Source organism: Mesoplodon densirostris, chromosome 11, assembly GCF_025265405.1.
Source record: "Mesoplodon densirostris isolate mMesDen1 chromosome 11, mMesDen1 primary haplotype, whole genome shotgun sequence".
In the NCBI taxonomy this organism is placed as follows: Eukaryota; Metazoa; Chordata; class Mammalia; order Artiodactyla; family Ziphiidae; genus Mesoplodon; species Mesoplodon densirostris.
In genome coordinates this window covers 53,895,002-54,382,588 of record NC_082671.1, presented here as the reverse complement: position 1 = coordinate 54,382,588, position 487,587 = coordinate 53,895,002, and the positions used below count along the sequence as shown (strand labels likewise).

The following is a 487,587-nucleotide window of genomic DNA, read 5'->3' as shown; positions in this document are numbered from 1 at the left end:
GTGTGATGTATATCCCACTACTGGTGTGCAAGACTCCCTGCTGTTCCACATCTTCACCAACAATTGGTGTTATCCTACTTTTTAATTTTTTTGATTTTTAAAAATATTTTTTCATTATGGTTTTAATATAAACTTACCCGATGACTAGGGAGCCCAACCAAATGTTCATGTTTATTCGCCATTTTGGGATTTCCTTTCTTGTGAAACAGCTATGTATGTCTTCTGACCATTTTTCTATTGGGTATTTTGTATTTTTTTCCTTTTTAGGAGTTTTAAATACATATATTCTGGTTACCAATCCTTTGTGAATATATATACTCCAATATCTTTTCCAGTCCATGGCCTGTCTTTTCATCTATTCCATATAGTAGAATTTAACTATGATTTTATGATATATGCCTTTTGTGTCTATTTTAAACTATCCCCAGGTCAGAAAGCATTCTCCTAAAATGTCTTCATAAATTTATTTTGCTTTTTATATTTAGGTCCTTTATCTATGTGGAATTGATTTGTGTGAAATAAGGACATAATTTTATATCTTTGCTTTTCCATAAGCAATTTCCACATGCCCAATTCTTCAGTATAACCTCTGTCACACATCAAGTATCCATTTGTGCATGGGATGCTTTCTGAGGTCTTGATGCTATTGTAGATTGATCTGTCATCTATTTTATTTATTCCCATAACAAAGACTCTTAATTCCGATAGCTTTATACCCTCTTGATATATGATAGAATAAGTCTCTCCTGCCCCCAGATATAACCCTTCAAAATATTCTTGGCCATTTGCTCTTCTATAATAGTTCAGGATTTTTTCCTTATTAGCAATAGTGGGGAGATGTGACACTTTTATGACATTTAGTCTTCCTACCCATTTTTTCACGTAAGCAGGCCTTTTTTTTTTTTTTCGGTACGCAGGTCTCTCACTGTTGTGGCCTCTCCCGCTGTGGAGCACAGGCTCCGGACGCACAGGCTCAGCGGCCATGGCTCATGGGCCCAGCCGCTCCTCGGCATGTGGGATCTTCCCGGACCGGGGCACGAACCCGTGTCCCCTTCATCGGCAGGTGGACTCTCAACCACTGCACCACCAGGGAAGCCCCAGCGGATCTTCTTTAATGTTAAATGGTCCTCATTTCTCACCCTCAATGTTGCCATCCTAGTCCAAATTCATTATCATCTTGTTGGAAATTCTGTGGTATAAATGTACCTCCTGTACCCAAGCTCAGCACACACCCCACCTGGCCCCAATCCCGGGTCTATACTCCATAAAGGGCATAGAGGGATCCTTTAATTGTCATCAGACTATGTCAGAGCTATGCTCAAATCTCTCTTAACAACTTCCAAATCACTAAGAATAAAAATGCTAATCTTTAATGATGGCCTAGGAAAACCTATGTGATTTGGTCACCAGCCGCTCCTGTGACCACATCCTCTGTAAGGCTCAGTTTGCTCAGTCCACTCAGGCCACATCTCAGACCTATTCATGCACAGTTCTCTCTGCTTGTTATTCTCTCACCAGGTGTGTGGATGCCTCACTCTCTCACTTCATTAAATATCTGCTCCAATGTCACTTTACCTTAGAAAGGACTTCACCCCCGCCCTATCTAAACTAGCACCCTGGTCCATATCACTACTTCACTCAGCTTAATTTTTCTTCATAACACCTGGCATAGCATTTATTTATTTGTTAATTTCCTTTTCCCTGCATTAGGATGTGAGCTCCATGAGGAAGCAATGTGTGGGTGCTTCCCCTCTGTACACACTTTATTCACTGCAGTATCTGGACTGTTGCAGTGAAATTGGCTCATTGTATAAACTCTTCACACAGTGCCTAGGTATATTCTAGGACTTCAAAAAAAAATTTGTTCAAGGTGGTTTTATATTTTCTCCATAAGACCATGCATCTCTTTTGATAAACTTATTCCTGGATCCCTTATATATATTCCTGGATATATATATATATATATACATATTCCTGGATCCGGAAATATTCAATCTGAACACATTCATTGGTTCAAAGGTCCTTGGAAGAACATAATCTTATTTTTTCCCTCTTTTTCTTCTCACTGTTAGTTTTCTTTCTTTCAGAAGTCTATGGAAACCAGACTCTGAAAACCACCAGTATGCTCAGAGCCTTACAAAGACAACAGATTGGGAGTATGCAATTACAGCCTTGCTTCTTCTTCCAGAAGGCATAAAATATCTAAATGATGAATATATACAAATATATGGATGTAGATTGTGAGTATGTGTGTGTATACACACACACACACAGGCAATACTATTTCTCACTCTCCTCATAAAAGCAAATAAAATATATTTTAGGGAGATTTAATATGAAATCCCTAATCTATATATGGGAGAAATATGTAGAAAAAACTTCAAATTAATACCCTCTTGGAGACTAAATTGCTAGTTACCATAGTAAATAATGCCCAATAAAAATAAACTTAGGACTTTCCTGGTGGCACAGTGGTTAAGAATCTGCCTGCCAATACAGGTGACACAGGTTCGATCCCTGGTATGGGTAGATCCCACATGCCACTGAGCAACTAAGCCCATGTGCCACAACTACGCAGCCTGTGTTCTAGAGCCTGCAAACCACAAATACTGAGTCTGTGAGCCACAACTACTGAAGCCCATGCACCTAGAGCCCATGCTCTGCAACAAGAAAGGCCACTGCAATGAGAAGCCTGCACACCACAACAAAGAGTAGCCCCTGCTCGCAGCAACTAGAGAAAGCCCACAAGCAGCAATGAAGACCCAACGCAGCCAAAAAAAAAATATTTTTTAAGTAAAATAAACTTTATGCTCTGCTGAAATTTTAAATTAAATATAAAAAGGCTGCAGAAAAAATCGTTTATGATAAAACCAGGGAATATTGAGAGATACTTGAATTCACACATTCAATAAATATTACACATGCCAAAGTATTAAGACATTTATAAATTATCCTTTAGCTCAGATCCTGTTAGGTTGTTCCCATAATAATGGGGAAGGGGTAGTTAAAATGCCACTTCACCATTTCTGTAGCTTGTGGGAGTCTTATTCTGTTCACTTTCTTTTTTTTTTCTTTAAAGAAGTCTCTAAACTAAAAGTGAATTTAATAATATCTTTATTTCCTTTTTCACCCTAGCACAAAACATATGACTAGGGCAATATTGGATTAACTCCTCTATTGGGCATCAGTAAGTTAATTTTTTCCTCCTGAGATTCTAGTGCATCAAAAATTTTAACATGTAATACCATAATGCCTCCTAAGACTGGGATTCTTTAAATTTTTATATCAAATTGTGAAGAACCAATTGCTGAAGATATTCCCAACCCTCACATACTCCCCTCCTTATGTATATCAGTCAAAGTCCTGGCAGGAAACAGATGGCACACTCGAGCTGGCTAATTAAAGACTGTTTAACAAAGGGATGATTTATAAAGATGCAACAGGAAATAGGGAAAACAACAAGAAATTGATCAGGTACCTGAAAGGACAAAGCAGCCAGAGTTGTTATTATCTCTAAGCCAAAAGAAGCAAATAGAAGTTAGTTATCAAAAAATGGAGGGGGTAGCTGAACAGAGAGGGTCACCTGTCAGGAGGTGTCACCTTCAGTAAGTGACACAGCTAATCATGGTAGTAACCTGGCAGGAAAGGAGTCAGCAGAATAAATATCCAAACGTCCTCTTTCTGATATCCTGCCGGGGGTCGCCACCGGTCAAACCGAATCAGAATCCAGAGGACAAGAGAACCTATTAATACAACGTATATAGGTCAGCCCCCAGGATATAAGGCAGGGTAAAAGGTGACTGAGAGGATACAGAGAGGCAGAACAAAGGTACCCATCACCCACCTCCCAGCCACTTCGGCATGTAATGTAGTGAAAATCACCTTTCAGTTTGGGAATAGCATGGTGGGAGTTTCTCATCAGCGGAACTAGAAAGCAGTTTGTATACTGAGGCATGACAGACACTCGGAGATGTTATAAGGTAAGAGAAATATTTATTTAATTTTACACAAGAACGAGCTTATACTGAACAAATTCAACCAAATAATATTAAGTGCAGTAAAACAAGGGAATAAGGATGACATTTCTTGTTAGAAAATATTAAGTAACCATGCCTGTGCATTATTTTTATCATGACAATAACTCGTTGCAGATTTCTTCTCAGAGTGTATACTGTACATATAACATGTTATAGCTTCTTTGCTTTGCTTCAGAAAACAGAATTTGTTCACTGCCTTACATTTTATTTTTTGCAGTGAAGAACTGAACTGATTTGTGAAGATTCTGACCTAGAGGAAAATTTTCTGCACCAGTGAAGCTAGAGGCTTCCAAAGCTCCCGTAAGCTCAGGCTTTACATCCAGAGGTCGTGATGTCATGGTGTGTTTTTCACACCCATTCTTCTACATGCCGACGTCAGATGCAGTTGAGGTGGAATTCTGGTCTAGTGTTGCCCCAAGAAGTTTCCTTTTGTGATTTTCTCAAGCTCCACAGATTTCATAATTGAAAGTTTACTCAGCTATTAACAATGCTGCCCACAAATCATCCACTTCAACTTTTTTTTTTTTTGGTCTTTTTAATGAAAGAACATTCTTTAAACAGAAATTTCTAGTGAGACAGTTAACTTCACAGTTCCTGAAGGCACTGTGGATCCACTGAGCAACAGATGTGGCCATTCTAGAGAAAAGAGAGGGGAAAAAAAGCATGGTATTACTTTTTAAGCCATTAGTCAATACTCATCGATTGGTACACATAACATAACTGAATGGTTTGTTATTTATGTGCCCCTGAAAGTTCAATGGCTCAATCACTTTTCATGTCTCTACTGTTGCACAACAAACTATGGCCAGTTATTTGTGGCAAATCATAAGCTAGCTTTATTTACCCCATGGCACTCTCTTAGCTCACATTTGTTGTTTTATTTACTCATTCACAAAATAAGCATTGAGTAAATTGAGCCTGAGATATGCTGATGAATGAATAAAGCAGATATGGTCACTATCCTCATAGGACAGTGCTTATAGTTTTGGGGGGGAAAGTTAATAAGCAAATGTACAATCAAAAATTGTGAAAAGTGCTAGAAAAGAAACAAACTAGGTGATGCCATGAGATGAGTAAATGTCTGGCTACTTAGATTGGGTGGCCAGAGTAGACTTCTCTGTAGAAGTGATGTTTAAACCAAGACCTCAAGACAGATTTGTGAAAAGGTAGGCCAAGAGCACAGGGAACAGAATGAGTAGAAGGCTTTAAAGTGGAAAGGGTTTTGCGTAGGTAAGAAACCTAGAAAGGTTTGGTCTGGGTGAGAATTTTAAGTTGGTGAAGAAAACAGTGTAGAGATGAGGCAGGAAAAAGTCAAGGAAGAGCCAGATATGCATAATTAGTTTTTATAACAAAGTACCAAAAGAGTATGGTGTATTACAGAGAGGAAAAGAATTTGTATCTTGTTCTTTTGAATCCTTGCACTCTTACTTTCTTCCACTGGCTAGCTAATAATAATGAAAATGTTAGTATTGTTACCACAATCATAAGATGATAATACCCTTCTACTTTTTGAGTGCGTACTCTGTGTCAGATACTTTGTCAGGCACTTTAAATACGTTATCTAATTTCAACCTCAGAGCATTCCCAGTAGGATCACTATTAATAGTCATGTTTTTTTAGGTTCAGAAACTGAAGATCAGAAAGCTTAAATATCATGGCCCAAATCACAAAGCTAATATAATGGTACAGCTGGGATTAAAATTCAGGTTAGTCTGACTCTAAAACTCATCTTCTATTTGATATATTCTCTCAGATAATTGACTTTAGATGATTGAAAATGTATCAGACCTTAATATGATAAAACCAAAAGGGTCTGTTCATGTAAGATAAAACTTAAGAAAGGACTTTGGTACTTTAGCCTTTGTTGAAGCTTACCAAATGAGGGAAAAGCCGGTCTATATCCAAGAAGAGTATTATCAATTTAACTTAATCTTCTTTCTTTTTAAATTGTTATTAAGCAGAGTTCTTATTCTGACAGCAAAAGAGGGTGACATCCATCTCTTAGATCTCTAGCTGCATTTTAAAGTTTTGTCATTATGCTCAGAGGCAGAGGTTTTCTGGCTATAACCTGGTCACATGATCTTTCCCAATCCATTGACCCAATGAAGGGAGGGGTGTACCAGTTCCTGAGAATATCAGTTTCTCAAATTGTATGGATTTTGAGCAGAAAGAGAGTTAGGGAATGCTTGGAGCATGAGTATGTTTTAGGAAAAGAAGGTATATTTTCCAAGTCTTCCAGTAGTGTTTTTCATATTCCATATCAATTCTGCTATAGCAACATAAATGCTCTACAGACCATGTCATTGGAAGCTCCCCAATTAGGGAAACATAGCTCATACAAGAAAGATTGATAAAATATTCCACTGGGGTTCCTGTTTCAGTAATGGCAGAGTTACTTATTTAAGGCTATCTAGTATCCCTCCTATGGATAACTATAAAGTTTGGACAAAATATAAAAACTATTTAAAGCAATGGAGAGTTACTAAAAGCAGGAAGACAATGGAGGAGTTTCAATCTTTAAAAGAAGGAAGATGTACTGTTTGAGATTCATTTTTTTACTTGTCATTTTCCCTTAGGGCACTCCCTAGTCTGTGATGCTTAGGATAACTATAACTCAAGCAGAAAGCCACAACCTGCTAGGGCCCACATGTCAGAGGACAATATTTAGGGCTCTGTTGGGCTGCCAGAGTGGCTGGAAATTCAGGAGGAAACGTCTAGAAAGGAGGGAGTGAATCAACATGTCAACTCCCCTCAAATCTGTGGCGGGTCTTTGAATTGCAGAGGAGACTCTAAAGAGACAATCAGAGAGTCACAGCTTGAAGTTTGAAAGATTTGAGCAGATATTTCAGATGCTGCTCACTGTGGGTTTAAAATCTATGTCCTGCCAAGTTAGAAGGGACTGATAAAAAATTCAGGCTTTCCACTGAAAGCCCAAAAGTGCCATGATTAGGAAGAAAATGATGTCTCAAGATTAAGAGATTCACCCTAAAACTAAGGGTACACCTGGAATAGACCCACCTAACCAATGTAAAGCCCAGTCTTTCCAACTGCAAGATGACTGGCCAGTAATTTGCAATCTGCTAGTACAAAAATAGTCTTCAGAAGAAGCTAATAGAATGTAGGGTCTATACTATGTATTATCCACAATATCCAGTAAACCATAAACATTACTAGACATGTGAAGAAAAACAGAAAAAAGTGACTCCTCACCAAGAGAAAAACTAGTGAATAGAAATGACTCAAGGTTAATCCAGATGGTAAAAACTAGAAAGTAGCTATTACTAATACGTACAAAGATAAAAGATGGTCATAATGAATGATAAACATGGTAAGTTACAGCAGAGAAATGAAACTATAAATAGAATTAAATAAAAATTCTGGAACTGAAAAGTGCAATATTCAAAATGAAAAATTCGTTGGATGGGTTTAACAGCAGATTAGAGATGGCAGAAGAAATAGTCAATAAATTAAAAAAAATAGAAATTATCCAATCTTTAAAAAAAAAGAGAAAAAGATTGAAATAAAAATAGAAACTTAGTGACCTTCAGGATAATATTAAACCATATAACACATGTGTAATTGGAGTCCCAGAAGAATAGGAGGGAAATAATGTGGCAGACCAAATATCCGAAGAAACAATGGCCAAATTTTTCTCAAATTTGGTGAAAAAAATCTACTTAGATACTCAAAAAAGCCCAGCAAATACCAAAGAGAACAGAAAAAAAAAAATCATACTTAAGTGCATAAGAGTCAAAATTCTAAAAACCAAAGATAAAGAAAGAATCATAAAAGGAGACAGAGGAGAAAAAAAAGACATTACATATAAGGGAACAAAAGTACAAATGATAGCTGAATCCTCATAAGAAATAATAGAAACTAGAAAACAGTAGAGTACCACCTTTAAAGTGCTGAGACAAATCTGTCAATCCTGAATTCTATATTTAGTTAAATATCCTTCAAAAATAAAGACATTTTCAAATAAATGTAAGTTGAGAGAATTTGTGGCCAGTATACCTGCAATCTGGAAAATGCTAAAGGAGGTTATTCAAGATAAAGGGAAATAACACTAGATGGAGATTAAAATGTGTGAGAAGAACTGAAGAGCACAAGAAATAGTAAATATGTGGATAAATATAAATATAAAATAAATATAAAATTAAAATATAGCATTTTTTCTTCTATTAATTTGCTTCAAAGATATTTGACTTATTAAAGCAAAAATATTGATAGTAATACAGATTTTTAGAGTTTATAGTATATATAGTTATAAATATGATTATTATAGTGCAAAGGTTAGGGGAATGGGATTATATTATTCCAAAGTTCTTACATTTTATATGAATTAGTATAATATTAAATCTTATTATACTGTAATAAATGAAAGATACATGTTACAACTACTATACCAACAACTAAAACAATCATAAAAAGAGTTATAGTTAAGAATTCAAAAGAACAAGTAAAATTGAATAATATAGAAAATATTAACAAACAAAAAGAAGGAAGGAATAGATGATTAAGAATACAAAAAATAGATGGAACAAGTAGAAAACAAATGGCAAAATGGTGGCCCAAAATCCACCAACGTCAAAAACAATATTAAATGTAAATAGACTAACACTTCAATTAAAAGACAGAGATTGTCACACTGGATAAAAAAGAAAGAACTATTTATACATTATCTATAAAAAATGCACTTTAAGTATAAAACCATAGATAGGTTGAAAGTGGATGAATCAAAACAATATACTGTGTGGCTACAAAAGTACCAGACAATGGACTTCCCTGGTGGTGCAGTGGATAAGGCTCCATGATCCCAATGCAGGGGACCTGGGTTTGATCCCTGGTGAAGGAACTAGATCTCACATGCATGCTGCAACTAAGAGTTTGCATGCCACAACTAAGGGGCCCACCTGCCACAACTAAGGAGCCCACGTGTTGCAATTAAGGAGCTGGCAAGCCACAATTAAGGAGCCCACCAGCTGCAACTAAGACCCAGTGCAACTAAATAAATGAATGAATATTAAAAAAAAAAAAGTACCAGTCAAAATTGACTTCAAGTCTAGAAGCCTTGCTGGAGATAAGGAGGGACATTACATAATGATAAACTGGTCAATTCACCATTAGATATAAAAGAATACATACTGTGTGATCCATTTATAGGAAATTTTTAAATAGAAAAATAAATTTACTATAATGAAATAAGGTTTCCTATGAGAAGTAGGTATTGTCTGGGAGGGGACAACAAGGTACTTGCTAGATTGTTGGAAATATTCTATATTTTGATTCATCAAGCTTATAAAACTATATACAAAATAACTATGCATTTCACCTTAACAAACATTACCTTGATAAAAACTAGAATAAAAGGTGACCCACTGAAACTTAGGTTGCTAGGAATAGTAACCACCTACTGTCATAACTAATTATAAAATCTATTTTTATGTAGTAACACAGTAAGTTTCCTTAACACCTTGTTATTTCTGGCTATATTTATTGGTAAAGAAGTCATCATCACTCTTTGCATGGTAAACTCTATAACGTTAAGATTAGAAGACAGCTGACTTTCAGCTTTCAGAGAAATGTTTATATATGTTATATATATAATGTATAATATATTTTACTCTTATTTATATTTAATATATTTATTATTTACTTATCAATCACTATATGGTATTAATATATTAATTAATGTTTATAAATTATACATACTACAGATATAATAAATATATGTAATTCTATATTCATATATATGTGGCTATAAATAATCTACATAAAAATTAATAATTTAAAATCCAACTATTATCAATATTTTAGTATGTCTTAATAGAATTCACTTCATATTCCTTTATTTTCAACCTTCTTGTAATCAAAGTGCAGATGTAATCACAAATAGTATTTTTATCTTAATTTTTATTATAAGCATTGTTAGTACATGAATAATTGAATAATGCAATCATATAATTACATATTATATAATTATGATATAATGTTATATGTTACAGAGTTACCATAATTTATTTAACCCATTTTTCCTTTGTTGGATATTTTGATTTCTTCCTTGATTCTGTGTGCCAATTAATGTTGAGGTTAAAATTACGATGCATATACTTTGCTCCATATTTTAGATTATTTCTTTAGGTTGGATTCTCAGACTCAGGATTAGTAGGATCTTCTGGATATTTCTGTGGGGATGGGGAGTGGGCAAGGAGATGCATGTGTGGTTCTTGACATGTATTTTTCAATGTCACTAACATTGCATAAGAATTACAATTCCAGTACACCTCTGTCAGCATTGGAAATTATGGTGAAATATTTTTTTACTATAGTATGTGAAAATAATAATTCATTATGTTAGTTTATATTTAAGTGTCAATTATTTAAAACACTGATTTCCTTTTTCTTCAGTATTACATGACACATAGTCTATGTTTATTATTTTTATTTTAATTTTTTTAACATCTTTATTGGAGTACAACTGCTTTACAATGGTGTGCTAGTTTCTGCTTTATAACAAAGTGAATCAGTTATACATATACATATGTTCCCATATCTCTACCCTCTTGCATCTCCCTCCATCCCAACCCTCTAGTTGATAACAAACCACCTAGCTAATCTCCCTGTGCTATGCGGCTACTTCCCACTAGCTATTTATTTTACATTTGTTAGTGTATATATGTCCATGCCACTCTCTCACAGCTTACCCTTCCCCCTCCCCATATCCTCACGTCCATGCTCTAGTAGGACTGTGTCTTTATTCCCGTCTTACCCTTAGGTTCTTCATGACCTTTTTTTGTTTGTTAGATTCCATATATACGTGGTAGCATATGGTATTTGTTTTTCCCTTTCTGACTTCACTCTATATGACAGACTCTAGGTCCATCCACCTCACTACAAATAACTCAATTTCCTTTCTTTTTATGGCTGAGTAATATTCCATTGTATATATGTGCCACATCTTCTTTAACCATTCATCTGTTGATGGACACTTAGGTTGCTTCCATGTCCTGGCTATTATAAATAGAGCTGCAATGAACATTTTGGTACATGACTCTTTTTGAATTATGGTTTTCTCAGGGTATATGCCCAGTAGTTGGATTGCTGGGTCATATGGTAGTTCTATTTGTAGTTTTTTAAGGAACCTCCATACTGTTCTCCATAGTGGCTGTATGAATTTACATTCTGGCCAATAGTGCAAGACTGTTCCTTTTCCTCCAAACCCTCTCCAACATTTATTGTTTCTAGATTTTTTGATGATGGCAATTCTGACTGGTGTGAGACGATATCTCATTGTAGTTTTGATTTACATTTCTCTAATGATTAATGATGTTGAGCATACTTTCATGTGTTTGTTTGCAATCTGTATATCTTCTTTGGAGAAATGTCTATTTAGGTCTTCTGCCCATTTTTGCTTGGGTTCTTTGTTTTTTTGTTATTGAGCTGCATGAGCTGCTTATAAATTATGGAGATTAATCCTTTGTCAGTTGCTTCACTTGCAAATATTTTCTCCCATTCTGAGGGTGGCCTTTTGGTCTTGTTTATGGTTTCCTTTGCTGTGCAAAAGCTTTGAAGTTTCATTAGGTCCCATTCGTTTATTTTTGGTTTTATTTCCATTTCTCTAGGAGGTGGGTCCAAAAGGATCTTGCTGTGATTTATGTTAGAGTGTTCTGCCTATGTTTTCCTCTAAGAGTTTGACAGTGTCTGGCCTTACATTTAGGTCTTTAATCCATTTTGAGTTTATTTTTGTGTATGGTGTTAGAGAGTGTTCTAATCTCATACTTTTACATGTACCTGTCCAGTTTTCCCAGCACCACTCATTGAAGAGGCTGTCTTTTCTCCACTGTATATTCTTGACTCCTTTATAAAAGATAAGGTGACCATATGTGCGTGGGTTTACCTCTGGGCTTTCTATCCTGTTCCATTGATTTATATTTCTGTTTTTGTGCCAGTACCATATTGTCTTGATTACTGTAGCTTTGTAGTATAGCCTGAAGTCAGGGAGCCTGAATGCTCCAGGTCCATTTTTTGTTCTCAAGATTGCTTTGGCTATACAGGGTCTTTTTTGTTTCCATACAAATTGTGAAATATTTTGTTCTAGTTCTGTGAAAAATGCCCGTGGTAGTTTGATAGGGATTGTATTGAATCTGTAGATTGCTTTGGGTAGTAGAGTCATTTTCACAATGTTGAGTCTTCCAATTCAAGAACATGGTATATCTCTCCATCTGTTGGTATCATCTTTAATTTCTTTTATCAGTGTCATAGTTTTCTGCATACAGGTCTTTTTTCTCCCTAGGTAGGTTTATTCCTAGGTATTTTATTCTTTTTGTTGCAATGGTCAATGGGAGTGTTTCCTTAATTTCTCTTTCAGATTTTTCATCATTAGTTTATAAGAATGCCAGAGATTCCTGTGCATTAATTCTGTATCCTGCTACTTTACCAGATTTATTGATTAGCTCTAGTAGTTTTCTGGTAGCATCTTTAGGATTCTCTATGCATAGTATCATGTCATCTGCAAACAGTGACAGTTTTACTTCTTCTTTTCCAATTTGCATTCCTTTTATTTCTTTTTCTTCTCTGATTGCTGTGGCTAAAACTTCCAAAAATATGTTGAATAAGAGTGGTGAGAGTGGGCAACCTTGTCTTGTTCCTGATATTAGTGGAAAGGGTTTCAGTTTTTCATCATTGAGGACAATGTTGGCCGTGGGTTTGTCATATATGGCCTTTATTATGTTGAGGAAAGTTCCTTCTATGCCGACTCTCTGCAGGGTTTTTATCATTAATGGGTGTTGAATTTTGTCGAAAGCTTTCTCTGCATCTATTGAGATGATCATATGGTTTTCTCCTTCAATTTGTTAATATGGTGTATCACATTGATTGATTTGTGTATATTGAAGAATCCTTGCATTCCTGGGATAAACCCCACGTGATCATGGTGTATGATCCTTTTAATGTGCTGTTGGATTCTGTTTGCTAGTATTTTTTGAGGATTTTTGCATCTATGTTCATCAGTGATATTGGCCTATAGTTTTCTTTCTTTGTGACATCCTTGTCTGGTTTTGGTATTAGGGTGATGGTGGCCTCGTAGAATGAGTTTGGGAGTCTTCCTCCCTCTGCTATATTTTGGAAGAGTTTGAGAAGGATAGGTGTTAGCTCTTCTCTAAATGCTTGATAGAATTTGCCTGTAAAGCCATCTGGTCCTGGGCTTTTGTTTGTTGGAAGATTTTTAATGACAGTTTCAATTTCAGTGCTTGTGATTGGTCTGTTCATATTTTCTATTTCTTCCTGGTTAAGTCTCGGCATGTGGTGCATTTCTAAGAATTTGTCCATTTCTTCCAGGTTGTCCATTTTATTGGCATAGAGTTGCTTGTAGTAATCTCTCATGCTCCTTATATTTCTGCAGTGTCAGTTGTTACTTCTCCTTTTTCATTTCTAATTCTATTGATTTGAGTCTTCTCCCTTTTTTTCTTGATGAGTCTGGCTAATGGTTTATCAATTTTGTTTATCTTCTCAAAGAACCAGCTTTTAGTTTTATTGATCTTTGCTATCGTTTCCTTTATTTCATTTTCATTTATTCCTGATCTGAGCTTTATGATTTCTTTCCTTCTGCTAACTTTGGGTTTTTTTTGTTCTTCTTTCTCTAATTGCTTTAGGTGCAAGGTTAGGTTGTTTATTTGAGATGTTCCCTGTTTCTCAATGTAGGATTGTGTTGCTATAAACTTCCCTCCTAGAACTGCTTTTGCTGCATCCCATAGGTTCTGGATTGTCGTGTCTCCATTGTTATTTGTTTCTAGCTATTTTTTGATTTCCTCTTTGATTTCTTCAGTGATCACTTCGTTATTAAGTAGTGTATTGTTTAGCCTCCATGTGATTGTATTTTTTTACAGATCTTTGCCTGTAATTGATTTCTAGTCTCAGAGCATTGTGGTCAGAAAAGATACTTGATACGATTTCAATTTTCTTAACAAGGCTAGATTTGTGACCCAAGATATGATCTATCCTGGAGAATGTTCCATGAGTACTTGAGAAAATTGTGTATTCTGTTGTTTTGGGATGGAATGTCCTCTAAATATCAATTAAGTACATCTTGTTTTATGTATCATTTAAAGCTTGTGTTTCCTTATTTATTTTCATTTTGGATTATCTGTCCATTGGTGAAAGTGGGGTGTTAAAGTCCCCTACTATGATTGTGTTACTGTCGATTTCCCCTTTCATGGCTCTTAGTATTTGCCTTATGTATTAAGGTGCTCCTATATTGGGTGCATAAATATTTACAATTGTTATATCTTCTTCTTGGATCGATCCTTTGATCATTATATAGTGTCCTTCTTTGTCTCTTGTAATAGTCTTTATTTTAAAGTCTATTTTGTCTGATATGAGAATTGCTACTCCAGCTTTCTTGTGATTTCCATTTGCATGGAATATCTTTTTCCATCCCCTCACCTTGTCTGTATGTGTCCCTAGGTCTCAAGTGGGTCTCTTGTAGACAGCGTATATATGGTTCTTTTTTTTTCATCCATTCATCCAGTCTATGTCTTTTGTTTGGAGCATTTAATCCATTTACATTTAAGGTAATTATCAATATATATATTCCTATTCCCATTTTCTTAACTGTTTTGGGTTATTGTAGGTCTTTTCCTTCTCTTGTGTTTCTTGCTTAGAGAAGTTCCTTTAGCATTTTTCATAAAGCTGGTTTGGTGGTGCTGAACTCTCTCAGCTTTTGCTTGTCTGTAAAGGTTTTAATTTCTCCATCAAATCTGAATGAGATCCTTGCTGTGTAGAGTAATCTTGGTTGTAGGCTTTTCTCCTTCATCACTTTAAATAGGTCCTGCCACTCTCTTCTGGCTTGCAGAGCTTCTGCTGAAAGATCAGCTGTCAACTTTATGGGGATTCCCTTGTGTGTTATTTTTCCCTTGTTGCTTTTAATGTTTTCTTTGTATTTAATTTTTGATAGTTTAATTAATATGTGTCTTGGCATGTTTCTCCTTGGATTTATCCTGTATGGGACTCTCTGTGCTTTCTGGACTTGATTAACTATTTTCTTTCCCATATTAGGGAAGTTTTCAACTATAATCTCTTCAAATATTTTCTCAGTCCCTTTCTTTTTCTCTTCTTCTTCTGGGACTCCTATAATTCGAATGTTGGTGCATTTAATGTTTTCCCAGAGGTCTCTGAGACTGTCCTTAGTTCTTTTCATTGTTTTTTGTTTATTCTGCTCTGCAGTAGTTATTTCCACTATTTTATTTTCCAGATCACTTATCTGTTCTTCTGCCTCAGTTATTCTGAGGCATTTTTAATGAGTATTTTTAATTTCATCTATTGTGTTGTTCATCATTGCTTGTTTCCACTTTAGTTCTTCTAGGTCCTTGTTAAATGTTTCTTGCATTTTCTCTATTCTATTTCCCAGATTTTGGATCATCTTTACTACCATTATTCTGAATTCTTTTTCAGGTAGACTGCCTATTTCCTCTTCATTTGTTAGGTCTGGTGGGTTTTTACCTTTCTCCTTCATCTGCTGTGTGTTTTTCTGTCTTTTCATTTTGCTTATCTTACTGTTTTTGGGCTCTCGTTTTCACAGGCTGCAGGTTCATAGTTCCCATTGTTTTTGGTGTCTGTCCCCGGTGGCTAAGGTTGGTTCAGTGGGTTATGTAGGTTTCCTGGTGGAGGGGACTAGTACCTGTGTTCTGGTGGATGAAGCTGGATCTTGTCTTTCTGGTGGGCAGGTCCACGTCTGTTGGTGTGTTTTGGGGTGTCTGTCACCTTATTATGATTTTAGGCAGTCTCTCTGCTAATGGATGGTGCTGTGTTCCTGTCTTGCTATTTCTTTGGCATAGGGTGTCCAGCACTGTAGCTTGCTGGTCGTTGAGTGGAGCTGGGTCTTGGCATTAAGGTGGAGATCTCTGGGAGATTTTTGCCATCTGATATTACATGGAGCTGGGAGGTCTCTTGTGGACCAGTGTCCTGAAGTTGGCTCTCCCACCTCAGTGGCACTGATGCCTGGCTGGAGCACCAAGAGGCTGTCCTCCACATAGCTCAGAATAAAAGGGAGAAAAAAATAGAAAGAAAGGGTAAAAAATAAAATAAAGTAAGATAAAATAAAGTTATTAAAATAAAAATTAAGAAAAAAAATTTAAAAAGAAAAAAAACAGACGGACAGAACCCTAGGACAAATGGTGAAAGCAAAGCTATACAGAGAAAATCTCACACAGAAGCATACATATACACACTCACAAAAAGAGGAAAAGGGGAAAAAATAATCTATCTTGCTCCCAAAGTCCACCTCCTCAATTTGGGATGATTTGTTATCTATTCTGGTATTCCACAGATGCAGGGTACATCAAGTTGATTGTGGAGATTTAATCCGCTGCTCCTGAGGCTGCTGGGAGAGATTTCCCTTTCTCTCCTCTGTTTGCTCAGCTCCCAGGGTTCAGCTTTGGATTTGGCCCCGTCTCTGCATGTAGGTCCCCTGAGGGCGTCTGCTCTTTGCTCAAACAGGACGGGGCTAAAGGAGCAGCTGATTCGGGGGCTCTGGCTCACTCAGGCTGGTCTGGAGGGAGGGGCATGGAGTGCGGGGCGAGCCTGCAGTGGCAGAAGCCAGCATGATGTTGCACCAGCCTGCACGCCGTGCGTTCTCCCGGGGAAGTTATCCCTGGATCACGGACCTTGGCAGTGGCGGGCTGCACAGGCCCCCGGGAGGGGAGGTGTGGATAGTGACCTGTGCTCGCACACAGGCTTCTTGGTGGCGGCAGCAGCAGCCTTTGTGTCTCATGCTCGTCTCTGGGGTCCGCGCTGATAGCCGCGGCTCGCGCCCGTCTCTGGAGCTCCTTTAAGCAGCGCTCTTAATTCCTCTTCTCGCGCACCAGGAAACAAAGAGGCAAGAAAAAGTCTCTTGTCTCTTCGGCACCTCCAGACTTTTTCCTGGACTCCCTCCCAGCTAGCCGTGGTGCACTAACCCCTTCAGGCTGTGTTCACGCCGCCAACCCCAGTCCTCTCCCTGCACTCAGACCGAAGCCCGAGCCTCAGCTCCCAGCCCCGCCCACCCCGGCGTGTGAGCAGACGAGCCTCTCGGGCTGGTGAGTGCTGGTCGACACCGATCTTCTGTGCGGGAATCTCTCCGCTTTGCCCTCCGCACCCCTGTGACTGCGCTCTCCTTTGCGGCTCCGAAGCTTCCCCCCTCCACCACCCACAGTGTCCACCCGCGAAGGGGCTTCCTAGTGTGTGGAAACCTTTCCTCCTTCATAGCTCCCTCCCAGTGGTGCAGGTCCCGTCCCTATCCTTTTGTCTCTGTTTTTTCTTTTTTCTTTTGCCCTAACCAGGTACGTGGGGGGTTTCTTGCCTTTTGGGAGGTCTGAGGTCTCCTGTCAGTGTTCAGTAGGTGTTCTGTAGGGGTTGTTCCACATGCAGATGTATTTCTGGTGTATCTGTGGGGAGGAAGGTGATCTCTGCGCCTTACTCTTCTGCTATCTTCTCAAATCCTATTGAGTTCCTCTTTTCTGATAGCTGTATTCTTTAGTGAATTGTTTATTTATCCTTTGTTGATTTATTTATGGGGAAATAAGTATTTTAAAATTAATTTTCATATATATTTAATCTAATAAAGAAGTCATATCTGTTGAAAATTTTTTCTAGTTTCTAGTTGTGATCTTATATTTTGCTAATTTTATCTATAGAAGCTCTAAATTTTCTTTGAGGTAGATTTTATCACTTTTAAATTACAAAAGGCATCTTCCTTCAAGAATTTTGATAAATATTTGATTACTTATCTTTGCTTTGATTTATTTTTTAATATCTAGCACTTTTTCCACGTGGAATTTGTTTTGATACATAATATACTAGTATATACAACTTACATCCTTCAAACTGCTGTCCAGTCATTCCAGTATTTATAGAATAATCCTTTCTTCCTCTTTTGATTTGCAAAGCTCTCCTGATCATATATTAAAGTATTCATTATAATAATGTTCATTTATGGGGTATATCTTTCCATAGATAGACTTAGTTATCTATTCTAATTTTAGCACAGATGTCCACTTTCCAAACTTGAAGTTTATGGTTTCTAATAGATGAAGGCAACATTTAGAAAGTTAGGAGCTTCATCCTCTTAAAACTATTTTTTTCATACCTCAATTATCTCAGTATTATATCTAGAGTCTCCCCAGGAGTTAAAAGTGGCCCTCTGGTTTCCAATTTCCCAAGTGTCCCACTCAGTGATAATTTATTAAAGGGAATGACCCTCTAATACCTCCTCCCTCTTTATTTCTCAGCTGGGTACATCCCTCTTTATTGTCTGGAGCTCAAAACATAATTGCCTGAAAGCTCTCTGACTCATCATAAGGGTGTGTAGTCTCTATTAGATTTAGGAAAGGCAAAATTAGTAATTCTTTTTTGATGCAATAATTCAACTTCTGAGTGGAGGAAACATTTTTTTTTAACCTAAGCAAATTACATTTGAAGACATCTTTAAAAAGGGAAGGGAAACTCTTAACTCTATTTCTCCCAGCTAACTCTTAATTCCTCAGGAAGTAAAACTGGTTCATGCATTGTACAGCCTCTTAGCACAGTGCAACTTTCCTTTAGAGCATCCATCAGAGTTTGTAATGTTGTCTTCATCTGTTTCATGACTTAATTAATGTTTCTATACTCCACTACCTACAATAATAATAGTCAATATTTATTGAGCGCTTACTCTGAATGCATGTGAAATGTGTAGGAAACTTTGTATGGATCTTCTCACTTAATTCTTATAGCAACTTTCTCAAGTAGGTTCTATAATTATTCCTAGGTAAGTATTATTATTATTCCCATTTTTAGATGAGAAAAATGGAGCCACAGGGAGGTTAATAAATATTCCTTGAGGTGACATTGCTAGTGACGTTGACCAGGCTTTCAATCCAGGTAGCCTGATTCCAGATGCCACATTCTTCACCTCTAGGCCAGTGCTTTCCAATACAATATTCTGCAATGATAGAAAGGTTCTCTATATGTGCTATCTAATATGATAGCCACTAGCACGTGTGAGCATTTGAAATGTAGCTTGTGTGACTGAGGATTGGATTTTTAACTTAATTTCAATGAATTTAAATAGCCATGTGTGGTTACTGGCTACTGTATTGGACAGCAGAGCTCTAGAAGCTGCTGGGCAAAAATTTCCAGGAACGATTATACCCATTTTTGCTTATCATTCTACCCTGGTTCTGGCACAATACCCCACATAATTTGTATTTATTGACTAAAACAAATAACTCAGAAGCGGTAGGATGGGGAGATGATAAACGAAAACGGTGCTCTGAAAGCACCAAATTGTAAAGGATGCTCACCTCTAATGAAATCTCTCAAGCCTGTTTGGTGTAAGTTTCATTTTTAAAATAGCACAAAATAAACATAATAAGATGAGTATTAGGGATTCATTTGGTAACACTGAAGATATTCTTATAACTCATACTTAATAAGAAGGGAAGAGGGAAACAGCATCAAATAGTAACCTCTGAGAATCAGCACTTATCTGACAAGAAATGAATTCAATGTCAAAATACACTTTCTGGACTATATTTCTACCATGAGCCAAAAAACCTAGTAGTTGTTTGTAAGGTGGTGAATGACAAGCTCATTCACATTCTTTTCCCCAGAAAACACTCTGTTTTTCTGCCTATTACTGAATGCATCTTTCTTGTTGGAAGTATCTGTCTGAGCTATATCTGGTGTTTTACATTCTATCACCCGGTATATGTATTTGTTGTCATTGCTCAGAACAATCATCTAACAGTTAGATTATGAGTGTAAAGAGACTCAACTCTATTTGGTAATTAAATGTCAGAAAGTATTTCCCTATTGGTCATGAATGCTGAAGTTTCTAGAAAATGCACCATTAAATGTACTCAAATGTACTCATATCAAATGTATATAGGGAGGATGGGAGGGAGGCTCAAGAGGGAGGGGATATGGGGACATATGTATGCATGTGGCTGATTCACTTTGGTGTACAACAGAAACTAACACAGTATTGTGAAGCAATTATACTCCAATAAAGATCTATTTTAAAAAATGTAAATTAAAGCAGCACTGCATATACATTATTAGTAACTTTTAGTAGTAAAAGCAACTTCCAAATGTGCTAATGCACTTTTAGAAAACCACATTAAATGTTCCCCCAAAAAGCTATGCTTGATTGACAAATTGCATTAATTGAAAGAGCTAGAAATTTTGGCTTGAAATAGATAATAATAGCATCTCAAAACTTAAAGCATTTCACATATCTTTGTCCTGTTACATCAAGCCACTCTAGTAAGAAATTTGTACTACATGAATCTGAATGAAATTGCTCTATTGAAAAAAAATTTTTTTAATGGAAATGCTCACTTAAAGAACCAGAGCAGTTATAGATATTTGGCTGTGCTATGGTGGGAAAAATCTGACATCTTTGCTTTCTTGCTGTTGTTAAGCTTTCCAGATTATTTACTTAGTTCTAGTGTTGATTCTAAAATTTTGACTATGAAGTACAATGACATCAAATGTTTGTAGGAACAATAATCATAGTAGAATGCTTTCAACTTTGTCACCATCTGTGAATTCTATATACTCTGTCTACATTACCAGTATTTCTATTCTCAGTGAAGTAAAAGGCACAATGCTCTATTTTCCTATGAGAATAAAAAGAAAAATCTTTATAATGATTTTTCTCCAGCCGTAGGAATAAAATATGGTAAACAACAGATCTTAAATTTTTCAACTCAATGTAACTCACCACCACAAACCAAGAAATATGCCCATTTTTGCCATATTGATTTTCACTTTGGAAAACATAATATGTTCACTTTGTTGATATATCTTATCTCATAAAAGGACTAGATAAAAATCAATAAAATAATATTGTCTTCTATCATGAAAGAAACATGAAGTTTGGTGGTGTACTATTTTTTTTTAAGATGTGTACAGTTAGATGCTTTAGGGCAATTTACACAGGTTCTTTCTGTTCTGGTGATATTAGTAACCCATCATTCTGGTTTCTGACCAAGCACCTCCTTCTCCCTGAATATGCATTACAGGATGCACAGAACAGTCAGCCTTGGCACTAATAAAGCTAAGTGGCCCTCCTCCCATCTCTGTTTGAACAGTAAATAGGAAAGAAGATGCTTCCCATTGGCCAGGTTAAGCACATTAGTATCTGTGAATCCTGGGTGCAGCTGGCCAAGTGCTCCCTACTTGAATATAATGAATGGGCTTTACCTTGCACTGGCAGAGAGTACACTCAGTGCCATGTTTGATCCAAGAGGACCCAGTGAAACGAACCACATTCATCTCGTCCAGGCAAGTTTTGGTGATGTCATTACGGATGGTGTCGGCCTGGCAAGGGTCGGTGACACAGCGCGGACAGCACTCATTCTCTGGGAGGACACTGAATTCACACTCCACCTCTGGGCAAGGCAGGGGCCAACAGTCAACTTCCCCTTGCTATAAGGAAAGCAAATGAACAAGGGCAAAGGGAGGGGGAGGGAGGGCGTGGAGGGAGGTGAGGAGGGAGGGAGCACAGTGTTTACCGAATACTCAATTTATTTGATGGACATTTACACTCAGACCTTCACAGCTATGAATCTTGTAGGGAATCCACAAAAGCCCTATCAGAGAGATGAGAGCTATACTGCAGATGGATTATAAAACAGTCTTCAGGGGTTAAACAAGAACAACAATAAAGGAAAGCAAAAACTCTTTCTCTTAAAACAAACAAATTTGCATGCCCTTCTCTTTCCCATGACAAAGGAGAATTGTTTACTACAGAAGAGGTTTTTACTTAGTTTCTGCCTATGAGATGCTTTTTTCGTTTTTACGATCTTTTTCCCCTACCTTCTCATTTATTCCCTTCTGCAAAAACAAAGTTTTGTCCACTGACAAGAAAGTAGACTGAAATATGAAGGAAATTTGACAGTTATTCTTTGTTCATTTATACGTTTCTCAGTGTAGGGACTTTGGAAAAAACAAAACAAAACTAGGAGCTGATTTCAGTCTTTTTTATTCCACATGAGAAAATTGCGTGAATTGGATCTTTTTAAAATTTAGTTCCCACCTGTTTCCTATTTTCTTCATAATTCTGAGTCTCGGGATCTTGGAGATGAAAGCGGCCTTCAGGCACAGAAACTGACCTTGCTCTTTCAACTGATTTTTGGGTTGAAAGTATAAAAAGGAAGCAACAAAAAAGCATTGCCTTAAAAATATCTTCACACAAATAGAAAGGAAACTAGTCCTAACTAAAGTAGCATCTGTGAAACTTTCTTCTATAAAGACATATAGATGAATTTTCCTTTTTATTTATACCACTAGAAAGAAACAAGAAATTTGGTTAAATGAAAAAATGATTGGTATTTTCCTTATCAAGTCTTCATTTTCTTTATCAAGTCTTCATTTTCTTTTTAACCTATTGTTTCCAGTAGAAGTTTCATAAATATATACATTCCATTCTAAGATTCTAGTAGGTATTTATTGCATATCCATATTATGTGTAAAACAGGGTGCCCACCAGAACAGCACTGACAGTAATAATCTTTAGAAAGAAAAAAAAGTGTGTTTTTTTTTGTTTTTGTTTGCTTACATCTAAGCATAATTGATAGAAATGGATTAACAAAAGGTCTATTGGAAAAAGTAATTTTTTTTAATGCCATTATTCTGTTCATAACTGTCTCTAAGTAAACTTAAGCTGAGTGGGATTGGGGAAGCCAGGAGAGCCTTTTCTTCTTTTGAGCTCTGGAGATAGTCCTGAAAGACTGACATGACATGGTGGACCACATCTACCCCCAGATATTCCTTCTCAGACCCTGAATGCATAACTATCACCTTATCATCCTAACCAGGTTAACTTTTTATAACTCCCGACACTATGGCCAGGTACTGAATATAGGTGCAGGGGGCAGGGCAAGGTTGTTTTACAATTTCAATTCTGGGTTTAAACGTTTCCCTGAACTTCACGTAGCTGAACTTACCAAGCAGCGGCACTGTTGGCAGTTCTGGACCCAGGTGTCACCACTGTTGTACAAGGTTTCCCCATTTTGATGGAGGCACTGACTGCTCAGCCTTGGGTCACATTCGGGGCAGCAGAAAAGATCAACCGTGGGATTCTCACAGTCACAGACCATCCGTCGACACATTACAAATCCATTCTGTATGACAAGGGAAAAAAAGCAGTTACCAAAAACCTCCATTTCTCAATATACTAACATCATATGTATGTGTGTATCTGTGTGTGTGTACATGTGTATATACACACACATATATACATTTTATATATATTATATACTATATCTATAATCTCAGATGTTGATTTGGAAGTTGAGTTAACTCACACTGTTTACCCAATATAACTGATTTTCTTTAAAATTCCATTTTGTAGCTAATACCCAGAAATTACTTAAGCTGGAGAACTTCCAATTTTCTTTCCACACATTACTCTTTAAATGACTTGACTGGAAAGAAAATTTTCAGAAATAACCAGTTAAAATGATAACCACTGCATGGCTCTTATGTGTAAACAAATTGTGTATGTATATATAAATATACTTTTTTTGTGTGAGGGCTTGTATGTTTATATTTGGTAGCTAGTCAACAAGTTTTACATATTATTAAGTTTCTAGAATATTTCAACCTTATGATTTGTACAAGCTGTTATCAATTTCTTTAACAATAGTTGAGTCCTTGGTAGTATTCATTTAACTATAATTTAAATGTCTATTATCAACTGGGTACACATAATAGAACACCTCTCTAAAACTGAAATATAACCCAAATAGATATTTTTCATTTACAGGCCATAGCATATTCATTATGGTTTCATTTATGCATTCATTCAAATATGATATTGTGACTATAGAAACATTAGCATAGTTAGAAACAAAATTTTACTATATGAATAAATAAACACATTGTGGTATTTCCATACAATGGAATACTATTCAGTAATAAAAAGGAATGGGTTACTCATATGTGTAATGAATATAAATGAATATCAAAACATAATGCTGAGAGAAAGAAGTCAGACACAAAAGAGTATGGACAGTCTTCCCTTGGTATCATGGATACCAAAATCCGTGGATGCTCAAGTCCCTTATATTAAATGGCATAGTATTTGCACATAACCTATGCACACTCTCCCGTTTACTTTAAATTATCTCTAGATCACTTATAACACCTAATACAATGTAAATATTATGTAAACAGTTGCCGGTGTGCAGGAAATGAAAGTTTTGCTTTTTGGAACTTTCTGGAATTTTTTTTCCCCAAATATTTTTAATCCACAGTTGGTTGAATCCATGGATGGGGACCCTGCAGATACAGAAGGCCAACTGTGTTATATGATTCCATTTATATGAGGCTCTAGAAAATACAAATCTAATCTATAGAAACTGGAAGCAGTGTTTGCTTGAGGCTAGGGCTATGGGACTAAGAAAGGACAGAGGCAACATTTTGGGTAGGTAAAAATGATCTGTTATATTAATTGAGTGATGGTTAAATGGACGTATGCATTTGTCTAAGTTCATCAAGCTGTACACTTGAAATATATGCAAATTACACCTTGATAAAAATGTTTACAATGTTTTGTTTATACTAACCTGACAGGAGCACACAGAGCACCGGTCATTTTCCAACACCCAAATCTGACCATTGTGCTTAACTTTTCCATCATGGATGCAGTCCCCTGTGCAATTCTTTCCATGAGGACATCGGCAATCATATCCACCATCCAAGTTAAAGCAAATGGTATCATTGGCACAGCTGTGCCTCCCGGTCCCACACTCGTCAATATCTACAGCCAAGAAAAGGCAGCAGGCAATGTGCTTAGAATATGCTCCGTTTCAAACAACTGCAATCAGGCAAGTTGTCTCCTGACCAAAAGCATTCAACTGGAAATTAATTTTCATCTTACTGGCATGCATTTCCTATTAATGCTGACTAAAGCAATGTTAATGATCTAGGGATTTCACACAAAAATACTATCATGCTTGGTTTCAAACACCAAATAACCTTGGCTAGATTTTTAAATTTTATATCTCTGTAAATACCATTAGGCTTTATGAAACATTTATATTTTTTGAAAGTTAAGAATAGGACTCAATGTTTCAAACAGAAACAGTTTGGCAGCGGAAATTCTAAAAGTACCTATTTTTTTTTTTAATTGGGGAAATCATCCTCAGTGTTAAAATGGTGCTTACAAAAAATCCTTTCTTAGTGGGAAATGAAATGTCATGGAAGACCTGAGGCATTTTTATTCAGTTTCAAGCCCTGTTCTCACAGCTATGTCACCCATATATAAGCTCTTTCCAGTGTACTGCCCAGGTGTTCTTCCCTTAACAGTCCAGGCATTTTCACACTGTCCTTACACCCTGCCTCTCACCCATGGAAGGGCAAGTGACCATAAGCAATTATCATCTCTCGCACAAAGAATCCCCTAATTCTTAACTTTTCCATTTCAGATCGTTTCATCTCCTGCCTCACTTGGCAGCTTCCCATTCTTCAACTGACCTCACCTATTCCATGGCAATCACAACCAAAGCATTTTCATACAGATGAAAAGCAAACATATGTTGACCCACAGATCAGGTCCATATGAAGATATGAGATTCATTTTACTTATCCACATCATTTAAAGGTCACAAGCCAAAATACATTTAGGGATATTGTATGAGTGGCAGTAAGGAGTTATTTCCTTTTTCATCTGAGTAAAGGTCAAGGAAGAAAGAATTAAATCACAGCAGGAAAAGTGGGTTAGAAAGAAGATGGAATATATAGCTTTTAACTAGGGGAACTGTACACTGATTTCCTTTCAAAATTATAGAGTTTAGTAACTATCTTCCTTAAATGGTGTGATTTCAACATTGTTGGGGACATGCACTGGCCAAGATTATACTTTAGCCACATTTAAATTCTTAAATACTTAAATTCTGTCATATATGTTTTCCTGAAAATAAGTTACAAGATTACTTCTCTCTACGTACTTTGATTTTTATTAGTTCCCATTATCAATAAAACCAATGAACTGAGTTGACAGCTGAAAAGGTTTCTATTATAACTACAGTAAACTTTATTATAGCTTGATTTGTCAAGGATAATACTGCTTATAATGAAAAACTATGATCAAAAAAAATAACTCTTAGCCAGCATGAGGATATAATAAAATTTTAAAAAATACATTGATATATATATGTATACATACATACATGTATATCAGATCAGAAAAAAAATTTCTCTTGGTAATAGAAATGAATTTTGTAAAACACGTCTATATTTGCTCTAATCTAAATAATAAGGTATCTTTGATGAGTTGATATTTGTCTCCCATTAAGTATTTTTGTAATTAGCAATTATGGTAAGCAAGAAAAACATTAACCATAGTTGTTTGGTCTCTTTGACCACAATCTTTACAAATCCCTCTTACTACCCTTTTAATATCCACTATATATATATATATATATATATATATATATTTTATATATTTAACCCTTTAAATATCCACTAATATAAGGAAACTATTCTGTTAATGGCAATGGCTGGATTTTTACAATCATTTCATATTGCCTTACATTTAAAATAAAAGCTCTGCTAACAGGTTTGTTTGTTTGCTAGGTTAAAGTCAGAGAGTGTCCTTGGATTGGATGCAGAAGACAAAGAAAAGAAGATACAGAGGTACAAAGAAAATATGTACCCTTAAATAAAGTACATTAACAATGAAGAAATAGAATAAAAAGTTGCATATGACAATGGTTGGCATGTACTTGTCATGCCTGGAGAAATATAAAGGCAAAAATATCAAAATGGACTATTACCTTTTGCTATCCTATGAGAGTTGAATTAATTTGAACTTAATTTTCCTGCTTGTTATCTATACTGGGTTTCCCAGTGCAGAAACTATTCTCAATTGAATGATAGTATACAATTTTGGAATTCATTTTTACATATAGTTTTATCATAATATAAGATTCCTATATTATATACATAATATATACATAAACAGTATATATTCTGCTTTGAAAAACCTACTATAGTATACAGAAATTCCAACTTTAAAAATACTGAGACAGCAGAAGCAAGAAGAACTAAAATCCTGCAGCCTGTGGAACAAAAACCACATTCACAGAAAGATAGACAAGCTGAAAAGGCAGAAGGATATGTACCAGATGAAGGAACAAGATAAAAACCAAGAAAAACAACTAAATGAAGTGGAGATAGGCAACCTTCCAGAAAAAGAATTCAGAATAATGATACTGAAGATGATCCAGGACCTCGGAAAAAGAAAGGACGCAAATATAGAGAAGATGCAAGAAATGTCTAACAAACACCTACAAGAATTAAAGAACGAACAAACAGAGATAAACAATACAATAACTGAAAAGAAAAATACACTAGAAGGAATCAATAGCAGAATAACTGAGTCAAAAGAACGGATAAGTGACCTGGAAGACAGAATGGTGGAATTCATTGCTGTGGAACAGAATAAAGAAAAAAGAATGAAAAAAAAAAATGGAGACAGCTTAAGAGACCTCTGGGACAACATTAAACACAAAAACATTCACATTATAGGGGTCCCAGAAGAAGAAGACAGAGAGAAAGGACCAGAGAAAATATTTGAAGAGATTATACTCAAAAACTTCCCTAACATGGGAAAGGAAACAGCCACCCAAGTCCAGGAAGCGTGGAGAGTCCCATACAGGATAAACCCAAGGAGAAACATGCTGAGACACATAGTAATCAAATCGGCAAAAATTAAAGACAAAAGAAAATTATTGAAAGCAGCAAGGGAAAAACGACAAATAACATACAAGGGAACTCCCATAAGGTTAACAGCTGATTTCTCAGCAGAAACTCTACAAGCCAGAAGGGAGTGGCATGACATATTTAAAGTGATAAAAGGGAAAAACCTACAACCAAGATTACTCTACCCAGCAAGGATCTCATTCAGATTCGATGGAGAAATCAAAAGCTTTACAGACAAGCAAAAATGAAGAGAATTCAGCACCACCAAACCAGCTCTACAACAAATGCTAAAGGAACTTCTCTAAGTGGGAAACACAAGAGAAGAAAAGGACCTACAAAAACAAACCCAAAACAATTAAGAAAATGGTAATAGGAACATACATATCGATAATTACCTTAAACGTAGACCAGATAGATTTAGTTGATATTTATAGGACATTCCATCCAAAAACAGCAGATTACACTTTCTTCTCAAATGCGCACGGAACATTTTCCAGGATAGATCACATCATGGTTACAAATCAAGCCTCAGTAAATTTAAGAAAATTGAAATCATATCAAGCATCGTTTCTGACCACAACGCTATGAGATTAGAAATCAGTTACAGGGTAAAAAATGTAAAAAACACAAACACATGGAGGCTAAACAATACATTACCACATAACCAAGAGATCACTGAAGAAATCAAAGAGGAAATCAAAAAATACCTAGAGACAAATGACAATGAAAACATGACAATCCAAAACCTACGGGAAGCAGCCAAAGCAGTTCTAAGAGGGAAGTTTAGAGCAATACAATCCTACCTCAAGAAACAACAAACAGCTCAAATAAACTATTTAACCTTACACCTAAAGGAACTAGAGAAAGAAGAACAAACAAAACATTTTTCCAAAACAGACACACACATGGCCAAGAAGCACATGAAAAGCTGCTCAACATCAATAATTATTAGAGAAATGCAAATCAAAACTACAATAAGGTATCACCTCACACCAGTTAGAATGGGCATCATCAGAAAATCTACAAACAACAAATGCTGGAGAGGGTGCGGAGAAAAGGGAACCCTCTTGCACTGTTGGTGGGAATGTAAATTGATATACCACTATGCAGAACAGTATGGAGATTCCTTAAAAAATTAAAAATAGAATTACCATATGACTCAGCAATCCCACTACTGGGTATATACCGAGAGAAAACCATAATTCAAAAAGACACATGCACCCCAATGCTCACTGCAGCACTATTTACAATAGCTAGGTCATGGAAGCAACCTAAATGTCCATTGACAGAAGAATGAATAAAGAAGCTGTGTTACATATATACAATGGAATATTACTCAGCCAGAAAGAGGAACGAAGGTAAGAAAATGGCAGCCTCCAGGAGGGCTCACATTGGTGAGTACTCTCCAGAACTGCTGCCTGCCGTGTCTTTGTCCCTGCAGTGAGCCACAGCTGCCCCCAGCCCTGCAGGAGACCCTCCAATACTAGCAGTAGAAGAGAGGGAGAATGAATAGAAGAATACAACAAGTTGGCAAATTATGGAATGCCGTGTGGATGACAGGCTCTTGGTGCTCCAGCAAGGTATCAGGGCTGCGCTTCTGAGGTGGGAGAGACAAGTTCAGGACACTGGTCCACAAGAGACCACCCAGCTACATGTAATATCAAATGGCGAAAATCTCCCAGAGATCTCCATCTCAACGCCAAGACCCAGCTCCACTCAGCAACCAGCAAGCTACTGTGCTGGACAACCTATGCCAAACAACTAGCAAGACAGGAACGCAACCCCATCCATTAGGAGAGAGGCTGCCTAAAATCATAAGTCCCCAAAACACACCACCAGACGTGGACCTGCCCACCAGAAAGATAAGAGCCAGCCTCATCCACCAGAACACAGGCATGAGTCCCCTCCACCAGGAAGACAACACAACCCACTGAATCAACCTTAGCCACTGGGGACAGACACAAAAAACAACAGGAACTACGAACATGCAGCATGTGAAAGGAGACCCCAAACACAGTAACTTAAGCAAAATGAGAAGACAGAGAAACACACAGCAGATGAAGGAGCAAGGCAAAAACCCACCAGACCTAAAAAATGAAGAGGAAGTAGGCAGTCTACCTGGAAAAGAATTAAGAATAATGATAGTAAAGATAATCCAAAATCTTGGAAATGGAATGGAGAAATTACAAGAAACATTTAACAACGACCTAGAAGAACTAAAAAGCAAACAAACACTGATGAACAACACAATAAATAAAATTAAAAACTCTCCAGAAGGGATTAACAGCAGAATAATTGAGGCAGAGGAACGGATAAGTGACCAGGAAGATAAAAGAGTAGAAATAACTACTGCAGAGGACAAAAAAGAAAAAAGAATAAAAAGAATTGAAGACAGTTTCAGAGAGCTCTCAGACAACATTAAACACACCAACATTCAAACTATAGGGGTCCCAGGAGAAGAAGAGAAAAACAAAGGGTCTGAGAAAATATTTGAAGAGATTATAGTTGAAAATTCCCTAATATGGGAAAGGAAATAGTTAATCAAGTCCAGGAAGCACAGAGAGCCCCATAAAGGATAAATCCAAGGAGAAACACGCCAAGACACATATAAATCAAACTATCAAAAATTAAATACAAAGAAAACATATTAAAAGCAGCAAGGGAAAAACAACAAATAACACACAAGGGAATCACCATAAGGTTCACAGCTGATCTGTCAGCAGAAACTCTGCAAGCCAGAAGGGAATGGCATGACATATTTAAAGTGATGAAAGAAAAAAACCTACAACCAAGATTACTCTACCCAACAAGGATCTCATTCAGATTTCATGGAGGAATTAAAACCTTTACAGACAAGCAAAAGTTAAGAGAATTCAGCACCACCTCACCAGCTTGACAACAAATGCTAAAGGAATTTTTCTAGGCAGAAAACATAACAGAAGGAAAAGACCTACAATAACAAACTGAAAACAATTAAGAAAATAGTAATAGGAACATACATATCAATAATTACCTTAAATGTGAAAGGATTAAATGCTCCAACCAAACGACATAGACGGGCTGAATGTATACAAAAATAAGACCTGTACATATGCTGTCTACAAGAGACCCACTTCACACCTAGGGACACATACAGACTGAAAGTGAGGGGATAGAAAAAGATATTCCATGCAAATGGAAATCAAAACAAAGCTGGAGTTGCAATTCTCATATCAGACAAAATAGACTTTAAAACAAAGACTATTACAACAGACAAAGAAGGACACTACATAATGATCAAGGGATAGATCCAAGAAGCAGATATCAAAATTGCAAATATTTTTGCACCCAACATAGGAGCACCTCAATACATAAGGCAAATACTAACAGCCATAAAAGGGAAAATTGACAGTAACACAATCATAGCAGGGGACTTTAACACACCAGTTTCACCAATGGACAGATCATCCATAATGCAAATAAATAAGGAAACACAAGCTTTAAATGATACAATAAACAAGATGTACTTAATTGATATTTAGAGGACATTCCATCCAAAAACAACAGAATACACATTCTTCTCAAGTGCTCATGGAACATTCCCCAGGATAGATCATATCTGGGGTCACAAATCAAGCCTTGGTAAATTTAAGAAATTTGAAATTGTATCAAGTATCTTTTCTGACCACAACGCCATGCGACTAGATAGCACTCACAAGAAAAAAATCTGTAAAAAATACAAACACATGGAGGCTAAACAATACACTACTTAATAACCAAGATATAACTGAAGAAATCAAAGAGGAAATAAAAAATACCTAGAAACAAATGACAATGAAATCACGACGACCCGAAACCTATGGGATGCAGCCAAAGCAGTTCAAAGGGGGAAGTTTATAGCAATACAATCCTACCTGAAGAAACAGGAAACATCTCAAATAAACAACCTAACCTTACACCTAAAGCAATTAAAGAAAGAAGAACAAAAAAACCCAAAGTTACCAGAGAAATAAATCATAAAGATCAGATCAGAAATAAATGAAAAAGACATGAAAGAAACAATAGCAAAGATCAATAAAACTAAAAGCTGGTTCCTTGAGAAGAGAAACAACATTGATAAACCATTAGCCAGACTCATCAAGAAAAAAAGGGAGAAGACTCAAATCAATAAAATTAGAAATGAAAAAGGAGAAGTAACAACTGACACTGCAGAAATACAAATGATCATGAGAGATTACTACAAGCAACTCTATGCCAATAAAATGGACAACCTGGAAGAAATGGACAAATTCTTAGAAATGCAGCACATGCCGAGACTTAACCAGGAAGAAATAGAAAATATGAACAGACCAATCACAAGCACTGAAATTGAAACTGTGATTAAAAATCTTCCAACAAACAAAAGCCCAGGATCAGACGGCTTCAGAGGCGAATTGTATCAAACATTTAGAAAAGAGCTCACACCTATCCTTCTCAAATTCTTCCAAAATATAGCAGAGGGAGGAACACTCCCGAATGCATTCTACGAGGCCACCATCACCCTGATACCAAAACCAGACAAAGATGTCACAAAGAAAGAAAACTATAGGCCAATATCACTGATGAACATAGATGCAAAAATCCTCAACAAACTATTAGCAAACAGAATGCATCAGCACATTAAAAGGATCATACACCATGGTCATGTGGGGTTTATCCCAGTAATGCAAGGATTCTTCACTATATGCAAATCAACCAATATGATACACCATATTAACAAATTGAAGGAGAAAAACCATATGATCATCTCAATAGATGCAGAGAAAGCTTTCAACAAAATTAAACATCCATTTATGATAAAAACCCTCCAGAAAGTAGGCATAGAGGGAACTTTCCCCAACATAATAAAGGCCATATATGACAAACCCACAGCCAAGATCATTGTCAATGGTGAAAAACAAACCATATCCACTAAGATCAAGAACAAGACAAGGTTGCTCACTATCACCACTATTATTCAACAGAGTTTTGGAAGTTTTTACCACGGCAATCAGAGAAGAAAAAGAAATAAAAGGAATCCAAATCAGAAAAGAAGAAGTAAAGCTGTCACTGTTTGCAGATGAAATGATACTATACATAGAGAATCCTAAAGATGCTACCAGAAAACTACTAGAGCTAAACAATGAATTGGGTAAAGTTGCAGGATACAAAATTAATGCACAGAAATCTCTAGCATTCCTATACACTAATGATGAAAAATCTGAAAGTGAAATTAAGAAAACACTCCCATCTACCACTGCAACAAAAAGAATAAAATATCTAGGAATAAACCTACCTAAGGAGACAAAAGACCTGTATGCAGAAAATTATAAGACACTGATGAAAGAAATTAAAGATGATACAAATAGATGGAGAGATATACCGTGTTCTTGGACTGGATGAATCAACATTGTGAAAATGACTCTACTACCCAAAGCAATCTACAGATTCAATGCAATCCCTATCAAACTACCACTGGCATTTTTCACAAAACTAGAACAAAAAATTTCACAATGTGTATGGAAACGCAAAAAGACCCCAAATAGCCAAAGCAATCTTGAGAAAGAAAAACGGAGCTGGAGGAATTAGGCTCCCTGAATTCAGACTACACTACAAAGCTACAGTAATCAAGACAGTATGGTACTAGCACAAGCCAGAACAGGATAGAATGCCCAGAGATAAACCCAAGCACATATGGTCACCTTATCTTTGATAAAGGAGGCAAGAATATACAGTGGAGAAAAGACAGCCTCTTCAATAAGTGGTGCTGGGAGAACTGGACAGCTACATGTAAAAGAATGAAAGTATAACACTCCCTAACACCATACACAAAAATAAACTCAAAATGGATTAGAGACCTAAAGTAAGGCCAGACACTATCAAATTCTTAGAGGAAAACATAGGCAGAACACTCTATGACATAAATCACAGCAAGATCCTTTTTGACCCACCTGCTAGAGAAATGGAAATAAAAACAAAAATAAATGAATGGGACCTAATGAAACTTAAAAGCTTTTGCATAGCAAAGGAAACCATAAAGAAGACCAAAATACAACCCTCAGAAGGGGAGAAAATATTTGCAAATGAAGCAACTGACAAAGCATTAATCTCAAAAATTTACAAGCAGCTTATGCAGCTCAATATCAAAAGGACAAACAACCCAATCCAAAAAATGGGCAGAAGACCTAAATAGATATTTCTCCAAAGAAGATATATAGATTACCAAAAAACAAATGAAAGAATGCTCAACATCTTTAATGATTAGAGTAATGCAAATGAAAACTACAATGAGATATCATCTCACACTGGTCAGAATGGCCATCATCAAAAAATCTACAAACAATAAATGCTGGAGAGGGTGTGGAGAAAAGGGAACCCCCTTCCACTGTTGGCAGAATGTAAATTGATACAGCCACTGTGGAAAAAAGTATGGAGGTTCCTTAAAAAAATAAAAATAGAAGTACCATACCACCCAGCAATCTCACTACTGGGCATATACCCTGAGAAAACCATAATTCAAAAAGAGTAATATACCAAAATGTTCATTGAAGCTCTATTTACAATAGCCAGGACATGGAAGCAAACTAAGTTTCCACTGACAGATGAATGGATAAAGAAGATGTGGCACATATATACAATAGAATATTACTCAGCCATAAAAAGAAACGAAATTGAGTTATTTGTAGTGAGGTGGATGGACCTAGAGTCTGTCATACAGAGTGAAGTAAGTCAGAAAGAGAAAAACAAATAGCGTATGCTAACACATATATATTGAGTCTTAAAAAAAAAAGTCATGAAGAACCTAGGGGTAAGACGGGAATAAAGACACAGACTTACTCGCGCTTGGATGTGAGGATATGGGGAGGGGGAAGGGTAAGTTGTGACAAAGTGAGAGAGTGGCATGGACATATATACACTACCAAACGTAAAATAGATAGCTAGTGGGAAGCAACCGCATAACACAGGGAGATCAGCTTGGTGCTTTGCGACCACCTAGAGGGGTCGGATAGGGAGAGTGGGAGGGAGAGAGGAGAAGAGGGAAGAGATATGGGGACATATGTATATGTATAACTGATTAACCCTTTTATAAAGCAGAAACTGACATACCATTGTAAAGCAATTATATTCCAATAAAGCTGTTAAAAAGGAAAAAAAAGGAACAAAATTGGGTCATTTGTAGAGACGTGGATGCATGTAGAGACTGTCATACAGAGTTAAGTATGTCAGAAAGAGAAAAACAGATATCGCATAGTAACACATATGTTTGGAGCCTAGAAAATTGTACAGATGAACCTGTTTGCAGGGTGTAAATTGAGACACAGAAGTAGAGAAAAAACGTATAGACACCAAGGTGGGAAAGCAGAGGTGGGTGGTGGTGGTGGTGTGATGAATTGGGAGATTGTGATTGACATGTATACACTGATGGGTATAAAATGGATGGCTAATAAGAAACTGCTGTATGAAAAAATAAATTAAAAGAAAGAAAAAAACAGGAAAGTGAAAGTACCGAGAGACAAATGACAATGAGAACACGATGATCCAAAACCTATGGTATGCCGCATAAGCAGTTCTAATAGGGAAGTTTATAGCAATACAATCCTACCTGAAGAAATAAAAAACATCTCAAATAAACAATCTATACTTACATGTAAAGGACCTAGAGAAAGAAGAACAAACAAAACACAAACTTAGTAGAAGGAAAGAAATCATGAAGATCAGACAAGAAATAAATGAAATAGAAAGAAACAATAGCAAAGATCAATAAAACTAAAAGTTGGTTCTTTGAGAAGATAAACAAAATTGATAAACCATTAGCCAGACTCATCAAGAAAAAGAGGGAGAGGACTCAAATAAGTAAAATTAGAAATGAAAAAGGAGAAGTTACAACAGATACCGCAGAAATACAAAGCATCCTAAGAGGCTACTACAAGAAACTCTATGCCAATAAAATGGAAAACCCGGAAGAAATGGACAAATTCTTAGAAAGGTATAACCTTCCAAGACTTAACCAGGAAGAAATAGAAAATATGAATGGACCAATCACAATAATGAAATTAAAACTGTGATTAAAAATCTTCCAACCAACAAAAGCCCAGTACCAGATGGCTTCACAGGTGAATTCGATCAAACATTTAGAGAAGAGCTAACACCTATCCTTCTCAAACTCTTCCAAAATATAGCAGAGGGAGGAACACTCCCAAACTCATTCTACCAGGCCACCATCACCCTGATACCAAAACCAAACAAGGATGTCACAAAGAAAGAAAACTACAGGCCAATATCACTGATGAACATAGATGCAAAAATCTTCAACAAAAAACCAGCAAATAGAATCCAACAACACATTAAAAGCATCATACACCATGATCAAGTGGGATTTATCCCAGGGATGCAAGGATCCTCAAAATACACAAATCAACCAATGTGATATACCATATTAACAAACTGAAGAATAAAAACCATATGATCATTTCAATACATGCAGGAAAAGCTTTTGACAAAATTCAACACCCATTTATGATAAAAACTCTCCAGAAAGTGGGCATAGAGGGAACCTACCTCGACCTAATAAAGGCCATATACTACACACCCACAGCAAACATTTTTCTCAATGGTGAAAAACTGAAAGCATTTCCTCTAAGATGAGGAACAAGACAAGGATATCCACTCACACCACTATTATTCAACATAGTTTTGGAAATCCTAGCCATGGCAATCAGGGAGGAAAAAGAAATAAAAGGAATACAAATTGGAAAAGAAGAAGTAAAAGTGTCACTGTTTGCAGATGACATGATACTATACATAGAGAATCCTAAAGATCCCACCAGAAAACTACTAGAGCTAATCAATGAATTGGGTAAAGTTGCAGGATACAAAATCAATGCACAGAAATCTCTTGCATTCCTATACACTAATGATGAAAAATCTGAAAGAGAAATTAAGGAAACACTCCCATTAACCACTGGGACAAAAATAATAAAATACCTAGGAATAAACCTACCTAGGGAGACAAAAGGCCTGTATGCATAAAATTATAAGAAACTGATGAAAGAAATTAAAGATGATATAAACAGATGGAGAGATATACCATGTTCTTGGATTGGAGGAATCAGTATTGTGAAAATGACCATACTACTGAAAGCAATCTACAGATTCAATGCAATCCCTATCAAATTACCAATGGCATTTTTTACACAACTAGAACAAAAAAACTTAAAATTTGTATGGAGACACAAAAGACCCTGAATAGCCAAAGCAATCTTGAGGGAAAAAAATGGAGCTGGAGTAATCAGACTCCCTGACTTCAGACTACACTACAAAGCTACAGTAATCAAGACCATATGGTACTGGCACAAAAACAGAAATATAGATCAATGGAACAGGATAGAAAGCCCAGAGATAAACCCATGCACCTATGGTCAACTAATCTATGACAAAGAGGCAAGGATATACAATGGAGAAAAGACAGTGTCTTCAATAAGTGGTGCTGGGATAACTGGACAGCTACATGTAAAAGAATGAAATTAGAACACTCCCTAACACCATATGCAAAAGTAAACTCAAAATGGATTAGAGGACTAAATGTGAGACCAGACACTATAAAACTCTTAGAGGATAACATAGGAAGAACACTCTTCAACATAAATCACAGCAGGATCTTTTTTGATCCACCTCCTAGAGTAATGGAAATAAAAACAAAAATGGACAAATGGGACCTGATGAAACTTAAAATCTTTTGCAAAGCAAAGGAAACTACAAACAAGACGAAAAGACAACCCTCAGAATGGGAGAAAATATTTGCAAATGAATCAATGAACAAAGGATTAATCTCCAAAATATATAAACAGCTCATGCAGCTAAATGTTAAAAAAAACAAACAACCCAATCTGAGAATGGGCAGAAGACCTAAATAGACATTTCTCCAGGAAGACGTACAGATGGCCAAGAAGCACATGAAAAGCTGCTCAACATCACTAATTATTAGAGAAATGCAAATCAAAACTACAATGAGGTATCACCTCACACCAGTTAGAATGGGCATCATCAGAAAATCTACAAACAACAAATGCTGGAGAGGGTGTGGAGAAAAGGGAACCCTCTTGCACTGTTGGTGGGAATGTAAATTGATACAGCCACTATGGAGAACAGTATGGAGGTTCCTTAAAAAACTAAAAATAGAATTACCATATGACCCAGCATCCCACTATTGGGCATATACCGAGAGAAAACCATAATTCAAAAAGACACATGCACCTCCCCAGTGTTCATTGCAGCTCTATTTACAATAGCCAGGACATGGAAGCAACCTAAATGCCCATCTACAGACAAATGGACAAAGAAGTTGTGGTACATATATACCATGGAATATTACTTAGCCATAAAAAGGAACAAAATTGGGTCATTTGTAGAGATGTGGATGGATCTAGAGACTGTCATACAGAGTGAAGTAAGTCAGAAAGAGAAAAACAAATATCATATATTAACGCATATATGTGGAAGCTAGAAAAATGGTACAGATGAACCAGTGTGCAGGGTAGACACAGATATAGCGAAGAAACGTATGGATACCATGGGGCAAAGTGGCGGGTGGGGGGTGAGGGGATGAATTGGGAGACTGGGATTGATATATATACACTAATATGTATAAAATGGATAACTAATAACCTTCTGTATAAAAAAATAAGTAAAATGAAATTCAAAAAAAATATTGGTAAGTGCTTTAGTGAGTGATTGGAAAAATAATGTTGCTGAAGCTAGTGGTCAAGTCTCAGTTCCCATTGAACTTGAGCTAGCAGCAGCTTTCGACACAGGTCCTTCCCTCTCTGTGATAAATTTCCCTTACTTGCTTCCTATCACACTGGTAGCTCTTTTTGGATCTTTCTTCTGCCCGCATACACATTCTCCAGGTGTGGCAGTTACATTATGAATAAGATTTAGCCAAGCAAAGAGGAGGTAAAGACTGGTCTAGTCAGAGGTAAAGGTGTGTTTGAGTCCCAATGTTCAGAGCCATCAAGATGTGTTAGAGGATCAGAAGTATCCGTATGACTTGAATGTCTAGGGAGAGCAGAGTGGGTAGACAGGCAGCTGAAGAGGTTCTCAGGGATCAGTTAAAAGTCATGTTGTAAGAAATTTGAACCCATCTTAAAGACAATAAAATGTCATTTTAGGGAATTGCAAAAAAAAATCAAAATCAGATATCCATTTTTGAAAGGGTCCTTTGGCTTCACTGTGGAAAAGGGATTTAAATGGATTAGAAATTGAAGCTAGGAGACTGATTAATAGACTGTTCAGTATTCCAGGAAAGAGATGGTCATATAATAAAAGGAAACACTTATATAGTGGTTGGTATGTATCAAATTCTAAGTACTTTCATATAATGACTCATTTCATATAATGACTCACAACAACCATGAAAGGTACCATCATTATCTCTATTGTATAGCTCAGGAAATTGAGGCCTAGACAGGTTGAATAACTTTCTCAGGGTCACACAGCTGGTAAGGTATACAGCCCAGATGGGAACTCAAGCTATCAGGCTCCAAGTCTGTGCTCTTAGGCATAATGCTGTACTGAATAGTAGCCGTGGGGATGCATAGAAAGAAACAACAAAGCTAAAATCTTCCAACATAGAAACAACAAAGATAAAGCAACTTCTTAGTGATTTGTTGGCTTCAAAGACTAGGGAGAAAGAAGGGTCATGAATGATTAGATTTCCCACTTGGAAAATTTGGTTGATGCTATTTATACAAAGAAGAGCAAGATTTTGCTGGGGAGTGGAAATAGGTGGCAGGGATGAGCAAAGACATGAGTTAGTTTGACATGTTGAAATACACTTTCCTCTGGGCTTCCGGGTAGAGCTGTCCAGCTGGATATGTGGGTCTGGAATTCAGAAAATAGGACGGGGCCAAAATATAGATTTGGTGGAGATACACTTTCATCATTCTCTTTCTCAAAAATAGACTTTCAGACTCAAGTTCAAACTTATTAGAAAGGCATTTAAAGCTACTTCCTTTGCTGGAACTCTCTTTCCCTATCTCAATGAGCCAATAATCACATCATATTTAAGTCCTGAAACAATGCTAGATATTCAATCCTTTCTTGATCCCAACAGGAAATAATTTCTCTCTTTGTTTCATTATGGCTCTGAATTCATACTTTTCTTATGTATTCATCATTTTCAACTTTGCAGCTTTCTCCTCTATTGAAAAACTTACTACATTCTATCTTGTATGACAGTTGTTACTGTACATATTTTATCTCGACTACAAGCTGAGAGCAGTGATCATACCTCCTTTATATTTTTTCACAGCAGGTACCTGGTAAAGTACCTCAAGGTACCTGTGCATAGATTCAGTAACCACTTCTTGAGTTGAAATAGATTCATTTCATTTTCATACTTTTCCTTGATTTAAGTTTAGAATTTATAGTATTTGGCTTGGACATAATACTCAAAAGATGTTACCCTATAAACATTTTTTTTAGGTCATACAAGTTCAAAAATTCCTCACCAAGCATAAAGATAATCCAGAAATAAAAGCTTTAAATGAGGGGAAATGTGGGCATGAAAATACAATATTCTTACCTGGAAAAAAAATACTGGGCTTTATTCTCAGAGAAAGACAAATTTTCAGGCACATTAGGAATGATGATATGGACAAGGAAAGTGGTACCCTTGTACATTATCTGGCGATTAAATGTCTACACCTCTGAGGTAAATGGATGAGCAAAACAGTTTACGCTTTGTATGAATGCAGTTTATAAGCATGTATTTGTAGATTACACAGCCTAAAAAGTAGTGAAACAGTGAAAAGTTATTTATTCATATTTTCAAATATGAATATTATACTTCAGCATAATTGTAAACCCACTGCTGTGGCTTTGTCCACGTTGAAATGCTTCTTTTCTTTTCCCCCAGCACAGAAAAATGGAACCTGCTCAGATATAATCACACTCTTAAAATTGCATCCTTCTAAATACTAATATTACAATTCTACAAATCACTGAATTTTCAGTAAATAGATAGTTGTTAAAAAGAAGCACTTTAGTTTTCTCTTGTTTTATACAGCATAGGTGGGTTCTTTTAAAAGTATTCTTCAGAGCACACTGTCTTCTGAAAGAGTAGTGGATTTTTATGATAATCATTATAAATTATACTGGAAGATAATAATAGAATCATCTTTCTAGAACTGTGGTTCTTTTTTAAAAAAATCAGATTTCCCCATTCCTTCTGTATTTATGGAATTTCCTCAAAAAGCCTTTTCTGTGTAGGCATTTCATAGAATCCTTTACTTCCCTATATTCATCTTTATCACGTGTTATTTTAATGGCTAGTTTCATTTTCCTTGTTACTTTTGGACACTAATGAATGCACTAATTATGTTTTGTCATTTTTTCCTGACCGCTACATCTTTACTGTATATCATACCATATGTCTGGTGGAAAAGTGAAGTACTTCTTTTTTCTCAGTTAAATAAGAAGAGTTATAGACAGAGAAAGAAGAGAAAGAAAGTGGTATCTAAGATTTGAGGAGACGGAAGAAGGTATGCAGGGGAAAGTAACTAAGGAAATAAAGTAGGAATACTGGGTGATGTCGATGGTCCTCAGAGAAGGTAGCTTACAAGATGGCCCCCAACGATCCTCACCACTTAATATTCACACGCTTGTGTAATCCTTTCCCCTTGGACTTACTGACTGGCTTCTAACAAATAGACTATGGGAGAAGTGATGAAATGTCACATCTGAGATTCAGTTATGGAAAGACTGTGGCTGCCATCTTGGGCACCTGCTTATTCTAGGGGAAGCCAGCCCCCAGCCCTGTGGAGTAGCTTATGTGTTAAGGAAACAAGGCCTGCCAATAGCCACATGAGTGACCTTCATTCTCTCCACTCCCATCCCAGACAAGTCTTCAAGATGAGACCACATCCCTGGGCAACAACTTGATTGGTAGTAACCTCTTTAGAAACCTTGAACCAGAGGCATTCAGTTAAGCTGTGCATAGATTCCTTACCCACAGAAGTTGTGAGATAACTTTTGTTGTTTTCAGTTTCTAAGTTTTGGGGGTAACTTTTAACACATCAATAGATAACTAATACAGCCCTCTTGAGACATGTGGTTATAAATTTAAAAGATAGTGAAAGCAGTTGCAAATATAAAGTAAGATAGTCAGCAGAGGTATGTATTTTTTCTAGTTATATTCTGATGCACAGAAAAGGATACCAAGCAGAATTAAACACAGGTTACCCCTAGAGCAGAAGAGGAAGGGATGGGGAAAAGGGGGAGATGAAATAAAGATGCATTTTCAGCTTTGCTCTATATATTTCTGTATGATTTGAATTATTTATAATCAGCTTGTATCCATTCTTTATGTATGTAACTTAAAAGAAAAGACAATCTTAAAAAGGTAGCACTGAAGACTTCTTCCTCATTATATACTATAGAAAACAGGCAAAATATTTTATCAGGGAAGGGCAAAATCACACGATTTGATAGGCTTCTTGAATGGCATTCTCTACAGGGCTGGAGGTACACATTCTGGAACATTCACAAGTGCCAGGTAGAGTCTTCAGACCACAGCTAAGTGGTTATCTGCAAATGCCAGGTTTTAGCCCCTGGTAAGGCAGTAGCGTTCCCATTCCGCATAAAAATCCAGATGAACGCTCTGCTCAAGGTCCAGAGCTCTGCAGCTGCTGGCAAAGCACGCTGGGAGCCTTGGCATCTATCACCCAAGTCTGTTTCACTTTTCTCTGTGTGAAAACCTCTTGAGGCCCAAGGATAAAAGACATCTCATCATTTAAGGGTCAAGCACTGCTAAGTTAGATTCTCCAAGACTTTCATTGACTGTGTCATTTTAGCTGCATCATTCTCTTAGGCTGTTACTCTATGAAGGTGTAAACACCAATGGAGAAAATAATGACTTCTTGAGGTTTGTTTCGTTTTCCAATCCTATGCCAAATCCTTTTAGTGTGGGTGGTTTCCCTGACCATTATTCACTGTGCTTTGCTTACTCTGCCTGCCTCCTAAATATTGTGCCCCTTAATAGAGGATATAAGGGAACAGAGTTGTCAATTCACTGAAAATAAGTCAAAATTAATGGTAAATAATTGAATATAATCTTTTCAAATTTCCACTCTTATTAGATTGACATCTTCTGTGAAGCCGGGACCATATCTTCTGTATCCAACATTCACTAAATATCTCTGACTTTGCCAGGTAAGTGATACATTAGGAACAGCCCAGAGTAGCATGCATTATGTTTCCCTTGGCCATATCATCATTGTATTTACTCTACCCTCATTTTCCCTCTATCCTGCTTTCCTCATCTATTTTTTTTTTCTAGCTCTTTTTTGAGTCAGATTTTTACATGCTGCCATTTAAAAAATTTACCTGACACTATGGGTTTATTCATTCTAAAACACCCTTCAACAGTTAAAAGTGTCCACAGAAAATTGGTTTACTATTGTAAGTTTTTTTCTTTTTTTTTTGCGGTACGCGGGCCTCTTACTGCTGTGGCCTCTCCCACTGTGGAGCACAGGCTCCGGATGCACAGGCTCAGCGGCCATGGCTCACAGGCCCTGCCGCTCCGCGGCACGTGGGATCTTCCGGACCGGGGCACGAACCCGTGTCCCCTGCATCAGCAGGCGGACTCCCAACCCCTGCGCCACCAGGGAAGCCCTGAAAGTTTTAATTATCTAAAAATCAGTTATCATAATTAGCAAGCAAAAGTTAGATTTTAATATGTTTCTAATCACTGTTGTATAAACACACAGCAAAAATCACCAATACCTTAAATATTAGATCAATGTCTACTATTTACATCTCACTGCATTTTCCTCCATTTTAAGACTTTAAACTCTAGGTCTTCTCCTTGTACTGACCTTCACACGATTCTCCACTTGGTGAAAACATCCCATTGTCATGGTAGCCATCTCTGCACTCACAGTGGTACCATCCAGGCAGGTTGATGCAGTTAGCACGGCTGTCACACTGAACAAAGCCATCAGAGCACTCATCAATGTCTATTTGGGAAAGAAAACGGGATGTTATACAATTGCTGCTTTTCTCTCAAAGAAACTAAAATATTCTGTTAGATGGCTACTAAAATATTTAGTGTCAGCAAATCCTTAAAACTGAGAAAACATAACATCAAGAAAGTCTACTTGGTTGCTGAAAGCTATACAGAAAGAATGTAGTGGTATTAGCAATAGGAGAAACATCTAGACAGCTTCTCTGTTGCAAAAGTTATCCAAGTGTAGAAACTGGAAAGAAACCATCTTTGATAGTCATTAGTGCTGCTCACCAAATATTTCCAGCTCTTCTTCTGGACACAGCTAGGATTGCCGTGTGACTTCCTTAAGTCAATTAGGGAATGACATGTGTCACTTCCAGAGAGAGCCTTAAAGATGCGGCGTGTGATTCACACATACCCTTCCCCCATCACAATGACCAGTGATTTCCAGAAGCTCTGAAGATCAGCCTGAGTCCTGAGTGAAGACGATATGGGGCACGTTCCTCCTCTAGTTGGGGTGGACATAGAGTATGAGCAAGAAACCAACCTTTTTGCTTTAAGCCACTGAAATTTTAGGGTCTCTTATTACTATCAACATAATCTCCAGTACATGGCAATAGCATTCATGCATCAACATGCTTCAGATTTTTGAGAATATATCCCATCTATGTCACCTTTTAATGTATTTCACATATATCATTACTTCATTCAACCCTCAAAAAAAACTTGCAATTTAGACAGCATATTGAACATATGAAAAAAAATGAGGCAAAAGGAAATTATGGGATTTAACCAAGGTCACCTAAGAGTTCATATATGCCTAACTTTCTGGTGTGTGCTCCTTCATACAAGTAGGCTGAAATTGGCAAAATTGTCTAAACAAACAGAGCATGTATCTTGAGTTTCATATATTTCCTCCAGTGGCTTATTACTATTCCCAAATCTTGTGAGCCTTTTATTCTTCTTATTCAGTCTGTTGATTAATGGGAACATCTGATGTCCATCCAAGGCTCTTTAATCAGTCATAGAGGAAAAAGTAATTCCTAGAGTTGCTTTACAGAGTGTCCCCTTCTTCTTAATACCTTCTGGGTTTCTGGGTGCTTTGGGGTTGCCTCAGACCTTGCTAAGTGATCTGCTGGCACCATACCATCACAGCTGCCAAAAATATCCATCTTGACAATCCTTTGCCATGACTGCAGATTCCACTCGCCAAGGTAGAATAGCCTTTTCTTATATGTTTTCCACACCTGCATCATATTCCCTGCTGCAGTGACCAGCATGACAAGTCCCTCCTATTGAAGGGAAGACCAGATACTTTTTAGAGTCCTTTCCTCCCAGACAATCCACTCCAGCTCAGCAGTATCTACTGCCTTCTTAGTCTCATCTAACTTCAAATTCTTGGAAGTATATATTTCTTTCGTTTTCTTTTAAAATTTCCTCTTTTACTATGTTCAATTTTTAAAGAGACAAATTTTTGAATAAGTAAGATTTTTAAAAGAAAAAAAAGTCATCACTCATATACTTCTTGATAAGCCCAGAGTTCCTTCAGTAAAACAAGGCACAAACCATTCTCTTAGATTAGGTAGTAAGCCAAAATAAATATTTTATATGATTGCAAAATTTTAACATTATTTCTGAACTATGAGTGATTTGCCTCTGTGGTTTCTCTTCTGAAGAGTCAGTGTCTTACCGTTAGTAATTCCTATTGTCAAAATAATTGTTAGTGGCCAAATCAGCTAACCATTGACTTCCTGACACACAGCTGATGTGGATTGCTTCCATTTACTAAGGCCTCATACGTTTTATGAAACAGCCTATCTGTACTTCAGGGGCCTCCCTAACTGATGATTTACAAATGGGACTAAAATGCTATGCTCATTTCAGCTTTATATGGTCTTTTCTTCTAACCCAAAAGATGCAGGAAGTTGGTTATGTCATTTCTTAAGTGCATGGACAAAAGAAAATAGGTTGGAATTTAAGCATTAGAAATGAGTTTATTGGAAGAAGGTCAGGAGAGGGATGTTTAGAGTACCTAATTTTAGAATAATTTGGTCATTAGCGCTGGTGATTTGGAAGTAAATATTAATAGAACAGAGCCTTATCCACTGAAGCAACTTTCACATCTCTTATTTACCCTTTAATTTAGTTATTTTTTCTTGCTGCAACACAAGGGCTACCTCAGGTCACATGACACAGATGTATCTTTCAATATTTACTCCTCACTCATTTTCTCTTGTCACTCTTTCTAATCACCAGGCCCACTCCTATACTGCTTCATCTCCACTTCTCTTTGTTTATATTATAGCAACCTTCCTTGATCTATATCCATTAAAGTTTAATAGAAATGTTACACAGTATATTAGTGCATATTCCCTGAAGACTGGGGATTGAAAATGTGCTGGCCATAATGTATTTTCCTATACAATCTGAGTATCATTATTTGACTATTAATACTAAGTAGCATATTAGAGGATAGATATGCAAATATATATGTCACTCATTAACTTATCATTCAATACTTATTGAATACCTGTTATATGCCAAGTATTAAGTGCTGGGGAAACAAGGATACATAAAGCAGAAGTAATTTCTGCCCTTGCTGGGTTTACTATCTATCTAAAGTGTGTTTTGTTTTAAGAAAATTAAATTTATGAAAATCTGAATTTACAATCATGCAGGACAGTGTTTCCCAGCATGTTATATATCTGCCACCACTGGTATGGTATTTAGGTGATAACAGGCAAATACTTTATTTTAATAGCTACATTTGTATATTTCTGAATTATTTCTATTTATAGCAAGTGATACTAATAGTACAGTAGTGAAATTGTATTTAAATTTAAAAAGTGAGAGGGATTACAGAAACAACAGTAAGTAGATATTGGTATAAACAGCATATGAATATGACAAAACCTATTAAGGTGGCATATGAATGACTGGAGTTTTGAAAACACTAAGATACAGTATGGAGCAATAATTCATATCTCAGAAGGATTTACTGAGTAGTTCATTAGGTAGTGAAATGTCTTAATTCATTTAAAATATGACTCAACTTATAAAATATAGTATAAGTATACATATGTCATGGCTCAAATTATATACTTGCTACCATTTAGGATAGCAAAGTAAAACTACCCAGATAATATACATTGCTTTATTTTACACTTTCATGTTCCTGCTAATTTTGATTTGTTTATGAAAACTTTTCTACTTTGGTGAAAGTCGGTAGAAAATGAGAGTGTGCTTGAATTGCCAAAGTATGCATTTTCCACCAGAAGGTATGTTTGTTTGGCTCATGGTTCTAATTAAAGTGAAAGGTGAGGGGCTTCCCTGGTGGCGCAGTGGTTGAGAGTCCCCCTGCCGATGCAGGGGACACGGGTTTGTGCCCCAGTCTGGGAAGATCCCACATGCCGCGGAGCGGCTGGGCCCGTGAGCCATGGCCGCTGAGCCTGCGCGTCCGGAGCCTGTGCTCCGCAGTGGGAGAGGCCACAACAGTGAGAGGCCCGCGTAACGCAAAAAAAAAAAAAAAAAAAGTTAAAGATGAAACAAGCAGCCTTATCTGTAAGCTATCTGATGGTATCTTTAGTTACTCAGTAATCATTAATAAGAATTGAAATCTGATCCACAATTTAAGAATTAAGTATATTTTATCTATACACAAATGTAGATATTACTATGAGTTAGAACATATAAATGCACACATTTTGTGTGCAATTTCAGATATGCACATATTGTGCTTTACATATCATATAATAACAGAAAGTAGTAAAAAAAAATCAAATGACTTATTTCTTTGGTACTTTCTTTAGGTCAGTTAAAACCAAACTTTATATTATCTAATTGAGTTAGAAACACAGAGAACAGTAGACCTAGGAGGGGGAAATGTTATTATTTTATTCCATATAAGAACTACCAAGTTTGAACAAATTACTTTCCAAACGGAATTACAGTATTCTAAAAGGTTAGTACAGGATGTATCAGCTCATATGATTTAGTCTTAATTATAAGGACCTTAATTTTATACTCTGTAGGTACATTATATAAAAAACTAAAAATAAATTTTATGAAAAACTGTGATTTCATTATATATTCTGTCTTAGAAAGGAACTAGTTCCTTAGGGACAATTAGAACTTTTTCACTAGCTACATTTAGAACAGTCAGCTAGTGATGATATTGAGATGCTGTCCCAGAGCACAGAGAATCTAAAATCCAAAAGATATTTAGCCATCCAACAGCAGTCACGAATAGCAGTCATACTCTAGAGATCAAAATCAACTTAGAAAATGGAAGTGGAAGGCACTGTGGCGATAGATTTTCTAGAAAGTACATATGTTTTGAGGTAATCATTAAAAACAAACCAACAAGCAGAAAACAAGAAAGGAAAATGTATGAATAAAAAAAAGCTCACATATGTCAGTATCTTGTTTACTTTGCCTCCCTCAAGTGTGGTGACACAAGACTGCATACCTCCTACAATGTCACAGACCACTGGCTTCAGAGGAGGCCAAACAAAAATGGCTTTTGACATCAGCATTTAATGGATCACTTTGGAAAATGACAAATTATTTCTTTGTAAAATTAAGTGTAGTTATAAAATGAGACACTTGAATGATAAACCCTTTCTCATGCATAGTAACAGTTATTTCTATCATAACAACATAACTAAGAATAATAAAAAGTGTGTAAATATCTAGAACCATCCATACCTAAAACAGACCCTAATCATTAGTTTAACCTGCTACCCTATTCAAAAGAAAAGAAAATACAATTTTTTTAAAATGAGCATGGTACTTTTAATGGCAAAGTCAAATCATGAGAGTACTGTGTTTCAAAGTGTTTATTATTAATAAAAACCTGACAATTTCTCATAAAAAAATAGTACTTGGACTATTTATATCACTATCCTAGGCACTGGTAGTTAAATTATATTGATAAACAGTAGGAAATTAAACATCCTCAAAACAATTAATCAACTCTTGATTACCCACATGTGGATTATTTGCTTTCTAGATTATCCACAGCATTTTTTTTTTAAATCACAAGGTCATTTCCCTCTGTCTTTTGTTGAGCTTCTGGGGAGTCTGCTTTCAACATTTAGATGTGAGTGCTCAATGAAAGCAAACTCTTTTGAGCATTATATTGTTTTTTACAACTATTCCAGACTTGGGTATAAAATATCCAAAATTTCATAAAAAGACTGATTTTCTCATGTGAACTTTTTGAAAGTAAAATGACAATATATGTAAATAAAATTTGAAAATCCTAAAATCCTCTTCACAAGTTGGATAATAACATTGGAGATTTAGTGAAAATTATTTTCACTACTTTATAGTTCATAATTAGGAAGTTAATGACAACTCTTTAAAAAAGCATAATATAATTTCTTCAGCATGTCATTTAGTCCTCACAGCAGCTATGTGAGTTATTCTTATCCCTATGTCACAGACAAAGAAGCGGTGAGAGCAAAGGCATTGCTCAAGGTCACACCATGGACCAGAACTCTTCCAACTCCAAGTCCAGTGCTCTTTCTCTCACCACAGGCTGCCTCTGAAGACCAACACTTGGCCAACCAGAAACAGCCTATACTTTGAAATGTCTCAGTATATATCTTTTTTTTTAAACATCTTTATTGGAGTATAATTACTTTACAATGGTGTGTTAGTTTCTGCTTTATAACTAATCAGTATATATCTTAATGTGAGTGAATTCCAGCTCTGTCGCTTGTCAGCTGTGTAACTTTGAGTTATTTTACTAAACTTCTCTGGGTTTTCTGTTTTTGAAATAGAAGTAATACTCTCTATTTCTTAATAGTTCGCTCTTAACTACTGCCATTAACTATACGTGGCATCACAGGAGAAGCAGTGCCTGGCTCAGAATAGCTACTCCTCATCTTTTTGCCCACCTTTCAAAAGTATCTTGATTCTTTGGGTTTTCTATCAGTTTGAAATTTCTCACAAAAACCCCCAAACAAAACCAAAAACGGGGGGAGGGGAAGTCTGAATTGATTCTATAGATTGATTTGGGAAGAAGTGACATCTTTACATTATTGAATCTTTTCATCCACACACATGATGTATTTCCTCTTTCTCTAATAATTTTTATAGCTTTTATGGTCTTTATAGATTTCTGAAAGGACACCTTCTATATAGTTTGCCTGGGCTTATTCCTATTTGTCTTCCTTTTTATTGAAACCAACATTATTTTTCTCCAGCTTTATTAAGGTATAATTGACAAATAAAATTGTAAGATATTTAAAGACTACAATATGATGATTTGATATATGTATAAATTGTGAAAGGATTCCCCCATTGTCCCATTGAGTTAATTAACACATCCATCACCTCACAGATTTACCTTTTTTTTTTCTTTTGGTGAGAACATTGAAGTTCTACTCTTTTAATAAATTTCTATTATACAATACAGTATAATCAACTACAGTCATCATGTTATACATATTATCTCCTCAGACCTGAAACCAACTGTACTGAGGTAAAATTTATATGCAAAAAAATCACCAACAATTTCATGAATTTTGACACATAAACACTACCACAATCAAGCTATAAAATATTGCTTTCACCCCCAATTTTCCTTAATATCAAAACAGTTTACAAATAATTTGTATAAATATGGGCAGTGACTATGCCTGTATGTTTTTCTTTTTTTCTCTAACATCTAGCAAAGAACCAGACACATGGTTAGAGACATTTACTGAGTGAATGAATGATCTGTTTGTAATATCAGGTAACTAAGTGGCAACCTCAGCATGCCACCTTTTGAGTCCTGCTAGGTCAGGGGGAATTAAGGCAGTGGTGGCAGCTTGAAAGCATTCACTAAGATGCAATAACAAGATGATAAGGTGACCCTTTCTTATCCTACTTCAAATATTTATGTCAAAAACTTGACTATAATATTAAATGGAGTAGAATTGGTACAGAAAATGTGTACATTATATATATATATATACATGAAATACAATGTAAATGTAATTATATATTTAATATATATAACATATATTATTAATTTTTTAACAAAAAGATTACATCCAAACTTCTGATTAAAGATGAAAGATTAAAAACTTTGTTAAATCTCTTCTTCCTCCCATCTTATAAGCATTACATTAAAGGGACAAAGAAAAGTGTAAACAAAGATAAAAGGTAAAACACCACCAGTGGAGAAGAAAATTCAATGAATTTCTGGGTTAGTTAAAGGTCTACTGATGAACAATCAACACAACCACCTCCTCCCATCTTGAGCAGACAGCTGAAAGAAAGCAATTACCCCCAAAGCTAGAATGGATGGTTCTTCTGTAAAGAAAATAAATAAATAAAATATCTGAAGGAAACTAAGTAGCTAATGTAGGAGTTATCCTTTGTAACAAAGTCCCCTGCATTTCAGTGTTTAGAGTTCAAAGTGTAAAAAGTGGCACCTTTTTAGCTCACCCAATGTAAGTCTGCCAGTCAACAAACCTTACCTTCATATCAAAGGTCAATGTTTAATTCACTCTTAAACATTAATGTGAGATCAAGGAGAAACAAATACTTGACAAAAGACTATAACATTTAACAGAATAACCAAGATATACCATCATAAAAACTAACCCTGAAGGAAATAGAGATAATGCACAGGCTTAAAATATTTCTAATTAATACCTTCTAATAGATTTGAAAGAATATTTCATTCATAAGAAAAGCACACAGTGCTATAAAAAGGAATATTCAGAGAATAAGGAGCTCTTAGAAATTAAAAATATGATAGCTGAAATTTTTCAAAAATGCAATATAATACTTGGAAGATCAAGTCGAAGTAGTCTTTCTAAAAGAGTAAAATATAGAAAATAGAAGAAAAATATGATAGGAAAAAAATCAAACAGCTTTTGTACCAACCAACAATCAAAATGTACCAACTCAAATGGTACATACAGCTTATGATTAAAGACAAATTTCATACCAAGAAAAGAGAAAAATCAAAGTGAAGAAACTATCTTAAATAATAACAATAATAATTGAAGAACTTTTCACAGGACTTTAGTCTTCAGATTAAAAGGCCCCATCAAGTTCTCCAAATAATGAATAATGAAATGATAGCCAATACTTACTGATGACTGACTATATGGCAGCCACTGTTCTTTGCAATTTACCTGTATTTACTCATATAGTGCAGACAGCAGTCCCATGAGGTAGGAAATTTTAGCACTCTCTCAATTTATTTTTTTTAATTTTTTTATATTTTTTTGCGGTATGCGGGCCTCTCACTGTTGTGGCCTCTCCTGTTGCGGAGCACAGGCTCCGGACGCGCAGGCTCAGTGGCCATGGTTCACGGGCCTAGCCACTCCGCGGCATGTGGGATCTTCCTGGACTGGGGCACGAACCCGTGTCCCCTGCATCAGCAGGCGGACTCTCAACCACTGTGCCACCAGGGAAGCCCCACTCTCTCAATTTTAAAGAGAAAGAAACTTAGATACTGGGAGTTAAAGTAATTTTCTCAAGATTATTGCAGGGCAAAACTAGGATTTGAATCCAGATACTCTAGCTATAGAGGTCAAACCCTTACCCCATATACAACAGTACCTCAGATGAATGAAACAGATTCACATCTAAATGCACATTGTGAAATTTCACAGGAAGTGCAACATACAAATCTTCCAGAGGGAAATAACCCTTATGTGCAACCTAAAGGTTACACATAAAGGGATAAGAATCTGTCTAGCATCACATTTCTCACTGTTTGTTGTAAGACAGCAAAGCAATGATTTTGACCCTAGATTTCTATACTTGACAAAACTTTCAAATACCTGAAGAAGCTGGATAAAGATATTTTAAGATATATAATTTCTTAGAAAGTTTTTGTGCCATTTACTATTTTTAAAAGATTTTACTGATGATGTAGTGCAATAAAATAAAGGACTAAATCCATGTAACAAAACACCTACCAGTAGTTCACCACTCTCTCCTAAAACTCTCCATGTTGCAGGGATATACCACTGTCTTAGTTCTTTCACCTCATTGCCCCTATATCTTGGTCTTCTTCTCAGGTCTTATCTTCTCAATCTCCAAAAGTTTGAGTTCCCTAGGGATCTATATTCAGATATTTTCTTTTCCATCTACTAACTTCTTAATGATTTCATCTAATACTAGGGCTTTAAATACTCAAACTCCATCAATACACTGAAAACTACCTGTAGTGGGTCGAATACTGTTCCCCAAAACTTCATGTCCACTAAGAACTCAGAACATAACTCTATTTGGAAATAGGGAAGCAAGGAAAACTATGTATAGTAGATAAAACAAGAAATGAAGGTGAACACATATACTGGTGAAGGCTAAAAAGGTAACTTACATTAGAAAAGGGAATATGGAAGGGTGGTGGTATAAGGAAGGTAAATCATCATCTATCATAGAAAAAGTCTACTGGTAACGTCTAAAACTGACCAGTTAAAGAAAGCATGGTATAAAATATTAGAATGGGAAAGTGGTCCCCCCGGAAAGTGGTCCCCTCTAGTACCTTGTCTCAACTGGACTTTCACAAGAGAAATAAGTTCTAATGCCCTAAGGCATCCTGAGTATATCATGAATGAACTTCTCTCCTGTGTATCTGGTATGGTACTAGTCATGTACCATCCTTGGGAGATCTGAAAAATAAGTTGCTCGGGTCATTTTCTGGTTTGTAGTTCAGGTGAGGAACTCCTTTTAGAAAAGCTGATAGTAGGTAAGCAGGAAGTGAGTCAGGGGACTATTGCTTTTCATTCCAAGTTCTTCTGTTTTTGATTTTTTAAATGTGTCTAATTTCTTTCATATACATAAAAATATTTTTAGAAAACATTCAGAAGCCTCATTTTTAAAGTGTTGAGTATAATATGATAGCAACTGGCTAGTAGTGATATCTAGATGAAAAGAAAGATGAGCCAGAAGCTCTGGAAAAAGATATCAGAACCAGAAACATGCGGATAATATAATCAGAACTGATATTACAAGATGCTTCTGAAATTGGAACAGGGGGATGAAACTACTAAAGTTGAGATAACAAAGAGACAGGAAAGAGCCAAGGACAGTCCTTGGGGGAAAATGGAGGGAAAGAAAAGGCAGAGGAACTGTAGGAGGAATTGTTAGCATCAAGGTGGGAAGATCACAAGTGCAACCACAGGAACCAAGGGAGAAGAGAACCTCGCGGGAGAAGAAAGGACTGTCAAAAATGCCAAGGACTTTTTCCAATGGCCTCTTGTTGTAAATTTAAGAATAAATACTTCTGGTTTAACAGAGAATTGAAACTCCCTCTGATGTATGAGCAACAAGTTGAACAAAGCGTTTAATAAAATGGAATTCTGGAAACTCCTTAAAAACTAAAAATCTTTGCCATTACAATATCCCTTTTACAAGGTAGACTAGCTTAATGTGTAGGATATGAGACTTAGAATACTTTTACTCATTCATTCAAGTACATATCAAATGTCTCACATGGAAAACACACTAGTCATTACAGTGGTGTATTCAAGAGTGCACAGTCTAATAAAAAATGTAGCATCAGCACAAGTACCTCAGATGCAAGGTAGATATGAGGCCTGTAGGAATAGTACAGGTGAAGAAATATGTGAATTCAGGAAAGAGACATGACCTCACTCTGAAACTCTGATCACTGAAAACTAGGCCACTGGAGTAAAACATGGCTGAACAAAAATTTCCAAATTTATTCCTGCAAATACTAGAAAATTACTTAAAACAATTATTCATTTATTACATTGTAATCAATTACCTACTTTTAAAATTGGCATGCTTTTTTTGTACATTAGATGGTATTATGGTTAGGCTCCCAAGATAATATGATGTGAAGCACCTGCTGGCTCTGTAATAATAAGTAGACTGGTTTTAATAAGGGTAAAACCAGGAAACTCTTAATTCCTATGCTTCCCTGAGCCACTTTCTAATAGCAAGGATTAGATCGCCTACTTGATATTGAGATTATTTCAGTAAGGAGAAAAAAGAAGCTGATTTCCTCAAACTATCCAGCAAGAATAAGATGGCTAAAGTGCCTGTGTGTAATAATTTAATGCAAGCTTTCTAGATTAATATAGCACTATAAAAGGCTTTTTGCATTTTGATGAGCTCACTTACTGGTTATTCAGGAAAACAAGCTTTGAATGGCAGGTCAGGAATGGTAAGATGACAGTCAAAATAGCTACTCCGTATTTATTTGTGAGCTAACTCACAAACTTATATCAGGAGAAATACTGCTTTGAGCAAAATGAGCTCACTGATGACAATAAAAAAAGAAATGGAATACTACAGTTTCCATACATATCTGAATGAGAAGTCATCAGATAGAGCTTTCAGTGGGTGCCAAGCAAGAAATGTACCAATGAATGGCCTCTGTCGGCTTTGAGTAAGTGTCAGATCTCTGACAGACTATCTACTTTCAGACCATTTTATTATAACCACTGCTTCCATCTCTGCTAAAACACCCATTAGCTGATACAGGCTTCTCAGCCAGTAATGAAACAACACAGCTCTCCCACTTAGTTAATTGAAGGGGAAAAATACCAAAAAGAAAGCGATTGAGCAAACCAATAACTCCTTCCAATTACAATTAAGCGAAACAGACTATGGGTTTCTTAAAGACAGGTTTGCTCTTTTATGGTGCTCCCAAACCTCTTAACCACACAGGCTGATGGTCACTGCTTGGTCCTGTCAATATGAGGTCACTTAATCAAACTTCTTCCAGAATGATCATATTTTTTGCTTTAACAACCTATTTCTTCCTGATCAATCAGATCTGCTGTGCAATTAGACTTGATCACTAAGGCAACACCAAATCATACCTCAAAGGGTTTCCAATCTTGAGTGCTTGAGCTAACAGATTCGGCCTAATTCTGTACTTGAGTAATGTATTGTAAAAAGGAAAAAAACCCTTTAGACAACATTTTTCTGATTATCTGATATAAAGAAGGGACTAGGAGAGGGAAGATAACCGACAGTTGCCCGGCTACTAAGTGTCAGCTATTTTATCTGGAAATAAAATACCATTACACTACTGTTTACATACACACACCCAAACTTTAAAAAAATATTCAAATAGTGACTGGAGAAATGATATGAAGGGACCCAAAGGAAAAACAATCCCTATATGAGCAAAGCTGTCACAACTACTTGTAGTTTTCTATGGAAGCACATGTGTGTTTCCCAGGAGTTCACCCTGCTGCTCAGAGGCAAGATCCATCCAAAGTGGTCTGGCAAGGTTTGCCCTTCTAGTGGTTTCAGTGCATCAGTCAACAACAGAAGCAACGGGAAGTCTAGTTTTATCTACACTATCTCAGCATTAAGCTGCTAGAGCAAAGATAAGGATCTAAATGTACAGTGATGAGGGAGTGATTAAATAAATTATGGCACATTCATAAAATGGAATGCCATACAGTTTACTAAAATGATGTTTCTTTTTTTTTTTTGTTAGTGGGGTATAGTTGCTTTACAATGTTGTGTTAAGTTTCTGCTGTACAGCAAAGTGAATCAACTATATGTATACATATATCCCCTCTTTTTTAGATTTCCTTCCCATTTAGGTCACCACAGGGCACTGAGTAGAGTTCCCTGTGCTATACAGTGGGTTCTCATTAGTTATCTATTTTATACATAGTAGTGTATATTCTTCTGAAAATTATTAATGACATGTAAAAGCACTTATGATAAATGTCATGTAAAAAAGCAGGATTAAAATTATGAAGAAAGTATTACTCCAGTATGTAAACATGTATTTCATTTTGAAGAAGCAGTCATCTTCAGCTGGTGATATTACAGATTATTTTTATTTTGTGTATTTGTTCATTTTATAAATCTTGTCAGATTAATATACATTGCTTTTATAATTTAAAAAGATTGTTATCTTATATAATATTGTATCTTATATAATTTTATACAGCAACTATATTTCAATACAAATTTAAGAAATTAAATATACATTGCTTTTAGAATTTAAAAAGATTTACAGAGAGGATATGGAGTTTATAAATAAAACTAGGATGGATTAGAAGAGTAGCTCCTATGCACCGTTGTAAATTAATGTCTCAAGAAGATGGTCAAGGCCATCTATTCTCATCTCCCATGTTACCCTTCCACAGATCCCGTGGTCCAAGACTCATACTGGCCCTCCCCTTCCTTGCACATGAACTGGACTCTTCCATCTCCATGCGTTTGCCTGCAAGGTTCCTTTTTCCTAGAATACACATTCTCTTCCTTGGACTCATCAAAATCATATTTGCAAGGCTCTTCTCAGGTCTTATGTATACAGGACACCACTGTAAAGTCTCTGGGTTCGAGTTCTCCTGCTGCACTTGTTGTTGAGTTTACCACAGTTGGCTTAGAGCCATTAGACTTTTTTCCCTCCAGGTTTATAGAAATATAATTTGCATATAATACTGTGTAAGTTTAATAACTTACAAGTGTACCATGTAGATTTGGTACACTTATATGCCGCAAAATGATTACCACCATTGCTCAGCTAACATCTCCATCATGTCACATAATTACCATTTCTTTTTTTGTGGTGAGAACATGTGAGATTTACTCTCTTAGCAACTGTCAAGTATATAACACAGTACTGTTAACTATAATCAAAACTCTGTGCATTAGATCCCCAGAACTTATTCATCTTCTAGCTGGAAGTTTGTACTCTTTGACCAACATGTCCCCATTTCTCCCAACCCTCAGGCCCGCTTGGGTAACCACCATTCTACTCTCTGCCTCTGTGAGTTTGGCTTTTTTAGATTCTACATGTAAGTGACATCATACAGTACTGTCCTTTTCTGTCTGACTTATTTCACTTAGCATAATGCTCTCAAGGTCCATCCATTGTCACCAACGGCAGGATTTCCTTCTTTCTTATGACTGAATAATATTCCACTGTATATATACCACATCTTCTTTATTGATTCATCCATTGATGGACACAGGTTGTTTCTAAATGAGAGCTCTCGGAGGGTCTGAATTTTACATTATTCATCTTTGAGTCTTCTGTTTCTAAGGTACGTCTGGTGTACCTTGGGTCTCAGTAAATATCTGTTGAATTCTGATGAATTCATCCTTAACAAACAGGACTGAGTCCTGAGTAGGAGGCACCTGGATTGACATATGAGTGTTTGAAAGCATTTGAAAGACAATTAATGAAATGAACTTATTTAAGCCATTATATTTCTTCAAAGGAAATAATTCTGTAGTGAATTTAAGAGCACAGCTTAAGTGCTGCTCTTTTAAACTTTGGCTCACAGTGAGTAAACCAAAAACAAGAAGGATTTGGGACTTTAAAATCAAAGAAAAGGGCTTCCCTGGTGGCGCAGTGGTTGAGAGTCCGCCTGCGATGCAGGGGACACGGGTTCGTGACCCGGTCTGGGAAGATCCCACATGCTGCTGAGTGGCTGGGCCTGTGAGCCATGGCCACTGAGCCTGCGTGTCCGGAGCCTGTGCTCCGCAACGGGAGAGGCCACAACAGTGAGAGGCCCGCGTGCCGCAAACAAACAAACAAACAAACAAAAAACAAAAAAAAAATCAAGGAAAAAAATATCAGTGAGGCTGACTTAAAAGAGTAAGCTGCCCAAGTTTTTTAAACATGGTTTAAAGAAGTTCATATATACTGAGGACTGTCATTTTATTTTCAATTAACCAACACTTTATTTAAGAACTACACTAACAATAACCGCTCTGAAATTTAAATTTGGGACTGTAAAGCCAAATAATAAATAGTAAATTTGTTTACATTTTAACTGGAACTATTTCAAATATGACGAATAAAAAATAGCTGTAATTGCAAACTATAAAACTCAGCAGTCTATGCTTCTAATTTCCTAGGGCAGATCATTAAAAAAACAGGAAAACCCTCTGCTAATTCACCTTCATTAATGCTCTGGTGGCATGTTCACCCTGAACTATGAAGATAGCCTCTGGAATTCTTTCCACTCTAATATCTCTTGTGCCTAGAGAACAAAAGAAATTCACTTAACTAAAAAAGTGAAATTTATTACACAGGCAGGGAAAATAAATTGATGAATTCTACCTCATAGGCTGTAAATTTTTCTACCCACATATTTAATCTCTTGTTATCTTGAAGAACATAGAGTCATAGTACCTACTAATAAGAGAAATTCCTGGCAAGAAGTAGTTATAGTATGCTTACTGTGGCAGATTGCTAGCAGATCTCAGAAATCTGTTTCTTCTTCTTCCTTGGCACACAGCTGGACTACCTGAGTTTCAGCCAATGGAAGAGGAGTAGCCAAGGCTTTTAGGAAACAAATGTGCCGCCCTCTATCCTCTTTCTTTCCCTTCTGCTGGCTGGATACAGTTAACGAGGTCCCCAGAAACAGGAAAGGAGGGGTAGGAGAGGAAGCAAAAGAGAGAAGGAGTCTTGTTCCCTAAACTTCCTACCAATAAGAAACACTTACTTTGGACAGTTACTTGAGAAATAAACTTCTATTATGATTAAGTCATAATGTATTTGGACTCTTATTTGTTATTGCTAATAGCACTCTAATTCAATACTATACTCTATATAAACTATCTGAAATCTATCTTTCTAGCTCACATGCATAGGAAATCTGAGTAATGTTTGTCATGTGCCCTGCTTTATGATTTATTTTCCCTTGAATATAGATATTATTTTTTCTAGAAGCATATGTAATATACATAAGACTTGTATGTCCACATTTATATTAATTTTATTCATTCATGTAACAGATTTGCCTGAGAACCTACTATTTAGCAGACCTTGAGGATACAGGAGTAAAAAGAGTATGGGACTTGACTTTGAGAAGCTCCTAAGGTAGTAAGAAAGACAGATCTGTGCAGCAGGAGTATCACCTGATGTACTAATAGGTGTGCTTCCTGTTTACTCAGCTTTCCCTCTGTGCTATGAATGGCCTTCTCTCCTAAGGGTCCTTCCTCCCTCCTCCAGGACCCATCCCCAGTTCATACAGAGGACACTGAGCTATCTACTTTGTAAACAGCAGCAAAGGCTGGAAAATTCAAAGATTCAAAGATTGGTTAAGGGTGTTTGGAAAAATAGGAAAGAATTTAATGAGGAGATGATGCTAGGTCTGGGGAAGGATCCAGAAGACCATCTGAGGGTAGCATAGATAGGACCTGGTGCCCAACTTGGAGTGGAGAACCTCACAGTGACTGTGAGGTAAGTTTTGATTATTCATAAGACAAAGCACCCCTCTGTAACACTGTCTACAGGAATTCCTTCAAAATCAGTGAAATTACCCTGGACACACAAACTGGAGGTGCCCAGGGAAACACGGGTCATACATGTAAGCACCTCCAGGTATACTCTGAAGAGAATGATCCCAGAAAATGACTGGTCTGATTGCCAATAATAGGGATTCACAGTGCACAGCCTCGGGATATTACTGCTAATACAGTATCGGCGGTGACATCTGGAATGCAGTTATGCAATTTAAAAAAAATTACCTTGAGATCACTTAGTTAGATTATCTAGGTGCTTTTCTTACTGCATGTAATTTTGACAGCATTTTTAGATACAGTAAACACAAAATTTTCCAAAAGATTAATGTTAACAAAGGATTAATTGGTAACTTTGACTTGCTTTCCATGTCTCTTACTGATTCAATATTATGAAGTAGATGAATTATACCCCTTACAGCTTGTCCTCTTTAAAGATGATCCAGAAATTAAAGTCCTATAATTATATCCTAGAGGGGTTTCTAAAAAGTCTCTACATATTTTCTTCAAAATAGTAACTTTTTTTTCTGACTGATTGAACCAAACTCTCTCTCTACTCAGCTTGACTGTGTTTTTGGCATTTCAAAGAAAACTTCGATTATAGGGTCTCTTACAGTGAAGCTAATTATTCTAAAATTTTACATGTGATTATTGCCTTTTCCTAGTTAAAAAAAAAAAGACTTCTACCAATAGTTATTATTATTACTACAACTAGCTCTCTTCAGATTATACAGAATTCTCCACAAGGAAGACATTTACAAATTGATTTTTGGCATATGATGTTAAGACTATATGAAAACATGAAAAAAGAACAAAAATGAGCCATCTACATTGTACTTACATTGTGAAGAAACCATCCTAAATCCTTGAATTAGTAATACTGCTCTTATCTCAGTGTCTTAAAGTTATTGCTGTGACTTTCAAATTTTGTCATAGGCCAAGGATCCCAAATGTGCCATACGATATGACATAATTTGAGATTCTCATTGTTGAGCCTTCATTTGGTCAGCTTCTATTATCTACTCTATTTATCTCCCTATTTCAATTGGGCCATGGAGGGATAGTTAAAGGTGAACATTTCCTATAAATGAGTCTCTTCACCTCTATCTATTTCCCAGGTTGATTCAAGACCTAACATATCCTTTGACCCTAAGAAGGCAGATTTCTAAGAGAATAACTGCTAGTTTTAGACTGTTGTTTGGCTTCATATCCACAGCCAGGGAACCCTATTAAATACACTTGAGAATTGCTCCCTCAGCAAATATATAAAATGTTCTTCCTTCTTCTCAAAAAAAAAATCTTTAAAAAATGAAGCAACAATTCAACTAAGTGTAAAGGATAAAAAATCCAAATATATAGTGATTTACATACACATTGGGAATACTTAAAATAAGTAGCTTGTTTTAGTCGGTAAATCATAAAGTGCAGGACAATGAATTGAACACTGTGAAAAAAAAAGTGGTTAAGTGTTCCAAACTAATGAGAAGGCTGATTTCTATACACATACTAATGTACACACTCGCACATTATTACACACACACACACCCCAGAGCTGTTTTCTTCTGGAACCTAATGCCTATCTTAGCTAATTTACATATACTACCTCCACCCAAATATGATTTGGCCATGTGCAAAATATTTTATGGCTTAATTAGACTCTAATATGGTAGAGGTACTAATGTAACAGGACAGACTTCAGATTACAGATATCATGTACTACATGTAGGAAATTACCTTATGTGGTAGTTGCTAAAGGCATGTTACTATATTATCATAGATAATTTTCAGGAAGGACGCCACACTTAAGCTATAAAATAATGTAACATTCTGATGATAGAAATTTTAGAAGAACTGCACATTTGAAAATTCTGAATTGAGCGACAGTATGTTAAAGTATCACTCTTCATATGCCTCTCTCACCAGCCTGGATGCCCTGTCAACTAATAATAAAGATGAATAAATCAAATATAGAATAAAGAAATGGTATAGCACACACTGTAGAATTCCATTTCCATAAAATTCTAGGAAATGTAAAGTAACATACAGTGATAGAAAGAAAATCAGTAGCTCCCTGGGGAAGGGGGAGGCGTTACAAAGGGGCACATTTTTTGCAAAGGAAAATCTGGGGGGTGATGGATATGTTGACAATTCTGATTGGGGTGATGGTTTCACAGGTGTATGCTATATATCAAAACATCACCTTTCTATATGTGTAGTTTATCGTCTGTTGATTTTAACTCAATAAAACTATTAAAATATGTAATAAAAAGGAATATGTGTTCTCAGCTTGATGCACATATATGATAACAATAATCAGAAATTGGTTTTTAATTTTTTACTGGTGCCTAACTGTTGATGACTGAACAACTTCCAAGTACTCAAGTGAACAAACTGTCCTTAGAAAAGGAGCCAAAATTAGCAATAAAAATAAGAAAATCAATTACAGAAACTGGGGGAGATAGAGAGGGGGAGTTGGTGTAAAGGGACACTGTGTGAGTTTGGGAACTCAAGTGTAGCAGTAATTAACAGGAACGCAGTATTTTAGCCTCACATTAAGAAACAGAAATTTTGCAAAGGCACACGGGAACACAGGCTGGGAAGCTTCCTTTGCAGAATGGGGAAACCAGGTGACAGAGGTAGGAGCACTACAACCCTGAATACTCACTGAACTCAGCAGGTCTGTCTGCCTGGAAGTTCTTCCCAGATGGTGCTGAAAGCAATGATAACTGCATTGGGTAGACTAGGGCAGCCCAATCAGCACTGGTTGGGGTTCCCGGGAAGGGTTGGTGGGCAGCAGGCTGCTCACCCTGTTTGGATATCAAAGAATCTCGTTGTGGGAAATAGAATCTTGAAAGGGTTAGAAGGGCAGGCCCAGTCTGAGATGGAATCTGTTTTCCCCCTGAGTACTTACAGCACTTGCTGGTTCATCATATGTCTCCTAACATAACTGACTTGCTTTATAGCTATTTTGATGTGTGTCTTACCACCAACAACCCTCTATTTGAGTTTATATTCCTACGGTGGAAAGGACTGTTTATGAATCTTTGATCCCTTACATTACTAACAATAAAATTGATTGAAGCAATAAAATTAATGTTAGTAGGCTTTCCTAAGGCTCATTAGCACTGTTTCTCAGCCGACACCATCAGCGGCTTCAAAGACACTGTGTTACAAATAGAATCAGCTGCCTAGTTCACCTAAGTAAAGGATGGACATCAGAATCCCAGAATTAACGAATGATAAATCTCGGACTTGGTTTATTAATGGTTGCAGAGGCTGCTGTGACAGGAGGCCAAGAAATATGAACTCAATTCCCCAATTCAGAGAGTTCCTTGGGCTTGCCTGCTGTGTGATTCAACTTGATTGGGGTTCTGAGCAGTCTATCTAAGCAGGAGACAAGTTCAACAGCAAATCTGCCTGGGGGTGGATAACATACTATTTATCCGTCATTGCCACTTCCTTTACTTTATCAGTGGGGGACTGATTGAGGAGAGGATGGCTAGGTGCCAGACACTGGGAATCTGGGGAGGTTAAGCCATCAAGGCACACACACTTGAGACGCACACGTCCAAATGTGCATGCTGCCTTCAAGTCCACTCTGTCGAGGACAGCAGTCAGAAAACACTGGTCTGCATTATTGAGAACTTACCAAAATAAGCTCTTGAGCTGCTTTGGTCTACCTGATACATGGAGGGGGAAGGGCAGAGTCTCTAATTTGATGATGCTAATCCAGTGTAGCTGGCATGATACAAGGGGGAATACGGTTTCTGTAGTTTCCTTTAGGGCTTTTATATCCAATTCAATCAGACAGATATTATGAGTCTAAGTTCCAAACACCATGTTGGGCACTGTGGATGCAGCAACAAAGAAGCTAGTCATCCCCATTCCAGGCAAGTAAGTGCCTTCCCAGAGGGGCTGGTCTGAAAGCCTAACCAGGACAGAAGGATGGGCAGAGCTTGCCCTTGGAGGTGGTGGGAGTGTGTGAGACCAAAAATTATGAGAAACAGGTAGCAATGAAACAAACACTAAACTTGGCAGACGGTATTACCAGTCATCAGCCCAAAAGGGTTAGGAGTAGGGGGTGAAGCCAGATGCCAGATCATTGAAACAGAGGAAGCAGAGGAAGTGGGAATCAACCTGGAGGAATTCTTCTACCTAAAGAAACAGATATTGGCTCTTTTATAGAAAGCTGGGGCCTCCTTCAGGATATGAGGAGATTTGTTAAGAGCCCTAACCCAGGCCAGATCCAGTTCTGCAGAAGCTAGATTATGGGTACAAATATGTTAAGAAATCACTAGATATGAATTTGCAAAGGCTATACTAGAGGTATGTGCTCCACCAGAAAGGCTAGGCAAAGCAAGTGACTTTCAAACTAACTAGAAAGACAAGGTGATGAATGAATTCCAAACAGAGAGATCAGCCTACTTATAGACATAGGAGGATGAAAGAGTTCAGAGAAGAGAGAGTGGCTCAGTGTGGCAGGGGCATATTCATGTGAGGGGAAGTGGCAAGTGACAAGGTAGAAGATACAGGTTGGGGTCAGATGGTGAAGGGACTTGTTTGTTGGAGCTGCAATTTTAGATACTATCCTGAAAGCAACGTGGAGACAAAGGAGCTTTTGAGTAGAGGGTGTTCACTCCTGATTTGTCTCTTGAAGCTTTCTCAGTAGGCTTATGGTGACAAAAAGCAGATAATGAGCTCCCAAAAACCCTCACCCATTATCCTAGGCAATGTCTTGGTTACAGCTTTGAACCTGAGTACCTACTCACTCTCTGCTTTGGGGAGCTTATCCCTTGACTATCCTCTCTGCCTTGCCCCTTTTGGATTACAGATTATTTACCAAACAATAATCTGATTTTCACCCCAAGGGGCCACTGCTCCCACTAACTATTAAAACAGTATGGCAAAAAGGAAACAAAAAGTACCAATATTCTTTGCCTGGTCCTAGCCTCTGGAATGCTATTAATCAAGGGTAGAGACAGGGCAGTCACATGGCCAGATCTGTTTGGAGGTAGATTAGAAGGGGAATATGGTAGGAAGAAAGCTAAATTAGAGGAAGGAAGACCAGTAGGGACAACAAATAGAGATAATGACAGTAGCAGCAGAGAGGATCAATGCAGAGATACTGAAGAGGTGTAATCTACAAGACCAGGTGTCTCATTGCCTGTTGAGGGAAAGAGGGAGAGAATAACAGAAGATCACTTCGCTGTTGGCCTTTAGGTGCTTATGAGACATCTAGGGAAAGATGTCTAGCTGACCACTGAAAACACATATCTAGAGTATAAGAGAGGTTAGAAACAAAGCACAGATTTGGTATTGTTTGTTACATACTGTTGTAAATGAAGCCATAAAAGTGAATGAGAAAAAGGGGTTGCTAAAGGAGAGTATTTAAGATCGGAAATAAGACTGAGGAAGAGGAATCAAAGGCAGAAAAACAGCCTCAAGCAGTAAGAGGTAGAAAGGATTTCAAGAAAGAGAGAATTTTCAACAGTGTCAAATTGGTTAAATAGAATGAAAATGGAAGAGAGGTCTCTGGGTACAGCAATTCATAAGGGAGCAAGGGGGATACAAATAGAAATCAGTTGAAAAGTAAATGGAAGATCAGTAAAATAAAGAGTGTGTATACACATTTCATTTTAAAACAGTTTGACTGTGAAAGAAAGGAAAAGGATATGTTGGCATTTTGAAAGGAAAGGAAAAGCAAGAATTCAAGGAAAATTTTAAGATAATGAAACGAGTATATTTATAGGCTGAGGATATGAGACCAGCAAAAAAGGAAAGACTGACCAGAGAGCAGAGAGTAGAAGCAAGAAGAACTACAATCCTGTAGCCTGTGGAACAAAAACCACATTCACAGAAAGATAGACAAGATAAAAAGGCAGAGGGCTATGTACCAGATGAAGGAACAAGATAAAACCCCAGAAAAGCAACTAAATGAAGTGGAGATAGGCAAACTTCTAGAAAAATAATTCAGAATAATGATACTGAAGATGATCCAGGACCTCGGAAAAAAAATGGAGGCAAAGATTGAGAAGATGCAAGAAATGTTTAAAAAAGACCTAGAAGAATTAAAGAACAAACAAACAGAGATGAACAATACAATAATTGAAATGAAAACGACACTAGAAGGAATCAATAGCAAAATAACTGAGGCAGAAGAATGGATAAGTGACCTGGAAGACAGAACAGTGGAATTCACTGCTGCGGAAGAGAATAACGAAAAAAGAATGAAAAGAAATGAAGACAGCCTAAGAAACCTCTGGGACAACATTAAGCACAACATCATTCACATTATAGGGGTCCCAGAAGGAGAAGAGAGAGAGAAAGGACCAGAGAAAATATCTGAAGAGATTATAGTCAAAAACTTCCCTAACATGGGAAAGGAAATAGCCACCCAAGTCCAGGAAGCGCAGAGTTCCATACAGGATAAACCGAAGGAGAAACATGCGGAGACAAATAGTAAATAAATTGGCAAAAATTAAAGACAAAGAGAAATTATTGAAAGCAGCAAGGGAAAAATGATAAGTAACATACAAGGGAACTCCCAAAGGTTAACAGCTGATTTCTCAGCAGAAACACTACAAGCCAGAAGGGAGTGGCATGATATACCTAACGTGATGAAAGGGAGAAACCTACAACCAAGATTACCCAGCAAGGATCTCATTCAGATTCGATGGAGAAATCAAAAGCTTTACAGACAAGCAAAAGTGAAGAGAATTCAGCACCACCAAACCAGCTCTACAACAAATGCTAAAGGAACTTCTCTAAGTGGGAAACACAAGAGAAGAAAAGGATCTACAAAAACAAATGCAAAACAATTAAGAAAATGGTCATAGGAACATACACATATCGATAATTACCTTAAATGTGAATGGATTAAATGCTCCAAACAAAAGACACAGGCTTGCTGAATGGATACAAAAACCAGACCCACATATGCTGTCTACAAGAGACGCACTTCAGACCTAGGGACACATACAGACTGAAAGTGAGGGGAAGGAAAAAGATATTCCATTCAAATGGAAATTAAAAGAAGGCTGGAGTAGCAATACTCATATCAGATAAAATAGACTTTAAAATAAAGAATGTTATAAGAGACAAGGAAGGACACTACATAATGATCAAGGGATCAATCAAAGAATATATAACAATTATAAATATATATATACCCAATGTAGGAGCACCTCAATACATAAGGCAACTGCTAACAGCTATCAAAGAGGAAATAGACAGTAACACAATAACAGTGGGGCAATTTAACACCTCACTTACAACAATGAACAGAAAATCCAAAATGAGAATATACAAGGAACAGAAGCTTTAAATAACACAAGAGACCAGATAGATTTAATTGATATTTATAGGACATTCCATCCAAAAACAGCAGATTACACTTTATTCTCAAGTGCACATAGAACATTCTCCAGGATAGATCACATCCTGGGTCACAAATCAAGCCTCAGTAAATTTAAGAAAATTGAATCATATCAAGCATATTTTCTGACCACAACGCTATGAGATTAGAAATGAATTACAGGGAAAAAATGTAAAAAACAAAAACACATGGAGGCTAAACAATATGTTATTAAATAACCAAGAGATCACTGGAGAAATCAAAGAGAAAACCAAAAAATACCTAGAGACAAATGACAATGAAAACACGATGATCCAAAACCTATGGGATGCAGCAAAAGCATTTCTAAGAGGGAAGTTTACACCTATACAAGCTTACCTCAAGAAACAAGAAAAATCTCAGATAAACAATCTAACCTGCCACCTAAAGGAACTAGAGAAAGAAGAACACCAAAACCCAAAGTTAGCAGAAGGAAAGAAATCATAAAGATCAGAGCAGAAATAAATGAAACAGAAACAAAGAAAACAATAGCAAAGATCATTAAAACTAACAGCTCGTTCTTTGAAAAGATAAACAAAATCAATAAACCATTAGCCAGACTCATCCAGAAAAAGAGGGAGAGGACTCAAATCAATAAAATTAGAAATGAAAAAGAAGAAGTTACAACAGACACTGCAGAAATACTAAGAGACTACTACATCCTAAGAGACTACTACAAGCAACTCTATGCCAATAAAATGGAAAATCTGGAAGCAATGGACAAATTCTTAGAAAGGTATAATCTTCCAAGACTGAACCAGGAAGAAATAGAAAATATGAACAGACCAATCACAACTAATGAAATTGAAACTGTGATTAAAAATCTTCCAAAAAACAATAGTTCTTCACAGGTGAATTCTATCAAACATTTAGAGAAGAGCTAAGACCCATCATTCTCACACTCTTCCAAAAAACTGCAGAGGAAGGAACACTCCCAAACTCATTCTATGAGGCCACCATCACCCTGATACCAACACCCAACAAAGATACTACAAAAAAAGAAAATTACAGAGCAATATCACTCATGAATATAGATGCAAAAATCCTCAACAAAATATTAGCAAACAGAATCCAACAACACAGTAAAAGGATCATACACCATAATCAAGTGGGATTTATCCCAGGGATGCAAGCATTCTTCAATATACCCAAATCAATCAATGTGATACACCATATTAACAAATTGAAGAATAAAAACCATATGATCATCTCAATAGATGCAGAAAAACTTCTGACAAAATTCAACACTAATTTATGATAAAAACTCTCCAGAAAGTGGTAATAGAGGGAACTACCTCAACATAATAAAGGCCATATATGACAAACCGACAGCAAACATCATTCTCAATGCTGAAAAACTGAAAGCATTTCCTCTAAGATCAGGAACAAGACAAGGATGTCCACTCTCACCACTATTACTCAACATAGTTTTGGAAGTCCGCGCCATGGCAATCAGAGAAGAAAAAGAATTAAAAGGAATACATATTGGAAACGAAGGAGTAAAAGTGTCACTGTTGGCAGATGACATGATACTATACATAGAGAGTCCTAAATATGCGGCCAGAAAACTACTAGAGCTAATCAATGAATTTGGTAAAGTTGCAGGATACAAAATTAATGCACAGAAATCTCTTGCATTCCTATACACTAATGATGAAAAATCAGAAAGAGAAATTAAGGAAACACTCCCATTTACCATTGCAACAAAAAGAATAAAATACCTAGGAATAAACCTACCTAGGGAGAAAAAAGACCTGTATGCAGAAAACTATAAGACACTGATGAAAGAAATTAAAGATGATACCAACAGATGGAGAGATATACCATGTTCTTGGATTGGAAGAATCAGTATTGTGAAAATGACTCTACTACCCAAAGCAATCTATAGATTCAATGCAATCTCTATCAAATTACCAATGGCATTTTTTAGAGAACTAGAACAAAAAATCTTAAAATTTGTATGGAGACACAAAAGATCACACATAGCCAAAGCAGTCTTGAGGGAAAAAAACAGAGCTGGAGAAATCAGACTCCCTGACTTCAGACTATACTGCAAAGCTACAGTAATCAAGACAATATGGTACTAGCACAAAAACAGAAACATAGATCAGTGGAACAAGATAGAAAGCCCAGAAATAAACCCATGCACCTATGGTCAACTAATCTATGACAAAAGAGGCCAGGATATACAATGGAGATAAGACAGTCTCTTCAATAAGTGGTGCTGGGAAAACTGGACAGCTACATGTAAGAGCATGAAATTAGAACACTCTCTAATACCATACACAAAAATAAACTCAAAATGGATTAGAGAGCTAAATGTGAGACCAGACACTATAAAACTCTTAGAGGAAAACATAGGAAGAACACTCTTCGACATAAATCACAGCAAGATCTTTTTTGATCCACCTCCTAGAGTAATGGAAATAAAAACAAAAATAAACGAATGGGACCTAATGAAACTTAAAAGCTTTTGCAGAGCAAAGGAAACCATAAACAAGACGAAAAGACAACCGTCAGAATGGGAGAAAATATCTGCAAACGAATCAATGGACAAAGGATTAATCTCCAAAATATATAAACAGCTCATGCAGCTCAATATTAAAAAAACAAACAACCTAATTCAAAAATGGGCAGAAGACCTAAATAGACATTTCTTCAAAGAAGACATACAGATGGCCAAGAAGCACATGAAAAGCTGCTCAACATCAATAATTATTAGAGAAATGCAAATCAAATCTACAATGAGGTATCACCTCACACCAGTTAGAATGGGCATCATCGGAAAATCTACAAACAACAAATGCTGGAGAGGGTGTGGAGAAAGTGGAACCCTCTTTCACTGTTGGTGGGAATGTAAATTGATATAGCCACTATGGGGAACAGTATGGATGTTCCTTAAAAAACTAAAAATAGAATTACCTTATGATCCAGCAATCCCACTCCTGGGCATATACCCAGAGAAAACCATAATTCAAAAAGACACATGCACCCTAATATTCATTGCAGCACTATTTACAATAGCCAGGTCATGGAAGCAACCTAAATGCCCATAGACAGACGAATGGATAAAGAAGATGTGGTACATATATAAAATGGAATATTACTCAGCCATAAAAATGAACGAAATTGGGTCTTTTGTTGAGACATGGATGGATGTAGAGACTGTCATACAGAGTTAAGTAAGTCAGAAAGAGAACAAATATCGTATATCAATGCATGTATGTGGAACCTAGAAAAATGGTACCGATGAACTGGTTTGCAGGGCAGAAGTTGAGACACAGATGTAGAGAACAAACAGACAAACAAATGGACACCAAGGGGAGATAGCTGCGGCGGGGTGGGGATGGTGGTATGATGAATTGGGCAATTGGGATTGACAAGTATACACTGATGTGTATAAAATTGATGACTAATAAAAACCTGTTGTATAAAAAAATAAGTAAAATAAAATTTTTTTAAAAAAGGGAAGACTGATGATACAGAACACAGAACGGATAACTGAGCTTTAATCCCATTTCACTACTTCTGCATGCATGAAAAATAGTTCATAAAACAAATTATTTTATTCTTCTCTGATGTTCAAGATAGAAGGTAAGAAATGGATCTTTAGGAGACGGAAGTTATAGGTGGAATTTTTTTCTTTCTGCTTCTGCTACCAGTAAAATTCTGAGTACTGAATTTGAAGCAGAGAACATCGTTTTAAAGATGTTTTATTATTTAAATATGCATAAATATACTAATACTAATCCTAGTAAGTCATCATTCATCTTCAATTTTGGGAAAGGGTGACCCTGCTTAACTTGAAGGGTGAGTCTAATTAAGTAGTCTAATCATATATAGCGTTCAAGGATATATTTCCAAATCATTACAAGATAAGAAAACCCATTAGCTATTAAAAGTATGCTGACATAACTCAATCTTTCTTACTGGTTTAGAAGGAACTTACAGTGCCCCAGGGCCATCATTATAAATATTAATTATCATTGAATATATAGAACTGTCAGTTCTACTGATACTTTCTAGTAGAAATGGCCTTTTCTATTTTCAGACTTCCTAAATACATTGATAGATAGGTTGGAAGAAATAAAAGGTTTATGTCACAGATATTACAAATGTAGAAAACTGCCAGTTTGCTTCTCGTCCCTAAGATGCTATAATTATTTCCTGCTGAAAACTTCCTACCATGGTTATCAGTAATCCAATTTTAATAAATTTACTATAGGTCAAGAATAGAGCACATATTGCTGTATATTCCTAGGACAACTGTTTTGGGAAAAGTACATAAATGAGATGATAACACATTTCTGTGGTTTAATGAACTACTCTGTGATATCACATGATGGAACATTTCTGTTTTCATATTCATCCAGCTGGATCATTTCAGTAATAAAAAGATATGATACTTGACTTACTAATTCCAACTAAAAATCATCCCTAAAGTTGTTAGTATGTTAAGAAATACTCAAGTCAGAAGGCAAATGTTATTAATATATAGGAGTGAGGTGCACCTGCAGAAGAAGTATTAGAAAGCAAAAATATATGTTTGTGGCAAAAGGGCAGCAAAACAAGCTACATTCAGGAATTTCTTTATTGATGAAAAAGAACAGAGATATAATTTCCATTACCAAAGGAAAAGCTGAATGATCTAAATATTTGAACAGTTTTCGGGGCTGTTTCAGCTCCCAGTATTTATATAATGTTCTCAAGGAGTTGCAGCATTTTATTATGAAATCATGTGTGTGGCAGCACTTTGTTGGGTTGGGTCTCCACGTATGCCAGGCACTGAGCTAGGCCTTGAGGGCATAAATACAGCCTGTGCCCTATTAGACTCACAGTCTAATAAACACACGTATATGTATATGAGTACATATAAACATACATATGAAATGCATATATGCATATGTATATAAATTATCTGTGAGGACTGTCAGAAGAACACACAACTTGTTAGTAATCTATGCATTATTTTAGATACAAGTGGAACATTTAAGCTGTATTATTTTGGTTTTCCCCAAAAGTACACTGAGATATCTTTTCAGAGTATGCTCTCACTTTTTCTTTCATCAGATGCCACAGTCTGCAAATAATACTCCTGGGCATTGTCCAGTGGATTTCAACAAAGGGACTATGGGGCATTATCAGTATTATCATCTATCTCAATCCATACTCATTCTGAAGTTCCACTCGAGAATGAAATACTAAAAACCGCTTTGCATCCCTTAAAGCAGTGGTTCTCAAAGTGTGGACCACTTGAGTCAGAATCCTCTAAGGATACCAGAAAAAATGCAAGATTTCTGATCTCTTCCCTAGACCTATGAAGTCAGAATCCCAGGTAATGGAGTCTGGTGATCCAAATTTTCCATTCAGTGCCCAGGTAATCTACGTATGCCTCAAAGTTAGAAATCCACCCACCCATGGAGCCAGGAATGTTCTCCCCTCCAGCATTCAGATCTGTGAAAGTACTCACTTCCATTTGTTTTAGCCTTCAAGAGACTTAGTATCAAAATTGATCTTGAACTCTAAAAATAACCAGATTTTTTATCAACTCCAGTTAATTCATTAATCAAAAGTTGCACATTATCTTATGTATCACTCAGAGAAAAATGCTGCCAATTAAACAATGATATACCATCAGTTATAAGATGCCTCCTGATTTTGTATATGTTAAAATAGGAAATATGTGTAACTAAGAATTGATGAAAGACTGTTATCCCTAAATAACAGTGAGAGGGCTGTCAAAATTTGAAGTTTTGAGGGATGAGCGTAAGTTTGCTAGGAAGCTCTGTGTTGGAGAAGTGTACTTTCAGACAACAGGAAGAGCAGGTGCACAGATACAGGGACATGACATTCACAAACCTGGTGTAGAGAGGGTTCTCAAATCAGTCTGCTTAAGTTCTAATATCTGCCTTGATATTTAGCCGTTGAGTGATACTGGAGCAACCTAATTTTGAATGTTTCATACTTCTGTTTTCTTATTTGTAAAAAAGAATTTTAATCTGCTTCATAGGGGTGTAAGGCTTAATTATAGAATACAAATGGAGTGTTGAACAATAGAACACATTCTCAATTACAGTGTATTATTATTATTATTATTATTATTATTATTATTGCTATAGGGAATGGTCTAGTGGGGTAGGAATGGGAAGTGGGAAAAGCTGAAGCCAATGTGGTAAGTGGGGATAGTATTTTGATGACTGCACATTCCTAGGGAGTTTAGAATCCTGGAGTCACTGGAAGCAGGAGAGTGGCTGGTCTGATATGCATTTCAGAACAATCACTCTGTCAGTTTGGATAATGCATTTCAACAGAAGAACCACAGAAACAGGGGGAGCACTTAGGAGGCCCTGGCCATAGCTCAGGCAAGAGCTGATTAGAGTGATGGCAATGGGGATGGAGGTTGGGAAAGACTTCCTAGACAGACTCAGAAGCTATTTAAAAGGTAAAATTACATGACTTCTTGACTAATTTGATGTAGTGAGTGAGTGATTAGTGAGGCTATTTCCCAGGTTTTTTTAGTTTACGGAATCATTTATTTATAGACAATAGATTCATATTTTAGAGATTTACAACAGCCTTTGTCCTTATGAAAATTAAAAATGCAAATGGAAAACCTTAGATGTCAACATATAATTAGTATTCACAGATACAACTAAATAAAGAGAAGATAATGTCAGGGAAAAGAAATGGCATGGATGGTAGGTTAATATTATCAGGAATGGATGAAGTTGATTAGGAAAAGAAAACAACACATCAATCACAGAGTTCATATGCCCTTTTTGGCATGTAGCTTAGTAGAGACTTCATGTACACACACAAAAATCTCATGAATAACAATAAGGACTATAATAACGTGACATCTATCCACAGCTGGGGTGGGGGCTGGCCTGTACCTGGAATCAGAAAATCTGAGTTCAAATCTTAGCATTGATCATTTAATATCTTGTGCTCTAAGGCAAATTAGATAATTTTGCTGATCCAGCTTCATAATCTGCTAAAACAGGGACAATTACACCTATTTTGTAGAATTTTTATAAAAGCTTTTTGAAAATTGTGAAGTGCTGTATTTACTATACTATATACATTTTGTCTGATAGGGAGTTTTACACTTTCAATGAGACATACAACTCTCTGTTTTAATGAGTTAGGTTAAAAAGTACTTCAATTATTTTTAGTTTTAAAAAAATTAACTCAATCTTCATTTCCCAATGCCATTTACTCTTTAGGGACTGTAATATCTTTCTACTCAGTTTTCAGATACATCAGCCAATGAGATGTAATGCTAATGGAATTCTTTTGTGAAAAAAATATGAGCTAATAGAAAGGGAATGCAAATACTTAACCTATTTTAGGGCAGATTCTGATTTTCAGTTGTCAGGATATAAAAAAATTTGTTCTTGAAATAAGAATCAGAGTTGAATGACCTCTGCACATATAGTTGATTCAGAATTTTTCTAAATAACCCTGGGGTAATGAGAAAGTGAAGAAGAGAGGAAACAGTATTAGAAGAAAGACCAAAATAAGGGAGCAAGGAAATGATGACCTTGGCTAGTACCTGAACATAGACTAGAAATATAAAAAGAAAAAACAGGCATTTTTTAAAAAATTAAAAGGCATTTTAATTTACTTAAAGGCATTAAATGCAGGCATTTTAATTATGTGACATTATTCATATTGCATTTATCCTTAGGTTTTCTTTTTCTTGATTTCCACATCATTACCTTAGGTACAGGAATATCTTTCCTGGGTCTAAATGGGCCTATCTAAGCTACACAGAGTGGCCCATTTGCTCTGATCTAGGCCCATCTTGATAGTGTACGAAATGTCTAGTGCCTGTTCCAGCCCTTTTTTAAAACAGGTAGAAATGTGTTTTTTAAGAGAGAAAAAAAAGTTATTTGGTGCCTGTTCTGTGCTCAGCCTTATACTGAGTATTGGAAATACAACTGTGAATTATGTAGACATGGTCCTCATGAAGTTTATCAGTTTAACAGAGTGAAGGATGATCAAATAGGTACTTACAATGCTGGGTATTATGTGCTATGGTGTAAGAATCTTAGGATATGTGGAGACACTTAAAAATAGTTCCCAGTTTGAACACTGGGGCCCCAGAAGGCTTCCCAGAGGAAGACATATCTAAGTTGAAGTAAAAAATACAAAGGAGTTAGACAGGAGAAGACAGATGGCAAAAGACAGAAACATATTAAGGCCAAGAAGCTAGAGAAAAACCTGGCTTCCGTGAGGACCACTTGGCTGGTGTGTGTGTTTGTGCTCATGAGCACATGTATGTGTCTTGGGGGTAGAATGAGGGAAACAGCAAGACACAAGGCTGAAGAAGCAAGCGAAGGTCAGAGCGTGAAGGTGCTAAAAGGCCACATCAAACAGCTTGATCTTTATTGTAACATTATTCAGAAACCATTGAAAAGTTTTAGGCCAGGATCCAACATCATCAATAATACTTTAGAAAGAGCATTCTGACAGCACTGTGGAAAAGAGATTGGAGGGGCAGCAGGGGGCAGACAGGCACACATGTGAATCAGGCACAGACACCAATTAGCCAATGTCTCAATATTCCAGGAGAGAGTCTGACTCAATGAAGTAGTCACAGGAATGGGGGGGGGGAGGGGAAGAGAGTCAAGCAATACATCATCCTGAAGTGAAATCATATCAAGGCCCTTCAGGTGGCTAAAAGTGGACTATAGGATGAATTAGAACACGGAGCAAGAAAGAAAAGGACAAAGGCCATAGAAATGAGAAGGATGCCTAAATATGCCTACTATGTGCTCAGCACTATGCTCTGTGTATAATATCAGTTATCTAATTTAATTTTCACAATTATCTTGTAAGGTACCTGTCACTTTCCTTCACAGTTGAGGATTTTCCCACAATTTTACAGCCATTTAACAAGGAAAGTTGGCCAAGCTAGCAAAATGTATTTGAGAATTTTTAAATTTTAAAGGGACATCCAAGTACACACATAATGCACATAAATAAACCTATAAAATCACACTAAACAAAAAATAAAGATTTGAATACTAAATACTTACAGAAGTAAACAGGAAAAATATTTATATCGGGCATAGTTGGCCCGAATGGCAAGACGGGAGTCATTAAAAGCTTTATGGATGAAAGGAAGGTTGAAAAGGAAAGGGATTTGATTTGATGTATGATTGTAAACTAAGTGATTTGGTGGCAGGAAATGTAGCTCAGTATGTGTACTGAGCTACATTTGCTTTGATAAATGCTTGGTAAAAGTGAAAGGCTCATACCTATTACAATTTCATGAAAGACTACATAATCATATAATTAGGAACCAATCTTAAATAATTTGATTCTACATTGTGGATTACTTTATAACAAAAACTACGTCTTAGTTTTCATGTAATTGTGTTATTCCCATATTTTCAATGCTTTAGTTCTATTCAGACTGAATTTTGATTTGAGATTTGATATCATGGAAATGAAACACAATAGTGAGAGCATGGAAGCATAAAAGCCTTTGGTGCCAATTCATCTAGAATAAGGTATTATATTCTATACTTCCACAATTCATCATATCATTGCTGTAATACTTAAAAGAGAATCACCTAGAAAGGAAATATAAACTGATTCTTAAAAGCTAGAACTTGAGGGATGCGTACATAGTAATAGCAACATTACTAGAAATTAAGGTAATTGTTTTTGACACATAAACCCGGATAGAATTCGCTTTTACAAGGTTAGACTGCCACAAGGTCATTTGTGATTCTGAACTATAGTGCGTGCACGTGCATGGTTGTGTGTATGTGTGTAGGTACGGAAAGCACACTGTAATACAGCTAGCCTATTAATTAGAAAGCAGTATCTACAAAATGCCTACCATGATGAACTCCTTTCTTTAGCTAAACTAATCACTGCCACATACACTGAAAATAATCTTAATTTGAATTTATAAATGGCTCTGTTTTAGACCTGGCTAAAGATTTTTAACATTATGTTTAGATTTCAGTTTGATATAATTTGAACATTATGTCCAAAGGCTTTTATGACTTGGGATCCAGAAATAATATGAAGCTACTGATATACTTATTAAGATATTAAAATTTTGATTTATGAAAATTTTTATGAGAAGACATTCATTGTATTCAGAGAAGGCTTTGATTATCACTTTACTAGGTAGCACTATATAACTCAGAAACATTTTTCTCCTTAAAAAGAACAAGGACTAAGAAATGAGTCACAGTTTCCAGCCAGGGATTTAAAGACGAATTTCAAGGCACTACAACAGGTTGAGTCAACACAGCAGATAAGTTCTTCCCTATAGATTTCCTACTGATAAGTTTCATGATAGAACAAGCCTCATCCGCAAAGCAGGTGGCATTTTTTTATCTGAGCAAAAGCATGATTGCATTTTTTAAAAGTACCCTGTCTATGGAAAACCAATTTAGTTCTATTAATGAAAAGGAAGCACGATGTGATTGAGAACGTAATATGGAATTAATAGTTCATTAATTCTTCGAGTATGTAATTTTCCAGGCTCCTGATCCCCCAATGATTTCTGCACACCCCCATAGGTCCCACTAAATGTGAGCAAAAGGAAATTTAACTGTGTTGCTATATCATGCGTGGCAATGGTGACGCTCACAATTAAGTAGAAACATTGTGAAAGGGATTTTTCCAGTGACTGCTTCACCATATAGCCCTTGTTACACTTCTGTGTTGTCAAAAATTGATCAATCACAGGCCCATAGACAACTGGGATGGTAACAGTCTCCTATTAGGCGGCCAATACTACCAAAGGAGATGACACTTGTGACAATCGAAGCTGATAATTCAGAACACTTAATTAGGCATGAGAATTAGTTGTATGTTTCAATCTTTTTTTTTTAAAACTTGTATGCAATGTATTTTCCTATTGGTATCATTGCCATGAAGTATGTCAATGCCCATTAAAATTTAAACTAAAAAAATATGTATAGTGAATGATAGAACACAATTGTAATTTTGAGGGCTGGCCCCAAAAGTTACATCCTGATTCTCTATCTTTTATAAGGACTGTCTCTTTAAAATGGTAATGCTCTATTTATCTCCCGGCCAAATTGTCCTTGGAACTTCAATTGCTTCATTCTCCCACATCTCAGACATTTCAAAATTGTTACCTGTAGCCCGTGAATATGGTGTCAATTAGTGAATGTCACTATATGCCATCTGAAGAACTGGATAGAAATATATTTTGTCCAAACCAAATGTAGCAAAATGTGTAGTACTGCCTTCTTGCCTTGTAAGGACAGCTAACATTTCAAGCTAGCTGTGGAAGCTGCACTGAAAATCCCACTGGGGTTCTTCACCCCTAAGGAATCAAGGTCACAACAACCCTATTGTGCTTTATTAATAGGCTCGAAGCACAGCATATACTTTATATATTAAGAGAAAAAAGCCAGGTGGAATCTTACAAAGAGTATTCTGAAAACAGCTGTGTGAACAAAGGCAATTTTAGCAGCAAGAGGAAAATCCACCATCATGGAGGTCAGCCTTTAAATAGTCCTTACAATCATTTCCCCTTTTTAGATAGTAGAGTAGTAAATGGGGCAATCTTTAAAGAGTTTCAGCTATTCATTCTCCCCTCTTTATATATTTTTATGCATAGTGGTGCCTTTTTGGCTTAGCCCAGGTTATATAGGTCTGTCACTCAGAATACACAATTCAGGCACAAGCAAACAATTAGCCTGCACTGATATATTGATATACTGTCTCTGATCTCAGATCAGCAATGGCTGAGTTTGAAGGGCAAATGGTTAAATTTGAGAATGCTTATTAAGAACACAATCAGGTAATTATTTATTTTTTCACAGATGGTCTATTTCCTTCATTCTGAAGTAAAGCTATATAAGGGGAGGGATTTTATCTTGTTCATCAGAGGATCTCCAGTCTTCAGAAGAGTTCCTGCCACATGGTAAGCATTCAATAAATATTTAACAGGTAAATGAATAAGTTAATTTTCCATATTTGATAAATATCTTTATTAAGATACCAAAATGAGTTTTGAAGCATTTCAGCACAATACATGGAATAGGAGTTCTTACCCTCAGATTTACAAATATTTTGGGGGGCCGCATGACTATAAGACAAATAAACTGCACAAAAAGTTGATTACTCAATGTCTTTTCTCTTGACTCAGGTCTAAAACAGCTTCCAAGTTTTCAACTGTATTTTAGTAGGAACTTATGGCTCAGTATCAACCAAAATAATTTCATAGTCGGAGTATGTAGATTACAGACACCCACATGAACAATAAACATAATAAGAAAAAGAGAAAGATGGGACTTCCCTGGTTGGCGCAGTGGTTAAGTATTCGCCTGCCAATGCAGGGGACACAGGTTCGAGCTCCGGTCTGGGAAAATCCCACAAGCCATGGGGCCCATGCTCCACAACTACTGAGCCTGCACTCTAGAGCGCACAAGCTACAACTTCTGAGCCCTCATGCCACAACTACTGAAGCCCACATGCCTAGAGCCCGTGCTCCGCAACAAGAGAAGCCACTGCAATGAGAAGCCTGCGCGCTGCAACAAAGAGTAGTCCCTGCTCACCGCAACTAGGGAAAGCCCGCATGCAGCAATGAAGACCCAACACAGCCAAAAATAAATAAATAGCTTTATTTTTAAAAAAGGGAGAGAAAGAAAGGGAGACCATAACAAAAGTGTTATGGACTTTTTAATATTACTAGTAAAACAGCACACAGCTCAAAACAGAAATAACTCTGGATGGGTCATGATTGCCATTTCGTATTTTCTTCCTCTCTTTAAAGAAATTTTATTATTCCAAGCCCATCATTACATGTTTTATTTATATCTAATACTTTTAAGATCAAATGACTCAAATGTTTGCTATTTTTGATAATAATAATTTGATTTTCTTAAGAAATATAACAAACACAAAGCTCAGCTAATTAGAAAACACTAGGAATTTTTTTTAGCAAATATAGAAAGCTTTAATATTCATCTGTTTTAATATATCTTTTGGACAACTATGTTTCAGTGTTGTTTTGTTTTGAGTCTGTTTATATACAGGTAAATGAAAGAGCTAGAGTAATATAAGGGTGATGGGAGATTTACTGTTTAGATGGTAGAATGGACAACAGCACAGATTTTAGCAACAACCACAACAAAAATCACCACAAATAACTAACCAAGCAAAAGGGCACAGTGCAATGGCTTACCTAAAGAAACATAAGTTTCTGCAGCCGACTGCAGCCATTGTGACATGACCAAATTCCTTTTCCCATCCCACTTCCAAGAAGCCATGTGGGAGAATAGACCAGATTCTGAGATTCTCAATAATACTCTCAGATCTGGCAAGAGGAAAACTAAGTGGCTTCTCTCTTCTGTTTAGGGAGTGGGAGAAACAGCAGCAGGGGAAAACCAGGTTGAAACAGATGTGCAGGACAAGCCTGATTCTCGAAGAGGAAAGTACCAAAGTGATGCATAGAATCAGGGGCTGACCTGAAGCCTGAGGGTGAATCTCTATAGAAATGGGACAGTTCTCTGACTTCATGGATTGAACTCTGACACCAAACATTTTATGAAATCCTAGAAGTGAAGGTGAAGCTCAGATATCACTCCCTGGGCCGAGTTCTCCCCTCAGCCTAACAGGCCCTCAAAGCCAGAGAAAATTATGGATAGAACTCAAAATACTGAGTCCTTAAACCACAACTGAGGAAGGCACAGCAAACAGTTCTCAGATGGTGTGGAAAGAAGTCAAATAGAAAATCTGGACCAAACTGTCCAAGTGTGAGTAAAATATGAGGAAAGGGAATTGAATCCAATGCACAAAAACTATGGAAAACATTCAAAACCATATAGCACAGAAAGACAGAAAATATTCAGCCTAGGAAAAAGCATAACCCTAAAAGAGAAGGAAATTTTCCACAACACTTAATAGGAATATACTGATTTTAAAAAAGCTTTATAAAATGAGACAGTAGAAAAACAAAATAGAAAATTGCAAGCCTAAAGGAAATAAAATTGAAGACCAAAACAACATCTCTACTGAAGTAATGCATATTAGAAACAGAAAGAATGAAACACACATGGCTTAAAATAAAGTTTCCAACTTAAAAGAAAGCTTGTCACAATCAGAGAAATATAGTTGGAAGGAAAAAGAAGATTTAAGTCATTAGGATGAAGCTAATAGATATGGAAGACTGGCAAACATAATTCAGCTAAGGGTAACTGGGGTCTCTGAAATAGAGACCCTAATACATGCAAGAGGAAACCTGTTTAAAAATATTTAATATAGTTCTGCGCAATGAAGAAAGATTTTAATTATACACAGGAAGACCACACCATTTTCTAGGAAATGTGATACAGAATGTTCACACAGACACACTCTCCACTCAGATCTTTGCTTGGCCGCCATCTTGGGAGCCTTCCAGTCTTGGTGCAAGCACTACCCACCAAGAGAGTTCTCCCCTAAACATGCAGTCCCTAGTACTTTACTTTTATGTAACCAGAGTTTTGTTTATTTGTTTCCTCATACTTTCACCATCTGAAAAATCTGTGCAAGTTATGGTTACAAAAAAACTTAAATTTCACAAACTTTGAAAATGTATAGGAGGACCTTCAAGATGACGGAGGAGTAAGACGTGGAGATTACCTTCCTCCCCACAAATACATCAAAAATACATCTACATGTAGAACAACTGCTACAGAACACCTACTGAACACTGGCAGAAGACCTCAGGTTTCCCAAAAGGCAAGAAACTCCCCACGTACCTGGGTAAGGCAAAAGAAAAAACAGACACAAAAGAGCAGGGATGGGATGTGCACCTCTGGGAGGGAGCTGTGAAGGAGGAAAAGTTTCCACACACAAGGAAGCCCCTTCACTGGTGGAGACGGGGTGGGGGTGGGGAAGCTTAAGAGCCACGGAGGAGAGCGCAGCAACAGGGGTGCGGAGGGCAAAGCGGAGAGATTCCCGCACAGAGGATCGGTGTGGACCGGCACTCACCAGCCCGAGAGGCTTGTCTGCTCATCCGCCGGGGTGGGTTGGGGCTGGGAGCTGAGGCTCGGGCTTCGGAGGTCAGACCCCAGGGAGAGGACTGGGGGTGGCTGCATGTGAACACAGCCTGAAGGGGGCTAATGGGCCACAGCTAGCTGGGAGGGAGTCCGGGAAAAAGTCTGGACCTGCCTAAGAGGCAAGAGACCATTGTTTCGGGGTGCGTGAGGAGAGGGGATGCAGAGCACCGCCAAAACGAGCTCCAGAGATGGCCGCGAGCTGTGGCTATCAGCACAGACATTAGAGAACGGCATGAGATGCTAAGGTTGCTGCTGTAGCCATCAAGAAGCCTGTGTGCAAGCACAGGTCACTATCCACGCCTCCCCTCCTGGGAACCTGTGCAGTCTGCCACTACCAGGGTCCCATGATCCAGGGACAACTTCCCCGGGAGAACACACAGCTGTTGCAATGTCACGCCAGCCTCTGCCACCACAGGCTCGCCCTGCATCCATACCCCTCCCTCCCCCTGGCCTGAGTGAGCCAGAGCTCCCTAATCAGCTGCTACTTTAACCCTGTCCTGTCTAAGTGGGGAACAGACACCCTCAGGCAACCTACATGCAGAGGCGGGCCAAATCCAAAGCTGAACCCCAGGAGCTGTGCAAACAAAGAAGAGAAAGGGAAATCTCTTCCAGCAGCCTCAGGAGCAGCGGATTAAATCTCCACAATCAACTTGATCTACCCTGCATCTGTAAAATACCTAAATAGCCAACGAATCATCCCCAAATTGAGGCGTTGGACTTTGGGAGCAACTGTAGACTTGGGGCTTCCCTTCTGCATCTCATTTATTTCTGGTTTTATGTTTATCTTAGTTTAGTATTTAGAGTTTATTATCATTGATACATTTGTTTATTGATTTGGTGGCTCTCTTCCTTTTTAAAAAATATATATATAGTTTTTCCTTTTTCTCTTTTTGTGACTGTGTATGTGTATGCTTCTTTGTGTGATTTTATCTGTAAGCTTTGCTTTTCCATTTGTCCTAAGGTTCTGTCAGTTGTTTGTTTTCTTTTTTTTTAGTATACTTTATAGTGCTTGTTTATTGGTTTGGTTGCTCTCTTCTTTCTTTCTTTCTTTTTATTTTATTACTTATTTATTTTTTAATAATATGTATTTTTATTTTAATTATTTTATTTTATTTTTTCATTCTTTTTTTTTAAATCTCCCTTTTCTTCTGAGCCCTGTGGCTGACAGGGTCTTGGTGCTCCAGCTGGGTGTCAGGCCTGTGCCTCTGAAGTGGGAAAGCCAACTTCAGGACATTGGTCCACCGGAGCCCTCCTGGCCCTACATAATATCAAATAGCTAACGCTCTCCCAGAGATCTCCATATCAATGCTAAGACCCAGCTCCACTCAACGACCAGCAAGCTAGAGTGCTGGAAACCGTATGCCAAACAACTAGCAAGACAGGAACACACCCCCACTCATTAGCAGAGAGGTTGCCTAAAATCATAATAAGTTCACAGACACCCCAAAACACACCACCGGACACAGTACTGCCCACCGGAAAGATAAGATCCAGCCTCATCCACCAGAACAAAGACACTAGTGCCTTTAACAGGAAGCCTACACAACCCTTGAACCAACCTTACCCACTGGGGGCAGACACGAAAAACAATGGGAACTACGAATCTGCAGCCTGCAGAAAGGAGACCCCAAACACAGTAAGTTAAGCAAAATAAGAAGACAGAGAAATACACAGCAGATGAAGAAGCAAAGTAAAAACCCACAAGACCAAACAAATGAAGAGGAAATAGGCAGTCTACCTGAATAAGAATTCAGAGTAATGATAGCAAAGATGATACAAAATCTTGGAAGCAGAATGGAGAAAATGACAGAAACGTTTAACAAGGACCTAGAAGAACTAACGAGCAAACAAACAGTGCTAAAGAACACAATAAATGAAATTAAAAATTCTATAGAAGGAATGAATAGCAGAATACTGAGGCAAACAAATGGATAAGTGACCAGGAAGATAAAATAGTGGAAATAACTACCACAGAGCAGAGTAAAGAAAAGAGAATGAAAAGAATTGAGGACAGACTCAGAGACCTCTGGGAAAACATTAAACACACCAACATTCGAATTATAGGGGTCCCAGAAAAAGAAAAGAAAAAGAAAGGGACTGAGAAAATATTTGAAGAGAATATAGTTGAAAATTTCCCTAATATAGGAAAGGAAATAGTCAATCAGGTCCAGGAAGTGCAGAGGGTCCCATACAGAATAAATCCAAGGAGAAACACTCCAAGACACATAATGATCAAACTATCAAAAATTAAACACAAAGAAAAAATATTAAAAGCTGCAAGGGAAAAGCAACAAATAACATACATGGGAATACCCATAAGGTTAACAGCTGATTTCTCAGCAGAAACCCTGCAAGCCAGAAGGGTGTGGTAGGGTATTTAAAGTGATGAAAGGGAAAAACCTACAGCCAAGATTACTCTACCAAGCAAGGATCTCGTTCAGACTCGAAGGAGAAAAACCTTTACAGAAAAGCAAAAGCTAAGAGAATTCAGCACCACCAAACCAGCTCTACAGCAAATGCTAAAGGATGTTCTCTAGGCAGGAAACACAAGAGAAGGAAAAGACCTACAATAACAAACCCAAAACAATTAAGAAAATGGCAATAGGAACATACATATCGATAACTACCTTAAATGTAAATGGATTAAATGCACCAAACAAAAGACATAGACTGGCTGAATGGATACAAAAACAAGACCCATATGTATGCTGTCTACTAGAGAACCACTTCAGACCTAGGGACACATATAGACTGAAAGTGAGGGCATGGAAAAAGATATTCCATGCAAATGGAAATCAAAGGAAGCTGGAGTCGCAATTCTCGTATCAGATAAAATAGACTTTAAAATAAAGAATGTTACAAGAGACAAAGAAGGACACTACATAATGATTACGGGGTATCATCCAAGAAGAAGATATAACAATTGTAAATATTTATGCACCCAACACAGGAGTACCTCAAAACATAAGGCAAATTTTAACAGACATAAAAGGGGAAATCGACAGTAACACAATAATAATAGGAGACTTTAACATCCCGTTTTCACCAATGGACAGATCATCCGAAATGAATATAAATAAGGAAATACAAGCTTTAAATGATACGTTAAACAAGATGGACTTAATTGATATACATAGGACTTTACATCCAAGAAAAACAGAATACACTTTCTTCTCAAGTGCTCACAGAACACTCTCCAGAAAGACCATATATTGGGTCACAAATCAAGCCTTGGTAAATTTAAGAAAATTGAAATTGTATCAATTATTTTTTCCGACCCAATGCTATGAGAGTATATATCAATTACAGGAAAAAAATCTGTAAAACCTACAAACACATGGAGGCTAAACAATACACTAATAAATAACCAACAGATCACGGAAGAAATCAAACAGGAAATAAAAAATACCTAGAAACAAATGACAATGAAAACACGATGACCCAAAAACTATGGGATGCAGCAAAAACAGTCGTAAGAGGGGAGTTTATAAAGATACCATCCTACATCAAGAAACAAGAAACATCTAAAATAAACAACCTAACCTTACACCTAAAGCAATTCGAGAAAGAACAAAAAACTCCCAAAGTTAGCAGAAGGAAAGAAATCATAAAAATCAGATAAGAAATAAATGGAAAAGAAATGAAGGAAACGATAGCAAAGATGAAAAAAAACTAAAAGTTGGTTTTTTGAGAAGATAAACAAAATTGAAAAACCATTAGCCAGACTCATCAAAAAAAAAAGGGAGAAGACTCAAATCAATAGACTTAGAAATGAAAAAGAAGTAACAACTGACACTGCAGAAATACAAAGCATCCTAAGAGACTACTACAAACAACTATATGCCAATAAAATGGACAACCTGGAATAAATGGACAAATCGTTAGAAAGGCACAACCTTCCGAGACTGAACCAGCAAGAACAGAAAATATAAACAGACCAATCACAAGCACTGAAAATGAAACTGTGATTAAAAATCTTCCAGCGAACAAAAGCCCGGGACCAGATGGCTTCAAAGACATATTCTATCAAACATTCAGAGAAGAGCTAACACCTATCTGTCTCAAATTCTTCCAAAATAAAGGAGGAACACTCCCAAACTCATTCTACGAGGCCACCATCACCCTGATACCAAAACCAGACAAAGATGTCACACAAAAAAGAAAACTACATGCCAATATCACTGATGAATACAGATGAAAAAATCCTCAATAAAATACTAGAAAACAGAACCCAACAGTGCATTAAAAGGATCATACACCATGATCAAGTGGTATTATCCCAGGAATGCAAGGATTCTTCAATATGTGCAAATCAATCAATGTGATAAACCATATTAACAAGTTGAAGGAGAAAAACCATATGATCATCTCAATAGATGCAGAGAAAGCTTCTGACAGAATTCAAGATTTATTTATGATAAAAATCCTCCAGAAAGTAGGCATGGAGGGAACTTACCTCAACTTAATAAAGACTGTATGTGACAAACCCACAGGCAACATCGTTCTCAACAGTGAAAAACTGAAACCATTTCCACTAAGATCAGGAACAAGACAAGGTTGCCCACTCTCACTGCTATTATTCAACATAGTTTTGGAAGTTTTAGCCATGGCAACAGGGAAGAAAAAGAAGTAAAAGGAATCCAAATCGGAAAAGAAGAAGTAAAACTGTCACTGTCTGCAGATAACATGATACTACACATACAGAATCCTAAAGATGCCACCAGAAAACTACTACATCTAATCAATAAATTTGGTAAAGTAGCAGGATACAAAATTAATGCACAGAAATCTGTTGTGTTCCTATACACTAATGATGAAAAATCTGAAAGAGAAATTAAGGAAACACTCCCATTTACCATTGCAACAAAAAGAATAAAATACCTAGGAATAAATCTACCTAAGGAGATAAAAGACCTGTATGCAAAATTATAAGTCACTGGTGAAAGAAATTAAAGACGATACAAACAGATAGAGAGACATACCATGCTCTTGGATTGGAAGACTCAACATTGTGAAAATGACTCTACTACCAAAAGCAATCTACAGATTCAATGCAATCCCTATAAAACTACCAAAGGCATTTTTCATAGAACTAGAACAAGAAATTTCACTATTTGTATGGAAACACAAAAGATCCTGAATAGCCAAAGCAATCCTGAGAAAGAAAAACAGAGCTGGAGGAACCAGGCTCTTGGACTTCAGACTATACTACAAAGCTACAGTAATCAAGACAGTAAGGTACTGGCACAAAATCAGAACTATAGATCAATGGAACAGGATAGAAAGCCCAGAGATAAAACCATGCACATATGGTCAACTTATCTTTGATAAAGGAGGCAAGAATATACAATGGAGAAAAGACAGTCTCTTCCATAAGTGGTGCTGGGAAAACTGGACAGCTACATGTAAAAGAATGAAATTAGAACACTCCATAACACCATGCACAAAAGTAAAATCAAAATGGATTAAAGACCTAAACGTAAGGCCAGACACTATCAAAGTCTTAGAAGAAAACATAGGCAGAACACTCGATGACATAAATCACAGCAAGATCCTTTTTGACCCACCTCCTAGAGAAATGGAAATAAAATCAAAAATAACAAATGGGACCTAATGAAACTTGAAAGCTTTTGCACAGCAAAGGAAACCATAATCAAGATGAAAAGACAACCCTCAGAATGGGAGAAAATATTTGCAAATGAAGAAGCTGACAAAGGATTAATCTCCAAAATATACAAGCAACTCATGCAACTCAATATCAAAAAAACCACCTAATCCAAAAATAGGCAGAAGACATTTAGTAGACATTTCTCCAGAGAAGATATACAGATTGCCAACAAATACATTAAAGGATGCTCAATATCACTAATCATTAGAGAAATGAAGATCAAAACCTCAATGAGGTATCACCTCATACCGGTCAGAATGGCCATCATCAAAAAATCTACTAACAATAAATGCTGGGGAAGGTGTAGAGAAAGGGGAACCCTCCTGCACTGTTGGTGGGAATGGAAATTGATACAGCCACTATGGAAAACAGTATGGAGGTTCTTTAAGAACTGAAAATAAAACTACCGTATGACCCAGCAATCCCACTACTGGGCATATTTCCTGAGAAAACCATAATTCAAAAACAGTCATGTACGACAATGTTCATTGCAGCTCTATTTACAATAGCCAGGACATGGAAGCAACCTCAGCATCCATCGACAGATGAATGGAAAAAAGAAGATGTGGCACATATATACAATGGAATATTACTCCACCATAAACAGACAGGAAACTGAGTTATTTGTAGTGAGGTGGATGGACCTAGAGACTGTCATACAGAGTGAAGTAAGTCAGAAAGAGAAAAACAAATACCATCTGTTAACACATAGATATGGAATCTAAAAAGGAAAAAAAATGGTTCTGAAGAACCTAGGGGCAGGACAGGAATAAAGACGCAGACGTAGAGAATGGACTTGAGGGCACGGGGAGGGGGAAGGGTAAGCTGGGACGCAGTGAGAGAGTGGGATGGACATATATACACTACCAAATGTAAAACAGATAGCTAGTGGGAAGCAGCCGCATAGCACAGGGAGATCAGCTGTGTTCTTTGTGTGCAAATAGAGGGGTGGGATAGGGAGGGTGGGAGGGAGAGGTAAGAGGGAGGAGATATGGGGATATGTGTATACGCATGGCTAATTCACTTTGTTATACAGCAGAAACTAACACAACATTGTAAAGCAATTATACTCCAATAAAGATGTTAAAAATAAATAAATATATAAATATTCAAAGCTGCCTCTGAGATCACTTAGTATATCTCCAAACTATGGAATTATGCTAGTGAATTAAGTGGGCCCTTCATAACTGAGGCAAAAGTGAAGCCTGTTAATTGGTTTGAAGGAAAAAAATTTGAAATCTTCACCAACTCCTCAAAACCTCAGAAAATGTGATTGTTTTATTCCACCCAGGAACCCACACTTAGTCGAGTGTAGGGCTAGTTCTGCTCCCTTGGGATTATCATTTTAAAATTCTTCAGATGAACAGGTGCAAAGTCATTCATCCACCTTGGCTCACTTCCAAATGGCAAAAGCCTCATCTAGACTTTGAATATCTTCAGTGGCCATTTGCTGACCTTTCTGCTCATTTCCACACGAGCAAGGGTGGAATACCAAGCCCACATCCCAAGTTCGCTCCTCACGTCGGTCACATGACTGATTGCCACTACACTGGAAAGTCATCAACTTGTCATGTCTTGAGTGGCTCACAGAAGCTCCTGACACCCCAGATGTCACCCTCCAATACTCCCAAGACAATCGCTAGACTAGCAGAGTAATAGGGTATCAGGTAAATGCTTTCTTTCCTGTTGCAGGGAAGTTTGCTGAGGCCCAGAGAAGGGGGAAAAGACATCATCCCATCCAGCAGTGGGAGCCAGCCACCTCCCCATAGGGTTGATGGAGAAGCACCAATTCAAGAACCAGCATCTCTGCCCCCCAAACCACCCATGGAAGAGCCACATGAGAAATGGTTTTTGAAAGTGTTCTTTGGAAATCTCTATCATGTTATGGTCTAGTCAGCTTTTTAAATGGAATCATAAATCCCTAGCCACCTCCACGTCACCTGTGCCCTGAGAGTGACTCTGCAGAGGCCGGAAAAGGGACAGCTGAGTGTGCGGTGAGGTTAGCAGCTATGTGTGGAGTGAGGGCTAGAGGGCTTGGTCACGCTGAACTGGAGCTGGGCGGTACAGACGCCAGCAGGCCAGGCTGGCAGCAGAAGGAGGACTGACTTGAACTCAGTTACTTTAGCATTTCTACCCCTTAGTGAGAAGCACATGGCTCCTTGTAAGACAAATATATCTCCAGCAAAACAATTTTGGCAAAAGGAAGGTATTTATTCATTTAAAAAGTACACCCAGCTGTGTGATTACATATGTAGAAGAAGCTGTGCAAATATATCTTGTCATACTTTTTTAAAATTTGTAAAGATTTTTGTTGAAATACAGTTGATTTACAATGTTTCAGGTGTACAGCAAGGTGATTCAGTTATACATGTATATATCTATTCTTTTTCAGATTCTTTTCCATTGCTGGTTGTTATAAGATATTGAATACAGTTCCTCTTGTCATAACTTTGTATGGTGACAGAGGGTAACGAGACTCAAAGTGGTGATCATATGTAAAAATATTGAGTCACTATACTGTACACCTGAAACGAATATAATACTGTAAGTCTACAATACTTCAATTTAAAAAAGATTTTAATAAAGGAATGAAAATTAATACAAGTAAAGAAAAAAAGAAAGTGTATAAAATAAAAATAAACAAAAATCTGGAGGCGGGGTAATAAGTTTATCTTTAACATCAAGGACTTTATCAATATTGTTTTACATTGAAAAATACAGTTTAAATATCTACAACAAACACTTATTTTTACAATCTTCCTCTTTTTTAACCTTAGAGGAAACTTTTAAAACATAACATATCTTGTAAAAAAAAACAGTAAATATCTTGTATGCCACATTAAATGGAATTTGAAAAGATAAAGCAAAAAAGCCACTTAATCTTATTCAGTGACAATATAACTTTTATGAAATATTACAAATTTGATTGTCAGCATTTGTAAATGGGTGGGAAAATACCATTTGAATCAAGAGATGCTAATACTTCAGAGATTTTGCACTGATGTTCCTTCTGCCAAGAATATTCTTGCCCCATATACTTGCATGGCTGGCTCCCTCATCTCCTTTAGGTATTTATGATGATGCCACCGACTCAGTGAAGCCTTCCTCAGACATCTAAAATCGCAACCTCCAAATGGACCTATACTTGACACTCCTGCCAATCTGCTTTATTTTCTCACTACGAAATATATATTATAGGATTCAAACTATACCATAGTCTAAATACAGGATAAGTTATAAGGCATATCTTGTTTGCTATGTAGTCTCATCTAACATACTACATGCATTATTTACATATCTTGTTCATGGTTTGTGTTCCCTCCCTACAACGTAAGCTCCACACAGGCAGGAATTGTCACCTATTTTTTTCGCTATTGTATCCTCAGTGTTGATACAGTGCCTTGTACATAGTAGTCGCTAAAGCAAATATTTAATAAACAAATAACTCAAGAAAATAAATAGAAATTAATGAGCACAACTGAGTATCATCTTATTAGCTAACATTCTAAATAACTTTTTACCTTACTTAAAACTTACGAGTTTTAAGTAAATAGGGATAGCTGAATAATTGAAGTTCTTCCTTTTTTAAAAAATAAATTTTGTGTATTTGTGTATTTTTGGCTACGTTGGGTCTTTGTTGCTGCGCACGGGCTTTCTCTAGTTGTGGCGAGCAGGGGCTACTCTTCATTGCGGTGCACGGGCTTCTCATTGCGGTGGCTTCTCTTGCTGCGGAGCACGGGCTCTAATTGCATGGGCTTCAGTAGTTGTGGCTCTCGGGCTCTAGAGCGCAGGCTCAGTAGTTGTGGCGCACAGGCTTAGTGACTCTGTGGCATGTGGGATCTTCCCAGACCAGGGCTCGAACCCATGTCCCCTGCATTGGCAGGTGGACTCTTAACCACTGCGCCACCAGGGAAACCTGAGGATTCACTTTCAGTCATGTATTTACAGGCTGATAATTCTACAAACTCCTAGCAGCTTTGGTTCTTAGAGCCTTGGAAGCATCTGGACTTCCTGATTAGCTGTATCTTTGCTACAAAGCACTGACATCTGCCTACACATGGCATCAGAGAGATAGGAAGTACAAGAGTAATTTATAAGGAAATGTCATGAGATAAAGTCTCGGTCTCTGGGCCTGCCTTTTGGTCATCCCTTTGGTTCCAGTATCTTGGCTAACATCTTAGTAGAACTGCATTGTGCTTGCTTAATGTGCTGGGACTGAAGAGGATATGGAAACATGAACTTACTTTGACAGAGCACCACAATTATCCAGGCAAGTTCTCGATAATGCACATAAGGCACTCAGCATAGTGTCTGCTACACAGTTAGAGCCCAATACATTTTCATTTTCTCCATTATTATCACATCTCTCTTGAGTAGCTGCCTAACTCTTCTTTGCACTCTTCCTTCCTTCCAGTTTCTTTTCTGAGTAATTAAAACTCTGACCTCACTTAAAACATTGAATAGTTTTTCTTTGGTTGGAGGATAAAGACCAAAATATTAAGGACCCACAGCCCTCATACTTTGGCCTCTTCCTTCCTCAAAAGCCTCACCTCACAGCAGGCTCTCCCCGGCCTCTGTGTTCCAGGCACGTTGATCTCCTTTCCAGTCTTCAAATACGCCTCATTGCCCCCATCACAGGCTTTCTGTACATGCTGTTTCCTCTGCATGGAACACTCTTCTCCCCACTTCACTTACTGAACTTTTACCCTTTCTTCAGAGCTCAGTTCAGCCCACTCGCCTCAGTGAAGCATTTCTGGTATCCCTGAGTAAGTCATATCCTCCCGCCTCCCCCAGACACGATGTGGAAGCGGTCTGTGCAGCTGCGCAGTGCGGCAGCCTACACCCTCTGTAGGACTAAGTAGAGTTAGACCTCTGAATTATCAGAGGGTTGTTTGGTTAGACCTCTGTGCTCCTTAAACCAAGCACTCCTTGAGGGCAGGCAGTGAGTCTTTTCCATCATTACATCACAGTGCCTATCCTAATAGCAAGTGTGGGTTGAATGACTACATCCTCACTGTCTCTCTCCTCATCATTATCACCATCATTTCTGGTAGATGCTTTTCTTCTGGTTACCCTGAGAGCCTGCCTTCTCTGAAAACCAGCTCCAGCTGAACAGGTGCACCTTTGATCATGGCATTTATATGAGTTACCCTATTTCCCTTGACCCTTAACATAGAAACTGACCTAATCTAACATGCATTTTTGAATTTGGCCCAGATCTCACCAACTGGAGGAAATTACTATTTTTTGAATCTTTTGATTTCTCCATGTGCTATAGCAATTTGTGTATTTTCAATTCCCTCTACTGAATTTCAAACTCCTTAGAGACAAGAGCTGGGCTGCACTTATTTTGAATACCCTGCAGTACCAAATATTTTCCCTTAGGTATAGATGTGTGAATTAAAGTATTATTTTAAGCCATAATTCTCTTTGATTCTACTACTTTATACTGTTCTTATTCCCTCTTCTCTAAACCTCTACTTTACCAGTATTTTTTTCTTTACTAACTTCATTCAAGGAGCCACACCTTTCCTTTTATAAACATTGTAATCATAACATAGCAATCTAATTTTAAATATATAAAAAAAATATATATATTTAAATATATAAAAACAGCAACAACAACAAAAAACCCATCTTGTCATACAGTATTTCAGGTATAGGTAAAAGAAAACAATATAAAGTTTCAATTTTGAAAATAAATTTAAAGTAAAAAAATTGATCAAGATAGAAAAAGGCCTAAGGATATGAAAAGACCCATTAAGAGAAATAAGAAAATTCCTTAAAAGCAATGAGAGTACTGCATAAGAAGGCTATTCTACTTTCTTCTAGATCTTGGTTTGATTCTATTCAAAATTTAGATACATGTGTCTATTTAATTAATATCTTGCTTACTTCCCAAAGGGTATATAACTAATTTAAAATGAAGGCAGCAAAAAACTCCCAAGAGAGAGTAAGAGGCACCACGGGTCGGCAAGTGAGCTTCCTGGCAACAAAGTCGCAACTGGAAAGATGGAGAGTTTTTAACATCCAGCAAAATGGTACATACAAGTTTTCCTAAAGAAACAAACTTTTCCCCTGGTTTGAATTCTAAGAGTAATTTATAAGCGAAATGTCTTAAGGTGATGGTCAATGTTTTATTATTGATTTGCAAAAAAACAGAAAAAGTTTTCAAGTGCCTACTTTCTCTCTTTCCTAAGTTCAACTGTAACTTAGTAAAGACCTTTCTCAGGGGCGTTGCTTTGTTTGTTTGTACAGAGATGGGGCTCAGAAAACCCAGAGGAATAGATTTTGAGATTTCATTGTGATTATCATGCTCTAAAGATATCAGAGGTTTTAAACCAGCTTTTGTCAAGTGTTAGATCAAAATCGCTCCCAATTTTAATTTTCTGATTAGTCCCTGAAATGCTATTATTTTGTTTAGTGATTAAAGAGAGAATACATTGCTTTAGATGCAAGTAAATGGATGACCAACTTGACAAGTTTTAGTAATAAATCAGAAGTTTGAATTAGCTCACAGAGTTCACTTACTCTTGCAGGTGTACAATGGGGCTACTCACAGCTAAGACTTTTTTTGTTTTCAAAAATTAATTTTGAATCTGCTAAAGTGCACGGGAAAGCACTCACCAGAGACCCTCAGTTACTGTGCCAAAAGGCATAAAAGTAACCATTTTATTCTGAAACAAGTGTAATACTTAGCACCCTGGCCTCATACCTGTTCATCAAGCACTTTTGAACAGCTGAAGTAAACTGATTTTGAGTGGAACCATATTCTGTTAGGTCCTGTAAGATGTTAACTTGAAAATTTATATCCCCAGCAATTTAGATGCCTTACTACATAATATGGAATTCTTTAGTACTGCCCCCTTTAAATATGAGTTTAGTTTTAACACTGTCTAGTTTAACACAGTTAAATTGTTCTTTCTCACAGTATTAAATAAACAGAGTAAGTTGTTTTTTAAGGCACATTTAGACTCAGAGGACAATACTTTAATTTCTGGTCCTGCCAAGTTCTGGTTGTGGAAGACCAGAAAAAAAAGATCCATTAACTCTTTAAGCCTAAATTACTTCACCTCTAGAATGGGGAATCTCTGTCATAAAGATAGGGCTTTCTGAGAGAGTTAAAAGACATAATATATTCCTTAGCTCTATGAAACTGTTAAGCCATATTCAAATATTTATAACAACTTCAATTTTATGGAATAATTTTATAGGATTATTTAAGCTATCTGGAAGGCTTTTTGGAACCAAGAAATGAGTTCTTGGGATGGTTCTTGGAATGGTAACGATTGGTTTTAAAATGTGCTACAATGGTATGTGTTTAGAGAGGGAACCTGTCTAAAAGTCATTTTGAATGAATTTTGTACCCACTTCAAATTAAGGTTAAATTTGAATTAGACATAACCTTCTGACATAACCTTCTTAACTGCATAATGTCATTCTTCTGTTATGGGTTCATCAGAATAGAGGATAGTTTTGTGAAGATCCACATTGATTTCAGGGAAAAACAGAGGACGTATCTGTTGAGACTGAGTTGGGAGTAAGGGGCAGCCAACTCCCCTCACAGTCTTGCTTCACAGATGGGCAGCTCGGACAGAAATGCACCACAGAGATGGCACAAAGTCCTCTAACGGGGCAGAGGTAGGACAGATGCCATTCCATGGACCTCAGATGCTCTCCTCCACATCTTCCTCTCCTCACATAACATGCACCTACCCTTCAAAGTAAAGTGACCTCTGGTGTATCTTCTGAAGTTTCACAGAAACTGGTTCATCTTGAGAATGCAAAGTAGAGTCAACCTCATGGATTGTCTGCCAATACTCACAAACCATTCCAGGCTCAACTTTTAATATCTACAGTAATGAGATATGGATACTATGTATAATTAAACCTATAAATGTTTTAAAAATCTACTGTCCAACTACTGATACCATAGTGATCTGATTGCATGAATTTATTATTATTCTCCAGAAATCACAAGAAAAACTAATTCACTCTTGAGCCAAAAGCATATTTACTTCTCTAGACCATTTTAGACCATCTCCCATTTTTAAGATATAAATTCTTATCTAGACATATCCATACACTAATATTGGAAACAAAAATTAGAAGGCCTAGATTGGCTGAATTTCTGGGAAGTTGCTTTAAATTCCAAAAATCATTATAGGGAAACCTCAGGATGTTTTACTGTTTGTGACCTATATGTTTCATCTCATCTCATCTAACAAATACCCTATAAGTAAAAAGAGTTTGAGTTTGAATTTTAAATTACTGCAATGTTTCTTAAGTCAGTATAGAAAACAGTATTATTGCAAAAATGGTCAATATGGTAAAACATTTATAGATAAACCTCATTTTGAGACAAATTTTTTAAAAGATTTAAACATTTGCATAGGACAATTTATATTTCAACCTCTAAGGGCTTTAGTCAATTATGTAAGTAATTCCATTTCTATTTTAGGTGATTTCCATATGCATATAATTTCAGGTTTCTCAGTGAATAAATAAAAATTTCTAGTAGTTCTAGACTAAAACCTATACTTAAAGCCACCAGTCTCTACTCGCCAATGTATCACTAATGGACAGCTACTCTTGTGTTCGTAGGTTTTAATTAGAAGGAAAGTAGTTAGAACTCTTCATCTTATGCCAATTTAATTTAAAAGCAAAAAGGCATTTCCACTTTACAATCTACATTGCCCACTTGATATACTGAAGGCAGAATAAACTAATGAAGGGTTTTAACTTGAGTCATAACTGAGAAGTCATCTGTTCATTAAAGATATTATTGTAAGACACTCTTCTAAATATCTGGAACAATGTCTTTATAGTTGTTTAAACACTGACAATCAACCCACAGATTGAGGGAGATAATACCATGGAATGAGTCTTAGCAAGTTACAAAGTAAGTTTTAATACTTAAAAAAAAGTATGTGTAAAACCTTTAATTGGTTCATTTTAACTACTTTTTTTTTGTTTGTTTTTTTTGCGGTACGCGGGCCTCTCACTGTTGTGGCCTCTCCCATTGCGGAGCACAGGCTCCGCGACCATGGCTCACGGGCCCAGCCGCTCTGCGGCATGTGAGATCTTCCCAGACCGGGGCACGAACTCGTGTCCCCTGCATTGGCAGGCGGACTCCCAACCACTGCGCCACCAGGGAAGCCCTAAGTACATGTTTTTTTATAGACTGGTTAAAAGAATAAAATACACATTTTTTAAAAAAAATTCAGAGTTCTTTTTGAAGTGAAAGTTAGGATTCCTAAATGCCTTGGAGCCATTTTCCCTGTGAGATTGTAACAAGGTAATAAAAGTCAATTGAAAAATATGATTGCAAATATGATTTAACTTGAACATAGAGGTCTTAGAAATATGTTGGAAGTTTTGAATTTGGGTGAAAGAAGAAGCAAGGTCAAATGAGGGCCTAAACATGTAAGTATTGAAAAGAAAAGTATCCAATTATGGCTGGAACTTTAAAAATTCAATTCAACAAAAAATTTTAAGCTCGTGCTACATAAACACAATGCTAAAGCAGCCACTTTTGAGAAAGGGTGTGAAGAAAGACTTACAAAACAATTGTATGCTACCATTTTTTCCAAATCTTTTCAAGGCTAATTCCTCCTTTTCATTTTGGTATCAAGGAAGTTAAAGGTAAGGTCATCACTAGTAGGGGATAGGTGAAGGTTGATGAGACAGAAATGGGCATGAAGCAGTTATTCTGGAGGGTGGAAAAGGAACATTCTAGGGAATGGTAGCACTGCATTCCCTTTGGTCATTTGTGCTCATGAACGTAGAGTGGCCGGTCTGAACAGCTGTGTTTTTCTCCAGTACACCTGTGCTTTTCTGAAGCAGAGTGGAGCAAGCCAGGGGTTGTATGTGACAAGGGCTGGGGTTTTGCTGGATAATACAATGCAGAGAGAAAGACTAAGAAAGTTAATGAGTATTCATAAAGGAGTGTTTAGACTGATGAACCACAGAATCAAGCTGAGTAGTAATAGAAAAGTATTCAGATAAAAGGATTAATGCATATACATTAATGTTCTCAATAAAGTTAAACAATTAAAGGAGTAAAGGTATTAGAGTATGTGAGATGGAAGGATAGGGGGTAGTGGCCTAAGAGAAAGATGCTTGAAAGTGAGATTTTGGGGATGATGTAGTTATAAGTGAGGATAAGTTCAGGTTAGGGCCATGGGAGTGGGTGGCTGAGGAGATGAGACGATCAAAGAACTGAAAAGCCAGGGTTTTGGTTGGGTCATCCACATGCATACTGAGAGCCAAGGAAGGCATGGGGGAAGAATATAATCATCCAGATGTAGGAGTCTGCAATGAATGAGAGGAGGTGAACAATCGGGAAGCCTGGGGTAAGGGGAGGGGCTGTACAGTTTGATGGCATAAATTCAAAACTTAAATCCCCTTTCTTTAAAAAAGATTTTTCTAACCACTAATATTCAAATTCTACCACCTTAGTCTATTTATTTTCTTTACAGTATATCACATCACATATCATTTATTTATACGTATGTTTGTCTGGATCCCCACCAAAATGGAAACCTTGGGAGAGCATGACCTTGTCACCCTGGTCACTACTATCTCCTGGGGGCCTAGGATAGTAACGAGACCATCTTAGGCATTGCTCGCTGAGTAAAACAAATGAATAAACAAATGAAACTACTGATTAGGCTTTTTCAGTGTGTCGTGAACAATGCTAGCTAATTGTTAATGAAAAGACAAAGATTTACAATATTATTAGTTTTCTTTAGGAAGTTCATTCTATAGGAGGGTTTAGTTCTTGAAATGGATGAAAACACTAGGAAATATATGACATGTACCCTAAGTGAGATACAAACTGTTATAAGTGTTCAAAGTACAAGTAGGGTGGTTTCTCTGTTTTGGCTCAGATGCCACTTGAAGGATGCCTTCCGCACTCACCCCCTAGACTAGGTCAGGTGCCCTGTTATATCTTTTCATAGCACCTTCAACTCTTATTACAAAGATACTTAAATAACTATATAATTGACTTTTAAATGTGTGTTTCCCCTCTGAAAATGTAAGCTCCATGAGGAGAGCAAGTCTCTACTTCTTCTAACACTGTCACCTCAGAGCCTATTCCCAGATGACCAGTCAGAGTGGCTGTCTTACAGGACAAATAGCCTAATGACAGAGCAACATGCGACAAATGTCATACAAATGACAGAGATTTCATTAAGATTTGCTGATAAAGCAGGCACGCAATTCCAGATCCCGTGTTACACAATACTCTTTCAGCCAACAAATCTATCATGCTCTATAACCAACTCTTTCAGTTGCATATGAAAAGTAGTGGCTTGAGGGTTTCCCTGGTGGCACAGTGGTTGAGAGTCTGCCTGCCGATACCAGGGACACGGGTTCGTGCCCCGGTCCGGGAAGATCCCACATGCCGCGGAGTGGCTGCACCCGTGAGCCATGGTCGCTGAGCCTGCGCGTCCGGAGCCTGTGCTCCGCAATGGGAGAGGCCACAACAGTGAGAGGCCTGCGTACCGCAAAAAAAAAAAAAAAAAAAAAAAAAAAAAGTAGTGGCTTGAGTATTATTCCTATATTATATATCCGGGCCTTATTTATGCAGTTGTTTTGTTTGGGAAAGGTTAGGGGAAGAGATTATTTAATTCAGGTTTTACCTCTTCTATTTTTAGCCAACATCTCGTTCTCAGAATTCATTTATTCATGGTTCCTTTTCTAATGATCTCAGTGGATGACATCTTTTCTGGTTTATTTTTCCTCTGCCTTACTGAAAAGCTAAGTAGCTATAAATCCTGTGGACAATTGCTGTTCCTCCCGCTACCAGGCAGTTAGTTAGGTGAAGGCAGATGACACAGTGGATCATGTTAACAAGGCAGCCAGAATCCATTAGCTCTTTGGTAAGTTTTCCAGCACAATGTGGACAGTGGATACACCTGCTATGGCCTTAGTCCTATCACTGTTATTGCTTGTGTAACAGTGATTTCTGTGATCATCACAGTCTACCTTCTAGTGACCATTATTATGTCTTTGATACAGCTTATTGGGCTTTTGTGGCTTCATCTGTCCACACATTCTTGAAATCAAGCACAATTTTGTTTGCTTATGTTATATTCCTTTTTAGTAAACACGGTCGCCAAGTTGAAAATATTCCTGTCATTCTCATAGAAAATCGGTGGGAATATAACTTGGGCACATCCTTTCTGGAGGGGTTGGTGATACCTACCAAATTTTTCAATGTTCATACAATTTGACTTTGCAATCTTACTTCGAGGAAATAGTCCTAGAAAAATGCTGTCATGTTTGTACAAAAATGTGCATATGAGGATGTTCACTGCAACCATTTGAAATAGCAAAAAAGAAAGAAAGAAAACAACCTAAATGTCTATTCATATGAGAAGAGTTAATTAAGTTATGATACATTTACACGTACATAGTAAATGCTATGCAGTCTTCCGGAATGAGACAGAACTAAGTGTACTAACTGAAAGACCTCCAACTTGTAGTAAGTAGAAATAACAAATCACGGGATAATAAGTACAATATTATCCCATTTGCACACCATGAGAGTGTGTATGTTCAGGTGTGTATAAACACACCAAACAGCTAATAGTTGTTACCTCTAATGTAGGGTTTTTAACCTTAAGTCCAGTGCCGCTTTGCTATGGGGCTCTGTCCTGTGCAGTGTAGCATGGTAGCAACATCCTTGGCCTTTACTCACACGATACCAGTAGCATCCCCACCTCCCCAGTTATGACTATGAAAAACGTCTTCAGACATTGCCATACATTCTGTAGGGGACAAAATCACCTCTGATTGAAACCACTGCTGTAGTGAGTGGGGTAGAAGCAATGGACTTTGAAGAGAGACTAGATAGATAGATATACAGACATATTTATGTGTCATATACGTAAACTTTCTTAAAATGAGGATTTATTTTATTGCTGTTAATTTTTATAATGAATTATCATTCTCATAGGCTCTGCTAAGGCTAGGATTACCTATGTACCCATCTAATTCTAAAATTTCTCCCCCATTTTGCAAAGATATTTAAAGTAATTATATAGAATTTACCAAATAGCCTGATAAGAAATGCCACAGTTTAACTTGTCTTGCAAGTGTCTTAAGGCAATTTCTTCTCTTCTAAAATAGGGATAATGAAAATTATTTCACAGGGTTTCTATATCATGTACAATACCAGACACATTGAAGTAGCTAAATTTCCCCCATTTTGTTCTATAGCATATTAGCAACTAAATTATTTAGATATAAGGGTTATGTTTTGAAGAGGTTGAAACAGGCTTTATGAGAGCAAGGATGTTGCCCAGTTTCTTTCCCCACCATATTCCCAGTACGTAGACCAGTGCCCTGCACAAAGCAGGAGCTCAGTACATATATGTTAAGGGAATAAAAGTGTATCCACCTCACATGCAATACAAATAACAACTATCTCTAATCAGTACATACATGTTAAGGGACTAAAAGTGTATCCACCTCACATGCAATACAAATAACAACTATCTCTAATCTAAAACACTAGCTGTTGAGTGATGTATGAACATTTTAAAATTACATACACAGTTACCTCTAATCAGAATGAAATGAAACTAAAATAATTACCATAATTACTGACAAACAATAGCAGCTTAAAAATAACAAGTTTAATAATCATTTAAACTCAGTAAGTGCATGTTACATTACAAAATTATCACATGTATTATTTCACATACATTTGCATAGCTTGGTAAAGGAAACGATTTGAAATAGCACTTTTCTTTTCATGCTAGTTATGCTGGGTGGGTACGAGTCATAAAATCAGAGTCAAAAAGAACTTCTGACGTCATGTAATCTAACCCCATGTGTCAAGTAAGTATCAGATTTTATTTTTAAGTAATTTCAATGTAGCAAAAGAGATGTGTTTATGTAATAACACTAGATTCTCTAAAATCCATCAATTAGTTGGAAGAAATCTCAAGGAAAAATGTCTTGTCTGGGTCTAGTGTTTCTTGATTTTTATGGACCCTATAATAAGCCCCCTTGGTGGTCACCAGTCTACTGCTAAATTAGTAAAACCTTCTGTTTCTAAAATGACGAAAAATGTTTATGATTCTGTAAGAGTTGGTTTAAATTTGGAATCCATGTATTTGATTGCTTGACCTAGATGAAGTGGAAAGGAAAATAGCTGGCCCAACTGGTGGTGACTGGTAAGCACCATAACCGAGTTAGTCTCTTTAGGCCTTGTCACTCCTCGTGAGGCATCAGGAAAAAGCTCCCAAACCATGCTCCACTGCTGAAGCTATGGGGATCTGTTAGTGCAAGTGTTTCTCTCCTGACCCTGTGCCCTAGGGGCCCCAAGACTGCTGAGATGAGCTCCTAGCCCCCTTAGGGGACCTCTCGGAAGGCAAACTACCTTGGGGATCTTCCCTTTTAGATCACAGAACACCAGAGGTGGCAATGAAAGAGTCAGTATGTTAGACCTGAAATTATATAAAATGTGTTTCCTGGAATTAGTCAGAACCAGAAGAAAAGAATCTGAGCCTAAGTGACAGTCATCATTCATAAGCTTTCTTTTTTGTTTGTTTTATTGTGTAGATGTTATATGATACAAAATTTTCAATTTTAACCATTTTTAAGTCTACATCTCAGTGGCATGAATTAAGTCCAAAATGTTGTGCCATTATCACCACTATCTATTTCCAGAATGATTCATCACCCCAAACACAAACTCTGTACCCCTTAGGCAATAACTCCCTATTTCCCCCTCCCCTCACTCCCTGATAGCATCAAATCAAGCTTCTGTCTCTATGCTTTCATTCAGTTAATTTCAATAGAATTAACTCACTTAATACTCATAACCACCATAAGGGTATGTGGTTAACTCTTTCTTACAAAGGAGGAAGCTGAGATTAAGAAGGATGCAGTCACTCACTCAACTAGCACACAGCCTTAAGTGGTGGACCTGGGAGAGTGAACTCCAGCATCCTGACTCCAAAGCTTACACTTTTGAGCGTGATGTTAGGCTGCCTACATTTTGGAATCTCTGAGTTTGTGCTCATTCCTCTCAGTCAGTTCAGTGAAAAACGAACCACTGGACACCAAAATACTCCTTTTATGACATTTAAATTCAAAGAGGAAGATGAACAAGTTTGCTCCAGGCAGTCTTTCCAAGTCCAAACAAGCTCTACTTTTAAGCAATACTTGCTAAAAAGGTACTTCCATTAAGGTTCCTCTTAAGTACTATTCTTGATTTTGTTTGTAACAACAAAAGCAAACCCAAATTTCTTCAGAATGCCTGCTGATGTCCTCCTCCCAGAAACTTTGCACAGACCCGTTCTTTTTCTGGAAATTGCCAACTGGCTCCAACCCACTACATACATACCTTACCTGTTGCTCAAATGATTGGTGTCCACTTTCAGTCTCACCTTCTTATACCCATTCCATCTGAGAAAATATCCCTGCCTCCCTCTCTTCCTACTCCCCTCGTTGAGTCACATTAATGCCCACTCAACTCATAACTCATAGTTTAAAATATACTTGCCCCAATCCAATCTGTAAGTACTGATTTATCCTTTTTGTGCATATGTCAGTAGCCAAGTTCATCAGAATCAGGTGACAGCTATTATTAGTAAGTCATTGATTAGGCTTGTAGTTGTTTCCCCTATCAACTAAGAACAACTACTTTCTTTTTTTTTTTTTTTTTTCCTCCGGTACGCGGGCCTCTCACTGTTGTGGCCTCTCCAGTTGCGGAGCACAGGCTCCGGACGTGCAGGCTAAGTGGCCATGGCTCACGGGCCCAGCTGCTCCGCGGCATGTGGGACCTTCCCAGACCAGGACACGAACCTGTGTCCCCTGCCATCAGCAGGCAGACTCTCAACCACTGCGCCACCAGGGAAGCCCCAACTGCTTTCTTTTAACAGACACCCCCAACTCCTTGTTACAGCCAACATCACCCGTTAGGAAAGATGACACACTGCATTTTCAAGTCCCTGAATGACACAAGTATACATTTTCTATAATGCAGCCCAGGTTCATCACTTAAGGGACGTAAGCCATATAAGTAATATTCTGCTTAAGGTACTAAATGATTTCCCTTTTCAATAGAATTTTTTAAACTAGCATACTTATGAATTCCAAAATAGTCATCTCCTTTGTCTAGATAAAACAGAAATGTTTTTTAGTCATAAAAGCCAATCCATAAATTACTGGGTTGATTTCCATGAATCACTGAAACTCCCTAAAAGTTTAAGATATTGTTCTTGTGCTTTAAGACTAATAACAGTACAAGGTAATTTGAGGGAAGTAAAATTAAATTGGCACAAACATGGTTGTTGAAAGGAGGGCAAGAATTCTTCTGGTTGGACAAATCAAGGAGAGTTTCACAAAACAGTGATACTTGGATGGTACAATGAAGAAGAGGTGATGAGTGCATGTCTGGGGCCAGGTGTAACTAATTAGATCGAGAGCATACCATATGCCTGCTATGGTGACCTTGGAAGCATTATTTAACCTCATTAAGCATTGGTTTTTAAAATGATCATGGAAATAATTACATATACCTCAGAGTATTGTTTTTATGATTAAATAGAGTTAATAAATGTAAAGCAATTAGCACAATGTTTGACATATGGTAAGTTTTCAATAATGACTAGCTGATGTGTCAGGAAATTTTAAAAGGCAGTTCAAAATAATAATTGAAATAGTTTTTACACCATAGGACAGTGGCACATGTCATAACAGAGGAAAAACTCTTGCTTTAGGAAAATATGCTGATGACCCCTTTGGGTATGAAAGGTGCTGCTCCCTTCTCCCAGAGCATGGGGAGATGAAAGGGCGTGGGGGGGAGAGAGGGAGAGAGAGAGAGAGAGGGATTTAAAGGTTTAAATTGAGAGCTACAAAGAGAGGATAAGGGTCTCAGGAAAAAGAAGGATCTAGAGAGAATAGAAGTATGATGCCAGGGCTTTAGAGTAGGAGATATCCTGCCTGGGAAGAATTACTCTGTAGGAATGAATCTGGGGACCAGAAGCCTTTATAATTCTGAGGGTCCCTTCAGAAAAAAGAGATTACCAAGATAACTATTGCTAATTTTACAAAACTATATGACCAGGTGAGCACTTTGCTAGGGCTCTTCCTAAGACCTTGAAAGAAGGAAGCACGGTCAGATAAGTCGAGCTTAAGCTTTATTGGCTTAACAGAAATCTGCCTCTGACTCAGGCAAGAAACAATCAAAGCATTTTCAGAAAAATGGGATCTCTATTTGATTTTGGTTTCTGACCTTTGCTTTGTTCCTATTTAGACCTCAGCCTTTATGCTCAAAACTTTGGTTAAAATTCTACTACAGGGCTTCCCTGGTGGCGCAGTGGTTGAGAGTCCACCTGCCGATGCAGGGGACGCGTGTTCATGCCCCGGTCCGGGAGGATCCCACATGCCACGGAGCGGCTGGGCCCGTAAGCCATGGCCACTGAGCCTGTGCTCCACAACAGGAGAGGCCACAACAGTGAGAGGCCCGCGTACCACAATAAATAAATAAATTAAATAAATAAATAAATAAATAAATAAATAAAATTCTACTACAGGTTATTGGTGTTGCTTGGTGTTGCTTTAGGGGAATGAAGGAAATGAAAGGAGATGGATGGTTTTTCAGGCCAAGGTGATTCCAATACAGAGGAAGGAAAGCATTCAGGATCCAGGTAACACAAGGGAAGTGAGCTGCTGTGTAGTGCAAAATGTCCAAGTAGAAAGAGATAGCAGCCCCTTGAGGTATGGGAGTTAAGCTGTGGAGGTGTCTGGACAGGATGATTCCTTTTGAAGACATGAGGGTAGACGAGCTCCACAAAGGAGACAGTGTTAAGAAGGAGATCAAGTGTGTAATTTAATCTCCACATTCAGGAGATGAGAAGAAGAAGGAAAAAAAACTGCAAACAAAGGCAGTCAGGCAGGAAAGGAAGAGCAGTGAGAGCTCACGTGTGTGAGGGCTGTCAAGTGGCGGTGCAGTGCGGCATTTGCTGATGGGCTTTAGATTTAGGTCATCCTGTGTTTAACTCCAAGCTCTTCAATTGAATAGCTATGTCACCTTGGGCAATTCACTTACTTCTCTATCTTTTCCCCCAAAATGTGAGTCAGAATACCTACAACATAAGGTTGTAGGTGTTACAACAGTCTGGAGGTGTACAGCAGGTGTACGACAGTCTGGAGAATATGTCATGTCAAGGAAACCAATAAAAGGGGTTGCCTGAAAGAATTTGGTGCAGGAAGGTAAAGAAAGTTGAACACTTTAGAGATAGTGATTAAGAAGTTATATTCGATTTCCAAAAGAGTCATTCCAGTAGTGGGGCAAAGTCTAAGGTAAATGAGCACAGCAAGTGTACAACAAACATCTCCCTTCTATTTGCCTTTAGGAATGTAAACTTGAAGGTAAAGATTTGATCTTAGATAATATGGTCTTAATATTTATTAATAATTTCAACAAATTCTGATAATTCTCCTCATTCTGCTCCTACATAAGCTAAAATTAGTTGATTGACTCTAATCTAATTGATTTTAGACACTTACTAAATATTACCTCTCATTCAGTGTGGGGTGCAAAATTATCTGTGTAACAGAGATTGAGCACCCTTTGGTTTGTAATTAAGTTTTGTAACTTATGGAAAGAGTCCCCTTCCCAACATTCACTGAGTAAAGGTTTTGACATCCTGTAATATGAAACTTTTTTTTTCAACATCTTTATTGGAGCATAATTGCTTTACAATTGTGTGTTAGTTTCTGCTTTATAAAAAAGTGAATCAGCTATACATATACATTTATCTCCGTATCTCCTCCCTCTTGCATCTCCCTCCCACCCTCCCTATCCCACCCCTCTAGGAGGTCACAAAGCACCGAGTTGATCTCCCTGTGCTATGTGGCTGCTTCCCACTAGCTATCTATTTTACATTTGGCAGTATATATATGTCCATGCCACTCTCTCACTTCGTCCCAGCTTACCCTTCCCCCTCCCCGTGCCCTCAAGTCCATTCTCTACATCTGCATCTTTATTCCTATCCTGCCCCTAGGTTCTTCACAACCATTTTTTTTCTTTTTTAGATTCCATATCTATGTGTTAGCATATGGTATTTGTATTTCTCTTTCTGACTTACTTCACTCTGTATGACAGTCTCTAGGTCCATCCACCTCACTACAAATAACTCTGTTTCGTTTCTTTTTATGGCTGTGTAATATTTCATTGTATATATGTGCCACATCTTCTTTATCCATTCATCTGTCGATGGACACTGAGGTTGCTTCCATGTCCTGGCTATTGTAAATAGAGCTGCAATGAACATTGTGGTACATGACTCTTTTTGAATTATGGTTTTCTCAGGGTACATGCCCACTAGTGGGATTGCTGGGTCGTATGGTAAACTGATACAGCCACTGTGGAGAACAGTATGGAGTTTCCTTAAAAAACTAAAAATAGAACTACCATATGAAACTTACTTTTGATTCTTGGCTATTCAGGACTGTTTATAGGTCTCTGTGTTTTAATTAATTTCTTTTTGTTATAAATGGTCAAAACCAGGAAGATAGTAATGAATAAGTTGTCATGTTTACAGAATCCATTGGGCTGACTGACTTTCAAGCAAAAAGAAATACAGTTGCAATTAACTGATTTTATTTTCCTTGAATTAAACGTTTTTAACAAGAATAATAAGTAGTAAAAATATTCTTGGCTCTATATAAAAAAGGAAAAAAGTAAGGTTCATTTTAAGACTGGGGTTGGGCCTTTTAAAATCTGAAGAGAAAAAAACATACTTGAGTGAGTGATTTATATTTTGAAGGTTTCTCAAGGCAAATGGAAACACCTCGTCTAAGAAGGAGTGGAAAGAGTTCCACATCTTAAAAGACTATCAGAGAATTCCTTTAACTTGTTTTGTTAAGGCTTTTGATTAAACAAGGGGTGGAAGTTCACTCTTTTTCAGCCTTATAATTACCTTCAGACTGAATATTGAGAAAATTGGCAATAAAAAGCCTGTCTAACAGTTTAGATTGCACTTTTCACACATTTAATCAGCTGTTTGCTTGCCTTCCAGGCCCCACCAGTAGGTGTTTATCATGAAGCTTTCCCCTGTAAATTACAACTGCCAGGTTACAGCTCCAGAATTCACTCTTCTTGAGAGCAATTTCTTCTGGGGTTACCATATCAGACAAGATTAGTAGTTAGCAATCACGTAAAAGGTATACTTTTATTGTTGTTTCCACCTGTTCTTTCCCTGTCTTTTAGGTAAAATGCTCCCCTGTGCATTAGACAGAGATATAAACTCCAAGAGCAAAAAAAAAACCCTGACTTTAACTTTCTGTATCTTCATATGTGTGCCCAGGAACTTAATAAATGTTTAATTTAGATAATTTGGCACCTGTATTCCACAAAGTTGGTTGCCATTTTCAAAGGCATTTAATCATCTTTAAGGTGCAGTAGAGGTCAAATATCAGAGCAGAAAGATCACAGATTATTTTAATTTGATCAGCCCTGGGCATGATTCCTTATTTCCCCACTTTACTGGCTATATAGCCCAGAAAAAAATTACTTAATCTTTCTGAATCTTACTTTCCTCATCTGGTAATATTAACTTCTCTAGAGGGTTACTGTAGGGATTAGGTGTAAGGTCATAATAATAACTAACATGTACCGAGTCAATGCTGTAACTGTTTGTATGTATTCACTACTGTAGCCTTCTCAACAATACAATAAAATAAGGATTATTATTATCATTCAATTTTAAAACAAGGAAACAGAAACATATAAAAATTCAGTAACTTGTCCCAGTCCACACAGTTAGTTAGTGGCAGAGCCTGGATCTGTACCCAGAGAGCTATCTTCCAAACCCACTCTTAACTCTTAATCATCAGGCTACATTGCCTTTTTGTTATTTCAGGAAGTACCCTGAGACACGCAGTTTGAAGTAACTACTGTTATGAAAAATTGTAACAAGAAGAGTCCTAGATCATTCCAATAAACCAAGGGCAACTAGACCCATGTGAAGATCCTCTAGGCCTTAAGTGCTTCTAACATTTGGTCATCTAGACTCTACCGGAACATGGAGGCTGGGCCATCCCACTTTCATATGATTCTTTAGATCAGTCTATTTCTTATTTGGAGTTCAAACTTGTCTTCTGGTAAATTTACTAGTTTTTTACATTACAGCTACACATAAAATCCTAAATTCACATACTAGTTTAGCTCTCCATGTATTTAAGGATAGTTTGTATGCTATCTTTCAAGTTCCTTATTTTTTTTCATCTCTTGGTTAAACACCTAGGGTTTATTCAACAATCCTCTTATATCTGCCAAGGCTTTCACCTCTCAGGTAACTTTTCCCTAATCACACTCCCATTTGCCAATAACCTCTTAAAATCTGTTGGTCAAAGTGAATATAATATTCCACCATGGAATAAGTAATACTGAATTCAGGGAGACTATTATTTATATTATTTTGTGTACTCTGTTTCTCTTAACGCAGACTAAGTATATATTTTCTTTCAGAGCTAGAGCATTATACTTTTGCTCATACTTAACTTGGATCAGCAGTCAAGTAAACCATGAAACTGTTAAAGTCGGTTTCCTCTATCCTGTGCAACTGTTTTTTCTAACCCAAATTCAAGAGTGTATTTATATTTTATTAACATTCATTGAATGCCTACTATATGCAAAACATGATGTTGAGCCCTATGAGAAACACAAAATTGTAGGTTTCCTTTCTATTCTCAAGGAACCCATATACCAGTAGGAGGGAATAGGGAAAAGGGGGAGGAGAGAAAGGACAACTAAAGAAAAGAAGACAGTCAAAGGGTAGGGCAAAGGGTACAATGAATGTGGGCCCAAGATGTAAGAGCTCAGAATTAAGAATCTAAAAATGAAACTCTGGTAGAAGCAGTGTGTCCTATTTGAAAGCTGAAAGTAGGACAACTACAGGAAGTGTTTTTAAATGTTTGTTAAGTATCATAGGGTTATTTCGATCCTCTTGTTCCTACAATCTGAATAAATTTGAATCTTGGTCCTGTTTTTTGCCATATTAGCTACCTTCCCCAATCTGTGTCATTTGCAAATTGGATTCATCTTCTTTAACTTGAGTGTATACCCATATATTTGATATTAAACTGTCCCTGTGTACCACATTTTAGTTTAAATCTAAAAATAAATTACCTAGAATATATTTTGTTCTCTCAAAAACCAGGAGAGTTCTTAAGGAAGAGTCACTTATCAGCTGGATAAAGCTGACTGTTGTGGGTTTGTTGTACCTAAGTGCCAGCGGCTTCTTCCAGAAAGCTTACATGAAGAAAGAAACAGAAACTAGCCATGGATATGAACCCTCCAAAAAGAAGTACAGACTCTCTTTGGGAGCATGAGGAATTGAGGGAAAAGAAAGAAGTAGTTGCATCCACAGCTCTGTTCCTAGTATATTCTATTAAGCTGTTCATATTACAGTTGTTTCTTCCTGTGTTCCACCCCATTTTCATTCTGCCACCATGAGTGTCACCTCACGGTCTGCAGATTTATTAGCAACCAGAGTTCAGAACTCGCAGGAGTCACTAAGCATCAATAAAATCACACTTATGTTTAAAATGAGTGATTTTTTTTTCCAATTTCAGTCATACTGAAAACTGCATCACTTAAAACCTTCTTTCCACTTGGCAAAGAAATTAACTCAAATATTGATTGCAATACTCCTGGTATACCTGCAGAAGCAAATGCAAAATTCCTCTGGAGAGAAAAGACCTCAGGTTTCACAGGTAAATCTTCAATGAAGATAAGATGAGACATTAAAAAGAAAACAAACAAACAAACAAACACATAAGGCAACACTGTATCATGGGCAAGAGTCAGCAAACACAACAAAAGGCAGATTTAGATCCCCTTAACTTCAGATGATTTAGACACCCCTGAACTTCAGACAATACAGCAACGTGATAAAGATTATAATGTAATATAAGTGCTTTAAAGACATAAAAGAAGGAATCAAAACCACAAGAAATGAATAAGAACTAAGGGGAAAAAGACAAAAGAACTAAATGATTTGAAAAAAATAACTCCTAGGAATAAAAAAGATTGTTATTTAAAAAAAATTCAGCAGATAAGCTAACACAGGATTAGACAAAGCTGAGGAGAGGAGATAACTGATAGACTGGGCGACAGATATGAAGAAATCACAAAGGTCACAGCATGAGAGATAAAGAGATGGAAAATACTAAAGAAAGTTGAAAAAACACAGAAAGATAATGGCCAACATACATCCAATAGGAAGTCCAAAAGGAAAGAATAGAGAATGAGAGAGAAGCAATATTCAAGGACATAAAGATGGAGTGTTTTCCAAAACAGGTGAAGGAGATGACTCCTCAGATTCAATCATCTAAATGAGCCCCAAACAAGATAAATAAAAATACAGATATAATGCACTGAAACCACAAACCCCAAGGAAAGGAGGATCTTCAAAGAAAAGATGTATTTTCAAATGAATTATTGATACAATTGGACTGACAGCAGACTTCTAAACACAAATCTCAGAGGCCGGGAAGGCAGTGTAATACTTCCCTCACAGTGCTTCGAGAAAACACCTGGAATTCTAAACCTAGCGCACCTAAGACTGAAAATGGCATAAAGCCCATATTAGAGAAAGAGAGTTTGCCATTAATAGACTCACTCTAAGAGAGTACTAAGATAGGTCCTTCAGGAAGAAAGAAATGGAATGCAAGAAGCAAAGATAATTTGACTATAAATAAAATGTGTCCTAGATATATTTTGAATTAGAGAAGACTAAGTCCCAGATAGCTATTTGTATCTTTACCACTTTCTAAAGTCTCTCCAAGATATTAAGTTTGTACCTCCCCCATCATATTTCTAATGAATAGAAATTCATCAGCTTATGTCTGGAAAAAAAATTTAGACTATATGAAGGAGAAAGTGGTAGAACATTCCCAACCAAAGTATGGGGGTGCCCAAAGGAAAAGAAAGATCTTGTACCCAAGATGTGCATTCTTATTAGCAACCCCAGAGTTACAAATTAAAAGTCTATTATTTGAGTGGTAGCATGCTCCTATAACACTGACTTTCCTATTTGAATCATTCTGTCTAATGAGAATATATCAATAGTATGATTTCCAAGGCATACTCTTAAGGGGAAAAAACAAATGTTTAGGAAAGAGATAAAAAGGAAATTTACTTTTCCTTATATGTTCTTTGTCCTTTTAAATTTTATACCATGTACATAAATTGCTTTTTCAAATATTAAGTATTCAGTTAATTAACTTTAGAATAATATCAAAGAAAAATCTAAAAAGTGACTTTATTTGGTTTGCTTTGAATAAAAAAAAGAAGAGGGGATATGAATACTAGGAACTCAAGGGTATAATACGATATAAGTTATATTCAAGGGTGATCCCTTGAAAAGATTAGCAATACTTTTAAAGCAAAAGTGAAGATCTTTTCCAAATTCCCAAATAATCCATTTGGCTTTTTTTTTTTTCTTTTTTGGAGACCTGCCTTCTAACAGTTTGAAACCTACATTTTTTTTCCTTTACATTAACTCCATGACATGTCATCATTTCCAGTGCTAATTAGGTAGGCCTTAAAATAAAAGAGCCTGAAAAATTTCCCCATCAGAGTTGTTATCTATTATACATGACTGATACATGGAAAGAGTAAGATCTTTTTCCAATTAACCTGAAGGACTTGGAAGAATGACTTTGAGATATAACACTGAGAACTTTTAACTACTTTTCGAATAGTACAAAGACAAATTTCCATAAAACATAAATTTTTAAAGATTTGCATTAGGACTAAAATAAAGCAATTATAAGTAAATGTAAAGAATGCAAATTCCTAAATTAAACATTTTAAACCATTACAGTGTAGTAAAGTTATACTTAAAGCAGGTTTATAAATAACTCAAGAAAACTAGAATTAATTCTAATTCCTAACCCTTATTTTATAACATTTCAGGGTACATACCGCTAATTTAAGGACATCTAAAAGCTTCAAACAGCTCTGTATGAACATGTTACTTAAAATGTATAATATAATCACATCAAATATCATTTATTGAGTGCTTACCACATCAAAGACATGATGCTGTGCACCTTGCTTACATTACTTCTTTTAATCTCCAGGACACCCCATAAGATATTAAGGCATAAAAAAATGAAGTAACATAGAAAAGATCACACAGCTGGTCAACAGTAGAGCTAGGACTCATGCTGATGTCGCTCTGACTTCCATTTTTGTGTTCTCGACCACTCTGTTAAATGCTTCAAGGAGAACCAAGGTTTGGCATAACATTAAGCAATTAAAGGGTTATTTAAAAGAGGTCAAGGATCACCAACATAAAGAGAAGACATGTCTTAAGTACCTAAGTTAACTCATATGCAGGTATGGTCAAAAAGCTTTTGGTGAGAGTTTTGGGTTCTTTTTTTTTGCGGTACGCGGGCCTCTCACTGTTGTGGCCTCTCCCGTTGTGGAGCACAGGCTCTGGACGCGCAGGCTCAGCGGCCATGGCTCACGGGCCCAGCCGCTCCGCAGCATGTGGGATCTTCCCGGACCAGGGCATGAACCCGCGTCCCCTGCATCGGCAGGCGGACTCTCAACCACTGCGCCACCAGGGAAGCCCAGAGTTTTTGTTTTTAATTTGGTAACAGGAAAAAGTAACACTGGGATCTAAACACCTAATTCTTCCAAAGTTCATTATTATGCATTCATTCATCAAATGTAATTTATTCACTTTTATAACTAGAGACCAAGTCTGAAGATCAGCAAGTATGACTGGAGTCTCCATCTTAGGTAGAAAATGGCTTTTGTATGTGAAGTTTGTATTTGTTTAGCTAGAGCAAAATGAATTCAAAGTACTATTTTAAAAAGATCACCGCTGTTGGTAAAGCGAAGGAATTTAAAGATTTTCTTTCTGTTTAAACTATGTTAGCTCAACATTTTGACTCAAATTCTCCTCTTCTCCCACAAAAAGATATACATTTTGGTAATGGAATTTCACTGTGAGTCATTTTGGTTAAAAAAAAGGTATGTATGCTATGGAAGAAATGTTTTGAAATTTTTCTTTTGTTTCTGAATTTTTTCAGTCTATGTAAAATGATATAAAATGATGTAAGCGTCAAAAAAATATGCCTTTTAGAAAAAGTTACATGATCATGAAATTAAATCAATATGTTCCTTTAATGATGAAAAATGCTAGTTAAACAATATCAGGAAATGTAATACAGTTCGACATTAATAATATATACTAACTATGCATACTACTAGCAAAATAACTTTGTTACTATTAACTAATTGAAGGATTTTTACTACCTATACTGTAACAGTAATAATTCAAATTTTAAAACATCAGTCAACCTCAACCAATTTGAAGTTATCTTGGACGTAAAGCAACATTCACATATGCCTCATGCTTCATTTTATCATCTTGAAACTACAGATATTAAAAAGCTACAAAAACACTTGGGAATGCAACTTAAATTTATATTCATTTAATTACTCACTGTAAATAATTAAAATCTCATCTCATGTTTTGATCTGTGGTCAAGAAAACCATTATTTTACACACACACATACACATACACACAAAGCCATTTATCACTAACATGTTTGATTTCCTTTTCTTTGATATTGCAGCATATTTTTTTAGCTTTGCCATTTGATATCAACTTTTTCCCAGTTATAAGCATCTTAATTTGATTTAAGTCAGCAGTTACTTATAGGGGACTGTCAAATCTTTTAGAGTTATGCTGTAAATCATGACTGAAAGATTTACTTTCAGTATAATAAGACAGCTTTTCATATTAATTAGATCAGCAGACACATGTTTGCGGAGGTTTAGCAATTGTGCAATAAATACAGCATGGCAGTGACAGAGCTGTTAAACCTCAGCACATAGATTTCTAATACATTTTATTGAGTTTATCCAAGAAATAATCACCCTGCTAAACCCAAGTTAACCACATGATGGAATATTAGGATGTTTAATTAAAAATGAATTTATGCTGTACAAGTGGGTAAACTTACACAGCAGCTAAAAAAGAAAAGGCCATGAAAAATTAATTTTACCCAATAAAGACATACACATAGCCCTTTTGTGACGTTGGTAAATGGATTCAACCATTTCACTAAGATACACATGATGCAGAAATAGACTAAATAAATTTGGGGGAGGGGGTTCAGAGGAGACTTTTTCAACTAAAGTAACAAGGGTTGGTAAATGTCATGCACATTAGGATTGTCTTTCAAAAAATCAGTAAATCCTTTTACGTCATCCTCAGAGATCCATTGTGAAGGCTCAACAGATGACCACTGGGGCCAGGAATTAATCTCCTCTGTAAGCTATCAGGCAGTATCCAACTCCAGCAGGCCACATTTATGCCATTCCTATACATGTGCAATCTAGGCAATCATGATGTTTTCCCTACCTTGGGAGAGAAAAACTGCCACAGAAGTCATTGTTAAAGACAACAGGATTATCTGGTAGCTGAAGGGGTGGGCATAACAAAAACACAGACTTCATGAGTGATGACAGTAGGATGAATTCCTCTGAGCATATACCATAGCATAGGCAGAAAGGAAAGAAGGAAGGAAGGAAGGGAGAGAGGGAGGGAGGGAGGAAGGGAGGGAAGGAGGAGGGAAAAAGGAAACACTGGAATAAGAATCAGAAGATGAGTTCTAAATTGCAGATCTGTATCTATAATTAAACACCATATATAAGTAACTTCACCTCTCTGTGCCATAATTACCTCATCTGCCACGTGAAAGTCTAAGACCAGATGACCCTGAAGCCCTCTTTAAACTAATATTTTAAAAGATCCAGCAAATATGGAAGCAACCACATCATCTCTTTCTTCCTCATTTACACCTGTGTTTATTTATTCAACAAATATTTGTGGAGCACCTAATAAAGTATAGGCCTTATACTATGTCTCAAAGATTCAAAAGTGAACAAGTTATACCCTTCACCCCCATAAAACTCCATGCCTGGTGTGGAAGTGAAGAGAGGAGACAGATGGACAAGAAAGCGAAAGCTGGATAGATTAGCAGGGGTCAGATCTTGAAGGTCATGGTAAGACATGTGACCTTTATCCTGAGGGCAATGGGAGGCACTGACTTTTTTTCTGTCTGGGGTGATATGATCAGATTTGGGCTTCTATAGTCTGTGGAGATTACACTGGAGAGAGATGCCTGAGAGGCCTGAAGTACTCTAGTTGCAGCCAGACTTGAAAGAAAGGGACCCTAGTACCGAGAACAAAAAGGACTTGACTGGATGTGGAAGGGGTGTGAGGGGGATGATTCCTTGAGTACTGGTGGGAGGGAGGGAGAGGGGGAGGAAGGGAGGTGGGGGAGGGCAGGAAGAAGGGATAAAACTTGGTGGATACGGCTGCCGCTCACTGAAACAGGAAATAGAAGTGAAGAACCGGGTTTTGGAAACAGAAGAGGAAGAGGACATGGGGCAAGAGTCATGGAGGCGATGAGGAGCTCAGTTTGGGGTCTCTGGATTTAAGGTTCCCAAAGAAAGACTGGATAATTTGGGTTTGGATCATGTGCCACAGAATGAAATACCAGTTAGTTCTCTTTATGAATCATTGAAGATTCTCTCTCTAGAGGTTCTTAACTATTTGGAAATCATATAACACATATAAAATCTTTAAGAGCCCGGGTTCTCCCTGCAGAAAAATGTACATGTGCACAGATACTCAGGGAATTCATGGACCCCAAAGCCCATCCATAGACCTACAGGGGTCCAGGAATTCCAAGGTGAGAATCCCTACCAGGGGGATGAGGATAAATATGGCAGTGATCAAAAAAGGAAGTAACTCAGAGTTCCTTGTCCTGACGATATCAGAGAAATGCAGAAAATGTTTTGATTGCTTTGAGTAAATTGCACTAGCAACGACAGACAGCAAATATGGCAAAAGACTGGCCTGATGCTCACCGAACCAGTTTCATCTTCCTGGACACTCAGCTCAGCTACATTTTCTTAACCCCTTGAAGCCATGTGGTTAGATCTTACCAATGGTATGTGAGGGGAAGGGACACTTCTGACCTGAGGCAGTAACACTGGGTGTGTATTTTCCGTGCTTTCTCTGTGGTCCTCTTCTCTAGCAGTTTTAGAGGTCATGTACTGGGCATGGCTTCTTCACTAAATGGCAATAGCCAGGGTCCCTAGTTGGAGGAATCCCAATCCCAATCCCCTTCAACTTTCCCCTCAATACCGCATTCAACATATCAAACTGAGATTTGAATGAGCAATACACCTTTTGTACTAACCACTGAAATTTTGGGACTTGATACAGAAGCTGAGGGTAGTTACCTTTATTAATAAAGTAAATATCAATAATAATAATAATACTCATCATATGTAAGGTCCAGAGGTTAATAATATAATTTTATACTATCTTCTCTAGTTATCTTTACAGTACCTATTGTTGGGGGTTTTTTTGTTTTTTTTTTGAGGTATGCGGGCCTCTCACTGTTGTGGCCTCTCCCGTTGCGGAGCACAGGCTCCAGACGCGCAGGCTCAGCGGCCATGGCTCACGGGCCCAGCCGCTCCACGGCGTGTGGGATCTTCCCGGACTGGGGCACGAACTCGTGTCCCCTGCATCGGCAGGTGGACTCTCAACCACTGTGCCACCAGGGAAGCCCTACAGTACCTATTGTTACCTGACGTTTATTTTCCTGTTTATAGTCCCTCTATTCCACTACACCATAATTTCCATGCAGACAGGGCCTCAGTTTTGTTCACTGCTATATCCTGTCTCTAGATCAGTGCTCAGCATATAACAGATCCTAATTAAACATCTGTTGAATAAATGGGTGAATAAATTATTTCAAATGGGTCTCTTCTCATCTGAAGGTATTTTTTTAAAGGGCACACCTTCTATTTATAACTACGTCAACAAAAATGGTGGTGTTGGGAGGTGAGGAATTGGGAACTAACCTGGAGAAATAATTGGGACAGATGCCTTAAGGCAAGCATCGGTATTACATTTTCCCAGATAGGAGACATTCTCCCTCCTCTGTCATTAGAGTGACTTCAGAAGAAACTTTGAAAAGCAATTATATAGATAAAAACCTGGATTTGGGAGTAGAAAAACCTTAGTATTCAGCTGCTAGCTCTCTGATGTTAGAAAAATTAAATCGGGATGAACCCAAAATTTTTGTTTGTAAATGGATAATACCTTCAAGATAATACCTATCTTCGAGGAGAGCTGTGAAGAGTAAGGTGACGTACAGAGTGTAAAAGACACAGAAGTTATGCACCTTGCCCAAGGCCACATAACAAGGAAAGAGTAAAACTAGAGTTTAAACGTACATCTTTCTCAAAGCCCTTGGCTTTTTGTGTTTGTCCTCTTAGAGACTGAAAGATCAAGGGTAACTACACAGAGAAAGCTAAATATTCTGTTGGGTTACTATTAACACCAGTTTTAAATTTTACATTGCTCAGATTAATCTTATGCCATTCCACACTTTCACAATCTCTCCATATAATTTTTTTTTAGTGGGGAAATGATACGCAGGATTGAGCATGACCATTATTCATCCCAGATTTTCTGGGACAGCCTCTATTTCAAACTTGCACACCACTGAAATTCCCTGAAAAAGCCACTATTTCAGTATCCAGACTTTGTACCAGAAACAGCATAAAATACTGTATTCAGGAAACATAGTTACCATAGGTCTGAATGTGCACCTTGTTAGTGTACCTTGATGCATGTGTGGATACTACTGGAGATCATGGGATAGAAACACTGTAGAACCACTGCACTGGAAGTACCTGATTTTGATCTACTAAATCCTATGATAGTTAATTATCAAATATCTGTATTTTTTTAGCAAGTTAACAAGCTCTATGGGTGATTCACATGCACTATGAGTTTTGGAACTCTTGATTTTGGAAATGATCTCCTTAAGAAAGAGGCCCACATATCAAAGATAACCACTAGGCATTTTCTGTTAGAGACCTTTGTAACCAGTTAGTCACCGAAGTTTGAAAAGCACCACTTAGAGGTACTTGCAGAAAGAAAGGATGTAGTGATCCTTTTGTGAGCATCCTTCTGTGCTCGGTGGCAGTACTTATTCAGTAAACTTTTCACTTCTCAAATGGACCAGAGCATTTTCTGTCTCACATTCTGATCAGTGTATTTATTAAACCCAATGACTGCAGGTGGGATGGAGATAGGACATTCACTGCATCTACTGCACTGAGGTTTATGGAAAGCAAAAGGAGGTGGTAACCACTAATCACTGGTGGCAGCAGCTTTCTCTTAGGGAGAATAATCAGACTTTGTGAGGTCATCTGCTGTTAGAACCCACTTAACCGTTAACAAAGAAACCAAAACTACTACTGATATGATTTTAAATAGGGGTTAATACTCAAGGCACTTTTTAAATTCTCAAGGTGTGTTTTCAATGGACAAAACATCTTACTTTGAGACATAAGCTATATACAGACTACACATAGATATATTTTTAATATTTTTAAAAGTTTCTAGTATTAGTATCTATCAGAAAGAGTAAGTTCGGAACAGACTTGGATGAGGAATAATTAAGGGGTAGAAAACTTTAAACACTTTGTAAACAGACAACAATGAAAAAATATTAAATAGACCAGGTAAAAATTTATTAAAAATTCTCAAATGTGTATGCAGGGAGTAGTGTGTCCCAGGAAGTGAGTTGGCCATAAGCTTGAACTCTATGTTTTAATGTGGGCATATAGATTCCAGGAAAACTGGGCTCCAAATGAGTAAAGTGAATTATGAAGTCATAAAATCCTGGGTAATCCAACATATTTTTCTGAAAAAGTTCAATATACTTCTAGTTATAATAGCTGCAAAACCTCCTTAGAGTGACTTTGGGCAAATGCCCAGTGACTACACCTCACTGAAACTTCCCACCTCCTGCCTCCTAAGCTTCTGTGTTAATAGCAAGTGCCATGTTTTGAGAGCCCACTTGAAACATTACTTTCCTCATGGGTTACTTTATACATGGGCGTAAAAATTCATCTTCTAGAAGATGGTATGATATTCTTACCCGTTTCACAGCTGGGCCCGGTGAAGCCTTGTGGGCAGGCACACACATTGGCGGCAATACAAGCTCCTCCGTTCCTACAGCCATCTTTGCAAAATGCTAAAATAATTCAGATAAATAATTTTAGCACTTTAGAAGGAAGTAGTTCAAGATACTCCAAACTAGCTTTTCTTTATTGCCTTTGATATAAATGTTATTATAATTTCATATTCAAATAATACTTTCCATTTAGGTAAGAAACTTCAACACAATTTGTAGAATAGTACTCTTTCCAATGTTAAGTATTTCACCTGTAAAAGAAAATACTGAGCTTTCTTTTAACAAAAAACAGTAGCCTTACAAAACAGGAATTAGAAGTAGTATTGCACCTCATTGTAGCAATCCAGTTTGAAATTAAATCTAAAAAAAATGGCAGCTATCCTAGGCATCTTCTTAAGGAAGAAACCACCACCTAAAGAATAAGATACAGAAATAAGAAATAATTGAATCCTATACAGCTCTGATCATTCTACACACCGTCCAAACTGTCAAAATACTAGAGAAGTGCCCCATCCTTCAAAAAGTTCTAAATCATTCCTGGTGATGAATTAGCCAATAATGAGAATTTGATAAAGGAGTCTTCAAGAAGGGTCTTGAACCCCTCTGCCAAGGATAGGTCAGGATCCAGGATCAAGGGCAAAGGCACTGCATAGCCTGTTGCGTTAGAGTGGGTGTGTGAGTGAAGGGGGTTCTTCTGTGAGTAGAAAAAGAAGCCAAACTCTGAGCCACTGCAAGCGTGATCTTTTGAGATGTGCTGCCCTCAGAAAAGGTGAGAAAAACAAGATGGGCAGGATGGAGTACACTTAGAAACTTCTGTTTCCACTTCAGCTTATTCTTTGACTCTGTAAGGCAAAGGCTGTTCCCTCAGCCTGGCAAGGCCTGTTGTGGATGAACTCGATCAACCTGTTCCATGCCTGAGGCAAAAGCTTTTGCTCTAGTTTTCTGGCATGTGCTTCCTCTAATTAGTTAGGATGTACTTTCTCAGAGTGGGAAACTGTAGAAATCTGAGATTCTGCTACTGAGTTAAAGGAAGGGGCACAAAGAGGCCATTTGGCTTCTTTGGTTCTAGGTCTTAATCTCTCTTCATCCTAGGCAAAAACAATACCTAGTCACCAAGAACTTGCAAAGAGATTAGGAATTGAAGCCTCATGAAAAGAAAAGCTACACCCACCAGACCATGTGTATATCCTCCCTGGAGTAATTTGCAAGGTTGCAGCCTGTTGATAGAGAATAGAACTCAATGATTCAGATCCTACAGCTAAGCTACTTCTCTCTCAGCTTTTGACGTTCCCAGCAGAGACACACACAGGAACGGAGAGTCTTTACTCAGGCAACCTATACTCCTAATTCCCAGAAGAAATTTATAGACGCTGGAAAGTTCTCCTTCCTTCAAAGATAAGAATTATCTGTCTGCATCTTCTCATGGCTTCAAGAATTCTTTACGCTATAAACTTTATTTTTCACATTAATAAGGAGTGAGGGTCAAATGCAAATAAGAGTGAGAAGCGGTTGGGCTCCCAGATGAAATCTTAACTCTCTGAACATCCAGATGCTTTGGGGAAGTCCTAAGGGTGCATTTATACCATGTTATGGACTTGAAAGTCTAGCTTTCCTCAGGATCCGTCCAGTTTCTGAGGAAATCTTTGTGGGATTTAGACTCCCAAATGCGTAGGCCTTTACAATGCTCTGAACTACAGATTTCCATAGACTTTGACAGAGTAATCCTCTGGCCCATCCCTATCTGCATCCACTGTAGACCAGGTCTGAAAGTCATGACCAAAGGACACAGCATTAGTAACAATTCCTTGTTATCTCCTGTCTCCCATATACATGTAACAAAGAAAATTAATTTTGGTAAACTCCAGGATAATGAACACAGTACATTTGAAGAATGGACCAGTTCTGAAGCTTAAAATGCCTGAATTAGACAAATGATAAATAAATCTATATGACGTAATAAGGAATATGGGCTTTATCCTATGGAAGTTGGCGGAGTTTCCAGAATAGAACCTCCGTTTTCCTTGTGAAGTGGGAGGTAAGCTCATCTGACGAAGGAAAATGAGGGCATGGATAAAAGAGTGAATTAATGGATGGTGGCGGACTACAGCTGGAATATCCGCTGATGGAAATGAAAACCTGAGAGTTATTGATGGGTAATGACAAACCAGGTAAAATGGGAAATGATAACACATAGAAACCTAAAATTCCCAGTTAATTAGTACTTAGCTCAAGAGAGAGAGAGAAGAAAAGCTCTCAGACTGACCCCAAATAGATATTTCACAGTGGATCATGGTAGTAAAACAAATGGGTTGATAGGGCTGCCGAGAAAAATATAGCTGTAATGTTTGGACTCAAAAAGAAATATCGGAACCTAGGAGGAGACTGGTAATCTGGATGAAAAGGACAGGTCAGAGAGATTAAAGATGAAAAACTGTGGGAAGAACAGAGTGGGCAAACTGCAAGCAGAAGGACGTGGGGTTAGATAATAGAAAGCTAAAGTTTAGATTTCTAGAGTGGAGTAGTTCTGTACAAAAATGCCCAGGATGTGATTATGGCTATGATTCCACTAGAGGGGAATAGAGGTGGAAACCACTGGGGTTGAGGTCATGGAGCATTAAATCAGAGTTGTTGAACAGTTTGGCCATTTAAACACTGACGTAATCCAAGAGGAAGCCCATGAGCTACACTTCAAAGTTCTCAATGGCTGTGGCAAGTACCCAGAAGGCAGGTAACAGTGATGAGAAAGGGTGGAGGGAGGGAGAGATGGATTGCATTATCCCTAATGGAAGAGGTGCCAGCACTTAAATCTTTTACCTTTGCACGTAGTTCCATTCCCGGTATAGCCTGGCTTGCAAACGCAGTTGTGTCCTCCGACAGTATTGAAGCATAAAGCATTTTCATCACAGTTGTGCTGATTTGTGACACACTCATCATGTTCTGAAATGAGGATACGTTTTTGTTACTCAAAGACAGATTTTCAAAACCACTGTGCTTTAAATTGCACCTTCATCTTTGTTATTGTATGCTATTTCTTTCCAACACAGACATACACAAATTACCTATTAAACAAGAGCTTGTATTTTGAAGTACTGTATACTCCTTTTGAAGTACATACATAGTGTACACATCCACAAACCTTAAACACAAAAGGATTTGGATACAAGGCCCACCAATAGTAGCAAGGAATAGAAGGAGAGGAGAGGGAAGGATGGGGATTAATTCTCAGAAGTAGATCCCAGAGCCAGCTGTTTACAGTCTCAGTGGTTAATATTTGGGGAATTATCTCATGATGTAAGTCTGCTACCTAACTTTTTCCTGTAGCATGGAAAGGGTGATAGGAAAGGATGTGTAACTGTATTGCTCCATGAATCCTGAACTGCAGGATAATGGACTTGAAGCCCTGTGGAATTAGATGCAGTTAACATCTACATCCACACTTGGCAGGCATAAAGATACACGTTCAAACTGCTGGGGGAATATCTGAGTTTCTTCGTAAGTTCCCTCTTTCTGCAAAGAAAGTATCACACTTTTATTAAATAAGACTAAAACTTGCCTTTATAATATGTGCCAAGGCAAACTCTGAGATATACAATCAATATGATACCTCCTTTAACTGTGTGTAACTTGACACTTTCAAAAGCACTGAAACATTTGATTCTCACAGCCCCGCTGTGAGAGAGGCAGAACCAATGTCATTATCACCATTTTAAAGATGAGTCAGTGGTGGCTCAGAGTGCTTCAGTAGCCTGCCCAAGTTCACGGAAATATTAGGCAACTTCAGAATGCTAGCTCAGTGTTCAGCAAAAATGTAAGTATGAGGAATAAATACAGTAAATATGAGAAAGAAAACAGATCTAACATCAAAATCAAGATGAGTAGGAAATGAAATACAAGTGAGGAAATGCATACAAGTTAGTTCAGCCATCTGAAATCCCTACAGCCTCACTACTTATTACCCAGTCTCTTACGTAAATAATATTTAGGTCTAAAATTAAATATATATTTTAATACACTTACACTGATCAAGCCACTCATTCACTATGATATAAATAATCAAAGCAAAAAGAAATATTGTTTTTTCACTTTAGAACTTTTTGCATTCCAAACAATATGTATCTATATATATATTATTCTAGACAACATAATAGTACTGTATCTGTAATTTTGAAAAAAAATTGCCTTTGACATGTAGTTGAGATTAGACTAAAATCATTTATTTTAACTATAATACTAAAATAGAATGCTCTTTATTTTATTTTTAAAAAATAAAGATTAACCTTTCATGATTCTATGTCCTGTGTTATGCAAGCACAAAGTTATGATAGTTTTAGCTATAGGCCTATAATAAAATCTATAAAGATTATTCCCAATAACCTTTCAGACAGATTTCAATCACTAAGGTTTTAGAATTACACAAATAGATATTCTCCAAATTCCTGGATGAATTTCCCTAAATTATATAAAATTCCACCTTTATTATCTAGAATCAGAATATTTCAGAGTTTTTAATAAATTCATGCATATTGATGATAGCTTAGAAAATGGCTGGATTACACATGGGTGTCCTAATTGGGGATACCCTTGGACACTATTAAATATCGGAGGGACCAGAATGGGCAGCCCACCTACTTCTGGGTTCAGCTGCCTGAAGCAGAATAAAACCACACTGTGAAGTTTGCAGCTGCTGCCAATTTTCTTCCCACTGCAATTCAAAGTGCTGCAGTTAATCTATAAATCTCTATACAGACAGCCATGGGGCCCTTTAAAGACTGCTGCTGATTGATCTGATGTTGTTTTCCTCCCTGCCTTGGCTGTCCTCTTAATTAGACGGTACTCACTGGGTAGAGGAAGGGCCTAACAAGATTCAGTTTAGCAACCAGTACGATAATGTTCAACAAATGTTAACTAATTACACAACCTGGAATCTGGTTTGTCCTTTACTCTCGGCGGCCACTGAAACGAATAAGTGGCTTCTAAGCAACTCAAGGGTGAAGACAATTTTCAGGGTTTTAAATGCACTGGCGTGCACCTGTACATATATTGTTCCCTCTGCCTGCAGTGCCTGCCCCATGGATTCTCCTGGAAAACTCTTACTACTTTTAAAGATTACACTAAAATGGTATGTCTTCTGTGAAAATACCTTTCTCTCCCCCTCCCACAGAGCTGGGGCTTCTGTCTGTTTTCCCTAGCACCAGATACAAGGCTGTTTTACTATATTTTATCATAAGTGTCTACTTCTCCCTGGTTCTCTATTTTCATGCCCCACCTGGGAGTGTGAATTTTTGGAGAAGAATTTTATATTTTTCTTCGTATTTCATTTCAACATTCAAAGAAAGTGTCTTGAATAAATGATTGAAAGAATGAGTGACCAGGGACTTCCCTGGTGGTGCAGTGGTTAAGAATCTGCCTGCCAATGCAGGGGACACGGGTTCGAGCCCCAGTCCGGGAAGATTCCATATGCCGCGGAGCAACTAAGCCCGTGCGCCACAACTACTGAGCCTGCACTCTAGAGCCTGCAAGCCACAACTACTCAGGCCTGTGTGCCACAACTACTGAGCCTGCACTCTAGAGCCTCTGAGCCACAACTACTGAGGCCCATGTGCCTAGAGCCCGTGCTCCACAACAAGAGAAGCCGCCGCAATGAGAAGCCCACGCACTGCAACGAAGAGTGGCCCCTGCTTGCCGCAACTAGAGAAAGCCCGAGCGCAGCAAAGAAGACCCAACGCAGCCAAAGGACATACTTCCTATACCATTATCATTCAAGTCAATCCCAATTTGTTCAGTTGGAGACTAGACAACAAATGGAAAGCTACCAAAACCTAAGCTGTTTTTTACTGATTTTACTATGGTGGTGTTTTATTTGGTTTGGGATATTTCAAATATTAATTAAGATAGCAGGACATATTTTGAAAACAGAAAGTATTAATTCTTTTATATTGTCACTTTAATTTTTTTCCAACTACTTAAAATAAAGTTGGTTATACTCACAATTATCAACTAAACTGTGATCTTAAGAAACGCCTTTTAAAATGCCTGTATTGTAATCTCACAGAAGAATTAACTTTAATTTGACAGCCCTTTAAAAAAGAGAATGTGAATGAAGCAAGGAGCAAATATTCTATAAGGTCATCTCAATAAATAGTTAATTATTGCTGCTCCATATCGACTTTTGGTCAAATGTCAACTTCTTACTGTTTCCCTGACTGACATACCCCTAAGGACTCCACCACCAACCCACCAGTCAGCCTATCCATTTTTAATACTTCCTTCAACATTTTTAACATACAATACATAAAATTAAATAAAATAAGGAGGAAAATATTAAGACAGAATTTAAATCCATATTACATTCCAGTGTTTGAGAAGAGCATGTCAGGATATAATTGTGAATGACTTCTAAGTTTTATTTCACATATATTGAAAAGCAGACACATCAGATCTGATGTTCAGAATATCCAATCCATAAGATCCAATGCTATCTTCATATCCTCAGATAAAATGTCACTGTTCATGTGACATGACAGTCCAAACAATAGCTGGGATTGAAACTGAATGCACCCCTTTCTTTTTCTTTTCTTTAAAAATATTAGCACATAATAATTTTAATCAAAATTTAATCACTTTTGTACCTATGAATTTTAAATTTAAATAAAATGGAAAAAAAGGAAAAAAAATTATAGAAAGAAAACATCACCCCTCAACAGTTCTAAACAAAAGTAGTATGGGTGTCAATTATTACAGTACCTTATATACAGAATAGATGATGTTGCAGTGGTAGGTAGCAAAGATTTGTCCTGAGTGCCATATTTTGTATGCTCTGCATCTTTACATACTATGTAAAACTGATTTCATACCAGTGACAAGGGTCAGTATAGTAAAATTCCTCTATGAAAATAAAGTAATAATATACACATTTGAATTTATCTAAATGCAGATGTTACATATAACAATAATACTTGTTTCACTGATTAACTCCTAACCTGTTTAAGTTAATGTATCTAAAATCATTTTAAGACTCAACACCCAACAGATCATCAGTCAGAATGACATAGAGTTGGATTCAAATTGGATTTTAAAATTGCTATTCATATTGAGCTGTTTCCAGAATGAATGTACTATCTAGAGACAAGACAGCCATTCTAAAATTCATATAGCTTTTCTCACTATGATTTCAGCACAGACATGCAATACACAGAGCACATGTTCTATTCAAGAATTTCACTATGATACAAAAAGCAAATACTACAGAAAATAGGAGTGAAAAGTAATTTAAATATATCTACATTTCAATTCAATTAAATACAATTTAATTGTATTTAAATACAATTTTCTTCAATGTCTTTTGTGTTTTAGGATCTTTTCGGGATTAAAAGTATGATTATAAATAGAAGCTATCCTCACAAAGCTTATAGTTTAGTTGGGGAGATACAAGAACACAAGTGCCTTTAGTGCATGGCTTCATTATGAGAAATGCTGAAGCAAGGAAGTAATCTCTGTTTTAAAAGGTCATAGAGATCAAGGGAGGAAGTCATTTCTAGTTGGGTCAGGTGGGAATGCAAGAATGACTTCATGGAGAGCAGAGCATTTGGCATGGATGATTTTTATGCATGTGTGGGGAAGAGGCAGGCTCCAAGCTGAAACAGCATTTACATACTTTGCTTCTTTTGTTTTTGGAATCTTGAGTCTCTTACAAATTTGACTGAACCTGAATGACTTGTAATAATCCTAGTTCTATTTCAGTGCTTGCATATCACATACTTTGTAATATACACTATCTCATTTAATCCTCATATTAATTAGGAAACCTTATTATTTTTCAGAAAATTAAACTTGGCTTATAGAAGCTAAGTATCTCGCCTGAGATCACACAGCTGGTAGGTGGTAGAGCTGTGAATCACGACATCTGACTCCAAAAGCTAGCTTATTGATTGCTATGCAATAGGGCCTCCTGACACTTCATGCGTAGGTTTTCCCTGATCTATTTTTTTATCCTAGTGTTCTTTTTTGTAATTATCCAGAGGTTTTGAATGTTTACACATTACAAGTCTTCTAATGTTTCACAATTAGGAAGTTATCATCTCTTTATTGTATTTTCTAGTATTTTTTAACCCTATAGGAGCCTTATTAAAAATTATAGAACTCCTAGGGCAAAGCACTAAGGTAATTTCTGTTCATACTAAAATCCACATTTTCACACAGTTGAGAGACGTTTTCAAAAGAAAAGGAAGGTATCAATATGGTCAAGTACAAACACCTGAAAAACAAAGTAACCAGCTCACAGAACTTGGACTCCAGCACTATTCCTCCAGCTTAAAAATCTCTGGAAACTCAACCATAATGTAGTTTGGCAACCAGATAATTCCAATGTCCAAGAGTCCTCTCCTCTGACACCAGTGGTCAGGCCCTAGTAACACTGTCCACTGCTTCTCGAGAATTCTGTTTTATATCCCCCAGCAATATACTAGATCCTTGGGTTGACACTTTTACACAGCAAATTCCACTCTTCTGGTAACAGAATGTAATATAGCTTCATAGCTGGCCCAATACCCTCAGAGAATCTTTCTTTTCCTCTGATAGATTTCTCCAGTCACAAGAATTATATTGTCTATGTTGCATCTTCTACTTTCCTTTCCAAATCTAGAAATGTTGGGAAAACAGCAGCTACCACAACGTACAAGGGTAAGTCCCACAAAGAAAACTGTTTCACTTTCCCTGACCCAAGTGTTTCCTGGAATATAAATTTACAGTGAGCAAATTCTCTCTTAGAATATAGCAGGATATGGCTCTAAACCTAGTGACAACCTACCTCAGGTCTTAACCTGGGAACAAGCTCCCTCAGGCTTAAGACTGAATAAGTCTTGGAGCAAGGAAGCCAATGGAAGTGCAATAATCCTAGTTTATTGATAACACCATCAAACTGGATGCTTAGATGAGTGGTTTAACTCCAAATGAAGAGGTGCTTGGTTATTTTCCTCTTATATTTCCAGAGACCAGATTGCTTGCCTTAAGATATCAATGAGGTTTGCAGCAGTTCATCCATGAGTTTCACTCATATGTGTCCCCACCAAAGTCAGTGTGTAGTTATGTGTACTGGCCTGTGAAGAGCTTCAGAACAAGATAGCCCATGGGTCTGCAAATGAGACCTCTTAATTTACTCTGAAAAGAATGATGACAATGGTGAGTCCCCAGATAATATATGCCATCTCTATTTCTCAAATGAAACAACCCTTTGGACTTAACCACAGTTCCTTAGTACATTCACAAGATAATTATTCTATGGCAGGTCTTTTCAAAGTGAGTACAAACTGAAAATAAAGACTGTTCTCTATTACAACTCAACAATTACTAGACAGTTTGGGGGTTTATTGGAAAGAACTGGAATTCCTTCCTTCCTTCTTATCCCTCCTTCCTTCCCCTCCACAGATACTTAGTGTTCTGGTATGTGAAGACCAATATTGTGCTCACTGCCACCAGCAAGACACATCCCTGAAATCAAAACATTTGTCCTAATGATTACTGCTTCATAAGGATGATTGTTACAATTCATTAGATTAAAATATCCTCCATCAACTGTTCTGTACTAGGACCCTAAGTAAATATGAAGACAAAGTAGAAATATGAGAAAATTATGTACTATTTTAATAAGCAATAGCAGGGAGGCAGTGTGATACATATGCTTTCCAGACAGGCTTGGTTTGAGATGCTATTTTATACTAAGTTTTCAGTGGCCGTGTGAAAGTTAGCTAATCTTTCTAAGTTTAAAATGAAAAAATTAAGACCTATGTTAGAGAACTGTTACAAAGAATAAACTTCAATGATGAATGTAAGCACCCTGGCAAATCATAGACACTCAACAACTATTAGTTACCTTCTCATCTTATTATCTACTTCAGTGGGAAAATTCATTTTGTCATTATTAGCTAGATGATGTCCTCTATTTCAGTTTGCAAAACCTAAATGTCTCACAGAATTTGCTCTCTTCATAATCTTCTCTGAAATCAAATACATTTTGGACATTTTTCTGGTTTCCAAAATTCCACTGAAATAACTTTCAATTGTTATATTAAGGAGAAAGAAACCTCTATCATGCTCACTCAAAGCTATTCATTTTGTTTCTTATGGTTACCTTATTTACTCACTTTATATTACAGAGAAAAATCTATTTAGTACAACGTCATTTTAACAGACATCTACTTTTACTTTTAACACTATTCAAGTAACTATAAGAAATTATACTTTAAACTTGCTCAATGCCTACAACAGCAGCAAACCCACTAAAACTCATTTTTAACACCCAAGCATTTCTTGTTCACTACTCAAGTTTCCTGTTCATTGACCACACCAATTCAATACTGACTTCTTGTTATTCTTGTTTGTTCAGCAACTCGGAATTTGTTCAGATTTCCTCCTCCGACATGCTTGGTTTATTTTCTTCTAGCCTTTTCACTGTATGTTCAGCCTCCTTGCCTAATCCCTATTTGATCAAGAATCTTAACAACCAAAGCACACTCAAATTTCCTCTCTACCCTTACAGTAATTTCACAAAGTAATTCAAATTCTATTTTTATGGCAAAATCTTGTTTTGTCCTATATGGTGTTTCAGGAAATAAGCTTTGTCTGAACACATTGTAGGGCAACAAAATACTTTTAACCATCAGTCAGATAGTTTTCATTTGTTCTTTCAACACACGTTTATGAAACTTCTGCTGTGTGATTCTAGGGCTCCGGAAGAGGCAAAGATGCATCAAAATGGGATTTGTGACCTCAAGAAACTTTTGAACTATTACAGGATGGGTGATGTGAATAGATAATAACTGTGATATACTGCAGCCATTGTTTAGTGCTGTAAGAGAGAAAATAATAGTAATAATGACAATAGCTAATTTTTAAGTGCTTACTAAATGCTATAAAGAACTGCACTAAGTGTTTTATATGCATTATCCCCTTCAGCCTTCACAAAAAACTTTTTCAGGTCAGTACTATTATTACTCTTATTTTACAAATAGGAATAGAGAGCCTTCCCAGAGCAAGGATGCATCTTGCCCAACATCACGCAGCTAGGAAGTGACAAGGCCAAGAGCCTTCAATGTTTGAAAAAACTATAACCTATAAACAAAGGTTTCAAAAGGCTTAAAGAGGAAGAGAGGCAGATCGACTGAGTGGTATTCCCATAATTCTGGGAAAGTGTCATATAACAAATAGGCCAAAAAAGTGAGTCTTAAAAGATAGGAAGGGTTTTAACAGGAAAAGGGTAAAGATGGGAACGAGTATTCCATATGGAGAGAGCATGGGTGCAAAAGACAAAAGCATGGGGTATGGTAGTCTGTTCAGCGGTCGAGCTGGCATAGGTGATGACTGACAGGGAACAGTAACGAACAGTGTGAAACAGGTCAGGAATATAGCGTGATTTTATCTGCTGGGCAATAAATAGCCACTTCCCCCTGTACAATAAAAGGTGGAATGATAAAATTAAAGTTGATTTTTAGGGAAATTAACTGTAATATGCAGATGAGGGGAGGCTAACTTTCCTTGACAAAGTAGGAGTCCCGTGTTAGCAAGCCAGCCTCCCTCTCTCCTTAATCCTTCGTTCTTCCTTTTATTCTTCTCCTTTTGAATCAGAGTTAGATTATTACTGAGAGTTGAGAAAAGAGTCTGTGCAAAACTGAGAGGCGAAACAAAGGGATAAGGAAGAGGAAGGGGAGGAGGAGGGGAAGTGGAAATGGAAGAAAGCAAAGAGACAGAAACTGCGTGCTTATTACGTGCCCAGCACTGTGTTGGGTAATGTACCTGTACAGCATAAGGAAGTACTACAAGGACATAGGAAGAAGAGCTGAGAAGCTATCCTCCCAAATCATAAGATTCAAATCCCGGGCTTCCCTGGTGGCGCAGTGGTTGAGAGTCCGCCTGCCGATGCAGGGGACACGGGTTCGTGCCCCGATCCCGGAAGATCCCACGTGCCGCGGAGCGGCTGGGCCCGCGAGCCATGGCCGCGGAGCCTGTGTGTCCGGAGCCTGTGCTCCGCAATGGGAGAGGCCACAGCAGTGAGAGGCCCGCGTAAAAAAGATTCAAATCCCTTTAAGGCAGCACTCACATCTTGCTCATTTTATACAGCCCAGTTCCTATGTTTTGTGGAATGAAACTGTGTTAAAAAGACAGCCTGCAGTAGAATGGACCACAGTGATGGAGAAAGACGAACAGATTTAAACACAGAACTAATGCACCCCACAGTGAATCTATTTTTGAGTCAAAAGAAAGAAAGGTATTAAAAATAGCTCAGGTTTCAAATCGGGGTGACTGGGAAGATGGTGGTGAGATGAATAGAAATAAGAGGGCTTCTTTAGGGATTCTGTTGTTCTTGTTTTAGTTTGGTTTGATTTGGTTTTTATGGAAAAGAAGAAAATAGAATTAAGAAGTTAAAATATAAAAGCAAAGATCATATTAGGAAATTGAATTTACTCTACTGATGGTGACAAGAAACCAAGCAAAAATTCCCCACCAAAATCTGTCAGATAACCACCTAGATGCTAAAGCCTTGGGTCTAATTCATCAATCGCCCCCAACATCCAACAAAATGACTGGCACAAAATTGATCTCCAGTGACTATTTGTTAATGAGTGAATCAATCACCATAAAGTATGTCTCTAACATGTAAAACATTCAGAGATCTGCTAATGCAAACTATTCAAGGTATGTATCCTGTAGTGACAATTCTGTACATCCCCTGCTTTCTCTTCCATTCCCCTCAGCAGCTTTGCTGCTTTCTCTTAAAATGCCTGCCCCATCCTCATTCCCTCACTCTTGGCACATAACCTCCCAACCACTTCACAGAAAACCACCAGGTCATCAGGAAAGAACATCCTCAGGTTTCCCACCCACAGATGAATCTGTAGCTACATGTACCAATAAGCCTTTCTTCCTCCCCAACCAGGAAGCTGGGAGTCACCACAGACCTCTCTGCACGTTCTCCCACTCACTGCATCCAGGGACCAATTCATCTGGATTCTACTTTCTTGGCAATTCTCATCCCCATCCCCCATCTCCATACCCACTGCTCTGCAGTTGCCCATAATTGGGCACGAGATATCTCCTTTGGATTACTGCACTAGTCTCATTATGACAACGCTGCCACCAGTTTTGTACGTTTCCAAAGCATTACCAGAATGACTTTTCAAATAAAAACTGATATTGTCTATCTCTCCCCCATTCTCTTCTTCTCAATTTTTCTAATGACATCCCATTGTTTTAACTAGCCATCAAGGCACCACCTACTCATTAAGACTTTCATTATGACATTTTGCTCTCACCATACTGCATCATTTATAACTCCCCCATGGCATCTATTTATTAATGATGACATTGAGATTCTACTAAAGGCCAAGGATCATAACAGCCAATCCCTCTATATTTCACACATGCATCCTTGCTTATTGCCCCAAAGGCCCTTCCCCACTTTCTTTGTCTACCTCTCCCACTCACCTCCCACTCAGATCAAACAATGATTCCTTCTTCAGCAAACCTTCCTTAAAACTCCATCAGTCTAATTTAGTTGAGCCCCTTAGGACCCATGGAGTCTTGTGCTTAACTCCATCACAGCATTTAAAAGCCACAATAGTGGTATTAAGAGAAAGGACTTTGGAGTCAGCGGACCTCAGTTCAGATCCCAGCTCTGCCTTTTGCTAGCTGTCAAATCTTACAGTAATTACTATTTTTTTAACATCTTTATTGGAGTGTAATTGCTTTACAATGGTGTGTTAGTTTCTGCTTTATAACAAAGTGAATCAGTAATACATATACATATGTCCCCATATCTCTTCCCTCTTGCATCTCCTTCCCTCCCACCCTCCCTATCCCACCCCTCTAGGTGGTCACAAAGCACCGAGCTGATCTCCCTGTGCCATGCGGCTGCTTCCCACTAGCTATCTATTTTACGTTTGGTAGTGTATATATGTCCATGCTACTCTCTCACTTTGTCCCAGCTTACTATTCCCCCTCCCCATGTCCTCCAGTCCATTCTCTACGTGTGCATCTTTATTCCTGTCCTGTCTCTAGGTTCTTCACAAGCTTTTTTTTTTTTTAGATTCCATATATATGTGTTAGCATATGGTATTTGTATTTCTCTTTCTGACTTACTTCACTCTGTATGACAGACTCTAGGTCCATCTACCTCACTATAAATAACTCAATTTCATTTCTTTTTATGGCTGAGTAATATTCCATTGTATATATGTGCCACATCTTCTTTATCCATTCATCTGTCGATGGACACTTAGGTTGCTTCCATGTACTGACTATTGTAAATAGAGCTGCAGTGAACATTGTGGTACAAGACTCTTCCTGAATTGTGGTTTTCTCAGGGTATATGCTCAGTAGTGGGGTTGCTGGGTCATATGTTAGTTCTATTTGTAGTTTTCTAAGGAATCTCCATACTGTTCTCCATAGTGGCTGTATCAATTACATTCCCACCAACAGTGCAAGAGGATTCCCTTTTCTCCACACCCTCTCCAGCATTTATTGTTTGTAGATTTTTTGATGATGGCCATTCTGACTGGTGTGAGGTGATACCTCATTGTAGTTTTGATTTGCATTTCTCTAATGATTAGTGATGCTGACTATCTTTTCATGTGTTTGTTGGTAATCTGTATATCTTCTTTGGAGAAATGTATATTTAGGTCTTCTGCCTATTATTGGATTGCGTTTCTTGTTTTTTTGATATTGAGCTCCATGAGTTGCTTGCAATTTTGGAGATTAATCCTTTGTCAGCTGCTTCATTTGCAAATATTTTCTCCCATTCTGAGAGTTGTATTTTCGTCTTGTTTATGGTTTCCTTTGCTGTGCAAAAGCTTTTAAGTTTCATTAGGTCCCATTCGTTTATTTTTATTTCCATTTCTCTAGGAGGTGGGTCAAAAAGGATCTTGCTGTGATTTATTTCGTAGAGTGTTCTGCCTATGTTTTCCTCTAAGAGTTTGATAGTGTCTGGCCTTACATTTAGGTCTTTAATCCATTTTGAGTTTATTTTTGTGTATGGTGTTAGGGAGTGTTCTAATTTCATTCTTTTACATGTAGCTGTCCAGTTCTCCCAGCACCACTTATTGAAGAGGCTGTGTTTTCTCCATTGTATATTCTTCCCTCCTTTATCGAAAATAAAGTAACCATGTGTGCGTGGGTTTATCTCTGGGCTTTCTATCCTGTTCCATTGATCTATATTTCTGTTTTTGTGCCGGTACCAATACGGAAGCCTGATTCCTCCAGCTCTGTTTTTCTTTCTCAAGATTCCTTTGGCTATTCAGGATCTTTTGTGTTTCCATACAAATTGTGAAATTTTTTTGTTCTAGTTCTGTGAAAAATGCCAGTGGTAGTTTGATAGGGATTGCATTGAATCTGTAGCTTGCTTTGGGTAGTAGAGTCATTTTCACAATGTTGATTCTTCCAATCCAAGAACATGGCATATCTCTCTGTTTGTAACATCTTTAATTTCTTTCATGAGTGTCTTATAGTTTTGGGCATACAGGTCTTTTGACTCTTTAGGTAGGTTTATTCCTAGGTATTTTATTCTTTTTGTTGCAGTGGTAACTGGCAGTGTTTCCTTAATTTCTCTTTCATATTTTTCAACATTAGTGTATAGGAATGCAGAAGATTTCTGTGCATTAATTTTGTATCCTGCTACTTTACCAAATTCCTTGATTAGCTCTAGTAGTTTTCTGGAAGCATCTTTAGGATTCTCTATGTATAGTATCATGTCATCTGCAAACAGTGACATCTGTACTTCTTCTTTTCTGATTCGGATTTGTTTTATTTCTAATTCTGCTCTGATTTCTGTGGCTAAACCTTCCAAAACGATGTTGAATAATTCTGGTGAGAGCTTCCCTTGTGGCGCAGTGGTTGAGAGTCTGCCTGCCGATGCAGGGGACACAGGTTCGTGCCCTGGTCTGGGAGGATCCCACATGCCATGGAGCGGCTGGGCCCGTGAGCCATGGCCAATGAGCCTGCGTATCCGGAGCCTGTGCTCTGCAACGGGAGAGGCCACAACAGTGAGAGGCCCGCATACTGCTAAAAAATAAATAAATAAATAATAATAATAATAATAATACTGGTGAGAGTGGATAACCATGTCTTGTTTCTGATCTTAGAGAAATCGTTTCAGTTTTTCACCATTGAGAATGATGTTGGCTGCGGGTTTGTCAAATATGGCCTTTATTATATTAAGGTAAGTTCCCTCTATGCCTACTTTCTGGATGGTTTTTATCATAAATGGGTGTTGAATTTTGCCAAAATCTTTTTCTGCATCTACTGAGATGACCATATGGTTTTTCTCCTTCAATTTGTTAATATGGTGTATCACATTGATTGATTTGCTTATATTGAAGAATCCTTGCATTCCTGGGATAAACCACACTTGATCATGGTGTATGATCCTTTTAATGTGTTGTTGGGTTCTGTTCTCTAGTATTTTGTTGAGGGTTTTTGCATCTATGTTCATCAGTGATATTGGCCTGTAGTTTTCTTTCTTTGTGACACCTTTGTCTGGTTTTCGTATCAGGGTGATGGTGGCCTCATGAATGAGTTCAGGAGTGTTCCTCCCTCTGCTGTATTTTGGAAGACTTTGAGAAGGATAGGTGTTACCTCTTCTCTAAATGTTTGATAGAATTAGCCTGTGAAGCCATCTTGTTTTGGACATTGGTTGTTGTAAGATTTTAAATCACAGTCTCAATTTCAGTGCTTGTGATTGGTCTTTTTATATTTTCTATTTCTTCCTGGTTCAGTCTCGGAAGTTTGTACTTTTTTAAGAATTTGTCCATTTCTTCCGGGTTGTCCATTTTATTGGCATAGAGTTGCTTGTAGTAATCTCTCATGATCCTTTGTATTTCTGCAGTGTCAGTTGTTACTTCTCCTTTTTCATTTCTAATTCTATTGATTTGAGTCTTCTCCCTTTTCTTGATAAGTCTGGCTAATGGTTTATCAATTTTGTTTATCTTCTCAAAGATCCAGCTTTTAGTTTTTTTGATCTTTGCTATGGTTTTCTACATTTATTTTGGATCTGATATTTATGATCTTTCCTTCTGCTAACTTTGGGATTTTTTTGTTCTGTTTTTTCGAATTGCTTTACGTGTAAGATTAGGTTGTTTATTTGAGATGTTTCTTGTTTCTTGAGGTAGGATTGTATTGCTTTAAGCTTCCCTCTTAGAACTGCTTTTGCTGCATCCTGTAGGTTTTGGGTTGTCGTGTTTTCACTGTCATTTGTTTCTAAGTATTTTTTGATTTCCTGTTTGATTTCTTCAGTGATCTGTTGGTTATTTACTAGTGTATTGTTTATCCTCCATGTGTTTGTATTTTTAACAGATTTTTTTCCTATAATTGATATGTAGTCTCATAGCCCTGTGGTCTGAAAAGATACTTGATACAATTTAAATTTTCTTGCATTTACCAAGGCTTGACTTGTGACCCAATATACAATCCATCCTGTAGAATGTTCCTTGAGCTCCTGAGAAGAAAGTTTATTCAGTTGTTTTTGGATGGAATGTCTTATAAATATCAATTAAGTCCATCTTGTTTAATGTGTCATTTAAAGCTTGTGTTTCCTTATTTATTTTCATTTTGGATTATCTGTCCATTGGTGAAAGTGGGGTGTTAAAGTCCCCTACTATGATTGTGTTACTGTTGATTTCCCCTTATATGGATGTTAGCATTTTCCTTACGTATTGAGGTGCTCCTATGCTGGGTGCATAAATATCTACAATTGTAATATCTTCTTCTTGGATTGATCCCTTGATCACTATAGTCTCCTTCTTTGTCTCTTGTAACATTCTTTATTTTAAAGTCTATTTAGTCTGCTATGAGAATTGCTACTCCAGCTTTCTTTTGATTTCCATTTGCATGGAATATCTTTTTCCATCCCCTCACTTTCAGTCTGTATGTGTCACTACGTCTGAAGTGGGTATCTTGTAGACAGCATATATATGGCTCCTGTTTTTGTATCCATTCAGCCAGTCTATGTCTTTTGGTTGGAGCTTTTAATCCATTTACGTTTAAGGTAGTTATCGATATGTATGTTCCTATAATGATTTTCTTAATTGTTTTGCATTTGTTATTGTAGGTCTTTTCTTTCTCTTGTGTTTCCTGTCTCGAGAAGTTCCTTTAGCATTTGTTGTAAAGCTGGTTTGGTGGTGCTGAATTCTTCTAGCTTTTTTTTGTCTGTAAAGGTTTTAATTTCTCCGTCGAATCTGAATGAGATCCTTGCTGGGTAGAGTAATCTTGGTTGTAGATTTTTCCCTTTCATCACTTTAAATATGTCCTGCCTCTCCCTTCTGGTTTGCAAGGTTTCTGCTGAAAGATCAGCTGCTAACCTTATGGGGGTTCCCTTGTATGTTATTTGTTGTTTTACCCTTGCTGCTTTTAATACTTTTTCTCTGTATTTAATTTTTGATAGTTTGATTAGTTTGTGTCTTGGCATGTTTCTCCTTGGATTTATCCTGTATGGGACTCTCTCTGCCTCCTGGACTTGACTATTTCATTTCCCATATTAGGGAAGTTTTCAAGTATAATCTCTTCAAATATTTTCTCAGTCCCTTTCTTTTTCTCTTCTTCTTCTGGGACCCCTATAATTCAAATGTTGGAGCATTTAATGTTTTCCCAGAGGTCTCTAAGACTGTCCTCTATTGTTTTCATTCTTTTTTCTTTATTCTGCTCTGCAGTAGTTATTTACACTATTTTATCTTCCAGGTCACTTATCCGTTCTTTTGCCTCAGTCATTCTGCTATTGATTACTTGTAGAGAATTCTTAATTTCATTAATTGTGTTGTTCATCATTGTTTGTTTGCTCTTTAATTCTTCTAGGGCCTTGTTAATTGTTTCTTTTATTTTCTCCATTCTATTTCCAAGATTTTGAATCATCTCTACTATCATTGCTCTGAATTATTTTTCAGGTAGACTGCCTATTTCCTCTTCATTTGTTTATTCTGGTGGGTGTTTACCTTGCTCCTTCATATGCTGTGTGTTTCTCTGTCTTCTCATTTAGCTTCACTTACTGCATTTGTGGTCTCCTTTTCACAGGCTGCAAGCTCGTAGTTCCCTTTGTTTTTGGTGTCTGCCCCCCATGTCTGGTACAGTGGGTTGTGTAGGCTTCCTGGTGGAGGGGACTGGTGCCTGTGTTCTGGTGGATGAGGCTGGATCTTGTCTTTCTGGTGGGCAGGACCGCATCTGGTGGTGTGTTTTGGGGTGTCTGTGACCTTATTATTATTTTAGGAAGCCCCTCTCCTAATGGGTGGGGTTGTGTTCCTGTCTTGCTAGTTGTTTGACATAGGGTGTCCAGCACGGTCACTTGTTGGTCACTGAGTGGAACTGGGTCTTAGCATTGAGATGGAAATCTCTGGGAGAGATTTCGCTGTTTGATATTACATGGAGCCAGGAGGTCTCTGGTGGACCAATATCCTGAACTCGGCTCTCCCACCTCAGAGGCACAGGACTGACACCTGGCCGGAGCACCAAGACCCTGTCAGGCACACAGCTCAGAAGGAGGAAAAAAGGAAGAAAAGGGAGGAAAAATGAAAGAAAGAAGAAAATAAATAAAATGAAATAACTTATTAAATAAAAATTTAAAATAGAAAAAAATTTAAATAATAAAAAAGGAAAGAAAGAAAAGAGCAACCAACCCAAAAAACAAATCCACCAAGGATACTAAGCATTAAAAACTATACTAGAAAAAAAAAAAGGATAGACAAAACCCAAGGACAAATAGTGAAAGCAAAGCTATACAGACAAAATCACACAAAGAAGCATACACATACATACTCACAAAAAGAGAAAAAGGAAAAAATATATATATATATTTTTTTTTTCTAAAAAAAGGAAGAGAGATTTTTTTTAAAAGTGCCCAGGGGACTTCCGGGTAAGATGGCGGAAGAGTAAGACGTGGAGATCAACTTCCTCCCCACGGATACACCAGAAATACAGCTACACGTGGAACAACTCCTACAGAACATCTACTGAACGCTGGCAGAAGACCCCAGACCTCCCAAAAGGCAAGAAACTCCCCACATACCTGGGTAGGGCAAAGCGGAGAGATCCCCACACAGAGGATCGGTGCCGAGCGGCACTCACCAGCCCGAGAGGCTTGTCTGCTCGCCCGCTGGGGCGCGCAGCGCTGGAAGCTGAGGCTCGGGCTTCGGTCAGAGCGCAGGGAGAGGACTGGGGCTGGCAGTGAGAACTCAGCCTGAAGGGGGCTAATGTGCCCCAGCTAGCCGGGAGGGAGTCCGGGAAAACTCTGGAGCTGCCGAAGAGGCAAGAGACTTTTTCTTCCCTCTTGGTTTCCTGGTGCGCAAGGAGAGGGGATTAAGAGCGCTGCTTAAAGGGGCTCCACAGACGGGCGCGAGTCGCGACTGAAAGCACGGAGCCCAGTGACGGGCGTGGGACGCTGGGGCTGCTGCTGCCGCCGCCAAGAAGCCTGTGTGCGAGCGCAGGTCACTGCCCACACCGCCCTTCCGGGAGCATGTGCAGCCCGCCACTGCCGGGGTCCCGGGATCCAGGGGCGGCTTCTCTGGGAGAACGCACGGTGCGCCTCGGGCTGGTGCAACTTCACGCCGACCTCTGCCGCTGCAGGCTCGCCCCGCACTCCGTGCCCCTCCCTCCCGCCCGGCCTGAGTGAGCCAGAGTCCCCGAAGAGGCTGCTCCTTTAACCCTGTCCTGTCTGAGCGAAGAACAGATGCCCTCCGGCGACCTACATGCAGAGGCGGGGCCAAATCCAAAGCTGAGACCCAGGAGCTGTGAGAACAAAGAAGAGAAAGGGAAATCTCTCCCAGCAGCCTCAGAAGCAGTGGATTAAAGCTCCACAATCAACTTGATGTACCCTGCATCTGTGGAATACAGGAATAGACAACACATCATCCCAAATTGAGGATCCCGGAGTCAGTGCTGTGCCTCTGAGGTGGGAGAGCCAACTTCAGGACACTGGTCCACAAGAGACCTCCCAGCTCCACATAATATCAAACGGCGAAAATCTTCCAGAGATCTCCATCTCAACAGCAGCACCCAGCTTCACTCAACGACCAGCAAGCTACAGTGCTGGACACCCTATGCCAAACAACTAACAAGACAGGAACACAACGCCACCCATTAGCAGAGAGGTGCCCTAAAATCATAAAAAGTCCACAGACACCCCAAAACACACCACCAGACGTGGACCTGCCCACCAGAAAGACAAGATCCAGCCTCATCCACCAGAACACAGGCACTAGTCCCCTCCACCAGGAAGCCTACACAACCCACTAAACCAACCTTAGCCACTGGGGACAGACACCAAAAACAACGGGAACTACGAACCTGCAGCCTGCAAAAAGGAGACCCCAAACACAGTAACATAAGCACAATGAGAAGACAGAAAAACACACAGCAGGAGAAGGAGCAAGATAAAAACCCACCAGACCTAACAAATGAAGAGGTAATAGGCAGTATACCTGAAAAAGAATTCAGAATAATGATGGTAAAGATAATCCAAGATTCTATTTCCCAGATCCAAAATCTTGGAAATAGAATAGACAAAATGCAAGAAACAGTTAACAAGGACCTAGAAGAACTAAAGATGAATCAAGCATCGATTAAAAACACAATAAATGAAATAAAAAATACTCTAGATGAGATCAATAGCAGAATAACTGAGGCAGAAGAACGGATAAGTGAGGTGGAAGATAAAATAGTGGAAATAACTGCTGCAGAGCAAAATAAAGAAAAAAGAATGAAAAGAACAGAAGACAGTCTCAGAGACCTCTGGGACAACATTAAACGCACCAACATTCGAATTATAGGGGTTCCAGAAGAAGAAGAGAAAAAGAAAGGGACTGAGAAAATATTTGAAGAGATTATAGTTGAAAACTTCCCTAATATGGGAAAGGAAATAGTTAATCAAGTCCAGAAGGCACAGAGAGTCCCATACAGAATAAATCCAAGGAGAAATACGCCAAGACACATATTAATCAAACTGTCAAAAATTAAACACAAAGAAATCATATTAAAAGCAGCAAGGCAAAAACAACAAATCACACACAAGGGAATCCCCATCAGGATAACAGCTGATCTCTCAGCAGAAACTCTACAAGCCAGAAGGGAGTGGCAGGACATAATTAAAGTGATGAAGGAGAAAAACCTGCAACCAAGATTACTCTACCCAGCAAGGATCTCATTCAGATTTGATGGAGAAATTAAAACCTTTACAGACAAGCAAAAGCTGAGAGAGTTCAGCACCACCAAACCAGCTTTACAACAAATGCTAAAGGAACTTCTCTAGGCAAGAAACACAACAGAAGTAGAATACCTACAATAACGAACCCAAAACAATTAAGAAAATGGGAACAGGAACATACATATCGATAATTACCTTAAATGTAAATGGACTAAATGCTCCCACCAAAAGATACAGATTGGCTGAATGGATACAAAAAGAAGACCCATATATATGCTGTCTACAAGAGACCCACTTCAGACCTAGAGACACATACAGACTGAAAGTAAGGGGATGGAAAAAGATATTCCATGCAAATGGAAACCAAAAGAAAGCTGGAGTAGCAATTCTCATATCAGACAAAATAGACTTTAAAATAAAGACTACTAGAAGAGACAAAGAAGGACACTACATAATGATCAAGGGATCGATCCAAGAAGAAGATATAACAATCGTAAATATTTATGCACCAAACATAGGAGCACCTCAATACATAAGGCAAATACTAACAGCCATAAAAGGAGAAATCGACAGTAACACACTCATAGTAGGGGACTTTAACACCCCACTTTCACCAATGGACAGATCATCCAAAATGAAAATAAATAAGGAAACACAAGCTTTAAATGATATATTAAACAAGATGGACTTAATTGATATTTATAGGACATTCCATCCAAAAACAACAAAATACACATTTTTCTCAAGTGCTCATGGAACTTTCTCCAGGATAGATCATATCTTGGGTCACAAATCAAGCCTTGGTAAATTTAAGAAAATTGAAATTGTATCAAGTATCTTTTCCGACCACAATGCTATGAGACTAGATATCAATTACAGGAAAAGATCTGTAAAAAATACAAACACATGGAGGCTAAACAATACACTACTTAATAACGAAGTGATCACTGAAGAAATCAAAGAGGAAATTAAAAAATACCTAGAAACAAATGACAATGGAGACACGACGACCCAAAACCTATGGGATGCAGCAAAAGCAGTTCTAAGAGGGAAGTTTATAGCAATACAATCCCACCTTAAGAAACAGGAAACATCTCGAATAAACAACCTAACCTTGCACCTAAAGCTATTAGAGAAAGAAGAACAAAAACATCCCAAAGTTGGCAGAAGGAAAGAAATCATAAAGATCAGATCAGAAATAAATGAAAAAGAAATGAAGGAAACGATAGCAAAGATCAATAAAACTAAAAGCTGGTTCTTTGAGAAGATAAACAAAATTGATAAACCATTAGCCAGACTCATCAAGAAAAAAAGGGAGAAGACTCAAATTAATAGAATTAGAAATGAAAAAGGAGAAGTAACAACTGACACTGCAGAAATACAAAAGATCATGAGAGGTTACTATAAGCAACTCTATGCCAATAAAATGGACAACCTGGAAGAAATGGACAAATTCTTAGAAATGCACAACCTACCAAGACTGAACCAGGAAGAAATAGAAAATATGAACAGACCAATCACAAGCACTGAAATTGAAACTGTGATAAAAAATCTTCCAACAAACAAAAGCCCAGGACCAGATGGCATCACAGGTGAATTCTATGAAGCATTTAGAGAAGAGTTAACACCTATCCTTCTGAAACTCTTCCAAAATATAACAGAGGGAGGAACACTCCCAAACTCATTCTACGAGGCCACCATAACCTTGATACCAAAACCAGACAAGGATGTCACAAAGAAAGAAAACTACAGGCCAATATCACTGATGAACATAGATGCAAAAATCCTCAACAAAATACTAGCAAACAGAATCCAACAACACATTAAAAGGATCATACACCATGATCAGGTGGGGTTTATTCCAGGAATGCAAGGATTCTTCAATATACGCAAATCAATCAACGTGATACACCATGTTAACAAATTGAAGGAGAAAAACCATATGATCATCTCAATAGATGCAGAGAAAGCTTTCGACAAAATTCAACACCCATTTATGATAAAAACCCTGCAGAAAGTAGGCATAGAGGGAACTTTCCTCAACATAATAAAGGCCATATATGACAAACCCACAGCCAGCATCGTCCTCAATGGTGAAAAACTGAAACCATTTCCACTAAGATCAGGAACAAGACAAGGTTGCCCACTCTCACCACTCTTATTCAACATAGTTTTGGAAGTTTTAGCCACAGCAATCAGAGAAGAAAAGGAAATAAAAGGAATCCAAATGGGAAAAGAAGAAGTAAAGCTGTCACTGTTTGCAGATGACATGATACTATACATAGAGAATCCTAAAGATGCTACCAGAAAACTACTAGAGTTAATCAATGAATTTGGTAAAGTTGCAGGATACAAAATTAATGCACAGAAATCTCTGGCATTCCTATATACTAATGATGAAAAATCTGAAAGTGAAATCAAGGAAACACTCCCATTTACCATTGCAACAAAAAGAATAAAATATCTAGGAATAAACCTACCTAAGGAGACAAAAGACCTGTATGCAGAAAATTATAAGACACTGATGAAAGAAATTAAAGATGATACAAATAGATGGAGAGATATACCATGCTCCTGGATTGGAAGAATCAATATTGTGAAAATGACTCTACTACCCAAAGCAATCTACAGATTCAATGCAATCCCTATCAAACTACCACTGGCATTTTTCACCGAACTAGAACAAAAAAGTTCACAATTTGTATGGAAACACAAAAGACCCCGAATAGCCAAGGCAATCTTGAGAACGAAAAATGGAGCTGGAGCATTCAGGCTCCCTGATTTCAGACTATACTACAAAGCTACAGTAATCAAGACAGTATGGTACTGGCACAAAAACAGAAAGATAGATCAATGGAACAGGATAGAAAGCCCAGAGTTAAACCCACGGACATCTGGTCACCTTATCTTTGATTAAGGAGGCAGGAATATACAGTGGAGAAAGGACAGTCTCTTCAATAAGTGGTGCTGGGAAAACTGGATAGGGACATGTAAAAGTATGAGATTAGATCACTCCCTAACACCATACACAAAAATAAGCTCAAAATGGATTAAAGACCTAAATGTAAGGCCATACACTATCAAACTCTTAGAGGAAAACATAGGCAGAACACTCTATGACATAAATCACAGCAAGATCCTTTTTGACCCACCTCCTAGAGAAATGGAAATAAAGACAAAAATAAACACATGGGACCTAATGAAAGTTCAAAGCTTTTGCACAGCAAAGGAAACCATAAACAAGACCAAAAGACAACCCTCAGAATGGGAGAAAATATTTGCAAATGAAGCAACTGACAAAGATTAATCTCCAAAATTTATAAGCAGCTCATGCAGCTCAATAACAAAAAAACAAACAACCCAATCCAAAAATGGGCAGAAGAGCTAAATAGACATTTCTCCACAGAAGATATACAGACTGCCAACAAACACATGAAAGGATGCTCAACATCTTTACTCATTAGAGAAATGCAAATCAAAACTACAATGAGGGGCCTCCCTGGTGGCGCAGTGGTTGAGAGTCCGCCTGCCGATGCAGGGGACACGGGTTCGTGCCCCGATCCCGGAGGATCCCACATGCCGCGGAGCGGCTGGGCCCGCGAGCCATGGCCGCGGGGCCTGTGTGTCCGGAGCCTGTGCTCCGCAACGGGAGAGGCCACAGCAGTGAGAGGCCCGCGTACAGCAAAAAAAAAAAAAAAACTACAATGAGATATCATCTCACACCAGTCAGAATGGCCATCATCAAAAAATCTAGAAACAATAAATGCTGGAGAGGGTGCGGAAAAAAGAGAACACTCTTGCACTGCTGGTGGGAATGTGAATTGGTACAGCCGCTATGGAGAACGGTATGGAGGTACCTTAAAAAACTACAAATAGAACTACCATATGACCCAGCAATCCCACTACTGGGCATATACCCTGAGAAAACCATAATTCAAAAAGAGACATGTACCAAAATGTTCATAGCAGCCCTATTTACAATAGCCCGGAGATGGAAACAACCTAAGTGTCCATCATCGGATGAATGGATAAAGAATATGTGGCACATATATACAATGGAATATTACTCAGCCATAAAAAGAAATGAAATTGAGCTATTTGTAATGAGGTGGATAGACCTAGAGTCTGTCATACAGAGTGAAGTAAGTCAGAAAGAGAAAGACAAATACTGTATGCTAACACATATATATGGAATTTAAGAAAAAAAAATGTCATGAAGAACATAGGGGTAAGACAGGAATAAAGACACAGACCTACTAGAGAATGGACTTGAGGATATGGGGAGGGGGAAGGGTAAGCTGTGACAAAGTGAAAGAGCGGCATGGACATATATACACTACCAAACGTAAGGTAGATAGCTAGTGGGAAGCAGCCGCATAGCACAGGGAGACCAGCTCGGTGCTTTGTGACCGCCTGGAGGGGTGGGATAGGGAGGGTGGGAGGGAGACGCAAAAGGGAGGGGATATGGGAACATATGTATATGTATAACTGATTAAATTTGTTATAAAGCAAGAAAAAAAAAAAAAGGAAGAGAGCAACCAAATCAATAAACAAATCTACCAGTGATAATAAACTGTAAATACTAAGATAAACATAAACCCAGAAACAGATTAGATGCAGAAAGCAAACCCCAAGTCTACAGTTGCTCCCAAAGTCCACCGCCTTAATTTTTGGATGTATCATTATCTATTCAGGTATTCCACAGATGCAGGGTAGATCAAGTTGATTGTGGAGATTTAATCCTCTGCTCTTGAGGCTGCTGGGAGAGATTTCCCTTTCTCTTCTTTGTTCTCACAACTCCTGGGGTTCAGCTTTGGATGTGGCCCTGCCTCTGTGGGTAGGTTGCCTGAGGGCACCTGTTCCTGCCCAGACAGGACGGGGTTAAAGGAGCAGCTGATTAGGGGGCTCTAGCTGTCTCAGCCCGGTGGGAGGGAGGGGTGCGGAATGCAGGGCGAGCCTGCAGTGGCAGAGGCTGGCATGTCGTTGCCACAGCCTGAGTCTCCCGGGGAACTTGTCCCTGGATCATGGACCCTGGTAGTGGTGTCTGCACAGGCTCCCAGGAGGGGAGGTGTGGCTAGTGACCTGTGCTTGCACAGAGGCTTCTTGGTGGTTGCAGCAGCAGCTTTAGCGTCTCATGCCCGTCTCTGGTGTTAGTGCTGATAGCCGTGGCCCACACCCATCTCTTGAGCTCGTTTAAGTGGTGCTCTGAATCCCCTCTCGTTGCGCACCCCAAAACAATGGTCTCTTGCCTCTTAGGCAGCTCCAGACATTCTCCCGGACTCCCTTCTAGATAGCTGTGGCACACTAGCCCCCTTCAGGCTGTGTTCACACAGCCAACCCCAGTCCTCTCTTTGGGATCTGACCTCCGAAGCCTGAGCCTCAGCTCCCAGCCCCCACCAGTCCCGGCAGGTGAGCAGACAAGCCTCTTGGGCTGGTGAGTGCTGGTCGGCACTGATCCTCTATGCGGGAATCTCTCTGTTTTGCCCTCTGCACCCCCGTTGCTGCGCTCTCCTCCGTGGCTCTGAAGCTTCCCCACACCGCCCATCCCCGTCTCTGCCAGTGAAGGGGCTTCCTAGTGTGTGGAAACCTTTCCTCCTTCACAGCTCCCTCCCAGAGGTGCAGGTCCTGTCCCTATTCTTTTGTCTCTGTTTTTTCTAGTTTCTTTTGCCCTTCTCAGGTACGTGGGGAGTTTCTTTCCTTTTGGGAAGTCTGAGGTCTTCTGCTAGCGTTCAGTAGGTGTTCTGTAGGAGTTGTTCCACATGTAGATGTATTTCTGATGTATTTGTGAGGAGGAAGGTGATCTCCATGTCTTACTCCTCCACCACCTTGAAGGTCTCTCCTTACATAAATTATTTAATCTCTTTACATCAGTTTTCTCCTCTGTTAAATGAACCTAATAATAGTATAGGAGTAAAATCTCCAGGAGGATCTGGGGCAGTACTTGGTAATCAAACAAATATTTCTGTGGTGAAAGTGTGACTATTCATACCAAACTGGATAAATAAAGATGAGAAATAACATGGCATCAGATCAAATTTTGCTGCTAAATGAATTAAAAAAATAAAAACATCCACTGTCCAGAGCTGTCTGGGACTTTTTGGAGTTCAGAACTTTAGAGAAGGGATTGTGCATCTGTATTTTCTTCACAAAGTTGCAAGAATTAACTGAGGTAATGTATAAAAGGCACTTAGAACAATCCAGTGCAGGTAAATGTTTCCTAAGTTAGCATCACACTGTCAGGGATTGTTAATTCTTTTACCCATCCCCCATTAATCAGTATACATCCTGAGACAGCAAATTTTTATTATAGATCTTTGAATCCTCAGTTCTTGCCAAAACACCTGACATGTTTTAAGCGCTTGGTAAATGTGGATGAATAAATATTCGGCTTCAATCTATACAAAATCAGTGTTTCCAATTTCTCAGAGTATTTCACATCTGATACTTTACATTTTACATTGTACTCATTCAAAATCCATGTAACATGCTTGGGATTTATCATTTAGCGCAGTACCTATACATTGCTTAAGAGATCATGGGATGCTTAACTTCACCAAGGCAAAGGTTCAAGCTTGATATTCCTATGTTTTCATGTCGGTGCTGCGTCTAAATGCGGATGGAGGCATGTTTTTTTCCATTTATTAAGATTTATTTGAAAGAAAGGAAAGGTGTTCACTAAGCTAGTGAAAACTTCTACTGCAGGAAAAAATCATCCCCAACTAACACCATGTGATCTATTCTTTCATTTAAAGCTCTCAGCCCTGCTCTGCTTTAATGCCTACAAAAAATAATAAGAATAGAGAGTGTATTCAACAGACTGCATCAGAAAATGTATCTCAAAAAATGCAACATAAAAGGGAATTTTTGAAATACAAAATTATCTAAGAAAAGCAACCACAGTATTCCAACCTAGACAAGTCTTTTCAATGCATTTTAAGATGATCTTAGATTTCCATACTTAGATCAGACATCATATTCTGACCCTTTATCTTCCAACTTATAGAAAATAAAATGATTCCTCAAATATTAAAGGGTTGGGACTATGGGGCAAAGGAGAATCATTGACCTTTTCACTCGGAAACTTAAGTTTTAAAATGAGCTTCATTACAAAATTCATCTCTCTTAGAGAAAGTTATTTGAGTCGTTACCACAGCAAAATACAAGATATAAGACTCTTTTCGATTCCAAAGGATTCTATATATATATATATATATATTTCTTTAGTATCCTTAATAAAACGTAAGATATATGTGAAAGTATTTTTGATACACTTTTATTTCATGCTTCTCTGTGTACTCTGTGCTTCACAGCATTTAACTATCTCTGATATGTTAGAGCTGGTATCTTTTGATATCCTTTAGTATTTCTAATTTCAATAATGTTTATTGATATTACAAATATGTAAGTTCTTCTATGCTTAAGAGTCGTAATTGTTATAAGACGAATAAGGCAGAATACCTGTCCTCAAAATATTTATAGTTGCTGTTTTCCCATAAAATAATACACACAAATGTATCTCTTTGTGTGCAGTATGTGTGTGAATATATTTTGTATGAGTGTGTGTGTACATATATGTATATGCATGAATGCATATAATTTTTATGCACTAGACATAGAGAGAAGATAGATAGCAAGTTGACGACTAAGTTAAACCTGTGTTTTTTTAGTTCTTAGAGGCAGGAATCAACAGTAGTATAGTAAAATCTTTTTTTCTGTCATTTAGAATCGATTTCTTAAAATCCAAAAATAATTTTCTCTCCTGATAATATGGTTAGTGTCTCTTCTTTTTATTTTATATTCTTTTCAAAAATTTGAAATGGCTTTTACTCTAAACCTCATTCTGAATCACTCACTTTTACTTGATGAGTTTCCTTCAAATGCAGTAATTCTTTTCTCATTCTTTCTCACAGAGGGGAGCTCTTGCCCTCAGGAATCTCTGAAGTTGTTCAGAGGAGTTGAAGAAAGACTTTAACCTGTCATCCCATCATTCACGTTCCCTGAATAGCATACACCCCACCTTAACAAGCTGACAATTCTTCCCTTCTCCTTATGTCCTTCATGGGTCCTCACACCTTTTGGCCTCTGGGATCCCAATCAGATTTCTGTGTGAATGTGAATAGAAACCTGACCTCAAAACCAGAAGATGTGTAGCATAGGAACAGCTGAATAGCAAGTGGGGCTCTATCTGATCCTAACTTTCTTTTCTTGCCTTCTTACCTCTTGGTTTCTTGCCCTTGTTTCCCAGTGCAAGCTTTATTTACATTCCTCCCCAATTTACTCATCCCGCTTTCTTTTATTCTTCCACAGTATCAGTTAAAAAAATTTTTTTAACTGTAACTTGTAATCTTCTCCCTGACTGCAAGTATGTTTTAATTACAATCAGCAATGTCCTGCTCTGGGGAAAACACGTGCTCTTTGTATTCTCAGATCTTACTCTCCCTTCCTCTAATTATACCCAGCACCCCCCTCATCACTACTTGTTTTCCTCCCCTCCTTTCTCTGGGGGCCCAGATCTAGTACAACCAGCAAGTAAGTGTATTTAAAGGCTCCTTCTTTTAGTTCCACATATCTTGACTCGAATGATAAAATCCATTCGTTCACTCAGAATGTCCCTTTAAGATAAAGTAGGACAAAAGGAAAAAGGCGAGAAGGCAAAAATGGGAAATATTTGCGAGTTACCAAAGAATAGCTGGCTCAAGTAGCCTCCTGGGCCTCTATGACAGACTGACCAAGTAGACTGTGACTTACTTCTCTCTTGGCCAGTTCTGCTTCTGTCTTCTAATCTGGCTTCTGAATTATCCATTCTCCATCCTCAACCCATTGTACCCCAAGACGAAATGATAAACTAAGCATTATGGACTGGATATTTATGTCTCCCCGAAACTCTTTTGTTGAAGCCTGATCCCCAATGTGATGGCATTTGGAGGTGGGGCCTTAGGGAGGTGATTAGATCATGAGAATGGAGCCCTCATGAATAGGATTAGTGCTTTTACAAAAGAGACCTCAGAAATCTCTCATGCCCCTTCTGGCATCTGAGGACACAAGGAGAAGACTTTCATCTATAAACCAGGAAGCATGCTGACACCAAACAATCAACCTTCCAGCACCCTGATCTTGATCTTCCCAGCCTCCAGAACTGTAATAAATAAATGTTTGTTGTTTAAGCCACCCAGTGTGTTATAGAAGCCTGAACGGACCAAGACATTAAATCAAAATGATTATTTTGAAAGTGGGATATGGCCATTCTTAAAAGTCCCAGAGCTAGGAAAAATAAAACGATGGGATCATGGTTGGAAACCTTTGAGAAATAGAATTCTCTAGAAGAGAAGATAGAAATCATTCAGCTATACATATTTCTGAAAAACTGAATGTTGGGAAAAGTACAACATGATGTTAATTATAGATTTATTTCGGGAACAGGAAGGTAGAAGTGCAGAGGTTTATTTGTCTTCTTTCTTTAAATTGCCATTTCCTTTGTCACTACCTCATCACTTTCATGGCTCAGCATCTTTGCTTAACCTGTTTCCTTAGCTTGCTGTGCTTCCTTCTATTATAGGACTGAAATGCAGTTGTCTATGTACTTATCAATTTTCACTTCTAGGTTATGCTCTCCTAATGACAAGGAAGATGTGTTTTGTTTTTATACCCAACTGACATTAAAAAGATCGATTGGAAGGGACGTTAGTCCTGCCATAATGGGCAGCAACCAACTTCTAGCCATCGTTGGACATCTAAGTAAAGATAGAATGTAAGTTTGAAGTGTAAACACAGCTTTAAGAGATTCCTAGCTCCCTAGTCAAACATATTTCACCAGCAAACTTTCTGTAGGTACCCTGCTAAATCTCAAGTGTTTGGCAGTGTTTGACTAGAACTTAATGTTCCACCTACGTTTGTTGATTAAATGTTTTTATGCATTAAAAAAAATCAGTTTTTCATGATACACCAACAGAAGGAAAAAACCCATCAAGAATGTTATAAGAAACTACTGGACTGTATACTGAATATGTGCAGGCTTTTCTTCATGTCTAATTGGATCGCTCTGTCCCAATTCAACTATTCTAGAGAAAGATACCTAGAAAAGTGTTCATTATTCTGTGTTTAATCACATCTACTAATACACTATCATATCCCCAAATATTTCCTGAATTAGGTTGAAAACTAAATATGCCAGCACAAATGAAGTTATTATTTTTCTTCCTTTATGATTATTCCTACCAAGTCTACATTATCTAAGGTAAAATGAAACTCAAAGGTAATTTCAAAAAAATCAAAAGATATCAGAAGAACCTCAACTGTAATCATTAGTCTTCTCTGACATCTCTACAAAAATTTTTCCCTACAAATTTGAAATCACGTGATTTTTTTAAAGTGGCCATTTATATACCAATATGTTTGAGTATATTCTGTTAAAATGCAAATATTCCCACTGGTAGCCTTATTTCATAAGGCAGGCAGAAAGATTCTTTCAAAATGTAAGATGTCCACAACATCCTTCTGCTCTTAACCCTTCCCTGGATTCTCTTCACTCACATTTCGAATAAAATCCAAAGTCCTTGCCATGGCCACAGTGTGCCCCAGTGAAGTCATCTTCTACCTCTCTCCTCCTCCCAGCCACACTGGCCTCTCTGTGTTCCTTAAACAGACAAAACATCTTGCAGTTTCTTCCTCTTGAGATGCTTTTAACCCACACGGTTTCATGGCTCAGTCACTCACTTATTTCAGGCCTCTGCTTAGAGGGCACCTCCTCAGAGTCTCTGTCTCACACCTCTGCTTACCTGGATTCCTTCTTCGCAACACCTGCTTTTATCTGATGTTAAACTATATAAAAGTGTTTGCTTATGTGTTTATGGTCTGCCTTCCTCATTCCTCATTAGAATAAAAGTTTCATAAGGGCAGCAACCCTAATTTGTTCACTGGTATATCTACAACACCTAAAAGAGGATTTATTCCCAGTAGAAACACAGAGAATTTTAAAAGGGAAATTGGACCTTAGCGGGTGTATCCTTCACCAAATTTTTTATCGACCACATGAAGAAACTGAGGCTCTAGAGGATTAAATCACTTATCCAAGGTTAATGGTTAATAAGCAGCAGAATTGGGTCTGAGTTATATTTATTTCCAGCACAACAGCCTTTGACTATATGAAACAAAAATGAAGAAGAGGAATACCTAGGTCGACTATCAACTTTAGAGAAATTTACACTTTTTGTTTGCTAGAAATTCTCTCTATAAAAGCTGCAGTAGTTTTTAATCTCACTTTATTTTTGTTTCCCTTTCATTCACCAAGAGTGAGTCCTAGTGTGACTTTGCAAATCCCAGAACATGAAAGCTAGCAGGGTGTGACAGCTGGTATGTCCCATGCTCGTCACATTCAGTGGTCTGTAACAGGGTAAATGACACAATTACCTGCTGTAATTACTGCTGCTGACAATACAGTCTCCCTGGTGAATGCTTTATGAAATTCAGAACTGCTTTCCTCGTCAATACAATAAAAATCTTTGCCTACAGATTTCAGGCAGTATTTTGCTAAATAAACATTTAAAAATTAAAACCCAAATCTAAATGGACATTTATTACTTAGCATAATTCAAATATTGTGTATTCATTCTGCTTTAATCTAATTTTTGCATTGGAATGCCAATTTTGTAACAAAGTTTTGCTTTAAATCAAGAATGTGTTCTCAATGGTTATAAAGATGCACGGAATACTTCACAGAAAAGCAGATGCACCAAAAAAGTCAGGAGAACTGAATAAATTAAGCTTCCGCCAAAATATTTGTCTAGAGTGGTCTAATGTACACCAAACATGTTACTTATTTCATTTCAACTATAAAGACACTTGAGAATACATACAGAAACAAATAATTGTAATAGTTGACTGCTCTGAGTTTGGCTGCCAGCCAAAATCCTTCACAAATTACAGCTAGGCTGTCAGAATAAAAAATAAAAATGCACAGGTACATACTTGTTTCCCTTTTCTTTAAAAAAAAAAGGTACTATTACTAAATTCCCATTCTAAGACTGGGATTAGCAGATTGAATAGCTTATACATAGTATTAAAAACCAGCACACTTAGGAGAAAGTTGTACAAACTCTTTTTGCAAATACGTTCAACGAACTTACTTTTTTCTCCCTGTGGATAACACCCAATATGTTAACACAAGTATAGGAGTAACCAGATGATTTTGATTTTGCCAATAAGTGGTTCCTGCTTTAATCATGCAATATAGTCCTGGAAACCATACCAGAAGACCAATTATCATTAAGTGGAACTAACTGTGTCCTTATTGGGTTCACATGTTCTAACATAGTTTGGCATCATCAGCAGAAACCAATGCATAAATGGGGGAGGAGGTCAAGAGTAAAGGACTTGTACTTGATAATCAGTGTTGAATGTACCCAGCAGTGAAACACAAAGATGAGAAGAGAGGGCTGATATGGAATTCAAGTACACAGTGACCTGAAACAAATAGAGATCCTCATTCCATAGTGACACAAAAGAATTGGACCCATCTTAACTTTTAAATTTAATATTCTTTGTCTTCTGTAACAAAATGAGGGTTAATAAGTGCTATCCAAATTTCAAGATGGAAATGCTATATGAATATCAAGAAGGAAGAATTAAGATAAGGATACAAATCTCCACATATACCTTATATCTTAATGCACTAAGAGCAGAAAAATTGTACATTTTACGACATAACAACATGCAATGCTAGCTAATAGTACAATGGGTATTATAGTGTCACTTTTGAAAGTGGAAGCAATGGTAATTCAGTAAATCCTCTCAACTTTTCAGACTTTGCAGTTTTCCAGTGATTGCTGAAGAATTGCAGCACACTCACCCACTTATATGGTAGAAAGTGGTAAACCACTTAGCTACTTGCAGTATGGCACAATCCAAGTCAAAATGTGGTCTCATGCAGCTGAGACTAAAGGTGAGTAAATCTGTTATTCCAATGTCCAAGTCCACTGGGTTCTGTATAACTCTCCCCACTTGAGACCTACCTTCTGTTATTGGTCAGCATTTTGTTTAACGGTATTTGGACTTGCTGATTTCTCCACCTGTAATATTCTTCCCCAGGCTCTTCCTCTCTCATGAGCCCAGTGAGGCTTTGTCTGCTCATATAATCTAAGTAGGTACTCAATGCTGGTCTCTATAGCATTTCTTCATAGCAAATATTTGATAATATTCATCCATTTGCTTGTTTACTAGTCTTCTACCTACTCCTACCAACCCCCCAGATGATGATGAAGGCAACCAGAGCAGGAATCGTGTGATAAGCATTGCACCCAGCCCAGAGCAGACTCTCAAAAATTATGAATTGGATCCATGTATCCTTCAGATTAAAGGGCTTCTTTCCCTCTGTATGCCTTTTATTACACTTCAGAACTCTAAATTTGAAGACTAGTAAAATATGCATTGAGGGATAAGACTAACAGCTTCTCTATTCAATGTAGAATAATTGTATACTATCAGGCTTTTATTTGGATGCAGTTACCTTTCAAGACATATGGTATTATATAAAGTGTATCTAAATTTGGGTAAAAAGGAGTCCAACAATATAATTTTATTCTACTGTACTAATTTTACTTATGAATGAGAACTATTACTATACAAATGGCCTAAATAGTGACTTTCAAATTGAAGCATGAAAGGGTATAGCTTCAGTTCCAGCATATTAACAGAGTCCACTACAAAAGCAAAATATTGGGTTAGTAGAGTTTAATGTATCTGCAAAAACAACAAACGAAAACAAACAAAAAAACAAACCCACTTGGAAATCACCTAAGGAGAATTTTTTTTTAAGTGTACTGAAAATATTTTTTCCTATTTATAAGATTATCTAGTCGATAGAAGTATCTAAAACCAGGTTTTAGATATTTTTTAGTTTTTAGAGGATTTAGTTACTTTTTGGTTTTTAGAGGATTAAACCATGAAGACCCCGCTAAAGAAATACTGTGTTTAGCAATAGAATACAGGGTTGTGTTGCCCCTAAGCATCACAAAGATATTAGAGGCAAGTTGGTTTGGAAACGTCCAGGATGTCACCTTCATACTCACATATTAATACAAGAAGGCCCTCATTGATGGACTCCACATTTCAGAGGTAAATTGGGCAAATGCAATGAAATAATATTATACATTGGCAACTCTCTCTGGCACTTCTGGGTTAAAATGTTATTTTCCTCATTCATTTTTTTGAATATCATGGTAATTGAATCAAAATGCAGAAAATATTTATTAGCAAATCGCTTTCCCCAGACTCCACCGTCAACCACCAAAGCTGGCTTACATTGTTATTTTTGCTGACTCTGTCATAAATTTTCAACTACACTGCAATTGTTATTTCCTAGCCTAGATAAGTACATGGAGGGTTTTAGAATATAAGTTTACCCTAGAAATGTCTTTTCTAATCTGCCTTTGTCCTCTGAAAAGATTCCCGTAAATAGTAGTGTCTTGACTAAAAACAGCATCATTTAAAGCATAACCTTTTGGCTACATGTTATAATAAATAGTGAAGCACTCACTATTACTTGTTCCTATGTACTAATAGCCCCATTAATTATTGTTCATTATCCATACAGAAGCAAGACCTATATGCATATTTTGCATATTTGACACTCTACCACTTTGGGGATATAAAATTTATACTGGTAAAATTGAGTAGAGTTGATGTGAACAGGAAAATGCCTCATTATTTGGCTGAAATTAATACCCAGGCTTATATTTAGCTACTACTTGTTGAACATTTACAATGTGCCAAGTACTACACCATGTGATTTACTTTGTTCTTTGATTTAATTTTCATACCAACCCTATGAAATAGGTATTGTTATTCTCATTTTATAGCTGAGGAAAATGAGGCGTAAAGAGGTCAAATAAATTCATCCAAGGTCATAGAATTTTAAGTGGAGCAGCTAGAATTCGAAGTCAGATCTGTTGAATTCCAAGTCTGAACTCTTAAACTTTACAATAAGTTAAGAAGACCTAATCAATCTAACTGATCTTCTTCATTTAGAGTCTTACATCTTATGAAAAGTAAATGAGTTACTCCTTAACTGTCCCAGTCACATGGCCACACTGTGGATTTGACTACTACAAGGCATTATTCCATATTCAAGATTTCACAGTTGGTGTTTTCTTGTGGGTTTCATCCGGGGAACTACCCTTTAAGAAGTCATGGATCATGTCCTGTTATAAGGGTCCCATTTAAGAAGGATTAAGTTTATCTAACATATCAATAAGCAGTCAAAATGAAGAGACTCATTAGGAATAATAACTGAGGGAAGAGTTAGTTAATTCAGAAAGGGTACTCACAGGGCTCCCCTGGTGGCGCAGTGGTTGAGAATCTGCCTGCCAATGCAGGGGACACGGGTTCAAGCCCTGGTCTGGGAAGATCCCACATGCCGCGGAGCAACTAGGCCCGTGTGCCACAACTATTGAACCTGCGCGTATGGAGCCTGTGCTCCGCAACAGGAGAGGCCGCGATAGTGAGAGGCCCGCGCACCGCGATGAAGAGTGGCCCCCGCTTGCCACAACTAGAGAAAGCCCTCGCACAGAAACGAAGACCCAACACAGCCAAAAATAAATAAATAAAATACTGAATACATAACTACTTTAAAAAAAAAAGGATACTTGCAGAGACTTAGTAGTTTTATGAACGTTATTTTGAGTGCTGTTATATGCAACCAAGATTAGACTTATTTCCTGTGCTCCAAGGGGCAAAATATGGATGGCCTAGTCATTGACCAAAGAACACAGTATTTTTTCCATGATAACTTCATTTGTGTTGGCCTCCTTACTTGAAATCCCCTTCCTTTACACAAGTCACCCAAATTCTATCCTCCCCATAAGACCTAATGCACATTCCACCATTTTCATGAAAATGTTTCTGATTGAGACAAAACCCATCGAATTTCTCATCCTTAGAGCTCCTAGACATTGTTATAATGTTTTCTTTTGATCTTATTTGTTATAAGTTTCTAACCGACTAAACTCTTTGAGAATAGGATCCATATCTTTTATTTATAGCATATGAAAAAGATGTACAGAAACAATGCTGTGCTACCCTTCTCATTTTCTTAAGAATTACAGCAATAAAATTCAAAACATAATGAATAAAAGTAGATGCTTATACTACAAAGCTACAGTAATCAAGACACTGTGGTACTGGCACAAAAACAGAAAGATAGATCAATGGAACAGGATAGAAAGCCCAGAGATAAACCCACGCACATATGGTCACCTTATCTTTGATAAAGGAGGCAGGAATGTACAGTGGAGAAAGGACAGTCTCTTCAATAAGTGGTGCTGGGAAAACTGGACAGCTACATGTAAAAGTATGAGATTAGATCACTCTCTAACACCATACACAAAAATAAGCTCAAAATGGATTAAAGACCTAAATGTAAGGCCAGACACTATCAAACTCCTAGAGGAAAACATAGGCAGAACACTCTATGACATAAATCACAGCAAGATCCTTTTGGACCCACCTCCTAGAGAAATGGAAATAAAAACAAAAATAAACAAATGGGACCTAATGAAACTTCAAAGCTTTTGCACAGCAAAGGAAACCATAAAGACCAAAAGACAACCCTCAGAATGGGAGCAAATATTTGCAAATGAAGCAACTGACAAAGGATTAATCTCCAAAATTTAGAAGCAGCTCATGCAGCTCAATAGCAAAAACCCAAACAATCCAATCCAAAAACGGGCAGAAGACCTAAACAGACATTTCTCCAAAGAAGATATACAGACTGCCAACAAACACATGAAAGAATGCTCAACATCATTAATCATTAGAGAAATGCAAATCAAAACTACAATGAGATATCATCTCACACCGGTCAGAACGGCCATCATCAAAAAATTTAGAAACTATAAATGCTGGAGAGGGTGTGGAGAAAAGGGAACAAACACTCTTGCACTGCTGGTGGGAATGTGAATTGGTACAGCCTCTATGGAGAACAGTATGGAGGTTCCTTAAAAAACTACAAATAGAACTACCATATGACCCAGCAATCCCACTACTAGGCATATACCCTGAGAAAACCATAATTCAAAAAGAGACATGTACCAAAATGTTCATTGCAGTTCTATGCACAATAGCCAGGAGATGGAAACAACCTAAGTGTCCATCATCGGATGAATGGATAAAGAAGATGTGGCACATATATACAATGGAATATTACTCAGCCATAAAAAGAAATGAAATTGAGCTATTTGTAATGAGGTGGATAGACCTAGAGTCTGTCATACAGAGTGAAGTAAGTCAGAAAGAGAAAGACAAATACCATATGCTAACACATATATATGGAATTTAAGGGAAAAAAAATGTCACGAAGAACCTAGGGGTAAAACAGGAATAAAGACACAGATCTGCTTGAGAATGGACTTGAGGATATGGGGAGGGGGAAGGGTAAGCTGTGACAAAGCGAGAGAGAGGCATGGACATATATACACTACCAAACGTAAGGTAGATAGATAGTGGGAAGCAGCCGCATAGTACAGGGAGATCAGTTTGGTGCTTTGTGACCGCCTGGAGGGGTGGGATAGGGAGGGTGGGAGGGAGGGAGACGCAAGAGGGAAGGGATATGGGAACAGATGTATATGTATGACTGATTCACTTTGTTATAAAGCAGAAACTAAAAAAAAAAAAAAAAAACCTAGATGCTTATACCTATGCACCCCAACATTCATAGCAACACTACTTACAATAGCCAAGATATGGAAGCAGCCTAAGTGTCCATCAACAGATGAATGGATAAAGAAGGTGTGTGATCTATATACACAATGGAATATTAGGCAGCCATAAAAATAAGGAAATCTTATGTGCAACAACATGGATGGACCTGGAGGGTATCATGCTTAGTGAAGTAAGTCAGATAGAGAAAGACAAATATGATGTTTTCAATTATATGTGGAATCTAAAAAATAAAACAAATGAATAGATATAACAAAACAGAAACAGATTCACAGATACAGAGAATAAACTAGTGGTTACCAGTGAAGAGAGGGGTAGGGATAGGGGCAAGATAGGGGAAGGGGATTAAGAGGTATGAACTACTAGGCATAAAATAAATATCATACAAGGATATAATGTGCAGCACAGGGAATATAGCCAATATTTTATATTAAATAGAGTATAATCTATAAAAATATCGAATCACTATGTTATACACCTGAAATGAATATGACATTGTAAATAAACTATATTTTAACTAAAAATAGATATCTATAAAAGTTACTTTGGGTAAGTAATTTAATAAAGTAGTAAGCAAAGGTTCCATATGTTGTAGGAAAAACACATCTAAATATTCCAAGTGTTAAAGAGGAATCACAATGGAAATTATGAAATATTTAGATCTAAATGATACAGAGAATACTGCATATTAAAATCTGTGGGATGTAGCTTAAGTAAAGATTAGATAGGAATGTATAGAGTTAAATGTATTCATTGAAAAACATGGCTTTCAAAACGAGTAGACCTGGGCACCAGTATTTATTAGTAGTGTGATTTTAGGCAAGTTATTGAAAATTCCAATGCCTCATACTCCTCACTTATGCAAAGGGGCTAATAATACCAAATGCATGGTATTGTTTTGAAAGTTAAAGCATCTAGAACTATGCCTGACACATTGGAAGAAATCTTTTCTTAATATTATCTTCATATCCACTTAAAAAGCTGAAAGAACAAAGTGAAAAAGAGATGTTGACCAACATGTAATCAATGGCATTAACATATTTAAAAGAAGAAGAAAAAGACTGTCTACATAAAGCCTGGAAGTGGGAAACTGAAGGAGGTAGAATTTGATATATTCTTTCTTCATTATCTGGGGAAGGGGTACACTGACAAAATACACCAATATCCCAATTTTCTTAGAAGCATCTCATTAATTCCTTTTGCTCTAATCATGATTCAATTATCCCTATGGTTTTTATACCACAGGAGAGTGCTGTAACTAGCCCACAGAGAGCAACAATCTTCTTGACAACTATGCTCCAATATACAATAAATTTTTTTTTAAATGAAGAAAAAATAGTGAATGGGACTATCAGTGAAAATAGTATGAAGAAAAAAATCAAAAGTTTAAGAAAAGGAAACAGGGTAAGAAAAAAGGAAGAAGAAATATAAGCCCATAAAGGAGTAGGAGGAAAAATAAGCATGAAGATAGGAAAAAGAAAAGTCCGAATAGTCTGGTTAATATAAGCCAAGAGGAAGACAGGTTTAAGAGGCAAAGGCAACAGTATAAAAGGCTAGAGAGACATAGCAAAGGTGTTTACGAGGTCACTGGTCACTGGTCCATGTAAGCCAATTCAGAGGAGGAGAAAAAGAAGCCAGTGTATAAGATGTGAACAAGTGGTAAAGAGCTGGTGAATCAGAGTATTAAACCATACTCTTCACATATGTTGTGGTAAATGGTAGCTAGATTGAGGTCCTCTCCATGCTATAAAATGTCAAATCCATAGGAAATCTTTTGCCCAGTGTGATTAGAAGTCAGGTGATAGAGGAAGACACAAATCACAAAAGGTAATGCATACATATTTTAAAAACTTTACTTAAAATATACAAATGAGGGGCTTCCCTGGTGGCACAGTGGTGGAGAGTCTGCCTGCCGATGCAGGGGACATGGGTTCGTGTCCCGGTCCGGGAGGATCCCACATGCCATGGAGCGGCTGGGCCCGTGAGCCATGGCCGCTGAGTCTGCACATCTGGAGGCTGTGCTCCGCAATGGGAGAGGCCACAACAGTGAGAGGCCCACGTACCACACACACACAAAAAAATTATTTGTCAGTCTCTAATGGAGGCCAAGTCTTTTACCTTGAGTTCCTCAAAGTCTTTCTTTCATAAATCATACTGATTATGCATTCTGTGGGAGTTCCAACTTCAATTTATTTAAAGTGGAGTGAGAAATTAAAGACACTTGCAGAGCAATTTGAATGAAGAATAATAGATTTCTCCAATTTTTCCAAATATTTTACAATTTTCTTACCCATACCTAATTTGATAACACATTTTTAAGTGACTTGACCTGAATCAAGTTTTTCATACATATTCAACTTATTTTTTTTGTGTGTGAAACAACACTATTTTTGGAAAATATCAATATATCTGGTGGGTAGGTTAAGTTGTGGTTGGTTAAAAGAGCTTCTACTATGTAGGAAAAAATGCTACCTTTCTTCCTGCACTTATACCATCCCTGTAAAATTCTTTACCCTAAGGGAAAATATATTCAGACATAAAAAAAGGTTGCCAGGTGAAAAGCTCAGCCTTAAATTAAACCTTTATAATTGACCACATATCCTAAATATAACTAACACTGATCCATTTCCATCCAATAATAAACAAGCCTCACAAGTTCAGAAAGAAGTGGGTATAAAACTGAAATACATCTTCATGAGAAAAAAAGAATTATGTATATAAAAGTGCTCAATATATTTGCATTTTCTATGATGGTTAACCTCAGGAAACCACCTGGTCAATGGCAATGAAGTGCACAACATGTAATTCTGAGTGGGAAGAATTGATTAGAGAAAATTCACAGGAAAAGTCTATCAAACAAATCTTGAGGAGAAAGAGCTAAATCTCCTATGGAGGGCAACAAACTATGAGAAGAGAAATCAGCAGAGCTCTGGAATGTTTTGCAGATATCCTGTATTGTGAGTTGTAGAGGGTTAACACTCTGCTGCAAGTAAAGCTGATCTGTAGCTTCACCCAAGGACCCTGGTTAAGTGTTTATTGATAATACATCTTGGAATGACTCATTCACACTATCTCACTTGCTCTACACATCAGGATCACCGCTTTCAAGAAACTATAGACTGGCAATACAGAAACTCACTCTTCAGGTGGCCCACGTAGGTTGGCATGAGTTAGAACCACTCTAGATCAGCATGGTCCAACAGAAACGTAATGTGACGTGCATGCATAATTTTTCTAATAGAAAAATTTTAAATTTTAATGAAAATTTTAATAATATATTTTATTCAACCCAATCATTTCAAAATATTATTTCAACATATCAATAAAAAAATTGTGGGGCCTCCCTGGTGGCGCAGTGGTTGGGAGTCCGCCTGCCGATGCAGGGGATGCGGGTTCGTGCCCCGGTCTGGGAGGATCCCGTGTGCCGCGGAGCGGCTGGGCCCGTGGGCCATGGCCGCTGGGCCTGCGCATCCGGAGCCTGTGCTCCGCAACGGGAGAGGCCACAGCAGTGAGAGGCCCGCATACCGCAAAAAGAAAAAAAAATAAAAAATAAAAAATAAAAAATAAAAATAAAAAAATAAAAAAATTGTGAGATATTTAAAATCCTTTCTCTTCATATTAAGTCTTCAAAATCTAGTGTATATTTTACACTTGATCACGTTAATTCAGTCAAGCCACATTTCCAGGGCTGAACAGCCACATGTGGCCAGCGGTTACCCTAGTGCACAGCCAGCTGTTCTTTGTGTTTTTCTCCCTGTCCTCATCACCCTCCATGAGGATCAGGCCTGCCCATAGGGGAAAGCAGAAAAGAAAGTCTACAGAGAGTAGGCCTGATTGTAAATAAAGACACAAATGGATCAATGACACACATCCACATATATTTGCTTGACATCTGTGAACCTGTGCCAGCTAACCCCTTTCCAACTTTATCTTGTTCACCCCACCCCATCCCATGGGTGAAAAATGTGAAACATTTTTCACTGAATCTTCACAACAACCCCACAGGGTACATGTTATTGTCACTACTGTAAATAATGACGATAAAACTGAAGCTGAAGGGGTAGATATTTTGCCCACTGTTTCCGGGATTATTTAAATATTAGAGCTGGGATTTGAATCCTGATCTGTCTGTCTCTACAAACAATCTGCCTCCTTGAATTTCCAAAAGCTTTAAATTGAGCACTTAATTTTTCTCTAGCTTTGATTAAAAACCATATTAACAAACTCAAAATTTGTAAAAATCAGTACATGTGTGATCAGTTTCTATGTTCTACATTGTTCAGATAGCTTAGCTGACATTGCACTGCTTCAGCTGCTATTTTGGGAACATGGTTGCCTAGCAACGAGCATTATTAGACTGAATGAACTTCCATATTATGTTTGTTATAATATAGTTAACATGCGATTCATATAGAAATATCTGAGAAACAAGGTGGGCAAATTGAGTGCAGCATATTATAAAGCAGAAACTCTGCAATAAAGCATAACCAGTAAGGTGGATGATTTTCTGTTTGGGATGCTTTAGTTTCCAAATACTTCTCTCAGTCATCATATGTATTCAGAATTCAAAAGAGTTTGGGGTGATAACATGGAACTGAGGATGTTAAAACTTTAGAATTAAACCAGTTAAGAGGAGTACTGTTGGAGAGAATTATGTTTACTTTATAATGAGGGAAAAAATGTTCCACAAATATCAGATCCTATCCAGAATTCTCACAGCTACTTTCTTTTGGAACCAGACGTAACTAAGGACCATATGGCTAGCTCCATACAAAGCCATCACCACTAACAAAAACAAAACAAAACAAAGCACGTATCAGAAAAATGGTGACTAATACTATCATCTTATATGAAAGATAAATTAGTGGGGAAAATAAGTAAGCACAAAATACATAGCCAAATCATGAAGCAGAAACAATGCAAAGAGGGTCTTAATTCTTTGTCAGCTAAATCATATCTCTTTTCCTTCAGCCTATTTATTAAAATATTTTCTTTCCAGAAATAAGTAATAAAATTAACTGCAAAATTCAATCAAATTTAGTTCATGATAAAAAGAGATTTGGACAAGATGAACGATAACGAAATGATTCATGTTTTGCAAGGCATCTAGGAATGCCAGTGTGTGACATAAAACCAGTCTCCCCTGAGGACTTGAGAGGCAACCTAAAACCACATTGAGGAAAATTATTTGCCCCTTTTAGTGCTGATGTGTTGTTAAAAAAAATAGTGAGGAAAAATAAATTATAATAAAGAGGAAAGGAAAAAGAGGATATCATAAGCACAAGAAAGGTGATGTAGCAGATTTGGCACCTAAAATCCTAGTCAGGACCCTGGTATTTAAAAATTGTGATGCCTTGTATCAATTTCTCAGTTTTCAGAAGTACAATTTTCTCCTCTGTGAAATGGGGGTGATATTTCCTTCCTTGCGATATTCACAGGATTTTTTTGAAGCTAGAAAATATTGATCAACGAGGTCACTATTGCACTTTCCTGCTACTCAGTTTTTGAGTCTCGTGGGATGGGTATGGGCTGGTAGAAGAAGCTGGTAACTAGATTATCTTCTAGGCAAGAATTTCTAAATGATTCTTAACCAGATAATTGTGCTATCCAACCTGAAGAAGATTTTGAAAACCCATATAATTTTTATAAATCAATAAGAAAAACATCAACAACCAAAATAGATAAAAGGGTCAAAGGATAGGAACACACAACTCACAAAAGGAAAAAAAAAATACACACATGATAAAACAATGTTCATATTCATTGGTAATAAAAAACATCAAAAACGCCAAGATATATATATATATATTTAAATCTTAAAATTGATAGATAAAAGGGATAAAGTACCAGTGCAAAAGAGAGTTCAGGGAACCTTCTTGTATACTGCTGAGTGGGAATACAATTGGTGCAGACTTTCGAAGGACAATTTGATAATATACATCTGAAGTATTAAAATGCACAAAACTTAGGCCTAATGATTCCTTTTATAGAAATGTATCCTAAAGAAATTATTAAAGAGGCTTTCAAAAATTCCCACACCACATATTATCGGTAACAATGAAACTTTGGTAAGCACTTAAAATTTCAAACATATATGATTGACTAAATAAATTAGAGTTTATCTATTTTGTAGAATGTTAAACAACCATTATAAATAATGCTGTGAAATATTATTGATATGAGAAAATATTCATACCAAATTGATCATTTTAAAAGATTAAAAAATAATATTATAGTATGATTCCAATCTAATTTTAAAAGGTATACTTGCATTGCATGCATAGCTAAAGGACTATTTCTAAAATATTAACAGCAGTCTCCCTAGGAGATGGGATAGTGGAGGATTTTTATTTCCTTCCTCCTTTTGGGGGCTTTTCTGTATTTATTTTACTGGGCACATCTAATACTTCTTTATCAGAAAGAAAATAAAACATATATAAAAGAAAACATGTAGCAATATGAAAGCAGCAAAATTTAGGGTTTCATGTAAATGTGGTATATTTAAATTCACCAATGTTGAGCTTTTAAAAACATGTGTGTTTGTTTTCTCTTGAATTTCAATAGGGTTTCTATTGATAGATATTATCCTAATTCATTTTGGTGGACTGGTTCTGTTATGTGCATACGAGATTTTACAAAATTAAAAAGAAAATACCATACTTTAACAAATACAAGACTTTATAAAAAGACTAGAAACATGGCTAAGAGTTTCTACTTGGAACAATATCAATGTAAAAAAAGACTAGAAACATGGGTAAGATTTTCTACTTGGAACAATATCAATGAAATCACCAGGGAAAATCTAATCTAATCTAATCAGGGAAATGTTTGATAGGATAAGACAAACTAGAAAGGAATAATAATAGAAGAACATTTGGGTTGAAAGTGCCTCAAATTTACATTTACTACTGTTAACAAAAAGATTCAGCTATTGATAGACTGTGAACACAGAAACCAGTGCAAGGAGACTAACAATGTCATTCTATTCCTCTGCTGGGATAATCTTGGGATAACATATTCAGGTCATTATGTTGCAGTAAAAGAAAAAACACAGACAAAATAGGCTTGGCTTAGCAATAAACATGAGGGGCTAGTAGGACTGAGAGAGATGAGCTCATTGTGTGGCATGTAACTCAGTTTAATTTTGTATAATAATCTGAGATAAATTCTATGCAATGTAACTTAGAAATGAAAAAGTCATGGCAACCACCTACTAGTACTTTAGAAGGTATACCCCAAACTTTTCCTCAGATAGAATCAGACAAGTATGGCAACTGGATATGACAAAGGAGAAAAGTATTAATTTAATTCAGTCTCAGCTTCCTGGTGACGTATTTGTCAATCTTTCAAAGGCACTAATAAACTCTGCAGATACGCTATACCAGACAAAGTATATACATATACAACATTTCACATTCCCTAATATATTAATTTTTTATTCTGTAAAGCTCTGACGTGATGTGCTTTGATGCTCATGGTAGCTAGTCAACAAATATGTGTTGAATCAATTAATGGACCCAAATGTCTACTAATAGTCATTCATCAAGTACCTCCCAGGAACCATTCTGGGTATCCAGTGATGAACAAAGCAGAAGTAGTAGACATTTTCCCTGCCTTTGTGGAGCTTACAGGAGCTGGAGAACAATAGGCAATAAGTAAGAAATGCACATGGGAGGGTTTGTGTGTATTAAATTTTGAAGGAAACATAGGTGACATGATTGAGAACAACAGGGGACGGGGAAGAGGCTAATTAGATAAAGTGGACAAGGAAGGTAATATTTAAGTTAAAACCTAAAGGACAGGGAAAGCAACTCTGCAAAAGGAAAAGGAGGAAGAGTGTTCCAAATAAAAGGGACAGAATATAGGAAATCTTTGAAGAAGAGATAGGTTTGGGATTTCTTCCAGGAAATAAGAAGAGGCCAATGAGACCAAACATGAGAAGCAAGGCAGAGTGGAATAAGACAAGGGAGGAGAGGTCAGGAGAAGCTGTATCATAGGTTTGTAAAGGGAGCCACTGAATGGCAATAAGCAATGGCATAACATAGTTCAATTTTTGCTTTTAAATTATTGCTCTGACTGCTGTATGCAAAACAGATTGGAGATAGTAAGAGCAAACATGAAAAGCCAATATGGTGGTGACAATAGGGTGACTTAGACTTGTATAATGGGAGGGAGATGGACACAAGGGTGTGGATTTGAGCTCTTATTTTGAAAACTAAAACAAAGAACATGTAAATGAACTGGATGTGGAGAGTGGGTGAGGAATCAGGGCAGCTTAGTTGCCCACGGCTTTAGCAAATGGGTGTTGGCGGAAGCAAAAATGGGTTAGATTGGGAAAGAAATGTTTTCTTATTCTGAATTCCAAATTTCTCCTTGAGTACAATAGTCTCTCTTATAGTTAAATAATAGAATAAAATTTCATATTGTCTGGTTAACCATTATGTTATTTTACAGTCATCCCTTTTTAAAAATTTTTTATTGGAGTATAGTTGCTTTACAATATATTATGTTAGTTTATACTGTACAGCAAAGTGAATCAGCTATACGTATACATATACCCTCTCTTTTTTGGATTTCCTCCCCATTTAGGTCACCACAGAGGACTGAGTAGAGTTCCCTGTGCTATACAGTAGGTTCTCATTAGTTATCTATTTTATACATAGTATCAATAGTGTATATATGTCAATCCCAATCTCCCAATTCATCTCCCCCACCCTTTGGTATCCATATGTTTGTTCTCTACTTCTGTGTCTCTATTTCTGCTTTGTAAGTAAGATCGTCTATACCAATTTTTGAGATTCTACATATATGTGTTAATATATGGCATTACAGTCATCCTTATAAAATGCTTATAAGGTGGGTATAATTTCTCTATTTTACCAAGAGAGAAAGAGTCTCAAGGAGGTATAGTAACTGTTGAGTTTTCCAGCTAATAAGTGATAAGTCCTTTCATACACCCCTCATTTCCTAATTTCTAGCCAATGTTTTTCCCCTCATTTCTTTTTCCCTCATTTTGCATCCATTCTTATAATTTTGTACAAGCAAATGGCCACAGTACATTGTCTGTAACTGTTCAGCAATTAATTTGTCTTTTATTAATTTTAGTTAACTGGCTAAATGAATATATTTCTATCTTATCTCATAGACTATAAAGTCCCCAAGGGATAGGTATAGGTATTATTTATATTTTTATCATCCAAAGCAACAAGCACATGTCTTCCAAATCGCAGTTAATGCATATTAAAAAAAAACTTATGCCAAGCACTGCAGTATATATATATATATATATATATATATAGTCTCTAATCCTCACATCAAGTGTGTAAGGTAAGTATTATTCTTTTCATTCCCATTTTATAGAAGAGGAAACAGAGGCACTGAGAGTTAAGTACTTGCTAAAGGTCATACAGATAAGCTGCATAGAGAGAACTCAAACCCAGGTGATCTGGCTCCAGAGTGATGCTTGTGTATAGTACTATACTGTCTGCTGAATATGAAGTGAAGAATTCAATTAAAAAAAGAAGTCAGAGAAAAACTTGAATGAATGGAACTTAAAATCACTCTTGATCCACGCAGCCATTTTGATTGCTAAATCAAAATACTACTGGGGCACATTTTTTGCCCCGCCGAGTGGCCCTATCACTTAAAAGCTTACAAGTTTGGGATGGTACATAAACTTCTTTGGCTTCAGTTCCTTCATATGTAAAATGGGGCTGACAACAGTGCTGATCTAAAAGATGGTTAATAAGATTAAATGAAAAAATGCATATAAAGGGTTTAGCACTGTATCCAGCATATAGTAAGCACAAATAAATGTTAGGGCTTGTTATTATTAGCACAATGTCTTATGTCTAAGTGCTCAATAATTAGTTGTCTAATGAATGCCTGGCTTTATGAGTTCTGCTGGAGAGGACGTAATGAATTGTGACAGTGCACATCCATTCTAATCCTCTAGAAGGAATCTGAGCCTACTAGAAACCAAAGGCATTGAGGAAGATGCCAAGGAGTGGGTAGTAGGTACCCTATACAATGCTACCTGGGACTAGCTCTGATACAAAACCTAATGGCCATGAACTTGAGAATGGTGAGACTCAGAGACAAAAGTCACAAATGCATGTTTGGCTCACATAGTTATACTCTGGGGACAGTTTTGCTTTCCTTAAAATGAAAGAAGAGACTAGCCAAATGTGCTTTCCTCTCCTTATTTGAATAGGATTCCTCCACTTAGAATAAATGAGAACTTGAGCAAGTTACTCAACTTCTCTTCTCATCTATGAACAGGGATATCTCCTGCATGAGATTAAGTTAATTAAAATGTGGAAAGCGTTCACAAGATGATAGCTATACATTCCATAGAAATGCTATCTAGCTCTAAGACCTATTCTTGAATTCTGTTGATAAAACTACTTCTGAAAACACCAAAATGCACTGATTGTGTGAATGCTTTAGCCAATCACTTGCTTGCTCTCGTTCTAATGGAGATAGGATACCAACTTTAATTAATTGATTCAAGAAGTATTTATTAAATTCACCAAATTTTACTCTGTGGGTGTGGAGATGAAAAAGACATAAAAGCCTGTTTTCAAATAGCATGTATAGTTTAATGGGGGAAGACAGATGTGTAAACAACTAATTACAGAAGTAAACAGATATAATTAAGAGCTATAGAAATGCAGATGAAGAAATCTATTAAAATATCATACTGTGACTAAGAAGGCGAATACTAAATCCACTTGAACTTCATGCCATTAGCTGCTAAATTAACTCACACTTTCTAATGAAGACTCAAAGAAACTTCATTCAGGTGAGACCATGTTCACTGACCCACAGAAGGTTAGTAGCATTTCAGTAAGAAAAAGGGAAAGAAAGCTATTTTGGCCAGTAAAAACTACATCAGCAAAGACATTCTTTGAGAATGGTACAATAAAATCTGCCACAATGGGATAAGTGGGGTCTAAAAATCTAATCGAGTAGGACAAAGGTAGCAATGAGGTTGATGGAAATACTACTTTTATTTGGTTGCCCAATTACTGTGTGATACACTGCGTGGCTGGAAGGGGAGCAGACAGGTGCTGCTGCTCTTGGTTCTCGGCAATTTAGCGGGTCAGTTTTCTTGGCTGAGACTAGAAGGGAGCAGGAGAGTCTGCTGTGCAGGTCACCATGTTTGGGTGCAACCCTATTGTGCGGGAGAGGTGTGCAGAAGCAGACAGGGATGGTTATAGGGCTAGACTCTGAGATTGACACATGTTGGGAGCACTGAAGCCTTCTCCTGCTGGAAGGCTCTGGAGCACGCTCTCTGCCGAATCCTTACAAAGTTAAATATGCTTTGAATTGAACTGCTGAAGTCTCAGATGATCATAAATCAGTAACTTCCTCCTTCCTTTCTTCCTCCCAGTACCCTAAAAAGCTAAGACCTTTGGTTCATCCAGGTGGAGAACGGGACTGGAGCCAATTACACCACAATTTGTATTATAGTGTAGTACCTTATCAAGTTTTGCATTACAGTGTGGTACCTTATCAAGTTCTATAGTCGTTTTGCAAAGCCTTAGAAGCCTGTGGCTTGTAGAAGGATATAGTTGGACATGAAGCTGGGAAGACAGACTGCTTTGCTAAGCTGTGTCAGTGTTACTCTCTGAACAATGAGAAGTCACTGAAGTTTCTAGAGAAGGAAATGACTGCACAGGATAGGAAGACAAAGCTGGTGACAAAGTTGAGGTAATAGTGGAGAGGCAAAATATTACAGACAGTGAGATAGCCAGTAGTACATCTAAAACGTCCAGGTGAAAAGCAATGAGGGTTTGAACTGAGATAGTGACAGTGGGAATAATAACAATAACCATACCATGTTATGTTTTTATCATGCTTTGAAAGGTTTTCAGCCTTCTTTTACTTATAGTCTTATCAGAGAACCCACATCAGCTGAGAAGTAAGGACGATATAGACTTCTCTCTCTGTCTCTCTGTCTCTCCTGTCCTCTCCACCCCTGCCCCACTCTTTGCCCTTCCAGCACCTCAACTGCTTGCCTGTTTTGAAAACATCTTCCTCTGTGTGAGTCTAGGTAGGAGGCAGAACACCTCTCCCACCATGGAAGCCAAAAGAAGGCAAGACATTTATCCCAGCCAACCTCCTGTCACTTGGCAAATACACGGCCATGTGACATAAACTAAAACAACTACATGCTTCTGCCCAGGAAGTCTGAATGTAGAGTGGGTGGCTGGAAAGCAATGGGAGAGTTAGCTTTCACGTTCAGTGCTGTGTGTCCCCAGCAGCAGGGGTGACAACATCTTATAACTGCCCCTTCCTGAGAAAACTGTTAGAGCTTCAAAGCCTCCAGAGGTACCCTGGTCTCTGAACATTTTCCAGACTGCTTCTCAAGCTTTATATGTTTTCTCTGAGCCACTTACACTTTTCCAGGAAATCCCTTTAAGCTTAAGATAGCCAGAGTTTTTCCTATGACTTGCGCCTAAGAGCGCTGACTACATACAAACAAATCCTATTTTCCCTGTTTGTTGACAGGAAACTGAGATGCAGAAGGGCTGAGAGCTGCCTGTGGTCACAAGGACAGTTGGTAGGTAGCCACACAGGGCTCTCGGCCCCTCTGCTCTCTTAGCTATTTATCACGGGACTCGTCAGATTCTACATAGAAATGTGGAGAGCTTTACTGTTAAAGGAGGGATAATATCACCAATTGTTATGTGTGTAAAGAGAAGCCAAACAAAATCAAAAGTATAATTAATATCAACCAAGCTAAAGCCAACAGCCCCTGGCCCAGCTCTTCCAGTACAGGACTTGCAAATGGTAACAGCCTCTTTCACTGATGAACTCACAGTGAAATCCTGCAAACTGAATCTAGGTGTTATACTCCCTAGGTGTTATATCTCCTTACAAGCCATTGACTGCTACCCCCTTTTGTAAAATATTACCTCTATCAAAGAATAGACTGGCCATTAGAAAACAAAACAACAGTTATTATTCAGAACAGTTTCACTTCCATGGACCTTTTCTAGCTTATCAATAAATTTTTTGTGTTTTTTAGTTCTAAACAATTTGATCTGTGTAAACTTTGCAATGAACTCAATTTTTAGGAGTTTTAAAAGTTGGCCAGCACTACACTAGAATGGCATATATATTCTGCTTGTGATATTACTATTTAAGGTTATTTAATTTCACAAGGAAAACCAATACAGATGAGTTCAAAATTTACTGAAGTGTCTGATGGATCTCCTGAGGTTTATTTCAATGTGACTTATGGATTTGGTAGGAACATGACTTATAAAAAAGCCAAACCTTTGACATTATTTCTGTATTGAAATCTCCATGGCTTAAGATGACCATATTTATTATCACTTTAATACTATAAATCATAGGTTGCAAACTGAAAATACTCCTAATTCATGAGTCAGAGAGAGAAGGTAAATGGACGAGGCAGACTGGCTAAAGGAATTCTGAAAGCCAAACATCAGTTTTCTTACTGGAACGGCTGAGTCTCAGGGGCTGGGAGATGAGGACTTGTGATGAACTGGGCAGACCCTCTTCCCCTAAGAGGGTTGCTACTGTTCAGCTGCATTTGATAGCTGAGGTGCAGTGATGCAGCCCGAGAATTAATGGGGAACAATCTGGAAATCTGGCTGGAATTCCAGATTTTCATAATGAATCTTTGACTGTTTAAATGTTCAATCATTAAGATGTCCCCAAAGCCAAATATATTGCCTCTGAGAGCCAATTTTGGTCCCTCTCAAATATAGTCTTGCTGGCAAGGAGCCTTCCTGAATGAAAGGTCATTCTCGACATCCCTGCATTCCATCCCGAAGACCTATGGTAGCAGCATTCCCCCAACAACTAAGTCTACACATGCATTTTTAAAAGAGTGTTTTCAAAGTTACTGTCTGCCGACTTTCTTCATATTATGAAGTTCAGAACCTTTTTAAAAGTAGGCAGATGGGAAATGTATTATGTCATCATTGGATTTACTGTGTTTGGGTAAATGTATAGTCTATTTCTGCGTAATTGTGTGTGTTTGTATCGATACATGTGTTTGTGTTCATTAGAAGCAGACTAGGAAAATGTTTTTAAAATAACGAGCACCCTAAACTTTTACATCAAAAACCAAATATGAAAAAAGCAACTCAATTATTAAAGTGAGGAATTTGGACATAAATATGAACTGGATCCCCTCTCTACTTAATAGACTATCTTTCTAACTCTCCCCACAAACATGAGACTTGCTCCAGTATTACTGGAACTGAATTGTTGCTTCTCAACAATTAGAAAAGAGATGGGAACTGAGAATCACTTTTTAAATATAGTTTTGGACAATTCAACAGCATTAGCTAATAATAATAGTATCTTAGCTTTCTATTATCACCATAACAAATTACTCTCAACTCAATGGCCTGAAATGACATAAATTCATTATCTTATAGTTCTATAGGTCAGAAGTCCAACCAAGCTAAAATCAAGATGTCCAGAGGGCTGCATTTTTTTCTGGAGGGTCTGTTTGTTGATTTTGCCAGCTTCTTCAGGTTGTTCCTCTAGAGGCTATTCCAGTCCAGGGCCCCCCCTTCATGTTCAAAGCCAATAATGTTGCAACTCTCTGACCATTCTTCCATAGTCACACTTCCCTCTGACAACAGCCAGGAAAAGTTCTTCTCTTTAATGAACTCATGTGATTAGACTGAGCCCACCCAGATGATCCAGGATAATCTCCTCATTTCAAGGTCTTTAACCTTAATCAGATATGCAAAGTCCCTCTTGCCATGTAAGGAAACATATTTAAAGGTTCTGGGGATGAGGATGCGGACATCTTTGGAGGAACATTATGCTGTTTACCACAACCGGTAACGATAATAACTATCACTTCTAAATGCTTACTATGTCTCAGCTGTCATGCTGATGACTTTGCATGCTTCGTCTCACAAGATGGAGGAGATATGGGGACATATGTATACATATAGCTGATTCACTTTGTTATACAGCAGCAACTAACACAACATTGTAAAGCAATTATACTCCAATAAAGATGTTAAAAATAAATAAATAAAAATAAAAACAATGTATAAAGTATGTAATATTATTGCATTTTAAAGAAACTGAGGCTAAGAGGTTAGATAAATTGCTCAAGATCACAGCTAGTAGACAGCAGAACAAACATTCAAATCCAGGAAGTCTGAATGAGCTAGTATCTGTACACTAAAATGCCACAAAATATTCATGGAGAAGAGGGTCCCAGAGAGGAGATTAAGATTTGATTTGGACCAACTAAAGAGAGAAGCTCTATGGAACTCTTAGCCATTTCCTGTCTTTTTTGTTGTTGTTTGCTGTTGTTGCATTTCCTAACATTTAACGGATATGTATGTGCAAATCTATTGTATAAAAATGCCTCAGGTAGTGACTTAATGGTTATGATTTTGTTCTAGAAAAATTCTAAATTCGGTTCTCATTAGGACACACTGAAATTATTCTTTCATAGGGTTCCAAGAACACCGACAAAGCATTCTGTCTTCTTTGAAATGAAATATCCTATCACCTTGATTCTAGCTCTGCATTGATTGTTAGAAGTATCATCAGTCTAATAATCAACTTTTCAGCAAAAAAGAAAAGTAACATAAAACAAAAACAAAGCAAAACATGGACACTTCAACATGCACATCTCAGTTAGAAGGTGCACAGACTGAGTGAAATGTTTTAGAAACCATAAAATGTATCTTAGAATTTCCACAGGGTTTTCTGGCTTTTTCTCTAACAATTCCATTCACACTAAACTTGCTATTATACAACAACCCATACTTTGCTACCTACTCTTCCTTCTTCCTGAAATGCCTTCTCTCACTTCTTCCTCTCCTGAAATGTCTGTTCATCCTTAAAAACCTCAATTTAAATGTCACTTAGTGATGCCTGCCCAAAATTGGGCTTAAACCAGATTACTCACTGCCTCTTCTGGGGTGGCCACAGCTCTCTGCACATTCTTTTGTTACAGAATGTACCACAATGTACAGTAATGATTTATTATACCATCTCCATGAATTAAATTGGACAATAACCCTACTATGCACCCAGATCAAAGCTCTGGTGTCAAGAAAAGTGAAGGAAATGTGTGACATATCATGAATTTTTCACAATCACTCACACACAGTTCTTACACAATGAATTTTTACTACTCTTTCATTACTCTTTTTTTTTTTTTTTTTTTGCGGTACGCGGGCCTCTCACTGTTGTGGCCTCTCCCGTTGCGGAGCACAGGCTCTGGACGCGCAGGCTCAGTGGCCATGGCTCACGGGCCCAGCCGCTCCACGGCATGTGGGATCCTCCCGGACCGGGGCACGAACCCGCATCCCCTGCATTGGCAGGCATACTCTCAACCACTACGCCACCAGGGAAGCCATCTTTCATTACTCTTAACCTGGTGCTCTTTATCAGTACTTAGCTGAAGCAGGTTAGTTAACTATTGATAATATTTAATGTCTGTAGTAGGCAGCCTTTAAGATGGTTCCCAGTGATCTCCACCTCATGATAGACATGCCTGTGTGTAATCCCCCTCTTTAGTATGGGCTGGACCTAAGTGATTTTCTTCTAACCAATATACTACAGCAAAGGCAATAGGATGTCATTTCTGTGGTTAGGTTACAAAAGATGTTGGTTCCGTCCTGCCATCAGGCTCTCTCTCTGACTGGCTTTGATGAAGCGAGCTGCCATGTTGGAAAGGCCCACATGGCAAGGAGCTGAGGGCAATCAACAGTCAACAGCCAGTAAGGAACTGAATCCCCCAACAACTACAAAGGTAAGATTAAAGAAAAACCCTTCCCCAGCCCTGGTGGACACATTGATTGTAGCCTTCTGAGAGACACTGAAGGAGAGGACCCAGCTATTCTATGCCCAGACACCTGACCCACAGGCTGTGAGACAATAAATGCATGTTGTTTTAAGCTGTTAAATTTGGGGGCTATTTGTTATGCAGTAGTAGATAACTAATACAATGTTATTCCCTCAGATAAAAGGACTTAGTTTAAGCAACCTCTTATGTGGTATCAGAAGTTATCTGAAGAAAGTACCAGTCACTGAAATATGTGGCAACAGATAGACTAGTGAAAACACTATCCAAACAACGAGTAAGGCTCTGCCATTCCCCAGCAGAGGCACACAGGAGAGAGGAGGCTCCGGATTTGAGAGAAGAAACTCACCCTCTGAGCCCAAACCCATGACCTGAATGTGACACTGCAAAGGCACCTTGGGCTGGGGAGAAAAGGGGAACACCAAGACAGGGCGATGTCACCAGGTAGATACACATCCACTGCAAGATTAGATCAGCAGTAGAGCCAGATGATGAACTCTGTTTCATGGAGCACACAGTGAAGAGGCACAAGGAAAGCCAAACTTCCATTCCGGCTAACATGTCAAAGCCAACAATAAAGGAAGAACGTGAAAGGCATCTATTAAACCTCAACTTCAATAATCCTGTCCTCCACAGGTGTCTGTTGCTAAGACACCACTATTATTACACTCCTGGCATGTATAATCTTTTTATTCCCCTATGTGAGTTTTCAGCTCTGTGCTCTTCACATAAAAATCTCATAATAAAACTCAAACAATAATCCATTTGGGACAAAGGTGAATTAGAGTTTACCAACCAAGTCAAAGCAAGTGAGGCTGCCTAATGAGGCGGCTCCCATCATCTCAGTGCTCAGATGAGCTTGCACGGAGGCAAGCTTGTGTGGACACACACCACCGGGTGCTTGGATCAAACCACGGCCGGGCTGGAGGTCAGACATGGATATGAGGGCTGCACTGAGATGCTGAATAAAGGCTTTGACAAGCCTGGAAACTGCTATGTGGGTGTTGGTGTGTGACCCCCACTCACTGACAGATTCAGATAGTACAGGCTCTTTTCCAAGCTTTTCATCTTGAAAAAGGCAATTCAGCTCCCTGAGCCTTTGAGCCTCTTCCATTTTGAGCTGACTGCTAATTGTATGCGCGCATATATGTGTTTCAGAAAAGAGATAAGCACATTGCCTTGGCCTCCACACTCTGTTCAGACGATTCTCATTTCTGTTCTCTGCAAGTTTTCCAAACATGGTCTGAAGTTTTCTAAACATTAACCCTTCCTGGTAACCACAGTACACATTCTTCTAGAGAGGTTTTCTTGTTTATGTTTGTTTAAAAACTGCTTTTCATTATTAATTCTTTGAGTCCTAAGGCTTGGTATTTTAATTTGCTTTTGTGATCATGTTTAGATGTTCAAGTTACTCAATAATAACTACACAGCAGAATAACATATAGCAAACTACAGGAGATGAATGATGCAGCTTTTAGCATTAGAGGCTGTATTTAAAACCCCAAATCTGACTTTTCATATTTTGTGAAATATGCCACAATTGTATCATATTTTGTAATGCTGATTCCAGAAAAAGAAAATTTGGAGTGATTGCTCATAAAAATGCAAAAGTCTTTCCCAACTGTCATGGCAACTAGTGGCCAGATGGTAGGATTGTCTGATTGCTGATTGTGATTCTTTAGAAAAGAAATCCACATAGAAGCAGCCAGGCTCATAAAATCTGCCCTGCTTGAGAACTGACCAGACTCACTAATTCTTTAGAGGCCATAGACTCTACTCTGGGTAGATCAGTGTCCACAGTAGGGCCTGGATGCAGATATCTAGCTCCAAGCCTCCCCATCTAACACTCATTCTCAAGAACAGGAGGAACCTCCCTGATCCCAGGAAGTACAACAAATCCTCCTATGGAAGGATTTTTTTTCTAACTTCCAGAGAGAGTGCTATTCAGTTACACCGAGGTTTCTCTTTCTTTTTTAAGCCCCTATTCACAGGTACATAATAACTCTTTTGACTAAATAAAAACACATTGAATCCACTGCTCCAGCAAGGCTATCTATTTATAATAATAATAAAAATAACTCCATTGAAAAGTAACCAGAGAGAAGTGCCCAGTTGAAAAAATCCTAGGGAAAGAAGACATTTCCTCAAGAGGATCACTTCTCTAATCACAATAGAAACAACAACAATAATTGTAGCTAATGTTTATTAAAGATTTCTTCTGTGCTAGGCATTTTACTAAAGATAGAGCCAAGGCTTTTTATAACTAAAATGACGTTTATTTAGGAGTTCTGTGAGTGCTGATATGCATATTTTCACTTTCTCTTCTTTACCATTGTTCTCTCTGATCTGTGCCTCTCCTGGCCCCCTATCCTCTCTGCCATTGTCCACAATATTCTTACTTCCTTCACTATTTATATATCAGTAATTATCATGGTACACACACAATGAATTATCTACCTTCTTCCATACTTGTGACTTTGATAAACCCACCGAGAGCTATTTTTAAAGTTGATAATAAAGTTATTATACATCCATACAATAAATTATCAGCTTCAATTTCAATTCTTTTTGGAAGACTGCAGGATGAAAAAGAATAATGTCACGCTGCCTTTCCAAATTAAGCACTTTAAGCAAATTACCTTTTCTAGCATTAATTAATAGGGAACTTCAAAGAAACACACAAAAAGGAGACAGCTATTTGAGAAAAGGCCACGCATGGGTTACAACGGACTTAAAATCTTTGCTCTGGTTGCCCAGTAGTAAATCCTCTGCAACCTTCTGTGCATGTCAATAGCATCTAAAACTCTTGAAAATGCTAGAAAACCAACAGTAATAAAGCCCAATAAATAGGATGGTAATGATGACTTTTTTTTAAAAAAGTCAGTATTGACCTTGTTAGAGAAAAAGAAGTAACTACAACGAGATCATAAAATGTAAGTGCTAGGAGTATTCGATGCTGTAAAAAGTTAAGTACTTTAAGAAGTAAAACACCTTGGGGAACACCAGAGGAGGCTCTTTGTTTAACAACAAAAATCAAGTATCCAGAAGAATTTCTTGTGCTCAGATACTTTATGGACCTTCTGTGATATGTGACATGGACCAAAGCCTGCATTAGAAGCTCTGGAAAAACGGAAGCAGTCAGGGTCAGTGGAAAGCATACTGGGGAGGCATCAGGATAGCGTAATTTGAGAGGCCCTAAGAAATCCCCTCTGCCACCTCTGTGAGGTCTGTGATTTTTCCACCTGTTAAGCTAAGAACAGGTTTTTGGGTTTTTTTAAATTTATTTTATTGAAGTATAGTTGACTTACAATGTTGTGTTAATTTCTGCTGTACAGCAAAGTTATTCAGTTATCTATCTACCTATGTATCCATTCTTTTTCATATTCTTTTCCATCCTGGTTTATTGCAGGATATTGAATATAGTTCCCTGTGCTATACAGTAGGACCATGTTGTTTATCCGTTCTCTATATAATAGTTCACATCTGCTAACCCCAAACTCCCAATCCATCCCTCCCCCACCTCCCTTTCCCGTTGGCAACCACAAGTCTGTTCTCTATGTCTGTGAGTCTTAAGAACAGGTTTTTGATAAGAGAAAGGCGAGGAAAGAACTTGGGGGAGAGTGGGCCTTACTGAGAAGGGGTCCCTTTTGTGGCCAAAGGCCAATAGAAGGACACTGGGTACCTCAAGAACTGAGAAGACATCACTATACAAGGCCTAAAAGAAACCTGGAGAGGAAAAGGAAATTAAAAAGAAAGTGTACATCCTACAGTTTCGAGTGGGTGACCCTAACTTCTCAACCTTGGCACCACTGACATTTTGGGTCATATAATTCTTTATTATGGGGGGCTGTCTTATACTGGATGTCCTGTGCAGGATAAAGATTAATGACTCAGTTGGAAAGTAACCAGAGAAAAGCTCCCAGTTGAAAGGGTTCCAGAAAAATAAGACATTTCCTCAAGAGGATAGCTAGCCTAACAATATTATAGGATGTTTAGCATGTCTCTGGCTTCTACCTATCAAATGCCAGTAGCAACCCCCTTTCCCCACAGTGGTGATAACCAACAGTGTGTCCAGACATTGTCAAATAACCTCTGGCAGGTAGGAAGACAAAATCGCCCCTGTTGGACAACCACTGCCCTAAAGGAATTTTCTCCCTAAGTTGGACAAGAACTTTTCCATTCCTTGGTGGTAGACTGGTCCACCCTTCCCATTCTCCTGTTCCCACTCTAAAAAACTACACAAGAGTGGGAAGATTACAAGCTCATCAACACAAAACAAGAATGAGAACTCTGTTTTTTAGTTGTAATACTCAAAGCAGAGAGAATATCGGGAAGATCTGAAATGAATGCCTTTTCCTTCAGAATATTTTTATCCTTTGATAATTCCAAAATTCTTGATCCCATCTTTATTTCCAGAGCTATCTTACTCTTTGTTCATTACACAAGACTAGTTTCAAGATGAGCTATCTAGTAAGACTCAGAAAGATTTGTCCAATTTAATCAGTGCTTATGTGAGTAAACCAAGAAAGGCATTAGTCTAGATAAATAATAAAGACACTTTGTTATTCATGAAAATTAAGTTATTTTTGTAATCAGAGATGGAAGAATGGGCTTCTAACATCTTGGCTCATATAAACCCAACCCTTTTCCTTCCTTTCCCTCTGCCTTTTCTATCCTTTCTTTCCTCCCTTCCTTCCTCCTTCCCTCCCTCTCTGCCTCCCTCCCTTCCTTCCTTTCTCTTTTCTTGTAGGTATAACCATGCTTTCCTCTAGAATAGGACAGCATATGAGAAGGACAGAGATTATGAAGTATTAACTAGAAAAAAAAAACCATCACTGGGAGGAAAATTATATTAATGAGTTCAGAAGAATATAAAGTGCTGCATCAACACTTTATCAGGAGTATAAACTATGCAAATGGTGCAACTGAGTCATCAGTGAAACTGCATAATAGAGTCAGAGGCCCAGAAAATGGCAATTTCTATTTTTTCTACTGACTTCTGATTCAGGATTATTACCATATGATCTGTAGGGGAAAAATTCCTCTTGGAGTTGAAGCTAATGAAGTGAAACTATAGAAATGCAGTTTAACTACTGAATATTATAAATTGAATAATGCAGTTCTAGATAAAGTATGAATCCCCTTACTTATTTTTGTGTGGCTGCAAATTAAACCAATGGTGACTAATGTAAGAGCTAAGAATAAAAAGTCTTATCCTCTGGCCCCCTTTTGCTTCTCACTAACTGTATGACCATAGGTAAGGCAATTAATCTCTCTGAGCCTCAATTTCCTCATTTGGAGAAATTAGGAAATTGGATTAGATTATCTGTAAGAATTCTTCCATCTCCAAAATTTTCTCATCATGGGAAAAATATAACTCAAATTATCTGAAAGTGAAAGAAAAAAAAAAAACTGCAATTCTACCAGCTGTGGAAGGTGATTACTCTATAGCATACATAATTTCTATGCCAGACTACAGGGTTATAAAAGCAAAAAAAGGCTTCTTTTATTGACCAAAGATCTTGACTATAAAGTAACATGTATTGCCTTGGATTCTTCCTTAAATTAGAATGTCCATGATTAATTTTCAGATGGGGTAAGCATATTTGAGAGTCTGCTGGGTACAGTGTTGACAATGTCACTTGTTACGCTATAGCAGGATGTTCTTCAATAGCAAAGAGGGGCAGGGATACAGAAGCAAAACAAATTCAGAACTTCAAGAGCTCAGTCACAAACATCAGAGAATGGCTCTGCAGTGGAGGTTTTGTTTGTTTGTTTGTTTGTTTGTTTTGTTTTGTTTTGTTGGCGGTACGCGGGCCTCTCACCGCTGTGGCCTCTCCCGCTGCGGAGCACAGGTTCCGGACGCGCAGGCTCAGCGGCCATGGCTCACAGGCCCAGCTGCTCCGCGGCATGTGGGATCTTCCTGGACCGGGGCATGAACCCGTGTCCCCTGCATCGGCAGGTGGACTCTCAACCACTGTGGCACCAGGGAAGCCCTGCAGTGGTGTTTTGACATTTATTCTGGAAAGCCTACTCCTGCAAGTATGTGAATGTCTGTTTCTAAACTTCAGAGAAAATAAATCCCAATCTTTATCAGAGATATAAAGTCCTACTCTGGTCTTATGAAAGCTCTTGAAAAGGTACTGCCTAGATGCCTTCAGCCATAAGGCAAACCCACATCATAGAGGAGTCAAGCCTTCTTCAAGCTTTCTGTTCAGATGCTAATGCTAAAGGGTAGAGGAAAAGATTCAAAGAGGAAAAATTTAAACATTCATTGCCTTTACAGGAACCCTAAATATGTGCTGGCCCTGCATGGTTTAGCATAAAATGTTGTGTCAAAGATCACCTGACTCTGGAGGACAAAGTAAAATCCACTCATATTCCCAAGAAAATCCAACTTTTATGTATGGATGGAAATTCTCAAATTTGCAGACCTACTCATAGTAGGTAGAAAATTTCAGGGCAAGAAAGTCTCTCTTCTTTAAATGGAAGCATAGAAATAGTGGTGTTAGTTGAATACGCTGGTGCATCATTAAGGAAACACATTCCATCATCTGCCAGATCATGAAATTCCTGGCTATGGCTCCTTAGGCAAAAAATCATGGCCTGAACAGCTTTTCCTAAGATGATTTTGGCCTTCCTTGGTATTCCTACAAAGGGACACTTCATTTTTATCATTAGATACTTTGAAATCTTAAGGGGAAATTCTCCGTAAGTAGTCCAAAAAAAAAAAAAAAAAAAAAAACACCCCAGCAATTTGTGGGATTTTATTTGGAAAGAAAATACACTGGGAGAGGTAAAGCCAAAGCAGAAGACGCTCTGTAAGGGATGACAGCTGAACTAGTCCTGTATTTACAGCCAACAGACAGGCTCAGGATGGAAATGGACCTCTTGAAAATACCCTCCCCCAAGAAACACTCCTCATTCAACACTAGGTCAAATCTTGTGTTGTGTACTCTTCCTTACTTGTCTCTAACACTTTTTAAGATTGTTAAGAAAAACAAAAAGAATCCCTAGGAAGTACAAAAATATACAAAGCTTTTTTAAGTCTCTAATGCCGAAGAATTAGCAGACTCCTTGAAAATTGCTAGCACTCTTTTATTTTTAATGAGTACATCTCGAAATATCACTCAAGTAGTTTTATCTTAGTTATTTTGTTTTGTTCTGTTAACCATTACATTGGAATGCAGATTATTGATATTACCAATATTACAGCAAACTGTTTATTTTATTCTTCATGTATTCATTAAGACTTGTTCTTTTATATTCCTTTTTTATGTTGAAAAATATGTCCATAGTGCTCCGTCAGGATACTTTGCCACTCAGTGTGATTATATTTTTTCTAAAGAAAAAGTGCAGAATTGTTCCCATAATGTGGAAATGTTTAGGATGAACTGACAAAAAAAAAAAAAAAAAAAAAAAAAGCAAGAATCTGTAAATCCACTGGCAACTCTATGTTAAATATATTTTCTACCTTCAGAATATCTTTGGTTATTCTCCATAGACTGAGAAGGCAATTCTCATTACATTTTATTTTCATCATTCTGTTTTTATATAAATGCTACACTTGAATTTAGAGGAAGGACGGTCCCTTTGCTCTAACTAATAAACAGGATATCACGTACAGACAGTCCCCACTTAGAATGGTTCGAAATGACTTTTCAGCTTCATGATGGTACGAAAGTGATAAACATTCTGTAGTAAATGTACTTCGAATTCTGAATTTTGCTCTTTTTCCAGGCTAGTGATATGCTGTATGATACCTTCTTGCGATGCTGGGCAGCGGCAGCGAACCAAGTGTAAACAACTGATACACTTAGAACCATTCTGGTTTTCAGTTTCGCTACAGTATTCAATAAATTACATGAGGTATTCAACACATTATTATAAAATAGGCTTTGTGTTAGTTGATTTTTTCCAACTGTAGGCTAATGTGAGTGTCCTGATCATGTTTAAGGTAGGCTAGGCTAAGCTATGATGTTTGGTAGGCTAGGTGCATTAAATGCATTTCCAACTTATGATATTTTCAACTTATGATGGGAACATAAGAGTAAAAATGACAAGATAACACTTTAAGTGCTCTCCAGTTTTATGATTTTACATGTTTTTCTAAAATATGCTATGTATATGTTTCTTCTATTTAAAAGAAAAGCCAAAAGAATGTTGTATTTCACACCCACATTTCTTCAATCCCCATAGGCTGCAAGCTACTCTGTTAGCACCACTTTCTTTCATATTCTATAGAATATGAAGTGAATAGGTTGTCTTATCCTAGGACCAACTTCAGACATTACTAACACTCGAGATATCCCTGAGGAGGACTCTGGATGTTACTGATGGGAGTGATATTTCATAGCACAACATAGGCAAAACTTCTTTGATGTATATACTCCACTGTACTCCCCAGAGGCATGAAGAAGCTTTTCCCATTTCCTAGCACTCCACGGATCTATTTCTGAAAACATTACACTATCTATGTCATTATTACTCTATTCAAAAGTCAACTGTCATGTAAAGAAAATATTGTTTAAGGGTGTTTCTCAGATTTGCCATAGAATTCACACAAGTTTTGAGTATAAATACTATTAAAGTATAAAATTAGTAAAATATTGATTGTGTTCCTCAGTTTATCTGTACATTTCTAATAGGAATTTCTTATCCAGAGCAAGGAGCTAGCCCTTTCCTTAGAACAGATTCAGAATTAACTACCAAATCCAGAAGATATGCTTTTACTTATAACTTGTTTTGTTGTAAGGGGGTATTTATGGCACACTTCTCCAAACACTTAGAGTTAAAAGGAACTTCTAAAAGTAAATTTAAGGCATAGAAAGATTTTATTTCACAAATAGTCACTGTTTACCTGTGCATGAATAGTCATCAATTCTGATGTATCCAGTTTTGCAGATGCACATGAAGGAACCTGGGGTGTTGACACACATCGTGTTCTCACGGCAGTAATGGCGCCCTTCAGCACACTCATCAACGTCTGTGAAGAAAAAGTAGGGCAAAGAGGTCAACAGTGGCCAGTATTCTAGAGTTTCTCTATAATTTTCTTTGGTGGGGAGAGGGCAAAAGTTACTAATTGAAAAGCACTTTTTAAATGTATTCAAAGTATCTCCTTTAGTAGAAACCTTTGATGTTCAAATGACAAAAATTACAACATTTTTTCCTAAAAGCTCTTGCTGGAGTTTCAAAGATGTCTTTATATTTCAACTTGCATCATTCTAAAATACATCTGAAAATATTCAGTCCATTCATCTATCTTAGATAGAATGTTTGATAAAATGAGTCAGAAAGTAGAGACTAGGCTGCCTTAGAGTCTTGGACGTTTCAATCACTGAGCCAACCACATATTATTTTTTGATTCACTGGCTATTCTGTACACTTGGGGAGACCCTGCAAGAGGTAAATAGAATATTCAATATACACCAGAACTTGAAAAACTTCACTTAAAGATATGAAACCAATAACATGTAGTTTATTAGAGATACGAGTAGAGATACAGCTATACCGGTAAGTGTTGAACAGAGATGAAATTACAATCTAGAGCTTGATAGAAATGAGAAGCTGTAAAATAGCAAAACAAGATATATTGAAGAGCTTCCACAGTAATTCACCCACCAAGTTTTGAGTGTAGAGCATTCTACACTCAAAATGCTAAGCCATAATAAGCACTAGTACTAATTGGGAAGAATGTGATTTTTAACAATAAAACTGTCCCCATTTTATAGCCCCTCTCTGCCTGAAACATAAAGTATTTTACAGGTATTTTATCATGATGTTATACTCTTTATTAAGGGCCTTAATGCATTGACCAGGCAAGGTGCTTCTCCTCCAGAAGTCTGCTTTCTCAAATCCTTGTGGTAAATCCACAAAGTAGCATTGACCTCATTTGTACTATTAAAATAAAGAGATCAATTACAGGAGATAGCCAGGTGACCCAATACTACAAAAGTCATGCCATTCATATAAACTCAACTATGTTCTCAGTCCTGAGAGTGTCAAAAGAAATAGCTGACACAGTCTCTCGGGAGGCTATACTTTAGAGCTAGAGGGCTCTTGGCAATTATGCGGTTAACTACTTATTTTACGGATGAAAATACTGAGATTTAGAGAGACTCAATTTTCCATTCAACTTCTAAATGAAAGTGAACACAGTAAATTACAAACATCTTAGCATACAAAGCCACTCCCAGTTTGACCATTACTCTCTGGCTTTATATTCTATGATCTCACTCCCTCTTCCCTCTCAGTGTTCTGGCCACTGAGCTTCTGGTCATTTCTTGAATGGGCCACACTCTTTCTTACTTATGTGCTTTTGCATATGCTGTTCTCTCTTCCCCTTCTCTCCCTATCACCACCCCGCAGTGGATCTTGTCTACCAGTAGATTCACCCTTCAAGAATCTGTTTAAATGTCTCTCTGAGAAAACTTCCCTAATGAAGTAAAATGCTCCCTATGCTGTGCTCCCTTGGAACTTTGTAAATGTTTCCATTATATATATATTCATTGTACCTTTATTAATTTTTGTAAGTTTCTTTTTCCAGTAAGTTAAATATACCCTTGAAGGGTAGGGATCATCTATTTGTGTTTTTTAATTCTGGCTACACATTATATTCATGTGAGATGTTTTTAAAAAACATTAGTTTTTGCGCCAACTCCCCAAATCCCACTCCAAATTCTTATTTAATTATCTGTGGTGCAACCCAGACATAATATTATTTTTAATCTTCTCTGTGAAGAGTCTAATGCAGGAGTCAGCAAAAATTTTCAATAAAGAGCCAGATAGTAAATATTTTAGGCTTTGGGGGCCATAAGTTCTCCATTGCAACTACTTAACTCTTGTTGTAGCATGAAGGCAACCATAGACAATATGTAAATGAATGAGCCTGACGATATTCCAATAAAGCTTTATTTACAAAATAAGAAGATGAATCAGATTTAGCCTACAGGCCATAGTTTGATGACCCCTTGTCTAATGCATAATCAGAGTTAAGAATCACTCAGAAGGACAGAAATCGAGGAGTAGGAGGACGTGAGGCTCACCTTCCCCCAACATCAAAAATACATCTACATGTGAGACAATTCTCATAGAAAATCAACTGGAAGCTGTAGAAGATCTCTTATACAACCAAAGCTGCAAGAAAGATCTCCACATAAGCAGGTTGGAAATTTAAACAAAAAAAAGAAAGAGAGAAAAAGGCATCAGGATGGAACCAGCACCGCTGAGAAGGATCTGTAAACGAGAGAAAGTCCACACATAGACCCTTGTCCTGGGGAACCTCTTTTCCCGCTAAGAGGTCAACTGGGATGGGTGGGGCTTGGACTTTGCTCAAGAGGAGTGTGTGCATGCTGGCTTGCTAGTAATCATGGAGGAGAGAGAGGGGAGCTGACGGCTGCTACCTCACCACACTCCCCAAAGTCTGAAATACGTGCTGGGCAGGGCCGCTAGTGCTCCGTGGCTAGGCGCTAAGTCTCGGGCAGAAGGGCCCTTGGAGGGGACTCGTTCTAGCTGTGTGGAGACAGTCCAGAAGTCCTGGGGAGTGGTCCATGCCAAATCTCAAAGCCCACTGTCAGCACAGCACACACATGGCAGCCGTGGGTCTGGCATTGGAGCCATGATCAGTGCTCGCACAGGCGGAGGTGGGTCCAGACGTGGCAGACATTGTGGGCTCACACATGAAGGCAGCGGGTCTGGCCTCGAAGCCCATTTTCAGAGCTCACACGGTAGGGGCAGTCTTTGTCAAGTGGCACCACAGAAATGCACGTCTTGGGCAGACAGTCCCTGGGGAGGAGTATACAGCAGTTCATTTCCAGAGGGAGCCCTCTGGTTCCACCCACCCCACACCACAGCTTGGAGCCAGATCTGGGGCACACAGGTCCTGGGAGAGGCCTGCCACAGAGGCAGCCCGGGCCCCAGGAAGCAGCATAACTATTGAGATTCCTGCAGCCACAGCACTTCAGCCCCCAGCACCAGCCCACTCCACACTGCAGCCTAGCACTAGGTCTGGGACAAACACAGTGGAGAAGGGGACACACACAACCTTAGGCTGCTTCTGGGCAAAACCACAGATGCCTGCATGGACAGCACATAGGTTCCCTGGGCCTCACTTGCTTCACTGGTCACATCCTTTGGGACAGAGCAGGCATTCAAGGGCAACAGAGCCTTATAGAACCTGGATCTCAGGGCTTCTAGTCCAAGAACTGGGGAGCAGACCCCGCCCCTGACAGGGCTGTGACAGCCACAGAGTAAAGAGGAGGCCCTGTCCAACACTGCTGTGCAGTCTCTGGACACCACAGTGCCAGTCACACTCTCTATCAAGGGGCTAAGAGCCAGCATTCTCTGAGAAAAGACGTGGCTGGCATCCAGATCAAAAACAGCCCTTGCAACAAAAATATTGGACTCATACAGTCTACACAGGGATGCTCCCACATGAAAACAGCCCTTTTAGATCACAGTAGATAACGTTTTCTCCTCAATTCATAGAGACAGAGAAAGTTAAGTAAAATGAAACAGCAAAGAAACTACTGCCAGTTGAAAGAAGAGAAATCCTCTGAAAGAACAAATAATGAAGTAGACCTCACCAGTCTACTAGACCCTGAGTTCAAAAAGGAGGTAATAAAAATGCTAAAGGAATTTAAAAAGATTATCAATAGAAATACAGATCACTGTAACAAGGAACTAGAAACTATAAAGAGGAACCAATAAAAATTAGACAATTACTGAGCTAAAGACCAATCTAGAAGCAATGAATAGCTGACTAAATAACACAGAAGAATGAATAAGTGATCTGGAAGATAGAATAATGGAAATCACTGAATCAGAACAGCAGACAGAAAGAAAAATGAAAAAAAATAAAAGCAACATACGAGATCTATGGGACAATAAAAACTGTGGCAACGTACGCATAACAGGGGTTCCAGAAAGAGGAGAGAAAAGGAGATTGAAAATTTGAAGAAATTATGGCTGAATACTTCCCAAATCTAAGAAGAAGACAGATTTCAAGGAATAGGAAGCACAGAGGGTCCCAAGCAAGATGAACTCAAACAGACCCACACTAAGACATATCTTAATTAAAATGGAAAGAGCTAAAGATAAAGAGAGGATTCTAAAGGCGGCAAGAGAAAAACAAAGAGTCAGTTACAAAGGTACCCCTATAAGGCTTTCAGCTGATTTCTCTGCAGAAACTTTGCAGGCCAGAAGGGAGTGGCATGATACATTCAAAGTCCTGAAAGGAAAAAAACCTGCAACCTAGTATACTCTACCCAACAAGATTATCATCTCAAATAAAAGGAGAGATAAAGAATTTCTCAGACATGCAAAAACTAAAAGAATACAGCGATACCATAACCTACCCTAAATAAATATTGAAAGGTCTTCTCTAAATAGAAAAGGAGCAAGAATCTACAGGAAAGGAAAAATCACAATAGGAATGACAAATATATAAAAGGATTGGAGGTCACTTAAATAAGCCGTTATATAAAGAAAAAAAATTTTTGTAAAAGCAATTATAACTACAATTAACTGCAAAAGGATAAACATGAAGATGTAAAATAGGACATCAAAATTACAAAACACTGGGGCAGGGAGTAAAAAATGTAGATCTTTTAGAATGTGTTTGAACTTATATGACTATCAGTCTAAAGCAAGTAGATATAGTTATGGATCAACATACTTGAAAACCAGGGTAACCACAAATCAAAAACATACAATAGATTGACAAAAATCAAACAGAAAAGAACTCAAGCATAATACAAAAGAAAACCATCAAACCACAAGAGCAAAAACAAAAACAAGAAGAACTACAAAATCAACTGGAAAACCAGGTTTAAAATGGAAGTAAGTACATTACTTTAAATGTCAATGGACTAAATTCTCTAATCAAAAGACACAGAGTGGCAGATTGAATAAAAAGCAAGAACCTACAACATGCTGCCTACAAGAGACTCACTTCAGGGCAAAAGATACACACGGATTGAAAGTGAGGGGATGGAAAAAGATATTTCATGCAAATGGAAATGACAACAAAGCAGGGATAGCAATACTCATACCAGACAAAATAGACTTTATAACAAATTCCATAAAGAAAGGTAAAGAAGGACATTATACAATGATAAGAGGATCAATACAAGAAGAAGATATTATACTCATTAACACATATGCACCCAATATAGGAGCACCTAAATACATAAAACAAATACCAACAGACATAAAGGGAGAAACAGAGGAATACAATAATAGTAGGAGACTTTATTTAACATATCACTTATATCAATGGACAGATCTTCCAGACAGAAAATTAATAAGGCAAGAGAGGTCCTAAATGACACAATAGACCAGTTGGACTTAATTCATATTTACAGGACACTACATCCAAAAAAACCCAGAATATACATTCTTCTCAAGCACGCATGGAGCATTATCTACTCCTGCTACTTCTGTATGTTTGCACTGGTCTGTAAGGAAAGTATCACAATCAATTACAGCCTAAAAAAAATCAAACTACAAGCACCCTGGTGGAATATGATGAAAACTCATTTGCTTCCAGAGTCTTAAGATCATAATAAGAATCATATGGGATTATTAAGGTGTTCAGCTGGATCAAAGGACTTTAACTCTGCCCTTCTGAGAGGGTAATGAGGAGAAGTCAATGTTACTGAAAACCACTGTAGAAGCCACCTGGGCTTAAGCTGTGAGCTGGAGGGATGGCCACAAAGAAGTCCATGTGCACAAAAGCATGAAGAATTTATCTTTGGAGATGAAAGAGCCAAGAACAATGAACATAACCCAGAGACAGCATCTTGGTTATCAAAAGGAAAAACCACTGAGTACACTGTGACATCACCTCAAAACAAGAGTAGTTCCTAGTGAGAGAACACAGTTCCTGGTAGAGTCAAGGAAGTAGCTTCAGTGCCTGGAGCAGGACTGAGTCCAGGTGAAACAAGCATTAAGTACAGAAGACACTGTGCCTCTCTCCAAACACTATCCTAGAGAAGAAAGCCTACCACAGCAGGAGTAGCTACCAAACCTGGCAAATCAAACTCATAAGTACGTATGAAGCAACCCAGATCACTCCTAAGAACACTTAAGGAATGGGAACTTTGAGAATACTAAAGTCCTATGGGCTGGGATGGAGAAAAGAGACAGTAAATTGGGGTAATTTCTGTTAATGTGGCTCTATTTACAGCTACAAGCTATGGAATATTTTGAGTTGTAAGATGAATAAAGGATAGTTTGTGAAAGGGTAAGTTGACCTTCTAAATGCTGTCTCTAACAATTGCTCATTGTTAGGTCTACATCCCAGACTGTTGGGGGACATCAGCCTGTCCAATTTTCTTTTGCAGATGTTTCCTTTTTAAGCTGTCATATAGTCAGAGAAAATATATTCCGTAACATCTTACGGAAAAACCCAAGGGAACTTTTTGGCCAACCCAGTTCAACGTCGGGTTGTAAAGCAAAAGTGAGGAACCCATTTAATATGAAGGCTTTTAGGAATTTGAGTGATTTGGATCACATAGGAATACAGGATTCACAACAAAGAGATATGAAGTGTCAGACCTATTTCCTGGAGCAGTGTTGTGAGGGGAAAAGAAGTAGAATGCCAAAAAAATCATCGCAATACTGTATACCTAATTGCCAATTGCCTCTTTAAATTTCTCATGCCCCATCTTCAGGAAAGGAACTCTCCAAAGAGTCACATTTACATACTAGAACTACAAAGTTATATAAACATCATTTCCATTTACATGTGCAGATACAGGCACAAAAATGGCATAAGTAAAAAGTAATCTGGTGAAAAAACATATTCAATCTTAATCCAAGGTATGTTTTAGTTCCAAATCCCAATTCAAAAACTCAGTGAGTCAAATTCTTACAATTCAGTTCAATTCTCTATATACTTATTGAATGTTTTCTATGTCCAAGTCACTTTACTGGAGTTTCAGTCATACTGATGACCCTAAGGGGTAAAACAACAACCATAGGTGGATAGTACCACGGACAGATCATGCTTCAATAGAATTCTCTATTAAGTGGGGAGAACAGCACAATATTGGAAAGGGCTACTAGAAGGTAGTTTCTTGCCAGGTGGAAGAATTCAAACATGGCTGGACACACTGTAGAGATTCAAGCAAAGGGGTACATTGCTGAACCATGGGGCTTTTAACATCCCTTCCAAAATTCAGTACAAAGGGAGTTAAAGCATAAACCCTGCCTTAAAAGGACTTACAATCCAGGAAATAGTAATATCATCATCATTATCCATTTAGGTGCCTTCTATGTTTTAAGCCTACATTTTAGAGAGTACTATCTCTAAGAGATTCATGGTTGCTTGAAAAGACAGTATTGCATGGTCAAATAATTTCAGAACCATTATATTACTATCCTGTCCCCATTCCCCTCCTTAAAAGTCACAATGTACATGATCAAAGTACAGACTTTGAAATATCTAGTTGTTTTTAAAAAATCTTCATTCATTTATTCAACAAGTATATAATGAACAGGAAACATGTCGATTTACTGCATGAGGCAAAAAAGACAAACTCTAGCTGAAGAAATAATACTTAAAAGATAATGTTATGAAGTGACACATACTGTCTATCCAAAACATACACCATGTGCATTAAATAGGGAGCAACCAACTTTTTTTTCTTAACCCAGTGCTTATTTCTTCTGAGCACCATTTAATTCAGAACACATTAGGGAATTTATATTTGGTGATTAAAATGATTTTATAACTCTTCCCTCCCCCAACTTGAGGAGCCAATAATGAAATTAAGAAGCCAGGACATACTTACATGAATAACAACATGAGGTCTTATATGTTAAGTGCCAAAAGAAAAAAGAAAGAGGAAGGTTGATGACTAAGGACAGAGGCAACCAAGGAATATGTGATGCTGTGGCAGGACTGGAAGTGGCTTTTGAAGAAGTAGGCTTAAAGTGACTGACTTGCACAAAGTTGGAAGGGGCTGCCAGAGAGTTTCCTGTCAAACAGAGGTGTTCAAAAAACAGTACTGTAAACATTCAAGTCTGGTGTAGGCAGCAGAGATGGCAAAAATATGAAATATTGAGGAATGATGAACACTCCATTTGAATGAAATTTGTGCAGGAAAAAAACAGAAACACTGTTATGGGATAGAAGACACATGCAAATGCACTTAAATGTCCAACAAATATAAGAAAGGTATCTTCTTTGTTGTGATATGAAGACATTAAAGCATTTGGAAGGAAGAGGTTGGGGAAGCAGCATAGAAAAATACATCTCACAAGAGTTGGTAAGGTGCAATTGTGGAATTAATTTTAAAAGGTACAATCAAGGTTAGGGGAATGTTCATGAATTAATAAAAGTTGGACTCTTAGGTAGTTACTAAATCTAAAGTAACCTTCCCAGCCCCAGTTGCTCCATGTTACTTATCAGTGTCTGAAAGCATCTTATTAAGTTATTTGTTAGTATGTCTGTTGTCTACTTCTATTGGAATATAAGATTCTGGAGGGTAGAGACCTTGTTCTAGAATAATGGCTGGCCCTCACTAAATATCTGCTGAAGGAATCAATGGACCCTTTCATGGCTTTTCATCTGGAAGGAGAAAAGATAAGTATCCTCATTCACACTGGCCTGACCTGGAGCTCAACTTGGCAGAGTGAATCCTTTGTCTTCCCAGGATACTGCCCAGGCATTCACTTAGACGTGGGCTTTTTTTGTATGAACAGTGAACATAAGCCATGGTGGTTAAATTGTCTTGTGTCACGGAAAAACACTGCGGTGGGAATAAAGAAGGCTGGAGTCTAGTCTTTGGCTCTATTATAAACCTGACAGGCTTTTCATCTCTCTGGACCTTAATTTAATCATCTGTAAAGACAAAGGCTAGAGGTTTCCAAATCGTTACCAGCCCTCATAATTTACAGTTCTAACAAAGAGAACATGATCTATATGATTGCACTGAAGAATCTGATTCTCTAGGATTTTGTAGGACACACAATCCTACTCTACCAAACTTAAAAAGCAGAAGTAAACTGTGTTTCTTATACTTGAACAACTTCTCTTGCCCCAGGATAATTCAAGCTGATCTATTTTAGAAACAGGAATTTATAAATTCCCTTTTACCCTATCTGAAAGCTGAGGCCAACTTTGTAACTATTCAGAATCATAGATTTTTAGACCTGAAAGGAACTTTAGAAATCATCTAAACTAATCCCAGTAATTTACTATCGAAGAAATGGAGGCACAGGGATGCCAGAGACAACTTAAAAAGGTGGCAGGGATCAGTCAGATCATGAAACTTTTGTGAGCCACATTAAAAAATTTGGACTTCAGGGCTTCCCTGGTGGCGCAGTGGTTGAGAGTCCGCCTGCCGATGCAGGGGACACGGGTTCGTGCCCCGGTCCGGGAAGATCCCACATGCCACGGAGCGGCTGCGCCCGTGAGCCATGGCCGCTGAGCCTGCGCATCCGGAGCCTGTGCTGCGCAATGGGAGAGGCCACAACAGTGAGAGGCCCGCGTACCGCACTAAAAAAAAAAAAAAAAAAAAAATTTGGACTTCATCCTATACAAAATGGGAAAGGTTTTAGGAGAGGGTTAATTGAATCCGATCTGTGTTTTTGGAAGATCCCTCTAATACAAGTTTACACGGTTAATGAGTGACAATCAAAATGAGAACACTGTTTCCAAACCCCAGGTCCCAAGTTAATGTTCCTTTTGGCCATAGACTGGTCTCCACACCGACCTTGGAGGCAGTGGGCCCCCAGGCATGCTGCCCCCTCACCTATGTGCTTCTGCCACGCAACCCAACTACCCCCATCTTATGCCTTGCATGTCACTGGTGCCATTTTTTTTTAAGTATGGTGTATTTCTATGGTGACAGCATTTTCAATACTGTCCTGTAAAAAGATTATATTAGCACGGTAATGAACACTAATGCCTTCTTGCTCAGCCAATAAGATCTTAAGTCATACAGCTCAACAGCAAGGACTCCTCATATGGAAGAATGATACAGATCAGTAGGGTTATTACTAAATCTTGGCTCACCAGCTGTGAAAAACTGGCTTGGGAAAGTTGGCAAAGAGATCAAAAACTTAATTCATAAATCAAGAAAAAGACGAAGTTCTGAGAAATGTAATTCTGGAAAGAGATTTGAGAGTAACATTTGGGAAGATACGAGTATTTTTAAGAATAAAAAATTTGCAAGTAAAAGTAGGCTGCTCAGTGAAAAATCAGTAAAAAATAAATTAAAATGTCATTTACAAATAAGCTAGCATTTAAGGAATTGCCAGCAATCATGCTTTAAAGTCAGTGGCATTAATGAGTTTACCAAATATTAATTTTTATGTAGTAAAAACTATATCATATGCTACTTAAACATATGATTTTGTTGACATCTCAAAACAGTAGCCACATATTTCCTTCATTTATTTTTTAAAATTCATTCATTGTAAATTGTATGGTACATTCTTCAAGAAGAGCGAAACCACTAGCATTATATCAGTTTCTTGCTACTCTTAACAGACTATATTACTCCTAGCTTTAGGATTCCTGACTTAAATATATATATATATATATATATATATATATATATAGAGAGAGAGAGAGAGAGAGAGAGAGAGAGAGACAGAGACAGAGACAGAGAGAGAGAGAGAGAGAGAGGGAGAGAAAGAGAGAGAGAGCAAGACAGGGACAGAGAGACAGAGACAGAAAGAGAGACAGAGAGAGAGAGAGATAGAGAAAGACATTCAGTAGGGAAATTTGAGACAGGGTTGAGAGTGGATCATCAACTAATACCTATGGGGCAAAGTGAGATAATTTGTAATATTGAGGGGCAGAGGAAACAAACGCATGAGTAGTTTATCCATATGTAAGTAAAATTTATTGAATTCTTACTATGTCCAAAGTGTTAACATGGAAACCAATGGCATAGCCTTGAATAAGCCAGATGTATCTGTCCTTGCAGAGCTTGTGGTCTTTCTGACAAGAGACACAATTAATAATAATGATAATAATAATAATAATAATGATGATGATGATGATGTTATAAGAGTTTGATAAGGATAGTACTACCTAGGAAAAAAAGTGTGGGCTCAAAATCTAGTCAAACAGGCTTCCCAGAAGCTGTGACATCTGAGCAGAGGACTAAAGGAGATGGGAAAGAAGAGAGCATTTCAAACAAGGGAACTATGTGCAAATGCTGGAAAGTGAGAGAATTTTACATATTCAAAGAATAGCAAGACATTCAATGTGGCTCACGAAGCAAGCAGGAGTGGTTTTGTGTTGAGGTCTTGCAAACCACATGAAACAGTTTGATGTTATCTTGCGGTCAATGGGAATCTACTGGTTTTTTCAGTCAATTTTCGAATACATCATATGTGCACATGGTATAAATATTTTAAAGATACAATAGAGTGCACAGTAAAAGTAAGTCTGACCTTCAGCCACTCAGTTCTCCCATCCACATCCCCAAGACAGCCACGGTTACTAATTTCTGGTGCAACCTTCCAGAGATACCCTAGGTCCACATAATCACATGCATGGGGTGGGGGAGGGGTGGGGGGGAGGTGTGTGCTTCTCAGAAGGGCATTAAGCAGGAGAATGAGATGACATGAGTTGCTCAGCAAGATCTTTTTAACTGCAAGGTAGAGGATGGATTAGAGAAGAGCAAAACTGGAAGCTAGGAGGAAGCTCTCCTAGTACTTTGGGTTCCTGTGACTGTGACAGTCTATTCCATTTAAATATGGAGAGAGTGTGGCAGATTCAAAACAATATATATGGGATCTAAAAGTGACTGCACTCTGGGACTGACTGGATACCTGCAGATGAGAGAGGGAAGCTCTCAAGGATAACATCTTCCTTCTCAACAACTAGATGGACCTGTACTGTGGGGAACTGCAGGAAGGCATTTGGGTTACAGAGGAGTATGGCTTTAGACATGTTGACTTTGAGGTGCTTAAGACATATCCAAGTAGAAATGTCCAAAAGGCAATCAGATATGTGGCCCTAGAGCTCAAAACTGGAGGTCAAGATTTGGGGGTCCTAAGCACAGAGAAAGTAATTAAAGCCACGCTGTTAGACATCACCACCCAGGGAGAGGGTTCAGAATGAAGAAAGAAAAATTAAAATGGAGCCCTGGGGAACTTCAACATTCCAGGGGCAAGTAAAGAAAGGGGACTGAGAAAGACTGCTCAGGGATGTAGCAGAGAAATTAGAAGCACATTGGAGGTAGACGAATGTTGAAATAGTGGTAGCTACCACCTCTTCAATGCACCTTCTCTATTTGGGGAATCTCCATCTCCCCAAGAGAGAAGTCACAACTCTAGTTTTCAGTGTACTTGGCAGCTAGAATATAGACCTATGGCCTAGGATGGCCAACCAGGGGCACTCATGCCAAACTTCAATTCAGAAGAGAACTCCTGACTAAGCAGGTTGGGAGATCTTCTAGCAAGCATGGTGGAGAAGGCAGTGGTACAACTTCCGGAGTCCAGTCCTGGCTGTCAGCAGTGAAAAGTGTGCAGTATTTGTGTGAGTTGCAGTGCTGACACCAAGAGGCGAAGAGAGTGGGATCTGTACCCAGATGTGATAGATGTTGTCGTGGCTTAACATCATCTAAAGCTGTCCTCCCACATCTATTGTGAGCCACCTAACATCCTTCACTATATTCCTCTTCTGTTTAAACTGCCAGAGTGGATTCTGTCGTTTGCAACTCTGACACCCGATCAATACAATGTGCTTTCATGAAGACAAGGTAAATAAGTGTTTGAAGGCGGGAGTGATCAATAGAATTAATTGCTGCCTAGAGGTCAAGCAAGGGACGGACTGAAAGATGTCTGATTTAACAACATAGAAGTCATCAGTGACCTGGTGAGAGCAGTTTGGAGGGAATCTGGGATGAAAAATCTCGACTGAAGTGGTTTAAGGAGAGCACCTGACATGAAGAAATGAAGACAGTGAAATCAGATCACGTCTTTAAGAAATGTGCCTCTAAAGAAGAAGGGGGGCAATAATACAAAAGCTAGAAGGGGAGGTGGGGTTAATGGAGACATTGAAGGATATTTAAATGCTGATGGGAAGGAGCAACTAGAAAGAAGTTGAAAACTGCGTTGGAGAGCACTGGATGGAGCAAGTTTCCTCTGAAGACAGGAAGAGATGAGACAGACTCCACACTGAGATGAACCCATGACTCCTGGGAGGAAGGGTGTCTACTCCACTGAGACTAAGGAAAGGCAGAAAGGGTGGGTGTGAAGGATGTGGGTTTATGTAATGAGAGCAGGAGGATGAGGAATTACGTTTCCATTTTCTGTTTTGTTGGTAAAGAAGTTATCTGCTGAGAATAAGAGAATGGGTCGAGTCAAAGGTTTGTAGGGAATGGTGAAGGTCTGAAATAATCATTATAAGAAATGAGAGGAAACTGAGCTGGGGTGCAGAGTAAAATCACCAAGCAGAGCACAGCACACAGCTAGGGCTGGTAACCTCACACACACAGCTGTAAAGATCGACCGCCTGACATTTTTGTAACACCTTGATTCTTACACTTCACGTTCGTAGGCATTATATGTTCATTCTCACAATAACCCTGTGACCTAGGGAGAGCAAATAGAGGTACCCACTTTTCACAGCCAAGGAACATGTTTGAAGTTGAGAAGTTCCTCAGATGTTTGCTCTAAGTCAGTGGTTGGCAAATCTAGAGCAGAATCACTCCATGTAACCCACTGCTCCTCCACAATCTGGTCTCTATCTTTACAGTGTAACCTGCTAACACGCCTGGACATAAGCCTCCTGTTGCAAAAAATTCTGAGACATGTCTTGCTCTTTCTCTTTACTTACTCCTCTCTACCAAACTAGACTGCATTCACCCTTCAGGGCCCAGATGAAGCACCAATTCCTCCACAGTGTCTCCCAAACCTCTTTGGCCACAGGGAGTCCATCTGTTTCTACTTCTGCACTTTTTATCTGTGCGTATGCATGGCTAGTTAGTAGCTGTTTTGGCTGAATCCAATTTGCTTGAAAGTAAGGAACAGGCAGGCTCATTTGAAAGATTGCCTTGCCATGTTGGATGTGAAAATTCATCAAGTTGAACCGCATTAATTCCAAGAAGGCAGATTAGTATTTTTAATATTAAAAATTAACTTCACACATATATATTTATTTTACCCAAAACAAGTCATTACAATATCCAAATTGCTGCCCATTCAGAGTTTTTAGATTAATCTAAACATTACCACAGTGCTTTCATGAAAGATATGAAGCCACTCCAATTTCCAACTGTTTGTTTACACATAAATCACTGACTAAATTGCATTGCTAAATTTGACAGTTTTAATCAATGTTTAATGCTGATTAGGAAGCATGACCTCACAACAACTCAGTATAAACAAATGTATATGTTCTACAATTTCAGTCCCATTTCTTTACCATCACTTTCTTATTTAAGGATATGAACAATTTGTAAAAATCTGTTTAAAAGCACATTCTTCATATTAAAGTAAAATTACTTGGAGGAAATTTAAAATGAAAGTAAAAGTGAAAATATTTTTATGTATTATCAAAATCCTAGGAATCTATTTTTATACCACACCAATGAATATGAGATCCAAATTAGAACCATAATGTCTTTGCCTTTTTACCAATATTTCACCTTCATTAAGAGTAACACCAATTTCCTAACTATCCCTTCTGTCCAAACACATACAGCTATTTTAGCTCTGGAATTGTCATTTGCCCAAATAAGCCAAGTCCTTCTCCACATAATTCAAATTTCTCACTCTTCTCTGACATTTAATTTGTGCTTCTCACAATCTACAGATTAAAACTTATTCCTATTTCTATTCATAATATTAATAATGAGACTAATATTTATTCCAATGTCTGTTGCTTTGACCATGCCATTTCATTTTTCTTCACAGCATCACATGTTGTCACTACTGATCCCAAACATAATTTTACATCATTGAATCAAAGTTAGATTTATTCCATTTGTGCAATCCTTAGGTATTTGTAGCTATACTGTTTTGCTGCCATTAACCATGCTCAAACTTCCATCTCCTATCTCCAAGCCTTTTTTTCCCCAATGTCCTTTCTGCTCATGATGATCTTATTTTATATTGGAGTTGTTCTTCTTTTTGAAGCTAATGAATATATAATGTGAGGAAGAGAATTGTAAGAGGAATGCTAATAGTTGTGTTTCACTTCAAGCAAGCATTTGCTAACTGCCTTCGACACTTTTAACAAATATAACTAGAACATATGACTTGGATTTCTTGAAAGGCAAGAGAGAGCTGGTATTTGTAATTTAATCTCTGAGCTATATCTGACCTTAAACTTAATGAAGTTGCAAAAAAGACTTTTTCCATCAGTTTAAATTTTAACCCTCCTACACTGTTGATGGGAATGTAAATTGGTACAGGCACTAGGCAGAACAGTATGGAGGTTCCTTAAAAAGCTGAAAATAGCGATACTATATGATCCAGCAATCCCACTCCTGGGCGTATATCTGGAGAAAACCGTAATTCAAAACGATACATGCACCCCAATGTTCATTGTGACACTATTTACAATAGCCAAGACATGGAAGCAACCTAAATGTCCATCAACAGAGGAATGGATAAATAAGATATGGTACACATATGCAATGGAATATTACTCAGCCATAAAAAAAGAATGAAATAATTGCATCTGCAGCCACATGGATGGACCTAGAGATTGTCATACTGAGTGAAGTAAGTCAGACAGAGAAAGACAAATATCATATGATATTGCTTATATGTGAAATCTAAAAAAAGGGTACAAATGAACTTATCTACAAAATAGAAATAGAGTTACAGATGTAGAAAAAAAACTTATGGTTACCAGGGGATAAGGGGGTGGGGAGGGATAAAATGGGAGAATGGGATTGACATACACACACTACTATATATAAAATAGATAAAACTGATAACACCTATTGTATAGCACAGGGAACTCTATTCAATACTCTGTAATGGCCTATATGGGAAAAGAATCTAAAAGAAAGTGGATATATGTATATGTATGGCTGATTCAATTTGCTGTACACATGAAACTGACACAACATTGTAAAGCGACAATACTCCAATAAAAATTATAAAAAAATAAATTAGAGGCCTGAATCAAGACTGCAGAGTAGAAGGACATGCTCTCACTCCCTCTTGTAAGAACACCAGAATCACAACTAGCTGCTAAACAATCATTGACAGGAAGACACTGGAACTCACCAAAAAAGATACCCCACATCCAAAGACAAAGGAGAAGCCACAATGACACGGTAGTCGGGGTGCAATCACAGTAAATCAAATCCCACCAAAGAAAACAATACCAAAGATCAATAAAACTAAAAGCTGGTTCTTTGAGAAGATAAATAAAATTGATAAACCACTAGCCAGACTCATCAAGAAAAAGAGGGAGAGGACTCAAATCAATAAAATTAGAAATGAAAAAGGAGAAGTTACAACAGACACCGCAGAAATACAAAGCATCCTAAGAGACTACAAAAACCAACTCTATGCCAATAAAATGGACAACTTGGAAGAAATGGACAAATTCATAGAAAGGTATAACCTTCCAAGACTGAATCAGGAAGAAACAGAAAATATGAACAGACCAATCACAACTAAAGAAATTGAAACTGTGATTAAAAATCTTCCAACAAACAAAATTCCAGGACCAGATGGCTTCACAGGTGAATTCTATCAAATATTTAGAGAAGAGCTAACACCCATCCTTCTCAAACTCTTCCAAAAAATTGCAGAGGAAGGAACACTCCCAAACTCATTCTATGAGGCCACCATCACCCTGATACCAAAACCAGACAAAGATACTACAAAAAAAGAAAATTACAGACCAATAACACTGATGATTATAGTTGTAAAAATCCTCAGCAAACAGAATCCAACAACACATTAAAAGGATCATACACCATGATCAAGTGGGATTTATCCCAGGGATGCAAGGATTCTTCAATATATGCAAATCAATCAATGTAATACACCATATTAACAAATTGAAGAAGAAAAACCATATGATCATTTCAATAGATGCAGAAAAAGCTCTTGACAAAATTCAACACCGATTTATGATAAAAACTCTCCAGGAAGTGGGCATAGAGGGAACCTACCTCAACATATTAAAGGCCATATATGACAAACCCACAGCAAACATCATTCTCATTGGTGAAAAACTGAAAACATTTCCTCTAAGATCAGGCACAAAACAAGGATGTCCACTCTTGCCACTATTATTCAACATAGTTTTGGAAGCCCTAGCCACAGCAATCAGAGAAGAAAAAGAAATAAAAGGAATACAAATTGGAAAAGAAGAAGTAAAAGTGTCACTGTTTGCAGATGACATGATACTATACATAGAGAATCCTAAAGATGCCACCAGAAAACTACTAGAGCTAATCAATGAATTTGGTAAAGTTGCAGGATACAAAATTAATGCACAGAAATCTCTTGCATTACTGTACACTAACAATGAAAAAGCTGAAAGAGAAATTAATTAATTTACCATTGCAACAAAAAGTTTAAATACTTAGGGAGACAAAAGACCTGTATGCAGAAAACTATAAGACACTGATGAAAGAAATTAACGATGATACCAACAGATGGAGAGATATACCATGCTCTTGGATCGGAAGAATCAATATTGTGAAAATGACTCTGCTACCCAAAGCAATCTACAGATTCAATGGAATCCCTATCAAATTACCAATGGCATTTTTTACACAATTAGAAAAAAAATCTTAAAATTTTATGGAGATACAAAAGACCCCAAATAGCCAAAGCAGTCTTGAGGGAAAAAAACAGAGCTGGAGGAATCAGACTCCCTGACTTCAGACTATACTACAAATTACAGTAATCAATACAATATGGTACTGGCACAAGAACAGAAACACAGATCAATGGAACAAGATAGAAAGCCCAGAGATAAACCCATGCACCTATGGTCAACTAAGCTATGACAAAGGAGGCAAGGATAAACAATGGAGAAAAGACAGTCTCTTCAATAAGTGGTGCTGGGAAAACTGGACAGCTACATGTAAAAGATTGAAATTAGAACACTCCCTAACACCATAAACAAAAATAAACTAAAAATGGATTAGAGACCTCAATGTAAGACCGGACACTATAAAACTCTTAGAGGAAAACATAGGAAGAACACTCTTTGACATAGATCACAGCAAGATCTTTTTTGATCCACCTCCCACAGTAATGGAAATAAAAACAAAAATAAACAAATGGGACCTAATGAAACTTCAAAGCTTTTGCACAGCAAAGGAAACCGTAAACAAGATGAAAAGGCAACCCTCAGAATGGGAGAAAATATTTGCAAATGAATTAATGGACAAAGGATTAATTTCCAAAATATATAAACAGCTCATGCAGCTCAATATTTAAAAAAGAAACAACCAAATCCAAGAATGGGCAGAAGATCTAAATAGACATTTCTTCAAAGAAGACATACAGATGGCCAAGAAGCACATGAAAAGCTGCTCAACATCACTAATTATTAGAGAAATGCAAATTAAATCTACAATGAGGTATCACCTCACACCAGTTAGAATGGGCATCATCGGAAAATTTACAAACAACAAATGCTGGAGAGGCTGTGGAGAAAAGGGAACCCTCTTGCACTGTTGATGGTAATGTAAATTGATACAGCCACTATGGAGAACAGTATGGAGGTTCCTTAAAAAACTAAAGCTGGAATTACCATATGACCCAGCAATCTCACTACTGAGCATATACCCAGAGAAAACCATAATTCAAAAAGACACATGCACCCCAATATTCACTGCAGCCCTATTTACAATAGCCAGGTCATGGACACAATCTAAATGCCCATTGACAGACAAATGGATAAAGAAGATGTGGTACTTGTATACAATGGGATATTACTCAGCCATAAAAAGGAACAAAATTGGGTCATTTATTGAGATGTGGATGGATCTAGTGACTGTCATACAGAGTAAAGTAAGTCAGAAAGGGAAAAACAAATATCGTATATTAACGCATATATGTGGAACCTAGAAAAATGGTACCGATGAACCAGTTTGCAGAGCAGAAATTGAGACACAGATGTAGAGAACAAACGTATGGACACCAAGAGGTGAAAGCGGTGTGTGTGTGGGGGGTGATGAATTGGGCGATTGGGATTGACATGTATACATTGATGTGGATAAAACTGATGACTAATAAGAACCTGCTGTATAAAAGAATAAATAAAATAAAATTTAAAATTTTTTAATTAATTAATTAAAAAATTATTAATCATGTGATGCTTCACATATCACTTCAAATGGATACTTTTCAGGGTGGTGGCTTTTTTAAAAAATGAATTTTTTTATCTAATAAAAAACTGATAGAGATCCAATGCTTCACATAAGACACCTGCAGCTGATTTTGCTTAATTCAATGCAGACGTTTTCTCCCTAACATTAATAAACAAGTACACATACATGTAATTATCAAGTACTTTATCCTGCTACTCATTTATAGAAAAAGAACACGAATTCCCATAGTTACATTTAAAGTTTTATCATATAATTTACAAAATGAAGACAAACTGTACATACTCTATATCCAAGAACTGGTTAGAATATTGTTCATGTGGCATAAAGTGGTTTGGTTCTAGAAATAATGCATGATAAGTTAGTTACTGAAGTAGCTAAAGATCTCATTATAAGTGGCTTAAAATATGACATTATCATATTGACTCTGAGTATTGCTTCCTCAAGTTTCCAATAAACTAATAGTATCTTAGTTCCCAAAATAAATTCATGTTGCATGAATTGACTGACATACTGGTGGTAATAAATATATGTGTAAAACACAAGTTCAATGGCACACTCTTACCAAAGACTTATTTTTCTGGGAGACATTTTCACCTACTTAATCTTGTTTAACCTCCCCTCCCACAGCCACCTCATGAAACAATTTCTCCCTGTTTAATAGGTGAGGAGAATGAGGCTCAGATATATTAAGTGATTTGTACAAGTTCCCACAGTTAGTAAATGGAAAGAGTTTGATTTGATCATATAAACATTTTACATTCATTTGTCTATTAAATCCCCAAATTTCTTCTGACATATATTTAAAAAAAATAATTACAGGTAGATGTACATCTAAATCTGCAACATATCCATCTGGGTACCAGAATACCTCCTTATGCACAAGGAGTTGTACAAAATAAGTATTTGTTCTAATTGACTTTTCAGCATCAACTAGTAAAAGGGTAATGGTTATAAATGCTTGTTTAACACTGGCAGGTAGTAAATGTCTCCATCATATTATAAAGAAATGCAAAGGTAAGCATTCTGTTGAGAATAGTAGGTCAAACAAAACCCAAAACCATACCTACCAGAAGGTCAATAATGTTATAGGCTATGGATACAAACTTTCTTGGTTGCTGATGAATCTGAGTCCTCCCTTGAAAGTCTCTCCAGTTATCCTGAGTGTTTCTATGGACTCTAGAATAAATCAGCGCATACCATCACTGCCCAATACCCTGCCCCTGGGCATCCTCTAGGCCCTTCCCTGTCCTCTGAGTCTCTGCCAAAGCTAGTACATATCCCTGTGTCCCTAATTTTGTCCCTTTAAAAAAAGCTCCCATCCCCAAACTACAAAACTCTTGAGATACCACATACCGTCTTTTTCAGTCTTCACAGCATGAAAAAAAAAAGAAGGTTCTTTTACCTAACTTTGCTTTGTTCTTTGGAACCTAGGCCCTACAGTAGCCTTGTTTATGTCCTACATATGAGAGTTTATCCCCTTTCCCATCATCACATTATGTCTCTCCCACCATTCAGTGTTAAACCAGCCCAAAGGTCCAGGCAGCCCGCACAAGCTTGTACATAAACCCCTCTTCACCTTTGGCATAAATCCAAAAGCCCTCAAGAAAATCCAATACTATAAACAGACACTGGGGGTAGGCATCATGCTCACATATAGCCATGTTCCTATTCTTTACTTAATTCAAACCAATGGTTCTCAACTGGGAACAATTTTGCCCTCCCAGGGGAATTTTGCAATGTCTGGAGAAATTTTTGGTTATCACAGCTGGAAGTGGGGAGATGGACATAGGTGTGCTACTGGCATCTAATGGGTAGAGGCCAGGGATGCTGCTAAACATCCTACAATGCACAGGACAGCACCCACAACAAAGAATTATCCAGTCCAAAATGTCAATAGTACCAACGCTGAGAAATACTGGTTTAAACTAACACCACTGTGATACACAGGGATATATGACCACACAGGCTCAACAATTCATCTTTCTAGAGAGGAATAGATTAATTAAAGGCTCAAAAGTAATCACAATTTTGAATCCATCCTGAGAAGGACGTCAATATAGAACTAGTTTAGAATAATCCTTTTCAAACTTGAACGTGCATGAGAATCACCCGTGAAGCTTGTAAAAATGCAGATTTTTGAGACCCAACCCAGGATAAAGGCTGCATCCAGGAACGTGTATTTTTAACAAGCTCTTTGGATGAATTTGATGCAGCTTGAACCTCTACACTCTGAGCACTCTAAGAAACTAAGCTGAGGAAGTGAAACTGTATACTGATGAAAATAAACTGAGTTTGTGAACACTAAACTTTTCCTCCAGTTGAACATATGGCTAAAAAACACTGGATAGCTGCCAAATCATTGAGATGATAATAATAACTAATAATTAATAGTAAACTCTATGCCTTAAACCAGTGCTCTTCAAATTTTCATATGCATAGGAATCACCTGGAGATCTTGTTAACATGCTGATCTGATTCAGTAGGTCTTAGATACAGTATGAGATTCTGCATTTTTAACCAGCTCCCAAGTAATGGCCTATATTTTTAGTCCTTGGACTAGCATGTTGAATAGTAAGGTCTTAAAAAACAACTGCCAAAAGAATACAAAGACAGGACTTATTTCAGAAGCGCAAAACCATCAATCACAATTCTCATCTCCATCTGCATCTGGAAAATGGACATAGACTTCAGATGTTACCTCCACTACAAAGTCAGCTCCACGAGAGCAGAAGTGTAATTGGTTTTACCCATGACTTTATGGCCAGCACCCATTCAAGACCGGCACATAGTTTGTACTCAACAAATACTGCGAATAAATGAGTGCTAACAGAGAGTCTCTATATGAAGTCTAGTGATAAAAGCCAATCGTAAATCAAAATGCCAAAAAAGCCTAGAGATCCACCTCAGAAAGAAGAAAATACTTGTTCTTAATCCTATTTAATACACAGATATATCATTAATTGATAACTGATTTATGATTTCTCCTCTATATAGTATCCAAAGTGATCATGAACTCAGACTTAACTGTGAGTGTTTTCTAGAGATGTGCATTCTTTGGGGGAAAAAATCAGCTGACCATAAAAATCACATAAGTATGGTATTTTGTTTGAAAAGAATAGTATATAGGTAGCATTGACAGCTTGTTCAACTTCCTTTGCATGAGAAACTATGCCTAAGAAGAAATTCAGAGAGGTTTTATCTTTATTAGGTTTGATTTAAAAAATTTAAAGTCCTCCCTTCGTATCAGAGGAGGCGCTGGTTTCAAAGAAAAAATGCCCTTTTCCTCTGATTTGAGTATCTTAATGTAAACTTAATCAAGTTTACAAGTGAACAGAAATTGAGTTAGAGAAAGCTGAAGTTAAGTATCACAGAGAGTAAATGATGAATGAGGCCAGAAAAACCACTAATGCAAGTTCAAATTTTGTTATGTCACTTGACAGGGATTTTCAAAAGTTTTGCACCAAAACTCCTTAATTGGAGAAGGGATGATTTTCATGAAAACACAAAACAAAACAATACAAAACAGTATTTCCTCAGCATTGTAAACATGTTAAATAGATATTCCTCAATGCCTAAAAACACTTTAATACTTCCATATATCATATTAACTCTAAAGTCTCTTTTATGTGGCAACTTTTTCACTTGATTAGATGGATAGATGATGCTATTAAAAGGTTAATTCATATTTGGAAACATCAGAAATACTTTTTCTCATCTCCGTTTTTTGTTGTTGTTAATTTGTAACTGTGTTGGTTAAGTTTATTCGTCAACATGACTAGGCCATGGGGTGACCAGGCATTTGATCAAACATTATTCTGGGTGTATACATCTGTGATGGTGCTTCTGGATGAGATTTACATATGACTTGGAATAAAGCAGATTTCCCTCCCTAACGTGGGTGGGCCTCATCCAATCAATTGAAGACTTGAATAGAACAAAAAGGCTGAGTAGGAGGGAAACTTTGCCTGCCTGACTGATGAGCTAGGACTCTGGTCTTCTCCCGCCCTTGGAATTGAACTTACACCATTGGCTCTCCTGGTTTTCAGGTCTTTAGACTTGGACTAAAACTACACTATCAACTCTGCTAGGTATCCAGCTTGCTGACTGTAGATCTTGAGACTCTTCAGCCTCCATAATCACATGAGTCAATTCCTTATACTTTCTCTCCTTCTCTCTCTCTCTCTCTCCTCTCTTATCTATTGACATATATGTCCTATGGGTTCTGTTTTTCTGAAGAATGCTGACTAACACAGTAACCTTGGACATTTTTATTTAAGAAACTCTACTGTAATACTCAATAGGACATGCATCATTAACCATAGTTTTGAAAGCTAAAATCTGCTAGAATTTCCTAATTAATCCCATAGGGCTTGGTCCTCTGGTTATTTATCCCTACTCTGTTAGCCGGCCTCCCATTAGCTCCAGTGGAGAGTTGTGTGCTAGTTTACAGTCGGATAATTGAGCTCATTCTGTATCTTTTCCTTCATACCTCTTGGAGCAACTCTGTGAGGCTATCACTCATCTTACTGTTAAAGAAATCGTCTCAGATTGGCTCTATATTCCATAATTAATGAAATGCAGATACTGACTGTGTCAGGAATTCATTACTAAATGAACTAGATGTGAAGCTGAGAAAGAAAAAAAGGAAGGAAGGAAAGGAGGGAAGGAGGGAGGGAGGAAGAAAGGAGGGACAGAGTAAGGGGAGGGAGGGAAGGAAAGGGCAAGATAGAATGAGAGAGAGTTTGTTTGCCCATTGTCTTCCAGTGTGGATTATTCACCATGGTCCCATCTCATTACAGTTTCTCTAATGCCAAGAAGCTGCTTTTCAGATGGATTACAGTTTTTTTATTCCTTTTCAGAAACATTCAATTGTTAAAGCCAGTTAACTGCTTTTAAAAGAAAGTCTTTCTGAAGAAAAATCTATATGGTACTCTTACCCATAAAAATAAGAAATAGATTAGGTATCTAATAAGTAAATTAAAAGTAGTAAAAGTTTAAAAACACCAAATTTGAAGATAGGTGACATGAATTTGAACCCTCGGTTTACTGTTTGCTATCTAAATAAGTGATTTGGGGGAAAATCATTTTATTTCCAAGCTCTTCAGTTTCCTCAACTATGAAACAGGAGATTATAATAATGCCTGCATCATAGGACTGCTGGATGAAATAAACTGTTGTATGTGGAAAGCTTTCTAAATGTCTCTAAAGAGCAATATGGTTATTATGTTGGTTTTGTTTTTTAATATTAGCCTTAGTGGCAAACAGTATAATAAGAAAAAAGAATACAACATATGAAAAAACTGAGAAATTACTTGTTTTCATTAAAATTTATGCTTACATTACTTTGTACATGGGCCAGAATTTACTGAAATGCATAACAAAAAAGAAAGTAGAAAAGGTATAATTAGCCAAAGGAATGAATTAAAAAGACAGGAATGGGGTGAGAGGAGACAGTGTTTCTTTTGGTGTGACTGGTGAAAAAAACAAACAGGTATTTGAACTGGATATCTATATATAGTGGTTTATAGTTTATGTTTGAAGGTGTGCCATGCCTGGCGCATAGCAAGTGCTAACGAAATGTTTATTAAGATTCCAATCTTCACGTTCAACTAGCATTTAGTTAAGCAACTTCTACATACCAAACATTTGATGTTCAAGTCAGTTGGTTTGCAAATTGTAGCTAGAATTCAAATCTTAGGTGAAAACTTAAGAGTGTTCAATAAAAGCAACGGTGGATATGGGAAAATTTCTGGGATTTGTAGTCCTTTAAGTATACATGCCATTTTTCAGTACAATGAGTGAGATAAACGAATAAATTCCTTTCCTTGCACTACTCAAAATATTTTTCAAAGGAAAATGCATATCAATCTAAAACAACTGAATCCATTTTTAGCTATAAAACTCTATATGACAATTAGACTTTCTTATACAATATAAGCACAATTTAATAAGTTCAATACTTATCCTGAATAATTCTTTAGTGATGAGGTAGCCTAAAGGTGACCATCTGTTCAGCATATCTAAGCATTTCAAACAATCAATAAACAAATATTTCTTAAACTCTAAATTGTCTATCTCTATTTTAGAAGTTTTGGAAAATTCAAGGAAAGTAAATAGCCTGTGACCACGAAACACTTATATTATAGGTGGTAGAAATATACACAAATGCACATGTATGAATTCCTTAATAAATAATATAATAGCTAATAAAGTATATTACAACTGGACAATTGGATATAAATTAGTACAGAACAAGGTATTAATTCTTCAGTCAGATAAAATAAAAAATAGATTTGAGAAATTAAATTTATGTGCACTTAATTCATCAAGAAAATCTTTTTAAAAAATTAAGCAAGCTAGAACAATAATTAAATCATAGGTAGTTATAGCAAAAAGCAGAAGGTATACCTGTCAGACTGTATTAGTTTTCTAGGGCTACTATGATAAAGCATCACAAACTGGTGGCTTAAGCAACAGAGATTTATTGTCTTACGGTTTTATAGCCTAACAGTCCAAAATCAAGGTATCAGCCTTTCTAAGGGCTGAGAAGGACAATTTGCTCCATGCTCCTCACCTTGCTTCTGGTACTTTGCTGGAAATCTTTGGTGTTCCTTGGCTTGTAGGTGCATCACCCCAATCTCTGCCTGCATGTTCACATCACATTCTTCCCGTGTGTCCGTGTCAAAATTTCTCCACTTCATAAGGACAACAGTCATACTGGAGTAGGGTCCCAGCATTTTCCAGTATGACTTCATCTAAACTAACTACACTTGCAACAGCCCTATTTCCAAATAAGTTCTCATTCTGAGGTAACAGGTTAGGACTTTAACATATGACTTCTTGAGAGGCACAACTCAACCCATAACACAGACGAACCATCATGAGCAAAGAAAACAATGAAAATACTGGAAGAGACTTGCTATGGATTAATGGATAAATAGCTATGTAGGGCCAGGCAACAGAAAGGCTTGGAACCTTGACAAAGGAGTTTGAGCTTGATGTGTTGAGCAACAAAGAGGCACCATGGGCTCTCAAGCAGAAGAAATGGGTTTTGTAAACAATAATCCAGAGAATGGGTCCTGGTTGGGTAGGAGAGAGTGAGACACTAGAGACAGAATGACTAAACAGAAGGTGACATGAAGTAAAAAAAATGATATCTGGCCGCAGCAGTCAGAATGAAAGAGATAAGATGAATCCAGGAAAAACTGGTCCATCAGCAAGGGGTTATTCTTTTAGGGGGTTCAGATTTTCTATATTCTCATTAATTTGACGAAATGCCTCACAAACTTCCTTTCATTAATAAGGCATCCATTACCAATTTTGGTAAACAAATGTTATATGCAACTATATAAATGACTCACCTATGCAGAATTATTTTCCAGTTCTTAGTGTACTGCCAAAAGCTTGGATAGCAACAATGCCAGCAATTTTAAGATGTTTGGGAAACAGGAACAAGCTTCTTCATCATAATGCACTATTGGGCTGACACAGCTGTAATCCCTGGCACCTATTATTATGCATTGAAGAGAGAAACTTACCAAATAAATGACTTCTGAAGACACTATCTAAAATGGAATGCCAAGATGGTCCTAAAATAGTACTCAATAGTGTAAGGAAGTGTCAAGAGGAAGTATAGTCAAAACATCAAAAGCTCCTACCATTTTCAGTTTAAAGTCAAGACATGTAGCATTGTGATTCTGAAAAACACAATGTCCAACGTAATTTTTGACAATCTTTATAGACTGTTATGTATTGCAAGAGACCAAATGAAGGGGAAAGTACTAAAAAATTTGGTAACACTCTGTAGGGAATGAGGAACATTGAATGGATGGAGATGGACAAATGATTTTTAAAAGAGAAATATGATAAACATATAGTTCATAAGAAACATAAAGTAGGGCAATATACTCTCAGATATTTTAGAACTTTAATATCTAAAAGCTGGACAAGTCATCTAGTTATAAAATTCTAATTTAAGTCATGTTTATAAATATCTAAGGAGTCACAAAACTCTTTCAAAAACAAGAAGCTGTCATCTGCATGGCTGAGTCACTGGGGGTGAGGCCAGACAGAACCGAAAAGTAAAAAACAGGTGGGAAAGAAACACCCTTCCTTAGCCCCACTGCCCCTTAACCTACTGCTTTCTCTTTCTCCTTCCCTTCATAAGCAAACATCTGGAAGGAGTTCTCTTCCTTCATCAGAACCATTTTTCCCATTATGCAATACTGAATGTACTCCAAACTGGCTTTTGTCATCACCTTTGCACCAAAATCGCCATGGCTGGCCCTCAGTGTCATCCATAACGTTCAACACAAAGGATGTTTTTCAGTCTTTATCATTCTCGATCTCTCAGAAGCACTGTACTTTTTTTGAAATCCTCTCTTTTCCTTGGTTTCTGTGACACCACCTCCTCTTCTCTTCCTAATTGTCAGCCACGACTTTCCTCTCTCCATCACCAAATCATCTTCTTTATAAAACACTCAAACACCAGAGTTTTTCAAAACTCTCTGGGTAATTTCTTCCATTTTCTCAACTACCATTGATATGCCAAAGAATCCCAAATGTTATGTACAACTTAAACTTCTCTGAACCCCATACTGAAGTATATTCAACTGGCTACTCAACTGGCTACTCACCTGTCCCTCAAGCATTACAACCCACCAGGATGATTTTCCCAACAAATCTGTTTCCTAAGTGAGCAGCACTAACACCTGCCTGTTTCTCAGGACAGAAACCTGAGTATCACCCTTGAAACCTCTCTACTCATCATCTACTAGCACCAATTAATCCTCAGGATTCGTTTTACCTCACTAATGCTCTCAAATACACCCACACCTCCATCCCCCTTTCTTCTGCAGGCCACTGCTGTCTCCCATCCACTGGTTTCCCACATCCAGTCTTCCCTTCATTCAGCCTGAAGCAGAAGTGATTATTTAAAACACCAATGTGATCAGGGCATTCCTCTGCAAAACTTTTCATCAGCTCTCCCTTGTTCTTACCACAAAACCCTTAGTCTTTACTGCGCCCTTCAAGGCCCTGTTTCCCATCATTAATCTCATTGGGCACCTCTCCCCTGTTCTCTGCCTTCCTTCAGTTATTACAAAGTGCTTCTTTTCACCTTAAGGCCTTTAGACATGGTGATTCCTCCAAAGGAAATTCCCTTCTTTCCCACACTTATTTCTATGCATAGCTGATTTTTACTTAATCTTCAGATTACAGAGAAAAACTCTTTTATTCAAGCACTACCACCCACACAGATCAGAACCCCTGTTAACCTATTTCTCTTTTAGCCACTTGCCACATGTGCAATTAAATGCTCTTTGGTGCAATGATCTTCCTTGCCTGAGAGAACATCAGTCATGTACACCTTATTTACTGCTTCACCTCTAGCCTAGCCTGGAACAAAACAAGCATTCAATAAATATTTGTCAAATGAATAAATAAACTCCAAATTTTACCAGTGTTATTTTAACTCTGATCAAGAAAGTTATAGTAAAAATAAATAATCTCAATTATAGTTATATCATTAAAACAACCCCACAGATTTAGCAAATAAAATTTATTTTATATCACTTGCTTACTTTTGTATATAATGACAAGTCTAATTTCTTAGAGGACCAGAACTCTATAAGACCAGCTGATAGACAACATGTACAACTGCATAAAAAATTTTAAATGCTGCTTCTAGTGAGTCAAACTATCCTTAATGGGATAGCCCTGGCCCCAGAGGCAGCTACAATGGGAGTCGGCCCACACAGCATCAGGCTGGAACCAGCCCCAAGATATCCCAGCTCCTGTAGCCAGCCATGCCAGGACTCAGCCTCACCCACCAGTGGGAAGCAGCCATGGCACAGGCAGGAACTGACTGGGCAAGGGGCCAGGCTTGCCCAACAGTGTGCCAACAGTTGTTGCATTGTTACAACAGAATGGCCAATACAATCCACATAGGGGACACACCTAGAACAGATAGCTCTGGAGACCAGAGGGTAGTGTGCTGCTGGGACCCATAGGATGTATCCTACATAAGGCCACTTCTACTAGATCAGGAAGCATAACTGACCTAGCTAATACTTAGAAATAAACAAAGGGAATTTGGCAGAATGAGGAGACAAATGAATATATTCCAAAGGAACAAGACAAAACCCCAGAAGAACTAAATGAAGTGGAGATAAGTCATCTGCCCAAAATAGAGTTCAAGGTAATGATTATAAAGATGATCAGTGAACTGAGGTGAAGAATGGATGAACACAGTGAAAAGGTTAACAAAGAGTTAGAAAATATGAAGAAGAACCAAACAGAACTGAAGAATACAATAGCTGAAATAAAAAATACACTAGAAGGAATCTAGGAATACACAGTATATTATATGATACAGGAATAGATCAGTGAACTGGAAGACAGAGCAGAGGAAATTACACAAACTGAAGAGAAAAAAAGAAAGAAGAATTTTTTTTTTTTTTAAATGAGGATAGTTGAAGAGACTTCTAGGACAACATCCAGTGTACTAACATTTGCATTACAGGGGTTGTAGAAGGTGAAGAGAGAAAGAAAGGGACAGAGAATTTTTTGAGGAAATAACAGTTGAAAACTTCCCTAACCTTAAAAAGGATACAGATATCCAGGTCCAAGGAGCAAAGAGAGTCCCAAATAAGATGAACCCAAAGAGGTCCACACAAATATACATTATAATTAAAATGCCAAAAATTAAAGATAAAGAGAGAATCTTGATAGCAGTAAAGGAAAAACTACTAGTTAGCTTTTCCTAACTAGTAGCTTTCCATACCATAAGAGTATGTGCTGACTTTCCAGCAGAAATTTTGCAGGCCACAAGGTGAGTGGCACAATATATTCAAAGTGATAAAAAGAAGAAATCTACAACCAAGAACACTCTACCCAGCAAGGCTACCAAGCAAAAGCAAAAATAGTTCAACACCACTAAACTGGCTTTACAAGAAATGTTAAAGGGACTACCCTAAACAGAAAAGAAGATTATACTACTAGAAATATGTAAATTATTTTTAAAATAGTCTCATTAGTAAAGGCAAATGTACAATAAAGGTAGTGCATCATCCAATTATAAAGCTAATGTAAAGGTTAAAAGACAAAAGTAGTAAAACCATCTGTAGCCCGCAAAGTAGTTAAGGGATACACATAACAAAAAAATGGGAAATATAATGTCAAAAACATTAAACAGAAAAAAAAAAAAACATTAAACAGGGTGCGAAGAGTAAAAATGCAGGGTTGTTAGAATGTGTTCATACTTAAGAGATCAACTTAAAACAATCAATATATATACATACATGTTATATATGAACCTCATGATAACCACAAATTAAAAATCTATACTAGATACACACATTCAAAAAAGAAAGAATCCAAACATAACTAAAGACAGTCATCAAATCACAAGGGAAGAGAGCAAAAGTAGAAGAAAGAACAAAAAAGAACTACAATAACAGCAAGAAAACAATTAACAATGTCAGTAAGTACATACCTATTAATAATTACATCGAATGTAAATGGACTAAGTGCTCCAATCAAAAGTCATAAAGTGACCGAATGCATAAAACAGCAAGACTCATATATATACTACCTATTTCAGATCTAAAGTCACACACAGACTGAAAATGAAGGGATAGAAAAAGGTATTCCATGCAAATGGAAACAAAAAGAAAGGGGGGTAGTAGTACTTATATAAGGCAAACAGACTTTAAAACAAAGTCTGTAACAAGAGACAAAGAAGGACATTACTTAATGATAATGGGATTGATTCAACAAGAAGATATAACATGTATAGCTGATTCACTTTGTTGTAGAGCAGAAACTAACACACCATTGTGGAGCAATTATACTCTAATAAAAATTTTTTTTAAAAAAAGAAGATATAACAATTATAAATATTTATAGACCCAACACAGGAACATCTAGATAAAGCAAATGTTAACGAACATAAAAGGAGAAATTAACAGTAACACAATAACTGTAGCAGAATTTCACACTGCAATTAAATCAATGGACACATCATCTAGACAGAAAATCAATAAGGAAACACTGGCCTTCAAGGACACATTATACCAGATGAACTTAATAGATATATATATATATATAGAGAGAGAGAGAGAGAGAGAGAGAGAGAGAGAACATTCCATCCAAAGCAGCAGAATACACATTCTTTTCAAGTGCACATGGAACATTTTCCTGGAGAGAGCACATACTAGGCCACTAAACAATTCTCAAATAAATTTAAGAAGACTAAAATCACATCAAGCAACTTTTCCGACCGAAGGGTCTGAGACTAGAAATCGACAAGAAAAAAACTGCAAAACACAAGCACATGAATGCTAAAAGATATGTTACCAAAAAAATCAATGGGTCACACACACACACAAAACAATCAACAAGGAAATCAAAAAAAATACCTGGAGACAAATGAAAGTGCAAACACAACAATCCGAAATCTATGGAACCCAGCAAAACCAGTTCTAAGAGGGAAGTTTATGACAATACAAGCTTATCTCAGAAAACAAGAAAAATCTCAAATAAACAACCTAACAATATACCTAAAGGAACTAGAGAAACAAGAACAAACAAAACCCCAGATTAGTAGGAGAGAAATCATAAAGATCAGAGCAGAAATAAATGAAATAGAAACTAAAATAAAATAATAGAAAAGATCAATGAAACTAGAGATGGTTCTTTGAAAAGATAAACAAAATCAATAAAAAAAATCAAGAGAGAGGGCCCAAATCGATAAAAGGAGAAATGTAACAGAAGTTACAACTAACACCACAGAAGAATAGGATCACAAGTGATAACTACAACAACTATATGCCAACAAAATGGACAACACAGAAGAAATGAAAATATTCCTAGAAACTTACAATATTCCAAGACTGAATTAGGAAGAAATAGAAAATATGAACAGACCAATTACCAGTAATGAAATTGAATCAGTAGTAAAAATAACTCCCAGAAAACAAAAGTCCAAGACCAGATAGCTTCACAGGTGAATTCTACCAACCACTTAAAGAAGAGTTAATGCCTAGACTCCTCAAACCATTCCAAAAAACTGAAGAGAAAGGAACACTTCCACACTTGTTCTATGAAGCCAGCATCATCCTCATACCAAAATAAGACAAAGACACCACAAAAAGAAAATTACAGGCCAATATCACTGATGAACATAGATGCAAAAATCCTCAGCAAAATACTAGCAAACCAAATTCAACAATACATTAAAAGGATCATATGTTATGATCAAATGGGATTTATCATCAGGATGAAAGGATGGCTCCATATCAACAGACCAATCAATGTGATAAATCATATTAACAAATTGAAGAAAAAAAATTATATGATCATCTCAATAGATTCAGAAAAATCTTATGACAAAATTCAACATGCATTTATGATAAAAACTCTCAAAAAAGTCAGTATAGAGGGAATATACGTCAACATAATGGAGGCCGTATATGACAACACACAGCAAATATAACACTCAATGGCGAAAAGCTGAAAGCTTTTCCTCTAAGATCAAGAATAAGACAAGGGAGCTCACTATTGTCACTTTTATTCAACATAGTATTGAATGTCCTAGCCCTAGCAAGCAGGTAAGATAAAGAGATAAAAGACATCCAAATTGGAAAGGAAAAAATAAAACTTTTAATATTTTCAGATGACATGATACTATATATAGAAAATACTAAAGATTCAACAAAAAAAATCAAAACTAATAAATGAATTCCATAAAGTTGCAGGTTACAAACTTAATATACAGAAATTTGGTGTGTTTCTATACACTAGAAATTATAAGAAAGAGAAATCAATAAAAAATCCCATTTAATGTTGCATCAGAAAGAACAAACTACCTAGGAATAAATCTAGCCAAGGAAGTAAAAGACCTGTACTCAGAAAACTATACAACATGATGAAAAATTGAAGATGACACAAACAAATGGAAAAATGTGCTCTGCTGATGGATTGGAAGAATTAATGTTGTTAAAATGACCATACTCCCCAAGGCAGTATACAAATTCAATGCAATCCCTACCAAAACAACAATGATATTTTTCACAGACCTAGAACAAATAATTCTAAAATTTGTATGGAAACAAAGAAGTCCCCAAATCTCCAACGGAATCTTGAAAAAGCTGGAGGTATCATGCTCCCTGATTTCAAACAATACTACAAGCTACAGTCATCAAAACAATATGATACTGGCACAAAAACAGACACACAGATCAATGGAACAAAAGAGAAAACACAGGAGGAGTTTCAAGATGGCAGAAGAGTAAGACGTGGAGATCACTTTGCTACCCACAAATACATCAGAAATACATCTACATGTGGAACAGCTCTTACAGAACACCTACTGAACACTGGCAGAAGACCTCAGACCTCCCAAAACACAAGAAACTCCCCACGTACCTGGGTAGGGCAAAAGAAAAAACAGAGACAAAAGAATAGGGACCGGACCTGCACCAGTGGGAGGGAGCTGTGAAGGAGGAAAGGTTTCCACACACGAGGAAGCCACTTCGCAGGCGGAGACAGCAGGTAGCAGAGGGAGAAACTTTGGAGCCACGGAGGACAGCACAGCCACAGGGGTACAGAGGGCAAAGCGGAGAGATTCCCGCCCAGAGTATCGGTGCCGACCAGCACTCACCAGCCCGAGAGGCTTGTCTGCTCACCCACTGGGATGGGCAGGGGCTGGGAGCTGAGGCTCTGGCTTTGGTGGGATCCCAGGGAGAGGACTGCATGAACACAGCCTGAAGGGGGCTAGAGCGCCACAGCTAGGCGGGAGGGAGTCTGGGAAAAAGCCTGGAGGTGCCAAAGAGACAAGAGACTTTTTCTTGCCTCTTTGTTTCCTGGTGCGCGAGGAAAGGGGAATAAGAGCACTGCTTAAAGGAGCTCCAGAGATGGGTGCGAGCTGTGGCTATCAGAGCAGACCCCAGAGATGGGCATGGGATGCTAAGGCTGCTGCTGCAGTCACCAGGAAGCCTGTGTGCAAGCACAGGTCACTACACACACCTTCCCTCCCGGGAGCCTGTGCAGCCCGCCACTGCCAGGGTCCCATGATCCAGAGACAACTTCCCTGGGAAAACACATGGTGCGCGTCAGGCTGTTGGCAACATCACACCAGCCTGTGCCGCCACAGGCTGGACCCGCATTCGTACCCCTCCATCCGCCTGGCCTGAGCAAGCCAGAGCCCCCAAATCAGCTGCTTCTTTAACCCTGTCCTGTCTGAGTGAAGAACAGATACCCTCAGGCAACTTACACGCAGAGGCTGGGCCAAATCCAAAGCTGAACCCCAGGAGCTGTGCGATCAAAGAAGACAAAGGGAAATTTCCTGCAGCAGCCTTAGGAGCAGGGGATTAAAATTTCACAATCAACTTGATGTACCCTGCATCTGTGGAATATCTGAATAGACAACGAATCATCCCAAATTGAGAAGGTGGACTTTGGGAGCAATGAAATATATATATTTTTTTCACTTCTTCTCTTTTTGTGACTGTGTATACCATTTGTCCTAGGGTCTGTCTGTTCATTTTTTTGTTGTTTATTTTGTTTTTGTATAGTTTTTAGAAATAGTTATCATTGGTGGATTTGTTTTTCGGTTTGGTTGCTCTCTTATTTCTTTTTTCTTTTTTTTTTTTGTTTTTTAATTAGTTAAAAAAAGTTTTTTAATACTTATTTTTATTTTTTATTTTAATAAATTTATTTTATTTTATTTTATCTTCTTCTTTCTTTCTTTCCTTTCTCCCATTAATTCTCAGCAGTGTGGATGACAGGCTCTTGCTGCTTCAGCCAGGCATCAGGGCTGTGCTTCTCAGGTGGTAGAGCAAAGTTCAGGACACTGGTCGACAGGAGACCTCCCAGCTCCACGTAGTATCAAACAGCAAAAATCTCCCAGAGATGTCCATCTCAACGCCAAGACCCTGCTCTACTCAACGAGAAGCAAGCTACAGTGCTGGACACCCTATGCCAGACAACTAGCAGGACAGGAACACAGCCCCATCCATTAGCAGAGAGGCTGCCTAAAATCTTAATAAGGCCAGAGACACCCCAAAACACACCACCAGATGTGGACCTGCCCACCAGAAAGACAAGATCCAGCCTCATCCACCAAAACATAGGCACCAGTCCCCTCCACCAGGAAGCCTACACAACCCACTGAACCAACCTTAGCCACTGGGGGCAGACAACAAAAACAACAGGAACTAGGAACCTGCAGCCTGAGAAAAGGAGACCACAAACACAGTAACTTAAGCAAACTGAGAACATAGAGAAACACACAGCAGATGAAGAAGCAAGACAAAAACCCACCAGACCTAACAAATGAAGAGGAAATAGGCAGTCTACCTGAAAAAGAATTCAGAATAATGATAGTAAAGATGATCCAAAATCTTGGAAATAGAATGGAGAAAACACAAGAAACGTTTAACAAGGACCTAGAAGAACTAAAGAGCAAACAAACAGTGATGAACAACACAATAAATGAAATTAAAAATTCTCTAGAAGGGATCAATAGCAGAATAACTGAGGCAGAAGAACGGATAAGTGACCTGGAAGATAAAATAGTGGAAATAACTACTGCAGAGCAGAATAAAGAAAAAAGAATGAAAGGAACTGAAGACAGTCTCAGAGACCACTGGGACAACATTAAACGCACCAACATTCGAATTATAGGGGTCCCAGAAGAAGAAGAGAAAAGGAAAGGGACTGAGAAAATATTTGAGGAGATTATAGTTGAAAACTTCCCTAATATGGGAAAGGAAATAGTTAATCAAGTCCAGGAAGCACAGACAGGCCCATACAGGATACATTCAAGGAGAAACACACCAAGACACATATTAATCGAACTATCAAAAATTAAATACCAAGAAAAAATATTAAAAGCAGCAAGGGAAAAGAAAACACATAACACACATGGGAATCCCCATAAGGTTAACAGCTGATCTTTCAGCAGAAACTCTGCAAGTCAGAAGGGAGTGGTAGGACCGGGTAGGACCTATTTAAGTGATGAAGGAGAAAAACCTACAACCAAGATTACTCTACCGAGCAAGGATCTCATTCAGATTTGATGGAGAAATTAAAATCTTTACAGACAAGCAAAAGCTAAGACAATTCAGCACCACCAAACCAGCTCTACAACAAATGCTAAAGGAACTTCTCGAGGCAGGAAACACAAGAGAAGGAAAAGACCTACAATAACAAACCCAATAAAATTAAGAAAATGATAATAGGAACATACATATCTATAATTACCTTAAATATAAATGGATTAAATGCTCAAACCAAAAGACACAGACTGGCTGAATGACTACAAAAACAAGACCCGTGTATATGCTGTCTACAAGAGACCCACTTCAGACCTAGGGACATATACAGACTAAAAGTGAGGGGATAGAAAAAGATATTCCATGCAAATGGAAATCAAAAGAAAGCTGGAGTCGCAATTCTCATATCAGACAAAATAAACTTTAAAATAAAGAATGTTACAAGAGACAAAGAAGGACACTACATAATGATTATGGGGTATCAATCCAAGAAGAAGATATAAGAATTGTAAATATTTATGCAACCAACACAGGAGTACCTCAAAAAATAAGGCAAATTTTAACAGCCATAAAAGGGTAAATCAACAGTAACATAATAATAATAGGGGACGTTAACACTGCACTTTCATCGATGGACAGATCATACAAAATGAAAATAAATAAGGAAACACAAGCTTTAAATGATACATTAAACAAGATGGACTTAACTGATATACATAGGACATTCCATCCAAAAGCAACAGAATACACATTCTTCTCAAGTGCTCATGGAACATTCTGCAGGATAGGTCATATCTTGGGTCACAAATCAAGCCTCAGTAAATTTAGGAAAATTGAAATCGTATCAAGTATCTTTACAGACCACAACGCTATGAGACCAGATATCAATTACAGGAATATATGTGTAAAAAAATACAAACACATGGAGGCTAAACAGTACACTACTTAATAACCAAGAGATCACTGAAGAAATCAAAGAGGAAATCAAAAAATACCTAGAAACAAATCACAATGAAAACACGATGACCCAACACATATGGGATGCAGCAAAAACAGTTCTAAGAGGGAAGTTTACAGCAATACAATCCTATGTTAAGAAACAAGAAACATCTCAAATAAACCACCTAACCTTACACCTAAAGCAATTAGAGAAATAAGAACAAAAAACTCCAAAGTTAACAGAAGGAAAGAAATCATAAAGATCTGAGCAGAAATAAATGAAAAAGAAATGAAGGAAATGAGAGCAAAGATAAATAAAACTAAAAGCTGGTTCTTTAAGAAGATAAACAAAATCGATAAACCATTAGCCAGACTCATCAAGAAAAAAAGGGAGAAGACTCATATCAATAGAATTAGAAATGGAAAAAGAGAAGTAACAACTGACACTGCAGAAATTAAAGGAGCATGAGAGATTACTACATGCCAATAAAATGGAAAATATGGAAGAAATGGACAAATTCTTAGTAATGCACAAGCTTCCAAGACTGAAACAGGAAGAAAGAGAAAATATGAACAGAACAATCACAAGCACTGAAATTGAAACTATGATTTCAAATCTTCCAACAAACAAAAGCCCAGGACCAGATGGCTTCACAGGTGAATTCCATCAAACATTTAGAGAAGAGCTAACACCTATCCTTCTCAAACTCTTCCAAAATATAGCAGAGGGAGGGACACTCCCAAACTCATTCTACGAGGCCACCATCATCCTGATACCAAAACCAGACAAAGATTTCACAAAGAAAGAAAACTACAGGCCAATATCACTGATGAACATAGATGCAAAACTCCTCAACAAAATACTAGCAAACAGAATCCAAAGGCACATTAAAAGGATCATACACCATGATCAAGTAGGTTTTGTCTCAGGAATGCAAGGATTCTTCAGTATACACAAATCAACCAACGTGATACACCATATTAACAATCTGAAGGAGAAAAACCATATGATCATCTCAAGTGATGCAGAGAAAGCTCTCAAGAAAATTCAACACCCATTTATGATAAAAACCCTCCAGAAAGTAGGCATAGAAGGAACTTTCCTCAACATAATAAAGGCCATATATGAGAAACCCACAGCCAACATCGTCCACAATGGTGAAAAACTGAAACCATTTCCACTAACACCAGAAACAAGACAAGGTTGCCCACTCCCACCACTATTATTCAACATAGTTTTGGAAGTTTTAGCCACAGCAATCAGAGAAGACAAAGAAATAAAAGGAATCCAAATCAGAAAAGAAGAAGTAAAGATGTCACTGTTTGAAGATGACATGATACTATACATAGAGAATCCTAAAGATGCTACCAAAAAATGACTAGAGCTAATCAATGAATTGGGTAAAGTAGCAGGATACAAAATTAATGAACAGAAATCTCTTGCATTCCTATACACTAATGATGAAAAATCTGAAAGAGAAATTAAGAAAACACTCCCATTTACCATTGCAACAAAAAGAATAAAATATCTAGGAATAAACCTACCTAAGGACACAGAAGACGTGTGTGCAGAAAATTATAAGACACTGATGAAAGAAATTAAAGATGATACAAATAGATGGAGAGGTATACCATGTTCTTGGATTGGAAGAATCAACATTGTGAAAATGACTCTACTACCCAAAGCAATCTACAGATTCAATGCAATCCCTATCAAACTACCACTGGCATTTTTCACAGAACTAGAACAAAAATTTCACTATTTGTATGGAAACATAAAAGACCATGAATAGCCAAAGCAATTTTGAGAAAGAAAAATGGAGCTGGAGGAATCAGGCTCCCTGACTTCAGACTATACTACAAAGTGACAGTAATCAAGATAGTATGGTAGTGGCACAAAAATAGAAATATAGATCAGTGGAACAGGATAGAAAGCCCAGAAATGAACCCAAGCACATATGGTCACATTATCTTTGATAAAGGAGGCAAGAATATACAGTAGAGAAAAGACAACCTCTTCAGTAAGTGGTGCTGGGAAAACTGGACAGCTACATGGAAAAGAATGAAATTAGAACACTCCCTAACACCATACACAATAATGACCTCAAAATGGATTAAAGACCTAAATGTAAGGCCAGACACTATCAAACTCTTAGAGGAAAACATAGGCAGAACACTCTATGACATAAATCACAGCAAGATCCTTTTGGACCCACCTCCTAGAGAAATGGAAATAAAAACAAAAATAAACAAATGGGATCTAACGAAACTTCAAAGCTTTTACACAGTAAAGGAAACCATAAACAAGACAAAAAGACAACCCTCAGAATGGGAGCAAATATTTGCAAATGAAGCAACTGACAAAGGATTAATCTCCAAAATTTACAGCAGCTCATGCAGCTCAATACCAAAAAAACAAACAACCCAATCCAAAAATGGGCAGAACACCTAAATAGATATTTCTCCAAAGAAGATATACAGATTGCCAACAAACACAGGGAAGAATGCTCAACATCATTAATCATTAGAGAAATGCAAATCAAAACTACAATGAGATATCATCTCACAGCAGTCAGAATGGCTATTATCAAAAAATCCACAAATAATAAATGCTGGAGAGGGTGTGGAGAAAAAGGAACCCTCTTGCACTGTTGGAGGGAATGTAAATTGATACAGCCAGTATGAAGAACAATATGGAGGTTCCATAAAAAACTAAAAATAGAACTACCATACGACTGAGCAATCCCACTCCTGGGCATATACCCTGAGAAAACCATAATTCAAAAACAGTCATGTACGACAATGTTCATTGCAGCTCTATTTACAATAGCCAGGACATGGAAGCAACCTAAGTGTCCATCAACAGATAAATGGGTAAAGATGTGACACATATATACAATGGAATATTACTCAGCCATAAAAAGAAACAAAATTGAGTTATTTGTAGTGATGTGGATGGACTCAGAGTGTGTCATACAGAGTGAAGTAAGTCAGAAAGAGAAAAACAAATACCGCATGCTTACACATATATATGGAATGTAAAAAAAAAAAAAAAGGTCATGAAGAACCTAGGGGCGAGACAGGTATAAAGACACAGACCTACTAGAGAATGGACTTGAGGATATGGGGAGGGGGAAGGGTAAGGGACAAAGTGAGAGAGTGGCATGGACATATATACACACCAAACGTAAAATAAATAGCTAGTGCGAAGCAGCGGCATAGCACAGGGAGATCAGTTAGGTGCTTTGTGACCACCTAGAGGGGTGGGATAGGGAGGGTGGGAGGGAGAGAAATGCAAGAGGGAAGAGATATGGGGACATATGTATATGTATAACTGATTCACTTTGTTATAAAGCAGAAACTAACACACCATTGTAAAGCAATTATACTCCAATAAAGATGTTAAAAAAAAAAAAGAGAAAGCCCAGAATTAAAACCAAACTTATGTGGTCAATTAATCTATGAAAAGGGAGGCAAGAATATACAAAGGGGAAGGATAGCCTCTTCAATATGTGGTGTTGGGAAAACTGGACAGCTACATGCAAAAGAATCAAACTGACTACTTTCTCACATCATATAAAAATAAACTCAAAATGGATTAAAGATTTAAATGTAATACGTGAAATCATAAAACTCCTAGAAGAAAACATAGGCTGTACACTCTTTGACATCAGTGTTTGAAATAATTTTTTGGATCTGTCTTCTTAGGCAAGAGAAAGAAAAGCAAAAACATACAAATGGGACTGCATCAAACTAAAAAGCTTTTGCAGAGCAAAGGAAACTATCAACAAAACAAAAGGCAGCCTACTTATGGGAGAAGATATTTTCAAATGATATATCTAATGAGATGAGAGGTTCATATCCAAAATATACAAAGAACTTATAACAACATCAAGAAAACTAACAACCTGATTAAAAAATGGGCAAAGGGTCTGAATAGACATTTTTCTAAAGAAGACATACATATGACCAAGACGCACAAGAAAAGATGCTCAACATCATGAGTCATCAGGGAAATGCAAATCAAAACTAAAATGAAATATCACCTCACACCTGTTAGAATGGCTATCATCAAAAAGACAACATATAACAAGTGTTGGCAAGGGTGTGGATAAAAGGGAATTCTTGTGCACTGTTGGTGGGAATCTAAATTGATATAGTCACTATGGATGACAGTATGGAGGCTCCTCAAAAAATTAAAAATAGAGCTACCATAAGATCCATCAATTCCACTTCTGGGTATTTTTCTAAAGAAAACAAAAACACTAATTCAAAAAGATATATGCACCCCTATGTTCATTGCAGCATTATTCAAAATAGCTGAGATATGAAAGCACCCTAAGGGCCCATCGATAGATGAAAGGATATATAAGATGTGGTATATATATACAATGGAATATTACTCTGACATAAAAAGAATGAAATCTGGCATTTGTGAGAACATGGATGGACCAAGAGGGTATTATGCTAATTGAAATAAGTCAGACAAAGAAAGAGAAATGCTATATAATTTCACTTATATGTCAAATCTAAAAAACAAAGCAAATGAACAAATATAATGAAAGAGAAACAGACTCATATAAACAGAGAACAAACTGGTGGGTGCCATAGGGGAAGGGGGTTGGTGGATTAGTGAAATAGGTGAGGGATATTTAGAGGTACAAACCTCAAGTTATAAAATAAATAAGTCTTGGGATGTAACATAAAGCATAGGTAATACAGTCAATAATATCGTAATAACTTTATATTGTGACAGATGGTAACTAGACTTATCATGCTGATCATTTTGTAATGCATCCAAATATCAAATTACTATGTTGTACATCTGAAACTAATATAGTATGTAAGTCAATTACATTTCAATAAAAAATTCTTAGCAACAATAAAACAAAATGGAAAAGAAAATCAAATTTGATCAGAATACTGCAGAATCTGTTAACATGAATAACAAAAGATACACTAGAAGTACTCATGTATAAAAAATTCAAGATCCCTATAATAAACCAACAAGTTTTTCCATTATTTTAACTTTTGAAGATTACTTCCTTAAATGAAAAATAAATAACATGAGGAAATTTACAAACCATTTTCCAGTATGATCCATTCAGAATAGAAAACAGCTGCCAATTTGCACTACAGATAAATGTGTAGATAAAAACACAGATCTAGTCTTTACAATTAAATCAATTTTCAACAGGTTATATTGATAAATAATCTAAATTTCTGGCCTCTTGCCTTGAACTCTTTCCTGTCTCAATAAATGGCAACATCATCCATGTGCTGCTCAAAATCAAAACCCTGACTCCCATTTATCACTCTTTAATTCTCCTCTACAGTAAATTATCTGCAAGCATTGTGGGCTCTACTTCCAAAACATACGTAAATATGCTCCTTCTCTTTCTCTCTCTTACCACTCTCTTAATTCAGGCCATCAACAGCTTTGCTTAGGCTTCTGCAATAGCCTTCCAACTGGTCTTCCTGTTTGCACTTCTGTTCTTCTGACCACATCCAACCCCAGAGTTCATCTAACACCTTGCAGCCAGAGCTACCTTTTTTGATACAAGTCTGTACATATCACTCCCCTACTAGATGAATCTAAAATACTTACAGTCTCCCTACATTACCTGGCCCCTACCTAATTCTCCAATTGCATCTTAACTGACTCATCTGCTCCATCACATTATCCTTCTTTCTGTTTCTAGAACATCCAAGCTAGTTACCACTAAGGGTCTATCTACTTGTTATTCCTTCTAGTTGGAATGCTCTGTTGCAGATCTTTCCATGTTACTTCCTTATCATCAAGTCTCAATTCAACTGTCAATCCCCTTCCAACCCCAAGCCCAGAGGCTTTCCTTGACCGTCTCATTTAAATTAATCCCCAATCAATTTCTATCACATCATCCTGCTTAACTTTCTTCCTCCTATTTATTACTACCTTAAATTGCCTTCTCTACTCTAAGTTACCCACTTATTCTCTGTCTTCTCCCTTGAATATTAGCTCCTGAGCACTGGAACCTTATCAGTCTTATTCACCATTTACTACCCAGTGCCTAGAAAAGTGCTTGGTACACAGTAGGTGCTCACTAAATATTTATTACAAGAGTGAATATACTTAACAACAACAAAAAGCAGCTCAAAATATGAATAATTATCATAAGATTAAGATTCAAAAAGAGGTATTGTATGAATTTATATCATGTGATTTCATGTTACACACATTAACAGTATCAGTGGAACTTATTACATATTAGAGATCCCAAATATTAATGAAAAATACATTATTTTACTAAGTTACTTTAAATTCATTTCTAATATAAAACCTTTCAAAATGAGGAATTTTAAATCTACTTATGAATGGGGAAGGGAAGCTATATGTCTTTCTTTTGGCAAAAATAGAATGGTCTCTTTAGGACTGCATCAGAAGCATTTAAAGGAATATGCTGAGGGAAAAAAAGGTCAATTTAAAAAGTGAATACCAATTTTTAAGGCAGAGAAAATCTATTGAAACCCGAGGGAAACAAAAGAAATTGGTTTCCCAAGGGCCAGTAAATCATTATGTAGCTAAACACAATCTCTAAGGACTGATGGTACATTCTTGACATCTGGAAAGGGTAAGTCCAAAACTGTCCAAGTGCCCAAATACCACCATATTAGTGTTCTTACTTGAAAGACCCACTAGCTAGTCACACAATTAATGAGAATGATTCAAATGTGTGCCTTGGGGAAATTATAAATTACTACATCTCATGGACTTCTAGGGTCTTCCCGAACAGTCAGAGCCACAGAATTTGTGAATGCCAGGGGCCTCATCACTGTATTTGGACTGTTTCAATGAGACAATAAACTACCTGGGATATTAGTTAAGATTTTTAAAATAATTAGGAAATTATTTTCTCCACTGGAGCTATTTACTAAATACCACAGAGCATGAATAAAACCACTGAGATTACAGACAGTAGCAAACAAAAATGGTGCTGGGCACTTTATGTTCCTGTTAATTGACTGTCTTTGTTATACAACACTGTCGGAAAAAATTTGACTACAATTATAACTGCAAGCCACAGTAATCATGTCAATGTATGAACTACCTGAATATCTAATTATGAAAAAAAGAAGGCAATTTCACAGTGGAAGCATTGTCCTAATTCAAGAAACCCAGCCATATTAACTGGTTAGTCTGACATGTAGCAGATAGCTGAAAAACTTTAATTTGAAAGATAATTATTTTTAGCTGATTAATATGCTTCAGATTAACTTCACTGCTTTTAATGGGCCCATCAACTTGACGACCTGGGAAATTAATAAATTTTGCATGCAGTAATCCTAGGAAATTTATACAGCCAAGCTACACATCATTACAAGGATTACCTTCACAGTAGGCATTGTCCTCTCGAAGAGCCCTAAAACCATCTCGACAGCTACAAACGGCCCTGTCATTCAGATTTCTGCAGACAGAATTCTCCATGCAGTTATGCCTTTCAGAACAAAAGTCATAACCTACAAGAAAAAAGAAACTTATTAGGGTAAATAAAAGCGTAACAAAGCAAATAAACTTTGTCTCCTTAAATTCTTTCTTTGATTTAGAAGCTATATTTCTCTAAACGATTAAGTTGATATCTTCATCCAATGTTTATAGGACCATATGCTATGTATACTAAAAAGTTTTTGAGTGTGTTTAACTCAATTAATTCCTTCTTGAAGTCTCCTCTATTTCTGAATTTATAAATGCTATCTCTCGTCCCTAATATTCCAATTACAGTCCTCCAAATATTGGAAACAAAGAAAGATTCTTGGAGTACAAAATGAAGATTTACAATATAGAAGACAACACAGTGAGGAAGGAAAGTGATCTGAGAATTAGTGATTGAACACTGTCAATAACTATGAGTAATACAGACCAAGCCAGATGAGATGTGCACATTATGTATTTAAGAAATGAAACAGACAACTTGGCATCCTTAAAAAACCCCACAAAACTCTAAACGTGTAAAAAAAATCACATCACTTTAACCTAATTTTCTCAGGAAATCTTCAAGACAAAGTATGTCCACTCAAAAGAAAAATAAAGTTTTTATGAATTATAAAGATTTCACAGATTCCAGAGTCTTTATGTAGAGGAAAGAAAAATGGAACATTTCATAAACAGTGACACCAATCATGTGTAATTTCTCAAATCTCTTTTTCCTGTGTGAATCCCTGTTCAAAGATCATCTAAGATGCTGAAATAAAAAGCTGGAACACTGGAATCCACATTTAATGGAAATTATATGATTATACATCATTCAAACAATTTTCAAATTGCTTGATGCATAAATTTTCTGTCTAGTTTTACATTATCTAATGAATTACTTTTTCACCATGTATAAAAGAAAAGAGGTCCAGAAGAATACATTTCATGTAGCTCAGAATAAACTCATCTGCTTACATGCAAGAAAAGATTTTTACTTGAGCAAGTCATGAAGATGTAAGTTCTACACTCATCTTATTTGTTATCAAATTACCATACAGTGCTGTGATTCAGTGAAAGGGTGAACTAAGCTATACCACAGCCAAAAGGTATACTCTGGTTCAGCACAATGGTTGATGTCCATTCCAATTGGTTTGTGCCCATAATGACTATGTTGAATATTGACCCAGAGTTAAAACAAATCTCCCATGAAATGCAACTACAATGTATAGTAAAATAGTGATGGTACAATTTAATAAGCCTTAGGAAGGGTAAGGCTCTCAAAATACAGTGATGCATTTAAAAAGGATAGGAAAAATCAAAAGAATTAGTGATTTCTACAGAAATAAAATAAAATAGAACAGAGTGTATGAAGATTGGAAAAATATATAGTCAATAACAGCACTGAAATCACTTGACAACTTTTCTTGACAAGATTCTTCACAATCTAAATTCTCATGATTAAGGCTGAAAATTTAGAAGTAAAAGGTTCACTCTTAAGGAAAGGAAAAGTTAAAAATGTTTTCTCCTTGGGTCTTTTTATTTCTTTCTTTAAGTAGCTAAATTGAGACCATATTTCTTAAAATGTATTCCAGTGTCTTTTTACAATGCCTGACGAGGCATAATTTCAGCTAAAAAGTCATCCTCATTCTCTATACCAATAGCTCAGCACATCATCAACCTAAAATGAAAATGTTCAAAAAAATCACTTTATATTTATTCTAAATTAAAACAATGTTACTAAAAAAAACCTGGCCCACTCCTTAAGATACACAGAGAATTAAGAGACCATGTTTTAACACAGCGCTAAATCTGCAGAAGTTTACCTGTAATGCTTCAAACAACTTTTAGAGAGCAGTGACTAAGAACAGGAACTGTTCCTGACGCAATTTTACTTTTCTTTCGTAAGTTTATATTTTTCAAAACTATCTTTCAACACTTCATTTTGATGCCATAAGCATCATTATGTCTATGCCATAAGCCTCCTCTATTACAATCCATTTCCCGTCTGTATAAATAATGGTAAGACCCCCTCATCTCAGCATCAAATATCATGCACATGCTCACCATGCAGTGTTTAATTGCTGCAATAATTTTCTAACTATAAGATAACAGTATGATTCTACTTTTCATTGTTTTAGGTTCAGTTAGGGAGTACTTCACTTTTCATCAGATGAGATTTTTAAGTTAACCTGGAGACTTGAAAACTGAAAATTTTGTCAAATACTAATTTACTCTAAACAATGTCAGATAGCTATTTTGACTTAGTCTCTCAACAAATAAGTTGATTGAATCTATTGGTTGTTTTACTGCTTAGATTCAAAAATGCCAAGGTTAAAATGTTAACTACTGATGGTTAGAAAATTCAGACTCAGTTAAAGGGGCTTGTTTCCAATCTATAGGGAAGAACTTCAAAAAAAGTCAGAGTATGGGTTGGCAATAAACCATAGTCCTACCACCATTATAGCCACATTCCTACTCATCTGTGCTTGGTTTCTGGAGTTGAAAGACCTGGATTTACATCTGATCTCTACCACTTACTGGCTGTGTAAATTACTAGTTGTGTAAGTTAATTAACCTTTCTAAACCTTCAGCTTTTCTCACCTGTAAAATTAGGATAATATCTACCTTGCAAAAGGTTCAAATGAGATCATCTATGTAAAAGTGCAACAGTATAGCATTTTTTTAATAATTAAAGCAGTTAGAGTATTACTAACAAGCCATAAACCAAATGTGTTGAGATACCTATCATAGGAGAAAATTCAAATATTTGCTATAAATGGATAGATTAATGACCTAATACAATCAGGTCTTTCTTTTATTTCCTCCTTTGGGTTTTAACCTCAAGGATACCAAGTTTTCTATTCCTTTTAAGCTTTCCAAATTTACATGAGATTCTTTCATTAAGTGTACTAGATCTTTCTATAATATTAAGCATTTCTCTATGACTGAGGATACAAAAGGGTAAGGAAGGGTCGGATACAAAAGATTATGCATAAGAACAATATAAATAAATGTTATTCATAATAACCAGGAGAAAGAGAATGCAATAGTTTTGAGGTGAATATTTGTTGGTTTTGCCTTACAGGTGTCTATTCCTCCTTTTTGTGGAAAAAAAACATTACAAAACAAAAACCTAGTCATACCTGGGATGAACTCTTCACCTCTACTGTTAGCCTAGGTGCTTACAGGAAAATGGACTACACTGACCACTGGTTAAGGCCACACCAATCAATGCATCCCACTGGCTTGGACATAGTAATTTCTTCAGGTCTGAGCAAATGATGCAGTTCAGGTTAATGCAGATAATTGAAACTCAATTCTGGGACCTTTGTTCAACTCTTCCACCTACTTGAGTATCATAATAACATGAGCATAAGAATGTCAGGGAACACACAGAGTCTGAAAATAAAGCCACCTCAGAGGAGACAAACAGAAAGATGCATCTAAGCAAAGGGGCGAGATTTGAGAACTGAGTCAAGCCACTCACTGGGGCCATGTATTCCACTGTTTGCTTAAGTCAGTTGGATTGGATGTTCTATCACTTGTACCTGAAATAATACTAACTGATATCAGTATCGTCTGCAAGATGATGGATAATTCTGATTTTTCCCAAAAGGTAGTTCACGTGCATGGATGAACATTTAAAAAAACAGTACTGATAGCAATGGAATTATTTAAATGTGATAAAAAAAATACATGAATCTAACAAATAATCCCATTATTTCATGGATACTACTGCTTAGGAATAAAACTAAATTTTCACAAAATGAGTTGACTAACAGTAGACATTAAAACATTAACTAAATAATGTTATTTGTGGTACACAGATAACAAGAATCATGAAGATGTAATTGAATGATGTGGGAAACTATGAATTGTCCAGAAGTTGGGTGCAAACAAACCCACTCAGCCATATGCACACGGTGCCTCTATCACTTCTAATTGTAAGGCACGACAAAGTCAATGCTAAATTAAAGTTGGGCATCCAGTGAATAGGACTTGTGGTCTGTAAGCAGAGAAAGGGGTGGCCAAGGGAGGAGAAGAAGAATGGGAAGGGCTGAGATACAAAAACATATAGTTTCACGTTATTTCTGCACCTTTCTAAGTCAAAGTCCTCACTGTATCATGAAGTCTCTGTCGTATTGTAATTTGTCATAATCTTCCTTGAAAGAGCTCTCAAATATGAGAAAAGTGAAAAGAACATTCCTGCTACACTGTTCCTGAGCTGCTACAACGGAAGACAGCAGGGTACCTAGAAAACAGCCCTGGCGGATTTGACTTGGTGCCTAGAAATTTGGAGCCTTATTTCGGTGCACAGCTTGGTTTCCAACCACTGGCCAAGCCTCCAGTGGAAAGGTCAACAATTTAATCTCATGCTCTGCCCTCAGGGAATATTTACTAACTGTTGTTGAACAACTTAGTTTTTCAGATGTGAACATGGCATCTTTAGTACTAGGCAGACAGGCCTGGAAACTGGAGCCAACCTTACTACAAATGAATTTGTCACAATATGTGTGTAGGAGTTGACTCAAAATTTAATCCTTCAAAACTTGACTTTTTTAGTTTAAAAGTCAGAGAATACCAGGAGGACTCATTTGTTTATTCTATTTATTTGAAGTGAGAAATGGAAGTAACCTTTATTTTAAATGGTGCTAAATGTTTCAAGAAAGGCCAACTTGTCCAATTTCAGTTCCAGTTCTAAGCCAGAGGTTCTCAATCCAGGCTGAGTAAAATAATTTACTGTAGAGTGTTTTTTTAAGGTGATACCAAGGCTCCATCCCATATATCTGAAATCTGCCTCTGAAACACTTATTCAGGAATTAGGAAAGGGGATTTGAGCTTCTGCCTTAGCGAAGGCAACTCCATATTGGGAGCCCCAGTTCCATTTTGAGAAAAACCTATGACCTAGGCCTGAATAAGCTATAATATGATTAAATGCTTAAAGAATCACCTTCTGCATGCTTGAGAAATTCCAGGAACTACAGGACATTTCAAGCCTGCAGCTACAGATGAACTGCTCTCCCTACACAATCAAGGTGACTCGGACCAGACCACTGCACCATCAATTTCAAGGTAATTATTGAAGCAGACTGTGCTGCTCCATACATAGCCCCCTACTGCACACCTCTGAACTTTTCCTTTACAAATTCTTGTCTCCTAACTGGCAACTCGGAGATGGTTTTGGGGACACTAGTCCATCTTCCCAGGTTGCTGGCTTCCTGAATAATACATCTTTCTTTTTCCACCAATCCTTGTCTCTAGAACATTGACTTTTGAGCAATAAGAAGCCAAACCTGAGTTTGGTTCTGGCTCTGACCAGTCACATATCAATGATATCAGGATCTCAGGTGGAGGGGTGTAGGTCACAGTATATTTTGTCATTGTATTGATATTTTGAGTGGGCTGTGTAAACATATTAATTTTTAAAACTATAGACAATTTAAATGTAACCAGTTTTGTAGCTAGCTTTTCCATTCTTAACTTGCTTTTGGTAATGTATTAAGGCTCTTTAAAAAGAAATGGATGCAATCAGGCCATCTTAATTGAATGGATGGAAGAAGTAGCTAAAAAGAAAATGAAAAAACTGTACCACCCTCCTAAAAATGGGAGAGAGGGATCTTATGTTTCCTTTTTAATAGATGAGATTAAAAGGAAACAAAATAGTATATGTTTTATAAAGTTTATTTTTCTTACCTTTTTCCATTTAAGTTTTATTTTGCACCAATAAAGGCTATTATTAAAACAAGTGCTAGTAGCTCATTTAAGGCACTGTTATACAGTACCAACTACATGAGTTATGAGTCTCAACTACAGCCCAGGTGTCATACTAGGTATTAAGAATATAGAGATGGGGCTTCCCTGGTGGCGCAGTGGTTGCGAGTCCGCCTGCCAATGCGGGGGACACGGGTTTGTGCCCCGGTCCGGGAGGATCCCACATGCCGCAGAGCGGCTGGGCCCGTGAGCCAGCGTGTCCGGAGCCCGTGCTCCGCAACAGGAGAGGCCACAACAGTGAGAGGCCCGCGTAATGCAAAAAAAAAAAAAAAAAAAGAATATAGAGATGAATATAAAGACCCAGCCCTGCCCTTAAGGTGCAAAATCCAATGAAGGAGACAGATTCACAAACACATGATTTCAGGATAACACAAGAAGGCACATATAATTTCATGATTGGTAGGGAACATAAAAATTCCATATAATTAATCCTTTAGTTTAATACTTAAATCTATAACAAAATACCAAGTTTAAGAATCTCTAGTGATGGGCAACTCACTGCCTCCTGGGCAGCCCACTGTATTTCTGAATACCTCAAGTTTTACTGTTTTCTTATACTGAACTAAAAATCTAAGTTCCTTCTACTTATTGGTCATAGGCTCATCATCACAGAGGCAACACAGAACAAGCAATGCATGTCTGATGGCCTCTCTCTTCTTGGTAGTGTAGAGCCTATCAGTGAAGGAGAGTGGAATTGTGAAGAGACGGATTTGAACAACATGGGAATTATGCTCAGACAATTATAAAAACAGACTGAAGAGAAAAGAAAGGAAATCCCCCCCACCCCCGGCAACAAAAAGAAACAATAAAATAACTCAGCACTGTTGTGTAAATGTTTTCAACAATGCCATGCTGACTCAGAACAGGTACACAGAGAGAAGTATAGAAACCCAGAGCTTGAGACAGGTACAATACACCCTGCAGAAATGCATGGGAGCATCTCGACTTTAATTCGATAGTCTTTGGAAATAACTTGATTATAAAAAGTTCTATTTCCTGTCAGTTGAAGTAGCCTCTTAGAATGACTCATGCACATAAATTTTATTTTACAGAAAAGCCTTACCTTTACAAACTTTGCAACAGCTATGAGACAAGGTAATCTGATGAGACTCTGGACAATCCAGAGCTGGACAGCCTGAACTCTCAACCAGCTTCATGGTCTGGTCCTGTCAGACAACAGAAAATACAAGCTTCAAACCTCTTAATTAGGAATAACTCAGAAGTTTCCAGATCCGGCATCCAAGAGATTTCTTCAAACATGAAAGTAAAATTTTCACCCTGAGAACCTCTGCACAGGTCACACACTCACTTGCAAAATGACATTAAATGACAACTGGAAAGCCTTTCAAATGGACAAGTAGCTCTGGGAATGGAAGCATGCCACACTGCAGCCATGCCTTCAATTTCCAAACATCAGGGTAATCCTGAAAGATTCTGTTAGTTTACAACATATTTGCACATCCAGATGACAACTGTGTCAAAGACACAGCTTGAATTCTATTAATAGCTCACTTTGGAAAAAACAATAAATAAAACCCAGGCTTTTTAAACATTCTCATGTCAAAGTTTCCTAAACTGTTATAGATTATCCCAAGTGAGTGTGATGAGGCACATTGGCGATCTCTCACAAAACTATAAGGAAAATGAGGACAGGATTTATGTCTCTTGAGCATGAATGTCTTGCATTTTTTCTGGCATATAATAAGCAATCGAAAAATTTTCCTGAATGAATGAATAAATCAATGTAAAACGATTATAGTTCTAGCCACCAAAGTAGATAAAACCCTTCTCAAAGAGAAACCTAAATACAGAACAGAATACTTTTCTGATAAATGTAACAGCACTGCCCTTGAAGCAAACATTTTGCTTCTATACTGTCAACCTCCAGTCTCTTTAAGAGCGAGGGTCATTAACTGTTATACTATGCTTACCAATATATAAGTAATAAAATAACCATTGGAACTTGAAGGCTTCCATCTTAATACTGCTCAATAGCTTAGCTTTTTAGATATCATTTCTATAAGTACTGCTTTTATTGAAGAAATCGTAATTTCAATATCTCCCTCTTCCTGGCTTATCAATGGAAAGGACCTTCTCCAAGTCACCATAATGGCAGGAAAAAAAAGAAAGTGTCAGAAGACATGTATACAGTGGAGTCAAACGCTATTCTTCCTTTGGTTTGACGGTAATATCCATTCTGATAATCTTATTTTCAGGACCACAGTGTTTTTCTGTGTTACTATGAAACTCACAGACCCCCCCCAGGACACATTTTCAAGGCCACAAAACTGACAATAAAGGAACAAAGAAGGACTAGAATTGACAGCCCAGAAAATGGAAGCCTGAGAGAGATGACAATTATGTAAAATAGCTCAGGGGCCTGAAGGGAGAAAAAACAATGGGAGTCCTTAATGTCAAGAATTTAGTGAAGAATACAAAAGCTTATGAAATTCTGGTAGAGCTGTGCTGTAGAATCCATAGCCACTAGCTACAAGATTCTGATGACTTCATATGATAAAATAATGTAAAATATTTCATTAAGAATTTTATATTGATTACATTAGAAATGATAATATTTTGGATATATGGGGTTGAATACATAAAATTAGCACAAATAAAAATCACATGTGTGGCTTGCATCATATTTCTACTGGACAGCACAGCATTAGAGGGTAGGAAGTGATTTCTTTTGTTTGAGCAAATAAATAGTAACATTTATTCATTCACCCAATATTTATTAAGCACCTGCAGAGTTGCCTATACACAGACTTCTCACAAACTGAATTTAAAATAAAATCACTTTATAGGTATTTTAAAATCAAATAGGAAACTATCTCAGTAAATTTTAGATCTTAATTATCAATATTATGGAATACACTTATCAAATGAAAAGAACACACACACACACAAAGTGGAGAATCTTCAAATGCCCTCACAACTTTCAGATTTAGGGCTGATATTTCAAGTTAAAGTTTACTTAGAAACCAGCTGATAAAAGTTTTCCACCTTCCTTGAAGTAAAATTTCTCTGATTTCCTTGGTGTTGCTAGATCTCACTCCAAGTCTTCCAATCCTTATATCTACAGTGGGACCTGCTCCACTCAAAACAGCATTGGTGAAGGGAGGCTGACAGAGAAAAATCCATCTTGAAATATAGCTTCAGCAATTGTGTTAGTGTTCCTATGCCCCAGCTCCCTTAACTTTAAGACGGTAACCTCCATCATGGGAGAGCTTATTTAAAGCCAAAAGAAGCAGCTAGAATACCTTATAACGGACATGAACAAATCAGAGCTTTCACGTTCTAGAAACCAAATCTGTCACAGTTTTGCATCTTTATGTCTCTGCCTTGCTTATCCCAAATGTCTTCCAACTTAAGATGCATGACGTATATGGCTGGATTTTTCAGATTCAACTTATCTTGGCAAAATTCTGAGGATTTTCCTTTCCCCAACACTTAATCATATGAATGCTCACAGTTTATTGCCAGCAGAGTAAATCACTTATCTTAATTTTCTAAATAATCTATACATACTAAATCATCCCCACAAACCATGTACAAGAGGCATTTGAAGAAGAAAATTAAGGATCAAATGTAAAGCAGAAACTTTATATGTAGACAGTTTCCTTTAGATAGAATATGGCTTGAAATATAACATTATGGTCAAGGAATATAAAATCATAGTTTATAAAAGGTAAATGTGAAAAGTGTTATGAAACATATTTAGTTTTTCAATTAGTAGGTCAAGAAGCAGACTTAAAATGAATCACATTTGCTTCAGAAGCATACATCAAGAGCACATTTATAAAACATTCCCCTTAAAATTATTTAAAAGATTCCTCCCAAAGGAATTAAGATCAATATCAGCCTCATCTCCATCCAACACCTTATTTTTTATTAGGTGAATTTTGTTCTGATTTTAATTGGACTGAGTGATATTTATCACAAGTCAAAAGCAAGAGTGAGAACAGGCTGAGTCTAATTTTATCTAATACATTTTCTTCAAAACAGCAAACAAGGAGTTGATTTGTATTTGGAAAATATAAGACAACTTCATAAAACTTTAATTTGACAAAAGGGTATTTTTATTTATTGGGAAAATTATTTTACAACCACTAATTTACATGACTGCAAAAACAATGAGAATTTCTATATATTTGAGCTATAATTATCATCTTAAATTTCTTAAATTTTCTCTTTGCCTCAGAAGTTTTAAAGGTATTACAAGGGTGAGATTTTTAAAGGAACATTTACTGTGTTCATGTAACTGAAAGAAATTTGAAACACACATGAAGAGCTTCCTTACCTTGCACTCATAGAGAACACATACTCCAGAAGAGGAGTAGGCTGTATTTCTTTCTCCTTCAAAGTAGGTTCGTCCATGAAATTGGCATATAGCTTTGGAGTAAAAAAAACATATATATTTTTTAAATGTTTCATTAAGAAAAATAGCTTACTGGTGTTCAGATCATTTTGCCACAATATTTCACATGTCCTTATGACTTTTCAAGGTGTCTGAGTAACTGTAAACCTAAATTCAACCCAATATAAGGCACATGTAGGCTCAAGTTATTTTCATGCCCATTAAGTTCAGAGAGTAAAATAAGGTAAAAAAGGATAAGGGGCAATGGCAAGTCAGAATTAAACTCTGAAAAAGGAGTGCTGATAAGCAGACTCAAAGCCAATTACTTGTCTGTTAGATTATGTCCCACTTCAGGGCACATTAAGCAGGTGCTCAAAGCAGCTACAAATCAGGGGCAATACAAGTATGAGAAAAGTTCATTTTTATATACCATTACAAAATTTTAAAACAGAAAATTAGAAAGAAACTATTTTAATTCCAGTACATACATGTAAATGTTATGTTCTATGGGTTAGTATCATTTTATTTGTAAGTACATGTGGGTTAAGGCACCCTATTTAAGATGTTGAAAGGTCTTAATCTGGGCCTGCCTTGCTTCCATCACAATTAAATAAAATTTTAAGATAGAAGTTCAGACTCAGTGGTGAAAACATTTTTAATGAGTGAAAATGCATACAAAGTATCAAAGAATTTTTTTGAGACTTTCAAAATATTTACAATTCACAGCAAACATTTAGCCAATGGAAACTGCTTGCTTGTTTTGAAATGAATGTTTCACACTACCCATGTTGACTCATCACCTAAACAGAGACAGATTTACCCTGAAGCTAATTAAGCTTAACTTTCAGTATCCTACTGGGGCTTAGCCCTCTATTCTAAGACTCTGAACCAACTTTTGTTTTCACAGATTTGCACTGTTTTCCTTTCAAAGGACACTCAATATTGTAGATGCTTTGGAGCTCCATAACATCTAGATCAACCCAAGCTAATCACTTCAAAAGACCAGAGGAAGCAGTCATCTGATAGGAAAAAAACTCAAGCAGTTTGTTAGCCCTATTTACTAAATCCAACTTTTAATTTTAACTACATGGATTTTACAAAAGGGGTGTGTATATTTCCTTTTAATTCCATTGTGTGAGTTAGAATAAAGTCCCTCTTCAGAATTTATATATCCCATTATCTTTAAAAGTATCACATTGCCTAAAAACATTTATAACAAAGAAATTAGACATACTTCTATTAAATAATGAATATATATATGGTTGTACAAACATTAATATTTAAGCCAACTTTCATCTTTGCGCAAAAGTTAACTGATTATTTAAAAGGTGAACATTTAAATAATGGAAAGCATGCACATTTAAAAAATGCCATCCTTCAACTGATCTCCTTACTCAGCTTTTATTAACAAATTTCACTACATAATATATATTACTGGCAAATTGATTTTAAAGTTTTGGAGGTTGTTGGAAGGGAATACAACTTACTTGCATAAATTATATGACTTAAAAGCTGGCTGAAGCTTGCTCACTCATGAATATTCAAAATGAAACTAGGGAGTTGTCAGTTACATACTATCTATCATATATGAATTACAATAGCATGTGCATTTACTTAATGACCCTGATTGATTGTAAAATGTCTATCTCCAACATGTAATTTGTAAGATTGTGCTTTGTTTTTTCTTATGAGATTCAATAACCTCAAAGTACCAAGATCTGGCTTATGGCATGTTCAATTATACTTAAGTACCACATTTTATAAGATAAGGAGAATAAATAAAACCTTCTTCTATTCAGCACCTGCCAGTCAAAGGTTCCTAAGCCTATTATATTATACAACTCGATAACTGCAGTCTATTCAAGTCCAAGGATATGTTGAAGAAAAAAACCTGATGTTCCAAGTCTTTCTTAGAGCAGAGGGAAAAGGAAACACTGTACAAACACAAGGGTAAATTCTCCTTATACAAAGTCTTATGATAATTTAATATTCATGCAGAGCAGATGGACCTTCTGCTCTAAACTCTTAATTCAAAAGACTCAAATAGGCAACTTGTGAGACAATAGGGCACCAAATGGAGCTTGGCAGAGCGAGAAGCACAAAACGAATGAGATCACAATTGCTTCATTTCCTTTCAAGCTATCAGCACAAACAGGGTGAATCTGGCTTAGAGAGAACCTAAAGTGAGTAATTTTTGTCTCGTTTCTTTTTTGATCACTTGCTGTGATTCTCCATAATTCTGAGGTTTACTCTAAATACCTAGTGATGCCATCAGGGTATGCCTTCCCTAGGTTCTTTAGGGGAAAAATGTTAAGAAACTCAGAAATATATACATATATACATACATATATACATATAAATGTATATATTCCTAATCATTCCTAACAAACACTACAAGGAATCTTGAAAATCCATAAGGATGGCTCTGGGACGTAGGAGTAGACTGCAGGAGTAAAAGTCGTATTAATTTGTTGATACATATAACAAATATGTACTGAGCTTCTGCTAACATGCCAGGTAGTCTGCTAGGTACTAGGATTCAAGATGAAAGAGACATGTTTTGACCCCTCACTACTGAGTTGAGAAGACAGACTCATACACAACTAACTATAATAAAAGCCAAGCTCAAGTGCTATAACTGAGAAATTCATAAGTGACATGTAAACACAGGAGACCAAGTGGTAAACTGGGGCGGGGGGGGCCGCACTGGATCAAAGGTGAGGAAATAAGGGCTGCAGAAGGACCCAGACTCTGGCAATAGCGACAAGTCATCATCACCCTAGGGTTAAGGAACAGGGAGAGGAAATGGTTTTATTGGAGCCCACAGTGAGCCAGAGTTATGAAGGAGAGGCAGCCCAGTGGGAGCCGAAATCATGAGAGACACAGGTACCACCAGAAACCCAGCCTGGTGCAGGGAAGGAGCAGGGAAGAAACATGGCCAACTCTCTCCCCTCTGGCCTTCCTGTTTCCTGCCAGTGCATCTCATTGGCAAACCCTACCCAAAGCCAGCTGGCAAGGAGACCAGGGTGAAACAGTCTGCAGAAGTCCAGCTCCTGGGGTACAGAATGGGGCAGAGAAGGACAGGTGGGGTGCGTGGGGTGCCCAGGAGAAAGAATAACCAACCCCCAGCACTGGTGGCTATCACAGTAATTCAATTTAGACCATGAAGAGAAACAGTTTACAAGGATAGGCTGCTTACAAGAGCATGAGAGAGTGGAACACAGTACAAATAAATTTTCAAGAGGGAAAACTGAGACATTTAAGAAAGACAGCTCTATTTTAAAGAAAAACCCAGATAGCTTATCAAAATGAGATCCATAAGCAAGGAGAAGGAAAAATGAAAGAACTGGGCAGATCAAGTGTTAAAACAGAGGAGAGGAAGCAGATTAGGTGTTGCCTTGATTTTAACCAAGGCTAACCCTGCAGGTATCAGGGATGAAGAAGCCTCAGGGATAATAATGATCACTGTGGCTACCACACTGACTGCAAGAAAGTCTCTAGAATTCCCTAATTGAATGGCACCTCCCTGCTTACCCTTCCCCAGCACAGTATAAGAAATCACATCCTCAACAAAACAACAAAGGAATAATCATTTTGCTGTATTGATTTCTTCTTCTATTCAATTGCATTCACATGTTCATAGACAGAGGCTTCATTTCTTTCCTAGTTTTCGGGTGTGTGTGTGTGTTTGCTGCTGTGTGTGTACATATAGCAATAAATTTCTTGTGACATAACTCTGGATTCCTATGTCCAAATCATTTACCAGCTTAAAGCAGAATTATGCCAACTAGGCTACATTTTCAAAGATCTACGCTAAGTGATTTATTGAGTATATTATATGTACATATTCGAAGGTAATGAAGCCTCTAGGGCGAAGGGTATTAATTCATTGATACAGTCTTATCCCCTTGCAGACTAAGAAGCTAAGCCCCCATGCAGTCAGACTAACACACAGCACTACCGCTACTCTTAAGTTATTAATATTAACCAATATCAAATGCATATTCACTGTGACTCTCATACATACATACACACACACACACACACACACACACACACACTCCCATACACACACACCAGGGGGTACCGTTCACATCGTGTGAATTATGTCACTCAGAGCTGTCCAATGAACAGACTATTAAGCCATAGGGAGAGAAATTAACTAGAACTTGGAGAAATTCAATAGGATGCTATAACAATTGGTATACATGTTTTACCAAGGCAATATTAAATATCACTAATTATAGTTAATAGCACCATAATTATGAGAAAATCCACAAAAACAATTAATGTGAATCATTTTCACTTAATCTCTCCTCTATTTTAACAATTAACAAGAAATAAGAAGACAGGAAATGCTACAGATGTAAATTTGAGAGTCTTCAGTCATAAAAAAGTGAAAAGGAATTTATAGAACAGACTGAGAAATGGATAAGTGAAAGAAGCCAGTAAAACTCTAAAAGCTGTAAGTTACACATTAAAATCATGATTTATTGATCATTAATGCAAAGCTAGAAACCGCAGATCACTCTAATGAGATCTAAATCAATTTCTGCAAACCTTTGTAGAAAGAATTATCCAAATCTATCTAACAATATTTTAGAATATAAAAGCAAAAAGACATATATTTCACTTCTAAACATTTCCTCAGTTACTACATATTTAGATTCTTTTTATTACAGGATTGAAAAAACATGAGTCTACACTAAATTTCCCTATTGGTATCATCACTTTTAAAAATGATACAACACAGAGGGCAGACAGCAGAGCAAGAAGAACTACAATCCTGCAGCCTGTGGAACAAAAACCACATTCACAGAAAGATAGAAAAGACGAAAAGGCAGACAGCTATGTACCAGATGAAGGAGTAAGATAAAACCTCACAAAAACAACTAAATAAAGTGGAGATAGGCAACCTTCCAGAAAAATAATTCAGAATAATGATAGTGAAGATAATCCAGGACCTCAGAAAAAGAATGGAGGCAAAAATGGAAAAGATGCAAGAAATGTTTAACAAAAACCTAGAAGAATTAAAGAACAAACAAACAGAGATGAACAATACAATAACTGAATTGAAACATACACTAGAAGGAATCAATAGCAGAATAACTGAGGCAGAAGAACGGATAAGTGACCTGGGAGACAGAATGGTGGAATTCACTGCTGTGGAACAGAATAAAAAAGAAAAAGAATGAAAAGAAAAGAACACAGCCTAAGAGACCTCTGGGACAACATTAAATGCAACAACATTCACATTATAGGGGTCCCAGAAGGAGAAGAGAGAGAGAAAGAACCAGAGAAAATATTTGAAGAGATTATGCTCAAAAATTTCCCTAACATGGGAAAAGAAATAGCCACCCAAGTCCAGAAAGTGCAGAGAGCCCCATGCAGAATAAACCGAAGGAGAAACATGCCGAGACACATAGTAATCAAATTTGGAAAAAAATTAAAGACAAAGAAAAATTATTAAAAGCAGCAAGGGAAAAATGACAAATAACATACAAGGGAACACCCATAAGGTTAACAGCTGATTTCTCAGCAGAAATTCTACAAGCCAAAAGGGAGTGCCATGATATATTTAAAGTGATGAAAGGGAAGAACCTACAACCAAGATTATTCTACCTGGCAAGGATCTAATTCAGATTTAACAGAGAAATCAAAAGCTCCACAGATAAGCAAAAACTAAGAAAATTCCGCACCACCAAACCAGCTCTACAACAAATGCTAAAGGAACTTCTCTAACTGGGAAACACAAGAGAAGAAAAGGACCTAGAAAAACAAATCCAAAACAATTAAGAAAATGGTAATAGGAACATACATATCAATAATTACCCGAAATGTGAATGGGTTAAATGCTCCAACTAAAAGACACAGACTTGCTAAATGGATACAAAAACAAGACACATATATATGCTGTCTACAAGAGACCCACCTCCGACCTAGGGACACATTCAGACTGAAAGTGGGGGATGGAAAAAGATATTCTATGCAAATGGAAATCAAAAGAAAGCTGGAGTAGCAAATCTCATATCAGAAAAAATAGACTTTAAAATAAAGAATGTTACAAGAGACAAAAAGGACACTGCATAATGATCAAGGGATCAAACCAAGAGGAAGATATAACAATTATAAATATAGATGCACCCAACATAGGAGCACCTCAATACATAAGGCAACTGCTAACAGCTGTAAAAGAGGAAATCGACAATAACACAATAATAGTGGGGGACTTTAATACCTCACGTAAACCAATGGACAGATCATCCAAAATGAAAATAAATAAGGAAACAGAAGCTTTAAATGACACAATAGACCAGGTAGATTTAATTGATATTTATAGGACATTCCATCCAAAAACAGCAGATTATACATTCTTCTCAAGTGTGCATGGAACATTCTCCAGGATAGATCACATCTTGGGTCACAAATCAAGCCTCAGTAAATTTAAGAAAACTGAAATCATATCAACCATCTTTGCTGATCACAGCGCTATGAGATTAGAAATGAATTACAGGCAAATAAATGTACAAAAAACAAATACATGGAGGCTAAACACTACATTACTAAATAACCAAGAGATCACTGAAGAAATCAAAGAGGAAAACAAAAAATACCTAGAGACAAACGACAATAAAAACACAATGATCCAAAACCTCTAGGATGCAGCAAAAGCACTTCTAAGAGGGAAGTTTAGAGCTATACAAACCTACCTCAAGAAAGAAGAAAAATCTCAAATAAACTGTCTAACTATACAACTAAAGGAACTAGTGAAAGAAGAACAAACAAAACTCAAAGTTAGCAGAAGGAAAGAAATCATAAAGATCAGAGCAGAAATAAATGAAATAGAAACAAAGAAAACAATACCAAAGATCAATAAAACTAAAAGTTGGTTCATTGAGAAGATAAACAAAATTGATAAACCATTAGCCAGACTCATCAAGAAAAAGAGGGAGAGGACTCAAGTCAATAAAATTAGAGATGAAAAAGCAGAAGTTACAACAGACATCACAGAAATACAAAGCAACCTAAGAGAGTACTACAAACAACTCTATGCCAATAAAATGGACAACCCAGAAGAAATGGACAAATTCTTAGAAAGGTATAACCTTCCAAGACTGAACCAGGAAGAAATAGAAAATATGGACAGACCAATCACAACTAATGAAATTGAAACTGTGATTAAAAATCTTCCAACAAACAAAAGTCCAGGACCAGATGGCTTCACAGGTGAATTCTATCAAACATTTAGAGAAGAGCTAACACCCATCCTTCTCAAACTCTTCCAAAAAACTGCAGAGGAAGGAACACTCCCAAACTCATTCTATGAGGCCACCATCACCATGATACCAAAACCAGACAAACATACTACAAAAAAGGAAAATTACAGACCAATATCACTGATGATTACAGATGCAAAAATCCTCAACAAAATACTAGCAATCAGAATCCAACAACACAGTAAAAGGATCATACACCACGATCAAGTGGGATTTATCCCAGGGATGCAAGGATTCTTAAATATATTCAAATCAATCACTGTGATATACCATATTAACAAATTGAAGAAGAAAAACCATATGATCATCTCAATAGATGCAGAAAAAGCTTTTGACAAAATTCAACACCAATTTATGATAAAAAACTCTCCAGAAACTGGGCATAGAGGGAACCTACCTCAACATGATAAAGGCCATATACGACAAACCCACAGGAAACATCATTCTCAATAGTGAAAAACTGAAAACATTTTCTCTAAGATCAGGCACAAGACAAGGATGTCCACTCTCGCCACTATTATTCAACATAGTTTTGGAAGTCTGTGCCACGGCAATCAGAGAAGAAAAAGAAATAAAAGGAAAACATATTGGAAAAGAAGAGGTAAAACTGTCACTGTTTGCAGATGACATGATACTATACATAGAGAATCCTAAAGATGCCACCAGAAAACTACTAGAGCTAATCAATGAATTGGGTAAAGTTGCAGGATACAAAATTAATGCACAGAAATCTCTTGCATTCCTATACACTAATGATGAAAAATCTGAAAAAGAGATTAAGGAAACACTCCCATTTACCATTGCAACAAAAAGAATAAAATACCTCAGAATAAACCTACCGAGACAGGCAAAAAACCTTTATGCAGAAAACTATAACACACTGATGAAAGAAATTAAAGATGATACAAACAGATGGAGAGATATACCATGTTCTTGGATTAGAAGAATCAATATTGTGAAAATGACTCTACTACCCAAAGCAATCTACAAATTCAGTGCAATCCCTATCAAATTACCAATGGCATTTTTTACAGAACTAGAACAAAAAATCTTAAAATCTGTATGGAGACACAAAAGACCCCGAATAGTCAAAGCAGTCTTGAGCGAAAAAAAACGGACCTGGAGGAAGCTGACTCCCTGACTTCAGACTATACACTATAAAGCTACAGTAATCAAGACAATATGGTACTGGCACAAAAACAGAAACACAGATCAATGGAAGAAGACAGAAAGCCCAGAGATAAACCCACACACCTATGGTCAACTAATCTATGACAAAGGAGGGAAGGATATACAATGGAGAAAAGACAATCTCTTCAATACATGGTGCTGGGAAAACTGGACAGCTACATGTAAAAGAATGAAATTAGAACATTCCCTAACACCATACACAAAAATAAACTCAAAATGGATTAGAGACCTAAATGTAAGACCAGACACTATAAAACTCTTAGAGGAAAACACAGGAAGAACACTCTTCAACATAAATCACAGCAAGATCTTTTTTGATCCACCTCCTAGAGTAATGGAATTAAAAAGAAAAATAAACAAATGGGACCTAATGAAACTTCAAAGCTTTTGCACAGCAAAGGAAACCGTAAACAAGATGAAAAGACAACCCTCAGAATGGGAGAAAATATTTGCAAACGAATCAATGGACAAAGGATTAATTTCCAAAATATATAAACAGCTCATGCAGCTCAATATTAAAAAAACAAACAACCCAATCAGAAAATGGGCAGAAGACCTAAATAGACATTTCTCCAAGAAGACATACAGATGGCCAAGAAGCACATGAAAAGCTACTCAACATCACTAATAATTAGAGAAATGCAAATCAAAACTACAATGAGGTATCACCTCACACCACTTAGAATGGGCATCATCGGAAAATCTGCAAACAACAATTGCTGGAGAGGGTGTGGAGAAAAGGGAAACCTCTTGCACTGTTGGTGGGAATGCGAACTGATACAGCCACTATGGAGCACAGTATGGAGGTTCCCTAAAAAACTAAAAATAGAATTACCATATGATCTGGCAATCCCACTCCTGGGCATATATACAAACCATAATTAAAACAGACACATGCACCCCAATGTTCATTGCAGCACTATTTACAATAGCCAGGTCATGGAAGCAACCTAAATCCTCATTGACATACGAATGGATAAAGAAGATATGATATGTATATACAATGGAATATTACTCAGCCATAAAAAGGATCGAAATTGGGTCATTTGTTGAGACGTGGATCAATCTAGAGACTGTCATACAGAGTGAAATAAGTCAGAAAAAGAAAAACAAATATTGTATATTAACACATATATGTGGAACCTAGAAAAATGGTACAGATGAACTGGTTTGCAGGGCAGAAATAGAGACACAGATATAGAGAACAAACGTATGGACACCAAGGGGGGAAAGCTGCAGGGGTGGGGATGGTGGTGTGGTGAATTTGGCGATTGGGATTGACATGTATACACTGATGTGGATAAAATTGATGAGTAATAAGAACCTGCTGTGTAAAAAAATAAATAAAATAAAATTTAAAAATTAAAAAAAAATTTTTATTGAAATAAATTCATTTTAAAATAATAATAATGCATTTTGGAAAAAAAAGAAAAAATAATAAATTTAAATGATACAACACAAACTTAAAGGTTATAGATACCAAGAAGAAAATTAGTATAATTCACTTAGTGAGAAATGGGATTTATAATTTCTTTAAAATTCTCTTTGAAAACACCATGTATCAGTGATCTTTAAATTGTTTACACTGTCTGTTAGGGCAGAGTTGTATAAAGTAGTGGCTTTTACATAGCGTTCTTTCTAATATTGATTTCCACTGGAAGGGCTCTTAAAAACCCCATGTACAATGGCAATTATTTCATTTTGAGTCAACATGATACTTATTTGTTAGTGATATACAAATCAAAACTGTTGGATGAGAAAATATCTCATTAAATGTAATTATGTATAAGTATATTTTTATTATAGCTTTTAAAAAGGAATACGCAATAAATGTATTCATGAAACAGGCTAAGATTCTGTGGAGTCAAACAAAAAAATCTGAAAGTGTTTCAATATTCTTAGAAGACTCCAATCAGCCATGCTGCATTTATCCAGCCCACAATCTTTTTTAAAATCTGGACTCACATGGAGTCAATTCTCTTTTTTTTTTTTTTTTTTTTTTTGCGGTATGTGGGCCTCTCACTGTTGTGGCCTCTACCATTGCAGAGCACAGGGTCCGGACGCACAGGCCCAGCAGCCATGGCTCACAGGCCCAGCCACTCCGCGGCATGTGGGATCTTCCCAGACCGGGGCATGAACCCGTTTCCCCTGCATCGGCAGGGCTCTCAACCACTGCACCACCAGGGAAGCCCCTAATTCTTAACAATATGGTTGTAATAAAAGTTTTGAGCACTAAGTGCTATAAATTAATTTTCCCTCTTTCTACAATGCTTAAATTTCTATTAGAGCACTGAGCCCATTTTTCCTTTCCTCTAGTTAGCTGTACACTTTTTTTATCTTTCCTACATGAGATGGGGGCAGTGTCTTAATTTGTCTTTGGATCTTGTACTCAGCACCTAGCACTGGCCATAAATAATAAATTTTAAAGGTTTGTTGAATTTTTTTTGTAAGTTCTCTTCCAGTTTCCTATTTGATGAAAAGCCTGAAAACAAGAAAATTGGCCTCTCTGATCTTCATGTGTCCCTTTATATTTGGCCCTATCCTTTGATATTGCCTCTTATAATAAAGGTCCTATAAATTGGGTCTCACAGAAATATTTTGCCTTTTCTGTTAAATGGCAGCTTATTCTCCACTGAAGTAGGGCTGGAGCACTTGAAATGGGAGCAGATCTATCAGTTACTGAAAAAGTAGCTGGCTACTGTCAGAGCAGTATGAATAATACAAGACAACACATACAACGGAAGTCTGCTTGGACAATGTGATGACAAAACTTTCTCCTTTCTCTACATAAAACCAATTTTTATGAGTCAATGCTGTTTAAATAATCAAAATTTCAGAGTGTTTAAATAATTCACAAATTAATTAATTATACATGATTGCTTCCTTTAACTAAATCTCATTAATTATTTGGGAATTTAGTTGTTTGCAAAACTAATATCAGAGTTTAGGAAATGAGAGCATGAGAGTAGATGCACAAACCTCCTTTCTCTTCCTATATATATCATGTCCTTGCACTTCTAAAAGACCAAAGAGTGCTTCTCCTAGGGGGCCTTAATTTAGGTCAGTAGCCTATTCTTCCAAAACAAGAACAGGCCCTGAAACACCATAAATCTAGCAGTAGTGAGGGGCTAGGAGGCAAAGGAGGATAAAAATAACTTCCAGAATACAACAAAAGCATAAATTCTAACACCCTATCCAGATCAGCCTTTGGTTAGAAGGGTAGATACTGGGAAAGCAAGAATTGGATATTTAGAAGATCACAGCAAGAAGGCCAAGTCTATAGCTGGAAGGAGGAATTCAGTAGTTTTGCCCCTAATTTGATTCTACCCATTTAAATTGTAACTAAGATAGATCCTGAAATTCTTTTCATTTAGCTACCTTTCTACCACCGGCCCTATTCTTGATCCTACCTCATATACCATAGGATGGATTCTTTAAAAAAAGACAATGTAAACAATTCATTTAGTCTTCTGGGGATAAGAAAAATAAATATAATGAGTGAAGGTAAAGATTTGGAGAAAAACATAATATTCATGTCAATACATGAACACGTTTAAAGTGACAACATGAACATACATGAGGTGACAGCTTTTACAAAGAAAACATAACATATAATATGGAAACTGCCACACACTGCTAATTTCAAAGCCAGAACTAGAACTCCTCTGAAAAAAACTTCTGCGTACATTTTCTTACCACTAAGAATCCAGTGACCTCAGTCAAAATTTAAACGCCTAATCTTTAGTTTAACTTTGAGGAACATATTTCCAAAATGACTGGCACCTTTTAGACATATGCTGTTTCATTATTATATTGACAAAGATATTGAATGTTTTGTGAATTGTAAAGCATGATCCCTTTCATTATAAACCACACACTAGTGCTCAACTAAGAGATTACAAGTAAAGCCTCTGAAAGAGTGATTGTGCAATTTTAAAATAGCATCTGTGTACAGGCAAAACAAAGAAGAAAGTATGGTAGGGGGTGGGGTCTGGGGAAGGTAGCTGTCTTAGGAGGACATATTTTAAATGTAGTTGTCTGAGTGGTATATTAATAACGCCTTCTATTATGCAAAGCGTATGAACCAAGGGAAGAGAAGAAGCCAAAGGTTAAGGGGAGCCAGCTCCGTGTAGAATAAGACATGCAGACGGACAGCACACTGAGGAGGGAGGAGAGAGCAGAGGAAGCAACGGAGGACAAAAAAATTATAAAGCATAAATTGAGATGGAGCAGGAGAAAGGAAAGCAGAAAGCAACGGAAGTTTAAACAAAAGGAGCAAAATAATCTCAGAGAAATTTGCAGCAAGAGTGGCAACACCTGGTGGAAATAAGAAGCATTTCTGATAACCTCCTGTCCTCCAGGCACTGTCCTAGGAGGGTGCCTTCCTGCCTTCAAGGAGCATTCAGTCTAGTGTAGGAAACAGAGGAGCACACGTACGAGGAACTCCACACAACTCAGAGGAAGGAAAACGTCTTACGAGAGTGAACTGGAAATGCTTTCCAGAGGAGGGACATTTGAGAATGACCACTGAAGGAGAATCGCTTTAATGTGATTTAAATCAGAGACACTTTGATAACTGATTCACTTTGTTATAAAGCAGAAACTAACATACCATCGTAAAGCAATTATACTCCAGTAAAGATTAAAAAAAAAAACAACAGAGACAGAGTACTCACAATACAGTCAGAGACCAGAATAGAATAATAATCATAATAATAGACTTCAGACCCAGATCCTAAAGAACATCTCATCAGGATACCTTTATGATCAGTTGATTTTATAACCAATTTATATACTCCCAATCTACTGGGCCAACAGTTCTCAACTGTGGATGCATATTAAAATCACTTGAAGAACATTTAAAACTCTATGCCCAGCTGCATAATAATGAGAATCTCAGAGGGTAGGACTTGGGCTTCTTTATTTTGTAAAGCTGCCCACGTATACAGCTAAGCTTGAAAACTATATTACTATGCAGAGGAAAAAGAACTAGGAAAAGAGAACATTAGAATTAACATTTAAATAAGGGCAGTCACATAGATATTCAGTAGAAGACTCTTTATTCCATGTTATCTGGATAGGTATTTGGTCCATTGTTTGAAAAAAATCAGTTAAAGTGAGAAATCATAGACAACAATAAATATGTACCCTAAACATTTTAATTAAAAACACATCCTCACACATTCAACGTTTTGAAGTAGAACACTTTTCTTCAGTATGGATTCTTTGTGCTTCATTGTAATCTTGATTATATAAATAAAATTTATAATGTGTTGCTCATAATTTCTAACTTTTTGTTTGTTTGTTTTAAGGGAAACAAGATAGATACTCATGAAGCAATCTGAAGAGATATCATTCTTATGTTTTCTTTCATGTTTTACAACTGTCTTACTGACACCTAGTTCAAGAGGATATTTTTTAGCCCTATGAGTTTATCATCTTTTTTCCAAAGCACTCAACTTTAATTAAAAGAAAATTTATTTCTTTTCACATTCATATTTCATTGGCTTGCATATTATGTTATGAATATGTATTTATAGCATTTCAATAGTATTAGAATTACAATACAAATACAGTTGCCATAAACAGGTTTGGGAACAAACATCTACCTCTTGGTTAGCATGCAAATCTAACTTATGCTGTCATGGCAGCGTAAGTGTACAGGTATAGCCTCAAGTTCAGGTGATACTTTTTTAACAGCACCAATGGAATCACAGAGGAGTGTTTCTCAGATCATCTGGAGATCTTATTTAAATGAAGATCCTCGTTAGGTAGATCTGGAATGGGGCCTGAGATTCTGCATGTCTCACCAGCCCCCCAGTGATACTGATGCTACCGGTCCAGTGATCACATTTTGGGTAGCAAAGTTGTAGACCATTGATTATTAACCCAGCTTGCACATAAGAAATCACCCAGGGAGTTTGTTGAAACTACCAATTTGTGGCACCCAGACCAATTAAATCAGAATCTCCGGGGGAGGGGCCTGGGCATCAGTATTTTGTAAGAGCATTCAGGTGATTCCAGTGTATGGCCCGTGTTGAGAATCACCTGTGTAGATTAATCCATCTAGTCAATTCAGTGATCTTTTAATATACATCTCCATCCTGGATAATATCAGAGAGTAACTGATAGGATGTTACTAAAAGAATTTGGCCAAAATTATTTTAGTGTTATGCTATAGTTAAGGATAACATCATAAACCTAAAGTTCTATTTCCAGTGGCATCTTAACTTCTAAATCATTTTCTTATGTTTATAACTACAAAAAAGTAATAGGAGTAATGGAAGTGGAAGACAAGGGAGAGGGTGAAGGAGAGGGAGGGGATGCCAGGGAGAGACAGAGAGAGAATTCATACACCCTGTAAGACTAAAGATTAAGCCTTGTTAAATACAGCTGTACTTGTATTTTGGGACAAAATATTTGGTAAAATACATCACTTTTTTCCTATTTTCAGGCAATTTTCTCCCTCAGGGGGCCAATTAAGCAAAATTTTCTACAGCTGTGCTAAATGAAACATTGGGGTTAAAATGTTAAACACATTAAGTCTGGAAATTAAGAATTAAATTACCCCCAAATTTAACACTTCTCATAATAATACGTCAAAATGTGATTACATTCCCCCAAAGCCTCTGGAATTAAGAAGTGAAAGGGCTTCCCACAAGTTTTTATGCCTTTGAAGATACTATCACATGTATTGCTGCATTTCTCCTCACCTCCATTTATTAAGAAAATTATGGAAACGTTCGTTCTCATCCTCTCGATAAATACTTCTTGAATGGCCACTATACACCACACACTGTGCTCAGCACTGGGGACACAGATGTGAACAGAAAGAATGAACTTTGCCCTCATAGAATCTGCAACATAGAGGAGGATTCAAAGACAACTAACCAGGCAGAAGATCTGCAATAACTGAAGGTTAACACTAAGTAAAGAAAACAAACAAGAATCAGGCACTGAATAACTAGGAGGGTATTTTAGATTTGATCAGGGAATACTACTTTGGGTTGATCAGGGAATAACTCTCTGAGGAGATGAAATTTTAGCTGAGACTGAAGGCTGAGAGGACCTAATGTGGGGAAAATGACAGGAAAAATATTCCAGGCAGAGGGGGAAATTAGCTTGGCTTATTTGAGAAACAATGAGTTCCAGCACAGAATTTTTTATTTACCTATTGTTACTGATTTCTAGCTTATTTGCATGTGGTCAGATAGTATACCCTATATAATTTAATTCTTTGAAATTTGTTGAGATGAGCTTCATCATCCGGTACACAATCAAATTTGTGAATGTTCCATGGGTGCTTAAAGGAGCACATAAAGTGCACTTTGGGAGCATAATGGACTATATAGGTTCTTTAGGTGTGGATTGTTAATCACATTCAAGTGCTCTATATTCTTAATGATTTTTTTTTGTGCTCTTGTATTCTGTCAATTTCTGCAACTTCATTCTGACTGTGAATTCATCTATAGCTCCATGTAGTTCTGTCAATTTTGTTTCATATACATTGAGGCTATATTATTAGGTGTATACAAATTTAAATTGCTATGTCTTATGTATGGAATCTAAAAAAAATGGTTATGTAGAACCTAGGGGCAGGACAGGAATAAAGACACAGACATAGAGAATGGGCTTGAGGATATGGGGAGGGGGAAGGGTAAGCTGGGACGAAGTGAGGGAGTAGCACGGACTTATATATACTACTATATGTAAAATAGATAGCTAGTGGGAAGCAGCCGCATAGCACAGGGAGATCAGCTCGGTGCTTTGTGACCACCTAGAGGAGTGGGATAGGGAGGGTGGGAGGGAGACACAAGAGGGAGGAGATACAGGGATATATGCATATGTATAGATTATTCACTCTTTTATAAAGCAGAAACTAACACACCATTGTAAAGCAATTATACTCCAATAAAGATGTTCAAAAAAATTTTTTAATTAAAAAAATTGTTATGTCTTCCCTGTGATTTGAAATGTTATCATTATGAAGTAACTGGTAATACTTTTTGCCTTAATGTCTACATTGTCTGATATTAATTGGGAGAAACTAGCTTTCTTTTCCATGGGCTTTTACTATTCTTTCACTTTTAAATTTTCTGTATCCTTATGTTTTAGATGTGTATATTTTAAACAGTAGAGTTGGATTTCATTAATTCAGTTTCAAAATATTTATTTTTTAAATGGGATCATTTAGCCCATTTACATTTAATGTAATTAATTTTTAAATCTACTATCTTGTGTTTTTTCCCTCTGCCTATGCTGTTTCTTTTTCTCCCTGTTTTATAACTTATTTTCTATTGTTTTTTTTTTTCATTCTATTTTCCCTTACACTCAATAACACATTTTAACACATTTTACTCCCTGCTATACTATAATGTTATTGTATTTTAAAATTAATTCTATATATTCTTAAATAAGATCTTATGAGAATGATGATAATTGTCTTATTCTATCAATATTCATTTAGGTTTACTCACATGAACTTCATTTTTTCAGCTTTTTATATTTCTGAAACATTTTTACTTCATCTATGAAATTATTCTTATTAAAAACAGAATTCCAGTCAGGAATTCTTTTCCTTCTGTATACTGAAGATACCATTTCACTCCCTTTTGGCTTCAACTGTTGTTATTGAGAAGTCAGTGGACACAATTTGGAAGCAGAATAAAGTTAGAGGACTGATTCTACCTAACTTCAAGACTTACTATTAAGCTACAGTAATCAAGAGAATGTGATACCGGCAGAAAGAATAGACAAATAGATCAGTGGAACAGAATAGAGAGCCCAGAAATAGACTCGCCATAAATCTAGTCACCTGATCTTTGAAAAAGGAGCAAAGGAAATACAATGAATCAAAGACAGTCTCTTCAACAAATTCTGCTGGAACAACTGGATGTGCAAAAAAATAAATCTCGATCCATCACAAAAATTAGTTCAAAATGGATCATAGAACTAAACGTAGAACACAAAACTATAAAACTCCTAGAAAATAACAGAGAAGAAAACCTAGATGACCTTGGGGATGGTGATGCCTTTTTAGATACAACACCAAAGGCAAGATTCATGAAAGAAATAATTGATAGCTAGACTTCATTAAAATTTAAAACTTCTGCTCTGCAAAAGACAATGTCAAGAGAATTAGAAGATAAGCCACGGATTGGGAGAAAATATTTGCAAAAGATACATCTTTCGGTACACGGGCTTCTCACTGTTGTGGCCTCTCCCGTTGCGGAGCACAGGCTCCGGACATGCAGGTTCAGCGGCCATGGCTCATGGGCCTAGCCGCTCCGCGGCATGTGGGATCCTCCCGGACCGGGGCATGAACCCGTGTCCCCTGCATCGGCAGGCAGACTCTCCACCACTGCGCCACCAGGGAAGCCCAAAAGATACATCTTGATAAAGGACTGTTATCCAAAATATACAAATAACTATTAAAACTCAACAACAAGAAAACAATCCGATTTAAAAATGGACCAAAGACCCTAACATACACTTTGCTGAAGAAGATTCTCAGGTGTCAAATAAACATCTGAAAAGATGCTCCACATCATATGTCATGAGGGAAATTCAAATTAAAACAATGAGATACCACTACACACCTATTAGAATGGCCAAGATCCAGAGCACTGATAATACCAAATGCTGGAGAGGATGTAGAACAATAGGAACTCTCATATATTGCTGATGGGAATGAAAAATGCTAGAGTCACTTTGGAAGACAGTGCAGCAGTTTCTTATAAAACTAAACAAACACTTACTATGGGATCCAGCAACTGCTCTCCTTGATATTTATCCAAAGTAGTTGAAAACTAATATCCACACAAAAACCTGCACACAGATGAATGTTACAGCTTTATTCAAAACGTCCAAAACTTGGAAGCAACCAAGATGTCCTTCCATAAGTGAATGGATAAATAAACTGTGGTACAGCCAGACAATGAAATATTATTCAGTGCTAAATTGAAATGAGCTATAAAACTATGAAAAGACATAGAAGAACCTTAAATGCCTATTACTAAGTGAAAGGAGCCATCTGAAAGGCTACATACTGTATGATTCCAAATATATGACATTCTGGAAAAAACAAAACTAAAGAGACAATAAAAAGATCAGTGGTTGCCATCAGCTTGGGGAAAAGGGATGAATAGGCAGAGCACAGAAGATTTTTAGGGCAGTGAAAATACTCTGTACGATATCATAATAACAGATATATGTCATTACACATTTATCCAAACCCATAGAATGTATAAGCCAAGGGTAAACACTAAGATAAATTATGGACTTTGGGTGATTATGATGTTCAGTTGGTTCATCCTTGGTAACAAATGTACCATTCTGGTGAGAGATGTTGATAATGGGGGAAGCTATACATATGTGGGGTGACAGAGTATATGAGAAATCTCTGCATCTTCCTCTCAATTTGGTTGTGAACATAAAATTCCTCTAAAAATTGTCTCTAAAAAAGTCAGTGTGATCAGTCTATTCATTACTGCTTTGAAAGTAATATTGTTATTGACTCCTTTTTAGAATTTTTCTTTGTCTTCAATTTTCTGAAGTTTCACCATATTGTGTCTAGATGAGGATTTACGTTTATTTATCTTTTATGGGATTCACTGGGGTATTTGAATCTGTAGATTGGTGTCTTTTATCAATTCCAGAAAATCCTCAGCCATTTCCCCTCCCTTCTCCTTTTGGGACTCAGAGGAAACGTATATTAAACATTCTCCTGCATCTTCCCTTTCTTCCTTCTCTTTAGTATATTCCATCTTTTAAAAAAATCTTTGTTCTGACCTCTGGATAATTTCTTATGACCTATTTTTTAGTTCTTTAATTCTCTATGTATCTCTGTCTACTCTGCTATTAAGTCCATCTGTTGAGGTTGTACTTTTTCCCAGTTATTGCATTTTTCATTTCTAGAGTTTGTTTCTTTTTTTCAAATTAGTTGTTTTCCTGTTCCCCGAAAATAAATCCAGACTTACCTTGTTATTTCTTTAAACATATGAGCATGCTTGTATTACATTAAATGTTGGTTAATTCTAATCTGACCTCTCTGAAGTCTGTTTCTGTTGTCTGTTGTTTCTGCCAGTTCTCATTCTCAGTGTTTTGTTTCCTTAGGTGTCTAGTAGTACTTGAAAAAAATATTTCTAAGAATCACTTGAAGTCTAAGATGAAGGCAGATTGCTCCAGAAAGGAGGTTCATTTTCTTTCACCAAGTGCATTATAAACGACTTTAAACTAAATCCAAGGCCTGAGGCACCCTGAACAACCAAGATGACTGCAACTCGGGCTTCATGTCCTGAAGGTGCCGTCTTTAGGATGCCAGCTTATTGTGATGAGGGTATCCTGTGTACTCCCACCTTATACATCTATTGGGTTTTTATTTCTGTCCCCTTTGTCTCATAAGGCTATAGGAAGGAAAGCTCAAAATAAATAAATATCAAGATTAGAATTTCTTTGGTCAAAATAGCTTGTAGTGGTCCTGAGGGTTGACTCAGTGTTGACAAAGTATGGCCCACAGCTCAAATACATCTGCCATTCATTTTTTTTTCCAGTATCGTCATTTTTCATTATTTTTTAAGTTGAATATTGTTGATATACAATATTACATAAATTATAGGTGTACAATATTGTACAGCCTGGGAGCTAATACTAGTTTTCACATCTTTAACTGGCTGGGGGAAAAAAAGAAGAATATTTTATGACGTGAAAATTATATGAAATTCAAGTTTCAATGTCAATAAGCATGGTTGTACTGGAATATAGCCATGCTGGTTCATTTACATGTTGTTTATATGTAGAGAGAGAGTTTAGTAGCTGCAAAAGAGAACATGTGACCTGCAAAACAGAAATACTTACTGTCTGGTCCTTTACAGAAAACAATTTTCTATCCTCTATTCCACCCAAATTGTTATTCTAGGCCAAACATGGTAATCCAATTGCCTTTGCTAATGATAAGTTGAATTATGAGATGTGACACAATTCTGGCCAATGAGAAATGGGGAAACCTGTGAGGAGACTTCTGGGAAAGATTTTCTTGCTCTTAAGAATGCTATACAGATACAGAACAGCTGATGTTTCCTTTATTTCTCTGGATGCACTTTGTCTGGATATAATGCCTGGAATTGTTATAATCATCTTGCTATGATCTTGAAGATCAAGCCAATACACAAAGGAGGGCAGAAAAAAGAGATGAGAAACAGAGAGAAACAGAGATGAGACTGTGGCATACCTTTCCCTAAGTTGCCCTGTCTGTGAAGTGCTTTTTGCATGATACGATAAATTTTCTCTTTTATTTTCAGTCCACTTGCATCAGAGTTTTCTGTAACTTGCATTCAAAGACATACAAAGCTAAACCCCAAAGTGTATGGCATGGTATTGGACTGTGAACAAGTGAAAAAAAGAAAACTTGCTACAGCATTTAGTATAGGAAAGGACATCTATACAGTTTAAAATGAAAGATAAAAAGCTAAGAAATAGAGCCTAGAATGGGGGATGGTGTGAGGTTTAACAAAGGGGCAAAATGAGGAAAAAATAGTGTGTGTATATAGATAGATAGATAGATAGAATATATAAATTCTAATGAATGGGAACTAAATATTCTTTAGTTTTGGACTTGGTTTCTTCTGTACCAGTTACCAGTTGACATGCAGGTAACCTCTGTGCTGTACCAAGGAAAGGTCTAAAATTCACATATGCCCATTTTTCGGCATGTGGTCTTTGAATTTCAGATAGAGGTAAGATACAGTACAACACAGCATACTAGGAGGGCAGCAAGTGTCACGGCAATAGCATATGGACAAGAGATAAAAACTCTGACCCAGGACCTATATGGACAATCAATGTGGTCACACAGTAATAAAAATGATAGTAGCAATAATAGCTAACACTTTTTGGAGCATGTTATATACCAGGTAATGTTTCAAAGTTCTCTCTCTCTCACTGTATACATATATGTATGTGTGTGTGTGTATATATGTATCTCAACTCTAACTCTACCAGTAAATCCACTTGACTAACCAAAGTCACTCACATGGTAATTAGCAATGTCAGCATTTGAAACCAGGTGGTCTTGCTCCAAAGTCCAGGCTTTTAATCACTATGTTACACCGTCCTTTGTCTGACTCTTAATTTTCTCATCTATAAAATGAGGATTCTTCATCAGAGCAGCAATATACTCTATAAAATGTGGGCAGGGCAAATTAACCAGCACTTAGTGACAGCAGAAGATTAGAAGTCACAAAAGCGTTTTTCAGAAATTTCAAACTGATGGACACATTTGTCAATATTGTCATCTTAGAATACAAATAACATTAACATTCATACAGGCTAACAGATAATATGTAAATAAAAGTGTCCCTTTATACTTCTTTGTGTCTTAAATGTAGTCAACAACAACAAAAAAAACCCAGCTGTTTCACAGTACATACGCTTTCATAAATGATTGGTAAGAGTATTATTTGCTCTATCCCTTAATCTCTATAGACAAAGAATCACTCCTTATTTTGCATTTCCTCATCATCCTATGTTTTATAGAAATAATTAAATATTACCAACTGTATACAACAGACTTTTTCTCTTCTTTAATACTTAAAATACTAAATATTACTCATGCCAAGGAACCAAACGTAAATACATCAGTATTGTTATTTTTATCCTCACTATACCTATACTGTGGCTTGAAAGGGATCATATAATAGACTGAACATTGACAAATACTTAGTTTCCATGGCATTGTAATTAAATAGAGCATACTTCGTTTACTGAATAGGACTGGAAACCCAGCAGCTTTGGCTTACACAAACCAAATTCTTCAAATTTGGACCATGTGAAAGCAATGAAAAGGTCTATCCATTTAGCAAATTAAAATGGTCAGAATTTAAGTTCAGCTTTCCAAATTAAGTATTCAAGCAATAAAATCAAATGCCAAAGAGGGAATATTAAAGACTACCAAAGAGAGAGGAAGAGACCAAAAAAAAAAAAAAAAAAAACCAAAACCAAAAAACAATTAAAGTTAATATTACTCCACTTTATAGGATTTTTATTATGGTAAATTTGCACACACATAAATAATTTAGAGATTGTGAGAGGCAAAATGGTTCTGACAGAAGCAGAGATCTCAGCATTAACTTAATATCACTCATGCCACATCAACCTTGCACGACGAAATCAGTCCTCTAAACAAAAAGACGACTCCAAAAGGACTGACATATTTTGCTAGCATTGACAAGGGTTTAAATCAAAGATTAACAGGTAATGAACCTCCTGAAGCTCCCTGTTACTTTAGTTCAGTTTCTCCCAACAGGTTTAGCTAAAGGCAAACTGCAAAAGAAATTTCCCTGGAGGATTCAGGATAGCAGGAGCTACTATAAAGGTGAGAAGATGAGTAATGCATTATAAGCTCTTTTAAAAAATTATTTATTACACATATTTAATGTTTTTCAATGCTATCTCAATTTCCCTCTATATCTCCTTGCTCTTTTTCTCAAGTATACTGACATATGGGGAAAAAAGAATATAAATTTTTGTCATCGTCCTACTGTATTTCCTGATTCTATTTTAATATACTTTCGGCCACTTTTCTTTCCTTCTGGCTTTCCTCAGCTAGGACATATGTAGCCCACATCAAAAATTACTGAAGTGCTGAACATTTCCATCCCTTAGAGAAGAAACTATTTAGTCACCTCTTTAGAAAACAGAGTAAGAAGAATTTATGGCATCTGAGGATTATTGCATGTATTTCCAAGATGCCATTATGCTTAGCTAACGAGGGAGGTGATGGATGCCTCATAGGAGTAGAAAAGGAGAGGGGAAAATGAGGACATTCTTAGAACAGCTGCAGATTGTGGTTGGAGAAGAGGAGAGGTGATGCCATCATTCAGAATGTAGTTATGCAGAAAGGCAAACTGATGCCAGAGCCAAGAAACGGCCATAGTATAAGAAGCACTATCTTGCACATTCTATCACTTGGGGAGTATACATGGCACTGAAATGGCGGGACAGATTCTCAAGCAACAACATTATCACCACAAAAGGGGCACAGAAAGTATGTGAACCATGAAAACCAGCCTAGGAAACTAGAGAAAATTAGAAATTACAGAGGGGATTCCAAGTACATATATCCGCCTCTATGTAATGTGCATTGCAAGAAAAGACCTCTCCTCCACAGGGGGTTGGAACTAGAAAGGTGTCCTTTTTCAAAGGGAAAGAAAGTCACTCAAAGGAGATTATTTTTTTCCTTTTTTACATTTTTTCAAAAACAAAATAGAGTTAACAAGTGCATATTGCTAAACATCAATTGAAAAGGGGAGGTATGTTTCTTTACAGCCTGCAGAGCAGATGGTGTTCAGAGAAGCCCATAATTGCCTAGCAGAGCTAAATGGATAAGAAGGGAAATTTTATTAAAATTTTACGTTAGGACAAATTATTTTGAGGCTTTTGTGAGAAGGTAGATATTTCCTAATATATTTATGCTAGAGGGTTCACTGACAGGAAACAAGAAGTTTTAGGGGGGTTATAAGCTTGCATTCTTTTATGTGACTATATTGTACAATGCAAGCAAAATCAAGCAACTCGAAAAATCCATTTATTCTATTAACAGTTCTGGATTACCAAGGCTAAACATCACTAATAGAAAATAGAGTAATCAGGGCCTCCCTGGTGGCGCAAGTGGTTGAGAGTCCGCCTGCCGATGCAGGGGATGCGGGTTCGTGCCCCGGTCTGGGAGGATCCCATATGCCGCGGAGCGGCTGGGCCCGTGAGCCATGGCCGCTGAGCCTGCGCGTCCGGAGCCTGTGCTCCGCAACGGGGGAGGCCACAACAGTGAGAGGCCCGCATACCGCAAAAAAAAAAAAAAAAAAAAAAAAAGAAAATAGAGTAATCAGAAACTTGCATTACTAGAAAATTCACTGCATTCAGGTGAATATTACCCATGGAAAAGCCTCCTTCTCATTCTCTTCTCAGATGCCCCTCTCCCAGGCGCCATGATAACAGCCAAAGCAACAAGGCTAACTAAAGCTTTCAGGCCAGCCTACTTCTTTCTATTATGTTTCTAAACATCCAGGCTTGGATAAATCACACACATCCAGAGAGATAAGGCTAGATAACAAGCACTAAAATATTTTAAATGGAAAAATGAAGATTAACAGGTTATGAATGCAGTTAATCAGATGATTTAATTGGAATTCTGCGTTTCTAAAAGTGATCCAATATCAAAAGAAAGTTATAATAAGAGTAATTATAAAAGCAGAGTGGACAATATTTGAGTTATCTTTAAAATACTACTAACAGGAGGAAAAATAAAAATCATGACTTGGCAACAGCCTTTCACTCCTAAAGGTAGAGAACAGAAACAAAGCTCCCAAAAGGGCCTTACAGAGCAGATTAAATGACCACAGAATTTCATAAAGAACTCAATGAATGCTTAAGCAGGCTTCTGTGTAGGTCAAAGAGGACCAGTCAGAAAATTGAGGTCATTAAGGCATGAGAGACAGGGAAATAGAAAATAAAATACAATTACAAAGTAAGTGAAAAGGGAAAGGAAGGAATAGCAAAGGTATTATTACTGTTTTGCTTTCAGATGAATCATTTTTTCTTGAATACATTCAAAGACAAATTTAGATTTTTTTTCCATTCAAGTATATTTTATTCTTTATATTCTATTTTGGATAGAGATCCTAATGGTCTCAAGGGGGTGGCTCAGGTGCTGGGAACAGCTGAGCCTCTGAGATAACTATATTTCACATATATCTCATTGCAAATGTGAAGCACATTTTACCTTCCTTTTAAAAATAATCATTAAAATTAACTATTAGCTACACATATTTAATTTTAATTTTGTTTTCAAGAAACAAATCTGTGAAGGATAAAACCAGAAACTATTGGTAAGATTCAATACCTACTTCTATGGCCAAGACTTCATTTCATATTTTACCTACATTTACTTTTGACTCCCTGATTCCAAAGCTACATACATTATAAAAACATTATTAGTTCAACTTTTAAGCAAGTCTTCCTTAATTTGCTGAAATTTATGGGCAAAATAATGAGGTCATCAAAATTTTCAATATGTGAACTTGTAATTTTACTATAAAACTACAAAATTACATTATTCTGAGCTTCAATTAACTATCTAAGCCTGCAATTTGAACATTTTTGCAAAAAGGTAATACCACCATTTTGCTTTACATACATTTCTATAAAACACTGACTACTCTACGATCGTCTAAGGTTATAAAATTAGTACAGGAGTTACTACAGTTAGAAAGCAGTACGGAAAAGACCAAGAACTTAGTTTTATCGACATCATTAATACCTCATACCTAGTTTCTTTCATCTCATAAAGTTACTTCATATACATTATGTAAAAAATCACCCAGTATTGATTAGTTATCATAACAGCACCATTTAATAAGGGTTTATTTTGTTCCAGCAGTATAGCTGACATAGTGTCTCATTTACGCTCACAACAAACATAGAATAAATAAACAAACAAATTAAACTAAAATGACTTAACCAGGTTCTCAATGTTTATACATGACAGACTGGACTCTAATCCAGATCTGACTTCAGCTGCAGTTAATGACAACCACACCACAGCTTTTGTTTCCCAGCAAAGGTAGTGGGTTATTAGAAGACCACTAAATCTCCATTCAGAAAGTCCTGGAAACTGCCCTGTGACTCAGCCCAGGGGACTCAGCTCTACCTCAGTTTCCTTCTTATGTCTCTAATCCTTCCTGGCCCACTTGCCATTCCCTAAATGTATACGTTCCCAACTTCCTACCTTCAGACTGTTAGCCTCTTCTCCTGAAAATCATCTTTTCCTCTCTACACAGCACCATCATTCTCAGTCACTTCAACTGTGCCTCATCAGGCCTCAAAATGTTGGTGTCATTGACCCCTCTGCCAACCACATTCAGTCAACTGCCGAGTCATGCGCTGCCACAGGGGCGCCCCACTCACTGCCACCACCCAGGCTTCAGTCCTCATTACTAGCCCCCAAATCACTGGGCAGGCTGAGAATAACATCCCAGGTCCTTACCACAGTTTGCAAGGTCCAGTGGGATCTTGTAAGCCAGGCCTCCTTTCCCACCATGCCTCTCAGGCTTCCCCACACCAGCTCTGGGCTTTTCACAGTTCACTGAACACATGGGGCTGAGCACACGCCTGGCCTAGAGCCTCTGAACATCCTGCGTCCCAAATAACCACATGGCTGGCTCCTTCGCTTATGTCAGGTCTGCCCGCTCCAATGCCACGTCCTCGACAGGCCACAGCACCCTGCCCCATACGCTTATCCTGACTGTTCTTTCATGGTACCCTGAGTCTCACATCACTATTTATTTTGTGTTTATTGCCTCTCTCTCCCCCTCCACAAACAGTAAGTTCTACTCATGCCAGAGAGAGATTTGTCTCTATAATTCCTTCTTCGAAGGTCCCCTGCCCTTCGACCTCTGCCTGAAAGATGAAAACACTGAGTTATTCAATCAGTTGAAGGAATGACTGGATGAATTTCTACTCTTTTCCCTCTTTGACTTTACCATTAACAGTGCAGTCAACGTGCCTCAAATCACATCAAAATAAAACACGGAGTTGTAGAATATATGGTATTTTTAGGGAAGAGTGAGTAGGTTGGTAGAACGTAGCCTAGGACTTGGCTGTGTGACCTGTATACATTACTTAACCTTTTAACAATCTGTTTCCTCAGGAAATAATAATAATGCTTACCACATAGGACCATTGTAGGGATTTAATGAGGTAATGTATATAATAAGCGTATATAAAATGGTAGATGCAACAAGGGCTGGTACACAATAAGCATTCAGTAAATATTAGCTAGTATTATAATGGCTTGCTTGCTGCCAGTTTTCCACTGCTGGTTTAAGGCTTTAAACACCATGTGGAGGAGTTTGCACCTAACGTATTACTAATTAATATTTTTTGTTAAATTTATTCCTAATAAATTAATTTTTCTAATAAATAAGTTTTGGTTTAATGCTATTCCCTTCATATGGAGTTCCCAGGCCACATTTCCCTCTTTCAAAATGCTATCCATCTGGAGTTATGAAAACTAGGTCACTCTTTGGAGGAAAAGAATCATATCTGTACCTCACAACACGTACAAAGATAAACCCCAAATGTATTTAAATACTAAAATCATACCAGTAGGGCTTCCCTGGTGGTGCAGTGGTTGAGAATCTGCCTGCTAATGCAGGGGACACGGGTTCGAGCCCTGGTCTCGGAAGATCCCACATGCCGCAGAGCAACTAGGCCCGTGAGCCACAACTACTGAGCCTGCGCGTCTGGAGCCTGTGCTCCACAACAAGAGAGGCTGCTATAGTGAGAGGCCCGCGCACAGTGATGAAGAGTGGCCCCCGCTTGCCACAACTGGAGAAAGCCCTCGCACAGAAACAAAGACCCAACACAGCCAAAAATAAATTAATTAATTTTTTTTTTTTTTTTTTTTTTTGGTGGTACTTGGGCCTCTCACTGTTGTGGCCTCTCCCGTTGCGGAGCACAGGCTCCAGACGCGCAGGCTCAGTGGCCATGGCTCACGGGCCCAGCCGCTCCACGGCATGTGGGATCTTCCCGGACCGGGGCATGAACCCGTGTCCCCTGCATTGGCAGGCAGGCTCTCAACCACTGCGCCACCAGGGAATCCCTAAATTAATTAATTAAAAAAAAATCATACCAGTAGAAAAACTAACAATATTTGTCAGACCCCAAATTAAGGAAGGCCATTTTAAGAATTCATAAAGGAACAATGAGATACCACATTCCTCCTTTGGATCTAACAACAAAATTCTAAATGATGACAATGGTATTGGTGAAGGAGTATGTTAACATAGCTGGTATCCAGTCTGGTAGTTTGTGGCTAAAAGTATTAAAATGATAAATAGTCTTTAGCCCAGTTATTACCCTTCCAAACACTTACCATAAGGAAATAATCCTATACTTAATAGTGAAACACAAGAGGCATCCTCCTTGTGTTTCTCTGTTATCTAAGTGGAACTGTTGAAATCATCTTTACCTCTCTTCTTCCAGACTCTATATTCAGTCAAAAGCTAAGTATCGTATTATGAAAACTATTCCTTTTCCTTCAAGTTCATTGCCACCCACTCTGGCTTAAATTCCACTAACTTGTAACTAGACTATTGCATACATTTTCTACAAATAAAATCCAGTCCTTACCATAGGCCAATATCTGATAAGGATTTCCAGAGCCACCACTACTATCAGAATTAATGTGATTAGAAGTATATTGGAAAAGGGACAAAATGATCCCTATTTATGAAAGATATGAATGATTACCTAGAAAAAAAAGAGAATCCCTGAGAAACTATTTGAAACAATAACTGAGTTATAAAATAAGTAGGCCAAAATCAATAGCTTTCCTTTATAGAAATAATAAAGTATAAAATTAAAAAAAAGAAAATCTATTCACTTAGCAGCAGAAAATAATGTAAAATACTGCGAAAAGCACTGCAAACCCACTATTTTTCCAACAGGATATAATATTGACAACACTATGAGACAACTAATTCAACAAAAAGTCAAATGTCTCCTTTTTTTTCCCCCTTTGTGAACCAACCAGGTGAACTCTATTCATTCACTCTTCCTGAATACCAATCTTTATACTGCATATGATTCTTCTTTTATACCCAAAAAATCTCACTGCCAAACTCACCTAGCCCTCTGGAATTCTAATACTATCCCTTTTGTAGCTTCATCCCCTTGGCTCTTCACCTTAACTGAATTCTGGTTTCCCCACAAGATTACCACTTGCCTAATGGACCTCTCAAGGGATAACTGTATGCTCTTTTACCACCACAGATACTTCATTGTTATGAGCTGATCTGAGTCCCCCTAAAATTCAGATGTTGAAATTCTAACCTCCAGTACCTCACAATGTATCCATGGATGGAGGTAAGGCCTTTGAAGAGGTGATAAAGTTAAAATGAGGTCATCAGCATGGGCCCTAATCCAACTTGGCTAGCATCCTTATAAAAAGAGGAAGTTTGGACACAACAGGAATGTTCAAGCACAGAGGAGAGGCCGTGTGAGAACACAGTGAGAAGGCAGTCGTCTGGAAGCAAAGGAGAAGGGCTCAAGAGAAATCAAACGTTCCAACACCTTGATCTTGGACTTCTAGCCTCCAGAACTCTGAGAAAATAAATTTCTGTTGCTTAAGCCACCTAGTCTGTGGTATTTTGTTATGGAGCCCCAGTAAAATAATACATTCAGGTAAACTGTGAAGTTCACATTCCATACCTCAGAGGAAGAAGATATAGTTGGTGTCACTTCTCTACCCTCACAAAAAAAATCTGCTCTTTGAGGCTCACGTCACCAACTTGCCTACCATTTTATACACGTGCACACACACACACACACACACAATATTGGACACTCCCCATCTCTCACTACTGACTTTGAAACCTGGGTCTCCATCCAATCTTTCTCCATCCAAATGTCTGCAACATTCTGGAAGAGTTTGGCATCCATGTGATTGACCCATCCAGCACCCCACGTCGCGGCTCCTTTGACACCACCCTCACCTCTACCTCGCCTGCACGTTCGTATTCTGCCCTTGTCTCCTCAAAATGGCTCTGCCTCCAAAATCTCTAAACCGGACATTCTACTTACTCTCCAACTCAAACGCTTCACGCTTCCAAGTTGCTTCCTCAACTGCTCTCACTGCATTTACTCTTCAACTGTATGAGTTCTTCCTGTTCAATATGAACCCACTTTCTCCCTATTGACTAGCCCTCAATTGTCCTTACCTTCTTTTCTATCTATCTTAAATCTTGTGAGTCTCTAGTTCTGATCCATTTTTGGCCAACATCATAACCTTCTTTATGGGATTTTTGTCCAGAAAGCAAAATCCCAACCGTGGATAAATCAATCTACTTTGCTCATGCCTACGTCTGGGTTGTCAAACGGTTAAGGGAAGATCTTATCAACTGATGTGGAGGAATAGCAGCCTCTAGTTAGCAACTCTAACATTTCTTAGCCAAATATCTTTCAACCCTTCTCTACTCAACCTGTGACTCTGCTTCTTCTCCCCAATAATTCACCTTGGGTCTCACTTCATGGAGAAAATAAAAGCTGTCAGATGCCATTCCTTCAACTTCCTTTCCACCAAATCAATACATTTAGCTGTATCTGTATCTACCCACTCCCCTTCACCTCTTGCTCTACATACTGAGTATCTCTCCACCCAGCAAAGGCAAAACCCTCTAATTATGCTCTGAACCCTATCCTTTCTGCTCAGTTTATACCATCATTTAATTCCTCCCTTCTATTTTCAATCCTTCTCTCTCTCTCTCATGCCACCAATATTTAAATGTTATCTATTCCTATTCCCTGCCATCTTAAAAAGAAATCCCTGGGCCCTACCATGTGCTCCCAGTAAATTCTCCAAATCTCTTCCCATCCACACACAAATTTATTATTACAAAAAGCATCACCACTTTTCCTCCTATCCATTCCCCACAGCCCACTGTAATCTGGCTTCCTTTCTGGCACGCCAAAATGCTCTCACAATGTCAGTCACCTCCAGATTTTGAATCTGATGAATCTGATGTCCTCTCAGCATATTCTGCTGTTGTATACCACTCCCTCCTTCCAGAAACATTCTTCCCTTAGCTTCCCTGGTACAAAAGTGCTTCTGATCTTCCATGTAAATCTCTGGCAACAATTTCTCAGACTATTTTACAGGCTCATCCACCTCTTATAAATTTTAAATGTTAGAATACCTGAAGGATTGGTCCCTGTCCTCATCTTCTCTCACTATAGTCTCTTCCTGAGTAACTCTAACCATTCCCATGGCTTCAATTATCATCTATGTATAGATGACTTCCATATTTGTGTCTCCTGTTCAGGCTTTTCTTCTAAGTTAAAAATTTATACATCAAACTTTAATATTTTCTCTTAAATATCCATGGGCATCTCAAACTCAATATGATCAAACTAAACTCATAATCTCCCCAAACCTGCTTCTACTCCAGTGCTCTCTACTTCAGTAAGTAGCATAATCATACACCTACTTGCATCAATCTGAAATATAAAATTTATTTGTAATACATCTCTCCCCTTCATTCTCTGAAATCCAATCAGTGTAAACAATCTATCTACTTCCTACATATTCAAATCCATTCACTTCTTTCCAATTCCACAGCCATTATCCTACCCCAGACTGCAACGTCTCTCAGTTGGACTAGTGTTTATATTTACTAATGTCTCACATCCCCTCCTGCTCCTCTAAATCCAGTTTTCATACTGCTGCAGGGCAATCTATCTAAAATGTAATACTTTATCACACTTTACTATTTTAAACCCTTCAAATGCTTCCTAGTGCTTTAGAGTTAAATATCAAGATCTTTCAAAGGACTAGAATGAATAAATCTGTGCCTACAAATTTGATGACTTAGATGAAATGAATCATATATGGATAGTAGCAGATTTAAATGGATGTATAAATTTGTCAAAACTCATTAAAATTTATACTTAAAATGTGTACATTTCATTGCATGTAAATTGTACCTAAAGTAGATTTTTTTAGAAGACTAAATAAATATCAAGATCTTTCACATCACCTGAAAGACCCTGTATCATCTGCCATTGCATCTTTCTCCACCTTCATCGCAAAATACTCAACTTACACTGTCACACCATTCACTATACTCGAGTCACACTGGATGAAATGCCATATACTATACATCAAATTAGAAAATATTTTCTTTCTAATATAATGATGACAATATCTTGTGCTGGAGTGGCATATAGAAACAGGCAGTCATATATTACTGAAGTGTGAATTAATAAAACCTTTGAGAACAGTTCAACAACCTGTGTCAAAATTCTACAAATTTTGTACAATGTTTGACCTATAAATTCCTGTTCTTTTAGATTCAACCTGATATAATAATCATGGCAATATTTTTACAATAGTGAAACCTGGAAACAAAATGAACATCAAGCTTTGTTTATCTGGTATAACGTATTTTCTTTTATGTATGGGAAAGGTCTCTTTTGATACAGGAGATATGTTGACCCAACATTAATACTGCATATATGCAAACCTCTCACTGTTTTTAGCATAATCTAAAGAGACTATTCCAGATAAATGTTTTTAGTTTTCTGATATGTTACCTGTGATCACTGAATTATTGGGGAATTTTTTCTTATCCTCAAAGCATTCAAAATCAGGAAATGGTTTTAACTTGCCCTGAGTGAACGTCTGCAACATTCATTCATGACGAAGTAAAGAATTTAGAAAAGACAATTCCTTCTATTCTTTTCTTTAAATATTTATTTATTTGGCTGCACCGGGTCTTAGTTGCAGCACACGGGATCTTAGTTGAGGCACACGGGATCTTCACTGCGGCACGCGGGCTCTTATTTGTGGCACGTGGGATCTAGTTCCTTGACCAGGGATCAAACCTGGACCCCCCGCATTGGGAGTGTGGAGTCTTAACAACTGGACAGCCAGGGAAGTCCCATCCTTCTATTCTTTTCAGGATGAATGTTTTTCTAAATGCTATTAGCTTTGTCAATTGCTGCCACACATAACCCCTGGTTACTCTGCTTTATTAAAGCCCCACTTCAAAATATAGAAAGAATAAAACTTGACTCAGTGAAGAAAAGTACAATCAATTATTCTTTTTGCAGAAGATGCACAAATATAATCATCTAAACCTACTGTTAATATGTATAGAAGAGCTAGAGTACAATAAAAAAGTCTCAGAAAAGGGGCCAAAATATGGAATACCTTATTCAATAAATGATGCAAAAACATTTATTGAGCATCTACTGTGCATTAGATACTGTGTCAAGTGATGGAGATAGAGAGATAAATGACAAATAAACCCTGCCTTGTGTGAAACAGAATAACAATTCATTCTATATAAACTTGTGTTAGAATTTCTTCAGAAGCCTCACTCCTTATTTGCCTCACCCACTGTTATTTCTACCTTGAAACTGAACTCCTGGGAGTTACCTACTTCTGATCCTTGCCTTTCTGGGACAGTATTCTTTAAAAGCACCATACTACATTTCTCTTCTCTTCTATTTGAATCACTACCCAAAAAGTAAAACGTCATGCCTCTAACATACCATCTGTTACTTCAATCAGGAATGTCCTCAGCCATGGTGGTTGACAACTAGATTCACCAAGTTCCTGTTACCACTGAGAATTCAGGCTGCACCAGTGTTGAAAGTTAGCCCCAGGGTAAGAATCGAGTTTTTGAGGTCAGTGAAGCCCACCATACTTCATATCCCGTCATTCTTGACCACAACTCCACAGTCTGAAAGCAACAACCAGATACATCTCTCCTGCTTTCATCCTCATATCTCTCTGGATTTCCTTCCCCCTGAATCATCCTCCCAAGGTACTGAAGATTGTGGAAATGGCTACTGCTTTCTACTCCCTGTTTCTATGCCCCCTTCAAAGTGACTTTACAGGTCCTCCATCATCGCACTGGCCTTGTGACTTGACTTGGACAAAAGAACATGGTGGAAGTAACAATGTTTGACTGAGTTCCTAGCCTAGGTCTCAAGAAACTTTGCAAGCTTGGACTTTCTTAGAAATCTGTAGCTGTCAGATAAACAAGCCTGGACTAACCTGCTAGTTTGAAAGAAGACATGGAAAGAGACTCCCATTATCCCAGCCACAAAATGTGAGGCTGTCCTAAAACAACCGAGTTAACCCACCAGCTAACTACAGATGCATGCACAAGTCCTGCCAAGACTAGACCAACCAAATCAAGAATGAAAAAAAAATTCCCAGGTGCTCAATCCAAATTTCCAACCTGCCAAACTACTGTTTTAGGCTACTGAGTTTTGGGATGTTTTGCTACAAAGCAAAAGTCAACTGATCCACAGGGCTTCCAACCCTCCATCACAGCCATTGTCCATATATATCCTCCACAATCTAACACCTTACAGAGTGCTCCCTTCACTTCCCTCCTTTGATTGAAACTTAGATTTTCAGTGAGGATAATGTTTCTTTCTCTGAAACCATGCCGTTTAGATTTTTCATTTTCCCATACCACATTTATGTCTGCGATAGGAGGGAAGTGTCACTTCCAAAACACCACTCTTTCATCCTTATGGAAGAATCCATCCTCCTTTGATTTCCACCCCTTCCGCACTACTACCTCTCCTTATTAATATCATCTATCTATGACCGAGTCACTGGAACCTAAAAAACAATCTTCCTTTCCACTTTGTCTTGGGAAACTTCGAAAGGTCTTTGGAAATTTTGTTCAACACCTAGAATCTAAGTTTCCTTGCCTCCTGGTATACAGCGAATTTCATTCCTTCACCACTTAAGCATCCTATTTCCATAGCCATACCCTTGACCTTGTCAGCACCCAGAATTACTCCACCCTGAAATACTGCAAATCTTAAACCATGAAGCTGCTTTCAGTAATACATACAAAATAACAAATAAAAATAACCACAAAAACATTTTCTGTGTTATCCATCAAAGAATTATCACAAAAAAAGGTACCTGAATCAGACACACATATGACTGAGCTTTGAAAACCATTTAGGAACAGATAATTCTCATGATATGTAAAAGTCATTTGGAAGCATAAATGAGAGAAAATAACCCAAGGAAGTTTTTAGAAAGAAAAATGATGGTTTTTCCAGATAATAACTCATACTAAAAAGCTAAAATAATTCAAATATTGTAGACTCAGTACCATAAGAGACAAATAGATTAATAGAAAATCAGAGAAATCTGGGACTTCCTGGTGGTGCAGTGGTAAAGAATCCAGCTTCCAATGCAGGGGACACGGGTCCGATCCCTTATCGGGGAACTAAGATCTCACATGCTGGGGCAACTAAACCCACATGTTGCAATTTCTGAGCCCGTGTGCCTCTACTAGAGAGCCCACGTGCCGCAAACTACAGAGCCCGTGCGCTCTGGAGCCCATGTGCCACAACTAGAGAGAGAAAACCCACACGCCACAACTAGAGAGAAGTCCATGTGCCACAATGAAGAGCCCATGCACTGCAATGAAGATAACACGTGCCCCACCTAAGACCAAAGCAGCCAAAAATATATATTTAAAAAAGAAGTCTTGTGGTTGAACTGTGTTTCCTAAACACTATCTTACAGACTGAGCAAATAGAATAAAATAAAAATATTACAGTAAAATCTTTAAAAAAAAGAAAAAAGAAGAGAAATCCTAGAAATAAACCTAAATACATGTAAATATGTAAGTATTTAATATAAGATAAAGTGGCATGTTAATCAGTGAAGAAAAGAGTTAGTCAACAAATGATACTGGAATTATTGGTAACTTGTTTGGCAAAAAAAAACCAGTTAGCTAGAATTATTATCTCAAGTATGCAAAATAAATCCCAGATTGTTTAAACTTAAAATGAAGAGGGGCCATTCAGAAATTAGAAGGTAATATTTTTATGAATAAAAAGAGGAAAAGGTCTTTTTTAGCATGACTCAAAGACTCCATTACATAAAATTTTGAATCTTCTTTATGTTGGAAAATACTAAATAGAAGGAGTAACATTATGAAAATATATTTGCAACATACATAACAGATGAGTTTTAGTATAAAAAGAGCTCTTATGAATCAAAAAGCAAAAATACAAAGAATTAAATTTTAAAGTGGACAATGTAGATGAAAAATTAAATCAAAAAATAAATACAAACTTCCAAGAAACACAGGAAAAAATTCCACAATTCAGACCCTTAGCTCTACTTTTGACCTCTGTCCCAGACTCCAGACTCAAATATATAACTACTTGTCTACATTTCCATTTAAGTGGCTAATACACCTGTCAAACAGAACATATCTAAACTTAACTCTTGATCTTAGCCACCCTCCCAAATCCGGCTCAGTTATCCGTTTTCTCATCTTAGTAGCAACTCCATCCTTCTACTTCTTCAATCCAAACACTTTGGAGTCATCCTGACTCTTCTCTTTTAACTCATACCCATATCAAGCCATCAGAAAATCCTGTTGGCTCTACCTTAAATATATATCACTCCTACTTAATGAAGCTACCATCATCTTTTCTCTGGATAACTGCAAAAAAAAAGACCTGCCTTGCTTAAAATGTGCAACTTGCATCCCATTGAACTTAGGATGAAAATAAAACTCCTTAATCTGACCCCTTCTTATCTCTCCAGCTGCATCTTACATTGTGCCCTTGACTCTCTGCACATCAACCACGTCAGCTTCCTTTCACAACATCCTATCTCCCTACACAAAACCTTTGTATATTAAATTCTCTCAGCCTGAACATTTCTTCCTTCTTCTTTTTACTAGTGTAATGCTATTTATCAGATCTCAACTCAACATCATTTTCTAAAGGATGCCTTCTCTGATCTCCACGCTAGATGAATTTCACTTACTACAGGTGCTTTATCAACATCTTACTGCTGCAACATTCCACTGCATACTTGATTATAATATGATCAATGTCTGTCTCCCTGACTTGATTATTAGGGGTTCATGAGGGCAGAGAAAAATCTTATTTTGTTCACCACTGTATCCCCAGTGTGTAGCAGAGAATAATTCACAGGAGGTGCTTAATAACCATTTTTCAAATTAATGAAAATTATAGGAAAGAGACACAGTGGCAAGATACATGATTTCACCTTTATTTCCCTCAATTTCCATATGCGTAGGACAATCATCCCCCTACTACTATTTCCAGTATTATTCCAAGCTCTCCAGCTCCTAAGCTCATTCCTAGGCCTATGGCAAACTCAGCCAGGAGAGTTCATCTGACTCCATTTCACATTCAGCTGATTGTCTCCCCCAGCTCCAAGTCCTACAGCATTTAGAAATCCTGGTCTGAAGGGACATTAATAGATGAAATAAACCAGTGAACAAGTACAATGTTCATCTTGTTCTATACAAGCCCACCCCCTCCCTCCTTCCCGACTAACAAAAGTGACCTTTCTGAGATTCAGGGCCTGAGAAATGCTGGGGGTAAACCATAGGCATAAACACAAATGAGAAATTCTTAACACTGCTTGCTGTGAGATAAACTCATTTGTGCTCAGAAAAGCGCAAATTTTTGTTGGTTTAAGGACATGATACTTACCCACAAAATAGTGTGAGAAGAATGTGTTACCCACTGCTCTTTTATTCTCTTCCTCCAAACGTAATAAAGAATTAGCTTCCCAAATCTAACAATAACAACTCAGGGGAAAAAAAAGTTCCTCTTTCATGTCTTCTTATAAATGATACCACAATAAACTATGAGGAATAGGTTGAATAAAAACTTGAATAGGGGGCCTCCCTGGTGGCGCAGTGGTTAAGAGTCCGCCTGCCGATGCAGGGGATACGGGTTCGTGCCCCGGTCCGGGAGGATCCCATATGCCGCGGAGCGGCTGGGCCCGTGAGCCATGGCCGCTGGGCCTGCGCATCCAGAGCCTGTGCTCCGCAACGGGAGAGGCCACAACAGTGAGAGGCCCACATACCGCAAAAAGAAAAAAAAAAAAAAAAAAAAAAACTTGAATAGGGGGCTTCCCTGGTGGCGCAGAGGTTGAGAGTCCGCCTGCCAAGGCAGGGGATACGGGTTCGTGTCCCGGTCCGCGAGGATCCCACATGCCGCGGAGCGGCTGGGCCCGTGAGCCATGGCCGCTGAGCCTGCGCGTCCGGAGCCTGCGCTCCGCAACGGGAGAGGCCACAACAGTGAGAGGCCCGCGTACCGCGAACAAAAAAAAAAACTTGAATAGGTTGAATAGCTAACTCTTTTCTAATCAAAGTGTGTTCAGTGTGTTCCACAAAACAGCACCACCCAGGAGCTGGTTAGAAATGCAAACTCTCAGGCCCCACCCCAGAACCACGGAATCATAATTTTCATTTTAACAAGATCCCCAGGTGATTCATATTCCCATTAAAATTTGCGAAGCATTGAGCTAAGTGCTGTGCTCCTGAGTACAGGCCTCACAGCTTGTTGAATGAAAATTCAGGTCTCAGGAAACTTACGAATATATGTATCATGGATCATTGGGGTCACTTGCCAATGGTTAAAATCATAAATATTATATCTGTATATGATCTATTATGCTCTGGAGACTTAAAATTCTCTCCTAAGTTTCTGAGTTTGTTGCACAAGTGTTTGTGAGACATGCCTTTACAATCTGAATTAATATTTATAAGTGAGGGCCACTCTGAAGTCAGCCAGCTCAGAAATGTTTTTATACCAACAATATAATTAAAGTATAAAACAAACAATAAGACCAAGATCTGAACATCAAATCCTAAAAACCCGGTCCAGAGATCATATAGCCAGTTCCCCAATAGAGGCAACGTTCCAGCAACTGGGGTGAAGAGTGTGTAAATAGCAGCTGTTGTGATTTAGAAGCAAAATCTAGGCAAAGGTTCTAGTATGTAATGTGGATAGAATATTCTAGTAGTAGGACATGGGATTATAGCAGCCATTCCAAAGAAGAGATATTTTACAAGTTTAACATTCCTGAGTTGGATGCAGCTCCATTCTTACCACCACCAACTCCAGTAATGACTTTCAAAGCAATTTCATGTGATTTCATATGTGTTTTTTTTATAGTTAAATCGTTCTGAATTGGAGGCCAGCTTTTGTATAAAAAGAAATGTGCCTGAATTGTACTCTATCACAAGCATCTCTAAACTGAAAAAGAGAATTCTTTTCTGACCCTTCCTCACACTGAACTCCTATATCATTATGTTTTCTTCATCTAATTTTTAATCTATACTAATTTTACACAATCTGCAAATAGGTACCAGAGAGCACAGGCCACACACAGGCATCCAGAGGGGAGGCTGGTGATGCTGAGTTGCTATTTCATCCTTCCTGTTGGGGATGGTGGGAGCCATGGCTTTATTCTCCAATGGGCACTATGACATCCATTTACCTTTACTATGCAGTTGGTCTTCCTGACTTACCACTTTCCACAAAATTGCCAAAATCAACTTGTAAGATGATTTAAATTGCATATGTCTATTTTTCCCTATTCCCAATTTCAAAATGCCATTTTGTCTGATCTCTATTGAGAAGAAAATAAGCTCATTTTTAAAACAATTACCTAACAACATGGCAAATAAGAAGCTGCATTTTCTGTCTAAGATAAGTGTTTCTTCTTCTCTCAAATTGTGTCTCCCATGAATTATCACTCTTTTGCTTTGGTATAAATCTCAAATCCTCTCACTCGTTTCAAAGCCTTATACTACTAAGAAGGACTAGCCTTCTGATCACCTAAAGAGTCCCATTTTTAATCTCCTAGAACTGTGCTAGACAGTTTGATTTAATTATTATTAAAGCCAAATTTGCATAAAGCTTTCTTCTGAAGAGTTTGAGGCCATGTGAGCAATGTCATTAGATGGGCAGAGACAGTCTTTTGAGAAAATGTAATGGGGCATGAAAAATAATAAAATCCACAAAATACATTTATTCAAGGATCTTAATAATGAAGAGAAATTACAATTCAGGGTAAAGAACTAGAGGCTGAGGACTCTCTACTATTTTAAAATAAAACATGATTAAATAGGCACAGCAGAATGTATCAAAATCAGAGGGCAGTACCCGTCTTATGTTTTCTGGAAAACCACTTTCATTTCAGAAAAAAATAAATTCAATATACTCTCATGCCATCAATGGAATTTACCAAAGATGCAGAACAGCAATTAATTTTAATAATTATTTCCTATGAGCTCACCAGACAATACTGTTTGAGGTAAAACAAGAAAGTTCAGGCTTCCATATACTTATCTTTCATGGAGGGATCTCCCATGAATTGATATTACCTTGTCAAAGTTGCTTGGGAAAAAGAAAAATGCCCCTGGTGCTCTTTTTAAAGACCTCGTGAAACTGAGAGAAAAGTGGTGTTTCAGTTTTCCCTCAGCGCTGCCACCAAGTGCTCCTCACTAGAAGGGGAAAACACCCAGCTTTTTGTAGTTTAGAGCAAGAAAATAATTGTAGAGCAAAAGCTGACAATATTTAAGTGTCATAGTCTCTGACCCAGCAATTCCACCCTCAGCAATTTACTGTATAAAACCATATAAAAGTGCACCAGGATTATGCAGGAATGACATCCCACAATATTGATTTTCATAAGAAAACCCACCACAACAAATTAGAAACAACAAAAATATCCTTTGAGGGGGAAGAAATAACATTATGATAAATTATACAGTGGAGTGCTATGCAGCCGTTTTTAAAAGTTTGTTGATATGGAAACATCTCCAAGGTAAAAGTATAGGAAGATGTATGACATTATTTACTGTACATGAAAAGCCTACACACGCATATGTGAGTGGACGCATTGAAAATCACCTGGAAGGATACACAAGAACTAGAAGTTCAGGGGATTCCATGGTAGAAAAAAAAAAAAAAAAGAAGTTCAGGAGAGGGAGGAGAAGGGAGATTTTTTACTTTTTATTTTAAATCTTTTTGGATGGATGAATGTTTAATGTATGCAGGCATTATTTTTAGTTAAAACATTAAAAATGCTAGTTGCCAAGGGTGGATGGGAGGGGTGGATTGGGAGTTTGGGATTAGCAGATGCAAACTATTATATATAAGATGGGTAAACAACAAGGTCCTACTGTATAGCACAGGGAACTATATTCAATATCCTGTGATAAACCATAATGGAAAAGAATGTGAAAAAGAATGTTTTATATATATATATATATATATATATATATATATATATATATATATATATAACTGAATTACTTTGCTGTACAGTAGAAATTAACACATTGTAAATCTACTATACTTGAGTAAAATAAATTTTTTTAAATGCTGTAGTAGGATTAGGAAGAAAGAATGATAGAGTCAAACATCTCAGAACTGTGGAGTACAGGACACAGCAGCAAATCATTGTGACATTGGAATCATCGGGTAATTCTGCCCTGCCTTTTCCTGGTACCTCAGCTCTGCTACAAGCTGACAAATTAACAATAGATTTTTTATTTTGCTAAAAGATCATTAAAATGTATCATGCAGTGTCTCATACAGTCATTAATCTGAAGGCTATATTGTTAATTATTCTTGCTTATTAATATATTGCCAGTTCAGTGTTTTTTCCTCTGATTTGACATTTATCAGTTTTTATAATGCTTAAAAGATAGCAGTATGCCAAATGCCTGTTGGAAGAGTTTATGAAAAAAATCAGCACAAAATTAATGATAGTGTTCAGGAAGCCTACAGGATTATCTTGATGAAACCTCTCTTTAATAAAATTTAGCTATTTGTCTTTAGTGAAAATACTCCCTATCATAAGTTCAATGACCTTAACTAATACACACGTGAACTATTTTCTTGCCCATTTCTTCATACTTATCTATAGAATTAGAAAAGTGTCATAATTCTATGATTTATCCAGTATTATTTTAAATACTAAATTAAGGTAATTTTGGTGAGAAAAGACAATCCAAGCCAAGGCCATGCACTTGATTTACACCAACACCATGAGCACTCAGCTCATTCAATTGTTTGCTGACATTGTTTCCTTAATAACCACAGACATTCAGGAAACTTCCCAAAAATATTGTGTTTGATATGTAACACAACGCACATTCCTTTTGATTGCTATTTCTACCTTTTTCATTATTGCGTAGATCCCTGAGTCAGCATTAGCATTCTAGTCATGTAGCCCCTCATGTCTCTATAAAGCCCAATAATTTATAACCGTGTTCATTCATGAGAACCTCCAATGCATACTGCATATTTCCCATGCTTCCAGAATTACTGTAGAGACAGCTAAGTTTATTGGTTATGTTGCTCCGAAATTATTTTCTTTTTTAACGTAGCCTATATAAATTATGTGTTTCTTTTTTTTAAGAACAAAGAGATTCTTGGTGAACTATATCCCATTGCTTTTTCTTCCTCCTCCCTATATTCACATGTTTAAAAGTCTCTGAGTCAGTTTCATTACTGCCATTCCTTTCTTTAAAAAAAATCCCCAAATTACTTGAGTGACTGTCATTTAATCTCTGTCCCTACTTTGCTATGCATTTTAAGTGACAGGGCTAGATCATCCATATTTGCATGCTAACATGAAAATAAAAGAATCAAACCTCCAAAACTACCATCTTCTACCCCAAAAAAAAAAAACAAGAAAAATGCTCTTTGGGGAAATGTTTGTATTTAAAAATCTACTCTTATCTTCTATTATTTAAAATTAGGGAAATGGGTCCATAAAAGTTTGAAAAAGTGCTCATCCTCATTAGTCATCAGGGGAATGCAAATTTGAACTACAGTACAATATGATGTACCAGTATAATTTATCATAATGCCTAAAATTAAAAAGACCAAAAATGCCAAGTGTGGGTGAGATTGTGGAGCAACTGGAATGTTCATACACCGTTGGTGGGAGGCCAAACTGGAATAAGCACTTTGGAAAACTGCTTTGCTGTAGAATAAAACAGTTTTTACCCCGTGGCCAAACAATTCTAAGGTATATACCCATCAGGCATGCGTAACACCAAAAAAGATGTAAAGAACGTTTATAGAAGGACTATTTATAGAGTCAAAAACTGGAAACCACTTAACTCACTCTTCAATAATAGATTGGATTGTGATACATTAGCACAAATGGAACATATACAGCAATAAGCATGAATAAATGACATCTACATGCAAAAATATGGATGAATGTCACAAACATGATTTTGAATGAAAGAAGCCAGACTCAAAAGAATATATAAAGCATGATAAATTGGTTCCACGTGTAAACCTTGGTCAAGACCTATCCAAAATATTGAGGTCAGAATGGCCTTAAAAAAGAGTAGTACTGTGTATCAGAACAGAATTTGAAAAAAAAATTACCTTGTATTACAAACTAACTGTTTGATCTTAGAAAAGCAATTTAACCTCCCTGGCTTCATTATTCCTATGTAAAATAGGGATACTGAAGCTTTACCTCCTCAAAAGCAAATTGCTATTCTGAAGATCTCTAGGTCCTATGTAGCTTTAAGATCTATGACCAAATGAGTTTCACTAGTTTGTATTTTCATCAACAAAAACATAAATGATTCTTTTTTTTTTTACATCTTTATTGCAGTATAATTGCTTTACAATGGTGTGCTAGTCTCTGCTTTACAACAAAGTGAATCAGTTATACATACAGATATGTTCCCATATCTCCTCCCTCTTGCGTCTCCCTCCCTCCCACCCTCCCTATCCCACCCCTCTAGGTGGCCACAAAACACCGAGACGATCCCCCTGTGCTATGTGGCTGCTTCCCACTAGCTATCTATTTTATGTTTGGTAGTGTATATATGTCCATGCCTCTCTCTCGCTTTGTCACAGCTTACCCTTCCCCCTTCCCATATCCTCATAAAAACAGTAATAATAGGTAACTTTGTTCTAAGCACTTTACATGCATTACTCATTCAGTCCTCACACCAGCCCTTACATATAATATCACGGATGAGGAAACTGAGACTATGCGAGGTTAAGTAACTTGACCCAAGTTCCACAGCTAATAAGCTAATAAGCAGTAGAACCAGAATTCAAACCCAGAAAATCTAACTCTATAACCCACATGCTTAACCACTCAATATGCAAAGATATCAAAAGTCCATTTTATCTAAGCTAAGAGGGTTTTTAAATTAAGTTTAAAACAATATGATGTCTAATCAGCACAAAAGATATTAAAATGTGATCTATATTACATATTGAAACCCTGATTTTGTTCAGCCAAAATAATGATTTTAATTTATTCATATAAATCTGGCCTCTTTGAGAAAACACCAATTAAAATAACTATGGCTACTAGGCAAGCACCAACCAATTCTGATGGTCACATTTACATTTCCTGTATTTGATGCCTTTCTAGAAATAGATAGGAAATCTGCCTTCCTTGTTGCTGCTTATTAAAACATAGCCTTTTCTGCAAAAGTCATTACAGCATTAGTTCAGATTTGCTTCAGATTCCCTATTTTCATGAATCACTTTTTCTGTGAAGCAGAGGTCTGTGTTCAAACTTGAATCTACAGTCCACTGAAAGAAAATAAATGAATTCACTAAATACTTTAAAAATGTTTTCTAAGTTCAGTGATTTTAGTAACTTTCTATTTCCTAGAACTTTAGTTGATTATTTTATGACAATTTTTTCAACTGGGTTGAGATTTTATGTACTTTAATTAGTTTGACTTCATCCTACTTCAGATTTAATTTCACCCAAAATATTTATACTTTACATTTTCTAGAGCTGCCTTGAATTTGAGTCAGTCAATCTTGCTGTTGGCTAGCTGAGAGCCTGTGACTGGAATAAAGGGTATGGCAGTGGTGGCTGAAAAGTAAGCAGAGTGGTACTCTGCTTACTTTGTAATTTCACCTAGACTTAGCCAGAACCCCAAATGGCTTTGTATAGTAAGCTTAGTTACCAGTCGATGAAAGTAGATCACTGAGATTAATTATAACAGGTGGTTTTGAAGAGGGATGTAGGCTGGCAAAGCACAGCACTTTCAGACAGAATTCCTCTGGCACATCTAACTAAATGTGTGTTCTTGGGCAAGTCACATAATCCCTCTAATGAGGAAGATGGAGACAATGCCTACCTTATACAGTTACTGTGAAGTTCACCTGAGGAGCCAAGTATGTGCCTTCTAATCTGAGGAAGGGATACGACTTCATTAGCGTTGTGACTATTATTACCTTAGTGATTTGGCACTGGTGCATTCCTGCCTTTGGATTTCATCCTCTGTTTAACTCCACCACAGTGGCTCAATGGTAGAGGCATAAAAGGTTTAGCCCCTCCTCCCAACACTTTGCTTATGTCGAGTCAAATAAAGAAAAGTGACAGGCTTGTTTCTCTCTGACTTCTTTCCCAGAACAACAACCTTCTTACTATTCAACAGTATTTATGTTTGGATAAAGGGCTAGAGCTGAAGTTACAGAGGGAAAATATAAAGCAGGCTGCAAAATAGGGCTGCTCAGAGTTGCACAAACAGCTCTGACGCAGTAAGGCTGAAAGCAGTAAATAAAGAACACCAGAAAGGACTGCCCACGAGCACGTGCTTCGTTCCTTTCAGCCTTGGCAGAGTAACAGTTCAGCAGTTAGGTTACATGTTTTCCCTTCCGAGGGCTTTAGAAACAATAAATGATTAATCTCTTTAAATAGTTCTCACTAAAGAATATACTTTGTTAATTTTATGCCATTAAAAAGGCTATTGAGCCAAAGAGTTTCAAAGATCAAATGAGTGCAGTGTGTAAGAGGAAGGCTGTGATGAAATGTCTATTTAGGTCTTCTGCCCATTTTTTATGCTGGAGAGGGTGTGGAGAAATGGGAACCCTCCTGCACTGTTGGTGGGAATGTAAATTGATACAGCCACTATGGAGAACAGTATGAAGGGTCCTTAAAAAACTAAAAATAGAGCTACCGTATGACCTAGCAACCCCACTACTGGGCATATACCCTGAGAAAATCATAATTCAAAAAGAGTCATGTACCACAGTGGTCATTGCAGCACTATGTACAATAGCCAGGACATGGGAGCAACCTAAATGTCCAACGATAGATGAATGGATAAAGAAGATGTGGTACATATATACAATGGAATATTACTCAGCCATAAAAAGGAACAAAACTGGGTCACTTGTAGAGATGTGGATGGACCTAGAGTATGTCATACAGAGTGAAGCAAGCCAGAAAGAGAAAAACAAATATCATATTAACGTATATATGTGGAATCTAGAAAAATGGTACAAATGAACCTACTTATAGGGCAGGAATAGAGACGCAGATGTAGAGAACAGACATGTGGACACAGAGGGGGAAGGGGAGGGTGGGATGAATTGGGAGATTAGGTTTGACATAAATACACCACCATGTGTAAAACAGATAGCTAGTGGAAACCTGCTGTATAGCACAGGGAGCTCCGTTCCGTGCTCTGTGACGACCTAGATGGGTGGGATGGGGGGTGGGAGGGAGGTCCAAGAGAGGGGATATAGGTATACATACAGCTGATTCACTTCATTGTATAGCAGAAACTAACACAACATTGTAAAGCAATTTTACTCCAATAAAAATAATAATAATAATAAAGAGGAAGGCTTATGTTTGTGTTTTAAGAAGTAAAACACATAGAAATTATATTCCACTGAAATTAAGTTCTTGTAAATTATAACACTGATGCTACTGGGGAAATTTACATAGGAAAATGATACTGTTTCCTTCCCTTCATATGTAACAGTGAAACACACACACACACATACACACACACACAGAACATCATGCATGGATCTGTATAACTATTAGCTTCTCACACTTTCAGCACATACGAAAATCTGAACTATCTAAACAAGTCAGCTAATGATTATTAAATTTATTGTAAATATTATTTATCCTTTATAAAATATTTTTTGCAAAACTTTTCAGAAGCACATTTCCTGAAATATTTCTCGTGACTGTTTTTAAATTTATGCATGTGGATATTGTATATTGCATTTATATGAAATGCCCAGAATAAGCAAATACATAGGAACAGATGGTAGATTAGCGGTTGATGGGTTGGCAGGAGACGGGGGGGCAGAATGATTCTTAACGGTTATGGGGTATCTTTCTGGAATAATGAAAATGTCCTGGAATTAGGTAGTGATGATGGTTGAACAACCTTACAAATATACTAAAATATACTGAATTGTACACTTTTTTAATGGGTAAATTACATAGTATATATATGTATATACTATATACATATATATAGTATATAGTATATAAATTACACTCAATAAAAAGTTATATCATTTCTTTTCTGCATAAAAAAATTTGTGCGTGAGACACATTCCCAAATAATCTCTAATAATATTTACCATATGAACTAAATACTTATTTCTCGCAGGAAAAAAAAAATCTATGGGTGTTTACTGAAAATATCATGCTAGCCCTCGTAAAATGTTGAATTCATCAGAACCAGAGGTTCAAATACTCGAAATACAACCAACTATAGGACACAAATCCTTTATATTCCATGACACCCATATCACTGAATATGACCAGAAAGACAAAGTCACTTAATCCTTATTATTTTTTAACCATATGAAATGAAAGACTCAAATGAATTATTTTGACACTTCTCCAGTGATGCTATGGTCCCCGCATTGATCATTTATTTGCAGCTTTCACTATTTTATGTATGAGATACAGTTGATTTCCAATCATTAACACCAAAGTCTGCCAGAAGCACTTTGTATTAATGAATTTCAAAATATTTTACCATTTCATTAAGTCTAACTACATGCTTTCTGGGAAGATTTCAAGCACAGTCTGATTGAATAGGCAGCTTACTGTTGGTAACAGAGACAAATGGTAAAAGCAGAACTGAAATTCACAACTTCTGACTAATCCATCTATCATGATGGTCCATTATTCCAATCAGCCCATCTCTAATAAAATCAACATCACTTAATGTAAATGTGAATGTAAATATTCACAGGTAACCATGTAGAAGTATCAGTGGGAAGGATGAAAGAAATAAAAGCCAAAAGTATGATTCCTGCTACTGTTGTGTTATGAATATAAAGTCCTAGAGAGGGCCCTTCTTCCTCCTACCTCCAAGCATCCACAAAGAAAACTACAGAATATCGTCACAAGCTTTTCATTATTAATACAAGTTCAAGGAAGAACTCAGATTACCCCTCACCAAGGAAATTAGCTGGTGACATGCGTGAGAACGACTGCGTTCAACCTTTCCTGGTTCAGCCAAATCTACTTGACTAGGCGAATACACTCTCATGAAATGGATTGGCCTCAAGGTAAAGTCTAACAAAATTAAATATACATGAGCTCCTGAGGGAAGTAAATCAATGGACTACAAAGCAACTTCCTGATTTTTCTCTGATAACTTGTCACTCTCGCCAGGAGCACCCTGCACACTGAGTAGGCGAGAGTAAGGTATGGCAGTGGTAACAGAGACCAGTGAGCATAAAAACCCTAGAAAAAGCAGCTGTTACTTTTGTTTCCCTCTCCTTCCCTCTCCCTTGCCCTCTCCCCTGTCTGTGTGCATGCGCGTGCATGTGTGTGTATGCTTATACTGCACTTACACAGCCCTATATAGTCTGCAAACTTTATAACAACCCAGTTTTCATCTATGTTACTATTGCATGGTAAAAAATAATAATAATAGCTAAATTTTAAATGCTACTTTTAACATGGACTTAAGGCAATCTTTTAAAGTGTAAGCAATAGAGATGCGATGATTTATGTCATTAAATAAATGATTTAGAACCCATTTGAGGATAGCTATCGATTCAAAGAGCATTTGCAGACATCAGAAGTGAACTGCATACAACAGTTGCTAAAAGGCAGATGGCTTCCTCATTCAGTGGCATGAGCCTCTTTTATGAATTAAGATCATGGCCCTGCCCTGTCCACACTGGACAATCCTATAACAATGTGCACTTCTGTGGTTTGGACTAATAGAGTTTTGTACCTTCTGCTGTTGAAGGTCACTTGTATCTTGGATTTTCTTGTTTATCTTGACAGAGTGTGGACTATTCTCAACCTAGTTGAGAGGTATTTGTATAAAGCAGTGTTAATGAGAGAAATGCCTTCCACTAAGTTTCTTACATATCTTTGCTACTACTGTCACTATACAGAATAGATTCCTCCAAGAAAAACGTTCTTGCTAAAATACAAGTATAGCACTTTTAAGTGGAAAAGAACTGCTCAACCAAAATAGAGAAGGTATTTCCATCATTTCTAAAAGCTATTTAGCTTACCCAGATTAAACCAATGATGGGTGAATATTTATTAATACAAAGCTTTATTTTTGCCAAAAAAGTATTCATAAAAGTTATGCTCACATTTGCATTCCTTACAGCACTTGCCATCCACGTATGCAAGAGCCGACTTGAGGGGGCAGTCAGGATTTGGGCAAATCAGAGTTTCACACTGGATGGTTCCATTCTGAGAAGAAAACAGTATTTTAAAGAATTTCCAAGTTGCAGCTTGGTAGCTTTCAAGTATTGTTTAATATATTTCTTAAATTTCAAACTCTTCATGTAAAATGTCATAAATACCACTATTCTCTTTGGTTATTATACAGCAAAACCCATAATACAGTAAAACCCACAGTAATACAATTTGGGTGATAACACAGATGGTGATTGGCTCCATCTTCTGTCCAGCAACTGAGCTAGAGTTCTTACCTCCTGTTGTGAAGTGGATGAGAACAGGTGTGGAGGGAAGGGCACCTGCTGACAGGGAAAGAGCAGGCTGAGGGTCAGCCTGGGGCACTCGTGTCTCCCCAGATGACTCACAAAATGAGCATCAACACATGAGGAGATTTTTGGAATAGCTGCTGCCGTGCTGGAGACCCAGTCTCAGGATGCAGAAATCTTCCCAAGGATATTTAAGCTTGGACAGGCCACCACCATGAATTGATGCTGAGAAGCATCACAAGAGGTGCCAAACTGCAAAAGGGACCTCAAGGAATTTGATTCCCCAAGGTCACCCAGAGCTCCCAGGTAGGTTAGCTGCTTTTCTAGTTGTTTTATTTACTTCACATACCACATCTTGTATTTTACTCAATTTGATTTTTGTCACCCATTTAACAAGTTGGGAAGGTTTTACTGTATTTGTAAAATGCTATGACTTTAATAGGAATATATGTTCCTGAATAGAAACCATACAAATCAGGCACACACATACACACATGTACGGTTATTTCACAGCTAACTTTGACCTTCTTACATCATGATGTTCCACTTTTGAATAAACTGGATGAACTTGGGAAAAAAATTTTTTAGACCTCTGACTTCTTTCCAGTCAACCAGTTTTAACAGATAATTCATGTGGAATTTAAAAGTTCAAAACTAAACTCATTTTGAACTTTTCTTTGAAAATGAACTTACATGTTTGAAATAATAATGCACTAAATATTCTACTTAATTAGTGAGCAATTAGAGAACTCAAACTTATTTATACTCTATAATTTGTATTCCACTGTATGAGTAAACCTTTAAAGATTATTTAAGCTCCATTATTTGTTTGTACAGCCCGAACTGGACACAGTATTTCCTGTTGCACTTAATTTAGTTTTATCAAAATGCATTAATAAAACATGAGGGAAAAATCCCTGGAAAAGTTAAGGACAACAGGATAGAATCCTTTGGGAATCCCTTTACTGACTCAAGTTAAATTGTTAACTTCATGTGTGGACCAGTAAACTTAAAACTTTATAGCATTCTTAAACCGTAATCATCTTTATAGGCTAGAAAATGTCTTTAATGCAACACACAGTCCTTTAGATTTGACCGGGTTTGCCGGCACTTTAGTGCTGTGTCTTGAGGAAACGGGTCTTGAAATTTTCATGATGACATTGTTTTAATAACTTTTTAAAGCGTGGGGACATCTGAGTTCCCTTAGTCTGAACTCCAGCAAAAGCCATACCAGGCATGTGCAGTTCTTACAGCCATCTGTCCACGACTCGAGTTCTCTGTAGGTGGTTCCCTTCATGGTGCAAGTCCTTTCACAATAGCACTGGTCCAATCTATTCATTCGCTGTTCGGCTCGAGACAGCTGTGGCACAAAGGAAGGGGTTCCTATTGTTCACCATTCCAGCCATGCAGAAAGGCAAGACACTCCAACAGGCATCTGACTGTTTTTCAGGTGAATAGCTGTAATGATGGCTGTGCCCATCAACTATTTATTATAAATATACATAAGCCTTTATTTTTTTCATTTTATTCTTTTCCATTGTGATTTATCACAGGATATTGAATATAGTTCCCTGTGCTATACCGTAGGCCCTTATTGTTTATCCATTCTATATATAATGGTTTGCATCTGCTAATCCCGAACTCTCAATCCATCCCTCCCTCACCCCCCTCCCCCTTGGCAACCACAAGTCTGTTTTCTATGTCTGTGAGTCTTTTTCTGTTTCATAGGTAAGTTCATTTGTGTCATATTTTAGATTCTACATATAAGTGATATTGTATGGTAATTGTCTTTCTCTTTCTGACTTACTTAATTAGTATGATAATCTCTAGGCCCGCCCATGTTGCTGCAAATGACTTAAGCCTTTCATTTAAAAGAAAGGATTTTTTCCCCTCTTCTTTTTGTAGTAAACTTGCCCCCTGCCTTTGGGGGAAAAAAGCAGGATTTATATGATGGAAAAGAAGGCTAAGTCAAAATAGGATCATCCACAATGCAGAGAAGCATTTTCCATTTTTAAAAATGTTTAATTTCATGACTATGTTTGCTCGAGTGCAAACATAAATTTTAGAATATATATTGGGTCAGAAACAAATCATTGATATACAACACAACTTCCAGGTCATAAGTAACTGCTATGCAACACGACAACAGCCTGGTGAAACTATAGGTAAACTTGATACAGGCTTAAGACAGCCAATATTCCTACAACTGTAACATAGTGGTAGAAAGATTTTGTGGGACCATTTCCTTGACATAATTCAAGTGCTCATATTCTTTACAATGTCCTCTTGCCTCCCTCCTTGCAAAGAAAAACTAAATAACAATAAAAACTAAATTAAACAATAAATCCTATTGTCGTAATAAGCAGTGTAGTAATCTTCCTCATTCCTGATTTACTGAATCATTTGTTATACAGATGGCTAGGGCTTGAATATTTATAAGCCCCTTTCTTGAGCAGGGATTTTGGTTCAGTCCTGGTACACAGTAGGGTATAAGAAAAGTCTCAAAGGTGAACAACTGTGGTTACAAAAGGAATTGTAAGGAACCTCAAGGATTTTTGAGCTCCCCCAGCCTCTATTTCTAAGGAGCTTTTACCTTGGCTGATGTTTTGGCTAAAATGTCCTGCAGCTCCATGATTTTCTGCACGAGTCCATGAAAGTCATTGCAAGTTGGACAGGCTAGAATTATAAACACCACATTGGTCAAGTTATATTTATAAGGAGTTCAATCTGGTTAAGTCTATGCTGACAACTAATATATGAGAACTCCAATTTCAAACTGACATTTTGGACAAAACTAAGCAAGAAGCATACTTTTCATTACACGGTGCGAGAACTAATGGACTTACTGCGATTAAGATCTGGGCACTGAGCAATAAATCCTTGGGGCATGACAAGTAATTGCACGTCTTGCATTATACCCTGTGTGAGAAAAATTTTGAAAGAGACGTATTACTTTCATCTACCCAAATTATGTTCAACAGTCAAGTTCATGAAGGGAAACATTACAGGATAGACTCACCAACATGCCTGAATAAAATCTTTTTGAATACATTGCTTTGACTTCAAACCAAAGGGAAAGAAAAACATCAGGCAGGCAAAATAGATGATTACCCACATACTTTCTTATTGATAATATTTTTAAAGCCTTAAGATTAAATGTCAAGATATAATTAAGAGGCAATAGTATGTGTTTGGGGAAGTTATTTTTAGTTAGCCACTGAAGAAAGGCTTGAAAATGACCTTTAAAAATCAACCTGAAAATCACTTTGGGTTTCAACAACAGTGAAACTGATACCCGTTTTAAGTTAACTGCAATCATCAAAAAGAAAACAAGAGAAAAGCTAAGTCATAAGAGCAATGCTTATTTGAGCATTTCTTGTTTCTCAGTTGGATATTTTAAAGTGAATTTCTCAATTTAAAAAGGACAAGAGATTTATTAAACAGCTACAGCAAGACTCAGTGATGAGTCCTTAGGAGTACAGAAACTGTAGCCTAAAATTTTTTAAAATGCCAACTGGAAATGACCCATTTTACACCAAAGGTCACATCACATGTTTACATGTGAAATTTACATGCATACTTTGTCATTAAGATATAATTAGCTTCCAGCTTACAAGGCTCTTAAAGCAATGGCCAAACAGTAGCTCAGAAACGACATCAGGCACACTCCAGCTGTCCCTTTCATTCACCACCCCTCTCTCTTCCTTTAACATCTTTATATATTTTCTTTAAGTAATATTTCACTTTATCCCTTTTGAAAAATGGAAATAGAACGTTTAATGACAGAGGTGACATACCAACATATCATTAAGACAATTTTGAATGTACCTACAAAGATTTACCAGTCAAGTCCTGGCCTATATATCTTCTACATATTTAATCTGATTAATAGCATGGTACAAAAACAGTGTCAGTGTGAATGATAAATATTTAAGTATACTATGTGGCAATTGCTGGATCTGCTGTTTGCTTGGGGTTTGGATCAGGGAAGCAACTTGTATACAACAAAATCCTATCACTTGGTAGCAGCAACATGAAAGCAAAGACACCAGGTAGAGTCCTATAGTTTGTACACTACCCAAATCTAGAGAGCACCATTTACAGTTTACAGTAAAAATTATGGCCCCTAGAGTAGTACACATAACTGACGTGTGAGAAGGTTTCTGATGCCACATCTGGGCTCCATGGGGAAGAGTGCCATGATTAAATAGAGGAGAGACTCGGCACCTATAGTAAAAACTTGCTATCCCTTATGTGGGGAAAGAGCACTGATTTTTCAGGACTCCCAAGCATGGGATCAATTCCCCATGACTGGCTTTGGATAAGTTGTTTAACCTCTCTGAACAAGCTTATGCATATGTAAAAGAGATTTTAAAAAATTTTAAAGGCCCTGCACCAAGGCTAGCAAGACTAGGATTCGATGAAATAACATATTCAAAGCACCTGGTTTCCAGGTAGCAGTTTAAGTAAGTTTTAAAAATACCTTTCTGGGAATACAAACCTATCTTAGAACACAATTTTAAAGTTACTGGTACCTACTCTAGCTAGAAATCCGTGAGTTAGACACATCACCTATCATTCTTTCATTTAACAACCATTTGCCTATCCTCTTCTGTATGACAGGCAGTGTCAGAGTCACTGGAGGGGAAATGATTACACTATGGGCTTGTAATCGAGCAATTTTCTGAACTTTATTTCCTCAACCTTAAAATACTGAAAGTTAAATGGTATGTCTTTTAGATCCTGTGAGGCAATTTCATGGAGTGTGTCTCTAAATAGACAATAAGAAAAAGATATAAATTATAACTGCTTTCTAGCTTTGATAGATTTGTGTATATATATATGTACTCCTTTCTCACTTTCAGAAGTATGAAGAGACCATGAATATTGAAAAGTTTTAAACCTCTATTATTAACACCCCAATAAAACTATCATCAAAGGTTATTTTTCAAAGGTAGAGAGTTTATTTGTATATTAACATTTTAGATTTTTATTACTTTGAATGCCTGATTTCAAGAAGATGTTAACTGCCCTGATTGAGCCTTGTGATCATCTCTGTTATGTTTAAAGTTCAAACTCATTCAGGAAAAAAAGAGAAAATAGTGCTAACCAGCTAAATTAAACACCAGTGTAAAAATAAAAACTAAAACAGAAATAGACACAAATAGAAAAAAACTATACCCATCTAATTATTTTGCTTTACACCATAAAAAGCAAAACGTACTTTTCCAAATTCATTAAAAAGCATTTATATTTACACTTTATGCTCAGACCTTAGTCAGAAGATACCTTAAAATATCCGTGTGCATTATTTCTCTGTCCCAGCCAAAATGATGTGCCCAGAGGCAAGTCTGTGGAAGGCTTTTCCACAACTCTTTCATATATTCTGCAAAGAAGCATCAGGTAAGTAACGTGCATTAACCGTCATTTCTTAGAATCTTCCATTACCTAAACTGAGAACATTTCACTTACTTATTGCAGTCGACATGTAAAATCAAGTGGGAGGCACTGATGGCTAAGGAGAGCTTGTGCCACTTATCATCAGCCAAAATGTAAGGAAACACTTCTGTGTGAGGATGGTGGCTGCTGGAGTGGTAGTGCAGTCTGACTTCATTCCGATGGCCGCTGCTTTCCAGTTCCAGGTACCTGCACAGAGAAGAAGAATCACACGAGGCCCATTGAAAATAAAGCTCAAAAATGATGTACATGACCTCTGTCTCCACAAAGATGGAATAGACATACTTATCCTATTCCTCCCAATAAGTACAACTAAACAGTATATTATAAAACAAACAATAAGAAGAGTCTGAAAGATGGAGAAAAATTTTTTTAAACGCAAGGGCACTCAGGGCCCAAGTAACAACAGAATGGTGAGTGAAGTGGGTTTTCTTTTTGCCTTATATATGCCAGTCTTGGAGCTGGAGGAGCCAGCAACCTGGAAATACCAACGGATGCAGACAGAACAATTCCCCTCAAAAGCCTGCTCACTCTAGCTAAATTACCAAAAAAGGAGAAGCCCAGAAAAAAGGAGAAGCCCAGAAAGACAAAAACTTTTAGAGAACAACCACTATATTCCAGCCAAGCACCACAGGAAAAACTGTGATTCCATCCCCAAACATGTCAGCAAAGGCTAACTGGGGAGCCTAGATTTCCACTCTCTTGAAGCAGGCACCACTCTCTTCCACCTCTGCCAGGGTGGTGCCAGCAAAGGCCAAGTAGAGAGCCAAGAATTGTAACCCTGTCAGCCAGTAATGAGGTGAACCATGGCATCAGTGGAGACCATGTTCCATCCCTAGTAACAAAGCACACTGCCTTCTCAGAGGAGGCCTAGTGGAGAGTCAGAACTTTCACCATCACCCTGCAGTAATGACACCATCCCTACCAGAATGTCTGGTAGAGACCATGTGGGCAGTTGGAACTTCCACCCCCTCACCCAGAAATAATAAAAGTTCTCACTTAATTGTCAACTGAAAGCCTAGTAGGGAACCTGGATTTCTAGTTCCACCTGGAAATAACAGGATGACACCCCCTCATCCTATGCCAGTGCATTGTCACAAAAAGTCACATAAAATATGGAGTTTAAATGAGATCCAAGTCTCAGAACATCATACAAATATATCCATGTTTCAATCCAAGTCTCAAAACATTATACAAAAATATCCAGATTTCAACCCCAAATCAAACACCATACCAAGAACCAGAAAGATCTCAAATATAATGAAAAAAGACAATCAATAGATATCAATATCACAAGATGACAGAGACATAAAAATTACCTGACAAAGATCTTAAAGAAGCATTGATTAAAACGAGCAATTTCAAGATGGCGGAGTACAAGGATGTGCTCTCCCTCTTGCGAGAGCACTGGAATCACAACTAACTGCTAAACAATCATCGACAGGAAGATACTGAAACTCACCAAAAAAGATACCCCACATCCAAAGACAAAGGAGAAGCCACAATGAGATGGTAGGAGGGGCGCAAGCACAATAAAATCAAATCCCATAACGGCCAGATGGGTGACTCACAAACTGGAGAACACATACCACAGAAGTCCACCCACTGGAGTGAAGATTCTGAGCCCCACATCAGGCTTCCCAACCTGCGGGTCCAGCAACAGGAGAAGAAATTTGGAGAGAAACAGACATTGAAGGATAGCAGGATTTGATGGCAGGACTATGACCGGACTGGAGGAAACACAGACTCCACTCTTGGAGGGCACACACAAAGTAGTGTGCACATCAGGACCCAGGGTAAGGAGCAGTGACCCCACAGGAGACTGAACCAGACCTACCTGCTAGTGTTGGAGGGTCTCCTGCAAAGGCGGGGGGTGGCTGTGGCTCACCATGAGGACAAGGACACTGGCAGCAGAAGTTCGGGGAAGTACTCCTTGGCGTGAACCCTCCCAGAGTCTGCCATTACCCCCACCAAAGAGCCCGGGTAGGCTCCAGTGTTGGGTTGTCTCAGGCCAAACAACCGACAGGGAGGAAACCCAGCCCCACCCATCAGCAGACATGCGGATTACAGTTTTACTGAACTCTGCCACCAGAGCAACACCAAACTCTACCTACCACCAGTCCCTCCCATCAGGAAGCTTGCACAAGCCTCTTAGGTAGCCTAATCCACCAGAGGGCAGACAGCAGAATCAAGAAGGACTATAATCCTACAGCCTATAGAACAAAAACCACATTCACAGAATGATAGACAAGATGAAAAGGCAGAGGGCTATGTACCAGATGAAGGAACAAGATAAAACCACAGGAAAACAACTAAATGAAGTGGAGATAGGCAACCTTCCAGAAAAAGAATTCAGAATAATGATAGTGAAGATGATCCCGGGCCTCAGAAAAAGAATGGCGCAAAGGTCGAGAAGATGCAAGAAACGTTTAACAAAGACCTAGAAGAATTAAAGAACAAACAAACAGAGATGAACAATACAGTAACTGAAATGAAAAACACACTAGAAGGAATCAATAGCAGAATAACTGAGGCAGAAGAACAGATAAGTGACCTGGAAGACAGAATGGTGGAATTCACTGCTGCAGAACACAATAAAGAAAAAAGAATGAAAAGAAATGAAGACAGCCTAAGAGACCCCTGAAACACCATTAAATGCAACAACATTCGCATTACAGGGGTCTCAGGGGAGAAGAGAGAGAGAAAGGACCAGAGAAAATATTTGAAGTGATTATAGTCAAAAACTTCCCTAACATGGAAAAGGAAATAGTCACTCAAGTCCAGGAAACACAGAGAGTCCCAGGCAGGATAAACCCAAGGAGAAACACGGCGAGACACATAGTAATCAAACTGACAAAAATTAAAGAAAAATAAAAATTATTGACAGCAACAAGGGAAAACGACAAATATCATACTAGAGAGTGCCCATAAGGTTAACAGGTGATTTCTCAGCAGAAGCTCTACAAGCCACAAGGGAGTGGCATGATATATTTAAAGTGATGAAAGGGAAAAACATACAACCAAAATTACTCTACACAACAAGTATCTCATTTAGAGTTGATAGGGAAATCAAAAGCTTTACACACAAGCAAAAGCAAAGAGAATTCAGCACCAACAAACCAGCTCTACAACAAAAGCTGAAGGAACTTCTCTAAGTGAGAAACACAAGAGAAGAAAGGACCTACAAAAACAAACCCATAACAATGAAGAAAATGGTAATGGGAGCATACATATTGATAATTACCTTAAATGTGAATGGATTAAATGCTCCAAACAAAAGACACAGGCTCGCTGAATGGATACAAAAACAAGACCCACATATATGCTGTCTACAAGAGACCCACTTCTGACCTAGGGACACATACAGACTTAAAGTGAGGGGATGGAAAAAGATATTCCATGAAAATACAAATCAAAATAAAGCTGGAGTAGCAGTACTCATATCAGATAAAGTAGACTTTAGAATAAAGAACGCTACGAGAGACAAGGGAGGACACTACATAATGATAAAGGGATCAATCCAAAAAGCAGATATAACAATTATAAATATATATACACCCAACATAGGAGCACCTCAACACATAAGGCAACTGCTAACAGCTACAAAGAGGAAGTCGAAAGTAACACAGTAATAGTGAGGGACTATAACACCTCACTTACATCAATGGACAGATCATCCAAACAGAAAATTAATAAGGAAACACAGGCTTTAAATGACAGTGTCATTTAATTGATATTTATAGGACATTCCATCCAAAAACAGCAGATTACACTTTCCTCTCAAGTGCGCATGGAACATTCTCCAGGATAGATCATATCTTGGGTCACAAATCAAGACGTAGTAAATTTAAGAAGATTGAAATCATATCAAGCATCTTTTCTGACCACAATGCTATCAGATTAGAAATCAGGTACAGGGAAAAAAACATAAAAAACAAAGACACATAGAGGTTATTTTATATGTTACTAAATAACTAAAAGATCACTGAAGAAGTCAAAGAGGAAATTTTAAAATACCTAGAGTAAAATGACAATGAAGACAAGACAATCCAAAACCTATGGGATGCAACAGAAGCACTTCTAAGAGGGAAGTTTAGAGCTATACAAACCTACCTCAAGAAAGAAGAAAAATCTCAAATAAACAATCTAACCTTACATCTAAAGGAATGAGAGAAAGAAGAACAAACAAAACCCAAAGTTAGTAGAAGGAAAGAAATCATAAAGATCAGAGCAGAAATAAATGAAATAGAAACACAGAAAACAATAGCAAAGATCAATAAAACTAAAAGCTGGTTCTTTGAGAAGATAAGCAAAATTGATAAACCATTAGCCAGACTCATCAAGAAAAAGAGGGAGAGGACTCAAGTCAATAAAATTAGAGATGAAAAAGCAGAAGTTACAACAGACACCACAGAAATACAAAGCATCCTAAGAGACTACTACAAACAACTCTATGCCAATAGAATGGACAACCCGGAAGAATGGACAAATTCTTAGAAAGGTATAACCTTCCAAGACTGAACCAGGAAGAAATAGAAAATAGGAACAGACTGATCACAACTAATGAAATTGAAACTGTGATTAAAAATCTTCCAACAAACAAAAGTGCAGGACTAGATGGCTTCACAGGTGAATTCTATCAAACATTTAGAGAAGAGCAAACACCCATCCTTCTCAAACTCTTCCAAAAAATTGAAGAGGAAGGAACACTCCCAAACTCATTCTATGAGGCCACCATCACCCTGATACCAAAACCAGACAAAGATACTACAAAAAAAGAAAATTACAGACCAATATCACTGATGATTATAGATGCAAAAATCCTCAACAAAATACTAGCAAACAGAATCCAACAACACATTGAAAGGATCATACACCATGATCGAGTGGGATTTATCCCAGGGATGCAAGGATTCTTCGGTATATGCAAATCAATCAATGTGATACACCATATTAACAAACTGAAGAATAAAAACCATATGATCATCTCAACAGATGCAGAAAAAGCTTTTGACAAAATTCATGCCCATTTATGATAAAAATTCTCCAGAAAGTGGGCATAGAGGGAACTTACCTGAATATACTAAAGGCCGTATATGACAAACCCACAGCAAACATCATTCTCAATGGTGAAAAACTGAAAGCATTTCCCCTAAGATCAGGAACAAGACATGACGTCTACTCTCACCACTATTATTCAACATAGTTTTAGAAGTCCTAGCCATGGCAGTCAGAGAAGAAAAAGAAATAAAAGGAACAGAAATTGGAAAAGAAGAAGTAAAACTGTCACTGTTTGCAGATGACATGATACTGTACATAGAGAAACCTAAAGATGCCACGAGAAAAGAACTAGAGCTAAGGAATGAATTTGGTAAAGATGCAGGATACAAAATTAATGCACAGTAATCTCTTGCTTTCCAATACACTAACAACAAAAGATCAGAAAGGGAAATTAAGGAAACACTCCCAATTACCATTGCAACAAAAAGAATAAAATACCTAGGAATAAACCTCCCTAGGGAGACAAAAGACCTGTATGAAGAAAACTATAAGACACTGATGAAAGAAATCAAAGATGACACAAACAGATGGAGAGATATACCATGTTCTTGGTTTGGAAGAATCAATATTGTAAAGATGACTATACTACCCAAAGCAGTCTACAGATTCAATGCAATCCCTATCAAATTACCAATGGCATTTTTTACAAAACTAGAACAAAAAATCTTAAAATTGTATGGAAACACAAAGGACCCTAAATAGCCAAAGCAGTCTTGAGGGTAAAAAAGGGAATCAGACCCCCTGACTTCAGACTATACTACAAAGTTACAGTAATCAAGACAATATGATGCTGGCACAAAAACAGAAATATAGGGCTTCCCTGGTGGTGCGGTGGTTGAGAGTCCGCCTGCCGATGCAGCAGACACAGGTTTGTGCCCCGGTCCGGGAAGATCCCACATGCCGCGGAGCGGCTGGGCCCATGAGCCATGGCCAGTGAGCCTGTGAGTCCAGAGCCTGTGCTCTGCAACGGGAGAGGCCACAACAGTGAGAGGCCCACGTACAGCAAAAAAAACAAAAAAAAACCAGAAATATAGAACAATGGAACAAGGATAGAAAGCCCAGAAATAAACCCACACACCTATGGTCAACTAATCTATGACAAAGGAGGCAAGGATATACAATGGAGGAAAGACAGTCTCTTCAGTAAGTGGTGCTGGGAAAACTGGACAGCTACATGGAAAAGAATGAAATTAAAACACTCCCTAACACCATACACAAAAATAAACCCAAAATGGATTCAAGACCTAAATGTAAGACCGAACACTATAAAACTCTTAGAGGAAAACATAGGAAGAACACTCTTTGACATAAATCACAGCAAGATCTTCTTTGATCCACCTCCTAGAGTAATGGAAATAAAAACAAAAATAAACAAATGGGACCTAATTAAACTTAAAACCTTTTGCACAGCAAAGGAAACCATAAACAAGATGAAAGGACCACCCTCAGAATGGGAGAAAATATTTGCAAACAAATAAACGGACAAAGGATTAATCTCCAAAATATATAAACAGCCCATGCAGCTCAATATTAAAAAAAGAAACAACCCAATCAGAAAATGGGCAGAAGACCTAAATAGACATTCTCCAAAGAAGACATACAGATGGCCAAGAAGCACATGAAAAGCTGCTCAACATTACTGATTATTAGAGAAATGCAAATCAAAACTACAATGAGGTATCACCTCACACCAGTTAGAATGGGCATCATCAGAAAATCTGCAAACAACAAATGCTGGAGAGGGTGTGGAGAAAAGGGAACCCTCTTGCACTCTTGGTGGGAAGGTAACTGATACAGCCACTCTGGAGGACGGTATGGAGGTTCCTTAAAAAACTAAAAATAGATTTACCATATGATCCAGCAATTCCACTACTGGACACATACCCAGAGAAAACCATAATTCAAAAAGACACATGCACCCCAATGTTCACTGCAGCACTATTTACAATAAGCAGGTCATGGAAGCAACCTAAATGCCCACTGACAGACCAATGGATAAAGAAGATGTGGTACATATATAGAATGGAATATTACTCAGTCATGAAAAGGAATGAAATTGGGTCATTTGTAGAGACTAGGATGGATCTAGAGACTGTCATACAGAGTGAAGTAAGTCAGAAATATAAAAACAAATACCGTATATTAATGCATATATGTGGAACCTAGAACAATGGTACAGATGAACCGGTTTGCAGGGTAGAAATAGAGACACAGAGGTAGAGAACAAATGTATGGACATCAAGGGGAGAAAGTGGCTGGGGGGGCGGTGATGAATTGGGGGATTGGGATGGACATATATACACTAATATGTATAAAATGGATAACTAATAAGAACCTGCTGTGTAAAAAAATAAATAAAATAAAATTCAAAAATTAAAAAAAAAGTTAGAAAGCCTCAGCAAAGAAATAGAAGGACCAAATAAATAAAGAAGAACCAAATGGAAAATTTAAAACTGAAAAATACAATAACTGAAATAAAAAGCTCAACAGCAAAATGGAGGGGACCAAAAACGAGTCAGTTAACTAGAAGACAGAACAAAAATTATTCAATCTGAACATTAGAGACAAAACAGACTGAAAAAAAATGAACAGTCTCAGAGCCCTGGGAGATTATAACAAAAGTTCTAACATTTTTAGAATCAGAGCCCATAAAAGAGGAGAAAGAGGGTGAACTAAAAAAGTACTTGAACAAATAATGGCTGTAAACTCCCCAAATCTAGTCAGAGACATAAACTCACAGATTCAAGAATCTGTGCAAACCCCAAACAAGATAAATTCAAAGAAATACTGATCATAACGAAACTTCTGAAAACTAAGAATAAAGAAAAAAATATTGAAAGCAGTGAGAAAAAAAATTGACACATTATGTATAGGAAAAAACAATTAGAATGGTAGTGAATTCCCCAGAAGAAGCAATGAAAGCCAGAAGGAAGCGGAAAAATATTTTTGATGTCACAAAAGAAAAAGCTATCAGGCCAGAATCCTATACCCAGCGAAAATATCCTTCAGAGATGAAATCAAGGCATTCTCAAATTAAGAAAAACAAGGATAATTTCAATCAAGTTTTAAACTTAGATATGTTATGTTTAAAGTACCTAATAAGCATTCAAGAGGACATGTAGGGAGGCCAGCTAGATCTACCAGTCTGAGATGGAGAGAGGTCCATTATGGAAATAGGACTTGGGAGTCACAGACATAGAGATTGTATTGAAAGCCATGAAAGCATAGGGATTACCCAGGGAATTATTATAGAGGAAATGACACATTAACATTTTGAGGAGGAACTAGCAAATGAAACCAAAGGCCAATGAGAGTAGAGGAGAAAAAAAGTGATAGTGGTGTCACTGTCACTAAAAAAAAATCAATAAAATACCAACTATCCACTCATAGGGGAATTATACATCCATATTCTGGAACACTATGCCACTCTCTGAAAGCATGAGGTTCTGACGTGAAATAATGCCATAGCTAATTATCAATATTAATTAAACTAAAAAAAGCTCTATAGAATCCCATTTAGTTTGAGAAAACTGTGTGTGTGTGTGTGTGTGTGTTTAGAGAAAAAAAGATCAAGAACGATATATGCCAAAATGTTAACAGTAGTTACCTCAGGGGAGTACAGTTTTGGGGAAAGGATGCAAGAACCTTCTCAAATATTCTTATAACCTTGGATTTTCTCCATTAATTATGTATTACTTCTTTAATATAATACATACATACACACATATATAGTAAAATTCTATTTTAAGATAAAAAATAAACTAAGTAATCCAGAATATAAATCATGTGTAAACTTATTAAGCATAAATAAAACACCAAGTTGTTTGGTCTTTGATCCAGAAGATACCAATCAGAGAGTCCCTTCTACCTTATTATTTGATAACAAGTATTCATTATTTAATCAACTAGTGAGTTCTATGATAGACATTTGCATTTAAAAAAATAACATCGGCAAACACATCACCCCATTGCTATATACCTTCAGTTCTTTTATCACATGGAGGCAAGAACCCTACCACTGCTGTCAGTCTGGTCTCTTCCTCTAGATATTACTGTCACCTGTATTGAATTCCTAAATTTGAGGCACCAGAATTATCCTTAATAGCACGGAGGCTGACACTATGCTGCACAAACAAGAACAACCCTTCAGTAGTTAAATATTTTACCCAAAATTACATTTTTATCAGCTTCATTTGCTCAGTTTTTTAAAAATGAAATAGATATGTAATACACAAAAAACATCTAGTGAAAAGAAAAATAAATAATGATGTAAAACACTTAGAAGTGTGCCTGGCATGTGGTGAGTATTCAATAAGTATTATTCATTTCCAGAACTCCACCTGTCCCCCACTGGGTGGCATCTAAGTGGGAGGTGGCCTCCCCTCACTTATCCCTCCACCCCAAGGCTCAGCAGATCAGTGTGGTTAAACACCCAAGCCCTAAAGCCTGACCTCCACTTCACATCCTCGTAGCCCTCCTGGTATCAGTAAGCTACTTCATCTCTCTCTGCCTCATCTGGTTACCCAACTATAAAACAAAGATACAAATTGCGCTTGCCTCAAAGGACTTCCATGAGTTAATTTAAGAAAGCACTCAGAACACTGTTGGGCACGCCCAAAGCACGTTAGATATTTTTTTCATTTCAAAAAGCAGAAGTCAAATCCTCCATCTTCCTCCCCGTAGTACAGCCAGGGATAGGTCCATGACACGTCTTAGCAATCTGACACTCTTCCTTTGGACTGGGTATCTGGATGAAGCACAGCAAGGAAGAGAGGGAGGAGGGACCCCTACATTGTGATAGGGCAGCAGCATCCCAGTCAGCTATATTAAGGTCACTCTGCATCTTGCTTCCTGTTTGCTGACCTGCCAGGGCACTTTTGATTATTGCCTCCTCCAAATTCTGGTGCCTCAGCCTCCCATCAGTACTGTAAGCTACCCTGCCTGTCCACCACCCCCAAAGTCACCTTACAAGCAAGAACACTAACTAATAAATTACAGTTGTGACCATGGGGAAAATATATAATTGGAATAAAAGGTATCAACATTTTTAAAAGCAACTGAGTGATAGAACTATGTATGAAGTTTAACCTTCTTTGTATTGTCCTTTATTTTCCCTTTTATGTTTAATGAGCATTTACTACCTTAAATTGAAATCACATTTTAAATCCCAAGAAGATAATTTGTCACACTTCAACACATCATGTCTCCCTGATTTGTTATTCATAATCTTGAGAAGTAACTAAAATCAGAAATAGAGTTCACCCTTTATAATAATTTATGCCCTTGTTAATCAAATATCCTTTGCAATGGCAGAAATATAAACTAAGACTAGGCTTTGAAGAAATAGGCAACAGTGGTAGGACATCATTCATTTTAACAACCTCCTTCATAACTCAAGATCAAAGGATAAAAATAAGGTCATGTCTCATCTGACAAAAAGGTTGCACACAACATGAAATGAGAATTTTTCTGCCGCCTTAAATTAAACCTAAATAGAAAAATGATCAGATCACCTCAGAATATTAAGCTACAACCCAGTTGTAAATCAGTCACTTGAAGAAAAGCCACAGGCACTTCTAGTGCCAACTACATCATTAGTGTGGTTCACGGATGGTACAGCTGCAAAGGAGTTATGTGTACAGGCTTTGGAATTGAAAACCAGCTCTGCCTCTCACTACAATCTATGACCTGACCTCTCACTGCCTCAGTTGCCTCATCTGTAAAATAAGGATTCAATGGGATAAGCCATATCAAGCCTGGCATCTGAAACACAGGAAGCACTCAATAAATGGTAACTATTTTAATTATTTGTCAATGGTCCCAATTAGGCATCATTTATAAAGTCCAGCTTTTTAGAGCCAATTCTGTGAATAACAAGCAATTTGAACACATTTTTTGAGACAAAATTCTCATAACAGAAAACTTACTGTTTTAAAGCATACAATTCAGTGTGCTGAATACATTTTTAATTGAAATAATGCAGAAACCAGGAGGCATAACTTGCAGATAAAAACAGAAGATTAATCCACTCTCATAAAAACTAAGTGGACAGCACTGGTATTATGGGGGCTCTAGTGTAACCAGTAAAATGTGAAACATGAAGTCCAGTGGTAGGGCCAAATTTACTGTAAGTTAGGCTGCTGCGTTCACTTATTAGAAAGAAAACGGCTGTTTCACCTCGCCTCTTCCAATGATTCCCTCAAGTATTGAGGGAGATGGGAGAGTGGGGAGTAAAAGGTGTACTTTTTGGCATCCTTCATTAGAATCATATTGATTCTATTTTTATTAGTTTTTAACAGTATTTGGTCATCAGCAAGGCAGTATAATGCGGCAATTTAAAAGAGCTCAGAGTCGTAATCCTGTCTCCATAGTTCACAACTGGACAAGTTAAAAATCTTCTCCAAGCCTCAGTTTCCTTCCCTATCAAATAAGGGTAATAAGAGTTGTGAACTTATATTGTTGTTTTGTAAATGAAATAAGTTATAAGGACTTACTTTACACAGTTCCTGATAAAGAGTAAGCACTCCATACACAACATGATTATGATTTATATTTCCTATGACATATTTATGCATGTTATTTAAACATCAGCAAATTTTCAGGGCTGATTTTAACTTAAACATGAATATCAGACAGAAAGTAATTTAGTGAGAATCTACCCAAATAATGATGTTTGCATCTCATCTATGATATTCCCATCAAATGGTCATCCAGTTTGTTTGAATTCATCTGGTGACCAATAATTCATGACTTCCTAAGGCCCATCATTTCATTTTTATAAAACAAAGACCTTGCTTATATTAAAACATAAAGGGAAGATGGTTTTTTAAACTATGATTTATTTGTTCATTTATTCCAGCAAATATTTACTATGGGAACTGAGAATATGGCAATGAATAAGGCCAAACAACGGTGAAGCTTGGAGATCCTCAATTATAAACTCATTATTAACTGAAAAATGTTTAGCCATTTCAAAACTAATAATAATACTACTATAAAAATCTTGCTGCAAGAAGAGGAATGTAGCTAGATCAGTGAGGGTAACAAAGCTGCTTCATGAATAATATAGCTAGGAAGCAAAATTATATCGCCAAAGGGAAAGAGCAGTAGCAAATGGAATTGTTTCATGATTGAAGCCTTGGCATCATCCATGACGGCTTGAATAACAATCTCTCCATCTTATTACCCCACATAACTGAGTTTACAATAAAATAAAAGGGAAAGTGGCCATTCATGAAATGGAGGTAATTTATTACTAGCATGACACAAAAAAATCTAAGAAACAACACTTTGAGCTATGATCCTGGAGGGGAGGAGAATTTAGTGGCATCATGAGTACTTTTTAAATATCACTTTGAGAACGGTCTTATACAAGGATGGAGAAAGAACAGATATGACAAAGCATTGGTAATAAGTGGGTACTCACTCCACAGCACAGGGTATGCACGAAAGTCGAGTTGAAATGTTGTTGGATAAAGGGTAGTACCTACTGAATGCTATGCCCTCTCATAACCTCCATTCACTTAGTTGTGCCGGAGACCAAGCAAGTGGAAATTAGTGAAAGACTGAAGAGGAAGGGCTCAAAGAAGAGGCAGACTCAGAGAAGATGAGTCTTCCCTACTTTATCAAGAATGAACCCAGGAACACACTGTTGTAAGGTTGAGGAAGATCAACTAGGGAATACGGATTGCTGTGATGATCTGAAAATGCACATATGCAAGTTCGTAGAAAATCTGGCTTACAGATTTGACAAGGGGTTCACAGATCCCATGATGTCCATTCATGGACTCCAAGCTAAGCATTCCTGCCTTGTGGGAAGACCAAGCAGAATATGGCTACTTGTGAAAGATTTGACAACTTGGTTTTATATATGTATACAATTTTTCTGATATAAAATAACTGGTTATAATAATACAAAAATTCAGAAAATACACAAAACATGAAGAAGATAAGTAAGATCACTAATGGTCCTGCTATCAAGAGATGATCAATATAATATTTTTGCATGTATCCTTTGCAGTCTTCTTCACTTAACCATACACTGTGAACATCTTTCCAAGTCAATAAAAGTAAACCCGCATCCTTTTTAATGGAAGCATGGTATTTCATGGTATAGCTGTGCCATGATCTAGTTAATATCCAATTTCCTATTACTGTTTCTGATTTTTCTTTTCTTTTTTTTTTTTTGGCCATGCCATGTGGCTTGCGGGATTTCAGTTCCCTGACCAGGGATCGAACCCAGGCCACGGCAGTGAAAGCACTGAGTCCTAACCACTGGACCGCCAGGGAATTCCCCAGTTTTTCATTCTTAATAAAAATATTTCAATACATGTTTCTTTGTGCACCTGCACAATTTCCTTCTTGGAATAAATTATTATAACTAAATTGCTGATTCAAATGGCATACACATTTCAAAGGGATTTCTTATATTTATTCACTACTCACTCATTTATTCATTCAGGAAATATTTTCTGAATGTCTATTTGTCCTAGGCTCTGTTCTAGGTTTGGGGATACAGAAGAGACCCAAAGAGATAAAAATACCAGTTCTCCTTGAATTTATATTAAAATAAAGTAAATTAATAAAATATATCAAACAAACAGGTTACATGGTGATAAAATCTATCAAGAAAATTAAAGTGGGGAAGGAGGCTAAGGAGTATGGTAAGATGATATCTAAAACAGGATGTTCAAAGAAAGCCTTATTGAAGAAGTGACATGCAGTGAAACCCTGAAGAAGAGCAATGACCCTGAGGCAAGAGCCTGCCTGGCAAATTCAAGGAATATCACTGAAGCCTGTGTGGCTACAGTGGAATGAGGAAGGGTCAGAATAGGAGGAAATTAGGTCAAAAAGGCATCAGAAAGCACAGAGGCAGACCATTTAGGGGCTAAGGGTCTAAAAAATAACGTTGGCTGCTGTAGGTAGAAAGCCATGGGAGGGTTTTTTGAACAGAGTTTTAATATAATCATTTTGGCTGCAGTGTCGGAAATAAACTGTATGAAGGGTGGGAGATTACAAGGGCTAAATCAAGGAGATGAGTTTGAACATTATTGCTAGAGGTACCTTGGACCAGGGAAGGTGGTGAAAAGGGTGAAAAGATTTTCTTAGGATTAAATGTGCAGTGTGAGAGAAATCAAGAAACACTTCAGGGTTTTTAGCCTGCACAACTAGAAGAAAGCAGTTACCATTTACTGAGATGGGGAACACTGAATGAAGAGCAAGTTTAAGGAAGAGGATGATGAGTTTGACTTCTGACATGCACAGTTTGATATTCCAAATTATGCAAGTGAAGATGCAGGTGAGCTATTGAGAGAAAAAATTAATAATCCATTGTTTCATAGAGATGGGATTAAAGCCCTTAGACAGTATGAGATCACTTAGGAATTAAGTGAACATGGGGAGGAAGTCTGGGCATCAAGCCTTAGAACAGTCCTATATCCAGATGTCAGGGGTGTGAGGAGGAAGGAGCCAGGAGACTGAGGAATAAAACCAGAAAAGTGGGAGCTCAAGAGAAGAGTTTGGAAGAATGGAATAATCAAAGTCTAATAGGATGAGGACTCAGAATTTGAGAATGGACTTTGCAAGATGGACATAAGTGGTAGCCCTGACAAGTACATTTTCAGTGAAGCTGAGAGAGTAGGGTCCAAGAAAGAGTGAGAGGAGGGGAAATGGAGACAACCAAAGGGAAACAGAGGAACAGCAGTTGAATAGGTAAGGTCAATAGAGGGTTTTACATTTGGCTTGCTTTTCAGACTATAAATATTATAGCATATTTATATGCTTATGGAAATATCTGATAGAGAAAGTACAAAGCAATAGTGCAAAAGAAGAAGTGAATTCTTGAAGCAATGCCCTGAGAGGAAATGCAATTTAATACGCAGTTTGGAGTGCTGGCCTTTGTTAGGGTTATGGACACTAAACCTCGAAAGAAGGATAATTGTAATTAAAATCATCCCACAAACGTTACTCCAGTCTCAGATGACTAGATCAGTGAATTCTTTTGAATACTTTAAGGAGAAAGTAAGAGCAATCTTTCACAAATTCTACCAGATTACCAAAAAGGGAACACATCCTAACATATTCTATGAGGCAGAAACCTGACAAAGACATTATAAGAAAGGGAAACTACAAACTAATGTATTTCATAAGAATAGACGTAAAAGGCCTGAACAAACATTAGCAAATATAATCTAGTAATACAAAACCAGAATAATACATCATAACTAAGTGGGACTTATATCAGAAATTTAATGTTGGTTTAACATTTTAGAAATCAATCAAAGTAATTCAATACATATTAACAAAATAAAGGGAGGAGGAACCAAGTTGGCGGAGTAGAAGGACATGCTCTCACTCCCTCTTGCAAGAACACCAGAATCACAACTAGCTGCTGGACAATCATCGAAAGGAAGACACTGGAACTCACCAAAAAAGATACCCCACAAGAAAAGACAAAGAAGAAGCCACAATGAGACAGTAGGAGGGGCGAAATCACAGTAAAATCAAATCCCATAACTGGTGGGTGGGTGACTCACAGACTGGAGAATACATATACCACAAAAGTCCACCCACTGGAGTGAAGGTTCTGAGCCCCACATCAGGCGTCCCAACAAGGGGGTCCAGCAACAGGAGGAGGAATTCCTAGAGAATCAGACTTTGAAGCCTAGTGGGAATTGATTGCAAGACTTTGACAGGACTGGGAAAAACAGAGATTCCACTCATGGAGGGCACACACAAAGTAGTGTGCACATCAGGACCCAGGGAAAGGGCAGTGACCCCACAGAGACTGAAGCAGACCTACCTGCTAGTGTTAGAGGGTCTCCTGCAGGGGCAGGTGGTGGCTATGGCTCACCATGAGGACAAGGACACTGGCAGCAGAAGTTCGAGGAAGTACTCCTAGGTGTGAGCCCTCCCAGAGTCTGCCATTAGCCGCAGCAAAGAGCCCAGGTAGGCTCCAGTGTTGGGTTGCCTCAAGCCAAACAACAAACAGGGAGGGAACCAAGCCCCACCCATCAGCAGTCAGGTGGATTAAAGTTTTCCTGAGCTCTGCCCACCACAGCAACAGTCAGCTCTACCTACCATGAGTCCCTCCCATCAAGCCTCTTACATAGCCTCAACCACCAGAGGGTAGACAGCAGAAGCAAGAAGAACTACAATCCTGCAGCCTGTGGAACAAAAACCACATCCACAGAAAGAGAGACAAGATGAAAAGGCAGAGGGCTATCTACCAGATGAAGGAACAAGATAAAACCCCAGAAAAACAACTAAATGAACTGGAGATAGGCAACCTTCCAGAAAAAGAATTCAGAATGATGATAGTCAAGATGATCCAGGACCTTGGAAAAACAATGGAGGCAAAGATCTAGAAGATGAAAGAAATGTTTAACAAAGACCTAGAAGAATTAAAGAACAAACAAACAGAGATGAACAAAAAAATAACAGAAATGAAAAATACACTAGAAGAAATCAATAGCAGAATAACTGAGGCAGAAGAACAGATAAGTGACCTGGAAGACAGAATGGTGGAATTCACTGCTGCAGAACACAATAAAGAAAAAAGAATGAAAACAAATGAAGACAGCCTAAGAGACCTCTGGACAACATTAAATGCAACAACATTCACATTATAGGGGTCCCAGAAGGAGAAGAGAGGGAGAAAGGACCAGAGAAAATATTTGAAGAGATTATAGTCGAAAACTTCCCTAACATAGGAAAGGAAATAGCCATCCAAGCCCAGGAAGCGTAGAGAGTCCAATAGAGGATAAACCCAAGAAGAAATACACCAAGACACATAGTAATCAAATTGGCTAAAATTAAAGACAAAGGAAAATTATTGAAAGCAACAAGGGAAAAATGACAAATAACATACAAGGGAACTCCCATAAGGTTAACAGCTGATTTCTCAGCAGAAACTCTACAAGCCAGAAGGGAGTGGCATGACATATTTAAACTGATGAAAGGGAAGAACCTACAACCAAGACTACTCTACCCAGCAAGGATCTCATTCAGATTCGATGGAGATATCAAAAGCTTTACAGACAAGCAAAAGCTAAGAGAATTCAGCACCACCAAACCAGCTCTACAACAAATGCTAAAGGAACTTCTCTAAGTGGGAAACACAAGAGAAGCAAAGGACCTAAAAAATCAAACCCAAAACAATTAAGAAAATGGTCACAGGAACAGACATATCGATAATTACCTTAAACGTGAATGGATTAAATGCTCCCACCAAAAGACACAGGCTTGCTGAATGTATACAAAAACAAAACCCATATATATGCTGTGTACAAGAGACCCACTTCAGACCTAGGGACACATACAGACTGAAAGTGAGGGGACGGAAAAAGATATTCCATGCAAAAGAAAGCTGGAGTAGCTATACTCATATCAGGTAAAATAGACATTAAAATAAAGAATGTTACAAGAGACAAGGAAGGACACTACATAATGATCAAGGGATCAATCCAAGAAGAAGATATAACAATTATAAATATATATGCACCCAACATAGGAGCACCTCAATACAAAAGGCACCTGCTAACAGCTATAAAAGAGGAAATAGACAATAACACAATCATAGTGGGGGACTTTAACTCCTCACTTACACCAATGGACAGATCATCCAAAGTGAAAATAAATAAGGAAACAGAAGCTTTAAATGAAACAATAGACAAGAGAGATTTAATTGATATTTATAGGATATTCGATCCAAAAACAGCAGATTACACTTTCTTCTCAAGTATGCACGGAACATTCTCCAGGATATATCACATCTTGGGTCACAAATCAAGCCTCAGTAAATTTAAGAAAATTGAAATCATATCAAGCATCTTTTGTGACACAATGCTATTAGATTAGAAATGAACTACAGGGAAAAAAACGTAAAGAACACAAACACTTGGAGGCTAAATGATACATTACTAAATAACCAAGAGATCACTGAAGAAATCAAAGAGGAAATCAAAAAATTCCTAGGGACAAATGATAATGAAAACACGACAATCCAAAACCTATGGGATGCAGCAAAAGCAGTTCTAAGAGGGCAGTTTATAGCTATACAAGCAGACCTCAAGAAACAAGAAAAATCTCACGTAAACAATCTAACCATACACATAAAGGAACTAGAGAAAGAAGAACAAACAAAACCCAAAGCTAGCAAAAGGAAAGAAATCATAAAGATCAGAGCAGAAATAAATGAAATAGAAGCACAGAAAACAATAGCAAAGATCAATAAAACTAAAAGCTGGTTCTTTGAGAAGATAAACAAAATTGATAAACCATTAGCCAGACTCATCAAGAAAAAGAGGGAGAGGACTCAAACCAATAAAATTAGAAATGAAAAAGGAGAAGTTACAACAGACACTACAGAAATACAAAGCATCCTAAGAGACTACTACAAACAACTCTATGCCAATAGAAGGGACAACATGGAAGAATGGACAAATTCTTAGAAACGTATAACCTTCCAAGACTGAACCAGAAAGAAACAGAAAATATGAACAGACCAATCACAAGTAATGAAATTGAAACTGTGATTAAAAATCTTGCAACAAACAAGTGTCCAGTACCTGATGGCTTCACAGGTGAATTCTATCAAACATTTAGAGAGGAGCTAACACCCATAATTCTCAAACTCTTCTAAAAAACTGCAGATGAAGGAACACTCCCAATCTCATTCTATGAGGCCACCATCACCATGATACCAAAACCAGACAAAGATACTACAAAAAAAAAGAAATTACAGACCAATATCACTGATGAATATAGATGCAAAAATCCTCAACAAAATATTAGCAAACAGAATCCAACAACACATTAAAAGGATCATACACCATGATCAAGTGGAATTTATCCCAGAGATGCAAGGATTCTTCAAAATACACAAATCAATCAATGTGATACACCATAGTAACAAATTGAAGATAAAAACCATATGATCATCTCAATAGATGCAGTAAAAGCTTTTGACAAAATTCAACACCTATTTATGATAAAAACTCTCCAGAAAGTGGGCATAGAGGGACCATACCTCAACATAATAAAGGCCATGTATGACAAACCCACAGCAAACATCATTCTCAATGCTGAAAAACTGAAAGCATTTCCTCTAAGATCAGGAACAAGACAAGGATGTCCACTCTCACCACTATTATTCAACATAGTTTTAGAAGTCCCAGCTATGGCAATCAGAGAAGAAAAAGAAATTAAAGGAATAGATTGGAAAAGAAGAAGTAAAACTGCCACTGTTTGCAGATGACATGATACTATACCTAGAGAATCCTAAAAATGCCACCAGAAAACTATGAGAGTTAATCAATGAATTTGGTAAAGTTGCAGGATACAAAATTAATGCACAGAAATCTCTAGCATTCCTATACACTAATGATGAAAAATCTGAAAGAGAAATTCAGGAAACACTCCCATTTACCATTGCAACAAAAAGAATTAAATACCTAGTAATAAACCTACCTAGGGAGACCAAAGACCTGTAAGCAGAAAACTATAAAACACTGATGAAAAAATTAAAGATGATACCAACAGATGGAGAGACATACCATGTTCTAGGATTCGAAGAATCAATTTTGTGAAAATGACTCTACTACCCAAAGCAATCTACAGATTCAGTGCAATCCTTATCAAACTACCAAGGCATTTTTCACAGAACTAGAACAAAAAATTATACAATTTGTATGGAAACACAAAAGACCCCGAATAGCCAAAGCAATCTTGAGAAAGAAAAATGGAGCTGGAGGAATCAGGCTCCTGGACTTCAGACTATACTGCAAAGCTACTGTAATCAAGACAATATGGTACTGGCACAAAACCAGAAATGCAGATCAATGGAACAAGACAGAAAGCCCAGAGATAAATACATGCACCTATGGTCAACTAATCTATGACAAAGGAGGCAAGGATATGCAATGGAGAAAAGACAGTATCTTCAATAAGTGGTGCTGGGAAAACTGGACAGCTACATGGAAAAGAATGAAATTAGAATACTCCCTAACAACATACACAAAAATAATCTCCAAATGGATTAGAGACCTAAATGTAAGACCGGACACTATAGAACTCTTAAACGAAAACACAGGAAGAACACTCTTTGACATAAATCACGGCAAGATCTTCTTTGATCCACCTCCTAGAGTAATGGAAATAAAAACAAAAATAAACAAATGGGACCTAATTAAACTTCAAAGCTTTTGCACAGCAAAGGAAACCATAAACAAGACGAAAAGATAACCCTCAGAATGGGAGAAAATATTTGCAAACGAATCATCAGACAAAGAATTAATCTCCAAAATATATGAACAGCTCATGCAGCTCAATATTAAAGAAACAAACAACCCAATCCAAAAATGGGCAGAAGACCTAAATAGACATTTCTCTAAAGAAGACATACAGATGGCCAAGAAGCACATGAAAAGCTGCTCAACATCAATAATTATTAGAGAAATGCAAATCAAAACTACAGTTAGGTATCACCTCACTCCAGTTAGAATGGGCATCATCAGAAAATCTACAAACAACAAATGCTGGAGAGGGTGTGGAGAAAAGGGAAACCTCCTGCACTGTTGGTGGGAATGTAAATTGATACAGCCACTATGGAGAACAGTATGGAAGTTCCTTATTTTAAAAACTAAAAATAGAATTACCATATGATCTAGCAATCCCACTGCTGGGCATATACCCAGAGAAAACCATAATTCAAAAAGACACATGCACCCCAATGTTCACTGCAGCACTATTTACAATAGCCAGGTCATGGAAACAACCTATATGCCCATCGTGAGACAAATGGATAAAGAAGATGTGGTACATATATATACAATGGAATATTACTCAGCCATAAAAAGGAACGAAATTGGGTCATTTGTTGAGACATGGATGGATCTAGAGACTGTCATACAGAGTGAAGTAAGTCAGAAAGAGAAAAACAAATATCGTATATTAACGCATGTATGTGGAACCTAGAAAAATGGTACAGATGAACCGGTTTACAGGGCAGAAGTTGTGATACAGATGTAGAGAACAAACATATGGACACCAAGGGGGGAGACCACAGTGTGGTGGGGATGGTGGTGTGCTGAATTGGGTTATTGGGATTGACATGTATACTCTGATGTGTAATAAGATGACTAATAAGAACCTGCAGTATAAAAAAACAAACAAACAAAAACAACTAATACTAACTTTCTTTGGGTTATTTGTATGGAAATATGTTAATATAAATGTTTACGACATTACATGAAATTTCTAAAAATCTATATGTTCTGGTATAATGTTATGTCATAATTCTAGCTATTACTTTAAAATGTATATCTCAGATATAACTAAATTTCCTTGTCAATTGCATTATTATGGACTTTCATCAAATCTTTAACCGTGGTCATTTTTAAGTCCTTTGTCATTTACAGACAGTTCTGGGTGTACTCTGATGCTTTTGCAAAAATGTTCCTATAAAAGCGTTTCATCTTCAAGGAATTCATGGAAAAGACTCTGACAGGTACAGGTTTCTGGTAACTGACTATACTGCTGAACTGAATGAATAAGCATTTTCAGAACTCTAATTGAAAACTGATGAATTCATAAAAGTGCTAACAAAAGATCAAGCTGAAAAAAAATTAATTACATGGGACTGAGTGAACTGATGAGGATGAGTATAACTTTTGCAACTTTCTGTTAGAATAAAAAAAAATCCTCCCCAAAAAATAAATAAAGGAGAAAAATTAAATATTTAGCAGTTGTAGAAAATGCATTCGAGAAAATTTAACATCCATTCTTTTTCTCTATTCTGAGGAATAAAACTGAATTTGCTTTATATAAGATGAAGAATCTACAAATAAACAAAAATAACAATAATAACTATGAAAAACATCATACTTCATAATGGAATATCAAAAGTTTTCCCCATGAGATTGGGAAGATAAAAATATCAGCCAGCATTCCCTGGTGGCGCAGTGGTTGAGAGTCCACCTGCCGATGCAGGGGACACGGGTTCACGCCCCGGTCCGGGAAGATCCCACATGACGCGGAGCGGCTGGGCCCGTGAGCCATGACCGCTGAGCCTGTGCGTCCGGAGCCTGTGCTCTGCAACGGGAGAGGCCACAGCAGTGAGAGGCCCGCATACCAGGAAAAAAAAAGAAAAAAAATCAGCCAGCACACTTTTATTCTGTATTTATTCCATATTGAATAGCCAATGTAATAAGATAGAAAAATGTATTAAAGGTATGAAAATTGAAAAGAAAGAAATATCACTGTTATTGGTGGTCAATATTATAATGAATAGCAAATAAATTAATGAATAAATGAGTAATAATAAATTATAAATTAATGTAACAAAGGTCACTGGAAGATCAATGTATAAAACTCACTTGTATTGCTAACAAATATAAAACAAAATTGTAAATGTGCCAATTAAATTAACATCAAAACATCACATATCCCAGAATTTAACAGAAAATGTGCGATAACCTTACAAAACAAATGAAATAAAATGTTATATAAAAATGTTACTGAGAAAAGTTTTTTAATCTCTAATGCAAATACGTAAATCATCGGTCAAATTTACGTACAGATTTAATGAGATCCCAACAAAAAATCAAGCTGATTCTAAAACTACAAGGAAATGTGAAAAAGACAAGTATACCCAAAATAATCTTGAAGAAGAACAACAAAATTTGGAAGGTTTACACTACAATATCTAAAATTATTATGAAACCACAGTAGCTAAAACTATGCAATGTTGGCACAGGAATAGAAATATAGACTAATGGAACCATACAGATAGTTTAAAAACAGGCCCATACATATCAGGTTCAGCTGATTACAGCAAAGGTGACTACAATTCTAAAAGAAAATAATCGTTCTTTCAAAACTCTGGGGAGCATCAATTAGACATTCATGTAAGGAAAAAGAAGATTTCTGCAATGATTCCCAACTTATATTTATCACCTACGAGTACAGGCCATGTACAATAAGATCCCCACTTGCTGAAAACTCAAGGAATCTATTTGGAAACTGGATTCATCCCATCTCACTCCGGACGGCATCACCAAAGCTATTCTGCCTCTAGTCCTTACTCCAATGAAGAGATGCTAATGATATATGAAAGGAAGTTACAAGTATAACCCTTCACTAATTCCCCAAGAGGGCTTACACTGAAGAGTGGTAGGTTGAGAAAGGGTCAGTGCATTCTTTCCTTTTTTCTAAAATCTTTCCAGCTCACTATCCCTTTATGATATATAGCATCGTTCTAATTTCAGAAATGGTCATACTTTTTTCTACACAACTCAGATTAACATATTAGAGAGGAAAATTTAAAGATTTGGTCATTAAAAATAAGCACTAGCTGTTCTGTTTTGAAAGACTCTGAGGTGCGAGTATTTGTGTGTGTGTGCGCACGCATGCGCATGCACAAGGGTATATTTAATATAGTTAAGTAATAAAATACATATGGTTCCAAGGGATTTACTAACTGATGTATCACTTCATTTGAATTTAAAGATGAAACTCCTATTGAAAAGTTATTTTATAGTTATCTCTTTTTTTAACATCTTTATTGGAGTATAATTGCTTTACAATGGTGTGTTAGTTTCTGCTTTATAACAAAGTGAATCAGCTATACATATACACATATCCCCATATCTCCTCCCTCTTGTGTCTACCTCCCTGAAAATTTATTTTAAAAGACCTATATAAAACATGAATTTCTTTTTTCCACTGAGGATATGTAATTCTATTTCTGCAGAAAGGAAGTGGAGTAAATTATCCCTGGATCTGTGAAACCATCTGTGATGTGTGTTAATGGTCAAGCAGGGTTCAAAAACTATAGAAATGATATTTTATACATCAAATTCTCATAACATCCACTTTGATATGAAAGGATCTAAAAATATACATACATAGAAAAGTAGAGCACAGTCAGGGAGGGAATAACATATTCATTGAGGAATCATTAGTTACTTGATCCTTTAGTATATAAGATACTATGTACTTAATTTTACATTAAAAAATCCATAATACATAATTTTTTAATTTCTGAATTTGGTTACTTAAGTCAATCTCTTTTGTGAAAAAAATTCACACAACAAAACATCACAAAACAAAACACCTTTTCTGGATGTAGTTTTACTGTTAGAATGATTTAAGTCAGCTCTGCCTGAAGGAAAGAACTTGGTGATCTCTTAAAATCCATATACATTTATAAACATAATTTAAACATTATTGTAGTTTTGGATGAATTGGAATTTGTGTGTATGTGCATGTGTAATTCCAAGAGAATACAGCAATGGTCTCTTCAATTTCCAGATACTTAAGTGGCTTTACAAGTGTATTAAAATGTACATGCAATCGTGCTATCTCAAAGTATAAACAACAAACAATATTTCTGGAAGAAAATTATGTTCTCAAGATGGTAACTTTTCATCATCACCTTCACCTAAAACAATGATTCTTGATGCTTTTAGGAATACATCCATATGGAGTGACTAAGTGACTCCCAAAGACCCTCGATGCCCTTTGATTCCAGGAAGTATTTTATCTGGTTTCAAATCTTCCTCTTAAGTTAACATTTTGCTTTCCTAAGGTCCTAAAAAATCGATAGGACTTCCTTAGGTCAATAGAGGTTGGTCTGTGCAGGAATTTCTGGCAGCTTTACACATAACACATTCTGAAACTACGGGCAGACAATAAAGGAAAAGCATTGATGCATGTAAGGCAGCTAGAAGTTCTAGGGAGGCTGTATTTGAAAGAAAGGAATCAGTCACAGGGGAGAGTAAGCTGTCAACACTGCAGCATGTTTTCTGACATGCTTCATGGGTCATGATGTCTCCTCTATTGTTCAGAATAGATAAAAGCCAAGGAAGAAGGCAGCAGGATTCATGGGTCATCCACTGAGGTGACATTTTGCACTTAGTGAGCCTATTACTTCAAGCGTTCTCAATCGAAATGGCTACTGGACCCCCCTAACTAAAGACAATAGATCCACTGGGCCCCAAATTCTAGTAGGGAAATGCCAAAAATGTAGGAATCTTCTTTTTAAGTTTTAGCACAAACTTTTTATGGAGAGGCAATTTTAAAAAATGAAAAGACAAAATATTTTCCCAGTCATGCAGACCATGACAGCTTTATTTATACTGTTTATCAATTTCAACAAGCCATGGTGATGCTATTGAAATAAATAAATAAATTGCAAGAAAGAAAACTTCCAGATAAAAATTTTTACTATAACAAAAAAGCTTAAAAGAAGAAAAATATATGATTGTTGTCTTCAAAAGCAATAGAAAGCAAGAGTATTAACCCTGTCAATAGAGTTCTTGGGTTTTGAGGAAGCAGAAAGGCCATGGTGCTGCTCTAAAACAGGTAGAGAGAGAAGTTGTCAGGATGGTGGTTACAGGAGAATAGGCTCTGGTGTCAGGTAGCCTGGTTCAAATGTTGATTCTGCCACTTACTGTAACCTTGGACTTGAGACTTAACCTTTCAAGGCCCCATTTTCTTATCTGGAAAATAAGGGTAAGAATGGTATCTACCTCTAAGACTGTGATGCACATTTAATGAGATTAATCCATGTAAGGTGTTTAGAAGACTACACAATAAAGTGTTAATCCTTATAATGCAGAGACAACATTTCAATGAACCTAAGAAATCAGCCAACTACCATACACTGGATATCAGCAGATTCTCTGCACTTCTCATTCAGTCATTCCTCAAACATCTACCAGCCATCTTTACAGCAGGCACTATACCAGGCACAGAGAATACTGGGAAAAAGAGACAAAAGTTCAGGTCCTCAAAGAGTTCCCATTTCATCATTTTTCTAAATTGACACTCTCCAAGATGATGATTTGCTATAAATGTAGGCCTTCCTTTTTCGTGCCCAGAATTTTTATATTTCTGCCAGATCTTTATTTTACATGACCAGACATTTTTATACTGTCTTATTACTCTACATTCTCAAATCTAGTTAGAAATGGAGAGATTAAAAATAAGCACAACTTTTCTTAATGTGATTGAACAAAACTCCTGCAATAGATCCTGAATTCTGACAAACTAAAGGATAGAAAGATTTTGTCATATATTTATTTCAGTTACTGGCTGATGAATAACAATCAGAATTATTTTTTTAATGTAGAAAACATGCATTTTTAACCTATTAGAAATGTCAAAAAATGAAAATCCAATAACTAGATGTCATTGAAGGCTAAATGTATTTCCAGCAAAATTTGCCTGGAAATATATCTTATATACACTCTGATCTTGTTTTCACAAAGGTCTTTGAGTTTAGTTCAATGAATGTAATACTGTATATAAACCTATCAAGAAAAAGGTAGAAAAGTTGGGCAAATCAACTTTATGGAAATAACATATTATTTTCTCTGAATTTCATTCAGTATAAATGAATACTTTTCATTAAAGAAAAATACAGTAGTTAATTTAAAGATACCTTGCATAGTGAAGGGAGATATGAACTTAAAATGAGATACAAAAGTCTGAATTACCATTTTTTAGGAATATATTTTTACATGACATATTCCTTAAGTTTTTGACAGTATAAAAAATGAATTTGAGTTAGAATGAGTTCAATTTTCCATTTTATCATTTTATTTGTGTCACTAAGAAGCAATCGGATCTTATACAGGTGGGAACAGTCAATGGATGCTAAGGCAGGTGGGTGAAGGTCTGATGAGGAACAGGATATTGGAATGAAATTGAATTATCTCCCCATAAAATACTGATCAAAATCAAAGGGAAAAAACAGTGCAGAACCTGGCAGATCACTAACTTGACCAGGTGATCAAGGTTAATATCATCAGCAGTAGAAGAGACTGACACAGGGTACCTCCAGATGTGGTCGGCCTCATTTTTGTGGTATTCCTAACAAGAATGCATAGCCTGAGTGTGATGAGGAAACATCAGATGGACCCAGGTTGATGGTGATAATATGGAATGAAATGCCTATACTTCTGAGACTCTAAAGGATACCCAAAACAGGGAATGGAACTGCTCCAGATTGAAGGAAATTTTAAGATATGACAACCAAATGCTACATGTGTTCTAGAATGGAATTATGGCCCAAGAAGGAAAAAGAGACATTGTTTAGATAGTTGGTGAAATTTAAGTGGGGTCTGAGATTGGATGGTATTGTGTTGTCAATGTTGATTTCTTGATTGTATTGTGTATGTTGGTTATACAGAGATTGTCCTTGTTTTAATAAAATATATACTAGAGTATTTAAGGGTGATGGAGTATATTGTCAGTAAAAGGCATACTGGACTGAGATAGAGGGTGATGGAGCAAATGAGCTAAAAATATTACCAATTAGGAATCTGGTGAGAGAAGAGGTAGGAGTTCTTTGTACTGTCTTTGTAACTTTTCTGTAGGTTTGAAATGATTTCAAAAAACATTTTTAAATTAAAAGCAATCATTAACCTGGGAACTCTCCTGCTTATATAACTGACAGTGAGTTGACATTCTTAACATATAAAGAATTTTACAAATAAACAAGAAAAATGACAAGACTCTGGTGTAAAAATGGCAAAGGGTATTTAGAAACTATTCATCTAATCAGAGACACCAACAACTTACTAATAAATATATGAAAATGTACAAATTCACTAATATTCAAAGAACAGTAAACTTTAGAAATGACAGTCATTTCTCAGATATCATATTAGCAAAAAGTATTTTAAATATAGTGCTCAGTGCTTCAAAGTGTATAGTTCAAGTCATCTGCAAAGTAAATTGTTTCCTCAAAACACATATCTTACTTTCTTTTCGGTGCTGTTCAGGGTATTTTTACTGGCTAAGTTAAATGGATTTAAGCTGAAGTATTCACTGATTCATGTATTCTCTAATGCACTCACATCCTCAATAATAATCAAACATAATTTTTACACCACCTAGAGTTCTAAATAACCAAAGGTTAAAATACAAAGGAAAGATGACAGCATGCTAATCATCTCCTTCTTTAAATGCTCAATGGGTAAAATCACTGAAAAGAAGAGGAAAAATTTTTTTTTTTTTTTTTTTTTTTTTTTTTTTTTTTTTGCTGTACGCGGGCCTCTCACTGCTGTGGCCTCTCCCGTTGCGGAGCACAGGCTCCGGACACACAGGCTCCGCGGCCATGGCTCGCGGGCCCAGCCGCTCCGCGGCATGTGGGATCTTCCGGGATTGGGGCACGAACCCGTGTCCCCTGCATCGGCAGGCGGACTCTCAACCACTGCGCCACCAGGGAAGCCCCGAAGAGGCAAAATTTGAATGACTTTCATTCAACTATTACGAAATACATCAATATATGGTTTCAAAAATATGACACCTTGCCAAGATCAATAGAATGCAAGTGTACACAACAGCTAGGGAAATAAGATTTTTTTAAGTAATGGAGATAACATAAACTCCATGTCAATAAGGACACCAAAACAATTTTTTTTTTTTTTTTTTTTTTTTTTTTTTTTTGCGGTATGCAGGCCTCTCACTGTTGTGGCCTCTCCCATTGCGGAACACAGGCTCCAGACGCGCAGGCTCAGAGGCCATGGCTCACGGGCCTAGCTGCTCCACGGCATGTGGGATCTTCCCGGACCGGGGCACGAACCCGTGTCCCCTGCATCGGCAGGCGGACTCTCAACCACTGTGCCACCAGGGAAGCCCCAAAACAATATTTTGCATGGACATTTTTAAAAGGTACATGCTTCACCACAATACAGGAGATAACAAAACAAGTTACAAATAAGCTCAATTCTATTTCCTGTCACTTCATAATAAACTGCAGGAAGATCATTTTAATTTGTTAAATGAGTCTTTTGAAAAATGATTTTAAGTGATTGACCAAAGGCCTAAACAGCATTTGGGAAGTTTCACAACGACATCGTAAAACTAAAAGGAGAAGAGTATTAATACCAAAGAATTAAAATATATTACAACAATCCCTCAACATTCAGCTTGGAAAAGATCATTGAAATGTCAGCACATATCAATGTATGGCAGATTAAGAAAAGAGAATTAAATGAACTTTGATGGCACCTTGAAAATTTTCTTATTATACTTGAGTTGCATCCAAATAATCCAACTTTCCTCCAGAGACAAAAGAGAAAGCAAGTTACATACTATAGAAGATGTTACTTTTGATACAAATCAGAATCCATTTTTTCTGGTAATATAGTAAGTTAAGTCTTTTACAAATTAGAAAGTATAATGGAAAAATAAAGATCCTACGTGAGTAACAGAATAGCCTATAAGGTTCCTAGGAAAAAATCTAACAAAATATGTGTATGCCCATTATAGAGATAATTATAAAGAAGAAATGAAAGAAAATGGAGAGATAAGTCATATCCCTGGATTTTAAAAAATGAATATCAGAAAAATGTTAAGACATTAATCTATAAATGTGATATAATTCCAATATAAATCCCAATGGCATTTTTTTCATAAAATTTATCAAACTGATTCTAAAGTTTATACCAAAGAATAAAGTTTCAAGCATAGCAAAAAAATCTGAACAGGAAGAACAGAGACCTGAACTATGAGTTAGCAAGTCTTATAAAACTACAGTAATCAGAGTAGTGTGGTCTTCCTGCATGAGCCACAAGCAATCAGTAGAGCAGAATACAAGGCCCAGAAACAGACCTCTGACTTGATAGAGATTTGGTACTACATTTGACATTATAAATATGTGAGAAAAGAATGGGCTTTTGGGGACTTCCCTGGTGGTGCAGTGGTTGAGAGTCCACCTGCCGATGCAGGGGACACGGGTTCGTGCCCCGGTCCGGGAAGATCCCAGATGCCGCGGAGCGGCTGGGCCCGTGAGCCATGGCCGCTGAGCATGCGCGTCCGGAGCCTGTGCTCCACAATGGGAGAGGCCACAACAGTGAGGGGCCCAAGTACCGCAAAAAAAAAAAAAAAAAAAAAAAGAATGGGCTTTTGGGTAACTGGCATTGGGACCACCAGCTTCACCTATTAGATATTACACTAGATAAGTATACCTAGATCTAAGTTCAAGATGTCCATTTCTTTTCTTTGTTAGGCAGGACAAAATGATCATTCATTGAACACAGCGGGGCAGATTAAGGTGGAACGTTAAATACGGATGTACCATTGTCCCCTTTCCAGATCTCCAATTAAAAGATCAATAGTAAACTAATCAACAGTATTTGCATTAATGCCTATGTATCAGTATTCATTGCAGAGTCAAATATTGTGCTGAGATAATCTCTCCTTCATTGTCACAAATTCTCCAACATCCAAAGAAGAAAGTTAGGTAGCATCAAGGACAGATGAATTTTTTTCTTACTTCCCCCAAATTGCCCAAAATCATGCCAAATTTTCTATTCTATAGAGTAGACCATAAATTTCTCATAAAGGAAATTTTAAACCACAGAACATAATCTAGGGGACTGTACCAAAACTACACCAAGGGACAGCAAAAGGATTTTATTTATCGTGAAGAAAATGCAGTTTTGCAAAACATGGAAAAAGAGAACAGAGTCCTTTTGGAATTCGGGGAAATTTTCTCATTCATTTTTACTTACAAATATACTTTCACTTTTCAATTAGCCTTTACTGTTTTCATATTTCTCTTCTATATTTCTTGTACAAATAGATAAGTGAATAATATCTTAGAATTACTTCTCTAGTCTTTGTTTTTTTCCTTTCAAAACACAATAGCCAGAAAACTGTAATGATGAGAAAACTCCTTTGATCTGCCTAAGTGTCTTAATTCTTTCATACATAAAGTACCATATATTATTGTCTGTTGTTTTTAGGGGTAATACTGATGTTGGCTAAACATACACAGAAATGCCAGAAGAGCCAACAATCTTTTTACACTGTGCTCACGTGAAGTTTGTGGTCCAATTTTTAACAGCAGCCCCTACTTGAAAAACATCACTGGAAACCAGCATCTCAGGTTGGGAGGCCAAATGAGCCTGTTCATGGCGCACCAGGGCACTGCTTATAAGGTTCCCAGTAGCTTCATAATGATGTCACTTTGTTTGAAGCTGTGTTTCAGTACCAAGATGTGACTTAAGCACACTTTCAGTCCCAAGATACTGTGATGTCTGCCTTTCCCACTTCCATCTTGCTCTTAGCTCACTTCAGACACCCCAAGACCCAGAGCGCATCCATTAGTCTCATATGTCCAAGCCAACAAAGTTGTGTGATTAGGTTTCCAGCTTTCACACAGTGGCTGAGATGTTGCTACATAGCTCATTACAGGTGTCGTTATTCTCTAAGAACTTGACTTACAGTCATTTGGAAGCAGTGTCTGCCAGTTAGTGAAATCCTCACGCCTAGAGCTAATGGCATTTCAGGATAGATAAGGCACTCTGCATCAACAGAGCAATTTGAACATTCTCCAGATCCTTTACCCTAGCCTGGAGAAAACTTTGTGATGTCATTTGTGATTCCTGGTGTACTCATGATGATCTTTTGCTCGATCTTCCACTCATTTTTTCATCCACCAAATATTTATTTAGAATCTAACTTTGTATGACAGCATGGCAGGTAAAATGGAGTAGGCAAGTTTAATGCATAATCCTTTACAGCAAAAGAAAAAATCTAATCAAAAATTGTTGTCAGCTACATAAAATTTCAGGCAAACACACAAGTACTCCTGGGAAAAGGATTAGAAAGCTACATCCTGGAGTCTTATGGTGGTTGCCTACAACCACTGCAGGCATGGTGCTGATAAATGGTTAACATTTGCCTCTCTGTTCTCTAAAGAAATAATTCTAAGATATTGGTTCATTTATCCACCTGTTCAGAGAAGATAGAAGAAAAGAAATATGAAAAAAGTAGACTCATAAAAAAAGAATATTTATCAACAAAAATACATTTTTAAAAAATAGCTCTACTCTGTAGCACTTGCTTATTTCCATAGTCTACTTCAAGCTCCAACAGTAACCTCAGCCAGCTCACAAAGTTTCAATTATTATCAGCCAGTATGAGCCCGCTCCAGCACACCACTGACTGGCTGAGAAACATTTTCTTCTTTTAACTTTTCTTATTTTCAAAATGTCTTTAATGATAATAGTGGTTGCCCCCAGGGACAGAAATCAAGTGGCCGGGGAGGGATGAAGGTAGACTTTTTCTCTATATCTTATTGTGCCTTTTAAATTTTGAACCATGGGATGTATTACCAATTTTTTTTAATTACAATTACAATTTAAATTTTAAAAATCTTCAGTAAATATTTGTTACCAAATAGATTTAGATTTTTAAAATTTAAATTGTGATCAAAGGCAGTAAATGATACTTTTTACCATCTCATATGTAATTAATACATATGTATATATGTGAAACATTGAAATAACAAGATGTTATATGTTAGAATGCCAAAAGGAGTGGCCCAGATTTAAAACCTGGAGAAAGAAATTAATGTAAACTGGGAAGGTCAGTAAAAGCTTCACGGAGCTGTGAGTGAAGTTCTGAAGTGTGAACAGGACTTGGATGAGCAGAAAGGGATCTACACAGTGATGATGAGCAGTCTGGCCACTGTGCCTGGTATTTATATTCCTACTGAATAATACCACTTTTCTCCATCACTTGCCAGTGCCGGAGCTGACATTCCCCGCAGCCTCTATTTCTCACTGACCCCTCCCTACTTCATTTGGAGTCAGAGCAAGATGCACAATAGCCAGATATCTCAGGATAGCTCACTGCCATCAACGCGCATGGAGATAAGAGTGAAGTCAGGGACTGACACAAGAAGCAGGGAAGCCGCTTCACATCATCTCTAGTAATAACATTAATGTTTATTTAGTGTTTGCTCTGCAGCAGGCACTCTATGGTCAAACCCACAAAGCCTAACTTACGGAGGAATAACTCCTTGCCTTCTACCAAGCAGACAAGAACCTGTGGTCAGTGGAGCACCACGACCTCACCCCACCCACTCCCAAAAGCAACTAGGAAATGAGCTTCTTTCCTCATGAGGAAAAGCTCTTCTGTGAACTAAGACAGACCTGATGGAAGGCTGGATCCACATCTAATCACTGCCAGTTAAAGGATGACAGATCACCTGTTTATTCTGATGAGCATTTTTCAACATTTAACTGGTTTACAGCTAACCATCCTTTGAAGCACATAAATGTATTCACTTATCCAGGACCATATTTTGCAAGCTAGTCATCTTAATGGATACCTCAGATAGTTCTACTGATCAAAATTTGACATTTTTTGGATAGTTTGGCTTTTTTAATGACAAAATTAAAATTCTGTGAGAATTTGATTTCCCTGATTTAATTTGCACCCAGTAATGGAATACTCTTTGGTCATTAATGAACAGATTATAAATGAATATTTATTGGCATAGGAAAATCCTCAAAAAATTTTGCTAAATTATAAAAAGTTATAAAATATTATGTACAGTGTGATTTAATTTTTTAAAAAAATAGTATATCTATACATTTTAAGTAGACATTTATAACTGAAAATATTAGTAGACACTATCCCAATTTTATCCAGGGGGATAAAATTACAAATGATTTCTTCTTCCTTCTTTGTGATTTTCCTAATTTGTAAAATTCACTATAAGCATTAATCTTATATGTAATGTTTGAAATTTGTAGCATAGTTAAAATTTCCACATTCTAGAGGATCCATCCGTCAGTACGCGAGAGTAGAATCCACACTACTTACCCAGAAAAAGCCCGGCCCTGCCCTTGGGAACTGCCTACTTCAGCCACCACAGGAGGATGTGGGTACCTTCTGTTCAGGCACGGCCTTATTTGGCTCCTCAGTTTTTTTTTTTTTTTTTTGCGGTATGCGGGCCTCTCACTGCTGTGGCCTCCCCCGTTGCGGAGCACAGGCTCCGGACGCGCAGGCTCCGGACGCACAGGCTCAGCGGCCATGGCTCACGGGCCCAGCCGCTCCGCGGCATATGGGATCCTCCCAGACCGGGGCACGAACCCGTATCCCCTGCATCGGCAGGCGGACTCTCAACCACTTGCGCCACCAGGGAGGCCCTGGCTCCTCAGTTTTTATAATAAAATGTCAGTATTTCCTCCAACTCAATTGCTGCTGAGGCTCAACACACCTTTCATTTAACTGTCAACAAAGAATAGCTGCAATTTGGGTATTTATCAGAGAAGTCTAACTTGAATTCAGTATTATTCTCAAGACACTGGGAAAAGCAATTGATATGGAGTATTGCCTAGAAGACATGGTCTTTTATCAGGATTTCATATAGGAGGTGCTATTGGCATTCTGAGCAGTAAAACTTGGTTGCACAGAACTTTTGTGCACACTACCAAGGGCCTCGAAGACAGTACAACTTCAAACACCTTTATACCTAGACGCACGTTACTGGCATCATTATAGATTTGCTTTTTCTGAAGCGCGCTGTGGCTTGATGCCACCAGCTGACACGAGGTCCTCTGAACTTGTTCCTCTAAAGGCACTCACTATATTTTACCATAAAAGGTCATAGAAGAAATAAGTCTCTGGTCTCAGAACCAAGAATAGTTGCATTCCCTTATCATCTAAGTGGTTGTCTATTTCTTCTTTGCCTTGGTTTGCATATTTCATTTTATTTTTGTCTTATTGTCCTGTAGATATCTCTATAAGCCTCCTTAACTTTTTGTGAAAATAAGCAGAGAATAAATAAGTGTTCAGGAAATGATGACACTAAAGAGATGGGTGAGAATAAGACTAAGGAAAGAAAGATACCTTCAGCAACAACAACAGGAAAAAAAAACAATACAAACCAAAGCACAAGGTCTGTGAGGGTGACGGGAGGTTAGGAGATAACACAGTGGATGTGTAAAAATACTGGACTCAGGAATCAGAATTATGCTGAGTGTAAAATAAGTCAGACAGAAAAAGACAAATACTGTATGATTTCACTCATATGTGGAACCTAAAAACCAAAACAAGTGAACAAACGTAACAAAACAGAAAGAGTTATAGATACAGAGACAAACAGGTGATGGCCACAGGAGAGAGGGTTTGGGGCGAGGAGAGAAATAAGTGAGGGAGACTCAGAGGTTCAAACTTCCAGTTATAAAATAAACGAGTCACAGGTATGAAATGTACAGTGTGGGGAAGATAGTCAATAACTACGTATGTGTGTATGTATGGTGCCATCTTAACTTACTGTGGTGATCATTTTGAAATACATAGAAATACGCTGCATAACAGGAACTAATAGTGTTGTAGGTCAATTATGCTTCAAAAACAAACAAACAAACTCACAGAAAAAAATATCGGATTTGTGGTTCCCAGAGGCAGGTGATGGAGGAAGAGGGCATTGGATGAAGGCAGTCAAAAGGTACAAACTTCCAGTTATAAGATAAATAAGTACTAGAGATGTAATGTACAACCTGGTAAATATAATTAACTCTGCTGTGTGTTATACATGAAAGTTGTTAAGAGAGTAAGTCCTAAGAGTTCTCAGAAGAAGGAAAATTATTTTTCTATTTCTTTGATGTTGTATCTATATGTGATGATGGGTGTTCACTAAACTTACTGTGATAACCTTCATGATGTATGTAAGTCAAATTATTATGCTGTACACCTTAAACTTATACAGTGCTGCATGTCAATTATTGATATATCTCAATAAAACTGGAATAAAAAAATCAGAAGAAGTGGGTTTGGGTGCCGACTCTGTCATCATCTAGATAAGTGACACTGTGAAAAAACAGGCAGAAGAGAAGCTAGTCTAACAACTTCAGACACTGAGAGAAGGCACAGCACAGAGGTACAGGAGACCAGCTCTATAATCATACTACCTGAGTTTAAACCCTACCTGCATTTACTCTTGGGAGCCTTTAACAACTCAACCTCTCTAAGACTTGTTTTTCTTATCTGTAAAATGAGAATGAGAATAATGACCTTGCAATATGATGGGACTTTAGTGGATTTTTTTCTCTAGTATCATCAAGCACTTTATACGGATTTACAGATGAGGAACCTGAGGTTCAGAAGAGGTAAGTGATTTACCCAAGGTCACAAAGCCAGTAAGTCTTTGAGCTATGACTGGAATGCAAGCAGTCCTTCTCCAGATCTGCACTCTGAACCACTATCTAATATTGACGTAAAAGGAACTAACCCATGGAATGCACTGAGCACTGTGCCTAGCACACGGTAAGCCTTTAATAATTGTTGGCTTCCCAAGCAAATGCAAAGTGCCTTCCAAATAGATAGGATTTTAAATATCATAGAAAAATATCCTATATCTCAAATATGGTATTTGTTTAGGTAAATGTTATCAAATTTACAGATGATATGAAGGAAGAATGAAGAATTAATAATCAATTTAATAAGAATAATTGGAAAGCATGAGAGCTGAGCACAAAGATTTATGTATAAATATGTTCATCACGGTGTTATTTATTAAAGTTAAAAAAGGAAATGAGTTCAGTATCCAAAAGTAAGAACACACACCGACACAGACAAAAAACTGGATTAAAATATGACAGAATTTCAACATCAGTCTTCTTCTGGTGATATGATTTGTATGAGTTTTCCTATTTCTTTATTACACTTGTCAGTTGTCCACATTTTCTACAAGGAAAATATATTGCTATGCTAATTTGAAAAAAACAAATATCATTTTTAATTGAGATAAGTCAATATAAAGCCCTACACATAACTTTAACAAATCTACTTCATAGGACTAGTAAGGTAGGATCTGTCTGATAGCAAAGCTTCCTTCAAGGACCTACCTGATAAAAGTTGGGTATTTCGGTGGTCCATATCCTTACTATGTCTAAGGTGCTAAAAAAAATTTTCAAACTATTTTAATACGTTATCAGTTGGAAAGTGCATAGATTATAAGAAATCCATGCTGGTCAAACATTTGTAGAGTTAATGTATTCAACTCTAGGGACCAACAAAACATCGACCACCTGGATGGGATGGTCGTGAGGGATGTCATCTGGAAGAAGGTTAGGCGAGTTCCATGTCTCTACAAATGGGGTAGTAAGAAGCCATAGGGCTTAGAAAAATCTCATGCCCAAAATACAGGGGAAATTTTCTTAGCAAACAGAACTAATCAGCAATAAATCAGGCTGCTCTGTGAAGGAACAATATCTTTCGCTCTATGTGAATCATGTTACCTAAAGCCCACTGGAGGAGGGCAGGGTCGCAGTGTTACAAATGAGAAGCTCCCCTGATATCAATCACCTGAAGATGAGGACCAGGAACATACCAAGGCCAAGAGCCCTGGTGAACCCTTGGAGATGGACCTCTCCCTTTCTTGCTCAGTCTTAAGGAGCCCAAGCCAATTACCTGGTGAATGTTAGGATGGCACCCTCCTTTCAAAAACAGGCCAAAACCTGGGAGGAAAGAAATCCAAGTGAGGGGCCTGGGAAGTTATGCGAATCCTTTGGGCCTAAAGATAGAATTAGATGGGGCCTTAAATCCCTGAGAGTAATCCAGGTAGAATGTGATCAGGAACCCTTCTCTCTGTGTCAATTTTCTATATATTTTTCTCCACGTATATTTGCTTCTGTTTGCCCTTTAGTATTGAGCAAAGATTTGCCAAGTCCCAGGCTGCCCCATCTCTCATAAGAGAAACCAAGAAAAGAGGTTTCTGCCCACATCTGAACAGGATTATTAAATCCATTATATATGCAAAACACTTTACATATATAAACGCTTTGATCCTCACAACTACCTATGAAGGAGGTACTATTTCTATCCTCATATTACAGATGAGGAAATTGAGGCACAGAGAGGTTATGTGACTTGCCCAACGTCCCCAGATAGTCATGAAGTGGGCATTCAAAATATGCACACAAAAGAACTTTCATTATCAGAACTGTGGTTATTCTTTCAGGAAGGATTCACTTTAAGCTGTTTGATATTATTTAGTAGCAATTTATGTATATGCTAAATGTCATGAATGAATTTCTTCTTACCCCTCTCCCCTCTGCCTCACTACTCCCAGCAGCTCTCTTAATCATGCTTCTATGCATGCAAGAAGCTAGGAAATACTAGACAGCATTATGATTCAACACACATCCAAAAATACAGCTGTAACTGCCACAGTCTAAGAAGTGCGCTGAAAAAGAATTTATCTGTCTGTGATTAAAATTATAAGACTATTAAACTCTAAACCCAGGCAATATCCTGAAGAAACAGAATATGGTATTTTTGCGGCTAACTGTTCACCAATTAAGAGGAAGTATGTTTGATTTTAACATTGAGGAAGATAACTCATGAGGAAGTTAGTAATTAATAAATGGGTTTTAGGAATGGTGATTTCCGTGCGCTCTTAGCAACATCAAAAGCAATAGCTCCTTCTGCTTTTAGGCTGATCTCAATTACTTGTGTTTCTGATTTTGCACAATGTAGCAAAATTATTCTTGCTGTTTTAAACCAATCATGAATATCTTGCTTTTGTTTACTTCTCTTTAATGTGTTAATTTCACCATATATAATGAAAACACAGGAAACTCTAGCAGCCGCACGTACCTGTGATCCAAGTGGTGAATGGAGAGAATCACTCCGGAATTTAAATGGGTCTGTTTTAGGGTCACCAGAACAGTAAATTCATGTTTATTTCTCAGCTTCTGCAAAAACTGTTCAGCTGTAGCAGTGGATGCTTTTATACTTCTGGGAGTATCTAAAAAAAGAAACATACAGTAAATAGACTAGAACTTGGCTTTATAAAGCATCCTTTACAGGCAACATCTTTCAGAAAACATTATCAAGAATACCAAGCTCCAGACTCTCCTGGTAAATTGGTTCAAAAAGACTTTTTGCTACACATAACACAGGACAGTAAACCACATGAATGACTGAGCTTGTGTTTCAGAGATCTTTTTTCAAAAATGTCTTTGAGGTGAAGAATCAAAGAGCCTTGTTTGAAGAACTGAGCTCCCAAGTTTTCTCCTCACACTCTTCCTAAATCCTGGATACCACAGCCACGTCAGTGTCAACACTGAACAAAAGGATGTCCTTCCAAGAAAAGGACCTAAAAAACCATGATAGAGCCATTTAGCTTTTCTGACACCTCGTGACAGAAAACTGGATTTAAATCAATGTGCCACCTTCCACATTGATATCTGTAGCCAGAAGGCTTGCTATAAATAGATTTTTTAAAAGATCATTGAAATTAGTCACTCTCAGCCTTCTGTGCAGTGGATAGAAGATTAAGATCAAATTATCGTGCCGTATTTTTGAAAGAAATGCACAGAACTCAATTCCCACGTCCCTCTCCCCAGGCTTAGAGAACACCTAGACAAGAGAGATTTGAGTGGGAGAGCAGATTTTTATCCTGCACTCTCCTGTGGTTTAGTCGTGCACTCCAACCTCAGGACCCAGAGGACATGGGAGAAATAGCCAGGGGTAGAAATGGATTTAGTGGACAGGAAAAACCTATCATTCAAGCCGTCCGCTCACAGAGCATAACACTCTCCTATTCACAGTGTGTGCAGAGGGTTGATGGGAGCCAGAAACACAGTTTCTGCAGCTATCAAATCGTTCTCCTCTTTTCTGTGCTTTAGACTAGATAGACTAGATAAGGAGTTCTCAATGGGGAAGCTACTGGCATTTGGAGAGAATAACCCTTCCTGTGGAAGACTATCCTATGCACTACAGAACGTTTAGCACCCCTGGTCCTGGCCCAATGAATGCCAGTGGCACTCAGTCCTAGTCATTGTGACAACCCAAAGTTCTCCCACACATTTCCAAGCATTCTCTTTGGAACAGTGCAGCAGAAATCAGGTTGAGAACAACAACCTTGATGAAACAGATTATGAGATTAATCTAAAGTTCCCCACCTTTCCAGCCACACAAATTTATGGAATAAAATTGTAATCACCTGGTCTGTGTCCATCACTGGGGATGCATAGACATGGAGAAGCCCTCAAGATACCCATAAACTGGAGGAGGGGACAAATAATCCCAATAAAATAAAAGAAACGCTGTCATAGAGGTAAGTACAAAGTGGTGTTGGACCACAGAGTGAAAGGAGCCAACATCATCTGGAGGGCAGGATCTCAAAACAGAAGGCATTTGGTCAGGAGTTCACCAGGTAGAGAAGAGAGGGAAAAGCATTCCAGTCATAGACATAGCTTATGAAAAAGCAAAGAGATGTGATAGGGCATGACATGGCTGAAACAGCAAGTAGCAGCCATTGCAGGGTGGGGCTGGGTAAGAAAGCTGAAGAGGAGAGGCAGGGCTTTGTGTGCCAATGTAACAGACACTTCTTTCTGTCACCATCCTCAATTTACTCCCTAGGTAAAAAATAAAAAATAAATAATAATAACTCTTATCTACCACTGAAAAACGATCCCTCCCCACTCTTAACTCGTGGCTTTCTCTGTGCTAAAAGTACCCAGTCAGGGCATCGCCTATTCCTGTCCACAGTAATTGATTCAGAAACAGGCACCTAATCCAGGGCAATGAAGTCAGGCCCAGGATATTGGTTCCAGGTTTTAGGAAAAAGAAACTTCCTAGTTTCCAAAAACAAACTTCCTCAGTTCCAGTCAACAGTCACAGTTCAAAAGCGTAACAATAATCCGCAATTTCAGCCATGGTAAATGTAATCGTTTCTCCCTAGATTCCACTAGAGAGAAGACAGGCTTTGCAGAGATGCCATCCAATTCCTCTGAGATCCAAAACCGTCTGCTTCCCAAAGAGGCACAGAAAGTGAGACTCTGTGAGAAGGATTTATCTAGTGTTAACTTTTAATCCACTCCAATTTATATACAAGTGAATCATTCACAAACTTCATGACTTCATTTCAATTTGCTAGATAAAAACAAATTAAAATTGAATTACAAATATTACACTCCCCCTCCTGGCCCTGCCTCGCTCCGACCCTTTTCAGGCAGGTAGAGCTGGAGCAGCATCCTTTGTCTTGCTGAACAGGGTGATAGATAGGGACATAAATGAAGGAAACTGAGGAAGGACTACATTAAATACGGGAATGATGATCAGAGCCACAGAGAGATGGGAAGGTGTAGCCCAGGAAGCTTGAGCTCTTATAGTGAGAGAAAAGAAATTGAGAAAAGTGTGCCAGCTGCCTGACAAGGTGGAACTTTAAAGAAGAGATGCTTGAAGAGGATTTTTAGAAAGCTTTGTCATTTGGTACGCAAAGAAAACCTTCACTGAATCTTTATATTATTCTCCACTGCTTTTGGAGTCAGATTTGTGAGAAGGGTTGAGAGGCTATATTATTTGTGTGGGTTTTTATCTGTTTTGTTTTCAGATGAAATTACATGTGAAGACCGACCTTGTGATGAAAGGAAGAAGGACCTAAAAAATGGATTACATTTGAGTATTGCTGGTAAAAATGTAAACCACCACGGTTGAAAACATGAGGAAGGCAAGTGTAGTTGAAGAGAAACCATTTTTTTAAAGATCTGTCAATCTGCATTTTGGAAAAATTTCTCTGGTAGCCATGTGGAATATATGAAGAAAGAAAAAAAGTTGAACATTGGGAAAACTCTTGAGAAACTGGCAATTCAGGTGATTACTGACTTTTTGTTAAATTTCACATATTTCAAATATCACATTTTGACATCCCTAAACTACCTTTTCTAAATCAAATTGATGTTTTTGGCTTTCACCAGGAATCGTGATACAGAACTACTTACTGGTTCTTTCACTGCCTGTCAGGCACGTTGATGTGAGAAGGGCCAAGTGAACCCCAGATGGATATCTGCATTGAGATGCTTAAGGAAGTGCTTAAGAACACCTGCAGGGCAGAACCATCCTCTATCCCGCCAGGGTGGTAAATGTGGTCCCAGAGGGTCTCCATCCAGCTTAGACTTAAGCCTATTCACTTACGCAGGGTCACAATTCAGCACACGCTCTCTCACCCTGTCCAGGCTCTCCTCCCAGCCCATTACCTTCCTGTTTTGCTCCCTCTGTGGCGGTTAGAGTGACTTGCAGGAAGAAGGGACCCTCCAATACCAAACATGTCCTGCAGAAGCTCCATTCAGCCTATGCTTTAGGGACAGGAAAAATGAAATTCTTTTTTTTCCATCCTGATTAACCAAGTTCACTTGTATAGCAGTTTAAAAACTGGGTCTTGCATGAATCTATAATCCCCAGGTGAAGACAAATTACTGAATGAGGCAGAGAGAGCAGCTCTAGGAAGTATATTAATTTTCAGCTTTCTGTCAACAGAACACCATCTCCCACCAATCCTTACCTCACCTTAATGATATTTAAATCTATTGTTCCCCCTTAAAAACATGTTTTTCAAAAATTTATTATGCCTGCGTCCGGGAAGGATTTGATGGGAGCCTGAACTCTGTGAGTAGCTCAAAAAATTAGGGAGTATAATAATTTTATTATTATAGAATTCAAGAGATTTTTAGAAAGCAGAATCTAAAGAATTTGGTCACTGATAAAACACATGTAAAAGGCAAAAGAACAGGAGAAAACTGAATCCAATTGAATCCAAAGTTTCTAGCTTGAGAGACAGAATGAAAGGAAAATGCAGTAGGAGCATGATGGTACCCAAATGGGATTTCAGTTTTAGAAACGGTCGTTCTGAGGTGTTCTGGAACATGCATGTGGACATGTCCGGTAGGAGGCTGGCACTACAGAATTTGATCTCAAGAAAGAGGTCAAGGTCAGCAGTATAAATGTAGAGGTCATCAGAATACAGTATCTAAAGTCATAGGCATGCCTGAGTAAATCATAGGAATCAGGAATGAGAATAGGATAAAAGGATGGACCATAAAAACACTAAATCTGTAGCACAGCAGGGACAACATATATAACTTTATATCTGTACTATACAATGCTGCACGTCTAGCACCATACAACATTTGTCCTTCAAAAATGTATAAATAATATATTTTCCCCTTTGAACCCACATTCCATTTTATTCTCACAACACTTAACAAGGACAACTATTACAATTCTGTGATTCACCCAAAGGCACCAGGCATGCTAGAGGTGAAATGGGGATGACAATTTCTGGTCCAGTATTCCTTCCACTAAATTGCCCTGCCTCCTGAATGTGGCATTCTTACCCATGCTTAACTGCCACAAACAGAAAGGCAAATTCGGGAGCATCAACACAGAAAATAATCCAGAAAGAAGTAATTATATAACATGATATTTTTAGTTCTTTAAGTGACTCGCTTAGTAGTGATTTTAAGAAAGGTCACTTTCCCCATTTGCATTTCTGTTTCCCAAATTGAAAAATCAGCATTCCTGCCTTCTATTTTCATCTCAAAGATTATACACCATTCAGAGAGACTTCTGAGTTCCTGTGATTATTACTCTAAGATCCAACTCTAGTCCTCACCAGAAAGTCAAGTCAAAGAAACCACCACGGAAGAATAATTTCACTTTATTTTTGTTATCATTTCAGTTTTCAGAATTCATAATTAAATTCAGGTATGTATTAAGCAATTTCTCAACAAGGTCTCCTGTTAGGAACCACACATAAAAAATAGATGGTTATGAGAACAAATTCTCAACCCAGAAAAATAAGTTTCCAATGCCAGCTATGCAGATGACTAGCTGTTCCTGGCATGTAGCAACACCACGTGTTGGCTTTTAGAATTATGATACATATTATTATTACTCTCACAAGCAATGAGACTGTGGAACCCACTAAAACTACCAAGAGCCATTATACCCTTGTGGTGATTTTCTGAGCTTACTTTCATTCTAAGTGTCTCAAACTCAGCCACAAAATACCAGTTCTCACATACGAAAATTAACATAAAAGTTTCTGGCAATGAAATTATTCTTAAGATAAATCCTTCCTACCACCCCCTGTTTCTAGAGAACTGTGAATGATCATTCTTTTATGGACAAAAATCAAAGTAAGCTGAATTTCTTTTCAAAGAAGGGCTGACGACCATCATTTGAACTGCCTCTTCAGAGAAAAACAGGCTGAGAAAAGGGGCCTTTAAATGCTACTAGGAAGCCTTACAGAAGAACTTACCAGCACACCCATGCTGTATTAGGTCTTTTTAATTGGAGAACTGCTTGAGTTTAAAACAAAACTTTTTTGCCAAGTTTTCCATTTTTATTGCGTGCAGAAACCTAAAAATCCCACTAAGAACACAACGGGTGGCATTTTCAAGCAATTATTAACAAATAATGAAGCAGGTCAGAAGCAATTACATCAAAATATTCATTTTTAGTCATGGGACAACCAGGATGGAGTGATGAGTTCATGTTTGGATGCAGTGTATCCTCCACACACATAGGGGGAGAGAGGAGAGTGAGGGCGAGATGGAGAGACAGAAACTGGTTTCTTTCTATATAAAATAGACTGTAGCTTAATGCAAGTGTATCTGTGGTGGCAAATATGGATGTTTACTGAAAAAGAATCAGACTAGAGCTTCTTTAAGTATGTTTAGTGCATTAGTAGTAAAAGTAAAGAGAAGGGGTCTGTCCATCTCCCAATAACAAAGCAATCGGTAAGAATTCTTTTCTTCTTTTGCACTTAAACTGCATCACTACAATTGCCATCATGAATCAAATGAGTCTCTGGCCCCTGACAGGTGTCTATCCTGCCTGCAGTGTGTAGAAACCTAAATTGATTTCCCGCCACATAAGCAGACTAATAAAAATACCATGTGCAGATTCAATTATAAAAACGGTCTAATCTCAGGCATAGAGTGGTTGACTTAGAATGTTCCAAAACTCACCAAATTACCCTTTTGTTCAGTCTCTAACTATGAAAGGTTGTTGTCTTCTAAATTCAGGTTAGAAATATATGAAATTAGAACTATTATTATATCAATAGTTGTTGTTCATTGCTCTTACTCTCCTTTCAATATATCCATGCCTTCACAGTGCAAAACTTTAAAGGCAAAATAATAACAATTTTAAAAGCCATTAAAATTTGATTAACACAATATATGCAGTTTGCAAAGTCCTTAAACATCAACAAGCTCTTTTAAGTCTACAGCAACTTTGAATAAATGAGATTATCAGCTCCACAGTAATAGAAATTACAGATGAGGAAAGAGAGGCACAGAGAAACCAAGACACTTGTGATTTTCTCTTATCTCTGTAAGTGGCTCGAAATCAGAGCTGATTTCCATCAACTTACTCTTTTAGGAACTTGTTGGTTCAACAGGAGCTTCCTGAGTGAAATCTGAAACTGAGCACGTAAACGAAGGGCAAGGAGAGACCACAGGAAGAGGCAGATTGCTCCGGATTGGTAGGTGGCAGGTTTAACAAACAAAGGAACTTACACACCAGGCTTGTCTTGGGCGGTCGCAAGTACAGCTCTGCACTCGCCTACCAGAATTTTAAAAGTTTATATAGAAGCCTTAACTGGGTTCTGTCACCTATGCCATCCAGATGGTCTCAACAACACATTGCTTTCTCAAGGCAGTTGCTTCCTTGAAAAGAGCTCCCACTGTGGGAACAGTGGAATGTACATTTCAAGGATGGGAGGGGGTGAGGAGCCTCTGATTGCCCTCCTCCGGCTTGTGGGTCAACTGGCGGTCATGTCCTCTCAATGACCTCCTCCAATAGCGCTACTCAAGGCAATTATAAGAGGATATAGGAATGAATCTACCAAATTCAAGTGGCAGAGCCTGGATCCCATCCCAGGCCAAGGTGTTTCCTATTATTACAGGAGCACGATGCATACTCTAGACAGTAGATAAACCCTCATTTTTAGTTAACTTTTATAAAAAATATATTCTGAAGATAAATAAATACATTTTTCTTGATCTTTGGATCAATTTAGGTTTTTCAGATCTACAAAACTATTCATTATCACATAATCTCTCAGCTGCTACTTGAAACTATTGAGATGTAAACAATACTAAATTTTAAAACCAAAAGCTTTTTAAAAAGACAATTTTAAATAATTCTCCTCAAAAAGTTACTGGGCAAAATGTATGAGTAATCCACAACTTTTTTTCGTCAGCAAACTCACATCTACGGATGTCACATCCTCATCCTTTAGACATCTATATGTCCTTTACATTCCTAGGTTCAGGGAGTTCAAGGACATACTCTTGGGATGTCAACTTGGAAATATCCCTTCATTTAACCTCAAAACAATCTCAAAAGTTTCTTTCAAATCTACAGCTAATTATAATTTGATTCAATGCATAATAAACATATGTACCTTCATATATTATTTACAAAAAAATGTTTGTTGGCTTAATGTTGTAAATATCTAACAACATAAAAATATACATACATAAGTGAATATAATCAGAAATCAGAAACAAAAGCATCCACTAACTAGTCAAAGAAACAAAAACGAATAGCAGATTCTACTCCTGGATTTAGCAACTAACTAATTGACTTTAAATAAATCATTGGAATTTTCACTAGTAAAGTAGAACAAAATGTAGTCAGGGTTCAGGGGGGGCTACAAATAATAAAACACCTCTATACTTTGAAGCTTAAAATTAAAGTATTAAAATTATATACACAACAGACATAAGACGAGATATTAAAGTTATTCCACTTTGTTTTTATTCCATGGTAACAAACAACTTTCTGATAATAATTGGCTCCCAAGGTACATTTTCCTTCGGACACAGCAGTAGTGATCAAACAGTATGAGTATTCTGATTTCATTCATTATTATAATCCTCATTGTAGATTAAAATTAAAATTGGTACTTGAGTTTATAATCAGATTAATGCTTTTAGCTAGTGTTTAGCTGTCCCTCAGAAATTCACCAGTGAAATTAGCAGCTCTTTTGTTACCAGCAAAATTAAGACGGTAAACAAGCTGAAACAGTATTCCTCTTTATCATCTCTTCTCTCAACTGCAATACTGCTCAAGAAGATCAAATAGGCAGAAATACTAAGCAAATAAAAGGGAATATGATGATCGATGATCGATGACAATGACAATGCCAATGCCAATAATGATGATGATGATAATGACGATGTCATTCACAACTTCAACAGACTGGCTGCATTCCTCTGTGGATCCTGCCTCACTACTTGTGGAGAGCAGTCTCAACAACCTCATTTGAACATATGTAGCAGATTTGAGAATTAGTAATTTGCTAGACCTTTATTTAAAGTAGTCCAAAATATTATATCCAATTGAACCTAAACTGTATACAATGTGTTGGCTAATATCATGAGCCAATGTCTTAAATACATAAGGAAAACTAAATTCATGGACTGCCATAATTTACAAAACATGCTTTTGCCTTGACTAAAGCCACTGAAAACTTGAAGAAATGTTTGAATTTCTTTAAAAAAAAGAAAAAACTTGAGTTTTTTCTGGTCCTACCATTAATAGTAGATGAAAAGTCTCAACTGCATCTTCCTATACTGATACAGTTATGATGGATGAGGTATTGCTTAAATTAACAAACTACTCATCTTAATAGTGAAGTGTACAAATTCATCAATTATGTAATCTTTTTTTTTCTTGTAAACTATCCCATATACAGTACCTAGCTATACCTTAAAAACACATATAATTACTCTTTGTAAAATGTTCATCTACTAAAAGAGTAACTAGAAATTCAAAAGAAATATATATAAATTAGTTTTTTAAGCGAAAAGTGAATCATAAGTCACTCCTTTATTTTCTTTGAAGTCTGATCAAATATTCATACAGTCCCTGAGAAGGATAAGAGAGAAAAAAAATATGTGCATTCACAAAGCTGGCTATCATTTTATCCACATGCATGTTAGTGTTTGGCTTAGCTTAGTAGATTTATTAGTGTAAAAAGAAGGAAGAAAACATACAGGATCAAGGTGAGATTTTCATTATATATCTTCAACATTCAATTGAACCTATTAATTGACAAGAATAAAGAATAGGTATCTCTAAGATAGTTTTACATCTATAAAATTATGAAGGTTATAAATTGTGCAACCTCAAATTACACAAGCAGATTCTAACAGAATCTCTGCTGAATAGCCAAAGAGGTAGTGCCCCATCAATTATGCAGAGCTGAAGTGCTGAAATACACGATTTCATCTTCTACCTAATAGGCCAATTTGACCTGAGAAATCAATTTTGGGAGTTCTGCTTTTATCCTTCTTTGATTACAATAATCATATTATTTTAGAATAACAAGACACCAAAATATCCGTTATCATGATTTATCACCCTATTGAAATTGTGCTATATTTTACGATTATTCTTTTCACTGCAAGAAAGAAAATAGCATTATAAAGTACCAAAGGACACGGGGCATAGTACAATCAGTTTCTCAGTCCAGAGTCTCAGACACCAGCCCTTATGTCAGTCAACCTCTGCCCTTGTTCCCCAGGCCCCGTATCCGTCTCCCCTCCATTTCTGAACCAGTTATGATAAAGATGCCAGAAAATTAGAAATGATGCTCAGAATTAAGTCTTACTGCTCAGATATTCAACAAAAAAAACTAGCTCTGAGAATTTTGCAGCTTCTAAAATCAATCATTTCCCAGACCTGCTATGTTGGCCCAATATACGAAGTTGAGCTGCTGCTGCTGCTTCAGTTTCCCAGCCCAGAACTCAAAACCCTGCCCTGTCCCCCCATCTGCTTGGTTGAGGCTCTTATGCCCAGTCAGGATCTTGCCAATTCTCTCTGCTGATCCTCAGGAATGGATGAATCCTGCTAAAAAGTGTCAGAATGCTAGATCCATCAAATGATGCCTGCCTGCCTTTGAACTGTGGAGGCTACTGGACTTTCCCCATTAGCAGACTGGATACTACCCCAACTCCCACTCATCCTCATACTCTCCCCTCACCCCATCGTACCATCCTTTTGGAGTTTTTCCTGCTCCTATGAGTTTTTCTAAATTATATTCTCTATTTAAGTGAGGGTACTATCCCTGGATAAAGCACAGAAGATTCACTTACTGTCTAAGCTCATCTCTGGACTTCACTTTACTAGAAGCTATATAATCTCCACTACTGATTCATCCATTCCCAGGAGGCTTACATCTAACCCTACCAAGCTTATGTCTCTCCCATTTCAAGACTTGCATTTCTCTTTAAGTGCTCATTCCTGGCCTAAGGATTGGCTCTAGTTTCCTGCTCACTTTCATTAATTCAACAAATATATATGGAGCACTTGCTACGTGCTGAGCATTCAGCAACGAAGATCAGGAATAATTCAATACAATGAACTGTCTACTGTGGCAGAGACTGCTTGTTGTCCTCGAGTAGCAATAATTACCTTCTTTTTAGTAATAAAACTCCCTACTTTCATCTGGGCACATGGCTGTCCAGCTAGAAACTATATTCCAGCTAAAGAGGCCGGGTGACTTCAGTTCTGGCAAAAAGGATGTGAGTAGAAGTGATATGTGCTATGATCCAGATTTTATTATGGAAAAGGAAACTGACTGCTCTCCACTCTCCTTTCCCTCAGGCTGGAATCAGTATATTGTGGTAGCAAGCCAAGTTCTTCCATGAGGACAAGGGCATTGTGGGACCTTGAATAATCTCACGTGGCCATCAGCCGTGGAACACCTGCCTACCTTTTTAGATTGTTAGGTGAGAGAGAAATAAACTCCTTTCTTTTTTTAAAATTTTTATTGGAGTATAGTCTATTTACAATGTTGTGTTAGTTTCTTCTGTACAGCACAGTGAATCAGTTACACATATACATATATCCACTCTTTTTTAGATTCTTTTCCCATATAGGTCATTAGAGAGTATTGTGTAGAGTTCCCTGTGCTATACAGTAGATGCTTATTAGTTATCTATTTTATATATAGTAGTGTGCATATGTCAATCCCAATCTCCCAATTTATCCCTCCCCCCTCCCCCCCATTACCATAAGATTGCTTTCTACACCTGAAAGTCTATTTCTGTTTTGTAAATAAGTTCATTTGTACCATTTTTTTTAGATTCCACATTTGAACGATATCATATGATATTTGTCCTTCTCTGTCTGACTTACTTTACTCAGTATGACAAACTCTAGGTCCATCCATGTTGCTGCAAATGGCATTATTTCATTCTTTTTATGGCTGTAAACTCATTTATTAATTAAACACTGTATTTGGGGGTCTTTTTGTCACAGGAGCTTAGCCTATTCCCTAGGTAATATGTCTCCCCAAAATCTCCTATGACTCACTCAGATGGTCCCTGAGGTATCATTCTTTAAAACAAGTATCAGCAGATGTGAGGTGGTAGCTCATTTTGGTTTTGGTTTGCACGTCCCTTATGATTAGTGATGTTGAGCACCTTTCCATTCGCCTGTTGGCCATCTGTATGTCTTCTTTCAAAAACTGTCTATTGAGGTCCTCTGCCCATTTTTTTTTTTTTTTTTTTTTTTTTGCGGTACGCGGGCTCTCACTGTTGTGGCCTCTCCTGTTGCGGAGCACAGGCTCCGGACGCGCAGGCTCAGTGGCCATGGCTCACGGGCCCAGCTGCTCCATGGCATGTGGGATCTTCCCGGACCGGGGCACGAACCCGTGTCCCCTGCATCGGCAGGCGGACTCTCAACCACTGCGCCACCAGGGAAGCCCCCTCTGCCCATTTTTTAACTGGGTTATTTGCTTTTTTGATTTTGAGTTTTATGGGTTCTTTATATATTTTGGATATCAACCCCTTACCGGATATACTGTATACAAATATCCTCTCCCATTCAGTAGATTGCCTTTCATTTTGTTCATGGTTTCTTTTGTTGTGCAAAAGCTTTTTGGTTTGATGTAGTCCCACCTCACATCTGTCAGAATGGTTATTATCAAAAAAAACAAGGAACAGTCTACTGACCCCTGGAAGCAACAAATATAGATATAATTTCCCTTAGATAAAAAGCAATACTTTTAGAATAAAATTCTTTTAGAGTAAAATAATACCACTTGCAGCAAAATGGATGGACCTTGAGATTATCATATTAAGTGAAGTAGTCAGAAAGAGAAAGACAAATACCATAGGATATCACTTATATGTGGAATCTAAAATATGACACAAATGAACTTATCTACAAATCAGAAACAGACTCACAGACATAGAAAACAGACTTGTGGTTGCCAAAGGAGAGGGAAGATGGGGGAGGGATGGATTGGGAGTTTGGGATTAGTAGATGCAAACTATTATATACAGAACGGATAAACAACAAGGTCCTACTGTATAGCACAGGGAACTATATTCAGTATCCTGTGATAAACCACAATGGAAAAGAATATGAAAAAGATATATGTATAACTGAATCACTTTGCTGTACAGCAGAAATTAACACAACATTGTAAATCAACTATACTTCAATAAAATAATTTTTTTTTAAAAAAGCAATTCTTTTATATCTTTAGCTATGTTTATGCCTAGAAAGTAAGACCATAACAATGTGATGATCTGCTTAGTTAGGGCAAGTCTAGATGCTATAGAATCAAAAAAGAGATAAATAATTCCTGTTACCTTGCCTTCATCACTGCTGTTGATATGTATATTGGGGGCATATCCTATCTTCTCTCATTCTGTGATAGGCTTTCCAAGTGCAGGGATCAATTTTGTAATTCTCCTTCTTGGCACAGTCCATGTAGAAAATCAATATGCGGCCAACTGTCCTGTTCATTGATGACTTCCCACCTACTTCTATGCCTTTTCATAACAGTGTTTGTTGTTTGCTCAAATAACTAAGTAAAGGCTAGAGATTTATTTTGCCTTCAAATACTCCTTTACATTGCCACCCGGTTTAAAATTTATGATTTAAAAGGTAGAATAGATGATAACCCCAATGAACTAAACTAGAATATGTACAAAAAATTTTACAATAATGTTTTATATTGTTATCTATTAAGACCAAAGGCTCTCTCCTTTCCCCTTGCAATACAAACTGGCAAGTCTGCAGAGGGACTCTAGATTTACGAAAAGAACTTAATCCTTTGTAGTACTCTGAGATGATCATGTTCCTAGAAAAAGGAATAATAGAGGTCTCAGTTAATGACAGGTTCAAAACATTCCCCTAAGATGATTACACTGCAGGTTGAGTAGTTTCTTAGAAATGTTACAAATTTCCAGAATGTCAGAGAAAATAATTTCTAATTGAATGGCAAGAAACACTTTCCAGAACCAAATGAAAGCACTGGACTTGTCTTCTCTCAGCTCCACTATCAGTTTTGGGATAGTTGTGAGTTGTCCTACATAGAATATTCAGAACACCTAACAAATTAATGTTCTTGGGTTTTTTTCTTTTGAAAAAACTATTCAGGCAAAAAGTCTACACAGTGGTCTACAGATAGTTTTCCTCACTATATTTTACGCCCTTTAAAACAGCAGAGAACCCAGGCATGAAAATAATCCTGGAATTATACTGCAATCAGGATTTAACATGTCACATCCCACCTTCTTGACAATTCTTTTTCTCTTATGATGGTCTATAGCTCTGATTGTTTATTATGCACTTTCATTATTTTTCAGTGTAGCACTTTGTGCTGTCTTATGTCTTTCTCTGTTTCTTATGTAATTGCTTTATATGCCAATCTTAAATCCTCAGAAAGACTGATTTTAATGTCCTTGAAGGCAATGAGTGTACATTTTCATTCTCTTCTATTCCTAACTACCAGCAATTATGGTCCAAAACAGAGAGAAGGAGTTTGATAAATATTTGTTGAATAGAGTTGAATTAATTTTCCTTTTTAATCTCTGGAAGATAAAACAACATACCCACCTTGATTGTGTAAGGATGTCATTCCCCTCCCCTCTTAATTCTCCACTGAAGCAAGGTTTACAACCCTGAACTCGCTGTACAGCTATAGGCAATGCCTGGTAATCTCACAGACAAACACAACTGACCCTGAACGCGGGTTTATGCAGAGGTCCTGGGAGGCATGGCCCATACTAAGTACCAGTCCCAACTATCTTATTAGTCCAGGCTAGGAAAATTGCTAGAGTTTAAAATTCTTTTGAAACCATCATGTCTGAGTGTATCTTAAAACAAGCTGCTTCCTTTCATCCCAGAACTTCCTGTTTGAATGCTATCCCAAGTCATATATTTCTTCCTCTTTAGTTCATATTCCAATTCCACAAAATTGTTTTCTTTCTAGCATTTGGAAGATAAAATGGGTATTTCCACCTTAATGCCATATTTAGATATGGCTCTGAATTACATACAGATATGTGAAAGATATATTTCCATTTCTAATTTAGGAAATTAGGACCAAACATCAACAATAACATTCCCTATTTAAATACCAACATCTAACGATTCATTAACATATTTCCTCATTTGCATAGCTTCTCTCCCTTATCTGCACAACCTCACATTCACTCACTAGAAATATACTCTAATTTTGTTTTTCTTCTGAATTCTTATTTTCAGTATTCTTATTCATTCTTCCCTCGTTTCATAAAGTATGAGCATAAATGCAGAAGATATAGTATATGTTAATACGTGTGTGTGTATATATGTGTGTGTGCACACATACATACATACACTCACACACATTTTTGCTGTGGTCAATCTACAATTTATAAATGTGGCTGTTTCTAAACCATCATTGATTGATCAGTTTTTAGGACTTTGGCCTGCATTTTTACACAGAAGCAACACTTGATGATGGTTAGGTCCTGAGAAGACTCCATCTACTACAATATGCTGTGGCTGACTTAAATCCAATAGATTCTGGTTTCATAAATCCAGGATGCTGACCTCAGAACACCTGAAACCTTGATGGGCAAGGGAGAAATCTGGACGCCAAGATGAGGTAAAGGGATGGGATAACTGAACAAGCTGCAGACTAGATCATGAAGAAGGGAGCCGGCAGTTCAATATCTAACAGTCAGAGAAGTAAACGTGAACCCTGGCTTGGTTCAAGTTGGGAAATTCAGGCAGAGGAAGCAATCTGTGCAAAGCACGTGGTATGCAGAAGCACAGTACCTTCATGGACCCACCAGTATTCTATACCGTTTATACTGCTGGAGCATAAGGCGTGTAGGAGGGAGGGAGGTAGGAAATGGAAGGAGTTTAGATGGGTGGTCAGGAACAGACCATGGTTCTGTGATCAGGCTTTGCAGAGACACTGTGTTACTCAGAGAACGGTAGGGCTAAGACAAAGCCAAAGCAGAAGCCCAGTTATCTGAACTGGACCAGCAGAGTGAGGCGGAAGGAGAAGGGATGGCTTAGCAGGCATATAACAGCACAGCACCAGGCACCAGTCATTAGCACAGTGAATTTTAATGAGTTGTACGCCCACACTAGTGGGGTGAGATCCCAATAAACTCCCTGTCCTGGTCAGAACTGGCTCAGGAACTGGGAATGTTTGGCATACAAGGCCTCATTACACAAGCCTAAAAGTGCTGAAACCACCCTTTACAGCTTGGCCTCTAGGTGAAACCACATTCAAACTTCACACTTAGGACCTTAAGAATGTCTTCTCCCTAAATAGCACCGTAAAGGGATGGCGATTCTTCATCCCTGAGCCACATTAGGCTACAGGAGCAACAGCAGGAGCCTGAGATGCTCCTGGCAGCTCCGAGGGAATAAGGGAAGGAGGGGAGAGAAGAAACTCAGGGATCCCAGCACTGATGGAGAACGACTAAGATACCCAAAGCCAGTAAAGAAGGAAGAGAAGCAGTCCTGGGGTGAAGATCATTCTCTAACTGGAGCACCACTGGCATGAAAGAGACCTCCCCCCTCACAAAGGATGCTTGGAGATACTGGCAATGTCTGTACATGGATCAGGTGAGAGGTTTGTGATGCTCAGATTCAGATGAGTGATGGGGAAGCTAGGACTAATATTTTTCTTCTTTTTGTGGATTCTTCTAAGTCTAAAAAAGAGATTTTTACAAAGAGATGAGGAAGGAGCTTGTACTTTAAGAGGAGGGAGGGGGATTCCCTGGTGGCGCAGTGGTTAAGAATCCGCCTGCTAATGCAGGGGACATGGGTTCGAGCTCTGGTCTGGGAGGATCCCACATGCCGCGGAGCAACTAGGCCCGTGTGCCACAACTACTGAGCCTGCGCATCTGGAGCCTGTGCTCCGCAACAAGAGAGGCCGCGATAGTGAGAGGCCCACGAACTGCGATGAAGAGTGGCCCCTGCTCGCCGCAACTAGAGAAAGCCCTCACACAGAAACAAAGACCCAACACAGCAAAAATTAATTAATAAACTCCTACCCACAACATCTTCTTAAAAAAAAAAAAAAAAAAAGAGAAGAGAGGCACAGAGAGCATGAGGTGTTCCCAACAGTGATCGATGCTGCTGCCCCTAAGAAGTGGTGGTCACCTCTGCAGTGACCCCTGCAGCCAGAAACAGCAAGCTCTGCGACGGTAGAGACCGGGCCTATTTCCCTTCCACTTCCACTGTATACATAGCACCTAGGCTAGTGCCTGGCACATAGTGAGACTCCTACAAATAATTGTTTAAAGAATAACAAGAGGGCTTCCCTGGTGGCACAGTGGTTGAGAGTCTGCCTGCCGATGCAGGGGACGCGGGTTCACGCCCCGGTCCGGGAAGATCCCACATGCCGCGGAGCGGCTGGGCCTGTGAGCCATGGCTGCTGAGCCTGCACGTCTGGAGCCTGTGCTCCGCAGCGGGAGAGGCCACAACAGTGAGAGGCCCGCGTACCGCAAAAAATAATAATAAAAAAATAAAAACTTATGTCGAAACTGAAGTCCAAGGGGTTTAATTTCAAATCCTTCTACTTGTCTTTAGTATTTAGAATATGTAGGATGAAAATACCTTTATTAAAGGTAATAAAACCCACTGAGAAATACAGTATCGGAATTTGGTATCATGGTGCTTCCCAGAGCACAAAAAGGATGTCTGAAATTATGTCGACAGAGGATACCTTGAAAGGTCAGTAAGAACTCTTATGTCATTGACTATAGTGAAAACCCAACAGCTACCACTCATCTGGAACAAGTGTGAAAAACATTTTTTGTAAGTAATGTCAATATGAGTTACGTAGGTAATTTACAAATTGTGAGCACCAGTCTTTCACTGCAAAAATGGACCTACACTTTGAATAATCATTTTTGAATATGTGCGTGCATTCTGGACTAAGTGTACATTGAATGTCTATGCTATTCCCATCATGTTTTAGCTTAATCAAGCTATTTAACCTCTCTGGGCCTCAGTTACTTTGGCTCCTATCTGTAAAATGGGAATAATGATAGTACATAGGGTCATTGTCAGGATTTATATACATATATACATATATATACCACTTAGAACAGTGCTTGGCTATTAATAAGTGATATTAATAAGTGCCCAATTAATATCACACACACTTTGATATTCAAAGAATTCAAACTGATGTGTGTAAATGGATAAATAAATAAATAAAACACTTCTCTAACAGATGTAGATATGAACAGTCATTTCAACATGCACATCAACAGCTTTTAGCAGCCACAACTGTAAATGAGTTCATCAACTAAATGGGAATATGTTGAACTATAAAATTTTCTTCTGCTGGTCTGGGAGCACAGCTTCAACATCTGAGAAGGAGGAAGACCTGAGGACTGTAAGATGGCAATTTTCAGAGTGTGATGAGGGGATTTAATTTTGTACAGCTCCCACATCTCCCCACGCATGCTTCAATCTGTGCCACATGAGTGAATTTATGTTACACTACTTCCTATTCTCATTATGATCTTTGTAAAATTTTTCTCTTATTCCTTTATACCATCTGTGAAGGATTATTCTGTACCATTGTACTAATTATGCTTCTGCAGAATATTTATGTGCCCCTTTGGTAACCTTGGTAACTCCGAACAAACATTTTAAAGACAGCTAAGACACTTTAATCATTTTTAGAAAAAAAGTCTATGTTTTCTTGTTACTTATATATAACAATGGTATTAAAGAAAAAGAAAATTGTACTACAAGAAAACAGAGATGATCAATTATATATAAATTAAATGCAACATGTCATAAAAACAGAATTATTTGAAACAATCACCCAGATCAATGCTTTAAGCATCCATAAGATTTCTCTTCGTAAATATCGATTAAGAACATGAGCACTAGTAACTAAACCAAAAAAATCCTGCATTACCTTAAGAATAATATCAACATTTGAATACTGAATAATATCACAACAAAAATGCTTTCCAAAAGGCCCTTCAGTTCTATGCAGAGATACTAATATGAAATGTGTACTGGTAATAATCTACTTTAAGTTCCTCCCATTAGTAGAATTTTTTTTCAAACTTCTAACAACTTACTCAATGAAGTTTTCACTTGAAAACTATCATTCCCTCAGTGTGCTGTCAGGACTCTGATGATGGTGAAAAGTTTTCCTAATGACTCCACTGAAAAGGACCATAATAATTCTGCTCTTCTCACCCAGGATGACACGATTTGCCTGCCATCTGGGGACACAGCTTTGGATTGCTTTTCTGGCAGCTGGGCTTGGCAGCACTGCTTAAGTCAGGCTTTCTCAGTTCCTCCCATAACCAATGGCAAACACTTGCAAGACAGATGTCACAGGTCAGGTTACCAGTCTGATTCTCAGAATTCAACACTGCCTTACTGTCACTACCTTTCCAACCGCATCCCAGCCCATGCTCCCACATGCGTGTTACATTCCATCCACACCGAACTACTTGCATGCCTCCAAGCTCACAGGCTCTTGAACTCTCCGTATCTTTGCAAATGCTATGCCTCTGCCTGGAACGTCCTTCCTTACCTCTTGGTCTATCAAACAAGCACCTAAATGCTTTCCAAGTTCCAGCTTAATCAAGCACCCTGCTCCAGCATGCAGTCCTGAAGACCCAGCTACAGTTGGTAGAGGAGGTGATTTATTCCTCAGAATGCCAGTCCACTGAGTGCTGGAGAGTTTACCACTTTGGCAGAGCTTACCAGTTTGGCAGAGCTTGCCAAACTACAATGTCCTTCATTACACTGTGAACGCCTTGAAACCAAAACTCAGGCCTTATCTATCCCAATTTAGTCTACTTCCTGACATAATTTAAAACTCAATAAATGTGAATGGATTAATAATAACCCTCATTTATCAAGAACTTATGTTCCAAGATCTTACATTTTTTAATCTCACTCAACAATCCCATGAGGAAATGACAGATGACAAAATAAAGGTTTTTAGTCATCATAGAAGACAGTCTCTCCAGTGATGAATGCCCAAATGAAGAAATGAATGACTGAATGAATAAATAAATCTTTCAAATAAACTAGAATATTGGGGCTAGTGATCATCACCACCCACTGACTCTCTTCCATTTCCATCACTTCCACTCGAGGTCAAGCTCTTGATATCCCACTTCTGGACTGCTGCAATAGTCTTCTAGTCTCCCTGCATCTAATCTTTGCCTCTTCAAATCCATTCTACCAGATGGTTTATTAAACTGTATGTGCATGGATGCATTCCTAACAGTCCGTAGGTTACCTATAAGAATTACATCATTTTGTGGGACTTCCCTGGTGGTCCAGTGGTTAAGACTTTGCCTTCCAATGCAGGGGGTACAGGTTCTATCCCTGGTCGAGGAGCTAAGATCTCACACGCCTCGCGGCCAAAAAAACTAAAACATAAAACAGGAGCAATATTGTAACAAATTCAATAAAGACTTTAAAAAAATGGTCCACATCAAAAAAAAATCTTTAAAAAAAAAGAATTGCATCATTTTGTGACTTGTTTTGATACTAAAATTTAACATTTGTATTAATATACTCTTGAACATCTGGAAAACCACCCTCTGGAGCACACTCATGAAATTTCGGTGACTGCCTTAGTATTTCTGTTATAACTGCATTGACCCAAGCAGTACTATTATAATTCACAGAGACAACTATGAAAAGATACATGTAAGTAACATGATGGCGTTCAGGTCAAGAGATGGCCAAGTTACAATACTGAATAAATACTAAGAAAGTTTTTACAGTATTCAGAGCAAAATGATGAGAGAATTGAGTCATCCCACAGTACAAGAATCAGGCTTAAAAGAACCTCCATCCTAGCAGTCATATTTATGTTGTAAATAACAAACATATTTGGTATCATATTTACGTTGTAAACAGCAAAATATTACCTATCATGTTAAACTAATGTTGTTAATTTGTATTTACAGCTTTGTTTGTATTTAAATTGTAAATGTGTTTTGATTAAAGTATAGTGTTATTAATATAAATGTTATTAGCACAAGGAATTTATACTCTGTTTTACATTTACATAAACTTAAGGAACAATACAAATAATTTAGGTACATAATGGGAGTCAGAAAGAATTAACTTTTCCTTTGGAAAAGGTTTATACAATACCCGTGGTTGAGAAATACTGACTAAATCATCCCAGTCATTCTATATAGTGGCCTTTTTTTGTGTGTGTGTGGTACGCGGGCCTCTCACTGTTGTGGCCTCTCCCATTGTGGAGCAGCCATGGCTTACGGGTCCAGCCGCTCTGCGGTATGTGGGATCTTCCCGGACCGGGTCACGAACCCGTGTCCCCTGCATCGGCAGGTGGACTCTCAACCACTGCCCCACCAGGGAAGACCCTATAGTGGCCTTTTTTTTTAAGTAATGTCTCTCCATAACCCAAAAGTCAAAATCCAAACTGGCCCAGTAGGTTCAAAATGCATACCTATTGCTTTGATGTTGAAATGTACTTTCCTAAACAAGGCTCTTTACTTTTCTTTCTAAATGGCATAATATATATTGCATCTGCTCTTAACAAACAGTAACTAAACAATGTGTCATAAAGGTTCCCTGACCAACAGAAATTTCTACCACTTTTTTATAGATCTCTAGCTTAAAACAAATTGTACTATGTATAAGTCAAAGGTGCTACAGTAAATGTAGCAATTCATTTTCTCTCCTTTTTTCCAAGGCAGGAATAGGTCAAATACATGGGAAAAAGATATCTTTTAAAATGCTAAAAATGTCTTTCTAAGGCAATTGTTTATGTGTCTGAGTTGAGGAGATAACAAGTAGTTTTGCAAAACACTACAAGCAGGCAGACCCCTGGGCTTGATATTTTTAATATTCTGAAAGTAGTGTTTTGTTGTTGGCATAACTACCTATTGGGGGGAAACCATAATAATTTTATTAAAATTCAACAGTTTAAAACAAATAGCCCAGTGAACACTTGTGCACTGGGCAATGCCTCAGAAATCTATTAGCAGAAAGTACAATGGATAGAAGAGAACAGAAATTGGCAAGCTTTATGACATTTCAAAATGATTGCAATCCCCCTGACTGCCCAGAGTAACTGAACTTCTTTAAGTGTACCCCATGGTCTTTTTCATGTCCCTTACTTCTATATCATGTACCTTGCCTCAATTTTCTATAGATCAAACCTTTAAAATTAGATATCATCAAGAATCGAACTGACTGGTAATAATATTTACATTTCTCTTTCTGAAAGGATAGCACATGCTTCTTGTCTCGGCCATAATGCAGGAATGGCTATAAGACTTACCCACTACTATCTAAAACTATAATATTAGACAAAATGTAGAAAGCAACTATTTTTAGTCACTGGACAACAGATACCACAGGGTTGTGACCCTTGCGAGAACCTTGGCTTTCTGCCTAGGTGTACCCTCCTAACTGAGGCAAAGGCACAGGGAAACAGATGGAGCTCAAAGAGATAGCCACAGTCTTCGCTGCACAGAGGCAGAAGACAGATGTGCAGAGGAAGAGCTCCAGGAATCTGCATGGGGTTCCCAAGAACCAGCTTTAGCCAATTATTAAGCTGTGCATGCACTGAGAGAAACTCCAAAAGATTGGCAGAGAACAGCTCCTGGGGAGAAGGAGCCAGACTGAGATTCCAGAGGTCACACACAAGCCACTGGATTATGACCATCCAGAGTAGAGAGATCTCTTCAAGCACCAAGAGCATTCAAGCCAGAACGGCCATGCCTTAGGAAGTGGATCCATTCTAGCTATAGAGTAATGGCTACTCTAGACCCACCTTAACAAATCTTAAAACTAAGCTTTAACAGAATAATGATAATCCTCCAGTATCTGCCTGATTAAAACAAAACAAAACAAAAAAAACACAAAAATAAACTCAGCATTCTTTAAAAGAAGACAACAAAATCCAACAAAATGCAAAAAGCCTGCAATAGTCAAAACAATCCTGAAAAAGAGGAAGGGAGGGAGGAACATGGAAGACTTATACTACCTGATTTCAACACTTACCATAAGTCACAGTAATCAGAACAGTGTGTATAATAGCTCAGACAGTCTAGAAAAAGAGGTCTGTTCAATAAATTTTGATAAAAGCACCAAAGAAATTCAAAGGGGAAAAGGTAATATTTCAATAAATCATGCTGAAAAAATTGGATGTCCATATGGAAAAGAAAATCATCTTTGAATTCCATCTCATGCTATAAAAACAAAAACAAATTCAAAAGACATTATAGACCTCAATGTAAAAGGTAAAAACTACAAAACTTCTGGAAGAAAGCACAAGAGGATATCTCTGAGAACTTGAGTTGGCAGAGATTTATTATACAGAGGACAGAAAGCATCAGCCATTAAATAAAAAATAAATAAGCTGGATTTCATCAAAGTGAAAAACTTCTGTTTACCAAAAGACTTCATTAAGAAAATAAATAGGCAAGTCTACTGTTTTGAATAGTGTCTCCCCAAAATTCATGTTCACTGGAACTTCAGAATGTGACCTTATTTAGAATTAGTTAAGATAAGATCATACTTTAGGGTTTAGGGTGGGCCTAAATCCAATGACCGATATCCTTATAAAAAGGCCATGTAACACATGGAGACACAGAAACACAGACACACACATAGAAGGAAAAACACCATGTGAAGACAGAGACAGAAATTGGAATAATGCAGGTACAAGCCAAGGAACATCTAGGATTGCTGGGAGCTACCAGAAGGTAGGAAGAGGCAAGAAAGGATTCTTCAGAGGGAGCTTTGCTAACATCATGATTTCTTCTGGCCTTCAGGGCTGTGACAGAATAAATTTCCATTGTTTTAAGCCCCCAAATTGTCAAATCGTGGTAATTTGTTACAGCTACCCTAGGAAACTGAAACTTCTCCTCATCGAAAGACTGCGTTAAAAAAAAAGGCAAGGGCTTCCCTGGTGGCGCAGTGGTTGAGAGTCCGCCTGCCGATGCAGGGCACACAGGTTCGTGCCCCGGTCCGGGAAGATCCCACATGCCGTGGAGCAGCTGGGCCCGTGAGCCATGGCCGCTGAGCCTGCGCGTCTGGAGCCTGTGCTCCACAACGGGAGAAGCCACAGCAGTGAGAGGCCAGTGTACCACAAAACAAACAAACAAACAAACAAACAAAAAACAGGCAAGCTACAGATGAAAGAAATGATTATAAATATATACAAACTATATATATATAAACAATAAAAATTCAGTAAAAGAATTGAACAGAAACTTCATTAAAGAAGATATATGAATGACCAATAAGCACATGAAAAAGTGCTCAGCGTTATTCATCATTAGGGAATGTAAATTCAAGCCAGAGATACCACTATATACCCATTAGAATGGCTAAAATTAACAACACCCTTACAAAACCAAATGTAAGAGAAAACATGGAGCAACTGGGATGCTCAGACATTGCTGGAGGGAATATAAAATGGTACAAGTGCTTAGAAAAACAGTTTAATAGTTTCTTATTAAGTTAAACATACACCAACCCTATGAGCCAGCAATTCCACTCCTCCATATTTACCAACTAAAATGGAATCATATGTACAAAAAAGGCTTGTACAGGAATTTTCACAGCAGCTTCCATAATAGCTAAAAATGGGAAACAACCCAAATATCTGTCAACAAAAGAATGTAAAAACAAGTTGTGATACATGTATGTAATGACAATAAAAAAAGACAAATTTCAGATGTACAACATGAATGAATCTCAAAAACATTATGCTGAACAAAGAAATCTAGACACAGGAAATAGAACAAGCAAAACCGAGCTATGGTTATGGAAATCAGAGTTTCCTCAGAAGTGGGGGTGGCAGAAGGGGAATGGCAGAGATCACCTGGAAGGAGACACAAGGATGCTTGAATTTGTTTTACATGAGAAATGTTGGAGTACCTGGAATCATGAGATACAGGATACATAGGTACATGTATCTGTCAGACTCACTGAGCTGTACACTTAGTGTCTGTGCATTTCACTGTGTAAAAATTAGCATCTGAAAAATATTTTTAAAGATGAGCAGAAGTCTACTCAATTTTAAAATTCAGTCCATAACTTAAATAAATCATTATGGTATTAGGCAGTATTCACTTCTGATGATCTGGTCACAGCAAACCTATATTTTCCATATCTTGTATTAGTAAAGACAAACGCCTTAGAGAGTGTTTATGAAGGTGCACAAGTGATATAAAAGGAATCTAATTTTTAAAAATTACAATTGGTACCCATTCTATTATTTTAATTCTAGCAAGCCATAAACTGCCAGATAATTCCAACCTGTCCTTTGCTGAATATTTTGGACATAGTCTCTTAATCAGCTATATTTTCCATTCAAAAATGGGAATAATGAGAGTCCCAAAGTTCCAGTAAATTTCCTAAATATAAGGTGAGCTTCCTTTTCTATACAAACTAGAAAAATTCAAAGAATTTGATCACTTTCTAACTTGAGAAAATGAGATTAAATAACACAGACTCTAAATTGTATTCTAAAAAGCCAGCTGTCCTATTAATTGTTGTACATGTCAAACAAAAGACCTTCCCATCACAAATGAGTGATAAAGGAATAAAGACTATTAATTTAGTAAAAAAACTTTCTTTTTTTTAACATCTTTATTGGAATATAATTGCTTTACGATGGTGTCTTAGCTTTTGCTTTATAACAAAGTGAATCAGCTATACATATACATACATCCCCATATCTCTTCCATCTTGCATCTCCCTCCCTCCCACCCTCCCTATCCCACCCCTCTAGGTGGTCACAAAGCACCGAGCTGATCTCCCTGTGCTATGCGGCTGCTTCCCACTAGCTATCTATTTTGCATTTGGTAGTGTATATATGTCCATGCCACTCTCTCACTTTCTCCCAGCTTATCCTTCCCCCTCCCTGTGTCCTCAAGTCCATTCTCTAGTAGGTCTGCGTCTTTATTCCCGTCTTGCCCCTATGTTCTTCATGACCATTTGTTTGTTTGTTTGTTTGTTTGTTTGTTTGTTTAGATTCCATATATATGTGTTAGCACACAGTATTTGTTTTTCTCTTTCTGACTTACTTCACTCTGTATGACAGATTCTAGGTCCACCCACCTTACTACAAATAACTCAGTTTCGTTTCTCTTTATGGCTGAGTAATATCCCATTGTATATGTGTACCACATCTTCTTTATCCATTCTTCTGTTGATGGACAGTTAGGTTGCTTCCATGTCCTGGCTATTGTAAATAGTGCTGCAATGACCATTGGGGTGCATGTATCTTTTTGAATTATGGTTTTCTCCGGGTATATGCCCAGGAGTGGGATTGCTGGGTCATACGGTACTCTATTTTTAGTTTTTTAAGGAACCTCCACACTGTTCTCCATAGTGGCTGTATCAAGTTACATTTCCACCAACAGTGTAAGAGGGTTCACTTTTCCCCACACCGTCTCCAGCATTTATTGTTTGTGGATTTTTTGATGATGGCCATTCTGACTAGTATGAGGTGATACCTCACTGTAGTTTCGATTTGCATTTCTCTAACAATTAGTGATGTTGAGCATCTTTTCATGTGTTTGTTGGCCATCTGTATGTCTTCTTTGGAGAAATGTCTGTTTAGGTATGGAAACACAAAAGACCCCAAATAGCCACAGCAATCTTGAGAAAGAAAAATGGAGCTGGAGGAATCAGGCTCCCTGACCTCAAACTATACTACAAAGTTACAGTCATCAAGACAGTATGGTACTGGCACAAAAACAGAAAGATCAATGGAACAGGATAGAAAGCCCAGAGATAAACCCAGGCACATAGGGTCACCTTATTATTGATAAAGGAGGCAAGAATATACAATGGAGCAAAGACAGCCTCTTCAATAAGTGGTGCTGGGAAAACTGGACAGCTACATGTAAAAGAATGAAATTAGAACACTCCCTAACACCATACACAAAAATAAACTCAAAATGTATTAAAGACCTAAATGTAAGGCCAGACACTATAAAATTCTTAGAGGAAAACATAGGGAGAACACTCTTTGACATAAATCACAGCAAGATCTTTTTTGACCCATCTCCTAGAGTAATGAAAATAAAAACAAATGGGACCTAATTAAACTTAAAACCTTTTGCACAGCAAAGGAAACCATAAATAAGATGAAAAGACAGTTCCTCATTCACACTGGCCGCATTTCAAGTGTGCAATACCACACATAACTAATGGTTACCATATTGGACATTTCCACACATTACACCTTTCTATTGGACAACTCCAATTTAGAAAGCAAGCTGGGGACAAGAAACAGTCCTTAAGGTAAAAGCTACATTTTAAATTCAATGGAAACTTGGTATTCTGAGGCAAAGGCAATGGCCCAATACTAAGGATTAAGATTTGGAACCTTGTGAACCAGAGATTTTTCATAAACACACACACACACACACACACACACACACGTACACAACGCTAAAGCAAAAACTAGAGGTCAATCAGTCTTAGTTCACATGAGAGTCACCCCAAAGATCTTATAACAGCAAATTCACTTTGCCTCCATTTCCAAGGAACGTTTTTGAGCCAAGATGTATTTTTCTTTGCCTGGTTATTCTCTATTTATGTCAAGGATTTAATCCTGAAGACTTTTAAAATTCAAGATCTTAGATTAGAAAATGACTTGAGCTCCATGCTAAGGCAGTGCTGATTCTGGACCTACAAAAATGCTAATATAATAAAAATGGAGTTGGAACATTTACACTAAGAGCACTAATAACCATATGGACTAATGATTGGAGTGGATCCACTGAAGTCACTGACTTGGCCATGTACATGGTTTAAGGCCATTTAAGAGACAACTTATAGGCCAGATGTCTATAAAAGTGCTCTCATAGTATCTGTGGTTTGTTATACAAGTATATATTTAGAGATTATTGACCCCCAAAGACCACAAAAGTTCCTTTGGAGCCATCACAGTTAACGATGCATTTATCTTAAGGGAAAATTCCAGCACTGCCAGGCAGTCTATGGTGTCAGCATCAACATGGACAGTCTGCTTTTATGAAGATTCTTTTTTTTTCTTTTCTTTTTCTTTTTTTTTTTTTTTTCTTTTTGCAGTATGCGGGCCTCTCACTGTTGTGGCCTCTCCCGTTGCGGAGCACAGGCTCCGGATGCGCAGGCCCAGCGGCCATGGCTCACAGGCCCAGCCGCTCCGCGGCATATGGGATCCTCCCAGACCGGGGCACGAACCCGTATCCCCTGCATCGGCAGGCGGACTCTCAACCACTGCGCCACCAGGGAGGCCCTATGAAGATTCTTAATGCGACAGATGGGGATGGTTTCTTTAGTGCCACTGTGGTCTAATCATACCAAACCCTGCTAAGAGAGTCCTCAGTTTACGGATCACTAGCAATATTGATCAGCACAGCTCCTCTGGAAGAATTATCATTTATCATGTTGATATTACTCCTGCTGCCATCTATTGTATTTTAAGTTGCCACAATAGTAGAATAGCCTGGGTTCCAGGTGAAAAAATAATCTAATTTTTCTTACATACTCTCCCCTTTCAGACAATGTGCCAAAGCATTATGACAATTTATTGTAAGCAATGGAATCCATCTAAGATGATCAATGCAAAATAAATCCTAAAACATATTTTTCTGGTTTTTCTCAGGCCAAAAACTTTTAAATTCTCTAAATGATCTTTCCATTTCCATTTGAACTCTATATGTATGATATATACAGATGTTACTTGGGATTTTTCAGTTACACCACTTTCCAGAATTAAAAACAATCCATCTCTCTCTCATGGCATCCTGACATCTCACAAACAATAATGTTCTGAAGCCAGTATCAGCCACAGGTCTTTGAAAAGTGGCTTTTTAATCTCAGGATATCTTGTAGGGACATAGAGAGAGCAGCTGATTATCACCAGGCAAAGTTTTCCCCCATACTACATAATGCCAGATACCAGAACTCAGAATATTATGTAACATTCTATGCTTCTAATAGCTTCAGGCAAGCCAGAAGAGAAAAAAACCACAGTAATGGCTAGAGACTCAGCTGTACAGTCACCACCATCACCAATATTACTATTGGCAGGGCAGTTAGTGACCCCATGCCAAGCTCACTGGTACAGTAAGGATGCAAACAGGGTTAAGAATGGAATATGTAAATCATCATTCTTATAAGGTAAGTGCATTGGATTATTATCTTACTCATATATGTATTTTACTTCTATTAATCCTCTTCCAAACTAAGGTGTATGTTCCTGAAGCACTATAATCACATATCCTATTACTATTCACTGTTTAACTCCACTGAGACTAATATAGTAGATTTAAAACAGTGGACTTATTTCTATTTCTTATGTGTAACAGGGATAATATTGTATAAATTATTAATATGCCTCTGCATGCATTTACCTTAGCTAGCCTAAGCATCCTTCTGCCTAGGAGGAAAATTTTGGCTCAGTACAGACGGAATGCAAAGAAAAAAAAGCCTAAGTAATATTCAACTTCTGCAATTCAAAAATAGGATTTTGCAGAAAGACTACAGCCTTGCAAGCCTGCTACTATCTCCAGAGAGGGTTTTATAAATTTCTCAAGTCCTTCCTTGTATATACCAAGAGCCAAGCTTCTAGAACACAGCTCTTAGAGATGGCTAGTAGTGTACTAACGATACCCCTTCCACCAGAGTAAATTCAGAAGTGCAATGGGCTAAGGAAGAGGGATGTCTTGAGATTTACCTTTCCCAAGGTCTGGTTCGGGACCTTGCCAGAGAAAAGACCAGAGAAACAGTGAGGTGGCTTTAACAAAGAGCGATGCAGAGGATACCACTGGCTCTGACCGAGTGCACAAGTACTAAAGCCAGGGTACAAGTAACAACAGCCATAGACTTGAGCCACAACTGCCAGAACAAGTGGCAACAGGTGGGCATGGGACATCACCCCAGAGAGCAGCAGAGAGATGGACATCAACACACACACACACACACAAACACCCTGCAGATAGTGGAACCAGAGGATAAGCCTCCCAAAGATCTCAAGTCTTTCCTTTGGGTATGAGGTCACCAAAGCCATATCCTCCTTATGAACCATCATCATTGTAGAAAAAAGCAGAAGGCACAAACTATCTGAGACTGGGGTTTTTTAATCAACAGACTGATCACTCCTTCCCACCTGAAAAGAGCGCAGGTTTAAGGAGCAGTCACTGGACAAAAATCATTTAATAAGAATCTATTTCAATAGTTCTTTAAGGCAGGGATTACAAACCCTCCAACTGGCCCATCCATTTCCAGACACATAAATTTGAATTTGAATAGTTTTAAGTGAAACTTGAACTTCCCATTTAGCTATTGACGTCACTACTTATAATCTCATAGCTGGTTCAATGAGTTTATTTATGTTACTTACCCTGACCATGTAAGCAATAATTTTGTGATGGTCTGCTTTAAAAGTTTTAAGATGATATAGGTCTGTTTCTTTCTGCTGAATGTACATGTTGGTAAGAAGGAACTCACTAATTAAGAAGTTTTTAAAATTAGATGAACATCAGGTTTCTTGGACAGGACACAAAATGCACAAACCATAGAAGAAAAAAAGGATATATTGGACTTCATCAAAAGTAAATATCCCTGTTCATCAAAGGACTCCATTAAGAAAATGAATAAACAAGCCACAACTGGGAGAAAATATTCACGAGGTATACATCTGATAAATAACTCATATCTACAATATACTGGGTTGGCCGAAAAGTTTGTTCGGGTTTTTACAGACGATCTTACGGAAAAACCCGAACGAACTTTTTGGCCAATCCAATACGAAGAAATTCTGTGAGAACCAACAATAAAAAGATTTTTATTTTAAATGGACAAAACAATTGAGCAGATATTTCACAAAAAGAAATAACTGAATAGTATATTATGCTATAGCAGGAAATGCAAATTAAATCCAAAATGAGATACCTGTTCATACCCACAAAACTGGCTAAAATCAAAAAGACTACAAAAAAAATGTTGGTAAGGATGTGGAGCATTTCTATAGGAGCACAGAGTGATACAAAACAGTACAACCGGGCTTCCCTGGTGGCGCAGTGGTTGAGAGTCCGCCTGCCGATGCAAGGGACGCGGGTTCGTGCCCCGGACCGGGAAGATCCCACATGCCGCGGAGCGGTTGGGCCCGTGAGCTGTGGCCACTGAGCCTGCGTGTCTGGAGGCTGTGCTCCAAAAAAAACAGTACAACCACTTTGAAGAACTGATTGGCAGTTTCTTAAGAAGTTAAATATACATCTACACAGCAACTTCTAACCTAGATATTTACCCAAGAGAAATAAAGCATATTATTCACATAGCCAAAAACTAGAAAAATACCAAATGTTTATCAACAGGAAAATAATCAAATTGTGGTACATTCATACAATGGAATAAACTCAGCAATGAAAAGAAACGCATTACTGGTACATACAACATGGAGAAAACTCAAAAACATTGTGTTAAGTGAAAGAAGCTAGACACAAAAGAATACTTACTGCATTATTCCAAAATATAACAGGGAGATCAGCTCGGTGCTTTGTGTCCACCTAGAGGGGTAGGATAGGGAGGGTGGGAGGGAGACGCAAGAGGGAGGAGATATGGGGATATATGTATATGTATAGCTGATTCACTTTGTTATAAAGCAGAAAATAAAACACCATTGTAAAGCAATTATACTCCAATAAAGATGTTAAAATAAAATATATATATATATATATATATATATATATATATATATATATATATAGGCAAACTTCATCTATCACATAAGAAATCAGAGCATAGTTGTGGGGGACGGAGTGGAAGACAGACTGCAAAGGAGCCCAGGGAACTTTATGGGGGAATGGCAATGTTCTATACCTTGTTCTGGATGGTACACACACAACTGTATACAATTATCAAAACATATCAAACTAAGTACTCAAGATTTATACATTCAACTGCATGTTAATTGTGTCTCAATGAAAATATATATTTATAGACCAACACAGTTCCATAGGGAATAATGATCATATTGAGAGACAGAACTACTAACTTAGTAGTCCTGAAAAAGAATTTTTAATTATTATTTTTCATGATGATTAAAAAAAACGCAGACATAAATAACTCCAACAACATAAAAAAGGAACTAAGTAGGAAGGGAAGTCTCTGCGCAAGTGGAAAAGTGTTAAGAGATTGAGTGACAAGGATGTCTATTCTGTGCACTTGGTCATTTTTTTAATGCTATCAGGAGAGTCATTTCAAAAATATTTTGATTTGCTCTAAAGCCATAAGATATTCATGGTTTTGTTAATAAATTGTTCTTAAAGATTATTTTTTATAATGGCATTTTTGAAGATTACATTTAATTAGAGCGTGAGGCCTCTCTCATCAAAGAAAGAGGGTATCGATACAAAATCGTAATTTTTTCTTCTGTAAAAAATTAATATCGGAGGTGTACACGAAAGCAATGGAGTACAGCTCATTGAGTAAAGCAAATTTACGAAACAAGTTTCTCACAGTTGTTGCAAAAGTTACCAACTTGAAGTATAGGATAAACAGTAATAAAATGAATAATTAGAAATGATAGGAACTTGCAACATAGCCCTGGCAACACCTTTCAGTGGAGCCCATAGGGACTGTATAAGCCTTTGGCAACAAGGACAACAATGTAGATGTTAAGGAGAGAGACAGTCAAAGAGATCAGGAAGGAGAAAGTGCAATTCAGGAAGAAAGTGGTGAATCCAGATGAAGGGGTTAGATGAAACAGACAAATACGATTTTGCTCTTGGGGGTTATCCAGAGGCTCTGGGAGCCTAATAATCTTACATACAGTATGCTTAAAATACCTATATTGTAGGTACATATTTATATAATTATGAATAAAATTTGGCTAGAATGCTATCCATATTGTATTAATCAAGTAATTCATCATTCCCTTTTTTGTTCAAAGAATTAGCAAGAGAACCCTAAACAGTTATTGTTTATAATAGAAATACCTTAATCCATCTGGTCAGCACACTACTGTCTTGGAAGGATCTGACTGGGTTAGTCTGACAAACTCACACACCCACCACCATAAATCAAGAGGAGTAAAGAATCCACATTCATAAATAAATATTAATGGTAAACTTCAGGAAAAATTTGATAAGGGATTTCGTAAAGTCATTTCTATGCATTTTCTACAAGAAAAATACTGAAACATTAAATGGACTAAAACTCCAGACAAGTCCAAATTTGGGTTTTTTTGCTTATGATTGCATGTCAACAACAATATATGTACATATTAAAAAAAGATAACCAACCACTGTTAGTTCATGGTAATACTAACGAGAATGATATAAAGTCAAGTATTATCTATCTTTTTTTCAGTCTTTTTTAGCATCCTGCTAAATCTTCACCAGCAATTTGTTTATTTACTGCTATAGCTACAGACAGAATTAAACTATAGCTCCAAAGATATAGTGTTTTCAAAATCAAAATGCAAAAAAGCTTCACGGGTCTATCTGGAGGACAGAATAGTGGCTAACACTTGTTATAAACCCCATTCCTCCTACAGAGGGAGGATGCGCCATGTGCAAAATGGCCTATTTCAGTTCCAAATGTTGGCAGCAATCTGTACCAGTGAGACCCAATTCCAGAGCCAGCAGCACCCAAGTCTTTTCACGCATCACATACTGACAGCTGAATCTGCTTGCGGTATCTTATGCCATACCATGTTCTTCCTCAATACCTACAATGCCACAAAGACGGATTTTGTCCTTCAAAAACATTTGATCTTTTCTTTGAAAGTGCACTCCGTTCTACTTTCTCTAATTAAAAATAAGTCTCTCTGCAGCAAGAATGTAGAACATTCATTCTACACTCCCATCGTCCTCTCTCATGTTTTTATAGATTTATTTTACGAGTTCTCTCCATTTAGTCCACTAAAATCTAAATGTATTCACTGTCCAATGGTCATCAATATCAACAGAGCATTTGATTTACTATTTTTCCCTGAATAGAGAGCTTGTACCTGAAATTCTACATCTCAGTTTAATGATTTGAACATTTCCTTCTGTGGAGTCATATCCCAACATACACTGTTGGAAAAAAAAATAACAAATTATATTTTCCTTACCTAGTTCTACTAAGATAGTGTGGAAGGAAAACGAAGCCTCCGGGACTTCCCTGGTGGCTCAGTGGTTAAGAACCCACCTGCCAATGCAGGGGACACGGGTTCGAGCCCTGGTCCAGGAAGATCCCACATGCCGCGGAGCAACTAAGCCCGTGAGCCACAACTACTGAGCCTGTGCTCTAGAGCCCGCGAGCCACAACTACTGAAGCCTGTGTGCCTAGAGCCTGTGCTCCGCAACAAGAGAAGCCACCACAATGAGAAGACCGCGCACCACAACGAAGAGTAGCCCCCACTTACTGCAACTAGAGAAAAGCCCGGGCGCAGTAATGAAGACTCAATGCAGAGATAAATAAATAAATACATTTATTTATTTTTAAAAAAAAGAAAACGAAGCCTCCAATATCTCCCAGTAGTACATATTTGTTGCATGGTTATATAATAACTTCAGAAAGTCTAAAAAGAGGTAGTTCTGCATTTGCACCTCTATTCTGTTTTCTTCCCATGAGAGAAAAGCTTTGTTACACACAGATGGCTACAGTTTAAACATTCCCTCTAGTTTCTTCATGACAGCTAGGATAGTGTTTACTTAAAAGCAGGCCTTTTCTAGTCTGATGCCTGTGTAATTAACATCAGTCTGGGAAAGTTTCAGAAATAAGACTGAGCCTGCAACTTTCCACAGCCTATCTGGTCTTTCCCCAACTTCACCCTCTGACTTTACTAATTTGCTGACCAAAATAACAAAAAGTAATCATCCATTAAATAGGTGGGTTCTCCCCACTGGACACTTTCCTGCCTGGTCCATGATTCACAGAGTGAACACTCATTTTTTTTTTCCATTAGTCTCTGAAACATGTTCTAATTTGGAAGTGTGCTATCAAAGAACAATTTAAATTACACTATTGTCACTGGAAATGCAACTCAATTATTAAAAAGTAGACCCACAGCAGCAAAAGGATGAAATGTACTATGAGATACTTTGTTATAGAGAGGCATCTATGATAAGGCTAATGAAATTTTTGCAGCAACTTGAAAAAAATTGACCTCTGCATCAGAGTCAGTGTTTCAAGGTGAGTAGCAGTAAATACACATTTATTCTGAGTTCTTTTCTTTCCCTTTATAGGCCTGGTTTCTTGCAAATTCCCATACTGCAACTTAACATTCCAACTCAAGTGCTTATATCCAGTTCATTTCAACCTCAAAGAATTCTTAATTTTAACCCATAATAGCCTACGAAAAGTATAATTTAAAACAATGTCCTGTCTCTTCAGGATTACTGTTTATCACAGAAATTAGTGATGAACTTCAGGAAGAATTTGGTAAGGGTTATGGTAAAGGCAACTCAGAGTCTGAAATGTTAAAAGCCCAATTAAAATGAGTTCCAACTTCTGACCCTTGAGTTTTAAGTTAAAGAAATTTGGTAAAGTCATGTCCACATGTTTTCTTTCAGAATAGTAATGAAACATGAAGTGTCCTAAAACCCCAGACAAGCCCAAGTTTGGATTCTTTGGTCTCAAATTTGGATGCAACAATCCCACCTTTGAGACATCTTAAAGCAAATCTTCCCTTTACTTGGGGTATGATGTTTCCTCTCCTGTAGTGAAAAATCTCCTTGTTTTCATTTGAAAGGCAAAAACAGAAAGCCTAGAGTCACAGTGCTTTTCTAAGATGTTTGAATTAAATTATCTATTAAGTATCCTATAAAAATTCAGTCTGAACATCAGGGGACAGGAAGTATTACCAGAAGCAAAGTATTTACATTTCAACTGAACTTTTGAAAATGTCTCAGAAGGAAGAACAAACATAAATGATGGTAACATAAAATAAGCTGCCTCTCAGGAGTACGCAAACACTTTAAACAAATCTGTATTTATAGTATAATTAGCAATTTGATGAAATGTAGTAAGAATACACCAAAGTATATAAGAGAACATGTCCTCCTCCAAAATCGACAGGCTCTCAGGAAACATCCAGGTTCAACATTCAGTTTCTAGGAGCACTGCGGGGGTCAACATTCAGTTTCTAGGAGCACTGCCTCTCATTGGTAGCATGCAGCAACCGTTTTTATGTGTCTTTTTTTTTTTTTTTTAACAATCTGTTAGTCTCCAGGAAGAACTCTGCTCAGTTACAAGTATATGTCAACACACACAACTCATAGTGAGGATGTTCAGCTACCAATTACTGCCGGAAATTTAAATGCGTTCTAAAAATATAGGTTATATATTCTGCTCTAAAATACTTAATCTATTTGGCACTTTTTCTGGGACATTTAATGGTCCATCAGTACAATGTGTTAGACTATAAGAACATAGAATTAGACATACTGCTTGCCTAGGGGATTCTCCATTTAAATAGACAAGCAAAATAGATTAAACACTAAAACAACAGTGAATGGAAGAAATAAAGTGGATCACTACCATAAGAAGGAATATTCATATGACACAAATGAACCTATCTACGAAACAGAAACAGACTCACAGGCATAGAGAACAGACTTGTGGTTGCTGGGAGGCATGGGGGTGGAGGGAGGGATGGACTGGGAGTTTGGGGTTAGCACACACAAACTATTATATATAGAATGGATAAACCACAAGGTCCTACTGTGTAACACAGGGAACTATATTCAATATCCTGTGATAAACCATAATGGAAAAGAATATAAAAAAGAATGTTCATATATATATAACTGAATCAACTTTGGTGTACAACAGAATTAATACAGCATTGTAAATCAACTATATTTCAATTTTAAAAAAGAAGGAAGGGCTTCCCTGGTGGCACAGTGGTTGAGAATCTGCCTGCCAATGCAGGGGACACGGGTTCGAGCCCTGGCCTGGGAGGATCCCACATGCCGCGGAGCAACTAGGCCCGTGAGCCACAACTACTGAGCCTGCACATCTGGAGCCTGTGCTCCACAATAAGAGAGGCCGCGATAGTGAGAGGCCCGCGCACCGTGATGAAGAGTGGCCCCCACTTGCCACAACTAGAGAAAGCCCTCACACAGAAACGAAGACCCAACACAGCAAAAATTAATTAATTAATTAATAAACTCCTACCCCAAACATCTTCTTTAAAATAAATAAATAAATAAATAAATAAAATAAAAAAGAAGGAATATTTATAAATCAGATACAAAATGCACAGCACAGTAGTAAATGACAGGATACCTCTCAGGAGCAAACTTCAGAGTACTAGAACTTCAAGATGCTTTTTAAAAGGGAACTGTTTTGAAGAGAGAGTCAAGCATTGTCAGACAGATGAAAAAGAAGATGTCTTGGGCACCCGTGGTTACAATAAAAAGTTAATTAAAAGAGAAAAGATAGTAATTTACTTTTAGCTGGAACTAAAGTAATCTTAGAAATCATTTAGTCTAATCCCCACCCCACACCCATTGAAACATCTTCCCTGAAATAGGTCATTTAATTTCTATTTGAGTATTATTAGAAGCATGTTTATTGGATGGATGGATGGATGCATGGACGGATGGATGGACAAATATTGCTTAAAATAAGCCTCTTAATTTTTGAATTTATTTGTTGAAAATGCTTTTCTTACATTGACTCAAAAATTTCCTCTTCCTAACTTTCTCTGCAGATTCTAGTTTTGCCCTCTATAACAGTTCTGCCCAGTAGAAGAAGTATGAGAGCCACAAATGTGAGTCACATGAATAATTTTAAGTTTCTATTAGCCACATTTTGAAATAAAGGAACAGGTGATTTTAATTTTAATAATGTATCTATTTGACCAAATATATCCAAAATATTATCATAACATATAATCAACATTAAAATATTGAGATTTTACCTTCTTTTTTTAGACTGTCTTTAGAACCCCATGTGTATTTTGATACTTACACTGCATCTCAGTCTGTACGAGGCACATTTCAAGTGCTCAAGAGCCACATGTGGCCAGTGGCTGCTATATTGGACAGTTTAGTTCTAGACAATGGTTCACAAATTTGGCTGAACATCAAAATCACAGGAAGATTTTTCAAAATATAGATTCCTAGGATTCACCCCCAGAAATACAAACTTAGTTAGTTTAGGAAGGCCAGAGAGTATTTTTAACAAGGCAGTCAATTAACCACTGATCATCAGGCTGACATTTGGGCATTACTGCTCTAGAACAACACAAAATAAACCTAAGCCCTCCCGTACATGACTGTCCTTCAAATATCTAAAATCTAGGGTCCTATCTCCAGTGTCTTTTATTCTCCAGGCTAAAAATTCCAAACTCTTTCAACTGTTCCTCATCTGACATGGTTTCCAAACCTTTCAATTCTCCGGTTGCTGTCCTCTGGATACATTCCAGTTTGTTTGCTTGATTTGCAACAGTGGAAAAGTACCATAGCATAGATAATCCAAACCAATCCTACCTGCCTTGGAAATCTTTCTTAGTACGTTCATATGAATATGAGTGTCTCTGCTAAATGGTGAATTCACAATACTTCAAACTAAAATTTTAAACTCTCATTGTCAACAAGTGTTCACGATGTCCAGGTTCTTCACCATGCTGCTGTTTCCTCTGTGGCACACTTCATCTTGGGATACAGAAGAGCTCTCTCAGAATAATTCAGAGACTAAGTTAAGCAGAGCTACCCTTTTTCAATGCCTCTCAACCCTCTTACCTTTCCTTATGACTGGAGAAGAACGTAGGTGTTTTGATTTAGTACAAGAGTCCTTCAGCCTTCTTTAAAGTTACATAAATATAAAATATAATAATGCCACCAAAAAAAATCAGATTTGTCGTGACTAAATGGACTCAATTCAACTTTACAAATATTCACTTACTGATGGTTTACTGAGCATATTATGTGTGCCACCACAATAGGCCAGGAGGCCACAAGGAACAAGGCAGAGTCCCAAGCCTCAAGGAGATCGCAATCTCGTTAGCAAGACAAGTAGATTCATGTGACAAATATTTATGGAGTTCTTACTATATGCTAGACACTTGGGTGATATATTAGTTAATAAAACATCTAAGAAGCCCTGCTCTTATGGAGCTTACTCTCCAGAGAGAAGAAAGAGAATAAACGATTCAAATGATAAATAAGTGCATTACATAGCATGTTAGATGGTAAATGTTATGGAAATTAACAGATCAGAATAAAGGGTATCAAGAATACTTGTGGGGTAAAAGACAAGTTGAAATTTTACTCAGTGGTCAGGGTAAGCCTCATTAACAAACTGATATTTGAGAAAACATCTGAAGAAAGTTAGTGGGAAAACATGTAGATATCTGGGAGAGTAGGATTCCAGGCAGAACAAATAGCCAATGCAAAGGCCCTGAGTCAAGAGAGTGCCAGGCCTATTTAAGGAACAGGAAGAAGGCCAGTAGAGTTAAAGCCAAGAGCAAGGCAGAGAGCAGCAAATTAGGCCAGAAAGTAATGCGGTGGGGTGGGAGTGTTCATGTAGGTCTTTGTAGGGCATAATAAGAACTTTATTTTTGACTTTGAGTGAAATGGGGTACCACTGAATGTTTGGGGCAAAGCAGTGACATGATGTGAATTATGTTTTGCAAAGATCACTCTGACAAGTATGTTGAGAACAGACTGCAGGGGAGCAAGAGGGTAAACAGGAAGACTGCTTAGGAGGCTATTGCAATAATCCAGGCAAAAGATGACGATGGTGTGGATCGGGGAAGTAGCAGTAAGGAAAATAAAAGTGGTCAGAGTTTTTATGTTACAAAGAAAACCCTAGCTATAATACAGTGAGGTGGTTGTTTCAGTAAAGAAAGCTTAGAGAACACAGAAGAAGAAACAACAATTCTACCAAGGAAAGATTAGTATCTTAGGTGAGTCCTGAATAATATGTAAAAGTTCACCAGGAAAAAGAAAGAGGAAAAACAATGCAGAGAAGGAACTGGCACAGAGTTATTAGTGGCCAGGAAAAGTATATGACATGATCCTTTCCCTGGGGAACTTATAGTCTCAATAGAGAGACAAGACAGTAAATCACTTAAGACCAGAGTCCCAGGTGCCACTGGAATGAAAATTGGCAGAGGGACTATAGAGAGAAACAATCATGCCAGCAAGATATTCAAGAAAAGCCAAAGATGTAGCAGGAAATGTAGGGAAAGTGACTCTGATTCATAAAGGACCGAAAGGACCACCCCCAAAGGTTCTGTCAACATTACCCTGGCCCCTAAACCACCATTCAAGGTTCCCTGGAATCTTATCCTCTACCACCAGCTCCCACCAACAGACCAAGCTGGTACCTTGTCAAGGAAAGCCAAGGTGACCCAGACAGAGCCAGGAAAACAACTGTGTTGTTTTTCAGAACTTCTAACGCTTCTCCCCACAATACATGACTCAAAATCTAAGCTAAACCTTTAATACACTTAAAAAGTAATGTGTGTTGGGGTGACTGTAGAGGAACTATGTTCTGAATCTTCTTTTGCTGGTTTTCTCTATGCCCCCCCCCCCACTTCTGAACAGTGGTACAACAGGGCAGATTTTACCCCTTCCTCTCCAAACGGACCATTTGTTCTCATTTCTCTCTACCCAAAACCGCATGTCCTCTTCTCCCAAGCAAAGCCCAAACAACAAAAATAGAACAGGAGATGCTTCAGGGCCAGTTTCTCCCCCACTCCACTCTACCTTCACCTTCATCCCTGCATCACATGAAAGTCACCTTAGGTTAGCTCCTCCACAAAATCCAGCATTTCTACCAGGGAGCCCATAAAACAATCCAAGGGAGCTTGATCTGCTGCTAAGCTAATTCCAACTAAAAACAATATTTAACGTGTACTGAATGTTTAGTAAATGCCATACACGGTTTTATTCATATAATCTACACATCAACTCTAAGAAATAGTACTGTCATTATCTCAATTGAAGCAGAGATACGTTAAATAACAAGTTCAAGTTCGCACTAGTGAACACAGGAACCAAAATTTGAACCCAAGATACCTAGCTCTGGAGTCCATGTTCCTAATTACTACTGCACATCAATTTGAACTTGGAATTGTCTCCATCATTTCTTCCCTTTGTCTAGACAGGTAGAGTGTGACCTTCCAAGCACTGGTTTGTTGTCCTCATTCTAAATCTTCTCTTTGAAGGGAGAGACACCTGGTTGTCTGGGTTCCCCATCTCTTCCCCAGAATGAAGACTGTCAGGAGGGTTGCCATCAAGAACAACTCAGCAAATACTTGTCCAAGGGCCCATGTCCAGTTCCTGGCAGCAGCCCTAATGGGAAAGGGAAGAGCTGTGCTCCACTTTTCTTCCCATCTAATTCTCTCCCTAATTCTTCCTAATTACAGTGGTTTATATCTGAGTTTCAACAAATGTGAAGCACAAGTTACCATAACAAAAATTATCCCCTACAAAATGAGTTTCCACATGACTGGCATCTCTCTTCAATGTCAATTCTAAACTAAAACTAGCAAAAGATGAAAAGTTTCATAAAATTGATAAAAACAATGTAAGAGGAATGCTCAAATGACACACAAAGGCACTAACTTATGATGATCTGATATAGGTAGATAAATTTTTAACATGAAAAATAAAAATTTGACCAAAATGATAAATACCTCAAAATAAATGATTTCTTATTAAAAGGTTAAGAGACAGTCCTCGGATATTTTTGCAAAAATAAGCAAACAGAAAACCCCAACACTTGATTTTATTTACTTGTTCTTATAACTGACTAATAGCTAAATGATTACCTACATTTTGTCAAATGTAGACTAGGACAAATGATTTTCATAGTTTCTAGCTTCTTTAAGATAAAGTCCCCAATTTACTTTTTCACTATTTACAATTAAATTTTGGTTCCTGCTTTACCTCCTGTAATAACTTATGTAGACATTTTCTTCCCTCCATTATACTGTATGTCCTATCCTTATACATAATAGCAGTGCAATAAATATTTGTTAAATTGAATTAAAGTAAAATCAACAGGAGACATCACACCATAAGGCCTTAATATCTAATACCAAAGTTACCAGTTAGCATATGGACAATAATTATCTGAATTATGGGCAGATAATAACAAGAACTCAAAAAAGGATAGGTGTCTGCAAGAACGGGGTCTGGGACCAGCATGAGGTGAATGAGCTAGTGGGAGATGGAATAAAGCCACAGAAAGGCCCTTCACTTCAGTTATTATCCAGGGTGCACTTTAGCCATGACATTCGAGATCATTCACCAGTCAGAGCCTGTCAAGATTGCTCCAGCTCCTCCCAAATCAAACCTAGTTGCATCCTACAGATACCCCTGGCACTTTTGATAGAGAACTCTAGTAATCCTTGCCCCTGTCCATAGTTCTGACTACCATACTGACTGGGTGCCAAACACCATGCTAAGTGCTATCCATTCTACTTCCAAGATATGCATGCTCTCTAATTTTCCCCCTCAACCTCTGGATGAACCTTTTGGGGGAAGAAGGGGTGCATTTTTTAAAAAGAAGCACAATTGAAAAAACCCACAACTTGGTTTTACTCAGAATGTTCTCAGAATGATGGAGAGAATCCCTTAAAGACTCGTCATTTAGTATGAAGACTGAATTTACACTTAAAAAACTTTTAAGTCCCAAATGACTAAGATAACTTTAACTGGCTAGTTCAAGTTTCCAACCACTGAACAAATTTATTCTCATGCATAGTAGAAGGTGGGCTCAAAAGAAAGTTTAATTCAGTTACAAAATAAATGAACATTAACGTTTAACATATACATCAGTTTCCTATCGCTGCTGTAGCAAATCACCACAAACTTAATGGCTAAATCAATGCAAATTTATTATCTCGCAGTTCTAGAGGTTCAGAAGTCCAAAATGAATCCCACTGGGCTAAAATCAAGGTGTCTGTGAGGCTGAGCTCCTCTTGGAGATTCTAGGGGAAAATCCATTTCCTCACTTTTTACAGCTTCTAGAAGCTGCCCACATTCCTTGGCTCAAGACCACCTTCCAAGTGCAAAGTCAGCAAGGACAATCAAGTCTTTCTCATGTTACATTACATTGACACTGACTCTTCTACCTCCCTCCTCCATATTTAAAGGAGTGCCATGGCCATGGCCCTGGGTACATGGCCCTGTGGGCACCCCCCGAGTGATTCCATGAAGTCCACTCAAATAATCCCAAATAATCTCCATATTTTATTTTATTTTTTATTTTTAAATTTTATTTATTTATTTATTTATTGAGGTACACGGGCCTCTCACTGTTGCTGCCTCTCCCATTGCGGAGCACAGGCTCCGGACACGCAGGCTCAGAGGCCATGGCTCATGGGCCCAGCTGCTCCGCGGCATGTGGGATCTTCCCGGACCAGGGCACGAACCCGCGTCCCCTGCAGCGGCAGGCAGACTCTCAACCACTGCGCCACCAGGGAAGCCCATATTTTAAAGTCCACTGATTAGCAACCTTAATTCCTTCAGCAACTTTAATCCCCCCTTACCCCGTAACATAACATATTTACAGGTTCTTAGGATTTAGTATGTGGACAGTTGGAGGACCATTATCCAGCCTGCCAAAATCTGTCCTTCAGCAAGATTTATAACCATCCCACAGGCAAAACACATTTACTCTATCCCAGAGTCCCCCAAAGTTTCAACCCATTAGAATATCAACCCAAAGTTTAAAATCTGGTCTAAATCTTATCAGTTCAAAAGCCCTAAATCTCATCATCTAAATCAGGTATAAATGAGACTCTGGGTATTATCCATCCTAGGACACAATTTCTCTCATATGTGAACCTGTAAAACTCAAGAAACAAGTTAACTGCTCCCCAAATAAAATGGTGGGATAGAAATAGGATAACAGTTATAGACATCCACATTCAAAAAGGGAGAAAATGGAAGTTAAAAAAATTAGACACCAGATCCATGCAATTTTGAAATCCAGCCAGGTAAACTGCATTTGGTTTTAAGATCTGCGAATAATCCTCTGTGATTCTTGGCTCCACCCTCTAGGCTCTAAGCTCTGTCTTCTGGGCTCTCAGTTCTGCTCGTGAAAGGTGGCACATGTTTGCAGCTGAGTAGTTTAACCAGCCTATTTCTTGCTTGTAGAATTTTGGGGACCCAACAACCTTCTTTCATTACATTTTCTCACTTGCCCTTTCAGGTTAAGCCAGGAGTGTTATTGCTGTTATGGTCTTCTCAAGAACCTTGTGGGTCTCCCACATGCATCATAGAGATTTACTCCATTAAACAACAGGTTCCTTCACAAATATTTCCTGGATAAATCCATCTCTATTACAGGTTTCCACTGAGATGTCTGAGGGAATACATGAGTCACACGTTCAATTTCTTCAAAGTGCCCTCTATGTGACTGAATACTCTGACCTTACTTCTAAGGCACTAGCAAAAGGTTTTTAGGCCACACTATTGGCTTACTCTCCTGAGGAGGCTTTCCTGCCAGTGAATCTCCTAATTTTAGCATATTTTGCAATCTGGACACGTTAAGAATTTCTCAGATATCAAGTTCTGGTCCCTTTTTTGCCTAACAGTTCTCTCAATCTATCTCTCTCCTTTCACATTTTACTATAAGCAGCAAGAAAAAGCCAGGCTACACCTTTAAAACTTTGCATACATATCACCTCAGCTACATATCTAAACTCATGTTTACACGTTTTGCTTTCTACACAACTGCAGGGCAGAATTCAGCTAAGCTTTCTGCCAGTATATAATAAGGATATCCTTTCCTCTAGTTTCCAATAACATGTTCCTGATTTCTATCTGAGCCCTCACTAGCACTGCCTTTAATGTCTATATTTCTACAAATAGTCTGTTCATGTCAGTTTAGGTATTCTCAAAGGTGATTTGGGTTTTGTTTACCATGTTCCATCTTCTTCTGAATCTTCACTAGGAGAATCGCCAATGTCCGTATTTCTACTAACAGTCTATTCAAGGCAATCTAGCCTTTTTTATCATGTTCCTCAAAATTCTTCCAGCTTATGCCTATTGCCCAATTTCAAAGCCACTTCCACAGTTTTAGGTATTTCTTACAGCATCCCCACTTCCATGAATCAAAATCTGTATTAGTTTCCTATTGCTGCTGTAACAAATCACCACACACATAGTGGCTTAAATCAACACAAATTTATTCTCTCACATCTCTGGAGGTCAGAAGTTCAAATTGTATCTCACTGGGCTAAAATCAAGGTGTCAGCTATGCTGTGTTCCTTCTGGACACACTAAATGAAAATCTGTTTTCTTGCTTTTCTAAATTCTGGAGACTGCCCACATTCTTTGGCCGTGGCCCACTTTTATCTTCAAAGCCAGCAATGGCAGGTCTAGCCATTCTTCTTTGCATCACTCTGACACTGACTCTTCTATATCCCTCTTCCAGATTTAAAGGACCTTTGTGATTACATGAGGCCTACCCAGATCATCCAAGATTTGCAACCTTAATTCGCCCTTGACATGTAACACAACATATTCTCCGTTCCTAGGCTTAGGACGTGAACATCTTTGAGGGATTATTATTCTGCCCACCACAGTATATCTTGTATAATGATAAATTTTCAATTCTTCTGTATAAATATGATCTACTGTGTAAACTGATCCGTGCTTTCTTTGTTTGCTTCATTTCATATCATAACACTTACATTTCCACTACTCTGGATTTCTTCCATTTTCTCAAGTGCACCATGCTCATTTCAGGTCAGGATCTTTGCTCATGCTATTTCCTTTGCCTGTGTTACTCTTCCTTTCTGAATCCCCACAGCTCCTCTTCCCCAGACTACTCTTATTTATCCTTTGGCGATCAGCTTAAATGACTCTCCTTCAAAGACAGTTTCCTTGATCCTGTGACTCCCTAAACAAGAATGTAGATTCCCATTACATCCTTAGTTTCTCTTCATATCATTTATCTTAATAGTGATTAAATTATTATCTGTGTAATTGTTTGTTTAATGACTATTTTTAAGGCACTATAAAAGTAAAGTTCTAACTTCATTTGTTATAGGCCTAACACCTAGCAGAATAAGTGCACAAAAAAATTCTTCATAACATTAATTTTATAATTTAGGGCACTGAAGCTCATAGAAATTAAGTAACTTCACCATAGAAACACAACTAATGAAATTCCACTTGGGTCTAACTGGTTTCAAAGCCCATCTCTTCAAAGCCCACAGTCATTGTGTTATTCTATTCTAATGCGGCATCAAAATGACCATTGTCTCTAAGTCCACAGGTACTCTGATCTTCATACTGAAGAAAAGTACTCACTGCCACCTCACTTTCCTTAATGCAGTTACCATTGTAACTAGTCAAGCCAATGACTCACCACCAAATGCCCAATTTCATTCCTGTTTTCAAATACTGGCATAAGGTAGACTTGTGAACATTTTTTTTCCTTTAAAATCTTAAAGTTCTTTAAAAATAATTACTAAATATTTATTTCCCAATGACCAACTCAGGGAAAAAAAATAGGCTTTGATTTTATCTACTTCTCTCGTGGGGATTAGTGACATTATAAAATCTGTGATCACCCTAGAAGAAACTTTATTAAACCAACAGAGGAAACTATCTAGTTTGGGAACCTGGCCAGACAAAATGTTAAAACCAAAGATCTAAAAATCATGTTAGAAAGTCCTAGAACTATGCTTCTGTATTCTCTCATTCTTGGTGTCTCATGTACAAAGAGGAAAGATTATTATAATCGTTAACTTGAAGAATATTCCCTAGACTTTAAACAAGGTTGGTAGAATTCTATTTATAATTGCACTAGCCCTTAACATTTCAGAATTCTTTACCACCTTTCATAGGTCTCTTGACTGTCAGAACCTGGTCCTCTATTTTTTAAAACCATAAGTGTATTTTTGTGGCTATCAGTCAGATTGTAGCTAGAAATACATGGAAGATCTTGATATAGATTCCAAACTGTTGCCTGGTCACTTTTTTCTTTTGAAAAGTATAATTGGCACAGATCAAAAGCCACATGTATCAAAAGATGATCTAATTTAGCATCTTATTACTTCAATTTCCAAAGCAACTGCAAACCAAATTTCAACAACAACAAAACAATTTTAGTGATGCTATATATGACAAAAATCAGGTATGACTTTGAAATACATTTCTACTTGCTTTTATTATACATATGTAATAAATATAATAGTTATTAAGTAATAGTAGATTCTTAGTGCACAATAATTTACAAAAACTATTTAGTTTCTAAAAGTACTGAATTATAAGCATATTAAAAAACAATAAAGAGAAGAATGAACTAGCCAAATGGAGAAGCAATATTAAATGAGCAAAAATCATTGGGAAATTGTATGTTGAGATTTCTTTAATTTAAAGATGAGACAAAAGAAGATAGTTATAGAGATTTGAGGGTTCAAAAAGCTCTTCCATCTATTTGGAACATATCTGATAGCACAAAGTAACTTATCTGATAGGTTTATGTGAAATCTGAGAGCACCTCACAGGTTTGTAATGTGTTACTATTCCTGCTATGCCATTTTGAAGACTATACAAAAATATCCGCAGCACCCTCAATTCACTATAAAGCGAATCCATAAAATCTTCAGAGGCTGAAAGCTTTTGTCTCTCTAAAATCCATGTAATCCCAGTGAAGCCTAGAACTGACTTCTTAAAAACAGTTTCCACATTCTAACAGCAGAGAAAAGACCTTTCCAAGGTAATGCAAAACTATCAAGCAGGGCCAAAGGTCTACATGTTGTCAATTTTATAATCTAAATCTGAGAATGAGAGAAATCATTAGAGCATAATAAACACATCAGTAATACATGCCTATTGAGAACACAGCAGGTAGCAAATACTTGCTGATTGATTGGCTATATGAAATAAGGTGCATAATTTGGCAAGAAATAAAACTTTACACATCCAAATCTCATAAACTATATTTGTCAGGCATTTACTCTAAATATTGTGCTTAGTACAAACAAGGAAACAAAACAATTCATCAGTGTGACTATGTAGTAAGTATGTACTGATATGTAGTAAGTATGGCCAATTCATTCACAACACAATGCCTACCTTGAAGAACTGGCAATTTAAATAAAAATGAATACTAGACATTTCTTATAAAAATTTAACCAGGAAAAGATATTGGTGCCTTGAGACTATTTCCTAGAAATTGTCTAACATCAGAACATAAAATGCACAGTCCTGAAGGTTTCTATTTGTGACAGCTCAGACGGTCTTCAGAGAAAGGCAAGAAGAACACCAATATAATTTAAAGGAGCTTTGGAAATTTTAACGGCACTTCAATGCCATTTGTTTATCAGGAGCTTTAGCTTCTGTAAAGCTTTCCAGTTAATCAAATTGGCAGCCCTGAAGTAATTGTGTTTCCAGCTCACAGGGATTGAAAACTCAGAGATTGAAAAAAAAAAGGAGAAGAAGAAAAAGAGAAAAACAGAAGCTTAACTCTAATGACACTTTTATTCTGCTCTGTGAATTTTGCTGACAGTCTAAGTCTTATTTCCTTTATTAGGTTTGGTCATTATTTTTAAAGGAGTCAATATCCAAATCACACCCCCACTCCCCAGCAAAAAAAAGAACTTTAAGTAAATAAAATATTATCACGAATATCCCTCACAATAAAAGCATTTAGTGGGCTCACCATAATTAAAACAGAAAATTGCATTTAACTTATTGTAAGAGTAAACTTGCTTTAAATAAATGCAACACATGTCAATTTCCTCCTTTTCCAACTGTAAGCTTTGGTGTTACTGTCCATGGTGACACATACTGGCTATACCACGCAACAACACCACTACAGAAACACTCAAGTTTTATTTTATGCCTATTTCTTGGTGGCAAATTTGCTGAAGTGGTTTTATTTTACATATCCAACTCTTTAGTAATCATGAGTTGTAGTTTTTTTGAAGCCACAGCACCTAAATTACAAAAGAAAAACTGGGTGGGGTGGGGAGAAGATGCTTTGGTCAGTCCATCAAATATGTTAAACCAAATTCCATTTCTCTTTTGCCTTCATCTGTACTTTACCATATGTGAAACTAGTCTTTCTGTATGTGTTTAGCTACCTTTTAGAAGCTCATGTTACAGCACCTTCCCACAAACCAAGCAATCTTCAAAAAGGTTGGTAAATCAAAGCTGAAGGATCGATGCATTGGAATTTGCTTTGACTACATAACACACCTAAATATAAATTTAAATGTAGACACTTGTGCATAGCCAAAGTCCACTGACTTCAAAAACAAAGTCTTAAAATCCTAAGTACACGATTAATGGTTAGACAAAGTATACTTTTGAATTAACATTTATTTGAAATATTTTCAAAATAATTTTTAAGAGAATATTATTTCCTTTCTCCTGTCATTGATGGAGAAGAATCATTATCTTTCAATGAGGAATCTTGTCTCAAATATAGTGTGTTTGTGACATACAGTAGTTAAAACTATTGAAAGATATTAATTTTTCCACAAAGCTACCCACATAAAGAAATTCCTCTGCAACTGGTCACCACTGTACTTGAAACTTTCAGAGAGCAGTGTCTTAACTAAGATTAAGCTACCCTATTCCCTACCTAAATCAATTTCACCCAAATGAGGCGTTTGTGTTATAAAATTCATTGTTACCCAGACTCCAAAAATCAACCATCTGCCATCGGAGTTTCTGTACAGTAATTAAGGGACTATCCATTAGAACTGGCAAGAGTACAAAGTAAGAAAGGAGGGGGCGGGGGAAGAGAGAAACCAAGCCACCTAAAAAGAGATGGAAGGTGTATGTATTTCACACTGACCCCTCCACATCTCAGCTCAGAGGTCATCCATGAGGCAAAACAGAAGTTAGGAAGAGCGGTCAGGCCAGCTCCTCCAGGGGTTATCCGAACTGAAACCACACTGGGGACTGAGCACGCGCCTCTTACCTTGAAAAAGAAAGGCTTTCGTCCCATTATGTAGACCGGGCACCTGGCGCACTCCGGTCGTGGACTCCCCAAGTCCTAACTCCGTTAAGACGTCAATCTGTTGGGAGGGGTCCACACCAAGCCCCCAGACTGGTGGGAGTGGGGGAGGGAGGAGGAAAGAAAGAAAAACCTCCATCAAAATATGTCTCTTCCTCCAAGGCAGCAAAGAACCGCGTCTTAGAGACAATATTGGAAACTGACGAGAGGCGACTCCCTCCGCTGCCTTACCTGAGATCAGCAATCAAGCTTTAAAGAGCACAGCACCCAGTCCCATTTCCGTGACCTACTTTAAACCCCTCTCGGTGCAAAGTTCCCCTTGGCCCTCAGACCCTGGACTAGGGGTGTGACCCGCCCTGGTGTCTCCAAGACAAGCACAGAAAAAAATCCAAATCCAAACCCACCCCCTACTTCAAGCTTCCCACTCCAGACCTACTTCAGGTGGAGGAAGAGCGAGGTGTCCCCAGGCAGCTCGGGCTGCCCCGAGGCGGGGGCCATCCCTTCTCCCGCCCCAGCTCTGAGGCCACTCACCTGCTCCCAGACCGAAGAGCAAACAGAATGTTCTCAGTAAGACCCGAGACTCCATGGTGTGGATCTGCTCAGTCCATCGTCTCCCTCTTTAAAAATAAAAATCGAAGAGATTCTTGGAATCAAGCGGGAAAAATAGCGTTTGTCTTTCCTGCCGCTGCCTTGGATTTACTGATTAGTAAGAGGAGTACGATTTGGTTGCCTAAGAAAAAAAAGGGAGGACCCCCCAGGCGCGTGAAGAACTTAGACCCTCCAACGCGCACATCATTCCCACACGCAGAACCCAGGCGGCGGGGCGCGGGTTGGGAGGCGGCCCTGAGGGAGGGGTCGGACTCGCCGGGGGCTGCTCCGCCGGGGAATTAGCTCCGGAGCCGAATCAAAGCAGCCGAAGGCACGCACACCCGGAGGAAGGGAGGCCGCCCCAAGAAAGCCGGGGCTGGGGCGGCCCCGCACCCGCCTGTCTTCCCCCCCGCCCGAACCTGTTGTAAAGGCAGAGACAATGGAGAGAGCGCTCGGAGACACGCGGAGGAGAGACGGCTCCTCGGAGAGGGAGGGGCGGGCCGGGAGGCGGGGAGATAAGGAGAAGGGAGGGAGCCCGAGGGCGAGGCCCCGCGCCCCGTGTCCCTCTCCCGCACGGGCTCCTCGGTTTCCAAGCCCCGTCTAGCGAGCCCCGGAGCCGTTGCAGCCTCCGCCCTCCTTCTCCCTCTCTCGCCGACCCCGGCAACGCCAACCTCCTTCGGGATCGAAAGATTCTATTTCAAGGTGCTAAGTTAATGGGCGGTCTTTGCTCTCACCCCGAGATTTCGGGCGCCTGTCTAGAAAGACGGAGAGAGAAAGGACCACCCAATCGCCGAAGGCGAGGCTAGAAGGAGACGCACTCGCCCGCCCTTTAGGCAAAGGAGGGAAGCCCTCATACAGTCGCGCAACCTCGGGGACTAGAGAGGAGACTCCCTCTCGGGGGGTTGCGGAGGAAGACTGCTAAGGCAAGCTAGACTCCCGTGGTGGGGCTGGAAGTAGAGAGAAACTGACGGAGACGGGTGGCGAGCCTGGGAAGCCCTGGGAGCTCTGTGGGAGAGGTTCCCTAGCCGGGGCGGGGCGCTGGAGAGCTTCCCCCGCGCGTAGAGCGCAGGGGAGAACTTAGCCAGGAACTGCTGGACAGCTCCGGGACCTCGCGCGCCCCCTGCCAAACACAGCGCCCAGACCCGGGCTCTGGTTCTCCAGGACAGCAGGAGGCAAGGCCAACAGAGTCAGCGTGCCTGCCCATCCCGAAAAGAAGAGATAAAAGATTATTGATAGATAGATAGATAGATAATCGATAGATAATGACACACACGGGCGATGGGGTCGAGGGGCGGAGAAACGAGCAGAAGACGACTACGACTACGGAGCCTGGGCAAGAGAGAAGAGCCACCCCATCGTTGACAACACTCATGCAGGCTCTACCCACCCTTCACCATATGCACTGAAACCATAACAGTAAGGTCATTTGAGATCTAATTCTCAGCAGGCAAAAGTATAATTGAGGTTAACAGCATATAGTATTCTATAGCCCTTAAATTTCGTGGTAAATTTTGAATAATGACATTAAAGTCCCATACTGAAAAAGTAAGTTTCAAAAGCGATTAGATTGTTAATCTGTACAAAGATCAACTGAGTTTCTTAACTTTCCATCCAAACAAGTAGATTCTGAATTCTCCAAAAGGATCCTACACAGCTAGTTACCAAAATACCTACTGGGTAGAGTCTGAGGTTCCAGTAGAGCAATATGTACTACATTATACTATAATGGGATGAGGGGAACATACTTAGCTCTGTCCTTGGAATGTTTAAGGGAAAAAAATCAGAATCTGGAAGCTTTTCCAAATTAAGTTTTGTTTTTGTTTTTTTTTTTTTGTGGTACGCGGGCCTCTCACTGTCGTGGCCTCTCCCGTTGCGGAGCACAGGCTCTGGACGCGCAGGCTCAGCGGCCATGGCTCACGGGCCTAGCCGCTCCGCGGCATGTGGGATCTTCCTGGACCGGGGCACGAACCCATGTCTCCTGCATCGACAGGCGGACTCTCAACCACTGCGCCACCAGGGAAGCCCCCAAATTAAGTTTTAATGATCTCTTCTTGTCAGTTTTTCCATTTGATTCTATCTGTAATTTTGTAAACTTTGAGAAATATTCTAGTACATATATGTGATGAAATACTGTTTTATATAACTTTGTAAATTTGCAAAACTACACAAAATGAAATTAATGTAATTGAATTGAATTAATTCAAAGGAAATTATTCACCATGAAATTAAAAATCTTTCTACAGCAGTACAACCAAAATAATGAATTGTAATAGGTATCTACAAAAGTTACATTAAAAATTGAAACATAAAATGAGAGGGAAAAGTAAATACACATATGCACACATATTTACATTTAGAAGTTCTCCTAACCTACTTGCACTCAACCAAATCATAGAATCAGGGGTACTCGCCAATCTCTGACTCTCACCTATGACATGCTGAAAGCTGGGGGTTAGTAAACTTGTCACATGTGCTTATGCTCCCTCCAGAAGAGTGGTATTTTGTATCCAGAAGTAATCCAGTTGAACCTGCTATGGTAAATATGTGACCTAATTAAATTTATGGAAACCATTAAAATATGAGTACAGAGAAGAGCTGTTTCCATAAAATGGAAATGCAAAGCTTTAGAAAACCATAATAAAGGTGAATCATTGTATTATTTAGGGCAGAGGTTCTCAACCTTAGAGCTATTGACATTTTAAGGTTGGATAGTTCTTTGTTAGGATTGTCCTGTGCCTCATAGGATGATTAAAAGCATCCCTGGTCTTTACCCACTAAATGCCAGTATTTTTAATATTCCATTTTATTTATATGTCTTATAACTATATCATTTTGTGTAGCTTTTTAAATTGCTGTTGTAGGGAATACAATATACATACTTTTCACCAACTACTCTAAAGTCCATGTGTTACTTCTTGAATTGGAACGTAGAAATTTTACCACCATATTGGTCCCTTTATCATCACCCCTTTAAGTTGTGATTGTCTTATGTATTAAACAGATACTTTATACAACGTTAAAATTTTTGCTTTCAATCATTGTGATAGGCACAATAATGCTCTCTCCCCCAACACACACACACACACACACACACACATAAACAAACACACACAAAGGAAAACAACCTTGCCAGTACCTTGATTTTAGCCCAGTGAAATCTGTTTTAGACTTCTGAACTACAGAACTGTAAGATAATAAATTTCTGTTGTTTTAATCACTTAATTTGTGGTAATTTGTTTCAGCATTCACAGAAAACTAATATAAATACTAACCACATAAAGTTCAGTCAAAATGGTAGACTCTACTGACCCTGAAAGAATCCTCTTGTATTCATAAATACATCACAAAGCTAAATAAAATTTTCAAGATTTTTTTTATTCATAGATGAACTTTAAATAAAAAATGAAAGAAAAAAAATTTCCAGATGCTAGGGGAAAACAGAGATAGCTGAAAATTGGCAGAAAAAGGAGTGCAATGATTGGGAGAGGGTAGGACACAGGGTTTCGGACACAGTAGGGGCCTTAAAACAATGGGGTAGGATTTTAACATCCACGCAAGAACTGGAAACAATGAATTATGGCCAAAGCCAGAAGATGTGAAGATGTTACTGATCCCTCCAATAAAAATAGGGAGATATGAATGATTATATTACAAATACATACACATATATTTTGCACAAATTGGCCCAAGAATTGACAAGAATGCTTGCCAGCTGCTCGTGACCATAGGTGGAAAACAAAGTCACCTGTAATAAATGTCAAATCTCAAGCCTTGGCACTTATAAGCACATGGTCCAAAATTACATCTGCACTGGTATAAGAAATTATAAAATCAGAAATTAGAATAAAACCCCTGGAGTCTGCTAAAGAAGCAAATGTAAAAATACATTAAGGGCGCTTCCACAACTTCTGGCATATAAGAGAAAAAATTGTGATGAAGCTATAATCACAATTAAATAATAGCAATAGCATTGAAGTAAAATACCATGCAAACGAGTCAGGAGAAAGAGAAAGAGAAAGAGAAAAACAACTACCATATGTTAATGCATATATATGGAATCTAAAAAAAAAAGAAAGGGGGCTTCCCTGGTGGCGCAGTGGTTAAGAGTCCGCCTGCCAATGCATGGGACACGGGTTCGTGCCCTGGTCCAGGAAGATCCCACATGCCGCGGAGCGGCTAGGCCTGTGAGCCATGGCCGCTGAGCCTGCGTATCTGGACCCTGTGCTCCACCACGGGAGAGGCCACAACAGTGAGAGGCCCGTGTACTGCAAAAAAAAAAAAAAAAAAAAAAAAGGTACTGATGAAGCTAGTTGCAGGGCAAGAATAAAGAGGTAGACATAGAGAATGGACTTGAGGACACGGGGTGGGAGGGCACAGCTGGGACGAAGTGAGAGTAGCATCGACATATATACACTACCAAATGTAAAAGAGTTGGCTGGTGGGAAACAGCTGCATAGCACAGGGAGATTGGCTCGGTGCTTTGCAATGACCTAGAGTGGTGGGATAGGGAAGATGGGAGGGAGGCTCAAGAGGGAGGGGATATGGGGACACGTGTATGCATATGGTTGATTCGCTTTGTTGTGAAGCAGAAACTAACACAGTATTGTGAAGCAATTATACTCCTATAAAAATCGATTAAAAAAATATATATACATTATTAAAAAGAAATAATGGCCTTAGACTTCCTTAATCTGGAGAAAGATAAACTTAGCAGATTCAAGGAGCTCAGTGAATTCCAAATAGGATAAATGCAAAGGAATCCATGGCCAACCATACCATAATCAAACTGCTGAAAACAATAGAAAAACAAAACTATCACAAAGAAAAAAATTTGAAAGCAACCAGAGAAAAATTACACGTTACTTATAGGGAAGCAACACTTTAAATGAATGCAAGTTTCTCACCAGAAGCCATGCAGGCCAGAAGGAAGGGAACAACATTTTTTAAAGTGCGCAAAAGAATTCTGTCATCCCAGAATTCAATATCTGGTGAAAATATCCTTTAGGAATAAAGATAAAGGGAAAGTACTCTCAGATTAAGAAAATCTATAAGAACTGGTTGCCAAAAAACCTGTTCTAAAAGAATTGCTAAAGGAAATCCTTCAGACAGAAGGGAAATGATAATAGAAAGGCAACCAGCATATCAGTAATGAAGAAATAGCAATAGAAATGGTAAATATCTGGGTAAACACAATAGATTATTCTTCTCTTGAGTCTTATAAAATGTTTGATGGTTTTATTAGTTGTCTATTGATGCTATAACAAATTACCACAAACTTAGTGACTTAAAATAACACAAATTTATGATCTTACAGTATTGTAGGTCATAAATCTGACACTAGTCAATAGGCTAAGCTCAAAGCATGGACAAGGCTGTATTCCTTTCTGCAGGAGAATCCATTTCCATATGTTTTGCAACTTTTAGAGAGTGTCTGTGTTCCTTGGCTCATTTCCCCCTTCTCCTATCCTCAAAGCCAGCAACAGCAGGCTAAGTCCTTCGCACAGTGCATTCTCTCTGATTCTCTGACTACAGTTCAGAAAGGTCCTTAACTTCTAGGGGTGTATATGATGACATTGGGGCTACCTCTTAATCCAGGAAAATTTCTCAATCTGAAGGCTCTTAACCTTAATCACCTGTGCAAGATTCCTTTGCCATAGTTGTAGGTTCTGGGGATTAGAGTATGGACATCTTTGGGGAGCCATTCTTCTGGCTACCATAATGATTGAAAGAAAATATTTTAAAGTACTCTAAAAAGGTTTCAATGTTTGTAGATTTAATACATAAGACAACCACAACATAAAGAGATGAGGTTAAAGGTACCAATATGGTAGAAAAGTTTCTATATTCCAACTGAAGTGGTAACATATGGACTCTAAGTAGACAGTGAAAAGTTAAGTATGTATATTGTATTCTCCAGAACACTAATTTTAAAACCTATACAAAGAGATATAGTTAAAAGACAGGATAAAATAAAATGGAATATTAAAAAATGTTCAGATAACTTGAAAGAAGGCAGGAAAAGGATTAAGAGAGAAACAAACAAAAGAAGAAACAAAGAGAAAAGAAATAATAGCATGGAAAACCAAAATCCAAACATATCCCTATTGCATTAAATGTAAATGGATTAAAAAACCAACAATTAAAATTAAAAGACCAAGACTGTCAGAATGGACTTGAAAAATGTACCCCAACTATGGGCTGTTAAAAGATACTCATTTCAAATATAATGTGGTAAATTTAAGGTAAAAGTATTAAGAAAAGATATACAATGTAAAGGTGAATCAAAAGAAAGTTGGAATGACTGTATTAATAACATAAAAAGTAAATCTAGAGCAAAGAAAATTACCAGGAGAAAGGGGTACATTATCTAAAAATAAAATGGTCAATTCACAAGAAGACATAACTATCCTACATGTGTATGCTCCTAATAGCAAAACTTCAAAATACTTGAAGCCCTAGAGAAATGGTGAACAGAACTGTAGGAAGAAATAAGAAAATCCACAATTATATTTAGAAACTCCCCACATTCCTCTCTCATAATCAATGGAAATCTCCAGTAGCAGATAGTTTCAATGCCAAATGCCACTAAACATTTAAAGAAAAAATAATATCACATAAACCTTCCAGAAAATAGAAGAGGAGGTAATATTTCCCAACTCTTTTTATGAGACTAGCATTACTCATACCAAAACCAGACAAAGACAATACAAAACAAAAAAAGGAAACTAGAACATTGATACAAAATATACCTTTTGAACATGGATACTAAATATATCTTTTGAACATACATGTAAAATCCTCTATAAAATATTAATAAATCAAATCTGCCAAAATATAAAAAAGAGTAATAAACTGCAATGAAGTAGAGTTCATCCCAGGAATGCAAGGTTGAGTCAATATTTTAATCAGTCAATGTAATCCATCACATTTACAATCTAAAGAGGATAAATTATGTGATCATATCAATTGATGCAAGAAAAGTATTTGACAAAATTCAACAACTATTGATGATAAAATAAATAACTCACTGCAAAGTAAAAGTAGGAGGAAACCTCCTCAGTATAATAAAGTATATTTTAAAAGATTCTACATTAACAAGACAAAAATATGTTGAAGTTTCTAATCAATGCAATGAGCCAAGAAATAAAAGCCATTCAGATTGGAAAGGAAGAAATAATTTTTCCCTAGATGATTTGGTCATCTACATTTAAAAATTCCCAAAGCATCTATGAAAAAAAGCTACTAGAATTAGTACGAGAGTTTAGCAATGTTACAATGCCAACATACAGAAGCCAATTATGTTTCTATATGCAAGCAAGGAATAACTGAAAATATAAATAAAAAGCAATACCATTTTATAATAGCATTAAAATGGATAAATCTAAATATAGACAAGATTTTACACTGAAGACTACAAAATATTGCTGAGTGAAATTAAAGAAGACCTAAATGGATGAAAAGATTTACCATACTCATTAATAAGAAGATTTAATATTTTTAAGGTATCAATTATACTCACATTTATCTACAGATTCAAGACAATCAAAATCTCAGTAGGCTTTTTGGCAGCAATTGACAAGCCAATTATAAAATTTATATGGAATATACAATGGAATACTACTCAGCCATAAAAAAGAACAAAACAATGCCATTTGCAGCAACATGTATGCAACTAGAGATTATCATATTAAGTGAAGTAAATCAGAAAGAGAAGGACAAATACCATATGATATCACTTATATGTAAAGTCTAAAATATGACACAAATGAACTTATCTATGAAACAGAAACAGACTCACAAACATAGAGAACAGACTTGTGGTTGCCAAGGGGGAGGGGTTGGGGGAGGGACAAAGTGAGAGGTTGGGGTTAGCAGGTGTAAGCTTTTATATATGTAATAGATAAACAAAACGTCCTACTGTATAGCACATAGAACTATATTCAATATCCTATGATAAACCATAATGGAAAAGAATATAAAAAAAGAAAGTGTATTTTATATATATATATATATATATATATATATATATATATATGTATATATATATAACTGAGTCACTTTGCTGTACATCAGTAATTACCACAACATTGTAAATCAACTATACTTCAATAAAAAAATAAATTAAAAAAATTAAATTTATATGTAAAAGCAAGGAAAATTTAAAAGCCTGAAAAAGCACAAAATTGGAGTATTTATACTATCTCATTTCAAACTTGCAGGACATTTTGTCCTGTCTAAGACATTTGGTCCATGCCAAAAGGTTCTTGATATTTGGTCATATTTGGTCCTGTCCAAAACGACCACGGAGACATTTGGTTCATGCCAAAAGGAAAGTTTCTCGATATTTGGTGCTATTCCAAAACCATCTGACATGAGCCAAATATGCTCATGGATATTTTGGATAGGACCAAATATCAAGGACCCTTTGGCATGGAACAAATTTCTTATGGATGTTTTGGACAGGACCAAATGTCTGCTAACTGACTTCAAGATTATACTATAAAGCTACAGTAATCAAGATGGCGTGGTATTAGGATAAGGATAGACATATCTACCAAAGGAATAAAATAAAGAGTACAGGAATAGACTCACATATATGTGATTAATTGATTTTTTACAAAGGCACCTAGATATTTCAATTGATAAAGGATAATTTCTTTAACAATGACTCAAACAACTGGACATCTATATGGGAAGGAAGGAAAGAAGGAAGGAAGGAAGGAAGGAAGGAGGGGAGGGAGGAGGGGAAGGAGGAAGGAAGGAAGGAGGGAGGGAGGGAAGGAAGGAAGGAAGGAAGGAAGGAAAGAGGGAAGGAGGGAGGGAGGGAAGGAGGGAGGAGAGAAGGAAGGAGGAAGGGAGATAATTCTTATTTGTAACCTTTATCTTGTACCATATACAATAATTTACCTGAAGTGGATCACAAGCTTAAGTATAAAAGCTAAAACTTTAAAACTTTTAGAATAAAACATAGGTAAAAATCTTGTGACTTGCGTTAGGCAAAGACTTCTCAAGCAGGGCACAAAATTCACATAAATTAAAAGAAAAAATTGATAAATAATGCTTCAAAACTAAAAACTAGGGTTTTGGAAGGCACCATTAAGAAAATTAAGACAGGTACTTCCCTGGTGGTGCAGTGGTTAAGAATCTGCCTGCCAATGCAGGGCACATGGGTTTGATCCCTGGTCCTGGAAGATACCACATGCTGTGGAGCAACTGAACCCATGCGTCACAACTACTGAGCCCACGTGCCACAGCTAATGAAACCTGAGCGCCTAGAGCCCATGCTCTGCAACAAGAGAAGCCACTGCAATGAGAAGCCCTCGCACCACAACAAAGAGTAGCCCCCACTTGCCACAACTAGAGAAAGCCCGTAAACAGCAACGAAGACCCAACGCAGTCAAAAATAAATTTAAAAAAAAAATTAAGACAAAATACAGAATAGGAGAAAATATTTACAAAACATGTATCTAATAAAGGACTTGTTTCCTATTATATAAAGAAGTCATACTTCAGTAAGACAAAAGGTTTTTAATTTAAAAAGAAAACAGATAAAATATTTAAATAGACTCTTAACAAAAGAAGATATAAAGATGGCAAAAATGTTCATGAAAATTGCAACATCAGCAGTCATTAAAGAAACCCAAATTAAAACCACAATGAGATGCACACATATTAGAATGGTTAAAATTTTAAAAACTGACTATTCCAAGTGCTAGTAAGATACAAAATGACATGAACCCTTATTCTTTGCTGGAGGGAATGAAAATGTACAGGCCCTTCAGAAAACCGTTTGGAAGCTTCTTATAAAGTAAAATATTCACTCCTAGGTATTTATTTACCTTAAAGGAATGAAAACAGATTTCTTCACAAAGACTCATAGTAGCTTTACGCATTTTAACCAAACGTAGAAATAACCCAAATGTCCACAGACTGATAAATGGAAAAAAAAATATTGTGGTAAATTCATACAGTGGAACACTATTCAGCAATGAAAAGCAATGAACTACTACTAATACATGCAGCAATACACTGCTTTCTTTTTTTTTTCAAATTTATTTTTTATTGAAGTATAGTTGATTAACAAGTTGTATATTTTTTTTTCTGCTTTATAACAAATTTAATCAGTTATACATATACATATGTTCCCATATCCCCTCCCTTTTGCGTCTCCCTCCCACCCTCCCTATCCCACCCCTCCAGGCGGTCACAAAGCACCGAGCTGATCTCCCTGTGCTATGCGGCTGCTTCCCACTAGCTATCTACCTTACGTTTTGTATACACTGCTTTCACATGTTGTTGACTGTGACAAAACCTGGGATGATGAGAGGGTGATTCCTGACTCATTTTGTCGTTTCCTTCATTTTATACTAACAATCATCAGAGTACCTTGGTTTCTGTCCCAGGGCTCAAGGCAGAGTGGCTCAGATTTATTTAACCAACCAGAGTCAAACACCTCCCTTATCCCACATGTCTTTTGAAAGAGCCCAACACTCCAATAACATTAAAATACCAAAAAGAAAAAGTATAAAAGAAAAAAGATTAGAAGAAGCAGTATCTCAAAATGAAAATGATTATGTACAATATGAAAAAAAGAATGGTAAGTGGGAGAAGAGAAGTTATTTAACAAAGATGCCTTTCCTTCCAAAGCACACTCACTCGTGACAGTAGAAGGTAAAAGAGGTGCCCGTTTGGAACAAGGAAGAAGGTTAGGTTTCAGTCAACATTCTTTATATTCTCCCCATACTTTGAACTACTCACACAAATCAACTGAAACGCTCTAAGAAAAATAAGGGAAGTAGTGCTTCAAACCCAGTATTAGGAGAAGTCTGCAAAAAGGAACAAGCTTGGAACATGGTCAGGAGCTCAGGGTCAAGGCCCTGGCCCACCTCCTCTTTCCTGAGCCAAACACAACCTCCCTGCACCTGTCATCAGGATAGCATAATAACGAATGCCTAGCTATCCCAGGGCTGTGGAGGGTCAAGTCTACTTTGAAAATTGCCAGGCAGTATATAAATGCTAGTTCTTCCTGTTGTTGTCACATTAAACTGTGCCACATCGAGGTTGGCCTGTTTCTGTCATTCCCCTTTGTGATTCAATTACTGTAATGCAAAATATTGGTAATTAAAATCAGTTCATGAGAATAGGAAAGGAAAAGAGAACTGAAATACGTAAACGGTTAACTAAATAGCACTGTTAGCTAGTGAGCCTTGTTGGTTGAAAAATATATTTTTCAATTATATATATATAACTATATACATAACTATATATATAACTATATAACTATATATATAACTATATATATATAACTATATATATATAACTATATATGTATATATATAGTTATATATAGTTATATATATATATAGTTCTGAGGATAGGACTGACTTACTGTCTTATCAAATGTCACCAGTCTGCAAGAGCCACGAGTCATCGGTTTAAAAATGTACCCCACCATGCAGCCCTTATTTTTAACTGCCAATAGACAAGCAGATTGAGCACTGGCTGCTGTTGCCAATACACTGCAGGACTTAGTGTTCATATGAATAGAATAAAGCATCCATGTGGACCCAGCTGGTCTGCTAGCTTCTGGCCTTGCTCAAGGTTTTCTATTAAGGGATGGGGTTTTGCCTAGCATTAAGAGACAAAGTAACCCTCCCCAGAAGGTCAGAATATTCTTAATGATATCCAGAAGCCAGCTTTACTTATATCAGATTTCCCCCTTCATCTTGTAAACTTAACTCCAGAAATGGTAAATACGGAAGTTATTAAAAATTCCATTTTAAGAGGAAGATTTTTATTTGATTCTGCCTCTGCTATCATCAAAAATCATTCTCTTTTTCTAAGGCTATTCATAGCCCACATCATAAAGGAAATTGATTAAGTTCAGGCCTCAAGACACAATAATTCATAATCTTTCCTGACTCATTACATAACTCTTAGTGCTTAGCTACTGACATTAGAATCTTCTTTTTGATGAACATGTAGTTACTAGATGGGAAGTCCAGACCGGTTTTCCCAAATTAACGGCTTGAGAACAAGGATAAATTTATGTTAGTATCTTAAAGAGGCTGGCAGGGTCCCAGATTCAGCATGAGCCTGGCCAAAGTATCCATTCACACATATCAAATCCTCTGACAGAAAGAAAAGCCTCAAGAGTTATGTCATCCTGCCAGAGCCAGACTCTATCTCCAGCTTTACTGTCTTGGCCAAAGGCTAGAGCTGAGAAGGCAAACAGATGACATAGCTGCTGAGTGAGCAGGTAAATAAATGTGTTAGTGGTGCAGGGGGTCTTCAGGTCATCCTCATCCTTTCCCTGAGCTGACTCTTACATTCACAGAGTTAAGTCAGGGACTTGCTGGGAAGACTGGCCATCACTCACGATCACTTAAGAGGAAAGCTTGAAAAGTTCTCATTTTGCAAGCTAAGACTCAGACAAGTCAAGCAATTTGTTCAAAATCACACAACTAATTAATTTCAGAGCTAGCTCATAAGCCTTGTTTGCCTAATTTAGTCATTTATACAACAGATACTTGTGGAGGTCCAACTATCAGCACCATGCTCCGTGCCTCAGATCAGCAAATCTCACTTAGGGCCCAGGCACCACTTTGGACAAAGGGACCTTATAAAGAGTGACAGATTAATCTAAAAATATAACTGCTAATTCTTGATGTTCCAAGAAAATCAAGATGCACCTCCCACATGGACTTTCATGAATAGCTACATGAAATCCCACCCATATCTCTCTGACCAAATCTCTCATTAACTACCCCTGAACTAACTCTGCCCTAGCACTTCTTGGGTGTTCCTTGAACCATCCAAGCACACTCCTGACCCAGGAACTTTGCACATCCAGTTTTCTCTGTCTGGAACACTCCTCTCCCACACAGCTGCTTCACTTTTTTCAAGTGTCACCTTCTCAGTGAAGTCATTCCCACATGGCCCTATTCAAAATTGCACCCCCTATACATTTCTAGTACTTCCTACCCCCCATTTGCTTAATTTTACTTATTTATACATTTATTATTTATTTGCTTATTTGTTTACTGTCTATTTTCCCCTACCCAAGGATGTAATCTCCATTTTCCACAGGTTTTTTTTCACTGATTTATTTTTATTTTTTAATTTTTATTGGAGTATAGTTGATTTACAATGTTGTGTTAGCTTCTGTTATACAACAAGGTGAATCAGTTATACATATACATATATCCACTCCTTTTTAGATTCTTTTCCCATATAGGCCATTACAGAGAATTGAGTAGAGTTCCCTGTGCTATACAGTGGTCCTTATTAGTTATCTATTTTATATACAGTAGTGTGTATATGTCAATCCCAAACCCCCAACTTATCCCTCACCTCTTTTTCCCTGCTGGTAACCATAAGTTTGTTTTCCACATCTGTGAGTCTATTTGTGTTTTGTAAATAAGTTCATCTGCACCATTTTTTAGGATTTCATATATGAGCGATATCATATGATATTTGTCTTTCTCTGTCTGACTTACTTCGCTCAATATGACAATCTCTAGATCCATCCAGGTTTCTGCAAATGGCATTATTTTGTTCTTTTTTATGGCTGAGTAATATTCCATTATATATATGTATCACATCTCCTTTATCCATTCATCCATTGATGGACATTTAGGTTGCTTCCATGTCTTGGCTATTGTAAATAGTGCTGCAGTGAACATTGGGGTACATATACCTTTTCGAAGTATGGTTTTCTCCAGATACATGCCCAGGAGTGGGATTGCTGGGTCATATGGTAGCTCTATTTTTAGATTTTAAGGAACCTCCATACTATTCTCTATAGTGGATGTGCCAATTTACATTCCCACAAACAGTGTAGGAGGAATCCCTTTTCTCCACACCCTCTCCAGCATTTATTGTTTGTAGATTTTTTTTGAGGATTGCCATTCTGACCTGGGTGAGGTGATACCTCATTGTAGTTTTGATTTGCATTTCTCTAATGATTAGTGATGTTGATCATCTTTTCATATGTTTTTTGGCCATCTGTATGTCTTCTTTGGAGAAATGTCTATAAAGATCCTCTGCCCATTTTTTGATTGGGTTATTTGTTTTTTTTGATATTGAGCTGCATGAGCTGTTTGTATATTCTGGAAATTAATCCCTTGTCAGTTGCTTCTTTTGCAATTATTTTCTCCATTCTGAGGGTTGTCTTTTTGTCTTGTTTATGGTTTCCTTTGTTGTGCAAAAGTTTCAAGTTTAATTAGGTCCCAATTTTTATTTTTGTTTTTATTTTCATTAATCTAGGAGGTGGATTGAAAAAGATCTTGTTGCAATTTATGTCAGAGAGCATTGTGCTTATGTTTTCCTGTAAGAGTTTTATAGTGTGTGGCCTTACATTTAGGTCTTTAATCCATTTTGAGTTTATTTTTGTGTATGATGTTAGGGAATGTTCTAATTTCATTATTTGACATGTAGCTGCCCAGTTTTCCCAGCACCACTTATTGAAGAGACTGTCTTTTCTCCATTGTATATTCTTGCCTCCTTTGTCATAGACTAGGTGACCATAGGTATGTGGGTTTCTCTCTGGACATTCTATCCTGTTCCACTGATCTATATTTCTGTTTTTGTGCCAGTACCATACTGTTTTGATGGCTGTAGCTTTGTAGCATAGTTTGAAGTCAGGGAGCCTTATTCCTCGAGCTCCATATTTCTTTCTCAAGATTGTTTTGGCTATTTGGGGTCCTTTGAGTTTACATACAAATTGTAAAATTTTTGTTCCTGTGAAAAAATGCCATTGGTAATTTGATAGGGATTGCACTGAATCTGTAGATTGCCTTGGATAGTACAGTCATTTTTATAATATTGATTCTTCCAATCCAAGAACATGGTATATCTTTCCATCTGTTTGTGTCATCTTCTATTTCTTTCATCAGGCTCTTATAGTTTTCAGAGTACAGGTATTTTGCCTACTTAGGTAAGTTTATTTCTAGGTATTTTATTCTTTTTGATGCAATGGTAAGTGGGCTTGTTTCCTTAATTTCTGTTTCTGATCTTTTGTTGTTAGGTTATAGAAATGTAACAGATTTCTGTGTATTTATTTTGTATCCAGCAACTTTACCAAATTCACTGATGAGCTCTAGTAGTTTTCTGGTGGCATCTTTAGGATTTTCTATGTATAGTAGCATGTTATCTGCAAACAGTGACAGTTTAACTTCTTTTCCAATTTGGATTCCTTTTATTTCTTTTTCTTCTCTGATTGCCATGTCTAGGACTTCCAAAACTATGTTGAAAAAAAGTGGCAAGAGTGACATCCTTGTCTTGTTCCTGATCTTAGAGGAAATGCTTTCAGCTTTTCACCATTGACTATGATGTTAGCTATGGGTTTATCATACAATACATGGCCTTTATTATGTTGGCCATGTAGGTAGCCATACATGTAGATTCTCTCCATGCCAACTTTCTGGCGAGTTTTTAATCATAAATTGGTGTTAAATTTTCTCAAAAGCTTTTTCTGCATATATGGATGTGATCATGTTTTTTCTTTTTCAATTTTTTAATCTGCTGTATCACACTGACTGATTTGCGTATATTGAAGAATCCTTGCATCCCTGGGATAAATCCCACTTGACCATGGTGTATGATCCTTTTAATGTGTTGTTGGGTCCAGTTTGCTAATATTTTGTTGAGGAGTTTTGCATCTATATTCATCAGTGATGTTGGCCTGTAATTTTCTTTTTTTGTGGTATCTTTGTCTGGTTTTGGTATCAGGGTGATGGTGGCCTCAGAATGAGCTTGGGAGTGTTCTTTCCTTGGTAATTTTTTGGAAGAGTTTCAGAAGAGTAGGTGGTAACTCTTCCCTAAATGTTTGATAGAATTCGCCTGTGAAGCCAGGTCCTGGATTTTTCTTTGTTAGGGGCTTTTTAATCACAGTTTCAATACTTGTGATTGGTCTGTTCATATTTTCCATTTCTTCTGGGTTCAGTCTTGGGAGATAATACCTTTTTAAGAATTTGTCCGCTTCTTCCAGGTTGTCTATTTGATTGGCATATAATTGCTTATAGTAGTCTCTTATGATCCTTTGTATTTCTGTCGTGTAGTTGTAACATCTCCTTTTTCATTTCTAATTTTATTGATTTGAGCCCTCTCCCTTTTTTTCTTGATGAGTCTCACTAAAGGTTTTTCAATTTTGTTTATCTTCTCAAAGAACCAGCTTTTAGTTTCATTGGTCTTTGCTATTGTTTTCTTCATCTCTATTTCATTTATTTCTGCTCTGATCTTTATGATTTCTTTCCTTCTACTAACTTTGGGTTTTGTTTATTCTTCTTTCTCTAGTTGCTTTAGGTGTAACGTTAGGTTGTTTGAGATTTTTTTTTTGTTTCGTGAGCTAAGATTGTATTGCTATAAACTTCCCTCTTAGAACTCCTTTTGTTATGTCCCATAAGTTTTCAATCATCATGTTTTCATTGTCATTTGTCTCTAGGTTTCTTTTAAATTTCTTCTTTGATTTCATCAGTAATCCATTGGTTGTTTAGTAAAATATTGTTTAGCCTCCATATGTTTGTGTTTTTTACAGTTTTTTTTTTCCTATAATTGATTTCTAATCTCATAGTATTGTGGTCTGCTCTCCAAACCCCATGTTCCAGCATCCAGCCCCCATGCGTACTGGTGGACACCCACCTCAGGCTGGGGCAAACAGGGCTGTGGTATGGACTATCTGTGTAGGTCTCACTCTGTCCTGCCTGCCACAGACCAGTTGCTGTGCCCTCCTCTGAGCTCCTGAAGTTTCCCTTCTGTCCCAGCTGATCTCCCTGCTGGTGAGGGGGCTTCCTGAGATGTGGGACCTCTCCTCACCTTCAGCTCCCCCTAGGGGTGAAGGCCCCATCTTGCTTCCTCTCCTCTTCCTTTTCCTTTCTTCTTTCTTCCATCCGACCCAGTTACCTGGGGATCTTTCTTGTTCTTTTAGGTGTCCAAGGTCCTCTGCTAGTGTTCAGCACGTGCTCTGTGAGAATTGTTCCATTTGTAGACGTATTCTTGATGCATTTGTGGGGAGAAATGAACTCGTCCCCCTACTCCTCTGCTATCTTCTGAGACCTCTCACTGATTTATTCTTAATACCTACAACAGTGCCTGGCACATTGTAAATATGTCGAATACAAGAATAATGTATATAAACACACCTAGTATGTGTCGAGCCTATAGTAGGCATTAAATAAATGGTAGCTATTACTACTTAGATTTTACTAGACTATGTTAACTTTTGATCAACAGGACATAATCCTCTAGGGCATGTAAAACCTCCTCATTAACCTCTACAGATCGTTCTACATAGTTGCTGAGATATAGCAAAAGCCCATCTTTTTTTTTTCTTTTTTTTTTACTTCTTTTTTTTTATTTTTTGCTTTATAACAAATTTAATCAGTTATACATATACATATGTTCCCATATCCCCTCCCTTTTGCGTCTCCCTCCCACCCTCCCTATCCCACCCCTCCAGGCGGTCACAAAGCACCAAGCTGATCTCCCACAAAAGCCCATCTTGTTCATGTCTATATCACTACTATACATTCAAAATGGGTTCAAAAAGTGATTTTTTTTTTTTTTTTTGGTATGCGGGCCTGTTACCGTTGTGGCCTCTCCCGTTGCGGAGGTCATAGGCCCAGCCGCTCCGCGGCATGTGGGATCTTCCCAGACCGGGGCACGAACCCACGTCCCCTGCATCGGCAGGCGGACTCTCAACCACTGAACCACCAGGGAAGGCCCCAACAAGTGATTTTTGATGGAGGTCTAAGTTTCTAAGCAAAACCTCTTGTGTAAAATTAGCTGCAGTTTTGTAACATAAATTTTTTTAGCAACAAAAAGAAACTGACGACTTATTTTCACTTGTTATTTATCTCAGTACTTCAGGCTCTTATTGGCTCTTACTGATTATACACAAGAATGTGCCTCAAAATGCCTCCAACTTAGGATGAAGCACAGATACTCGTTTCATTTCCTTTAGTTTCCTCCCTCTCCCCCAACAAATTGCACCAATGTGACTGACAACTATTTTTCCAACATTACAGGCATATTTTTCACCTTATTGCCTGTCTACTCTCTTTATCCACACATGAAATTATCTTTTTCCTTTGGCTTAACTACTGCAGCATCTTGTTTCCTCCTATAAGGTAAATACTACTACTGCTACTACTATTATTATCATTATTATTATTACTAAACTATTACAGATGAAGAAACCAAAGCATAAAGAAATTAAGTAAACTACCTAAGGTCAATGTTAAGTAAGGGGCACAGTTGGGATATGAATCATAACTATTTGATTCCACACCCAACTCTTTTTATAAAACATTGTAATTCTAGAGGGATGTTAGTTTAAGTCTTTGGAAATTCATGTACCAAAAATCTGTTATTCATGACACTTTATCACCACATGTACTAGTTTGCTAGGGCTGCCATAACAAATTTCCATAAATTGGGTGGCTTAAGACACAGAAATTTCTTCCTTCACAGGTCTGGAAGGTAGAAGTCTGAAATCAAGGTGACGGTCTGAAGCCTCTAGAGGAGGATCCTTTCTTGCCTTTTCTAGCTTCTGGTAGCCTCAGGTCTTCCTTAGTTTGTGGCTGCATAACTCCAATCTCTGCATCTGAGACCAAACTCTTAATCAGTCCTCTCTGTAGAACTTCTCTGAGCCTAAGTTAAATACATCAAATCCTTTTCAGCTCCAAAATTCTATTATTCTAAATAAAAAATAGCTAAATTAACCCTTCACATACTTAGTAATTGTACCTAATCATATAATCATGATTTTGCTAATAATAATTTAGCAGCAAAGGTCATCTATCACTTAAATGACAATTGTTAACATTATTTTAATGCAATTAAATCAAGTATTTCTGGGATCTAATTGGTACCTCTTCCTGAGCAGAGTGGGTAGAAGTTGCACGTCAGGAGTGATTGCAGAGTGGTACTTGTACTATCTTAAATCGAGTTGGCAAATATTTGAGACTAGCTGTGTTCTTGTTCTGAGCACCTGTGCAAGCCCGACAGCTGGGGTCTCCCAAGCCTCCTAATTGTGAATATCCAGATAGAATCCTAAATAATGGGAATAGCAGCTATCCTTGAACCTTCAAAGGCTTCTTTCTGCCCTTGGGACAGTGTCCAAAATCCTAAACCTGCCTACAGAAGTGTTTCTCAAACTATCTGTAGTGACAGACTAATTTTTCCCCAGTTTTATTGAAGTGATGAACAAATTTTTAATCTCTAAGCCATCGTGAATCAACAGATTAGAGATTCAAAATTTTATGTTTGTAAAGTATAATAAAATGAACTTCCAGAAAAATAAAGTTTAAAAGACATAGAAACTCAACAGACCTAAAATTACATTTCAATAAATCTAATCAGAACAAACATAACAGGAAAAAATTATAGAAAATACATACATTGCTTATTGAAAGCTTGCATGTAGGAGAATAAAATGGAGACTTGCTGATTGTGCTCATATATTTTGTCATTCACAATCATAAAGAAAAAAGTTATAAAGAAAATAGAAATCCCCTGTATTAAATTTCTTTACACACACTTTGAATGAACACCATGTATATCAACAGTTGAGCTTGTTTCCTGCTTAACTTATCTGAGTTGGATTGATGACAATGCTGCTCTCAGAGAATAACATACATCTATGTGTTGTTTTATTAACACTCATCATAGAGAAATCAGTCTCACAAGGTATATTGTCAGGAATGGAAGAAAATGAATTACTGTAAGCTCAGGGTATTTGTTCTTAATTTTTACCTAAAGTGAAGCAAACGATGCCGTATTTTCAAAGTCCATTTTTAATCCTTATCAGTAAATAGTTACAATAATTTATCATGTAAAGTCATGGTTAAATCTACATTATCTTTCAAAAATTAAAAGGAATGCTGGATCCACTATTTTTTATACATAGATCTTCTTTTGATACAAAGTAAAATTCCAAAACTTCTATCAAATTTGTAAGGTACTCACAGATGTCAAAATTCTAAGATCATCACTTATCCCATTGATATTTTTCATTAAATTATAGAACATGTCATAACAATCCATAGAAACTGTTCTTCCAAGCTTCTAACTCTCAATTTTACCCTTCAGTGTTGTCTATTAATGAAATATAGTTTGCGTTCCTTCCTTGAATAAATGTACTTAGATAATTTAAAATACCAAAGATGTCAAATATATAAACAAATCTATGCTGTCCAATTCACAACTTTAAAATGTTGAGATAAAACTGATTTCTTATCTTGCAGAAAGACTGTTTCTTTTGCTGTTCATATGTTCTCAACTGAACATTTTCCCTCTGCAATCATCATAACTCAGCCTGCAAAAACCGCTGCTTATGACCAGCTTTCATGTCCTTCACACCATCACAAAGAGAATAAGGTAGTAGAATTTAACACATTAGCCTTACCATACCTTACAATTTTTCCTACATCACTAAACATGCTGTCTGTTCAGCTAACTTTTTTTCCCATAATAAGACTTTCTTGATAAAAAAGTAGTGTGTTACAGGGAACTATACTCAATATCCTGTAATAAACCATAATGGAAAGAATATGAAAGAGAATATATATATAATATGTATAACTATCACTTTGCTGTACAGCAGAAATTAACACAACATTGTAAATCAAGTAGACTTCAATAAAATAAATTTTTTTAAAAAGTAGTGTGTTAAATTATAAGCTTCTTAATCTGGGTATTTATTCCAGAATGCTCTTCTGTTATTACAGTTGCACTACGGGAGGACACTTCTACATAAAACTTAAACTGCAAACCACCTGCTTAGATATTGTGGTAATGTCAAAATGCAATCAGAGTTTCTAAACATTTCCTCTTCAGTTATCTCATGTGGACTCATTATAAACAGTTTAAAACTAGCATCATGATTTGAGTAACTCTGGTCTACAAGTTTCTACATAATTCATCCTCACTCAGATCTCCAGCTTCATCTCCTGACACTTTGCCTCTCACTCTCTATACTCAGGTCATATATAAATACCCCATGCTCTCTCCCACTTCACATTCCATACTTCCCCTAGTATAGATGCATAGTATAGACAAGAGGAGCCTGTCATTTTTATAACCATTTTTTAAATATCTGTGCTCCCTTCTAGAATGTAACCACCATAGGGACAGAGATTATGTCTACCTTCTTTTATCATCAAATCCCAAATGCCAGGAAAATTGCAGGTGTACAATAAATATACACTGAACAGAATTTTTCTACAGCAGTTTACAGGGTGCAGCAACAAAAATGTCTCATATCTTTAGAAAAAAATATAAAATACCATTTTCAAACTCATTGGGTAGCAAAAGTGAAAAATGATCCCTCACCTTGATAGTACAACTGCATCCTTCTAGGAACTATTTAGCCCCTGAGCCTTCTGGAGGCAGAAAAAGAAAAGGAATTAAGGGGAGGTGGGATAAGATGGAATAGGAGGGAGGGAAGAAAAAAATTCAGAAGAGGGCCAAGTACAAAAGCAGCTAAGTTTTCTGTATTATGCCGTTTGCTCTGGAATAGCCTTCCATATCTCACTTTGCATCCCCAGTCTCATCCCACACCCTACCTGGTGAACTTCTATCCAGCCACAAGACTCACGTGATTATCACCTTACACACACACACACACACACACACACACACACAGTAGGGGTTGGATGCTCCCGGTTCTCTACTGTATTCTTCAAATCCATAACACTCAGCATTCACCTCTGTTGTAACAAATATTGCATCATTTTTACAAAGTTGTTTACTTATCTCTCTTCCATCTACCTAGAATATATCTTCCTTGAGGGCAAGAATTCCTGTTCACCTTTGAGGTGCCAGAACCTAGTTTAATGCCTGACCCAGTGTAGATTTCAATATGTTTGCTGATATAATGAGTGAATAAGGTTTATGTCCATAAGAAGTCAGAAGGATGGGGATAAGGTGTGGGGAACAGGGGAGTAGGGAAAGGGGAAAAAAGGAATTAGATATGGAGTGGGGGATGGAAATTAGGCCAAATGACAATAAAAGTAATTCTTAAGGATAAAGTAAATGAAGATAGATAGGTGGGAGAAAAATTAGATAAGGACAAAAAGGCACAACAGACTATTTTGAGTTATTACAAAAATGGCCTAATAGTCTATGAAATTTTATCTTTTTATTTGCCTTTTTTCTCTTTACTTGAGTATATTTGTTCTTTTGTTTATTCGTTGTTTTTTTTTTTTTCCCAACAGTGATTTACTGAGAATCTACTTTATAGAAAGCATTGTGCTAGGTTCTAGGATATGAAGATAGAGACTGAGCTGGTAAGCATGATAAGATCAAGGACAGAGATTTTCATAGACTAGAATAAGGTCAGGGAAGAAGGACATCTCACCACCAGACCCTGCATATTTCCCATATGGATGCTTTCAGCCCTTCAGTCGAAGAATGGACTCGTAATGTATTAGTCTTTTTGAGATGAGTTCCCAGTGCTTTGCCCAGATGACAAAACATTCTGACCTAGAATTTCTTTTCTTATTTCTCAGTGTCCAAACTTAGAATTTGGCCTTTAATCAGTATTAATAACAAAAAATATACAAGGCTTCTCTGCTTTAAGGTATCTTCTTAAGCTAACCAAATAAATAAATGATTTTTCATATTTTATGGATTATTTTTTCATTCCCACTTTTCTGCAGCAAAGAGATCAATTTTGCCCTAATTTCTCTCTAATGTAATAGGGAAGGTCCTGATTTTCTGAATTTGTTAATTTCACTTTGGTGACATTTTGCCTTGAATTTATGACACAGATTCATAATAGCCTAATGGAATATATCCATTTTGACCTGGTTCAGTAGCATCAATATTTGCATTACTGCCATTTCCGTAAAACCTCAAAATTGATATCTGACGTCTGTAGCTATGTCTGGGATTTTTAAATTGGTAATCTGATGATAATATATGATAATTATAATTTATGAACCCTATTCACTTAAAATCCCTTAGTGCATGCCAGGCAATAAATATTTATTTAAGTAAATATGTAAATGTGAAAATAAATAAAATAAATACTTACCTAAGTTTAGCTTTATACAAGTAAAATAAATGTTTATCTAAGTTCATCTTTATACAAAAAGTTTTGATTAAAAAGTTTAAACTTCAATTACATTCTGGTTTCTAAATAGCATGGTAATATGGTGTAGAAGTAGAAATTGAGTGTAATGCATACTGAATTTTCAATTAGCTATTGATACTGCTTGCTACGTTTTCATAAATCAAAGAGAATGTGAGAAGGGTTGATAAACTTCCTTTCCATAAGAAATTCTAGCTAGGATGCAGTCTAGAAGCTGTGAAGACAGACATAGAAAGAGACAAGGAGACGGGAGCTAAAAGGTATAATGAGCAGTAAACACATGGGTGAGAGGTATGAATCACAAGGGGGGTGATAGGAAAAAGGGGATATTTGTTTTCACATTTGACTGGTTGGAGTTGGCCAGGAGAAAAGACAGGAAGCAGAGAAAGTAGAAAGGAAGTCTCCTCCTGCGGTCTTTCCCCTTGGCACTTAGAGAACAGTAGCAGACTGGGTCCTTGCTTTGGTGCTAGAAGAGCATCTATTTATCAGGATGAGTGAGTGTCAACTCTGCTTAAAGTATGATATGATAACGTGACAGCAATTTAGTAAGGAGCCATAAGTTCAGTTAGAAGAAACAAAGCGGAACAGTTGAAATGTAAAGAGGAATTCCCAATTTGTTTCTAAGATTCCTATTTAACTTAGCCGTGCTTAATTGATTAGTATTCATACTAATGATTAAATAAAAATATATTGTTGCAGATACATGCAAAATCACAGTTTGGTCTAAATCTCCATTACAAACAAATAAAGGAAAAGTTTGTCTTGCAACTGCCTCCATCCCCATGAGTTGAGTGAGAAGCCCTAAAGCCATAATTTTCAAACTCTCTCTTTTTTTTTAACACCTTTATTGGAGTATAATTGCTTTACAATGGTGTGTTAGTTTCTGCTGTATAACAAACGGAATCAGCTATACATATACATATATCCCCATATCTCCTCCCTCTTGCCTCTCCCTCCCACCCTCCCTATCCCACCCCTCTAGGTGGACACAAAGCACTGAGCTAATCTCCCTGTGCTATGTGGCTGCTTCCCACTAGCTATCTATTTTACATTTGGCAGTGTATATATGTCCATGCCACTCTCCCACTTCATCCCAGCTTACCTTCCCCCTCCCCGTGTCCTCAAGTCCATTCTCTATGTCTGTGTCTTTATTCCTGTCCTGCCCCTACATTCTTCAGAACCATTTTTTTTAGATTCCATATATATGTGTTAGCATATGGTATTTGTTTTTCTCTTTCTGACTTACTTCACTCTGTATGACAGACTCTAGGTCCATCAACCTCACTACAAATAACTCAATTTCATTTCTTTTTATGGCTGAGTAATATTCCATTATATATATTGCCACATCTTCTTTATCCATTCATCTGTTGATGGACACTTAGGCTGCTTCCGTGTCCTGGCTATTGTAAATAGAGCTGCAATGAACATTGTGGTACATGACTCTTTTTGAATTATGGTTTTCTCAGGGTATATGCCCAGTAGTGGGATAGCTAGGTCGTATAGTAGTTCTATTTTTATTTTTTTAAGGAACCTCCATACTGTTCTCCATAGTGGCTGTATCAATTTATATTCCCACCAACAGTGCAGGAGGGTTCCCTTTTCTCCACACCCTCTCCAGCATTTATTGTTTGTAGATTTTTTGATGATGGCCATTCTGACCGATGTGAGGTGATACCTCATTGTAGTTTTGATTTGCATTTCTCTAATGATTAGTGATGTCGAACATCCTCAAACTCTTTTAAACTCATGTTCCCTTTATAAACATAACCCCAGGGGATTCTGATCTGTATCCATACCACTCAATAAAATTTTTGTTGATTTAAAAAAAAATTTTATCTTATATTGGAGTGTAGTTGATTAACAATGTTGTGTAATTGAGTTTCATTTTCTACAGTTTATGTTATGAAATAATATAGCACTCCCCTACCTTTGATACCAACACCACCACCCTACGGCATATCCTTCCCCCTTGAGATTCACAGCCTTAAAAGAATCACTCAACCTTTCTTTGGTGGCATTATACTGCCAACATAAATAGAGATGGAATAGACAACTGGGTTACATTATCATCTAACATGTCTACACTGGTAACCACTGAATTCGACAATTAATAAAACATAATACATAGATCTATAAATAGAAAATATTTTGCTATATTTGGTTTTATAAAGTGCTATAGCCTGATTACAAAACCTATCTTCTATTCATTGCTACTTCTCTGATTAGGCTAGAGAAAATAAATCATTCAATGTGCTATGAAGAAATAAAAAAACAAGAGTCTGAGATTTCCATTTATGTCAAAGTAGTTAGAAGAGTAATTACTACTCAGTAATACAGGGAGAGGGGCTATCAGGGCAGGCCTTAGTTTGGCTAAATCAGAAAGCAAGATGTCATGTTTTAAAGGCTAAAACTTGTGCCACTTCACAAAAATCATCCAACTAAGCAATCCTTGTTGGTTGCTAAATATATTTGCTAGTGTAAGCTAATATGAAACACACAGCAAAGTTTAAAAAAAGAAGAAAATGTTTATTTTAGTTCAGGATATCCAGCTGAGGTTAGCTCTACAGACTTCCTTAAAAAAGCTGTCAGAAGATTTCTAACATCTCCATCTCTTAGTTAACTGTCCTTTGTTAATAAATGACAGAAATTAACATAATTTCACAATTTTAATCAAAATCAACTAACATTCCTTAAAGGAATTACATGGCTAAGGTATACACAGGAGTGGTTAAAAACTACAATGTAGTCTATTTCTAAGGGCATGTGCCCTTAAGGAATGTCTAGTTTAGCCTCAGGGATATAGATGTATACACATGAAAACTGCTGGGCAAAATAAAATGTAATTTTGGTTTTATGAGAGAGAAATTACTTAGAGTATTAGAGGAACACAGAGGACAAAGGCAATAGATTAATTGGTAGACCAGTGGAGTTTTCTTGAAGAACGGAGAGTTTGATCTGGGATTCAAAAACTTGGTTTTTAAAGGGTAGAAGAGAGAATGAGGGACACTCCAGACATATGGTACATCATAGGCAAATGTTTCCTCCCTGTCTGAAAAATAAAAATCTAGTTTAGATGCATAAAGTGGATAAGTAGGAGATAAGGATAGAAGGTAACTGAAGCCCACAGCTTTGAAAGCCATAATGAGTCTGGATTTTATTTTGAAGACAATAGGAAACTGCTGAAGGTTTTTAAGCACCAGAGTGACTCAATCAGAGAACTTTAAAATGTCCTTTGTTCTTTTGGACAAATGAATACTAAATACATTACTGATATGCTTTTATAAAAAGGCCCATCTATACAGTACTGGTGAAATCAGAATCTTAAAAAGAAGCTGTGAATCCTCTCAAATTTGACAAGATAATATGAGTAATAATTACTTACCAAGGTTGGTCAAATACCTGTCGGGATTGCCAGATTACAGAACACAGTGCAGAAACTGATCGTAACATTCTCAGAAACAACAGAAAACCAATGAAGGTTCACACTTACAAAATATGATGTGGAAAAGAGGAGTGTTTCCCAGTGTTAAAACTTAGCAACTGGGCTTCCCTGGTGGCACAGTGGTTGAGAGTCTGCCTGCCGATGCAGGGGACACGAGTTCGTGCCCTGGTCCGGGAGGATCCCACATGCCGCGGAGCGGCTAGGCCCGTGGGCCATGGCCGCTGAGCCGGCGCGTCCAGAGACTGTGCTCCTTAATGGGAGAGGCCACGACAGTGAGAGGCCCGCGTACCTCAATGTTGAGGAGCACCCAGAACAAAGCTATCAAATGTCTAGGACTCTTTTGGACTCTTTTGCTTATAAAGATAGCACATTAAAAAACTAAATATTACTTTAGAAAGACCATACTTTATTTCACTGCATTAAATATCTCAAATATGGGGGGAAATGGGAAAAAGCTAAATCAGACACTGTGATAGAAATAATGCTATATGTTCAACAAACTCTATTTTCTTTTAGTCTAAAGACACAGCAAGAATAGGTTTCCCAAGCTCCCTTGTTTAGCACATGCTCTTGACTGAGTTGTGGCCAATAGAATATGGGTAGAAGGGATATTCAACATTCCCAAGACTGGCTCCTAAAACCTCCATACTCTCTCTTTCCTTGCATGCTGGCGAGGTGCAAAAATATACAGTGCAATGTTCTGAGACTCTTGAAGATTTAAAAAGACAAAATACAACAAAACCACATGATGGAAGGAGATTAAATCTATGAATGTGTGGAAGAGGAGCCCTCCTCCTACTTCCCAACGACCCTCATTGGATTGTGATATGAACTAGAATAAAAGCTACTGAGATTGGGGATTTTTGTTATAGTCAGCTCATCCTGACTAATACAGATTCCCAAAACTTTATTCCTGTTTAAAAATCAGAAGAATTATACAATATACATTCTAATTCTCCTCAAATCATTTCAAAGTATTTCAAAGCAATAAATACACCAAAACATTATGTTATAAATATAATCAAATATTGAGAATACTAAAAACTAAAATTGAAGAGAAAGGATTTAAGGAAAAGGGATAGAACCACTAATTATTATATTTTGAAGTGAGGTAGCCTGATAATTCATTAGGGATTTACTTATTTCTTGGTGATTCTCCAGTGGGCATGTCCAGTGAGGATCAGACACAGTTTGGGGAGGAGACAAAAGAACGCTGAACACTAAATTACTAAACCAAATTTTTTTCAGCTTTATGTGTTTAAAAAGAAAATTCTTATATGTAAGAGTTCTGATGATGTAGATTTTTTTCTTCTATGTTTATTTTTTATTTTTCTAGGATATTCTTTATTCTTTATTCTAATGTAGTTGTATTTGTCAGCTGGAATTTCTCATTATCTATTTTTAATATATTTTTCATTTTTTGGCAATTTAGTATTTTATGCAGCATTTTTATACTTTAAATTTTTCCCTTTTGATAATATTCTAAGCATAAATTCTCATGACTTTATAAATCTTATCTAAGATGACTTTAATTTCCAAGTATGTTCCTTCTGTAAGATATGCTTTCTTTCAGGAGCATAGGTTTTTAAAGTGAGATTTCAGTGAGACCAGACTGACCAAGCAAAACATAGTGATCAGAAAATGGGTAAGAAATCAATTAATATAAATTCCTTCTTTAATATCTGGTCAATTGAGCACAGATAGATCCTTAATGTCTCTTCCCAAATCATTTTTTAAAATAAACTGAATTATTTGATATCCTCTTCTGGCCAATATCATCATCAAAGTATCCTGTAATCCTCAGGTAGACCATGCATTACCTGACTTGCACTCATAGCCCCAGAGGGGCCCGTTTGGTCTGAATCCTCACAAATAGACATCCCTTTGGTACGACTATCATACATATATTCATTTATCAAACGTTTAATGAAGGTCTACTATGTACCAGAAATTGGTGATACATTAATGAACAAAACAGACAAAAATTGCTACCCTCTCACAGGCTTATTCTGAGGAAAAGAAGAGATACAAATAATAAACTAAATAAACTACAATTAATTACACAGTATGTTGGATGGTCAAAAGTACTATGGAAATAATAAAGTAAGAAAGTGAAATAGGCAGTTTATAGAGAGGTTAAAATTTTAAATAGGGTGTTTAGTAAAGGTCTCACAAAGATGGTGAAATGAATACTCAGAATTACCTAAGAAATTTACACAAAGTAAAGACTTGAGGCAATTGTCACAATGATTAAATAAAACCAAAGCAGAACCCCCAAAATATTTTCTTCTATAAAAACTAGAGTTGAAACAACTTTTTGCTTTAATAATGTAAATATTTTGGAAAAATTGGGAGGAAAAACCATTAGTATTTATTTTTTAGATAATTATCTCAAATATCTCCATTACTTCACATATGTAACTAAATGTAACAAGAAAAACAATGAAAGTTGAACACCTGTCCTCCTTCTTCATTCACTCATTCAATATCAAAAAGTCTGAAAGATTCTCTGCTGGGCACTTTAGAAACTACAATAATGAGTCATACAGGATCCTAGCTTAGTAATGTGATTTATGAAGAATATACTCAATTCGAATGTATACTAAATTAAATAAAAAGTGGAGCAATAATGTAAAAAAAAATGGGCATTGGGGTCAAGGAGGTGAGCTGTGACAGTATCTTAGGGAAGAGGGTTTCTAAACAGAGGGAACAGCAAATGCCTTGAGGCAGGAATGTTCTAGGCATACTTGAGGAACAGAAGGAGAATAGTGTGCCTGGAGCAGCAGCTGGATGGCTGGGATTAGGGGGACAGTAAGAGGAGAGGAGGTCAAAGATGTAACAGGGCGCCAAGTCACCTGAGCCTGTGAATCACTATAAGAATGCTGGCTTTTTCTTTAAGTGAAATGGAAAATCACTGAAGGATTTTGAACAGAGAATGATATTAAATGACTTATATTTAAAATGTTTAATTCTGGATGCTCTGACAATGACTGGAGGAGAAAATGGTAGAGGAGCTAGGAGACTACAGCAATAATCCAGTGGAGAATGATAAGGCTCAAACCAGGGAAATAGTGACTAAGTACAGTGAGAAGTGGTGAGACTGTGAATATATACTGAATTCAGAGCAGATAGAACTTACCAACAGACTAGATGTGGAGTATGAGGAAAAGAGAGGAATCAAGGAGAACACTAAGATCTTTTATATGAACAACTAAGGGAGATAAAATTGACATTTACTGAGATGGAAAATCTAGAAGAACTGGTTAGGGGAAAAGAAGCGAGAATCAGAAGGTAAGTCTGGAACACATTAAACTTGAGATGACTATTAGACCTCCAGATGGAGATACTAAGCTGGCAGCTGGAGTTTCATGATGCAGATTCAGAGGAAAGCACACATAGGAAATATAAATCTGGGCATCACTGGCATGTAGATGACTTTTAAAGCCATAAGACCAAATGAGATCGCAAAAACTGTGAGAAAAGACAGACGGAAAACAATAAGAGTTCTGGGGCACTCCAACATTAAGAGTTCTGAAAGAACAGAAAGACATAGCAAAGGACTAAGAACAATAAGCCAGCGAATTAGGAGTAAAACTAAAAGAAGGCAGTGTCATGGAAGTGTCAAGTGCTGCTTGTAGGTCAAGAGAAATGAAGATTGATATTTGATCTTTGGATTTAGCAACATGGAGGTCATTAGTAACCTTGGCCAGAGCTATTTCAGTTGAATGATGGAGGCAGAGCCAGTCTGGAATGCTTCAAGAGAAAAATGAGAAAAATGAAATTAGAGACAGTGAGGATAGACAACTTTTTGGAACAATTTTGCTATAAAGGGGAGAAGAAAAATGCAATGGTAAGCAGGAGAGAAAGAAGAGTAGGATCAAAGGAGGTTGTCTTTGTTCTTGTTTTAAGATAGAAGATGTAACAATATGTTTATAAGATGGTGAGAAAGAACCACTAGAGAGGAGAAAGCTGATGACTGAGAGAAAAAAGGGAGAATCATTGGAATGATGTTCTTGAGTACATTCTAGAAATGGAATCAAATACAGAAGTAGAGGGTTGCCATTTGCTGAAATCTTGGATAGTTCTTCATCCATACTAACAAGAGAAGATGGAGCTGAGGCACACAAAGGCAGAGGTGGTTAAATGTGATGGTACAAGCTTAAGGATGGTCTCTTCTGGTTGCTTCTATTTTCTCAGTGGAAGTTAGGATGGGGTAGAGATGTTGAAGGTTTGGGGAAAGAGGGGAAGGTGTGAAATAGACATGTAGAAGTATAGAAGTATGAGTGGCATGGGGAAGTATGATTGCAAGGCAGCATGATAAGGGCTTCCCTGGTGGCGCACTGGTTGAGAGTCTGCCTGCCGATGCAGGGGACACGGTTCGTGCCCTGGTCCGCGAAGATCCCACATGCCGCGGAGTGGTTGGGCCCATGAGCCATGGCTGCTGAGCCTGTGCGTCCGGAGCCTGTGCTCCACAACGGGAGAGGCCACAACAGTGAGAGGCCCGCATACCGCAAAAAAAAAAAAAAAAAAAAATTTCAAGGCAGCATGATAAGTCTACTTGAGTTCAGTGATCAAAACTCTTGCCAGTCCTATGATGGCAAAAAATTAGAGGGTATGTACAAGAGAATTATATAGTGATTAATTATGAAATTTAAGCTAGGTTAAAACGGTAGTAAAATATGAAGAAATGAGGGATAGTAAATAGGTGGGGTCAAATGACTGTTCAATCAGGGTTATTAGGAAACAAACTGTAGATAAATAGTCAGGGAAGGATGCTTGGAATCAAGATTATGGCAAGACTGCAGTTATTAGTTAGGATATGGTCTTGAATGAACATAGGTTGTATTTGAGGAATAATGGAGGGCAAGATCTCTGAAGGAGAGGATGTCAAGGAACCAAGTGTCTAGAGTAGTAGAAGCATGATTCACATGGATATTAAAATCTTTAAGAATTGTGGCAGGAGAAATGTTGGGAGAAGTAAAGTAAGCCAGGAGCTAAAATATTCAATTAATAAGGTTATATTCAACAAGGAATCTAAAGTAAATGAATTGAAGAAACTTTGTGCTGCTAAAGATGGGTATTCGTCATAAGGAATGGGAACCTGCTTTTGCCTTCTACAGAATATTAATGACCACACTAGAAAGACAGATAATTGAAAGCTATTTCAACAATCAAGACTAAAAAGGAATCTATTATGTATTGGATAAATCATCTGGACATCTTTAAGGTTGGCTCATGCCTTTCCATTCTATAGGAGGAGTCCTTCAGAAAAGATCCCATATGACTAATGTACTTCAACTTTCACTGAAAGAAGAGTCAGCTGACATAATTTATTTAGATTTACTTTTAAAGTATTTGACCTTTAAAAAATACCTATACACAGAGCACATAAGAACAGAGAAATTAGGAAATCAACACAATGCTCTACTAAGTTTAAAAAGGAAAAAGTAGTTACATTTAAAAATAAAGTACTATTTTTCAAATATGGGGGCAGGAGGAATGCTAAGGAAGGACACGTTTGAGCCATTTAACATGAGATTATCTCCTCCCTGAGTATTCTAACTACTGTACATCAACAGGGAAAGCTGCAGGTTTCAGACGAGTGTTGCAATCACTCTGACCATTGATTACATTTGTTCAAACTTAAGGAGACTATAAGAAATAACATATATTTCTAGTGGTGACCATTTAGCTATATGATGGCATTGTGATTCAGCAGCAGTTAAACACTAAGTATTCCCAGTTCGATTTTTTTTTTTTTTTTTTTTTTGCGGTACGCGGGCCTCTCACTGTTGTGGCCTCTCCCGTTGCGGAGCACAGGCTCCGGATGCACAGGCTCAGCGGCCATGGCTCACGGGCCCAGCCGCTCTGCAGCATGTGGGATCTTCCCAGACCGGGGCATGAACCCATGTCCCCTGCAACGGCAGGCGGACTCTCAACCACTGCGCCACCAGGGAAGCCCCTCCCAGTTAGATTTTAAATTGTACTCACATAGTATAATCTTTCACAAAGATAAATAGATGAAACATCATCAAAAAGTAAATGTATCTCTTTAATCTTTGCCACTCCCAAAAGGAAATCTACAAAGCTCTTATGGGCAACCTGGTTTGGGTGAATGTATCAAAATCAAAAGTATAGTTTACCCTTGAAATATACCCTGAGAAAACCATAATTCAAAAAGAGACATGTACCACAATGTTCACTGCAGCTCTATTTACAATAGCCAGGACATGGAAGCAACCTAAGTGTCCATCAACAGATGAATGGGTAAAGAAAATGTGGCACATATATACAATGGAATATTACTCAGCCATAAAAGGAAATGAAATTGAGTTATTTGTAGTGAGGTGGATGGACCTAGAGTCTGTCATACAGAGTGAAGAAGTCAGAAAGAGAAAAACAAATACCGTATGCTAACACATATATATGGAATCTAAAAAAAAAAAAATGGTTCTGAAGAACCTAGGGGCAGGACAGGAATAAAGACACAGACATAGAGAATGGACTTGAGGACACAGGGAGGGGGAAGGGTAAGCTGGGACGAAGTGAGAGAGAGGCATGGACTTATATACACTACCAAATGTAAAACAGATAGCTAGTGGGAAGCAGCCGCATAGCACAGGGAGATCAGCTCGGTGCTTTGTGACCACCTAGAGGGGTGGGAGTTAGTGGCAGTGGCAGCTAGTGGCAGTTAGAACTGAGATTCAGGACCCAAACTGTCTAAATTTAAATCCTAGCTATTCCACTTACTGTGTGAGCTCAGACAAATGACTTGACCAATCTGTGCTGATTTTTTCCTGTGTAAAATGGGAACTGTAATGGTATGTAACTCAGGGGTTGTTCTGATGATTAGATAAATTTAATAAGTTAATATTTATAAAGTTCTTGGAACAGTGCTAGGTATATAATAAGCACAATGTGTTTTTCTGTTATGTAAATAAAATAGATATGCTAGGGTCAGAGGGAGTGTTTTCCTTTCACAAAGTATTTTATTGCACATTTATTCTGGGAAATTTTCATAATAAATCCTTAGCCTGTTTAGAGATTGGTGAAAATGAGATAAAACAAGGCCATTTGGGTTCTTCCCTTAAGTAGGAAACTTTACTGAGACATCAATCTTTACCCCAGGTAGTGAGCCACAGTCTCCTAGCTCTCATTATTTTCTCCCCACACCTGGCTGAAAAAGTTAGGATATAAAAATGTAACAGAAGGATGAAGGAATAAAGTCGATTGCTAGTTTCTTTATAGTACTTCTTCCTATTTTTCAAACTGTCCAGGGCCTCCCTGGTGGCGCAGTGGTTAAGAGTCCGCCTGCCGATGCAGGGGATACGGGTTCGTGCCCCGGTGTGGGAGGATCCCATATGCCGCGGAGCGGCTGGGCCCGTGAGCCATGGCCGCTGGGCCTGCGCGTCCGGAGCCTGTGCTCCGCAACGGGAGAGGCCACAACAGTGAGAGGCCCGCATACCGCAAAAAAAAAAAAAAAAAAAAAAAAAAAAAACTGTCCAAAATCAGTATGTATTATTTTTATATTCAGAAAAAAAAGTTACTTTAAAAAGTTAGCTTTCAAACTAGAATTAGAAACAAAGATGAACGCAATATAGTAATTCTTCTCCTTTTCAATCCAAAAAATAGTGGCCAGCAATAATTGGGAGCTCAAGGTAGGAGTAAGCATTATGTTTCAAATTAGAAATAGTTGTGAATTTACCAAAGAAATCCCAAAACTCTTAATCTAATTTTAAAATTCATGAACATTAATATATTTTAAAGAAAACAATATGATTCACATTGAATTCTTAGCTGCTTAGAAATTCAGGTCACTGTACTTCTCTACAAAAAAAAAGTGTTCAGAATTATCTTAAAAGTAAAAGTGTAAGAAAGAGTTTAAGAACTCAAATTCTGAGGATTAAAACTAAGAAGTCTTCTTATAGACATTTCATATAACAAGGTCTAAAAGGTTTCTTTTTCTTCCAGATTGAATAAAAGAATATTCCCCATTTCAGCAAGTGTTGGATGGATCATCCTGATTACTCAGGTCAAAAATCTTGGAACCATTGCTCTCATGTTCCACACCCAATCATCCAATATATCCTTTCTGCTCCTCTTCAATATATATCCTGAGTCTGGCCACATACCCCCTCTACCCACAACCGTCTTGGTTCAAGCCAGCATTCTAATTGCTCTCCCTGCTACCATCCTTCCCCTTAGTCTGTGCTCCAAACAGCATGCAAAGCAATGATCCCATTACAACACAAGTCAGATGGCGTCACTCCTTGGCCCAAAACCCTCAGTGCTTTTCCATCTTGCTTGAAGTAAAAGCAAAAGTCCTTGCTGAGTCTTCCATGATCTGATCTATGTCACCCCTCTGATCACACTCTTCCTCCCATTCCATTTCAGTCTCCTCAGCCTCCTTATTGTTTCCATAACAAGCCAGTCAGACTGTTACTGACCAGGGTTCTTGGCCTCCTTAATCAATAGAAATTGATCAGAGGCCAGACAACAAATTCAGGCAAGGCTTTATTGGGGCCCCTGCTGCAGCAGTGAGGATAGAGAACAAACAACAGGTTCCCTTGCTCGCTTGCTCCCCAAGGTGGGGGACGAGCTTGTTCCTTATATGGGGTGAGAGTAGAGGTGTGTCCAGGGGTCAGGCCGGAGGGGTGGCTTAGTTGTTTTGCCCACCCCTTAGGTGGTGTTGTGTGCAGGGGGCATGCTCAGTACCCTGCTTTTGCTCCCAACCCCTTGCATTTGCTTCAGGCTCTTCAAATGTGGCAGTTGGGTTTCTTGGTCTCTGTATCTTTTGTCCAGAATTTGCCCTAACTGCACATGCATGCAGTTATTTTTCGTCCCTTACGGTTTCTTAGTATTTTATTGCTCTAGGAGAGGTGTGTCCAGGTGCAAGCCCTGTAGCACTGCAGCAAAGGGGCCCAGGTCCCAGCGTGTCTCAAGTCCTGTGCCCATACTGTTCTTTCTGCCTGAAATGCTCTTCCTGCAGTTATTCATGTGGCTCAAATGTCACCATATCAATAAGGTTTTCCTGGACCACCTCTTTTTTTTTTATAAGAAAGCTTTTTTTTATTCAAGTATAGTTAATTTACAATGTTGTAAATGTACAGCAAAGTGGTTTCAGTTATACGTAACAAATATATATATATATATTTTTTAAGATTCTTTTCCATTATAGGTTATTACAAGATACTTAGCATAGCTCCCTGTGCTATACAGTAGGTCCCTGTTGTTTACCTATTTTGTATATAGTAGTGTGTATATTTTAATCCCAAACTCCTAATTTATCTCTCCCCTCCCCATCCCCTTTGGTAACCATAAATTTGTTTTCTATGTCTGAGTCTATTTCTGTTTTGTAAATAAATTCATTTGTATCATATTTAGATTCCACATATAAGTGATGTCATATAATATTTGTCTTTGTCTGCCTTAATTCACTCAGTATGATAATCTCTAGGACCATCCATGTTACTGCAAATGGCATTATTTCATTCTTCTTGGTGACTGAGTAATATTCCATTTTATATATATCCATTCACCTGTCACTGGATATTTAAGTTGCTTCCACATCTTGGCTATTGTAAATAGTTCTGCTATGAACATTGGGGTGCATGCATCTTTTTTAATTAGAGCTTTCTTCTTTTCTGGATATATGCCCAGGAGTGGGATTGCAGGATCATATGGTAACTCTATTTTTAGTTTTTTAAGGAACCTCCATACTGTTCTCCATAGTGGCTGCACCAATTTACATTCCTACCAACAGTGTAGGAGGGCTCCCTTTTCTCCACATCCTCTCCAGCATTTATTTATAAACTTTTTAATGATGGCTGTTCTGACTCATGTGAGGTGATACCTCACTGTAGTTTTGATTTGCACTTCTCTAATAACTGGCAGTACTGAACATCTTTTCATGTGCTTGCTGGCCATCTGGATGTTTTCTTTGGAGACCTGACCACCTCTTTTAAAATTGCAGACCACCCCATACACATATTTTCTATCATTCTTCCCAGAATTTTCTCTACATAGCACTTAACACCATCTAACATCCTATATATTTTCCTTATTTATTTCATTGTCTCTCCTTAATAGAATGAAAGCTTCATGAAGGCAGGATTTTTCTGGTTTGTTCCCTGGGGTATTATTCCCAGAGGCTAGAACGGTGCTTAGCACATAAATAAGTGCTCAATAAATATCTGGTGAATGTTAACTGAAAGTGGAGTTATTGGGTAGGCAATTGAATATACACTCCTGGAATTTGGAGAGATGCCTGAGCTGGAGATATAATTTTAGGAGTCATCAGTGAAGATGGCATCAAAAATAAAGCCTGGATAGACTCAGAAAAAAGGAAACTTTCAAGAGAACTTATTTTCTTATCAGTTGGAAAAGTATAAAGATAAAATATAATGCACTTTTTGCAAATTTCAAATTAGCAAAATGTACAAAACTGGAGGCAATTAGGATGATACAAAATATGCAACTAATTGCAGGAGTCTGAGTCAATTTTCAATTGCTTTCTAATTGCATTTCGCTTTATTTCATATTCAAGGTTATCTTACCTTCTCAGTAAATGAAGAACATGGATGTCTTCTCATCCCTCTGTTTACCATCTGATCTTAAACAACAACCATGGAACACTAATAAGGAAATGAAACACATGTAATGTGTTCCTAAAGAATTCGCATTCTAGTCTGCATCTTCTGTGACCTTTTAATTATACTGGTGACTGACAGGACATGTGGGAATTGAAAGTAATATACTTGGAAGTAAATGGAGATTGCAATTCTCTTTCCAATAATTTGAAACTTACACTGAAGCTTCTTCAAAATATAAATGCAGAGTCCAAGGTCAGACAACACTTTACTGAGAATCAGCCATTAGAATCCCAAATGGTCCCCTCAAAGACTCTGCTGTCTGCATGTAGTGGAAACAGATGCGTAAAGTGGGAAAGTATTATAAAATAACCACCACCACTGCTTGGTAATTTGTGTTAATTAAATGTATGAAGTTGTCAGCCCACTGTACTTCTTAAATGTTATCACTCATCAGTCCTTGCAATTTGTTTCAACATGATGCAAATACAGTCGGAAGTTGCCTAGCTGCAGAATAATCTAAAAGCTTTTCCAAACACCTTTAATGAATATTCACAACCACCACTTTCCAAGATGCAATATTTCATCACCTACTATATTTAAATTTCTAAAATCTGCATTATATATTTCAAGTATGTTTAAATCAAAGTTAAAGTATTGGAAAAGCCTACATAATTTAACAAGTAACATGTATTAGAGGGTGCTGACTCAGCAGATGATAGGCAATCAATGGGCCAACCTTACCTGCATAAAAACTGCAAATAACTGCAGGCTTAAAGTTATGAAGATGAAGAAGCTGAGAAAGAAATTAAAATTTTATAAAAGATATAGACAAAGGAAATCAAATGAAAAGAAAATGTACAAAGGCAAGAGAGTTGAAAATATAAAAACAACCTGAACAGTTGGTAAAATAGAAATCAAGTAAATGAAATGGGTTCAGGATCTGAGCTAAAAAGAAATTGGTATTACTCAACCATCAAATAAAACTCACATTTTAAAAAACAGAAATTATTATAACCAAGGTGGGAGTAAAAGAAGCAAGAGAATCCTGGAATGCTGTGGAAACTGATATGAAATAGGTCATGGCTGTGACTTTTTCTTAGTCTCCTTTCCAACAGAATCTCTAGAGCCTTCTCTTCTCTACCACATCTCTCTAGCGCTCCTCACCGCATCCAGCATTACACTACCCTCCTGACCACAGCACACCCATTTTTCAAAAGAGATTTATATGGAGTATGGAAGTCAAGAAAATGACAAAATTTGAGACCCTTCTGGTTGACTCATTATAAGTCATATTTAACACTTATTAAATGTCAGTGTCCTAGAATCATAGACTCTCAGAGTCAAAAGAGATTTTAAAGGTCTTCCAGTCCAACCAAGTATCCATTCTCAAATTCCCTCTGTAACATTCCTGCCACACAGCTGTATTATTTTTACTGAGACATGTTGATTGATAGAGAATCCACCATCTTCCAAAATGGTCCATTTCACCTTCAGCCTGTTATTCATTCCATTCTTATGTCACCTAAACTAAATACTTTACCTGGGACATTTATTTGATAAGAAAACATAAAAAAATCACAGTGACTGGGGCCTACCTCAGAGAGACTCTGATTTAGAGTCAGTATATTGTCAAAGCTCCCGAAGTGATTCTAATATGCAGCCAGGACTGAGAAACATTGCACTAGACTAGTTCATGCCACAACAGGATGATTATAAAGATTGATATACAGATGATGATACACTCCTTGCTGATTATACAGAAGAATTAGGCCACATGATAGCATGGAAAGAGTACAAGGTTTGAATTCAGACAGGCCCAGCCCAACCACTTCCTAAGTGAGTGACCTCAGCCAAGCTGCCTAGCTGTCCTGAGTCTCAGTTTCCACATCTGCAAATAGAGGATAATAGTAACTACTGGGGAGTTTGAGGAGATACTATACTCCACATGACCAGTTCGGTGCTATCATGTCCACCTGAGCCTTCTCCAGGTAAACATGGTGGACAGACCACAGGGTGGTCCCACTCCTTGGTGTTCATACCCTGTAAAATGCTCTCCCCTTGAGTGTATGTGGGACCTGTGACTTCCTTCTAACCAAAGAATATTCAGAGATGAGGTGATTTTGCAGATAATTAAGGTTCCAAATCAGTTGATTGTGAGTTAATCAAAGGGATGAGTCTCCTGGGTGGGCCTGACTTAATCAGGTGAATGCCCTTTAAAAGAGAGACTGGGTCCACCCTGAAGGCACAGACAAGCAGGAGATACTCTCTCTTACAAGGCAAGGAGCTGTGGATGGGCCACTAGAAACTGCAGGTGCCTCTAGAGCCTGAGGGCAGCCTCCAGTCAACAGCCAGTAAAAAAATCAGAGTTCTCAGCCATATAGCTTCAAATGAATTCTGCCCACACCCTGAGTGAACTCAGAAGCAGATCCTCTCTCATTCAAGCCTCTAAATAAAGATGCAGCCTGTGAGACCCTGGACAGAGGACCCAGTTAAGCTGTGCCCAGACTACTAAGCCATGGAAACTTTGAGATAATTAATAGCGTGTTGTTGTTGTTTTTTTTTTTTTTTTTTTTTCTTTTTGCGGTATGTGGGCCTCTCACTGCTGTGGCCTCTCCCGTTGCGGAGCACAGGCTCCGGACGCGCAGGCCCAGCAGCCATGGCCCACGGGCCCAGCCGCTCCGCGGCATATGGGATCCTCCCAGACCGGGGCACGAACCCGTATCCCCTGCATCGGCAGGCGGACTCCCAACCACTGCGCCACCAGGGAGGCCCTAGCGTGTTGTTTTGAGCCACTAAGTTTGTGGTAGTTTGGTCTGCAGGATAAAACGAATACCATTTTGTTTGAATGTTTTCAGTCTTTTCATGGCTCTGGTAACTCTACCCCAAACATCTCCACTTTAGCTAAATTTCCTTTGAAGTGTGGCTTGCAAAAGTGGATGCAACCATCACAGAAAAAAATTTATTCAGGCAGAAAGCATTAATGGATGCTAAATCTGGGGTTGTGGCAGTGGCCTAAATTTAATGAGAAACATGATATTTATAATTAAGTTTGATTATGCCGTTTTTATATTTATATATAATAATTTATATTAATCTATTCTAGTTTGTATTAATCACTTGAGTTGCATAACGACCTCACTAGCTTTACGTTATTTTGGGATATAGCCATGTACATGCATGTGCACACACACCTGTGTAGATTCTCCGGCCAATCAGGAAAAATCTCAGAACCTTAGTATTCCTCTTTTCATATTTGCACAGGCAAAGTACATTTAGAAGTACCTCTAGGGCTTCCCTGGTGGCGCAGTGGTTGAGAGTCCACCTGCCGATGCAGGGGGACACGGGTTCGTGCCCTGGTCCGGGAGGATCCCACAGGCCGCGGAGCGGCTGGGCCCGTGAGCCATGGCCGCTGAGCCTGTGCGTCCGAAGCCTGTGCTCAGCAACGGGAGAGGCCAAAACAGTGAGAGGCCCGCGTGCCGCAAAAAAAAAAAAAAAAAAAAAAAAAAGTCCCTCTAGCCACTTCATACCCAAACACATCATGAAGCCTCATTCTTCCACCCTTGCTCACTAATGATTTTATGTTGGGCTATATGAAATTATCTATCTTTAACTTCCAAAAGGAGCCTTCCTATTAACTGCCTTCATAAGGGGGCATGCAGAAGAAATTAACAGCATCTCTCCTATGACAGACACTACCCAACAGTCATTCACTGCTTCCCTTTCCCCCGACAGGCAGTCCTTAATTCCCAATGTAGATGTGGTCCCAATAAGACCACATATGCAGTTTTCCACCTTCCTTATTGAGGTCATGAACACATGACCCTAAAGAGACCTGACAAAGACAGTCAACGTGCTGAGAATGACAAAGTGAAAAGAAAGAAAGAGCTTGAGCTTCAGCACTGCTCAGCCAATGAATTAACTAGACCTTCAACCACCCTGCTGGTTCAGATCTCTTCAAACATGAAAAAATGTATGCTGTGTGTAAGCCACTTTCTGGGAATTCAGTTCCTTATAGCTACAAACATCCTAAATGATACAGCTGCCTATCTCTAACAAGTTTTTTTTTTTTGCGGTATGCGGGCCTCTCACTGTTGTAGCCTCTCCCGTTGCAGAGCACAGGCTCCAGACGTGCAGGGCCAGCGGCCATGGCTCACGGGCCCAGCCGCTCCGCGGCATGTGGGATCTTCCCGGACCGGGGCACGAACCCGTGTCCCCTGCATCGGCAGGCGGACTCTCAACCACTGCGCCACCAGGGAAGCCCCTCTAACAAATTTTTAACCTCTCTAATCTTCAGTTTTCTCGGCAATGGAAAAAGAAAACATGGAAATATGGTCTTTGAAGATGATCAAGTTAAAATGAAGTACACAGATGCTGATACCAATTCCAATACGTGGAGGGTTGGGCAGGAAGAAGCTGTTCCCCACATCAGTGAGCAACTCTTGGGACACCAGGTGTGTGTCCTAAAATTCAAATCAATTCTTACACTATCTACCCAGAGACAGCACCAGATTCCACAGGTTAAGGGATCAGTCCTACAAGACTCCACCACCACTTCAGATGCCAGTCACAAGCCCAGGCTACCTGTGCTTCCAACCAACTGGCTATAAATCAGAGGATCATAAGACCCCCTCCATTTTCACTTACTAGATTACCTGTTTATTATAAAAGGATACAACTCAGGAAGGGCCAGACTGAAGCGATGTAGAGGGCAAGGCAGGGGAATAGGGGTGGAGTTTCCATGCCCTCTCCAGGAGAACTGCTTTCCTGGCACCCCCATGTGTTCACCAACCTGAAGCTCTCCAAGCCCTGTGCACTTTGGGGTTTTATAGAGGCTTATTCCATAGGCATGACTGATTCACTCATTGGTCACTGGTGATTGATTCAACCTGGAAGTTGAGGGGTGGGACTGAAAGTTCCAACCCTCTAATCACCTGTTTGGCTCCACTGGCAACCAGTCCCCATCCTTAGGTGCTTTCCAAAAGTCACATCATTAACATAACAAAAGACGCCTTTATTACACTTAGGAAATTCCAAGGTTTTTAGGAGATCTATGCTGGAAATGGGGATAAAGAACAAATATATGCTGGAGGACAGAGGAAGATGGCGGAAGGGTAAGACGCAGAGATCACCTTCCTCCCCACAGATACATCAGAAATTCATCTACACATGGAACAACTCCTACAGAACACCTCCTGAACGCTGACAGAAGACCTCAGAACTCCCAAAAGGCAAGAAACTCCCCGCATACCTGGGTAGGGCAAAAGAAAAAAGAATAAACAGAGACAAAAGGATAGGGACAGGACCTGCACCAGTGGGAGGGAGCCGTGAAGGAGGAAAGGTTTCCACACACTAGAAGCCCCTTCGCGGGCGGAGACTGCGGGTGGCGGAGGGGGAAAGCTTCGGAGTAGCCGAGGAGAGCACAGCAACAGGGGTGCGGAGGGCAAAGCGGAGAGATTCCGGCACAGAGGATCGGTGCCCTCAGACACTCACCAGCCCGAGAGGCTTGTGTGCTCGGCGGCCGGGGCGGGCGGGGCTGGGAGCTGAGGCTCGGGTATCGGCTTTCAGTCGGCGCGCAGGAAGAGGACTGGGGCTGGCGGCAGGAAGAGAGCCTGAAGGGGTTAGTGCACCACGGCTAGCCTGGAGGGAGTCCAAGGGAAAAGTCTGGAGCTGCCGAAGAGGCAAGAGACTTTTTCTTCCCTTTTGTTTCCTGGTGCGCGAGGAGAGGGCATTAAGAGCGCTGCTTAAAGAAGCTCCAGAGACGGCGCGAGCCGCGGCTAAAGGCGCGGACCCCGGAGACGGGCATGGGACGCTGGGGCTGCTGCTGCCGCCGCCACAAGGCCTGTGTGCGAGCGCAGGTCACTGTCCACCCCCACTTCCGGGGAGCCTGTGCAGCCCGCCACTGCCGGGGTCCCGGGACCCAGGGACGGCTTCCCCGGGAAAGCGCACGGAGCGCCTCGGGCTGGTGCAACGTCACGCCGACCTCTGCCGCCGCAGGCCCGCCCCGCACTGCGTGCCCCTCCCTCCCCTCGGCCTGAGTGAGCCAGAGCCCCCGAATCAGCGGCTCCTTTAAACCCGTCCTGTCTGAGCGAAGAACGGACGCCCTCCGGCGACCTACACGCAGAGGCAGGGCCAGGTCCAAGGCTGAGACCTGGGAGCTGTGAGAGCAGAGAAGAGACAGGGAAATCTCTCTGTGCAGCCTCGGAGGCAGCGAATTAAAGCTCCACAGTCCGCTTGATGTGCCCTGCGTCTGTGGAGTGCATGAATGGACAGCGAATCATCCCAAATTGAGGAGGTGGACTTTGAGGACAAGATTTGATATTTTCCCCTTTTCCTCTTTTTACAACGAATTATCCCAAATTAAGGAGGTGGACTTTGAGAGCAAGATTTCAGACTTTTTCCCCTTTTCCTCTTTTTAAAACGAATTATCCCAAACTGAGGAGGTGGACTTTGAGAGCAAGATTTTCGATGTTTTTCCCCCTGTTCTCTTTTTGTGAATGTGTATGTTTATGCTTCTGTGTGAGATTTTCTCTGTATAGCTTTGCTTCCACCATATGTCCCAGGGTTCTAAATGTCCGTTTTTTTATTTCAATAATTACTTTTTTATTTTAATAACGCTACTATATTTTATACTTTATTCTATTTTACTTTATCTTCTCTCTTTCTTTTTTTCCTACCTTCCCTTCCTCCCCCCTCCTTTCTTTCTTTCTTTCCTACCTCCCTCCCTCCCTCCCTTCTTCCTTTCACTCTTTCTTTTTCTTTCCTTCCTCCCTCCCTCCTTTCTTTCTTTCTTTCCGTCCTTCCTCCCTCCTTTCTTTCTTTCTTTCTTCCTTCCTTCCTTCCTTTCTTTCCTTCTCTGTTTCTCTCTTCTACTAATTCTTTCTTTCTACTTTTTCTCCCTTTTATTCTGAGCCGGGTAGATGAAAGGCTCTTGGTGCTGCAGCCAGGAGTCAGTGCTGTGCCTCTGAAGTGGGAGAGCCAACTTCAGGACACGGGTCCACAAGAGACCTCCCAGCTCCACATTATATCAAGCGGCGAAAATCTCCCAGAGATCTCCATCTCAACACCAGCACCCAGCTTCAGTCAACGACCAGCAAGCTACAGTGCTGGTCACCCTATGCCAAGCAACTAGCAAGACAGGAACACAACCCCACCCATTAGCAGAGAGGCTGCCTAAAAACATAATAAGGTCACAGGCACCCCAAAACACACCACCAGATGTGGACCTGTCCACCAGAAAGACAAGATCAAGCCTCAACCACCAGAACACAGGCACTAGTCCCCTCCACCAGGAAGCCTACACAACCTACTGAAACAACCTTAGCCACTGGGGACAGACACCAAAAACAACGGGAACTACGAATCTGCAGGCTGCAAAAAGGAGACCCCAAACACAGTAAGATAAGCAAAATGAGAAGACAGGAAAACACACAGCAGGAGAAGAAGCAAGATAAAAACCTACCTAACCTAACAAATGAAGAGGTAATAAGCAGTCTACCTGAAAAAGAATTCAGAATGATGATGGTAAAGCTGATCCAAGATTCTATTTCCAAGATCCAAAATCTTGGAAATAGAATAGACAAAATGCAAGAAACAGTTAACAAGGACCTAGAAGAACTAAAGATGAATCAAGCATCGATTAAAAACACAATAGGGCCTCCCTGGTGGCGCAAGTGGTTGAGAGTCCGCCTGCCGATGCAGGGGATACGGGTTCGTGCCCCGGTCTGGGAGGATCCCATATGCCGCGGAGCGGCTGGGCCCGTGGGCCATGGCCGCTGAGCCTGCGCGTCCGGAGCCTGTGCTCCGCAACGGGGGAGGCCACAACAGTGAGAGGCCCGCATACCACAAAAAACAAAAAACAAAAAAAAAAAAAAAAAAAAAAAAAAAAAACACAATAAATGAAATGAAAAATACTCTAGATGGGATCAATAGCAGAATAACTGAGGCAGAAGAACGGATAAGTGAGGTGGAAGATAAAATAGTGGAAATAACTGCTGCAGAGCAAAATAAAGAAAAAAGAATGAAAAGAACAGAGGACAGTCTCAGAGACCTCTGGGACAACATTAAACGCACCAACATTCGAATTATAGGGGTTCCAGAAGAAGAAGAGAAAAAGAAAGGGACTGAGAAAATATTTGAAGAGATTATAGTTGAAAACTTCCCTAATATGGGAAAGGAAATAGTTAATCAAGTCCAGGAGGCACAGAGAGTCCCATACAGAATAAATCCAAGGAGAAATACGCCAAGACACATATTAAACAAACTGTCAAAAATTAAACACAAAGAAATCATATTAAAAGCAGCAAGGGAAAAACAACAACACACAAGGGAATCCCCATCAGGTTAACAGCTGATCTCTCAGCAGAAACTCTACAAGCCAGAAGGGAGTGGCAGGACATAATTAAAGTGATGAAGGAGAGAAACCTGCAACCAAGATTACTCTACCCAGCAAGGATCTCATACAGATTTGATGGAGAAATTAAAACCTTTACAGACAAGCAAAAGCTGAGAGAGTTCAGCACCACCAAACCAGCTTTACAACAAATGCTAAAGGAACTTCTCTAGGCAAGAAACACAACAGAAGGAATATATCTACAATAACGAACCCAAAACAATTAAGGAAATGGGAATAGGAACATACATATCAATAATTACCTTAAATGTAAATGGACTAAATGCTCCCACCAAAAGACACAGATTGGCTGAATGGATACAAAAACAAGACCCATATATATGCTGTCTACAAGAGACCCACTTCAGACCTAGAGACACATACAGATTGAAAGTAAGGGGATGGAAAAAGATATTCCATGCAAAAGGAAATCAAAAGAAAGCTGGAGTAGCAATTCTTATATCAGATAAAATAGACTTTAAAATAAAGACTATTAGAAGAGACAAAGAAGGACACTACATAATGATAAAGGGATCGATCCAAGAAGAAGATATAACAATTGTAAATATTTATGCACCCAACATAGGAGCACCTCAATACATAAGGCAAATACTAACAGCCATAAAAGGGGAAATCGACAGTAACACAATCATAGTAGGGGACTTTAACACCCCACTTTCACCAATGGACAGATCATCCAAAATGAAAATAAATAAGGAAACACAAGCTTTAAATGATACATTAAACAAGATGGACTTAGTTGATATTTATAGGACATTCCATCCAAAAACAACAGAATACACATTTTTCTCAAGTGCTCATGGAACATTCTCCAGGATAGATCATATCTTGGGTCACAAATCAAGCCTTGGTAAATTTAAGAAAATTGAAATTGTATCAAGTATCTTTTCCGACCACAATGCTATGAGACTAGACATCAATTACAGGAAAAGATCTGTAAAAAATACAAACACATGGAGGCTAAACAATATACTACTCAATAACGAAGTGATCACTGAAGAAATCAAAGAGGAAATTAAAAAATACCTAGAAACAAATGACAATGGAGACACGACGACCCAAAACCTATGGGACGCAGCAAAAGCAGTTCTAAGGGGGAAGTTTATAGCAATACAATCCCACCTTAAGAAACAGGAAACATCTCGAATAAACAACCTAACCTTGCACCTAAAGCAATTAGAGAAAGAAGAACAAAAACATCCCAAAGTTAGCAGAAGGAAAGAAATCATAAAAATCAGATCAGAAATAAATGAAAAAGAAATGAAGGAAATGATAGCAAAGATCAATAAAACTAAAAGCTGGTTCTTTGAGAAGATAAACAAAATTGATAAACCATTAGCCAGACTCATCAAGAAAAAAAGGGAGAAGACTCAAATCAATAGAATTAGAAATGAAAAAGGAGAAGTAACAACTGACACTGCAGAAATACAAAAGATCATGAGAGATTACTACAAGCAACTATATGCCAATAAAATGGACAACCTGGAAGAAATGGACAAATTCTTAGAAATGCACAACCTGCCAAGACTGAATCAGGAAGAAATAGAAAATATGAACAGACCAATCACAAGCACTGAAATTGAAACTGTGATTAAAAATCTTCCAACAAACAAAAGCCCAGGACCAGATGGCTTCACAGGCGAATTCTATCAAGCATTTAGAGAAGAGTTAACACCTATCCTTCTCAAACTCTTCCAAAATATAGCAGAGGGAGGAACACTCCCAAACTCATTCTACGAGGCCACCATCACCTTGATACCAAAACCAGACAAGGATGTCACAAAGAAAGAAAACTACAGGCCAATATCACTGATGAACATAGATGCAAAAATCCTCAACAAAATACTAGCAAACAGAATCCAACAGCACATTAAAAGGATCATACACCATGATCAAGTGGGGTTTATTCCAGGAATGCAAGGATTCTTCAATATACGCAAATCAATCAATGTGATACACCATATTAACAAGTTGAAGGAGAAAAACCATATGATCATCTCAATAGATGCAGAGAAAGCTTTTGACAAAATTCAACACCCATTTATGATAAAAACCCTGCAGAAAGTAGGCATAGAGGGAACTTTCCTCAACATAATAAAGGCCATATATGACAAACCCACAGCCAGCATCATCCTCAATGGTGAAAAACTGAAACCCTTTCCACTAAGATCAGGAACAAGACAAGGCTGCCCACTCTCACCACTCTTATTCAACTTAGTTTTGGAAGTTTTAGCCACAGCAATCAGAGAAGAAAAGGAAATAAAAGGAATCCAAATTGGAAAAGAAGAAGTAAAGCTGTCACTGTTTGCAGATGACATGATACTATACATAGAGAATCCTAAAGATGCTACCAGAAAACTACTAGAGCTAATCAATGAATTTGGTAAAGTAGCAGGATACAAAATGAATGCACAGAAATCTCTGGCATTCCTGTACACTAATGATGAAAAATCTGAAAGTGAAATCAAGGAAACACTCCCATTTACCATTGCAACAAAAAGAATAAAATATCTAGGAATAAACCTACCTAAGGAGACAAAAGACCTGTATGCAGAAAATTATAAGACACTGATGAAAGAAATTAAAGATGATACAAATAGATGGAGAGATATACCATGTTCTTGGATTGGAAGAATCAACATTGTGAAAATGACTCTACTACCCAAAGCAATCTACAGATTCAATGCAATCCCTATCAAACTACCAATGGCATTTTTCACAGAACTAGAACAAAAAATTTCACAATTTGTATGGAAACACAAAAGACCCCGAATAGCCAAAGCAATGTTGAGAACCAAACACGGAGCTGGAGGAATCAGGCTCCCTGACTTCAGACTATACTACAAAGCTACAGTAATCAAGACAGTATGGTACTGGCACAAAAACAGAAAGATAGATCAATGGAACAGGATAGAAAGCCCAGAGATAAACCCACGGACATATGGTCACCTTATCTTTGATAAAGGAGGCAGGAATGTACAGTGGAGAAAGGACAGTCTCTTCAATAAGTGGTGCTGGGAAAACTGGACAGGGACATGTAAAAGTATGAGATTAGATCATTCCCTAACACCATACACAAAAATTAGCTCAAAATGGATTAAAGACCTAAATGTAAGGCCAGACACTATCAAACTCCTAGAGGAAAACATAGGCAGAACACTCTATGACATAAATCACAGCAAGATCCTTTTTGACCCACCTCCTAGAGAAATGGAAATAAAGACAAAAATAAACACATGGGACCTAATGAAACTTCAAAGCTTTTGCACAGCAAAGGAAACCATAAACAAGACGAAAAGACAACCCTCAGAATGGGAGAAAATATTTGCAAATGAAGCAACTGACAAAGGATTAATCTCCAAAATTTATAAGCAGCTCATGCAGCTCAATAGCAAAAAAACAAACAACCCAATCCAAAAATGGGCAGAAGACCTAAATAGACATTTCTCCACAGAAGATATACAGACAGCCAACAAACACATGAAAGGATGCTCAACATCTTTACTCATTAGAGAAATGCAAATCAAAACTACAATGAGATATCATCTCACACCAGTCAGAATGGCCATCATCAAAAAATCTAGAAACAATAAATGCTGGAGAGGGTGTGGAAAAAAGGGAACACTCTTGCACTGCTGGTGGGAATGTGAATTGGTACAGCCACTATGGAGAACGGTATGGAGGTTCCTTAAAAAACTACAAATAGAACTACCATATGACCCAGCAATCCCACTACTGGGCATATACCCTGAGAAAACCATAATTCAAAAAGAGACATGTACCAAAATGTTCATAGCAGCCCTATTTACAATAGCCCGGAGATGGAAACAACCTAAGTGTCCATCATTGGATGAATGGATAAAGAAGATGTGGCACATATATACAGTGGAATATTACTCAGCCATAAAAAGAAATGAAATTGAGCTATTTGTAATGAGGTGGATGGACCTAGAGTCTGTCATACAGAGTGAAGTAAGTCAGAAAGAGAAAGACAAATACTGTATGCTGACACATATATATGGAATTTAAGAAAAAAAAATGTCATGAAGAACCTAGGGGTAAGACAGGAATAAAGACACAGACCTACTAGAGCATGGACTTGAGGATATGGGGAGGGGGAAGGGTAAGCTGTGACAAAGTGAAAGAGCGGCATGGACATATATACACTACCAAACGTAAGGTAGATAGCTAGTGGGAAGCAGCCGCATAGCACAGGGAGATCAGCTCGGTTCTTTGTGACCGCCTGGAGGGGTGGGATAGGGAGGGTGGGAGGGAGACGCAAAAGGGAGGGGATATGGGAACATATGTATATGTATAACTGATTAAATTTGTAAAATAAAATTAAAAAAAAAAAAAAAGAAAGAAACAGGAAACATCTCGAATAAACAACCTGACCCTGCACCTAAAGCAATTAGAGAAAGAAGAACAAAAAACCCCCAAAGTGGGCAGAAGGAAAGAAATCATAAAAATCAGATCAGAAATAAATGAAAAAGAAATGAAGGAAACGATAGCAAAGATCAATAAAACTAAAAGCTGGTTCTTTGAGAAAATAAACAAAATTGATAAACCATTAGCCAGTCTCATCAAGAAAAAAAGGGAAAAGACTCAAATTAATAGAAATAGAAATGAAAAGGAGAAGTAACAACTGACACTGCAGAAATACAAAAGATCATGAGAGATTACTACAAGCAACTCTATGCCAATAAAATGGACAACCTGGAAGAAATGGACAAATTCTTAGAAATGCACAACCTGCCAAGACTGAATCAGGAAGAAATAGAAAATATGAATAGACCAATCACAAGCACTGAAATTGAAACTGATTAAAAATCTTTCAACAAACAAAAGCCCAGGACCAGATGGCTTCACAGGCGAATTCTATCAAATATTTAGAGAAGAGCTAACACCTATCCTTCTCAAACTCTTCCAAAATACAGCAGAGGGAGGAACGCTCCCAAACTCATTCTACGAGGCCATCATCACCTGGATACCAAAACCAGGCAAGGATGTCACAAAGAAAGAAAACTACAGGCCAATATCACTGATGAACATAGATGCAAAAATCCTCAACAAAATACTAGCAAACAGAATCCAACAGCACATTAAAAGGATCATACACCATGATCAAGTGGGGTTTATTCCAGGAATGCAAGGATTCTTCAATATACGCAAATCAATCAATGTGATACACCATATTAACAAATTGAAGAAGAAAAACCATATGATCATCTCAATAGATGCAGAGAAAGCTTTCGACAAAATTCAACACCCATTTATGATAAAAAAAACCCTGCAGGAAGTAGGCATAGAGGGAACTTTCCTCAACATAATAAAGGCCATATATGACAAACCCACAGCCAACATCATCCTCAATGGTGAAAAACTGAAACCCTTTCCACTAAGATCAGGAACAAGACAAGGCTGCCCACTCTCACCACTCTTATTCAACTTAGTTTTGGAAGTTTTAGCCACAGCAATCAGAGAAGAAAAGGAAATAAAAGGAATCCAAATTGGAAAAGAAGAAGTAAAGCTGTCACTGTTTGCAAATGACATGATACTATACATAGAGAATCCTAAAGATGCTACCAGAAAACTACTAGAGCTAATCAATGAATTTGGTAAAGTAGCAGGATACAAAATGAATGCACAGAAATCTCTGGCATTCCTGTACACTAATGATGAAAAATCTGAAAGTGAAATCAAGAAAACACTCCCATTTACCATTGCAACAAAAAGAATAAAATATCTAGGAATAAACCTACCTAAGGAGACAAAAGACCTGTATGCAGAAAATTATAAGACACTGATGAAAGAAATTAAAGATGATACAAATAGATGGAGAGATATACCATGCTCCTGGATTGGAAGAATCAATATTGTGAAAATGACTCTATTACCCAAAGCAATCTACAGATTCAATGCAATCCCTATCAAACTACCACTGGCATTTTTCACAGAACTAGAACAAAAAATTTCAAAATTTGATTGGAAAAACAAAAGACCCTGAATAGCCAAAGCAATCTTGAGAACGAAAAATGGAGCTGGAGGAATCAGGCTCCCTGACTTCAGGCTATACTACAAAGCTACAGTAATCAAGACAGTGTGGTACTGGCACAAGAACAGAAAGATAGATCAATGGAACAGGATGGAAAGCCCAAAGATAAACCCACAGACATATGGTCACCTTATCTTTGATAAAGGAGGCAGGAATGTACAGTGGAGAAAGGACAGCCTATTCAATAAGTGGTGCTGGGAAAACTGGACAGGGACATGTAAAAGTATGAGATTAGATCATTCCCTAACACCATACACAAAAATAAGCTCAAAATGGATTAAAGATCTAAATGTAAGGCCAGAAACTATCAAACTCTTAGAGGAAAACATAGGCAGAACACTCTATGACATAAATCACAGCAAGATTCTTTTGGATCCACCTCCTAGAGAAATGGAAATAAAAACAAAGATAAACACATGGGACCTAATGAAACTTCAAAGCTTTTGCACAGCAAAGGAAACCATAAACAAGACCAAAATACAATCCTCAGAATGGGAGAAAATATTTGCAAATGAAGCAACTGACAAAGGATTAATCTCCAAAATTTATAAGCTGCTCATGCAGCTCAATAGCAAAAAACCAAACAACCCAATCCAAAAATGGGCAGAAGACTTCAATAGGCATTTCTCCAAAGATGATATACAGACTGCCAACAAACACATGAAAGAATGCTCAACATCATTAATCATTAGAGAAATGCAAATCAAAACTACAATGAGATATCATCTCACACCAGTCAGAATGGCCATCATCAAGAAATCTAGAGACAATAAATGCTGGGGAGGGTGTGGAGAAAAGGGAACACTCTTGCACTGCTGGTGCACAGCCACTATGGAGAACAGTATGGAGCTTCCTTAAAAAACTAAAAATAGAACTACCATATGACCCAGCAATCCCACTACTAGGCATATGCCCTGAGAAAACCATAATTCAAAAAGAGACATGTACCAAAATGTTCATTGCAGCTCTATTCACAATAGCCCGGAGATGGAAACAACCTAAGTGTCCATCATCGGATGAATGGATAAAGAAGATGTGGCACATATATACAATGGAATATTACTCAGCCATAAAAAGAAACGAAACTGAGCTATTTGTAATGAGGTGGATAGACCTAGAGTCTGTCATACAGAGTGAAGTCAGAAAGAGAAAGACAAATACCGTATGCTAACACATATATATGGAATTTAAGAATAAAAAATGTCATGAAGAACCTAGGGGTAAAACAGGAATAAAGACACAGACCTACTTGAGAATGGACTTGAGGATATGGGGAGGGGGAAGGGTAAGCTGTGACAAAGCGAAAGTGGGGCATGGACATATGTACAGTACCAAATGTAAGGTAGGTAGATAGTGGGAAGCAGCCGCATAGCACATTGAGATCAGCTCGGTGCTTTGTGACCGCCTGGAGGGGTGGGATAGGGAAGGTGGGAGGGAGGGAGACGCAAGAGGGAAGGGATGTGGGAACAGACGTTTATGTATGACTGATTCACTTTGTTATAAAGCAGAAACTAATAAAAAAAATGGTTCAAAAAAAACAAGTATATATTTGTTATTATACATCACAATATCACATGCAGTCTGTAGGGTGAGCCCCAATCCAATATGACTCTATCCTTTAAAAAAGGTGAAATTTGGACACAGAGCCACGCACAGAGAAAAAAAATGCCATGTGTACATGAAGGTAAGATAGGCTGGGACCTGGGACCCTTTACTGCAGTGCTTGCACCTGGACAAATGTCTCATTGAGTAACAAAACACAAACAAACTATAAGGGACTAAAAATAACTGCACGCATGCGCAGCTGGGTCAAATTGTGAACAATAAGATACGAAGAGGCCAAAAAACAACTGCCACTTCTGAGGTGCTGGTAGCAAAAGCAAGGTCCCTGCACACAACATCACCGAGGGGGTGGGCAGACCGCCTAAGCCACCCCTCCGCCCAACCCACCGATCTTCTCCTACCGTCAACCCATTTAAAGAACGAGCTAGCCACCCCCCTCAGAGATTGACCAAGGGACACCTGTTACTTGTTTTCACTCCCTTGTGCTGCAGCATGAGTCTCAATAAAGCCTTGCCTGAATTTCTCCTCTGGCCTCTTATCAATTTCTTTTTTAAAAAAATATTTTATTTGACCCCTTTGCTCCAAAGCAACTTAATTATGTTTTTCCATTAAATTTATTTATTTATTTTTTATTATTTTTGGTTGCATTGGGTCTTCGTTGCTGCACATGGCCTTTCCCCAGTTGCGGAGAGTGGGGGCTACTCTTCGTTGCGGTGCGCGGGCCTCTCATTGTGGTGGTCTCTCCCGTTGTGGGACATGGGCCCCAGGCACATGGGCTTCAGCAGTTGTGGCTCGCAGGCTCTGGAGCGCAGGCTCAGTAGTTGTGGCACAGGGGCCTAGCCGCTCCGAGGCATGTGGGATCTTCCTGGACCAGGGCTCAAACCCATGTCCCCTGCATTGGCAGGCAGACTCCCAACCACTGCGCCACCAGGGAAGTCCCTCTTATCAATTTCTATTGATTAAAGAATCCAAGAACAGGTAGGTAACAGGTAGAGATTGAGGTGATGCGTATACAAGACGAGGAACACCAAAGATGGCCAGAAAACCATCAGAAGCTAGGTGAGAGGCTTGAAACAGCTCTCAGAGGAAACCAATTCTGCCATTGCCTTGGTTTTGGACTTGTAGCCTCCAGAACTGTGAGACAATAAATTCCTATTGTACAAACATCCAGCGTGTGGTACTTTGTTACAGCCACCTGTTTTAAAAAAAGAGACAACAGGCCTAAAATGGGGAAACTTGTGCTAAGCCCCAAGTCAGCAAACCTAGACTTAAAACCTAATCTAACTGCAGTTTCAGCCTCTCCTAGGAATGTAATCTTAACCAGTCATCCTGGAACTTCCTGGCCAGCACTAGTGAGAGAATCTGCCTTCCTCCAAAAGGAAGTTGATCTTGTCAGAAATAATCCTTTCTTTTATTTATGATTTCCTATCCCACTCATTTCTGACTTTAAAAGCCATTCCTTCTTTGCAGCTCTTTGGAGTTTCTATTTGCTAGATGACATGTTGCCTCATTCATGAGTCATTGAATAAAGCCAATTAGATCTTCAAATTTACTCAGCTGAATTTTGTTTTTTAACAAGCCCTAGCAAACTAATACATAATTCAATGTTAAAAATAAACCCAGGGGGCCTCCCTGGTGGCGCAGTGGTTAAGAGTCCGCCTGCCGATGCAGGGGATACGGGTTCGTGCCCCGGTCTGGGAGGATCCCATATGCCGCGGAGCGGCTGGGCCCGTGAGCCATGGCCGCTGGGCCTGCGCATCCGGAGCCTGTGCTCCGCAACGGGAGAGGCCACAACAGTGAGAGGCCCGCATACCGCAAAAAGAAAAAATAAATAAATAAATAAATAAATAAATAAATAAATAAACCCAGGGCTTCCCTGGTGGCGCGGTGGTTGGGAGTCCGCCTGCCGATGCAGGGGACACGGGTTCGTGCCCTGGTCCGGGAAGGTCCCACGTGCCGCGGAGCGCTGGGCCCGTGAGCCATGGCCGCTGGGCCTGCGCGTCCGGAGCCTGTGCTCCGCGGCGGGAGGGGCCACAACAGTGAGAGGCCCGCGTACCGCAAAAAAAAAATAAAAAAAAAATAAAAAAATAAAAATAAACCCAAATTCCAAAGGAAACCCAAAAAAACCCCACAGAAAATGAGTGTTCACTTTTTTGATAGTTATACATTCATAAGGTGATGTTTATTTTCATAGATAATGATAGTACAAAAAAATGATTCTCAAAGTAAAGTCTTTGCACATGGATTAAACTTAGGTCGGAAACTGAAGAGATTCTTAAAAGAAAGGAATATTCTACAGAGAAAGAAAAAGGAATAATTTAGAGTGCATGTATTTTAATAGAAACTAAGGAAGAATTTTCAAATATACAAATGGAACAGAACAATAAAGAGGGTTAGGAGACAAGCGCACTTTCTTAATAAAATGATGAAATCACAAATGCTAGAATAGATTAAGAAGATAATAATGAGTTGTCGAAGAGAATCCATTTGGACATATCTTTTAAATTTTAATTCTTTACAAAGAACTATAAATTGTTATATTTGCAATTTAATCATTACTTTTTAAGTCTTTGAGTTCCTTGAAACTTCTTACTAAAGAATTGTCAGTAAAAAGATGTGGAAAAAGATGTTTTGTGTTGAATTTGAATATATTATTCACTTAATTACAACCTTCATGTAACAAAGGTTTCTTAATGTAGTCTCATTTAAAATTAATAGACAAATACTCAGTGAATCTAAATGTTTAATGAGCTACAAGGTTTATTAACATTCCCATTTTATTTATTTTTAGCTTTATTAAAGCTCATCTATTGCCCACAGGCTTGTGATGCACATATCACATAATAAAAAGGCAAAATTAAATTTAAATTCTTAAGTAGCAGAATGAACACGGACATGGCTACATTATTTCAGAACTGCCGAATTTAAAATTGAAGATTAAAGTTTTTATTTGCTATTAATTAATATTATATTTATACATGAAGAGAGTGCAAACAAGTGCAAAAGTTACCAACAGACTTATAAAATGATATTTTACATGAAAATTGATATAATTTGTAGCTTAGGAGTAGCACTACTGCTCAAATAAATACCTCCCTCATCTATTGATGATGGCAGAAATTATTACAGTGATTGATTCCTGAGTAATATAAATATTTTTAAAGAGGGCAACATTTTAAACTATCCTCAGTGAAAACACTTGAGATCTCAACCTAAGTGCACATTTTTATAGCTGGCAGGTGGGGGCTTAGGGAGGGAGTGAAGGAAAGAAGCGTCTGGAGGCTGGAAGCACCAAAACCGGCATTTGTCAGTGTCCTTATTTTATTTATATCTACCTATTCAGGATTCTATTTTTCCAAATGAACGTCTTCATATTTTGGAAGTCATAGCCCCAGACACTGGATAGACTTGTGCAAACCATGGTCTAACTTCAATTTATTTGCAAACATTTATTGAGTATCTATTATGCCCAAGATACCGAGCTAGGTTTTATGGCAGATACAAACATAAGAAAGATATAGTGACCAAGTCTTCAGAAGCTTATAATCTGCAGGGGTATAAAATAAGTTTAAAATTTACTAACAACACAAGCAGTATAGTATGATGGGTAAGACCAAAGACCCAAGAATTACACTGGGTTGAATTGTGGCTCCAACCTAATGAGTCATGTAACTTCTCTGTGCGTCAGTTCCTCAGCCGTGCAATGGGAATAGGTTGTTATGAAGACTAACTGAGTCAATAAATGCAAAGCACCTAGAGCAGTGTAAGCAATAAGTATGATGTAAGGGTCATTTGAGAAAACTAAAAACAAAGTGCTAATGGAATTCAAGGGAGGGCAAGATGGCATTTGGTGGGAAAATCAGGAATACTTTCCTAAGATAGAGAGCATAAGGCAGCAATATTAGTCATTCCTCCACCCGCCTTCATACGCAAAAGAACTTCTCCACCTTTGTAGAAAGTACCTCTGCCATTCTGTTGCCTGACAGGTTCACTTCATGTGTGGGTAGTACTGTAACATATTCTTTTTCTTTAGTTTTCTCTTTCTCCTTGGTCACAGTGAGAATAACTTGTGCTAAAACTGTCATTTTATAACAAAAATATGTCAACATTCCACACACAGTCTTTGCAAGAATGTCAGGATGAATTTTTATGATGTGAGTGTCATGAATATCCTTCCACATTCATTTATTTTTAATATATGAAGAAGTAAGTGCTTGTCTGCTAAGGGAATAGAGAACATGAGATGAATTTGGTTCACATCATGGTATTGATTTTTTAGGATGGCACAGATATTGGTGTGGTTAGGAGTCAACCAATAGTCTAGAACAAATCGAAAGTAATTTATCATGCTTATCCAAAGTAAAATAGTAATGCCTTTTCAAATATTTGTACATGATATACAACTTCCTTAAAAATAAGTGTTAAAAACTATATAAACTTTTAAAATGTTAACTTTTTCGATTTTCCTTTAACTTAGGGATATAGGTATTGTGGGCTGAATTATGTCCCCCCAAAAGATATACTGTAGTCCTAATCCCCACTCACATATCTATAAATATTACCTTACTTAGAAATAGGGTCTTTGCAGATGATATCAAGTGATGAAATCATCATAGATTACAGTGGACCCTGATCAAATTATAGTATCCTTATAAGAAGAGGTAAATTTGGACACAGAGATAGAGCACATAGACCCAAAGAGAAGAAGATCATGTAATGAAGAAGGAAGATTGGAGTGATGCACCTTTAAACCAAGGAATGCCAAGGACTGTCGGCAAACACCAGAAACTAGGAAGAGGTGAGGAAGGATTCTTTCCCAGAGACTTCAGAGGGAGCAAGGCCCTGCTGACACCTTGATTTTAGGCTTCTAGTCTCCAGAACTGTGATAGAATAAACATCTGCTGTTTTAAGCCACCCCACCTATATACTTTGTTATGGCAACCACAAGAAACGAATACAGTAGGTTAGTTCATTTACTCAGCAATACTTATTGCATCTGTCATGTGTTGAGCACTGTACCAAGTGCTGCAGATACTGTGAACAAGGGCAACAAAGTCCCAGTTCTTGGGCACTTGTGTTCTTGCAGAGAAGACAAACGTTAAACAAACTAACATTCATGAAACTGAATGCAAACATTCTACCCAAAGCACCTCTCTCAAGTCGTTCTCTAACACATTAGTTTGTTTAATTTTCTTTATAATCTTCATCAAGATAATGAAATTATCTCGCTTGTTTTGTCCTATGCCTGTGGTCAGTCTTCTCTCATTCTATCTCCGGTTTTTAGAAGAGTACATGACATTGTAGACACCCAATAATTGCTGAAAGAAAGAATGAATGAGGGACTTCCCTGGTGGTCCAGTGGGTAAGACTTCACACTCCCAATGCAGGGGGCCCAGGGTTCGATCCTTGGTTGGGGAACTAGATCCCACAAGATCCCATGTGCTGCAACTAAGACACGGCACAGCCAAAAAAAAAAAAAAAAAAAAAAAAAAAGGAATGAATGAAAGAGAAAAGGTATAGAATAAGAGTATTTATTAAGGAGATGTGGCCTCTTCTAAAAGATCAAAACAGCCTTCCTTGTAGAAGTGATATTTGGGCAGAGTTATAAATAGAAGTTAACCACTCACCAGGGACTAATGTGAGTTAATTTGAAGAATAGGCAGGAAAGAATGTTTCAAGCAAAGAAAATAGCACTTATGAAGGCCCTGAGGCTTTAGAGAAAAGAATACAATACATTTTAGAAATTCAAAGGTCAAGGTGACTAGGACCCAAAAAGTGAAGTTGAGGCTCCATCAAGGTGAGTCTGGTGAAGCAGGCAGTGGCCAGGTCATTGAGGCCAGGTTAAGCATTTTGACCTTCTCCTACTAGAGAGTGGGAAATCTTCACAGGGTTTTCAGAAGGAGAGCGAATAATCATGTTTGCCTTTCAAAAATTTCTCTCTGGCTCCAGACTAGGTATTGAAAGCTGACAAGAGTGGACATGGAGGGGGGTGACTCAGGGGCTGTTACAGCAGTCTGGATGAGAGATAAGACTAGCTCAGAGCAGAAAACTAGCTACAGAGAAACAGATTCAAAGATTGTATAACTATCAAAAAAAAAAAAAAAAACGAGCAGAAGATTGTAGTTGATTAGATGTGAAGGAGCAAAGGATGAAAACAAGGGTTCTGGCTTGTGCTGCTGGGTCACTGGGGTATCATTTTTTTCTGATAAGGAACTAGAAAAGAATCAGATAGCAAAGGATGGGTAAGAGTTTAGTTTTGACCATGTTGAACTGAGGTTCTAATGACACATCCACATGCAGATGCTGAGTAGGCAGGGTCACAGACTAGTCTAGATCTTGGCAGAGAGGCCTGGGCCAGAGACATCAGTGAAAGGAATCACAGACCTAGAGATGGTAATTGATCAAAATAATTAAAGAGAAGAGAAGAATGTTTTGGATTATGTCTTGAGAAACCAAAGCACTTGGATATATCCTTAATTTCTTTACAATCAAGAGTAAATCATTTTTATTTTCTTGAATACAAGCTCTCCATTGCTTAAGTTGTTTTAAAAAATTAAACACGTACTGAAAAACAACAAATTCTTCTGAATTCTATTCTTAACACTGAGATCTTAAGTTTTACTAAATGGTGATGATAAAATTTAATTTGCTTCAAATATCTATCAATGATAAACCTATAGCAATTAAACCACTTGCATTTTACTTTGTACATCTGTCAACCCCAAGTAAATTTTGGATAAATATTCTTCATATAAGACATTAACTTGCCTTGCAATATTCAAGCTTCCTGTATAAACATCTACATACAAACACAAACCCAAGAGAAGTATTGTCATCAGACTGAATTCTCATTTCCTTCTCAACTTTGAACTACTCTTCCATTTTCAATATGCCTTTGGATTATTGAGAACTTGATGACCAGAAGAGAGGCAAGAAACAGAGCAATGACATAATACCATGACTAATTCACAAAACTAACTTTGGGTTATAAGAGTGTGAAAACACATGCAGGAAGCAATAACACATACAGAGTTTTCTTTCCAGAAACTGCTTTTGAAATGGGCAACATTAGAGAATGTTTATAGAATTCAATTTCCACTTAATTCAGAGGGAAAAATGCAAATTTTAAGATGCTTTCCTATTATTTACAAAACAAAGCTTATTTATAACCAACCCATCCTTGAAGAGCTTTTCATGTTAAAATTTATCTATTCTGTTCCTTTTCATCATCCTTGATTCAAAACTTGATTATAGAGTCATAAACACTCTCTCCTCTTCTCCCCTTAATTATTTACATAATTAACTTATCAGTGTCGATTGCATAGAATCCTGTTTAGAAATCATTTGGTTCAATTTTATTTTCATAGGTGAGGAAACAGAAGCTCAAAGACATTAATCAACTTCTCCCAAAATACACACTACTTTTACTTTTCTTTGGTTCAAACCTGTACATTACCATTTATATGTAATAAGTCGCCTTTCCATATTTTGGAGGGAAACACTGTGCTGAACTAGACACTGTCTATCATTATACCCAAGTTTTACCCCACTATAAGTAAACTTCACTCTAACAGTAGATGAACCAACTTCCCAATTATCTTTTAATGGTTACTGGCATCCCATATTATATTGAATAAAACTCTTATGAAAGAATATCAGTGTACTTCAGTTTAAGCTGTCCTTCTCTCTATTGCATTATGAGGTATTTATAATGCTCCTTTACCCCAGTATAAAGTAAAGTCTGTATTTCCATGATGAGTATATTTGTACTGTACTTTACTTCATAATATGAAGGGGAATCTTAAGGGGAAATCACAAACCTTCACTCCTTATCACAAAAATAGGAATTTGACTCCTACTGTTGCAGAAATCTCACAAAATAAAAAGGGTTTGTAAATGCTGAATTTTCTTAAAAAAATAGATTATAAATATATTTTTATCTCCTCTTGAAGTTTACCCCATTTGCTTCTCATTTCTCAAAGTGGCCTTTGGAAACATTTCAATCTTCAATTCATGAGCAGGGAAAAACATTCATTCCTGATTTAATGAAGTAATTTTAGAAACGAGTTTCTAAAGACAGTAAGAGGGTATCACTATGGACACAAAGGAGGAAAAGGAAATTTTTGGCCAAGTATGACTCAACATCCACAATCTCAGAATATACATTTATGTAATGGGAAAATTAGGTATACACTTAAGACTTTCTCATGTTCTCACTGCAACTGAATAAAATCCAAGCTCCTTACTAAGTCCTAGAAGACACATCACCATCTTGATATTGCCTAACTCCAGCCTCATCTCAGAACACTTCCTCACTCTTTACCTATCCACCACGTGTCCCTTGAAGATGACAACCTACATCTGACTTCAAGACCCTTGCTTTAGATTTTCCCAATGCCTGGAATATTCTTACTCTTGATCTTTACATAGCATAATGGCCTTCCCTGACCATGCTGTCTATACACACCTGCCCACCTCAGGTCTTCCCCCATTATCCTGCAGGGCATTTGTTACTATCTGAAATCATTGCTATTTTAAGGTTTATTATCCATTTTCCCCCACTAGATTGTAAATTAAATGAGAAAAGGGAATTTAATCCTAATTTACTGCTTGGTTCTTAGGCATGTAGATCAGCACATAGCTGATGCTCAGTTAGTAGGTATTAAATAAGTGTAACATTGATATTGGTCTAATGCTATCTTTTATTCACTCAACTACATTTATTGTCTACTATGTGTAAGATAACTTGCTAGGCATTACCTAAGAGTAAAATAAAAATAAAAAATTCTTCAAATTTCTAAAATCAATGCTAAAGGGGATGGTGGGGGAGGGATAAATTAGGAGTTTGGGATTAACATATACATGCTACTATGTGTGAAACAAGTAAACGGTACAGACCTTCTGTCTAGTACAGGGAATTATACTCGGTATCTTGTAATAACGTATAATGGAAAAGAATCTGAAAATGAATACATATGTATATATATGTGTATGTGTGTGTGTGTGTGTGTGTGTATAGCGAATCACTTTGCTGTATATCTGAAACTAACACAACATTGTAAATTAACTATACTTCAATTTTAAAAAGCAAACAAAAAACAAAAACAAAACAAAACAAAAAAACAGGTGCCAAGAAAAAAATTCCTCAAATCAGAAGGAAAATCACAACACACAAGGAATTAATCTCCAAAATATACAAACAGGTCATTCAGCTCTATATCAAAAAAACAAACAACCCAGTCAAAAAATGGGTGGAAAATCTAAATAGACATTTCTCCAAAGAAGACATGCAGATGGCTAAAAAGCACATGAAAAGATGCTCATCATCACTAATTATTATAGAAATGCAAATCAAAACTGCAATGAGGATGGGTCCCAACTCTCCACGTTGAAGGGAATAAAAAAAAAAAAAAAAAAAAAAAACTGCAATGAGGTATAACTTCCTCTATCAGAATGGCCATCATCAAAAAATCTACAAAGAAAAAATGCTGGAGAGGGTGTGGAGAAAAGGGATCGCTCCTACGCTGTTGGTGGGAGAGTAAATTGATACAGCCACTATGGAGAACAGTATGGAGGTTCCTTAAAAAAACTAAAAATAGAGTTACTATGTGATCCAGCAATCCCATTCCTGGGCATATATGTGGAGAAAACAATAATTCGAGAAGATACATGCACCCCAATGTTAATTGAAGCACTATTTACAATAGTCAGGACACGGAAGCAACCTAAATGTCCACTGACAGAGGAATGGGTAAAGAAGACATGGTACACATATACAATGGAATATTACTCAGCCATATAAAAGAACAAAATAATGCCATTTGCGGCAACATGGATGGATCTAGAGACTGTCATACTGAGTGAAGTAAGTCAGACTAGGGAGACAAATATCATATGATATCACTTATATGTGGAATCTAAAAAAAGGGTACAAATGAACTTATCTACAAAACAGAAACAGAGTTACAGATGTCGAAAAACTTATGATTACCAGGGGTAAGATGGGGGAGGGATAAAGTGAGAGTTTGGGATTGACATATACACAGTACTCTATATAAAATAGATAACTAATAAGGACCTACTGTATAGCACAGGAAACTCTACTCAATACTCTGTAATGGCCTATATGGGAAAAGAATCTAAAAAAGATGGGATATATGTATATGTAGAACTGATTCACTTTGCTATACACCTGAAACTAACACAACATTGTAAATCAACTGCACTCCAACAAAAATTTTTTTAAAAAAGAAGGAAAATCAAATCCTAAAATTATAAAACTATAGTATTGAACTTTAACTTAGAGATCACCTAGTACAGCTTCTTTATCCTACAAAGGAGGGAACTAAGGGATGGAGATAATAGTGTCTTGCCCAAGATGACACATGTTTTCTCTATGTTTCTTGAAATGAAGTTGCTAAGTCAGATCCTCAAAAGAATATTTATAGTGCAAACATATGAAGTTGCTTCCCACCAATGAAGTAAAATTTACTATTATAAACATTATTACTATGATTCTTACTACTACTTCTACTAAACTATGGTGTAGACCTGACATAGGAGTTTATTTCCTAAACATGTGAATGACTATGTCAATAACACATGCCAAATCCTTTAAACACCAAATAATTAGATCAATTCAGTCACCCAAATACATAAATTCCATCAACTCTTTATCAATGAACAGACTATCTCCTGCTTAAACAAGCTGACAATAAAAATCAAGGACTACAGCCCCCAAACAGTTGAATCAGCAGCCCTGTAAAAGATACAATCACATACTGAGGCAAACATATTGAACTGATGATTTAATTCTGTGAGTAAGTTAAGGCTTGCAGTACCTCACACAGCGCCTGTAACAGCGGGGTCAGTAACTACAGAATTGAATATGTTACAAATACTAAGTAACCATCAAATAGCGGCCAGACAGATGGATGAAGGGAAGAATGATTTGATTCCTGAAACCTTCCATCACCAGGTGTGTGCTATCTGCTTCATACCTGTCATTGTGCTTGGAGCAGTTGATTTTTCTGGCATCATTTAGGGAAGCAAAGAAATCTTAGGGTTGGGGTTAATTTAGGGTTAAAATAAGCTTTTTTAAAGTTTATTTTATTTCTCTATGAAGACTTCACTTTATCCATCTCATCTAAATGACCATTTAGCTACTTTTTAGAGATATTCACAGCTGTGCTTCCTTTAATAAATTTTACATACTTTGCAACAGAATATGTAGAAAATCTGGTCCAATAACTAACACAAAAAGCCCTTCAACTGTCATTTTAGTTTACCAAGTATTTTTTTAAACTCATATCTTTTCTTTTAAGAAGATAACATTTTGAAATAGAAACATTTCATCTTTTCACTCTGTTGGAAGGTAATGAATTTGGTGGGTTTTAAGTAATTTTTAAATTAATACAATCAGGTCTGCCCATTAGAGCCATGATAGCTTGTATTGTACATTGACAAAGTGACATGGGGGATAGTAAAGGGGCGAGAGGAAGGAGGAAAACGGAGCTTCTTTTTCACCCCAGAGATGCTCTGCTTGCTCCCTCTATCATAATAACTTAACAAATCCCCTTTGCAAAAGCCCTTATTGTGCCCTAAATAGCATAGAAAGCCTAAGTTATTCCTTACACATTAAGAACATAGTATTTCATATTAAATTTGTAGACTTCACCAAGAGCTACACAACATGGTAATTACATACACAATATAAGTAAGCAGTTGAAATGGTTAACAGGCTCTGGAGTCATAGAAACTTGCATTCAGATCCTGGCCTCCACTCACCAGCTGCCTGACCCTTGGAACATTATCTAATTTCTCTAAGCCTCAGTGTCTTCATCTGTGAAATCAGAATAACGGTACCTGTTCCAAACCATTATTGTGAGTTAAATAAATGCTTGATGTCCCTGACACACAGTAGACCTCCCAGAAAAGTAATTAGTAATAGTAATAATGAGAGTATAAATGGCTTAAATACTTCAATCACCAACTAAAAGCACAAACATATCTGTTAATGTGAATTCAGCGGTTTTAAACTTAACCATAGTGTTTCCACCCACTCACCACTACAAGATCCAAATGGGAGTAAATGGACAGAAGTGAGCCACACAACCTGTATTCTCTTTTATGAGAGTTTTCTAATTAGCACATTAACGAATTCACTCCTTAACAAATGTGCAATTTGTAAACACAAACTGTTGTCTCAGACATTGATAACTTAAGTGATTTTATAAATGGAAATGCATTACAAACTCGCAATTAGACATAATTAAGAACTGCACACAGTAATTTGTTTTCTCTTCATGGTGGACTTTTTAAATTTAATAAATTTATGATTCTAACAAGGAGACTATATCAGGCATTAATTAAAATCTTTAGTATTTGGGGTCAATATGAAACTTTCAGTAAATGGATCCAGCATTGTCAAAATAAATCTCAAAAATAATTCACTCCCAGTAAGTCAGAAAGAGAAAGACAAATACCGTATGCTAACACATATATACGGAATTAAAAAAAAAAAATGTCATGAAGAACCTAGGGGTAAAATGGGAATAAAGACACAGACCTACTTGAGAATGGACTTGAGGAGATGGGGAGGGGGAAGGCTGAGCTGTGACAAAGCGAAAGAGAGGCATGGACATATATACACTACCAAATGTAAGGGAGATCGATAGTGGGAAGCAGCCGCAGAGAACAGGGAGATCAGCTCCGTGCTTTGTGACCGCCTGGAGGGGTGGGATGGGGAGGGTGGGAGGGAGGGAGATGCATGAGGGAAGGGATGTGGGAACAGATGTATATGTATGACTGATTCACTTTGTTATAAAGCAGAAACTAATTAAAAAAAAATTCACTCCCAAACAGTATGGAGGTTCCTTAAAAAACTAAAAATAGAACTACCATACGACCCAGCAATCCCACTACTGGGCATATACCCTGAGAAAACCATAATTCAAAAAGAGTCATGTACCAAAATGTTCATTGCAGCTCTATTTACAATAGCCTGGACATGGAAGCAACCTAAATGTCCATCAACAGATGAATGGATAAAGAAGATATGGCACATATATACAATGGAATATTACTCAGCCATAAAAAGAAATGAAATTGAGTTGTTTGTAGTGAGGTGGATGGACCTAGAGACTGTCATACAGAGTGAAGTAAGTCAGAAAGAGAAAAACAAGTACCGTATGCTAACACATATATATGGGATCTAAGGAAAAAAAAGGGGGGAGGTCATGAAGAACCTAGGGGCAAGATGGGAATAAAGACACAGACCTACTAGAGAATGGACTTGAGGATATGGGGAGGGGGAAGGATAAGCTGGGACAAAGTGAGAGAGTGGCATGGACATATATACACTATCAAATGTAAAATAGATAGCTAGTGGGAAGCAGCCGCAGAGCACAGGGAGATCAGCTCCGTGCTTTGTGACCACTTAGAGGGGTGGGATAGGGAGGGTGGGAGGGAGGGAGACGCAAGAGGGAAGAGATATGGGAACATATGTATATGTATAACTGATTCACTTTGTTATAAAGCAGAAACTAACACACTATTGTAAAGCAATTATACTCCAATAAAGATGTTAAAAATAATAATAATAATAATTCACTCCCAAAATGTTAATATTTTAAATTTAAGCCTTCTGCATTGACATATATATACTACCAAATGTAAAATAGATAGCTAGTGGGAAGCAGCCGCATAGAACAGGGAGATCAGCTCGGTGCTTTGTGACCACCTAGAGGGGTGGGATAGGGAGGGTGGGAGGGAGGTGCAAGAGGGAGGGGATATGGGGTTACATGTATACATATAGCTGATTCACTTTGTTATAAAGCAGAAACTAACACACCATTCTAATAAAGATGTTAAAATTTTTTAATAAAATAAAATAAATCTAAGCCTTCTGAACATATTTTTAGCAGTAATCTTTTTTCTTTTACTTTTCAGATTGAATGGATTATATGAAAGTAGCAGTGAAGCTTTGTTTTCCTGCTTAGATCCTATCTAAAACTGTGCTTTGCACATAAAAGGGCCTCAACATCACTATTATAAATGGGATTCACCTGCAAATTTGTATGCAAACTTGGGGAAGACTTAACTTCAAAACAATCAAAAAATATTTAGAACAAACCTGAGAATGCGATTAGCACCAAAATATTTAGTAAAAAAAAATTAGTCCCCTATATAAGATGTTTTTCTACATGAGGACAAACAAAAAAAATTGCCCAGTGAATTCAACAACTCATTCTGAACACCCAAACTACAAGTAGTACTAAAGAACATTAAAATTTTACCCATAATGCTTTAAAAATTAAATTCCTAATTCATATTTGAGTTACACTATGTTTAACAATTTTCCTTTCTCTTGATAAACAATTGTTTAAAGAAAAAATAGTGCAAAAAAACACCCTATTAAATCAGGTCTAGTAATTATTCATCTTGTACTAATGCCTGTTATTAGCTATTCTATGGTTATTCCTATGGACCTCTTTAAAATCAGGTAGTAAATCTGGCCTTTTATGAGTGACAATCTTCCATTCTTTCTTATATGTCACTTTTATATATAAAGAATTAGAGGGAGGGGGAGTTACTTTAAAAAATAAAATAATACCCTGGGCTCATAGACTCCAAATAATCAAAAGGGCTACGGCGCCATCTTGTGGAAAAACATATCTAATTAGTAAAATGCTTCGATTCCATTAAGAAAAAAAAATGTAATTGAATTCCTTGGCCACCAACTGTAGTTTCTTTTAATGATATATTATTTTAAAACACTTTAATCTGGAATGTCTGTCAAACAGCAAAGGATGGTATTATCCTAGAGGATTAACATATATAATGCAGAAACCAGGTGATTTATGCCCATGCTTTGGATAAAGAGAAATACAAGGTTAATATCTTTATTAGAGGTTGCTCTGGAACCAAAGAAGGAATCTGAAAAGAGTAAGAAAGAGAAAAGGGCGGGGGGGAAGAATAAAGCTGCAGCTCTTGGCTTTTCCACCCTTCTTTTCAAATTGAAAGGAAATAGGAAAACTCTTAATATGGCTGCAGCACAGTTTCCGAAGGAATTATTAAGGGAGCATTTTCTTTAATTTCCATAATCAGAAATAAGGGAATTAGTCAAAGAGGTGGGAGGGAAAATAAGGTTGGTTGAGTGAGATCAGAGAAGTACACATCTCTTTCTTTCTTCCTTTAGTTCAATTAACCAAAAATGTGTTGGGAGGCTCCAGTGTGCCAAGCACTTGCTAGGCACCGGAAGTGAAAGATGACTAGTATGCACAGTCCCTCCCTAAACACACTTAGGGGACTAGTGAAGTACACAGATCATTTCAAGGTGGAGGGAATGCTTAGGAAGGCCACTCTGGGAATTATGCTGTCTGTAGGACATTGATCAGAACCTTGAGGGGTAAGAGAAAGAAGAGAGGGCTTCCCTGGTGGTGCAGTGGTTGAGAGTCCGCGTGCCGATGCAGGGGACATGGGTTCGTGCCCCGGTCCGGGAGGATCCCACATGCCGCGGAGTGGCTGGGCCCGTGAGCCATGGCCTCTGAGCCTGCGTGTCCGGAGCCTGTGCTCCGCAACGGGAGAGGCCACAACAGTGAGAGGCCCGCGTACCGCAAAATAAAAAAATTAAAAAAAAAAAAAAAAGAAGGGAAGATCTTTCACTCATTCTCCCAAATCAGTGGGTAGAACCAAATGCCAAAACCCTGGGTGAACCCTATCCTCCAATGTACTTTTCAAAATACTTTACAGACGACTGTGCATCCCATACAAACCCTAAAAAAGCATAGAGTACAGAATGTCCCTTCTATAGAATTAAACAACCTCTCTTCCCTCTGTGCTCCCATAACAATTTGCTCATAACCTAATATGGAACTTAGCTCCTTATGAATAACTCTGAACAATATCTACCTGCCTGCTTCTCTTAAGACTGTGAGTTCTTTGAAAATCAAGACTGTCTTACTCATCCTATTATGCTTGACACCAGCCATGGTGCATATTCAGCACTCAACACATTTGTTGAATTGAATCAGTTATATTTTATGATAGTGTTTGTCTCTGGCCACAGTGATAAGCTCCTAGGTAAGAATGATTCAGGTATTCCTTAAGGCACCAAGAGCAGCACTAACCAATAGTGGTGCTGATTTGTTTCTAAGGCTGTCATTTACCAAGCTCTTGTTTTCGGGTTTTCAGCCCTGAATCTATGTTTAAAACTCCATCTCCTGAACAAACAAGGGCAGTGGATAAAAGAAAAATTGTCTTTATCTATGTTTTTAATTTATGGGTGGGGGACTTGAGGGTGATTTTCTTCTAAAATGTTCTGAATTTTCTTACTTTAATCAAATAAAAATCAAAAAATGTAGCTTACTTACCTGCTAGAGAACTAAAAGAAAAAAAGCAAGAAAAAATAATACTATACAAGAAAATGACAAATCTCAGTGTGGACATTTCCCTCCTCCTCACCTCTGTCCTTTCCCAACTCTTAGCTCTCACTCCCCTGCCCCAACCCCTCACCTGGACTCAATTTTTTACCTAAAATATTAACACAGGATTACAGAAGAGTTAGCAGCAGCCACAGAAAGAGACTTTGTTATATTGAATAAATCATTAAAACAGAGCAATCTGGAATCCAATTTTCATCTTATGTGACCTAACTCTTATTTCTGTTTTATTTGGTCACACTTAAGCACTCATCTCAAGATATTCACAGCGTGCTTGATGTCAACAAGAAACAAAACTCACTTACCAACTTTTAATCAGCAAATGGAAGTAAAGATCTCTAGAGAAACCACTGTTAAACAAGTTCAACTGCTTGTTTCAGAAGTGTCCTACACTTGCTGTGTGCCTGGATACTAAAATAGGGAGGGCTATACAATGGAGAATAAACAGTCTCTTTAATAAGGGGTGCTGGGAAAACTGGACAGCTACATGTAAAAGAATGAAATTAGAACATTCTCTAACACCATACACAAAAGTAAACTCCAAATGGATTAAAGACCTAAATGTAAGACCGGACACTACAAAACTCTTAGAGGAAAACATAGGCAGAACACTCTGACATAAATCACAGCAAGATCTCTTTCAATCTGCCTCCTAGAGTAACAGAAATAAAAACAAAAATAAACAAATGGGACCTATTAAACTCAAAAGCTTCTGCACAGCAAAGGGAACCATAAACAAAATGAAAAGATAACCCACAGAATGGGAGAAAGTATTTGTAAACAATGTGACTGACAAGGGCTTAATTTCCCCCCAAAAAATCAAAAAAACAAACAACCCAATTAAAAAATGGGCAGAAGACCTAAATAGACATTTCTCCAAAGAAGACATATAGATGGTCAAGAGGCACATGAGAAGATGCTCTACATCACTAATTATTAGAGAAATGCAGATCAAAACTACAACGAAGGGACCTCCCTGGCAGCCCAGTAGTTAAGACTCTGCACTTCCATGTATGGAATGGGGATTAATTTGTAGAATAAAGTATGAACCCTGTTAAAAAAAAAAAAAAAGAAGAAGAAGACTCTGTGCTTCCATTGCAGGGGGCACGAGTTCAATCCCTGGTCAGTGAACTAAGATCTCACATGTCTCATGGTGTAGCAAAAAAAAGCAAAAACAAAAAACACTACAGTGAGGTCTCACCTCACACCAGTCATAATGACCATCATCAAAAAGTCTACAAACAATGCTGGAGAGGGTGTGGAGAAAAGGGAACCCACCTACAGTGTTGCTGGTAACGTAAATTGGTGCAACCACTATGAAAAACAGTATGGAGGTTCCTTAAAAAACTAAAAATAGAGCTACCATATGATCCAGCAATCCTAATCCCAGGCACATATCCAGAGAAAACCATGATTCAAAAGGATACATGCACCCCAATATTCAGAGCAGCACTATTTACAACAGCCAAGACATGGAAGCAACCTAAATGTCCATAAACAGATGAATGGATAAACAAGATGTGGTACATATATACAATGGAATATTACTCAGTCATTAAAAAGAATGAAACAATGCCATGTGCAGCAACATGAATGGCCCTGGAGATTATCATACTGAGTGAAGTAAGTCAGACATAGAAAGACAAATATCATATGATATCACTTATATGCAGAATCTTTAAAAAATGATAAAAATGAACTTCACAGACAGAAAACAAACTTATGGTTACCAAAGGGGAAAGGTGGGGGGCGGATAAATTGGTAGTTTGGGATTGACATATACACACTACTATATTTAAAATAGATAACCAACAAGGTCCTACTGTGTAGCACAGGGAACTCTGCTAAATATTCTGTAATAACCTAAATGGGAAAAGAATTTGAAAAAGAATAGATACATGTATATGTATAACTGAATCACTTTGCTTTACACCTGAAACTAACACAACATTGTAAATAAACAATAGTCTAATATAAAATTAAAAATAAAAAAATAAAAATAAGACAGGGAAGGCTGTAAGTATGATTGTTCTATATGTATGTGGATCAAGTACCTAATTCCCAACAACTTTATTTTTAAGTGAGGGCCAACAGTATTACAAGCTGGTTTGCAAAGAGGAAATGCTTAAGCAATCATTAAATGAGAGGAAAAATCTTGATGTAAAATAATAATTCTTATAGATTTCTATAGGGTCAGGAATTTAAGCATCCACATATAAAATGCAATGCTGAAACGGGGAACAGTCATTATAATGCACTGCAAATCTCTAATTTAAAATGTATTCAAACTGTACTCTTGTAACACAAAGTGCTAAGTGTTACAAGTGCTCTTATTACAATCTATTTTTAACTCCTACTTTTGATTAAACGACAGAGTAACACAAAAGGTCCAGGTGTGGTATCTGGTATTTAATTGTTTCCTTCTTTTTTCCCTTTAGAAGTAAGAGCACTGAGAGCATATTTCTGATTTTCTTGGGAAAATTATCGAACCTATCTGAGTCTCTGTTTCTTCTTGGGAAGGATAATAACACCGCCTCATCCAGTCATTGTAAGGGATAAAAGATGTAACAGATGTAAATAGCTAATTGTAAATAGTTGCTCAGTAGAAAGTAGTTATCACTATTAGCACTGTTATTATTTTTTAGAGTGGTTTGTTATAAACTGCATATTCAAACTTCTACTAATCTTTACAATATTCACCAAAATTCAAATCTAAATAGACAGGGCTTCCCTGGTGGCGCAGTGGTTGAGAGTCTGCCTGCTGATGCAGGGGACACGGGTTCATGCCCTGGTCTGGGAGGATCCCACATGCTGTGGAGCGGCTGGGCCCGTGAGCCACGGCCGCTGAGCCTGCGCATCCGGAGCCTGTGCTCCGCAACGGGAGAGGCCACAGCAGTGAGAAGCCTGCGTACTGCAGAAAAAAAAAAAAATCTAAATAGACAAACTGCTCAAATCTTTTAGGTGCTATACAGAAAACCTCAAAGGTGATTAGGCAACTTTACGATTACATATTTCTAAAATATGTGTTTGTTCAAAGCTTCAGCTTGGGGATTTTAATAATGAAGTAGAATTGTCCATCTATATTCTAGTTCGTTCTTCATCAAAAATCAGTTTCCAAAAAGAAAATCCAATTTTACCAATACAAGAATCCTAGTAGTGGCTGGTTGAAAAATTTGAGATCTTGTTGAAAAAGACAAGAATATGTTGTTTTATCAGCTCTGGGGTAGTTAAGTTGAAAATGCCAAGGAAAGTTATATTTTCGTGGATTTATTACTTTTTCCAGAAATTTTCCATTTTAATACCTTTTAAACCTGTAATTTAGCTACACTTTATTCTTTATTGTATTTCAATCTGGGAGGCAGATTGAAATCAATCAACCTAATCAAAGACCTGAAACCACCAAGAATTCTGGTTCTAGTTCTAGTATTGATTTAGCTCTTACATTTCCATTAATTAAATTAGGATAATAACCTAACTGCTTTCAGGACCGTGTTAGCAAGGATTCTTCTGCTTCATCTTTGAGTCTCCCCTCTCCTTTCCACTGCCAGTGCTCAGAAAACATTTGTGGAACTGAATTTATCACAGTAAAATTGCTTCCATTAAACAATCAGATATTAATAAAATTCAACAAAAAAAGTAAATGATTTTCCTCTTTCCTACAAAATATGCTTATTTTGTTTTTCACAGCACAGTTCTAACTGCCTCATATGAAGCCTATGAAATTAATTTCTCCTGGTTTCGGTCACTCCAATCACTTCAGCAAGCCCAAGAGAGCCAAGGGCTGAGCTCTGGGGCATTCTGTTGTTTAAGACACAATTAAATGTCCAAAGAAGAATCCAGCCAAGGACACTGAGAAGAAAGGTAGATGATAAATCTAAATAGTACGGTGTCCTAAAACCAAGTTAAAATTTTAAAAAGTTTCAATAAAGTGGAGGTGGTCAATTGTGTTAAACACTGGTGACAAACAGAGTAAGATGAGGACTGAGAATGGATCATCCAATTTGACAAGATGGAAGTTACCATTGGCCCACAAAGGTGAGGGTTTTGGTAGAATGGGGAATGAAAGCCTGATTAGAATTGTCATGAGGATGGGAGCTGAGACTGTGGAAACATCAAGGTTTGCTATAAAGGATGGTAAATAAGTTGATAGCCATAGAGAGCATAGAAGCAAGGGAGGTTTCTTTTCTCCTTTTGTTTAATATTGTTAATTAATAATAGAACACATTATAGCAGACAAGAAAGACATGTAATGATGCAAGACAGAAAAGAGGTCATTATAGCAGTAAAGTTCTTGAGAAAGTGGAAAGAGATGGAATCCAGTGCACAAGTAGAGGATTTTCCTAAAATAGAGAAAGAGACACTTTCATTGTAACAGAAGGCTATAGATGAGGTAGGCTGGTTGGTGGAAAGATAGCTTTATCTTCTGATTGCTTCTGCTTTTTCAGTGAGATTAGAAGGAAAATCATCCACTGACAGTGAGGAGCAGGGAAGAGGGACTGGAAATTTGAGAAGAAGAAGGCGTAAGATAGTAATCTCTGAGAGAGAGAAAATAAATCAATAAGGAAATGGGAACTGTGGTCGACTGAATTGCAGAGACTGCATTAAGGCCCACTTGAGGCACAGTCATAAAATTTAAAAGAGATCAGTCAGAATAGTTAGGAGTCTTTCTACAGCCATGAACTGCAAGCTTGGGAAACATTTATTGAATGTTTATCATGTGCCAAGAACTGTCTAAGCATTTTACTTTTATTAACACTGTGAGCCCACAACAACCCTATGAGTTGGGCACACATGAGAAAATTGAGGCACAGAGATGTTCAAAAACTTTTCCAAGGCCACCTAGCTAATAAATATTGGACCCAGGATTCAAGGAGCTCACACCTTTAGCCACTAAATTATACTATTTTTATATAAATTGTTGGGATTAATCAGTATTGATTTCTACCATTTGAGTAAGGCAGAGAGGGAGGCAAGGAAGGCATGGATTGGAAGCCCCAGTGTAATCAAAGAATTACCATAGAGGCAGTGAGCTGAAAAGAGAGGAGAGGTGGCTGGTGACTGGAATGTTAGAAATGGAGATTTTGAGGGTAGTATCGTTAGTTATTCATAATTGACAAAATCTGAGGTGTGACCATAAGAACTGGCAGCGAAAGTCAGGGAGAAGGGTGAGGAAAAGATTGTAAGGGAAAAGGTCAAAGAACTAAAAAAATCAGGCATTGGATGGATTATCCACATGAACAGCGGCAGTGATGGAAAGAAGAATGTAAGTAAATTCGATCTTAAACTCTTCACCAAATGAGGAAGATTGACCAGGAGATTGGGAGATTACTGCAGGAAGTAAGGATGTGTATAGTCAGGTAGCCTTGCTCCAAATAGAGGTTACCAACTTGACCCAGTTTGCAAAGAATTTTCCCAGTTTTAACACTGAAAGATTTTGAGAGAGAAGAAAGAATGGGCTATTCTCGGAAAGATGCAAAATAATATAATACCTGCTCCACCCCCAGGCTCTATGTGATATGGATTTTTAAATTTTAAATTAAAAAAAAACTGTCATGTGGCAGGTATTACTACTCTATTTAACTCCTCATCTCAGAATAGGATGCTTTGCTCACATTAGCTGATTTGTTTGAGGCAAACATTTCCAATACATTTTCCTCCCATTTTGTCTGACTTGTTCCCTTAAGGGTAGTGATCGTGTTTCCTATCTCATTAAACCTAATATGCTCTAAAAGCTATAGCTAATTTTCTATGATCAACAAGTGCTGTAAGTGCCTGAATGGGCCCGATGGTAAATACTGCTGAGTTGAGAAAATCATATCCCATATTACTAAAGATACTGAGCACTCAGGAAAAGATCAGTATTGCAATATCGCCCTAATCCCAAATGTCTGAAATGAGAAATATCTCTGCCACAGAAACATCTGCACCTCCCACCCCACTGTTTCAAAGACTTCTTTTCTGGGCTAGGGAATGGAGAATCATAGTATTTCACCGATAGGAGAAACCCTAATGACACTTTAGAAGTTATTAAAGAGTCATGGAAACCATCTTCTTTGACTGAACACTTGCATGACCTTTCCACTCAAATCATGCACTAATTGTAGTTTCACCTGGCAACAAATGCTGTATGATATTTTCCAATTTGTTTTAGTACATGGACAAAATCTGTGGCATATTATATGATTTCAAAATAGTACGTGCATAGAGAAAGGCTGAAAGAATAACTGAAAGATAATCCAAAAGCTGCAATGAGACCATCAGGCTGTCTGAGCTGTCTTCCAGGTCTTTCCTGCCTTTTAACCCTACTCCTCTCTCTCCTTGTTCCTATCACTAAATTTCTCAAAATATTTCTTCAACTCCAACTCATTCCTTGGCTTGTAATCTGATATCAGCCCACATTCTCTAAAAAGGTCACTAATTACTACTTTGATAGTCAGTTCAGAGAAAACCCCAGTTTCTTATACTTTTAAGATTTTGAGCATATAAAGAATGAATGATGTAACTAAATATGAACTAATTTTTGTAGTACACACGTTAGTCACACAAATGTATAAATCAGGAAAAAATCCTTTGATAGACACCACATATCTTTTTTCTTTTTTTCCGGTACGCGGGCCTCTCACTGTTGTGGCCTCTCCTGCTGCGGAGCACAGGCTCCGGATGCGCAGGCTCAGCGGCCATGGCTCACAGGCCCAGCCGCTCCTCGGCATGTGGGATCTTCCCGGCCCGGGGCACGAACCCGTGTCCCCTACATCGGCAAGCAGACTTTCAACCACTGTGCCACCAGGGAAGCCAAACACCACATATCTTAATTTGGGGTTTAAACTTTGATCTCTCCAAATTCAGTAACAACCCTCCTTGAAATTTCAGTAACACTTAAAATCATTTTTTACCTCTTCTTCCTGAAATTGTCTCACCCTGCCCTACTTTTCAAACATCTGTTCTCTTATTATTTTCTTTTCTTCCTTCTACCTTCAAAATTGGTCCATTAGACTAATTTTAGTCCATTAGAATTTGTATAATTCTTGAACTTTTAGCAACACTTTATGTCATCTCCTTTTAAAATTCTGTTTCCCTGAATATATTTTCGAATGTTCCTTCTCTGGCTCCCTTAGTGGCTTCTTGTCTTCTTCCTCTGGTCTCCAAAGGCAGGTAATTACCAAGAACCTATACTTGAACTTTTCCTTTCATTCTACAGTGTTGATCTTCATTAGTCATGTTGTCTATTCTTGTGATTTCAACTGCCATTTCTAAACAGAATGTACCCCAAACCCAAACATTTTTAGAATTCTCTCCTGTAGGAGTTCCAATCTGTTGCTGAACATCACCTGGATGTCCCATAATCACCTCACATTCTGTCTAAAATAACACTCATCCTCCTAGCCATGACCAGTTCTTCTAATTTCCCTAATTCTGGTTAAGGAAGCCACCAATGTTATGGTCACAAAAACTTCAAAGCTATATTTTTAACCCATCCTAGTCAGTTAAAATGGTCAACTAATTCCACCTCCACCATCGGTCTGACAATCATTCCTTCTCACTCACTTCTACCATCATAGTAGCCTTTAACTGCCTCCATTGCCAACTTCCAATTTATCTAGAATATTACTGCCTAATTAATCTCCCAAACCCAATGTTACAACATCCTTATCCAGAAACATTTAAGAGTCTCCTACTGTGTGGCAAAATGTATGTATTTCTCTGATGATACTTATCTTTCAATCGAGTCACACCTCTTAAGATTCTAAAATCAGAAATAAGAAAGTCATGAATCTCCAAAAATAATCAAAATTACCCTGGAAAACTCCTTTGACAGGATCTCCACTGGAGACCACGAGTTGGTTCAGCCCGGCCAGTTTTTTCTCCAGCATTAGAACAGGTTCCTGTTTCTTTGGTTGAGCACCAGATGAAGTAGCTGGCTTGCTTTTAGGGCCCATTTTATATGAAAAATGCATATATGCATATCTGTAAACATTAGAATCACACTCAGCTCAGTGACATGCTCAAACTTGAGAGGCCCCCAGAACAGAGACAACTGAGGAACCAAACTCTGAGGTTAGGAATAATGGCATATTCCTACTGCATCTTCTACAGCACTTAACACTATTAATTGGTCTATTTTAGATATAAGAATAAAATAATATCAATAAACTCCAGTGGAAGCAGTGAAATAGACATATACTTGCTATCTGTATTTGATAACCAAAATACACATGTTAAAGAATGTGTATATTTAAATACATTTATTTATGTTCCAAAATAATAAGAATAATCTAGAGTTATTGTATTAAATCAATAATAGGGAAATTACTATGTCATCATAATTATATTAAAATCAAGGGAAAAAATGATATCCCTACATTACAGCATGTAAGGCTTGCCAATATTATTTAAATATACCCTATAAATATACCCCCAAAACATCCCAGAAAATCATAATTATACTACCCCATGTAATCTAAGAGTGTTACTAGAGCTATTCAAGTATTTACCTTCGGGAAGTATAAGATATCCAGAGCTGCTTCTGGGAGTCAATTTGAATAAACTACCCTGTGCATTTTGACGGACACACGAAAATAAATTTTGGACTTGCTGCCGCATCCTCTAGATACCTGTATTTGATTGTTCCTGAGATTTAGTGATAGAATCTACCCTGTAGCATCCAAGAGTGCACACTTCGCAGGTTAGAGAAGTCATCTTGAGTTGGGGCAGTGCTAGTGGACACGGCCCAGAAGCACCCAAAGGGAAGCTATGAGGGTGACTCTAGGTGGTGTCACACAGTCTTGCTTCCCTGGGCAACACCCGCGGGGCTTTGAGAATGTTCCTGGGAACGTTGATCCCCGAGGCACGGTTAGAGTTTCCTACTGACCACTAGAGGGCTCAGGGGGATCATTTCTGCCGGCGGCCCTCTGGGGGCCGCGGAAGGAAACAGCCAACCAGCACAGGGCACTAAAGCTGAAATATATGAACATAGGGAGATGGACCTCAGGTATTTGAAGCTAGATGAAGATGCCTTCTGGGGCACTGATGCCTTGGCATGCTTAGTAGAGAAAGATCTTCCCACATAGAACTTTTCACTCATATCCAAAGATGTTGCCCTGAAGGAGAAAAGTTACATGTCGGAATTAGAAAATAATAAAATATATACAAGCTTCGGGAGCAGACAGACGTATTCAAATTCCAGCTTTGTCTTTTATTAGCATGCTATAATGTGTTTAATCTCTCATCAGTTTCCTTATCTGGAAAATGTAAACTGCTTGGTATAGACGGTGCTTCAAAAACAGAATGTATTCAATAAGAGGAAGTTGTATTTGTTTTTTTCTTAATTTTTATTTCATCTAATACAATTGGAATCTCTGAGACTCTGGATGTATCATTCCATACTATTCTCAGCTAACTTTAATAAAATCTGTCACCTCTATCAAAATCCACCTGGACTCCAGACCAATAAGAGCCAGACCTGGTGAAACGTGAGGTGCCCCAGAAGTCTACTGCTCTTAAACCTGCTATGTTTTGTACTTTGGGCATAAATTTTCAATAGTTCTCACGAACATCAGAGTGTAGTCTATCTATCTAACCCCCCACCTGGTATAGCCAATACGGTTTACATGGAACTTTCATCTGCATGTCTGGTACCTTTGGTTCCCCAAGGGCCCAGGAGCTTCATCCTGAATTACAGTCGCCGAGTCACCGGAACCAGCACTGTGGGGAGGAATATAGTGGGAGGGGCCAACTTACCTAAGTAACCCCTGCCAGACCTTTTGCCTGGTATTGGTCTCTGTATCTAGGCTCCACCTGTTAAACACCGTCCGGCACAGTGGCTACCTGTTTAATGATTCTAATCCCACCTGTGCTGACACCCAGAAGTTTCCCCTGTCCCATCTGTCTTTGCATTCAACTCGTGGACACTGACTTCAATCGTGGACACTGACTTCAGCCTAGGTTTAAACTGTTAAACCCTCAGCTTAGATTTTAAACTTTAGTTCTCTTTAGAGTCAATTTTCCTCAAGCCTTCACCACACAAATACCCCACCTTAGTCTCAGGTTTTTCCTATCTCCCTAACAGCTATCTGCAAACCATACAGTGATGGCTGCAATTTTTTTTTTTTTTTGCGGTACGCGGGCCTCTCACTGTTGTGGCCTCTCCCGCTGCGGAGCACAGGCTCCGGACGCGCAGGCTCAGCGGCCATGGCCCAGGGGCCCAGCCGCTCCGCGGCATGTGGGATCTTCCGGACGGGGGCACGAACCCATGTCCTCTGCATCGGCAGGCGAACTCTCAACCACTGCGCCACCAGGGGAGCCCATGGCTGCATTTTTTAATAGGAAAGATGAGGGCTATAGTTATTGTCTTGAGACAATGGACTAGCACTAAAATTCTTAACAGACGATATGGCTATAGAAATAGGGTCGGGGACTTCCCTGGCGGTCCAGTGGTTAAGACTCTGCCCTTCTGCTGCAGGGGCCCGGGTTCCATCCCTGGTCGGGGAATTAAGATCCCGAATGCCAGGCTGTGTGGCCAAAAAAAAAAAAAAAGTCAATTGATCCCACCAGTTAGTTTATATTCTTATCAAGGGAAAACCCAGAAACACAAAAATGGCTATTAAAAGAGTTCTCCATCTTCAAAAATGTAGTTAATGCACAATAACTGTATATTATTAACTAATATGATAGCTTTTGTCTAAATCTCTTTATGCAGGAATGTGCTTGGAGTTTTGCACTTAGTTTTTTTCTTTCGTCTTTTTTTCTTTTTCCTGTAATAATGATGGATTTCCACTGGTCCATCTGTTTTACTCCTCTGAAACTCCTTATAACCAAGAGCATGTATTTTCAGAATAGCTAGATGGGAGGTGAGTGATGTAGGAATTAATTAGTGGCCCAAGAATTGCAAGGGATAATAAATGGTCCACACAAATATTACAGAATTTAGACATCATTAGACCTCAATGTGTCTAATAGATGGACACTGATATTCATCTTAAAGTATTATAGAGTACCTCCATCTCCTCTCTGGTCTCAGGTTAGTATTCTACTTTTTATGCTTTTATTGATTTGTAAATTAATGAATTTGTTGAGGAGGTAAAATTAATTTCTTTGACTGGATGTTTGTTAATATGGCTACGAAAAACCTGTTCAACTGCTGTACTGGTACATTCTGTCCTACAAAAACAAGCACTGTCTCTATCCATATGTGAAACAGAGAATTCACCACAGCAGTCAATTACAAAAACTAACCTTTGAATTACGTTGAATTAAACATCAAAGGACTAGATGCCTAAAAATGTAACAACAGATTTTTTTTCCATATTCGCCTTATAAAACTGCAATTCCGAAAAATGTTTTTCTAGGTGTTTACTGCTTTCTCAAGTCACTGGCATCAGATTTTAACACAAACTATTTCAGGCACCCAATTTAGAAAACAAACAGATATTAAACGTCTAAAATGTCTATCGCCATAGATGTTAATGTGTTTCTCTCTGTCTCTTTCTCAAAAAGTAGTCAGTTCAAGGTGTGTTTATTCATTCTTACAAATATATTTCCCCACTCTGTAAAAAAGAGAAGCATAATTCAATTGAAGTAGATCAGAACTGTGCTTCCTTACACCATATAACGTGACAAGCTGTAAATAAAATGAACTTTTTATGAATACATTATGCATGGGATATGTTCCCGGGGTTGCATATAAAGAGTATTTTAATGACATACATTTTTCTAGGTAACCAAAAGCGAGCTGCTATTTCACCAACCCATGGACTGAATATAAAGCAATTTTAAAGTGTCCTAGCACAAACTCAGTAGTCCTGGCACCTAAAATATTGACATGCCAGCACAGTAAGGTTCATCTAGAAAATTATCCCCTTAGAAAATTATGTTGGCCACCATGGATTTCTTTTTAATGCTTCAAGTATTTATTATCATATGAGTAGAATGTTTTGTTTATTTCAAATATCTTCATGTGGTGTCTATCACTGCATATCCTTTAGATATAAATAAGCATGTACAATTATTATTTTATAAAGTTATAAACATAAAGTTATATGAACAATTGGAAAACACATAATAGAACCAAAACTGTATAATTTAGCAGGGAAAATAACAAACCAAAATCATGCATAATGTAAAAATGCTCACAATATATTTTATTAAAAGGCTGGATATAAACTTTATATAGACAATAATCCTGATTTCACAAAAAGAAAAAATATATTTTTAGAAAAACCTGGAAGAAATTCAATAGAATGTTCATAATAGGTATCTTTTGGTAGGTGCATGTTCTTTCTTTGTATCTTCCTGTATTTTTCCATTCTCTACAATGAATGTTCATTGTTTGGGGGGGAAAAACAACATTCTTTTATTAAACAAATGTTTATTGAGCACCTACCAAATGCCAGGCGCCATTCTTGGCACTGGGTGTACAGTAGGAAACAAAGAACTAATTCACGGTCCTATTTGTAGAGCTTATGTTCTTCAAGGAGCATGGGGGTGGGGCAGGGAATGGCAGATAATAACCAAATAAATGTGTAAGTAAATAGAATATTAGTGTTATGGAGTGGTGGGGGGAAGCAGGTTAAGGAGATAGGGAAACACAGGGAATGGGAAAGTGTTATTTTATACAGGGTGGTCAGGGAAGGCATTACTGATGATTCAACGCAGGGAGGGAAAGAGTGCAGAGCGATCTAGGCCGAAAAAACAGCAAGTGAAAATCCCTGATGCAGAAGTGTGCTCGGCATATTTGAGGAAGGGTGAGAGCTGGAGCTGGGAGTGAGCTGGTGTGTGATGGTACGTGATGAGCTCAGAGGAGGAGCCCAGCATCTGGGCTTGAGACATTGGCATGACATCAGCTTAGGGAGATGATTGGGGGGCTTTAAGGAGAGGGGTGCCATGACGTGACTTATATTTAAAGGGGACACCCTGGCAACTGTGTGCAGAATAGGCTGCAGAAAGCAGAGGTGGAAGCTGGCAGACAAGTCAGAAGTTGGGACGGGGATCCAGGGAGAGATGAAGGTGGTTTGGATAAGAACGGTACCTGCAGGGTGGTGAGAAGTGATCAGATACCAACGTGCACTCTACACTAAGGGTGAATGAGTGAGGATTTGGAGATTGTTCACAATGAAGTTAAAGGATATATTTGCATCGGTGATGGTTAATTTTATATGTCAACTTGACTAGGCTAGGGGAAGTGCAGATAGCTGGTAAAACATTTCTGGGTGTGTCTGTGCGAGTGTTTCCAGAAGACGTTAGCATTTGAATCTGTAGACTGAATGATGCATAAATGGCCCTCACATGATCTAGTCCTTGGAGGGTCTGAACAGAACAAAAAGGCAGAGGAAAGGCTAATTTGCTACTTCTGCTTGAACTGGGACATCTGTCTTCTCTAGCCCTTTGTCATCAGTGTTCCTGGTTCTCAGGCCTTCGGAATCAACTGTGTACATTACTGACTTTCCTGGTTCTCCAGCTTGCTGATTGCAGATTATGAGACTTCTCAGCCTTCATGATTGCCTGAGCCAATTCCTGTAATATATCTCCTCCTATAAGGTATATATATACTCTATTGGTTCTCTTTCTCTGGAGAAATACAGCATATTTCCTTTGATGAAAGGTCTAATGTTTAATAACTAAATGTTTCAGTTTTTCTAGCTTTTTCTAGGTTTTCTAGGTTTTAGTTTCAACAACTTTCTGCAAAAATATATTGCGTTCTTATTTTAGCACAGAAAGAATTAGTAAAATTTTACTTTTTCAATTATTCATAGGATGACTTTAAACAGGTACAGTTAATTTTTCACACTAACTACATTCTTGCTAGTTCTTGAAGAATTAGTGTCAGGCATCCAGGGAAGACTCAATAGACAAGTTTTTCTAAAATACAATAGAGTCATCTTTTAAACATTCTAGGATTCTAAAGTGAGGAAATGGGTTTATCGCACCTTTAATAAATGCCATGCCTGTTTTCAGAGAGCTAGTTTTAGAGAATGGCCATGTGTTGACCCCAAGGGGTAGGCTTTATTAATAAAGTGATTTAAATCTCCAGTTCTTCAAAAACTAATTTCAAAGGATATTAAAAAAAAATAAGTCACCATTGTAAAAAGGCTATGTTTTGGGGCCTCCCTGGTGGCGCAGTGGTTAAGAGTCCGCCTGCCGATGCAGGGGATACGGGTTCGTGCCCCGGTCTGGGAGGATCCCATATGCCGCGGAGCGGCTGGGCCCGTGAGCCATGGCCACTGGGCCTGCGCATCCGGAGCCTGTGCTCCGCAACGGGAGAGGCCACAACAGTGAGAGGCCCACATACCGCAAAAAGAAAAAAAAAAAAAAAAAAAAAAAAAAAAGGCTATGTTTTTAATGTCGGCTTCAAAATATGGAGGAAAAGAGTCCAAAAGCTGAAAATTCAGACTTTAAAGCAGATAGTTGGGTTTGAGTTCCCTGCTTACCCTTTACCAGCTCTGTGACCTTGAGCCAGTTAATTAAGCTCTTTGAGCCTCACTTTTCTCAACTGTAACATGTAACAAAAGTGCATACCTCAAAAATCATTCTGAATGATTTATGAATTCCAAAAGCCTCCTGGATATCACGGTCTGTGCTTTCCTTTAACCACAGACTCTCCACTCCAGCCAAGTTTCCACCTTTCAGTCTCCCAAATGTGACAGCCCCTAATTACTATGTCTAGATGATTTCTACTGCAGCAGAAAAAAGAAATACAAGAGGCATCCTTTGAAAGCAGATACTACCCTCATTTCTAGGTCTCCTTAGTGCTACTAAATTTCAGATACACCTTCACAGTTACCGAGTTATTAAACTGTTTTCATTGTTAACTACATTTATTCAGCTTCTTTATGCCAGGTACTTTTTTTTTTTGCGGTACGCGGGCCTCTCACTGTTGTGGCCTCTCCCGTTGCGGAGCACAGGCTCCGGACGCGCAGGCTCAGCGGCCATGGCTCATGGGCCCAGCCGCTCCGTGGCATGCGGGATCTTCCCGGACCGGGGCACGAACCCGTGTCCCCGGAATCATCAAGCGGACTCTCAACCACTGCACCACCAGGGAAGCCCCCAGGTACATTTTTGAAGCACTTTCATTAATTTATCTCATTTAATTTTAAAAGACACCCTAAATGACTAGTGTCATTTTTCAAAAGTAGGCAGATTAGTGGTCCCCAAAGATGTCCATTCTCTAATTATCAAGCCCTGTGATTATGTTATTTTACATGGCAAAGAGGACTGGCAGATGCGATTAAGGTTAAGGAACTTGTGATGCGGAGATTATCCTGGATTATTAGGCCCAATCTAATTACATGGGTCCTTAAAAGAGGAGAACATTTCCTAGTTGATGTCAGAAAACCAGAGAGATAACAGCGTAAGAAGGATGGGACCCACCATTGCTGGGGGTGACAAGCCAGGAAATGCAGTTGCCCCCCAGAAGCTGGAAAAAGTGAGGAGATGGTCTGTCCCCTAGAGCCTCCAGAAAGGAGCACAGCCCTGCCGACCCCCTGGTGTTAGCCCAGTGAGACTCTTGTCAGACTTCTGACCTCCAGAACTCTTAAGATAACAAATTTGTGTTATTTTAAGCCATTACGTTTGTGGTAGTTTGTTATAGCAGTAATAGGAAGTCAATATACATCCTTTCCCATATAATTTTAAAACTCTATGTATGGTCAGGCCACTCAAGATGGCTGTTCTCTTGCTCTCTGTACACCCCCTGCTCGACCAGTGCCTGCTTCCCCTACACGCTACTCACATGACTGACCTTCCTACATACTTGCCCCAGGCCCCAGCTAGTGACTGTCCTTATCAAAGGGACAGTAAGGGCTGTGCCCCTCTGCTAGTTTCCCTGGTAACCAACCAGCCAACCTGATGTCAACTTCCCCTATAACTGGTAATCTCCCCTTCCCCCTGGGAGTAGAGACTGCTGCCATGTCTGCTGCACACAGTGGGGTGTCTCCCCAGGATCTTGCTTCAGATATGTAAGCTCCCCCCATTCATTAAGTCGTTGAGGTCTCTGTCGCTGACTCTGGGCTCTTTCTTTGATCTTGAAGCTGGGCAAGTACAGGCCTTGCAGGCCTGTGCGCTACAGCCCAACACTCTAGAGAAATAAATTTTCCATTCTAACTTTCACTCAGCCTCACCTTCTGGGTCCCCTCTCCCTTCACTTTGTGATCAGCCTTTGTTGCCCCAGCTCTAGCCACTACCTTTTCTCTAATGCTGTATCACACACATTTCAAGCATAGACTATCACTTCTTTTATGTTGATATCAAAGTATCTCATCTTTTATCTATCCCTCATGCAGCAACATATATGCAGATACTAACTGTACAGAAAAAATATCATCATAGACTTTAGCTAAAAGGTAAATATGTAGAACCTTAAATATGTAACCATAATAAATTAAAATCTGGTTGATTTGTAAAGGCCTTAATTAAGACTTAAATAAATAGACTAGCTCTATCAGACTTCAAGTAATAAGTCCTCCAAGTTGGACATGTGATTTGATATGTCTGGCTTTTCCATCTGGGTCTGGAAGATGTCAACATCGCCGTTCACTACAAGAAACCCAGATTGGAAAGATCCATTCTGGTCTCAGGCCTAAAATCACATTCTCTCATTCTTAATTCACCTGATAGCCCTGTACTTGGGGAATTACTGATTTGTCATTATAAAAGATGAAATCTTGATTCTCCCAGTATATGAATAAGAGAAATCAAATATCCTATCTAGTCTGTGAACACATCATACTGGATTATAATTGTATGGGTATCTGTCTATCCTTTAAATTGAACCGTGAGCTCCCTGAGTGCCCTGTTCAGTGCTGTGTTCTCAGCACCCAACACAGTCCATATCACTGTGAGCAGATTCTCAGTAAATCTTGAATAATTAATTAATTAATTAACTAGTTAAACAATAGGGCAAATGAGGGAGTAGGTCAAGTTTGTGAGGTTGTCTTTGCTCCTTCCCTGGCAATGCCTTTCTTCTACGTGTGGGTACTAGTTTCCTTTTCCTACCTCCAAATACAACCCCAGACTGGTCCTTGGTCACCTCATGCTCTTCCCTTTGTATGCCCCCCTGCCTCCAGCTCAGTTCAATCCTGTATTTTCCCACCTAGGGAGAATGAGGGATATGATGTTTGATTTTGAACTGACTCTGTTACAAAATGACTTTAATTCTCTGGACCAGACAAATGACCAGACAAATGACCCATTTACTTCTGAGTGCTTTTGAAACTTTATCAGAAGTGCTTCTGCTGGGCCCCTTGAGCTGTAACTTCAGTGAAGGAAACAATACCTCTCATTCACCTGATCCATTGCCCCTCAGTCCCTGGATTTTGGTTCCAGGAAATACTCTTGGACAGGACTTCCAGTGGCTCTAGACAGCTCTCTTTGCCCCGTGGACCATATCTAGTCTACAAGGAACAGTCACACATCTAACTCACAGCTAGAGGGGAGTGCACTTGCTTCCCAGACACAGCAACTTGTGTTCACTCTCCCACAAAGTGGTCTCTTCCAGGAAATCCTCTTGGACAGGACTTCCAGTGGCTCTAGACAGCTCTCTTTGCCCTGTGGACCATATCTAGTCTACAAGGAACAGTCATACATCTAACCCACAGCTAGAGGGGAGTGAACTTGCTTCCTGGACACAGCAACTTGTGTTCACTCTCCCACAAAGTGGTTCACAGCCAGTGCCTCCTGCACAATCAGACCTCAGTCTCTGGGTCTCCCAGAATCCAGGAGACACATCTCAAGCTCCTGGAATTGCTTCACGGAAACCCCCTTGCTCTAGGCTTAAGATAAAGGTAATAAAAATCTCCATTCTACTTCCTTAAAAGGGGGTTATTGAAAAAACAACTTGACAGAATTTCTCTCCCAAGAGATCTTTTCACAAATACTTCCTTTTTTCACTTTCCCCCTTTTATTTCAATAGGATGATCAAACTTACCACTTTGCCTGGGACTGTCCCAGTTTTAGCATTGAAAGTCCTGAATCCTGGTAAGCCCCTCAGTCCCAGGCAAAGTGTAACAGTTGATAACTCTACCTCAAGATGAAATGTCCAAGAGTCATAAAACCAGTTTTTGTTCACATGCTTTCAGAATCTGCATTTTGATGTGCCGCCTCAGTTCAGTATGTAGTACATATCAGTATTATTTTATTGTTTCAAATTTTCAACTTAATATCCCACTACTTATATACAGACACACATATACATTATGCCAGACAGAACTGTTGTGATTATCTCCACTTTACAGAAGAATAAATGGAGGATTACAGGATTCAGTAACTTGTTCAAAGTCTCACTGTTGTTGAGAGCAAGGAACAACTAGAATCCTTTTATGTTGCTGGTGGGAATGTAAAACAGTACATTTAGAAAACAGTTTGGCAGTTTTTTCTAAAGTTAAATGTATACTTTTCATATGACCCAGCAAACCCACCTCTAGGAATTTACCTAAGAGGAATTAAAATATTTGTTCACACAAAGTTTTGTACATAAATATTCATAGCAGCTTCAGTCATAATAGCCAAAACTAGAAAGAACCTAAATGTCCACTAACAGAATAGATTTTAAAAATTGTGGTATGTCTGTGCAATGGCACACTGCTCAGCAATAAAAGGAAACAAGCTATTGATACATTCAACAACATGGAAGAATCTCACCAACATGCAGTTGAGCAAAAGAAGCCAGGCACAAAAGCCTACACGAGGTATTAGGAAACTCTAAACAAATGTGATCTATATTGACAGAGGGAAGAGAAGTGGTTTCCTGAAGCCAGGAGTGGGGAAAAGGGGTTATCTTGGAAGGTGAACAAAGGAATATTTTATAGTGATGGATATGTACTATATCTTGACTGTGGTGGAAGTTCCTCAGGTGTATATGTTTGTCATAACTTATCAAACTGTATACATAAAACTATACCTCAGTAAAATTATTTTTAAAACTTAAGGAAATAGAAAAAGAAGAACAAACTAAACCCACAGCTAGCAGAAGGAAGGAAATAATAAAAATTAGAGCAGAGATAAATGAAATAGAGAATAGAAAAACAATAGAGAAAATCAATGAAATGAAAAGTTGGTTCTTTGAAAAATCTCAACAAAATTGACAAACCTTTAGTTAGATGTACTTAGAAAAAAGATTCAAATCACTAAAATCAGAAATGAAGGTGGAGACATTACTACTGATTCTACAGAAATAGAAAGAATTATAAAGAAGTAGTCTGAATAACTGTAGTCAAACAAACTGGATAACTTAGATAAAATTGACAAATTCCTACAAACGCAAAACTTACTAAGGCAAAATTATCAATAAATAGAAAATCTGAATAGACCTATAACTATCAAGGAGATTATATCAGTAATTATAAATCTCTCAACAAAAAAAGCCCTGAACCTGACGAATTCTACTAAACATTTACATTAGAGCTATTACCAGTGCTTCTCAAACTCTTCCAAAAAATTAAAGAGGAGGGAACACTTTTCAACTCATTTTTTGAGGCCAGCATTCCCTTGATACAAAAGCCAGACAAAGACACTACAAGAAAAGAAAACTACAGCCCAATATCCCTTATCAACATTAATGCAAAAATCCTAAGCAAAATGTTAGTAAACTGAATTCGGCAGCATATTAAAAGGATTATATACCATGACCAAGTGGGATTTATTCCCAGAATGCAAGGACGTTTCAACATAAGAAAATCAATCATTGTAATACACCACATTAACAGAATGAAGGGGAAAAAAACCCACATGATTATCTCAATTGATGCAGAAAAGGCATTTGACAAAATTCAACATAATTTTATCATAAAAACACTCACAAACTAGGAATAGAAAGAAACTACCTCAACATAGTTAAGTCATATATGAAAACCCATACACACACACACACACACAAAATTGTACTCAACAGTGAAAGACTGAAAGCTTTCCCTCTAAGATCAGGAACAAGGCAATGATGCCCACATTTACCATCTCTGTCCAACACAGTACTGGAACTTATATCCAGAGCACTTAGGTAAGAAAAAGATATAATCCAAATTGAAAAGAAAGAAGTAAAATTACCTCTGCAGATGATATGAACTTATATGTAAAAACCCTAAAGATTCCACGAAAACATTATTAGAACTAATAAATGAATTTAGTAAGATACAAAATCAACACACAAAAATCAAATGCATTTCAATACCCTAACAGTGAACAATCCCAAAAGGAAATTAAGAAAACAATTCCATTTACAACAGCCTCAAAAAGAAGAAAATACTTAGGAATTAGCTTAACCAAGCCTTTTACAATGAAAATGATGACATTTCTGAAAGAATTAAAGGAAGACAAGTAAATAGAAACACAGTCCATGTTCGTGAATTAGAAGACTTCATGTTGTTAAGATGTCATTACTACCCAATGTGATCAATGGATTCAATGCAATCCCTATCAAAATCCCAATAATTTTTGAAGAAATAGCAAAAAACCCATCCTAAAATTCATATGGAATCTTAATGGGCCCCAAATAATCAAAACAATCTTGAAAAAGAAGAACAAAGCTGGAGGACTCACACTTTTTGATTTCAAAACTTTCTACAAATCTATGGTAATAGAAACAATGTGGTATTAGCATAAAGACAGAAATATAAACCAATGGAGTAAAATAGAAAGCCCAGAAATAAACACTCACATATATCTATCTAAATGATTTTTGACAAGGGTGCCAGGACTATTCAATGGAAAAAATCTAATCAACAAATGGTGATGGGAAAACTAGATATTCACTTGCAAAAGAATGAAGTTGGGCCCTTACCTAATACCATATACAGAAATAACCTCAAAATCAATCATATAAGCTGAAAATCAATAAAAGACCTAAATATAAGACCTAAAACTACAATACTCTTGGAAGAAAACATAAGGGTAAAGCTTCACAAGATTGGATTTGCCAATGGTTTTCTTAGACATGATACCAAAGGCACAGACAATTTAAAAAAAGTAGACAAATGGGACTTCATGAAATTTTCAAAAATTTGTGCATCAAAAGATGCCATCAACAGGGTAAAAAGGAAACCCAAAGAATGAAAGAAAATATTTGAAAAGCATATATCTGATAAGGGATTAATATCCAAAATATATGGAAAACTACTAAAACTCAACAACAAAACAAAAACTGGATTCAAAAATGGGCAAAGGATCTAAATAGGTATGTCTCCAAAGAAGACATACAAATGGCCAATAAGCACATGAAAAGATGCTCAACATCACTAATCATTAGAGAAATGCAGATCAAAACTACAATGAGATACCAGCTCACATCTATTAGGATAGCTACTATCCAAAAAAACTTTAAAAACAATATAACAAGTGTTGGTGAAAACGTGGAAAAATTGGAAACCTTGTGCATAGTTTGTAGGAATGTAAAATGGTACAGCTTCTGTGGAAAACAATATGGTCATTCCTTTAAAAATTAAAAATGGAATTATCCCATGATAATTCTATTTTCATCTCCAAACCAGTTCATCTCCAAACCAGTTCAGGCTCACCTTATCACCTGCCAATTCCAAAAAATTCACAGATGGCCATTATATAAACCCAGGTGATGAATTTCATAACCTTTGCTCCTAAGACACACTCCATCTCAGAAAAAAAAAATGGAGACTCAATGGTGGCTTAATACTTCTCCTTCAAGCAAGGTAGCATGTGGCGGACATCTCTACCAGTAGAGGTGGCAGAGAGAAGGAGAGCAAGGAGACAGAAGAAGAGAAGGAAGTAGATGAGAATGAGACTAAAAAGAAGAAGAAAGGATTTGGGGAACTAACAGTCCACATTAATTGTCTATCTTGACCTTTTCACTCTTTTTGCTTTTTTTTTTTTTTAAGAAGATGTTACGGGTAGGAGTTTTTATTAATTAATTTATTTATTTTTGCTGTGTTGGGTCTTCATTTCTGTGCGAGGGCTATCTCTAGTTGTGGCAAGCGGGGGCCACTCTTCATCGTGGTGCGCGGGCTTCTCCCTATAGCATCCTCTCTTGTTGCAGAGCACAGGATCCAGACGCGCAGCCTCAGTAGTTGTGGCTCACGGGCCTAGTTGTTCCACGGCATGTGGGATCCTCCCAGACCGCAGCTCGAACCCGTGTCCTCTGCATTAGCAGGCAGATTCTCAACCACTGCGCCACCAGGGAAGCCCTCTTTTTGCTTCTTTTCACAAACCCAGTGTCTTAGTTCAGCCTGCTATAACAAAATACCATACACCTGGTAGCTAAAACAACAGACACTTATTTCTCATGATCTATAGGCTGGAAGTCCAAGATGAGAGTGCCAGCATGGTCAGGTTCTTGGTGAGGGCCCTCTTCCTGGTTAGGCCCTCACATTGTCATTCCTTGGTACACGAACACAGAGAAAGATCTTGTGTCTCTTCCTCTTTTTAGAAGAACACTAATCCACCATGGGGACTTCACCCTCATGACCTCATCTAAACCTAATCACCTCCCAAACGGTTTGGAAGTGGCGCCAAATACCATCACATTGCGGGTTATGGTTTCAACATACGAACTTTGGGGAGACACAGTCAGTCTATGGAACCTAGTCAGAATTACAAGTTCAATGAAGTAACAATAATTAAACTCCATGACTGATACTCAGTGTTTACTTTTAAATTATTATATGGCTTGAAATACAAATACCTGTAAAATTGATTTAATTTTAGGTCAAGCAATAAACTAACATCTGTTGCCCAAAATAACTGAATTATGTTAATTATACTAACAACTTTAGTGAATACAAGATTACAAATTTCCAAGTGCCAAGTCTCATAAGATCTAAGAGTAAATTTCTCCAAATGACTTTAATGTGGAACTTAATGCTATTTATTGGCACTGAAAAAAGATTTCAAATAAAAGACATAAAATGTTAGTGTTTATCTAAATGGTGGAATAATGGGTGACTATTTCTTGCTTTCTCTTTTCACTTCTCTGTATTGTCCAAATTTCCTAAAATGTGTATTTATCAGTTTTATAGTTAAAAGAAAATTACCAGACTTATGACTTTTAGTACTACGTCTGGTAGCAGTGCATGAAATATTCTTTCCTCACCCAGATAATAAATATGAAAATGCTGAGAAAAATAGATGAAGGAATAATACTGCAAATTAAGTTTGAGATTCAAGCATGATGCAAGACAGTTTCCCAGGCATCAACCTCCTGGTCATCAGAGTGTAATAGTGACGTGGACAGGTATTCTGAAGTCACACTCTCTGAATTTAGGTATTTTCTAAGTGTACACTAAATTTCTAAGTGAAATCATGATGGGAGGAAGTCAGTTAACATCACAGAGAGAAAAACATTAAAGATAATTAGCATTTCAGTCACAATAGAAATTATCAGCCCTGTTTAAGAGAAAAAGAGTCAACCTTAATAATTATTATATATTTCTTGATGTTATACTAATGTTTCATTGTTGATAAACAATATTCAGAAAATAACAATGTTTCCTTCAGATATATCAACAGGGAATGGGTCAAAAATCAATAGGGATATAGATGAAGCAGCATTGGCTACCAGTAGATAATCATTAAAACTGTGTGATGGAAATATGAGATTTCATAATACCCTGCTCCTTACACACTTATTTGCTCAAAGTTTTCCTCAATAAAATGCTGCACAGTTCTCCTTTAAAAAAAAAAGTCACCGACATTTGTTACTTTTCACTCTAGTAAAAGAATAATCAAAAAAATGTAACAATGCCACCAGAATTAAATAACATTGAGCCTATAATATCATCAAGCATGACAGTGACCTTGAATGCAATAACCTGCACAAAGAAAAAGAAAATAATATATTATACCTAATTGCTATTGACATTTACATTCAATTTGACATTTTCTGTTCCTTTTATTAATTCATAGATAACCTTTTTATATATTTGTTTTTCCCCATAAATGATTTTAATGTTCTTTATATTAATACAATATGGCAAAAAAGTGTGTTAGGACTAACTTTTTTAGTCTAGTAGAACAAATCTTCTAATTTTCATTTCTTATAAGAAATTAATTGGTGTTTAAGTTGTTTTAGATTATCCTCCGCTTTTCAAAAACTTTATTATCAGTTAGATCAAAAGACAGGTGGCCCGTCTAAAAAGCTAGAAATGTATGGATGTCAAGGACTGCAAATAATTATTTTACTTTATGTATTTTTAAAACCCAAATTGGATAATCTGAGTATTTTCTAATTAGGAGATATTAATAAGAAATGTAAGGAAGATAAGATCTTACCAAGCACCTCTTCCTACTGTCTTTCATCTAAGACTTAGAATAGTCCTATGCTATTATGTTGTACACATATACACACACACACACACACACACACACACACACACACACAGTCGTACACATATAATGTTGGGAAAATGTTATTAAAACAAATCTTCTCCCTGCAAAAATCTTCTCCACAAAAGTAGTAAAGGAAGAAAACACTTTCATTATTGAATAAAAATTAAAGCAGAATGAGATGTACATCACAGGCAACGCACTAAGAGATTGCAAAGACAGAAAGGAATCTCACCCTCTTATACAGCCAAGCAGACACAACCCATTACATACATGTCCTCAAGATAAACAGTAACTAGTCCTCAAGTAAGAGGACATGACAGTACCATTTGTCATACATAGTATATCCTAATTTACCTGGTAATTAGGGTGACCATCTGGGTTGGTTAGATACTTGGCTTTATCCAGAGGAGAAACAAACTTCTCATATCTTTATGGCAGGAGGAAGTTTTGCAATGTGGAGCAAGGCACCAAACAAAGATAGGCTTCTGCCTTGCCAGAGACTAGAGAAAGGGGTACTGTCCCTCTCAATGTCTACGTTCAAAGAGGTGGCTCCCAGGTCCCCAGAGGAAAACATCCCTGGGTCAGAAAGTGACAAAATGCCTTTCTAGTCTTCTAAAGAATTTATATACATTTCAGAGAAAAGAAAGTACTTAAAAATACAAGTTTTCTAAAGTAAATGCTCTAAGAAAAAGGAGAATTCTCTTCCCTTATTTGCAATAGGGAACATTCAGCCTGCTATTTTTATTTTTATTTGTCCTTACAATAACTGTACATAAAAACTATATACACATATATGTGTGTTTGTATATGCATGCAAACTATATAAAAACTATCTTTATATATGTGTGTATAAATATATGGTATGATATTAACTATGTATTTAAAAATGATGACAAAAAGATCATATGGTAAAGAATGGTATGAAAATAAACTAGATGGTAAAAATACACCAAAATTTAACATCAGTTATATCTGCGTAATGAAGTTCTGTGTCATGTTTATTTCTTTCTTTCTACTTTAATGTATGTTAAATGATTTTATCACAAGCATATACTCTGTTTTTACTTGAAAAATAAAAGGTAAAAACATAGTTTAAAAAAACATTGAAAAATATTTCCCAAAAATTCTCTGCAAAACTTCCCCATATGGGGAAAAAAGATGCCAATTTTTTTTTATTAAAAATAATGTGAGACATTCAGTACACAGTTCCATACTATGCTTTGTTTTCTTGGTTTCAGAGTGGTTTACTATTCAGTAAGGCAAAGACCAGTGGTGGGTTTCTCTGAACTCGGTTTCTACAGCTGGCAGTGTTCACATATCAGTGGAGGGGAAAAGTTGATTTGTTGTTAGCATGATGAGGGCAGAGAGCCAGACACAGGTTCAGTGGCAGAGTGGATGGGGGAATAAAAGTATTTCATAACAACAGTGATTCAAGTTAACAGTAACTAAGCTATTTTCAGAATAGTTCCCTCTTCTGAGATGTAAGACACTAGTACTGTTTCCCAACCTTAGGAATTCTTTTCTCACAAGAGAAATGGACTTCTCTCCATTATGTAAGCTCAACCCTTGCAAGTGGACACAAAAGCTCAAGATATTTCCCCAAAAGCTTCTCAGCCTCCATGCAAATAAACTGCTCTGTGAATTGTCTCACCAGATCAACAAACAGATGGCAAAAGATCTGAAGGCAGAAATAAAAACAATCTTGGCTCAGGTTGACAATTCCAACAGAAAGGAACAAAGCACAGAAGTCAGAATGTGCAAGACCAACGTTCTGCTGAGATCTTTGCTATCGAGAGTGCTTAGAACACCAGAAGCCTCAGGATGGGAAGCTATGGGGGACAAAGCCCTCTAAAGCAAGTGTCCCCAACCCCTGGGCCAAGGACTGGTACTGGTCCACGGCCTGTTAGGAACCAGGCTGCACAGCAGAAGGTGAGCGGCGGATGAGCGAGCCAAGCTTCATCTGATGCTCCCCATGGCTCGCATTACCGCCTGAACCATCCCCCATGCCCACCCTTGTCCGTGGAAAAACTGTCTTCCATGAAACCAGTCCCTGGTGCCAAAAACGTTGGGGACCGCTGCTCTAAAGCATAGTGTGACACGCAGGAATAAATCCAGGCCTGGAAGCCAGGCAGAACTGATTTCAAATCCCTGCTTACCCACTAACTAGTTATATACCTATAGGTAAGTTACACCTATCGACCTTTGTTTCCTCATCTGGAAAATGGGGATGTTAATACATTCATTAAAGAGTCACTGTAAAAAGAAAAAAATATATGTAACATTCTCAGCATAATGTAAGCACTCAATAACTGCTAGCTCTGTAATATTCCCATAGTACTGCTGTGATGGGACTGGACATTGAGACTTGCTTGATTTGGTTGAGAATCAGCCTACATATGCAATTTTATTTTATTTATTTATTTTTAAAATTTATTTTTAAATTTATTTTTGGCTACATTGGGTCTTCGTTTCTGCGCACGGGTTTTCTCTAGTTGCGGTGAGCGGGGGCTACTCTGCCTTTCAGTGCACGGGCTTCTCATTGCAGTGGCTTCTATTGTTGTGGAGCACGGGCTCTCGGCGCGCAGGCTTCAGTAGTTGTGGCTTGCGGGCTCTAGAGCGCAGGCTTAGTAGTTGTGGCACAGGGGCTTTGTTGCTCTGCAGCATGTGGGATCTTCCCAGACCAGGGCTCGAACCCTTGTCCCCTGCATTGACAGGCAGCTTCTTAACCACTGCACCACCAGGGAAGCCCCCATATGCAATTTTAGATTCAGCCCACAGTGATCTCTCTTTTGCATATTCCTTCAACACTTGTATCCATATTATGCCTCAAAGCTATCGTGTTCACCTTGTATTTCTAAATTTATTATATCCCACACTAGAGTTGAACGCTTTGAAAACAGTAACTGTTGGATTTATGACGGATTAATGTTTCATACTTCAAGCATATTTATCTACCTTGTGATAGGAACAGACAACAAAGAAGTAAGTTGTATTTTCTAAAAGAGAAAAAAAGTCTATGTATATTGCCTATACATCTGTGTTTACAACTAACCATTCGATGAAGAAGGCAAGCAAAAAAATAATTTAATTCAATGGTTTGTGAATTTTTTGCTTGTATTTTTCACATTAAGCCACATGAAGTGCTTTAAAGAGCTACTAAGTAAACAACATAGTATTTAAATGGGTGTATGTATGGATGTAAACATTATTACACAGATTTGGTTTGAAAGAAAAGGCAAAGATATTCATACTCCAATAAAAAAATTAAAAAAATAAATAAAAATAATAAAATAGACATCACAAATATGTCACCCAAACCATTTTTACCCAAAAGAATTTATTAAATGGGGAAGGGGAGTGTGGGACGAATTGGGAGATTAGGATTGACATATAGACACTACCATGCGTAAAATAGATAGCTAGCAGGAACCTGCTCTAAAGCACAGGAAGGTCAGTTCGGTGCTCTGTGGCGACCTAGATGGGTAGGATGGGGGGTGGGGTGGGAGGGAGGTCCAAGAGGGAGGGGAATAGGTATACATATAGCTGATTCACTTCCTTGTCCAGCAGAAACAAACACAACATTGTAAAGCAATTATACTCCAATTAAAAAAAAAAGTCGCTCAACAAAAAATAATTTAAAAAAACTAGGTAGCCCTCCCTTCTTTCCCTCCTTCCCTCCCTCCCTTCCTTCTTTCCTTCCTTTCTCCCTTCCTCCCTCCCTTCCTTCTTTCCTTCCTTTCTCCCTTCCTTCCTCCCTTCCTTCTTTCCTTCCTTTCTCCCTTCCTTCCTCCCTTCCTTCCTTCCCTTCCTTCCTTCCTTCCCTTCCTCCCTTCCTTCCTCCCTCCCTCCCTTCCTTCCTTTCCTCCCTTCCTCCCTTCCTTTCTTCCTTTCTCCCTTCCTTCCCTCTCTCCCTTCCTTCCTCCCTTCCTGCCCTCCCTTCCTTCCTTCCTTTCTTCCTTCCTTCCTCCCTTCTTTCCTTCCTTCCCTCTTTTTCTTGATGGTTCAGTGGTGAAACCACTAGGTCGGACCAAGCAAAATCAGTTCCAATCTGCCTCTCAATCTGCATGTACCACTACTCCTTTTTATGGTCTGCTCCAGCTAAATGAAACCACTTGCTCTCTCCACCCTGTACTTTTGTTCACCCTGATGGTTCTTCTGTCTAGCATGTCCATGATTCACTCCCAGCATCCTATCCCACCATTCAGGGCCAATGTTTGAACCAGTTCCATCCACCCTTCAAGGCATAATATCTCAAAGGCTACCACCACCACCAAACAATATTTTCCTCCTCTCAACTTTCTCAGAACACTCTCTGTATCTCTCTTGTGGCATATCACTTCCTCTGCTGTCTTTTTATTATTTGAATATATCTTATCATCTCAACTAGTCTGTAAATTCATTCAGAGCAGAAAGGAAAGAAGTTGTATCTAATAAATCTTGCCATTCCCTAAAGTACAGAGAACAGTCCCTGTAACACATGACTTGACATTTAATCAGAATCTGTTAATGATTTGTTGGGGGACAAAAAGAAGAAAGGCAATTCGAGGCGATAAAAGCAAAGAAATGAAGAAGGAACTTAACACATTCACTCATTCATTCAACATGTTCTGAGTTCCTACCCTGCGTCAGGTGCAGTGAAAAAAAAAAAGTACCATGATAGATGGAAATAGTGGAAGACAAAGATATATGGTGGTGATGGAGATCATATGGCTATATGGTGATCACCAAAGACCAGACTGAAGAGTAGGGATTTCAGACTAGAGATGATAAGAAGCCAGTATAATGGTTTATAATTATTCATGATTTATTATATCATTAATAAATTACTATTTATAATTCATTATTTATTGTCTCTTAATACACATGATTTTATTCAACCATCACAATAATCTTGTGATATTTACAGATGAAGAAACACTTTTTAAAGAGATTAAGAAATTTGCCTAAGGTTAGTAAGATTAATACTTGCTGCGTTAATACTGGACAGGTCTGGGATTCAAACCTAGGACAGTGTGGCTCAGAGCACTTAAACACTATGTTATATACCTACCAGGTTCTTAGGTAGAGGAAAGACTGGAACAAAGAGTGCAATTGTAGGGAAATTCCTATGACAGTGACTTATTGGATTAACTGAGTTTGGAAGGAACCGAGGAGACAAACTGAAGATACATCCAGTGACTCCCTACCTTCATCCTCTAAGCCAGGTTCTCAGATGTCTCCAGAAAATAACACTAATCCACTTCTAATCCAAATCTGTTGTAGACGATGTGCAAAATCAGAAATGTACAGGTGGGGGCCTCCCTGGTGGCGTAGTGGTTGAGAGTCCGCCTGCCGATGCAGGGGATACGGGTTCGTGCCCCGGTCTGGGAGGATCCCATATGCCGCGGAGCGGCTGGGCCCGTGAGCCATGGCCGCTGGGCCTGCGCATCCGGAGCCTGTGCTCCGCAACGGGAGAGGCCACAACAGTGAGAGGCCCGCATACCGCAAAAAGAAAAAAAAAAAAAAAAAAGAAATGTACAGGTGGCTATAAAGTCTTAATATAAATGCTTATTTTTTCAGAAAAGGAATGTAATTAATTAGCATTGTTTATGTGAAAAGATCGAGGAGGGTCGAGGGACATTCTCCAAGACAATTGATCATGACTGTTAAAAAATGTCACAGTATGAAAGACAAAACAAAGGCCTGTGAACTCATTTAGATTAAAGAGATTCAAGAGGCAAGACAACTAAATGCAATGTGTGACCCTGGATTGATTGCTGGATTTTTCTGAAAGGGGGTATAAGGAACATTATCAGCACAACTGAGGAAATTTGAGTACTGACTGTATATTAGATAATAATATTGTATAAATGTTAAAACTGTAGGTGTAATAAAGGCATTGCAGTATGTAGGAAAACATCCTAGTTTTTAAGAGATAATGGTGACATATCTAGGAATGCAGTGGCCCGGTGCTTGCAACTTATTTTTTTTTTTAAGGGCTTCAAATGGTTATTTGTTTATTTATTTATTTATTTCTGTGTTGGGTCTTCATTCCTGTGCGAGGGCTTTCTCTAGTTGTGGCAAGCAGGGGCCACTCTTCATCGCGGTGCACGGGCCTCTCACTATCGCGGCCTCTCTTGTTGCGGAGCACAGGCTCCATACGCGCAGGCTCAGTAGTTGTGGCTCACGGGCCTAGTTGCTCTGCGGCATGTGGGATCTTCCCAGACCAGGGCTCGAACCCGTGTCCCCTGCATTAGCAGGCAGATTCTCAACCACTGCGCCACCAGGGAAGCCCCGCAACTTATTTTTAAATGATTCTGCACACTGAACAAACACACGCATACACATATGTGAAGTAAAAGAGAAAATAAAAGTAACAATTCTAACAACTGATATACTTGCAAGGTATTTTATAGGTGTTCATTTTTTTCAACTTTGAATTTTTCAAAATAAAAAGTTAAAAAAAAATGTCATCTTCCCAGAAAAGTAGGGCTCCATTTCCAGATCTATATGACTGTTAAAATATAAACAGACTAACACTAACAGAAATATTTATTTGCTAAATTATCATCCACTTGGAAAGTTCTTGTATACAGTATGGAAATATCCAACACCATCACTGGCTCTCATAAATCTTGAGGCAAATTTTATCCTTTAAAATTTGTGTGAACTTTCAAAGCATAAGTAAACCTCAGTTAAATTTTCAAACTGAAATAATTAGGTAACTAAACAGAGAATGTTCAAAGCACTCTAACATTTTCCTGCATTAATAGAAGAGCTTTCAAATGCTTAGCCGTAATAGTCCTGTGGCTTTTTACAAGGATTAAAGTTAAATTTTTTTTTTTTTTAGTAATCTCTGCAACAGTGGAGTGAGAGGGGTAATTTGTATAAAAATAATTAGGCAGAAAATCTTCAAGAATTACAGTCTTTAGAAATTCATTTCTGTTATTTTCTCCCTACAGCACTCCTACACAAGAAAAGACTGAGGTGGTGCCAGGAATTTTTTACTACAAAATATTATGATGCCTCTGTGGCTTATACATCCAGGCAACATCTGGCACACCCAGTAAAGAGGACTACAATTAGTGAAGGGCCTGCTAAATATATGACACATTGAATAGTTAAATCATGATTTCTTTTAATGATGATGAACTCAATTTGGAGATAGTAAAGTATAACTTCAGGTCTTTATTACTTATATTCTCTGAAGAGTGGAAAGAGAAACAAAAAACCTATTTTTCCCCCACACTGGAATTCTCAAAATCATTATTGAATTTCTACTTCATTGTGTGACTTCAAAATATATCTGAAGGGCTTCCCTGGTGGCGCAGTGGTTGAGAGTCCGCCTGCCGATGCAGGAGACACGGGTTCGTGCCCCAGTCCGGGAAGATCCCACATGCCGCGGAGCAGCTGGGCCCGTGAGCCATGGCTGCTGAGCCTGTGCGTCCGGAGCCTGTGCTCCTCAACGGGAGAGGCCACAGCAGTGAGAGGCCCGCGTACCGCAAAAAAAAAAAAAAAAAGTAACAAAATATATCTGAAAGCTAGTTTTGCTCTATTACTGTAGATGAACTTATCATAATTTCTATAGATCTTCACATGGTAGAAATGTTTTTCAAAATGTTTAAATATATGATACTTTCTATGAAGTATCTGCTTAAATCTAGAGTGACCCAACAATTCTTCAAGATGTAGTTTATAAAGTGATAAATGAATGCTAGGTTTTTTGATGGAGAAAATCACATCCCCTTTGAATTTGTGTTTCCTTTTAACCATATCTCCCAGTTATAGTCACTATGCTTCAAAACATTTAGGTTTCAAAACCTAAAGTTCATCAAGCATTAACTTAAAATCTATCATACACAAGTCATTGAACTAGGAATATAGACCACAACTACATGGTCACACTTTTTCTAATTTTTCACAGCACATGTTCCTTCGTCCCCTAGAAATGGTATGTTGTCCAAGACAGCTTAGTCATAAATTGCCTTGCAAAAAACTGTCCTAATACAAGTACTGTTTCAAGAAAAATAACGCTATATGGCAAAAAGTTCTCCAAACCATAGTACAAATGGTCCACTTTTTTGAATGACTATTCAAGGTGGTAATATTGCTTTCCTTCAAAATCACAGAAATCTTACTTTATCTAGATGTTTCCTTCCTTCTCCTGTCATAATTGGTGCTGTCCACAACACATTTGGCACCTAAGAGGATGCACTTCAGGGCCAGTTTGAAGTTACATGTGACCATGTGACTTACTTTGGCCAATGAAATGTGAGCATAAGTTCCTGGCAGATACTTTATGGAGCCAGTGCAAAATAATAAGGAGTGTGTGGCTCTCTTTCGCTTTGCCACAGTGAGCAGCAACCTCCAGCTGGAGCAGCTTCATCAGTCTGAGTCCTGAAGAGAGCACACTGGAGAATATAACCCTCAGATTACCCACTATGGGCATCCACAAGAAATAAACCCTATAGTTTTAAGCTACTGAGGTTTGGGGGTTGTATTTCAGTTACTACAGCATAACCAGGCCTATCCTGACTAGTCAACCTCCCATAGTTTATTAAAGATGGCTGTGTTAAGCTCCTGAAGTTTGCAAAGAATAGAGAGAGATGTTCTGGTGTTTATTATACTAGTATGTATAGAAGGAAGTAAGGAGTTAGAGAAGACAGTCCAAGTAGCAGCAAACCAAGCCTTAAATATACAGTATACAAGGCAGCACTTTGTTTCACCTGTTGAACGATAGTCAAGTATTTTCAGATTATAGAGACTCAATTATCCCACCTCTCTCCTCTTCTACTAGCCTACAACAACTGTCGACTTATAAGGTTTCTGTAACAATGACAGTGGGTCTACCATTGCCACGGAATTTAGGGAAATTCTCAATTGCCTGGTTCGGTTCCATCACAGTGTGCCCCCATCCCCATGCAAGAAGTACAAGCTCCCACCTTCTGAAGGCCTAACAAGTGTCCAAGATCCTTGAACCTTAATTTGACCTCAAGCCACAGGCCAGAGAGGCACCTCCACTCAATGCCAGCTTGGCTGGAGTCTTCTACTTTACAATATATTCCTTGTGACCTTTCTTTTCCTTCTCAATTGAAGAAACCTACTCCCTACTGTTCTCCTATCCTCCCAGCCTCCCTCCTGCACCCTTTCCTCTCTTTTCCCCTTCTTCAGACTTACTTATTTTTTTCAGAGTAGAAAAAAAAATGATTTTTGTGCAAGCATTGGAAACTGTGGTCTCAAACTTGGTGAGCAGTTTCTTAAATCTTTATTTCTGTTTCTGGTGTGGGGTAGGGTACCTTAAAGATACAAGGAAGCAGGGCTAGAAAGCAAACAATGAATATGTTGAGATATAATGCTTCTTATTTGCATTTGAATTCTCCAAGAATAAGAATCTGATTAAGCCTCCACCTGCCAATCAGTAAATATATGGGCACTCCATATGCCATGATTAGCCTATGAAGGTTTGACTCCAGGTCAGATATCGATCCTT

General features: G+C 37.7%; 1 protein-coding gene across 3 annotated transcripts; it reads right to left on the bottom strand.

Moving 5' to 3' along the window:
• Positions 1-4,061: 4,061 nt before the first annotated feature.
• NELL2 (neural EGFL like 2) lies at positions 4,062-462,566 on the bottom strand. Of its 3 annotated transcripts, none has more exons than XM_060111915.1 (21): positions 462,332-462,566; positions 384,181-384,266; positions 383,614-383,742; positions 334,273-334,423; positions 295,813-295,986; positions 295,630-295,726; positions 293,187-293,259; positions 292,934-293,016; positions 291,572-291,700; positions 289,984-290,086; positions 240,680-240,771; positions 237,440-237,542; positions 230,523-230,651; positions 185,730-185,855; positions 122,979-123,101; positions 120,129-120,224; positions 43,637-43,777; positions 24,626-24,819; positions 23,003-23,179; positions 21,258-21,482; positions 4,062-4,673 (listed from the first exon to the last, which is right to left on the bottom strand). In XM_060111915.1, the coding sequence occupies exons 2-21, from the start codon at positions 384,233-384,235 to the stop codon at positions 4,623-4,625; spliced, it is 2,451 nt and encodes an 816-aa protein (XP_059967898.1). In that variant the 5' UTR covers positions 384,236-384,266; positions 462,332-462,566; the 3' UTR covers positions 4,062-4,622. The 3 variants fall into 3 exon arrangements, with proteins under 3 accessions (XP_059967898.1, XP_059967900.1, XP_059967899.1); XM_060111917.1 differs by lacking the exon at positions 462,332-462,566 and adding an exon at positions 461,635-461,714; XM_060111916.1 differs by lacking the exon at positions 291,572-291,700.
• Positions 462,567-487,587: the final 25,021 nt, after the last annotated feature.

Coding starts and splice junctions, on each gene's coding strand:
- NELL2 (XM_060111915.1), bottom strand. CDS start 384,235: ATGGAGTCTCGGGTCTTACTGAGAACATTCTGTTTGCTCTTCGGTCTG. Junction 43,778..120,128: donor CGGGCCCAGCTGTGAAACGG/GTAAGAATATCA, acceptor TTTCCCAAATAG/ACATTGATGAGTGCTCTGAT. Junction 21,483..23,002: donor GCCAACAGTGCCGCTGCTTG/GTAAGTTCAGCT, acceptor CTTTCCTTATAG/CAAGGGGAAGTTGACTGTTG.